The sequence below is a fragment of the Cygnus olor genome, chromosome 22, assembly GCF_009769625.2.
Source record: "Cygnus olor isolate bCygOlo1 chromosome 22, bCygOlo1.pri.v2, whole genome shotgun sequence".
Taxonomy (NCBI): domain Eukaryota; kingdom Metazoa; phylum Chordata; class Aves; order Anseriformes; family Anatidae; genus Cygnus; species Cygnus olor.
The window spans coordinates 3010323-3576909 of record NC_049190.1 but is presented as its reverse complement, the minus strand read 5'-3'; the positions used below and the strand labels follow the sequence as shown (position 1 = coordinate 3576909).

At 50.2% G+C, this 566587-nt stretch overlaps 11 protein-coding genes across 38 annotated transcripts; 2 read left to right on the top strand and 9 right to left on the bottom strand.

Annotated features, from left to right (window-relative positions):
* Positions 1-61115: 61115 nt before the first annotated feature.
* Positions 61116-103657, bottom strand: SORL1 (sortilin related receptor 1). Of its 2 annotated transcripts, none has more exons than XM_040534336.1 (48): positions 103432-103657; positions 95587-95703; positions 95152-95277; positions 94686-94847; positions 93690-93757; positions 92811-92991; positions 90853-90954; positions 90554-90723; positions 90258-90450; positions 90062-90179; positions 89421-89494; positions 87619-87707; positions 87334-87512; positions 86586-86772; positions 85440-85568; positions 85117-85202; positions 83807-83979; positions 83501-83632; positions 82719-82810; positions 81986-82232; positions 81515-81653; positions 81175-81348; positions 80896-81009; positions 80387-80509; positions 79626-79745; positions 77323-77448; positions 77061-77168; positions 76676-76807; positions 76301-76432; positions 75503-75637; positions 75065-75220; positions 74695-74844; positions 74098-74226; positions 73118-73244; positions 72375-72544; positions 72062-72174; positions 71731-71835; positions 70691-70763; positions 69778-69860; positions 69393-69489; positions 68622-68806; positions 68234-68353; positions 67969-68133; positions 67335-67509; positions 67009-67115; positions 66138-66330; positions 65631-65843; positions 61116-65199 (listed from the first exon to the last, which is right to left on the bottom strand). In XM_040534336.1, the coding sequence occupies exons 1-48, from the start codon at positions 103642-103644 to the stop codon at positions 65132-65134; spliced, it is 6570 nt and encodes a 2189-aa protein (XP_040390270.1). In that variant the 5' UTR covers positions 103645-103657; the 3' UTR covers positions 61116-65131. The 2 variants fall into 2 exon arrangements, with proteins under 2 accessions (XP_040390270.1, XP_040390271.1); XM_040534337.1 differs by having other exon boundaries at positions 77323-77445.
* Positions 103658-109532: 5875 nt separating this feature from the next.
* On the bottom strand, positions 109533-114137 carry SC5D (sterol-C5-desaturase). 2 transcript variants are annotated; one of them, XM_040534230.1, is made up of 5 exons: positions 113563-114137; positions 112809-113026; positions 111870-112002; positions 111300-111400; positions 109533-110968 (listed from the first exon to the last, which is right to left on the bottom strand). In XM_040534230.1, exons 2-5 carry the CDS (start codon positions 113016-113018, stop codon positions 110546-110548), a joined length of 867 nt encoding a protein of 288 aa, XP_040390164.1. In that variant the 5' UTR covers positions 113019-113026; positions 113563-114137; the 3' UTR covers positions 109533-110545. The 2 variants fall into 2 exon arrangements, with proteins under 2 accessions (XP_040390164.1, XP_040390165.1); XM_040534231.1 differs by having other exon boundaries at positions 112809-113023; positions 113563-113679.
* A 298-nt stretch (positions 114138-114435) lies between these two features.
* LOC121058546 (tubulin-specific chaperone cofactor E-like protein) lies at positions 114436-166976 on the bottom strand. Of its 6 annotated transcripts, XM_040534228.1 has the most exons (29): positions 166863-166976; positions 162933-163082; positions 160616-160755; positions 156861-157042; positions 155538-155794; positions 153318-153444; positions 152745-152861; positions 140032-140096; positions 137449-137582; positions 136203-136490; positions 133594-133731; positions 133109-133274; positions 130996-131408; positions 130122-130692; positions 128954-129546; positions 127757-128330; positions 125908-126518; positions 125037-125598; positions 122787-122986; positions 120844-121227; positions 119924-120210; positions 119564-119844; positions 119012-119427; positions 118470-118633; positions 118108-118356; positions 117337-117499; positions 116953-117040; positions 116619-116735; positions 114436-116344 (listed from the first exon to the last, which is right to left on the bottom strand). In XM_040534228.1, exons 2-29 carry the CDS (start codon positions 163063-163065, stop codon positions 116244-116246), a joined length of 7521 nt encoding a protein of 2506 aa, XP_040390162.1. In that variant the 5' UTR covers positions 163066-163082; positions 166863-166976; the 3' UTR covers positions 114436-116243. The 6 variants fall into 6 exon arrangements, with proteins under 6 accessions (XP_040390162.1, XP_040390163.1, XP_040390158.1 ...); XM_040534229.1 differs by lacking the exons at positions 140032-140096; positions 152745-152861; positions 153318-153444; ... (3 more) ...; positions 162933-163082; positions 166863-166976 and having other exon boundaries at positions 119564-119871; positions 137449-137721; XM_040534224.1 differs by lacking the exons at positions 114436-116344; positions 116619-116735; positions 116953-117040; ... (17 more) ...; positions 137449-137582; positions 140032-140096 and adding an exon at positions 145338-148001 and having other exon boundaries at positions 166863-166974.
* Positions 166977-177742: 10766 nt separating this feature from the next.
* GRIK4 (glutamate ionotropic receptor kainate type subunit 4) lies at positions 177743-344578 on the bottom strand. 3 transcript variants are annotated; one of them, XM_040534372.1, is made up of 20 exons: positions 344444-344578; positions 285867-285998; positions 237366-237530; positions 231320-231417; positions 228051-228216; positions 224707-224885; positions 221890-221943; positions 212625-212786; positions 208210-208362; positions 207249-207353; positions 201346-201453; positions 200422-200625; positions 192527-192640; positions 187580-187689; positions 185334-185507; positions 184810-184975; positions 182788-183013; positions 181351-181479; positions 178705-178823; positions 177743-178235 (listed from the first exon to the last, which is right to left on the bottom strand). In XM_040534372.1, the coding sequence occupies exons 2-20, from the start codon at positions 285946-285948 to the stop codon at positions 177870-177872; spliced, it is 2880 nt and encodes a 959-aa protein (XP_040390306.1). In that variant the 5' UTR covers positions 285949-285998; positions 344444-344578; the 3' UTR covers positions 177743-177869. The 3 variants fall into 3 exon arrangements, 2 of the variants coding, with proteins under 2 accessions (XP_040390306.1, XP_040390307.1); XM_040534373.1 differs by lacking the exons at positions 285867-285998; positions 344444-344578 and adding an exon at positions 238491-239113; XR_005814260.1 differs by lacking the exon at positions 177743-178235 and having other exon boundaries at positions 178708-178823; positions 182837-183013.
* Positions 344579-355633: 11055 nt separating this feature from the next.
* On the bottom strand, positions 355634-432732 carry ARHGEF12 (Rho guanine nucleotide exchange factor 12). 4 transcript variants are annotated; one of them, XM_040534520.1, is made up of 41 exons: positions 431585-432732; positions 400634-400657; positions 399881-399969; positions 398241-398297; positions 390749-390847; positions 390224-390273; positions 389331-389388; positions 388479-388657; positions 387775-387852; positions 387012-387131; positions 386265-386399; positions 385014-385085; positions 384143-384235; positions 383416-383526; positions 382821-382919; positions 382147-382189; positions 381643-381748; positions 380718-380855; positions 380180-380212; positions 379301-379418; positions 378092-378197; positions 377650-377862; positions 377059-377188; positions 376703-376738; positions 375917-376071; positions 375506-375652; positions 374639-374724; positions 372895-373020; positions 371985-372099; positions 370460-370560; positions 370124-370201; positions 368619-368694; positions 368040-368207; positions 367446-367533; positions 366498-366587; positions 366270-366346; positions 365660-365887; positions 363318-363803; positions 361333-361649; positions 360515-360587; positions 355634-359894 (listed from the first exon to the last, which is right to left on the bottom strand). In XM_040534520.1, the coding sequence occupies exons 1-41, from the start codon at positions 431614-431616 to the stop codon at positions 359884-359886; spliced, it is 4641 nt and encodes a 1546-aa protein (XP_040390454.1). In that variant the 5' UTR covers positions 431617-432732; the 3' UTR covers positions 355634-359883. The 4 variants fall into 4 exon arrangements, with proteins under 4 accessions (XP_040390454.1, XP_040390455.1, XP_040390456.1 ...); XM_040534521.1 differs by having other exon boundaries at positions 379304-379418; XM_040534522.1 differs by lacking the exon at positions 398241-398297.
* A 6102-nt stretch (positions 432733-438834) lies between these two features.
* Positions 438835-446354, bottom strand: LOC121058660 (TLC domain-containing protein 5-like). 4 transcript variants are annotated; one of them, XM_040534514.1, is made up of 4 exons: positions 445846-446354; positions 444999-445077; positions 443115-443314; positions 438835-442693 (listed from the first exon to the last, which is right to left on the bottom strand). In XM_040534514.1, exons 3-4 carry the CDS (start codon positions 443311-443313, stop codon positions 442155-442157), a joined length of 738 nt encoding a protein of 245 aa, XP_040390448.1. In that variant the 5' UTR covers position 443314; positions 444999-445077; positions 445846-446354; the 3' UTR covers positions 438835-442154. The 4 variants fall into 4 exon arrangements, with proteins under 4 accessions (XP_040390448.1, XP_040390447.1, XP_040390450.1 ...); XM_040534513.1 differs by lacking the exon at positions 445846-446354 and adding an exon at positions 445203-445600 and having other exon boundaries at positions 444999-445160; XM_040534516.1 differs by lacking the exon at positions 444999-445077.
* A 1576-nt stretch (positions 446355-447930) lies between these two features.
* On the bottom strand, positions 447931-451380 carry LOC121058661 (TLC domain-containing protein 5-like). Of its 3 annotated transcripts, none has more exons than XM_040534518.1 (3): positions 451262-451380; positions 450672-450871; positions 447931-450027 (listed from the first exon to the last, which is right to left on the bottom strand). In XM_040534518.1, the coding sequence occupies exons 2-3, from the start codon at positions 450865-450867 to the stop codon at positions 449489-449491; spliced, it is 735 nt and encodes a 244-aa protein (XP_040390452.1). In that variant the 5' UTR covers positions 450868-450871; positions 451262-451380; the 3' UTR covers positions 447931-449488. The 3 variants fall into 3 exon arrangements, with proteins under 3 accessions (XP_040390452.1, XP_040390453.1, XP_040390451.1); XM_040534519.1 differs by having other exon boundaries at positions 450672-450868; positions 451262-451344; XM_040534517.1 differs by having other exon boundaries at positions 450672-450930; positions 451262-451293.
* A 3822-nt stretch (positions 451381-455202) lies between these two features.
* Positions 455203-496592, bottom strand: POU2F3 (POU class 2 homeobox 3). Of its 3 annotated transcripts, none has more exons than XM_040534509.1 (14): positions 496333-496592; positions 492458-492511; positions 491669-491737; positions 481188-481222; positions 467875-467979; positions 466252-466354; positions 463221-463303; positions 462919-463101; positions 462426-462567; positions 461448-461584; positions 460093-460254; positions 458596-458662; positions 457980-458112; positions 455203-457051 (listed from the first exon to the last, which is right to left on the bottom strand). In XM_040534509.1, exons 1-14 carry the CDS (start codon positions 496538-496540, stop codon positions 457012-457014), a joined length of 1521 nt encoding a protein of 506 aa, XP_040390443.1. In that variant the 5' UTR covers positions 496541-496592; the 3' UTR covers positions 455203-457011. The 3 variants fall into 3 exon arrangements, with proteins under 3 accessions (XP_040390443.1, XP_040390444.1, XP_040390445.1); XM_040534510.1 differs by having other exon boundaries at positions 457980-458091; positions 496333-496590; XM_040534511.1 differs by lacking the exon at positions 492458-492511 and having other exon boundaries at positions 496333-496589.
* Positions 496593-500460: 3868 nt separating this feature from the next.
* On the bottom strand, positions 500461-511717 carry OAF (out at first homolog). The gene is made up of 4 exons (XM_040534508.1): positions 511294-511717; positions 503214-503348; positions 502505-502685; positions 500461-502029 (listed from the first exon to the last, which is right to left on the bottom strand). Exons 1-4 carry the CDS (start codon positions 511522-511524, stop codon positions 501755-501757), a joined length of 822 nt encoding a protein of 273 aa, XP_040390442.1. The 5' UTR covers positions 511525-511717; the 3' UTR covers positions 500461-501754.
* Positions 508214-511285, top strand: LOC121058657. The gene is made up of 2 exons (XM_040534507.1): positions 508214-509993; positions 510148-511285. Exons 1-2 carry the CDS (start codon positions 509830-509832, stop codon positions 511094-511096), a joined length of 1113 nt encoding a protein of 370 aa, XP_040390441.1. The 5' UTR covers positions 508214-509829; the 3' UTR covers positions 511097-511285.
* A 28994-nt stretch (positions 511718-540711) lies between the features above and the next one.
* TRIM29 (tripartite motif containing 29) lies at positions 540712-566381 on the top strand. Of its 9 annotated transcripts, none has more exons than XM_040534383.1 (10): positions 540712-540844; positions 540922-541951; positions 549387-549482; positions 550751-550984; positions 551382-551580; positions 555238-555321; positions 558466-558525; positions 559744-559845; positions 560956-561032; positions 564035-566381. In XM_040534383.1, the coding sequence occupies exons 2-10, from the start codon at positions 541091-541093 to the stop codon at positions 564095-564097; spliced, it is 1776 nt and encodes a 591-aa protein (XP_040390317.1). In that variant the 5' UTR covers positions 540712-540844; positions 540922-541090; the 3' UTR covers positions 564098-566381. The 9 variants fall into 9 exon arrangements, with proteins under 9 accessions (XP_040390317.1, XP_040390320.1, XP_040390324.1 ...); XM_040534384.1 differs by having other exon boundaries at positions 540779-540849; XM_040534386.1 differs by having other exon boundaries at positions 540773-541951; positions 566262-566381.
* The last annotated feature ends 206 nt before the right edge of the window (positions 566382-566587 follow it).

Genomic DNA, 566587 nt, shown 5'->3' with positions numbered 1-566587 from the left:
TGTTTCTGGCACCCTATCGATCTCACCTCGGTTATTAGACTCAGGATGCTTGTGGGTATGCCAGACTACAAAAACCTTGGTATGGTAAGGTGAAGGAGGATTGTAGACTGTAGGATGACTCCAGAAACTTTTAGATATTGGCATAGAGAATTGGCCTGTGTGAACAGAACTAGGAGCCGCTCTGTTCTCCTCCAAAGGTAAAGATACTGCTTGTGCTCTTTTTACCCTAGCTTTGTCTGAGATCTTTTTTCAAGCACAGCATGAGAGAGTAAAGCAATCCAGGATGGGCAGATGGTATAGAGGAAATAGTTGCCTACAGCTGCTGAGAGCAGCAAATGACAAAGCAATAGCAGCCAAAACATGGGCACATCCAACTATGGGACAGGGAAAGCAGAGCCCTGGTGTTTGGGCAGAGGAGCGAGAGGTGGGAACAAAGTCAGTTTTCAGCATTTGCCCAATGACAGGCCTGTCTGTGAGCTGAAACATGCTCCTGTTGATTTTTATGATCCCTCTGCACTGCATCTCTTAGAAAATCGGTAAAGAATTAGCAACCATGAACAGTTGTGTTCTAAATTTTGACAGAATATGTTGACTTAGGCTGTATTTCAGTAACCAGCTAAACAAGATTGATTCCTCAGAAGTGTTTCTGTGACTCCAGGATTTAGTGAGAGCTCTCGACTCTCATCCAGAGCAGAACAATTCTGTTCTTCACTATCAACAGAGCTGTTGTCAAGAAAGATTTAGGAACAAATGAGCTCGAACCTTAATCTCTCCACAGAGGTATGGTAGAAAGCATATTTGTGCACATTTCTCCAGTGCCCACCTATTGTGGAGTCCTTGAACAAATTAACCTTTTGGAAAACAAAGCCTGCGGTTATGATATAATCAATGTTTTCTGGGTGCAGAGACACATGAAATCAAGACCCATATGGAATAGCTCCATGAAATTTAATGATAATAAAACCAGTAATGGAAGAATATATTGGAGAACCTAGAGTGCTTAATAGACAATAAGGTTCTTTCTTTTCTTGTTTTTTTTTTTTTCCCAGCTTGTAGAAATATATAGCAAGACCTTGATTGTATAAAATTACATAGAATGGGTCAAAACATCCTTAGAAAATTGATTGTTCCCGAAGAAGATTGGAACTTTTCTAAAATTTAAAGCAAATGAGAAGACCTGCAAGACTCCTGTTATATTACAGAAGCCGTTCAATAGGTTTTATTTATGTGCAAATTATTTTCTCATTTGTGTTTAAAGAGATGAAAAGCTGACCATGTGGGAAGGCTCACTTAATTAATGTACAGGTCAGATATGATACATTTTCATTACTGTGCTGCATTGAGCTCTGACTTGGTGGTAGTCTGGAATTCATAATACTTTGGTCTACTGAGCAGACATAGTTAAACTTGCTCATTGGTAATTAAAAACAAACAAAAATGCAGCAACAAACAAAACAAAAAAGCCCACACCACATTTCATGTCTTTCTAATGAGCAATGTCTGTTTTACAAACTGATACTAAATGGTAGGGTTATTTTGGAGGTGTTACGGGGCGAGGGTTGTGCGATGAGCTGCAAGTTTGAGCCAAAGCCTTGTGAAATCTAGCTGAATCTTCCCACTGGTTTTCAGTTAACTTTGGATGGGATTCCTTTCATCTCTCCTATGAAAACATCTTCTTGTCTGTACTTTTTATCAGGGAAAGAAGTTATTTGTTTTTCCTGAAAAGGCTTGAGCAGTTCTCGGAAAGTGGTGGGCTTTTACAAGTATTTCTAGTTCCAGCAATCATGAAACAGCTCCATTCCAAAGGTACAAAGGTCCTGTTTTCTCAGCCTGTACAGTTTTGAAGGTGTGCATTTACTGTCTTATTATATTGGCATACTTGTTTTTTGAGAGTCTAGAACATCCTCTATGATGCCATTGTGAAAGTGTCTTACCTCAGGGCAACCAGAACACAGATGAGTTTGAATCTGTGAAAACTTAGGAACCAAAGTCATGTCTGTAGGTTATTTTTCTCTTTTTACAGTTGTGGAGCTAAGAGTCAGGAATTGATGGAAGTTAAATGCCTATGGCAGTTAGAAAATCTAATAGTATTATTTTACAGGTTCCCATTATACTATGTGGTTTTCTCTGCATCTCTGCACAGTTATTCCAAACAACAGTGTGGTCCCAAGCTATTTCCCTCTGTTGTATAAGAAGTAGAGGGCTCAGCTTGAAGATAAATGTGATGCTCCTAGATCAAAGAGCAGGGTTTTAAAAACAGAATTATCCCTTCTTTCTGAGTCCTTTAAAAATTGTATTTTGTAATCAGTAAGAGAGGTGGATTTATGATGTGAGAGACTAAACAATCTGTAGCTCTCCTTTATCACCAGCATCACACTCTCTCCTGCATTCCTCCTCTGCTCCTCTTGCTGTGATCATCCTGGCTGATCTCAATCATAATGCACGTGCAGTGTTGTGGGGGGAACGTGACCCATTAGGCAGTAGACCTGGCAAACTGGGTACACAACTACTCTGGCTGCACTCCCACTGCAGCTCCACAGCCCATTAAAAGACAAAATAATTAACAAAATAATTTGGTGCTCTGATAGGATTGACTTCACATATGGTGAAATTCAGAATTTTGAAAACCGAGATTTTTTTTTTGTTTTCATAAAAAAAAATAGTTCATTTGAAAATCCCTCTCATGAAGATGACCAGTCTTTAAGATGATGAAATTCCTAGATCTAAAACATGCCTTCTTTGCTTTACAAGTTATGTGGTGGAAGACACTCTGGTTCAGTGAGAAACTAAGTAGAATATGTTTTTTTGACTGAGTCTCTGCATGTATGACTTCTGTGGTTCGTTCTATTAATTTCAAATTCTCCTAATTAATTGAAAGAAATTATAGCTTTTGGTGTTTTATGTAGCTGACAAAGGGTGTAGAAGGAGAGGGTTGTTTGGTACTAGCGAGGCTACCAAAAAAAAAGATCTGCTCTCATAAACAGAAGCAACACTATTAGAGAATGGAATTTGAGGATCAACCCCATAACTGTTATTCCTTTACTCTGCTCTGCAATATCATAAACCACCTTTTGAAAGACTTCTTTCATGAATCATTTTTTGGATGACACAGGAACAGTAAGGTATCAACACCTGCGTTTTTAGTTTCTAGGATATATTGGTGCCAGGTGGGAAAAGAGTGGGAGATCGAGTCCTTGCAACAACCTTTGCAACTGGATCTTTACAGCAAGCAAGAGAGACAGCGAAAAATAGTCAACATTATTTTGGCACAGTGGGGAAGAAGGGATGAAAGCTCTGCAAATGAATTCATTGTGACAACCTTTGTGAAGAATCTGCGTGCTTGATCTTTTAAAAGATTTAATAATTCTTTTGAGAGATTAAAGAATAAACTGGGGGGGTGGGGAGGAGGGAGGGGAAGTTAACTTACTTTTCCTGATTCTGTCAAAATAGTAAATAAAAAGAGCAAATTCCTAAATTTAGTAAGCTTCCCCTACACCATCTCTGTTCCTGGGTGTTGGATGCATGTCACATTATAGTCAAAGCATTTGATAAACAGTTGGAAATATGACCCCTTAGAAGAAAGGTTGTGGACAATGATCTAATGTGCTTATGTCCAAAGGAAATTGATCTAAAAAGCAAAGTAACTGAATGCTTGGAAACCAGTATTTCCAGTGTGTAGCTGTTTATGAGCTCATACGCACCTCCAAAGACCTTCAATCACAGCTGATTTTGTTTTTTCACTTCACCCATTTATTCTATTGCTTGCTAAGGCCTTTAGCTATCTGAGCAATGTGGGACTTTTCCATTTTGGTGCAATTACCTTCAAATGGCCTCAAACTGGTAAAGTCAAGCTCTGGAATTCTTTGCACTGACATTGTTCAAGTACATTTGCAAATATTTTTGTTTCCTTTTAGCTTGAAAAGCTTTGCTTCTTGGACTATATTCTTATATATCAGATTTATGATGCCATGATGGAAAAAGTAAATTTTTGTTACTTTTTTTTTGAGACAATGATTAAAAAAAGAAGGGGAAAGGGATTTTAATTGGTTAGATTTTTCTATCAAAAAACTTTTTTTTAATTAGTCCTTTTAAAATAAAATATGGGAAAAAAACTGGTTTGTAGGGAACCAAATCTCTCTCCTCTGTATAAGTTCTTATCACGAAAAATTAACAGAGGATGTTTGTTTTAGGTGGGCCTGGGTTACCTTTAGCTAACAAACAAACAAAAGACAGTTTTGACTGGTAACAGCTGTCATACGTGTAAGTCGAAAATGGTAGGAAGGAGGTAGGAAGAATGTATAATCATTTCCTCATCAAATGTTGAACAGCCTTTAGTATGGTAAGACCCCAGGGTCCTACAGAATGAGCCAGAAACTCATCTGGACCAGAGCTGAACAGGAAGGGCACTCAATGTAGGCATCTATTTCAAAAGACTCCACATAATGAAGATTAATTAGGCCTTCTTTACCTATCAAAAGTTAAATACACACATCCAAGGCCTCGGGCTTCCTCACACTACTAAAAAGACCTTCCATGGAAAGCCAAGAAGACTAAGAAGTGGTAGACAGAAGAAACAGGATCATTGCCCTGTACAATTACTTTAAAAATATATTGTGATAGGCTTTGCATGTTCACATACAATGTATAAAACCCCATGACACATACCTCCAGCAGAACAGTAACATGGGAATAATTGCTGTTTGTGGTAATGCAGCTGTCTTCTCCAACCACTTATATGTTATCTTCTTTTCAATGGTGGAGGGTATCATATCCCCTTCATTTCATACATGTCATATTCAGATATACTTGATATTCTTTTCTTTCTAAGCAAAAGGACACATTCACAAACCTACCTCTTTGTTTTCCACCTTGAATCCATACAGTGTGCTAGATTTCATTTGGACTTAATTTTGCAACTGTAGCTTTTTTTTCTGATCTGTTTGCCTCTAAGACATTGTTTCGTCTACAGCTCAAAAGCAGTCTACAGTTACTTGCCCATACAGGTTTAGGGCTAGGATTTGAACTGATCTCCTTTCAAATGACACTCATGAGGGAGTAAGACCCCAATGCAGCATGTACTCAGTTTGAGGATGTTGGGAGAGGATGGGAATGGCTTCGTCGTACTTCCTAGCTGAGGGATGTGTTGAGAAGTTGTCAGCTTTAGGGGCTATGTCCAATGCAATCTGAAGTATAGGGCACTGCAAAGGCAGAGTAGGGGTTGACTTTGTAAATTACCGGTTAGGGACAGACTGTCCCCCAGTGCTACTTCAGAAACAACAGGCACTTGCTATCAGCACAAAGAAAACTTAGGCCACGAGTGGAAAAGGAGCTGGGCCCTGGCTCCTCACAGAGTGTCTCCAGCACCTTTGGGCATGCAAAATCCTTGTAGTGTCTTATTGTCAAGGCGGCTGACTGCTCTCATTAACTTCAAGTGGAATCGAGTGCCCAGCACAATGAAAACCAAGCCCTTCACTTCCTTAAAGTGATCTTTTAGCTTTCATATTTATTTGCAAAACAGGGTAACGTATCCTGAAAAAATGTTTTTCTCGTTGCACAGAGTTTTAGGTAGACACATCTAAGAAACGCATGTTCTTCTAGCACAATAGCAACTTATGAATAAGATCATACTTGTATTTGCATTAACACGGCTGGCTTCTCCAACCAGTTTTACATAATCTCCTTTTCAATGGGTAAGGGTGTCATTTCCCCTTCATTTCATACAACTGTGCTTTGAAAATGTAGGGAGGAAGTATTTAAAGAAAGTCCGCATTTTATGAAAGGGAAAATTGCCGGCGTTCCTTTGTGTGTCTCAGTAGGATTTGGATAGATTACTCATACTTAAAAAGGAAGGGAGCTTTTGCTTTCTCTTCTCCTTTTTTAAAAACTTGCATTAACATGATGTATTGACATATCACAAAATCCAAGGAATTCTGGAGAGCAAATCAACCACGACTTTGTCCACAAGTTGCAACAAATTCTTAAAACGTCATCACCTTCTGAAATAAAATTGTCACATTTTGGATACGGGCAACTTTTATAAGGGTTCAAGTGTCACATATTAGATAGGGACAGGAGCATGCTCTCTCTCACTTCTTTCTTTCAGCTTAAAAATTGATTCTCTTTTTTTTTCTTTCTTTTGATGCTATAAGCTTTGTACGAATGCAGCACATTTTAACAATTTTCATAAATCAAGCAACTGGAATAGATTTTAATACAGAATTGTATTACTGCAAGAATGCAAGGCATGCAGGCTCTAAGCACTAACATTTCTATTAGTTGAATGGAAGCCAATGCTTTAGTTGTAAGCATGTTAAAGGAAAATAATTCTCAGCTACGTTTCTTGGGTCTCTGATATACAAAATCCTTCCTGTAAATAGCCTGCAACTTTTTCAAAGTTGTCCCTGTCTCATTATGACTGGTCAGTCACAGTTTGAAGAGCATGTTTTATTCTTCGTGGTCAGATATGAAAGTCTATGAAACTATTGTTCTCCCTCTGACATTCTTTGATTAAAAAGTTACGTACAAGTAGAATGCCAAGCTTCATTGCTGCAAGGAATTATTAGCTTAGTGGTACCTTTCCGTAAAAGTTTTCTATAGTTTATAGAAAGTGTATTTATATTTGCTGATCATTTTTTGTTAGTTTGATACTTGCTAATCAACTGTTGGTGATAATTATCATCATTCTTATGAAGGATGCTTCATCCTGTGAGGTCATAAAGACATTTCACACAATTCACTGAGTGCATGTGTTTATATTTACAAAAGATGTTTATTCTAACAATACTTTGTTGGTATACCTCAATACTAGTCTTTTTTTCTTGTTTCTTCTCATGTATTGCTTTTTTTTTCATTCATCAAATGCAGCTCCTTTAAATCATTAACAAAGTTTTAAAGATAGAGCTGATTTTGCTGCTTTAAAATTGAGAAAGAAAAATGCAAGGAAATTTTGAAGGTGCTTTTGTGAAAAACTGTTGATAAACATTAACCATTCTTGCTCACCATCTTTTTTCCTTAAAAAGATTTTTTTAAAGAAATCAATTGAAATTTTCATCTAAATCCATTTACTATCTCATATTTGAAAAGCACTTAGCTCAACAGGGCTTTGTGCCTTCTCTGAGATTTCTAGGTATCATTATATCATTTTTCCTAACTTAAGCTTAGATAAAAGATGGCACTTTTTGCTGTTCCCTCAAAAAAAGGAAATAAGGCTTCTGACACTGAAAATGTTGGCCATCAAGTCATTTGAAGGCATTTCAGTACATGTCTTGGCACCAATTTTTTTTTGTCTTGACATTCCACAGGTTTTTCCATGTCCTAATGAATTTAAGAGGATGCTAGCCATAGTCCATATCTCTTAAAATTAGACAGATTTTGACTTGTCATTCAAGCAACCATGTTTGCTCACAATAATACTTGAACGTGAATTCCTGAATTTGCAGTTTGGGTCTCAAGCATTAGACGTTCACTTCAGAAAGCAAAGGACTTCAGAGACTGATTTTTCCATTTCCATGTACCATTCTTGCTGCTTTGGAGACCAGAGTCCTGTTCTAAATATAGCAACATGTATCTGTTGTCACAGGGCAAAAAGATAGCTTGGGCACTGCAGATTGCTTTCCTGCTGGAGGGGAATACTGGTACATTCTCAGTTTAATTGCCCTATTTAGACTGGTGTACCAGTATTGGAGCAATAGTCGTCAAATAATATGCAGGATAATCCCTTCTTAGAGGAATCTCAGCCTAACCTCAGTGACTGGTACCCAGAGACTGATTCTGGCTCAAGAACTGACCTCAATCAGAGCAGGGCAAACGCAGAAAGCAAATTATCTCACTGCTTCCACAGTTTTCTCCCGAAGGACTCCAGAATCTTGCATAAACAAAACTAATTATAACACACACACACAAAATTGTAAAACTGAACCTTTGCTTGCAGGCTAACAAAAAAGAACCTGAAAGAGTGTATGTCACAGTGCCATCTACTGACGCCAGCCATAACAATACAGGAAGGATACCCAATTACAGTAATAAAATAAATAAATGAAGCTGGGAGTCTTGGAAGGATTATAGTCTTACGTTTAAAGGAAGGAGATGACTGCTAATTAATCTGAGAAAAGAGAAAGCCTCACCTACTGACAGGTTAGTCATCCCACAAATGTTAGATTTCTCTTCAGTGCATTCTGTTGGTCCTTGTAATTCTTGGAAAGAGAATGTTGCACTGGAGGAACAGCTGACCATAACTCTTAGTGCCAGTTCCCATATTTCTATTTTGTGTCTCGCTGAACAGTTTATACTGTAGCAGAATTACAGCCTACTATGGCTAGCAATTTGAAAACATAAAGGAATGCAATTGCTGAATAAAATCTGTGCAGTCTGCTGCTTGATAACTTTATCTGACATTAAAAGAAGGCAGTAACTTGGAGGCAGGTAGAAGTAACATGTAATCCAGTTGACATAAATGAAAATATGATGCTGGCAGAAAATTGGGCTGCATAAGAATATAAAGGCTGTTGAATAATAGGGAAAGGAAAATGACATGCTTAGCAGTAGTAAGATAAAGATGAAAGAAGTTCAGAAAACATTTGTAAGGGAGAAGCCAAGTACAAGTCAATACAGACTGAAATTCTTTGCTCATAGAAGCAGAATTGAATGCTGAAGCCTGCAGTCCTAGCTGTGTTCAGGGTTGCCAAGTGGTGAAGTGTCAAAACAATTAGAGTTTATTCTCTGGTTGCTAATGCACAAGCTAAAGTGGTGGCTGAGATGATCAGCAAAAACATTGCTAAGCAAGAAGATGTATCATCTTTGTATCACTTTCAGTAATTCCAAGGTAAGAATGAAATGAAGGATGAGACGAGAGTGATTGGGAATTGAGAGGCAGACAAAAGTCAGGAGGTGAGGAGACTGAGGAATGTTTATTGTTAAATATATATGTGTGTGTGTGTGTATATATATATATATTCTTAAGTCTTACGTCAAGTATAAGAATTCAGAAGAAAGGGAAAAGTGAACACCTGAACTGTGCTTGCTAAAATTCGTTCTGATATGTTGTGGCAGATGGAGCTGACATCCTGAGAGAGGCTAAGGGGTGAAAGTAATAACGAACAATCTTCAAGAAGTAAAAGTAGAAGAAATATAAGAGCTGTTACAAGAGAGCAAGCAGGAGATGGTTAGATTTATGAGTTCTTCTGGACAGCAGCCATGGTTTGTCTTTATTTCCTAGTAACTGGTTCTTGGTTTGAGCTTTGTCAGGTCATCAGATTAATGCCATCAGCTAGGGTAGGTTTTTAGTCCTTTCTTTGGATCATCTAACATGCAAAGTGCAAACATGGTATATTTTGGGGGGAAGCTGTCTTGATAAGAAAAAGCAGTGGAAATAAGTAAGAATAGAGTAGAGGATTTTATTATGGCACCATCTGTCTCCTTGCTGTTAATATTTTTCCCAACTTTTTAGCAATGCTTTTGAAAGGGGTTTAGGTTCGGGTGTTGTAGTTCAGAACTTTGCTGCTGCTGTCGAAGGATGGCTTCAGAAGGGAGACTGAAGCCATGGCAGTAGCTGACCACCCTTGGCAGCAGAAAGCAGATGTTTGACTGAAGTCAACTGGATGACATTGATCTTTAAAGTAACATGCACCACTGCGTCTTTTCCTTGTATCAGGGCCAATAAGTAGTAGTTGAATTTATTACTCTTCCTGGGTCTTGGTTTAAGCCTCATGAAAAGCATTTCTCCTGATACTTCTATTTCCTGCTTTCTTCTTCCGTGCAGTACTTTATCAAAGTTAATGATGGTACACACCTGTCTTGTCTGATCTGCATTTCTCTTGGCACCTAGTGCCATGCAGCAGTCAGCTGGGACAAACACACTTACCGAATGGTAGTGAGCCCTGGCAAGAGCTTTGCTATCACATTGCAGGGTATTTTTCAGCTGATCCAGAGATTTGAAATGGCAGTTTCAGTTTTCCTTTTTAATTTAGTTGAAAAAAGTAAAGGGAGCTTCTGATTTTTACTGGTGGGTCCTGTTGAGGACTGAAGCAGTTTAAACTCGTCCAACCTTAATCATGCAGGTCACCCTTCTAGAAGTTTTGTTTACCTCCTGTTGAGCTGCTGAAGAGAGAAGGGGGGGGAAAAAAAGCAGCTTTCAGTTGCTAAAACCCCTTGTGGTATTGAATCCTAACCAAGTACATCCAGCCCTGCCAGCCAGAAATGCCAAAAGGAAGAAAGCTGCTGAATCAAAAGAAATGATAGAGGAGTAGGAGAGTAGCACTAGGTGAGTTTATTTCACAGACTTAGTGTTGTTTCGTGTTTGTAGATCATCTGGGAGTAGACTTTGCTTCTTTTTTTTATTATTATTACTGCTTTCTGTTCCTAAATTATTTAACAAATGGTTTATGAGGGCAGCTTCCAGCATATAGATTAGTTATCACCAGCTTTTTGCTGTTCTGAGTTGAATTTGTGAGGTGCCAAAAGCTTTTGAACGCCCCGAGCTATGGTCTGAGTAAATGGGAGTTGGTGGTGTGCTGCACCTCTCAGGTTCGAATCCTATTTGCATGGAGTGGAGTGGCCACTTAAATCATGTGGGTTTGTTTCTGCTACCTAACAGAGCTGCTTTCAAGGGCCTTTTCAGATCAGTCATGTGAATACTCCTGCCCTCAAGTACTTAGGCAAATAGAGTAGCCTTGTCACTTTCTCCCTGTCTGCAAACCCAGTTGAATGGCTCCTTGGGCAGGTAGTATGTGGAATGGCAGGGGGAGGTGGTGGACAGGGAGGTGCAGCTTGTGGCCAGGATCCAGCAGCCCGAGGGCGCAGCCTCCTTTGGTCCCTCTCCACTGTCTGAACTGCAGCAGGTCCTGCCTGGGGGGCTGCAGTGCATATCCTCTCTATCTCCCTGGTTTAGGCCAGCAGTCCGTCACTGGTGGGGAACAATCTGGGAAGTGGGCACTGCCTTAGATTCTTGTGTCTGGCTTCCCTGCCCAGGTGGGGTGGCCCTGGATAGGCAGGGTGGCCAAATGTCTCCACTTTTGCAGCCATCCTCTGAATGCGGTGGAGCATCTTCCCCCCATAGCAGAGGTTTAGCCTACAGTTGTTTCTCTCCAATTCTCAAGCAGATGCTATGCTTGACTCAAGTGCAGTCATCTCATTATGGGGGGGTGGTTGTGGTGGGAAGCAGCAAGCAGGTGCCCATTTCACTATAAGCTTCATTGTGCTTTTGGGATTCTGGACAAAAACTAATACAGCCACATCTTTTGATTTTCAGACAATGAGAAGCTCCTGTGGCATGTTCTCAGTGTAGTTATTTTTTTGGAAACCAGCAATCTGTCTGCTGAGTGGTGGGGTGGTATTATTGAAAAACCTAGGAGTTACACCATGCTGGCCTTGAGCAGCAGCATGTCTTTGCTGAGCGTGGTTTGCTGCAGCATGCTGCCTAGTCATCAGCTAATTAATGCAATGCCGATGTAGTTGGAAATACAGCCAAGCCATGGCTGTCTGCTTTTCCGAAACACTGTGTATACTTTCTCAACTACACTCAATGGAGTATGTTTGCTGAAGCAGCTATTGAATGCATTTAAGCAATAAAACTTCTACAGCTACTTCAGAAATTGTTGCAGTAGGCAATTTTCCTTATCAATGGGATAATTTTCTTTGTCAATGGGATTTCATGAGGTGTGAAGGCATGCGGAGTCGTACCTTAAAGCTGTTACAACCTGATCTTGGTTGTAGCACCAAACTCTTATTTAAGCAAAAATGTATTTAAATAAGAAAGAGATCCTTTAGGGAAGACAGAGCAAGAAGCTTGACACATGGTGAATGTAGGGACACTAGTGTAGCTCCACATTGAGCCATGTGGTGACTTCTGCTCTTGCTCTGCATTGCTATATGATGTTTTGTATCAATCTACTAGTTACTGATGTGCAATCTGCCAGTCTGCTTGGAGATGTTTTAAGGGGCTTGTTATCATTAAAAGACACTATGCAGCTGAATGAAGGGTCACGACTTAGTAGGTGGTGTTACTGCCATTGACACGACCAGTGGAGGGGCCGTTCTCCCCCTGAAAGGTAAAAACAAGGTTTTATCTTCTAATTCCCCAATAGTCATCAGAGTAAGGAGAATGCAGTGTACTTGACCCTTAACAATTTGGAAGATGACGCTCATTCAGGTTTCACTTTTCCAGTTACATAGATCTGTCTCTCTTGCTCAGCCCTACAAAATTGTTATTTAGATGCGCACCTTTTACAGGGTTGCCAGCTTCCACCTGGGACGAGTAGGATATGCTAGGGCACTGTTTGCTCCCTCCTACCCAAGACTACATAGACTCTAAAATACCTTTGGGACCCTGCAGGAAGGAACGGGCTATAAAAATATAACAATAATGACTTCTTACTAGCATCTTCAGCTAAGGAATCTCTAAGCATGTTTCAAATATCAAAGAGCAAGAAACCCATTGTAGCATTATTCCCTGGGTATAGTTGGGAAATGGCAGCTCCACAAGGTAGAAAGTCTTGTACAGGGTTAGATGCAAAGATGGTAGCAGATCAGGAGATGGAACCCAAATCTTGTGGCACTCAAGTCTGACCTTTGCTATGGGAGTAGTCCCTGTTCTGCTTTCCTCAAGGTCATTGGAAGATTTCCTACATTTAGAATCCAGTCATCAACTCTGAAATAAAATTGTCGATTCCTCTCTACTTCTGTCCCCAGCATAACATGAAGAACAAGATCACTGTATATACTCTGTGAGGTTGTTCCAATGTTCTTGTGTTTCTGATGATTAAAAACTAATAATGAAAGAATTAGTATGGAATTCTCTCAGTTTGAAAGGAACAGACTGATAACAAAGTGCTTAATGAAATCACTTGCAATCATTTTCATTTGTCAGAAACACAAAACAGCGTTTGCAGCAGCTCAATATTGCTGTTGAAGTTCAGCAAGAACTGGGATCATTTTTATTAAGAATGCATACATAAAAACTTACTGGCTGGTAAATATTTTGATATGTGTTTCTTGCAGAAATAAGGGTTCTCTTCCATTTTAAAAAAGCTAAAGTTATGCCTACGTGTCTGCAGACTAGAATGTAACAAATTACCAGTATACAATGCTCTATTCCATCCTATCAGTCACAGGACTGTATATTTACTTGACTGTCCTGTAAATATTAACAGGCATGGTAGATAGTGATAGTTCAAAGCAGAGAAGTACCGGAATTATTATTTTCATATTCCAAAATAATGAGCTTTCATTATTTCTTACGCTTCCATATTTGCCCCAATTTATGGGGTAGATAAGGGTTGAATTTTGAGGAACAACATCGTGAATTGTTTTTCTTATTGATCGAGCTTTTAATGTGCAAACAATGAAAACAAAACTTGCATTTAAAAACAAACATTTCTAACACAGGAGCTGCATTAAAATGACACAAATTGCTTTTGTGGGCTGAATTTAACAGAACACCCATGAGGTTCCACTTAAAAACAACAAGCCAACAAAAATCAAATTGCATTGTTTTACTAGCAAACAAAATGGTGAACATGCCTTGGGCTACGTTTTCAGCATGTTTTCTTGAAAGATCAAAGCTTAAATCCCATTAACCCTTCAAATGTCAGTCTAGTGAATTCATTTCTTTACCTCTGGGCTTCTTATACTCCCTTTAACATGAACCGAACTCTTTGCCTAGATCTGATCCTTTTCTTCCTCCTCTGAGTGCAGCCAGCGCTTCGCTTGTCTCCCCCACTGACATCTCTACGGAAGCACCACCTTGTAAGTGGGTAGAGTTCAAACAGACGGTTATCCATCCCACATTGGTTTCCCATTTTACTAACTTGGAGATATGGATAGAAGCCAGAACTGATTTTTTTTATTTATTTATTTTTACCCACTCACTGACACTGCATACCTGCTGGCCGATGGCTGAATGAAACTCATTTTGTTCACCAGCAGACTCATCTTTAGAGCAAGTTGTGGTCTTGGTTTAATCGTTAGCTTTTAATGATCCCCTTCTGCACATCAGGTACATGGGTATTTCAGTGCATCTGATGGTTGCTTATCATGAAGGAAAGCTGATCTGTGATGGTGTGTCACAGTTTGTCACCTGTTTCAACAACTATTGGCCATTTCATCTGCCTCCTGTTCATGCAAGATGCCTTCTACCTGAGGGTTAGCTGCCTTCTCAGGGATGAGAAACTAACACCTTTGCACCAGCATGCCTTTTCTAACATGGCAGACCAGATCCTAATCTGACTTTACCCTTATTTCCTTGCTCTGCTGGGACCCTGTTCTGTGTAGAAAAACTGAATCCTCCAAATACTTATTAATTCCAAATATCTGTGTGTCTGCATGAGTTGTGTAATGTCGGAAAGATTAAGGAGATAGAACAGATGCACCCTTCTGGAAGTGGTTTGTCCTTACGGGAAAGTGTGGAAAGATTTAGATGCACCGAAGAGCAGCAGCATTCCCCCTGGGCGCTGCAGGCTGATCCCTCCCAGCCCGGGATGACACCGGCATCCAGTCAGATCCTTGGAGATTTGGAAACGTGCCAGAAAGCAGGGGTCAAAAGAGAGGGTTTTCTTCCGAGGCCAGAATTACAGTGCTTAAAAACAAAACAACAACAACAGAGTGAGGGAGCAGAGAGGAAAAAAAGAAATCTGCAGGAATTTCTTTCCAACCAGCCCCACATTCATTAACTTGAGCAGTGCAAGAAGGTGGCTGTGTCCCGGCTCATACAGAAGCAAACTGTACTTCCCGGCCGCGCTACCCTTCCCGGGCCTCCCATCGACATGCCAGAGTTCACTCTTAAAATGATTCAGTTACAGTACCAGCCCCACAGCTGTCTGCAGCTGTATGCCTCCCAGCTCTACACAACTGGCTTTTCACACAGAAATGGCCCCTTTTAAAAGGGTTACTCGAACAGATTGCTGCAGTCTAACAATGTGTAAAACATGGTACTTCAGACAGGCCTTCCTTTTTATTGTGTGGTCTTTTTTTTTTTTTGGAGCCTTTTACACTCCCAGATGAGAAGCACTATTGGCAAATAACTTGGCAGCGTTTTTTTTTCCACCTGAGTACTTGGCAAGGAGGCATCCTGCCTCCCCGCTGCCCCCTTCCCCTTGAGAGTGCCTCGTCCCAGCTCTCTCTCTTTCTAAGAAAAAATGAAAACTCACCCCTTGTCTCTTCTCTCTGAACGATTGTGATTTAAAGCCCTGAAAGACCCAAGTACACAAACGGGACTATAGCCCCAAGGGCTGCTCCTACGCACCTGTACAGAAACCCTCTTGCAGGATTGCTCAGTGCTTGTTTTTCCCTGTATAGCTCCTTGCACGACCATGGACCAGGGCAGTCTGTGGTAGTTCTGTGCTACAAGGTATAAACACGAAACAAATCCTCCTGTTTCTCCCTTGATGTGGATAGCTCTCAACAAATGCCCTCAATTTAAGGAAGGTGTGCAGGAATAATAACGGATGGAAGTTAATATTTTATTTTAGAGAATTTCTGAAGCATGCTCCCTGCTGCACAGACTAGGGTTAAAGGGGAGAGTCTCTTGCTCTGGAGCATTTGCAGTCAGAACAAAAGGTGCAGAAGTTTGCCGTCATCCCTCCCTCTTTTACTTGACTATCGATCTGCAAGGAGGAGAAGGAGAGGGGGGCAAATAAAAGCCTTTTCTGATGTTTGTTTTTATTTCTGTTAGTTTGGGAATATCGAGGGGTGGTGGGGAGCATTATTTCATAGCAGAAAGGCCAGCGTTGCTTCCCCTTCGCTGTGAGATAAGTCTTCTCTCTCCCCATACTTTCCCATTTTCCTACTGGGATGAGGACCTGAAGAGAAAGAAGGGGGCAAAAAACCAAAATGGCAGCACCTCGTTTTCTTTTGGCCATCACTCAAACCTCGTACATGTGCTTTGGGGGAGAGCGGAAATTAAAAATTAGACCATTGATTATCTCCTATCAGATGTCACTGGAGAGGAGCTGTGAAATGAATTGCCTTTGCCATCCTCGGCCGGAACTTTTCCCTCCCTGGTTGAGCAGGTCTTGCTGGGGCTTGTTCTACAACACACACGTACCGCTGCTGTACCTGCCAGCAGGCTGCCTTTTCTGCCATGCGGCAATTTTTCTGGGGATTTTGTGAATATAGGGAGTTAGGGTAATGCTGTGCTTGAAACCCGGATTCCAGGGAGAATTTCCCTGCACAATGGACTGCATTTAAAGAGGCTTGCTCCAAACAGCGCGGTGGCTGAGTCCAATTTCCAATGTGAAGCGAGGTGTGATTTTTAATTTAGTTTTTATGAATTCTTTTTTTTCCTAATCCCATCATCATTATTCTGTTCTAAGGTTTTTGCCAAATGCTGGCATTTGGTATTGATTTGAAATACAGCAAACTCTCTCGGTGCCAACTCACACGAAATAAAAGCTGACCTGGTACTGGGCAACTGTGGTCAGAGCGGGCAGCACGATGACAGGACTTTCACCACCGCTAGATGGTTTAAATCTGCTCTCTCTCCCAAATTAGGCTGCTTTTCAATTAGCTGGAAAGGCACCCATTTTACACTAGCTGTGGAAATGATGGATATAGTTTTCACAATGCTGAATTTAGATGAATTCGGTTCCCATCTGAGGGTGACTGGGTTGACTGTGTAATGCAGTGTAACAGTCCCACCTCCCAGATGGTGCTTTTTTGGCTTTTTCCAGGGCCACCAGAGAGGGATGTGGTGTTCCCACCTTGTCCCTCCAGTGCTCCCATGAGGTCAGGGTAGAGGCACGCTGTGCTGCCTGTCCGGGCTCTCCTAGCTGACATGCAGCAACTGGAGACACTGAGGTTGGTCAAGCTGAGACTTTTCACTGGCCCTACATTCTCACAGGTCCACCCACATGCCTTATTTTATTTAATTAAATTTATTTTTTTTTTGGTAAAGGAAAGTTAATATCTTGGCTCTTTCCTTTGGGAAGTGTTGTGGGATACCCAGGAAGCAAAGGCATCAAATTAGCAGGACCTTCTAGGATCAGGAGGCATCCTGGAGGCATTAGATATGGATGGTATTTGATACAAGAACTGAGGTTTCTCTGTTTTATTGATTTAACCTATTTGTGGTCATACACGCACAATGGGCTACATTATGCGTGCCATGTGGATCCGTGCTCCTGCCAATAAACCCAGAAACCCCACCAGAGTGAGCTGAAGGGCAGATGTTTCCCACCCGACGTCTCATTCCTTTACGGCTGGGAGAGGGAGCGCCCGTTCCCTAGGCCCCCTGCAGCAGACGGGACAGAGGTGCACATTTTTGTGTCGCTGTTCACATAAGCCCCTTGTCCCTTCGGTTGCGGCAGATAACCCCCTTCCTGTGTGGTTTATTCGTGTTCCCAGCAGAAATAATGCATGCGGGCTGAAGGGAAGCCTGAGCAGAGCGGCTGCTCTCAGCTGGACTGCAGGAGCATGGCAAGAGGCATCATCTGGTGTGTGAGCACACCTGTAATTTAGGAATCTTTTTTTTTGCATCACAACAGAATAATTTACTCATCGTTTATGCTTACATTGACACAGCTTTGGTAATATTTTTGGAGGGACTGAGAACTTAGGCTCAGGTTTTTAGAAATGATGCCTAGCTTTAGGCTGCCCGGCTGTTTGGAGAAATCTGAGGTTGGATTTTCGGTGGTGGTACCTGGTTGGGCACACGCTGATGACAGGGAAGTCAGTGGGCAGAGGATGTGAAAACCAACTTCCAAGAGTCTCAGGTTGAAGGTGTGAAGCTCAAGGATCAATAGAGGTTTAACTTAAAACTAGCATCTGCTCTTGTAAGCATGTCTCTCCATGTGTTGCTCTTTTCAACACAAATTTCAACATACCCAGGCCCAGTCCAGTCAAAGGTACATGTTAGGAGAAAAAGAGAACTGTAATAAACTGAAGAGAACTGTAATAAACCCAGGCACTACGCGTGTTGGTCACTTGCTATATAAATGATGGACAGCCAGCCTTGGAGTACCAGCGCGCTAAAGGGCATTTAACACAGGAAAATGTGGTAGTGGCAGCACAAATAGTGGTTTCCCTTGGTGCTGGAGGGAGGCAGCTTGGACAAAAAGCACAGCCCAGGATTTGCTCTGCTCTAGTGGAGGTTTATGCTCTGTGCAGGCAGCAAGGTAGGTGTAAGGCAACGGACCCTCTTCTGCCAAATTGCACTGAGGTCTCCTCCTTTCCCTGCATGTAGGTAGGAGCCAGGACATTTAGTCTCCTAATCCATAAGCAGCTGAAATTTCTCTAATGGGACATTTCTCATTTAAGCTGTTACCTTCCTCAGAAAAAGCCTTTGTTTTGAGAAGAAAAAATAGTTATTTACTCTGTTTCAAATCAAGATGGAGCATTCCAGCGAAGCTGAGACATGCTTTCCATCCTTTTCAAAATTAAATGCTTCAATTTTCCACTTGGAAATGACTTTTCATTGCCATTTTTGTATAATACAAGTACATTTAAAAAAAAAAAAAAGTCGAAATTGAAGGGAAGCACTTTGGTTTTTTTATTAAAGTGAAACCATTTTGAGCTGCTGAAGAACTGTTTTGAGCTGGGAACAGAGAGGATCTTTCAGAATTTCCAACATTTCAGTGCTGTTTCTTCTGGTTTTTAAAAACACTAACAACAACAAAATGTGGAAAACCGCAAATTACCCGCAGAAGAGTTTTCAGTTTACCACTAGCCCCAGTAAGCAGTCCAGTGTAAGGATTAGCTGTATATGGTCTCGCACAGCACGCACCAGCATATTTTACAGTTGGGACTGAAAGTCTATATTTAAATAGCAATAATTTACACAAAGTATTGACAGACTGGAATGCACCTGGTTCAAGCTGTTTGTTGCTAGTATCATTCCAAGTTCTCTCTGGTAAAAGCCAACTTCATGGGTACATACAGTCACACCTAGGGCTGCTGCACTGAAATATGCCCTCAAATTACGTTTCTGTTGCAGGCTTGCAGGGCTAGATCTGGGACGACACAGCTGAATTTTTTATGGGCTCCCACCATGCAGGAAGAGGTGTAATTTGGATGGTTCCAACAACAACCGGGCCCTTTAAGGAGACTTCAAGTGGGACCCAAAAAATCCAAGCCACCCCAAATCACCAGTTGCTTTTGAAATTTGAGGCCAAGCTACTTAGCTGTACTGCCGGCAATATTGTTTAAAAACAATGGGGCTCAATTAGAAATTAGAATTATTTTAACACTTCGGAAGGCTGCCAAGTCATTTCCTTCTCCTTTATTGATTTTTTCCGTTGCCAGTAAATATATATGCAGCAGCAGAATGAAAGAAGTAGCATTAGAGGGGGGGGAAAAGTTAAGTGTTAGAAAGGAGACTGTAACAAGATATGTCCCTTGAACCTCTGGGAGGGAGGAGGACATTTTAAGACAGAAGGAAGCAAGGGATTCATGGAGGCATTCACAGGGTTCGATGTGGTAGCAGACAGCCCAATATTATTTTCCTTCCAGTGCTTGCCTGATCCTTTACTTAGATTGGCTCCTGTTTCTTCCCCTTATTGTGCAGTCCCTGCGTGAGCTGGTCTCTATGTAAAGACATTCCACCTACATTCCTCTGCCACTGGCTGAGACGAGGGGGGAGCGCAATTATGTGGGCTAGCGAGACACAAAGGGCTCTGCTCCACTGCTACAGCTTATAAACTTGAGGTAACTTTTTTCTCCTTTAAAAAAAAAAATAATAACCACAAAAACACCAATCAAATAATAATAATAATTAAAAAAAAAAAAGCCAACAACAGCAAAAACCAATGCAATCCCCCAAAAAATGGAGGTTGCCAAAAAAGTTTGCTCCCTACTTTCCTACCAGCCTACGATGAAAGGTTTTTGAGCTGTAACTATCCCAGTTGCAAATATCCCCTGCCCATCACTGCAGATCACCACAAAATAAATGACTTTTCTCTTTTTGGCAACATGTGTGTTTCTCTCTGGCTTTTGATGGGCCTTTTCTCCGTAGTAATGGATAAGGTGGGAGCAGATCTAAATGGTCCTTTGTTGAAAAAGGGGCTGTAGCTGAAAATTTGGGGATAGTTGTGCCATACATTTGCTGGGGTCTGATGTGGCCATTATAGTATCTGCCCAACTTGTGCCCAAGCTTAGGGGTGACTCTGACTTCCTCTATCTTCACCAGCACACTTAAGTCATGTCTCCATAGTGTTAACAAGTACTAGGCGTATTCTGCTCTACACACTGCTAGAAGGCAACTAGCTCTAAAGGAGACATGGCAGGAGTGGTCTATAAGTGGTCAAATTCTCCAGTCGAGTAAGCTGGAACATGGAATAAATTGGAAGTTCGCGCGCACTGGACCTCTTCCAGGTGAACATCTTCAAGGATGTTATCAGTGCAGGATTTGTTATCAGAGTTATTACACTTCTCAGCAGAGAACTTCATTAGCTATGCTTTTTTCCATGTGCAGTGCTTTCTAAATCTTACCGTCCTGCTTACCATATTGATTTCTGTGCCCCTGCACTCTTTCTTCCCATTTTGTCTAATAAGCAAATTTCATTACCTGACTTCACAATTTTTCCTCTGGGCCATTAGAATTGCTTGACTGTATTCCTGGCAGAGCCCTTAATTAGAGATGGATCAGAACTGATGCCATTAAACTGATCCATTAACCACACTCTTCCTGTGACTCCAAATGTGGGTGCTTCAGATAAAATGCAACCTGGATCCAACTCACCATTGAATTCATTGTCCAAAGCTCCAGACTTCCTTAGATTGCCAACGTTGAAGAATAAAAGTTAAATGAGGCCAGGCACTCCCATGGACCTTTCGCAGATTCTGCCTAAGTGGTCCTGATGTAGGAAACATCTCTGGTTTTATTCTGCAACCAAAGCATTGCTGATTTCTTTTCTTCTAAGGGGAGTTTTTGGGAGGCATTTTTGTTAAAACGAGAATGTTCTCAGTCTCTTCTATTCATATAAGGATCTTTGGGTACATGGACTGTCTTCATGTAGCACAGAGTAAGAGCAGGCATGCATCTCTGCAGCTGACTCCATGGACAGGTTGGTCACTGTGTGGCTCTGGCACACTGCTTAAAAGCTGAAACAGGTGAGCTGGACCCGGGGGACAATGCAGCCCTGCTGCCCCACGCTTCCAGCCCATGTCCCAGCCCTCTGAGTCCAGCGCTCGCCTGGGGCTTCCCCCAGTCCTGGGGGTGCGGCTTTCTGAGGTTGTAGAGCATGAAGCCAGCTTTGGAACATCAAATTTCCTAACTATATTTGCTTTGCTTTTAACAAAATACCCCTGAGAGCTCTCTGAAAGCTAGTCCAGTTTTTAAATCTTCCTATAAAACCCAATTAAGTTGGAATCTGGAGGCTAAGATAGACTCTTTGGCTTTCTGTAGCCTCGTCAGGTGATGCATTGCAGCAGCCTGGCTACTTGCTTAAAGAAATAGTTTTATTTAAAATTCACTTCCCTCTATTTCTCCATGTATTTTAGTTGGGTTTCAAACACCTCCATCGGCCAGCATGCACTGAGACCATCAGTCTCTGCTCCTACTTGTAGGAACCTCTCATGCTGCCTCCTTTCAGAGCTAGACAGAGCCAGAGATGGGTGCAGAGAAGCTGAACATGAGGATCTCGAAAGAGATGCTCAGAATCGAGCAAGGAGGTTGCTATGGCATGGGAGCATCGTGCTCTGAAATGAAAGTCGCACCATGGAGCCATGATGCAGAATGGAGTTTGCCAACCAAGAGAGCCCACAAAGCTGTGCCCCCACCTGCCTACAGTTGTAAAAAAAAAAAAAAAAAACAACTTGAAGTCATGCAGGGCTTCATCCTGTACCTCTTGTAGCACCCATATTTAATTCCTAACAAGCAAAATCAAAGAGCCTCCCTTCCCCTGAAACCTCACATGTGCAACATTGAAAACAGGTCTTGTCCTGGTGCGTACACGGATATTACAGTAAAAATAATACATGTTTCTACCCTTTGTCGCCTGGAATGACTATTTCGGGGTTCCCTAAGGATGGCTCAGCTCAAACAGCACACTTTCCAGAGTGTTATTCCCACGATGAGCCCAGGGAGGGTTAACGTGGCCTCACGCTGAACCTCGCAGGGCAGTGCCTGCTGGAAGGGTGCGGCAGCGCTGCCTCACGCAGCTTGTCGGAGGCAGATTATGGTGATGATTATTTTGTGAAATAACACGTTTCTTTGTCTGCGTCCTACCCCGCAACCTTCGGTAATGTTGCTGGTCTCAGCCCTTGCTGCCAATTTTGCTGCTTTTCCCTGTTTGCAGAAACCTTAATGCTGTTTGAATTGGCCTGCAGAACAACCCTTCGAGGAGGGCGAGGGGCTGGACAAAAATGGGAGGCTTCCCCCGTCCCCCCTCTCATCCCCCCAAAAAGAAGTGTAATTTGCCTTTAAAGGCTCTTAAACAGCAAACACATTCTGTCTGATCCTCCTTAATAAAGTATCCCAGCAGTGCTACAGTGCCTTATTTGAGGTCTGTGCAGTCTCATTAAATTTGATGTGTCACAGAGGGCTTGGACATGTGAAAGGGAGGCTGCAGGAACGAGGATTGAAGTTTGCCAGATTTGCTAAGGAAAAATGATTCATTACGGCTCTGCAAAATGGACGCCCTTCAGGCTTCCCGCTCCATTGATCGTGTGCGCGTGGACGAGGGAGAGCCGGGCGAGGGGGCCATGGCAGCCGGCAGATTTAACCCTTATTAATAGCTGGTTAAATTAAGGATTCGGTTTGATCTCCTAAGATGTACGCTTGTACTTCTGTGCTCCAAGTAGGGAAAAGAAAGGTTATTAAAGATTTAAGGGTTGAGAAGACAGGGTGCGGTTTGTCGTGCTGCGAGGATCGGGGCAGCAGCTCCAGGCTTTGCCTGCTCGTGCTCGGGGCCCACCGAGCCCCCTCCATCCTGCACACAACCAGGGCAGCCCCTGCACCCACCAAATCTGTGTGCTGCCAGCTCCAGCACCTGGGGAAGGAGAGGAGGGTGGTGAGGAGCAGGTTGGCATCATCCTTTTCACGTACCCCAAATATCGTGGTTTGAGACCCCAGTGTGCTGCAGAGCCTGTTGCACAAGCTTTTATTTAATTGCCTCCTGCCTTGCTAGGAGCAGATGATGGCTGCGATGTGTGCTGTGGTCTGGAGCAGGAGACCCTGTTGACGTCTGGGTTTCTGAGTGTTGGAGCCTGATCCCTGCTCAGTCCTTGCAGTGGTGCAGCTGAGCGGCTTTCTCCTGAAAGGCTCGGGTACCTGCCTGGTGCTTGGCTGGGGGGAGAGCCAGGGCAACCCCACAGGGGCTTGGGGGCACCTTGTCATCACCTGTGCTGGGTTTGGGGTGGGTGAGGAGGGAAGTGACGTGGAAAGGTTTGGGAGCCTGCAGCTCCTTGGAAAACACTGCAAGGGTGGGTTAAGCAGGACACCAAGCTGGGAGGGTGCCTGGGGAAGCTGGAGTTGCCTGAAGGCACCCATCATGCGGTGAGGGCAGCAATAGGGCTGGGTCTCTGGGATTGGGAAGGGGCTGATCCTGGACAGGGCTGCTCCGGCGAGCCAATGCGCGACCCGTGTTGCAGTCCTTTCCTCTCCCTTTTCTCTCCCTCTGTCCACGAGCCTGCAGCGTGAAGCTTGCAGCACAGCCAAATTTCAATTCAAGACACCAGGGGGAAAAATGGCAAGAAAACTGATCCCCGGGATCCATGTCTGGCTCTTTGGACTGCAACAAAAGGCGGGCGAAGCCCAGCAAGGGGGATTTCCTGATGCCGCAAAGATTTTTCCTGATTTGTGGCAACTGAGTTGGGGGGCCTAAAAGAAAAACATTTGTGCTTTTAAAAAGGTTGTAAATCACGCTCTGAATGCTCACCATTTACATTTTAAGTGAAATAGGATGTCAAGCCATTTTGCTTTATGTTTATTTTCAAATACTGTATGCTTTACTGTCCACTTTCTCTAGTGCCTGTGCCATTTAAATCTTATTGTATATAGTCAAAGATGCGGGGAATATAAATCTCACACCGTGTATGTATACACTGATTATTCTTGGGAAACGCAGCCTGCCAGCTAGAATTCACGGTACCTGAGAACGTGCGTGAGATGGGATATGCCATTTCTGCAAAACTTTGGGTGTGATTCTTGCCCAGCAAGGATTTAAGAGGAAAGCCACTGAGTTCAGAGGTGTGGCGCAGGTATAACATGGATGTAAATCAGTTCTTTTAATTTTGGAGAGCAAATTTCATCTGTAGATGCACACAGATGCTGTATGATAAATACAGTCTCTCAACTGCATATTTAAACAAAGCATTAAAGCATTCACACTTCCTGTTGGAGTAGTATTTTATTTCTTTTCCTTTATTTATACAGTGTGGCAGAAAGAGCAGAAATAAATTTCATCAGCTTCTTACTGCCTCATCACCAGCAGAGACACACAGGAACAAGATGAAACATTGTTCAAATAAAATGTAAATTTAACTCGCAAGCCTTGTCCAGTAAAACGCTGTGAGACTTGGCAAAGAACATCGCAGGGCAATATGGAGAGCTAGACGGGGCCACAGGAGGGATGGACCTGGTCGTGCTCCAGGACTAAATGAGCTGAAGTGGTGGGGGGTATCGTTGTACAGGCTGTGGGCTCGGGTCCATTCCTAATGTCCACGCTGGAAGCACGAATATCGATTCCCTGAGTCCTGGTGCTAATGAAGTTTGGTTTTCGTTGGACTCGTGCCTTATTTTTGCTTCGCTCGGTCTCCCAGAAGGTGAGGGCTCCCACTGAAGCCTTTGCGGTGGCAGCGCTATTTGTGGAGCTCTGCTGTAGCGCTCTGGTTTTTCCTAGGGCATATCTTTCCAGCTTTTCCCCAAGCTGGAGGGTTTGCTTCTGTTCTAAGCTGGCTGTAGTTCTGAATATCCCAGGGATGTAATTCCTAGTGGGACTGCTGTGCCTCGGGTGAAATGGTCTAGCAGGAGTGAAGAAGGTAGGGATGGGGACAAGGTCAGCATCGCTGCCTGAGCCTTGGTCCTGTGGGCTGTGCCCTGCCAAGCCCAGCAGTGCTGGAGATGGAGCAGGACCCGTGCAGAGTTGGTGCTTTCTGCACAGAGGAGCTCGGTGTGCTCGTAGGAAAAATATTTCCCCACCAGCACTGTAATGAGAGGTTTGGATTGCCTTGCCTTGAAAATAAACAGACCTCCTTCCTTTGCTGTTAAGCAGCGTCACTTCCCTGACCTCCGTCAGTCGGATTTACATCACCTGAGGATCGGGCCCACCAGAGAGCAGGGGGGTGAATCCTCTCCCAGTGCCCCCCAGGAGAGGTGGGCTGGGGTCTCTGCAAAGCCACACCTGTACCGGGGTCCCTGTTCACAGCCCAGTTAAATCAGGGGAGAGGAACCCAGATCGCTGGGAATTTGATTTGCAATTACTGTTCCGCCTTACTTTGTATGTTTTTCTCACATTGAGACTGGAGACGCAGCTAGGAGATGGTGCTAGATCTTCCCCGAGCTGCCCTCCTGGTTAATTAAAAGATATTCTCCCCTATAGCTTCCAGCACAAATCCCATTTACCAGGCTTTCTCATGGGCAAAGAAAAGCTGCAATTCTAGCTATAAGGCTAAATAGATCCACATTGTGCTGCAAGAAAAAAAAAAAAGCACAATTCAGTTAGCTGCTTAAAAAGCTGCCTTGCTTATTGCCATTGTTATAAAACCTAATAAATCATGAGATTACTTTCTCAGGGTCCTAGAAGCTGTCCTGTGGGTGGGGAGATGTAGATAGCAGATGAAATCGGGATGTTGGCTCCCCACACATTCAGCACAGTGGGCACAAGCAGAGCCCCCTCCCCAAGTCCCGAGTGGCGGTGCTTGCACACAGGAGCTGTGTTTCTGGTGGGGAGGAGGCTTACTAAGCCTCTGAGCATGCTTTTAAGGAGCTTGGAGGCTCTGCTGCTGTGTATCGCCTAGCTTACATCTTGTAGTGCTGAAGAGACTTCGCTCTGCGGTCACCCAGATGCTGCAATGATTCTGAAATGTGACCTCGGGCACGTTGCACAGACCTCTCCCCTCTGGGGTACCGAGGGTCTTCCTTTGCTTTTAGGATTGGTGGCTATCGGCATCCCTCAGGAGGGATGCTGGCAAGGACGAGGTGCTTGTCCCCATTTCTGGGCTCATCCAGATCCCCCATGGCAGAGGAGATGCTACGTAACTGCCAGAGGTGCACGTGTCTGGGTTAATTGTGGTGTAAATCTGTCCATGTTCGGACCTGTGCTAGAGATGATCCTTTGGTAAACAGCTGATGGAACAGACCTGAGGAGTTTGTACCTACACTGGGACAACTCAGGAGGTGTCTGCTATAAAACCGTGTCACCCATGAAAGTACATCCACATTAAAAAATGTACATCTGTGTCATCCACGTTATTGCAGTATTCCTAAGGACCGAATGGATTCGGTCTCTGCTCTGTCCTGCAGGCAGTACGTTTGACATAATGTCCATATTTTGGCTCCAGCCACCAGGCTGTATGAAAGCACAGCTCAACAAGCCTCTTCCGAGCAGGAAAACAGAATTCTCAGGGCAGGTTTCTGCTGGGGGACAGGATGGTGCTGTGGGCAGGACACCGAGGAGAGGCAGAAAGTGCAGGAGCTCTTCCCAGCTCTGCTGTTGATCCCTTGGGTGTCTGGGGCCAGGATTTGACTCCTTTTCTGTTTGCTTTCCCCTATTCACATGGCAAGGGCTTTGAGGACAGGACGGGCTGGTGCTGAGCACCACGGGGCCGGGGAGCTGAGCCCTGCTGCAATACAAATGCCCCCAGAAGGAATTCACGCAGCTCCGTTCCTGTCGCTGGAGCCGTACCAGCTGCTACCAGCCCAGCACCTGGCCCTAAATTTAGCTGGAGACCTGACACACTCTGCAAGCCAAACTGGGGCATCTTGTTCCTGGGCGAGCAGATAGGAGAGATTCCGAGAGATAACATATTCCAGGTCTTTCTCATTACAATTCTCCTCATGCAAGATTATCTTTGATTTTTCCATAGCTCCTCCACACTGGCAGCCAGAGGCTTTGTTTAAAACACATCCATCATTATCACTGTAATGTATTATTATTATTATTATTATAACTTATGCATTCATATAGCATTTTCCCACAACAACCTAGGAATCAAAGTGTTTTACACTTTGCAGTCGGAAAGCAATCTGAAAGGAGAAATCTGGGGTGTGTGGAGGGGGAGATTAAAAATACTTAGGCAAATCAGTGCAACTGATTTGTGGTGCCCAGTGAAATTCCTGGGTCTAAGTAGAAAGCTAAATAATGGTGAGAAGCTGTGGGTAGGTGAGAAAGAAACTATTATGATGGGTAACGTTAGATGAAAGAGAATTTAGAAGGGACTTTGCTTTATCTCTGCCCTGAAGGATGTTGTCTAGGTAGCTTTGTGCCTGCATTGTGGCACACAATGCCCCACCTCGAAAATGGGAATCCAGATCTTGCCGTAGCATTTGGACACCCAGGAGCTAAGGTGTAAATTCTGCTGGGTGTCATTAACAAGGGTCAAGGCTGCTGCCTGCCCAGAATGCCAGTGATACGTTTGAAGTTCTCCAGTTCTTTGTTTTCCTCTGCAAATATCTATTAAAAATAAAACAACAGCAGCAACAAAACCGAACAAACAAAACCAGACAAATGAACAGAAAGAAAAGATTTGGGACTGCGTGAGGTCAGGGTAAACTGCTGTTAACGTAAGGAAGGGAGGCAAAATCCAAATGAACTCTAAATATGGTCTCTAAAAGAGACCCCGGTCTCTTCTCAAAGAATTAAAACTGGCTCACATCTACATCACTCCAGTCAAAGACAGCAAGAGACCTCGAAAGAGATCACAGTGACATCTTGATTTTAGATCTATCCAGGCAGACTAGAGAACCCTAAAGTCTTCAATAATTCATTGTTTTCTCCTCTTAATTTCCTTTCCTGCTACGAACATGCACCACGCCATGTGTTTCATGCTCAAGGTTTTGCTGAAGGTGATTCTGTTTGTGCAGCTTTTAGATGCAGCCTCTTCTCCTTTTAATTTTAATGCAGCATTTTGAGGATGTCTCCTGAAAACCTTGATGTCTGCTTTGTGGAGCATCAGGAAGACATGAAAAGATATGACTAAGGAAGATTATGATATCCTTCTGGTTAAGTGCAAATGCATTTTATAAAATGCTTTGGCTTCTTACCAAGAGGAAGTGACAGATCATCTTTGGCAATTTTATTAATGCATCTTTTCTGTATTGTACTACAGATTCCTATTATTTTCTAGAAACGGACACGGATCAGACTTATTTTTCTGAATCTTTCCTGTCTTCTCTCAAGGAATCCTGTATGGATTTGAGAAAATGTATCCCAGATCCAAATGTTTCTTTTCTTTTATATAAATATATATGTACATTAAATCCTTGTTTGAATACCTGCCCACTGGTTATTATATATTATAATTTGAATAGTTTAACTCAGCCCGATCAGATAGGTTAGAGCACAGCAGCCACCCTCTTGACATGTGTTAACAGGATTATTACCTGTCTGGAAGTTCACCTAGATGTCTTTTGAGAGCTGCCATATTTACAACTAGAAAATTAGGAAGAGCATTGTGGTGGCCGAGAATTTCCTGGACGCTTTCCTCACCTATGTTTGTTACAGCTGGCACTCAGTTTCTGTGTCACCCCCATCTCCCTGATGTGTTCCCAGCCCTCAGTGTAACCTCCCAGGTGCAGGGGAATGGTGCTGTGAAGTCTGTCCCTTTGGATGCTTGGGTATAATATGTAACTAATATATAATTATGTATATGTATAATGTAATAAAGGCAGAGTTTTATCCTTTTTCTCTGCCCCAGCTTCTTTACATCATGAGTTCAGTGACTCTTCTGGTGGGATGGGATGCATCTAATCCAGTGGAAGGTCTGTCCATGAAATATGGTGTTGGTCTGTCCATGGAACATGGTGTCCATCTGTCCAGCAAGGCAGAATGAACCAAAGTGTCCTCCTGTTCTGAAGGCCACGTGGTGTTTTTGCCACAGGTATAGACACGAGGCTAATTACAGTATCAGGGATGTGCTGAGAGACTAGTCAAATACAAAATATTCTATTCATTTAATATTCCTGATGAATAGGCAAATTACTCTAATCACATTAGTTATTCTATTCATTTATTAGCTAAGAGTGATTAGTAGTGAATAGCTGTAAGAGGATCTTCCAGGTGCAAAAATTAGGCATCTATAGTTTCATGATGTTTATTTTCAGCTGAAGATAATTGTCTCCTTAGTTCATCTCAGACGTACATACACACTGACACACGCAGATACGCTCTCTTTTGTCCAAGCACGGGGAAAAAAGGTAGAAGAAAACAGGGCTGGCACACAGGTGTGGAGAGATAAGGACAATTCTCTGCGGAATTTAACAGGATTTGTTTATAAAGAGTTGGAGAGAGATTTCTCAAAGATTATGCCAAGTGAATGCAAAGGGATTTGGATCTCTGGTTCCCACAGAGCACACCGATAATGCCATTTTAAGCACCGGGCTCTGCTATGTTCCTGCTTAATTTGATTGTGCTAACGAGTTGCTTCATCCATAGCATGGATGTCACCTGGGTCCTTTGTGTGACAGTGGCATTGCCGTGCTGCTGGGTTTTCACCTATCCTCCCCTGGCCCCCGAGGAACTTTTGGGTTGTTCCTGATGGGCTAAACGCACGTGCTGCCTGGGTGCAGGACGGAATTGGCCAATTTACAAATGACACGTAAGTCTGAAACTTTTCATTTATTAGCAACCATATCAGTTGTGTCAAGGCAACTCCAGCACACGAGGAAAAGCAACCGAAATGGCTGAAAGTCTGCCTGAAACAACTTCAGTTATAGTAGGCGAACAAATAGTCACGAGAAAAAAAAATTTACCCTCGCCGTGTTCACCCAGCTCTTCCTGTGGGTCGCAGTTAGGCACCAGCAGACACATGCAGCAGGACAGGCCCCACACTAGTGGGGAAAAAAAAGTGGGAAAAGGTGGGATTGGCTGTGGGTAGGGTCAGAGGCAGGTAACGGGGAAGTTCTGCATACTTTAACTTCGGCACTCGTGCTCACGCTGTTGCCTTGGGACTCATCTTTCACTTGCTGCCTCGTGGCTTGATGGATTTCGCTAGGGCTCTGCACCAGTTTGTCTCCAGGCGTGAAACTGCAAGATCAGAGTTTGGATTGCAAGCAAGGCATTTCACTTATTTCACCGAGTAGAAAATCAATGGGCAATAGTATTCGGACAGTAAATTGACAGTAGTATTTACTTCTATATTGCACGCAGTGTTACCCAGTGGCGTTAATTTAATGTTCCCATGCACTTTCAGGATGTTATGCTAAACAAAAGCTGAGCTGTCATTACATTTTTATAAAGTCAATGCAGTCTCTAACAGCTTTAAAAAAAGAATTTAAAAGAATTGATCAAATATCTCATTTTTCTAAGAGAATCTGGTCCTCTGGATTTCCCTGAGCTGTCAGCTTTCATTGATGTGATCTGATTGATGCTGTTTGCCACATTAAGAAACGTCGGAAGCTAATCTGTTTTAATCCCATTCTCTGTTTTTAATATAATACTCTTCAAGGGAACTGAAGGTTATTACTTATTTTAAATAGCTTAAATATTTGTGTCAAAACATTGTCCTGAACGGTTCAAATCCAGTCTTTGCCACAAGGCTGGGGAAAAAAAAAAAAAAAGAAAACCCCCAAACCACCAATGTTGAGACTATTTGGAATGATCTAATCCATGCTTCAAATCCCTTTGTTCTCCTGTTCCCTTGCAGTGCTGGAGAGTTTGAGCTGAATGCTATTTATTAGATTGTTTGAGTGTGTGCTGGCTGCTAAGTCTTGTTTCAAAGATTTTTCTCTGAAGGCTGTTTTGGGAGGCTGCATTTTTCAAACTCACAATTTGCTCCCAGTTTGGAAAGGAACTGCTGCATCACAAGGCATTTTATATGGCAAGGACTAAGAATCCATCACCATGCTGCAGGGAAGGCTCTGTTATATTGAACTGGGGGAGCCCTTATTTCGGGGGGAGAAAGCCTTGATTTTCCAGGACTTTAAAACCAGTGTTTGGGGGGGGGTTGAAAAAAGTCTGCGGGTAATGAGAGTTATACGTTATCTTAGAGGAATCATTTATCTCTATGCCATTTGTTTAACCTGGTTTGCCAAGCTTGAAAATTTAGATTTATTGGTGCCAGAAATAGGAACGGAAGCGTTTAATGGGCTTGAGCTCCACAGAGGTGACGAGGAAAAGTGAGGAAAAGTCCAAAGACGCTGCAAGTGTGGGGCAATGAACTTTTTTCACCCCTGTGCCTTTGTCAGGGGTTCGCTCTCTGTATGCCCCTTGGTAAAGCTTCACCTGCAAAATCACTGCAGCCCTGTGCAGGAGGCATTTTCTCCTCCCTGCAGTTGCCAGACAAGGAGCCTCTCCAGTTACGAAGGTGCTGGGCTCAAGATGGCCCCCGCAGCATATGCACGTTTGCTTGTGCTTGTGTTTCACTAGTGATGCTGTTGTTTACACTACATGCTAAAACAGGGCTTGCACTGGCTTCGCAGGAGCAGATGTGAAGCATAATCTTGGACGCTTTCCCAGTTCTGGCTCGGAGCGTCCAAGTGCTCAGTATTTCCTGCACGAAGCAAGTCTAGTCTGACACAATGACAGCTGCACTAAATGTGCTCTCGGAGTGAATGCTCAGTGTCTGGGTGGCTGATAACTCTCGTACAAAAACCAGCGTTTTTAGCCGGTCCCGTTTCTAGCTCATTTCCTTCCCGTGCTGCCGAACCGTCAGCAGCGCCGTGCTGCTTTCGCCGCCTCGGCAAATGTCGGTGTTGCTCCTGCTTGGAGCATCTCCGAGCAGGATTATTTGGGATGAGGCAGTGATGGTGACAATGCATTTCTCATGCCCAGCACCTTCCCCATGCACCTGCTGCCACTGTGCATCCCCATGATGCTGCCACCCGCGGTGCTCCAGCTCTACGCGTTTTGCCTGGCTCTCTGGGGCAAGCCGTCCTCATGGGGACGGAAAGGGAGGTCCCTGAGGGAGCTGGGTATGAGCTGCGATCCAAAGAAATGGGCTTTCTCCTACCCGTCACCTGCTTCTGATTATGTCTTCAGATTTAGAGCTAGCAAATAGGCGGACATTTATGTTTTATGTAGATCAAGCAAAGCGGCGAACATTTAATGCCTTCCTGCCAAGTTTTTCACTCGCTATAGTACGTAGTCCACTTAAGAGCTACAATCTGGTTGCTTCATTTGCTTTCAAATTCGGTTCCCATTTGTTCCTCCAAGACATTTGGGTAAGTGGCAGCATCTGTCTTATGTTTGTGTTATTCACACTGAATTTCCAAATGGACATTTCAAATGGGTGCAAGATGCTACTCTGGCTTGAAAATCAGACTTCTCCAGGCTGTGCTTGACTTATTAGATGTTAAATAGGCTCCGTTTTGATGTGGAGCGAGATGGAAGACCTCCAGAGCAGTGCCGGAGCCTCTGCAAGGAGCAATTTTCCTGCTGCAGCTCTGTCGGCACCGTGGCGTGGCCACGGTGGGGGCACAAAGGTCCCCGACCCGCGGCAGTGACATTGGAAGGGCCGGGGTTGCGCCCCGCATCCATACGATGGCCGAAAGGTCACCTGGCAGCCTCTGCAAAAATACAGTAAAATAAAATAAAACCGAAGGGCGTTTAACCCTCAGGTCCCAGCCATCATGTTTGTCGCATTTGGCTGCCCGAGGAGCCCTCTAGCGGCTCTTGGTGCTGCTGCCGGTAGGGCAGTGGGGTCCCTGGCCCCCTGCTTGCTGGGCTGGGGATCGACAGCCCCCCTGCACCATTGTGCCACCCCCTTTTTCCCAAAGGTTCCCCCTCCCGGTGCCAGAGGTAGCCCAAACGCCGCCCCGCTGCTTTGTGCCGCCTCCTGCAGTGGGATTTCTGATCCGAGCGCTGCCTTCTCCTGCGGGGAGCTGGATGTGGGGGGCTGGATGTGGGCTCATCAGGGTTTTTGCTGGGCACAGAGGGGACATGTCCTCCTCGGCTGGGTGCTGGGACAGGCTCTGCATGCCCGTGACTGTGCTGGCTGTCCCACTGCCTTGACAGGACTGGCAAGGGTATGGGGATGGAGAGATGGCTTTTCTCTCCCTAGCTTCCCCGCCCCCCCCCCGTCACCTCCAGTATGGCTTTTCTTGTCCCACCTTACAGGTGGGATCCCTGTAAGCAAAGGAAACACCTCTGCTCTCTTATAAAACAGTGACACCTGGGCTTTTCTGGGCAAGCTGTGTTCTTCACTTAATTATTTCCACAGTTTGTCTGCTACCCTAATTTTCCTTTCTTCATTCTTAACATGTTCTCCATCAGCACTTTCTCCAGTTTCTAGGCCCCCCTTTTCGGTCTCTTTGCAAATAAATTTGACATCGTCCATTCCCTTTTTCCTCAGACGATCAATTTTTTGAAGTAGTTGGAGAAATTGTTTGGATGTTCCCCTGGGGAAATAGAAGCCCTAAGTTGTTCCCTGACAGTTTTACTTTTTATACCTTTCACTTACAGTGGTGGGGGGAATACAGATAACTGCAGATCCCGTACAGCTCAAACTGTTTGTGGTGGTAGTTACAATTGTCTAAAATAATTGGCAGACAGATCCGTGGACTTAATGTGCCGGGCTAAATTAATACTTCAAATGCTGGCACTTTAACAGCCTGTGTTTGTGACATTGCCTGTGCTGGATCTTCTAAAATGGGGTAAATTGGCCATGCCGGACATAAGAAGGCATAAAAAGGTTTCTCATGTCATTTTAGGTTGAGGTTCATTTGTATAGCTATTAGGAAGGACAGGGAGGAATATCGCGTGCACCCGTAGGAATCTATTTTCTTCTCAACCTAAGTGTGATGCCCTCATCTCTCAAAGACTTGAAATAGGAAATTTTCATCTGCTGAGCTGCATTGCTTCACGGGCAGAAATGGCAGAAAGCTCATTTCCATCAGGAAAATGGGGGGAGAGGGAAACATCTGTAATTACTGGATGCGCATTCCCCTTCCCAGAGGCGCAGAGCTGTCTGCCTGTCCCCAAGAAAACCCGCAGAGTTCCTTGAATGCCACCGACACTGTCTGGGGTGGGACTTCTTAGAAATACTGAATTTGGGGTCAGATTCAGCCAGATTCAGGGCTTGAGGAAGCCTCCTGCTTCCATGGATGGGCTCGGCCAGTATCTGGATGGAGCCAGTCGAAACCTCTAGGAAAGGAGAGCAGGAAATGGGTGCAGACAGAGAAGCTGCTCTGCCTACAGCCCTGCAGGCAGCTCTGGAAGCAGAGCCACGACGGTGACTTTTGCCAAGAGACCTCGCTCCCCCACCAGCCAGACTGTGGGGAGAAAGACATTGGGAGTGAAGGGCTGACAGAGACTGACAGAAGCTTAGCACCCTGCTGGATTCAGCATTTCAAAATCTGCGATGAAAGATGAAATTCTCTGTGCCGTGATGGCAGCGAAGTCCCTGGTGCAGCCCTTTGTCTGGAAGATGCCAGGGAAGACTGTGCCAAGGTGCTTTTCCCTGACCATCTGCCTTATGAGCCCACATGCCAGGGTTGATGCAATCCAAAGCCTGATAGCACACAGGCCTGCTGGTTTATGAGAACCCATTTCGCAATTAAAACAAATATTTAGGATTTCTTCTAAATGAAGTGGCCAAGTCCTCAGAAGGGAAGTCTGGCAGATCTGAGCAGGCTAAAGAGGCTTCCCTTGCTCTCAAGACAGATGCAAATAGCACTGAGATTCAAGCAGTACAGAGGTCATATACGTCATTAAAAGGTCACACCAGACCTACATTAAAATACAAAGGAACTCTAAAAGCAGAGAGGAAGAGCAATGGCTGTGAACCTTGGTGTAAGACACATCCTCTCCCTTCTGCTCAGCCGAGATCTCGGAGCAATAGGCAAGGCGCAAGAGATAGAGGTTATCCAGTTACCAGGGATGCTGGCTTTGTCTTCACCTTCCCTTTCTGGTGTGACACAGGGCTTCCTCTCCACACCTGAGGAAAAACCCTGACCTGGCACGGGCTGTGCCACGTATGTTCTTCTTCCTGAGCTTTCTAGGGCCGTGCCTCTTGCAGCGAGGCTTGATGTTTCCTGAGCTTCCTTCTAGGACTACCACCATGTTAAACAAATGCATATGCTTCCTGCAGTTCCTTGGCAGTCTTTTGAATATCTCCTATGTGGTAATGATGAGGTCTGGCATGCCACTGTGCAATCCAATGGTCTCACACCCCAACAGAGCTCAGCTGCAGGTCATATGTTCCCCTCTGAACCATATTTTCTGATGAAAACCTTTTTGGCTGCAGCCTCGTAACCAGCTTGAGTTAAGTCAACAAGACAGAGGAAATGACTTGGCCGAGATGAAAGGGCAAGTAGGTAGTGAGGCCGGGCCTGGAGCAGGGTCTCTTGACTCACAGGTGGTTCTTTATTGCTGTTGTTGATGAGCACAGAACGAATGCCAGCCCATCTTATTAATGCTATGCACACCTTCATCTGCTCTTTTGTTTCTGCTGAGCAGAGAGAAGGAAGAAAACCAACTCCCCTGTGGATATTGCAGTGTTGTACGGGTCAGAGATGATCCCTAGGCTCCTGCCTGGAAACACCTTTTGGGGTGATGGACATTCCTGGCCTTGCAATCAGGCACCCATCCTGCATCTGTGACGTGTCAGCAGCTGCAAACCGTGTCTTTTTTTTCACCTTGATCCAGGGAGGGAGGACTGGCTTAATGCTCTAGGTGTCAGACCCCAGAACTAAACGCTTTATGGGTCTGGCTGCAGTTACCTGGTGTTATGGACCAGTGCTACCTAATGAACAGGAGACACAGGAATTGCATCCCTGTGCTCCTCTCCCCATTTAAGCTGTGCTGCAAAAAGGAGTGTGGGACCTCCTCTTTTTCTGCTGGCAGGGTTCTGGCTATCTTTCTGTGTGGATGGTTTCTAGACACACATTCCTTTGTTTAGGAAGACCCTGTATTATGTTGACACAGCAGCATGTGGCACTAGGAGAGGAAATAGAAAAGGCTTTTGAACACAAATTGGACAAGTGTTACAAGAATGCAGGGGTTTGCTGACAGCCTTGTTCTCTTTCAGGAAGAAAGATGATTAAATATTTGGGAGCAGCTGAAGTCAGAAATTCAGATCTGCAGCCCCACTTCCTAAAGAGCATGGGGCAGGCTGTCCAGGTGTTTTATTCCTCCTGTAGGGCAGTTAACAAAGCAGGCTCTGTGTTAATGTGGTGGGGTTCCTCGGGCACTGGGCACTATGTGGACTTTGTGAGTATGAGGAACAAGGAGATATTGGAAGCTCTTTGGGTTCTTTGCCTTCTTCTTGCATTGTGTCACTTCGTGGCTCAGTAAGTCCCACTCCCTGAGCCTCATTTTCTCCTCTGGGAATATTAATGGTTATTGGTGAAGTGCTTTCAGGGCTTGTCCATGAATTTTTAAAACAGCACAGAATTGCCAAAAAATCTGTGGTTTTGTTCCAAGTCAATAATTTCCGACCCCCTAAGGACCATGTCCTCAAGCAAAACACATCTGTTGAAGTCAGCATAGCTCCATCAGTTTGTAACACCTATATCAGAAGTTTATCTAAGCTGTTCCACCGATCTTTGTTTCCCAACTTGTTTCCTGATGGATAGTCCATGAAATATGCTTTTTGAATGGCCTACACATTCAGGGCTGTTTCCTGGGCTTCCCAGGCATAGATTTAATTCCTTATCTTTCTGCAAACTCCCCAAAGGTCTGTGCACAAAGCCAGCATTTCTGCTTTTACTCGGGACTCGTATGCACCATTTCCATATTTATGGCTTAACTGTTGCTGCCACTCAGCTGAGCCCCACGAAATGATGGCAGAGCCTCTCAGGCTGGTGTGACAACAGGGGGGCTTGACTTTGTGTGAACCCCAGCAAAAGCAGCATGAAGGGGCGTCTTAGATAGTCCTAAAAGTCCTTTTAGAGGAATGCCATAGGGTAAAAAGCCATGGTGTGTGAGAGTGAGTTTTAATCTCAGCTCTGCGACTGTCAAGTAGGGATAATTAATATTTTTTAATTTGTTTTTGTGGGTGCGGGTTGTGATCAGGTTTGGGGTAGTAACCTGGCACCTCTTGAGAGGTTTCAGGGTGCTTGGCAGGACCAGGCACCAGCTCAGTGGCAATGTGGGGAAGGAGTCCTGAATTCGGCCACCACCACGGGCTGCATCACAGCCTCCTGGCCTCCCTCCCTGCATTTCACCTCCCGCTCCTGATTTGTTCATCTCTTGGGGGCCTTTCTGGTTTTAATTCCATTGTTCCTCACCTGGGAATTCCAGGCTATTATTTAATTTCCTTCCAGATTTCAGCCCTTCCCCTCACTGCCCAAATCTCCCCCTGCATCGCCAGCCCCTTAGAGAGGGCGTCTTGCTTTTCTGCCCCTCTGTGCAAGTCCGTTTTCGTTGGCTCTCGCAGCATCTCCTCTTGTCAAGGCATTATCCGGTGGGGAGCCTGATTATTTAGATTCCTCCAGTTTCCCCTTTTAATATATCTCCTCTGTGTCCTGCAGCCTGACCCCTGCCAAAGGACCTGCCACGAGGGTTGTTTCTCCCAGCCTGAAGCCCTCCCCCAGCTTCCCTTTCATCTGTGTTTTCTAAGAGCTCTGGGCTTCAGGCAGCAAAGTCAGCGCAGGGTTTGGGGCCTCCGGGTCCACGGCCAGATCCCTCCCCCATCACCTGAGAAAAGTCAAAAACCACTTCCAGGGCCCGTTCTGGAGGGGGTGGGGAGTAGCTGAGCTGGGTGAAGGAAAGGAAAGGAAACCATTAAATTCCTTTTTTTTTTTTTTTTTTTTTTTTTTTGAATTTGCAGCATGGTTCCTAGAGGACTGTAGACACTCAGGGCCAGCTATGGTGCTGTGCAGCTTTGCTTTAGGGCAGCAGACCTGGGGAAGTGAAGAGGGGGTCCCTACAAACCCAAAAGCAAATGGGATTAGTGATGTGCTGGTCCAGCCACATCTGGCATCCTTGCTGGGTCCAGTATGGCCAGTGCCCGGAGGGACTGGTCTAAAACTCTGCATGGGGACCTCAGTGGGAGCCCTCCCTGCATTCAGCATGAAGACAGATGCTGGGTGATGGGATTTGCTTCCTTATTCCAACAGAAATATTATTTAGCACCTCTCACCCTCCAATATCCAGGGGTGTTGCATAGCAAGGCCCAACCATTTTGGGTGTAGCGGTGAGGTGGAAACTGAGGCAGGCTTCCCAGCATCGCTGCTGGGTACACGGCCACAGTGCTTACAAGTTCTTGCAGCCGCAGAGACCGCATGCAAGGCGGTGATGTTTGTGTTGAGAGGCGCTCTTGGAGGCTACTGTAATGGAGGGTGCAAATCTGGACACCCTCCCTGTTTGAGGTGGTGCAAGTGTCATCTCGCGGAATTCCTCGCCTTGCCCCCTGTTTCACAAGCTGCTCGGAGTTCCCACAGGGAGGGCTGACACCAGCTGCAATTGTCGAGATACTCTGAGCAAATCCCCCTGTGATCTGTGTGATGGAGAGCATATGCACAGCCCGGGATCTGAAGGAAATCACCTCCCATATGAAGAGCATAAACATGTTTTTCCAGCTCTCTGCCAGGGATTTATTCGTAAAATTCCTCAAGAAGGAGGAGACCCTTGGAGGTCTCCAAACTCTAGACCCAAAATAAATAAAATGTTGCAAGAATATATTTAGCAAAGATAATGTTGGACACTGGAAAACAGAGGGAGAATGGTGGAAAGATATGCCTACCGTGAGCTATTTTGGGGTTTCTGTCCAGAGAGGGGGACACTGCCTGGGTGCTTTGTTCAAGGCTCAGGGGATGTGTAAGCCCCACACCAGCATTGGTGCCAGTGCTGGTACTGAAATCTGGCACTACCAGAGACCAACCTGAAAGGCAGATAGTGTAAAAGAGGGTGTTGTCCCCACAACTTCACTTGTCCTTCTGGAGATGTGTGCATCCTCAAATGCATGTTCTAGAATATGCCTCCAGACGGGCACAAAACAGGCTCAGTAACCAAAGGTGACTTTAGATCCTGTGGCATTTATCTAGCTCCTACCTCTGGCACCCTCTTTGCCGTGCCATACAGGGGATGGGCAGTTTGATCCTAGGAAATTACTGTGCTATAGGAGCCAGAGCAGGTGGGAAAATCTCCTTTTCCCACCCTTTTTCTCCTTTTCCCTTTTATCACCGTACAACATGGAGCCAGCTGCAGCCAGCTCACGTGGGGACGGAGGCACCGCTCGGTGCGCGTGGCCAGCCCAATGTGGGTGCTGAGGACTGCTATTGACAAACTCTGACTTCTGAGTTTTGCTTTTTCCAGCCTTCCAACAACATGTAGAGGAAAGCAACCCTTGTGAAGAGCTTCCTCCTTCAGAATCAGCCAGCGCTGATCCCATAATTGCCAGGACTTGTCATTCCGGGTCCCATCTATCACAGAGCGCAACGTGACTCCTCAACCAGGGAAATTCAAAAAGAAGCAGTTTGCTGTCTGCTTCAATTTGCCAATAAAGAGCGAGAAAGGCTTTGAAAACAGGACTTTAACTGGCTGTATTTCTTGATGAAAACCTCTTTTATAAGATGTAATGGGACATTTCCCTTGGAAGAGTGCTGGGCCAAAACTGCAGTTATAACTGTTTCCCCTCTTTCTCTACCCTCATCCACCCTTCCCCTCCAGGGCCAGCAGTACCACTGGATTTTGGCTTTACAGAGGGCTGAGGACTGAAATATTGCCCCTCACCCAGCTTTCATCTCAGGCCAAGCATCTGAGCTGTCCCGCCGACTCTCCCCCCTGCCCTCGATGACACGTGAAGGAAGAGTTATTGGCACCGAGCAGCAGCTCTTCCTTGATATTGTCAGGAGGGGAGGGGTTAGGAGCAATAAAAGAAAATGTTCATCCATCGCTAGGATTGCTGCAGCTAAAATATCCTAAATAATTCCCAGTCCTGCTTGCCCAGGTATTTCTTTGGCTGGCTGATGTTAGCACCGCTCAGCCTAAGTGAGGGCTTGGACTGATAATGAATATGTTGCAGCTATATAAGTTCCATGCCTCTGTTAAAATGCATCTATATTATCCCTGATATATTACATTTTTAAACATTTGGTTCCAGGAGTAAAACAGCGCTGTCATATGGTTTCAAGTAAACCACATGCTTCTCCGGGCCAAAGACTCTAGGCAACGAATATTACAGGAAACAGAGATTTGACATCTGGATCAAAACTGCAGCGCAGTTCAGTTACCTTCAGGTTTAAAAACCCCCAACATTAACCTCCCCCTCGGCAGTTACTGTCTTGTCCCTCTCCTACCTGTCTGAACATTGCTATAAACATAATATTCTGGCTGATTGTTTAAGGCCCCTTTTAGATTTTTTACCTCCATAGTCAGCTCAGCCTGGCGACGCTTATCCCAAGGCGCTCAGCACCCTTAGCCCATCTCACATCTCTCTCGCATGCTGTGCAGATACGTGCCCTTAGCTCCTGGTTTGCTGGAAATGCCTGTCTCATCTGCAGCCAAAATAACTCCTGCCTCCAAGTGCAGCATTGCTAAAGTGTGAGCAAAGCCCTCTGCAGCAGCAGGTGAGAGGCTGCCAGGGATGCTGCAGGGTGCCAGCACTACCTCATCCTGCACTACCCAGTCTGTGCTGCAGAGTGTGGTGGAAAACAAAGTCCAACCAGTCTATGAGTTAGGAGAAGGGGAAGAGGAACCCGATGAATCCCTTTCTCTCTGGTGTTCCTCTGCAGCGTGCAAGGTGTCTAACTTGAATTTGGATTGTAAAATGGCTGGAGCTGGCTGCATCCTTTTTAATCTGGTGTTTGTTTGGTATCTCATGAAGTGGGTGAGAGACCACAAGCATGGTGATTCAGCAAGAGGAAGGGCAGGAGTGAAGGAGCAGATGAGCTGAACCCACAGCTGGTGTAAAAGGAGCACGGCATCCCTGGTTTGGGGAGGTTTCTGTCGTGTTGGGGATCTGGTGAACAGCAGAGCAGTGATTATTTTCTAATACTCAAAGCACATATTAACTCTGAGTTCAAAATTCTTTATTTTCTTTGGCTTAACAAGAAATGAGACCTAACATGGTAATCATATATAATACATGAAACAAGCAAAAAGACATAAAGCAAACAGAAATGAGATCGAATGTGCGGGGTACGCAGCAGTACAGGGCAACCCACCACTCGTGTACCACTGCTCGCAGTAATAACAACCACGCTCCTCCTGCACCTTCAATGCAGGAGACCAAAGTCTGCTGTATAAAACAAGACTCAACCCATTACCCTCCCAGTGCCCAGCTGAAGGAGGGCAGGGAGAAATATTTGCTCACCTCAGCAAGGAGCAAAGCCCCCATCCCCAGGGAGGAGCACAGCCGCTGTTTCAGCAGGCACAGCGGGGGCTCTGGTGGTCTGCCGAGCCTCTCCAGGGAGAAACAGGGTCTTCATCACTCCAGGTAAAAGGACATGCCAAAGCCTTCGCCTGGCCAAAGATTTTAGAGCTCTATGGACTGAAGTGAACTTGATCCCTACCGAATACGCTTATCGCTCTTGGACCTTGGGTACGCTGCATGGGATGTGTGTGCTGGAAAACAAACTCGGGAAGAAATTCAATGTTGAAAGGACGTTTAGCGAAATGAGGGAAGTCAAAATATTTCATGAGCCTTCTTTGTTTAATCGCCGCGCTGTGAATTCCCCCCAGCAGCATGTAACACCCCCATCCCCCTACACACGCGTGCACACACACACCCCCTCCGCACCAGGGCAACTGCTCGGCATTTTATTGGAAAAATATAAAACGGCTTTGCATTCTTACCTTTATTTCGAGACCTCCTACAAGAAACAGGAAGGGTAAACATGAAAGATCTGTTTCCTTTAAATTGTGAGTGTGGGGGAGTTTTCCTGTAGTGAAAGGGCTGTTTTGAAAAGCACTAAATGCTTTTGAATTGAATACATAGAAGTAATGTACACACGGTTTGAATTTACAGTTCTGGGTCTCCTATCCCCCTCCATATGAATCCTATAAGTCAGACGTGTTGCTACAGTGATTCCCACCGGGAAAGTCTGGACCTAGACTAGGAACAGCTGTAGATCTACAATCCACCAAAGTCGGCTTCTGAAACAGATATGAATTATTGGTTCAGTCAGATAAATATGGCTTTGCCTTTCCCCCACAGGCAATCACATATGGCACTTGGAAAGAATTAAAACCTTTACCCTTGGCCAGGTCTGGTTAAATAATGGCTCTTTCTTATACTTTCCCCCTCTCTCCATTTCCTCTCATTCATTCTTCTTTTAATTTTCCTTTCATGATCTTTCTGGCACCGGGATCCAAAATGTCACCTCCTCAAAGTGACCCAGAATTTTACAGTGTCACCTACAGGGCTGCGGGAGCATGGGCAGGCAGGCGGATGGGAAAAAATGCAGTTCTTATTCGGTGGGGACAGAGCTCTGCGGGGAGAAACAAAACCACCTTTCTGCCTCTCAGCCTGGCCGCAGTGAGCCCAGGAAAGCCTCCGAGGCTGCAGCAAGATGACAAAAAGGGGGCTCATTTCATCTCCCCATCCTGGGCACGTGCACGCTCGCTGCACACCTGGAGACCCTGCAAACCTGCACCTGAGAGCTGCTCCATCCTGCACCTCCAAGGATCCCTGGCATCCCCTCCTCACTCTCTGCCCGTCTTTTTTTCCCCTCATCCATTTGCTCCTTCAGCATCATGAGCTGGAGGTGCTGCCCCACGGCCAAGCCCTCCACTAGGCTTAACCCAGTTCTCTTCTGAGAGCTACTTCGTGGGCTTTAAAAATCTAGAATTAAGAAACCTGTAACTTGCTGCTTTATCTCATTATCTCCTGTTTTGCATTTTAATGTGCCTGCTCTAAAAAAGACCTCATTGATATTCTGGTTCAGCATGTGTTTGTTTGTGTCTCTTGGGAAAATTGGCTACAGATATTACTAAGTCAAAAACACACACAGGAGAGGTTGCTGCATATTTTCCTCTCCTTTTTTCTTTCTTTGAAAGAAGATGTTGTTTTCTTCACTTTCTTGAATTGCAGGCGAATTGAAATGGCAGAATTTTGAGACAGCTTGGGATGTAGGGTGTAATTTACTGATCATGGAGATACCTGTCTGCAGGAGTCCTCCTCCCCCTCTGCCAAAGGACCCCAGGAGGAAATAATGACCTGGGAGGGCACAGCGTGCACCTCATGGATCAGCCCTTCCTTGTGCAGTGTGCTGGGTCGTGCAGTGGTGCTGAGTCCTCGGTTCTGTGCTGGAGCAGGGTTTGTCCCCACCTGGGGTTTGGGGTTTTCCTTGGGCAGCTTGCTCTGCTCCTGCAGCATGGTTCTACACGTCAGGGGATGCCCCTCGGTCCCCCTCTGACAGCTCAGGTCTGTCCTGCTCCCTCCTCGGTGCATCCTTCTGCCTGTGCACAGGGTTTAAAAGCCCTAAAAATCCTGGTGCAAAAAGGAACAATCCAAATGGCTCAAAAGCATCATGGTTGAAATGTTATGGGGGACTTGGTTTGGGTGGCCTCAACCAGTGAGATGTTGCCAAAGCTTTTTTTTTTTTTTTCTCCTCCCGTTCAAGGTGCAGAATTAGCTTTCTGCCCTCATGCAACCATTGAAGATCCCTCTGGTGCTCCTCTCTTGTGCTCATTTAACTGTTACGGTCCTCATGCGTTTCCAGCGTGTGATTATTTGCTGCTCTCCTCCTGTGGTTAGGAGGTCTTAATGGGAGGAACAGCCCTCTGGAGGTCGTGATGCCTCTCCATTGACTAGGGAGGCAGTTTAATAGCTGCTTCAGATGAGACGCTGAATTTTTTAGGTGAATAAATATTAGATGAGGTGAACCCCAGGCTAGCTGCTTGGGAAGTCAGTGTCAAGTGGATCTGTGAACAGATTTTTAAAAATGCAGATGTTTTCAGTGCGTTTTCAGGAATCACAACTGTTAAGATATCCATCCACAGGCTGGGGTGTAGCATACAAGAACTTCTTGTCTCTCTCGGGGTTTCGATGTTGTGTTTTGTACACGTGGCATCCTCAGGGCAGGAGGGTAGGGGGGCTGCACGTTTGTAAGGGATGTTACTCTGAGTATGTGTGGCTCAGCCTCGCAGCCACGGCAGCTACAGAGTTTACCCTGGGCACGGGATAATTTAGTAAGTCCTGCCATCACGCGGCAGCCTTAGGCTGGATAACCCAATCTTCCCACCCAAAAGCTGTTGTCATCTTTAGTCATCTTCCTCGTGCGTTGCACTGCTGCATTCTGGTGTGGGCAATGGATGCTGCCCCTGTTACACCAGAGACCAGCTCCATCCCACTGACTGATGCAAGGCTCCAGGTGCCCTCGCAGCCTCTTGCTGCTCCTCTCGTGGCTTTGAGCGATGCCACAGGCTCACCCAGCAGCCTCCCCACCCCCAGAGACTGCTGTATTTCGGCAGCAAGCAAAGGTACTCCTGAAGAGGTTAGCTCTCCCTTTATGCAGTGCTTTGCCCTGTATAACTGGGAGTGGTGAGCAGCTCGGTATTTGCTAATGGCAAAACCTGCAACCAAAGCATTTTTCATCTCTGTTGCTCTTCAAGGGTCCGATGTAGGGGACTGTGCAGGGACTTTTCATGCAGGGTTTGAACTCGGGCTGAATGATGTGTGCATGCTCTGGGCACGGTGTGCACTGAGCACTGCATGGCACATAAATGCCCAGAAGCACACGTCTGCATTAGGTGCTGTTATAACCGAACATTTTATTGTCAATATTTCTACCTCTTGTGCATGTCATTATTAAAGATTTGTGGGTGGTTTTTTTTGTTTTGTTTTGTTTTTTTTTTTTTAATTTTTTAATGCTCCTTCAATTTTCTGTAAGTTTGCTGATATTTCCAGTAGGACCACAGCAGGCAGTGCCTCTGCTCTTCACCTTAGCAGCCCCCATCTGAGCCAGGGCAGCTTGCTCAGCTCTGCAAGGGCAACAGCAGCTCCATGGCTGTCTGCTCCCACCAGCAAACAGCTCGGGAGCCTTCCTGCACAGAGGGCTCCCGACAGCACTGCAGCCATGCTCTCCACTGACTTTAAAAGGGACCGAGGTGAAGGAACCCTTCTTTCTTTATTATTTTTTTTTTTAATACCCTGTGGTGCCGAAGTGAAATTGCAGCCAGCTTCTATTTTCAGAGGCCTTGCTAAGAGAATGTTTTTATCTGGAGATACAATGACTGTCGCCCTGTAGCCTGCAGTTCCCATGCTGGTGCTGCCAGGACCCATGAATGCTGGCTTTATGAGTTGCTCTCGCAGGTGTTCGGGGGGCATGTAATCACTGATGAATAGTGGGGGGACACAGAAACTCGAGGCAGGCTCTGGCACAGGCAGCTAGGCCAGGCTTTTTTCACTCTGTGAGAAAAGAGAAAAGGAAAAAAAAAAAAAAGAAAGAAAACACAAAATTACAGCGCCTTCCCTCTGCTCCTTTTGCATACTTGACTGCAGAGAGCTCTCCCAGCCTCTGCTGGGCTCACTAGCTGCAGGCTCCCTTTATACCTCCCCAGATGTAAATTTGGCCAGGGGACTCCTTGTGATTCCCCCACCTCCTCGGGTGGTCGCTGTCCATGGGGTCCCTGCACTGCCAGGGCAGGCAGGGCTCCACCAGCGTGGGGTTTGCACCGTTTGGCTCAGGTTTGGCTTTGCATTTCGTGCCCCATTCTCTCTGACACATAAATGAAATAAGTGCATGAAGAGTGAATATAGGATGAGTGCCGTCCTCGGTGCATTTTGGGCAGGGTTATGATGATGATGGTTAGTTCACCATCCAGCCTGCCTGATGCTTCTCTTTCTGCAACCCTGCAAAGACCACGACAGCTCACATGGTGATGCATGGGCACAAAGGGAGGTGAATGGCGTTGCATGGGCAGTGTTAATTTTGGTATGCCCGGCTATGGATTATTTGACTTTGCAGCCAAATAATGCACTCCTGACAAAGTCCTGGGTCACCTGTGCAAAAAGCAGGAGCCCAGGCTGCCAATGGCTTGTGGGTGCAGAAGCTGGTGTGAGCCCAGCTACTGGTGGGCATGGTGGCATCACCTTCAGGAAAATCCCTGTGATTTCTGTTTATTAATATAGTTGTTATTAAAGCATTCTCTGGAAGAGAATAACCCCCAAGTTATGATTGCTTTTATCAGTCAGTGTCAGGTTAACAGTTATCTATAAAGCAATATATCCTTAAGCTTAAAAGGAAGGCAGTATTTTTGAAAAATATTAATATTCAGGGCGTGCAGCCTGAGCCAGTGTTTTTATTTGTGCTCATATTTTTTCATTGCCTTTCCTTTACACCTCAAGGACACATTTATGATCTCCTCACGGTATTTCACTTCTGAGGTGATGGTGATGCCTTGAGAAAAAACAGATCTCACATTAATTTGGCCCCCAAAGCCATTAAAATGCTTGTGGAATAGGGAAATGTGAGTGCAGTTCTCGGATACCCAGCTGCGGCTATTGGGGATTTGCCATTTTGTGTCTTATACCTGCAATACAAGTACATGGAAAGGCCTAATATTGGGGCAGAGCAGGTTTTCTTTAGAAATCAAGTGAGTATTTGGAAATAAAGGCACTCCCTGCCTCCTGGAAGCCGCAGCCCTGAAGGATTTGTCCATTATCTACAAATCCAGGGTAGTGCCTGAACATGTCAGCGGAAATAAAACCTGCGTGGCTTTGTATACCTGTGCAAGTAGGGTTTTACCCTCCTGAGGAGGAAACAGAAATGTGGAGGTGATCTGCCAGTAAGTGAGGATAATTAGGATAATAAGGAAATTGGGGTGTCCGGGGTGCCAGAGCATGTGTTAACCAGCAGGTTGGAAGAAGATTCTTGGAGAGCTTTGCAAGGAGTGATACAGCACCTGTAAGAGAGGAATTACCCCAATTTCTGCACTGCAGTGCTCCAGCAGCTAGCTGGGCATCGGTTTGAGGCAGCAGTCTAGGCTGAGCTCAGGAGCAGGAGATGGACCCGTCTGGGAGGCAAGTTATCCCAGCCTGGTTATTCCAGAAGCTGCAAATTTACTCCTTGTGTTTGTGTCTGCATCCCGTCCCATCCCTCCCACCAACTTTTGATCTTCTCCAGGCTAAACGACTCCAATGACTTCTAGCTTTCCTTGTACATGAGGTTTCCAGGGTGCTGAGCACCTTCTGCACTGGCTCTACCTTTCTGTACTCTCACACCTAAAATTATTCCCAGCCCCAGACTTGAGTGCTGGCCAGGAGGAAGGCAGAAACACCAGCCGTGTACTGGGAGGGCTCTGCCCCACCAGGCTTCTCCATCCCAGCCTGGCAGCACTGACGGGCTCAGCCTCCTGTGTCCTTTCCTGCCTGTGCCCAGCACCTTGTCCTTATAGCCCTACTGGATTTCATCCAGTTATTTCAGATGGTTCCTCTGTTTTTCCAGATCATTTTGAAGGCTAATTCTGCCCTTCCATACACCAGCGGTCTCTGTGTTGTCTGCAAATTTAATGAACATAATTTCCATCAAGGTTATTATGGAAAATGCTGAATAGAATCGGGAGAAAAACTATTTGTGTTTCACACCCACCATGCAAAGATTTCCCCAAATCCTGCTGTTTTTAGCATTGGGGGAAGGAATTCAGCTTCTACCTGGAAAATCAGAAGCCATCAGCTCTCCTGACTCCTTCCAGCTCTGCTCTGTTGTCAGATCCGTGCCTCACCTTAAAGAGGAGACCACCCCTGTACAACTGAAGTATTTTGAGATTTTTAAATAGCACCTTTCCACTCCCAAGTAATGGGACCACATATGTACTCAGGATGACATTTTCATTCATAAAGATCTCAGGATCCACCACAACTCTCGCTAGCATATTTTACTACCTCCAGAGGGGGGATATGGCAGCCATCTTAATGATGCACAATTTAAATTTGCACATGATTCACTCGAGTCGTGGGTTTATAATTCTGTGGAGTTATAAAGTTCTTGTTCTGTAATCAGTTGCTTCCTAACTTGAAGTCATCTCAAATTATAAATTGCTCCTCTAACCAATGCGGAATGCGGCAGCATAATATCATGATTGATGCTATAGAGAAAACTCTGGTACAGTTTGCATGCTATCAAATATAATCCTGGTGCAGGTGGGTGACTGAAGCATGGGGTAAATGCGGTTGATTAGATATTTTGTCTCATTCAGGATCCTTTTCTGCGAGCACTATATGACTAAATGCATATTGCATGAGGGGCCTGTTCCAAACTCCATTGAAATGAAGTGAAAGGCTGCCGTTTCCCTCGGCGTGCTTTGGATCAGGGCACAAACACTGCCGGGCATGCGGCGGAGACGTTGCGTTTCAGCTTACGGAGCCCGTCTTTTCTAATGACAAAAACAAATGTTTGTCCGTGATGTATGGAGCTATTAATGACAGTGATTCCTCTGAGACCCCGATGATTTGCAAATATCGAATGTATTTCCATTTTACAGGGGAGTGGTAGAAACTGAGCTGCGGAAAGCTAAACGAGCTGGCCAGTTCCTTGATGAAGAGCCAGAGCCTTGACCTCTGCCGTAGCCTAACTGGGCAGGGATACTGATCCTGGCAGGGAGAGTACGACTACGAGTGTGTTCCTCACTTGTAGCATTGTTCCTGCTAGGGAAATGGATGCTCTTTTCTTTGTGCAGCCATCTTTTTAAGAATTCAGGACCCCAGCAGAAGTCTGATCCCTGCCTGGGTCCCAGCAGGGCTGCATCCCAGTGTGGTGCTGGGTCCCAGGGCTTCTTCCTGGTGCCAAAACAGGAGGTGTGAGGGCAGGAATTGTAAGGCAAAGGGGTTTGTTCCTCAGCTTCACATCCTTGTAGGAGCATTGTTGTTGTCCTTAGAAAATTTGCTTTACCTGGCGTGCATCTATGAGCCACTGCTGCCGGTTATGGGGAAAGCAGCCTGCTTGGGACCAGGCTGTGCGCTGCCGCCCTTCCTGCTCCCAGGAGGCTACGGCGAGCCAAGCCCATGCCCCACGCTGCCTGTGACAAGCAGCATTTTGAGGAGTTTTTCTCTCCCTCTGCTAAGTGTTTGCATTTATACGTGCAACATTTCTCCTTCTTCCTCCTCCTCGCTCCTTACATAGCCAGGAGAGGGGAGGCTTCAAGGAGCGAGGGCAGCCTGCCAGAGCCTCCAGCCTCCCTTGCCAGTGCTGATTGCTCTCGAGAGCTGAAAATTTAGTCCGGACCGGAGCTCTAATATGACTATTTGCTGCCTCGTGGGACAGTGTTTGTGTAAACGCCCGGGAAAATAAATAAATGAAGTGGTGGACACCTAGAGCATAACGGGAGCCTGTAGCTGGAGGTGCAGCCACCCCGCTGCAGCCCTCACCGGTGAGCAATCAATGAAACTTTGTTCCCCCGAAGGGCGGGTGGGTTTTTTCCCCGTTCTGCTCGTCTCTAGCGGTGCTAGAGACCTCCAAGAGGGCTGGGAGTATATTGCAGTGACTTCCAACCTCCGCGCAGCTCTTTGTGCCAGTGGTGCATTATCTGTGGCTTTTCTTCTTTTTCTTCTCCCGCTTTCTTTAAAAAGCCATAAAACAACAAGTACTGTTCAGTGATTAAGATTATTTGGGTTCACTTCAGTTCTGGCATGGTGCTAATAAAAAATATAAAAAAAAAAACGTTAAAGGGTTTGTTCTCTCATTTGCAGAAGAAGCCGTCTCACTATGGGAATGAACAATTAACAACATTTAAATGAGCTGAACTTAGTCCTTTTCTTCCATTGTCTTTGTGCCTTTGAATCATCTGGAATTGCATTTTCTCTGCCGTATATTTTCCGGTGCGCTAAAATGTTTTACATAAATTGCAGACTGGTCCTGAGCTGTAACCCCCTCATCCCCATGTCCCACGGCTCCTCTAAAAATTAGAAAATGCTGCAGTTAATCACCTGGCGCTGCTGTATGATTGCAATCTTTGCTGATCATGATTTTTTCGCTGCCATTTTTTTTTTCCCCCTAAAGAAAATACAGTGCAGAGACAGGGAGGGCGTTCTCTCCCCGGTTCCGTATCTGCAGGCATTTCTGCCTTCATTAATTAAAAATGATAGCAGGGAAGGCAAGCGAAAGGTTTTGATCTTTGCGTCGAGAAGCAGAGTGCAGCCTCCGCTAAACCCTTTCAGCGACGGATTTCGGCATCCCTTCTGCACGCCGCAGCCTCAGTGGGCTGTCTGTATCCGAAAATATTGCCTCCCTCTCCGGGAAAAGCACAATGCATTGGAGCAGATAGAGAGTAAAGGGGTAGAGAAAATATTTCATGGGGGTTTGTGTCCATCTCACGCGGGCTGTCATAGGTATTCCCACTGTTTTTTTTTATTGAGGTGGCAAAGAGAGAAGCGGAGATGTGATGCTGAGCAGTCTGGGGGACTTTACAGAGGATTTTTGGGATGGGGGTGGATTTCGGGTTTGTCTTTTGGTCGCAGCAGGACCGGTGATGGGCAGCATCGTGATGGGAGAGGTTGGAGGGGCAGAGGGATGAAATGCAATTCCTGCGGGCTATTAACCTACATCCCTGGCTCGGGAAAAAGGGGAGAAGCGCAGGCGGCATTTGGTGTGGTGTAGCTTTAAGAACCGAGACTGAAACACCTCAAATGAACTCTGCAGCAGACAGCTGAAAAAAAAAAAAAAAAAAAAAAAAAAGAGCGGCCTGGCCCCGCTGCCTTCCTATTCTTCATGATGTCATTTTTCAGGTGTCAGTTTGCCGGAGCGAGATTGGAACAGGCCTTGTTGCTAGGACATGAATGGAAAAGGCGCTGCCCATTGGCTGCCGGGGATTTCTCGGGCAGCCAATGGGGAGGGAGCAGTCGGCATAGAAATGAGGAGCAGAGGCGCCGCTGGCCGGGACGATTAATGTGTTTGCGGTGTCGGAGCAAATTGTGGCGCAGAGCACTGCGCGGGGGCAATTAAACCTAAAATCTTCCCCCGTGCAGGCTGGCAATGCTGCCCTAATGGACCAGCCTTGGGTCGGAGGCAATTAGCAGCCGCGCTGCCTTCTGCTTGAGTTGGCAGGTCGGAGTGGGGCCGGTTTTCTCTTGGACATTGTAGATTATATAAGGTTTTTATTACCTTCTGCCTGCAGAAACAGAACAGGTAGAAGTGATTTCCTCCATTTGTGGTGATTATTGCCGTCTAGGTCCATGGTGTGCAGAGATCAAGGTATCACCACGCTGCGATGAGTGCCCGTAGGAGTAAGGAGAGGAGCAGGGCCAGTGGCTGGTGGAAAGGTTCGCCTCGTGCGCTATCCCCCACAAAGGCAAGGAGCTGGCGGGATCCTGCTCCCCGCAAACACCTCCGAGCAGAAAGTATCACTTCAGAAAGCCCAACCGAGTCCGATTCTGGTATTTCAGCCCCCGGCTATAAAGAGCATTCCTATTTCAGTTGTTAGAAGTGCCTGCCTGATGGCGGAGCAGCCAAGTGAGCAGGTTTGCCTGCCCGTCACCCTGACCATCGTCCCAGCCCATCCCCTGCATCGCCTCTGCGTGGAGAGGGCACCGACGCGTGGTTTCATGGAGGTCACCATGGTGGTTCTGCAGAGCCCATGGGGAAGTCAATGTCACCAAAGGCAGCGTGCATTGTGCTTCAGATGGGGCTGGAAGCTGTGGATTTTGCCGTCAGCCCCCTCGCACTGTATGTGGGACAGTGCCCCGTGACACCGCGCCAACTGTGCCCATCCTCAAGCCGGCTACGAGACCAGCCATTTTATTTGTACCAGCCCGGGAGCACTAATTCCAGTTTCAGAGCATTTGCATTTGTGGCGCATGCCCAAAAAGTAGAAAAAAAAGGAGAAAAAAAAAAAAAAAGGACTTTTTCCCTAAAATTTCTATGTAAGCGGAGCTTATCCTAAAAGCAGTCAGTTTAACCATTTCACCTCCTCTCCCCAGAGCAGAAATAAGGTATTTTCAGTGGGTTTCCCCAGCAGATGATGCACGCTCGGGCTGTCCTGTGGCCGTGCACAGGCAGACACACACCAGGCTCCCCCTGCAGTGCCCCTCGTCCCATCCCCATCTGTCCCCCCGAGCAGAGCCCGTGGGGCCGCTTGGCTTAGGAAAAGTTCGTGTGCAGTTTCACCACTATAAAATAAATGAATTTCCATCTAAGAGGTGGGGGCGGGGAGGGGTTAGAAGAGAAAAAAGTAGATGCACAAACTGGAGTCCTGCTGCAGAATTAGGGCAAAAGTCTGGCCTTGTTTATTCTGATGTAAATCAAGAGTAAACCCATGCAATTTTGTCATTCCCTGCTCTGACGCATTACTGTAAATCCTACTTTCGTAACTCTGTCATTATTTATGAGTGTTGCGGCAGTGCTATATGAGATCAGGACACAGTTATGCCTGGCCACGTGCATGTATTAAGGACTAGAGCTTGTAAGTTTAAATAGACAAGACAGACAAAGGCAGTTGATCATCTTCATTTCACAAATAGGGGCATAAGATTACATGATCTGCTTGAAAGCATTCAGGAAGTCAGTGTCTGGTCTGGACAGGAAACAGTTTTCATGTCCTGAAAAACTTCTCATAATAATAATAAAAAAAAATCCTGTTTGGCGTTTGGGTGAAGAATTTCGAGGGCAGGAAAACGTGATCGTTAGCTGCACAGTGCAAGTCCAGGTTTCGACCCCTGAATGTGTTTTGTATTAAAGCATCTCCTGTACGGGTGTGCAGGGGTCCTGTGGGGGTGCTGTAGGGGTCCCTGCTCACAAGCTGAGCCATGGTTGGGCCATCCTTTTCATCCTTTCCATCCTTTCCATCCTTTCCATTTCCAAATTGCCATCCTGGCCACTCGGCTGGCGGCTGTGTGCTGGGATGGCTGTTGCTGCTACTCAGGCATTCCCTTCCATTTTGTTTTTGTCATGTTATTTGCCTCTATTTGGCTGGAGGACTTAAATCCTAGAGGGTGAGTGTAGATACCGTACAGCAGCCTCCCTTACACCAGTGAGACCATGTGTGCGGCCTGCATAGCCACTGTGTCGCAGCTATCTCCTCTTTCTGCATAGCTCCGCACCCCGAGCGACTTCTAAAAGCAGATCAGGTAAACGCAGTGCCTTGGTGTTGAGCTGGGAGGAGAAAAAGGACTTTTTAGTCCATTGAAGATGAAGTTTTTATCTCAGCTCAGCACCGTCCCCTCCTCCTACCAGCATGCAGTGCCAGCACAGGTGAGGTCTCAGCCCAGGTACTGTGGGGAGCGCCTTGGTTTTGTGCCTCCAGGTACTGTTCACTCCTGGAAGAGCCGAGCAGGGACCCCTTGCAGGATGGAAAAGGCAATTAATTAGGCTAAATAAACATCTATCAGAGTTCAAAATATGCACAGCCAAAAAGGAAGCTGTGCACTGGTTCATTGAGCCTGAAAAGACTTCACACATTTTAAGTCTCTAATCGCGTTTGTGGATGCATGTCCCCCTCCCCACCTTTTTCCCCCCAGAAATAATTTCACGCCTCAGGGATGGCTATTGCCACACGAAGCCACTGCTCTGGGCCACGCGCTGCTTCGTGGCATAAGAAAATGGTGGCGTGCGGTGGCGCCGGTGTCGTGCCAGGACCTCGGCTTGCGGCCTCCAGCCTCACCTTGGCTCCCGGCCTCCCGCGCCGAGCCCTCCGCGCCCGGCCTCCCCTCCCCAGCAGGGTGCTGCGTTACCAGGGAGCTAAGCTAAAGAACATATGGAAACGTCACGCGGGTATATATAGGAGGGGAGCGAAAATGGATGCTCTCGGGGACGTTAAACATTAGCGTGTCTGCGGGGGGAAAAACAAGAATTTCAGCTATTTGTGCTGCTTCGGGGGATTTTTGTCGGTGTTTTCTTCACTAGTGTTCATTAAAAAAAGGAAAAAGAAATAGATCATTTATTTGATTTACTGAGTCTGTGAAAGACAGGAGCCATTCTTGATGTTAAACTTTTGTGTTTTTTTTTTTTCCGTGAAGGCACAGTAACAAGGCAAGGTGTTAGGAATGAGTGCCAGCAGATATTTGTGAGGAGACATTTTGAAAAGCTGAAGTGACCAGTTTGGGCACTATCAAGATTTTGGGTCTGGCTCTGGAATACCTTGGTGATTCAATTATTTCTTCTGGTTTTAGATAACATGAGATCCAAACTAAGATGTTTCTATTATGCAAACTCTCACAGGTAGCTTTGACCATTTTTTTTCTTTTAGTGTTTTTTTTTCCCTGATTTTTTTTTGGATGAAGATTTCACTCTGCCCGAGGATGTGTGTATTATTCAGCAAGGAGCCAGGTCCGTGCTCTGTGGATGGCTGTGTTCTCTCTTTCCAAGCAAGTGATCCCGAGGAATTTGATGCGGGTGCGAGGAGAACACGAGGCTGTGTGTAAGGTGTCCTGCACGGAAACCCAGGCATGGCAGTTCCTGCACCTGGGTATCTTGATGGGTGAAACTGATTAGGAAAGCTTCTTGGTTGAGTCCTGGGCAGGCTGCAAAACGATCCTTGCTCTGTATAATGAAGTATGTTATCTACCCTGCCCTATAATAAATCGAGAGAGGGTTTGGAGGTAGATTGTCATCTGGTCTCGATTAGCATTGCTCCGCTGATGTCGATGGCGCCTTGACAGTGCTCGCCAGGTGAGGATATGGCCCATCCAGGGCGGTCCCCTGGGGTTACAAAAGCAGCATTGAGGTACCACCATTTCAGGGGAGGAAAGAAGCCAAGAAAGGACCAGGACAGCTTGCAGGGAATCTTAAATGACATTAATTGAAATCTTATCACTTCCTTCATCTTCAGGTGAACCCGGGGCACAATAAAGAGCAATTATCTCCCATCTTCCTTCATCTGTCCCAAGTGCAGGGAGGGAAGAGTATATCCATCACTCTTTCTGCTCTACTTTTTTTTTTTTTTTTTTTTCTGCAGACAATACAATGTATTTACAGACCTGTCACCCCTTCAAACCACTCCTTTCACAGGAGAGCTGAACAAAAGCATGTGAAAGCAGCAGAGCTGGGGAGAGAGAGGGGATTTGGAAAATGGAACCAGAGCAAAAATGTGGGCTGCTACCCTCCAAGGAAAACACTACTGAGTCTGGAGCTGCCCCACACTGGGGCAGTGGCCATGGGAGGTTAGGGGGGGGCTGGAGGTGTGTGTAGGAGTGATGCAGAGCCCAGCTGGGACCAGCACTGTGGAGTCTGTGATGCTCAGGCTGGGTGCCATGCTGCTGGAGGACCTGGGGAGCTGCTGATTCAGCCCCAACTGCCAGGAGCTTTGTCCTGTCCCTGCTTGTGTTGCGTTAATTCTGCAAACATGCAGAGGATTTGGGGCCAAGGCTGATGTTATGGCACTGTTCCCCGGTGCTAAAATCCACGTGGAAGGTTTCACGAGTGACGCAGGTGTGCAGGGCTGTGCCCAGGTTCCAGTGTGCCAGGGGCTCTGTGTCTGAAAGCAATTGCCAGGGTGTTTGAAGAGATCAGGGACAAATCAGCACTCACTGCAAACTGTAACACACGCTTTGGTTTAGGCAACAGCGAGGAAATTTTATCAAGTTATAACAGGAAAACATGACCGAAGGTCTTGGCTAGAGGAAAGAGGAGCAAAAGGGCATGGTTTGGCCGTAAGAGTGTAGAAAACCAGGTTTCCATGTTGCTGCTTGCTTCCTTGTGCTCAATCTCTCCGTGCCTCAGTTTCCCTGCCTGTAAGCAGCCTCACCTGCTGGGCCACAAGGGTTCGTGGGTCTGGAGCCAGAAGGCTGCCCTGTGGTTGCATAGGTTTATTCCCAATAAAACCCATGTAGTTGGCAGAAGGGCAGGCATGGCTCTACGTGGGGCCACATCCCCTTCCCCAATGTCTGAGAGGAGAAGCAGCATTTTTTTTACTCCAAGGCCGTGCTGCTCTCTGACAGCAAATCGATGCTACTGTAAACACGGGAACAAAGGAGCTCGCACAGGAGAGGGGGACGGAACAAGGAAAAGGGAGAGATGGAAAGCTGATAAGCAGCCGAAGCCGAAACAATGTTGGGAAAAGCTGAATTACTTCAGCACCTATTCATACCTCCCCCGGAGCTGGTTGCCAGCCCGTTCCCAAGGCCGTCAAGAAAGCGGTGGGTTAGGGGCTGGGTGAGCTGGGTGGTTCCTGCCCCGCAAAAACCACTGCCTCACGATGGATGTCATGGGCAGGGTGAATTCCCTCTCATTTGGATCAGGAACGCATGTGGTTTCTGTACAGACCCTACAGGAGAGAAGACCATGAAAAAATGGGGGTTTGGGAGCCAAGAGCTGGGCTCTGCAGTGGAAGAGCAGCTTTGGGGCTGGGCAAGTTGAAGTTTGGGACAGGGTCTGGCCCTCAGTACCTAGGGCATGGCCTTAGGTCTAAACGCGTCACTGATCAGCCAGTGAAACCCGTGAGAGATCATTTAGGATCGTGCTGATCCGCGTGGCAGGGGCACAGATTTCCACCAGTGGTGATGGAGCAGGACCTGCTCAGAGGTCTTGCAGGGACCAACATGCTATTGGAAGGCTCAGCCTTCAAGGGAGGCCGGGTTTTCCTGGTGGTTTGGGGTTTTTAGTGTGCATATTGTCTGTCTGTCCTTGGGAAGGCCACACGGAAGAGCTTTCAGGAGATCTAGAATAAGGAGAGGGGAGTTTGGTCCCCAAGTCCCCCCATCTGTAAAGAATCAGCAGAACAGCACTTAATGTAGTCCCGAACACGGCCATTGTGGGGCTTAATTAAACTGCGCCGAGTGCTCGGAGATCCTCAGGTTAAAGGCTGTGTGTACAGTGAGTTACAAAAGCAAACAAGGTGAAATTTTGCATGTGTTTTGCTGTAGCTGTCTTCATTTATGAGAAACAAATCATTTAATGTACATCTTGTATGCCTGTTTATATAGGATGTGCTTATTATTCCAGTGGGAGGGAAATCTGGTAGTTTTGATTATCATTTCTGAATACGTAATCCACATAAGGAATAAAATTTGAATAAGACGGTAAAATAGCACAAATAGGTTTTATAACTATATATGCGTATAATTTTATTCCTTAGCCATGGGAAGCGTCATCAATTTTAATAGGCCTGAAAGATGGAGGGAGGTAAATTTAATATAGTATAAAAATAAAGGTAATCCCAGCAAAAGACAAGCGCAGAGCAGTTACTAGAGTCACTGCAGGCAGAGACAGTACACGTTTTGTGTCCAACAATAGCAGCGTACGTGACTTGAAACGCTCTTTCCTTATAAAACCAAATACCCACCAGTTTGGCTTATTAGCACTAATCTTCAAAGGCAGGCGTGGGGCTGAGGTTCCTGGTTCGGCTCGGAGGCGAACAAGGTGCCAGTGCTGCCCACGGCCAGGACAGGGGGTGCATGCATGAGCTTTAACCTCCTGCTTTTCCCCTTTTCGGTGGCATGAGGAATGCCCGGAGCCGTGCAGAAATATGTCTCTGATGGATAGTTTACATGTGCAAACGCTGCAGTTGAACTCGTACTGACTCCGCTCAGAGTAGATCGGGTTAAATGGACTATTACAATGGCAGGAGCTCATCTGGAACTAATAATTTTTGAGGCCACCAAAAGTAAAAAGTAAAAAAAAAAAAAAAAAAAATGGGGGCGGGGGGGCAGGAATCCTGGTGAGTTTGGTGGCCGGTGACTAAAGCTTCTGCTGCCATCTACTGCACGTGGGTGGCAGCAGGACCAGCTACGAATTCACTCTCTTTTGGGCTGAATCGGCCACGGAACAGGTTAAATGCTGCGGGATGGGCTGGGGTTTGGAAGGAGATGCCCAAAGCTCTGCACACCCGCTCGGCCCTGGGCTCTGGCTCTTGCTCGTTGCCCGAAGCACCGTGCAGCATCTGGTCGGGCTGCCCCGAAGGCACCCCAACGCGGTGCTTCCATCCCCGCAGAGCTTCATCCTCACCCCGCTCGCCTGGCTTTGTTGCCACTTGCTTAGGATTCACCACCACAGGAGACGTTTTTGGCTCCGGTTTGGGGGGGGAGAGCGCTAACAAAGCTCCCATCAGCCGCATGCGAGCGGCTGCGTCGCAAATCACACGACAAAACCGGCGCTGGGTGACCGACATCTGTTTTGTCTCAGCAAGCGCAGCACGAAGGCGCGGTGCCGGTCCGTGGCCCCACCCGCTGGACCCAGCTCAAGCATTACCGTGCTCGCCGGCCTGGCGAGACAATAAACGGAGTCTATTTATTTATGATGGCTGGACCCGAGCAGGTCATTGGCACGGTCTCCAAGGGCGATGCGTTCGAATCCCTTTCTCAATTTTCTCTCTTCCATCTCTCCAGGCTGCCTGCTATTCTTTGTGCCCGTTCTCCCAGGAGATCTGGTCTCGAAACAAATAGCTCACCATTGCTGCGGCTCTTGGTTGGGAGGTTAAATAAGTTTAGGAGGAAAAGTACATTTCAGATGGTGCTGATCCAAATGGAGGAGCCAAAGGCACTATTGTCTTGACTAGCTCAGAGCCTGCCGTGGTAATTTCCTGGGTACATAGGCATGCTGGCTATGAGCTGCAGAGAGCCACTGCGAAGTGGAACTGGATTAAAAATAAAGCTGCTCTTGTGACAAAACAAACAACTGGGAATTGGCCTCTGGGCTTCTGTTCCTGGCTTTCTGCGGGATCTCAAGAAAGCCACGACAGGGGAAAGGGAAGCCATGGGATTTCACAAAGCTGGGCGAGGACGTGCCACGCTGCCGCAGCGCCGGCGGAGCCCCGGCGGGATGCTCGGGGCAGGACACGCTCTGAACTGCTGGGCCTCTGCCCTGGCCACAGATGGGACCCAGAGGGACCCTCTCAGCCTGGCAGGGATGGATTCTGCCTCGTGTTGTGTAAAGCTGTGGCCACGAGGAGCCCCCAACCTCTTCTTCTCCATCTCCCTGCTGTTAACCTTCGGGATTGCAGAGGGGCTGGGGAAATGCAAAATGCTCGAGCAGCCATTCTTGCAGTGGGAGGGGAATGAAAATGTGCCAAAAAGGTTTGAGCATGGCTTGTTCAGGTTCCGAATTCCTCCTTGGAGAGCATCTGCTTCCCTCCCTGGGGCACAGAAAGTTCCAGGGGAAATTGGCCTTCTCCTTCGACTGAGCCACACTGGAGCTCTGAAGCTGGGTGACGGGAATGCCATATTTTGTCCATCTCTGTCCCCAGTTCTGCGTCTCTATACCATGTTCCCCTCCTGCACAGACTGTGTCAGCAGCTTCAGGATGTATTTCATTAACTGTTGCTCAGCTCACAGCCCTGCTCGCCATTTGATGACCGTCCTCCTGGCCTTCCTCCCCTTGTGGCTGCCTTGTTCTCATCATCCTCCATTGGTCTGTGAAGCGGCACAATGATTTCCAGCCTGGCCACAGGCTCGTGCCGAGCACACGGTCAGCTCTGCTGCAGGGCCTGGGCAGAGCAAAGCTGCCGAGCATTGGGCGAGCTCAGAGAGGAGGATCTGGGGGAATGTGGGCTTCTGGTGCCTGTAATTTACAGGGAAGAAAGAAACTGCATGTCCTGGAAGAGCCCTGGGCTGCCGTTTCTCTTGCGTCCCACTTCTGGCAGGTTGAGAGGCTCATAGCAGGAGCCAGGGCTGTGATGGTTAGCATGGATCTTCCTTCCCACACAGACCCTCTTTTCCCTCCTTAAGCTGGGGGCTGGGCTATCTGGGAGCTCTTGGCTCTCCCGTCCTAAATTCCAGCTCGCGTTTTGCTGCGAAATATCCTCGGTTATTTCATCTTTCCTGCCGAGAAAAGCTAAACACAACCGTTCGGGTGTCTGGCACGAGAAACTCAGATTGCTTACTCCAAAGAGGATCAGCGAGCCAGACCTTCAGCTGCGCTCTCTCAAGATCAGAGCACGTCTATTTTGTGAAATGCTTAACCCACGCTGGGAAGTGCTTTTGCAATCCTGGCCGTGCCACACGCACACCTGGCTGGCTTTGCTCCGTGCACTCCTCCGGTGGCTGGGACCCTCCTCCTCCATGGTTTTTGGGTGTCTCAGGGTCATGTAACGAGCAAAGCTGGGACATCTCTTTGAGAACTGGCAACACACTTAGCAATTATTAAGGTGCCTTTGTTCGTCAGGAGTTTTGCCTAGTTACGTTACCCAAAGTGCTGGAGAGCAAGGCTCTACCTACTTGCAAGGGTACTATAGAGACTCTGCAAGAATCTCTTGGTTGCATTTAGGGGCTAGATAATATGGAAAGGTCATAAAGAAAAAGGAGGGAGATGCAGAGTCAGAGAAAGGGTAGAAAAACCCGCAGTGCAGACGTCCCGGGCAGGTGGGCGCAGTCTGCAGCTGTAGCTGCTGCTCTCCAGGCCATGCTTTGGAGACGTGAGTCAGGTGAGAGCCAGCGGGGCCGTGCCAAAACATCCCCAGGCAGCCTGGGGAGGTTTGGGAGTGGGACTGGGGTGGGAGAGGCTGTCTTGGGCTCTCAGAGCAATATTTCTGCAGTCGGTCACAAGGTAACTTGGTACGCACAGTTCCGATGAAGGCAGTAAATGAATAGGGGTAAAGTCTTTCCTTCAGAAAAAAGTAATTTGCAAATGTTGTTAGGAAGCCTAATCAGATCACTCTTGTGTCGAGCCTTTATTCCATCAGGATTTTCTCAGTGAGGCTGGGCGCTGAGGCTGAAGAGTCACGTAGGCTGCTCCGAAGGAAAGTAGGTGCATGGGAATGAGGTGTTGCTTTTCATACCTCCTGGGAGAGCAATCTATTCCAGCCACAATAGGGAAAAATCAGCTTCATTCATGAAGAAGGGGGCAACCGGGAGGAAGGATGGCTGTTTGTTAGCGTTGCCTTAAGCTAAACATTAATGAAGTGCAACACTTAAGATGCTTGCATGCCTCAATTATGTCCACCAAGCTCACATGTTGCCTTTCCAATTATGTAGGCTAAAAAATGAGGTATGTCTGAAGAGACTGCTGCCTGCTCATTACCTCTCTGGGACTCATAATTCTGCTTGATTTCAGCTGCTGGGGTGTCAGGTGTACTTGCACACACAGCATTTCAACCAGCAATGGGAATGCAGTGTAGGGATGGGATTGTTGAGGGGATGGATGCTAGGACGGGGAGAACCATGTGGTTTGGGCACCAGACAGGGTTAGTGCTGGCGATGGTGCTTGGTGAGCATGGATGTGAAACTCAAAGGCTCTGCAGGTTTTCTGGCCTCCAAGGGTAGTGCTTGCTGCCTGGTTCCTTGGAGGAGAGGCGTGGGAACTGTGGGGACTAGATAATAATTATGGAAACCAGGAATCATTCTGTTTACCCAGTCCATTTTTATTATCATTATTAAGTGGAAAAAAATTGACAGACAAAAATTCCTTCAAAATTGTGCAATAATAACACAACAGAAATCAGTGAATGGAAAAAAAAAAAAAGACACAGAGTAGCAATTCAAATGGTACAGTATTAAACTTCACTTAAGGAACCCGATTAGAAGTTGACACTACGTCTAAAAACTTCATTAGAGACTGGCTGCTCGTAGTCTGCCCCAAGGCTAATTATCAACATCACAGCTAGTACCAGAAATGAAGATGCTCTCTGGAACCGTCAGTAACTACCTCCCTGGCACCATTTCTGTTCTGAAGTCCATTTGAAGGAGACTAGAAATTTGGAAAACGTTCTTTTGGTCTGAAGGTCACTTCTCCCTTTTCTAGATTTCTAGGATTTCTAGAAACTGTCAGAAGCAGTCACATTTAGTGACCACCAGGGTGACCTGCAGGCACAGAGGTCCTTTAGAGCCTCACAAGGCCACGGGATGGCAGCGGCACCCAGAACATCACCGCATGTGCTTCATCCTTCTCGTGTGCTCTCTTCCTCTTTCTGTTTGGGTGCGCGCCCTATATATCTATAAGCAACTCAATCTCAGCCCAAGGAGAACTGTCTTTTCCCAGTGCTAGACCTGCAGATCCCTGCTGCTAACACAGTGGCAAGGCAGGAGCAGATGGAACAAGTTAGGGCAGGCTTACCCGGGGCGTGAACCTGCAGCACGCCAGCTATTCTGCCATTAAATACCTACATGCACAAATTTCCCCTGTGGTCAATAGAAAATGCTTTGCCCCTCTCTGAAATTCCTCTTAGCGTGTCCCTGGGGTGCCAGCCCTGGCAGAGTGGCCGAGGAGCCACAAGCTCGTGCTCGTGGCAGGTGCTGGGCTCAGTGCATGCATGCCTGCCTTGGCTGTTTTATGGCAGCGGCAGCCCATGGACGGAGGAGAATGGGATTTATTCAGGCTGAAAGGATCGTGGTTTTACCCTCAAGCCTGGCAAATGGTGCCTCCTTGTTCTTTCTCACTTTAAAAATCAAAAAACCTAACAAGGCTAAATAAACCCAGTGATCCAAAAGCCCGCCTGATCTTAGAGTTCAGCCTTAGTCTTTTGTTCAAATGGACTTAAGAGTACCAGCTGGCATCTGAGGTGGGCTCAAACATGAGGTATCAGAAGTGCCTCCTTAGCCCGCATACCTTCCCCACTCCTTTTCTTGTTATGGGTCCAAACATCTCACAGGGTTACTGCCAGGTAAACCCAAGTCACCTCCCAAAAATTCGGGTAAGGACTCATGTCACATTGCATCAGGCTACTGAAACAAAACCAGAACAAAATATGCATCCACATCCATGTACCATATGTACACCACAACCCTCCCACCCCATATACATCTCTGTGAACAAGATTCCGTGCTTCAAAAGTTCATAAAAATATACAATTTACCCAGAACTGCATCTATCCTGCTTATTCCCCGCCTGGAGCTTAGACTTCTCTATTTATATATAAAATACAAATACACTAGCCCTGTAAAGTTGCTTTGCTGGGAGCACAGTGGTGATTTTTGCCCTGAAGGGAAAGCCTCTGAGGGCAGGGAGCGTCTGTGCATTGCAAGAAGCGCCCTGGTGCGTGCAGCTTGGCACAAGGACTGCAGGCTGCAGTGCCCCAAAGCCCCGTGCAATGTAGGGACGACTGCAGAGCGAGCGCCAAGGTGTCCCTCACCCCCGTTGCATTGGAGAGGCGCAGCTAGCTGGGAATATTTTTGGAATATAGTATTCCAGCAAAATGCCTCACTGGCGACAGGCTCAGCGCCATGCGAGCGTCGCTTTGCTGAGGCACAAAGGAGCCTTTCAGAGTGACCAGAAGTGACCCGTCCCCAGCTGAAAGCATCCAGCCAAGGGATTTCTGCAGAATATAAAGTGGTTTCGAGGTTCCCCCCTTGGCATCTGCCTTCCACATACGGACACGAGATGGGCTCACTTCTGCTCCCCTTACTCGAGCAGGATTTTCCCTTAGGGGAATAAAGTAGCAGAATTTAACCGCTATTAATTCTCAACAGAGAGGTACCATCTTCTGGGATACTATACTGCAGTTTTCAGTTACCTGTGCCAGAAATATTTGCTTAATAAGGACAGGATGCAATGCTTTTTATCTCTACTTTCAGGCTGTCCCCTGCAGAAATATGTTAAATCTTCTGCTTTACACTTTTAGAATAGTTTTGCCTCTGGGTCAGATTCTGCTCTCTCTGTAGCTGTGACTCCAGACAAATTGAAGTGTGCTCAACGTGCTAGGTTGAATTATACACGTCTTTACCCGTGAACGGCACCTGACCCACTAACAAGGTAAAAATATTGCAACTTGGCAAGCTCGCTGCTACTTATAAAATCTAGTTATGGTTTGGTCCCAACTTTGGGGGAATAAACTGTCACCGGGATTGAGAACAGCAATAATTAAAAATAGAGTCAGTATTTCTATAGCGTATCAAACCATACAGAACCTCAACTTTTTTTATACATTTTCTGCAAGTGAAATTAAATGGATCAGTTGTGTATCAAAACATAGTTGGCCTCTCTCATTTCATCTGTAGGAAGACTGCAATTATAATGTAATTTACACAGCAAAAATACTTCTGGTTTAAACAAAGAAAATAGCATGACAAGACAGTGTGCTGTATTTTTACTGGCGTGGAGATACTGGGCTTTGCATATATAGAGTATGGCCAGGTGTGAGACGCAGACATCCGCTCGTATTGGTGCTCTTGGGCTGGCGAGCAGTGGGATTCGTGGTGAGATTCACATTTTGCTATCGCCAAAAAAATAGCCTCGACAATGGGAAGCAGACATTTCTACTGCTTATCTCTGTTAGCCAGTATTATGTCTACAGTAAATGTGAAATGAGGAGTGATAGGAATATATTATATCTATGTTACTTCTAAAGCTGAAGGTGCAACTACAGCTACTTTTAGGAAATGCTACCGAAGCAGCACCGAATCCCTGCTGTAAACCAGATGAATCGAGCTGCTCAGTAATTACAGCTCTGCACGACTGTGGAGAATCTGTAAGCGAAGCTCTTCTCCAGTTGCACACAGTGGAGGCTCCCCCTTCCGTCCCTCACCATCCTAGCATCTCCGCACAGCTCCGCAGAGGAAAGGTTTCCTGGAAGCTACGTTTTAAGGTGTGCGCTTCAAAGTCAGGGGATGGCCATTTGTTGCAGTGACATTACTGACATAAATTACGGATCGGGGCACGGCCAACAGGTTGGCACCTGCTGGTGATCACTGGAGGGGTTTGGGCAACGCTGGGGGGCTGCAGCACAGCGCAGGCAGCCCTGCCTGTACGTGAGGTCTAAATTGCATAAACTGGGTGCTTGCCCAGGGATGATTGAGGAAAGATTGTATCTTTCAGTGAGGGGGAAAAATATGTAAAAAATAAGGATTCTTATTCCTGTGGTGAGAACAATGATGGGGATGCCAACGTACTACTGCCTTGCAAGATAAAGTGGCACATGTTCTACACAATAATGTGTACAATGTCTGACGACTTCGGAAATCTGTTCTTAAGCAGATTTCCCAATAAATTAACACAACAAAAATACTTTCATATAAAACAAAGTCCAAAGGATTGTTTTTTTAAGTAAAAGCAAAACCTTCAGGGACTATATTACTTATCTCTCTCTACATATATAATCTCCTGAATTTTTTTAAAATAAATTTATTCTTGTCTTAGAAAAATAAAATGAGTAGCCAATTTAGTCAACGGAAAATATCTCACAGACTTAAAAGCATGCCCAGCAAGCATAGCCTTGTAAGACTAAATCAATGTTAAATCAAAGCAATTTGTTACTAAACCAACCTAGTTTGCAATTCACAGTTGATTACTACAAAGTGTTTCTTAAATTTTTTGGCCCATATAAAAATAACATATTGCAACTCAAAGTGCATTTTTAAAATAAACAATCAACTATTTTTATCAAATAAAATATTTACACCATTTGGTTTTTACAGTCAGAAATGCGCTTCATGCGATGACCATGGGGACATCATCTGAAAATCCAGTTATCATGGGAGCTTCGTCATCCTCATCTCCTGGAAAACAAACCCAGAGCTCTGTTACACTGCCCTTGGTTTCATTGGGCACGACTAAACTGGCCCCAAAACTGTCCCCAGAATTACTGCATCAGCATGTGGCCCTTAGCTGGTTGTTGTATTTGTCATATTTGAGTTTTGATTTTACTTTTGATTATCATTAGTAGGAACTGTTTATGTGAGGTTACTAATTACATATATCCCAGGCCAGGCTTACCCTCCTAGAACCAGATCAAACCCACAGAGATTTTCATGCCAAGGATGGCCTAAAGCATGAGAAAGAGGTTAGGTCTTGTGCTGATTTGGAGGCCCTGCAATCCCAAGGCACAACACCAAGACCTACTGTTAGGTTGACAGTTGGATTTGATGATCTTAAGGGTGTTTTCCAGCTCAAATCATTTCCAACCAAATGATGCCAAGATTCCACATACCTAAATCGTCCCCTGAGGAGAAGATGGCCGAGCCCAGGCGGGAGCTATAGTGGCTGTTGGCGAAGGCAGTGAAGCTGCTCTGCAGCCTGCGGTGCCTCGTGTAGAGCACGATGAACCCAACCCCCAGGGTCACCAGCAGCAGGAACAGGATCGGGACCACGATGGCAGCTACATCTGTGGTCTTGCCGATTTTTGATGCAGAGGAGTCTTCACCTACAGAGCAGGAAGGGTGGGAAGCACCATTTGCAACCGATGCCACTTTTCTCCCCATGCTACTTGTGCAGTGCCCTAAGGGGGTGTTAATGGACCAAACCCAACCAAACATGGCCAGATTGCCACAATATTCACATCTGAAAATTGCAGGACGGTTCCTTCCATCCTGCCCTGCTAGGACACAAAGCCACCGAGTGACTGGCTGTGTAATATTGTATTAACTACTCCTTGGGTCAGCTTGTGAGGTTTTAATTAGTGTTAATTGAGGAAGAGGGGATGATGTTAGTGTCTTACCGGTTCCTAGCTCATCATAGAGAAGCGTGGCCGGCTCCCCGCACATCTGCCCACTGTAAAGGCATCTGGCCTGAACTGTGAAGGAATAGTTGTGCCCTATCTTCAGGTTGGAAACTTTGAAGAAGTTTTCTGTGGTGTTCCCGAGATAAGCCGTGCTGTTCATCAGGCTGTCGAACATGTGAATCTCGTAACCCTGAGAAAATAAAAACACAAACCCCAAATCACTCGGCTGCAGAGGTCATCTTTGCTGCTTCTGACAGGCCTTTGAAAGTTGTTTTTCCTGCTGAAGCTTTGTGATGAAGTGCATCAGGCTACCAGCCAGGGGAGAACAACAGTGGAGCCTCCTCCAGGCACCCCTGCCAGCACACACTGACCTTGGCCAGGTCAGAGAGGAGATTTCGGCCTCTGGTTCTCTCTGTTCTTAGCAGCCATCCGAGGCCATCCAAAAAATGGAGCCCAGAGTTGATGATGTTTTTTTTTTCTGATGTACATTTCTACCTGCTCATGCCCCAACAGAGAGTGCGTTGCAGATTTTCTATCAAAGTCTAAATAACAATTCTCAGATGCTACCGATGCGTTTCCCAGCGTGGTAGGGCAGTGGCCTGGTCCCAGTCCTGTGCACGTGTGATAGCTGACCTTTTTCAAGAGGATAATTATGTTCTTAAAAGGTGACCGGCTGGATCTAACAGCACTAGTGCCGTGGTTGTGATGCAAATTGAAGCGAGCTCTATGTGGAGGGCTCATCAGGGACTCCCAGGGGAGCAGAGCCTCCTGATGTACTTAAAGACTCTGTGTAAGGAGCCCTGCAAGCGACTCCGCTCTTGCTTTTACTGAAACACTGCTTGTAGGATGGGGGAAGAGTGCCACTTACCCGGCTTTCATTGAAATTACTTTCCTTTAACGCTAAACTCTTCCAAAAGAGCAGAATGTGGTCGTTTTCTGTGATAATTTTTAAGGCATCTGGTGCAGACAGTGGTACTGCAAATGAGAAAAAACAGCAGGTGGGTTAGGTTTTAACAGTGATGACACTTCTGGTTGAGAAACAGTACGGGGGCCACTTCTGAAATGTAGTGGGTTTTTGGGATCAGCTTAATGCAATGCTTACAAGGGGAGGATGCTGTGGTGTGTGATCTGGTAGGAGTCTGACAGTGGGTTTTGCAGTACGGCAGCATTTCATATGAATACTTGCTCCTTTACCTGTATTAATCTTCATGCTGGATTCTTTGCTCATGTTTCCCAGTTGAACAATCACGTGGTATTTGCCTCCCGGTTCGAGTTTCTTAATGGTGTACTCCACCGTGCTGTTCCGCGTTTTCACTTTGTAGATTTTATCTGTTTTTCTTACCAAATCTTTAACTGCAACAGCATACAACTGAAGGGGGAGGGAAGGCATGCATGGTGAATGACAGGAGACCTTACTTTCCTGCAGACTTGCTAGCAAACTCATATATTAGGACATCAGACTGGAGGGCAGAACTGGCATTAAACCATGCCTGCATCCTACAGAAACCTGGGAAGTAAAGTCAGTTTTCAGGCCTCTTGCTGGATTAGCTGGATCCCTGCCCGAGATCGCTACTTACAGATAGAGAAAATGAAGTTACTGGGGCATACGAGGGCAGGAGGAAGACCTCAGGTTGTATTTCTTAACGAACAAGAGAGGTGCAACCTAAACCTGTGTCATGTTAAAGTTTGCAGAGTTGCTGGGAAGATTTATTCCCTTAAAACTTTGCTGTTAAAGCCTCAGGACCAGATTAGGAGCGGAAAACTTGCTGAGAAAAAGACTTTCCTTCAGTGGACCTGTCTGTGAGCCAGGGTTTTTGTGAGATATTACCATGTCCTGGTCAGGCGAGTCGTAGGGTGATTCCCACTTGATGACGGCAAACGTCTTCCCGGTGAGCACCGAGTGGAGGTGCCGGGGGGGCAGCCGGTTGTCGGGGATCATCTTCACCACGACATAGTCAGACGGTGGCCCTTGGTAGGGAGACATCACACGGACCTCGAAGGGACGGCCCAGCAGTTAATAGGGTGCCTTCGGGCTTTGGTACCGGACTGCGGCCCGTAGTGCGGGTAGGAGAGGGGCCAGAAATGCAGCCTACCAGGAACAGGTACTGCTCGTCCCGCTGCACGATCACGGTGATGTTGTGGGAGGTCGTGGTGGCATTGTGAGGGCTCCTGTACAGCTCAAGGAAGGATGTGGCGTAGAAGATGCCGTAGACCTGCAGAAGAGGAGACAACAGGGACGGTACAAAGCTTGTCGTGGCATGGAGCTCCCACCCAAACTTTTCATGTGCTGTTGCTTTTTAGGGACGTGATGCAAAGACCCCATTTCAAGGGCAGCAAGCACTTTTCCTACTTTTTATGACATGTATTTTTCCAAGGCATTCAGTCCCAACAAACAATCCTGTTTAAACGTTTATTGTGTTTTGAGGGTCCAAGCTAGACCCCATCCTGGGTGGTGAGAAAAGAAAAGACTCGGTGCCTTACCACATTCCTCGGCCCGGTCCAGTTGCACTCCACCGCGGTCTGGTTGATGGCCCTGGCTTTGAGGCTTGGCGACGCCGGTCTTGTCCCACCGGTCACGACGTGTACAAAGGACAGAGGGCTGTCGCCCAGCTCCGTCTTAGCCCAAGCAGAAATTTCGTAGGGCGTCTGAGCTGTCAAGTTGGCCACTGAGCAAGAGGAGAGAGTTGCACTGTTAGGTGAGGCCCAGTACTGCAATGGCAGGGTGAGAGCTTTAAGAAATGTTCAGCATCATTAAAGAATCTTAGCCAGGATCCTCTCTCCCTTGGTTTGTGTTTTCATTCATTCTGTAACTTCTTTTACACAGAAGCACCTGGGTATCTAGCCCAGCCTGTTGCTTGCCTGTATTGGGATGTATTCCTGTATCTTGACTGTGCACACCAGTTACTTCTCCAAAGCCGAAAATAATCTGATTAACAGGGACATGCACTGTATACCAGCCCAAGAAATCATTGACCTTTTGCTGAGTAGATAAGGAATCACAAACAAAATCCCTGTGATGAGAAAAGGCTAGTGCAGCTCTAGGGGATAAATCCCAAATCTCCTTGAAATCTCCAAGTACTAAGAATAGAGGCTGAGGATTTGCTGGTTTGTCCTCGTAGGATTTACTCTTTCCTAAACAGGAAGTACTGAGCTGAGCTGCCATTACAAAAACATAAAATACAATAACTGTGGCTTTCAGTAAAAACACTCTGTTTGGAGGTGATTTAAGCAGAGTTTTATATCTAAATTTACCTTTTTGGATCGACTTTTCTCCTTCTATGGTCAGAGTTCTTTTTTCCTGCCTGTGTGTATCAAATGTCCAGTAGATGTTCACAACGTAACCGCTGACCTGTCAAGCAGCAATCACACGCAATATAAACTTACATGAGTTCAGCTATTCTTGTATTGAGTGAAAGAGCCACCATTTTAAGTCTCTAAGTTGTATTTTCTGTCCTAATTAAGAGAGAGCTGGGACAGCTGATGAGTACCAAGTAATAAATTGGCATGGAATAATTAGTTTCCAAAAGCAACTGTGCTACTAAAATGGGTGTTAGCTTCTCTTATTCATTATTTATCTCATATCCAACCCAGGTCTTTTCTTTTACTGTAGTTGCAGAAGTAAAGGTTAAAATTTTACCTTGATATTAGTATTCATTTTTAGGCTGAAACTTATGGAGTCCTCAGTGTAGCCCTCAACACGTATGACAGGTGGAGGAATGACTGGAAGGAAAGGGAGAAACGGCTGTTACTGCAACCCCAAAAAACAAACATATAGGGAGAGGACAGGCAAAATGCAGACGTTCATTATGACAGTCAGCAACCAGACCCAGAACATCCCCATCCCTCCATACTACAAAGAATCCTGCATTTTTAGTAGCACTGTGTTTTCTTTCCTTTCTTTGTCAACACAGCAAGGGTGCACTTTTATCTCACAAATTAGATAGCAGACAATTTTGACATCAGAATATAGGTTTGGAAAAAAAATCTTGCCAGGAATACAAAAAATTTCAAAAGGCTTATCAAAAAACATTTCAGAGGGAAATGATTTATCGTGTTGGTTGGATTTATCTACTGTCAGGCTGCAACGTTGTGATCGTTTCTGGGAACCTCCGTGGTTTTTTAGCGGTCTAACTGACACAAAATGCAGCAACCATCATAGTGATAAGCTAAGAGGGAGAAGAAGGAGCTAGCATCCTTTCAGCTAACGGTATTGAAGGAATTGCTGGTAATGCATTGTGCCTATCCAAAGGTAGAATCTAGCCTACACAAGTCAGTGGCAATCCATCCGCAGTCCAGGAGAGAGGGACATGCATCCTGCGTGCCACAGAGTTCAGAGGAAGAGTCAACAACCTGTTCAGACTTGCCACTGAACTCCGAGGTGGCTCCAGTTAAGTGAACAGGTACAGCAAAGTTGTCATAAATGTCAGATGCTCAATAGGGAAAAGTAAAGAAAGAGGAGGCGGTTATGTGCGCTGATACTAACGCTTTGGGCTTATATTCAGTATTTTTGCTGTGTTGACCAAGTTGGCTGAAACCAAAACAGCATTTACCTTTGCCTTTGATGGTGGTTATGGATTTGGAATCGCTCCAGTTTCCCACTCCTCGACTAGTCACTGCAGCAACCTTTGCAAATGAGAAGGTTAGTTAATATGAACGAATGTATGCCACCAACGCTGCATAATGCAAACAGAGAGCGAGGTTAGAGCAAGGTTATGGACATGGCGGAGCTCATGGGAAGAGGACGTTGAAGCAAGCAATAATTTAATTACTTGGCAATAAAATGCTTATTACAGAGATAAAGCAGACTACTTTAAGTCAATTAAAAGAATCTAAGAGGAGGGAGGTGCATCCTCTCTGCAGATAACCGCTCTCTGATGAGATCTTTATAAAAAGTCTATAAAGATAAGGACCCTTGGAATCGATCAGCCCTAGTGTAGGTAAGAGTTGTGCCTGTGGAGCCCATGTGAAAGCTGCATCCAGTTCCAAAGATTTATTTGGAAATAAGTTAACATGGGAAGGAAAAATATGGGAGGAAAGACTCACTTCAGCTGACCCAGAGAAAAACATTAATGCATGGGGGTTATCCCAGCTCCCAGTGAGCTCCCACAAGTACCCATGCTCATCCTGCTCGTGGAGGATGGACAGGGGCAGAGTACACATTTCCCAAGGTTGGCTGTGCAGACTTTCATTTCCTCTCCTTATTAGTTCTGCCTATAATTACCCAGCTTCTCCCATGTGCACGCCTTCCCCACATGCGTATCTGCTTCTTTTCCCGGTGACAGTTAGGACCAAATTTATCTCTGCCCCAGATCAGGTGCAGTTGCAGTGAGCTTGGAACGGGCAGCACGGATTTCATAACACAGCCTGGCCTCCTGGGAGGAGGAGCAAATCAAGGGCCATAATTCGGGGCTTAAAACTATACACATTGTTGGCACGTATGCCAGGCCCCTGCTGAGGGCTGACATTAAAGGGCAGAATTTTAACTACGTAGTTTTTTAGCAATTAGTTGACTGTGCAGGACTTGGACTGCCTAGCGAACAGTAACAAGCTCATGCAGAGTGCTCCTACAGACAGCTCCGAAAATACTCACTCGAACCGTGTACAACGCGTTGACCTGCAAGTTCTTGATCTCAGTGTAGTTCTTGGTGGTTCTGAGGGAGGACCATTCCTTGGATCCACTCCTGCTGTATTCCACCTAGGAGGACCAAAACAAGGGGTAAGGGCTCCATGGTCAACAGTCCTACAGGGCCACAGGTCTTTCTATTACTAAAACATCGGAAGTAAGCTAGAAACAAAACCATGGACCTGAGGACTGTGTTGCTACCTACAGCCCTGCACCATTTCTTCTCCCATTTTGCCCAGCACTCTCAGTGGATTTCCACTACAAAATGCAAAATACAAAAACATGGTGCAGGACTCACAATAAACTCCCGTATGAGGCCATGGGCGTTCACAGGGGGGCTCCAGCAGCCTGTCACCACCCCCTCGGCTTCCTTTTTCAGGGACAGCTGAAGGTTAAAGGGGGCATCTGGTACTGGGGAGAGAAACAAAGGTGTTAGTGATGGTCACAGGCGGCATGTCCAGGTCTTCTGGGGAACAGCAGGAGATGACCAGGGTCTCCCAGAGAGGGAGAGGGCAGATGTTATCTTCTGCAGTTGTGTCCCAAGGCCTGATCAACCCCTTCTTAATCTGACCTCCAGCTAGAACTGAGAGGAGCCAGGCAGGTCTGCTTACATCCTTCGGGTGCCCGCAGGGTGATGAAATCGTTGGTGTTGTAGATTCTGCTGAGACACTGCACCTGGACCTTCACCTGATAGGTGCAGTCGGGCTTGAGGACCTTCAAAACGCTGTTGGTTTTGTTGCTGTGGGTTTCCAAAACCTTCCAGATGCTTTCACCGACCGTCCTGCACAAGAGTCAGACCCCTGCAGTCAGGAATATGTTCAGTAACACAGGGGGATGCAGCTTGCCCCAAAGGATGAAATCAGTTTTCTGTCTTTTAAGGGCTTGCTGCTTAGTTTTCTGCTCAGTAAAGCCACGGCACCAGCTTGAAAAGCTGCTGTTTCAAAGCCCAAACCAAACATAGCTCGGCGCCTCCTAAGCACCGTCCTCTGAGGTTTGCTATAACCGCTGTGCTCTAATTTCTTGACTTTGTTCTCATTGTTAGCAGCCCCACAAAGATGAGACCCAAGCAGAAACAGAAAACCCAATATACCCACATTTCTGTCCGAGTAAACAATTTGAAGGAAACAAAGACAGCTTTTCACAAATGTCCCCTAGTTGCTGCTATTTTGGGTCTGCTTTGCAACGAAGCATTAGAAGATTTTCCAAACAGAAATAGACTGCAAAGCTCCATCCTCTGGGGCTCGATTTGGTATGGTGCTTCGCTGTAAATACGTGCGTGCTGCTACCTCTGCTCGTGTTTCTCCTGTCCGTCCCTTGCCACAACCAGCCACGGGTCGTGCAGTAAGTGGTGTACCTGTAATACACGTTGTAGACACAGGAGGTCGAGGACATCCTCTTTGGCCGAGCCCATGTCAGAGTGACGGCGCCGGAGAAGTCGGCTGTCCACTGCAGGTTCTGGACTTTGTACACGATCGTGTCGTCTGGGGGAGCAAAAGGGGGAGTTAGTTTGCTGGAGGAAAACGAGCCCTTTGCCAGGAACAGAAAGGGGAGTTTTGTTCATGGCACCCACAACATCTGGAGGTAGAAACAGTAATGTGACTGAGGGGAGTGTTTGCAACATGCAAATTAGATGTGTAATTTAGGTGGGGAAGGGTGGGCAGTGCAGAGCAGGAACATCCCCCTGGTGCTCCTAGGGCTCCCCAGAACAGATCTTGGGTGTCTTTGTGCTGCATCATGCAAACACCCTCTTTCCCCAAGGAAGGATAAAGCATGGCTGCTGATGAAATACTCTCTAACATCATTCCGGAAGTGTATCAGTGCAAGCTAAGTCACTTCTCTACTTGTGTGCTGGATCTGTGCTGTCACTGTGAGCCATCCAGGGCCCCTCTGTGGGGTTGCCCATGTCACGTCTCGTGTTCAGCAGCAGGACCACAGCTGAGACTAGGAATCTGGGCAGCAGTGTGCTGGGGCAAGGGGAGAGGCATTGGGCGAGCCCAGCCGGATGAGCTTTCCAAGGGAAAACAGATGGTTTTCCCTGGGTGTAGACTCCCCATGAATCTCCGCAGTGCCTCCCCCCTTCACCAACTAGCCTCTCCCAATCAATATTTAATTAAAGAACTAAAACCTGACTGATGCTCAAGGCCCCGAGCAGGTGAGTAGGACCACGGTGCATCTTGTGGCTGGGCAGAGACAGCGATCGATTGCGGTTCTCTGCCCGGGGCTGGCTGCAGCACACATCCCCCTGTCCCCCGGGGCCACCAGAGGTGGTGGTGACAATGGAAAATAGCTGGGAAATGGGGTGTGCAGGAGAAAGGGGAGCAGGTGGCAGCTTACCCGTGCAGTTCCTCTCATCGCTGCCGTCTGAGCAGTCCAGGTACCCATCGCAGCGCTCCGCCACCATCAGGCAGGCCTCGCCGTCCTCGCACTTGTAGCCATGAGGGCACGGCAGGGTGCTGTGCGTTGCTGCAAGGCAGAAAGGGTGCAGGGCTCAGCGCCACAAGGGTCCCGCACCGGCATGGGGCTGTTCGTGGTGCCAGGTGCTGGTGCAAAAGCATTCTGCGTCCTGGCAAAGTGTTTTGGCATGACTAAAGAGCCACCATGAGGAAAACCCGGGGGTTATCCCACCAGGGGGGTGGCGGAGTCACCTCCTTAGATCTTGGGATCTAAGAGGCGGGTGGGTGTGGCACTTAGGGACGTGGTTTGGAAGTACTATGTGATGGATGGACTTATGGTCTTACGGGTATTTCCAACCTAAATGAAATGAAATCCACAGCTGGACTTCTAACGGAACAGGCACTGCTGCTTTGGGCTTTTTTTTTTTTTTCCTTCCTTTTTTACTGCGTGGATTCCACCAGCAATAAATCTTTCCATCCTTGCAAAGAGCATCCCAAGGGAAGGAGCCAGGCGAGATGCTCTTGGCCCCGCGCTTACGGCAGTTCCTCTCGTCCGTGCCGTCCTGGCAGTCCCGCCGGCCGTCGCAGCGCTTCCAGTTGGGGATGCACTTGTGCAGCTGCTGGCACTCGAACTCGAACCTGCTGCAGCGGCCCCGCGTCGTCGGAGAGGTGGTCGTCACGTTGGGGCCTGAGGGCAGGAGAAGCGAGGAGAGCACCCAAGGCTGCCAGCAGGAGGGACCGAAAGCTGTCCCCAGGTCCTGACTCCACTAGGTGGCAATGTCTTCCCATCCAGCAGGTGGATGGCTCCCGCTGGGGTGCCCAAATTTGCGATGCAAATTGCTGGGGTGCAAGGGCAGCGATGCCGGCAGGCATTTGGGAGGAAGGGGGTGAGGAAGAGAACAGCTTACGGGAGGTGGGACAGGCGTCCTCGTCGGAGCCATCAGCGCAGTCCTTGTACCCGTCGCAGACCCAGCTGTTCACGATGCAGGCGCCGCTGTTGCAGCGGTAGTGGTTGGGCAGGCACGTCGGCGGGGCGGCTGCGGTGACAGGAACTACTGGGGAGCCTGAAAGGACACCGAACGGAGCGGCTCTTGGGGGCTGCTCCTGTGCACGGGTGCAGACCGAGCCTGCCCCCAGAAGCCAGCCAGCCCCCGTGGTGGAGGGGAGCATCGCAAGCCCCGTGTTTTATCTGCATTGTGTCCTCGCAGCTTCTGATCAGAAGGGCAGAAAGGTCCTTATCAGAAAGGTTCAGAAAGGCAGAACTCCCATACGAGGGGGATTTTGGGGCCGTGGGGCTGGCGCAGGGTCCTGCACACAGAGCATCGCGGAGCACAGTGGGCCCTCACCCTCGCACTCCTTCTCATCCGACCAGTCCCCGCAGTCGTTCTCCTCGTCGCACTTCCACCGGTTGGGGATGCAGTGCCCGTTCCCGCACTGGAACTGGTAGTACCGGGAGCAGTTCGGGGCCTCTGTTGGGTTTTCTGACGAGGAGAGGAGAGCCCTGTGAGCCCCAGTGTCATCTCAGCAGCCTTCAGCACAGCTGGGGCACAGGAGCACCAGCCCAGAGAGCATCACCCCAGCATCCCCCACCACAACTGTGGGTTCTCTCTTCTTCTCCAGCATCCCCATTCCTCCCAGCCCTCCCTGGCCTGGTGTCACCACCCCAGTGTCTGCGTGCTGGGTGCTCCATGGCCGGACACCACCTACGATCTCAGAACCGGGGCTGACAGCGAAATTCATCCAGAGCATGGCAGGAAGGGAGAAGCAAACCCTGCCGCTCGGAAATGAAGCCGCAGCTGCTTCGTCTGGCTCCGCACAGCTCCTAAAGCTACCGAGGGAACATTGATAAATATTGAGCTTGGCCGTAAGCTGCCTGTCTGCTTCGGGCCGGGAAGCTGTGGAGTAAATATGGTCACACAAGACTTAGTCAAGCACAACATGTGCCTGCCGTATCGGATTTTCAGTGTGCTCCAGTTAATCTACCTGCAAGAAGAAAATGACAGAGATCTATATACAAGATGCTCTGCAATATGCAAGTGGGATGGTGCACACATGCATGTGGGGGTATACAGAACAGAAAGAAGCCTGTTTTCTGGGCCCCAAAATTCAAAGGGGGTGACAAGGGACCTCGAGGTACTGCTCACCACAGTTTGCTTCGTCCGAGTAATCGCCGCAGTCATCCATGCCGTCGCACTTCCACACCAGGCTGATGCACACACCGTTCTGGCACTGGAAGCTGAACTGGTCACAGGTGCGGTGGAACTCGGGGTCCTGGGCTGCAGGGGCGGCAAGGAGGGAAACCAGAGGGTTAGCATGGAGACTGTGGGAATCCCATCATGGAGGAGGAAGGAAGGTGCACCCTCAGAGACCATCCGGACTTTAGAAAGCAAAGTAATAGAGTCCAGGGCCACTGTTAGAAGACCTGGCAGCGTTCTGGTACCCTCCCCACGCCTCTGGTTCCCTTCTCTCTCCATCCCTCCTCGCGCAAAGTGCCCTGAAATGTGCGATATCACGCTTACAGCATCCGGCGTAGTTGGCATCCTCATCTGATCCGTCTCGGCACTGGACGATGCCGTCGCACACCATGGAGTGGAACAAGCACTGCTGCCGGTTCTTGCACACGAAATCCATGTAGCGGGTACACAGGGGCTCTGGGGAAAGGGGAGTTCAGGAGGAGGGGATGGTGTCTCGGCAGGCACTGCCAGCAGGGAGGACACTGATTTGGACAAACCCAAGCGCAGCGTCCAGATTTCACGGAGCTACAGAAAGTTTCCAGGGCCAACAGACTGAGCGCTGTCCCTGCACAGACTGCCCTCACCCAATAATGTCCCGATACCCTTTCCCTCATGCCTTGAGCCCGGCAGCCCTCACTGCCGAGGTCCCACCAGCCCCCCGGGTGCTCACCACAGTGCTGCTCGTCTGAGGCATCGGAGCAGTCGGTGATGCCATCGCAGTGCTTGCTGGTCGGGATGCAAGTCCCATTGGGGCACTGGAAGCCGTTGCACTTTTTTTCTGAAAAGAGTCAGAATTAGGTGGATTTCGTTGTTCTTCTCTTCGATACAAAAAGCCGCAGCGCAGCCCCAATTCCCTTTTTCCCTGTGTCTGCCCTCTTTTGGAGGGACGGGAATCATCTCCCTGGGTTTGCAGAAATGTCCCCACACTGTACCACAGTCGGCAGGGTCCTCGTCGGAGCCGTCCTGGCAGTCGGCGTCGCCGTCGCAAGCCCAGCGCTGCGGGATGCAGTGGCCGTTGAGGCACTGGAAGCTGGAGGCCTCGCAGGTGTGGGACACTGCTGAAAGCAGAGCAGAGAGCGGTGCTGAGCACAGGGCACTCAGCACCACACAGCCCTGCGCCCTCCCTCTGCACCAGCGCATCGTGTTGTGCCGGGTCCCAGCACGGATTCGCATCTCTGTGGCATGAGTTCGCACCCAGGCAAGACAGTGCTGGGAATCTGGGTCCCCCCTGGGCTGTGCTGTGATCTTTTACTCTCTGTTATATTTGCTCACAAGCCCGCTGTGCCCCAGGGATGGTTTTCAGAGGCTCCTCAGTGGTCCTAATGCTCTCCAAAGCCGGGAGCCTCTTTCCCTTTGATCCCAACCCTAGATGAGTGTGGGCACAAGTGACTGTGGCTGCATCTTGCTGCTGATGGCAAGAAATGGCACAGCAAACGAGCAAAATTTTGCCAGGGTGGCAGGGTCCCTGTTCAGGGACACCAGGAGAGGGGCAGTGAGCAGGAACGGGTGGCACCGAGGGGCATTGGGGATGGTCTGGAATTAAGGCAGGCGAGGCTTTTCTGTGCTCCCACAGCAACCTAGAAATACAAGTCTCTTAAAAACAAGGAGGAAAATTAACTCTATCCCAGCTGAAACCAGGACAGGGTTTCAAGGGGATCAGGGCCCCAGCCTTTTTTAGGGTCCTGTTGCAAAAGTATCTGCCTGTGGGGGATGCTGGTTCAAGCCTAACGTAAGTTGTCGCTTTAAAGACAAATGCTGCTCTTCAACCAGGAGAGCACTTGTCATTATTGAGAAGAAAAGCAATGTGCAACTTAATTAAATTGCATGCTGGTGAATTTCAGGTTAGCTAGTGGCGTGTCCTTGCAGATATTTCTGAATGCTACAGTTTTGTGGCAGTAATATTCTATTAGGTATTCAGTGTGAAATGTAATTATTTTAGATAAGAGCAATAAATGCAGCCAGTGGAGTCAGATGAAATGTTTCTCAAATAATTGTGATCCTCTTAGATAATTTCAACTTTAGGCTTTACAAACCCGATATGCGTTTTGAAGTAGGTTCCGTTCCTGTAGTAATTCTCTCTGGAGAAACTCATATGAGAGATAAGTGCTACCAATATAAATTAAACCTCCTCGCGCAGCCACACACACAGAATACCAACCACCCCAGTCCCCGGCGCATCACCGCAAACCCTGCGTGCTCCAGGCAGGTTCAGCGCTGCAGGGGGAGGATGCAGGAGCTCAGCACGGCGGCTCCCATCCCCTGGGGGCTCTCGTGGGCCCCGCGGGGCTCCCCTCGCCCCATCAGCCCATCTGCTCTGATGCTGGCTGATATCTGGTCTCTCCTGTGTATTGCTTTACAATGTGACCTTATGGATTCCACTGGTGGAATGAAGCACTGTCTACTCTCAAAAGTCTTTTCTAAATCATGCAAATATTTGTTTGTGTGTTGTTGTTTTGGTACTATTATTTTTTTTAATGAAAAAGACCAATACGTTGTTATCTGCTGGATTTTCTGATGAGGAATAGGCTCTATCTGGGTGTTGACTTTAGGAGACGGTCAGTTTTACACTGGTGTTGAGGATGGTTGAGTGCTGTGACTGTCAGAGCACGAGGCTCACAGGCGCAGGGCATGATGCATGAGGTAAGGACCAGCGTTTCTTGCAACCGGGTGGCATCCACGTGAGTTATAAGCAAAAAAGAGAGCAGATCTGCCACTTGTGACTCCATAGCCATGCCGCCCACTTCTGAAGCCGTGGAGAACAGCAAGGCTGCTTGCAAGAGGAGCCACCTCCCCAACAAATCTGTCTCTCCTTTGCAGCCTCTCTGCAGTTTCTTGGTCTGCAGAACATGCCTGTTTTCTGCAACGTGCTTAATGGCAAGAAACTGGTCAGAGTTCAAGCTCTGAAAGGAGATCAGTGCACACTGCCCTGTTTGTTGCCTCGCTGCAACAAAGGAGCCCATTTTGCATACAAGTATCCTTTGGCTGCCCGGCGGCCACGGCCCCGCTTCGCTATTCAGTGCGCCTTCAAAGGCACGGCCGCTGTGGCACGACGCCTTGCAGCACCTCGGGCTGCTGAGGACGCAATGGGAGCAGCCCGTGGTGGTGCAAAGCACGGTGTAAAATCGCCCTCGCTGAGAGCCACGCTAGTGAAACCCCTCGAATGCTGTTTGGAGAGGTTGTGAGCCTATAAGGAGCAATGGCAGCAGAAGGTTATCGAAGACATCAAAGTGCTTACTGGTGCAGTTGGCTTCATCAGACCAGTCCCTGCAGTCATTATCGCCATCGCACATCCAGGAAAGACGAATGCACATCCCTGAGCTGCAGCTGAACTCGTCGCTTCTGCACTGGTGAGCCTCTGCAAACAAGCACAGGCACTTTTCAGGTGCTTTGGGGGCTGGGGGAGAGGAGGAGGACAACTTCACACAGCCGATGGACCGAAGAGAGGAGGCTGATGGTTCAGAAGCAACAGCCCATGCAGCCCTGCAAAGCAGAGCCATCATAAAAGCAGCTTTTCCTGCCTTGTCCCTAGCCCTGGACAACCCAGAGGTCCCATCCTGCTCTGTTTACCAGTGTCTTCTCTCCTTCAGTTCAGCACTGACCTCTCTGAATCGCTGAGCTGGAGACGGATGGCCACAAACACGGGAACACCGAGCAACCCACGCCTCCCATGCGTCTGCTGGGCTGCTGCCCAAGGTCAGCCTTTAATCCCTCCCAAATATTTGGCTTCGAGTTACAGGGGAACCCAAGGAGCAGAGCAGGAGCTGGATGACAGCGGCACAGAAGCCTCCCTACCAGACCGCAGCAAGGGGGGAATCACTGCACGGCCTCACTGGCTTCTTGCATCCCTTATCTCCTGCCCAGAACATGATGGGAGGAGGTGGTTTTTGGCCAGGGTGAACACAAGGGGATCTGAAGCAGCACTGCCTTGCCCGACATCAGGCTTTCATCCCTCGTGCAGGGACAGGGAAGGAAATTTCAGGCCGGGAGGCAGCTCACCGCAGTGACTTTCATCGCTGTTATCTCCGCAGTCGTCCTCCAGGTCGCACTTGTAGGACAGCGGGATGCAGGTCCCTGAGCCCCGGCAGCGGAACTGGGTCTCAGCGTCACACACCGTGGTGGCTGATGCGGCGGGGAGAGGAGGAGGAGGAGGAGGTCAGGGTCGTGGGGAGGGGACGGATCCTACCACCACGGGCATGCGTGAAGCAGAGGGAGAGCATCCCGCAGAGCCTCGCTCAATGCAGCCTGAAGCATTGCTTTGATGTCAATGTCAGTTTTGGGGAACAGGGCTGAAACTCATCCCGCCCCACTGCTTGCAAGCCAGGGCAGAAAACTCAACGGGCAAATGATGCAGGGCACCAGTTGCCTGGCCAGCTTGGGATATCGTCCCTGGGAGCACCTCTTGCTCCCCCTGACTATACAGGGAGCATAAGCAGTCGGCTCAGGTGCAGTGCCGCCGCAGCAGACATCTAAATTTGGAGGGGCGAACGCCAGCGCAGGACACTCACGGCAGTTCTTCTCGTCGCTCATGTCCCCGCAGTCATTGTCGTTGTCACACTGCCAAATGCTGTTGATGCAGTTCCCATTGAAGCATCTGTACTGGTTGGGCAGACACGTGTTTTCTGGTGCAGAGGGGAAAACAAAAACAAGCCGGCACGAGGCATGACGCCGCGTTTTGGGACAGCGGGCTGTTCTCCTCGCCCAAAGGGCAGCAGGAGAGGCTTTGAAATAGCAGAAGCTGCCACCTTGCAAAGCAAAGCAGCAGCAGGATCCGAGCCTGGTTTTACCTTCCTTCAGGCAAGTGTTGTTCTTCATGACGTAGCCGTGAGGACAGTCGCACCTCACCTCCCCTGTGGGCAGCACGGAGCTGGAAACCCCCTCGGGGCACTTGCAGCTCCGGCCATTGTTGGATTTGGGCAGGCAGAGCAGGCTGCAGGGGTGGGCGATGCAGGCGTTCTGCCCTGGCACCGGGGAAAGGAGGGGGACACCATCAGGGGGCTGCAGACCCCGCGGGAAGCCCCATCCCACCCAGAACCCAGCTTTCGGTTCACACCCCTGGTTACTTTCAGGCTGGGAAAAGCCCTCTGGAGATCCTACACCCATCTAAAAAAGAAGCCAGTCCATTACCTGTTGTTTTTCCTTTGTAAAATATTTTCATGTCCATGATCCCATTTAACCGGCTGACCAAAGTCTCCATCCTGGAGCCGCTGGTTTTGGATGCTCGGAAGATGCTCAGCTGCGACCAGTCGTTCCAGTAGATCTCATTCTGAAACAGAGGCCAAGCTGTCGGTGCCCCCTCGCAGTACAGCACCCAGGCACCCTGCAGTCATGGGGCAGCAGAGTGCAAACCGTCCCCAGCCCATGGGGAGGAAGATGAGGAAGACCTGAACTGGGATTTGAGCATGAGTGGAAGCAGAAGGGGCTAGCTTCAGGGGGCTGTGGGAACACACCTGGAGCAGAAACAGAGCTAGCATCATGCTAGCTCCTTCCCACCAAGCCCAATGTGCTAAAGGCTCCTCATCCACCTGCCCTATGCAAGCAGCAGCCGCAGAGTGTGTGCAATGGAAATGTGTACAAAATGAGAGGCTGCAGCAATACCTTAAATACAGCGATAGCGTAGGGGTGCGGGAGGCTGTCCAGGATCACGGATCTCTGCAGCCCGTTGAAATCCACCCTCTCGATTCTGTCCATGTAGGCTTCGGTCCAGTAGATCCAGCGGTCGTCCACCGAGATGCCGTTGGGCCACCGCACACCCTCCGAGACGATGCAGCTGGCCGAGGACCCGTCCATGTCGCTTCTGTAAATGCCGGGTCTGGAGTCTCCCCAGTCGGTCCAGAACATCAGCCTGCAACAGGCAGAGAGCGTACCCGAAATAACAACAAACCAGCATGTCGCAAGGGAACAGGTTATCAAGCGGCATTTGAATGCTTTACATTCCCCGTCTCTTGCAAGATGTGCCTTTGGGAAAGGAGCTCTTTGCAAGTCAAATGAGCGTGAGCGGCAGATCTGCGAGCAGAAGGCAAGCTTATTTAGCTGCAGTTTCTGGGGCATGAGTGCAGCTGGAGGTTACCTAGCTGTGAACTGCTGTGTGTAAGAGCTGGGAGCACTGCAAGGTGCCGATGTGGCTGTCGGGGTGGTGCTCGTGCTCTAACCAGCCACAGGAGTGCAGCCAGGGTCTGTCGGTGCCTCCCCACCTCCCCCAAGCCTTGCCTGCAGCACCTCCCTTGGGTTCTGCTCGCATGAATGTGGTGGTGAAGGAGAGGGCTTGGTCTGCGTGGTGCCACCTAGGAATACCAAGGGACCCAGCTGCCACGGGTGGTTTCTTTCTTACCCTTCTCGGGGAACCAGGGCGAGGGCTCTGGGTCGCTCAAGTATGGAGGAATTGAGGACGGTGAGACGCAGGTCTCCGTCCGGATTGGCAACCTGGAGTCGTGATGAAAGAGAAAGGCTGTGCTTAGTGTGGGACTGCTGCATCCCCTAAAGCTTCATGAAACCTGGGGGGTTTAATTAGTGCATCTTAATAGAATAGCTGCCATGGGCACAAGGAGCAGGTACCGTAAGGTGGATGATAACAGATGGTAGGGGTGGTGAATTTATCGGCAGTTTGGTGTCACCGAAGGAGCTCTGTTCGCAACCCACCTGGCTGGGTGTGGGTTTTGCTTTTTTCCCCCTCACTCTGGCCTCACAAACTGACCTCAGGGCTGAATATTGTCATGTTCTCAGGCGACAAGTGTAGGATGCAAGGAAAAGGTTGTGCTGGGGAGCTTTGGGTTGGATATTAGGACAAATTTCTTCACAGAGAGGGTGGACAAGGGGCTGCCCAGGGCAGTGGTGGAGGCCCCATCCCTGGAGCTAGTTAGGAGATGTGTGGACATGGCACTAAGGGACACAGTTTAGTGGTGGGACTTGGTAGGTCAGGTTGATGGTTGGACTTGATAATCTTGAAGGTCTTTTCCAACCTAGATGGTTCTGTAGACCCAAAGCAGCATCACACTGTGCTGCAGGTGAGGGCTGGGGCTCAGTCACGGCTCTCCAGCAGCATCTCAGGGCCCAGCTGCCCCAAAGGTGCCCTTCTGCAGTCCCCTCTTTGCAGCACGGGTGGTGTAGCCATACCTCGATTTTGGGAATCCCAGCATTGACCCAGTACAGCAACCGACTGAGAGGTTCAAAGGCCAAGGCTTCTACTGTTTCCAGCCCGGTGCTTACGATTATTTCCTGCCCAGAGCTGCCATTGAGACAAAGACGCTGGGAAAATAGAAAAAAAAAAATGAACACAGGTAAGAAAGCAGGAACATTCCCAGCCTCGAGATTAGCAGAGGCAGGCGTGCCAGACAAGCCACACAGAGCTGAGTGATGAGAAACGCCTGAAATCTGCCTCTCAGCTCAGTCCTGCCCTGGTGGCAGAAGCCCCCTGCTCACCTGGATGATGTCGAGGGTGACGTCGGCCCAGTACAAGCAGTTGTGTTCATAGTCAAAATCGAGGGCGACCGCCCCGCGCAGCCCAGCCAGCGGCAGCTCCTCGCTGACGCCCGAGGAGAGGTCGTAGCGGTGGATGGAGTAGCGGGTGGCGTACAGGATGAACTCGTTCTCCTCTGCGTGGACAGGGCGCTCATCACCTGGGCACCTCAGGCCCTTTGGGGATGCTCAAGGGGTGCAAGGGCATTTTGTCTCCCCCCTACCGCTCGCATGCTAAGGCACCATGGCATTATGAAGGCAAAGGCCCTGGTCTCGGTGGGATTAGGCTAATTAGGATACACTAATAGCCTTACTCGCTCCCCTTATTCACTTGTGCCCCAGGAAAACCCTCCAGCCATTGTTTATCCAGAGGGCCGAAGGAGGAGGCAAGGATGGCAAAAAGCGCCGTGACCGCTTCCTTCCTCCGCTAGCGTGCTGCCAATTAGGAACAAAATGCTACTCTCTGCTCCTCCAAATTCTCATAAAAAAGTGAGAGCGCTGCCCCGGGGGACACCTTCCCCGCAGAAGCTGTCCCAGCGTGGGTTGTGTTCCTGATGTGCGCAGGATGGTGTGCAACAGGAACCTGGCCCGGGAAAAAGTCTCCCGGGCGTTAGCACGCTACAAGCAAAGCCCAATAATGCTATTAACGAGGGAGGCTGATGGCAGGGAGTAGCTCTGGCTCTGCACCCCTAATGAGATTATATGGAGATAGGAAACGGATACCGTACACCCGAGGGTTACCATGGCGCAAGCCAACACGGATCCGAAGATGATCAACAAACGCTCTGAGAACACGGCATTGCAAAGCCCGGCCAGGAAAGGACCGTGCATTTATTTTCCAATTGCCAGGGCCCGTCACAGCATGCCCAGAGCAGCTCTCCAAATAGCTGCAGAGGGCTAGGAGGGGTGGAAATCACATCGGTGCTGGGCGAGGAGGAAAGCTACACAGGGTGAGGGCCCTGGGTGCGCCCTGCCTGCAGCGCGGTGCCAGCCTCGCGCAAACCCATCCCAGCTCGCTCTCGAGCTGCCGCGTGATGGCAGATTAAATTAAAGCTGTGAGGAGCAGAATGCAAATAGCTGGCAGCACGCAGGCACGACAGCGTGTCAGTGCATCGTATGTGTGAGAGGAGAGAGCGTAGGGATGGAGGTGATGTCTTACTGGGTATGTGAGGCTGAAAGGGCAGCCTCTGCCCCGGTCCCCAGTAGCCATCGCTAATTTACACCTCAGGCACCAGCCAAAGGTGTCTGAATGAGGCCGTCCTGCTCGTACTCACCAGCCAGCGGGCACGGTACAAGCTCCCCTTCGAGCCGGGACTCGATGTCTCCACCTACACACGTGTCCCCGGAGATCTTGCGGTAGCTGCAACACACAGAGCCAGGCAGCTTATCTCAAGAAAATTGGTAACGCCACCACGTGCAGCCAGAATAAACCCGTGCTCCTAAACGCCAAATCAGATGTTGTGATGTATGGCTGAGCATTTGATCCATTTAGTGCTGCTTACGGGGTGTTTGTGTGTGTGCTTTAACAGTTTTAGCACCAGCAGCATAAATGCCAGCGTGGAGAGGATGGGGTTTCCCTCCTGAGCACAACACGTACCCTCGAGTCCTCTTGTAAGTTGAGCCAACGGGGCAAGGTACCGGTGGGTCGTACGGCTTCCCAGCAAATTCAGGGTCGGGGACGCAGACTTCCAATGATAAATCCTCACTCAGCTTAAAGCCAAAATCACTGCAAGGACACAAATGAGGTGAGGAGGGAAGGGAGGGAAGGAAACCAGTGTTGCTGCACTGTGCTATTACTTCCCTCTATTTTCACAAAGAAGTTTTAAGCTCTCACTCGTATTATCAATATTTAGCTGCATACTAATATAGTACAGCCAAGACAGCTTTTTTCAGTGGGACATTTCATGAACACCTCACAAATAAGCCTCCCCAGGGCTGAGCAGCCTGGGCTGGGACAGGCAGTGAGGCAGAGCGGAGCCAGAGCACTCCGGGCTCCAAGCCCCCTCTCTGTGCGCGCTGCCTGATGTCTGCATCTCGGCTTTCCCCATCTGTAAAATGGGAGCTGTGGTGTGTTTGGAAAATGCCGTGGAGGAGGTTATATTGCTCTGATTTTGCCGTGGTTCTGAGGGAGGGAGCAGATCACACCAGCCCTACTTTTTTTGCCCGTGACAAGCCAGCTTCACTTCCGGTCCCATTTCAGCACTGGGCAAGCAGGGCTGCTCAGCGCAAGCTACCAGGCATTTGAGCAGCTTCGAGCTCTGCTAAAAGCCCAGCCTGCAAAAAGCTGTTCACTTCCTAACCCCAAACCTTTGCATCCAATTGCCAGAGCCCGTTTCCTAATCCCAACAGCTGTGCGGTTGCAGTGCCATGCACACTGCAAATAAAATGATACAGCAGGGCCAGCTGCTCCTGCTCGGGGTCACCGGGCTGTTTAGCAGAGCATCTCTGTACGTGATGGCAAATTGTCTGCCATCGTTTGAAAGAAGGTGACGGATTAACAATACTTTCCTCTTCTAAAGAACCTTTCAGAGTCTCCCCAAAGGCTCGAGGGACATTAATTAAGTCTCATGCCCCATTATTAATGAAAGGATGTTTTCAGTCTATTTAGTTTCCTCTTTGCTATAAAATCAAGCAGCGATACAAAGAGCTAAGTAAATTGGATGTTTGTCCACTTTGAGCGATTGGTCACAGATATTTATCTCAGACTTACAACCCAGACTAAAAGAAATTAATTGGTATTTACCATTCAAAGTCTTCCCTCGTACAAGAGCAGTTGGAGACCATGACAGGCCTGTCAAAATCCTCCCCATTGAAGCACGTCGCATGAGGAGTCCTCCTTTTGAAAACAGTTTTATGCCCCAGTAAGCATTCATTGCCTCGCTCGTCGGAGGGCGACCACAGCTTGTAGTCGTTCTCTGTGCAAGGGACCCCTACGAGAAGGGACAAGGTTGGCTTAAAAAATTGTGCAGACAACCCAGAACGAAGGATTGGGAGCCGGAGAGTGCCGGGTCCCCGGGGAGGATGTGCCAACCCCAGCCTCTCGCCCGGCCCCCAGCTCCGTGGCAGTGGCGGTGAGGTTGTGATGCCTCATGGAGCCGTTCTGGTTGCCAGACAGATCTGCTTCTAACAAAACGTCAAGGGAATCCCCTGCAAATTTTAGTCGAGCAAATTCCTCTGCCAAGCTTAAACTGCTCTTTGATTAAAAACGCTGCCTCGCAATCAAAGCTGAAACGGGTTATAAAACATTCATAGGCACAAGCCTTCAGAAGGTTTGTTCTTCTCTGTTCCTGCTGAACAAATCCCTCGGAGACGAGGGAGGGGGTTTGGGTGCGAGCGTCTCCAGCAGCTGTGTCCACATGGACAGGGGCATTTTTGGGGTGGATGCACCGCGTGGGGACCAGCCGGGGTTTGGCAAGAGCTTTATTAAATTGAGCAACCTGGGACAGGATGGCTCTTGTGCGCCTGACATGGCCCCGGTGGTGTCCCCTTACCCAGCACGTCAGTGGTGTTGATCTGCAGGATCAGCCAGCTGTGGCCGTTCTCTTTGTACGAGCCGAAGATGGTGAATATGGTGCTCTTCTCCCCGGGCTCCGTCAGCAGCCCGTACACAAACACCGGCTTCTCCGAGAAGGTGAACGTTTTCCAGGTTTCCCCTTCGTTGGTGCTGTACCTGCAGAAAAAAAGGACCGGGATGTCCGCAGTGGGCAAGCCCTGCCCGCCCCAGGGCAACCTCTGGCCCCATCCGCAGAGGCCAGCCTCTGCTGTGCCTCCCTTACTTGAGCTGGTCGGTCTCCGTGCCTTGCGCAATGGCCACAAGAATGCCCCCATGGTCACCCCAGGTGTAATAATGGGGCCCCGACAGTGCCTGGAAGAGAAACGGGGGTGAAGGAAGAACATTGGGGTATGGGGATAAAGGGTGTCAGGGCATTTTGCACATCCCAGTGCCAAGACCCTGAGTTCATGCACTTTAGGATGCCCCTGGCTTAACGCTGAGATCGCCCGCAGCAGAGCCACATTGGATCAAGAGGAAAGTTTTGCTGGGCAGCACGCGTTGTGCTGTCTGACCCACACAAACCCCTCAGGTCACCAAGCGTCTTTGAGGCACCAGAAATTCAGCTGATTATGGGCCTACCCCTGCTGTCAGGGGCAGCCAGCCTCATTTCCCTAAATACACAGCTGTGTGCTGTGCCATGGGCTCTCCTGCTCCCCACCTCCGGGCCATGCCCGATAGCCCAGCAGGGCCTCGCTGCCCTCCTACAGCAGCCGAGAAGTGCACCTACAGCAGCCAAGAAGTGCCGCTTCTTGGGCTGTGAGCTTTCTTGAGAGCTGAAGGAGAAATAGGGCTGTGGCGAGCAAAAACAAGCCCCGGAGATGGTCTGCGCATCCGCCCCCAGGAAGAAACTTGTTGTGCTTCCTGCTCCCCCCCTGCTCTGCGCAGTGAGCCCCAGCACAAAACCACTGTGCTTTCCTCCCCGGGGAGCTCGGCTTCGAAACAGAAAGCACGGACGTGCCTGACTCTGCTCGCAGTATGCACCAACACGCTCGGGGATGGTCTCGTGAAGGGCACCGAGCACATTGACTCCTTTTTACTGCTTTTTCAGACCAAACCAGCGATCTGCAGAGCCAAAAGCCTTCCAGCAGCTTCCAAAACCAGGAAGCAAAGGCTGTGTTGCTGCTTCCAGCTGGCAAACAATGGCACGGGGTCGTTCCGCACCTCTGCACGGGACACAAAGGGGCTGGGTAGGGCAGCGGCTCAGCGCTGTGCGCCGCGGCTCTGCTTGTCCTCAGCGTGCTTTCATTGCCCTGTGAGCCAGAGGGGAGCACGGCACTCAAAAGTCTCAGCTTTCTGCATACTCTCCCTGTCCAGAACTGCAACGATCTTGCCAGGGGAAACTTTGGGTCCCCGCATGGGTCCCCAGCCGGATTTCGGAGCTGCCAGCCCCAGGGGTGCTGTGGCAGCAGCCAGAGCCGCGGTGTGCCCAGACACTAACCCAGACCGCGCGGCACTTACGGGGAGGAAAAGGAGGCCGTTTAATTCACAGGACTAAATAGCTTGCAGATGTTGAAATACCATATTACACTCGCAGCAGAGCGCGCAGGCAGACCACAAATACTGCCGCAGACCAGAACACCCACTTAGTAAACAGCATCGAGCTCCCTGTAAACTGAGGGCAGCGTCCCGTGTTTCTGGAAGATGCTGGAACCTCTCCAGCCCCTTTACAAAAGCCCTGGCTGTCAGACTCGTCTAAAAGGGGCCAGATGACCCGGACCAAGGACACATCCTGCGAATAAATACAAAGAGAGGGGAGAGCTCTGCTGCACGTGAAGCGCTGCCTTCGCCACAAGGCTCCCCTCCACCGTGCCCGTTCCTACATCTACAACCTACAAAATGTACATCCTATAAAAAAAAAAAAAAACCTTTTTGCTTTGATCTCGAGTAGCATTCAGCATCTTCCAGCTACAGCTCTTTGATGCACGCATGGAAGTCACCTTTAGTGCCTGGGGGCTGCACAGCTCTTATCAACGTCCCGCCTGCTGCACTGCCGCTGCGGCTGAGCTGGCGAGCGAGTGCCCTTACCTCCCTCCACCTCGCCCCGGCACTGCTGGAGATGTAGACGTTGGTTTTCCTTGCCATGTTCCTGCCGACGGAGCCTAGGAGAATGAGAAAAATCATTCCTCTCCAGGTACACAAAGCCACTGCTTAAAATGAAGCCAGCCACCTCAAAACTATTCTTGTCTGTAAGCCAAGTGGCAGTGATGGAGGAGCTGTTTTTTCCCAATACAAGCCAATGCTTTAAAACCAAACATTTTAAGGACTATTACAAGTTTTAAAAGCAGCTGGGGAAAAGCATATGGCTATAAACACGATCAAACAAAATGTGCTTGTAGCTCTGCTAATGTTCTGTAACGTGTTTTCTACGGGAAAAAAGTGAAACAAACAGCGATTTCTGCATGTTCAGGCCCCCCTTCACTTGGACTGCGTCAGGAAGGAGGAACAGAGCGAAGTGGGCAAGGTTTCTAATGTCGCCGCGCTGCAGCGACATGGACGTGCTGTAATTACTGGGAGAACAGGGCAGCAAAATGCACAATGTAATTGCCATTGTGTAAAATCCCTCCTGCTGGTGCATCTGGGAGCGAGACGCCACCGAGTTCTCGGTGTCCTGACAGCAAGGAGCCCCCGAGCCCTCCCCGTGCAGCCCTGGGGAGGAGAAGCTGTACCAGTGGCGATGATCAGTCCCGGCGCCGACTCTTTGGAGAGGATGGGCATCCTGCGCAGCTGGAAATTCAGCAGCTGGCTCAGGCGCTGGGCCAGGTGGAGGGAGCAGCCCTGGGAGAGCTGGAAAAGCAAAGCGCATCGATGGGCATCCATCCCTCAACCCACCGAGTCCTGCGACCCCCCTCCGCCCGGCACTACCTCGCAGTTCGTCTTCTCCCCGTAGCGCATCTGCGCCGGGGGCTGCAGCGGCTCCCAGGTGCCCCCCTTGTCGAAGGTGATGACGGAGCGCATGTTCTCCTCGCTGAAGGAGCCGTTGATCAGTGTGGCGATGTAGACGCCCCGCACGCCCTCGACGCGGTGGAAGTCCGCAAAGGGCTCGTTGGCAAAATACCTGCGAGGAGAGGCAATGGGGAGCTCGGGGACATCGCCTCGCGAGCCTTTTGGGGCCAAAAGCAGCCGACAACTACTGGGATTTCGGATGGAGACCATGCTACCTGACCAAGGTGTCGCTGCCAGCTCCTCCCGGGCTGTAGTACAGCACGTTTTCTAAGGACAGGGAGAACTTCAGGCCCTCTGCCTCCGAGATGTAGAGGTTGGTGCGGTTGTTGTCGTGGCTGACGCACACGAACACCTGGTCCTCCGATGCGTCGGCGATGTAATATTCCTGCGGGATGTGAACGGGAGGCTTACGAGCAGGGCTTACGTGTAGGGCAATTTAGCGTTTCCACTCAGCTAACAGTCACTCTTCCCTCTGCCCTGCAGCTGGGAGGTCATCTCGGACAGCTCCGCTTACCTTAATTGGGTGCTTGGTAACGAACTGGGCCACCCGCATCGGCTTGCGGTTGAAGGAAACCCAGAGCTGGACCGATGGCGGCTGTGAGCTGCCCAGCAAACGCTGCGGCGGAGCAGAAGGAAACATTAGGAGCAGATTTCATCCCTGAAATCACGCTGAAATCGGCTGAATGGGGCAAATCCACAGGTGGTGTGGCTGGGAAGCGAGCTGGCACCCACTGCCCGCCTCCCTGAACCCAAACCCACACCGCAGGGATGGTGACAGCATCCCTACAGCAGTGATGAACACGAGCATCCCTCCTGCTGCCCCTTCTGCCAGGTCAGGTGGAGTGAAGGGGGCTGGATTGAAGCAGAACAGCCTGTCCTCGCCTTCCTATTTTTAATGATTTGCACCAAGTAAAAGGTGCCAGCGCTGAGCCGAAAAAGCAAAAGCTGGGGGCAACACATTTCACGTGGGATGCCAACGGTAAGAACCCAAACCCAGATTTAGGCTCCAAAAATAAGCGGCCTGATTTTTCCCAGGCTCTGCATCGCTAAGCAACCGCGGCTCCCACGGCGAGGAGCACGAGTCAGGAGGTCCCCTCGCCTCCGCGCCCGAGACGCGGCCGCTCTCCTCCCCTGCGCCGCGGCAAGGTTTGGTGCAGGGACCAGATCCCGATCATGGGACCCCCATCGCCAAACCGGGGGGTTCCAGCCAGGCTGATTCCACCAGAGTGGGTCCTACTGGTCCTCGTGTACAGGTAATTTTAATGCGATTTGGTGCAATACCAGCCAACACAGGAGCAGGAGAAAGCATGGCGGTGACCCCTGTGCCCTGGGAGCTCTCCAGGAGCAGAAACAACCCTGAAGAAACCCCAAATTGAGGTCATGCTGTAAAAAATCAAGGCTCAACCCAGCTCCAGCTGTCAGGGAGCTGCCCACAAACCCGAGGGCCGTGCAGGATGGGCTGGCTCCTCCACATCCCCACGCTTCCCCTGACACCAGCAGCGCGCCCAGATAAAATCTGCAGGCTGCAAGGCAGGCACAGCGCCAAGGCGCCGGGCCCTAGGAGGTGCCAGAGAGATTTCTGAGAAACTGAAAGCCCTCCTCTGAGCCGTCGCCTGCGAGGTGATGTGTTTGCTGCTCGCTGCTGAGGAACCACGGTGTGGCTGTGCAAGGAGCCACCCCCAAAGGGCAAACAATGCGCTTGCTGGAACAGCCTCAGTGGCAGCGGCAGGGGGGGAAGCAGTGCTTGCATCTTGTAAAAAGGACGGTGCTCCTTAAATTCTAGAAAGAACAAGTGTTGAATCTCCTTTGTAAAGGATTTGCCAACAATGAAAGCACTGATAAGGTGCTTGATGCTTTCAGTCTTTCCTTTGGGTTTGTTTGAAACTGGCTGACAGCTTCAAAATCAGATGGGGACTGAGCTGCCGGGGGACCAAAGGACCACTGCCATCCACCGCCACCCCCTTCCCTTAGGAAAGCAAAGTGACAGCCCGGCTCTCTTGCCGTGCTGCAGCACGTTAGGCTGCTTGGACCTAGCTCACGCTTGAGCATAATCCTCGCTGACACGTGGCCTCCAGCCACCGAGCCACGTCCCCCCTCCTCCTGCCTCTGCAGGCATCCCGTGCGTACTCTCGGGGCCCGGCACTTGGCAGCCTGACCTACTTCTGCCCAGCTTGATGAAAAAGAGGGTAGGAGACAGCAAAGAGGCTCGGCACTACCTTATCCACGGCAGCATGAGGGCATGCAGTGAAGGCAGTGGCCGACAGCCCATGGGGAGCCTCGGTGGCAAGCTGGTCCGGAGGCTACTGATGGTCCAGAGGCTACAGATGCAGCAGCAAGGAGCAGCATCCCTAGCAAATGCTCTCACCATGCTTTAGACATAACTACGTGCTAGTTGCTTTGTTCAGGTTGCCAGCCCCTGCCTGCTGTGGCCACAGCGGTACGTTACGAGCGCGGTGCTCGCACGGTACGTACCACAGACTTGGTGGCAAACAGGTATTTGTCCCTGAGCTGGAAGTCTTCGGCGTCTTCCAGGATCACCTCTTCGTTTTCTCGGGTTTGGAAGAAATCCGTGCTGCGAATGACAGTCGAAGCCCCGGAAGGCTCGTGCCGCTCGATGTACACCGTGTTTGGCTTATCATAGGGCTCGACGCCCCTGGAATTAAAAACGAAGAGTGAGGTTTTATCATTCCTGAGCTCACAGAGCAATGCAAAGGCGCTGAGGAGCCACAGCCCTTTACAGAGATGTGTTCAGCATGCAAAGTGAGGCAGGAGCTGGAGCACCCCTGGCTACACCCAAGGTGCAGAGCCCAGGGAGCTCTAGGGAGGAGGAGGCTCTGCAGTGCCCACGGGAGCTCTGTGAAAGGAAGAGGGACTGGGCACGGCTCGGGGAATGCAACGGCAATGTTTGCCCAGGTGTGTTTGCCTCCTGAAGTTACCGCGGCGCTCTGTGTTTCCTATTTTCCTTGTTAGCTCTAGGCCAGGAATGATGGGTTCAGAGACCTCGCAAGCCCTGTTTGTCAAGTGCTGTCCTTTCTGATGTGACCCCGAGGAGAGGAGATGGAAATCTAGATTAAAAGGCAAGTTTGCATGCTGCGAGGTGTGTGGTGAAACTACGGAGATGGGGATAAGGACCGGGAGGGTTCAGTGCTGTCCTGGAATGCCAGTGAAGCTGCCCTGCTGGAGGAAGCTCCGGTGGCCAGGGAAGAAGAAAGCTGGTGCCCAGCAGCTCTGCCACCAGCTCGGCCCCTGGGCTGCCACTGGGTGCCTGGATGGGACTGGGAGCACCTTGGCACCCCTAAAAAAGGGGGGAGAGGGCGAGAGCCAGGTGGAACACAAAGCCGCGACACGTACCAAGAAAACGACTTGACGTGTTCCTGAATCATGATCCAGGTCTGGCCAAAATCATCCGATTTCCAGAGCTGCAATGACAAAGGTGAGAGATGCCGGGGGGACCCGGACCCTGCAGCGTTTCCAGAGAGCGCAACCCACGAGAGGGAATCCCTCCCACCAGGAGGATTTCCCACTGCCTGCCGAGCTGCTTGATTTTACAGTAACTCAGAATTAAAAATAACTTTTTCTGATGTGCCCGTGGAGCGCAAGGGTAAATATCCGGGCAGAGCCGCCTCCCTCTCGAGGCCGGTTGCAGCACCGAGCACAGCAGCGCGCTGTCACTGCCCATCTGCGGCTGCAAGGAAGGCAAAGTTCACGAGCAGAGATAGCATCTCGCATTGCGCCAGCAAGAGCAGCAGCAGCGATAAACACGCCCGCCTGCAGGCACATCAGCCCCTCTGCAGCTCCCAGCCTCCACAGGACCCGTGTCCCTGAAAGCTGCCTGATTTTTTTTTACTATTTTCTAAGCACTGTGGTGGCTCCCAAGCTGTGATTTTTGCATCTTTTTTACTTGCACCCACGGTTTGCCAGCCCCAGCAGCCTGCCCGGGACAGGTTCTGCTTGCAGCCAGCTCCGTCCCATCGGGAAGGCATCAGGGTGCTCACAGGACCGTGCACGCATCCTGCTCATCAGTCCCTGTTCATGCTTTAGGGGATGCTTGCTCAGCCTCAAAATTTCGCACATGCCATGCGTGTGTGTATCTGAAGGTGATGTAATTATTTACAAACTGTACCCTGTGCCTCCAGGGAAAAAAAAAAAAAAAAAAAAAAGGAAAAGGGGGTTGTTTTCGAGAAGCAATTTGTTATGCAAGACCCAAAGCCAAACCACATGCCCACATTTAATGCTGCAGAGGCCGTTCCTGGCTGAGCTGCCCGGGCTCTGATGTGAGATAGGACTGCAGCAGTAAGGGGGATGGGGGCCAAGGGGTCAGGGTGAAGCCAGGGTAGAAGCTCTCACCTGCTTGTTGGGATGGGACCTGTCGAAGCCCAAGACGAGGTTAGGGTTCCTGCTGTGCAGGAGGAGGTCTGCTGCCCTGAAGGGGATCGAGAAGCCCTGGATGCTCTTGCAGAAGTCGGTGGTGAGCCAGAGGTACGGGACGAAAGCATCCACAAAGATATACTGGGGACAGAGGGAGCAGGAAGGAAGGAGACAAGCAGGAGGTCAGTCTCCAGGAGATCAGAGCAGGGCACGAGCTACCAGTGAGAGGGAGACAGGTCCTGGGGGAGCATTTGGGTGGGTGAACTCTGGAGGGGAGGACCTTGGCCCAGTTACCCTCTCCTTTGCAGAGGGGAATATCCGTGGGGATGGCGAGTGGCAGCTCAGCTGCTGCAGGGCAAGGACGTCCCACCCCACTTTATGAGAGCTTCAGCTGGGAGAAAGATGCCCTTGTCCCTTCCACCCCAAAGGGCTCGTCCCTCCTCACCCGCTGGTTGTCGGCCGGGCTGTGGTAGAATTGGGCGATGGCCACGGCGCTGCCGTTCCCGTCCCCGAAGCTGAACCGCTCCGAAATCTTTTTAAAGCTCTTCCCGTAGTCGTAGGAGACGTAGACCTGGAGGAACACACCAGGTTACGGCAGGCCCAGGCCACACGGTGCCAAGGCAGAGCTGAAGCAAGAAGAAACCCGCAGCCACCCTGTGCTGGAGCCGGGCAGCATCACCATGGGGCACGGCGCTCTGTGTGCTGCTGGGGGGTCTGCTTTGCCAGAATTGAGCCCAAAATAGTGTGGGGTCATTATCACACTATGCTTATCTCCCAGGGCAAACCTGGGGGCCTCTCCTGCATCTCTGCCTGGAGCAGGAGGCTGTGAACATTTGCCCGGCACCGAGGCGCCATGGGAAGGGCCGACTGCGGTACTTACGTCGCTGTTTTTGGGACCCAGCAAAGACAGGCTGTCTCTAGCCAAGGCCACGATCACGTTGCTCTTCTCTCCTGCCCAGTGAACGACCATCTGGTTGTGGGAGTCGTTGAGGCTGACCTGCAGCATGGAGGAGAAGGGCACCGCCGTCAGCCTGGGCTGCGGGGGCGGCTGCCGGCACTGGCTCGTCCCGGGAAACGCACGGGGTTTGGGGAAACTCCTTCAAACCGGGGCTTGGGGAAACTTGTTCAAACCATGAGCTGAAAACCCCGAAGGCAACAAGCCTGGGGGCTTCATGCCCAGCTCCTCAGACCTCGGTGGGGCTGGGGAATGAGCTCATGGGCATGCCCCAGCCCCGGTAAGGTGCTCAGCACTCGCTGCAAGCGGTAGCTTGCAGGGTTAAAGCACCGAGAAGACTTCCCCGGGGAGGAGGCGGTAAAGGAGCATCTGTTATGAACATGCTGGTGAAACCTACGTGTCTGAAGGGGTTCGTTTTCCTTGTATTTTTCCTTGTTGAAAGAGGATTTGGGGGACGACAAGAACAAAAATGAAAGCCGAGGAATGGTACAAGCCCTGCCCAGCCAGGCAAAGGGCCAGAAGGAACCGGAGCCACCTTCCCGTGGCGATCTCTGCACCGAGCAGGACATGCCGTTTCCCTAAACAAATGCAACCAGACGCAGCCCCTTTACACCCCATGCCCAGGTTGTGCCAGGGCAGGAAAGGGTCCCTCCGGGGATGCCATCGCAGCACCGCTGCAGCAGGAGCTGAAGGTGCAGGAGCTGCTCTGCACAACCCCGGTCTCTGCAGGCAAGCTGCAAAAATACAGGGCTAAGCCCTTCTTAGGGCTGATGCCCTGCATCTCCCAACCCTCCCCCCCCAGCGACCAGAAAATAAATGCTTGGGAAAAACGAGGGTTTTATTCTGCAAGGGGGGGAGGCGAGTGGAACAGAAGTCTCCAAATCCCTTTTATATAATGGGTTCGTGCAAGGGGGGAAAATAGTAATAAAGAAACAAATTAAAATCATGCAGGGGGGCACTGAGCAGCTCCCCAGGGCTGGTGCCCAGCTCAGCTCAGCACAGCCCCAGTCTCCCCTTTTTCCCCGTTAAAAGCAGAACGTCACATTTATTTTTTTTTAGCTATATCCTGGTTACACTAATTATTTTGTTCAGGTTCCCAGTTGTGCCCGGGATGAGGTCGCTGGCTGCAGGTTTATTGTTGTCAGGAGCTTGGGGCTGAGGGGTACGGGGGGGCTGGGGGTGCAGGGTCCCTCCAGGGGTACAGCTGTCTGCTTCCTGAAGGCAAGGCATTGCCAAGAGGTGCCTGGCCTCCCCCAAGCACATTTTCTCCAGGAAGGGTTTGTCACCGCCTCCATGGCGTGTTCGGTAGCACTTTGCATATTTTTCTGCCAGAAATCTGACACCAGGACAGTTATGAAAAAAAAAAATCCAGATCAGGACGCTCCCACCTGTGCCTTGCTTTAAACTCACAAGAAAAACCTAAAGGTTCTTCCCCATGAGCTAAAAGACTGAGCCAAAAAGGGGACCTGTCACTGGAGAAGGGAAACCAGCGACATGTGGTCAAGCCCCAGGGCTGGGACAGGGCTCTGGGCTGCCCGAGGAAGAGCAGCTGAACCTCGTTACTGCTCAGGACCTGGGGCAGCCTAATTAGGGCTGAGCCCTTATATAAAGGCTGAGCTGAGGCTGAGTAAGATTTGGCTGCCTGGGAGGAAGGAGGAAGCGATGCTGAGGTTTGGGCAGCTGCATGCTGCTGACGTGGGCTTTATCACGGGGCTTGAAGACACCAGGAGGCTGCCCTGTGCTGTAAGTCCCCCGGGAATTGAAATTCTGGTGATCCTAAATGCTGTGGGGATGTGACACTCAGGACAGTGACAACCAGGCCCCCTGTCCTTGTTCTCCGGGTAGCAGCAGTGCCTCGTGCCCCAAGCTAACGGCTCCTGGTGCCCAATTGACCAGGATGTGTCCTGTGAAACAGCATAAAATCTCTTATCCCTGCCCTGAGCAACTTGTCCCTGCTTGCAGGGATGACGCTCACTCAGCAGGCCCCAGTGTCACGGTCCCTGGCTCCCCTGCTGGAGGAACCTTCCTCAGGAGCTGTTCGAACCTAAAAGGAGGCAATGGCCAGTACCTAATGGAAGCAGCATTTAGCATAAATTCCTCTTAATGGGGATGTGTTTTGGTCTCTGCTAAGTGATTAAGTGTATGTGAAATATGCATGAAATTCTAATTTGTCCTACTAATACGTGAGGTGCCAGATGAAGTCCGGGAGGGGAGAACTGGAGACAAGGCACAGCGGAGGCTGCTTGGATCTGGAGTTAACACAGTTAATGCTGCTAGCGTTGCTCACGTTTGGTTTTCTTCCTGTTAACAGCATCCCCTGACACGTGAAGCTTGGTGTGGGGTGAGAGGGCATCCCTTGGAGCTGACGTCTGGCCGAGCAGGTAGGAGCTTCCTCGAGGTGTGAAGTGCAGAGCCCGACCCTGAGCTCGGACGTTGTCTGTGCCGGGGAGGTGGCACTGTCGTGGGGTGTGCGACCACGGCACGGGCACCTCGTGTTAGCTGCTAGGCAGGAGCTTCTCAGGCCTGGCTGGCGTCGGAGGACACCAAATCCCTGCTTCTGAGCCCCTGTGAGGCCGGGCTGTGTGGGAGGCTTGGCTTTCCTGGAGAGAAATCGCCCCGCTCGGCCGCGATGAGCTGCGGGCAGAAATACCGCGTGCTCGCTGGCTCCTAGCAGCACCTAACAGCTGAGTGCAGTGACAGGCATTTGGGTGTTCTGGGTAGCAAGCGGGCTTAGGAGCTGAGTGTGTGCCGATGGGTTTATTCTGCCCTGAGTTAGCGCTTTAGCTGCAGGGTTTGGGCTTGACCTCGGCACGTGCTTTTAATGAAGAAGTGATGTGGTGTGAGCCCTCGGTGCTGGAAAAATGGGGCTGCACAAGGAGAGGAAAAAAAAAAGACTCCCAGGGTTATGTTTTTTTTCCCCGTCCTTGTTATGTAATGAAAATGAGATGCTTAAAAACAAATGCAGTTCCTAGAAATTTTCTGAATAATTAATAGGCTATTACTAGGGCTTGATAAGTGAGCCTGCTGGAGAGCCACGGGCCTCTGTGGTTTTGAGCTGCTGCCGAAACTTTCAAGGCTTGAGGCTGGGATCTTGGCAGGAGGGGGGACACGAGCTTTGCACGTCCCTGCTGCTCCAGACATTGTGTGGGTGCTTCAATGGTTTGGTTGAAACCTTCGTGCAGCCCCCAGCACGCTGTGGCCATGGTCCACAAGCCACTGCTCGCTTAGGGTGCTCAGCGAGCAATGCCAGAGGCTCAAAGGAGATGGTTGCAGAAAAGGAACTGGCTAAATGTTTTGCTTCTGTTAGAACAGGGACATGGAAAGCGGTTGGCAAAAGGGGTCAGAAGCGAAGCTGCTGCTCAGGTAGCTCAGGGCGTTTAAAGTGTGGGATCTGTGCCTCCTGTCCCATGGCTAGCTGGATGCTGCAGAGGGCTAGTGCTTGTCTGTCCCTCCCCGTGCCCCCAGCAAGGTTTGTGCCACGGTCTGCTGTCACGGAGAGCCACGAGGCAGCACCCACACCACGTGCCTGCTGCCTCCGCAGCATGCTGCGCTCCTCGTGCGCTCCCCCTGAAGCTCCGTTACTGTTCCTTCTGCTCAGCTCCCGAGCATCTGCTTCTATCCCTGCCACGGTATTTTAAAATACCTTCTGTGCCTGCCGTGGCGCTGCTTGTGGCTTGGACTGAAAATGCCAGGGCCTGAAATCATTGATATGAAACACGGGTGACTCATTTCAGAGAGTGCCAGGCCCATGTTAATTCTGCTAATACCGAAATCATCTGCTTGCAGAGCTGTTTTCTCTCTGCTACCACCAACAGAGCTCTCCTTTTGCTGCTGTGCCTAAAAGGAAGGCAAAGGGGAAATGAAGGGGGGAAAATTGGTGTTGGGAAGGAAGGGGCAGGGGGTCTGGGGACCTGTGCCGGGATGTGCTGCCCCAGGCGCCAGCAGAAAGTCCCCGTCTGATCCGGGAAGGTCTCTGCAGGGCCAGCAATCTAGGTCAAAATTAAGTATGGTTCAAATCCGATGTACTGTAATTGATTTCTCAGCTCACATAGCTGGGTGGCGTTTACCCCGCGAAGCACTTTTCTCTGTCCTTGGGAAGAAGAAAAGCTCTTTGGCACTTCATGAGTTGTTAGGGAAGGGGAGCTAGGTGGGCTTGCTTTCAGAGACGTGCTAATGGCCTCAGAAGAAGAGAAGCTGCCGCTCTCTGTGCTCAGGGGCTACTTCGGCTGTGTGTTATCGGGATGGGGGGGCACCCAGGGGCTCCAGGCACCTTGATGCAGCTCTGCCCACCGGCACCAGAGGTCCCTCCAGCCAGGGAGGAGGCTGCCCTCCAGGGAAAAACGTTACTTTCTTGGTGATCTCTAAAAGCACTGTGTGACAGAGGAAGATGTGTGCTACCAGCTGAGGACGTCCCTGGGGTCCCCAGCCCTGTGAAGGGGCAGGGGGTGGCAGGAGCTCACAGGAGCATGGGGAGAGGCGCAGGGTCTGGCAGTGGCAGCAAGCAGCACGAGTGGCTGCGGTGGAGCAGCTGTGGTTAGGTGAGATGTCTCGTGTCCCAGCGTGGCTAACAGCAAAGGTTTTTTGCTGGTTGCTTGCTTCTGGTGAGGGAGGGCTGGTAAACCCCATTGAGACAGGAAAGGGCGCTCTGCAGCTCAGTGCTAGAGGTGTGTTTTTGTTGGTGCTGCAGGGGAAATGCTGTCCCTAGCCCTGATCCTCTCCTCTGCCTCCCAGGACTAGCAGATGGGGTTAATTAACATCCTGCCCCACCACTTCTCATCATCTGCTGCTGCTGCTGAGGCCCTGGCATGCTTGGAGCCAGCACACAGGTAGGCAGCTGGTGCTGCAACTTCTTTTGCCTCTTGCTCTTGCACTACACAAAGTCCTTTCAGGCTCTGAGGTTCATGGCTGGTTTTCCCTCAGCAGGGGATGGGATTTATGTGGGGTGGTGGGGATGTGTGCTGAAAGCATCCGCTCCTGGAGCCCAGGACCTGCATTTAGGTCTGAGCAGGGATGCGTAGCCAAAAACATAGCTGATGGTCCCTGGAGTCTGGTGCTTGGCCTCGTGGCTTTGGAGTAAGAAAAGCTGGAGAGAAGCCTGGAAGGTCCCAGGGGTTTGGGCGACTGGCCTCGGGATGCCGAAGTTCCAGAACGCTTTTGCTGTAGCCATGCATGCAGCCCGGGTGAGGAGGAGACTGCTCGTGGGGAGCTGAGCGGGAAATCCACACAATGAATTGTGCTTGTGTCTTTGTTCGTGTTTAGGGCAAGAGGTGTCCAAGCCTGTTACTGAAGGTGCTGAGCAAGCTGCGTCTGGCTCCTGAGAAGCAGCGAGGGCTTTGGACTGCCTTCCCCACCTTGCTTCTGGCTGTTGCGGTGTGTCCCTCTCGCCCTGGTCCCCTGGCCACGTCACCTGCAGCGGTGACAGGCAGCACCAGCCTCGTGCCACGCTGCCCTTCACCTCCACAGCAGGCTGTGAGCAGTCCCATGAGGCTGCATCGGGACCGGGGCAGAGCAGGGAGCTTTGGGGCACAAGCCAAGGTGCAGCATATGGCCGAGCGACCTGCCAAGCACACGGGAGCAGGATATATCCCAGATAAGGGTCCCCTGCCGTGCTGTCGGTGGCTTGCTCCAAGCGCTGTCCCCTTGCTGATGTCCCTCTGTTACAGGCTGCTTGTCTGACCGCACGACTTTCCGCTGGCATTAGAGGAGCACCAGAGACACGGGAGGGATGGGGGTCACGTTGTGCTCGTGATGAGACAGGAGCATTGTTGTATGGGTTTGTTTTTTTTTTTTTTCTTCTGTGCTGTGATGGAGGCTGGGATGTGCAGTTACCTTCTTCCTTTCTTTTCTAAAATAGACTGTGATTTAAGGCACTGCAAGGCCTAGGAGGGGCTGCATCCAAAACCACTCAAAAGTGGTTTTTTGGGCTAATAAACTCAGTAATGACCGGTACCTGAGCTTTAACATTTTCACGTCCTGCCTCAAAGCAGCAGAAGGGCAAATTTCGGTATTCAACCTGCAAGTGATGCTGCTAGCAAGAGCAACTCAATTCTCTCATTGCCTTAAGCTTTCAGAAGGCATTTGCCTGGAGAAGACCCAACAGAAGCAAACTTTGATGTGCAACTCCCACTGCTTCCTCTTTGTCCCGTTCTGGGTGTCACTGGGCTTACCGCAGCCTCCCAGATTTGCTGTTACGTGTCCAGGCTGGGGAGGCTGCTCGTGCCTGAGCTGTGCAGGGAGAGGCTGGGGGGAAAATCCCTCTTACTGAAGATGAGAGGCAAATATAACGTTTTTCTTTCTGAAATAGGGCCGCGGAATTTTTCTGAAAGCAGCTAAATGTTGGGGCAAGAGAAGGCAAAGCAGGTTTTCAAGGGGGGGTAGGAATTGGTTTTCCTGGCCTAAAAATCAGGGAGCAGGGATTTAGGAACAGCACAGGCACTGTTCGTGCCCCTCTAGAGCCAGGCCTGCCCCGTGGCTGGCTCTTGCACATCCTAGAAGTAGCAAGAAGGGGAAATTATAGGGTCTGGAGAAGGTTAAGTGCTTGCTAAGGAGGCAAACAGATGTGGCTGAGGGCAGGGAGCCTCACCTGTGCTGTGCCTCGTCTGTGCAGCCCCGGGAAGCCTTTTGGGGCTGCGGTGGGACATGGGCAGTGTAAGCCAGGAGGGTCAAACGAGGCAACACCATGTAGTCTGACATATGGAGATTAAAAACAACGAAGAAGAGGATGGGCTATTTGAGCCCGAAGCCTCCCGCGGCAGGCAGCCTGGGTGTAATTCCTTCACATCCCTCAAGTGATGGAAAAGGGGAGGGGGGGGTGGAATTCTGGTCCCGGCTGCAAAACTTGCCAAGTAGCTGAGCCTGAGCAGGGGCGCTTTCAGAAACAGCAATTCCTGTGCTTTGCTGAGGAGCAGCTCCTCTCCCTGTCTTTTAGAAAAGCTGTGGGGAATGGCTCAGAAACACGAAATCCTTACGGAGAAGGGCACGGCGCATCCCAAGCAGCAAGGTTTTCTACCAAAGGTCACCCCTTCCACCTGGTTTTTGCATGTTAGGATGTTTAACACGGGCACATTCAGGTGATCCCACCCACCCCATGGCCTCGCTGTCCCGTCCGTGCGCTAGCCAAGGGGCTACCTGGCGGCGTCGCCACCGGCAGCTCCTGCTGCTCGTTTCGGTGGGATGGAGCCCGTGAGCATGCACCGCGACCCGAGCAGCACCAGCAGGGCAAGGTGGCTGAGAACAACACGACGAGATGTGGAAATCGGTGGCAACAGCGCCCAGCATCTTGCTGCCGGCTGCTCTCAGCGGGGCAGATCCCATGCACAGAGATGATTTCGTGTGGGGATGCCTTGCCGGTGACCTGGGAGCACAGCCCGGCCCCTTCCCACGGGGGGATTTGGGCTGCGGGGGGGGGGGGGGTGGTCGTGATCCCCATGGGGGGGTCCCCACTGCCCCAGGGGGATCCCCGGGGCTGCAGCACGGGGTGCGGGGAAAAAATCACGTGTGGGGAGGGTGGACGTGGGGGGGGGGGGAGCGCTGTGCCCCCAGGCGATCCCCCTGCAAACGCGCGTTGCGGGGGGGGGGGACACAGAGGGACGGACACACCGGCAGCGGGGGGAGCGCAGGGGATGATGTAACGCGGCGCTCCGCCGCTCGGTTAATCGAATTGATCTCTCTTAATTTTTTTTAATTTTTTTTTTTTTTCTTTTAGAGGGGGGAGGTTCTCCGGGTGGGGTTGGGGGTCTCGGGGAGGGGCCGGGGGTCAGCAGGGCTCACCTGTCCGTACACCTGGATGGGCTCCGGCGGGCGCTGCTGCGCTGCGCGGCGGCTCCGCGGGGCTTCTGCGGCGGGCGGCGGGGCGCGGAGCAGCGCCGAGGGCCCCCCCCGAACCCCCCGGCTCCCCGCCGCCGTTAAGAGCAGCAGCAGCGGCAGGAGGCGGCGGGGGAGCCCCCAGGCCCGGCGAGCCCCGCCGCTGCTCGCCGTCGCCATCTTCGTGCCGCCGGGGCCGTGCGGAGCCGTGCGGAGCCGGGAGGAGCGGAGCGCCGCGCCGCCGCCCGGAGAGAATGTGCAATGGGCAGCGGGGCTCAGCATCCCCGCCCCCGGAGCGCTGCCCCCACGGGGATGCTCGGGGCCCCGGGGGTGAGCCGGGGGGTCTTCTAGCCCGGGGGTGCTGGCGGGAAAAGGAGCAGTAAAAAGGTATATATATATATATATATATATAGGTGGCAAGGTATGTGAGCGGGCGGAGAGAGGTGGGAAGGAAATAGGGGGTCAAAAGCGGCGAGAAAGAATAAGGGGTCAGAAAGCAGAGGGAAAAAATAAGGGGTCAGAAAGCGGAGAGAAAAAATAAGGGGGCAGAAAGCAGTGAGAAAAAATAAGGGGGCAGAAAGCGGAAAGAAAAAATAAGGGGTCAGAAAGCGGAGAGAGAAAATAAGGGGTCAAAAAGCGGAGAGAAAAATAAGGGGTCAGAAAGTGGAGAGAGAAAATAAGGGGTCAGAAAGTGGAGAGAAAAAATAAGGGGTCAGAAAGCGGAGAGAAAAAATAAGGGGGCAGAAAGCGGAGAGAAAAAATAAGGGGTCAGAAAGCAGTGAGAAAAAATAAGGGGTCAAAAAGCGGAGAGAAAAAATAAGGGGTCAGAAAGCGGAGAGAAAAAATAAGGGGTCAGAAAGCGGAGAGAAAAAATAAGGGGGCAGAAAGCAGAGAGAAAAAATAAGGGGTCAGAAAGCGGAGAGAGAAAATAAGGGGGCAGAAAGCGGAGAGAGAAAATAAGGGGTCAGAAAGCAGAGAGAAAAAATAAGGGGGCAGAAAGCGGAGAGAGAAAATAAGGGGGCAGAAAGCGGAGAGAGAAAATAAGGGGGCAGAAAGCAGTGAGAAAAAATAAGGGGTCAAAAAGCAGAGAGAAAAAATAAGGGGTCAGAAAGCGGAGAGAAAGAATAAGGGGGCAGAAAGCAGTGAGAAAAAATAAGGGGTCAGAATGTAGTGAGAAAAAATAAGGGGTCAGAATGTAGTGAGAAAAAATAAGGGGTCTGAGCAAGAATAAGTAAGTGGTCAGAAAGAGGTGATAAAAAATAAGCGGTCAGAAAGCGGTGAGAAAAAAGTGGTCAGAAAGCGGCAAGAGAATATAAGCAGTCAGAAATGAACACTCAAAATTAACAATAAGAAATCAATAAGAATAAGCGATCAAGAACACAACAGTCAAAAACACACAATCGAAAACATAAAATCAAAACCACAACCAAAAACCAGCAATAAATAAATAAATAAATAAATGTATAAAGAAAGGGTTGCAGTGTTTTCTCTCTGGGGGTGCATAAGGTTTCCCCACCACCCCCCAAAAACCGAGGCGCACGTTTCCTCTTCTGCACACCCCTAACTGCATGTCACAGGGCAGGATGTGGCCCCGGAGCACCCCGGTGCCGGTGTGCAGTGCCACTTGCATCTGGGCTGTGGTTTACTGGGAGCCGGGCCCAGGCTGTCACTGGTGCCACCTGTAGTTTGGGGGGGGGGGGGGAGGTTAACAGAAGATTTATGAAGGCCATGCAGCGTGTGTTGTGGAGATTACCTCCTTTGCCAACCTAAGAGCTTTGTGTCTAACCTATCTCCAGCCCCATCCTTGTGCTGGGGGATTTTTGGGGTAAGCAGTTTTGTAGGGAACCCATCGGCCCTGGCACAAGGAGAAGGGGCCAGCAGGGTGCACGGTGGCATAGGTGCAGGTCCTGGCTGCAGGGAGGGTGCGATGAGGAGCCACAGCCCTGGGTCCCCTCCTCATCCTCAACCCCTCAGCACCATTCAGGAGGGTTCCAGCACAATGTGCTGCTGGAGCAGCTCCTTCTGTGCCGGGCCAAGCCAGCTGGCTGTGCTCTCCCTCATAAAACACTTGGCATAGGTGATGTGCCTGCATGGCCCTCGTAGCTCATCCCTGTGGCAGAGATGATGTACGGCTACACGGGGATGGTGCAGAGCTGCTGCCAGTGGCAGCAACCCAGATTTATCGGTGCAGGCAGGAGAATTTGGCTCTCGGTAGTGGGGATTTCACTCGAGGTGTCTGTGATCTGTGAGGGGCCATTCTGGAGCATCCCTTCCAGAGGGCATCCCGCTTATCTTTTCCAAGGGTTCGTGTGGCCATATCGATGGGCAACATTGTGATGGATGGGGTTTTAGGTGCAGGGCAGTGCCTTTTCCTGGGTGTTACGGATGAGGGAGCGGGGACCTGAGGATGAAGGAGAGCAGAGGGTCGGTGCTGGGGCCAGCGGGACCTGGGCTCCCGTGGTCAGCATCCCACAGCCCCGCTCCTGCCTGCTGCCTTGGTGCAGATCCCTTCTGGGCTCCTTCTGGCATTTCTAACGCCATGAGAAAACCCTCGAAGCAAAGGGCTGTGGACTGGCCGTGCGGGGAGGAATGCTCATCAGTCCCTCGGCCAGCCCCCAGGCAATCTCGGTCCCCCACATTTCGCTGGCTTTAATAGCAGCAGTGCTGCCCAGAGCTTTCCCTGAGGAACCTTTCACCTAGAAACCTAGTTAACGCGTATCAGTTATGGAGTCAATGTAATTATAAGCCCTCCTAATAAAGCTTTTAGCTATCTTGACTCCGTGTAATGTGCCTCCGGAGGATCAGGGGTCACCAGGGTAAGGGCAGAGACTGCGGGAGGTTCTGGTTTTGAACAAATGCATGAAGTGGGTTTCTGTCTGGAGAGGACGTGGTGGGCAGGGGAGAGGAATCCCAAAAGGCTGTGGGATCCCATACCAAAAGAGCTGCCCCAAACCACCAGACAAACAAGCAGCTGAATAAGACAAAATAATAAATAATAAATAAAATAATAAATAAATAGGAACGGGTAAGAAATGAGGAACTGGGTTGGTCATAGTTTCCAACGCGAGGCAATGGGTGTGTGCATCGGGTTCCCCTTCATCCTCCCGGCCTCGGTGTCGTGCAGTAGCGAGGACCCCTCGAGGGGGCTCAGGGCTGGTAACTGGGAACAGATGAATGACTCTTTCTTTGCAGCAGGGACTATACATTTCTCCTCTGCCAAGGTAAGGTTTTAAAATAATAACAATAATAATAATCAGTCCCCTGCTGTACAGGGGAGGGGGAACAGAGCAGAGTTTATTTTAAGGTACATCTGGAGTTCATCAGCAGCAGGGGCTGGGGACTCCGAGAGGAGGTAAGGAGCCCCTGCCTCCTGCTTCCTCCCCGTTATTTAAAGGATGCCTTGCGTGCTGCTGCACTTGAGACCGGACCCCTAAGTGAGCTGTCCTGCCTCACAGAGTGATCCCATTCCTACTCAAAGGCCAGAGAACAGAAACCCAAGGAGCCGTGCTGTAAAGCTTGGGCTGAGCCTGGTGCTCAGCCAGGGCGCCGTGGCCATGTGGGGACTGTGCAGAAGTGCCCGTCCTTTGGGAAAGTCTGCAAGGTACGGACCCAAGCAGTCAGTTCTGCAGTATTTCATAGGCCACCTAGCTTTTAGATGAACAATTAGCTGCTGTTGTGCCGGGGAGCCAAACCTCTCAATGGGGCACCGACGGAGCCACGCGGGTCACTAACCCTTTTCCTCTCTGCCCTCTCACGCCAAGAATCCCTGGCTGGAAACCCAGAGGAAAAATCATTTCCTACAGCCCTAGGTCCTGCCTGTGGGGAGAGCTCCAGCTCAGGGCTGTGTTCCCCTGCGGGCTCACGGCTTGTCACAGCTTTACATGCTGCCACACATCCCCAGGGCTCTCCCCAAAGGTGTGCAAAGGGGCTGGGAGCTGGGTCTGAGGACGAGGGGACATGGTGTCTGTTGTGGGGTTGTTTTGCAGGGAATAGCTATGGCAGTACCTCTCATGGTGAGAGGGAACATCATCATGGCAGTGTTTTGAGCTCTCCCCGTTGTTTTGCAGGTGGCACTACCCACAGGCTCAGCTGGAGGAAAACATGGGTGCTCCATCCCATAGTCCACTCTTTTTTTTTTTTTCTTTTTTTTTTCCCCTGCCAATTTCTGGGCTGTCTGCTCAAAACAAAGTGGGTGGCATCGCGGGGCGGGGGGGGGGATGTTCTCCAGGAGCCTTCCCTCAGCAGGACCAGGCACACGAAGGACATACAGTACCTCCCTCTCCCATGTCTGCATCGCCTGTTAAGTAGCAATGAATGTGTTGGAGAATGCATAAAATCCACATAGTACCAGTGCTTTGCATGACGATGGGTGACTGTAATTATTGCTTTTATCACCACATGCTGAAGTGTGTGCATCCCTCTGGGACCAGCTCACAGCATCCTGGTGGAAAAGCCCTTTGAGGCAATGTTTGTGTGCTCAGGGGTGGTTTTGCACAGCGTAGAGGTGGCGTGCCCTTCAGTGCCATCCCCTAACTTCTCACCATCTCACCACCTTTGTGCAAGCAGCCACACCAGCAGAGGCGCTGCTCTTGCAAACACAATTAAGTTGCTCGGCTGTAATTGTTTTTCCCGCATGCTCCCTTTATTTTTTTTCCCCGACAAACACCCAGAGGCTTTACGGGCTAACTGGCTATGCGAGCTCAGCCTGACGAAGCAGCCCGGGAGGCGTTATTCAGCCCTCGCAGCCCATCGAGCGGCAGCAGGTGGGAAAAGCTGAGGTCCTTTAACGAGCTGGGACTTTGTGTCTGCGGTCAGACCGTGGCCAAGGCTGCTGGGTGCGAGCCCCGAGGGATGCACGGGGGTTTGGTATGGGTCAGGCCACCGATTTATCAGCAGCAGCCTGCTTTGCAAAAACACCCACCCACGCCTGGTGGGGCCAGAGGGTGGCAAATCCCCGGGGGTGCCACGTGCTAGGGCAGGGAGAGGCAGGGAGATGGGTGCCAGGCTTTTCCTGAGGGAGGAGGGCCCCCAGCTTTCGTGCCGAGCTCCGTGCTGTTGTCCCTGTGTTCGATCCAGGCTTTGCCTTGACCCTTGGTGTTTGTCTGGACTCCAAGTTATGCAGGGCCAGAGTTCGCGTGCACGTGGGGGGATTGAGAAAGCGCAGGGAGGGGAGTGCAGGGAGATGGGCGCATGCTGTGGGTGCAGGGAAACCCGTCGTGTTGGGAGCAGAGGGTCTGCGGTGCCCATCACCAGGGTATTTGGTCCCAAAAATGGGTGCAGGTGTCTGTCCCTGTCCCTGCACACCAGAGCACCCCGAGAAGCAAAGTGTTGTATGGCCATCCCACATGGCACCAACCCAGGCAGGTGCTCTCTGAAGGCACTGGTCCCTCTGATGGGGGAACAAATGATTAAAAAGGGTGACAGGCACCATGCTTGGGGCCAGCTCTGTTGGTCCTGGGATCAGCCAAAACCAGCTATGGAACAGGGTTGGGTTTATTACTGCCCAGGAGGGGGCTGACAGCAAGAGCCTGGCTGGGATGTAATGGGGAGAAATCCATGCACCCGATGTGCACCTGCATGGGCTGGGAGGTATTGGCCACTGGTGCAGATTTTGGTGCTCATCTGGGTGCATCTGCAGGGGAGAAGGGAGTCTAAAGGTTTTCTGCACCTGCCACGGACTCAGGACAACGGTGTCATGAGCCCACCCATGGGGTGCCATCGAGGGACAGCAGCACCCCACCTGGGGCTGGGAAGGCAGGAGGCCGGCAGCATCACCGTGCAGGGAGATTTGGGGCAGGGGGGGGTGACAGAACACTGCTGACCCCACATGGCCAAGCTGAGCATTGTATTCAGCACGCTCTGGTATTCTTGGTGGCTTCTACAGCACTGTGCCAAGCAGACGGAGGGGGTCCATGGGGTGATGGAGTGGTGCTGGGACCACGTCCCCCTGTGCCTCGTGCAGGGGGCGATCGGTGGGGGGCACAGAGCGAGGCTGCCTCAGGTGCTACCGGGGAGAAACGGGGTGCTCGGCACTCTCCGGACTGAGAACAGAGGTGTGAGACGTCATCAAAGTTGGCAAGTGAGATTTATTGACGGCCACCCTGACCCCAAGGCCGGGCGGCCAGGTTTCCAAGTAAGCCCGTCGGCTGTTAGGGGGGACCTGCCACGAACCAAGGCTCCCTCCCACCGCCTGCGCCCCGGCCCCAGCCCTTCCTCCAGCATTCCCTTGGGGAGCTCGAGGGGCCCACAGGGCTCAAAGTCTGTCCCTGTCCTACAAGCCTGCCCTTTTGTGACATGTCCCCGTGTCACAAAGCCTCGTAGAGGCTGCGCCCCGTGCCGAGACGTCCCCTCACACCCGGAGCCTGTGGTGCTGTTGAGTGGATCCACAGCAGCTGCGAAAGGTAGGGGTAGTCTTTTTTTTTCACGAAATAGAGGTACGTGGGTGAAACATCGGTGTCTGCGATGGGAGAACAAAATGCCTGATGTTACCAGCCTCTCATCTCAGCGCGATTTTACTCAGCAGCCTCTGTGGCAGCTCACGAAGCGGGACGGACGGAGACCCCGCGACGTTACCATCGTGCTCGTGTTGCGGTGCTGTTACAGTGCTTGTTGCACAGACTCACAGGTGGCAAAGGAAATGATTTTAAGCAAGATTTGCAGCACGAAGAAAGGCTGGGGAGCTCCGTCATGGGAGCAGGGCAGGCGCCAGGCTTCCCAAAAACCTCCATTCTCACGCAGCCGATGCCGGGGGTCGCAGGGAGCAGGGAGGGCACATTTTGGTGCAGGGCATGGACGTGGCAGGTGTTATCAGAAGGAGCCTGGATAGCAGCAGCACAATAGCATCAAGGTGTCTGTGTGCCAGGAGGAGGGGATGGGGAGGGCAGGAGCGCGCAAGACCCGTCTGCAGCGTTCGGGGGCGAGCCATCCGCAGGCCTGGTGCCCGTCAGTGCTGAAAATCAACCCACGTCAGTCGCTCTGGTGCAAGGTGAGGGCTCTGTATGGGGAAATTTAGTCCGACGGGGGCCGGGAGCAGCAGGACGAGGCCTGGCCCCTTTCCGCGGCGGCCGGCCTGGGCCAAAATCTAGTCGGTTTTGTCGGTGGCGCCGTTGGGCTGCTCGGGGCCCTTCTCTCGGAGCCTGCGCAGGTAGTCGTGGGGGCCCTTGCCCTCGAACGAGGTGGGGCTTTTGTAGGAGCCGCCGATCTTGTCCCAGAGGGTGAAGTACTGCCCGTAGTTGTAGTCGAAGTAGAGGTGGTGGTCGGTGTGGTGGGCCGAGCCGTTGATGACGTGCCGCAGCAGGCGGGGGACGCGGTAGTCGCCGTCATGGATGGAGATGGTCCAGACGTTGACGAAGATGTAGAGGCCCAGGTAGGTGATCTTGTGCAGGGGGAAGAGGAAGGGGTAGACGTGGTAGGGCAGGCTCTGCATGAAGCCATCCACGGGGTGGAAGGCGTGGCTGGCGAAGGGCGTCGCGATCTTCCAGAGGTGGTGGGGCTTGTGGAAACGCTGCGGGGAGAAAAGGCGTGGTGGGCCCCGTGGGCAGGAAGGGACGGGAGCCCGACCCCTTGCGGGATGCTCCTGTTCCGAGACAGTCATGGGCCAGCATCCTTGGGGATGTTTGTGGTCCGTGGCCAGGAGAGGCTCTAGGGCCAGGAGAGGGACTTGTGTCTTGTATCGATTTTAATGGACTATGGGTTTGCTTGATGATGGGGACCAAGAAGAGGAAAAGTGATGGTGGTTGGGCCACCCATCCCCATTTGCCTGGTGGTGTTTGCTCCCCACAAGGCACAAGTCAGCCCCGGCCTGGATGACAGCCCGTTATAAGGGAGGTCCCTACCTTATAGAACAGCTTGTGGTGGAGGCCTCGGTGTATCCAGTAGATGCCCATGTCGGTGAAGAAGAGGAAGGACAGCATGCTGAGAAAGACGCCTGACCAGCCTGGGGGGAAAGACACGTTAGTGGCAGCCCCCACGTGTGCACGTGGGGATGAGGGCAGCGAGTAGCGAAGTCAGGCCAGGGTCTTCCTCACGGAGCAGATGCAGGGCAAGGATTGCCAGTCTCTCCTTACCAGGAGAAATTGGGTTTATTGGGAGCTGAGAGAGGTGACAGGAGCACTTTCAAATTAGGGCAGGGCACGTGTGAAAGCGGCCATCCCGTCCCCTAGGCAGGGGTTTGGCCATCACCCTGCGTGGGCTGGCAGGGTGCGGGGCCTCAGCTCATAGCTGAGATGCTCTGGAGCAGGGAGGCGGCTGGCTGGGGACCAGGCACACAGTGGTGACCCATCGGGATGTGCTGTGGGCTGCAGAAGGTGTCTACAGGTCCCGGGGAGAGGATGGGGAAGCAGAGACATTTATGGAGGGAGCGATGGAGAGCATGGGGTGGGCAGGCGACCCGGGGAGCAGCTCACCGTAGGGGGAGTCTTCGATGTTGTCGTAGAGCTTGCTGTAGCCCCGCACCTCGGCGAAGAAGAGGGCGACGGTGGGGACGCTGATCCAGGGCAGGGAGCGCAGCGCGTAGGCGATCTCCCGTCGCACCTGGTTCTGCGGGGCGGCAGCGCCAGGGATGGGTCAGGGCACGGGAGGAACCCGGGGAGCTGCGTGCCATCCTCCCTGCCCCATCGAGGCCACGGCCGGGTGGGGAGGGATGGCATTTAGGTTGGCATTTGGCATCTGGGGTGGCTGGGAAGTCCTTGATATTTATCAGTGCTGTGCTAAGGGTATGGTGAGCAGGGTGCGGGGGCTGCCTGGAGCGGTGCTGGTGCCCAGATCGGGGCGAGGAAGGGGCTTGGTCATGGGGGAGCCAGAGAACAGAGGCAGGGACAGCTTCATGGGTCTGGGGGCTGTTGGCCAGGCCAGACTGCCTGCAGAGCCCGGTGTCAAGCCATCACCATGTCCTTTGGGTGACGGGATTCAAGGAGCACATGTTGTATCATCGCACAGCCACTCTGCCCCATTTGGCCACTCGGATACTGGAACGAGCTGCCCAGCGAGGTGCTTGGGGTCCTGTGCCCATCAGTGTCCGAGAGGCATTTGGATAAAGCCCTTAATAAAATGCTATAACTTTTGGTTAGCTCTGAAGTGGCCGGGCAGTTGGGATGGGACCATCATTGTAGGACCCTTCCAGCTGTTCTATTCCTATTCCTATTCCTATTCCTACTCCTATTCCTACTCCTATTCCTACTCCTATTCCTACTCCTGTTCCTGTTCCTGTTCCTATTCCATTTTATTCCGTTCTGTACTATTTTATTGTGTCTGGATGGGCAAAAGGGGCATCATCTGCAGGACAGGGGGGTCTTGCAGGGGACCCTGGAGGGGGACGGCTGGGCTTCGGGAGGCTGGGAACCCACCTCTAGGAACATGGGGTGCTTCTGGAGCTCGTGGTCGAAGATGAAGCAGTAGCTGAGGGTGCCGAAGAGCAGGTAGAGGGTGAGCGCCCCGAGGTTGGTGATGACGAAGAGGCTGAGCAGCTGCCGGCAGGGCTCCTCCTCGGGCCAGCCGGCGGGGTACACATAGGGCGTCAGGAGGTGGCGGTCGGCAGCCTCCAGCACCAGGTCCATGGTCGCTGCTGGGGGACGGGGACGGGGACATGCAGGGAGGCTGCGGCAGGGCAGGCCCCATGCCCTCATGGGTCCCCCCAGGTCCCCATGAATCCCCCATGGGTCCCCCCATGGGTCGTCCCCATGAATCCCCCCCCGGATCCCCATGGGTCCCCCTGGATCAACCTCAGGGTCCCACGGGGACCCCCCTGGATCCCCCCAGATCCCCCTGGGTCCCCACAGCCTCCCCCCCGGATCCCCCCAGTTTCCCTAAGGATCCCCATGGACTCCCCCCCCCCGATCCCCATGGATCCCCCCGGATCCCCCCAAATCCCATGGATCCCCCCGGGTCCCATACAGATCCCCACGGATCATCTCCCCCACCCCCAAATCCCCCCGGATCCTCCCCGAGATCCCCCCGGTTCCCCCCCGGTTCCCCCATGGGCCCCCCCATGTATCCCCACGGATCCCACCGGCTTCCCCCCGGCTCCGATCGCGCTGGCCCCGCGGTGCCGACCCCCCCCCACCCCGTGCCCCCCACCCCCGACCCCCGACCCCCCGGTACCTGCCGGCTGCCCCGAGCGCGACTTGGGGCGGGGCGGGGCAGCGCCGCCCGGTAGCGCCACGTGACGTCACTCGCGCCACCGCCGGCGGTGACGTCACGAGGGGGCGTGGCGCGGGAAAACGGCCCCTCCTGGGGGCGGGGGGAGCGGGGCGCCGGTGGCGGTGTGTGCGAGTGTCGGTGGCTGTGTGTCCCCATGTCCCCGTGTCTCGCGTGGGATTTTCCCCCGACGAGCCCCGATTCGGGCTCGAATCAGCTGGCCCTGCTGATTTTATATAAGCCCTTTTTATGTAAATCCTTGCTGTTTTGGTGCATCCCGCCCAGTTCTCAGTGCGCAGAGATCTGTGTCGCCGTGGGAGCCCGTGCATGCTCAGGGGAAGGGTCTGCACCCGCGCTGGGGCCGTTTACACCCCAGGAGTGCTCGTCTTAGTACTATAATAGACCCCCCCCCCAAGTGGGTTGAGCATTCCAACAAGGCGAGCTGCCCTGCAGGACATCAGCACCTTGCTTTTTCTTGTCCGTTCAGCCCCGTTCCCTACAGCACGTTGATCGCCCACCCGTGTTTCTTACAGCCCGGTTTGCACAGCAGCACTGCTAGTTCTGTGCTCTTATATCCAGGTCACCAAACAGTGGCTGGCCCTAATACCAGCCCCCTGGGCACAGCGTGGGCCGTGTGTGTCTTTGGGAATCGCTGCAGGTTGGGCACTCAGAGCCGCACCCCCCCCTGCACCCGCAGCAGGCAGTGTTTGCGCGTGGGGAGGCAGTGTCAAGGCCGGACCTCGTGTGTTTGTCCCAGACAAAGCCTCCGCCTTCGCTGCGTGTTTTTCTGTCCTGTTGTTGCTGTCCTTATGTGCCTGAGTGTTGTCTCGTTGCCTGTTGTGTCCCTGCTCTTGTAGGTATGAATTCACGCCTGCTGTCTGCCTGCCCTGCAAGCAGCATCGTTGTACCCCCCCCCTTGCCACCCCCGTCCCCGTGTTCCACACAGGTGCCTGGTGTCTGTTTGTCCCATGCCCACGCTGCTGTCCCTGTGCCCTTTCTGTGCCATGGGGCTGGCTGCCTCCACACACGCCCCTGTCTCTGTGTGCACCCCTTTCCCGCCACGTTTCTCTTTCACTTGGTCTTTCTTTTCTGTCTTTCTCTTTCTGGCTCTGTCCTTCTCTCTGCCTCTTCCTTGGTCTTTGCTTCGTCCTCGCCTTCTGGCTCTTTCCTTAGGTCTGCTTCTCTTTGTGTCTGCCCATCTGCCTTGTTATTTCTGGTTCTCCCTCTCCCGCTGTGCCGCTTTCTCCCTCCCTCTCTTTCTTGTGTGCCCTTCTATTGCTCTCTTGTGCTTGTTTGCGTCTGTCTCCTGCTCCCTTGTTGCTTTTCTCCCTAGCTTTCTTCCTCTCCCTGTGTGTGTGACTGTACGGGTGGTGTGTTAGCTGCAGGGGGTGATGCTGGGGAGGCCCACAGCGTGGGATGGGATGTGAGGTGGGTGGGCTGGCAATGGAAGAGCCAGTCCTCTGATGCCTCTGATGTCTTCCTCTCCTGACCCTTCACCACCTTCGTAGCCCTCCTGTGGAGGCTCTCTGATAGTTTTATGTCCCTAGAATGCATTCAAGTCCTGCATCCAGATCTTTTGTAAAAACCGTCAAAACAACTGACCCCAAAGTGAGACCTTGTGGAGCCCTGCTGGTGACTGGCCACCAGCCTGGTGTCACCCCTTCTCCTGGGACCCTCTCCTCGTGCCTGCCCCCTTGGACTCCCCGCCATCTCCCATCTCCTGCCTGTGACCACGCTGCCCACCTCTCCCCAAAAGGCCCAGCCCTGCCTCCTCTGGGGTCGCCGGGACCCTCGTGGCCTCGCCCCCGCTCAGCTCCTCTGCACGGGACCACGCCACTTACGAAGGAGTACAACGCTTTTTATTCCCACGCAGCCGTGTCACAAAACACAAACACAAGACAAGTCCCCCACAGAAACAGCCCCCCCTGCGCCAGCCGGCCCCCAGAGCCCACCGCCCGCCTGGTGCCATCCTGGGTGGGCAGACCCCGACCCTGCTCCCTCCCCTCAAGAGACACTGTGACGGCTCTGACCATGACGAGAAGACTTGGCTCCAGCCCTCTTTTCTCAGGCTCACCCCCGTGGCCTCTCCCCACACATCAGGATGTACACCTGGGTTCCCAAAACCCCAGGAACACGCTTGGCTCTCCACCGTGCACCCCAATGGCTCCCCTCTCTGGAGAGCCACCAGGTGCCGTGCTCCCAAGGTGTGCTGATGTCCTCTGATCCGAATGTGCTCCTCTGGTCCGTGACCTGCACCAAAACACCTACCTCTGGCTGGATCCAAGCGCTTCAACGATGCACACCTCTCCCTCGGGAGCCCCTCTGAGGGCAAGGGCACACACAGGTGCATGAGCCTGAGCCCATCCTGCTCCACTAACAGAGGTGCTGGGGATGGGGTGCTACAAGAGAGAGCCTGGGAAAAGCTGCAAAGAAAAATGCCAAGTCCCACATCCATCCCAACAGACATCCAGCTCTGCCATCATGGTCCCTCCGATGCCCATCCAGGCGCTCATCCGTCCGCTCTTCAGGTCGAGTCCCTCTCCTGCTGGGTCGGCAGCAGGCTTGCCGCTGGGGGTGCTGGCTCCTACCCTACAGAGACTCAGGCTGACACGAGAACAGTACTTGGCTGGGCAGTGGAGCCGCACCTACGAGGTCGGGTCCCGCGGAGCCACACACAGCCACAGCCACAGCTGTGCCACCACCACAAGGCTCGCTCGGGCTCGGGCGTCCCCCGAAGAGCTGGAGGCTGTCAAGGCAAGAAGGAGCATGTGAGCTGGGACCCTTGCACGGACACAGCACACATCCCCTGAGATGATTGTGACCCTCTGTGATGCTCCACCTCTTAGCCAAGAGGCCACCAACAGCGCACATTGCCATTGACCTTGATGCTCCAGCCACAGCCCGAGCCTCATCCCTATCCTGCTATGAAATGCCACCTTCCCCATGCTGCTCTGTCTCAGAGCAGACCCCCCCCCCCCCCAGCCATCTTGCCCCGACCGCCCCAGACCCTCAGGACTTGCCCCTGCAGCTCTTGCCGTCCCCTTGCAGTGTCCCCGTCACGCAGCTGCACAACGGCCCGTCCGCTCGGCTAGTGCAGATCTGCTCGCAGCCGCCGTTGTCCTCGCACCAGTCTGATCCTGGGGGCAAGGTGCATGGAAGGGGGGGGAATGATGCTGCTGGACCCTGAGCAGACCCCGCTTTGGCCGTCCAGGACCCCCATTCCCTCCTGCAGCAAGAAGTCCTACCGGGGTGCTCACTCTCCCCTGGGACCTTGCTGTCACCTCGTGCCACAGAGGTCCCCGTGGGAGGTGGACACCCCCACGCCGTGCCCTTCCCCTGGCCACATGCACTTACGCTTCCTCCGAATGGGTCCCACCGAGAGGATCTGCTCGTGGGCCTCCTGGGCGAAGGCACTGGCTGACCGCCGGTGCTGGGGGCAGTTCTGGGCAGGGACAGGGGGTACATCCATCACGCTCAGCCCCTGTTCGGGCCCCCTCTGACCAACCCAGGTCCCAAAAAGACACCCAATGCGGCCAGGCTTAAAAAGCTAAGGTTATGGGCAACCTGCCCATGGGAGAGCTGTCCTCCCCACACCCAGACACAGTCCTTCCAGCTTCCTCCTCGATCTCTGACCACCTCTTGAACACCACAAAAACCATGCCCATGGTGTCCTTCCAGAGCTGCAGAAAAGCCCCGACCCGCCTCTCCAAGCCAGCCCTCAGTGCCTGCCCCACTTACTATCTTGCAGGAGTATTTCTCTGAGTCACAGAGCGAGACGGCGCAGTGCAGGTGGACTTCATCATAGTCCCCGATGAACTTGAAGACGGTGACATGGAAGCGACAGGTCAGAGAGACCCCGTTCTCCTCTATGCCAATGGTGTTGTCCTTCATGTTTTGGCACCTGCGCAAAGTACAGACGCTTGCCATGGTGCTCCCACTATTGGGACCCTCCCTGGAAGGATGTTACTCTCCCCTCGCCCCCTAAGACCTCTTGCCCAGGTCCTGTAGCAGTGCTCTTTGGTCCCACTATACCCTTGAGAGCATCATGGGACCCACTTGTCAGCATACCTCATCCCTACAATATGTATGGCTTTTGGCTGAGAGAGAGCTAACCATCATCATAGTATCTCCTACGGCACCATGCTTTCCATTTATAACCGAGCCTGGGCTGATATTTTGGCCATATTTTGGCCCTGGCTGGACAGGACAGGGACCCCAACTGGCCAAAGGTGTATCCAGTACCGTGTGGCACTGTGCTGAGCAATAAATGCTGGGGGAAAGCCAGACAAGGAGGGGAGGACGTTCCACTTGCAGCATTTGTTTTCCCAAATAGCCATTGCGCACGATGGAGCCTGGCTTTCCTGGAAATGACTGAACGTCTGCCCACTGAAGGGATGTTGTGAATGAATTGCTGATTTTGTTCTGATTCGGCACAGCTTGGGCTTTACCTATTACGCTGCCTTTATCACAGCCTACACGTTTTCTCTTTTACCCTTCCAATTCCCTTACCCTCCCTCGATGATGAAGTAGCGCAGCTTGTCGTTGCTGTCCCGCGAGGGGGTCGCGTAGCACTTGTTCAGCATCAGGATCAGGTGGTTGGAGTCGGCCCCGACCACGAAGACCCCCACGTAGAGCACGTCCCGTGTGGTCAGCACAACTTCCCCCTGCCGGTACGGGTGCTTGTAGGAGGAGTTCTTGTACAGGGCCATCTTGGTCGTGAAGCTCCCTTCCTGCGTCGGCACTGTCAGGTTAATCACACTAACAACAAGAAACCAAAACAGGCTCAGATTCACCAAAAGGATTACTTCCACCTCATCACCTTGCTGCATGTGCACACGAAGGAGGGGTGGCATTGCTCTCCCTGCTCTGACCTTAGCATCGGCCGCACAACTGAGTCCAAGGAGATCTTGATGTCCAGCTCGTAGGCACAGGAAAACTCCACGTTGATTGTCCGGTCCCGGGTGATGATGTTGCCCGTGTTGTTGGCGCTTTCGATCCACACCGTGTTCTTGTACACTATGTGCGTGCTGTTAGACTGTGGGAGGGAGCAAACAGTACCCCTCGAGACTGATCGTCTCTGATCTCCTGCTCCTGATGGGTGCCTCAGCATAGCGGTGTGACCACAGGGGCCCTCCATCTCTATAAAATACCACCTCTGGCCCCAAAGGTTTGTGTACCGCTGCAGTACCTTCCCCCAGGGAGCATCCACACCCAGCAATTCCAGTGTCACCGATACGGATCACCCCTTCCTCCCTGACCCTGAAGTCCTCAGGGACCTCACAGGTTCCTGAGCCTCCCAAATACTCCCCTTCCTCCTCCTAATCCTCCAGGCTGGGACACAAGTTAGCTGGACCATGAGATCTCAGACCCAAAAGTCTGAGAGAAGTCACCCTGGCCCCTTGCCTGGTCCCACCTGCACCACGTTGCCGCAGTTGCCCTTGGTGTTGTTGATCTGGAAGGAGATGAAGTCCTCGCCCTCGATGCCGGGGCAGTGGCGGTCGTTGACCCGCACGCCCTCGCGCTCGAAGCCCAGCTGGAAGAGCTTGCACTTGGAGATGGACACCTCCATTTGGGCGGCTTTGCAGGTCACCTCCGCGTCGATGATGTCGTGGGTGTCTAGGGCAGAAAAAGGGTTACGGGACCACCAGAAAGGACACCACACACCCAGACCCCCACCCCGACCATCGCTTCTCCCCCTGGTGGTGCAAATGGGCTCACTGTTCCCGTAGGGTGGGGGCTCGACGCAGCCGCACAGCTCCCCGCCGTCATCCAGCTCGCAGCTCCGGTTGGGGCAGTCGGCACCCGCGCAGGGGTCTTCCACCACTCCTGCTAAACAGCACGAGAAGCGCCGCAAGCGGGACCTTTATCCTCAGGCCACAGGATGGATGGACCACAGGATGCACCACTATGGGCCACCCCATGTGGGATGCCCCTGCGGGATCCCAGAGGAACCCAGCTCTCTTACAGCAATTCTCCTTCTCGATCCACTCGGTTCCCAGGATGCCGAAGGTGCGGCACGCCTCGCCGTAGGCGGCCAGCGAGCCGCATAGCTGCACCTTCTTGTGGTTGTAGCAGCCGTCCAGAAAGCAGGACTCGTAGAAGGGCAGTGGGTCCAGGAGGCCGTAGCAGGGCTGGAAGAAGCCTTTCATGTCGGTCAGCTTCAGGCAGTAGCTGTCGCTCTGCAGCTTCTGGATGCGGACGTTGTCACAGGACGCGGCGTACTGGGAGTACTGCAGCTCGTTGCAGCTGCGGGCACCGGACACGTCGCGGGGGCTCGCGATGCGCTTGGCCCCGCTCCCTCCCGTGCCTGGTGGGGATGCCTCACCTCTTCTGCATGCCGTTGGTCTTCCAGCTCTGTGCCAGCAGCACGCTGCTGACCACCGGCTTGCCCCGCAGCGTGGCGTAGTCGTCTGCCGGGTCGCCATTGAAGTTGCCACAGAGGCCGCACACCTTGTTCTGCAGCCGCTCGCCGATGGTGATCTTGATGACGTTGAAGCCGTTGTAGCGGATCTGGATGTCGGGGCCAGAGTCGATGACCAGGAAGCCTTCCTGGCTGTAGATCTTGGTGGAAAGCCCCGTGACGAAGGGGATGCTCACGTGGCTGCCGTTCACCTGGCACAGGAGAGGACATGAGGCTGATGTCCCTCCTGTCCCCTCTGCCACCGGACAGGAGCGTTGGCCACCCACAGACATCTCTGCAAATGCCTCCCGGTACCCCAAATAGGAAAACATGATGCGTCTGCTTGAGCAGGGGTCGTTGAGACCTTGCCTTCCCCTTCACATTCTCCTTCTCCCAACAGATCTCTCTGAAATCTGTTACCCTTAAATGCCAGTATAAGGCCATGATGCAAAGCAAGCCCTACAAGTGTGTAGAGGCTCTAGCTGGGGACTCCTCTCTCACTGAGACAGCCACATACAGTGTTCTTCTACCCTAAAAGACCAGGCCTGCATCCCCCAACAATTAAACGACAGCCGCACCTCCCCACATGCAGGAGGACTCAAAGACAGGGACAACCTTTGCCTCCTGCCATCCCTCTCATCCTGGCCAGCACCCCTCTGCCAAGTCCAATGGAGAGCATCCACATCCATCGCGTGGAGCTGCTGGTACCACTACAACCAGCGACCTGTGTGGCCTTTTGGTCACTCGTGGGGACTGCTGCACTGCCCTTCTTCATCAATGGACATGGGTGCCTGGCCCCTTCGTTCTGGAGCTGGTCCCCCATAGCCCAGACCTCAAGACCTCACCTTGACGGTGTTCCTATCACTGATGAGGATCTGCTCCTCGTTGATGTAGAAGTACACAGGGGAGATGATGGTGAGGTTGGGCGAGGACCACTTGTCGAAGTTGATGATGAGCTGGAAGGAGAAGTCGGGCAGCTTCTGGCAGATGGTGGACAGCACGAAGGCACAGTTGGCGGGGAAGCGGAGGAAGGCGCCATCGAAGGTGCGGAAGACGCCGCCGCCCGCCGCCAGGCAGAAGGAGCTGCGGGTGCTGAAGCAGCCGCGGACGCCATTGCGCGAGGCGCACTCCTCGTCTGACTTGCAGTGTCGCGGGTCGCACTGGATCAGGTTCCGTCGGAAGCAGCGGCACCGCCGCGTGCAGTCCCCGTTCCAGAAGAGCTGCTTGGGCTGGAAGACAAACAGGTCACACACGGGGAGAGACAGGGACCCCTGCCTGACCCTCCATGGATGCTCAGCCTGGTTTTACTTCCCTCTGCCTCATAGAGCAGGAAATCTGGTGATGAGGGCAGAGCAAAAAGCACAATGCACACACTGACTGCTTGCGCACAGCTGCCAAAATCCCTGCTACCTGCAGGCATGAGGACACTGCACATTTCCATTGCCACGGTGACCTCATCTGCCTTGTGCCCTGCACTCTAAATACCTCCTTGTCCCTTTCTTGTGCCCTGCCTACCAAAACATAATCCGCCAAGCACCCCATAGGAAAATAATGGGGTAACAGCACACAGTGATGTGCTTGGCTTGGCAAAGACACTGTGCAGAACAATTTCACCATAAAAAATACGGAAATAAATAATAATAATAAAGTTAGCAATGCCACCAGCAAGATGAGCCTGCCAACCATCTCAGCAGCATTTTGTGTGGCTGTGGTCCTGTACAGCCACCGTGCTCCAGGTGACATGCACTTGTGTCATGCTTGTGTGCCTCTGCACATTGCTGTGTGGCTATGGCCCATCTGTGTTTGCCTCCCCATGTTTCCACGGTACACTCCTGCCAGACTATGTGGGGTTGATGGCACCCACCAGGAGCACAACCACACAACCCAGCCTGCAGCAGAAGACCAGCCTCTGCAAGGGTTGGCTCCTGCAGGAGGGGAACACGATTTCCTCTGTCCCCAGGCTCCCTGCAGCAGGAGAGGGCTCAGAGATTGCAGATGAGGAGAACATGCCCGAACAGCTCAGCAGCAAACAAAGGAAGTGACCACAGCTGCTATTAAGAGAGCTACACTTATCTTCATGCTCAGAGGACAGAGGACCAGAGGGTCCCGGTGTAAAACAGACAAATGGAACAACTGGCAAGGTAAACTCTGAGGATGGCAATGGCCTCATGCTGGCTTCAAGCCCCTTATTCCTCCTCGGAGACAAGGGTCACCCCGCACCATGAGAGTTACTATACCATGGTCTGGTGATTATGGCATCACGCTGATTCCACAAAATCCCAAGTAACATCTAATAGCTACAAACAAGTAGATTTCATAAGAAACAGTAAACCCACTTCACTTGCAACTCATAGAGTATTGGACTCTGACACCAACTAAAGGCAGCATCCCTGGTCACCAGTCTCCTTTCCTACCACCCATTCCATGCAGGACACCTGAATCACCCTCATCTAACAGCCACAGAACCGTTTTGCAGGACAGAAGGACATGTGGCATACCAGGGATGACATCCCTCTTCTCTGTCTCCCTGTGTCCCCTGGTGCCCTGGCACCTCCTGCCCATCTTTTTTTGGCTCATATTGAGTCACACTGAGCTGGGGGGTGTCAACACGTGCTTCTTGTGTGACCCCTGCTTGGCTCCTCTAGATACCTGCACCACACACCACAGTGACCAGGAACAACACGACACCTTACAACGCATCCACCGCATGTCCCACCTGGGGCACCCAGCAAGGGATGTCACAAAGGGGCTCGGAGATGGCACCGTGAGAAGGATGTTCCCGGCGTACCTCGTAGTATTTGCCATCGGAGTAGCAGCCGCAGTTCTGGGGCAGGATGCAGCTCTTGCCATTCAGGACGTAGCCGGTGTCGCACTGGCAGCCCTCCACGCAGTAGTGGCTGCAGTCACTCTTGAGCCGGATGGCGGCGCATCGCGGCTGGCACAGGGACACGCAGCTCTCGTAGTGGCTGTTGGGGGGACAGCTGACGGCTGCGACGTGCGGGGAGAACACGAGGTGTGCAGATTAGCTCCTTGGAGAAAATTGACCTCTCCTACAAGCTCCTTACATCACTGGCTTATCGCTGCCAGCCACCATCTCGTGGGGAGCACGCAAACCACGCGCCTCGGCCATGCGCACAGCGCACAAACCCTCGCAACCCTCTGGCACTGGCTCCTGCTGACCCTAGGGCTGGAGGACAGTGGTGCCCACAGAGGTCTTGCAGGCTTCCAGCCCACATATGGAGCCCCTGTGCCCTCTGCAAGGGTACACACTCCAGGGGATATGCTGCTGCCAGCTGGCCTTCATTCCTTAGCCATCAGACCTCAAAACCTGGGGGTTGCTGCGCACCCAAAGGTGCCACCAACTCACTGGGGGTGATTTTTGGGCTGAGCACATGGGGGTGACAGATCATGGCCTCACCACCCCTGCCCTGTGGGAGCCTCCAGAACCGGGAGGTTGCTCGTTAGGAGGAAGAACAACATAAATTAAATTTTCAGTCTTGTTAGTGGTGACAATTACTTCCCAGCTGATTTGCCAGATAGAGCGGCTGCCAGGGAGACTCACGGAGCCCATCCTCGGGAGCTTAATTGGATGTTGCGGTGTAATCTTATTGACAACAGTGAGCAGCTTCATTAGAACAAACATGTACTCCTGGCTGCGAGTCTCACTAATAAAATTCCTGGGGAACAACGGTAGGATGGATGATGCCTCCTGAACCCGAGGCTTCACCTTCTCTATCCCTGCTCCTGCTGTATCACACGCAGTTCAAAACTACTCCTGGAGGACTGAGCGCACGGGGCCAAATCCAGCCCTGGCAAGGACTGGATGGACACTTGCTGCTTCGGGACTCTGGGGTGGAAACAAGGGAACCCCAGGTGCTGATGCCCCAAGTGCCAGGGGAAAGGGCTCTCAGTTTCCATGGCTCTGCTGCATGGGACAGGCGGGTGTCCATGGGTCGAGGCTGTGCCCATCCTGCCGTGGCCCCAAGGTGCTCCGAGTCAGCTCTGACACGATGACAAATGTGACACCGAGGTGCCTGTGCAGACCTAGGGCTCACAATTTACCTCTTCTCTATGCTAGTGATCACACCAAGGACTCAGAGCTGGCTAACAGGGTGGGGAAGTGTCCTGGTTTCAGTTAGGACAGAGTGAATTTTCCTCCTAGTAGCTGGCAGGGTGCTATGTTTTGGATTAGGATGAGAAGAGCGCTGATAACATGCTGATGTTTTAATTGTTGTAGAGCAGTGCTTACACCAAGCCAAGGACTTTTCAGCCTCTCTCTGTCCTGCTAGCGAGCAGGCTAGGGATGCAGCAGAAGCTGGGAGGGGACAGACCCAGGACAGCTGACCCAAACTGGCCAAAGGGGTATTCCATACCATCTGACGTCATGCTGAACAATATATAGGGGTGGCTAGCCGGGGTGGAGGGGTGGCCGGCTGCTCGGGGATAGGCTGGGCATCGGTCAACGGGTGGTGAGCAATTGCATTGTGCATCACTTATTTCGTACACATTATTACTATTAATACTATTATTATTATTATTATTGTTGTTATTCTTTTCCCTGTCTTAATAAACTGTCTTTATCTCAACTCACAGGCTTCACTTTCCCGTTTCTCTCCCCCATCCCGGAGAGGGAGGGGGGAGGGTGAGCGAACGGCTGTGTGGTGTTTGACTGCCAGCCGGGCTAAACCACAACAGGAAGGCAACCCCCTGCTGTGTCTGCAAGGGTTGCTTTGAGGGAAAACTGCTCAATCGCTGACCTTCAGCCCCACCGACACAAAAAAAAAAAAAAAGCATCAGCACTGCACACGTGGCAGAAAGCTTCCTCCTGAACTCCTCCCTCAATGCTGGTGGGACGATTTTGGGATGGGGATGGATGCTGGGCATCAGCCTGCCCCTCCCTGGTCCCATGGCATGCTCTGCTACCTCCTTTCAGCAAACACCCACCTCCCAAAAATATTATGGTGCCACCACACCTGTGGGTGTCACCCCCAGGCAACACCCCTAGCAAGGTGGAGCCTGGCAGCACGGTGGCACTTACAGCACGAGGTGAAGTTCCTCCAGCCGGTGACGGCGACGCCCTGCGTTTGGCACGTGCTGGCGTAATTCTGCAGCCAGCCGCAGGCCGTTTGCATGGCCCCCCCGTCGACACATGTGTCGAAGAGGCAGTTCTTGTAGAAGAAGCTGGGGCTGATCTTGCTGTGGCACTTGGCAAAGACACCGCTTTGGCTGGGGATCAGGCTGCAGAGCTGCTGGGGCTTCCAGAAGCCCTCCACCTTCCCGCAGGCAGGGCAGCGGTCACCGCAGCCCACCCGACAGAAGGCGTCCCGCTTCGCCCAGCTCTGGACAAAGTCGGTGACACCGAATGCTGGCATGCCGCCCGCGGCCACCAGGTCGTCCTCGGGGTTGCCGTTGTAGCGGCCGCAGAGGCCATAGGTCAGGTTCTGGAAGCTGCGCGGGATGGTGACGGAGAGGAAGGTCTTCCAGTCGTACACCACCTTCAGCCCAAAGTCGGTCTCGACCACAATGTGGAAGCCGAAGGCAAAGATGTTCACTTTGCCCTGGCCCAGCTTCAGGGGCAGGTAGAGCCGCTCGTTGTTGATCTGCGGGGAAGGAAAGGAGGTGGCTGGTGAGCTGGGCTGCTCGAGCCTTCTGCTGCAGGACACCGAGGTGCTGCTGAAGCAACCAGCCTGGCCCCAGCCTCCAAAATATGGCAGCAAAAAAGGAAGCCCCCTCCAAAAGCTGTGCCAAGGGGTGGTCTAGGGACAAATATTCCAAGGTTTGCCCTGGAAAAGCTTCTGAGACACAAGGAATTGTGTACAGGGAACCACCAAGGGGTTTGGGAGGAAGAAATAACCCCTCATAGATGCTGCACCCACCACCACTCCTTGCTCTTCACGGCCCGCGCTCACCATCACGGTGTATTTGTAGGCACGGTGGATGACGATGTTGTAGTTGAAGACCTCCACTTCCACTTGCTTCACCCACAGGGCCAGGGAGGTGTCCCGGTCCTCATTCTTGGCCGTGACGGTGAACGTGGGGAAAGTGTCTGACCGCTCTGCCCGTGGCCGGGAGATGGTGGTGCACAGGACCAGGGCGCAGCTGCTCTGGAAGTCGAAAGAGTAGCCGTCAAACGTCAGGTAGTGCCCGTAGCCGGAGACAATGCAGGAGGCGTCTGTGCGGACGTGGCAGTAGTAGAGGCCGTTCTCCTCCAGGCAGTACTCGTCATCCTTGCAGGAGACGTTCTCGCAGTACACGCTGTTGTCCGAGCCATTGCAGTAGCAGAGGAAGTGGCAGGAGATGTCCATCCAGAAGGTCTGGTTGGTGGCCAGCTGACGGCCCTCGAAGTTGCAGCCGCACTCGCCGCGGGGAATGCAGCGGGAGCCGTGGAGGGCGAAGCCCTCGTCGCACTGGCAGCCCTCTGTGCAGGTGTCCGTGCAGACAGGGCCCGAGGCCAGCGTCTCGCAGGTCTCCACGCAGCTCATGCACTCCTCAAAATGGCTGTTTTCAGGGCACGCCAGGGCTAGGGGCATTGGACACAGTGTGTGAGTGGAGATAAAGGTGGACATGGGGTGAGCTGCGACCCGTTTGCAAAAAAAAATAAAAAAAAAGCAAGAGGGGAAGCGATCCCAGTGCCCTCCCAACCACCTGGTCTTCCCATTCCCTTTGTGACCCCTTTTCCTCACTGCCATCACCCTCCTCACATTAGAGACCTGTGCCAAGTGAAACCTCCTCCTGCTAACCCAGAGGACGTGCCACCTTCCCAAATGGATGCCTCTCTAAAACCTCCACAGTGGAGGCATCCCACTGACTGTGTGCTGCCATGCTGGGGATTTTTCACATTCGCTGCTGAATTATGAATGTTTTCCCATCAATGGCAAGTTTATAGCGACAGCTAAAAACACGCCTTATTCGAATTATCCTTCGGTGATGGCTTACAGTACTGTCAGCCGCCATCTGCGGCTCTGGAACGCTCCTACACCACGTCATAAAGCTCCTCACATCTCCTGAAATGCCACCATGAAATTGCTTAATTGGGAAATCTGTCTCTGCAGGCAAAGGGACTGCTTAGAAACTGCCATCAGTCCACAGGGTGGCAGGTCCTCATCTATGGGCACAAGAGGCGTTGTGGTCCTAACACACACCGGTCACCCGCTGGCTTGACGACCCTGATAAGAGCTCCAGGACCGGGCTTTGCTGCTATGGGAAATGCTGCCTTCCAGATGAAAAATATAGGAGATGCACTATGCTAGCAGTGATGCTCGCCACCTCTTTCCTTTCTGGGCACTACTCAGGAGAGCACTTCGTACACATCAGCCTCCATCAGACAAAGCTCTTTCAACAGCCATGCCAATCTTTGCTTGACTTCTAGGTTAGCGAGTGGGAAAACTGCCCCGAATTGCCAGAGTTTAGGCAACTCTGCCTCATCCATTTGTATTATTTCAGACTTCTCATGCTGCCCTAAGTGCTGGGGTGCCATGGGGCTCCTGAAAACTTGCAAGGTCCAAGCCTCTCTTCCACCAGTCGGTCTGCTGTTGAGAGTTTTCCAGCTCCTCTATGGAGGAACACCATTAAGGACTATGCACGAGGGCACTACAGGGGGAAGAGGGGCTGTAATTTCTGGTGGCCCAATAAAAAAAAAAAAAATGCAGTCTACTTCTTTACACTCACAAACTCCTGACAAATAGACCTTTCCCACGGTGGTGAGGTCTACATCCCCTTCTCCCCACCCCAGATACTTAAAAATTTTCATGGACTCACGGCAAAAGCTGTGGCTCCTCCACTGGCCCACATCCACCTCGGCGTTCTTGCAGGCGCCGGCGTAGCGCGCCACGGCGTCGCACAGCTCCGACTGGTTGCCTCCGCTCTGGCACAGGCGGAAGAGACACGTCCTGTAGTAGGCCGAGACGTTGACCACGCTGTGACACTCCAGGAAGGAGCTGTTGGTGGGGTCGTTGATGATGCCGCAGTTGGACCGGCTCCTGTAGGACTTGAGCAGCTCCGAGTCATTGTTGCACGCCTTGAGGAGGTCCCCGCACTCCCCGTTGCAGATCTCGTTGAATGTGGTCCAGCTCTCCAGGAAGAGCTCCAGGTTGTCCGTGCACTTGCCCTTGGGCAGGCAGAACTCATCACTGCTGTTGCCGTTGAAGAAGCCACACAAGCCCCCGGTACAGTTGAAATAGGCGGTGGAGAGGCGGATCTCCAGGAGGCCCGAGTTGTAGTAGCCAATGCTCAGCAGTCCCTCTGACTCCGTCACGGTGCCGTTGTCGTTACGGTAGATCTCCAGGCGGCCAGAAGGGTGGAAATATGGCAGTTCCACGTCGTAACCATTCACCTGCAAGTAATAAGTGGATCACAATGTGTCAGTAAGGGTGATGTGACTTTGCACGGACATTCCCATCTGCAGGCTGCACCATGCCGAGAACACTAAATGCTTCCAAACCCAGGCTCAGTACTTGAAGGCCAGGACCCTCCCTTCAAAAGGCACAGAGACCTTTGAGTAGGGATACTCCTTCTTTTCCACAGCCATTTCGCTGACCATAACAACATTATAGCCACCAGCTCTGCCAGCAACTGTGCTGTTAATCAAAATCCAAGAGCTTGCAACATATGAGTGCTAATTTTATTTTCTGCTTGGCCCCTAGCCTTGTTAGCTCTTCGATGTGGATGGTTTGCATGGGCTGTGCCATGAGAACAGCATCTCAATGAGTACCTGTCACCTTCTGCCTCTTCCCACCCAGGGACATGGATGGGAAGTCTAAGGGGCAAGGACCATGAGAGGACATGATCCCAGTCCTTCTGCCTCTCACTTTGGAGGGGGTGGATGGACTTTGGCATTTGTGACGGCCCCGACATCAAGGAGCAGTCCAAGGCCATGGACCTATAGCATCTCCAAGGGGACATCGTGGCATGGCACGAGCCACCACCTCCCACCCCAGCCCTTGGTGGCACCTTTACCTTGACCTCCGAGAGGCTGGCTCCTCCGACCTTCACCTCTTGGCCTAACACCTGGATCCGCACGACGCGCAGCCCATTGGGAACGTATCCTGGCTTCTTTTGGCTGATGTCCACCTCAATGAAGTCCAGCCTCTCCGCACAGGTTTTGAGCAGCGTGTAGGAGTGCTCCAGCGGATAGGGAAAGGCGACGCCGTCAAACGTCTGCAGCACCTGGTTCTGCCCCACCAGGCACAGGCTCTCCCGCTTGGGGTAGCAGCCCCGGTAGCCGTTCTCTATAGCGCAGACCTCTCCTTCAGGGCAGGTAATGTTGAAGCACTTGGCCTCCCCACCATCCTCGCACTGGCATTCCACTGTGCAGTCCGCCGTGGCCCAAAAAGACTCCCCGACGGCGTAGTACCGGCCGTCCACGTCGCAGCCACACTTCTGCACGGGGATGCAGCGGTCGGCACTGAGGACGTGGCCCTCGTCACACTCGCAGCCCTCAGCACATGGGGAGGCGCAGGACAGAGGGGCTGTCAGGTCCGAGCAGGAGGCAGGGCAGCCACTGGCACACACCGAGTAGTGGCTGTGCTCCGGGCACCGCACGGCCTCTGCTGTGGGTGCAGAGGGGACACAAACAACAGGACGAGCACGTTACTATGTGGTTTGGGGCCACAGACCTCGTTCCTATTGACCCACAGCAGTGGCAGTGTGAAATGACCCAGGAACCCCACTTTACAGCAGATTTGGCCTTGCCATTTCTCTCATGTGCCTTCTCTATTCCCTCAATGCAAGCAAAAGCTTCTCCAAAATAGTCCCAGCACGGTCGAGCCTCCTGCAGCAATTTAATGCCAAAAGAGGTGGGTGGGCTGAGCAGCGTGCTGCCAGCCAGCCTGCAATCCAGTCCAGCCTCCAACATCACAGCAGCCAGCTTCTGCCTGGCCTTTTCTGCCCTTTCTCTATCACGAGACTCTCACACCACTGAGGGGAGGGATCGATTGGCTTTTGCTAGACCCACTCTGCCTTGAGCAACTCCCTCCCCTTCATTCCTCCCATCTAGATTATCTCCCATTGAGATTATTTCCCATCCAGATTATCTCCCGTTGAGATTTTCTCCCATCAAGATTATCTCCTGGGAATGAAGGCAGGCACCCACAAGCACTCCCAGCACGAGCACCCCAACACTTACCGCATCCCGTCTGGGTGCGCCACTCTCCCACTGGGATGCCCAGGGCTTGGCACACCGTGGCATACGCCTGCACGGCTTGGCACAGCCCGGTGCCATTATCCCGTGCACTGCACAGGTCGTAGACGCAGCTGTGGACGAAGGCAGTGGGGTCCACGACAGCACCGCACTCCCAGAGTGGCCCGCCGCTCTTGTTGATGAAGCCGCAATATTCGGGGGAGAAATACAAAGACTCGGCGGTGGCATCACAGATGCTGCAGTTCTCCACGCAGCCGGGAGAGCACTTTCTCTCGGGGTGAGGCACTCGCCAGCTCTCACCCAGCTCTGGCGCGGACACAGCCAACCTCCCGTCCGAGCGCAGGGTATCGTCCTCGGGGTCTTTGTTGTAATTCCCACAGAGACCGCAAGTGCCATTGATGTACGTGCCCGGAACAGAGACGGACGCATAGTGTTGCCCATCGTAGGTCACTAGCAAGCCAAAATCAGTCTCCAGAGCTGTGGACAAGCCGCTTTGGTAGACTTTTATTGCACCCAGCTCCAGGGAGATAGGTAAGGACACCACCAAGTCATCCACCTGCAGGAACACAACCGCAAGACTGAGCGATCATATGAAATAGCAAGGGGTTTCAGACAGGAGCAGTACAACCCTGTGTTTACAGATGGGTGCAGAAGGTCAGCCAGCCATCAGTAAGCCTTAGGCCTCTGTTGACCCATGGCTTTAACACCAGTGCTTTCCACCCCATACATTTTCCAAGGGGAAAATGGAGCCCAGAATGTCCCAAGGCCAGTCCCATGGTCCTGGGGCTGCCAGCACGGTCCCACCATCACCTTGGAGGACCCAACCCATCAAGTTCACCCTGTTCAGTGGGGCTCTTACCTTTGCTTTCCCAAAGCTGCCCTTGGGGAGGACGATCTTGTGTGAGTAGACCTCCACAAAAATGTCCCTCAGCCAGGAGACGGAGGAGCCGCCTCGGTTCTCGTTCTTGGCCTCCACGTTGAAGTAGGGCAGCTGGGAGCCTGGCCAGCACTGCCTGGCGAGGAGGTAGGAGCAGGAACCCTGGAAGTGAAAGAGGAAGCCGTCGAAGGTGTGGTAGTGCGGATCTCCGAACACCACGCAGGTGCTGCTCTCCACCGGCACGCACTGGAAGAACTTGGTCTTCGGTTCGCACGCTTCAAAGGGGCCACAAGCCACCTCCTGGCAGAAGATCTCGTTGTTGAAGTCCAGGCAGCGGCACTTGGTGGTGCAGTTTGAGTTGTCCCAGAAGATTTCCCCTTGACGGAGAAACTGTCCTAAAAATGCATAAAAGAAAAAAAAAAAAAAAAAGAAAAAAAAAAACACACGCTGCATCACTTTTCTCTTTCCTTAACAGAGGAACCTCACCCGCAGTTAGAGGCACGGTTACATCAAAATGTGAATTCCTCAGGCATGGCTCCATGTCCTACAGAGAGGTCTGCAGGTCGTATGCCCACAAAGGGACCTGCTGCAGGGCTTCTCAGCTGCTTTTTGCACACTTCTGGCAAAGCAATGCTATCACAACTGAGCTTTCAGTGCGTCCCACATCCCGTTTGAAACCTCCCCACACCAAAGTGCAGCAGTCGGTGTGAGCACCGCATGGGCTGGCTGACTGGTGGGTTATTTCTCCTGGGTTTGAGTCCTTCCACTGTTATCAGAAGCAATTCAGTCCCGTTCCAAAAAAGCTCGTAGTGTTAGGAGCCCAAGGAGCTGCTGGTAAGTAACTTCCACCCCACACGTCGGTGGCGATGGGAGCCGATGAGCGATCACCCAGCCAGCAGACGCGAGAGGCAGGGAGAAGACGGCAGAGCAAGGGTGGCAGACACCCATGCGAGCTTCCTCCCCTCCATATGGCTGTCTTTCACACCTCTCCTTTACGCGGATTTCACTGCGCACGCTGCCTGCTTTACCTCTCCTAAACTTTTTGTTCTCTTCCCCGCCTGCTACAAAAAAATGGTGTTTTACAGTTCCCTGCAATGAACATCTCCTTAAGTGAGATCTGCTGCACCAACCATCCTGGTGCATGTGATTGTGGCAAACTGGAATTTCAGGATTTGTGAACCCAAAACCATTCTGGGGCTGCAAGAGCCTTTGGGTCATCCAGGTCATCTTTGGTACAACCTGAAACCAGGCCATAAAGAAGCTGGGCGTCCCGGAGCAGCATCCAGCAGCAAGCAACAACTCTCTTGTTATGCAGACTCCAGGAGTACATCGGGTGCTCCTGACAGCTTTGTTTGTCAAAGGGCAATGCGATGGTCTCTTCATGGCACAGACCCCGTGGTGTCTCATTTAATCCCTTTACATCTCCATGCCACCGGTGACACATGCACAGACACTGTATTGGTGCAAGGGCATGGAATTTATCGTGCCCAAAAAAACTACAGAAACAAGGGAAATGGGACCACACTGTCAGCATCCCCATCCCAGGGATGAGAGGGCACAACCGTCCCCCAGGTCTTTCCCGTGAATAAAATAGCTTCACAGAAGACTCTGTCTAAGACAATTATTGAGGCATTTCTCACATCTCCATCAGCACTGCAGCAATTAATCGAGACAACATCCAGGTGTTGTTTGATTCCTGAGACTCTCTCGAGCCCCATCAGCTCTTGACTGTGTGCGTCCAGGCAGCAGAAATGGGGGCTTTTAGCAACGCCTTGCTGATGAAACCACAGAAGTGAAACCAAGCAAGCACTGGTGACACCTTTGTTCGCTGGTGGTTGAAAGCCGCCCAAAGCTTTATGGGCCTCTCTTGTTTTTCTCAGAGCTTCCAAGTCAGGTCTCAGCCGCACTGAGAATTGGCCAAAAATATGCACTGCAAGCCCATTCTCCAGTCGTCCAAGAGTCAGCACGCAGGGATGCACCAGAGTTGGACAAGACATGCCCACGCGGAGATGAATGACAAACCTCTCTGTCCTCCCCACTCAGGCAGCATGACCTTTTGCCATTCTGCACCCTAAAATCACCATTCCTCTCTTACCTCTCAGGCTGCAGCCGTTGGCTGGATCTATCTCTCTGCCATCTATTTTGAAAGCCCAGCGCCCAGGCACATTAACATTGGTCGTTTCTTCTATATTGACTATGTCTGGGGTTCTGGAGCCTGGGATGCTGAAGAAGTTGGTGACATTTCCACCGTTGAAGCCAGCCTAACACAGAGAGAGAGAAAAACCCATCACACATCCATCCTCGCTGCAGGAAAGCAACACTGCATTTGTGCACCTCCCTGCTCACAATAATTCCTGAGTATGTTGTCTTTCACCTCAAAATGTTTTTTCAGAAATCTCGGTTTTCAGGTAGTTTGGACGTGAGTGAAAAATCTCTGCAGGCACTACAAGCAGTACAGATCTATATTTACATTTCTATCTATGTTTAAATACAAATGTATGTAAAAAATTACATCAGGGAAGCTGTGGGCAACCATCAAAGAGCTTGGGAGAGCTGGCGACACGGGGCCCAGAGCCTCACCTGGGCCATCACCCCGCCGAGCCCGGTCAGGGGGTCCCCTCCGCTGGCCGTCCCCGTGGTCCAGCTGATTTCCTGGTAGTTAAATATGGCAAAGGACGACACGCTGTCGGTGATCAGCACAGCTTGAAAAGTGTTCACCTGAGGAAAATATCAACGGATTCACAAGGTGAGGTTGCTTTTCTCCTGATGCCCTTCTGCCACACTCATCCCTTGCCTGGGCAAGCTGCAGGAGCATGGCAGGGACTGGGATCAGGAGCAGAATGGGACCCGAAGCACGCTGCCTCTCGGCGCTGTGACACCAGCTGCCCCCATCCCCACCAGCCCTCCCATCTGGGAAGGCAGCAGTGCTGTCTTCAATCCAGTTCAATGCCAATAGATGGCAGCAAGAGAATGAGCTTGTGGAAAATAAGCCCTCAGCAGGACTCGGGCTGTTATGACCTGTTATTTTGCATTACCCTGCCTTAGCTTTCTTCCTTGATGTGTTTTCTTATCCAGTTCCCTGCTGCATCCATATTCCACAATGCTACCGGTGCGTTACAGCCAAGGCAGCCATGTGGATTATGTTTTGCCTGGCTGCCACATCCCATTGCTACCTGCTAAATCTGCTGATCGGGTCCTTCCTTTTGCTTGAAATGACTCTGCATTTCCAGCCCCAAACACTCCGATAAATTCAGCAAACTGCGAGCCCAGGCCCTGTACAAGAAGAGCACGGCCAGTAAGATGACATAAAACCGAGCTCTTCATTTTGCAGTTGCACAGCGGGAGAGAAGATGCCCATACCCTGCAGGTATCCCCTCTATCCATGTAAATCCAGAGGCAGAATTCACCCATGGGAACATCACAGAGTCACAGAATCACAGAATTCTAGGGGTGATGGATCATCATTCTAGGGGTGATGGAAACATGATGGATCCATTCCAAATCACGATCTCAGCAGAGGATGAAGCATGCATTGCACCTCTTATAGATGTCTCCCTCTGGGCCTGATGTCCAGAAAATGTTTCTCTTTGCCCTGCTACCAGGGCCACGGGCAGCCCTTGGGACTCTCACTGCAGGCTGCGGACCACAGCACGCCCAAAATGTCCCCAGCACCATGGGACAGAGCAGTTTTCTGTCTCCCATCGCCTCCTCATCCTGCCTGGAGGTCTGTGATTGCTTTACAGCAGAGACAGCACGTTACTCCGAGCTGAAGTGTACTCTGCCTCTGCAACAACTGCTGTGGCACCAAGAGGGACAGATCCTGCCCTGATGGGAGCCTGCATGGCCCCAAGAGGTTGCAGATCTCCAATATTCCTCATTAGGAATATGTTCATGAACCACAGAAACTTCCCAGTCTGACACTTGTGGCCAGAAACGCATCAAGCACCCTAACCCTATTTAAAAAAAAACACACAGCTCTTGTAAACCAAAACCATTTGCTCCGGAGTCACCGAGAGACTGCAACTGCAGCATCCCCAAGGCCACATTCGCAAAATTGTTTTCTGCAGCGATTCTGCACTGCGATGAATTTCCTGCTTAAGTTGCATTGTGCTATTCCACGTGCCAACCTGGAGCCTTGGCTGCTATTGAGTGGGAAGACTGCTCTATAACAAAATAAATTGCATTGTGTTGCAAATGTAATTCCTCGGGCAATACACGAACCTCTATATTGCTTGCTGTCTGCAAATATATATATATGTATTTTTTTTCTGCAAGTGCTGCCAGGACTGGCAACAAATATGCATTAAATTTTGAGCCTCTCTAACAAATGGAAAAGAGCTGAATTGTTTATCAGAGCCAACTCCTCGAGACAGAAGCGGCAAACTTCTGGCACTCACAGAATGCACACAAATACTAAAAATTACTTTCCCAAACAACAGTATGGAGATCTTACTTGCTGCCTGCACCCCAGCCTCCTGGGGCGGTCCTGCCAGCAGCACAGATCCCCCAGTGCCAGCTGCTCGCAGCAGTTTGCAAGCCTTTCATGTCTGCAAAAACATCTCAGCACCATCACTATCCTCAAAGATGGGACTCGCACCCTTATGGAAATAAAGAGAGCTATCACAGCCAAATCCCACATGTGACTCTGATCACCCTGGACGGGTCAGCTGTCGACATGGACATGCTGCCAACAGCCCCTCTGAGTTTCCCCTTTCTGTTTCAAGCACAGGCTTTCAGAGCAGCTGTCCTCCCCCTTACACCAGATGCCCTCGCTGCCCTCCTGAATTAGTGCTGTGCCGCAAAAAGAGACGTCAGGATTTGGAACAGAACTTGGGGTCCTGCATAAAGGCTTTTAGTCTGAGGTGCCCGTCCACAAAAATATCTCTGCGTTACCACTGTGGTCAAGGCACGGAGGGAGGCTGGCATCTGCACAGCCACAATATGATGAGGCCGAATGATCCTAAGCAGCGTCAGAGCCATGTCTTGGCGCGCTGCTTGCGAGGCAATGCTTTCTCTGGAGCTCTGCGAGCACTGAGCAGGGCTCATAGACAGAAGGACAGGACTGTGGTGCCCAGCTACAGGAGGACAAAGCGACCTACCCAGCTTTACACCCCGGTGTATATTTGTACACAGATGGATGCACAACCATCTACCACCACCCATCGAGGCACACGGCCGATTGCTCTTACCGGCGTTGTGCTGCTCCCTCCGTAGAAAGTGACCTCCTCCCAGGTGACGATGAAGACCCAGGTGGCGGAGAAAGAGGACATGTCCTTGAAGTGCTTGCGGATGTCTTTGGAGGCTCTCCTCAGCAGCTCAGGGTCTGTGCTCTCCCTGTAGTAGATCTCCCCCCGAATGCCGTTGTGCACGTCTGCCCAAAAGGGCGCGACGAAGGCCCGTCCGTCCGTCAGGGGGAAGGCCTCTGGGGTGAACTGGCTGACCAGGGCGTTGAAGGAGATCACGCCGTTGTTGTTGACCTGCAAAGAGGATGGGGGGATTGGAGAAAGCCCTAGCAGCAAGCTGCTGGTTCATCAGAAAACGTGGGGTGGGAGTTTTGGAGGGGGATGGTTTATGGGAACGGCAGACAATGAGAAGTCCTGGACAAGAGGGAATGGCCTCAAGTTGCACCAGGAGAGGCTCAGGTTGGAAATTAGGAGATATTTCTTCTCAGAAAGAGCAGTCAGGCGTTGGGATGGGTTGTCCAGGGAGGTGGTGGAGTCACCTTCCCTGGGGGTGTTCAAGGAAAGGTTGGACATGGTGCTTAGGGACATGGCTTAGTGGGTGACATTGGTGGTAGGGGGGTGGTTGGATGAGATGATCTTGGAGGGCTTTTCCAACCTTCATGACTTTATGATTCTGTGATTCTATGATCTAGGTACATACACCCTACTGGTGGAAGCCAGCACAGTGACACCGGCTGCATGCAGGAAGCCCCAGGCAGGACAAAACCCTGAAAAGCCTGCAAAACTGCCCAGCTTCACCATCCCCTAGCACCGCCTGCAGGAAGCCCATTTTCCCTCTGCCAGGTTCCTGCTGCACCATTGCTTGAAAACAGCAGCAGCCTGCCCTTGTTGTGGGCACCTCCACGTGCGGCCAAACCACCACCTCTTTTTTCCTTGTGGGTCTCTGCATGTTCTTGTTTCTTGTCATGTAACAGGAATAATGTTCCTTGTGTCAAGCCCTGAGCTTTTCTGTACCATTTAATCACCTACAAAGACAATTTATTGCCTTTTATACTCCTTCCCCTTGAACATTAGCCCATTAACTATACCTTTGACTTTCTTAATCATAAAACCTATCAGTTCATGAAATCTAAGAACTTGTCAGGTGGGTGCTAATAAATCTTCCCATTCCTGATGACAGCGAGAGCGCGTTTAAAATGCAGCAGCTAATGGCTAGGAAAAGAATAAAAGGAAGGTCTGCTGCTCCGCTTACATAAACGGTTCTGTACGGGGCTCCGAAAAAGATGAACGGGATGGAGAGCTTGATCTCGGGAGAGCTTCCGTCATCGACTTTGGGTGTTTTCGTGTCGTTGTGCCAGAAGGGATATAGACTTGCCATGGCGTGAGCTGCGAGGAGAGAGAGGAGGGAGTCCTTACGGCTAAGTGGGGACCAGTCCTGTTTTTTTGGAGAGGGCACGGTGGGGACCATGGCTTTGCCTGCCCCCAGTGGCAGGAGCATGAGAGAGAGAGCATCGCTCAAGGGTCCACCAGACGGGCTTACAGCTCCCAGCAGCACGTTTTGCTTTCTGCCTGACTGTGCCCAAGCCTGTGCTTCAGCTTCACATCGGTACAGCACCCACAACAGCCCCACTCCCCCCAGGATGTGCCGGAGGTGCTGCTTCACGCCGTGCTCAGAGAGACCGACCGAGATCCAGGGCGACCCCACGGCCGCGCTCCTCCTGCCCATGCCCCGCAGCCCCATTGCAGGGCACAGCCCACATTGCTCCAGCCCTTCCTGGCACGGGCAGGTTTCCTGCTAAAAGGCTCTGCTGGTGAGCGTAACTGCCTCTCCTGGGAACATTTTAGGAGATGCTTTTGATGTGTGGCAGCACAAGCCTGCTGCTTTCTACCAGACTAAAATCCATTTTCCAATCAGCTCTCGTCACAAGCAGACACTTCTGTCCCCAGGGCACGTGTCCTTCCCCGCTGCAGCCCCTGCCAGGTCTCTGCCATCATCTCATCTCCTGTTTTTGTCAGCTGCCTACCAGCGTGGCTCCTCACCCAGCAATCGGGGACTTTGTGCCCTTTCCTCCCTCTCCTCCCCTCTTTGATGTAGAAGAGCAGCGCGCAGCCCTCGTGACATTTGATCACAGCTGTTGGGAGCCACCGGGCTCCGAACAATCACGGCTCTGTTTACCTCGATTCGGGACATGCTTTTATTTCCTAGGTCCCAACCTGTGCCCCTCGGAGGCCTCCAGCTGCAGGCAGCTTGCTGGATGGGGCTGGGATGCTCTCTTCAAGCATCCTGCTCGAGGCTGCCTGGTGAGCATCACCGGCTGACCCTTCTTTGTGGCTCCAACCCAGCCTTAGGGGGGAAGGAGAAAAGGGGAAGCCTTGCCTGACCTGGCTGCATCCTAAAAAACCACACACATGACCCAAGTGCCCCGCCAGACATAAAGGGAGGCAACGTGTGACAGCATCCGCAAGCCTGGTTTCAGAGATATATCCAAAAACTCCTCGCTGGCAGCCTGTAAAGCCAGTCATTTCACAGCTGCTACACAACTGACGGGTTATTACAGCCGAGGCAGAGCTCCCAGACACGGATTTGACTTCTTCTCTAAACAGGGAGCTCAGCACAAACTTCCCAGGGCTGGCTCCCTCAGCAGTGCTGGTACAGCGTCGCGGCGCTTTGCATGCGGCACGGCGCCTTGCCAAGCACCGCCGGGCCCCGCTGATAATGATTTTTGCCTGGGTGGCGTTTCTCATGGCTGAACAGGTCGGCCCCATTTTCCGCCTGAGGACGCAGAGCCCCAGCTCATGCCCGAGCTGGGCTCAGCCCCACGGCTCCTCAGCCACCAGCCTGGGGAATGGCTTCGGGATTTCACGGCTCCCTGTTTCCATCCTGGAGGTCCTGGGGTCAGCCCCACACCCGGAACTGGCCACAGGGTGCAAATCTGCGACAATACCAGCCTAACGTGGATTTTCTAGTCCATAGCAACTCAGCTTGCCCTTCTTTGAATTAACATGTAACCAAAATTAATCACTCCATGAGACCGAGGAGCTGCTCCTGCGCTTTTCACCACCCTAGCGGACCACAGCTCAGGGCTCCCACCCGGCCCTATGCAGGTCACCAGGACTCATCCAGCCCGGTTGTCCAAACCACCTCGCACAAGGACGTGAGAACTGGGCAGGAGCTGCTGCAGATTCCCCTGAGACCCCAACAGGCCACGGCCACGTCTGCTCCTGCTCGTCCCCAGCAGGCACCCGAGGGAAAACCTGACTACAAGCAAACCCTGACATTTCGCTGCTGCTCATTGATTGACTCCTTATGTGGCATTGGCTGGTCATTAGAAATTCTTCATACTTTATTTTCTAGCACTGGCAAGACCATCACAACCTCTCAAACGCACCCTGTGTGCACATACAGACCTCCACACGATATATGCACCCATACATAAAGTGCTCACCGAGGCCGGCATACCCGTCGGCTTTGCTGCTGACTTCGTATTCCGAGCAGCATTGCCAGCTCCTCATTTAGCCTAAACTATCCGTGCTTCACTGCTCTCAATGAGGCAAGGGCCATTTGTGCGGGCGGGAGATCCATCTCCGCCACGCAGTCTGTTCCTGCTGCAGATCCGGCACCTGTGCTCACCCACAGGGGCACACAGACCTCCCCGCGTGGCCTTCACCCTTAAAACCTGCCAGCCCTCTGCCCCGGGGAAATGCTAACTCCACCCTTGTACCTGCTCCAACCAAGGGAAAGGGAATTTTCACCGTAAAAATCACTGTATTTTGTGGTCCCAGGGCACGGCACTGCTCCGAAGCTTTCCCCTCTCAGCCGAGGAGCGGTACTAACCTTGGTGCCGCATGGTCATCACCAGCAGGGCCACCCAGGTCCCGAGAAATGATCGTTTGTTCATCCTAAAGGGCAGAAGAAAGGCGGACATGCATCACTCCCACGGGAAATCCCATCCCCGACCAGTGCTGGGGGATGCTCAGGCAGTGCAGAGCTGCAGGTCCCTTGCCCACCAAGCGGAGCCAAAATGCCTCCTTCGTTAAGGGCCATAACGAGACCTCCCTGGTGCTAAGGGGAGATTGCCCCCCAGGTATATCACAACAAGCCCATAAGCACATGGAAGAGCTGCTAATTTCAGGAGGTGTGGGGAAGTTGCCAAGAGCCCAGTGGCTTGGAAGCAATTCCTGCCCCCTGGGGGGAGCCTTGAGACACAGTCCCACCAGCCCCCCGGGCTGGCTGCTGGCACGGCGATCCCCAACACCTCGGTCTGGAATGAAGGAAGCACAAACATTTACACAGCTGGGCACCTCTTGCTGCACAGGAATCAATGAGAGAGACAGAAGCAGATACGAGGCTGGGAAACGGAAAGCGAAGTCCTGTGCCAGCTTTAATTCCTTCCGTGCCTAATGCAATTTGTTAGTCATTATTAATCCAATAGAAAATATCGCTAAAACACCTGCTTTGATTTCTTCGCCCGTCGTTTTCGCTCGCTGCACGTAGGCACGGCTCGGGCACAGCTCGCAGGAAGGTATCGACTGCTCCCAGCATGTGCGTGCAGGAGTACGCGAGCAGCTTCAAAGTACACCTAAACCTTGTGTGCAGCCTGTCTACACCAGCCTCTGGATCAGCTTCCCTTTGTATGGCACTTGCACTTCAATTACATGGACACGATGGCCGTGAAACACAGCATCTCTGCAGGCTCACCCGCGGGATTTATTTCTATAACCTACAGGGACCAACAGATCTGGCTAGTTCTGATTATTTACACGTAAAGCACAGGGATACGGCAGGGGACATGGCTTTGGGAAGCCCAAAGCCCTGTGCAAGGGGACTTCATCCCTGCCCCGGTGCTCAGGGCACCGCTCGCGGCCACAATCTGCTGCCCACGACCTAGATCCTAGAAAAATTCATTTCCCCAAGGAAAAAATCACCTTATTCCCTACCTCAGGAGGCAGAAAGCAAGCAACAGAATGTTACAGAGGTGGTAAATCCAAGTTGCTGTGGGTTTGTTAGCAGACAGCAGGCAGACAAGGGCTAGCAGGGACTAGAGCAGTCCGAGAACAAGAGCAAGCCCAGCACCGCTTGGGCACCGCGACAGACAATAAAGATGTCACTTAACGTGCCACATACAAAAATACTATTTTTTTTTTTTTTTTTAGGTATGGAAAAAAATTACCAACCTGCTTTGTAGACTAGAGGATCAAGGAGGTCAGAAATATTAGACCAGTCTTGGTAGAACAGGGAGAAGTCTTAGGTCAATGCAGAACGCATGCCGCTGCTCTTTTGCCAATTATTGCCGATGAGTGGAGCGATGTCTCAGTCCCCTTCAACTCGCAATTGAAAAGTCCGTTTTTGTCAATGCTGGTTCGGGGCTGGAGGAGTGTAGAGTTGCAAATCACAAGTGGTGCCTCTATTGATAACCAGCAGGCTAATCTGGAGATCAGATTCTGGCCTGGAGAGGGAGAGGAGCCGCTTTCTTACCCAAACGCTCGCCCCCTCGGGTGGGTTCAGGTGGAAATGTCAGCTAGCCGGAGCTGGGCTTGCGGCCGCTCTGCTCAGCATTGCCTTTTGCTGAAGGGAAAAGAAAAAGAAAAAAAAAAATCAAAGAATTGAGCCCCTTCCTCCTTTGTGTAAGTGAAGGAAAAAAAAAAAAAAAAAGCCCTCTATATAGTGTTACAGGATTAGCATTAACAGTGCTAGGCTTAAAGCACCATTCAAAGGCAGTGCCCCAAAGCTTCAATGCTCTTACTTTTCCACCAAAGTCTTGTTCCAGTTTCTCAAGCACAACGCACTTCTGCTTTTACAGGTGGGAGAGGAAAAGCCTCCCAGTATGTATGTACGTGCTCCCCAAGTGTGTTGGAGAGGCTGTGCCAGCTGCTCCCGCTGCCACCCGCTCGGCAGGGACTGACTTGGATTTTATTCGAGCCAGGGGGGAAATTTCACTGGGGCACTGTTGTGAGCCTTAGCACCGGTTCCCCCATAAAACCTGCGATTTTCACGGGGCTTTTCCCTGCCTCTGGGCTGCACGGCTCATGGGTAAGCGCCCGAAGCAGCCAGGGATGTTCTCACTCCATCTCCCCTTCCCTCCACCTCCAGCGGCTGCACATCTCTGCAGGACCTGGGTTTTGCTTGATCTGCATTTACCTCAAGGGACAAAACCGTGGCACAGCTCAGCTGAGGACCCGTCACACTCCTGCCAGCTCTGCGCGGGCTGCGAGCCTCCAGCTGCACCGCAGGGAGCACAGCAGCCTGAGCCAGAGCCTGCGAGACGATCTCCACCGATTTAATTTGGTTCACCAAAAAAAAAAAAAAAAAAAAAAAGCCCAGGCACATTCCCATGTCCCCATGCTTTGAAACTCAATGGAAAACAGGTAGCTTACCCCTTCCTTGGAAAGGCCAGCTTAGCTCTCAAGCAGCGCCGTCAGAGTGCGGATGCCATCACGGGGCGAGCTCCAGGGGCTCCAGGACGTGCAGTGAACACCTTCACTCCCCACGTGCCAAATCCTCCCTACAGCACCACTGCCACTGCGAATCCCAGACTTTGCTTCCTCTTTATCTCCCAAACACGGCCCTTTATCCTCCAAACATGGCTTTGCCAGCAGGAAGCTTTCATTTTATTTATTATTATTTTTATTTTTCCTTTTCTAGACCAGCAGTGCCTTTAGGAGGGCAGGGGGCCTTCGGAGCTCTGATATTCCAGGGAAGATTACTTCCAGCTTGCCGCTCCGTGCACCCTGACTCTTCCCTTCCATCCCATCTACATTTTAAGTTAGCCAAAGGAAAACCCATTGACTTCTTATCCTGTTTTCTAAGACAGAGAAAAACCAGTGCCAGCAGGTTTCCCTCTGCTCCTTTTGCAGTTTAATATTCTGGTCCTGTTTGTCCTGGGCAAGTCTACACTGATGAAGTTTGATTAGGTTTCGCTGCCTCTTTGGGGAAGACTCTCTCTTCTAGGCTATTTTCTTTTGGCAGGGGATGCTCGCATCCTGCGGTGCTGAGCACATCAGAGCCGAGCAAACCGCCATTGATTTATTTTCCAGAGAAAACGTTCATCCCACGGCCAGCCTTGAGAAAAGCAAGCGTTAAAGGATGAGGTGCGGCAGGCAGTGCTTGGCCTCGTGGCATTCCCATTTCGTGGGACTCAGCCCGAGGAGGACGACCTGGTGAGGGTTTATTCCCGGAGCCCACACCACCCACACCAACACTTAGCAGAGCAAAAAGTCTCGGCAGCTCGCACTCTCCCAGAGGTGCACGGGTGAGACAAAGAGAATCGTTTTGCTTCAGGGAACAAGGAAGTTCAAAGCCAGGACACTTTTCTCTTTTTTTTGTGCAAAAACTGAAGTTTATTGAACTGATCCAAACCAATTACCTAAGTGGCCTGAATTCCACTGCTAAGTCTGCGAGCAAACCGAAGGCAAATTGTGGGCGCGGGAAGCGGAGTCCCCATGAGAGAACCCAGAACAAAAACTGCGATAGACTTACAGTTTTCCCTTTTTCTTTAAAATTACATACAGATGCATAATTAATAGGGTGCGAGAATAGACCTTCATGTTTAAATCATATTTGAAGTTTCCAGTAAGTGCAGAAAAGCAATCACAGCGGCAAAGGCCTGAGATCACAGAATCACAGAATAATATCCCGAGTTGGAAGGGCCCCATAAGGCTCATCGAGTCCAACTCCTCGAGATGGCCGCAGCCGCCTCGAACGCGGCTCTGGGGACGGCGTCTCGCTACTGCCTGCAGAAGCGCCACAATCAAATGAGGGTGGCACAGCTGCCAGGAATACTTATTTTAGCCTCCGGGCTGCTTTCAGCAGATTGTTTGCATTTTCCAATCTGCACATGAACGGGAATCTCATTTACAAGCAGAAACGGCGACGGGTGGAGGCAGCGCGATTGCAGACCCGAGCAGGCGAGGGCAAACCGAGAGCCTATCCCCAGAACAACGAGCGTGATCGGGCGCAGCTTCCCCGAGCTGTCCCGAGCCCCCCCGTGGACCACTCTGTATCATCTGCCACCGGGTGGATGCGGGCATCCCCCAACGAAACTGGTGGCAAACCACACGGAGGGAGCGGAGGACGGCTGCCACGCCGTGCATATTCATAGCATCGCCGGTTTAAGCAATACGCTTGCAACATCTGGTCAAAACATGGATATTCAATAGGAACGTCTCCAAAAACACAACGGCACAGCATCGAATCTCGATCCGCAGAGCTGTGCAAAACTTTGGTATATAGCTGTTACCCAATTCCTGACGAACCAGGTGCTTTTTCCACTGCGCAGACTGCCCGCGGCAGATTTTTATGCATGAACTAGCATGAACAACAAAACAGTTCTTGACAAAAGTAGCACTCGGATAAAAGGACACAAGAGCTAGGGAAGCTTGAAGCCTGTATTTTGCTTTCTGGAAGGAATGTGACAGAACCAGGGACCTTTTGCTAATGCGGGTATGTCAACAAAACCGGGACGCAGCCCCTCGTGACATTGCATTTAGAGCGAGCCTCCTGCCACCTCGGGACCCTCCTTCGTTGTCAGCACCCACCGTTGGCCCCAAAGCCCCTCTCATTCACAGCCCTCCCCTTCATTCCCGAGCCACGGTCCCCTGTTAAGCAGTAAACACTGCTCAAACGCCCATCCCTTCCCTGACAGGTATTACAGAAGGAAAGCAATCCAATTTGGGGCATTTTGGTGTGTTGCTTGCGTGCCATTCTGCCCGACTTTTCAAAGTCAATCACGTGGATTGAATCCAGGTTTCGGATGTGGCTCGTTCTCCTCTGGAAGCCAACCGATGGGTTTGGTTCCCCCAACATGTGCTCTGCCAGCTGCACGAACAGCTTGAGAACACCGTCCAGGAACAACCTTCCCCAACAACACGGAGAGGCAGCCAGTATTCGTACCGCAGCTCTCGCAGCCCCAAACAGACCTGGGGAGCCAATTTGGGCAGCAGTGCCATATCTCCAGCTCGTGTTGACATCGTAGGCCACGAGGTGTCCTCTTTTTCCATCTTCCAGTTCCTGCCAGGCCCGCCGTAAATAAAACCATCATTTCCTGCCAGTTCTGAGCCAGCGTGGCGATGGCACCGCTCACTATGTGGACGAGCATAACCTTTAGTGGGCAAACAAACTTACAAGCACATATCTGGGTCTTCTTTAAAATCCCATTCAATTCTTTAATGGACTTTGTTTATTTCCTTCTCTGCAACCGAGACATTTAATTGTGCTGAGAAAGTTGGTCAATAATTACAGCATCTCATTAATACCAGTTACAATGTCATAAATATACCCACACAGGCAATTACTGCTCTATGGAATTAGATCAGAGATTCCTTTCCATCTGCGTTGGTCGCTTAACTCAGACGATGCAGCGACTGATGGATAACGTACTTAAACGGGAGGTCAACGGGAGAAATAGGCTTCTAATATTAAACATCCATATCTTCATAAAACTTTGTTTTATAACAAAATATCTTATTAAACACAACTTTTCCTATGCGTATCTATGTATATATCATACAGAAGTGTTGGCTTAAGAGTTCGGCTATAAGGCAGCAAATGCCTTTCACTGCCCAAATGGAAAATACATCTTCAGTAAAGCTCTAGCTTATAAAAGCGTCATCTTATGTTACACTGCCGCCATCTCCCCGCTCGTTTATTTTACGGGTACACGGCTCCGCAGCTACGGGCTGTGGCCTCTATGCTACCTACGGCAGCTCTTGCTCCATCTCCTATTGCTCGTCTCAACGGTGCCAGGAAATTGATGGTTTTGGCTGGGGGATGAGGCACAAGTAATTAATTTTCTTAAATCCTTCCCATTTTTAATCATTACTGTGGATGCAGAACTACTCCCCTCTCAACAGTCCCTACATCCTGAACCTGAAGGTTATGTGATAATGATTTATCCCCATTCTACCCCACCCCACAAACTAGGTAAAATATTAAGAGAAATACACAGCTCCGAGACTATAAAGGAGCTCAGTGGCATGGACAAAAGCATCTCGGGAAAGAAAGTGCACGTGGGGACAGGAAGCATTTCAAAATCAAGGTCAGAAGTTCGTGTGTAACAAGAGCCCTCACTGCACAGCTTCAAAAACTTTTATGCAGTTCTTATAACTAGGCAACGTGAAGAGTCTTCAACTTGTCAGGATGACAGAGGAACGAGGGAGGACGCAGTCGAGTGAAACGGCTGTCTGATTTACAAGAGATATCAAGGAGTGAGGGTTTCATCGCACGGGAAAGGGAATTTGCTCTGCAGTAGGAACAGGGGGCTAATTCAAGCAGCAGCACACAACGCCTACGAGGTGCATGTGGGGGAGGCTGACAGAGTGAACACCTGCTTTACAATAAACGTGACTATAGGTGCTTTTGGACTCACCGTCTAAGAAACCGATCCGAGTCAACACATTCTGCTAGTTTGGACCCTAAAGAGGGACCCCCACAGCCAGGAGTCCCCAGGGAAAGTGCCAGGTTTCATTTCTGGTGCAACATCAACAAACAAACTTCAACTCTAGCCTTGCTCTCTCCCAGGAGAGCAATTTTAGCCATTCCACTTTCAGTACAAACTGGTGCAAGGTTAAGTGCTTACTGGAAGATCTTTCAGCATCTTGGGGATGTTTCCTAGCCAACTGGGGAATGTGCCCTTCACCACCTTTCTGACCTGTTACCCTAGAAGCATCTCCAACGAACGCAATGCCAATCCACCACCTTCCAAAATTCACTTTCCAAATGACACGGCCGGGCTGCCTTTGCCCCCAGGCTGCTGGCGCTACAGGTTGCAAACACTATGTGCCATGGTTACAGAAAGCAAACCTTCTTCTCAACACTCAGAATAGGACGGCTGGGATATAAAGCATGCGTTTTCAACATAAATCATTTCTTTCTAACAGGGTCTCCTTCTTTCCCCCACCTTGCACACTCATAGCAAGCAGTGGAGCTAAGTGGACGTGCTGAATACCTGAGCTCTGATTCAAACTGAATACTGTTTTAGATCTTTTCAGGGAACTTGAGCGTGACAAAAGGTTAAGAGACAGCACCCAGAAAGAAAATAAAATTCTTCAACTCGCTCAAGCTGCAGTTGAATAGCTCGGCCCAAAAAAAATTAAGTCTTCTTTTAGAAAAAGAAAAAATAAACAGGTCAAGTTCTGCACCGAGCTACCCTCACCCTTACGGGCCCTAGCATTCTTTAGCTTGAGCAACTGACCATTCATGCCAGATCACGAGTATACCGGAGCATCAAAGAAACCTTCAAGGTATTGCACACACTGAAACACACGCACGGAAGTCAATTGTCACCTCAAGGTCACCTGCAGTGGATGGCGGGCATGGTTCTCAGATCAGGGCGCTCTCTCTGGGCTAAGACATTACCTGCTATAGAAACACAACCAAACCTCAACCAACCGACTGAAATAAAAACCTTGCAAAAAACTCCTTAAATGCATGTGTGTGGGCGTGTGGGGTGCGTGCGTGCACATACACGCACGCACAAGGTCAAAAGAGGCTATTTCATTCTGGGCTCCACATAAATTTTATCCCCATCTCGAATGCCGTAGGAATGCAGCGCTCGTGAGCTGTATTTCATCTCCTCGGGACCAAAGGGAGCTTCCTGGTCCAAGTAGAAGAGCAGCATGTTGCTTGTTGACAACTGCACCACAGTTTTTAAGTGCTTCTTCAATTCTGCCACAGTCTGATCGAGACGGATCGACATCTCTTCTACTTTGTCCTGGAAGTGCACCTCCACCTTCACACTGCTCTGCGGCCGAAGATCCACGACTGCCAAGGGCTCCAGCTTTCCGTACTTTGTGACCAGCTCGTGATACCTGAGAAAAAAAAAACAAAAAAAACAAGTCCAGAACTGTACAGTCCCTCATATACATAGTCCCTCTGATACTTTAGGGAGCAGTATTTTCATCACATGAACCAACGTTCATCCCTGTTCAAGTCAGACAACCTAGACAGACATCCATTAGGAATAAATCTGGCTTGGTAGGAGCCTGTTTTCTCTTCAGCTACCACGACACTTCACAGAGCACACAGTATTTCTCAAGCAAGACGCTGAACAGGAGAAAATACAAAGCAGAAAGCCCATCCAGTCCAGTCACTGTCTCGCAGTCCCCAGGTGCACTGCAGCACCAAGCGAGACACTCAAGCTGACTGGTCTCAAAATAGTTCTATAAGGAAAACTTAACAGCAATGCTCCCTGCTGGGCTCCTACAGTTTCGGACACACCAACCGTGACTACAGTGGGATTGGCAAGGACGAGAGGACGCAACACTCGCAAGACTCTGCATGTCCTGCTGCAGTGAAAACATTTCCCTAAGGGGTGCCATAACCAAGCGAGCGGTACCACAAGTGACACAGCCCTCAGCTGAGATTCCCAGGACCTGTGGCTTCATGGCCCGACCTGATAGTCAGAAATTCCTGCCATTTTCCAAGAGGACAGCTAGGTCCCAAACGTTACACTCCACTGAGTACGGGAACAACAAGATTGCTGGATAAAGGTGAGCCACTGCAACGTTTGGAAGCTGATGGGGAACAAATGGGGGACTTTTTGCCAACTGGTCTTTCAAGTGTGCTCTGAAATGACACGGGAATTTTACTGGCAGAGCTGCAATGGCTCCAAGGTCCAGCCCGGGGAGCCATCCCCCTGAATGGAAAGCCCCTCTCATCTTCCTGCTGCCTTCAGCAGGTAAAGCTCCCTTCGGGGATGCAGCATCTCTCCTGCCTGGCTGGGAAAAGGGCAAAAAGGCAACACAACCCACAATGTAATTGAAATGACAAAGACCGAGAGCTACAGAGAAAGGTAACGTTTCAGAGGCCCTCCACTACATGCCGTACAGAAAGCTTTTTGTTCCCGACCTGAGCCTGAGCCGAATGTGATCGGTGCTGTGTCACTGCCCCTGTCAAGAGATGACGGGACCTGGCAGGACGGGTGACCCCAGGGAGTCCTGCTCAAGGCAGGAATGTTCCTGCAGAACAGCAGCCCCTCTGTCTGCTGGGGAGTGAGGTAAGGGCCTCGAGGCACTAGGATTTCCCTCGTCTCACAGCCACACCGAGCCTCCACCGGGGCTGTGTCCCCGAACGCAGGCTGCTGCCCTGCTCTCACAGTCACCTGGCTGATAGGATCAGGCTGATTTAGAAGAGCCATTAGTGCAGAGAGGAGAACGCACTCCCCGTACTTTACCTGCTGGCTATGCCCACAGTGAGCACAAGCACTGGCTGATGTGTCACCGAGGGGAAGGACTTCATCGCGGTGCTGCTTCTGCCACCTCCAGAAGGACGCAACCAGCAGCAACAGCCGACAGGAGATGGGGAAGGGAGAAAGCCTCCCCTTGCTGCCCTCAGCCTGTTTTGGGATGTCCCTGAAACTCTCACCGACTCCACATGTTGTGAACTGGCAACAATTTCTCACGTGCTGACTGTAGTGCTGCTGCAATTCGTGCGTTATCCGAAACAGCAGCTGCACGGCGAGGCAGGGACAGCGAGTCTGCAGGACTGCAAGGGCTCACTGCTGTAAGGGCTCTAAGTTCCCAGCAATTCCCTGAAACACAGGCTAAAAGCAAACGAGGCTGATGGTGGGGAGAATAGAGAGAGATACAAACCTCCAGCAGGCTGAGAGGGAGAAGAATGGGCTACGATTACACAAACCTGTGCTGTAAATATGCAGAGGACCAGGCAAAGTTGTCTGCTATTTTCTCACATCGAGGAAAAGCAGAGCAAGCTTTGCAGCCTGCTCCTTGTCCACTAACTGCAGTCTGTAAAGAAAGTTGGGAGTCTGAAAGACTGGAACCCCTCAAATCAATAAGGACAAAGGCACGCTGCTCGTTTGGTTCCCTCGTACCCCGGTAATAGGCACCCTGGAGACTTCTGTAATCACCCTCGCAGCCTGACAGACACTGGCTGCCAGAGAAGAGGATGCTGGAGAACTGAGCCTGACTAAAAGTGCCTCTGATATTCTGCAGATAAACAGCGGACCAGACATGCCGAGGGCTCATTAAAAGCCCACAGACACAAAGACGTCACTCAAGAAGCCGGCCAATATCGGATTGTAGGCTCAGCACTCCTCCCTAACCCACGTCACCCAGAGAGAATTATTCCTGCCCATCTCACTCTTTTTCCCTGATCGCTTTGAGCTGTAGCCCATGAAAAGACGCAACCCGACCAGGGAGGTTTGCTGTGACAGAGCACGCTGTTTGTTTGTCGCACGTTATGCCTCGATAGTCTTGAGGGGGGCTGCTTCACTTACACGTTTTCCAAGCATCAGTGTGTCGCCTTCCTCCGCTTGAGGCAGCACTGCAATGCAGATGCCGTGCTCCCAGCAGCAACGTGCGTGTGTCCTGATTCGATTCTAATTACAAACCACCTTGAGAGACCACACTACAGCTGGAGCAAAGCGGAGGAAGCTTTAGCAAAACACATGCACGTGCAAAATCCCGCTGCCAGCCTGCTGGTCCTGTTAGGGCTGCTGTGCACGGGGCCAGGAACTGAACCCGGCCCTCGGCACTGGGGACACTCTCAGCCATCTGCAGCCTCATTAGAAAATACTCCGTAGTGGCACATAATTCCTCCAGAAGCGAATAACCCCCTTCAGTGGCCGCACAAGTCTCTTGGATACGCTGCACAGTTGAAGGGATTCAGACAAAGAGGCCATTGACTGAGAAAAGGACAGTAACAGTGCTTAAAGGTTAAGGAATCAGAAGCAGAAGTAATTCTTCTGTATCTTACTGTAAGAGCATACAGCTTGTTGGTCAAGATCAGCCCAGCTTCATGGGATGGGTGAGATATTACTGATTTCTTACCTGGCCACACGGTGCTAAGCACCCAGCTGTGCGTGGTACTGGGTAACTACACGGGCACACAGCCCATGGGCACACACAGCCCATCCTTCTCCACAATATATTGCTCCTGGACATGCAAGGCACCCGTCACTGCAATGCCTAGAGACAAAAGCCCAGAGCAACAAGCAGGCACACAATCCAAGCCTACCAGCTATGTATTTACCTTCCCCCTCCTGCTCAAACCCTTCCTTGTGAGCTCAGGGCAGCACGCCCGTCCCACCAGGATCAAAGGGCTGCTTGCTCTTTAGTTTCTCTCCTGGTCTGTAACTGAAAACACCAGCACGAGGTGCTGCTTTGCCTTCCCCCACCTGCCTTTCCAAGTCACCCGGAGCCCTGTCTGCCAAAGAGCGGGGCTCAGCTGCAGCCATCGGGCTCGCCTGCCCAGCTTTCTCTCCTCCTGGAGCCATGAACACTGAGACATAAACCATTTTTCTTAGAAATAAGATGTTACTGAAAAGAATCCATTCTAGTAACAGTGCCACGAGCTCACAGTCCTTGCCTCCCCTTCCCCTCCCTTTCCCCAGCATTTTCTGCCTGTGCTGCTATCCCTTCCAACCGTTGTTTCATTTTTTTCCGCTTCAAGAGCTTCTAAAATTACAAGCCAGGACTTGTCCTCAGAACAAGGCCCAGGAGGGATCTCCAGCTGTCTTGTCTCCCTGACTACATTAGTACCCTTCGCCTCAGAACTGACCCCAGTACGCCTTCAGCAAATACTACAGTTGCTGGACCTGTTAGTATTCGTACAGACCGTCGTGCCCTCAATTCCCCATTCCAGCCTTCTGATGCCCTCGCTGTACTGGCAGGTCACATACACAGCTCTTCCGAAAAACAAGAGGCAGTTTTACCTAGGAGTTAAGCTAAGAGAAACACCGACTGACCAGTGTAAACACCAAACACATTCTGGTCACATCTTTGCCATCCCTACCCAGCCACACCTTTAAACTTCTCCTCCTCACTTCGTACCTACCTCTGTCTGTCCCCTGCCAGCTCACGCACACGCACCCACACTCTTGTCCTGCCCTCTTTCTGTAAAGAAAGGGCTCTGAAACTTCACTGTTCGAAAAGCACATGGGGGTCCTAGGGCAAAAGGCACATAAAGGCAGTGGCTTTTCACTCCACGATCCTTCCTCAGCCCATTAAGAAGCAGTAAGTAGATGCTGGTGCAGATACTGCCTGAACAGCAGCTGTCAAAGTTCATTAGTTTACTAAGATTAACAGGTCACTGGGCATACTTTTTGGCAAGGAAAAACCATCAGACTTGTGATTTGCAAGCTTCAAAGTGAGGGGACAGCTTCCCATTGCCAGCCTTATTCCACACACCAGATGGTCAAGAGAATTACATGCCCTGGCCTGGCACCGGAGAGCATGATCTGAACTGGCTTTTGGGGACTCCCAAACACAGGTGGGTTATGAAGCTAGCCACTGGGAGGCCAGGAAGTAATGAAGATCATGAAGTGAACAGTCATGTTGTTTAATGGCACTTGATGTGGACACTTTAAGACTGAATTTCACGCAGAAGTGATTCTACAAGTCATCAGACAACACTCTAATGTCACGGCATTAACTAAAACAGAAGGAGGGCAAGACAGGAAGGGTGTGAGAGATGCTTTTTTCATGGACCAGCTAGCCCAGATTTCCCATATAACATCAACTGCTTGGTCACCTTCCCTTTTGCCTCGCTGCCTTTTCTCCCCCGTTCTCCATTCCAAGACAACGAATTCGTACCTGAATGGGACTTCCTCCTCTGGGAACTCCATGTAATATCGGATAAAGAATCGCTCCGAGTCCTCTCGCTCCCCATCTGCAACAATGCTCCCATTGAGCTTGACGATAGACGGCAACCTGCTTGCAGACACCAACAAATACAGTCAGAAAGACGGGAAACCCAGACAGGGTGACCAACAGGACAGTCTCCCCCAAAAGCTATGTGCTGCAATGTTAACATCAGGAGAATCCTGCCACGTAGCCTTGTCTCCCTCGAGACGGAGAGAGGGTGAATCCCATGCAGCTTCCAAGCACGTCCAGAACCAAGCATTACCGTTTCCATTTCACCACATGAATGTATGATGTGTACATGTATGCATGAGAGTCAAAAACCTTCTCTGGGAAGTTGAGAAGTTACGCTACGTATTTCCATTCCTCTCTTTCTTTCTGAAACAGCACAAAACAGCTCCAGTATTTCTGAGTGGTGATTTCATACAAAAGCCCATCTCCTAACAGCCTCTTCCTCCAATTAGCAGCTCCCAGCCACTCATTGTCATGAAACACGTCTTGGAGCGGAATAAACAAACAACAGACCTGGCTATTAGCAGCTTCCTGCGTTCCTCGGTGGTGTAGGACTGCAGCAAAGGAATTCCTAGTAATTTCACTTCCTCGAGCTTGGGAAAAGAATTTAACTTGTCGATGTCTTCCCAGCAATGCAGACCTGCTTGGAAGAGAAGATTTGCTTAAACACTCAGAGGTAATGAATTATGTATCCAAGACTATCAGACACAAACAAACAACATATGTTACAGGCAATTGTCAACTGAAGTTTCTTTGAGAAGTCAGGTTTTCAGTTTGTCATGAGCAAAAAGACCTCCTTCATTTGCTTGCAAGATGCAGTAGTTTAAATTCTATCATGCTGCTGTATAAGCCTGGATAGATGATCTGTATGTATGACTTGGGAGCTTAGCTTTTACACACCATCCAGCTTCATCCATACAGTAAAGAAAATGCCAAAAAAGAGCCACTCAACCTTTTGGCTAAAAAAAAAAAAAGCAGAGGTCTCATTTAAGAAGCTTGTCAGAAAATGCTAAACTCAAGCCCAAACCGAGCATCACAGAGCAGCTCAGAAGAAGGAGCTCTTTTCAGATCAGAAACAAAATTCTTATCAGCCACAGAGCTCTTGTAGGTGGGACAAAGCTACTGCAGAGAAATGGCCGCATCTGAAGGAGAAACTGATGTCACCAACAGGAAAATCTCCTCATCCCTTTGTGACCCTGTTCTGCTAAAACGTCAGTAAAAAAAAACATTATCGTTAGCTCATTCCTGATCTCCACTAAGCTAAAAGGGTCTGCTAAGAGGTGCCAGTTTCAAGAGGGCATATCCTTTTGTGTTTCAGTTGACAGAATTTTGGAGTGCTGCAGCTTTCTGTAAGAAAATGCACACACAGGCAGAAATAACAAATACTCAATCAGCATCTGTACCAATGTCCTTTATGCTATTTCAAGGAGCGAAGAACAACAAAAGGGAGGTGTCCAAAAGCAAACGCATCGATACTTGGTGCACTAAGTTGTTTTGTAGCACGTTCACATCCACTAACTTGCCATCTGATGTCTTTCTGATCACCGTTAAATGTTTTCATTCAGTTACTTAGGTTGCTTCCTTGGTTGCTGAGACAATTTTAAAACGATTGCTGCTCAGGACCTCTCTGTACTCCAGATTATTCTCTGCTTTGTTGTTTCTGGTCTCTACTCAACTTACAGTTCCCAAACCACCAAAATGCAATGCAGAACCCCGAGTTCTTAAAGACCTGGCATCAAAATTGCAAAACTACTTATCATGGGAGCACTTGCTCCTCAGTGACACGGTGCTTTCAAATCCAGCTTAACAAGCTTTTCTTCCTTTGGTTAGCTTTAAGCCTTTTCTATATGGATTCTTTGATGCTTACATTGCAGAGCACGCTAACAAAGTACTTTCTACCTAGGTGAACACTTAACTGTCAGTTGCACTGCATATAAAGCTGTAGAGAACAAAAGGTGATGATGCATTCAGTACTTCTGCAGCAGAACTTGTGGCGTACGTGCCACCTCACAAGTGTATCACAGCCCTGATGCAGCTTCCCCTGTCCAAGCACAGGGTGCACTGCCCAATACACCAATTCCTTATTCTCCTTCTGGAGTATCAGCTGGAAAATCTGTGGGGCTGAAGTGTCAAGTAACCTCGAGCACAACTTGTGGTGAGCTTCCAATAACTGAGCATGGCTGATGGACAGCTTTGGCTGATGTACGCTTGGTCCTTACGTGTCACATACCTACACTTGTGCTCATTTCACCCAAGATAAAACACGGATTGAACGGCAAATGGGATTCTCTCATCCACTGCGCTGTCGGGCACTTATTTATCATTCCTCCAGCCAGAATCTCCCGGGGCAGGGACAGGAAATGGAAGGAAACTACTAACGAAAAAAGCCTTTTGCCAGCTCAGTTTGAATAACTACCAGCCCACCTTGCTCTGACTCATCATTTAGGTAATGACTAACTACCAAAAGCAGCAGGTAAAGCCACCAGAAATGAGCAAATGGATTTCTTGCCTGTTTTCCTTTCCTAACGCTGCATTCCTCAGGTCAGTGCACTTCAGTGCATCTGCCAGGGTAGACCGGGCCGAAGGTAACCGTGTATTTTCATCTCGGCTACAGCAACAGACCCATGCACTTTAATTAGCACCGACTGTGTTTTTCACCTACTTGGGAGGAAATATCCTGATCCGCCATCACTTCCACCGAGAACAAAAAGCATACTGGCTCAAGGTACTCACCCGATTTGTGCAAATTGATGGATCGCAAGTTGGGGAACAGCCTCGCTAGGGAATCTTCCGTCTCTTCAATGGTCGTGAGGTTGTTGTTAGCCAGAATAAGTGTGTCCAGTGATGGAAACATAATCCCCAATTTTCGAATTTCAGTCCAGTCTTGAAGATTATTGTCAGTTATGTGGAGTAATTTGAGAGACTGACAGCAAACCGGAGAACAAGACACTGTTTCATAGTCATTAAGGCACAGGAAGAGCTCCTCCAAGCTGCAAAGGGGAAGAAGGATCATATCACCATCTCAGCATACCTTCTGAAATGATTATCATCTCAGGTAGAGGGACATGCACGTGTGATTTTAACACAACTTTCTTTAATGGCTCCTATGTGACCTGAAAACTCGGGGCAGAGAGGACCTCTGAGCCCTCCAAATGGAGCATTTCAACTACATCTCTGTTCTGCTCCTATCTGTAAGCTTCCTCCGCAGATGAAAAATAGCTCTACGTGTCCCCCTGGCCCACCAAATACTTTTATTGGTATTATTTGTGTAACAGATTGTTTGGGAGAGTGTTCCACATTCGTGCCCAACAAGCCACCAACCTAGCTCCATTAGTGATTGGTACCTACACTCAGTGCTCACCACTTAATTTTAAAAGGTGCTTTTATACTGTATAGCTGATCCTGTGTCCCCACATCACTGGTTTTGCCAAAGACTCCCATTTAAGAAAGAAAAAATAGGTCCCGCTAACTTTTCAGACAACTAAACTGCCTCCCCTAATCCCAGTTAAGCATATGCTGGTCACGGGGGATGTACTGCTGCCATCATCTCCCCTTACAAAGCTGTAAGAAGAGGAATCTGATATCAAGCTAAAGCCACCGAGGACGTCTGGCGAAGCTGACTGCCATTGCTAAGGTGGACCGTGGCCAAACCACAGAAACGAACACATTTGCACAGCAAAGCACGATGAAATATTACTTGACAAGTGGCCAGACCCTCGGATTTCGATCCCATTCAAAAGCTATTAGTACAGGTACGCGCTGTGCCATTCAGTCGGCAGTGACTCACAAGCAAGCGTGGCGCCTCCCCCATTGTCGGCATCATTAGCGACCTCTCAACACCAGTCTTTAGGTTTGGAGGAGAAGCCTTGGTGGGCTTTGCACCACCGCACAAGTTCAGCTTTTATGACACTGGCCTGTTCCCAAGTTCCCAAAGAAATTCTGTTTTCATTAGCGATCACGCTTGCTTCCCCACGCCCCTCTCCACATGATTTGATAAAACAGCCTCGACCGGCGTGCAGTGAGTGCCCCTTTCCAGGCCCAGCTCCCCGTGCTTACTCTGGTAATTCCTGCAGGATTGTGTGGACTGTTTCCCAGGAAGCTTTGCTGTTGTTGAGCACAAGCTTGCGAACACCAGCGAAAGACCCAGCACACCTTCTCTCTAAAACGGACAAACTGAGAGGGTTGGAACTCAAGTTTAGAAACTCCAAGTGGGGAACGTTGGACACAATTTTACTGACCTAAGTGGGGAGGGAAGAAAAAAAAAAAAGAGAAAGAAAGAAATGCGTATCAGGCAGTAATCGGACCTCGAGCAATAATATCCCATTTCCAAAAGGAGACCCTCCGGAATGACCACGAGTCAAGGAAATTATATGGGGCGGGGGGGGAATAAGGCTTTTGGACAACTACCTGCAATTCATACTCCAGCTATTCACTGATCTAGATTGATTGGTTAATTGCTCATTCACCTCAACAGTTCATTTAATTACACTCTCTGAGCAGCTTGATAAGAGAAAGCAAGTCTCTTGGGAGAGGTCATAAAATCCACCTGAGCACCACGCTCGAGGAGCAGCACACAACAGGAGCCAGCAGCTCAGGAAGCTGCCGCACCCCTCTTTTGGCAGGGTGGCCACGGGCACATCCCTTGAGTTTGTGGCCGTCGCTAATCACTTTTTCACTTTCCACTCACCTTTCCACTGCTCCCCACTAGCCACAGCTCTCCCTGTTTTGCCCACTGCGAGAGATGGAAGCTCATTGTACACACACGATGAATTCCTTATTTGATCCCATTACCCTGAAAACAGCAGCTTTCTTACAATCAATCCAAATGTTAGGTACCAATGCTTGGGGCTACTTTCTGCATGTAACAGCCGTGTACCTGAGGGCACGGTAGCAGAGAGGTAAGGAAGAAAGATGCAGAAAAGGAAAAACCAGAGGCAGCGAGGTACGGAGCTGGAATGCAGGATACATAATGGATCGTGTGATAGGGACAGGTGCTGACCTAGATACTGCCAATACCCAGAAAGATACCAGAAGAGGTTATTTAAATGATCAATTTGTGGCCACCTAAAAATGATTCAGTGACCAGAACGGCCAGGCAGCACCAATTTGTAAAGAACACATCACGTCAATCTAATTTTCCTCCTCGGCTGGGTAACTGATTCAGTGACAAGTCACCTAATGGAACGACAGCGTCTGCTGCCCTCTGCATGCCCGTCACATAGGCAAACTGGGGACTTACAGCCCCTGGAATATCACTCCCAGTTACGAGTTCAATACAGAACTAGCAGACATACCGAGGGCATTCTCTAGCAGAATACTGCTCGTTATGTTGTCAGCTGGCAGAACAATTGAACGCTATGTGTTTTCTTAATCCGTGGATGATGCTAAGGTGGGAGGGCTCCTGTCACGTTGCAGTACAAGACCAGAGGCCGAAGCAAAGCCTCCTGAAAGCCAGAAGATGGAAGTGCAGTTCAAGGACAGTCAGAGTTGGGAAAAGGCATCCACTGAGAAAACACTTAGGGGTCACAAAACACCTGGCTAGAGAGCTCCACTCCACAAAGCGATTGGGATGGGAGGAGATTTGGGAAGACCGTGACACGCAGGCATACAATAGGGCCCAGATGCTAGCAAAGAATAGTTGTCTCTTGCAAAGCTTTAATTCATGCATTACGTACGTGATGCTGGAGGCAATTACCCTGCCTCGCTTTGCACTAATGAAGCCTTAGCTCAGGTGAGGTCATGCTTTGGGCTCTATGCTTTAATAACAAAGTAGACAAACTGGAAGGACATCACAGCAAGAAAAACAATACAGGATTTAGAAAGAAATGGCCTGAAAACAAAGGAAGGACTAACTGGATTTTTTTCAATGTTATCCTAAAATTGGAAAAGGAGACAGGAAAGCGTTTATACCCTTTGTGGGTATAAAGGGCTGTCAAGAAGGCAACAGCGTCAAATGCTCCTCCGTGTCTGCTGAGCACAGGGCAGCGAGCGATTGTCTTAATTTGCAGCATGGGAGACTTAAGTTACGTGGTTTGGACTACGAAGCTATTAGCTAAGCATGGGAACAGGCTACCTGGGGGTCTGGAATCCCTATCACCAGCAGTTTTTAAGAGCCACTTAGATATTTATCTGCTGGAGACAGGTTAAGAAAACCTAATCCCGTCTCAGAGGAAGGGGACAAAGAACATGGAAAACCTTTCATTTCCTGCTTTTCCGCAGTTCGTGCAGAAACCATCAACTTGTGCTGTCCAGGGACAGCCTAAAGAGTGAACAAACAGCAGGGTGCGGGGCATGCAGCTTGTGTGTGACCCCAGCTGCTCACCGGACACAAGGCCAGCCACACCAAGGGTGAGAGGCAGAACAGGGAGCAGGGAAGCAGCACCTCATTGCTGTGGGAGGCTTTTGGGGGTCACAGTAAAACAAGTCAGGAGGCACCAGCCTTATCACACAGCCTAACCTCACTGCCTGTAGTTTTGGCACAAGTTAACAGGGACATAAAACTATTACAGTGTCTGAAGGTCTGAAGGAGGGCAGCAAAGATAGTGAAGGGCCTAGAGGGCAAGGTGAGCAGCTGAGGTCCCTTGGGTTGTTCAGCCCAGAGCCCAGGCCGAGGGGAGGCCTCATGGCGGCCTGCAGCTCCCTCACGAGGGGAGCAGAGGGGCAGGTGCTGAGCTCTGCTCCCTGGGGACAGTGACAGGACCCGAGGGAACGGCATGGAGCTGGGACAGGGGAGGGTCAGGCTGGGTGTTAGGGAAAGGTTCTGCACCCAGAGGTGGTCGGGCACTGGGACAGGCTCCCAGGGCAGTGGGCATGGCCTCAAGCCTGATGGAGCTCAAGAAGCATTTGGACAAGGCTCTCAGACACATGGTCTGATTTTTGGGTGGTCCTGTGTGGAGTCAGGAGTAGGACTTAGTGATCCCCGTGGGTTCCTTCCACCTCAGGATATTCTACGATTCTATCCCAATTCTGGCAACCTCTGTGTCAGAGCAGCAACATTTCCGCAGACTGTGTTTGCTACCCATTTAAAGACACAGGAGCTTAACAGGACAGAAACTTGTGATACTTTACATTGCTCATCCTTTTTTTTCCCCATTTCTCATTTTTTTCTATTGTCCTTTTTTCTATTTTTTCCTTTTTTTTTTTTCTATTCTTTATTTTAAAGGATAAACACTGACACAGAAGCAGAACGTAAGCCAATAAGGAACAACAGACTGCGATTATTTTACTCATGTTACATTGCATTTATCAAGCATATTCCAGCCAAGCACTTCAGAGCATTTTAATACAGCATTTAGCATTAATTAATGAGGCTTCATAAATGTCCTTTGATATAAATGTTATTAAACCTGTTTTGCAGATGCCAAAGCAAAAGAGGAGAGAGAATAAATAAATACCTTGCCCAGCATCACAGAATCAGTGGCAAAGCTAGGAACCAATTCCCATTCCTCAGATCTCCTTGGTTCTTACTCTGTTAAAAACCCACACTGCTCATTAACCTCTTGACTTTTGAAATGCCAGCTCCAGTGCTTTGCACGATAAAAAATATATATTTGTCACCCACAGGCCAAGATCATAAGTCATGAGGCAAATGGAGTCAAGTGCCCAAATGGATTAAATTCATCAAGTTTATGGCTCTGTAAGTTGTCAAAGTAAATAAGCATCATCTTCATAGATGATAGAAAGAACCCACAAAATAAACAGAAATTTAACTCCTTTATATGAATGAAGTACTCCTATAACCTGTGATGCATTTGCTGTCATAACAGTAGTTATCAAAGCTATTCAGAAAGACGCACATGTAACCATTTTACCTCATGCCAGTCTTCCAGTTTATTGTCAGAAAGATCTAGTTCAGACACATGAGCACAGAAGGCGGCGATTTCGTTCTCATCTCCTGCACAGGTGATGCCACAGCTGTTCAGTACTAGCACACTTGGAAGGTTGAGACGATCTGAAAGAGGGTAGAAGAAAAAAGATGCCCTATGGTCAGCATCACATTTCTTAGTTACTGATCACAACACCTTCACCTCAAGTGCAACCGAGATAAGTGTGAAATTCAGCAAACAAAAGGATCCATCAGAAATTCCACAATTTACATACATTTAAGAGAAATTGGGATAAATACGGATGTTATGACAAGTGGCTGACATAAACCAGGAAGCCTTCTTGCATCTAAACACGCCATACCACCAGCAGGACTGATGCTCTTCAGTTACTACATGCATTTCTGTCCACAGCAGAGCAGCAGGGACAGACCAGTCCCTTGTAGTTTACAGTCAGCCTCGTATCAGTTCTCGCCAGAACTTATGCTCTTCCTCAGGCACCTGCTGCTGCAGATAGGATACAGAACTAGCCGGACTGTTAGCTGCACGGGGTCAGACTTCCTTATCCTCCTGTACTTAGCCCACTTTGGGCAAGGATATATTTAAACATTTCTTTTTTAAGCTCTTCCTTTTCAACTATCTAGAAGAGCCTGGAAAAGCTTAGGTCTCTGCTCTGCCTCTTACGTTTCTGCTTCAGTTTCACTTTAGTCTCTCCTCATGCAGGTAAACATTCTTAGAGTTATTTCGCAGACAAGGACTTAGAGCACAGTCACGGCTTGATTTGCTGAGGCCAAACCATGACAAACTAAAAAGGTATGGATTTGTCACAGGAAACCATGTCAACCCAAGAAATCCAAATTCAGGCAATGCAAGTCATCAGGTTTACTCTCTTTCACATACAGTACAGCGCTCTCATCTCTGTTGAGTACCAAAATCTGCTAAAATTTAACAACAAGCTTTCTCCTAAAAAGATGGCCCTTTTCCTCTCCCTTTAATACTTGACAGCTACATGAACAGAAAGGGACTCTAAGAGCAGACAATAATTGGAGTGATCTGAGTTTTCAGTTTTATTTTGCTCACCAGCATTAGGCTTTTTTAAAAGGAGAGTGTTGTACTTCGGGACCTAGCTGTGATGTACTTGCAGGTCAGATCTCAATCACACTTTAAGACTTATAAACATGTGCCTTGTTTTCCCCACCTAAACAACCCAGGTAGGTGTGTGCTGGCACACAGGGGAGAGGGCACTGACTGAATATTCCATCAGGCTGATTTTCTGTTTGTGTTAATTTTGAGTGACATGCTGTACGTTTTATCCTCAGCTGAACTCAGGCCCCTTTTTCTCCTCTGTCAAACTCAGTTACTGTACATTTCACCCAGCTAACTTCCACGGCTAGTTTCCCCTTTGGGGCTGGTTATGATACAAATTGACCTGACGGAAAATTAAACTAGACTTACAACTCAACATGGGCAAGAGGTTAAACAAAGAAGCGGCAGGTTGGTGGCATAAATGGGCATCTCAGAGTCATCTGCACAAACAGAGAACCAAATGCTAACATCAGAGCTGGAGGGAAGACTAAAGGGCGTCAAACTGATCCAGTTCAAAGAACGTGAAATAGCAACATAGATTCTGCAGTCTAGAAGGCTGAAGGACGTACATGAGCAGCACGGCTCCTTTCTCCACTAGGTCAGCAAAAGCAGTCTCAGAGAAGTTGATGCCTTGAGAAGAGAGCCAAAGCAAACCACAAATTCCCTTGAGCCACTTGTCACAAAAACAGTCTTGCTGGATATTCTGCAGCTCATCACTTGGCTTGACATAAAATCCAGTCCTGTGTGCACTGGACTCCCTCTGTACCTGCAGACATCAATGCAAGCTGATGGGACTGCGAGATACTGCTAGAATACGGAGTAACCTCACATTTGGATGAAGTTTTTTGCATTTGTTAAGTCATCTCTGCCAAAATGCGTGTTGCTACAGCCGCTAATAAAGCGGTTAGTATCACTAGGCTGAAAAAAATGCGCAGCAGGGACTGCCTAGCCCTCAAAACTTGGTGCTACACAAGGCCTTATTTCCATTTTTCATCAAAAAGATTCTGATTCTGCTGTGCTGACAAGGAAGGTGGTAGGACTTCAGGCACCAGATCCACTTTGTCTTTGTTAGAATACAGTCTCTCAGCTCTCTAGTAACAAAGACATTATAATACAGCATGATTTTTTTTTTTTCTAGGCAATTCAGGGCAATTCTCCTTTCAATATAAGCAACAGCAACTGTGAAACTGATCCCATCTGACACCCCACAGGCTCCTACCTTTCATAGGTGAACCCTGCGGAGTTGCGGGGACATGCACCCCCATCCCAGGACCACGACGATAAGGGAAGTTCTCAGGGCTGTATTTCTCACAAAGAACTTGCATGAAACTCCTTCCGCTGGGCTGGTCCATGCTCCTTTCTTGGACTTCTAGTTAAGAGAGAAAACAGTGCACACAAACAGTCAGCAACCGATCATCACCTCCAACAGCGGTCTTTGGGAACACAGGACACAAAGTGACCAGCTGGGTCATCTGTCTTAATTCTTCTCACCTGCAGGTTAGTCTAACAGGCCCCAAATTTAGGATTACAGTGATATGTTACTTGTGGGGGGAGACCAAAAAAAAGAAAAAGCAAAGAAAACATTAAAAAAACAAAAACAAAACTAGAGAGATAACAACAGACCCCAAGCCGCAAAAGATTTTACGTCTGAGTCTCACAAGAGGACTTTGAGATTTTCCTATATATATATTCTCAAACACTTGCAGGATGGCAAGGATGGGGGAAGAGCAAAGAGCTGTATTTTCAGAAAAGAAAATACAAAATACAAAAAGAGTATTTTCATCCTGTCACTTCCCTACTCTCTAACTCAGGCGCATTAGTCAAGATCAGTTTTGGGGATCCTAATTGCTGCGTGCTGAAGTTATGGCTTGATCTTTACACCCTGATGTAAAATGACTCTTTTGTTGACTGGGGCACTAATACTTACCCCCAGCCATTTGCTTTGACTGATTATGATGCGCCCTGATTACACCCAAGTGACACAGAGAGGCCTCAGCCCAGAGGCGCCTGCCTTTCAGCTAGGCAGACCAAATGAAGGTGATGGCTTCAGCCGTAGCTTTTTGGATGGGGAAAAAAAGGAAAAAGGATCCACAGCACCTTACTCGTTTATAAAGACACTAGGCAAAGAAGCTTGTGGTTTGTTTTTTTAAAATCAGGCCAATGCAGTAAACAGCCCAGAGCAACAGCCTCTGCTAGCAAGACTTCCATCAGCTGGCCCGCGGGGTGTCATGGAAGTACTCGAGTTTGAGAGTAAAATCACCGAGGATCTCTCTCAGGGGTCTCATCCTTACTGACAGCAATGCCTCATGCAAACCAAGTCCTGGCCTGAAAAGCAGCAGCATCGCTTCTCCTCTGACATTTGCCAAGAACTCCAGTCCTTCCGCCCTGCTTGCAAACCTGGGCTTCTAATTCGACCACAGCAGCTGTGTCACCCGGGGCTCTCGCGCACACAGGAGCACATCACTTGGCCAGTCCAAAGAGTAAGTTCTGCCAACTCGGTTTTGCAGCTGCTGAATGGATCTTGAAGATAAAGCTGCCCTTCATATCTACGCATGCCACGGAACGGAACAGCACAGGGAAAAGGACTCGGGATACCAGGGACTGCTGACCTGCCTAGAAAGATATCGAGCGTCAGCTGGAAGCGTGCTTGGCACAAGGACGCCGCGATGGCTGGCACTCCGTTGTGCCCCAGCAGGAACGAAGCTCATCTGTCCTACTTCCCGGCACGCACTCTGAGCTTGGCATTTTGGATTATTCTGGATAATAAAGGAGGCAAGCTCGTAAAAGAAAGGGAGCCACAGTGTACCCTTATTTCACAGAGGTCTTGCACTCCGAAACTGGGCCTGCTACCTCCCACGGACACGGGGAAGAAACCCACAGCCGCCTGCTCTAACAGCACAGGGCAGAAACTCGCAGGGAACAACTGCGGGTTTCCAACAGCAAACACTTGGAGCAACGTTTTCACTAAGTACGGCACAACTACATTTTGAGAACACCAGCAAAACTCAGCTCATGTAGGTACGTACATAAACCTGCACCTGCAGGACTCCTGCCAGAAACCCTCACCTTTGTGTGCATGGGGGCCACCACAACTACACTGAAAATGATGTTGGCAACCAACGTTGGATTACAATTTCTGTCTTTTACAACTTTCCCTTACACTTATTACTGGCAATGGCAGCTATAAAATCTTAAACGAAGAAGATTTAGCTAGGGTTCAGGCTCCCCTTGCTGAGACTCACCTGCTTAACAAGCTCTACTTCATTTCTTCCTGATCATACTACATAAAATTCCCCCATCACAAAAGACTTCGATATAATAAGAAGCAAGCTGACAGACATCTCTTATAATGTTTATGTAATATACACAGTTCACATGCTACAAACACAAACTGCAAGAATTAGGCTGACTAATCTAAAAGAAGCACACTTTTTTGAGCCCTCAACAACTTGGCCAACCGACAGCTCAGCCTTACCTTGCTGCTTCCTGCCCCTGGTCAATGTGCAGCTACAACTGAAAATGAAATCCTGAAAGCAAAGTTTGCGTCAGGAACAAGGTATTTAACTTCAAAAGCCACACTACTCGGCATGCGGCAGGCACAATTTGCATGGCCAGCCAAGGCTTTAGGCTCACAGGCCCTCAATCCAGAGTGGTTTTGCAGCTCAGTATTGTAGGACAGACAGCCGCTGCTTTCTAAGCACACATGCAGCCCTCCTGGGCCAAAAATCAGAGAACTCCCCCACGCACAAAGCTTTCTGTCCTTCACGCAGCTTTTCTATCTCCTCCATTCCTGCTTATCTGCTGAGCAAACATCCAGCTGGGAATTCCACGCGATAAAGTCACTCTGACATCAAACTAGGGGAAAAAAAATAATCACATTTTCAGCTGCAATACGAAAATATTCCAGAACTGAAACAAACCCCAAATGCCAGCCATGTTTAGCACCTTTGAATTACAAACATTGTCTTTCTCAAGCTTTACTTTTGCAAGTATGCCATTGCCAGGGGACGATAACGTCAGGGGCAGTTATGTTTTCTACTACCCTCCTCGTCAGACTTCGCATTAACCATAATAACCCGTCACACACGTGGCTTCTCTGAATCACTACCATTACTTAAGGGCAACGAACACGCAAGGAAAGCGTGACGCATTCCACACGAACGCTGCCTGCACGAGAGCAGAGCAGTGTAATTTGCAAGGTGCCCATTCCTGAGCGTTGTCCTACTGACGGCGCAAGAACAGCTCCTATCCTAAAATAACCCTGGGTTTTCTAAGTGACAGCAGAGACTGCGAGAGATGTCCTCGGTCTCCAAAAGATGTTGACAAGAAGTCTTTGTTGACTATGTTTAAGCTCAGCTGGAAGGCTGTGGCCCCAGCGACACTGACAGCATCCATGAAGAGGAGCACACAGCTGGCGGAGATCCGAGGGCCACCCACCGGGCTGCCGCAACCGGGGGGTGAAGAGAAAGGAGGACACCGGCGATGACACGAGAAATATTTCTGAGGCAGGGCTGGAAGCCAACCAGGAGCACAAGAGCCCCTGGAAGAGAACGATAACGTTAATGGCATTGTCCAGAGCCACGCGGGAGCGGGTTCGTAGGCTCCAGAGCCGCCTGGGAGCAGGTCTGTAGGCTCCAGAGCCACCTGAACGCCTCGGGAGCGGGTTTGTGGAAGAGAATATAAACATTTGGTGGAAGCAGCATGGGCTGTAGCCATCCAGGCCGTCCCTGCACGCTGACAGGTCCGTACAGGTGGGAAACGAAGCACGGGGAGCGCTCGTCCAGCACCAACACCCCCAGAAGGCAGCCCAAGACTTCATTTTAGCCTAAGCTACCACCCCAAGGCTTTATTTTCGAGGCGCTGTTGGACGGGGACGGCCGCAGGCAAGCAGGGCCGGGGCGGCTCCCGGGCCACCGCAGCGGGACAGCCGGGCCCCAAAACTGCCAGAAACTGCCCCAAAACGAGCCTCGGCCCCTGCAGCCCCGCAGGAAGCCAAGCCTGGGGGCAAGGACCCCACGGTGGGGGGGGGGGGGGGCTCACCCCGGCCTCCTCCTCCTCCTTCCTCCCCCCCCCCCTCCTTTCCTTCTTCCTCCTCCTCCTCCTCCTCCTCTTCCTCCCCCCCCCCCCCCCCCCGCCCGGCCCCGCTCACCCAGGCCCGCCGGCCGCGTCCCGCATCGACCCGGAAGGAGCTCGGCGGCAGCCAAACATCACGTGATATCGCTTTTCCCCCGGCACGTGACACCGGCCGGCCGCGGTTGCCACGGCAACGGGGATGCCCATCCCCGCCGCGCGGCCTGGTTTTTTTGGGTGGGGCGCGGTGGGGGCGGCACGCACCGGGGTGGGGAGGGGAGGGGGCGTCGTGGCGTGCTCGGTGGTGGGGCGGCCCCGGGCAGTGGGGCTGGGCATAACCACATAAACACAACCCATGTTCCAGTGTATAAACATAAATCACATCCCAGTACATAAGCAAGAAGCGCGTCCCAGTGTATAAAACATGAACCACGTCCCAGTGTATAAAACACGAACCGTGTCCCAGTGCACAAACACAAACCACGTTCCAGTGCATAAAACACAAACCACAGGGTGACGTGCATGCTACGCGTGTGACATCACTTTCACAAACAGCCTGGGCCTGTCCTGCATGGACCTGGCTGATAGCCCTTGCCAGAAACGCACAGTCCCGCATGACCAGTTTGCTCGTTTCTCTCCGTTTTTATCCGTTGTGTGGCACCTGGTCAAGGTGTGATGGTAAATCTGGTGAGTGAAGGCCATGGTGGAGGACCCTACCTGGCAGCATGTCTCCCCCGCTTCCCACCTTGTCCTTGCTAGGGTTACGAGGAAGGTCAGAAATGCCTGAAAGTCCTGCTGCAGGCAAGGACGTTCCCAGCTGCCAGCCCTGCCCAGCCTCTCACACCACACACACTGCCTCATCCCGTGCCTTACCACCTGGATTTACCCATGCTCTGCCGCCCGGCTGAGTGCAGCAGCAGGAAAAAGGAAAAAAAGACAAAAAAGAAGAGCATGCTCAGCATGAGCCCCAGGGGGTGACAGCCTGGGTTAACTCCTGCCCTGTCATGGGGCTGCTGCCTCATTCAGGCCGATGCCATAGGCTTATATCCACAGGTTTATGGTCAGGAGGCTAAAGCAGGTGTCCGACAGCTCATGCTAGGCCAAGGAGGCGATTCTTCTGGGGCATCCGGAGCTAACCCAGTTCAGCTGAGGATACCTCAACAGCAAATACCCATCCCAAGAAGCAAAGCAAGCCTCGGGCAGACCACTGGCAGAGTTAGAGCCGCCAGCACATTATCTAAGCACCAACAGCAAAGTTAAAAGCTGCATTAAGCCAAACGAGAAGTGCCCCAGTCTATTACCATTCCTAAAACTCAGCTTTTTTGTCTCTTGTTCCCTGTTTCCCCTTTGTGCTTGGACTTTATTCCCACACAGCAGCTTTTTACATAAAGCATTGGGTATGCATCTTTAAGACTCTGGTGGAGAAAGACTTATTTACTGCCCAGCATTGCCTGATACTGGATTATGAAAGATTCACGTTATTGCTATGCATCCTGGGGCAAATTCTACCATTGTTGCTATGTGAAAGGTGTCAGGGTTTTCAGGTAGCACAGTCCAAATCACATGCAGTATCTCCTTACAATTCCGCTGTATGCCACCCTGTCAACCCCAGGCTCCTTACGACAGTAAGCTGCGTTTCTTCCCAGCCCAAGCTGTCACTGCTGAAATATATGCATGGCTTTCATGGGCCTGATTTCTCTTTAACACAGAGAAAAACACTTTGGTGTTCTTTCTTATTACCCTGTTGACACAACATTGGTTTTATTTTGTTCCTAGACAGGCCAGCAGAGATGAACATTGCCTTGCTAACACTCCATTAAAGAAACATCTACCCGCATGCTCTGAATAGCTTATTTGGTTCTTTTTATACATTCCGGAGAGAGAGCTTTGTCTCTGTTTGGTTTTCCTTTCCCCGCTATTTCTCATATCTGTTTCAGTGAGATAAAGAACTCCATTGCATTCAGAGGCTACACTCTTTTTCTAACAATCCACACTTTTTTTTTCTTCTTTTTTTTTTTTTACAGCTTACCTGCGCTATTTAGTTGCTAGAAGGGAGAAAGAGCATGCTTTAGCTGGTAACTGGCACCAGCAGGCTACATTTGGGTTTGAAATACACTTTAGTTGCTGCTTTCTGTAGTTACAGATCAAGCAGATAATAACAGATCTCTGTGTTAACCTCTGCTGGGTCAGTGCTACAAGTGTGAGAAAGTGACTGGTGCATTCCCTGGCCTAAATTAAAGACAATCTTAATGGGGACTGTACAAGTCGGAGAACTGGTAACACAATACAGTCTTTCACCTCTAGGTGCCAGTTTGAATTCAGTCCAGGCTAGCGCCGATTGAATGCACTTATCTGTTGCCTGCCTCATTGTTCAAGGGAAATAAGTTTGACGGGTCTCAATCCACTCCTCCTTAGAAGACAAATATTCGCTTGCCAAAGCCTTTACAGCCATGGGTGACCCTCGCTGGCAGGTTCCCCTCTTTCCCACAGCCGCCTCCCCTAGGATTAAAATGGCCATGGGAACTGCAGTCACCTCTCAGCTTGCTCCCTCCACATCTGCTTGGGCAGGGGATACCTACAGCGGCTCTCATCCATGCTGGAGCTAGTTTGTGCCCTCAGCCCAGTGAGATTCATGTTGTGACAGAGCAATCCAAGCACTGTTTCATTATTATCATACGTTTAGAGCTGGACGTGATCAACCTCACCAGGAAAATCATCCTCAATATCTGAAAAAGTTCCAGTCACAGTCCTTCCCCCATGACTCTTGCTTCTCATGTGCCACAAATAAACATCGCCCACCAACAAGGGTGGCACTTACCAGGGTCTGAGCTGGTACTCGGGTTTGTAGATACCAAGGCCAGAAGGGAACTGCTGCTAACAGCCAGAATACAAGCCCCAGACTCCCCTAACTTCAATCCCATCGGATCTGGAGCAGATCTTTCAGGAAAAAAAAAAAAAACGCATATACTCTGAAAAAGTTCCTGAGGCAGAGAATCAAACACAGGCTGTAAAAAAAAAAATCAAACAGCTACTTACACAAAATGTTAAATAATTTAAAAAAAAAAGCAGGCCTCATTCTAGTCTGAGGCACCTAAACCCAATTAATTCCCAGCTGACACTGATAATGAACTCACCGTGCCCAGGAAAGCAACATCAGTGTCACGCATGGGGACACACCGAGATCGCAGTACCGCGCAGGGTTGCACACCGAGCTAATGGCATCAGCAGTGGCAGGAGCATCGAGCAGACTGTTCCTTACCAGAATAATTTCCCCCCATTGAAATCACCAGAGGTTTTTAGGGAAGATGGGGGGAGAGTTGAAACATATGCAGTTTTCTACTTTTGCTTTTTGATCCTTTTGCTTATGGGTTTGGCAACCGCAGCTTTCTTCATCCTCGGAGATTATTCGACAGTTCCTCAGAGTCTTCAGTTTTCTCACAAATCTCTCTTCCTTTCACTTAACTTAAACATTTTGGGCCAATTTAATGATTTAATAATGAGAAATAAAATTGGAGCTTTAATAAGTGTTGAGAGAAGAACTTTTCATTTCATCTGGGGATTGAGAAGGGCGCTAAAGGTGTGAATCCTGTTAGCCCTGCTGGCCTAGCCGAGCTCCAGCATGTGAGAGCCCAATCCTGAGAGATGCTGAGCACTCGCTGCTCCCACTGAAGTCGGGGGAGTCCCGTGGACTCGGAGCTCAGTGCGGATTTGGGCTCCATAAGACACAAAGTGAGCACATAAATCCACAACAGCACTGTCTCGCGGATGCCTGGCTAATAACTTTAAAGCCCGGCTTCATTTAGTACTACCGCCAGCTGATCAACTCCAAGCAGCTTCTCGTTACACCATTAATTTAAGGTAACAATTCGCTAAGATCTTTGGTTCCGCACAAGCGCTTCCCAAAATCACTTCTTTGGTCTCTGTCAATTATCTGAGACTAATGCAGCTTGAAGTTACCTTTTAGAGCAAACATTACTCTGCTGTCATAATTCTAAAATACTATCAGTAGCCAAAAGACAGGAAGGATGCTGCTTTCAGCTCCAGAAACTCAGGCTGCAAATTCAAATGGAGAAATAAAAAATAAATCAGTGCTGGTGCAGACTGAAGATCAATTGGATTTTCATAGTTTGGGAATTGCTAGCCGTGTTCACAGGACCAAATGGACCTCGAGCCTTTTACTCATCCGATTTCATTTTCTGGATGACTACTATTAGATAAAGGCAGGTTCTCAGGTGCCTCTGCAATGCTACCGGCCATCAAATTATATCTGGCAAATCAAATCTCACACGCTCGGGGCTGGACTCGCTGGCTGGCTGCTCCCTCACCCTCTCCATCGCAGCACAGCTTCCCTCACCGTGCTGGGGGCAGCCGGGCAGCCTCGCTCTTCTTCTTCTTCACCTGCCGTGCCCAGGAGGCTCCTGCTGACCCAGCCTGAGCCCTGAGAAGGGCAAATCTGGGCACGGGACATGCCTGGCACCTTTCTCCAGATGCTCGGATCTGCCCATGCAGTGCACCTGCGTGTGGCACCCACTTGCCACCCCGTTTGGGATGTATCTCCACGTGGATCACTACTTCCACTCTGCTAAATCAGGCAAAAAGGGAACCGGCAGACAGAAATGAGTGCAGACATGGTGACGGCTAGGTCTTCTCCTGCCAAATGCTCTGGGTTTGTAAGTAGTTGTTACAATGAGACCTAGAAGTGCGGCTGCTCTCTGATTTTGGAATGGGACTTTGGCTGGGAGCACAGGGCAGAAAGAGCGAGCTGTATCTTCCTGTCTTGTGTGCATAACAACTCCATAACAGGTCTGGATATCACTTGGAGAACGATGCTGGCTGAGCTTGTAGGCTGCCAGCATTCATAATAATTAACCATTAATGTTAGCAAACACTTGGCAAATCTCCACCAGCTTTCATCCCAAGCTCTCAGAGTCCTTTGCAAACACGAACAGATTAAACCTTGTCAGACCCCCTCCAGACCTACGCATTAATCCAAAACATTTCGTCCACTTCTGGTCTCCAACAGGGTACTTAGTAACCACCGTGAGGCTCAGGAGGGCTCGGATCAGCCCCGTTTCGTGCAGCAGAGCTGAGACCCAGGGCGGCACAGGGCCGTTTCCAGAGCTGTCTGCCGTGACAGCATCACCCGTCACACCTGCTGGGGTTGGTGGCAGTTTGAACATCTGGTTTGCCATCCTGCTGCTGCTTTTTAACAGCTCCTTGGGGACAAAATAAAAAGACAAAAAGATAAAAAAAAGGGAGGGGGTTCATTCCAGAATAATGATTCTCCCTTGAAATACACTGTCCACTTGAGGGAATTATAATGGAATAGCTTGTTCAGAGTAACTACTGTATCTGCTAAACCAGCAACTTCCCCCATAAAGGCACTCTGTACAAGCTCTTTATGCTTAAAGTTTAACTTCAAAAAGAAATATCCAGCCACCTGGCCTGGTCACACAGCCAGCAGCGTGCCACGGCTGTTTGAAATGGGCAGCAAACAAACTTTTTTCCCAAAAGAGAGCAATTTGATTTGCAGGACCTCGTAGCACAGACATTTGGTGGCCTCCTCCTATGCCTGGCTCCCTACCATGCCGTGACCTCCATTTCGGCTGCCCGAGGGCTAAAGACATCGTGGCTGATCCATGGCCAGGGAATAAAACCAGAGGCTGTGTGCTCGTCTACTTGTCCCAGTTTAGTTCAGCAAGCAACAATCAGAGCATCCTCTACGGCTGCTCTCAGTAACGCGCAGGGGTATTTGCCGTAGACTCTGGAAGAACAATCGGTTTTAGGCAGACAGATCAGTCATCTTAGTGCTCACCTGGGAATAAAAGGTCTTTTTTTCTTTTCCTCCCCCAGTTCTTTCCCCTCATTTGCATTCACTTTTGGCTTAGAAATAAATTGCTTTAAATCTCGGCTCTGCAAGAGCTAAGCCTGAAAAGCCAGAGGACTACATTCATGAACATTTCCTGGGAGTTCAGGCAAAAGCCGATCGGAGACATTTCTTTCTGAGGCTGAGCAACATGAGGAGGAGCTTTTGGAGGATGAATAGGAAAGAGAAAGGTGCTTGGAAGGCAGAGATAGAGGAAGAGAAAAGAAGGAAGATAAGAGGTTTGAAAGAGCATGGCTCTTGCCCATGGTGTGTCTAAATTGCCTTCTCCTCACCAATGCCCAGACATTTTTTCTCCCCGGTACCCTAAGCTCAATACCTGAGAAAGTGAAAATCCAGCTGCCACAACAAGAACAACAAAGAGCCGTGGTCCATACAAAGTGACTGAAGCAGGAAAAATGTAATATTTCAAAGCAGCCTAAGTCAAGAAACAAGAAATGTTCGGTCTTTCAGTTGCAATAAAACATTGTTTATCACGTTGCAAAGGGTACTTTTTTAAACACAAATGGCCACGCAGCGGCTTTAATACATGGAGATATTTCAAGATAGGCATGATATAGAAAACCTAGGCAGGAAATATGTCCTGGCTAATCTGACAGTTATCTCTTTTACAGCCAGCTCCTGTCATTTCAGTGTTTGGGAACTGCCAGCTACATTGATAACTGCAGACCTAAACATAGCAGAGGAGAAAGCCTTTGTTAATTACGCTAGCCTCCTTCATTTTGTTCTGACCTGGCCTTTGCAGGGCTTTTGGAAAGCTGCTGCTCTGCTGCACGTCCCTTTGCGCCTCCAGCCCCGAGGCAGCTGCGGATCGTGGCAGGGCAGGGGATCCTCCTGCGCTGCTTACCGAGAGGAGCTGTGGCAGTCCTGCCACAAACCAGACCATTAACTCAGCTGGAGCATGGCAGATTCCCCTTTGCAGGAAGAAAAAAAAAAAAAAAAAAACCTCCCTGGAAGCTGTATAAACCTGCCCATTGTCTGATCCGGCAGGGACGGGGCTGATTTTCCCAGTGTGCTATCAAGTTCCCGAGGAGCCTATTTATACCGAATTCGTCAGGGCTACTTTGTACCCAGGAGAGTCCAGCCCTGTATTTTCAATCAGTTAGCGGCCATCAGACTCTAATGGGGTTGCTGGAACCGTGGGTGCTTTGTGCTCTGCCCAGCAGGCGTTTCAGCACGCTGTCCCCGCCGCTCTGCTGCCTCCCTTCACGTTGCAGCTCCTCGGTTCCTTCCCGATGGTTGCTTGCAACTCCTTTCGCACATCGCTGGCCCGATTCTGCCTCCAGCTATGCCCGTGGGGCAGCAGGGCATCTCCCTCGCTTTGGAGCGGTGTCTGGCCGACGAGGTTTACAATCTGGCCTCCAAAGGCTGGCTCTCCATCTGATGGGCAGGGCTGCCTTTTCCCTCAAGTCGAAGCCATATTTTATGCACCATGAGAAATTTCATCACTTTCGGTGTGTACACAGGTGAAGGACAGGAGAGAAACAAATACATTGCAGGTGATCAATCTCAGAGCTAAACGGGAGCTGATGGAGGGGACTTTCTTCACTCCTGTCAGCTGGTTCGTGACACCATCACCCCGAGTCTAACACCGCAGCAGCCCATCTTTGCTTCTTTGCTCATTCCTAAGCTTAGAAACCAGCTCAGCAGCTGGCCTCCACCAAGGAGACCTCACCCACAGGTCTCCTCCTTTTCCCAAAGTGTGTTCTTGCCATTCAGACAATCACCCCAGAACCATCAAAAACTGATCACCCCCTGCCCACAGCTGCACTTCCCAGCACTGCATTTATCTCCACCCGCTCACGTATGATGCTGGGTCTTCCAGACCTTTTCTGTAACTCAGGAGCTCAGCAAAAAAAAAGCAAACCCCACCAGCAGCTATTCTCTTTGCCTCTTCCTTTGCCCTTTGGGTCACTTACCTGGTGAAACACTTAAGGCTCAAGGAGAGAAGCAGACTTGGCATGGCAGAAGCAGGGAAGCTTTCTGTGGATCTGAAATAACTAAAAATATTCCTATCTTTCAGGATAGAAAAACCTTTTTCTATTTTGCCTATGCTATTTGGTTCAGTAAGTGCCCCCCAGCCTTGCTAATACCCTTGCCCATGCGACCTCAGGGGATAGAGCAGCTTTTTATCATTAGGTGAAAATGGCCCTGCCTGGACAAGCAACACAAATGTGGGTTTTTAGCGCAGGAGGAGAGATCCCTTTGGTTAGGAACCTGCTTGAGTGCAGCAGGGCCGGCCGGGAACAGGGGCTGGAAGACAGCCAGGGGGCAGCAGGAAGATCAAGCAAAATGGTAAGAAAGGAGAAAGCAAGGTATTACATGTTAATAGATCTAATCTTTGGCTCCCGGTGGAATTTGCAGAGATATCTTACTAGAATTACTCAGGTTTTATCAGGAGACAGCCATTCTGGGAAAGTGCCTTTTGGACAGCAAAGCGCTCTAGATCTTGAACCGCATTAGCATCAAGCAAAAGAGGCCCCCACAATAGTTTCAAAGATGAGGGCAGAAAGTGGGAGAGAAGAGACCATGAGAGATGTAAACCCATCCCGGGCATGCAAATGCACACGAACACAATCCCCAAGCGATGTGCAGCACACCATCTCTGCCAGGGGTCCCTCCAGAGTGTAAAACCTGTAGGTTTTTACCAGTGAGCAGAAAATCCAGGACCCTCCACAGACACTAGAAGAGGTATCCAAAATGACAGCAGCTTTTATCTGTCCACCAATACTCTGAGCCGCATTTCTGCTCTGAGTGCAAACACTCTGAACAGAGGGGGAAAATGAAAAAAAAAAAAAAAAAAAAAAAAAAAGAGAAGATTGTGCAAGGGACATGAAAAAAATCTCCTTAAAATCCAGACCTAGATATAAAATACCATATAGGTGGAACAAGCTAACAGGAGAGATAAAAAGCAAAGATGGAGAGAAACCAGGTGGTTTCTCATCATTTTTTCCTGACATCCCCTGTCTGAGGAGATGACTGCAAGATCTTTGGAGAAGCAGAGGAATAATGTCTGGCTCTGTCAAGTTCCCTCTTTATTCACTGCAGTGATGGGGTGAAAAAACATCAGGTCTGATAAATGATTCATGGAGCCTTTTCTTCTGCTAATCTGTAAATAAATTTTAAAAAGCAGCTTCTTTTTGATGAATATATTCCGCTGCTCGTACGAACACGTCGGCCTTTAGCAGCAACATGGGTGCTCTCAGATGTCTCTGGCGCTGCTCTCGGTACTTGGGAAGCCCAAAGCCAGCTCCTCGCTGAGCTCCATGCGATGGCTTTGCTGCCTGGCCCCGGCTGGGGACCTGTCCCTGCGCCCCCCCGGGCTCTGGTGGAGCCCGGCCTCATCTCCAGCCTCACGCTGACACCGTCACCTCTCCGCTTGGCCAGGGAGAGAGAGGCTAACACCCTCTAACATCCCGTGGATTTATGGACATGGGGGCGTGAAGGGACCTCTGTGAACATCACACACGACGTCCTGCGTAACAAGCTCTAAATCCTCTCCTTCCTGCTGTGCACGTTTTGCTGCTGTTTGTGTGGTGGATGCTGATTTCATGCAGTGCTGGAAACCACCAACAGGCCCAAGGTGCCCACCAGCAGGGCATCGCTCCCTGCCCATCCTCAGAAGCAGCAGCTCCTGCAGGTGCTAACACCACGGGTTTGACCTGCTGCACCTAAACCTCAGCACTGGTTAACTGGTTTAGGAAGGCTGTAGCTACTTTTTTTCTGTTTTCTCCTGTTCCCATTCAGGTACAGATAACGGCAGCACCCTGGGTGCAGATGCAGTCAGGAAGCAGAGCCCTGGGACAGCCACAGCACCTCCTCCCTCCCAGCTGGGTCTCTCCCCAGGCAAGCCGTCTCGTGACTTTTGTGAGTGTGGACGGGGAGGAAAAGAAGAAAATAAGCATAATTATACAAGGACATCTTTTATTTCAGTACATTCAAGACAAAAAGAAAAGAAAACAATTCGAGAACAGGATGTACCTTCACTCAAGCCTTTATCTCCCCTGCCCCTCTCCATTTTCCTCTCTTCCCTTTTACAATCAGAAATTGCATAGAATTTTTTTTTTTCAATCAGAGAATTCAACTCGTCGCCGTGAAACCCACGTCTGCACCGAGCGGAGGGCGAGCTGCTGCTGTTGCTAGGGAGGTGAATATTGTCCTCGCACGAGATCCCACCCCGATGGGTTTTTTCCAACGCCGCGCGCGGCATCGTCGCTGCTGGACGCGGGCAGTGAGCCGCCCGGGCGCTGCGTGGGGCACGGGCAAGGGGAGCTGGTAGGAAGGGTGCTCCCACCCCGTTCCCTGCTCTCTTTTCCCCCTCCTCAAAGGGCTCCCCGACCCACACCCCCAAAAATAGAAGGGAATTAAAAAAAAAAAAAAAAAAGCTAAAGATAACCCCAGAACTAAACGAAAGACACAGAACCCCTGAAATTCCAGGCGTTTCAAGGCCTCTTTGAGTTCACTGTGTTGGTAGGTTGGTTTTTGGCATTTTAATATATATATATCTATGTATATATATATATATATTTGTATATATATATATGTACGTTAACAACTCCTCAGATGGACTTTCAGCACGTGCTGTTCCTCGCAGGGAGCACGTCCCATCCCTTCCTCCCTCTCTCAGGCCGCCTGCCCCATTCTAGAAAGGAAGAAGTTTAGCACCTGGAACCTGGTGCCTTGGAGACTAGGTCCTGGAGTACCCCAAACGAAACGAAACAAAATAACAACTCCTCCCTTACCGTCCCTCGTCCACATCAAATAAAAAGTCCCTCCCCCCGCCCGATGCAAACACCCCCCTGTGAGTCTGTGTGATGGGGAGACAGCGGCCTTCCTGCTGGCCTGGGATGGAGAAGCTCCAAGAAGAACTCTCGCCCCCGGGTGGGCGATGTCCGCTACACGAATTACCCGCCGCGTCCCCTCCTTCCCACCTGGGAGCTGCGTGGAGACGGCTGCTGGAGGCAGCCCAGCCAGAGGAGCTCGCTCCTGGTGCCTCAGGTTTCGGCGAGCCGCGCGTCCTCTCCAAAGCCCACCCTCCGGCCGGGCTTGTGCGTCAGCCCCAAGGCGTTCTGCCGTGCTCTGGAGAAGCTGGGTAACTGCTTTTAATTTAAAAACGAGTTTGACATTGTACAAGTCCGTGTTCTGTAAAATGGAACAGGACCCTCTCGGCCCACCCCGGCTCCCCCCAACCGCCCCCCGGCTTTACTCGGGCTCGCTGCTGTTGGTGGTCTTCTCCCACTCCAAGCTCTCCTCGCTCTGCGCGGGCGAGCCCGGAGGCGGCCGTGCACGGAGCCCCTGAAACCTGCGGCACTCGGGGCAGACGCGGATGTGCGTGCAGCCCCGGGCGACCAGGGCAGCTTCTTGTGCCAGTCTTTGTGCCAGGGGGTCTGGCTCTCCCCCGCTGCACAGCTTCCCGTTGCTGAGCGTGGTCGTGCTGCGGGCTCGGCGCTCCTCCGGGATAACGGGGCGAGTCCGTGTCATCCCCCCTCGCCTCCGACGGGGGTGGAAACTGTCCTTGCAGAGGATGATGTCGCGCAGCTCCGTCACCATTTCTTGGCACACCGACACCTGGAAGGCAGAGCCAGGACACGCTGCTCACCCAACCGTGCTGCGAGCCCAGCCACCCCGCCTCTGCTCTGGATCCCGATGCCAAAATGCTACGGGATCAGGTTCTAGTTTGGCCACTGGATTTTGATACCAGCACTTGGACCCTCACGTTTGTTTTAGCCCAAGAGATTCCACCTCTTGTTGGAGACCCTTCTGGATCTCCAAATCAGCTTGGGATCCAAACCTGTTGGAGGCAGAAATTCTCAGATGTTCCAGCCTCCAGGGAAAGTACCTGGATCTTGTGCACCTCTGATCCCTTCAACAGCCCCTGGAGCATCCCTACAGCCTCAATCTTAGGGTGCAGGTGTGCATGAGATGTCCCTGAACTTCAAACCCTGCCAGATGCACCCAGAGCTCTCCTGTGTTTGAGGTCTCAGCACTAGGAATGCCATAAGCACTTTTACCCCCTCGGGTCACTTTCAGGTCCTACCTCTGACTGCTCAGAGTGCCGAAGGCTCCACAAAAATTCCAGCATTGCCATAAAAATCGCTACGATTAAGCCACAGATGAGAACCACGAAGATTCCACCAATGTTCTCCATCCCCAGGCCTAAAACAAAGCAGAAGAGACAGCGCTGTGGGGAGGCAGGCACGACATAAATTGCAGGCATCATTGTACAGAAATCCCAGCCCTTTGCTGTTAGCATTGCGCACACCCAGCCAGAGACCAAAACCACGGAGCCAGCACTGTCCTATTAATAGCTGGCTGCATGACTCAGATGGCAAACCAAATGACTTGCAATAACTGCACGATCGAAGACGCATTCTCAGAAATGATGATTTTGCAGATAAACAGCAAATACATTGGAGGAAAGTACAAAGCAATTTGTGGACAAACCGAAAACAGGGGGGAAAAAATGGGAGATCAATCGGGTACATTAATCCCTGCAAATTATTCACCCAGCTCTAGTTGCTTTGAACTTTGCGACAGCAGATGAGCAATGCTGTTAAGGAGGTAGAGATGACGAAGACAAGAAAGGGCTTTAAAGGAGGCTGGTACGAAGAAAACCTCCTTTGATCGCATTACAAAGTGCTGGTGAAAAATGATTACAGCTGCTTGTGTTGCAGTAGCAGGGAGAGGTTCCAGACAAGACCACGACCCAGCGCTGTTTGACGTGACTTGGTGGCCATGTGGGGATGTTGCCCAGGGGTACCTGGTTAGGTCCTAAACCTGCCTGTCCCAAACAGCTTGTGCTCCAGAAACCTCACTGCCGGAGGGAAAACCCAGCCCTCAAGAACCCACCCCGAGCTTCCCACGTGCCAGGGATGTCACCTTGCTTCCCACCACGACTCCTGTCCCCCCAAAACTGCCTGAGCCCTGCAGAATGGGACCGAAAGGGTGCTGCAGCAGGAGCTGATCCAGGGAGCAGTGCCTGCCTCTTAGCGCATGCTGCCCAAAAAACAGCTCTGCTCTCCTCGGCTTCTTGGGTTTGGGTCTCAAGTGGCCATGGCTCCTGATTGGGCTGATTACTAAAAAGCATGCGGTGTTTTGCACCGAGGTGATGGTATGAGGCCATTACTCAACAAGAGCATCTATAAAAACCTTCCTCTCCCCTCTGTAACATTAAATCAAAGTGCAAGAATCAATGATTTATTGACTTAATCTCTGCATGGCTTTTAGACATTAAATCTCACCAAAATCCTTGTAAATCGCTGACCTGTTTTGTTCTAAAACGTAAGAGGTCACAATTCTCCCTCCTTCTCCATCATTCTTTTGGCATTGCCTCCAGAGCAATCCAGTGACTCTGTAAATCAGCCCATCGCAGAGACGTTTCCACTAAGACAGCAATTACAGGGCAGAAAACATATCCCATAATCACAGTTTAGACCCAAGATAAAGGCCATCCTCTCCTCCCAGCATCTCTCAAATCCGAATTTAAGGCCAGGATCAGTCTCTCTTCATCCTTCCACGGTTCTGCCCGGGTGTCAGATCAGATACCCGTTTCCAAGCTTACCAGAGAGGGATTTCTTTCCTCTGTGGGCAGTTTTTATCCCCTCTACTACCTCCCTGCCCAAATCCTTGAGAACACCTACGCTTTCTCTCTGATAGGATACAGCTGGAAATTTATTAACGAGGCGAACAAACCACCGGAACCTTCTCCAATCCCTGTTCCACTGTTCACTAGGTGCATGGAAGAAGAGCCTCTATCCTTCCTGCTTGCCTTCAAACAACTATTTTATTAGGTTGTCACCTTGCCTTGAGGCCAGTTGTCTTGCTCTGGCCCAGCACCTCCTGCCTCCAAACCACCAGCCAGGGCTACGTGCGGGGCAGCAGGAGGGATAACCAGCACCCCATCCCTTTGAGGCCTCATCCGGCCAGCTCACAAGCTTCATGCACAGCCGAACGTCTGCTGTATCGTCAGGAAAACACGAGCACAGTCGTGCAGCCGGCTCGGCTCTGTCTCTGCACTCGGAGAGGTCAGAGGACTCGCCTTGTGACTGGGCACTGCTGGCCTCATAGAAAATGCTCGCCGAGGAAAGGGCGACTGCCAAAACGAAAAAATGCAGCAACTGCGGGAAGCTGGCAACTGCTGTCATGCTGGGACATCAGCCTAATGTGGTAGCTTTTATGGCAATTTGCATAGCATTACCCAAAAGAATTTGCTCCTCAGTTTACAGATGTAGTAATAAAGTCCTTGTGTCCCTTCCCCCAGCTGTCTGAAAGGCGCTTTCACTCGGAGCCATTAAGCGGCGGGCCTGCGGTGGAGATCCATCTCCTTTGCAGGAACCCAGGATTTTGGTCTGATCCCTTCAGCCATCCATTTTCCCATGTAATGCTGCAGACATTCATTAGAAGCTAATTTCCCCTCCATATGCCTCCAATATTTGTCATTTGGTTGTTCCGCTATCTTTGCCCCAGGCAAAAACACACAGCATGAGGCACCGCAGAGCTGTTTGGCTTTCTCCTTGAATTGTGAAGGAAGGAACCTCGGGTCAGGAGAAGGGGAAAAAGCGATTCTCTGGCGGAAAACCCAGCAGTGCACACGTGCAGACGGACCTTCATCCTTGCACCACTGCCGGGGATGCTCCTACCTCCTGGTCCCTACGGTGAGCCACGGGCTGGGGGTGCAGCGTACCTTTGGCCCTGTGGTCCTCCTCCTTGGGACATTTGCCTCCTTCCCACCACTTGCGCTTCAGGATTTCCAGGCGGTTGTTCTCCTGCAGCTGGAGAATGGCCAGGTCGAACTCGTCGCGGAACACGGAGCCTGCAAGAGCAAGAGGCAGGCGCTAAGGCACCGCTCCGGCCCGCCTGCCTCCCGCTCGGCCCCGCGCGCTGCCCTGCCGCCAGCCTGCCCCGAACGCTCCTCCCGGCACCTTGGGAGCTCTCTTGCTCCGTGCCAGCCCTCAAAACCCACTGCTCCCCTGCTAGGGCTGTCCATAAATTCACCTCATTTGCAGACAGCAGTTCTGCCTGCACCCCAAGACCCACATACGGCACTTAAAGGAGTCTGTAGCCAGGGAGAGCTTTGCTAGCCTTGCTCTAAGGCTCCTGTTTCAATCTGGTGCACTGCAACGGCGCTGGATCCAACCTACGTTCACGGGAGAGGATGCTCAGCACCCAGCCCCACTGCAGGCCCCGTTATTCCCGGGGCCAGAGCTGCAGAAGAAGGGCCGTGGGAACGGCAGCAGCTCTCCTGGTAACTCTGCACTATTGTCCTGGCGAGCAGCTTTCTGCTCCTCTTATCTGCTACGATTTCACTGCTTAACAAGACAATGTCAGAACAAATTTAGTCATGAAAGTACGGATTTGTACTCACAATCGGGTTACCGTGACTTTACAAGCTTACTCATGTCAGCTAAGCTATAGTAGCTGCCTGTGCGAGGGTTCTTGCGTCATTCAGCTCGACTTTGTGTGGCTACACAAGGTGCTCAGAGGTCAGGGACCAGGCGTCGAGCCTGAGAGACTGGCCCAAAGATCAGCGATCGTTTTGGATAACAACCGCTACATCCTTTTCTTTGCTGCCCTGGGAGATGGGCTTCTCTTGTTGGCTCTCCTATTTGAAAGACAAAAGCCCTGCATTTGGTGGAACCTGATCAGTAGGTGAGATAGGACTGAATCGTCCAATTCTCTCTCCGTCTGGGAGTTTTAAGAACCACCAGCTGTTGAGACACTACAGGAGTTGCACCAGCATTACTTTTACAGCACTTCTGAGGTGAAACGAGAAGCACAAAACGATTCAAAAACCACTGGTTCAAAAGGGAAACAGTCAGCAAAGAGCATGTATGCAGAAAATAAGCAGCAATTTTGAAACATCTTTCACACGAATCATTTAAAGAGCCGCAGTCACGTGTCACCTGGCTCCGGACCAGAGCAGGGTCTCGCTCATCTGGCCCTGAGCGTGTGCACCTAGGGCAGCTGCAGTGCATTTGATTTTCCTCCTGAGTTTAAAACAAAACGACCCTGGGCAGAGCCGTGAAACGTGACCTCGGCCTTAGAGCCGGTTCAGCCTTTTCAAATGCTCCGGTCCTCTGCTGACAGCTGAGAAGGACTAGAATTTGTCTTCACTGCCTACCGACGGGCATGCCAATCCCGTAGCCCTTGGTGTCCAGAAGGCCCCCGACCTGCGTGAGGTTGCAATTGCGCTGACGATAATACTCGTTCATGGTGGACTCCAGCAGGAAGGCGTAATTGGAGTTCAGCACGCGCGCGATCCCTTCCTCCGTGCTCTTCACGAAGACGCTGGGCTGCTTGGAGTACATGTAGTTCCACATCCGCTGGTACGTCTGGTAGCGGGAGTTCTGCCGGAGAGAGAAGGCAAGCATGGATAAGTGGGAGCACCTTGAGGCGATGCACGCCCCGAATTAGACCCTCCTGTAAAAAGGAGGGTCCCCTTTCGTGATGGAAAAAGGGGTCGAAACAGATCTGGTGCCTGATTCGCACACGGCTGCCTAACCTCCAGTTATTCCAACAAGATTCAGAGGCCCAAATGTCTTGGTGGATTTGAGACTTTGTTGGCAAGGCTGGGCATGAAATGCATACCTAATCCCAGTTAGTTCCATCACATCTCTTTGCATAAATTCAGTTTGCAAAAAATGCAGTTTCCGTAACTGTATTGCAAACAACCAAAAAAAGCCGGAAGAAATAGCTGACGGATGGCTTCTTTAAGCCACTGAACGCTTCCCATGCCCTTGTGCTCAGCAGGCCACCAGAGACAGACATCACCAGCCCGAGAAGAGCACCGAGGTCTGGGCACAGAGTCAAAGCTCTCTGGATTTTGCTGCTCCCTGAATCGGGATTTTGGTGCAAAGGGGAACCAAAGTGCCTGCTTATGAGAACTGGGGGCTTTTGGCTGAACGTTGGTTGGACGCAAAGCAAGGTGCTCCAGCAACGGGTGCTGCGGGGCGAGGACAGCCTGCTCAGCCCACTGCTGCACTTCAGTCACCATCCTGACACTCGAGGCAATCAGATCCCAGCAAACGGGGCTGCAAATGGTCCGAGAGCACCTTGCACTCGTTTCTTTTCCACCACCAGCTACTCCAGCACGCACCAGGCAGCGTAGAGCCACAGGCATGGTTTTAGCCTTCAAAGTCTGCCTGGGAAGAACCGAGTGCCTCGTACACAGACACTTTATTCACTTGGGCTCTTCGGCTCATTTTAGGTGTGACGTTCTGCTTAAAAGTAGCTTTTTGCCAAGCCCCTGAAGGGCAGAAAGGCTGAAAAGCTCAGGCTCACTTGAGATGTTTCTCAGGCTTCTTCCCAGTTCAGCTCAGACTCAGTGGAAAAGAGAAGTGAGAAAAGCTTTCTCTCTTTCTCTCCTCTTGGTATTTCAACATGTAATAAACAAATAATCCTCGAGCAGTTTTGTGTACCATCAGAGCACTGCAGAAAAGATTCACTCATTTGTTTCCCTTCTGAATCCAGGAGGGAAGCCAGAAATGAAACTGGGCTAAATAGCATGTATCAAGTTTGCACATGCTTGACTTGTGTGTTTTCAGTGCCCCTGACCCCATGCAAACTCTGCTTTGCACCAGCACATTTCCATAACCTGGCCTACCAGGGGACTGCAAACATTTCTTTGCTTACCCAGCCTGAGGGACTCTGACAGAGAAGCTAAGATCACGTCAAACATGCACAGGGACATGGAAATCCGACTGCAAACGCTCGGCTGCTGAGGACCATGTTGTGCCATTGCTGACGTGGGGATGTGCACCCCTTTCTCACCTACGTGGTGGGGAACTCCAAACGTTAAGTCACTTTTTGAGTCTGAGCTGAAAGGTCTGCTCCCTTGGGGTCCAGCACAGATGTCCTGAGCCCAGTCCTCCAGCATCCCAAAAGCATGCTGGCTGCTGCCTTACAAATCCCTACCTTCCCTAGCCTCTGCTGTGCCACCTCCACCATCTACCCCGTCGCCACACATGGTGGAATTAGCCCTGCGCAACCAAACAGCCAGGGAGCTCCCCAAATGTCTCCTCAATGCCAGAAACCTGGATGCCACACACCAGAAAGAGGCCTGGCAGGCTGGGGCAGCATCCAAAGCTGACCGAAGGGTGCCCTCCGCACCCCCTGCCCCGCTTAGCAGAAGAATGGGGTTTACTTGGAAGAAGGTCATGCTGGAGCCGCCGTGAATGGTGCCGTACTCGATGGCTGTCTGGTCAGCCAGGTCATCCACGGATTCGATGGGGACATCCATCCGCTGCACGGTGAGGAAGGCTGCCAGGTTGGCCGTGTAGGAGGAGATGATGATCAAGGTGAAGGCCCACCTAGGGAAAGAGGAAGCGAGGACAGTGAGAGAGACAGTGAGCTGAGAATAGAATCATTAGGGTTGGAAAAGCCCTCCAAGATCACCTGGTCCAACCATCCCCTACCACCAATGTCACCCACTGAACCATGTCCCTAAGCACCACGTCCAACCTTTCCTTGAACACCCCCAGGGACGGTGACTCCACCACCTCCCTGAGCAACCCGTTTCAATGCCCGACTGTTCTTTCTGAGAAGAAATGTCTCCCCATTTCCAACGTAAACTTCTCCACAGGCTGTGTCTGACCTCCATCACCATCCCCTGCCTCTCCATCTGACCCCGAGGGCTGCCTTCCTTTCGAGGAAGGCTGACCTTCTTACCAGACTCCACTGACGCAGCGCGTGGACAACGCCTGGGGGGCGATGGTGGAGCCTTGCTGCATGAAGCCCCCGACTGGAAACCACAGGCTGTTGCCGAGCGAGTACTGGTTGATGAGGAGGTTGCATCTGCCTTGCGAGCAGGGGTGGGGGCTGTACCACTCATACGGCGTCAGCCTGAAAGGAGAAATAACAGGTAGCTCAGGTAACTTGCTAGGAAACGGGGTGAAACTTGGGTGAAAAACAGCAAAAAAAAGTATATAAAAAAAAAAAGGACAGTTGAAAAGCCCTAACTCTCCTGGAAGCAGATTTTTCTGAGGAGGAAACTCTTTGCTGTCAGTCGATGCCCAGGGCTCAGAGCTGTGTGAAATGCTTGCTCTGAGATTCAGGAGCCAGAGGTTTTGTTGTGAGATTTGCAAAAGTTTTGAGAGGCTGTGCTAAAACCTGGCCAAGGGCTGTGGGGAGGCTGAAGGCCTACGTGTGAATTTGTAACGCAGACAAGAGCGGCAATAATAATTCCAGAAGCGCACGGTCTCGATGCAGAATGGAAATCAGGCATCTCCTGCTGCATTCCCTGCCAGAGAAGGAACATCCATGGGAAGTTCCAAAGCAAAATACGTGAGACCTGGCCGAACATCATCATCAAGTAAGAATTGTCACAAATGGTTGCTCCAAGAAGGTCTGGTTGCCCCAGCAAGGTCTAGATCTAGGTCCCAGGTCTGGTTTGAAGCCAAGTGCTGATGTTTCAAAGCATCACAAGCTTTCAGCACTCACAGGGATGGGACGGGGTGGGAATCTGAAACAAATGACAGCATGTCACTGAAGTGATGGCAGCCTGGCTCTCTTTTTGGGCTGTTTTCAATGCTCGGTTCCCTGGTTGCTAAGAAAGTCGTCTAAATCCTACGCTGCGGTTCATTGTATCGCTAATGGTTAGCAGAGCTGCTTCTTGGGCGGCTTATTTTGGGGATACTGCAATACAGCTGCAGGGCTGTGCCAGACTGTGCAGCGTTTCACCCAAACGAAGTGTCAGCTTTCAGCCCTGCATCTCCCACCTCACTGCAGTGCTGGTTATGGAGGTTATTTCTTGAAGACCTCGTGCTGGGGCCCAGGACTGGCAGTAAGACAAGCACTGAGCTGGGACAGAGCTCTGAAGTTTGCAGGGTCAGGAACTCCTCACAGCCGAGCTCAGCATCCAAACCTCTGCCTCCAGAGGAAGCCAGGCAGAGGCACCTTGCTGGAGGAGGATGTTTAAAACATGGAGAGGGGCTGCAAGGGGACCACATCTCAGTCTGCAGAGTGCGCGGCTGCATTATTCAATGGTTTCTTCAGGACCGTGCTGCTGAGGCTGTAACGGGATTCAAAGAAAGCCTTAAAGCCCTGTCAGCATGATGACTTCGGCCATGCTAAGGGACCAAGTGACAGCACAGCTCCATTTTCGTAACGAGGACTGGGCATTAACCACGTCCCAACGCAGCGCTCGAGCCCTGAGCACACCTCGGTGTGCATCTCCAGCTCAGAGCCTACCTGAGAGCGAAAAGCCCCGTCCGTGGCACCCAACTCCAGCAGTTTGCCACGAGGTGAGGGCAGGCAGCCCCGCAGCACCGCCCCTGGAGCGCTGACCCGGTGCCTCGATGGGAGACACGCCGCAGAGAAGCTCAAAGCGCTCGGTGACATTTTTTAAGGCTGATTTAAATTAGTCATAGGGAATCTGAACTGAGAGCTGTCAGGCGAGGCGCTGCACGTCAGCTGGGAGGCTCTGGAGGGATATTAATGAACTTCCCCGTTCTGTACACACTGCATTTTGAAGGACTGACACACGTCCCGCAGTTCGCATTAAAATCTCTCAACGCATTCGCTGGCATCTGCCCTTCGTGGTTGAGACACGCCGTTGGGTTTCTCTTTTGCCATCTGAGAACCCACAGCCAGCAGCACCATTTGCACAGCCCCTGCCCTAATCCCAATCCTTGTCCCACTCTTCCCAGGCAGTTTTTGGCACCACGGGGGCCACGCACGCTCCTGTCCCCCCCATCCCAGCCATGCCCGTGGCCACCCAGCGCTGCCAGCGGGTGATGCTCTCCCAGCAAAATCCCCGTCCCCAGCTAGGGGCTGGGACCACCCTGCCCCTATTGCCGCGTCCCCTGAGCTGGTGGCCTTGGGGACGTGCCCACGTGCAGCCCCTCACCACGGGGCTGGGAGCGTGACGCTAGATGGCACCGCGAGGAAAGGAAAGGCGGCGGCGGCCACATTACCGAGCAACCAAGAAGAGGACACAGCTGACGGCCAGGTAGGCGAGCAGCATGAAGAGCCAGACGCCGGGGGAAAAGGGGTCCAGGAAGGAGAAGTAGCCAGGTTTGCGGCCCTGGAAGGGAAGCAAAACTGAGTTTGAGCTTTTTTTTTCTATAAATCAAGCAATTTGTTCTTAAAAGGAGACAAAGAGACACACCTGGCCTGATGGTGACAGTGGCTGGGAGCGACAGAAGGGAAATAAAAGAAAGAAAATGGAGATTTGCAAAAGTCTCGCAGGGGTGAGACACGGCCACGAGCGAGCACGCCCTGCAGCAGCTCCCCGCCGGGATCCCTCTCCTAAGTCCATTCCTCCCCCTACAAAAACAAGGGCTTTTGTTCCTCCAGGCAAACAAGCAGGTGAACTGATGGAAAGGCATGACAACCGCAGCCCTCTCTCCTCGCTGGCAGGGCGCGCTGCCCCGCTCGCCTGCGGGATCTGCAAGGGGGGAGCCCTGGGTCACCCACCAGGCTTCACACCGCACGTGGTGGCTGCGAAGGGGCACCCCTGGGTGCCAGCAGTGGGTGGGAGCGACAGAGTGGGGAGAAAACATTTTAATGCAAAAAAGAAAAAAAAAAACCCACCCTTTTGCAATATTTCCGGCTTGCTTTCTTCAGCCTTGAAACGTTCCTGCTGTACAAAACTCAATAAAATTATTACTTTTATCTCTGAGAACACGGTATTTTTATCTTCAGGATGCGTCAGAATTTCCTGCTTCTACCTCAGCAACACCACCTTGGAAAGGAGCACCCTCCTTCTCCCAAAGTACCTTCCAAGTTTCACAAGGACACTGCCACCACCGAAATCTCGTCGAGTTTAGTGACGTTGGAACAAAGGGAGGATCGATTTCTGGAAGTTTCTCGCAGGCTGAACACCTCCCGTTCTGCTGGGAGCATTTCTCCTGCCGCCACCAGCTCCGTGCACGCAGCTCCTCTGCAGCACAGCCTCCTCGAGGGGGGGAAGCAGGCGCTGGTTTATCTCTGAGCAAACTCAGTGCCGCTCGGGGGAGAGGCAAAAAGAGAGCAAAAGCCACAGGAGTAAAGAAAACAAAAGCCCCAAAAGCTCTCTGTGCAGTCTGTAATTCCTCCGTGGAGCAGAACGCGCTTTGTTTAGGCACCGTGCACATCTGATGCTCCTCTCCCACCGTGTTCAGGCAACATTCATCGGGCTCAGCACTCTTCTTTGCTTACTGTCTCCTCCAAAAGGCTCCCAGCAAAAACTCACAACTCCTAATGTGGGGCTAAAAGCATTCGTTAAGGCTGTGCGCAGGTGAGCAAAGTCAGTCCTTGCACCACAAAACCTCAGGCTTTAGGGTCTGGAGCCCTCATTTTTCTGTAATCCACTGCCTCCCTCTGCTCATGGCACACACAAACTAATAAATAGCAGCTGGTAACAAAAACCACCTCACTCCAGTTGCTGTAGCAAGCCCGGTGCCTTGGGTAGACCAAAACATTTCAGAAGTGCACTTAATCCCAAGGCAGTGAACGATTTTCTGTTTTCACAAAAAGTCCCCAGGAAACATAGATGAGTTTTGTTTCCTTACACAGAGACAAGAGGGGCATTTTAAATTCCTTCTTTTCTATAAAAAGACTGTTTTACTACTGAAATATTCCTACACTTATGCAAAAACTGAATTTCACAAGGTCTTGAAATTCTTCTGAAGACTGAGATGTTGCTAGAAAAGGCAATAGTTGTTGCACAGAGACCCTCCTCTGACAAAAATATCTAGGATACTGTGATATTCTCAGCTCCAGTCACCAGCTGGGACCGTAGTATCTCTGAAACCTTCTACAGCAAACTCTGCCCTACAAATTACACCGTAACATCTCGTCCCTGTATCCTTAAGGACAAGAGGAGCTGGAGGCTGGGATCTACAGTAGTATTTTCAGAGGTTCTGGCTTGTTAAGCCTTGTAACAAAAAGATGAGTTAAGAGTCAGTGGTTCACACCTTTCCGTGTCCATTTTTGACTCGTGATGCCAACTGGGAGCCAAGGGTAGGTGTTACCAAAGCTTCTTCAGCAACCACACGGCTCTCCTGAGTGCCCCACGCACCCCTAATTCCCTTTATCACCTACAGCAAGGCTCGTTCCGCTGCCTCTCCCTCCACAGGGGTTTGCAAGCTCAGATACAAGCTTGGGAAAGGGGAATTACGAGGTGGGAAGGCACCTCCTGCCTTCAGCCGAGCAAATGGGAGCTTCTCCAAAAAAAATCGGCTCCGAGCAGCTCATCCTTGCCCAGCATCCCAGAGCCAGCAGGGAATTCCCAGGCATCGTCGGCGTCTCAGCCGAGGCTCCCTCGTGAGATGCTCCTATAGCAAAGTCCCTTTCTGTAATTAGGGCCTCAGCGTCTGCTCCGTGTTTCCGGGGCAGTTTGTCAATAAATTATGCTCATTAGGGAAATTGCGTTGGAAGCTGGAAGTTCCAGGCTTGGCAGTGAGTCTCTCCTGTGACTTGCAGCAGTAGTAGTTCTGCTTCTCTTCAGCTGCAGTCATTTCCAGGCTGCTGTTACATATTCTTTTCATTCACAGTCGTGGATAAGAATAAAGATATTCTGTTCCCACGGAGGGCACAAACTCTCTCTTATCTGTCTGTTTTGAAGGTGGGACTGACAATATCTGGTGTCTGTCAGATATTTTTAGCAGGTCCCAGTACAGTGTTGTTAATTGGAAGAGCTATTTTTCCTGGAATAGAAATGTTCAAAGTGCCCAATAATTGATGAAGGCCTCCTGCAGATCCTCAGACAGAGGCAGGAGGGATTCACTCACCCTCTTCGGGGGTTCCTGGAAGTCCTCGTGCTCGGCCAGGCAGGAGGTGGGTTTCTGGAGGGGGCAGATATTGGGGTCAGAGCCTGACTGTGCAGGGCATGCGGGGAAAAGAGAAGGAACCAAACGTCCTGCTGGGTTCAGCAGGGCTCAGGCTCGTGGCAGACACCTTGAGCTCCTTGTTTGCCCCCCAGCACCATGCGCTCACCAGGACAGCCTGGAGGGACTGGCTGGGGAGGAGCTGTGGCATCGGTCCCCCCCAGTTCTTGCATCTTCTGCAGCAGTCAGAGAGCCCCTTCGAGCCTCAGTTCACCTGTCCTGAGCTCAGTTCTTCCAGCGTGCTCACTAAATCGACGCTTTCCCATCTCAAGGGAGAGCACGGCAAAGGTTTTCAGGGCTGATGACCGAGGATCACGCGCAAGCTGGTCCCTCAATCCCTTCCACAGAGGCAGGTGTGAGCAAAACCAAGCGTGTGCTACAAACAAAGCAGACTCCCAACATACCTCCGCGCAGGAAAAAAAAAGCAGCAGGCACCTGCCAAGGAGCACCTGTCATTACCTCCTGCCCTCCGCGGGGCCCACCAGGATGGGAAGGCAACAAACAAAGCGAGCCTTTTCTCCTCGCAGCCCGCGAGTCAGAAAGCCTATTAGAGCCCCCGCGTCAGAAATCCATACTTGATTATATCACAACGAGTGGAATTGAGAAAAATGACAGCCCCATTTAAAGCTGCCATCTTCGGTTATGTGTGATAAGAGGCGCAGCGTGGTGGCTGGGCCGGGTGGGTGGGGAGGAGAAAAGGGGGAGAAAGCATTTGCAAGCGGAGTTATATGGGAATTAAAATAAAATGTCATCACGCTGGGAGGAGACTAGGGCACAGAGGCTACTCCTCAGCAAGAGATGCATTTGTGGTTATTTATTAGCCTACGTCTGAGCTGCGCCGCGATGAACGTGCGTCAGCTGCAATTCCTGACATTGCAGAGACGTCTGCTGGGGTGGGGAAGGGAAGGGAGGGGCAGGGCAGCCGCCCACAGCTGCTCTGCAAACCCCATCCTTCCAGGACAACGGGAGCGATGAGCCTTTCTGTGTTAAACACATATTTACCAGGTTAATGAGTTAATTCTGCCCAGCTCTCAGACAGCCTCCTCAGCGCAGCAGGAGAAGCTGGGGACCCCCCTGCCATGGGAGTTCCCCATCAGCCTCACGCCGTTCGAGGAGCAGGACCTCGCTCGAGGTTGTGGGGTTGATCGGGGGCAGAACACACACAGGACTCAATCCCCAAACTTTAAAACCCATGTGAGAAAGCAAGGAGCTCGATTATAATCCCAGCCAAGTGACGCTGGCAGGAACACCCCCTGATGCACGGGGGAATTGGTGGTGGGAAGGGAAAGGTCGCGGGGCAGGGACAGTAACTCACAGCTGCCGAAGCCTAAAGGGTCTGTCTCTTTCTGATCGGTTAACTACTGATCCTAAATTCTGCACGTACCAGAAGAAATGGAATTTTAACTAGATTTTAATTACTTGTTTGTTCTTGGCAGGAGCAACTCAGCGCGGAGAGATGCGTGCGCAAGTTTGTTTATGCTCGTGCAGAACACTGCATCTCCAACAGCCTTGCGAAGGGAGAGAGGGGGCAGGGAGAGGCAGCTCTAATTGTTTTATCCCTTTGGCTGCTATTGTTGAGCTGACAGGAGACCAGGACTGTAATTCTCATCCCATTTGGCATTGTACAGAGCACACTGCAAAGCCATGGGTTGGGAACAGACGGACGTCCTGTCGCACTCACCTTCTGCAACACCTGGGAAATGGGAGCTTGGAGCTGCACAGCTCCTTCTGGGGGATCCCCCCCAAAGCTGACGCAGGAGCAAGGGTGTCTGAGAGCCCCCCTGCAAGGCAGCAGCACCCCGGGGACCTCCTGGTTCCCTGGGGAGCAGCGAGCTGTGCCCCAGGAGGGAGCCAGCACGGCTGGAGGTTCAGCAACGGGAACCGAAGGCACCGAGCTGACACTGGGTGAAAATGAAAATAAACGTCCAGCACATTTGTGCTTAAATAGGAAAAGAAAATATTTTTATGAGTTATTCACTGTTCTTCTGTAACTAGGCGCGTTTGCATGCAAATAATGGAGGGACGTAAATGGCTATAAAATAAGTCGCTTACCATATGAACTCGGTAGAGAATGCTAATTCCCAAAGTCATGAATGGCTTAGAGAAATCAATCACCTTCTCCCGCTCCGCGGTAATCGTCAGCCCCGCCACTGCCAAATCGGCTTTCTGGAGAGAGAGGAGAGCAGAGATGAGGACCCTGAGCCTGGGAAGAGGCAGGGAAGGGGGCACAGCACGCCCAGGGCCACGCACCCGATCCTGGAAGGTGGGTGTCCCATCCTGATGGGACGGGGTGCGTTTGCTGCAGGGCAAGACGTGGCTCTGGGGAAAGCAGCAGGAGTTTTCCTGGTGATGTCCATGCTCACCGAGCGTGTTTCACACGGACACCCCAAAGCATAACCCACCTCGTGCTCCGGACCACTCTTTGCATCTCTGTAGCTGTGGGTTGCAGCCTCCCGCTTCCAAAGCCCCCGTTAAACACAGCCGCCCCCTTCCCTTCCAGACAAGGCTGTTGTTACTTGCAAGCACCATAGGTAGGAAATCACAACAAAGCACCATTATTGCTCACAAACCCCGAGTCATGAAGTTTACAAGCCTGCCAAACCCAGGCTCCCAAAATTGCAGCTCAGACTCCAAAAAATTCGGAGGACTGGTGTAAAAATTTCCAGATTGACTTGCAAACCAAATGAGATTGGGGGGGGGGTGTAAAATTTATTCCAACGTTAATACCCTTGTAATATAGATAATATTTAAAATTCAAATTCCTTATATTTATTACTGTAGCTCTTTTAATGTCGGTAATTGCTTTCTATAAAAATGAAACCTCCTCCATTCTCTTATACATTTGTTTGCCTGCTTTGCAGGATGACAATTATGCATGTGGAAAGAAAGAAAAAGGGGAGGAGGGGGGGAAGAAAAGCTATTTGCACATGTTGTCCCCGCGTTTCATAAGGTCTGTGCAGAAGCTGAGGCACCATCAGGCCTGAAGACCCGATAAAATATGCGGCTTATCTCCCTGGATCCATGCCCTACTTGCAAATGCACCACTCAAAGGCAAATTTGCTGGTGCACCGCTCGTGCCACGCTCTCTGCCCCTGCTGCTCTCGCTTCTTTTTCCCGAAGAAAAACAGGGCCAAGTGCCTCCTGGCTGAGGTTTGCCCACGTCTTTCACTCCCGCGGCCCCAGAACCACTTTGAGGCAGATGGGGAGGACGGGCCAATAAAAGGCAGGAGCTGCAGGAGCAAAGGGCAGCCTTACTGCAGCCTGAAGGCAGGAGGAAAAGGGAAAGAAAGGCAAGGGGATCAGCAAGCCTGCCCGCTAGCAGGTAAGGGGCACGGGGCACGGAGAAGGTGATATTTCACAGCCTGTGCAGGACGGCTTTATTGGACAAGCCCACTGCCGGATTTTTGCAATTGTTTCCCAGCAGCTATTGCAGGTTCCTGGGAGGTGCAGGCTGGAGTGAATTATGAGCTGGGGAGGATTTCTGCCTAGCCAGACGTTTACCCACAGGGTTTTTAAAAGGCACCAGCAATCATAGCATCGAGTGTGAGCAGTTCAGCCCTATGTAAACATCAGGAGATTACAAAGATGGGATCAATTCATCTGTGGAACATGGCATGTGAGGAATTTTATCTGCAGGGAAAGCCTCAAGCTTCCTGACCCTCTCCTGCCTACGTTAAAAGGGTTTGCAGGTACCATTGTCCCGGGGAGAGCTCTGCCAGCAAAGCCCCTGGTGAAGATACAGCTCATCCTGACAATGGATTTCCTCTCCCAGTTCTCCAAAAAGTGCCACGGGGCGCTAAAGCATCGGGCTGAAGCACCTGGAGAACATCCCGTGGGCATGGGCTTTCACGGGGTGCACCTGCTGCCTGTGCTGAATGGTGTGAAGGCAACTAGAGCCCATCTCCCTCTGCTCTTTTAAAGCCCTTCTCCCTCTGCTCTCTCCCTGCTGTCTCAACTTTTGTCCTCCCAGGAGGCAGCACCAGAGCCCCAGCCACTTGCAGGCTGCTGTTACCTCCGCACACCCACGCTCGCCTCCTCCTTTGGCAGCTGCTCCCCGCAGCAGAGACCTGGCTGCTGGCGGCTTTGTCTGCGGCTCTGCTCCCTCAGGCTCCCTCTCCCTCCGCTCTCCGGGCTCAGAAGCCGGGCAACTTCAGGGCTGCTTTCTGACAGCAAGAAACTTTGATCTGGGAACGGCACGCAGCGCGCTCCCTGCCTGCCCGTCATCCATTTCGTGCTTTCGCCTTCGCTTCCCGATGTTCACCCAACTCGTGTGATTCACCGGGGTCAGCGTATCTTGGTTACAGGCAGCGCTGCAGACCTCGGCGCTCTCCTCCCCTCCCCACCTGAGCACGGGTAGGAGTTAGCGTTTTACAGCCTGAACAATGCATTTGGGGGAGAAACGGGTTTCGTTTCGTGTTTCTGCGCTCCATCCGCGTCCCAGCTCTGGGGAAAGGGAAACCAGGAGGCGAAGGATGGGGGGAAGAGGGGCAAACGCTGTGGGATTTTCAGCCTTCAGCACAGTTGCAGCTATAAATGTCAGCGTGAAATCGGCTTAGAAAAAGACCCAGAGCGTTTTGGGAGTAGAAACAGGCGCTCCTTTAACAAAGCACCGCTCAGACAAGGCCAAAACTCTCACTGGGTGAGAGAAAGCCCAGGTGGGCTGGCGTCGGGGATAAAAGCACGAGCCGCCATGACCGTACCTGGCACTAACCGTGGAATCTGCCGGCATCAGCAGACAAGCTTGTGCTGCCTCTGGAAAGGATGTTAAACACGGAGGCTGAGCCGGGCTCCTGAGGAGGAACAACAATTAAAGCAGCCTTACGAAGGAAATTGCGGGGACTGTCAGTCCGGAGGAGGCAGCCGCCTCCTCGCTGCGGATGCTGACAAGGCTCATCTGGAGGCTAATGGTGATGAATGGGGCCTGACGTCAGGCGCAGCCCGGCCGGGAACGATCCTGACGAAATTCCCAAAACACCAGGGCCGGGTGGGCGGCCCTGCTGCAGCCCTGCTGCCACCCACGAGCCTCCAGCCGGCGGGGAGAGTCCGAGCGGCGCCAGGCTTTGGGCTGTCCGTGCTTCGGTGCGAAACGCACGCCTGGAGGATGGCTCCGGCAGCACAAACCTGGGATTTCTTGCAGGAGGATGAGTCCCTGACTTCAACAGCAGCTCGGCTCCTAAATCCCCTGTGCCCTCCTTGCCGGTACTGCCAACAGCACACACTGTGGCCAAGGGCAGGGGAAGGTATTTCTTATTCTGCCCCCTTGCTGTGAGGTCTGCAGCCCTGTCCTGTGGCACCGTTTGGTTGCTGGATTGATGCACAGACTGCCCATCTGATCTGCGAGGAGCTATTTCGGGTTGTGCAGGCAGCCAGGGACGCACATTCTTGCATTTAAAACCAGGGCCAGGTGAGGGTCACTCAAAACTGTGGTTTTTTTTTTGAAGGATGTCTGTGAATTCTGCCGTATGCAAAGTGACAGCCTGAAAGCCCCGGAGGCTGCCACCCTCCATCAAAGCCACAAAAGGGGACGGGAGGATCAGTAATGAGCGCAGACACCAGCCTCAGGTCTGCCTTCCCCCTGCACTATCTCTAGGGAGGAGAAACTCTGCCAGGCGCTCCTGTGCCCTTGGCAAGAGCCAGCTGGGATGACGCACCGGGAACGGGGACCCTAAAAGCCACCCAGGACCGGCAGGGACACCCACCCAGCTCACACCACAGCGATGTGAGCCTGCACACCGTGTGCACGACAAGAGCAGCAGCACACCACCGACCTCCACCACTCGCCCACCCACACCTCCCTCCCACCTGCCCAGCTCCCCCCGGCACGTTGGCAGCCCCCCGGCACACACACAGACCCCCCCCCTCCCTCCCTCTCGACACCCACACACAGCTTTTTCTCGCTGAACACCAACACCCACTGCAGGACTCCGCCAATTTTGGAAGAACTTCTCCCTCTTATCCCCTTCCTCCATTCCCTATCCTTGGAGCAGCTGAGGAGAGGGCCTCGGAGCACAAAGCACCTCCCCTGGTCACAGCAGTGGAGCTGGAAAAGCCTCACCCCAAAGCCTTCAAGTCCCTTCAGGACTGCAAGACGCTCAGCTTCACCTCCCCCGCTTTAAATAGAGCTTTAATCGCTGCTGATCTCAGCCAGATTCAAGCCACTGATGCAGAAGCCAAAGGCCCAGCACTGCTCCGCACCCCATCGCTCCCCAGACGATGCTGTGCAGGGGGGGACGGCAGGAGCTCACTCTCCCCAGCCCCTTCTCCCTTGATGCACCCTAAGGCACCACCAGCCTCACGCCACCCATGGGGCTTGTACCCATGGGCACGGCACGGGCCAGCACTGCTGTCCCCGTGGCACCTGGCCCTTGTACCTAAATGCCCCGCAGGGCCAGCTCCCGGTCCACGAGCCCACCAGCACGCCCACCACCTTGCACCACCCTGCTATTTAAACGTCAAAAGACGCCTGGGCAGCTGACAGAGGCTGCAGAAAAAGAAATCCAAGTCTGCACGGAGCGTGCTCCTGCCCGGGCTGTGCTGTCCTTCAGGTGAGCGTGCTGGCGGGGACAGGCACCCGGTGCTGGTGCCCAGCTGAACAGGGCACTGGCCCGGCTGTCAGAGGGAGGCCCTGGGAGGCCTCACAGCAAAACCCCAGCACCACATTCCTGCCGGTAAAGCCTCCTGGCAAGACCACGCCACCTCCTGTCAGCTTAGCCCTGTTCCCCGGGGGCAGCCCCGAGGTGGGTGAAGGCAGGCGCTGCTGCTGCAGGCGCTCCCGGGCACAAACACGGCTCCTCAGGAGGAGCAAAGGGTGCTGAGCACCAGCAGCGTGCTGAGAGCTGATGTACAGGCACTGAGCACAGCCACCAAGGCGCTCCGCTACCCAGACAGCAAGTACAGCAGCGGTGGAACAAAGAGAGAGCTGTCGCATCGCCTGGAAAATACACTCGTTGGCTTGTAGCTGAGTAGCGAATTCATTTTGGCTCAAGGACGTGCTGGGGAAGAGAAAGGGAAGACAAGACAACCATCGGGGAGTCAAAGCCAGGCTTCCGTACCGCGGCAGGAAGAAGTGAGACGTAATTCTTTCCGTGCTGTTGTCCCCGAAGGCTCCAAAGGCAAACAATAGGCGAGAGGAAGATTTGCTGTTCCCCCCGTTTGCTCGTTATAGATAGCAGGCGTGTAAGGTGTCAGCCCAGCTGCTGGAGACTGAAGTCTTCTGTGCCAGACCCAGCGGGGCTATCAGGGAAGCCTGCTCCATCCCGAGAGCAGCTCTGCTGCCCTGCTCACTCGAGGGACAGGAATGGTGCTGAGCCGTCCTGCCCCACGTGCGCACGGTGACCGGTTAGCTTGGCGGCTTCCAAATTTGTGATATCTTCATTAAGGAAGGGGTTCAAGTCCTTCCAGGTGACTTCTCCCAGGCTGCATTTCCTTCACCTGACCACGATGCTTACAGGGTTCCCGATCTGAGCGCGAGTCCGGCTGCTGACCCGGAGCCAGGACCTCTGCAGCTCCTCCAACCCCCCCCCAGCCATCCCATTCCTCGTGCTCCTGAGCTCTTAATCGGTTTTGTGAGCAGGTCAATCAGATTCGTGAATCTTATCGACTTGTGAATTTGGGTCAACAACAAATGGATGTTTGTACAGAAACCGTCTCACTCGTATCACAGCGCACAATTAGCTGTAAGAGAATTTTCAGCACTAAGGAATAAATCAATAGCTGGTCAATCCAGCAGCAGTAAAATGAAATATTTTTCCCAGACAGCCCATAGTTGCTCGGAGCAGCTTCAGTGCCGTGGGGGCGTTACAGAAATGGAAATAAAATAGAGGGAAGGTTTTGCATGGAGCTGGGTAACTTTCCGACCTTCTGGTCCTGCACACTTACATGCACATTGGCCAAAGCTGACTGTATGAGAAGCTGATCGGGGCGAGGAAGGAATCCCTACCTTACATTAATACAGCACTGCATAAGAGTCAGGTGCAAGCTTTCCTTTTGGGTAGGATTTGGGATGCTCTGACCCCTGCGGCAGGTTTGTGTCCTGACTAATGCCCTCAAGGCTGCACAGAGCTGAGCTGGAGGGAGAAAAGTGCCCAAGGAATGAATCCCCTGGCAGAGGAACACGGTAGCCAACACATCCTCTGGTGCTTCAGCCTCCAGGCGGGACGGAGAGCAGCACGCACACGGCCAGCTCTGCCCTGCCAGGCCTGGGACCCATCAAAAACTCGCTGAAATCACCCTTCTAAAGCTTCTGAAGGGCCTAGAGAGAACCAAGCAGAGAACGCCTGTTCTCATCTCCGATTTCTGATTCAGCCTCACACAGATTTGCCAGCTCTGTCCTGCTGAAGCAGAAATAAAAATCCTCCTAAATAAAGCTCGAGCTGAAGGAGAAACAATTCGTTTCTCTGCGAAGATGAAGTTAAAACACTTACCGCTACCAAAAGCAATCTCCAGGAGCTCCCATCTAACGGGGAGGTGCTGCCAGGGCCAGCAGGCCAAAAACCCGATGGCTGTTCCCTTCCTTGCCTGCCCAGATCACACGTCACACCCTGCTCCTTCTCGCCTCCCAGAAGAAGCGCTGCAGAACCGTTTGACACGTAGTTGTGTGTGCGGATACACAGAGCGAGAGGTGCACGAAAACTATGCCAATAGCCCAGAGCATTTGCAAACAGCCGTACAGGAGGCTCCTCACCAGAGGCTGCGGAGGAGGAATCTCAGCTGGCACCGAGCTCGCACTGTGCCGGGAGGGACGACCCAGGTGGTGGCATCGGTTGAACGGGGACCTGAGCACGTACCCTGCCCCTCAGCACCTCGCTCAGACCCGGAGCTGTTCCCACCTGGCTTGGGACACTCAAATGGAGCTGCTAAGGGAGGAGGGAGCATCAGCCAGGCCCCCTTTGCCTGCTGGGGGAGAAGCAGCGGGATGCTGGGGGGCATCATGGAGAGATGCTCACCCCAGAGGGATGGAATCGGGTCCGCGTTCCTCCGCTTTGCAGCAGGACCCACCGCTGCCGTAAGGGTAATGATGGGGTGGCTCGGGTGCTCCTCTGGCACAGCGCTGAGGGTTATCACAAACACACCTCCCCACGGATTTGCCACCAGCTGAGAAACTGTCACCGGGTTCTCGCAGGCACGTCGGTAATGACAAGGCAGCGCGGAACCCAGCGAGGAAGAATCGGTTTAAATGGCATCTATCTTAATGTTGGCTTTGGCTAAGCCTGTTTTACTAAGGATCTCGGAGCATTTCATCAACCGTGTTTAAGCTCCGGGATCCCAGGGGAAGGAGCACCTTTAGCTGCGGAGGAAAACAGAGAGCAGGGAGGGGGGCACAGGAGCGTGCACACGCACAAAGTGTTGTCAGACCCAGCAAAAGCAGGCAGCTCTCAGGCTACATCACTGCCACGGGGAGGAACGTGAACAGAGCTCGATCCATGCACAGTGAGCAAAAACTGTTCCTCTCCAAAAACAATACCGGAAGTCGAGGTGCTGAAATGAACCTGCCCAAACTTTTCTGGGTAGAAATGGGATTCTTACTCCCTTCCCTCCCTGCTCAAACAGTGCCTTTTCGCAAGTTTGCTTTGATTTCTACTGCCCACCCTGCCAGTACCTGCACATTTTCCTATGTCAAGTTTTCATTACTTTTTTCCACTGTGAAAAAAAGAACCAAACACCACTCGGTGTCGAGCAGGGATCTCAGAGTGCAGGCAAAGCAAACAGCCTTGAGAGCACCCAGGGGCACTAGCACCCTCCGCGACTTCGCACACTGTCACGCTGACACAACAACTGCATTTACAACCAGGAGAAAACACTGAAGAGGGATCCTCCGGTCAGAGCCTTGCACGCAGACTAAAACCCCCATCCATCCTTATCATCCTGGAGCACTTAAGAAAGCATCAGGCTTTGCCGTTGCCAAGTCCCACTAGAGCACAGCTAAAAGCAGCGGTTAATTCACTTACCCGAGCAATCAGCTCCCCAACCATCCCTGTCCACGTGCCGTTTGCCTCCGGGACTCCATACACCCCGTCGCCGACCAGGTGGATCTTATAGTTGAAGCGCAGGATCTCGGCCAGCTCCTTCAGCATGTCCACGCAGAAGCCCTCGTAGCGGTCGTTGCCTTCCAGCTCCTGATGGTTCCACTTCAGCATTAAGTACGGGTTTTCCTGCATCGAAACTGGGCAGCTGTCATTCCCATCTTAGCCGGGGCGTCCCAGCAGCACGGCGCAGCGGGGAGGGGGCTCCCTGCAGGGGCTGGGATGCGAAAGCTCTGATACGGGGCACCTGGGCCAACTTTTCCAGCTCGGCCTCTCTTTCAGCAAACTTAGTGGGATGCAAGGGAATAACGCCCAGCGTGCTTCGGGGTTTTGAGGGTCTTCCAGCAGAAGTAGTGGAAAAAATCATGGGTACCAGCCCAGCACCGGACAGGGAACTTCTATAAGGGTAATTGCGTGTATTGCCTGTACCCGTGAGGTCTTGGTTCATAGAAGTTGCACCCATCTCAGCCAATTTTAGTAATTTTTATGGGTAGATGGGACAACTGTCCCTTCCAACTTACCAGCTGTACACAGAACAAGAACATCATTCAGAGATGAATGTAAAATGGCAACTTATCCCCATTCCAGCCCTCTCCCCAGCTGCTTCTGAACTCATCAAATATCATTTCCATATGAAACATCAACTTGAGTTTAATTACACTGTCATGAATTGTCCTCAGTGCTGTAATTAGAGATTTGATCGTCTGTTCTTTATGAAATCAGTGTGCAACACTGCATGCTGGGGGCAGAGGGGGGTAGGAGGAGAGAATAATATTGCAGCTGATTGACACCCCTAAGCACTGGGCTGGCGACGAGCTAATGGGAACTGTAGGTGACCCCCTCACTTACCAGGATGGTGGTGACAATGAGCGTGGTGTTGAACAGACTGTCGGATATGTTGGAGGAGAAGATCCTGTTGTCCATGCTGAGTCCTTCAGAAACGTGCCAGTGGCCGATCTGGAGAGAGAAACAGCACAATAAGGAAATTTACAGGACAAATTACTGTACGCTCCCACCATATGGCTCCGGTGACTGACAACCATCCGGCTGGCCCTGTAAAAGGTATTTATGAACGCTCCGTTACTGAGCTTGCATATCAGGATCCTGCTCCCTTATGCCCCCTAGAAGAGCCTTTTATTGTCTCATATGTAGACCTGCAGCTGAGGGAGGCCAGCTCGCTCTCCCCGAGACCCTTTCCTCTCTCCTTTTTCTTCTGTAGATCCTCTCTGATCCCATCAGGTCCCAGCCCATCACTTGCTGAAGAGCTGCCCCAGCCGAAGTCCTCCAACACCACTGAAGTACAGCCGGGAGAGGTGGTGGCTGACCCCAAAATGCACACACGTCTTCACAGCTCCTCCATAAATGTGGGGCTCAAGCAAATCCTTTCGTGGTCAGGGCTTTGCCTACAGCGTGACGGATGGCTGAGGACCTCGCAGTCACCTCCAAGCCCCTGTGCTGAGCCGAACGCAGCCTGAAAGCACCGCCACCCCAGTGGGGGCTGAATCGTCCCGGCTGCTGGAGCAAGCCCTTGCGGGTAACACAACAGGGATCATTCCTCCGAGCTGCCAGCTCAGCACCTTCTGCAGCATCAGCAACGCCCTGCTAAAGGCACTCACTGTGGCGAGGAGCTCTGAACGGGCTGCGAGCACCTCTGGGGGCTGCACCCAGCATGGGGGCACTGAGCCCCTGATGGGAGATGGAGGCACAGTGATGGCTGTACTGGATCAGGTCTTGGGCATCCTGTTGTTTTGACAGCTGGTTGTGGCCTAACTCCCATCACGCTCCTAGCAGCATGGTCACACTGCAGGGCAGGACACGTCTCTGGGAACAAGAGTCTCAGACCGGGAATTTACCAGCCACTTCTCGGACAGGGAGCTCACCCAGCCTGCATTCCCCAGCTCCGCGCCAAGGTGCTCGCCTCTTGCAGCGGCTGCTGAACAAAAACCCCTCTGCTCTAACTGCCTCTCTGAGCCAGAGAGCAGTCATAAACATCACCTCGTTGTTTTTCCCCCCTCCTAGACTTCACAAGCGGAGATTAGTGACAGATTAACTTTAATTTTAACAGCCTTCGCTGTTCTCAGATTCCTCCCTCCCCTGCTGGCATATTGAGACTAATTGACTGCCTCCTCCTCTGACAGCGCAGTGGATTTGACCTTGCTTTGAACACAGCACCAAAGCCAAGCACTCCCGTGTGCCGGGGTCCTTCCACCCCATCCTGGCTTGTTCCAGCTCACGACTGTCCCCTCGCAGGGTGACAATGCCACTAATTGACTCCTCGTGCTGTTCGCCACATCTGAAGTTTGACGTGTCAGAAGATGGCTGGGATCCTCAGATCTCCCCCCTCTCCTGCAAGACGGATGTCAAGGTGATTTTAATCATCTCTATCTACGTATAAAGAGCCTCTGAAAAACAGAAAACACATTCATCTGCAGAACGCGTTAGGGGATAATCAAACGCTCTGCCCAGACGTGGTTAAGATGGGTGTGTTGTTAAGGCTCCGGACTAGGACTTAAGAGTTTTTAGGGTGCGGGAGTTTTCAGTAGAGGCTGCGATTGGTCTGTAAAAATACAGCAGGTGGAGGAGGCCCATACAAAAAGAGGTAGAACAGATTTTCGAAGCTAAAACGATAGCGTTAGCGCAAAAATAAATAGATAGAAACCAGCCAGAAATAAACAGGCTGAAAAATCCGAAAGAGGGCTTCCAACGATCGGAGGAGCTGAAGGAGCAGACCCCCTCAGCACCTCCTGCGCTCAGCCCCGCTCTGCCCATCCTGCCCTCAACGCCTGCAAAGGGTCCTGGGGCAGGAGACCTTTCTTGATATAAGCCCTTGTGATCAGCAGGGAGCAAACGCCCCGTTTCAGTGCAAACCAGCCCAAAAAGCAGCTGCTGGAGCCTGGGACAAGCAAGGAATTGACATTGCCCCATCCCCACAGGCAGGAGAGGCCCCTCAAATCAGCTGCTGTGCACAAGGCATTACTGGGATCGGTGGCACTTAAAGATTTCTTATCTCTGGAGAAAATTACCAGCAGTTAAAGCAACGCAAGTGTGGCTCGCTCCTTTAATCCTTCATCTGCTCCGCTCAGACACGGCCACGTTAATGATGCCTGGGCTCGCGAGCTCCTCGTGGCACAGGATGACAAAAAGCCCCTCGCACTAATGATCTTAATGAAGTCTGCTGCTCAGTGCCCCGCAGGCCCGAACGGCAGCGAGAGACAACATGGCAAGACCTCTCCATAAACTTCAGGAGGCCCTAATTCTTTTACCTAAAAATTAAGGTAAAGCCAGCCTTGATCGTGGATGTCTTACACCAGGCAGGTCTCCAGTGCAGCGAACCCAGCTCTCCTCTGGGCTACGATTAGCAAGCACCGTCCTGAGGATCGCATCCATCACCCCCCCCTCCTCTGTGGCCCCAGGAAAAGGAAGGAGCACGAACTGCTCCCATTTCTCATCAGGCCTACACCTGGAGATCCTGTTGGCACTGATGGGAAGGCCTGTGCCAGCAGGAGATGTAATTAAGTGGGTACTTGGTACACGGTGCCTCCGTCAGCCCAGAGAGGAAGGAATTAGTGTCTGGAGAGGGGGGTGGAAAGGGGAATAAAGCAAACAAATGAAGGAAAACCCTCAGAGGGCGCTGCGCAAAGCTGCCAGGTGGCTGGCACTCCTGAAGGACGCTGCAAGACGGAGGCAAGCAGGCAGAAGTTGGCAGGGGACACACAGAGAGCCAGCTACAGAAACCCGCCCAACCCTGAGGCGCGCACACAGCCCCCCCCAGAGCTCCCCTGTCCCCCAAAGGAGACGACTGACATCGCCCAGGCAGGATGGACGATGGCAGGGTCCGAGCTCGCTGCCTCCTTGCAGGCTCTGTCTCCGAACCCGTGCTAAAGAGGAGCAAGCCCCGCCGAGACCGATCAGCCGCTTCTCCGTTAGAAAGGCTTGATGCGGCGGGGACTGCGGAGGGTCCCGGAGCTATCGGCTGGTAGCTCGTCTGGAGCTCATCAACACCGCAATTAGGCACCCCCGTCACTTCCACTGCTCCAGAGCTGGACGCCAGCAGTCAGCTAGACGCGAGGACATCGCAGCCAGAGCTGGGGACAACCTGCCCCTCGTGGGGCTCCAGCTCTCCCTGCCTCTCCTCTCGCTTTCCCCGGGGCCAGGCAAGTCCCAGCCCCTCTTCATTCCCTCTTGTTGAGCTGCCAAACCTCAGCTCGGCATTCAGTGCAAATCGCTGCCCAGAAGCCTGAGTGATGCTTTTTGTATGGGCAAAGAAAGGGAGAAAATAAAAAGATGACATTTACCGACTCAGTCCTTGTCAGATCTATGGATCACCGACACATTAATGAGCCTGTGCTTTATTGGGCATTCTTTGAGCAGAGAGCAGCTTTCATATGGCTGGGGAAAAATTTCCACTAGTTAAGCTAAATCAGGAAAAAACACGTTCAGTGCATTACATAAATGTATTAAGAATTGGATGTCAAAAAGCCCTGTCTCTCCTTGCCCAAAAGCAACAGCAAATTTTAAAATCTAAGTGTCTCTAATTTGTTTGCTGGATGAGATCTGGATCAGCTTCAAGATTCGGTGAATTCTCTATCAAAGCTGATGAGCTGGAAGTCCCTGTGGCTTCGGTAGATGGAAGGAGAGAGGGTGGGAGAGAGAAAGAGAGAGAAATGGGCAGAGAGCGTGAGCTTGATTAAAAATAAGAAGGGAATAGGAGCGTTTCAAACGAGAGCCTGGACAAATCAGCTAATATAGCCCTCGGGAACAAGATTGCCCCCAGGATGTGAATGCCTGTTCCTTACCCTGTCCCCTCGCGATGGGTTTAATTAAATGATTTCTAATGATTTATTTAGTTATTTTCATCCCAGGAAGCCTGCTTGGCGAGCAGAAGATAACCACCTATGGCGTGGTGGAGAGGCTGCAGCCTCCAGGGCTTCGGCTTCCCTCTGCAGCCGTGGAGGAGATCGCACCAGTGTCTGGGGCCACCGTCCCAGCTGGGTACGTGGGTGACAGTCCCTAAAACCTGCGAGCAGGTCCCACGTGGCTCTGCTGCTAGGCGAGATCCTCCGCGGGGCTGCCTGAGAAGGGGAGAGCCGGCGGCAGAAAGGCTGCTGTGGGCAGACGGAGCAGGTTTTAGGCAGAAAAACTCCTGATGGAGAGGGCTCGCAGCCACCAAACACTCCCAGCAGGCAGCTGCACACACCAAGGGACTGCCCTGCCGTTCCAGCGCTGTGTCGCTGTGACTCGCAGCAATTTGTCACCATCACTCTCTGACGGGAACTTTGAAAACACTCCGCTCCAGCCCAGGCTTCCTGGGTACCTCCGAAACGTGAAGCTGCTTGTTTACCAACCTCCTGCATGCAACAGATCACAAATGGTTTTGCCCTTTCAGATTGGGTTTGTGGAGAAAGAGCTGAGATATTTGTCTTTTAGGCACCAGGTCCCGTTTCGTTGGGATGCCCGCCAGCACCCCACGGCATCGCTCATCCTGCGCTTCATCGCCACTGAGGGACCACAGGGCAAAGGGGAGAGAAGAGGCACGAGGGGGTCTGCAGCCCTCCCACCGCAGAGGGTTGGGAACCAGCACCACCCTTCAACCCCAAAGCAAGCCTGCAAGCTAGGGAAAAGGTCAGTAGGGACAGCACAGAGCGACCCAGCCCCACCTGAAGTACAGGCAGGGACCTCACACCATCACCTGCCCGGGGAGGGGAGATCCTCTCTCTAAGCAGGGATGCTTACTCAGTGATGGGAAGGAAAAGCCATCGTTTCTGTCACCCAAGTGAGGAGCTGAGCTACATCGGCAGGGCTGCCAGGGGTAATGCGGCTCTCGGAGCTCTCGTGGAGCTCTCGGAGCAGGGCTGCTCCAGGAGGACCTGCACACTTAACACGAACTCCCTGCCACGTTCGAGCACATGGAAAATGCAGCAGTCGTAGCGAGGCTTACAGCATTTGCTTCCCTTGCTTGAGCTGAACGTAGGCTCCTGTTAATGCAGACGGGCTTGGATCTGTCACTTTTACTCAGAGCGTGATGGGCTCGGGTAAGGATTCAAAGGGCACTGGTGCTCCGAGAGATCCTGCTGCGGGGAGGCTGCCATCCTGAGCCCTGCTCACCCGGAGCCAGCTGAAGGCAGCATCAAAGCTGAGCTGTCACTTGACAGGTAAGGGCTGGCAGGCAACGTCCTGCCGAGGCTAAAGCTCACTGCTGCCAGACGGCTCTGCTGGTGTGGGGCAGGACAGTAAGACACTACAGCTTTTGTCCTCTGCCAGCATCTAGGGGAAACGGCAATCTCCAAGAAAAAGGCAGGTGTAGTGCTGTCAGCATGGAAATAAGACAGACAAAAAGTCTCTTTCAAGGGCTTCCATATTTTTTTTTTTCCTTTTTCCTGAAGGAGGTTTGGATTTACCAGTAAAAGCCTCATTCCTTGGCCTTGTGTCACTTAATCTCAACAGTTCGATATCAGTGGCACCAAGCTCCGGCCCCCACAGCATCCTTAACTTTGACTGAAGACATCACTTGAACAGAAAGAGGGTAACGGGTAGGAAAAAGGACCAATGCAGTGAGGAATCTACAAGCACTGAGCCAAAAAGCAAACGAGAGCCTGAGAACAAAAGCGTCATGAGTGTGAGCTTGTCACTTGCTGAACACCTCCTCTTGCCAAGGGCTGGGTCTGTCCCCCCCCTCACCCACGGTATCCTGAGCTGAACCCCTGCAAGGATGCACCCAGCCCGTCCCCAGCAGCCCACACCACCTCCCTCACCTGCCGGAAGCCACCGCGTGTGTGCTGCAGGATTTTCAGGGCGTAGTTGGACCTCTGGCCTTTGCTGTTGAATTCGATGTGGCCAGTGAGACCTTCCAATTCTACCTGTCCAAGAGAGAGTGAGTTACAGCGCCCGTCGAGGTGGGCACGCGCCCAGGCACCCTCCCGGCAGCGACGGCACAACGCTGGTGCAGTTTTCGTGTTGCAAAGGGAGCCAAGGTGGGTGCCTGGCCTCGCCGCGCGGGCTGAACATCGCTCGCCTGCTGCCGGAGAGAGCTTCTCAGCCCCAAGGGCAAGCTCCTGCGCCTCCTGTTAGCAGAGCAGAGGGAAGCTGAAGAGTTTTGCTGTCTCTGACTAAGGCTTCACGTACATGGACTGAAGCAGCACAAGGTTCAGGTTCAGCTGATCCTTCCTCCAGCAAAAAAACCCTCATGAAATAAATTTCCTCGTCTCATGGTATTTCATTTGCACCCCAAACAGACTCAAAACCCACGCTCGTTCTGCGTGGCCCAGCTCAGCTCTGAGGGTGCGATCGATAAACTCAGCTACGTGGGGCCTGATCCTGCGCGGGGCCAGGCTGGGTCGGTCCCAGCGAGCACACTTCTGGCTTCAAAGGGGCTCAAAGCCCTTCGCAGGCAGCTCTTCTCTGGCCACCGAGCTCTAAGCAGCTGTACTGTGCAACCTCGTATCAGCTCGAGTTCACTCAAAACAGAACTCACATCACTTAGAAACATTCACACTTAAAAAAAAAAAAAAATTCATTGAACTTCAATTTTTTTGCAGCAAAACCTGAAAAAGGGAGTTTTCATGTACTTTTAAGGCTAGCGCCAAACCAGTCCTCAGATCTCCTCTCTTTTCCCTCCCAGTGCTGCCTTCAAACAGACCGATGCTCTGTGCTCCAGGCCTGTGCCAGCCTGTGCGTGCCCGCCCTTCGCTGCCGGCGAGCTCCAGCCCCGCTCACCATGCGCAGGTAGTTCATCAGGCTGGTGCCATGCTGCCAGATCTGGGCAGAGCCGCAGGACAGGGGCTTCACGCCGATCTCCTGGCTCCGGTTCAGCTCCTGCACGGCGCTCACCACGGCGTACACGGCGTCGAACAGCAGGGCGGAGGAGAGCTGCGGGGGAAAGGAAGAAAAAGAAACTCACTTTTTCTAAGCAAGCTCTGGTTTTTGGTCCTTTGGTGACGCCCGTTCGATCTGCAGCCCACGGGGAACCCTGCACCCACAGGAGGAAACACACCTGGGCTGCATCAGCCATCATTAGGGCCCAGAGGATCCTCCCTCCAGCACTGCTGTGAGTGGCAGATCTGTGAGGAATGAGGATTTGCTAGAGCTGTTTCTCAAACAACATCGTCTTGGCTTTCTGGTGCAACAGAGACCATCTTGTCCCGTGCCACCGCCTCCAGCGTCCTGCTGGCTGTCACCTGCACTGCAGTGGCATTGCTGAAGCAACATCCAGCATCACAGAGCTCGCTCCCTCGCCTTCCCACCTTCGCTTTGTTTGCCTTTAATCAGATTGCTTTGTCCGTCCAGCCGCACAGAGCGTGTCTTTTGCCCACCCACCACCGTTCTGAGGGTTTTGATCTAGTCAATAATTGGCCGTTTGCTCCCTCGCGTTCACTGGCGTGGCTAAGATCTCACTTCTAATTATTGTCACCTCCTGACTCTGCTGGAATTAAGCTGTTGCAGCTCGTTACTGCCAAGGCTACAATTTCCTCGTGGCTACTTCCCAGAGCATCCTTTATGGTCGCAGCTCCGGCCGTGGGCTGGTCCAGCTCCAGCCGGGGGCTCCTGTCCCCTGCCCTGCCCTGTCGGGGACTTCGGGCAGCTCAGCTGCAGCCTCGCGCCCTGTTCCTCCTCCGAAGCTTGCTCAGCTTTGTTCGCTTCTGCCAGCTGCCCTGCGGGGACAATCTCACCCGGTTCAATCCTCCCCAGGAGCCCTGGGCTTCAACCACACGGCTAATTTGGACAGAGCGAGCCAGAGTTAACGCCGCTTGACCTCACACAGACCAGTGGTGGAACCTCATCGACTGCAATGGCCGGGGCTTAGGCAGGTAACGAGCAGTGCAAAGCCTTAAAACATACAAGCTGGCAGGAGTAAAAAGGCACAATTCCAGCCTAATGCCAGCAAAACCCTGACCTGTAGCTCTAACGGCACCGGCAATCCTTCCTTCTCCCAACTCCTCTCCCCTGGTACTGACTCACATTTGCTCCATCTCTCCTCCTGCACGTACCTGATGCTCCTGCCTTACTCAAAGAGTATCTGGGCACCTTCCCATGAGCCCCGAGCAGTCTTGGGTCTGACTCTCCTGCCTGTCCCATCCTTGGCCCCCGTTCAGTGAAGCTCTTTAGCATACATTTAATTTTGACTGTGGACTGAATCCCGTTCCGGTTACAGGACACCATACACAATTAGCAATTGCTCTCCTGGATCAGGAACCACATTAAACGCAGTTGGCCAGTCAAAAATGTTGGGACAGCAAATGCAACCCCTGTGACACCAAAATTTCACCATCTCATACCAAATCAGGACATTGGCCCTGCCTTTGTAATTGTCTCCTGTTGGGTTTTGATTTCCACTTTTTTTCCGAGCAGTTAATGATCTCTTATTAGCTGGTGAGCAAGAGACTTGTAAATCTTAGCGAAGCATTTGACATTATCGACTGGAATATTTTTTCCTTAGCCTCGAACAATTTGCTGGGATTTCAGGTGGTCCCCATGTACTTTTTCAAGCAGTTCAGGGACTGGGGAGGGGGTTGTGATGCAGAAAATTGAGTCATCTCGCTAGGGAACAAGAGGCCCTCCCATGCCCTCAGCGGACCTCTTTTATTGTTGTTGTTGCTGTTAAATCCCTGTGCCAAATTACCTAGCACTGGACTGCAGCAGCTCTTCTCTGTTCTTTGGTCTCTGGCTTTTTTTGGGTAGGTAAGTGCCTTCTTGTGTGGTTACCTGGGGGGTGACACCAGCTCTCTCCTACACGCCAGGAAATCCCAGCTTTCTTCATGTCACCCATAAAACCTCTCACTTCTTTTATGCTCTCGTTCGAACCCCAGCTTTGTCACTGTCACAAAAAGCCAATTTGCCTGCTAACAAATCGATTCTCCTCCTCGCATCGTCTGATCTGTGCCGATCCCTGTTGGCTTCGTACCGTATCTCTGCAAGGTCACGGCTCTGCGAGGGGCTGCACGTGGAGGGCTTGGTGTGTGCAGTGCCCCCGTGCCTCACCTCCTCCTCCCCAGTGCCCTACAGCTCCTCACACACCTTCCTCCCAACACCAGATCCCCTCCAGGCACTAACCACGGGTTAAACGTGGCTACGTGAAAATTAGCACTTTATTTTCTAGGTACAGAAATCCCCCACGTAAAGGCCATGTTTAAAGGCAAGCTGTTCTCCAGGGAAACGTGAGCAGCTTCGGCTAGTCCAGGTTTTGCCAGGCTTTTTTTCCCCTTTTCCTACTCAAACATTGTCATCTGTATCTTTGCCCCAAACATAACACAGAGAATTAAAGCCATTAAAATCCTGTGAAATAGACTTTACAATCTGGATTTTATTCAATGACATAAACACTTAATTACAAACATCTGTTTTAGCCTAAATTCTAATTACCTAATCTAGCCATCTGTAATTTGAATGATTTTCTCTGATTTCCTTTCTTTGCAATGTGATTAATGAGAATGGCATTAGAGCAAGCAGCTCCCTCCTCCTTCCTCAGATGCTTTCTCAGCTCCCCCAAGAAAGCCCTTGGGTCCTGGAGCTCACAGGAAACCTCCCTCCTGTCACTCCCAGCTGTTGAGCTTCCTTTTTCTCTTTTTAGGAACAGAAACCTGCTTCCTGGGACAAAAAGGGGAGTTCTCACAGAGGTGCTCTCCAGGATGTGAGACCTGCCAGACTTCCACCAGCAGACTAAAGTAGAAGTGGATTTCCCTGGCAGATGCAGGAGAGGAAACGCATCCCACCTGGGAATATTTCACGTGTCCTCTGCTCTGAATATTCACAGCCTGAGATACTTTTCTCATCACCTGGGGCATGGCATGTGCCAAGAGAAGCCACACAACTGAGTTTGGGAAGCCCCAGGGCAGGTTCTGGGATGCTCCCGGGCTGGAGCAGCTGAGGATCGGGGTGGTGCAGCCTGGCTGAGCCCCCTCTCCAGATGCATCATCCTCCCTGGCCCGCGAGGAAGCCCGTTGTACTGCTGAACGTTCTTTAGGAATGAATGAAAGGAGCATCCAGCTGGCTTAGCATTGCGCTGATGGGTGATTGAGGTTCAGGCTCACAAACCAAACAGCTCCATTCAGCTCTGAACTCATTCACTCTTCCAAAAAAAAAAAACAACAACAAAAAAAACAGGGAAAGTGCTGCAATGAGGCATACACTTGCATCCGTCCACCTACAGATTTTGCCGGTCGTTTAGGACAACACAGGGTAAGAAGGAGCAATGAGCTCCGTTATTTCTCCATCACACCTGCAACACTCCTCTGCCTATTGTCTTCCCTTTGTGCTATTGGAAGGAAATCTATTTTTAATGCCTCGGAACAGTCCTGCAAACACCAGCCAAAGGGAAAGCTTCCTGGTAGCCACCCTACAGAGATGTAGCAGGGCAGGCAGCAGCTGCCTCGGTGCAGGAGGGCTGGGATAGGGGAGCGCAGGCTGGTCGCAGGCACGTACTTAGCATGGCCTGAGCACCATGTCAAGCCAATAGGACGTGGGCACAAAGGGCAGAAAGCTCCTTATTTTCCCTGCTTAAGATCACTTTGTAGTGATAATAAGATTTTCAGCAGCACACTGCTGCCGCAGTTTGTCGAGGGGACTCTGAGTTCATTATAAAAGCTGCAAAAGGTTCCACTGATGGCATTTTCTGCCTCCCTTCCCGCAGCTCCAGCCGCAGCCCCCTGCGTCCCGATCTGGCAACGCTGCTGTGCAAACCCTCTCAGCCCCCAGCAGTCCCTGGGGAAGATTTCAGGGCTGGTCTGCATCCAGCAGGGAGATGCCAGAGCACGCAGCACAGCACAGCCTCGTGGCATCTGCCTAAGCCCAAGCCTTTTCCATGCTACGTGCATCCAGACTGCCTCTTCCTCTTGCACAAGCCACTTTCCCAAGGGAAATACACAGGGACTAATTTCCCCTGGGGAACACTGAATCGGAGCTGCATCCCCTGCACTCACACGCAAATACAAATCAAATTCGGATTAGGTTTAATTTAAAGCTGCACAGCCGTTCGAGCGCAGCCAAGCCTTCTAAAGCTCTCCATCCACCTGGTTCCCGACGGTCTCTCACCCCAAAGGGTGAGGTTTTCCTTGGTCTTTCCCTCCTCTGCCCCACGGTCCTGATGGATGAGAGCAGCTTCTGACTCACCGAGGCGATGGAAGGGTTTTACTTACCGCCGGGCCAGTGAAAGGAGCGTGGTCGCAGTTCTCCTGCCAGGACTGGTTGAGGCTCTGCACAAACTCTTGGAAGAAAGCGTGAGACTGGTTGAAAATGGAAAACCCCAGGATGTTGACTCGGTCATCCAGCAGGCTGTCCAGGCGCTGGAGGGAAAACTCCTAAAGCAGCCCAAAACAGAAAGCAGGATCAGGAAAGCAAATGGGCACCCAAAAAAATCAAAACCAGACAATATAATTGAAGGGAAGATTGGCCACGCAGCCAAAAGCACCTGAACCCACCACCTCCAAGCTGGGGCTGAAATCCTCCCACCAGCCTGTAAGGAAATCCGGGGTGCTGACCATGACGGGGCTCAGCAGGCTGTTAATGAAGATGTCAGCCAAGTCCAGCACTTTATTTTTCCAAAAACAGACCCCAAATCCTCCAAAGCAGGTTCTGGAAAGATCATTTCTGAGCCATGGTTTCTGCCAGCCACACCTGAGCTGTGCTAGCAGGCTTGGCAGAAAGGACTTCCCTGCTTCACAGGAGGAAAGCTGTATTTTCAGTATGATGCATCTATGAAGTTCAATGACCCCAGATCCTTAAAACAAACTGTACAGCCACGTCTCACGGGCCTCTTTTAGAAACAGAGTGTGGTGTGGTTTCCAGACCAGCTCTCTGGCAGGAGGCTCCCAGTAACAGAGAGGTTTCAGCGCAGGCAGGGAGGCACCGGGTATTTTTCAGGCGGAGCAGGCAACCTGCTGCAAAGGGTCAGCGATGCCTCGCTTCCCCTGCATGGCTTGTGCTCAGCTAAACAAAGAGCCGGGGCAATTTCTTTCTTGAAAGAGGGTGATGGGGAAGGCAGAGCCAGCTTGCATCCCCGGGGGATCTCAGGGACGCCCCAGCTCTGCTCTCATCTCCGAGACAAGCGCTCCCGTGCAGCCGAGAGCCCCAGATGGCGCGAGCACACGGGCACGGGCTGTCCATCCAAACCCCGGCCAGGAGGAATCCCCAGGCCAGCAAGACCACCAGAGTGTGAAGGGCCACGTCTGGAAAGAAATTAGTGCCATTTGCTCCTCTTAATTTCCTCCGAGAGCGCCTGACCCAGACTCCAGCTTGGGCTGTGGACATCAGGCGCGCAGCGACGGCGCCGCACCGCCGTGGTGCCAAGGCAGCGACACCAAGCTCGAGCCGATAAACCGGGACAGGTCCCACGGAAAGCACAACCCTGCAGTGCCACCAGGTGCTGGGAGGAGATGCCACCCACCGGAAAGCCCTACGTCCCTGGGGAGGGAGCAAAGTGGCCAAGGACGATGTTAAAATAAACCACAAGCAAAAAGGGAGAGCTCGATGCCAATGGAAGCGGTTGTGCAGCCGGACATGCTTCCTGGAGGAGCGTCCAGCCCTCCCCGTCCTATTAGCAGGAAATAATGGTGCCTTCCTCGCTAATTTCTCTTTTGCTAATTGCTAAAATGGAGCGAGAAGGTGGGAGTAATAGTTTCAGAAACTGCTGGGTGCCCAATCTCTTCCATCACTAATATGAATGTCTTTTGGCTCCGTGGACTAGGGGATCTCAGCGAGTCAAGTCATTTTTTATCTTTCCTGCGTATGTGTGCGCGTAGGAACAATGCCTGTAAATCTCCGAAACATGGAGTTACGAGATTGTTCCAGCCCGGCAAACTCCCCCGAGAATGCGATCAGACCCAGGATTAAGTGCATTTTGGACACAACCGCATTAACGTTAGGTAACATGAAATTGCCTGTGAACTATTGATTCATTTGAATGATATTATCCTCCTGCCTTGCTGACAGGTTATCCATTTACCCACGGCATCCTGTCAAGCGGCGCAGCGAGGGCAGATGGCTAATGAGGACCGGGGCCCGAGGAGCTCCTGGATGCAAAGGGAGCAGCAGGAGATGCGCTGAGCCCCTGCAAAACAACGGCTCCCCCAGCAGAGCTGCGAGGCGAACGGTGCACAGGGCGAGTGGCCTCCCGAGCGCCCCGCACGCAGAAGGAAAACGAGATGCTGTGCACCGAAGAGCCCCGGATCTGTTGGGTGTAAATCCTCACATCAGCTTTTTCCCAGCTCGCGCTGGAGGTGGATGCTCGTCGCGAGCTTCTGTCTTTTCCTGCAGCCTCCTCTCTCTGCATCTGTCTACTTCTAGGCAAAACTCCAGCTGCAGAAAACCCCATTTCTGCTGCAGTCCTGCTCAGAAAGCAACCGTCACCAGCACACGGGGACCACGGGAGGCGAGCCCCGTCCCTGCACTGCTCCTGTCTCTCCCCCCTGCTCCAGCTCCAGCCCTCTTCTTTCAAGTGTTTTTCCATGAAACGTGCACAAGTGTTTCTGTGGGTCCAGGTGAGAAACGAGCAAACAAACCACACGCTACCTGTGCAACGAGACAGACAAACCGTCCTTGGGGCACATGCTTCTTTTGCAGTGGGATCAGACAGCTCTGGTAAGGTCAGGCTTGCAACGGAGGGCAAAGGGGCGAGAGCATCCGGCCACCCCCTAGCTGCCAGCACAGCTTCTGTCCCTGTTCCTTTTCTCCCTTTCCCCCAGGGTCATTCAGCACGCCTGGCACCTCCAAGCCCATGTTCTGCAAACACCAACTCATTTGTTGTTCAAGGTCTGCACCTCCCAGCAGATCCCAGGGCTCGGCACCCAACCCGCCGGCCCCGCTGTGCCTCCCAGCAGCAGCACCCGCGTTCCCACAACGGCACGGAGCATCCCCTAATGCTGCCTGGGAAGCAGCGAGCACGGTGAGGATCAGGGATGGAAATCCTGCTGGTGGCACTGCTCCTCTGCCAGGTACTTGCACGCAGGCGGTACCACGTTTACCTTTTCAGACTGAGGTAGAGAAATACGGTTTGTATTTTTGAAACGAGGCTCAGACAGGCAAACGGCTCCATAGAGGGCGCACAGGGATTTGGTGTCAGATCCCAGAATTGCTCATTGAGGTCAGCTCAACAGGACACACTGAAGATGGCTTTTACCTAAGCCAGCAAGAATCTTCAACAGCAGAGCTGACACAGAACAACTCCACTCCTCTCTCCTCTCCTCTATTCTACTCCCAATGATTTTTCCCCTCCTTACCCCATAATAATCACCATACCTGACCAGCACTTTGCCCCCCATCTTGGACCAGCTCCCTTATGCCACCAGCGCAACCCGAGGCACAAAGATCATAAAAAAAACGCCTCCAAGCCTAATTTCAGATGCACGAACCCCGGCTGCCTGAATTCTCCCCCCTCTCCGAGTCTGTTTTTTCAGCGCACCCACCAAAAGTCAATATCCTGTTTCATGAGACGGCAGAAAAAGCAGGCCCTGAAGGTCCGCAGCCAAAATTAATGAACTTTTATAGAAGAAAAGTCCCCAGGCTTTGCTCAGATCACAGCAAAGTCTGCAGCAGCACCAGGCAATTACAGTGCAGATTTTCTGACTTCTGCTACAGGGCTGCAGCCACTAAATACGTGCCGTTAAATAACAACACTTAGTGATTCTATGGCACTCCATATTTTCAAAGCACTAGGCACACATTAGCTAATTGAATACAAAGGGGTTCCCTGGGAGACGACACTGGAGGAGTTATTAGAGGATGAAGTCACTCTTGGGTTGGCGTGCTGCATGCGGCACTCGACCTGCCTTCTCACTTCACAGCAGCAGACAAAACCTCGGGAGCGACCCGGGCGTTTAGATCACTGGGAGAACCTGCCTAATAAAAGCCACCCGGCCAAGCTCGGTAATTCATGATTTTAAAGCCACGAGCTCGGGTTTCGTGGCGTCACCGGTGGTGAGTTACGGCCGGGAGATTTACAGGCGATCGTCTCCGATCCGTCAGGAGCACAAAGCCGCGGGGTGCAGGCACATCGCTCCGTGCCCGCTTCGTGCCGGCCCTGTGATAGCAGCAGCACTCCGGAGGCACCTGCCAGGTGGTTTTGTACCCATTGTACAGAGGAGGAAACTGAGGTGCCGAGAAAAAACAGCAAGCAGTGAAAAACCTGACAGCAAGGCTCAGCCTCCAGGAGACGGGGATTAGCAAATTTGGTGCAAAGCATCAAAGCCATCGCTTAAATTCAAGCAGTTTAATGAAGCATCCTCCCAGATCTGCCCTTAAGTGACCCACTCGTGGACCAAAGCAGACCCCATGAATATTGCCCAGGTCCTCCCTGGCTGCTGCTCTCACCCGTCCGGGCAGACTTCCACCTCACCTCATCCCAAACCCACGCAATAACCAGCATTTGCTCACTGCACTGGTACCGAGATGCCTTCATCCCTCCCTCCGCTCACACCCGCACACGTGGTTATCTTCCTCTCTTAATTACTGGTAGGATTTCGCTGGAGTTTTGGCTCTGCTGGTGAGCAGCCCCAGGGACCCGCCGATGCTGTCACTGCCCGGGGTCGGCAGCAGAGCCTCCCGGTGGTGCTCTCAGCTGCCTGCGCTGAGCTCAGCCCCGTCCCAGCCAAGGATGCGTCCCCCTGACAGAGGCTGATTTACACCAGGAGCTCCAGAACATGCTGTACTGTTCCTCCTCTATTTTTATGTGGGATAGGAAGGAGAACGCTGGGCCAAGGCTTCCATTTCTCTATTATTAAGACCTCACGCTGGCAGAACTTCCATCGCAAGGGTGCTTAAGTAAGCTGTCACCCTCCAAACACCGATTACAGTTCCCAGGCTGGCACTCTGCATCCTGCTGCCCTCGGGGCTGAGCTGCTGAGCGCGCTAATCATTCCTGAGCTCCTCTAAGACACTTATTTATTTACTGAAGTGGGCAATATTATGTTAAGCATTTTATGGTTTTCTTGAAAGGCTCTGCTTATTTATAAACTATCGGCAGAGTCAGTAAGTTTGTAATGGACCATGCGTTAAAATCAATTTATCTGGAAGAAAAAAAAAAACGTCACGGGAATGAATCGTGGCCTTTTGAGGGGATAAGTGGATGTGGACGACCTTCCCAACTCACCGTGTTATTCGGCTGTTCACGTAGTTAAAGGGGAACCGGGATCTCGGTGAACTTGGTGACGCTTTAGGGGAGCCGTCCCTACATAATCTGGTTGCTCTTCCGAAGTTGAAGCATCACAAAAGCATCGGAGCCGTGTGCTGGTAAGGAAGGGCCTTTTAACAGCTCTCCTTGCATGAGGAGATAGATTTTGGAGGCTGCTCTTCAAACAGAGCACTTCAGGAAAACGCGCTGCCCACATCGTTAGTGCAAGCGATTGACTTCAGCTTCCCCGCAGGGAGCCTGGGGCTGAGGAGTGACAAAGGCTCAAAGAGGAAGGGGTCAAGTGGGAGCGTGGGGCCTGAAAAGGACGGCTCGTGGAAACAGGGGGTAGGGAGAGAGACAAATAGGACGAGAAAGCGCGAGGAGGGAGGAAAAAAAAAAAGAGGTTTGCTCTCACAGCGGAGGGCCTGGGCTGTATCTGAGAGAATGATTTACTCACCAACTGGAAATCAAACACGGGCTGGGCTTCCTAAAGGACTCTGAACAATGCAGAAAGAAGACCCAAGACAGGTAAAAGGGAGCGCAGGCAGGCAGCAAGATGCAGAGAGGCACAAATCGGTGCTTTGCCTAACTCCTCCTCTTCTCATGCTAACCAAAATAAGGAGAAATGGCTTTGGCATCCCTGCACCAACCTGATCTGTTTGTCCTCCTACCCCATGCCACCGAAAACACAAGCCATAAACTCGGGGAACGACCGGGGCTCCTCAAAAAGCTTTGCATCGGCTACGGGGAGCCGGGCAGGTAGGCTGGCCGGTGAGGTGAAATTTGTCAAAGCCTAACGAGAAAGTCTGCGCCCTTCACTCGCACCGGAGCCCAGGAGAGAGCGAGGGATGCTTACGGACCTTGTGCAGCGGGGCTGAGCACCACGGCCCGCGGTGGAGCTGAAATCTGTGACATTTCCCGGGCCGTTTGGACGCTGCTTGCCTCGCCGGTCCCAACGGGGCATCCGGAGCGACAATTCAGCTTTGGAAAACTCGCCCTATATGAAGAGCGACCTCTTTATAAATCACTAACAAAGAAGGAACAATAGGAAACAAATAAACAAAGCCAAGCGGATTTATCTGGGCTCTGGAAATCGAATACGGCAGCTGTTTTATCAGCAACAACACCTCCGCACAATATTGTCGGGGAACAAACCTGCAGCCACTCAATAGACCGCCTGACTCAAAGCACGAGTAAAACTCCTTTACACCTCCCTTCTTACAGTAATAATTTTAATTGTTTCAATTATTTCCATCTAATCTCCTCGATAAATGTTTTGAAATTTAAGCCCAGCCTGAGGTCCATATGTTATACTGAAAAAAAAAAAAGGAAAAAAAAAGACAAAAACAACAACAAGCTACAGAGAATTCACAAGCTACAAGAATTAATTGTACCGCAGGATTTTGGAGGCATCCAACACCCCTTCTGCTCTGCACTGCTGATCTCCAGGATTTCTAGCACCAGGAGAAACTTTTTTTTTTTTTTCCTTTTTTCCCAATTCAAAGCAGCCTGCCTGCACTGCTTTACCTATGCACTGGCCTTATTAGCAGCATTATCATAAATCTAATTGTCTACCGGGCTTGGAGTTGTACCCTTCTCCTCTCAAACATTACCTAGTGGTGTTCTTCAGCTTGGGTCAAACCGTGAGATCCTACAAGGTGGACGAGGACAAAAGGGGGCTCGGTCGCCCCCCGGCTCAAGAGCACCCGTTACACAGATGATGGACAAGGGGAAGGAGCACGCAGCAGCCCTGCTCTGATCTGCGGGTTTCATTTGGGCTCCAGGAAAATTTGTGGAGCTTCTGCTGCTGACAGAAAGGGTCCCCAGAGCTGGCTGAAGGCGGCTGATAATGAATTCGCACGCGGTAAATTAGCCCGTGGATATTTTTACATCAGGCTGCTCGCCTCGGCTCCAATGGAAACACACCGGGGGCTGAAGACTTCCTCCTTGTTTGCTCCCGCAGCCTCGTGCCAAAGGCTGGCAGCTGCTCTCGCACACTGCTCTGCCTCCCCTCCGAGCACCGATGGCACCCCTGGGACCCCCGGTCCTGTCCCCACGGGCTGGTGGCAGAGGGACCGTGGCCGCTCGCCTCCATGCAGTGCTCCGCAGAGAACTGGCTGCCGGCCGGGATACGCTCGTTAAATAAAATTAATGCCAGAAGACAGGAACAGAACCCCCCTCTAGTGCCGCGGGGCAGGTGTTTAATTCGGCATTTTCACCCCTTTTCCATCCTTTTTTTGGCCTGTTTTTCCATCTTCAGGTAGCTTAATGCTGCGCAGACCGTCTGCTCCCCTTCTGATGGGCTCTCTCCCCATTTAGAGCCATCTTCTTGCTTGCTCCCCCTCGCAGCAGCTCGCTCTGATTTTATCTTTTCTATTAGGCAGTGACTGTAAAATCTCAGAGGGTTCATTAGGGGCTTGATAATCCCTCCAGATTTATTAGTCTAAATTGCTCGCTCCCGTCTCTCATCCCCATTTAAATATTACTAATTTCCTTAACCACCTCGCCCATCTGCCCAGGTTTTGCCCGATGTCACCTTTCTTCTTCGGTAGTCCCTGCCAAAATTTCCGTTAGCTCTGCTCAGGGCTGGTCTTTTGGATAAAGTGGTGAAATAAAGCAGGGGAAACAGAACAACATCCTGCGGGAGCAAACGGCAACGGAATTCGTTCCTGTCTCACCTGCCTCATATCCTCATTACACTGGATGAATGGGTTTCAAAGACAAACATCACCTCTTAACCCCAAGAAAATGCTTAATCACACCCATGCTCAAAACTAGTGTGGTGATGAGCTTAATTAAGCAGTGGGGAGCTTAATTTCTACAGTTACTTCCATCGTCCAAGCAGCATCCATGAATACAGACTCCATTGTGCTGGTGACGTGCAAGTGGAAATCTCTGACCATGTCTACTATAGTAGCACTGACAAGCCCAAATTATGGATTAAGGCCCCACTGTGACTGCGGCTAACCAAAACTTAGCGTCTTTTCCTGCAATGCCGTATGCCTCCAGCACGCAGTGTGTGATGGGCAGGCGTTACACGGGCTGCAGACCCTGCTCCTTACCAGCTCCACCAGTACAGCTGCACTGGGTGGCACAGGGGTGAGAAACCACAGGGCAGCAGCTGCTGCCTTAAAATAAGTGATCTTCAGGTCCCGGGGCTTAGCTCTCCCCCAGGTCCCTCCCTCCCTGCCCGGTGCTGAGCGTTTACATGAGGATAAGTCAGAGCAGTGCAGCTCTTCCTTGCGGGGCTGGTACTGAGCAAGGTCAGGACCTAGGGGTCGAGTGCTGAGCAGGAACCGGAATGATGTTAGTCCAGGTAGGAAACATGGATTTTCCCTTCTTTTGTATTTTTGCCTTTTCTGACACCTTTCCCCATCCTACCTCAATTGCTACCTTGGCTTTCACCCCCTTCCTTCCCCTCCTTTCCCCTCCCCTCCCCTCGAGCTCCCCTTCCCACACGTTTGGCTCCATCCGCTCCCGTCTGTCTCCCACCCAAACACAAAGCGTGATTCAGCTCTCGGCTTTCCTGGCACAAGCACACCCTGGCATAAATATTAATAGAAATTAGAGACTATGAGTATCACCGGGGGTTGGAAGGCACCGTCGCTTCATCATCCAGCCCGTCCCGCGCGCTCCGGTTGCCATCAGCCCCCACCAGCAGCACCGGGCAGGTCCCGCTCTCCCCGTGGGCAGCGCTCCCCCCACCACTTGGCAGCCCGTCGGAGAGCCTGCTGCAGCACCAGAAGTTTCTCTCATGTTTATTTTGGGTTTCCTCCTGCTGCCTCCTAAGCCCATTACTCCTTGTTCAGCCCGGTGCTCAGGGATTTAGCCACACAATCCCCCATTAGCGTTATTAGCTGCTATAAAGCCGAGTCACCAGGGGCTGTGCTGAAGTCATGCCCGCTCTGCCTCTCCACATTTACAGCACCATCCCTCCTCCATCCTGCATCCTGCTCTTCTCCCAGAGCAGGGAGCGGGGTCCTGTGCTCACACCTCCAGCGTGCCCCTTCCAGAACCACCCAGGAGCCACCCATCCCCTGGTGGACCCCAGATCTCACCGCATCTCTCCCAAACCCTTTTTGCATCCACAAACCCTGCTGCACGGCATGGAGCAGCGCTCTCACCTCCCACCAGCCTTCCCTTAGCCAACGGGGTTTGTGCGGGGACCCGCCCGGCTCCTGCCCCCGCCGCCCCACACGCAGGCAGCTCTTCCCCGTGCTCCCCGGGGTCCGGGAGATCAGCTCCCATTAACATGGCTCGACACGCACGCCCGAGAAAAGCTGCGAAAAACGTCTTACCAGATTAGTGAAGATGTACGTGTAGTAGGCAGACGCCATTCCCAGCTCGGCTGCCTGTGAAGGAGAGGAAAGGAGATTAGACCTGAGCCTGGCAATCTTCCATCTCAGCTCCAGCACAGACGCGGGGCCACATTTCCTTTCCCGTCCTTATCGCTGCTGTCTCCCCACGTGTCGGGATGGCTGGGACACAGCAGCACAGTGTGGAATTAAATCCAGCAGCACCAAGCCTACCTCGAGGTCTCCTCTCCGCACCTGCACAGGGGTGCCTGGCAGCTCCAGACCCCGCGACGAGCCCTCGGGGCACGCCACAAAAACACCCTGCTAGGAGGAAGCCCCTGGGAGCAAAAGCTTCTGTCCCCCTCCCAGCAGCCCGTACCCACCCCCGAGTGGGATCCTGAAGCCTCCAGAGCCCCTGGGCGATGTTCCTTGGTTTTGCCGTGTTTTGAGGAAAGAGAGGTTAGGTGAGGTTTGCTTCCCTGTTAATTGGTACTACTTTTCTCCTCTTCAATTATCAACTTAACGAGGGAAATTTTTTAACTTAATTTTTGAGCATAATGAGGGCACGCAGCAGCTGAAGGGGCTCAGTGCTCATCTCCTTTCGCTACGAGCACCGGGACGCGGCGAGCGAGGCAGGAAAAGCTCCCGTGGAATTGCAGAGAAAGGACAGTCATCCCAGCGGTGCCTTCCCCACGTACGTCTGCCAGATTGGAGCTCCAGTCCCGAAAATTAATTGACAGGAACGAAACCTAGCAACTCCAACCGCTCTCCAGAATTTAACAAGGGTTGTGATGGCCTCGGGAGCAGAAAAGAAGAGGGTGAGAGTGTATGGGGATGCAGGGAGAAGGACGTGGATTTGTCTGTGAGATGATCTCTTCTGGAGACCACGGACCAGATCATAGAAGTTATTCTCCAAAATTCAAAGTTCTCATTAGACCAGGAGTTGGTTGTTGGAACAGATGCTCAGGATTAATCTGCAAATCCTCCCGAAAGCCTGTGTCTCGCTGCCAAGCACAGCTGGTCTCAAATCAGCTGCCGGACCTTGGCGAGGAGGTTTGCCTATCGCCCCAGACCGCCCGGAGGTGCTGGAGGCAGGGAGGGACCGATGCTGGCTTCGGTCTGGCTGTGCCCAGCCCGTCAGTCACACGCTGACACCCTGTGTCCTTCAAACAGGGGCCAAAACGGCCACAGCAAAAAACCATTTGACCAGCAGAGCACCGCGACCCCACAGCAAGCATTCAGCCCGCTTTGCAAAAAACTGCCTCGTTTCCGAACTCCTGCACAATAAAAGGTGGCACCCACGTCCCTCCCTTCTCCCTTGCTGGGGACAGCGATAATGTCAGCGCCGTGTGACCTACTTTGAAGTCAGCCTGTTTGCTTTCAAGGGCAGAAAATCAAAGGCAGCCACAAAGCGGCTCCGCAGCAGCGCTCCCAGCCGCTCGGCGTGCCCGCGGCCAGGTGGGCGGCTGGGCCAGGCTGGTAATCGAGGAAGCAACCATGTGTCCCCAGACCATATGTGGAGGGTGAGATGAGAAATTGCCGTTTCCCTCGTCGTCCAAAGGCAGGCCAGCTCTGCCGAGGCAGCTCCGACACATGGCGCTTTCCTCCTGCTTTCGGTCACCTTTGGGCAGGGCGCAGCTCCTCAGCCCCTGCTCCGGCTGCAGCTCCGTAAAGAAAACACTTCCCAGCCTCCCCAGGTGCTTGTGATGCCGCATCACAAGCCCATTATTTACAACCTCCCAATCCTACAATCCTCTGGCCGGGAAGACTACACCAGGTTTTACTGAACTGCTGGAAAATCGCAGCAGTCTCTGACATCTCCATCAGTGGTGGCAGGAGGATGCTCGAGCAGGGAAGGGAGGCTGGGGGTGCCCGAGCGCTGCCCTGTGCCTGCGGGAAGTCACTACAGCAACAGGAGGGAGGGGGGCAGCAGGCTCCTGCCCTACTGACATGGGGACCAGGGAAAAAACACCCCAAAAATTTAAAAAAAAAAAAGGCATGGAGGTGCCTCCAGAATACCCCAAAGTGCCTATTTAGAAATGCAAAATTGCAAGAAGCAGAATAAAAATCTTCTGTTAGGGGGGGAATAATAAAACAGCGCTAATTTTTTCAGCTGGCTGTCATCAGGGATAAACCTGAGACGGTGCTGAAGCGCCCTGAGAACACAGCCAGGACACCGTGGGTAATGCCTGCAAGAGCAGCCAAGGGGAAGGGGGACACCGTTGCTTGGATTCGGCCTTGATTCAAAGAAGCACTTCTTGTTCCTTCCAGGATGTGGGGAACTACACACAACTTCAGGCTCCATCTGGAGCCACTGCTCAATTTTGAAGTAGGCTATCAAAACAAATGCTAAAAATTGCAGCAAGAGACCATTTAAAAATAAACACGATTAAAATAAAATCTTGGTTAATAAGACAATCAAAGAGGAAGCAAAAAGTTAGAAATGTATTTGGAGAAAAAAAAAAAAAAAAAGGAAAAACGATTGGACTGATTGACTAATTTCACAGCACTCAGCAGCCCCCCGGGGCTGTTTGATGGCACCAGGAGCCACGGGCAGGCGCCGCTTCCAGAAAGCAAACACACCAGCTCCGAGCAATTAAACCTTTGTTTCTGCAGTCCTGAAAAGCACAAGGAAATTATTTCCCCCAGAAACTCCATCAGTGGCAATTCCTCTCTCAGCAGAGAACGTTTCCAGCGTCACTGCAGGAATTTTTACGCGCCCTTTTCAGGTAATGCCTGCACACGCTCGTGCATCGCACGCTGTCTCCGGCTGGCTGGAAGCAGCAGCACTGACAGCCGTGACGCTTGGTCGGCACCTACCTTCTGCAGAATGGTGTGGGACATGGAAGCGTTGGCGTGCACGATGATGGTGGCTGTTTTGTCGTCCCTGATCTCTTTCAGCAGAGGGGTAGGGTCCCGGCTGTCATCCAGCATTCGGACCGAGAGCGTGTCCTTGGAGATGAGGAACTGGCGAAGCAATTTCTCTAGGTTTAAAAGGCCTGCAAGTAAAAGGGAGAGGAGAAAATAAATAAATAGACACCTGGATGTTTTAGGCGTGGTTCCAAAAGCACCTCTACCCTGCCCCGCAGTCACTCCTGGTGGGAAGCAGCCCCGCAGCTCCGTGGCTGCACGTGACAAAGGAGAGGACCGGTGGCTGCAGCCCAGGCTCCTTCGTGGGGCAGCAAGGACTGGGGAAGGATGGATGGAGCCCCTCCACGTGAGTACCTGCAGCAGGGAGGCCTGGCCCCCCCCGGCCCTCTGCCTTCTTGCCTCCGGCACGGCCGGTTGAAGTTTCTCCCTGCAGAGAGGTCACTGCAAGGGCTCCTTCCAGCATGGCTGCTTTGATGTCTAACAAGACGTCAAAGCTCCTGCTGCAGCTTTTCTTAGCGGAGAAAGAATATTTGACAGAATCTGTCTCTTCCAGCCAGCTGCTGGTTTTCCTCGGGAAATAACCTCCTCTGTCAACTTTGATTGACCGGAGGCCACAGGATTTAACCATTAGCAAGGCACAGACAGCTAGCGTGGCCACACGGCCCAAAAGGAAGGAGAAAAGCTGAGCTGAAGGAAATGCAGGAGCAGAACCACGAGCAGGCGCCAGGCCGGGACGATGGAGGGGCCAGGCTCGGGTCAGAGCCCCGCTCTTCACCTGCCCCTTCCTCACCAGGAGCCCAGGGGACACGGAGCCACCCAACCCAGCACGGTAATAGCGGAGAGCACTGCTTTCACGGGCTCCCAGCACCTCCCGAAGGTAACAAAGCAGCGTGCTAACGGGCATCCATCCAAGCCAAGCAGCCTCTCCTTCACAGCGAGAGGTTTCCAGCAAGCTGAGTGTGCCCTGAACTCTTTACAACGCTTTTGCCTCTTGCATTTTCCCCAGCTGCAGGTGGGAACTCAGCAAGGGTCTCAGCAGCAGCCAAGGCTTCTCTGGATCACGTCTCCTCTTGATCCTTCTCAGCAGCCGGCGAACTCCCCCCCGTGCACAGGAGGCACAGCCTGGACCTCACCTGGTTACTTGCTCCATGTGCTGGCTCACGTGAATGGCACATTTGCTTCCTGCAAGGTTTGTTTTCACCTTAGCCCACCTCTGCAAGGGATCACACAGGTTGCTCCCAACAGCAGCCCCATTCTATTCACACAGCCTTATTCTATTCACCACTGCGGTACACTTACGCTGGCCTAACTCCATCGACTTTGAGGGTCATCTTCTGCTCCTGCCAGCAGAAACGACAATCAGTCCTCAGAGGAAGGATGCGACTTCTTCCAGTGACAGTACGAGCACGACGGGATAGGACCCAGAAGTCCCATCACACAGCCTTGTACTTTAACCAAAACAGCTACGACTTTCCCTCCAGGGAGCTAAATAATAACATCCTTCAAAACAAGATTCTCTCGCTGATGAGCAGACAGCTCATATACTCCCTTATTTGCCTCCGGGGAACCTTCCGAAAGCCCAGAGCGCCTCGAGTCAGTTGTCTGAGGACTGTGCCTAGGAGCACTGCTTGTCCTAGGGGAAAACGAGGGCTTGTGCTCCTACACAAAGCTGGATTCTGCCTTTCTTGCGCTCTGTAACAGTCAGAGCAAGTTGTGCTTCAGTCCTAGCTCAGATAAGGTCCTTGCTGAGCACAAGGAGCAGGAGGCACTGGCATGAAAGGCACCCATCCCACTGCTCCCCTGGAGCTGGGCTGCGCAGCACATCCTACATTTACCCAGGAACACCAGAGGAAAATGAACAGGGCTGATCCAATTAAAAGGGTGATAACCTGATGCAAGCAATTGCCAACCGAGGTTCTGATCCAGTTAAATGAAGAGGCACATTAACACCAGGCTGCATTCAAGGGGAGACACCTGTGGGTTTTGGTTTTTTTTTGCAGGTAGCTGGGGAGAAGGGCGATGAGCTGGTGTGTGTGCTCTGTGCCTGGCAGCAGCAAGGGCAGGACTGAGAGCACGCTGCACGGCAGGTCGGGACACCCAATTATCTTTTCTTCCTTTTTTTTTTCCTTCCTTTTTTCTTTTTTTCCTTTTTTCTTGAGGTTAGGGTTCCACAATGAAAAATTCCAGCGCTAAATGTAACGCGGAAGACTATTTGAATTATTTTAATTGCAGGATTTGGGTCAGGTCCTCTGCTTGGGTAAAACCTGAGCATGCCTACCAAAAAGCAATTTAATGATTACACATGCTGAGGATGTCATCTCCTCGGTTCATAAAGCAAAAAGAAAAGGCAAACACTGTCTTACTCCTTCTGTCCCTGTGCAGGAGTCTGCCACAACAGTGTGCCGCTAGCCCAGCTGGCGGTGTGAAGTCTGCCTGTCCCAATTTAGGAAGGATGCTGCCTCTCCTAGATACTCAGCCCCACCATCGGAGACTGCTAAGCTCTTGCCAGCACTCCAGGGCTCTCGTTGGATCCATGCACACCCTCTAAGTCCCTGTCTAGGCTGGTAAGGTAAACTGTAGCGCTAATGAATCTGGCTACCTGAAATTAAAAGCAAAATGGGCTGGGCTACTCCACACCAGCTACCCGCCCGCACGCTGACTTTCCAGAGGCACAGGACACACTTTGCTCGAAGCACTGGGATGCAGAGCCTGCTCCTGCCATGCTAGGAGAGTTATGCAGAGATGAATCCGGGCTCGCTGAGGTGAACACTCCAGCATCCAGATGCACAATTACCAGCAGATGTATGGCTACAGAGCCCAAGAGAGTGTGCGGTGTAGAGGCTATTAATCAAGTCCTGCTTTTAGGCCACAAACTGCACGTGGGTTTGGGAGAGAGATATTTCAAAAAAGTGAAAAATTGCCTAGAATAATCTCCAGAAACAAGCTTAAGACTTTTTTTTTCCCCCCAAACCCACCTGTGCAAGCAAAACACTCTACAGATAGTCAAACAGAAGGCAGGCGAGTCTCTTCCCCATGCCCTTTCCTCCTCCAACAAACACCTCCACAGGGCACCAGGGTGGAAAACGTGCCCGGGGGGGGGGGTCTGCCTTGTTTCAGGCTGCTCTGCCTGAAGAGCCCCTGCTACAAAACCTTGCAAGGCAGCACAGCCCCCCAGCTGTCACACACCAGCCACCCCGGTCTTTCCCCAACGAGCACCGAGCATGCAAAGGGAGACGGAAAAAAAGGGCAACCAGGAGCGGGGGGGCTGCCAGCCCCGCCTGGGAATGACTTACATTCAGCTTTGGCGCAGATGAGGCAGGCGGTGGTGCAGTTAAAGAAATTCAGGATTCCTGCCACGGCCACGCTGATGTCGGTGTTGCTGGGGTGGAGGTTGAGCGTGGTGAAGCGCTGGAGCTGCAGCTTCAGGAACTCCTCCGGTGCCACTCTGAAGTGAGGAACCTAAGTGGGGAGGAGGGGAAAGGGAATATAATTAGAGAGGGAAACAAGAAATCAAAACAAGTAAATCTACCATAAAGGACCTTTGGTGTGAAACGCACAGCATGCGGAGAGTGAAATGTCCCAATAAAACCGCAGAAGCATCACTGGAGTGAGGAGAGGAGGGTGGGATCTGTGCAGGAGCAGAGGAAAATAATTATCACAGCCCTGAGAAGCCACGGGAAGGAGTGGATCAGGAAAAGTCTTGCTGAGCCACTCAGAGAAAGGCAACGGGGTTTGTGATTACAGCACAGGAAACCATTCCGGATGACTTCAGCCTGATTAGACTGGGTACTAATTGTAGCCGGGCCTGCACTTCATTTCGGGCTTGCTGCCTGGGTAAATGCGGAGGCTGCTCCGCAGGCAGATGCCCAGCCCGTGCTGCGCTGTGCTGCCTGGCTGAAGTGCTGCCCGGGCGCCTCTGCCTGCAGTCCCCGCGTGCCACCAGGTAATTAGGAGAGATGAAGGGAGGAACACGATGACCCTGCACCGCTAAGGCTCGCGAGAGAGAGGAACAGATGCAGCAGCCAGAAGCTTTGGGGTTTTTTGATCAGCAGAGAGGTAACAGGTGGCTGTGCAGCGGGCAAGCTCCAGCAGGGCTGTAACCACCAGTCCCAATATCGCTGTGCTTGTCGTTAATAAAGCAGAGCAGGAGGTGGGAGAGGGATGTTTCTTCCCAGGGTGCTGGGGGCAGGGGAATGGTGATGCCACCGTGCTGCAGGAGAGCCCCCGGGCTCCCTGCGAGCAGCTCCGCTGCCACCCTGCACCGTAGGAACCCAGACACCAGGGGGGCAGCCACGTGGGGGCCAGTAACATCATTTCCCTTTTGCCGAGTGAATTATTTGGAAGAAATGGAGGACAGAAAGGGAAACATCTGCTTCTGCTTCATTAGAGGACTGTCAAGTCCTCTTTTCTTCCATTATTAGCCCTTCCAGAAGCTATCATCCCGTGCCTCCGATCTCTCTCCTCTTGGGAAAGGCCATTAGTAGGTTGTGATGGCTGCTTCACTGACAGCGTAAGCTGTTTGGTTAGCAACAGGAAAGTTAAAGAGCAAGAAGCTGCTATCTGCCTCGATTTCACGCTGCAGCCCTCATCCCGAGCGCTGTTAGCAGGGGAGGAGCAGAGCGCAAGCATGAGGCAGGTTCCTGGAAGCAAAGCAGACAGGGCAGCTCCTGTACGAGCCTGTTGGTTGCTTTTGGGAACCAGACGGGGTCTGAGACCTGCAGCAGCAACCGCTAAGAGAGAGATGTGGATGGGGGGGAAGGCAGCCACCACCCCGAGCTGATGGCAGCCCTGGCTGCAGCTCACGCTCCGAGGCCTCCTCTCCTTCCCCAGGGCTCTGCCCCCTGTAGCTCCCCTCCCTGGGCAGGAGGGAAGGGAATCTTTGGCAGGCAAGGCACCGCAGGAGATGTAGGTGCCTCCCCCAGGTTTCCCGCAGGCTCCTGGTGAGCTTCAGGCCCATCACTCCTCCAGCCGGTGCCCGAGCAGCACTACGGGACACTTTCTCTCTCTCCTTCACCTGTGGAGGTCTGTGAGTGTGACGTCTCCGGCTGGGCTGCTACGCTGCATTTAGCACAACGGCACCAAGCGATGCTCCCGTGATATAAATCACGGGGAGCTGCTGCGGGTTTACATCACTGGGAGGGCAGCTGGGATCATGCTCAAGAATCAAGTACCTCGGAAGTGCGCTAGCACTCGCCCTTCATTTCTGAGAAAATAAAGGGACTTAGATCAGACTCTGAATGGGGATTTTAGGGGAAAAACATTTGCAATCTGTTACTGCAGAGTCGCCTTTGCCTGGGATGGAGCACGTGTCTGGGACGTTTAACTGCAGAAAGCACTGCAAAACACACTCAGGAGACCCATCCTGCTGTAGCCCAGAGCACTAGGTCTAACAGACCTCCTCCGTCTCCTCAACACTTGCAGTTCTCACAGAACAAGGGACAGCACTCATTTGTGAATGCGAGTTACTTCCCGTGCTCCGTTCAGGCACTCCCCTCGCTTGGAGGCTCCTGAACGTCCACCAAAGGGCTGAGAGATGTTATCTGGCTTTAAAGGGATGAACCGGGAGAAGAGAATTCAATTTCTTCCCCGTGACCAGAGCTAGATCAGAGTAAGACAGTTCAAGGCTTATAAAGCACTAAATCAGGCACGCAGCCTGGACACAGATTTATAGGGCTTGCACTGGTGGAACAGCAGCAGACGGCAATGGGTGCAGCTTTCCAAGGGGACTGTGCAAAAAGTGCACGGAATAACACACACAAAGTCCCTTGGACTGGGATCTGCATCCTCCAGAGCAAGCTGGGGTCTTGCACCCATCAGCACTGATACTGGCATCGGCATTGCACGTGAGGGGAGCTGAAGTTAAAGGCGACAGAGACGAAAACAAGGACCAGGGAGGCAGAAGTGAGAGAGGAAATGGCAAAAGAAGAACCTGCAAGAACGTGAGCATTAAGAGGAGGGGAGATAAACCAACCTGCCAGCTCTGATCATTAGAAGGCACGGTGGATCAGAGCACAGCAAATAGATGCCTACAGCAAGGCCCCTCTGCCAAGGGTGTCCTGCAGTGCCACGGGCCGGTCGCTGCCCCCAGCAGCATCCCCGCGCTGCCCCGCAGCTGGGACACGAGGACAGAAAGCACTGGGGGTCGTGGGGCACCTGGACACCGGCTGGAGAGGGCCTGGGGAGCAGGGATGGAGAGGAGAGGAGGCAAAAGGAGTGCCAGGGTTGAACAAGAAATGGCAGAGGCAGAGCAAGGCGAGGGAGGAGGCAGAGCTGGAGGTTGGGTCTGCAGTCGGCTGGGTGGCTGTGGCTGGGACTCAGCACAGACACGATGGTCTCAGCTGAAACCCTCTCAGCTGCAGAAAGCCCTTCTGCTGGGGTCTGCACGATGGCATCGCCGCTCAGGGTAGTGGGAACTTCAAAACCCTGATGCAGGCTTCCTAAACCCCCCAGCCAAACGCTGCGCCCCCAGGGAGCCCCAGCAGCACCCGGCAGCCGGTGGGTGCAGGATGGGGTGCGGGGGCAGGATCTCTGTGGGGCCCCAGCACAGGATTTGCCCACTTACCTCTTTCTCCCCGCAGATATTGCTGATAATAGAGCTGGAGGCTGGGCTGGAGGAAGGTCCCAGGACGCCTACCACCCCTTTGGGAAGGATCTGGCACACTGTGGGCAGCAGAGAGATGAAACATGCATTAGACTCCATCCTGCTTCCAGCTGGCAGTACCTGCTTCACCTTGCTCGGGACAGCATCGCCTCCTGCACACACACAATACCCTCCCTGCCATTTGTGTCCCCCCAAAATCCCCCTGTTCCCTCTGAAGCAGTCACCCTGCCTGTGGCATCCACCTCTCCGTCTCTGCCCAGCATTTCCAGATCCCCCCCAAGCTCTCCCCGAAGCCCCCCATCCCCAACCCCGACTCAAAACAAGGGTTTCTCTCTTAAAATTTTGCTTTTTTTTGCCCCCCGCTGTTACGCTCCAGGGACGATGTAAACTGAAGTTTATGGAGGCCACTAAAGGCAGCAGTGACCTCGCTTAAAAGCATCCTCCAGCAGCAAACAAACTTGTCTGAGTTTGGTCCCTCATCCCCTGCAGAGCTCAGCGGCAATACTAAGGATCACATTACCAGGTTTGATTTATTTTTTTATTTTTTTTTCTGGCAGTAGTTAATCTTCTGGCTCCGTGCCACCAAGGTCAGCGAAACAATCAAAAGGCCCTGACAAAATGAAGAAGTTAAATCTCTTCCCTCAAGCTTCCCGGGCTAAACTGCAACCTTTTGTCCTTTTAATTTGCTGCACAAATTTCGGCCGAGTGGCGCTCCAAGGACTACCCCAGCTGGTGGCACCTGCCCGCTGCAATCCCAACCTGCTGTGTCGCTCCGAAACGCTGCTCTGGAGCACTTTGCTTGCAAACAGAAGGCAAAGCCCCTCGTGCCTGGATCCCAGGGCCCAGGAAGGCTTGCTGCCAGCTGTGGCTTCAGCACCACCACGCACGGATCCTTTCTCCCTGGACAGGAGAAGCCGCAGGAACACCGGGCAGACAAAACTGCTCAATGAGCACCGAGCGACTTCTTCCTGAGTAAAGACGATACCACAGGGGAGAAGCGAGGCACCACAGCTACTTATCAGTGCTGTCAGGAACAATCTCACAGCACTGTCATATGTAAAACCAAACCAAGGTATCAAAAAGCTGAGATTTTAAAGATGCTGCCTCTTCAGTACGGCACGGCTGGTCCGCCTCAGCGCGCAGCCCCTTCAGGTCTCTGGTTTACGTATCGGTGGCTGCAAGAAGTCAGCTGTGTTCAACAGCTGGAAAGAAGAGCTAGAGAAACTCAAACCAGAACATATTTTTTTTGTAGTGAAGAGAATTCATCATCGAAACTGTCATACCACGGAGCAGAGCAGGTTTTCTATCAGCTTCAGGTCCTTAAATCAAGGCTGGACATGAGGTGAGGGCATACACTGTGCTGCTTTTGGTTTTGTTTTGTTTTTTAAACCAGCAAGATACAGGGCTGGGTGTAGCGTTCAGTAGTCAAATGCCTACAGCCCACCTTCTGCAGAAGACCAGACCAGACGGTTGAGGTGGTCCTTTCCAGCCTTACGCTCCATAAGCCTCTGTAGCTTCATGGCTGAATTACGAAGCCAAAAGCTGAGTTTGTCCCTTTGGGGATCTTTGTTTTACTTCTCTCCAAGCACTACTTAGAAAAAACCTCCATACATTACATTACATACATGTCCCTACACATGGTAATTGCCCCGACTTCTCGCAGAAAGTGCCCATGATAGGCAAACGCCTTCCCTGGCGTTTTCCTCCCCTCCGCGCGCTCTCGCCCTGCACCATCTCAGTCTGAAGCAGAACACGAGCGATGTTTTCCTGTGGCATCTTCAAAGGAACCCTGCGCTCGCTTTTCCTCTCTGCTTAAAAATTTACAGGCGCTTATACCTCTTCCAGAAGATCCTTTCGAGTAAGAGCCCTGGCGTTTGAAAACCCCGCACGCCGTCTCAGTGGCACTCAGACAGCGGCGGCCCCTCGGGTGCTCTGCTGCTCAGCACCAACATGAAGGGGCTGCCGAGCCCTGCTCAGCCAGGGGTCAGCGGGGCAAAAGTCCTGGGGGGGGACTTGCTTTGAGCACGCAGGAGAAAGTTTGGCGAGCACTTTTCTTCTCATCTCGCCCGCCGAGAACAAAAAGTGGGTTAAGTAGCCATGGCAACGGAGATGCAACAGCTGTCAGAAGAAAAAGAACCCGCTTCGCTCTCCAAGGGTGTAACATCCAGTGAAATTAAGGAAAGTGAATGGAAACAAAGCGGAGGCGCCCGAGGCAAAGGCCTCGACCATGTCGAGGAGAGCTTCTCCTCCTGTAATCCAAACACGTTTCCCATTTCACAACATTACCTGGCGCTGTTGGTCTCTGCAGGAGGAGAAGTCTTAACCCTGCTACCACCGTGGGCAGGGTGGATTCAGACAGACGCTTTCAGGAACGTCGGCTCGGTACCAAAACCCATCCCCGATAACTGCGCAGAGCAAAACCCCAAACACTGGCGTAGCCCCTGCCACTCCAGGCTGCTGTACCCCAGCACACGGGGGCCACGCAGGCTGTATGCCGTGCAGGTGTCGGTCGATGCAAACTCACGTACCTCTGCCCAGGGTAGCATCCAATTTTCATGGGCTCCAGAACTCAAAATCCCACCAAATACTGGACCCTGGGGTGACTTCACACACACGTGAATGTTAAAAACCACCCACGTGGACGCACAGGCATATATAATGCAAGAACTACCCACTTGTCGTTGTGCCTTTTTGGGTTCAAAGACAAACACGTGAGCACACCCACTTGGTCAGGCAGTGCCCTCCCAGGACCTCGGGGTGCTTTGGAAGCATTTACACGAGCCCTGCTTGCACGAAGCAGAGCTGGCAGTGCTCCGGTGTGAGCATCCCCCTGCGGTGCAGAGCACAGCACCTCCTTCGCTGCATACCGACACCTGATGCGAGGGTTGGAGGTGGCAGGCAAAGAAGCTTCTTGCCTCTAATTGAAAATAAATGAGCAGGGAAGGTATGCAATTACCTCAGCGTTTCCATGATTGCAAAATATATCAGGGGATCTTGAACAACGGGGAGCGGTCAGGATGGGCTTCTCGTGCAAAAAACACCAAGTGCATGAAGAGAGAGCGGTACGGAGAGTGCGAGGAGTGCTCCGTGCAGCACCCTTCATGCTTCCTAGCAGCAACACAACCAGCCCATCAGCTGCAGCTGGCTTAAATGCAAACTCCAGCAGGATCACAAAAACGACGGGACAGTTCTTAGCACATTTGAACCAAAGTCACTGAATGGGCTCTGAAATAGCGGTGTGAATAAATAGAAATTAAAAATCATCTAGTTGCTCACTCTGGCCGCTGGCCTGCCCTGAAATGTTGGGATTAACAACAGAGGGATGCTGAAAAGAAGGATGAAACGATAGGGGACAGGGTGACAAGTAGAAAACCCATCCCTCCCTTGGCATCAAAAGGAATAAGGTGTTTTAGATAAAGACACGATTAAACGAGCTGTTTTGGATCTCTGTAAAAGGAGCTGAAACATCAAACACAAAGAGAAAACAAGCTTTACTTAGAAGGGCAAAACAGCTCAATCCCCAACCTTCCACTACAAACCCATCTCAAAGCGCGGGGCTTTACAGGTGTCACTTACAGGAACAGTCAATGTTTGTCTTCATTCATACATAGAACTGAAATGGCAAATCAGGCATGAATATGATTAAGATTGACTCAGATTTTACCTGCTACGGGAACTGTGATTCTGTGGTCCCTAACTGGAAGATGCCTGAGTCAGTCAGGAGAAAAGAGGAAGGAAAATAGCTTGGAAAACCAAGTCTCAAAAAGTCTTTCCCCTCCTAAAGCTCCAGTCATACGCAGAACACCACGACGGGCTGTGGCAGCAGCATTCCTAGGCCAGCCAGGTGAGCGTGCTGTGATATTTAAGGGGGATTTCAAAGGGCATGAGATTTGAGAACAGTATTATTAAACGGCTGTCCAACTGCTTTGCAGCCATAGGTTAAAATACCTAAACTGCTTTTATTAATATTACGTGCGATAACAAATATCAGTGCTGTGTTAAAACTGAAAAGTCAGACAACTGAAAGCTATGAAAGGCTTGATATTTAAGTTACAGGATCTGATTTACCTCTGCTAGCAGAATAAATCAAGAACTTCAGTGACATTAATGGCGGAATCATGCAGAATCCAGATTTTTCCTTCTGTAAGAAATGCTTCCAGACATTTTTCCCTCTGAAGAAAAGGCAAATAACATATTGCAGGATTCTGTGAGTTCTCACTTCACCGAAATCAAGGCATTTTGCTCCAGTTTCTGCTTCTTATATTCTTTAATCAAAGTAAAGAAAACAAAGAAAATCTCCCTGAGGTAGAAATTCAAAATGGAAAATTGCCTCTTCCTCACTTAGCCCATTTCCACGTTCTCCCAAACACCACATTTGCTGAAATCAACAATTTCTTGCATAACGCTTCCTCCTCGGCAAATGAGTACTCTTCTGCTCGAAAAACATCCCAACAGAAAAATCCCAGAGCAACGTCGCAAGCGACAGAGAAACCCAGCTGCCGGCCCTCCCCGCAGCTGTGGGGTCACCTGGCGATCGAGCCCGCAGAAACACCGCCGCACGCCACGGGTTTAGGAGAAAGGAGAAAGAATGGATCTGAAAACTGTTTCCTTCAAAGGCACAGCAGGCTAAGGCACGCTGGCAATTTTGTCATTTCTTACGAGGCTCGCTGGGAGACAGAGAGTATTTTTTTGGGACAAACTGAGCAGAGCCTCGGAAACACACAGGCTGTCCCCGTCCCTTTTGCATCCTACAGGTGACCCAGCCAGTGCGCCTAGATTCGCACAATCCCGGCCAGATGGGAAAACCAAGAAAACCCTGAAAAGAGGGATCCAAAAAGACAGAACCGCTTGTTTTAAACACCCCCTGCAATGCTGCACGTGACGAGCTTCATCTAGGCTGCCTGATGGGCGACAGGCGCTATAAATAGGCGCCCAGGTACTCGCTGACGTGCACTTTATTAACCGAGCGCTTCTATAAATAATGCAGATGTTAATTGAGGAAAGGAAGGTGCTACCTGCTGGTCCCGCCGGGCTGCTGGTCCCATCCTGCCAGCTGCCTGGGGAGCTGCTCCCGCCTGCTGGGCTCCCAGGCACGGGGATGCTCAGGACCGCACAGCACCGAGACCAAAGCTACAGGAAAAGGCAGCCTGCTCCGACCCACAGCACCCTGCTGCGCCTTCCTGGGATGCCCTGCAGGATACGCAGGCTTGGGAGCGAGAACCATGGGGGTATGAGTCTAAAATCCCCGTTTAAATGATTTCTCCAGCTTCTCCAAGACAACTTGTAATAAAAAAAAATTATAGTCCTCCCCTGAACTCAAATGTTGTTGCAGAAAACATCCTAAAAAGAAGCTATCATATTGCAAAACGTTTTTCCCTTTTACAAGAAGAATCTCTTGCAGATCCTTTTGGCCTCTGTCTCTCCGGCTCCCAAGAGGCCTGTGGGACATTGACCATCGGGGATATTTTATTCACCAGCGTGCAGTTACCGCGTTGGGCATCGACGTGACCACCTATCCCAGAGACCTGTTTGCATTAGAGGATTTTAAGTAACATGGAAGGCGTGCTGCTCTTTCAAAAATAGCTCTTTTCAATCCACATGATTTCAAACATCACTTCAAAATTCCACTTTGTGTAAACAAATCCGCTGCCAATCTAAAGCTCTGAGAGAGCCATCATGTTTGCTGACACACAGCCTACCGCGGGGTGTTAAAAATAACTTAATTGCACTGAACTTGCCCAGAGTCTCTTATTTGCACACCATCGAGGGCTTTACAATGGAGCAGCACCTCCTGTATCACTGCTCCTGTTTACTGACACGCAGAGTGAAGAAAATAACTTGTCCTAAACTGCTGAGCTGAGCGATGGCAATGCTCATGGTGGGACCTGGGTCCAAGCCTCAGCTATAACAAATCTGTGCTCTGCAGCGAGCGCAGAGTGCCAGGAGCCTCCAGAAAGGAGGCAAAGAGGAGAGCAGGGGAGGACCAGCCCCACGGAGAGATACTCACTGGTTTCTGCCGTCTCATACTCGCTGTCCCGCAGCAGCTCGAAGATGTCCACCTCCACCTTGGCCTTCCCCGCCCGCTCGGGCGCGCGGTTGATGCGGTTCTTGGCCAGGGTGATGGAGAGCCGCTCCCCTCTGCTGCACTCCATCGGGTCATCCAGGATGGCAGCTGCGGGAGCAAAGGGAACGGCAGAGGTTAGGCTCAGAGGGACTTCACGCACCCCAAACCCCCGGGCTCTCCAGCGCCGTGCCAGCAGCCGCCGCAGCGGCGTCACTCCCTCCCGCGCCCGGCCTTTCGCGCCGCTTCGCCCACCTCCAGGCCTTGCCAGACACGGGGGCGGCCAAATCTCCGCAGCAGCGGCCGCGTTACCTGCCGGCACGCTGTGGCTGCCCACGCTGCTCAGCTCCGGGTGGTACCGGCACCCGTGGCACCCGCGTGCTCCGGATGCTCCCGCAGTGGGACCCCCGGCTGTGCCACCCCCGGCAGCACGGACCAGGGCACTGCCCCACATCCCGACGCACCAATGATGAAATAACGTCCCCAAACAGCCCCCTTTTGTTCGTAAAAATGCGCTGGTGCTGTGCTGAGAGCAGCCCATCAGTGCTGATAGCTGGAATATTTCGGGAAGCACGTGGGCAGCCGTGGGTGGGGAGGGACAAATATTTTTCAAACAGAAAGCACTTGACTCTTGAACTCAGCTCCTGGGCCCACCCACTCAAATCTGTGTTAGGCAGAGGGAGATTGTATGGGGTAGTATTTTTATTTTCTTGACGGAAGGCAAAAAGCAGCCGGAGCCGAGCGTTAATCGCAGCTTTTCATCGAGCTGGCGCAGCTTCTGCAGCCCCCCCCCGGCTCATGGGGGGTCTCCTCCAGGTCGCCTGGGTTTTGTTGGGTACATCAGAAAGGCGCCAACGCCCGTCTTCCCTTTCTGAAGTCGCTCCAGAGGGAGCCACGCCGTTCAGAAGAGCTGCCTGGGCTGGAGCAGGCCCTGCACGTGCAGATGAGCGGGGCTCCGCTGGGCTCTGGGGCAGGGAGCTGTGGCGCTCACTGCAGCAGCTGGCTGCCCTCTTAAAGCTTTGAAACGCGTCGTCGTGCTGGTTTTTCCCCCTTTTCTGCCTTCTTACTTACCCAGTTCCGCATTTTCAAACTTGGGAGCGCACAGAGCCGGTTAGAAAACGCGGGTGGGATCGTAGCACAGCCATACGTAAAAGGAGAGCTGTCTGCTTCACGGGGACGGACGTGTACCTGGACTCTAGAAGGCTGATGTCCAACAGTCCTGTATTCCATGTAACTTAAGGGACAGCCAAAAAATTCACCTTTCTGCACCATTTGCGAATCAGGAAATAAACCTCGTGGAAGGTAACCGGGCACCAACCCCGCCGGCGAGGCAGAGGTGGCCCACATTACCCCGATTTACTTCGCACCCCAGCAATACCCACTCGGGAACTCCTCCTCTTCCTGCTCTTCCCAAGTTTTATAGGAACGTGGCTGAACTCGGGACTGACGAGGAGCGACGCAGCAATACTTCTCGGAAGAGACGCACAGATGTCTTGGCGAACGTTGCCGGTCCTCCAGGCGACACCAGCTTCCCGGCTCCGCGAGCACGCAGGCACCAGCGTTATCTGCAGGCTCAGGCCGTTAATCTCAATCTCATTAGGCAAGGAAAAAGGTTGTGCTTTTCCTCCGAGGCCGGGAGCACGGATCACAAGTTTTGTCAGATGTCGATACGGCTGGTGACCGCTCTTAATTACAAAGAAGCCGGGAGAGGAAGGTGCCCACCAAGCAGCTTGCTCAGGTGCCCCCTTCTCTGGGAAAGCAGCAGCAGGCAGAGAAGGTCCTGAACCGCCCCCATTTCTCAGAAGAAGGTCCTGAACCGCCCCCATTTCTCATCTACAAAGCCATTTGGTGCCTGTACACTTCACCACGGCCCTGCTTCCAGGAAAGGGTAGGGCACTGCACTCAGTCAGATGAGCATCACAAAAGGCCTCCTGCCTCCCAGGTGCTGACGGAGCAGAATTAGAGCCCGGCGGGGGGAGCGTGCGGCAGCATCCCACACTCATTATTCTGCAATTTAGGGCTTCAATAACCACTACGCCGGACAGCGTTTCCAAGTCTGTTATTCGATTGTCATTTTCCAAACAAAGTTCACTTTGCTTTTCCACCGCTATATAGTTAAACACATTTTTAAAATGAAAGACTCGAAGCTGAAGTGGTTCTAATAATTTCCTCGGGTCAGCTAAGCACACGTGTTTGCACAGCGATATTATGTCTCTGTTCTGGATGATGGCTCTTTTTTTTTTTTATTGCTATTTTTGGAAATCTTGAAAACCTCCCTATGGCTGGTAAAAAATACATAAATTCCCTGTTCAGTTCTGACTGAAACTGAGCTTTGCAGCCCACCTGGGGCCCAAACCCTCTTCTCTGCACGCCGCAGGACGCAGCCAGCTGGCCCAAATGCCACGATGGAGGTGGTGGTGCCACGCGGGGACCAGCCACCAAGCGAACTGCAGCACCGTGTCCCACCTTCCTGCAGAAGAAACCCCACAAAACGTGTAGTAATCCCACAAAATTTGTTTGCTTGAATTCTGGGAGACTAGTTAGTTTTAACCACACATTAAACCGGTCCCCAGGACAGACTGGGTAATGAGACTGAGCTAATCTTTATGTATTAGAGCGAGCGGATGGAAAAGGTCATTTAATGTTTAAAAAAGGTTGGTTTTAAAACTTCATGTCTTGGGATGCAGTGCCCAAGCTCATCTAATAGTGGCATCATTAAGTATGAACGAAAATCTTTATATAAATTCCCTTTCATCTATTCCTGTCTATTAAAAATGGGAAGCTGCATCAAGTAAATCTTTAATCCTGAAAACTTACAGCAAAGTCTTTGAACTTTGTTGGCCTCAAAAATCACTTCTCTCTTCCCCATCATAATAAATGTCTCCAATCTCGACTGCCTTCGCCACGAATTATGGGGAAAATATTTCAGAAGGAGCCGAGAGCACCGGGGCTGGCGATGCTCGGTTCGGGCTGCAGAGGATTTCACGGGGGCTGAGACTCAATTGCAAGTGGAGCCAGCGAGGACCAGAGGTGCTGAGCTTTTCTCAGGAGGAGCTGGCTGGCAACATCTTTTCCCAGGGGATATTCCCATCATGATGGATAAAACTCCTTGTTGGAGTAATAATTCTTATTTTAGTCAATACACCCAGGTTTTCCTTACAGCTAAGACAAAGCCCACAAATCCCAGAGGCTAGAGGCCGGGAGAGTTTATTGCTTTGGATGTGCACTGGAAACAGTTGCCTTACAGTCACTCAGGAGTCGAGCAGCAAGGGACTTCTTAATTTGAAGTTTCCAGCGAGCCCAAATTTCAAATTAAACACTCCGAGTTGGTGATTCAATAGCCAGAACCAGAAGAGAGGCACCGCTGGTAGCCAAAGACACGCGAGGTGGCACGATGGGGCCTCTGGGAACCGCAGGATCCATCCCTCGCCTCTCCTACATCCATCACTCTCACCTCCGGGATCTCCCAGCCCTTGGGGGCACAGGGACACGAGAGCTTTGCCCGGACGGGTTTTAGGCAGTCCCCAGATGTGACCTCCTTAAATTCAAGAAGCCCTGACCCGCGGCACGGGCACACGTGGCTGCCCTTACGTGCCCCGGGGAGCTGACATTTGGCTGCGGTGTTTTCACTCCCCTTAAGCAGAGCGCAGCCACAGCAGTACGAGAGGCAGGTGCTCCAACTCTGCTTTTCTCCTCTTGCCCTGAAGAATCTCCTCCAGGAGAAGGACGGGCATTCATTGCCCTGGACAACTCAGTCCCACTCCCTTTGGCCAAAAAGCTGTCGGGGGACAGGCGGCGCTGTCAGCACGCGTGGTTCCAGACAGCTGAGACGCAGCAACTCATCCTATTAAATGCACCAGCCGGTTCACAGACACCCGAATTCAGTCCTTTCCACCCTCAGCTGGGTTTCAAGCAGCACTAAAAAAGCAGAAAGCCTTTATTTTTCTGTTCCCCTCAGCCACGTGGCTCCCCAGGGTGCCAGCCGCCGGGCTCAGGGCACGCGCACGCTGACAAGCCCAGCACGATTCAAGTTTTACTGCGTATCACTGCTTAATTCATGGCCCGAGCAACATCTAATGAAGCAGCATTTTTATAATAATAACAGGGAACAGATGCTACGGGGAGGTTTGTACACTGCTACGACAAGCAGCGTGCAGCTGACCTTCCCCCGTTAACTTTATTAAGCGTTGTTGAATTTCCTCAGAGTCTCTCCATGCTGCCGAGGCGTAACACCAAGCTCAGAAACACAAACGTGCGCAAACACATCTCTGTTCTGGTGGCTTGGAGACGGAGGTTTAGCAATGGCCTGGCTGAGCAGACATGGGATTTCACCGTCCGTAACTGTCCCTCTGAGTTAGGAAGATGTAAAGCCCCCCACACTATTTCTCCGGTCTCTCCTCTGACAGGTTGAGATCCCACCTCTGACCTCTTCCGATTCATACTGTAGGCACAGTCCCGCGATGAATGGGCGAGAATTGTCACCTCCTCTCAACCAGATCTCGACACTTAGAAGAGCCAACGCCTCCCCCAGGAGCCGATCCTGGAACCAACACACAGCAGTAACGCCCTTCAAAGCTCACGTGTCCTGCTGGGACTCACCGGCCCCAGGAGATGCCCTGGGCCACGAGGAATTGCCCCCACAGCTCCAAGCCTTCCCTTCTTCCTTCTCCTCTCCCTCCTCCTGCCCATCCACCTGCTGCTCCCCGACCCCTTTTGCCACCATCACCACCCCAAACCCACCTGCGCCTGCTCCTGACCTCATTAACACCAAATTAACTCAACCAACGAGAGGCTCCGGGCTCATTTGGAGGTGGGGGGGGGGACAACAGGCTAAAGACGGGTGCAGGACCGCCTTGTTTTGCAGGCTTCCCCTCTGCTGCATACAGCATCAGCCCTTCAGGCTGTCAATACAGCAAACGATAGGGAATTTGCAGACTTCCTCATTACGGGGCTGCCAAGTATAGCTCCAGTGGAGAAACAGGTGGGATTGTGTTGCCATTACAATCTCTGAAGTGCTGCTTAAAATTAAAATAAAAAGTTGTCAATATGCTATCACTCGGAGAGGAAAGAAGATCTCATCGAGGAAAAAGAAAATCTAAAAACATAAACTCGCTCCTTCACAGACAAAGAGACTGGATAATGTTTGTCTGATCCGCGCAGCGCAGGGCTATTTATTGCTCTTGGCCAACATTTGAAATCTGCATTTAAATGGAGCTTCCCTCTCCTTTCTGCTATCCAAAGAGAGCGAATTCAGGAGAGACGGGGAAGGGGAGACGTGATAAAAACAGCTCAGGGCTTTAGTTTCTGCTGCTTGAAATGCAGCCTCCCTTTTCTCTTCTTTAATAATTGCTTTGTGCACATAAAAGCGGAACGGCGCTCTCTGGGAGGGGGAGTTTCCAGGGAGCCAGGCAATGCTGCTTCCCTCCCCTGCCCTCCTCGAGCTCTCTCTGCAGAGCTGGGAACCCCACAGCCACGTTGGTTTGGGCAGGTAAAAGCTCTGCCGAGTCCTCTGGCAAGGAAAAAGCATCTGTAAGACAGGTGTCATCTCATCCTCTCCCTCCTTTGCTCATGTGCAAGGAGGAAAACCCACTCAGGAGACAAGGTCCTGCTCTTCCCCCAACGATCGCCTGCTTTTTCCAGAGAAAAAGCTCGCCAGGAGGCAGCCGGCGAAGCACCTGAGCTTGGAGACAGGAGCAGAGGTGCGCAAAGAGATGAGGAAGGGGTCTGACATGGAAATGCCACGTCCAGACCTGGATCTCGCCTCTCGTGCAGAAGCAGGACAGCAAACCCAGCTCCTCCAAAGCCAGCCGGCAAACTGCTGGGGGTTTCCACCGCCACAGACCACAGCTACTGATAAATCCCGAGCTGCAAATTCAAATAACGCCTTTGCAACCAGATAAGTCACGTTTAATCCCTTGAGAAAGCCCTCAAGGGACTTCCCAAAAACAAGGAGAAAAAGCAGTGAGAAGGAGAGATGGCTGCTTGAACCTCCCTGAGGGGCAGGGGCAGGCTGAGGCAGGGAATACCGGTCAGGGCTCTGGAAGAAAGGGGGGCTGGAGGAAGGAACAAGAAGGCCTGTCCGCCTTGTGTGAGTAGAAAAGAGAAGGAGGTGAAGGTCTAATGCTAAAAACAGAGCGACGGGAAGGCGTGATGGGACACCACTCCCTGCAGGCATCCCAAGAGCCCAGACACAGAAATTGCACATGGAAGAAAACAAGGGCCCAAAAATCTCCCAGCAAGAGCCAGGCAATTCCATCCCTGAGACCATCACAGCCTGGGTGCACGTGCTGGCGTGGTGCCTTGCTGCTTCCCCTGCCACCCTGCTCACGGCAGGAGGCGTTCGTAACGGGGCTCTCCATTTCCCAAGTATCTGTCAAACTGGACTACCAATTGCCACAGAACTGCAGCTCCTGGCTGGACACTCACCCGTATCCACACGCAGTCAGAATTAGTGCCTAAGTCTTGTTTTCTTAGGAAAGCGGCCTAAATCCACTGAAGTTGTGAACGTGGTTTTCCTGCCTGTCTCTTGCTTCAGTAACGTCAAGCTGAGTTGAGCTTCACGAGGAAGATTTTCTGCCCATTTTCTTGGTCCCAGGTGACCAGCAGCAGCTGTGGTTTTTAGGAAGAGAGCAGTGGGAAGACCTGGTGGGGCCAGCAAATTTGGCGAGCCCAGTAAAGAAGCAAGATCTTAATTAAGTCAGGAGAGAGCGTAAATACAAGAAAAATAACCGCACAACCCCCAAGTGCCACTGCCAGGCAAACAAAAAAGAATAACGAAGGAAGAAACAATGCAGAAAATTCTAAGCTTAAAAAAAAAAAAAAAATGCCAACAAACAAATGGGGAAAGTCCACCAGGATTTATAGCTATAATCAGAGATCGGAGAGGTGGCAATGCACAACGCAGCCGTGGGGCTCTGGAGGCTGGGAAGTGGCTGCAGAGCCCCAGACGATGCAGCACGCTTTCCCGGTCACATACACACAATAAAGCATGTTCTGTACCTACAAGACAGAGCATCACAACAGCCCGGGGCTCTGTCCCCAGAGGTGGCCGTATTTCAGTGGCAGCCAAGGCTGCTCCAGCGCACGCGGCTCTCTGCAGCGCTCTGGGATTTACGGATTGACAACGATGCAACGAGAGCAATGCTGCCCAAACGGACACTCTGCTCCTCTTGCAGGTGGAGCCATTTCTTGAACCTCCAGCACGCGTCAGGATGAGAGGAATTTAGGACCAGTGGAGTTTCATTTCTGTAAGAGGGGTTTGGAAAAGGCCTTTTGTGACCATTTTTCCCTTAACCCTTCCTGGTGTCTTTGCATTTAAGAGCGAATTTGCTCTTCTTTCTGCATCTCCCTCCTTTCAAGGATGCTAGCTAGGGTTTTGGCACCGCTTGCTGATTTTTCCCGGGTTGGCAAACACGAGCGCACTGCAGAGGAGGCACAGCTCAGACCAAGTGGTGGAGTAGAGAAGTACCAGGCCCCACTTCCAGGCTCCCCCCAGCCAGCTGATTAATCGCATACGCACAGACAGCAAATAGCCTTGGATGTATCCCCAAAGTCAAGGTGAGAAGAGGAAAAAAAAAATGCACTGAGAGATCTGGGGTTCTGCTCTCACCGGTAAGGAGAGCTTACAGATGTTTTGCACCATTTCTGCTCTTGTTACAAATCATTAGCCCTTGCTATTATTACAAATCTCTAACAGATATACCCAAGGACAAGGACCTGCCATGCTGGATGCAGATCCCAAATATGACAGTGCCTTTAGAGGTGGGAGACAAATGATAGGTGGAATGGCTTTCAGTCGCTCTTGATGGATGAAGAACAGAGGCGCGATGGGATGAAGTGTCTCCCCAAGGTTTTGTATGAACACATGGCAAATAATCAAAGGTAAAATGCCAAAAGACTTCAGAAACCCTTCTCTAGCACCTCAGCCTTTTTATGTGGTGCCACCGAAACTTGATGTTTCTGCTTCAACCCGCAGGCATCCGGGTACATCGAAAAAGCCAAGTGAGAGCTGTTAGCTGAGCTTCGGGGAGACTGGAAGCTCCAGGAGAGGCAGTATATCAAAAGAAACAATGCCTGAAGATAAATAAAGACCAGGGTCGGTGTTACTTGGCTGCGCATGGATGGAAGGCTCAAACTACGCGTGGAGCCTTTACCAGCAGCTGAGAGGGTCGGGACCCACAGAGGACAATTCAGGGCCCCTAAACCAGGTCGCAATTTGGCCGTAACAAGCACGAGTTGGCCTTTGGAGTCACTGCTCCGTGCCCCGGCCCCATGGGGAGCTCCACGTCCTACCTGCCGGCACCTCCTTGTCCCCACGCTGCCCAGCTGTCGGTGCACAGAGCTGCAAGAGAAGAGCGTGGCCTGGGAGGAGGAGGTGGCTGCAGAGAAGCTGAGTAGAAGATGGGCGAGGGTGGGAAAAGGTGACCTTGGAAACCTCACCCCGACTGCAGAGAGCCCAGATGTATTAAGCGACATGGAAGAGCTTGATCCAATTACCAAACAATGACACCCGAGCCCTTCAGGATTGTTTTCCTCTCTTTGTTTTACTGTCAGAAAAAACAACTTTTCCTGCTGAGTCACACCGAAATGAGATGCTAAAGAGCTGCCACACCAGATGTGGAAGCCCTTCAGATCCAATTTCCATCAATCTACACAGCCTCTATTTATTTATTTTTTGCCACTCAGCCCTCAGCGATTTAATAGGTTACTTTAATGTCTTCCTGCCTTTCCTCCCTGGCGTGCTCTGCTCACAGCATTTTTTCCCCTGACTTTCAGCTTCTGGGTGGGAGAACAAGACAGGAATTCTCTTTGCCCTGGATTCTGACGTGGTTTTCCCCCGCTTTGCATCCCTTGTACTAGGGAAATGCTTGTTCACCTACACCCAGCTTGTATACCTGATTGATACGAAAATGATGATGTGTTGATGGAAAATGGCTTTTTCTTTCCTTGCTTGTGTACAGTGGCTCCCGTCCAACCCCAAAGCAGTGCCTGTGCCCACTTCCCTAACGCTGAATCCACACTGCAGCTGAATGCACGACTGCAGGGCAGCAGTGCTCAATAGCAAGTGATCTCTTCTCAGACTTAGAGCAGAAAAGGCACAGTGCCACCACCGAGGTTTCCAGAAGCCCGTCTTTCGCCTTTAGCACGGAGCCTTCTGACACCTCCTGCAAACTGTACCGTCTCTAACACAACTTCCTCGAATATTTCTCCTCGGGGTACCTCCACGAAGCAAAGAAACACTACCGTGCCCCTTCGGAAGAGGTCGAGAAACGCGTGGATACGCAGGGAAGCTGAAATGAATTGCGATCTGCAGGTAACGCGCATCAGTTACAGTACATTACATTCTCATGTGGGGGCTCTCATTTGGAAAAAAAAAGCCGCTCCGCTTTGTTGCTAGATTACTTTTTAAGGCAAGGAACCTACAGAGACCTAAGGGTTTCTCGTGCCTGAAGTGATGCGCAATAACAGCCCTGCTGGAGGCAATTTGTCTTCGCATCCTCTGGAGAGCGTGCCTGTGCGGGGTGACAAAGACTGCCTGGAGAATCATTGGCACAACAGAAAATAACCACAATCTCCTCAAACATTGCTCAAACTTTTCCCAAAGTATCTCTAGGTTTCTAGTACCACGTTTCTGTAGGAAAAGAAGCACTTTTAGGCAAATGGATTTTGCTTTCAGCTTGGGAGCTCATTACGGATTCCCCTGCATCTGTGCAACGTGGAAGAGAAAAGTTTGAAATATGTAAAACTGGAAAGGGTGGAAAGAAAGAATATAAAAAGCAAAGATAAATAAAAAGCTCAGCTGCACGGACTAAATCAAACCAGACACAAAAGTTCTGAGTGAACGTGATGGAAGAAACCCACAGGAACAGTCCCGCAAACTCCAGCAGCTCAGGTACGAGGTGGTGGAAGCAGCACCGCGCTCACGCAGGAGCAGAGAGGAATTGGCACCAACACTGGGTCACAAATGAGACGCACCAGCACCAGCCACACTTGTCTTGTAAAGCAGGGGTTGAGCAGAGTGAATTACATCCCCTGCAGTTTACTACGATGCTTCTTCGAGAGGATGCTGGATTAGTTACATTAATGCAGCACGGAACTGGATCGGGTTCGCAGTGATAAGCTTAATTAAACAACAGAGTTATCCATAGGCTGTGGTTTATGGTAGAAATACGCAACGCTTATGTTGATTAATTAAATAAAGTCATGGTTCAGACCATTAAATCCTCCTACGTCCAACCACCTTAATGAGGAGCTGAATCTAGCCAGACATCTCGATACTGTCAAGGCTGGGCACAAACCGGGGTGGGGGGCTCCCACCGCGGGCAGCCGGGGCTTCTCTGCTGGGGGCTGTGCTTGGTGCTGTCACCGGGACAGGTAGGGTTGCTAGCTGCAGGTGGCACCGTGTTCCCCCTGGATCTCAAAATCTGTAAAAGGCACCTTAATGCAACGCTGAGAACATCTCTGAGACAGCGAGCTGCGTGCACTGCCCTCGCTGATCCGATTTGTTCTCATTATCCCAGCCAGCAGAACTCGCCTGCAGAAACAGCGCTGCTTTGTCGTCCTCTGCCCACGCTGGAGGTGTCCAGGGCCTCCTCCAGGACAGCAAACCGCTGCCTCACACCCAACACCCAGGCCTCCCATCCCCATCAATCCCTCCTCGCCATCCCTCTTTCCACCCACATCACAGTGCAGCCCCACGCTCCGGCTGACATGGAGCACACAGAGTTAAAGGGAAAAGCCCTGGTCCTAGAGAAATCCAGGGCAAAACACCTCCCTCCGTGAGACGCGATAGGAAACAGGGCCGACCCTTTCCTTCCCTCTTTTGCAACTTCCTACTGTTTCCTCCCCGAGCCTGGGAGGTTTTCACACCCCGAGTGCTTCGGGGAGCGACCGAGAGCGAAAAGCCAGCTTGGGGGCTGGGGTTTGCTACCGCTCACCTCTCACAGCCCCTCCCAAACCCCATGGCCATTAAAACCCAGAGCTGGTCTAATCACCATCATATTTTGACCGCATGGAGAACATCATTACCATCCCTTCCTGCTTCCCTCGGCCTGTTCTCATGAATCGTTCATGAATCCACCCCGACGCCCGCGAAGGGCCGGGCTCACGCCCTCTCGTGCCACCGACGGACGTGACAACGCACGGGCTGAATCCAGCCCGCGTGCCGGCTGCTGCCAAAGGGCACTGGCAGATGCCGTGCCGGGAGCGCGCGTGGCTTGGTTACGTGACGGGCGCGCAGCTGTCGGCGGGTGACGGACCCCGGCCGGCGCCAGTAACTCACGCCGTGCCCGCGGCCTCGCCGCAGCCACCTACGGCCCAAGTGAATTACAGGCGGAGGGAAGGGGCCGCTCTCGGGGAGTACAAGATCGTGCCATCTGCGTGCCTCCTGCTCCTTACGGGACGTGGATCAAGGGTGCTGTGATGGGACGTCTGGCACTGACTCTGGGGGGGGGCCGAGACGCGGCCCTAAGTCACCACCGAGCCCATCAGGCGGTCCCGGCAAATTCTGCAAGGATGATTATCAGCCCCGTCAGCTCTCCCAGGCTTTTCCCTTTTTCTTAACACAATCTTACCAGATTGGGAACTGGCTAATAGCAATAATAATAAAATAAACCTCGTTTACAATCAGTCACAGGATTGGAGCTGTTCCCTCCATCTATTCACTATCCCAGAAATTGCCTTTTAAATGGATAACAATGATTGTGAGGGTCCAGTTATTACCTTGAAACCTCACATTTTGATCCATCCAATGTTGTTCTCTTATATAAATAACAGTTATTACAGTAAAGTGATTTTTCCCCTCCGTACTTCCAAAGAGTTCCTGCAGGAGATGGCAAAGAAAATGGGTTCCATTAATACCTCACTTAGGCCCTGTTGCTTTCATACTTTAACTCCCGTCATTAATCTTCTAATGTGTCTTTAAACAAATGTCATTTATTCCAAAACTCTCTGGCAGCTATTCTTCCCTCTTTTCTCCCATCCCTTTCCCCCAGTATCCTCCGCCGTGCAGTGGGAGCTCTTCCTCCCCTGACTCATCAGTGGGTGGTGTGCTCCTGCCAGGCAGGGAGAAGCATTTCGGCTCTTTTTCAGGCAGTTTGCTGGTAATTACAAGAAAAAATATGAGAGCCCACGATCAGGAAATACACATCTGAAGGAGCCGTGATGGGAGGATTTCTGTCCTCTCCGGGGCCGTGCGGTAAAGATCGCAGGATGACTTTGCTAAGAGGTTATTCTGCAATAATCCGAGGGTGCCAGTCACCTCCGCGGCGCTGGGTCCTTGTGCAGGCTCTGAGCGCCGGGAAACGCTGCCTCTGGCACGCAGCAGCCTCTTCTGAGCACGCTACAAATGCAATTGCCAGATGCCACTTTTAGCTGATTCGATGCCGATAAACAAGGCTGTTCATTTCATTACACAGTCACAGGTCAACTGGGCGTGCACCTACCAGCCGCTTGCACAGGGCGCTGTGAAACAGCCTCCGCCCTGCCCACAGCACTCGAGGCACGAACCCCTGCACCACTTCTCAGCGGGGAGGGGAGAAGTGCTGTCAGCCCCATTTCGGGGGCAGCAGAGGCAGAGAACGGCCGCAGCCCCATTCGGCAGTGGCATTTACACAGCAATCCTGCCCCAAGGGGGTGAAATCCCTATGTCAAAGACCTAATTTCTGCAGGGGGGTTACTAAAATTGGGCTCATGCAATTTTAAAGCCCCAAGGGTGTAAGGGACCTGCCTGTCATCTGGGAGAGGGAACTGAACGTGCATCTTCCCCATCCCAAGACCTGCTTCCCTGGAGCAGCCCTGCCCTGGGGCACAGCGCTGTGTCCCACGTGCAGCAGCCACTGGCTAATTACGCACTGACCAGGAGGTGCATGGGCACAAATCCAGGAGACCATGCTACGTCCTGCTTACAAGCTCTGTACGTGAAGACACGGCACTCACAAAGCCATCTCTACTTCCCCATCACCATTTGCAAGGAATATTCGGCGACTCAGTGCCCCCTTACACCGTGTGGGCTCCCCAGCTGCAACACAACAGTGCAGGACCCCTCACCAAAAAAATTGTTATCATAATTGGGTTAACAGCAAGACCAAGCCGTGATGCCAACATCAAAAGAAAACAACCTTTATAGGCTACCCACCTTCGAGATGGGAATTTTCCCCTGCAGCCATCAACCCTGGCACCAGAAATAGCAAGGCTTAATGTCTTGAGTTGCCTTCAGTAACTTCTGGACGTTTGGACTTTTCTGTTTTCCCTTCCTCCTAAGAGTTATGACATTCCTTCTACCCTTTCTCAGCTACAGCCTCGTCTTCATTAGCATCTGTCAAGTCCAATTAACACGTGCACCAGCACCAGGGAAGACGATTTCTGAAGCCTCCTGCGCAAGGCAGTTGGCAGGAGCCTCCCCCCTGGAGAAACACGAGCAAGCCCCAGCAGGGGCAGGTTGCCAACCCAGCAGGTTGCCAGCCCTCTCCAAACCACCTTCCCCAGGGAGCCTTGCAGCATCCTTCCATGGTGACGGAGGACATTTTGCATGCTGGGGAACATCTGACTGCTTTCTGACCCTACAAGCCCGTGATGTCTGAGATATATCGATTAGGTACCTACTGGTCTTTCCAGCAGCCTGCAGGGTTATCAGGTGTGGAAGCAGCGGGGCGTCCCGCAGTGCTTGGTAGCTTCATTCTGGATTAACCCCCGCGTGGAGAGGTCAACAAGGCATCTGTGTGCTGCTGTAACCCTTCGGATAGGGCTTAATGGGAGTAAGTTGTGCAGAGGGCTGATGCTCAGCTCCTGTGAAGCGCCGTGGATGGTCATTATTTTCCGTTTAAGCAGTCGTCCTGGTTCTGATCAGCTGCTGCCTACAACCCCCCCCCCCCCGCTGTACCCCCCTCCTCTTCCCAAGGACAGCTGATGCTGCAATGCCTACTTACAACCCTCGTGGACCTGCGCACACCAAACCTCACCAGCAAGATGTGCCCCATCCTCCAGTTCCTACCCGGCACTTTTAAGATTTCAGGCCAAGTTTCGCTGTTTGCAGGTGCCTCCTCTGAGCTGCCTTGCCCCCTCCAAACTCAGCATGCCTCTCCCAAAAAAATGCCTGGCCTGGTTTCTCGTGTTCCTGATTAAGCAGTTAATGAGGAGTCTGGATAGAGCAAAATGGACAGGAAATAGAGGCCATATGCCACTACAGCTCTCCGACTTTAAACAGGAGAAAACACAGGGAAAACAAAAAAACCCAAACATTTCCCTCAAGACGAGTGGCAGAAAGTGACAGGGGAAGAGGTGAAGTGCTAAAGACCCCACTCACCCCGGGGAACACTCATCACATCTTACACCACTGCACATCCTTAACCCCATGAAGCATGTTAACGACCAGCGCGTTAACATCACCGGTGCTAAGCAATAACCCGCGCTCCTCTGGGAACAGTTTCCGATACAACTGGGCCCGACTATGTCACTTACGCATGAGGCCTCTTTTTTTGCTATTTCTTTAGGTGGATAGCTTTGCCACAAGGTTGTTTCCTCTTTGTTTTATTCATCTATTTTTTACTAGAAGAAGGTCACATAAAGAACAAAAACAAAGAGACAGACCCAAGTAATCTTTTGTTGGCATGAAAACCCCCGACAATGTCTTTTAGGCCCAAACTGGTTTGTTTCAGACCATGAAAGACATTGAAATTTCTCATGGAAACAAGCCCAGTAAATGTTTTTTTTCACAGAGAGCTCTCGTTACATCTCCTAAATGCCTGTTTCGTTTTGTGAGTCGGGATTTGTGCAGGAGCTGGTACGTGGCTCCTGATGAGAGCTACGAGATGCTACAGCAGTACAGCAGATGTAAATCACCTGGCCATAACTTTATTTTGTATATAACCAAAATCTAATACATATGTGTGTGTGTAAATATGAATAAAACATGGAACGATAACTTTAGTTTAAAACCAACCAACCGACAGGCTAATGGGTCTCCAGTGCTACCAGGAGCAGCAAAATCCCATCCCTTTGCTTGCAGGAGCTTGGAGGCAGCAGCCCCATCTCCCCTCTCCCCCGGAGCAGGACCTCGCATGTCCCAGACCCAAGGACCTCAAACATCCCTTCCTTCTGCACCCAGCTGGAGATAAAGCGTGGCCACCCCGCCTTTCTCACCCCAGATACTAAAAACCGCCACGTACCTAGCCTAAAAAGGTTGGCAAGACCCACGGCTCGACATTCAGAGCTTCAATTAAATCAATTAGCATCCCCATACACGCCTAATATTGGAGACATAGGAGAGGCTTTTCTGTCCAAGTAGAAAATCAGTCTGTGTGTCCAGATGGTCACTGGAGGCGCTGTAATTGCCATCCCATCACCGTAACTGCGCGCGTTTGGGCCCGTTTCAAAGGCGCCGGCCCCGTTTGTCTGTTTGGAGGAGAGCCTGTGCCATCTGGGCGAGACGAGGTTCGTTGTCTGCCTGGCATCGGCGGGATAAACACAGCTCCCCCGTTCACTGCCACTTCCTAATATTGACTCCGAAAAGGGAGGAGAGGGACGTGCAAGGACTTTTCACGGGAAAGCAGTGGAAGAAGCCTCTCGGCACAGAAGGGTGCCCCAGGGAGGGGCTGGACCAGGCTGCGTGGTGCGAAGGGCTCTGAGCCCTCGCTGCGCTCCAGCTGCAGAGGGTGCCACGGGGCTCTCGGGATGTGATGAGGTATGGAGGGAGACTTGGCCAAAGCCAGAGCCCCAAACCCTCCAATTTTCTGCTCTTCATCATGAGCCTGCAAGCACAGAGGAGCTAGGTGGGTTTCATCCTCATGTCACCACCGCCTCCGATCTGTTCCTCATGTGCGCTCTCCTTTGGGGGGGTGCAGGGAAGGAAACCCGCCTACACAAAACGCTGTCTGGGGCAGTGGTTTTTAAAGGCAAGAGGCAGGAAACAGACACCGAGCTCTGTGCTCCATGTCTGCATTGCTCTTCCCTAGCTATGCAAGGCGATGCAGCACCTGAAAAGGCAGCGAGCAAACCAGCGCCCCTAGGGCAGCCAAATTAGCTAGCTGTGCTTCCCACGCTGCAAAGGTGCTTAAAAAAAATGACTGAGGTCCGGCCCCAGCCATAAAGCGAGCAGAATGTGCACAGGACGGGCTCAGCCATAACTTTTGAAAGCACATCAGCTCCCTACCTCGCATCGTAACGACAGGAAGGGGATGCTCAGAGCCAGCGAAGCCTCTAACTACCTTTAAAAACCTCCTATTAGTTTCCTTATGTCATCTCCCTGTCTGAACGAGCAGGAGGATAATCCTTCTGTTGTCGCACACTCAGTCGAGTCCAACCTGTCAGCAGCAGCACGCATTATGCACGTACGTATTAAACACACACGGTTCCTCGCTTACTGCAACGCAGCTATTAAAACAAAGGAAGCAACAACACCAAACACTTTTGCCCGTGCGAGAATAAAACCTATTATAAAGGAGCTCATTATTGGAAAGAAGATGGGAAAAGTCTGACAAGATGAGAAGCCCGGCGTAATTCTGCTAAGAGCAAAACAGGTTACAGAAGGGAGCCCGGGAAAATGGAAGCATCGTTCTCTCCTGACATGACACTGCTTCAATTAAGTTTTCTGACTGAGGTAACCCGGAGCCAGCACAGCGAGGTAACAGATGGAAGGGCTGCCCGGGAGGGAAGGTGCAGGGCTTTCCTGTCCGGAGTTACATGAAGCAATTTATTGTTCTTTTTTTTTCTTTTTTTTTTTTCTTTGCTTGCATTTAGCGTTTCTGACGAGGTCAGCAGGGAAGGAGTGGAGAAAGCCGGGATTCAGACTCACATTTCAGACATCAGAGGGGAAACGTTCAAATTGAGAAAGCTACGAAAGCAACAACTGGAAATTATATGCGTGCCTCTCCTCACCTCCAGCCCTGTTTCTTTATCTTCTTTAGAACTGTTGCACTAACAGAGTTTTCAAGAAAAAACAACATAAAGCTCCTGTACACTTCCCAGCACCGTCTGCTGGTCCGCACCAACAAAGCAACGCTCCCAGGACTGCCCAGGCTGTACCGAACCCCAGGGGGTCGGGATGTCTGCGGGCACCCAGGGACGATGTTTTGGGAAACGAGCAGAGGCAGGCTCCGAAACAGCCCCCCGGCCGCAGCCAGCAGGTATTTTGGGTCCTTCCTTGCTTTTCCTTCCTCATCCAGCATCCGCAGCCCGAGGTGCTTTCAGCAGCTGGCCAGAAAGCCGCCGGGTTTCTGCTCTTACAGAGACCTCACCGAGCTCGCTCGGCCCCGTGTAGCCCTCGGGCTACAGCACCGGGCTTTGTTTAGAGCCAATCCTGAAACCACGCCACTACTTCTCCCATCCCTGCTCTTCGCATTTCACATTAAATTAACCAACAGCAAGAGAAAGTTGAATCCTGCCTTTAAGTTTCTGAGCTCGTTCGCTCTTTGGTTTTTCCTTTCCAAAAAAGCTTATTTAACCTGATGTTCTTAATTCTGCGTGCCCGGGGAGACGACGCCAGAGACGTGCACGGCTCTGGCACAGATCTCCCAGAGCCACGGCGCTCTGTCTCTTTTCCCAGTACTTTTCCTGGTGACGATCCCCATCCAGGGCTGGGCACGCGTCCAGCTGAGCCGGATGACAGGGAAACCCAGGGGACGGAGCGGAGCCTGGATGCAGCCAATGTACAAGCACCTCCAAAAGCATCCCTGGCCTCGCTCAGCCATCCTTCCTCCTCCTCTCCTGTGCCTGAGGCTGCTGCTACTGCTCCTGCTGCTGCTGCTCTGCTCCCATCTCGGAGCTTCTGGAGCCGAGACCAGCAACCAGCACCCTTCCTCCGTTAGCCAGGACGGAAACGGTTTCCCTGCCAAGCAGAAGCAATGCTAGCAATTTCATTTCCTGCGTATCTTTAATTTTAGTCTCGAATATATATTGCTTGCTTAAAGCACACAAAAAAAAAAAAAAAAAAGAAAAAGAAAAAAAAAAGAATCACACGCCCTGCAAAGCCTCCTTGCAGCTTTAACTCCCCACGGGGACAGGTGAGAGCGTCTGCGAGACAGACCTCTGTCGATGGCAGAAACAAAAGAAATCGCTGTCACAGCCCAGGGAGGGGGAGATGAGGGGCAGCAGGGGCAGCAAAGTGGTCCCTGATACCTCTAAGGTTACAACTACTGTGCCTGTGCTGAGACCGGTGGTGATAGATGGAAAATTTCTCCCCCCAGATCGGCACCAGGCACAGCCGGTGGGGCTCGGCCTCCTGCACGAGCCGCCATCGGACCCGGCGAAGCGGTGCTCGCAGTGCCGAGTTGATAAGGTTAATTAAAAACACGACAACACACGCACACACCCAGGCAGAAGGAAAAAGAGACCTGTTAGGTTTCTTGCTCCCTGTTTTATCTCGCTGAAGACATGCCGATAAGAGAAAACACGGCGAGCAGAAATATGGATTTGTTATTACCTCTGTTTGCTGCAGGGACAAGGGAAGGCTTTGTAGGAATGCAGCTCGTGAGTACAGGCAAACAAAGCCCCTTTGTTTACTGATTCCTGGAGCAAGTCTACAACTGACAAACACAATTAGCCCAACAGTGGCAAAAGGAAAACGCTTTTCCTTACAGGTTACGGACAGCACCGGGCCAGATCCCCACCCGTGCGTCCCTCCCAGCCAGGCACGGTGCTGCCCCTTCCCGCAGGACGTCCCCAGGGAAACGCTCTCAGGCTCACCTACACGCCACGACTCCGGTGGGACAACCAGCCCAGCTGCCCCTATTAATTAATTAACAACGCTGCCCTTACCCTCACGGCTGCTCTCGATGTCACCGAAATCTGTTTCTCGCTGTCAGAAGCCATCCAGGCTTCCACTGAAAACGAATCCTGCAAGCGGAGGCGGTGTGAGCGGGGTGGGGAATTCAAGCCCAGGGTTTTCCCAAGGAGCCCCGTGAGCTGAGCCACCTCGCAGTGGACGAGACGCCGGAGGAAAGCCCAACACGAGGTTGGAAGGATGGGGAAGGAAAGGCTTCGCAAGAGGCCAGCACCACCAGTCCGTGCCTTACCCTCTGCTGTGTCGGACAGAAGACCTAGCGCAGGGAAAAAGAAAACTAAGACTCACAAAACTAAGGTTGAATACACGGCTTATACACGTCAGGCTGAATAAAAAGTAATATATACACGATATACCACACAAAAAGCTGTCTGAGGCTAGCACATGAGCAGCATCACCTAAAATCTCTTATTACTTTTTTTTAAGGACAAAAGAAAAAATACCTGACATCTCCTCTTTCGTCTTTGCTACCAGATAATCTGCCTAGACAGATACTCGAAATAAATACTTTTGATTTAATTTGGGGCTTCCCGTTCCAAAGTACTGCAAAATCTATAGCCTGGTTTCAGCCTGGAATAGATCCAGAGAACAAGCAGTCTTATTAACTATAAATAAATTTGGGGGGATGAGAAGAGACCTCCTGGTTCTCCATGAGACAGATTTCATTTGGGGGCTATTCCTGTGCAGGAACTTTCTGCTCACCACCTCCAAAGAGAACGCTCCCAGCAAGGAAATTATTTCCTCTTTAAAACAGCCCTGTCACCGACGGGTCCGCCCTAAAGCGTGGGAGTCAAGAGTTCAACATTTGCCTTGGAGTTGGGTAAAAATGAATATAACAAATAACATAATAAATAAATAATTACAGAGGCTCACGGGCAGCTCGCGGGGCGCGTGGAAGGCATGGGCCATGTCCGTCGGTCGGTACTAGAGGCAGGGCACGAGGGCTTGTGCTGCTCCAAGCACTCCTTGCCCATCCCCAGCTCTGTTCCACGTCCACTCTCGGCACCGTGCAAGCACTAACTGGTGGCCCAGGGTGACGGTGACTTGCTTTTGGGACGCATCCACGTGGTGCAGGCTGAGCAGGAGGACGCATCCCAGCCGCTGCAAGGGCAGCGCCAGCCCTTTCCCCCACGCTTTGCAAGCAAGATGCTGCTCGTGCATCGTCTGCCTGAGCACTTCTCATCACAAGCGGCTCAAAAATGTGAGCACTGAGCATTTCTGCTCTCAAACGGCTCAAAGCCTGCAGGGATCCGGCTCAGTCTGGGAAGGCAGAGGGCACCGTGCCCTCCTGGGGCCGAGGCAGGTTGTTTCAGCGGCACGGAGAAGGAGCAAATTGGCAGGATTGCCGCAGACCTGACAACTGCAGTGTCCCTCCGGCGTGCCCTCCTCCACAGCCAGGGCTGATTTAGTTATTTTTTTTTTATAAAACTCTTTTCTGTTTTGTTTCCAGCCCTTTCACGCCAACTTTACGATCCCTTCAGCAAAGCTCTGCACCAGGTTATATTTTGCAATAACCGAGACAAATGGTATTACGATAACTCAGACTCCGGGCATGGCTATCGTTAACGTTCTTGTGTTTACTGCGGGTGTACGACATTCACACAACGACTTTTAAAAAGCCTGCTTTATGGGCTGATGGAGTAGTCCTGGGTTTGATCCCTGACGGGAGGAGGAGGAGAAGGGAGGTTTTCTAGCTCAGCTTTCTCCTCGTTCTTCTGCCTCCATTACATGCAGATTGATCACAAAATGCCCAGAGTTTCTGCTCTCTTGGCTCTAATTTTTTTCATCGATGTCCTCAGCTTATGAATTTGCACTCTGGGCTCCTTTCTCTTCCTTTGAGCCCTCCGGGCCCCCCTGGAACAAGAACCCTGAGCTGGAGCAGAGCCTCTGCAGCTCCTCAGGTTGCAGGTCCCCCCGCTCGGGTGGGCATCGCCAGCTGAGCTCCAAAAGGAAAGGTCGGGCAGAATAAGCTCCCAGGTAAACTCAGGCACAAATAACTTCAGCCAGCTAACGCTGGGTACACAGAGAGGTGACACCAGAGAGCCTGGAAATGTCAGTGACTTCTCCAGCTCCGTGGGCTGTGCGCGCACCTCGCCTGGGGTGGCTGGAGTGGAAACGAACACACAAGCCACGAGCTAGAGGGAATGATCTACGCCGCCTGATTTTAAGGGGCTGGTTTATTTTGGTGCTCACAGCTCGGCGTTAAGGTCTTCTGTCTCCCTCCCCACCCGGATGTGCGCAGCCCCTAGCAGTAAGTGGGGCTAGCCGTGTGCGACCGCTGCGGCCGTAAAGAACAGCGATTTACCAACGGATCCAAGCAAGGGTGAAATGGATTTATAAAAATCAACAGTTAAACCAGCACAGCATCTGTTGCCTGTGTAGGATCTTGGCTGAAACACACTTCCAGGAGATTCACAGCCCTCTTCCCCTGCCTGCACGCTGCTCAGCTCCCATCGCAGTGTTTGCAATAGCTCCATCCATCTCCCAGCCAAGCCACCAGAAGCCATCCTGGAAGGAATAATGATAACAGGTCTTGGTGCATTGAAAGCAAGCATTAGCCAAACACTTCGCTCCATATTTTTCTCACCCTTTTAAGCTGTCTCATTTGAGAAGAGACAGTAAGCTTTATATTGTGCAGGAGGAGGTGGTTGTGTGTCTCTCTGGGGCTGAGGCAGGTGTTTCTGCACAAGCGACCTCCAGATGTTTCTGCCGGCTTCGCAGGTAGCAAGGGAGAATGAGTCAGATGTCTAACTGCAGCCTGTGTGTACCCTTTGTTCCCCCTGACCCTCCGAAATATCCTTCAGAGTTTCCTCAAGAAGCTGCTGCAGCAGCAGCCTCAATTACCCTTCGAGCACCGCGGCCATAAATCACGCCGAGACAAACTGCGTTAAAGTGCTCTAACCAGCGAGGATGACGGGGGCCTTGTACAATAGCCAATTATCGCAGGGGAGTGAATTAATAACATAAATATAAGTGACGAGGGCCGATTTCTAAGTACGCCATCCAATTCCCTAAAACACCCTTCTCTCCGTCGGCGGTGAAGCCGGGCTCCGCGAGCTGCAGCGGCGCGCGCAGGGACGTGCGGGGAGCCGCCGGGGTCGAGAGCTCGGGCAGGACAGCTCGGGCAGGACACACGGACGGACGGCAGCGATCCAGACCTGGGTCTTCATCGCACGGCACGTGCAGGAAACGCAACATCTGACAGCACACGGACAGACCTCGCGGCAAGGAGCCGAGTCCTGGGCTGAGAACATCAAAGGACAGAGAGCACCGAGCTCTGACAGCCCGCTCCAACGCCCAAAGCCGTCCTCAGCAAGGACCGAGCGTGCACACTGGCTCTGTTTCATGGCAGCTACCAGCCCCATCAAACAGAAGATGAAGTGTCGCTTTACTGAGCTAATTACTGAAGCTTTTATAAAAATGTTGGACACCTAGGGCAAGATTCATCAATATGGATTATTAAGCATGTGTAAAAAGGGCTAGAATGTATCCTTCATGTTCTCTGTAAACACTAAAGTCAATAAAAGACAGATATATGCTTTGAAGACAGATAATCTATTACAACAGAGTTCTGCAGGTTACTTTTAAGCATGGTTTGATTAGCAACGTGCTTATAGTTACACGCTGTACGGGCTGCCCCGGCAGGTAACTGGTACCATTAAATTATTCTCAAGAACGGTGTAGAAACTTTGCCAAGGCTTTGGCCATGTGCTGACATCCAGTTGAGAGAAATAAGTAGTGTATATTCAAGGACTGGTTAGATCCTGAACCAAAAAAACGTCTTCTTTCCACCATCTATGAATGCTTGAAAAGGTCTGCACAAATACCACCGTAATGTACCGAGTAGGGCCACGCAAAAATTCAAAGATTAAATTAGGCATTTGTCCCACAGGCATTAAAAAAAGAAACTGCATATAATTTTCTCACAGATGGAGCAAATTTTTAAACAAAGTTTTATTTGCCTGATTTTTTTCCTAATATTAAACCTTTGGATTCCCAGTCTGGTTTGCCTTGCTGCTGAATGCATTATTGAGAGGGGATTTTAAACCCCACTGGTCAGCCCGTGGATGGCAGGGCAGAGCTCGCTTTATTGCTCTTTTCCCTCTGCAGCCATTCGTTGGGGTTTTGTTTTCTCTTACATTAATTATGACGACTTTTGCTCTGCGTGCTGGCAGCCGGCCAGTTCCACGGTTCTGCTTCACTGGAGTTCCCCCGGTCACCTAGCGAGATGTTCGCGGCTGTGGCCTGGTGGCTGCCCGCAATTAGAGCTTCATCATCTCACCCTGCAGGAGGAACAGGAACCTCAAGGCTCCTTCCAGCCCGAGTTCTTCAGCACGGAGCGGTTTTTAGGCTGCTTGTTCAAGGAGGCACCTCGAGCACTTTGCAGGCTGGCCCGAAGGCTCATGCCCCTCTCACCTCCCTCTCCAACCCTAACCAACGGGTTGCAGCCAGAAAGTGCAACCAAAAACCAGACAAGACACCGAAATGCAGCTGTTCCTGGTGTGAGACATCACAAGGGGCAGCCTTTCCTACCCCACCCCGTGGGAAGAAGGATCCATCGCTAGTCACAGTGGAAATGCTGACGTGCCGTTATAAATGACTGCAGTTTGAGTTCAGTCAGCAGCACTTTGCATTACTAAATACGGGTTTACATTCATTTCTCGTCTGAGAGCCGGTTAATCTGAACGGTAAACGCATGCTCGTTGCTGGTACAGTTTGCACTGGAAATATTCAGCATTTTTCTTCCACGCCCAGCTCCTGGAGGTACGTCCCACCCCCACGGCTGATGTTATTGCACCAGCCTCAGAAGCTTCCTCCACTCAGCGGTAAGTTTTGGACACGTGAAACCTGCTACCTGACGAGACCCAAGGCCAGAGGCTGACTTGAGAAGGCAAGCCTTCAGCTACCTGCCAAGCCCATCCAGCGACTTGTAGAACGAACTCCCGGGCAGACCGGAGGCGCTGAAGCAGAATGAGAAAACGCGGCACAGATGTCAGCCGCTGGGGAGGCTCAGACCAAGCAAGAGCACTGGTGTCAGGCCGAAGACCTCGTCCCTCTGCACCGGGGACCTGATGGTGGGTGGCAAGGTTTCGCTGCAGGGCACAGCTGGGTAAACACTCAGGAACTCTAAGGAAAGGTGGAAATCCACGGATTTAACAGCAGCACCAGTCTTTGGCCCGTGTTCCCGAGCTGTCTGTAACACGAGTTTGCCAGAGTTAACACCGCTGCCCTCAAAACGAACAGTTTATAACTCGCTCTTGTTTATCTGTGTCTCTATTGCTGCCTTTAATATTTAATGTCTCTGGAGTAAAGGCTCCTCTCCAGCATAACAAGCCCTGCTGCAGCATTAATCAGAGCGGCAGCAGCTCGGCGCGGCGCTCGCGGGCTCCCACGACCGGGGGCTGCCAGAGGCAGAGGGGCACGGGCACCCTGCCAGCACCACCACCGACCAGACTGTGTCTGGGCTGGGAAAGCATCAGCTCTTTCCCCTCTCATCCCACCAGCTGCTGTAAAACTGGGCACCCCCTGAGCTCTCGGTGTCACTCTGGGCTCTGCAGGCAGCCCCATCCTGACCGAAGCCGGAGGCAGCAGGGAGCTGAACCCGAGGCTCCAGGTCCAGAGCACTGTCCTCAGTATTCAGCTGCTCTGACCACAGCAGTCTGGGGAGAAATGAGGAAGAAAAGGCTGACCCTGTCCCTCTGGAAGCCGCAAAAGCTCCACAGACCTTACAAAAGCCCCACAGACCTTACAAAAGCCCCAAACAGCAGCTTATCAGAGCACGGTGTGCCTTTGGTGCGCCCCTGTTAACGAACCCCTTCCCTGCACCCACCCACGGATGTCCTGGGCCACGCTCTGGGTAAAAGCCTCGGGGAACAAGGGTCAAAAGCTGATATTTGACGGCACCCAATTTGTGCCAGTCCTAAGTATCTGGAGGTCATTAACTTGGATAACCGGAGCTTTGCACTTTGATTTAGCCCAGTGGAAAGTAATGGTGAAGAAGAGAGATCACGATGGATGAAGGGAACAAGACGGGATCGTTAGTTTACACAAACACGCTCTTCTAGACAGCCTCAAATCCCAATTACGGACTAAAACAAAGCCAGTCCATCACAAAGGGTTTCCCATTTGCCACAGCTCCCCAGCCCGAGTGAAGGAAACGAACTAATCCCAGCTCTCCGGAAAACATCCACGGCTCAGAAAGGCTGCGCCTGCTCCACCACGCACACAGCGAGCTCCAGAAATCCTTGCACGAGCAGTCTTGCTCCAGCACTTACACCAGAGATTGCCCACGGACCAAATTAATTAATGCTTGTAACAGCTCAAAAAGGGAGAGCGAGGTTGTATTTACCCGGGATCACACCTGCAGGGATGCAGAAGGTCCCCGTTAGCGCTGCAGGGCACGGGTTAATGGCCAGGGCTTTTTGGCACGAGCAGCCTGGGTGAGGTGACGCCTGTGCTCTTTGTTCTATTGAGCAGAGATTTTTGGTCCAGCCCTTCTTGATGGTATTCAATTAAGTAAAACACAGCCTGAAGAATTATTTCCTTTCCTTAAAACGTATAAAGCAAGCTCCCCCTTTTCCAATCTCAGCTGCCAAGTCTCGGCCCTGAACTTCAGTACCAATTTCTCCTTTATTTACTGAAAGCTCACTCTAAATCTTTCCATACTAGAAATGCCAGTCCTCCAAACAATTACTCTGCCTGCAACATTAGTCATTTGCTACATTTTCCATCAGCATTAGTCATTTAATGGCATATCATGTTTTCTATAACAGGATCCAGGCCATCCCTTTTCTGTCCTGCCCTCCTCGGTGCTTTTCTACCCACGGCCTCCCAGATTTCCCCTCCTGCTCAGGGGGCACCAGGCGTTGCATCTCTCTCCCTCCCCAGCCACCAGGAAAGATCGATCTGCGCGTGGCTCCAGCCAGAGCTGGTCTCACAGAGGCAACAGGGGGCATAAACACCAATCTACTTTGTAGCTACTTGCGAAAAAATCAGAGTACAAAGGGGTTTTTAAGGCTAGAGGTCTCCTAATTGCAGTCCCGGGGATGTCCCTTTGAACCAGTTCATAACCAACAGCGAGACTTGAGGCAGGGGGCAAAGAAACCAGCCTGGAGCCGAGCATCACCTCTGAGCCCTCTCCCACCACGAGGCAAGGCACCAACGGGGCAACTTTGGGGTCTTTACCCAGTGCCGAGGGTAAGGAGACTGCTCGCACGACAGGAGTCTTACAGCTCAGACTCCAGGTGGGTCAAGGACTGGAGTTATCCCGAGACGTAGCCCCCACCTCCCCAAAAGAGAAACCTCAAGGAGAGGGAGATGAAATCTAAGAGCATCTTGTCCTACCACCAGCTCAGCAGCTTCCAGCACGCCAGCTCTGGTCTCGTTTCGGTCCAGGGTTCGTGCGCAGGCCCCGCTGAAAACACACTGAGGCATTTTTATCCAAGGTTTTCTCCCCTCCCTCGTGAAATGCTTTGATAGAAAACTTAAGGCTAAAAATGGAACTTTCCATTTTCTGCTGCACCAGAAAAAAAAAAATAAACTAGTGCTCTCTTTCTGCATACATATGCTTGATGTCAAAAAGGCAGAGCAGGTCATTCTTAAAAAAGGCACTTCAAATACCAATACTCCCTGTCATCTCGGCTTTCCATCACAAAATGACAGTCTCCTACTTCAAAACAAGATCTAATGAAACCACATTTATCCCCATCTCGCTGTAATCACATTAGACAGTTCGACCAATTTAACTTTATTGGTTTCTTAGCTGTCTGAAAAAAAAAAAAACCACACGGAGACCAACCCTACGCGTTGCGCTCCACTCAAGCAGCCACCTGCAGCAGCCTTTCAACAACAGCATCCGACGGTCAATAGAGCCTTCTGTTTGGTTTCAGACTTCCTGCTAACATCTCGTTTTCTTTAAGAAGTGCATGCAGCTTCTCAACACATCGCGTTTTGTTTAAGCAAAAGCCTGCAGCATGCGCTCGGCCATTATAGGCACGACCGGTAATGTTCCGGGGCTCACCGGCGTGCGAATGCTCACCCGTGGGAGAGCTTGGGTGCGAACACGGATGAGAATATTGCTGTAAACTGCTACCCAGGCACCTACGTGATGTGCCCGCTTCCCCCTGCAGAGAGAGAGGGGGCGGGAGCGTTGCACACCTGGGGCAGAGGTTACTGCAATACCAGGGATTCAATTTTGCAGTAATTTTTCATCCCTAAATGCTGCTTTGCAGCGGCACCCCGGCCAAACGCAATTAGCCTTTGCAACATGCCACCACTTGCTGCAAGCACAAGCCAGCGTTGCTCCCCAGGTCCCACCAGAGATTTCCATAAAGAAGCAGTAGGTGTCTCCCAGAGAAAGAAGAAGCTGGCCCTGCTCCAGGTACCAACGATTTGGAGAAGAGACCAGCAACAGCCGCCGGTTTATTCGTTGCCCCGGTGAAAACCTCAGCCGGAGGCTGAGCTCCCGTCCCTTTCCCCGGCTCAAAGCTTCCTTTGAGCTCCCGTCCCTTTCCCCCGCTGCTGACATTTGTTCTAAAGGTGCTGACACGACGTGTACTGGGGGCACCTGCAAGTGGCCACGGGAAACAATCTGTTTGGCGGAGGGTTAAACGTTCCTCGGTGCTCTGAGGGCCCCGGGGATGGGATGCCACCCCCTTGCACCCTCTGGGCATCGTCAGGAAGTGGCAGCAACCCCAAGCCGTGTTCGTCCAGGCCAAGCCCTGCGGTACCATCCCTCTTGTATCCTCCTCAGCCACCACGATCTCCAACAACGAACAGAAAGCGACTCCGCAGCCCTAGAAGTACTCTTCCCTTCCCCCCCAAACCCCTCCAAAGTTGCCTGCAAACAGGTTACTAAAATAAACCAAAGCTCGAGGCAAAAGAGACAAGCAAACAGCAACGTTCCCCCCACGCCCCGCTGCCTGGGGCTGGGGAAGCAGCGAGATGCACGCTCCCCCTTACAGCTGGAGATGCCGCATCCTATTTTCTGTAGGGCTGACTATTAGCGACGTCAACTCCTACCTCCACGAACGTATAAGCCAAGACACGCACTTGCAGACACCTCTTGCTCTTGACGGGGTGTTTGAACACACACAACGCTGCACAGCGAGCAAAAGCTAGCAGGGGAGGTGTTTCTAATTAGCCAGAACACGGAACGGGAAGCAGCGAGTGGCTGTGTTTTCGTAGCACCAAATTAGGCTCATCAGGTTACCCTCTATGGGCACGATAATTTTTTAAGCGTTCCTTTGAGGCAGATAAAAGATAAGAGAAATTATTTCAGCAAAGCACTTCAGGCTATTTGGCTAAAAGCAGCTTTTGTCTCTTCTGTGCCTTAGTCGAGTTGGAAAGCAACCCCTGAGTTCCCTCTTTCCCCAGACCCCAAGGCCAAGGGGTGCTTGGACCGCCGTGCCCGACGCATTGTGCTGGCTCTTGGGAGCCCAAACCCCAGCACAGAAGCAAAGAGCAGCTTGGCAGCTCTCAGCGCTTGCAACCATGCCGATGCAAAAGCCTCCCCGAGCATCCCTAACTCCACTGCTGGGGGAAGGAGGCGAGTCTGTGCCCTCAGCTCGGGCTGCTTCACTTCCACATCAGCGCGTGCACAAACCAGAGGTCACCAGCACGAGTCTCTTGTCGCACGGAGACTCCAAGGGATGCCCCACGGCTCACAATAAGCAGAGATTGCCAGGTCCCAATTCCTAGTCAAATGCACCAATTCCTTGCCTGCGCTCTCCAAGCAGAAAAAAGTAGACGACGAAAAAAGGCAGCTTGCTTTGCAACATTAAGCGTCTATTTTCCTTTAATAAGGCACACTGGCAGCAATTAGAAGACAAAGCCATTAGGTGAAATTTGTTTAGCCAAATTAGTGACAAGCCTGTGTCAAAACACGGGCTCCCCAGGGCCCTGACCTCAGCAGAGGTTTTGAGGCCGGATGATTGATGGAGCTCCCGGTCCCCTGTCGCCTTCACCAGGCTCTGGGCTGGCTCGCTCGTGAGATGATCTCAGCTTCCCAAGGCCCGTCGGTTATCAGAGCAGAGCCTCCCTGCTGCTGCGTGGCCGTCCTCTGGCAGAGCTCCCCGGGGCTGGTGCACCATTGGGCACCACGTACCTGGTTTAAGCGAGCGCCCGCCTCGCGCACAGCCTGCAGCATCCTCCCAGCATCAGCACGCACCGCTAACACGTGCCGGCATGCAGGAATAAGCCTTCCCCGTGGATCTGTTGCACCAGGTACAGCTTTCAGTTCCTCAGAGCTAAGCATATCCAAAAAAATAAAAAAAAATTAAAAAAAGCCATCTGAGGTGTTTCATCTTGCGAGGGCACCTTTCATCCCCGTAGGATTTCGGTGAGATCTGCGCTGGGTGTGCCCGCAGACGCAGCCACTCAGCCGGCCTTCAGTCAGCTACAAAAGCAAGCGAGCACTTAACTTGCTGCACGCCTGAGGTATTTCAAAAGGATTTTGGCGAGGACCTCCAGTGCTTTGCTGGGCCCGGTTCTGAGAGGCTCCTGCACACACGGCTGCACAGCGATACAGTGCCACGCTCCCAGCTCCTGGGGTTAATTGGCCCTTTGCATCTCTGGGGCTGCTTCCTCCTTTAATAGGCAATTAGGCTTTATTAGCTACGTTGTCATTTACATCCGAGGCTCTCAGCAGCAGTCCAGGAGCTACAGATTTGCCCCGGTAGCCCTGCTTGCAAGGCTGCACGGCCTTTTACATCGCAAGCTGATCGCTCTGCTTAGCTTGTGGCCTCGCTGCGGCACCGCTCCTGGCCAGCCGCTCAGAGCATGTCCATGGGGGACCTACCTGCAGGGAGCCCGAAGGGAAGACCCAAAAAAGCTTTAACCCATCAAGAAAGAGGCCGATCTGTTCTGTGCATCTCCTAACGGGCCTCAGCAAACCTGCACATGGACATTTATTAAGTGGGCCACTGTCTGCCCGTAGCCACCCGCCAGAACATGTTGACATAGTGCAGCACAGATCAATAGAAAGAGAGCTAGATAATGGCAATTGATTTTGCCCATGTAATAAAGTTGTTGAGTCTCTGATTCACGCATTAGTAAGTGCTCATTTTATTGACCTGAAGGGCAAGGGGACTGAGTTGTTTTGTTGTTTCCTTCCAAGCAGCAAGCATCATTTGCTAATGAGAGATGGCCTGGTTCCCTCCTCATTATCTCTCTGCTTCACCCTTCCCTTCTCTGCCTCATCCAGCTGCTGCTGAAACCCACAGAGAGCTTGGCAATGACTGGCACTTTGACTGACAACGCTGGTCGCTCACCCTCTCACATCCCCACTCGTCTCTTGCCACGGAAAGTTCCCAGCCCACCCAGAGCAGGTCTCCCTCCCTGGACCAGACGGACCCTAACTCCTTGCAGAAGCCTGATGCAAAGCCCTGACACTTATTGCTTCTTCAGAAATTGGACCTACACAGACATCAGCTGCCTCCATTCACCCGCATTTTTTTTTCCTTTAAACACTCTGATCCACACTGCTTCAATGAGGCCAGAGCCAGATGCTATCCAAGATTTTTGCAAGAGCGATGAAAAGAGTCTGCTGCACTCCTGCTCAGCTGTCAGATTGGAAAGCTAGGAAAGGACTCGTGCCAGCTTCTAGCCTCTCTGTGCCTCAAATATTTACAAACTTGCAGAGCTGGCATCCTTTGGGTTAATAATTATTATTCAGATCACTGCTTTGGACTACAAGAGGCAAGACTTCACACTGTCTCTGGCAAGAATCAGGCATCCAGCATCTGGGAGGACACAAGGAGGAAGACATCAAAAAAGAAAAAACCTCCAGAGAAAAGAAAAGTCCTCGTCTCCCAGCACCAGCTAGGAAAGTTCCTGCGTGTGCCTATCACCGAGTCCCATCTCGTGGGCTTTCAGCATCAAGGGTGCATCAGAAGACTTCTGGCTTGAAAAACAAGGCTGAAGAGAAGAGGTAGGGGAGACTGAATTAGAAAAGGACTTGCAATAAGGAAAGATTCAGAGGCATATCACGGATAACATTAGGCCAGGACATAACTCCTCCTAATGGAGTCTCAGCGAGGTTACTCTCATAGCACTACGCGTACATACAGAAAGATAAAGCAAGGCACCCACAACTATAAAAACAGATGTTGAAATTAGCAGGGATCCAAAGGAGGTTAATAAAATGCTGGAAAGAATTGTGTGTCAACATCTACGTGGAGGCTGAAGGAGCGTAACATGCTATTCCTAGAAAAGGAGCAACTAAAACTGACACATGAGAGGGTAGAGAGATTGGGAGAGCGAGACAGCTCCGCCGTAAAGTGCGAGAGAAAATCACTTAGATGAAGATGAAGAAGATATTTAAGGATGGCATTAAACGGAAGAAATGAACATGAAACTATGGAAATGGGAGAAGGGCGTTTTTTCACGCGAGAAAAAAAACAAACGAACGAACTTCGGTTTAAACTAATTCTGCTTCCCCAAAACCTGGGAATGATTGCAAAGCAGAAGTTTCCGGTGCTCGTCTTGTGCAGAGACCTCCTCAAAAAGCTTTGCTGATCGGTTTGCAATAGCCTGCCTGGCCCAGAGGAGTGCCTGTGGCTGCTGATGGAGCTGCAGCACGCGCTGGCCGAGCTTTGGAGGGTTTCACCCCAAGCGTGGGATGCCGAGGGGCACTGCACCCCGAGACGCCCCCCTGCACGCAGTCTGCTGGCAGCTCCTGCTGCCCCCAGAGCAAGCGGACACTTCTGGCTCTCACCACACACATCGGTATCTGCCTACCGAGAGCAGCACAGCTGCCGCTGGTCCCCCTGCTCCTTTGCCACCCCACGGCTGCTCCATCCCCGAGCTTTTCGCACCTGGATGCCCCCCACCCCGCACGCCCCGGCTGCGTGTGCCGCTCTCTGCCAGGCTGGCGCACCGCCAGCTGCCCGCCGGCATCCCTCCCTGCTCCACGCATCCTTGGGACGCCCTCGCTCCTGGTACCTCCTGGCTGGGAAGGCAATTTCATGCTCAGGCAGTGCTGCTTTCTACCCTACGCGTGCGTGCACGCTGCGGGCTCCCAGGCAATCGCTACCAGACGCCCGGGGCAGCAAAAGCTCCGCGCACGGGCAGCAGCGAGCAGCGGACAGCAAACTGCTCCCACCTCCGTGCGCTGCACCCAGCTGCTGGCACCTGCTTGGCCCCTTGCGCCTGCATCTGCTGACACGGCTCTGTGGTGCTGCAAGGTTCCGCTGCCTGCTGCTCGCGGCCCGGCGGATTTCAACCCCGTTCAGTCTTGAAGGACGGCGTACCAGACGGGGAGTTGGGAGTTGCAGGTGTTAATTTGAGAGCTTGCTACAGGCGATTCCTTTCATTTTCTCTGTGCCTCTGCTTCATATCTAGACCGTAAGAACGAATGTTACCGTCAAACCAAAAGTCCATCCAATAATTCGCACTAATAGCTTCCCAGCCTTCAGCTATTCTCAGGTTAGGAAACTTCTGAAACCGATGTTGTTTATATATTTAATAACTCTTAAGTGCTTTTCTCTTCTCTCTGCTTGGCCAGAGCCTTAAAATGTATGGAAACTTTTTGTACTCAGAACATCCTCTGAGCTCAACGTGTCAATCACTGTTGAACAAAACCAACACCAATGTGGAATCGTACAGTCAGTTAGGTCGGAGAAGACCCAGAAGATCATCAAATCCAACCATCACCTAACACTACAAGTCCACCACTAAACCACGTCCTTAAGTGCCACATCCACAGATCTTAAATATCCCTGGGGATGGCAACTCCACTGCTTCCCTGGGCGGCCTGTTCCAATGCATAACCACTCCTTCTGCCAAGAAATTCTTGCTGATACCCAGTTTAAACTCCCCAGGTCTCACAGCAGGAGACACGCAGAGCAAGTGATGCTCTCCACCTTGCCCATTCTGCTCACGATTTCCGTTCCTGTAAGCGCTTTGGTACAGACGTGGCCTCCCGTTACAAATAACACTGCACAGCAGTGGCACCGAGGGGGCTCCACCTCAGCTGGGAACCGTGGCCATCACAATTTGTGGAAATTAGCGGAAAAAGCTTCTCAGTGTGCACTCGTACAGCGTGGACACCCGCTCACCGTACACCTGGGGCTTGCTCAGGGCTTCTCCGGGCACAGGCTCCCTTCTGCACAGCGGCTGAGTCTGGCCCTGCCCGAAACCTGCAGCCCCATTACCAGCTGATGAATTGTTTTCTGCTCTCCTGCTTGGCTCCATATTGGGTTATCTGCGCGGAAACGTAATTTGTTTGCTGATATCAAAATGCTGCCACTCACCTGCGGGATTAACACCGTGACAAAATCGTTAGAAACCTGATGGAGTACCGGAGGCCTTCGGAGTCTGCAGAAAATTCATCCTTCAGCCTAATGAACGCCGGCTTCCCAGCAACCACAGCAGCACCGCCCCTGCTCCTCGGGTCCCCCTGGACCAGCCAGAAATGCATGTGGATGTGTCAGGGCTCAGCTCCTAGACGAGCTCAAGGGCAAACAACACCTGAAGGTGGGGACAAGCGCGGGGGTTCAGCAGCAACACCCCAGCGTTGCAGCCCTCCAAACCCCGGCGCGGCACGGGGAGCAAATCCTACGCCCTGGTTAACCAGGGCAGGGTGCCAGTGCCCTTCCCTGCCGCTCTCCCGGAGCCTGTTTCCCCCCGGGCACACTTCACAGGAGACAAAAACATCCCTCTTATCGCTCTCCCTGCCAGTCACCGCTGCTGCATGACGCCATGCGCTGGCAGCGAGTCACCAGTCACCGCCGCTCCCGGGGAATAACGGGGAGAGAAGCGACCTTCCTTCCACCGACGCGCTGCCAAAACCCCCCCGCAACGCAAGCTGTCTGCTCCGTGGCGCTGCCTTCCCCCCCAGCAGGCTGCAGAGCGCCTCGCCACTGCCCTGCCACCAAGGTGACACCATCAAACATTTATTTTATTTTTTTTTTCCCCCCTCTCCGAACAGCGCTCCAAGCCGCCGCCGAAATTTGCATTTCAATTTGAGTTCGTTCTCGCGGTTGAGATGAACTTCTGAAACACCTCGTGGCGTGTGGTTAAGGAGCGCGCTCCCTCGCCCGGGCTCTACACACGGATGTATTTTTAGCCCTTGATCCCTGCATTACAGAAAAGTCACCCTTTTAACGGAGCGGTTTTATTGCCAGGCGATATTAGCACAATGAAGAAAATCGCTCCTAATTTTTATAAATTATCTCATCATCTGCAACTAATTAGCAGCTGCCGAAAGCTGGGAAATCATTCCTCGCCCCGGAGAGACTCGCTCCGAGCCACGGGGAGTTCAAACAACCCCTGATGGCCAAGGATTTCACGACAGGCCTCCAGCCAGACCCGGCACAGCTCGTGCGGGCTGTCCCAGGGGCTGTGCACCCTCAGCACCTCCGCCCCGAGATCTGGATGTGATGCAGCTTAGCCAGAAACTTTATTAGGATCCAATCTAATCAAGCTGCTGCGCCTCTCCATTCTCCTTCCCCTCGCTCCCAGGCGCTGGTGCCTCTGTCTGTGCTGCTCTAAATGTGTCTATAAAAGTAAAATGAGCAAGCAGCCAGCGGCTAAATGGCACTTAATCAGAAGAAAATGTATACCCTGGTGGATAGTAAACTGCTATTAAGTTGGGGGGGGAGAGAGAAGAAAATAATAAGCTATAAATGGACAACCAAATAAATCTCCTCCCATACCAAGTGAGAGCACATCTGGTTAGGTGCCACCTCCAATGAGTTGTGAGCAAAATATTTATTTGCCGCCAAGCACCTGGCAGCAGGAGAGGGAAGGGATTAGAGCCTGGAGAGCAGCGCTGCTTCCGCTGCCTCCCCGCCCGCCCTTGCAGGCAGCGGCACGCCGGCCACCTGCCCTCCGTGGGTGCCCAAAAATCCCTTCTAAAACAGCCGACCATCCATCGGGCCCCAGGCACCGCTGGCCAGGCTGCAGCGGTGCCCACGGCTGGTGGGGCAGCTCCGTCTCATCCTCTCTGCTGCTAGGACACGGATTTGAGGTTGAAAAGCCGTCTCCAAAAGGAGAGCCCCTGGGGCTCCATCCCTACCCCAGACCCCAAGAAGGTCAGTAAGGCAGCAGGCCATACAGCTAAACTACCAGAGACCCCAATGCCATAAATACCAAAGGACCTGCAGACCTCTGATCCTTTGGAGAGCCTTAATTTAATACAGAGCACTTCAGCATTAAGGGAAAATGGGATTTGGGACTAGGAAGTCCCCAAGGGAAGAACTCCTTGGAGAGGGACACCATTGCAAAGGGGATTATCACCATAATCACAAGATTAGTCGAATAATCCCAGCCTGAAAGAGAGTTTCTGCCTTCTGCAGGATGCTCAGCATCCTCCAGCTTTCATGGAAATGCAGTGCGAAGCAGGATCAGATTGACTTTGAGGAACGATTTGAGGGAAAGAAGGACCTGCTGCAGCAAATTCTGTGCCTCACAGTCCCGTTCAAATTGCTCAGTACATTTCTGCTTTGCTGAGTGGAGGTGGATGCTCACCTGCTCAGCTCCTGCCTCCCTACGGCGGCAATACAGCACAGGCACCAGCTTTTCGATTCCTCACTGCTGCAGACTGAGGGTTTTGCTGCTGGTTCCCCTCGTTGCTGATTTAACACAGTAAAGGGGTTCAGGGCTCCCACAGATGGCAAAACCAAGCGATCCCGTCTCACCAAATTAAAAGGCAACGTGACAGGGAAAACAAACTCATCCTCCTCTACTAATCACCTAGGCTGCCTTTTCTAATGCAGCTCTTGCACTGTTGAATTGCACAAAGTAAAGAAATAATTATGTGCTATTTTCCACCATAGGTCAGGGAGCACATTAGCGAGCTGAGACTGAAATCCAAATCATGGTGTGTCATGCCCAGGCCTATTGAAAAAAAAAAAAAAAAAAGCCAGCAAGGAGCACAGCGCTGTCCCTTAGCGCGGCGGTCAGCCCCTGCTGCTCCCCGAGAGACAAACTCTTCTGCACAACAAGGAATCTGCTCAGTCTCAGCACTCACACCTCAATTTCCCGACTAGAAAAACACCTATAAACAATGCTAGTTTTTCATGTATATTTCCAAATGCTCAGCTTTCAACTTAATACCTTTAGATTTATTAGCTAGGCACAGATTTTCTGTAAAGGGAAAGACCGTGTTTCGCATTTCGTCTGGAAGTGGCCAAATGTTGAAGCCAACCCAAAGGTCTCCGAACCCAGGTGTGCACTTGGCTGAAATCTGCTGGCAGAATCAAAAGGGAAAGAAAAGGGAGGTGCAAGAAAAAGCAATGCCTGAATTTAATTCAACTGCATTTTCCATTTATGCACCCGAAATCAAAATCCATCCCCTCGGCAGCACTGCACCACCAGGAAGGATGCTCGGGGTGGTTAGGAGCTCTGGTCAGGAAGCACTGGAGAGCCTGCTTGACTCCGCTCTGCTAGAGAGATCGATAAAACCAGGAGAGGAGAGATGATATCCTAAGCATCGAGAGCGAACCACCGTGAACTATCACGGTGCACAGCAGAGCCTGTGCTCCTGCACCTCCCGGGACAGCAGCGAGCTTCAGCCCCGGAAAGCTGCACTCACCTGCGCAAGCCAGGAGGCTGCGGATGGGCAGCCCCCACTGCCCGCAGATGACAATAAAATACATAAAATAAAATAAATAAATAAAATAAAATACAAGGCAAGCAGACAGCAACCTGTTGCGCCGCTCCCGGCAGGTGCTGGCCGTAGCTCAGGCAGCTCACAGAGAGCCAGTTCTGCCTTTTCCAGCATGAATAACGCTGGACTGTTTCCAGATGGAGGGGTGGGGGACAGCAAAGAATAGAGCCAGGACATTTAAAATGGAAGCGTGCAGCTACATTCAGGAAATGACTGCTTTTCAAAAGGGCTTTGGGTGTTAGTCACTCTGATGTTCTTTCCGGCATTTCTGCTGGAGGCTTGGTTTGGTTTATTTGACATTTGTTCTCAGTTTTAGTGTTAGAAAGCATCCATGCTCCACGCTAGAGGTGACTCCTAAGCCAAGGCACCAAAGCTTTGGGAGGTTCATTGATTCCCTAGGTGTTGGGGCACGTCCTTCAAAGCACGCCTGGTGGCACGAACTTCTGCTCAGAGACTCTCTGCGTTGCTAGCTACTGCCTGAAGCCGCTTCCCACTTCCTCGCAATAAAATCAGTCCCCCCAGGACACCAAACAGCCCCCCGTCCCTTGCAGTTTGCCGCCAAAACCCGCGGGACCCAGGCCACGAGGAGAAGAGAAGGCAGCAGGGGGGCCGTGACCAGCTCAAAGCCATCCCCAGCGATGCACGCCTGCCCCGGCAGCCCCGTCCCCACCACCTTGCAGAGCTGGGGGACTGAAAGCATCTGCCAAGAGACCTCCGTGCGAGAGGCTGGCTGCCAAAAAGCTCCCGTGGACCGTGAGCGCTAGAGCCGGCTGAGATGACCGAGGAGAGGCTGTGACTTGATAAGCAGCGACTGCTCCTCCAGAGCTATTATAGACTATCAAGTAAATGAGACATGTTATAGGGGGGAAAAAAATAGTAAGGAGGCTGTATTTACACAGGAGCCTGTAATGACTCCATCGCTGTGTCAGCTTCACATGCTTGACAAGACAGACGCAGGCGAACCTTGAGCCTCCTGCCTTCGATTCATTTCCTTTTCATAAAGCCAAGCACAGTGGCCGCAGATGAATTTTTCTCTCTCCTTTTCTTCCCGGACTTCCCTTGAGATGCCCTGATATCGCTCAAGCGCAGGGCGAGGCTGGGCTTGCCTCCACGTCACCCTCCAAACACCCCCTGAAGCTCCGGGCAGCAGCAGAGCCCCGGACGACCAGCGGGGTTAGCAGCAGGGCCGAGGCGTGCGGCACCTTCGCGCTCACGCCCCGTGCTCCTGCTTTGTTTCTCGGAGCTGTTTGCACCTTCTCCCTCCCGCCCTCCAGCAGAACGCACAGCATCTGGCAGGATGCTGCTTCCAATTTATTTTGGTTTCCACTGCCCTTTGTGCCTGCACTTTATGGCTCGTTTTCCATCACCTGCAGAGAATTTGCAAAGTCCAGAGATGGAGGAAACGCGGCCGTGCAGCTTGCTGTACGTACCAGGGGCAGGGAGGACGGCCCCGAGAGGAGCTGCCGCTCTCCTGCCCCAAATATGCACAGTGAGGCATTCAGAGAAAAACTTCCCATAGCGACTCAGGGGTTCTGGGCACCATTTCCCAAGGAAACAGTGGTGGCTGTGTCCCCCCCAGTACAATTTGTGATGCACTCAGGGCACCTCATTTCCCCTTCCCGAAGCCTGGCTGCGTGATCCTGAACCGTGCACACCCCGTCTCCTCCATTCATTTTGTTTCCAGTATCAACAATTCCACCAGCAGCGTTTGCAGGGCTGTTGGGACCGAAAACACACAGAAATAGAAAACAGTAACCTAGAGACGGGGAAAGGAGGGAGTTCAAAGAGCTTTCCTGCTAAATGACAACCCAAAGCTGCCTGCAAATAAAACTCTGGAGCTCATCAAGTAACTCTGACCACTGAGGGTGCTTAATAAAGATTACTTTGCTATAGCTCCGCTTGCCTGAGGCATCATTTGTTTCTAATGAGATGCTCCATGGGATTTAAGCGCGTGAGAGAAGAGGCTTTTCAGCCACAGCGATGAACACAAGCTTTCTGCTCCAAAACCCAAGTGCTCAGCCCCACCTCCTACCGTAGCAATGCTCCTCAGCCATGCCAAGCTGGACACGGCAGTGCTTGGTGCCAGGGGACGCCACTGCAGCCCCACCGGGCCCCTACAGCCCAGCACCAGCTCCTGCAACAAACCTGCACAGCTGGGGAGGCTCTGGCATGGGTTAGCTAAGACTTTGCACAAGTACTGCAATGTTTTGGTACCGACCCAACCATTCTTTTGCTTTGTGCTGTGTTATCACCAAGATCATATTTCTGAACTTCTTCCCACTGTACCAGGGCCCCAGCGAAAGGAGCATGCCAAAAAATTCCACATGCGACCGAAATGGGTAGAACCACAGCAGATAATAAACGCTAAAGGTTCGCAACTTGCCAAGCTATCTTCTGTGCAAGGGACGCGGAACAAAATGTTCTGAAGTGCAGGAGCCAAATGACAGAGCAGACTTTTGCCGCTGGTCAAATGGGAAGATGCACAGGGCAGCTGGGTACGGCCAGAAAACAACTCTGCAGCGGCAGGAGAGGAGCAAGGATGATTAGGGGCACCCTGCCATGGCAAAATTAAATGCTTGTGAATCAGACCTGGTACAAGGTGGATGCTGTCAAATGTGTTGTTGGACCCCATGGAGGGCGCACGCATATTCAAAAGCACAAATCCTGTAGGATGCTGATGACTGGAAAACTCTGGAGCAGCGAGATGGGACAGCCGACCCTACCTCTTGGGCACAGGTTGGTGTATTTGTCTTGCCAGGCAGAACCACCGCAAATCAGGGCCGGGAACGGGCTGGAATCTGTAGCCAATGTAGACATCCTCAGACAAATCTGAGCTGACACCACGTTGTGACTTTTCCGACTTCGTTACCCTTAGGCTTGGCACGAAGATCACAGAAATCTTAAGCTCGTGGGCGATGAGCCTAGGGCTAGATCTGCGGTATTCAGCCTGGCCTGCACCTCTGCGACACGAAACCAGGACTCGTTGCAGAGGACACGGCACATACTGATCAGCCCCGCTGTCTGCACTGTGCCAGAGCACAGGGCTGGAACAGCAAACCCCTCAGCCAGAGACAAAATAAGGGCGCACAGAGCCCCTTCCCTGCTACCCCAGCCCTAAAATTGCTTGAAAATTCTTGTATTTTCCAAGTACGGAACGTGCAATATTGTGAAACCACACAGTTACACGGCTGAGAGTAAAAACCCCTCTGTACCTCTCACTCAGCCCCTCCTGCCTGCTGTAAGACCCAGGGCTCAGGTCCCGGCGGCAGCAGCAAAAATCAGTCCCACGGAGCTGCGAGCTGACTGCTCAGGCTAAGGTCAGGTCCTTCCCTCCATGGATGGTTTTAGAAGCATCTGGAGCAATTATGCTTTCGCAACTATCGCTGAAGAGAGAGATGGGTCAGAAACACGTGCGATGACAGGTGACACCTGCATTAAGTCAGGTGGGCAGCTAAAGTCAGCTAGAAGCACCTGGTTGCTCTCCTGCAACAGATCCGCTCTTGCAGAAGCAGATAATCAGGGCCTATTAATAATTACTAGGCTCTCTCTTCGTAATGAAATTGCAGCCCTCAAGATTTCCTGTGCTCTCCTCCCCTCCTCCTGCATCCAGCGAGGTTTCCTTCGCTTGCAGCGCTCCCTCCCAGAGCCCCAGGGGGGGCTGGCCACGTTTATTCACCCTGGCAGCACGACGTGCTGCGTGGCTCCGTGCTAGGAAAGCCACGCAGGGACGCGCGGTACCCAGAGACGGTATCGCCTAAGCAGCCTCCTATCAAGCCAGCAAAAGAAGCGCCCAAGCTTGAGCAAAGATCAAACCACTTACCGAGCAGCCAACAAGATCTTCATAAAGCACAAAGCACTCACGGGCAAACCATCACCTCCCCTTGACTCTCGTGGCTCTGGAGGATGGAGGCACAGCCCGTCCTTCCCTTCACATGGACATACCCCACAGGCTAAGCTTTTCCTCCAAAAGCCCTACAGCAGATTAAAACTCAGTTTATTAAATAAGGCCGTGCTCTAACAAGGGTAATCCACAGATAATTTCACTCATTTAAACCCTATTTCATCTCTACCAAGTAGACTTATTTCCATTTAACAATCTTAATTCTTTTAGCACTTTCCGGCTCCCAAATTGGCTTCGACAGCAGAATTGACATTCAGCCATCATTTTCACATAAAGTTCCATTTAGCCTCTCCAAATCCCTACAGCGTCTGGAGGTGCAAGAGGAATTCATTAGCGGTGGCTTTGGGAAAACGAGCCACCCCTCCCTGCAGCCTCCTTCCAGCCACCGTCCTCGCTTGGCAGGGCTCGAGGCAGAGCTGGCAATTGTCAGACTGAGCTGCTCCTCCACGGCAGATGCCCCCTGATGCTCCCCTCCAGCTCCCTGCTCAGGTCACCTCCGCGCCGATACACCAGCACCTGCCTTCTTTGCTTCTCCGCCCACGGCGCTTAGCGCCGTGCTTTTATCTATGGGCCACAGAGCAAAAACCTTGCAGTCTTTACCCTGCTTGCTCCCTGCCTCCCTCGAGGCCCAGGTCTGCATTTTGCCCCTGCAGGGAGGTCTCTGCTGGCCCCGAGAGCCCCTTCGCTCCCAGCCTGCTCCCCCTGGCAGGAGCCTGCGCCCCCAGACCTCTTGCGGAGAGGGCGCTGAATGCTCCTGGGCAGCACGCAGGGACGCTGAAGGCATGAGAAAGGCATTTGGCTGCTGGTATCGCAGGTTTCTGCGGTCCTCATCACGGCACGGACTGATTCCCCCCCTGTGCACATCTCGGGAATCAGCTGGCCCCGCAGGCACACCGGGAGCAGCACCGTGCTCCTTCCTGCACCCATCTCCCCCCCGGAGCTGACACCTCAGCAGCGGGCTCTGGGGAACGGCGCTGCCCTTAACGTGATTTCGCCCTCCTGGACCTTCCCAGCAACAAACGAAATCCATGCTGAGGACAGCCATCCCTCCTGGTTTGGGTAGGAATTATGCCCTGGGTGCTCTCCCCTCGTCTCCCACACGCACACTGCTGCTCCAGCCCTCTAGCACAGCCCGCGGCTCTGCGCTTTCCACAGGAGACATCCTACAGCAAAGCAAACCTCGTTCTTTCAAGGTCTTCCATCCTTCCCCTTCTCCTCAGCTCCTTCTAGCCCTCAGCCAGTAGCTTCAATCCCACCACGGTGAGGTCCTGGTGAGGGAGAGAAGGAGCAAGAGGAGCACAAAGGCAGGAGGCAGGCTGCGTGGGGAAGGGCAGGATCAGCCCCTCGCAGAGCCCCCGGGGCGCCTGGCAGCAGCACACAGGGAGCCAGGATCCGTCCCAGCTGCTCCGTCAGCAGGTTGCTCTCTACCTCGGGTCTTGGGGCTTTTTCAAACGGTAGAGGTTCAAAACACCTGGATACCAAGAGCTAGAGCTTCTGAACGTACGCCAGGACAATTTGGGCTTTTAGCCTTACAGGCTGTGCGTATCTTACACGGAGCCACGAGCAATTAGCTGCAGAGGGGGCACTTGAGATAAGCGCCCTTTTGGGTCAAAAGCATCTTTTCTGGGAAGGTTGCCCGACAGCCCTGCAGTGCCTTACACTTGCAGGAGGGCTTTAACACCTCACCGAGCTGCCTGCTGCACGCGTTGTGCCCAGGAGAGCTGCTCCCTGAGCCTGCAGCCCTGAAAGGCAAGGACAAGTGGGCTTGCCAAGAGTTACCCAGCAGGAGAAGGAGGCATAAACCTCGAAGCACAAGGCATAATGCTTCAAACAGAAGGAAACCCTACCTTACGCTCACAGCGTGGGGACCTCGCTCTGCTCCAACAGCCTGTTACGAGCGGGAGTTGCCTCGCTGCCTTTGTCCTCCCATCTGCCACCCTCCAGCTTGCCTTCTCGGGAAGGTTACACCAGCTCACGAGCAATGACTTCAGCTTCATCTCAGCTCACCTTCAGGAACTTGGGCTGCTGCCTCAAGCTGCAAGGCCATATTCTACCTCATGTCCTGAAAACACCTTTAAAATCGTGCCCCAGTCACTGGGGACGTGCACCTGAGGACGAGCAACCACGTCCTTCAGCCACAGGTGCCCCAGCCTCAGCCTTGCACCAGAAGCTGCAGCTTGGAGCGAGGGCTTGCTTACCCTGCGTGATTATTCCGGTTTTGTAACTCAGCACAGCTCCTGTCCACATCCTGCTCAATTCAGGTGGTGCTTTAAATGCAAGGCAATTGGTCCACAGGGAGGAACAAATTTAAAGCTCAAAGTATTGCTGACGCCGGCGCTGAGTTTTCAGGTCCTCTGAGCTGCCAAGACAGCTGCTCTCCATCAAACGAGCACTGCCTTGCAGTGTGACGGTGCTCGCTCCAGTGAGGGGCTGCTAGGGACATTCAATTCTGCTTTATTCTGCCATGAAGTCAGGCTCACCACCGAGCACGTGAAATCCATCCTTCCTCAACTGGCCACAGGCAAAGCCAAGGGCGAGGCGCTGGGCAGCGGCAATCGGTAACGCAGAGCGGTGCACGAGCCTGTCTCAAGCCGCACTGGAGCTTTCTGCAGAAAATCCAGCTTTGCTGAGTTTGGCTCCGAGCTGGAATTAATTTTGGCAGCTGTTTAGGCAGGGAACCAAGCGTCTTTCGTTCATGTAATTGACTTTTTTATTCATATATATATATATATGAAAAAATAATGAAAGGCATGACAGAGTAGCTCTTGCTCTTACTAGCTTTCACTCTATGAAAGAAAAAGATCCCCACTAAAAATGCCTGAGTGGCTACACACACACAGCGCTGCCCAGGGGCTGGGGCGGTATTTAGATGTAAAGCAGGTTGTGTGGCTCTCAGATCCCGATCCTTGGCTCGGGGACACTCCTCGACATCCAGGAGCAAAAACCAGAGCTCTAAAGCTCTGTACGCGCACCTCTCCGTGTCCGTCCTCTGCCACGGAAGCGTGCCTGTAAGAGTGATGCGGGACATTTGCAGCCATCAGCCCCTCTCCCCCTGCAAATTTTCCACTTCCTGCTGAATTAGGAGCTGCAGCGTGGCCAGGCAGCTTCCCCAAGGTCCATACCTGTGTAACGTGCACGTGGATGTAATAATGAATCAAAACAAAGCTCGGGGCCTCTTGGGGTGTGCAGCGTAGCCTGGTCTCCGGCACGAAGGAGCAGATCAGGGAAGATAACTCCTCCACGGGGGTACAAACGCACCAGGAGATGCTCCGTCACACCGAGTCCAGGCCTCCTTTCACGCCGTGCCCTGTAGCATCGATCCGAGATATAAATCTGCTTATAATTTATTATTCATATTATTACAGGGCTGGATTCCTTAGCCGTAGACCAGCGGCTCGTTGTGTTTCGCGTGGCAAAGGCACAGCCTGGAGACGGACAGACAGACAGACAGACACGCCTTACGCCTGCCTCCCAGGCAGGGGACATCTGGGGACAACCACGAGGATTTGTAGCCAACGAATTGCTCCGAGGGCCTGCCATCTCCACGGGTGATTTTTTTTTAAATAAGGATTTATGCACAGAACTCAGAAAACATAAATAAAATATCACTCTCCTGGAAGAATAACGAAAACAAAATTAAAAGGGCAAATAGTTAACAAATTGGTATTGTATTTCTCTCTTCCTCTCCCCACTCGGTAGCAAATGACAAATAACTACCAATCTAATTCACCTAAATGAACTTAACCGGGCCTTTTTAATACTGGGGGAAATGAAACATTTATAATGGCTCAGCCAGACAAATTTAGCAGGTCATGCATCAACGAAGACGTGGATACGTCTCCTCCTGCCCAATTCTCTGTTTCTTCAGGCGCTCAGGTTCTAGGAAAGTCCTGTGAAAGCCTTTTAAAAAAATAAAATCAATAGAGGGCGAACCCTACACGTGAGCGCTCAGATGAGCCCAGCGAAGCAGAAATGGAGCAAGGGAAGGAAATTCAGGGACCCATAGCAGGGGGCTCAGCGGCTGGGGGTGCTGGTGGCCACATCCAGGCGGGTCCCTGGGAGACGGGCAACCTCGGGGCACCCCCAGCAAGCCTCCAGCTGGGGCTCCTGGGGACTGGGACCCCGACACACGTTTGGGCAAGCAGCTACCCCCACCTCAATGTCACCCAGCTGCAGCCCAGACTCGCTCCCGCCACCGCAGCATGGGCACAGCTCTCGCTTCTCCAAATTAAATTATTTTTAAGCCTCTAAAAACAATAGATCCGCACACGGAGAAGCCGGATAATCGCACGTGTCTCGGTGACCTGCTGCCTTCCCAGCCCAGTGCTTCCCCTCCCGTGCCCATGGGACGACTGACCGGAGGAGAGGAGGCACCCAGCCCCTGCCAGCAGCTTTGTTTTATGAAACACTCGTCATAATTACCAGCAGAAAGGTTTTCCAGCAACAGCACCACCACGTGAGCCTCAGGCATCGTCTCTCTGCTTTCAGCTGATGGCAGCAGCCTGGCTGCTGGGTTCAAAGCCAGGGTAAGGCCATTTCTCTGCTGGGGAATAGCACGTTGGTGAGCAGCAGTTTACTGCGCTCGCACTGCTATCATCCACAAAAGGGCCGCGATCTGCCAGAAAGCAGCGCTGCGTACGGAAGGGAGCCGGTGCTTTGTCTGTCGCGGCACCAAACGCTGCTCTGCCTCCCGGCACGGGCAAGGGGAGCCTCAAGCTGTCGCCGGGGTGCTGGGGCTGGCACCAGCCGACCTGCCACAGCGCCTCGGCTCTCCCTGCCTGCCCTAAGAGGCACAGGCACGTCCCCCCCATCCTGCTACACAACCCTGGCAGCCTTTCGGCCTGCCCCCGGGGGCTAACGTTGGCATTTTGCCTCTCGCAGCACCCAGGGGCTGACTGCGCCTTCACCATCAGCATCTCCCTGGGTGAGGTCGGTGTTAAATAACGCGCTGCCGCGTGGCATCTTCTCTGCAGAGCCTTCAGGAGAGCGACGGATGTCCTCTGGGAGCTGGGGGAGCCGGGCTAAACGGTCCCCAGCTCAAGTATTTGAGAAGACGCCCAGTCCTGCCTGCTTCTTCATCCCCGATCTCAATCAGCATTTGAGCATCTATGGAGAGAAAACCTCGCTGACATGGACCAGGAGAGCTGACCGATCAACAAGACTCTTTGAAGAGAAGCTCTCGTGGATGGAGCACGCAGGTCCGTGTTTCTCCCCACAAGGGTCTCCCAAACAACATGATCTAGGAGACCTTCTCCGGGACGGGATCAGAAGGGAACGCAGAGTTTAAGCCTGAAGAAAAATGCTGAAAAAAAGGCTCAAGCCAGTGGTGTCTCTTGTGTATCGAGGGGAGAGAGAGAACCGTAACAGCTCCAAGTGGACAGGAGGCTACAAGTTGTGCCTGTGCACAGCAAGGCTGCGAGGAAGGGCACCCACAGCCTATGTTCTGCTCCCTTTTTGCACAGACGATGCCTCTGAAGCTCCCTGCAACGCAACACGCAGCGGGTCCTGTCCACGCCAGCAAAGCAACGCAGCCCTTCCTCACCGTGTACTCGGAGCAATCCACCACCAGAAACTCCACCGAGAGGTGTCAGGGCCAAGACCCACCTGAAGCCCCGGGAAAGCAGCAGCAGGGGGGCTCAGAGCTTGGTGTGAAAGCCGAGTGCCCCCGGCTCAGCACCATCCTGCCTCCTTCCAGCCAGGCGCAGCAGCAACAACCTCTCCAGCTACTTGGTGAGGAACCAGGGCAGGGCACTGCCTGCGTTCACCTCGCACACCGATCGTAAAACCGCGCCTTTCAGCGGTCCATTACCAGACGGCTCTCAGAACGATTCCGAGTGTTAGCTTGCATTTTCTTTGAATATTCAAAGGCTCGTGCTGGTCTGCTTTCCTTCGCGATGCAGTGCATTGATTTATGTCGCTAGATGCCGTATCCCCCTGCCTTGCCAAAAGCATGCTTTGGGGAATGATTTCAGGGCTGCCAGTAACATTTTTCCTCTCCTTTTATGTTGTACTTCATTTTTTATTAACCTTTTGGCTGGATATATTTTTAAAATAAAGCTGTGTCTCGGAGAGACAAAACCAAAACCCCAAACCCCTCCGCAGCTCTTCGCCCATCTGCTTCAGACTCCGTTTTCGGAGAAGTTGCTTTAGACTTCAGCATGGGGGGGTTCACTGGGTCCCAAATCCCTGGAGTCACTCCTTAAGAAGCTGTTCCTCCTTCATGAGCTCGCCCAAGGTCAGGACTGCTGGTGTCCCACTCCCAGGAGGTGGCGGGTACCTGGAGACCCCCAGGACTTGGCCGCAGGGTCTCTGGCCACTCCGACATTTAACACCGTCTGACACAAAAGCCACAACCTCTGGTGCATCTTAGAAGGATCAGAGTTGTTCCTTCCCATTCCCACAACAACGTTACTCCTTCTGCTGAAGTCCTGAGTTCTACGCCCCCTTTGCAGCACCCAAATGCAAGTGCTTCAGTCCGAGGCAAATTTGCGCTTCTTTGCCCTACGCAGGCTAAGGAAATCCAGCGTCTCTAACCAGGACTGGGCAGCGGCGCTCTAAGTTTTAAGAGCAACGATTTCTGGAGCAGCTCCATTATTTTTGCCACGAAAAGTCAAGAGCACAGAATTCCTGAACGCACAATGATTTTAAAACTGGAGAGAGGGGTCCAAGGGAGCATGACCGCAGCGTGAGGGAGTGCAGAACCACCCTCGGAGCAGCCTCTGGGATGGAGACCAAAGCACCAGAGGAGCTTTGCTGCAGCCCTGGGCCTCTGCAGGCACACGATGCTGGTGGGGAGATGCTCACATTTAACCAGCGTGTTTGTGCTGTTCACCACCCTGCATCCCTGCTGCGTGCAACTTGGACATGCGAGTGATACCCACGAGTCATTTATACTAGGGATGTGACTTAAAACCCCAGCAGAGCATCAAGATCTCCTTTACCAGGAGCAGCTACCAGGTACGGAAGACAAAACCAGTACCTGGAACAGACGGAGGGAGGAGGACTTCCTGCCACCACCGCAGCCGCTCGTGGGTAGTGTCCCAAACACTGAGACCCCAGCTTCCTCTCGCCTGCCCCCAGAGACCAGCAGGGACTTGGCCTCACAGCGGCCACCAAATTCATCAGGGGACCCCTGAGCACGCACAAACTGAGCCACGGCAGGCAGATCCTAACCCGTCCATCCCCATCCGCTGCCTGAAGTGGAGGATCTGCCCATCGACGTGAAACGCAGCCCGCGGAGCAGAGACGGTCCAGCACAAGTGCTCCACGTGAATCAGGGATGCCGGGGCCATAAACCACCCCGGCTCCTGCCAGCACGCACCCTCCCTCGCTGTATTTCTGAGCTGCTCCATGCTCTGCTGGCAAAGGGGGGAAGTAATTTGATTTCGAGTGTCACCCGTGAAAGTTGCAAACGGGGATGGGAATAGATTAGCTTATCTGCAACAAATAGTTACTAAAAACAGCTGGTAGCTCCAGAGAGAACAGGCAGGAGAAGCGGTTTGCTTTCCAAACAGCAGAGCTCGGTGTCAGTGCTGTGAAGCAAGTTTCATTACCAGGTTTCCGGATGCATTTCTTTTCCCTAATCCACACAGGCAGGGAGTGAAGACGACGGTGCCTCTTCCTGAACACTTTTTAATAAAGCCCAAAGGAGAACAAACGCGAGGACTCTCTTACAAACAGAGCATTCTGGAGTTATTAATGTTCTCGTGGCACTTTCAGTTTGGGCTCAAACACTCCTTGCTCATCAACGTGGGGACAAATAAATCTGCAACAGAAAACCATTTCCTTCTGCTTGGAGCTCAGGCGAGCATCAAGGGGGGGATGCAGGGTCAGGGAAAGAGCCTCATCCCTCAGCGTCTCCTCGAGGAGTGACTTTCACTTCACATTTATACAGAGAGAGATTCCCATCAGGGAGCGTTACCACCGTAAAAATCAATGCAGATGCGTACGCTCACCATACACCGCGTTGCGTTTACAAGATGGGGACAACATTTCAGGAAGGCAGGCACGAGGCCGGAGCTCTGCAAGCGACCCAGCCCCATCGGAGCCACGACCACGACCACCAGCAGCCCAAAGACCACGGGCAGAGCTTTCTCCCAGCACACCTACGCGGAGCGGTCCAAGCAGCCAGCGGAAGGTCGCAGCAAGCTCTGTACTCACCGATCCTCAGGGAGTGGGGGCTGGCAGCGATCCTCATCAGCCACAGCAGAAGGAGCACCAGAGGCGCCAAGACACGGGGCATCTTCTATAAATCCTCATGGAGCCCTTCGGTGGTCTGGGCATGACATAACTCTGCGGAGAGAGCACACACGGCACCGTGAGCACCCCGGCTCTCCAAGCGGCGACTCAGCACGATGACACTGCTCGGAGCGTGCCAAGGCAGGGGGACAAAGAGTCTATTTACCAGAGGGAGGAGGAGGAAGCTATTTACAGACTATGAATTATTCAGGAATTCGAGTCGAACTGGGCGAAGAGCTTCTAACAAAATATGGAAAAGAAACCCAAGGAAAAGTCCAAATATTTCATCTTGGCATTTTTAGAGTTTCCACAAAAACAAGCGGAAATCAATATTGAGTCACATCTATTTAATTTCTCATTTTTTTTTCTTTTAAATTTAAAGCAGCCTGCTACTTAAAATATTACACTGACTTCTGCTTTTAGGGTAGGACCAAACATTTTCAGAGCAAAACACGCGGCGAGGGATGGGAGTCAGAGACTGAGTCACTTTGGCAACCAAAGCAGAAACCAGTTCCTGACATTGCTGCAGGCCCAGTGAGCGATGGCAGCCCCCGTGTCTCCTTCCCTCCCCTTCACGCCCAAGAGGATTCGGATTCAGGATGAGCCAAAGACCAGGTCCCTTTCTTTCTCCTCCCACCAGGCAGCCCCGTTCCCAACACCTTCCAAGTCCAAACACCGCCAAAGCAACGAGGGATACATGAAGAACCCACGGAGCCACCGCTAGTGCAGGTATCAGCACACGTCGTCCCGCGGCAGATTCCCCCAGCAGAGCTGAACAGGTTGTTAACAAACACCATTTCCAACAGGGACACGGAGATTTTACTTAATTATTGTCCTTCACGTTGATAAAATTATCTCCATGAGCACTAATGTCCTTAAATGCTGACTCTGAGTATTTCATGTTACCTTATCTCTCCCTTCTCCGGTTTTCTGGCAAAGGCTCTCGCGCTATTCCATTTGTCTAATTCCTGGGCCAAACGCTGAAGTCCTGACACAGGCAAAGTCTTTAATCTGCCTTTGAAGTTACCAGGAGTTTTGTTCGAGAAAGTTGTAGCTTTTTCCTCGCAGTTTTTCAACGCAGCTACTTTTAGGTTGCGTTTAGACCCCTGCCACCTTGCCTCAGCGCTCCCCAGAGGGGCAAATCCCTTTTTACAGGCAGGGAAGGGATGCAGAAGAAACACTGAGAGGTGGCCAAAGGGATGAAGACGACGCAGGGGCTGAACAGGGAACCACTTACGGGTCCTGGGGCTCGGTCTCCTGCGTCACATCGCTACCAGGAAGCTGAGTCCCAAAGCTCTCAGCTTGGAGAAAATCAAAGGACCCCGTGCTCAGGTGCCAGCCGGACATCTCCAGTGTCCTGCTTTCAGGAGGTGCCTGCTCGGCACATTGTGATGCAGCAGAAGCTGCCAGAAACCCCCTAAAAATCATTAGCCACCTCTGCGAAGGGCAACGGCAATTTTCTCTTTTTTTTTTCAGTGGGAGTTATAGTAACGCCTTCGGGGGAAAAGCCCTAAAAGGTTAAGCACATGGTAAATTGGCTCCTCAGAAGCACCGGCAGCGGCAGAGACGGATAGTGGAGCAACACAGCATTTGAGCACTTTGAAGCGGTTATTTCAAAACTTTCTGAGAGACTGAGAAAAACAGCAGGGTCGAGACAAATTTCCCCGCACAGGCGCCGCAGCCCGGGCCGCAGAACGGGCACCGATGCCGCACGCGTCCCCTCCCAGACCTCTCAGCAGAGATGCAAAGCCAGGCAGGCCTGGGAAGATGGCAGTGCTAAAACAAATCTCCCCGTCGCCGTGCTGAGCTCCTTCCTGCGACAGGACAGAGAGATGACAGCCTGGGGCTGCACTCCTCCCGTTCTCCTCCCGTCCTCCTTCGCCAAAGGTGTGCTCCCACGTGGCCGCATGCAAGTCTTGAGACTTAACTTTGCGCAGGTAACTGCGACCATCCCACCGGCAGCAAACATTTTGCACCCAAAAGGCAACCACGGTGGAGGAAAAGGCAGCAGCCTCATTGTACCTCGGGGCTAGAGCAAGGAAAGGCAGAGGAAATAAACCACGGGGTCCAGCCAAAGGCGACCTGCATGAGGATGAGCTCCACCTGCACGAGGATCCGGGCAAAAGACCCAGGACTTGCAGCTCCGAGGGACAGACCTCAAGGCCGCCTCTCCTGTTTGCAGCCGGGTTTGGTGAAGAGGCAAAGCACGCGATCCCCGGGCAAGCAGCTGCCTTCGCATCCCCAGCCCGGAGTTAACAGCAAAGCCAAATAACAAATCCGGGGCGCCCGCTGTGCTCTGCTCCGTGAGCGGCGGGGCTGTAATTACCTAGAACATGGAGCACAGAGGGACGCTGCGCTCACCTAACGCGTTACCCACTGCTAAGAGCAGCTTCCCAGCGCTTTGCTTTTCGAGCACGAACCCAAGCAACAGCTGTCAGCAACAGAAATACACCTTGGGGTTCACCAGACAGCAGAAGCGCACGGGCTCCTACCACCCGTACCCCGAGCCCATCTGGTGGATGGAGGTGCTCGCAAAACCCCGAGTGCGGCACGGGGACGCTTCCCCACAGCACACCTGAGCCGCCGAGCGGTGGGAACAAACGGAGGAACTCAAGACGTAGGATGAGAGGGAGGGGAGAGCGTGGATTTTTCTTCCTAGCCGAGCATCAGGGTTTCTACTCTCAGAGGAACAAAGAGACATTTCAGTTCTCCCGGCTCTCTTCATCTCCCCGGTGCCCCAAGTTCCTCCTGCTCCCTCCTCTCTAAATTCTGCCATGAAAGCACCGTAAACACGGTTCAAACCCCTTTGTCAAGTCACTTCTGCCTCGCTGAGCTAGTCACGCTCCCAACAGCTTTTGCTTCCTTGCGGCTGCGAGGTGCATCTGCCTCCCTCTCGTCGCCCCATCAGAAGCCTTAAAACATTTTCTGCCCAGCTTCGGCGATGCCTCACAGGTACGGCCGGGGGATCTGCCCCACGCAGACCGAAATTCTGCACGGGCAGGGACGGAGACGAGATTCTGCTTTCACACAGCACAAAGCAGGAAGCCTCGGAAGTCGAGGCTGAGCAGAAGAGAGCAGGGATGTTTAGCAATTCGCCGCGCTAATTCTTGTTCCTGTGAAGATGACTTATCCCGACTCACCCTCGCCACAGCTTGCTGGAAATGCTTCAAATGAACTTCCCCTATTCAATTCAGCCTGCGTGGTTACAGCTCCTGCGTTCGTGGCTCCTCTTCGCTGTACTGGCAACCTGCTGAGACAGCAAGCGAGCCTGGCTGAGGGACAGCTGCTTATAAAGCAGTCTGAATCCGCTATATCCCCCCAAAAGCCTCTGAATCCCCCAAAATGGGTGGGACGGCTGGACAAAAAAATTCGTAAGGTCACTCCAGGTGGTGCCTGCATTGCTGGAAAGCTGGTGGTGGATCACCGACTGGCCGTTGGCTTCTCTCTGCACAGTACAAGCACGTAACACTTTCTTTCCCCTGTTAAGTCCCTTTTCGAGTTTAGCTCTGAAAATTCAGGAGGAAAAAAAAAAAATAAATCAAGACTATACCAAACGGTTTGGAGCTCTCTCTGGAGATAAAAGTCTCTAAATACTAGGCAGAATTATGAACGATTTGCTTCTCAGAGGAAGCAACTCGCTTCTGAAACTACTTCTACGTTTTTAACGACCGTGCGAGATGGTGCTCTTCTTCGCTGCCAGTGCCACGTCCTCCCGATACGTTGAGATTTCTGCAGGAAATTTCTTCGTCGGCACAGCAAGAGCCAAAAGGGAGAATAAAATGTTAAATCACAGGATAAATCTCTCCTGCAGCTGCCACTCCAGTAGCGAAGACACCCCTGAAAGGCAGCCACCTCTCGTCTCTCCCTCTCGCTGCCCCTGCCCGACCTGCCAAGGACACTCAGGAAACCCAGGTGCGTTGCTATTTCTGCTCAGCGCCTCCAAGGATGCACCTGCCCCACAAAAGCCTTGCTCCGCGTGCCCAGGCTTTCAAAAACCCCAATGCACGCTTTTTCCTGATTCGGCCTCCTTTTACTTCTACAGCAAAAGCCGTACGCCGTGGTCTGAGGCTCGCTGAGAAACCACAAACACCCTTCAAAAACCGGCAGCGAGGTCGGTCCCAGGCAGGCAGGCAGGGGAGGCAGACTTCCACCCAAACGCTGCTCTGGAGGTGGCTCTGGTGTTGATGGATCTCTCCGTGCAACACCAGAAGCCTGATGAATGGTGAGAAAATGCAGCTCGAGCAAAGCTAGAGTAATCCTCGCAGCTGAGACAACAAATTTAACAGCTGCAGAACAGCGAGGAATTCGGAAAAACTGTCAGGAAATATCAACAAACAACTTAACGGAGCCTCTCCCATTCTTCCACCAGGCAAAGAGCTATTTCCTATTGCAAAGCTTCATCTGCAGAGAGGCTCAAATTTAAATGGAACTGACAGGAGGGAAAGAGCCTGAAAAACATTTCAACAGGTGACTGGTGCTGGGCTTGAGAAAGCGCCTGCGTGGCTCAGGAGGAGGGGAGGAACTGAATTGCGAGCCTGCCCCAGGGATACAGAGATGTAAGTTCAATTAAACTGAAAAATCACTCCATTTAAAGCTGCGAACAATATGTTTTCCTCTGCAAAATGCATAATTAGCATGGGTAAATCATTACCACTAGGTATTGTTGCAGTCAAAACCTCAGCGAGATTGAGAGAAGGATCAGGCATTTATAAAGAGGATGAATAGCTCCTATTACAATAGTAAAGTGAAAAAAAAAACAGGAGCAAGAGAGAAAATAAGCTTTTGGACGGCGTGTAAACCCTTCACGCTGCAAGGCGCAGGCTCACTCCCTGCGTTCGAGGGTTGGAAGGATCACCCCTGGGGCAAGCCTCCTCGCCCCGCTTCTTGAAGCAGCCAGCTCTAAAAAGGGATGCTCAACAGTACGAGGCGCAGCTCGGTTCCAGTCTGGCAATTTCTGTGTTCCGATAAAAGCCCTGTCTCCTTCCAGCTTCCAGCAGCACCGAGGAGGCCGTTTGACTTTCAGCCACCTTGCCTTCCCTCTTCTCGCGTTGTCCTCGCAGTATTCGTGCTGGGTGAGCTCGCCGGGGTGCAGGAGGACCTCTGGCCCCACACCACACCAGTGGTGGCACAGAAGGGGCATTCAGCCAGCACCACAGCAGGTGATATTCAAGGGGAGGGGATACTGGAGATAAACACCTGCTCAGCTGATACCCAAAATGGATTTTTTTTCCCCGTTCTCCATGCTGTGTTCTTTTATTTTTTTCTTCCTCTTTCCCCCCTTCGTGACTTCCAGAAAAAGCAGCAAGGAACTTCGAGGAGCAGAGAGTTCTGGAGGCAGCGAAGCAGAAGGACACGTGTGTTCCTGACGTTTCCCATGCCCGTGGATTATTTTCTTTAGCTTTCTCTCTCCACAATCCTGAATTCTCGCCTCACCTTTCTCAATCCTCCCCAGCATTGGCAAAGCCTGACCAACCTCTGCTACCATTGCTCAGGGATAAAAACAATACGTCCCCGCCCCGATTCCTCATACAAGCCGTGCGGAGGCTCAGCCATCTTCAAGTCAAATTTTCTGCGGCGTTATCAGCCCCAGGCCTGTGAAAACAAGGAGACTTCGGGGGTTCGAGCCCCAGGCTGAGGCACAGGAGGCTTCCCTTCAGTGATCTGCTCCTCCGCAGCCTCCTCGCACGACCTAGCAGGCCCCGCAGGGCCGGGCGCTATCCGAAAGCTTTATTGGCATAGCCAAGCGAATTAGGAGTGTGAACGCCGCCCCCCCCGCCCCCTCAGTCATGCTTACAGAAGTCCCGTTACAGGCAGCGACTTGATAGCATTAAAACTCACTTGTTGGGGCAGCTTATGTTGGTCTAGGGGACTGGCTTAAGCCGATTCTCTCCTAGGAGATGCTGCGAGGACAGGCGGTGGCTGGGGCACACGGGGGATCCTGCCCGCGTGCTGCGCCCCCATCTCACCGCCCTGCTTCACCGTGCAGCGCACAAAGCCTCCAAACACTACAGCATTAAAAAAAAACCAGAGCAGACACGATGGGCTCGTAGAGCACCACGAGCATCCAGCCTGTAAGGGATGATCCGCATCGGAGCAGCTGAGCCAAGGGGACGGGGACAGCGCAAGGGGATGGGGACAGCGCAAGGGGCTGCAGGACCAGGAGCCAAAGCACCCCCAGCACCACCACCAGAGATCAGCTGCCAAAAACCTCCCTGGCTCTGACAATTCACATCTCAAGAGTTTATATTAAATTAAAAAAAAAAAAAAAAGGGGGGGGGGGGGCGGGGAAAGAGAAAGCTCAGATCACGTGGGATTTTCTTCCTCCCTGGTGCCCACAATTTATTTTTATTACCAAACAATAGCAGTTAAAAGCACTGTGGTCTCACACAGCGACGTCTGCTCTACCCACTTCAGCCACTCTTAATTGGCTCGGAGCTGTTATCTTGCAGGAGAAATCACGACAAGGCTGGGGGAAGGGGAGCGGCTGGAGGCGGGAGGAGAGCGGCAGATTTGCTTCCAGCTGAGGACAGCAAGCTGCCATCGGGCACAGGCCGGAGCTGCCCTCACCGTAGCTGCTCTTGGGATTTAAGGAGCTGCATTTCTTGACATCACCTCAATTTTTTAGCCGTTTTAGGCACACTGGTAATGATCATTACAAAGATGAGGGCTGTTAACCTTGGATAAAGTTTCTGGCCGTGTCTGAGACTAAATCACCTAAAAAAGCAGCAGGAAAAGCTCTGCTTACCTCCCACACCTGGCACACACGAAAGCCTCAGCATCCGTCCTCGCACCAGCTGTTCCTCCCGTATAAAGAGGCCGGGGCTCTCCTGTCGACCATTATCCCACACTTATTCAGCAGAAGCATCCTGCCCCCTCTGCAGGTCGTCGCTTCCATTAGAGCACCTCTGGCACGGAGGGAGCAGCTGCTTTGTAGCACATCCAGCCCCAAACCGTCGAGGGTTTTAGGATGGGGCACCTACCACCACCCGTGGTGGCACGGGGAAGCTCCAGGGCCAGCAGCATCTCGGTTGCCCAACAACCCTCTTCTTACAAAGAGACCTGGGGGACCCCGAAGAAATTAAAACAGCCAGAGCCTTGGCTTCATAAAAAGCTTAACCAGACAAAACGAAAAGCCTTAAAACCAACTGCTGTTTCGCTTGAAAAGCGGGCAAATAAGAGCAGAGGTTTGAAATTACAGTTTTGTCCTAGTGCACAACAAACCTGATGCTGACACGAGAATCTCGCTGGGAGAGGACACAATTTTAGTGGCCGTGTATCTAGCCCCAAAGCAGTGTAAGACCCAGGTGCCCGGACAGCATGAAACCTCCAGTTCTTCAGACTTGCTTGGCTATTTCCCACCAAGCTGTGACGTGACCGCACGTGTCGGAAAGGAAAAAAACAGCTTCCAGGAGCCCAGCATCACCCTGTGACAGCATTCAGATCGAACTGCTGGCCGAGACCCCTTCGGCGAGGCCTTCTCACAGCGATGCCCTCTGGCTGCAGAAAACAGCCGCTCAGAAAATCATTCCCCCATCCTCCTCGAAACCGGTGATTTTTCCGGTTCCGCCACATTTTCTTTCCACAGCTCTTTCTCGGTAAATACATACGCTTTGGGGAAGCTGCTTCCAGCCGTTTGGCTCGCAGCAATTGAACCTTCCCGAAGACACCCATTCGTGAAAAATACCGACTTTCCCTTTGAAGTCTTCAGCGTTCCCCCCCCACCACCACCCTCAAAGATGGATATTTACCCCAAAAATTTCCTTTTATCAAAAATGCTTTGATGGAAAATCTTCAGCTCTCTCCGAAGAGAAGAAACCCACCAAGCACTACCCCCCGTTTGCTGGTGGTGAAGAATTATTGCCGCCACCGCGTCTCTTTACACATGAAGGAAGTTCTAAAATATGAATCGGATCCGTGACCATCTCGGGAGTCTGGGGGGGAGAAAAAGCTCTTAAATGCATCAACCTGATCTCTGGGCTACAGAAAGAAGATTAATCTATTTATTTCACTTAACTCCCTGGCAGATTCAAGAGGGGAAAGAAAGGAAAACAAAGGAGCCTCTACCAAATCAACCTGCAAGAAGTAGTTTATGGCCAAAAAGAGAGCTAGTTTTGCTTCTTTTTACAGCTGCCAAAACCGTAAGTGAAATAAATAGATTCATCTGCCATCTATCGCCCAAAGAACATTTTGATACATTCCAGCTCCAAAATCCTGCACTTTGAGGTTGGGAGGGGGCTGCTCAGGACTGGCTGAAGACGCTCGGAAGACTCGGTTGGTTTGCGTACCGCCATGGGGCAGCGATTTTGGGGTACGCACTTGGAAGACAGCAAGCATATGTATTTGAAAGGAGATGGGAAAGAGGATAGATGCCAAGGTAAGAACGTGCACAAGAAAACACAGGGGTGGTGGTACATTTCAGAGCAGACAGAGGAGGGGCATTGGGGAAATCTCTGCAGACCAGAGTAAGGAAACGGGCACAACCAAAGGTACCCATGGAAAACCATCACAGGAGTCAGCAGGTGAACATCCGTGCAACACTAGGGCTGCACACGACAGCCAGATGCAAAAGAGTTGGCGCAGTAATGGTTTGTAGCAAGGAATAAATAGTCTTGCACAAGAAAGCAGGACCGAAGTCCAAGCCGGTAACTGATGTCGCATTTAAAAGGAATTGATTTGCATGAGAAGCTTTTAATCCTGCTCGTAACATAAGCAATACAAAAAAAAAAAAGGCTTAGAACCAGAAACCTATGTGTTTGATTAACAGTTTGACACCAAAGGGCATCCAGTTAGAGGTGCAGCACCACTGGGTTGCCAGGATGAAACATGCAGGTCCCAGAGGGACGGAGGAGAACGGGCAGCTCTGGCGTTTTTCCCCTTCTTGTTGCAAGGACGAGCAGATCCCACGGGGAGCAGCAGCTGGAGAGAGGAGAGAGCAAGGGGATCCCTGGGCACGTGAGGAATGCCGCTCGGACAAAGTGCAAATGTACAGTATTTCTGCCAAAAAAATAAATGCCAACCTTTCTCACCGGGCCATGTACAGGACTGGACCCTGAGGGATGAGGCTCTCCAACGGAGATTTCTAAGAAGAGCTCGCTGGGAAGAGAGCTTCTCCTTCCTGGAGCAGCACCCTGCTGCTGGGAACGGTGAGCACACAGAGGAGAGGCAGTGTTTGCCAACAACGGGACATTTCTGATTAGGCCTGCTGATACATAGCTGAGCAAAAGACCAGAGAGGTTTTTGGTTTTTTTTTTGCCTAGTGACAGCAGAGAAAACGCAGCAAGAGACGTGACTTCTCCCCAGGCTTGGCTCTGGCACCTCTCAGTTTCTCACCATCCTCTTCTCTCTGTCTCGTGGCCTTTAATGTGCTTGTTCTCGTGGAGTCTTTTGCGTTCTGGGGAATTTGGGCGCGGAGCAGCTTGCCTGATGATACGAGAAGTGCTTTTGAACAAACCACTCGAAGCTGACACGCCTGAAGATAACCGCTCCGTCTGGCTTCTCCTTTGTTTCTCTAATCTCCGGCCACTTGAACTCACTTATGGCCATAACACACACAAATTGTGTACAGCTCTGGACTTTACGTATGGTTTTGCGTAAGTTCTTTATCACCTCTCCTGTAAGCCACACGCCATCAGCCCTCCCACTCGCAGAGAATTTGCCCAGACTGAGCCAGCCCTGCAAGAGATCTCAGCTCCTAAACTCTGCTGCACCTGGAGGCCAGCAGGGATCTTTAAATAGCCATGACTTCTGACCTTCAGAAAGCCCGGAGTAAAACTCCAGACCCAGCAAAGAATTTCACCATTGCTTCAAACAGAGCCTGCATTTTACCATCCCTGTGCAGAGTTAGGTATGGGATAAATCTCAGGGACACCTGAAGGCCTCTCCTTAGTTCTTTCCCTCCTCTCCGCAGCGTGGTATAAGCAGAAGAATGACACCACGCTTGTGCATTGTGTCCTGGGGTTCAACGGGGAGCAAGCAAAGATCGCTCGGCTTCACCAACAAAGCACAATGCACAGCTCTGCAGAGGCACGACGCCTCGGCGTGAAAAATAAATACGCCCACAGAATAAATCCCTTCTGAACACCTCTGCTTGCCGCAGCTCCGAGTTAGCTCTAATCAGGCTGCCTGCGCTCCTGGCTTTGCAGCGTTCTCAGAACTGCTCCCAGAGCACTCATCCTCACCAGCGACATCCAATTTCCAAACCAAGCAAGGAGCGACCCTGTCCAGGGCTGGCTTTTCAGCCGTTCTCATCACTGGCTTAACATCAATTCCGGCTAAATGAGGAAAGTACAAAAGGACTAAGTTATGCCCACGCTGAGCACTCCGAAAACCCCGATCACATCATCCTCTTCCAGCCATAAGCATAAGTTGTCCTCATTAGCCAGCCTTAGCCCAACTTTAATGTTTGCATCTTGACCTATAATCCATCCAAACTCCAGCCCCGTATTCCGATGCAGCTGTTATCCCGAAGCCTCAATTCGCAGACTGTCTGGCCAGGCGAGCCAAGGGGGCTCAGACATCCGACAGCCTCGATTTGCTCTTCCTGATCCGTGTTTTGCTGGTCTTGTCCAAGCACCAGAGCACGCGCGCCTTACACAGTTGTGCTTTCAATACCCACTGATGTGCCCACTCCCAATCAACGGGCAGTCTGATGACCAGTTTTCAACCAAATTCCAAGCAGATGCAGGCTCCCCAAACTACCAGCCTCTATCGGACTACGAGCCTCGTGAAATAACACTCCAGCAGAGGAGAAAGAACTGCAAGTTCAGCTCGAGTCCCACTAGGCACCAAGGCACCCACAAGGGAAAGGCATTATGCACGCCCCAAACATAGGAGAAATCATCAGTCAGCGCTCGCTGAGCTCCGCCACGAGGCACACACCATGAACGAGGCTGCCCCAGCTCCCAGGAACTGCTTGGGTTTTCTCCCCACGCCCTCTGGGACCCGCTTCTGCTCGGGTTCGCTCCAAGCACAGGAAATTTTGAGCAGTTGTGACTCAGCCCAGCTCATTTCGAACCAGTCTGGAGCCCAGCAGGCTTCCCCCCACCCCAGCCCAGTTGGTTTGGCTGCCAGACGCCAGCACAGCAGCCTCGTCCTTCTCCCACCCCAAGAAGAAAAGCTGTTAACGCCCCTCTCCACATTGTCCTTTCCCGAAAGTAGCTTGGACACTGCTGGCGGGGAGGGACAAACGCACAGAGGGACATTTTGGTGGTGAGCGAAGGCAGCCACACGTCCAACCCCAGCCCCAGGCCCTCGTCCCCGCTTCCACCGTTCATCCGACTTCGCCAGAAGTTAAAGCACAGACACCGGGGGGCCATTTCGGCTGTGGCACCCCCCCCCCCCCCAAACACCAACGCTTAAACCACAAACCCGCGAAGAGCGCGCCAAGACGGCGACCCCAGCACGCAGCCGCCGGTGTCATCAGCACAAGGGCAGCCTGCGGTGTGCAAATAGACCCTTAAATTAAAGGCAAAACGAGCGGCCATCGCCTCGGTCGCTTCCTCCTGCCACACAAACAGCACGCCTGACCCGGAGGCACGCTGCGTAGGAAGCCAGCCCTGTGCCCAAACAGCCGCTCCACCGAAGCGGCTCCTCTGCTGAGACGAGGAGGGCAATTTCACACCTGGATTTCAGCCACAGATTCGACCTGTGGGCTCGGACAGGACTCATTTCGCTCTCCCCAAGCATCAGCTTGATGCTGTGTGCATCAGCACAGGAGACGCGGTGTGGGAGGAAGGTGGCTCGGGAGGCGTCAGGATGACAGAGCGCTGGGTAAGCGCACGGCCCCCGACCTGCAGGGACACCCCGCAGGAGCCTGGCCGCACGCACAGCACGAATTCCTGCTCCTGCAGGAGCGGTGTTAGTGCAGAGATGCGGCGAAGAAAGATGGGCGCGGAAATCCTTTGACACACCGAAGAAGAAAAAGAGCATAAACAGCATGTAGTTTCTTGTTAATGAAGTGCTGGATTAACTCCGGGCCCTGGACGGCCTCAGCCACATCACCCTGCAGGACACGCTGTGACGGCGCTTCCCAGAAGCTGCTCATTAAAGGGCTGAACAAACGCCCTGCCCCTCCAGGTCCATCTTCTCTGAAGTCGCCGTGCCTTCTGCCTCTCTCCTTGCTGCACGATCCCAGAACCACTCGAGCCTCCCAAAACCCAACTCCGTTTCTCTAGAGGGTTGCTGGGGACGTTTATCCCGCTGGCTGCCTCCCGGCCCCGCGGCTCCCCAGCCCCTCGGACGATGGGCTGCTGAGACGGGGGCAGCTCATCGGCCTCGTCCGCCTCTGCCACTTGGTTGTGTGCCTGGCCGCCTTTCTGCCCATCTTCGGGGGAGGAGAAACCAGCACCTGCCCTCCACCCCTATGTAATGCAGCCCCCAGGAGCAGATCCCTCTGTCCTCCCCATCTCACCTACTTATGGCTCCATTTTCCCCAACTTCTTTGGCTGTTTTTTTCCCCGGAGCACCCCTGCAGAGCAGGGCAGTGCTGCTACCAGCACCTCGGCTGGCACAGGGGGGTCCCAGCCAGTTTCTGGTGGGCACACGCAGCCCCGCGAAGCCCCCGCAGGCACACTGACACCAGGGCCGCTCACCCCATCGGAAGGGACGGCGCGAACCGACACGGCAAGGAAAGGCACCCCGGGGCCTAACGGGAAACACCTGGTGCTTCGCAACCCCGGGGCTGCAGCAAATCGGGCACCGCTCCCAGTTTCGTTGTAACGCTGCCATTTCTGACTGCCGGCCTCCACCGGAGTCCGGGAGCGCGGTACGGATCTGTCAGAGCAAGGGCAGCTCTGGGCGGCATCCTGCAATCTCTGCCCTGCAGGGCGTTTTGGCTGGGGCTGCTCTGCTCAGCCAAAAGCACTCCTTGATCCCATTTGCCCCCCTCCTTCACCTTCCTGCAATGCCATCGGGCCACCCTGCTGGGAGGCGTGGGCGGAGGAAGACGAGGACAGCTCCAAATGGGGATGAGGAGGTGGAAAAGCCCCGCATTCAGAGCTTGAAGAGCCCCGTTTCTGCCTCAAATGCAGCAGGCTGGAGACAGGAGGAGAGCATCCAAGTCCCAGGGTAAGAATGGCCGGTCTCCAGCTACTTGAATTTATGTCAACCTGGAGACTAGACAAAGACCCATTAATCCCTGGGCTGTCCAAGGGAGAATTGGACGGGTGACAACCTGAGCATTACGACTTCAATGGACCATCTCCCCGGGGTGCCAGCGAGGAGGTGCGCTTTCTGGCTCTGCTGCCCGAAACTCCAGGAGAGATCCAAGCCCACCGCAGCCTGCCGTCCTCGCCTTAACAGCCAGGAGCCCTCCTCGTCCTACGTGCCTCGAGGCGGCCGATCGAGAGCTGCTTGGCAGCACTGCAGGCTCTGCTCTTCCTCCGCCCGCCTCCACCCTGGCCTCCTCTTGTGAGAGCGACTGCCGCTCAGGCAGGAATTGGTCTCTGGGGAGAACGGGGGGCACAGGATTTTCCAATCCCTCTTTCCTGAGCTGACAGCAGCCTTTCAGCCCGAGAACAGCTCGAAACGCTTGCGAAGAGAGGTTTTTATGAGCCCCCACCCAATCCTTCCAAGCTCCTTTTCGTAGACGCTTTGAAATAATTAAAGTCTTCCATCAAATTATGCTGAAGATCTCTATGAAACGCCTTTAATTTCCACTCACTTAATGTAACTCCAACCACCAGATGAACTCCGTGGGGGGCTTTTTTGTTTTGGGTATTTCTTTTCCCATCTCTTTTTCCTTTTTTTCTTTTTTTCCCCCCTCCTAAAATATCATGCTGGGAAACTTTAATTTGATTTTAGCCTGACTAGCGTTTGGGGCTGTGCAGCATCTTGTCAGCCTATCGCAGCTGCAGGGGCAATCTCCAGCTCTCTCTGACTTCGATGTGTTGCATTTAATCAGCTCCTGGTCAGCAGAAGCAACATCTGCGCACGGCTGGGACATGGATAAAGCCTCCAAGTTAGCAAGAAACCCGAGCACCGGCATCTCCCCGACCCATTGCTTCCTCCTGCAGGAGGAAATACCCAAAAGCGGTGCAGCAAGGGGTGGCTCGCAGCGGAGAAGGGAAGGTTTCATGGTTTATCTATACATAGGGTATATATAGGGGAGGTTGCCACGCTGACCTTTCGCTCACGAGCCGCGGGGATTTGTGACAGACAGAAATAGGTCCTTCCACCCCAGTGACTTTTTCATCTGATAAACTCCCTAATGAACAATAAGCTTCCCCACAGAGCCACGATCCCCTTTCAAGCGTCCATCAGCAGACGTTGGACAAGCCATGAAACAACACCGGTTAAGAGTAAAACTGCAGGAGCTGCTGCGGTCGCATCGGGACCAGCCCAGGATGCCCCCAAGGAAGAGTAAACGTGCTGGGGATGTCCTCACGTGCACCAAAACCTCTCGCCGCAACCAAAGAAACCAAGCCGAAGAGCTTGGGTACCTGGCTTTCTCAGGGCCCAGCACGCCCACCCTGGCAGTGCCGTAGGAGAAGCAGTGTTGCTGTGCAAAGAAGGGAAGCTGAGGCTCGAATCAAACCAAGATCCCGCAGCCAGCCCCGATATTCTCAACAGGAGAGGACCGAGAGATTCGCACCCAGCCTGGGGGACGAGGAAAATGCCCACAGCTAAGACAGGGGCTTGAGCAAGGGTGGCACGGCGTTAGCTGCAGCCAGGGAGCCAGACACACGCTTGGCAGATATCCGGGATGGTGTGAAATGGCTTTTCGGGGCCTGTGAAGGTTACGCACTGAAGGAAAAGAGCTGAAGAACAAACAAAATAAACAGACTTCGGCTGTTAATAGCTGAGAGCCAGAGGGCAGGGAGCAGAGAACGGCAGAGGGACACGAACTGCTGTGTGCCGTAGCAGGGGGAGACGGGAGAACAGAGCTGTTCCAGGAGCAGCCCGCGTGCCGGGCTGGCTCACCGATACCACTCAGCCCTTAAACCTGGTTTGACCACACTAAGCTGAGGATTACGTCCCAGCTGCCTGATAAGCAAAGGGATGTCTCTGTGCTTGCAGTCCCTTCCCTGCAAAGCTCAGGACCAGACGATGCTGAGGGACGTGATCCTAGGGAGAGCACAGTCCCAAATCAGCCACGAGGCTTGCTTTTCCCCAGGGCTGTTTAGCGAGCTGCAGCAGCTCTCATATCCCAGAGAGAGCCTGGCAAATTTATGACACCTCTGCCCGTGCTTTGCGAGCAATCTATGACAGTAAAAGCACTGGCATGCGGTACTCACAGCAGCTGCTCAGCAGAAGGGTGATACTGTTTATAAACTCGTGTTTGATTTTGTCATTGTAAGCACAGAGCAGATGCTGAGAGACGGGGTTGGGAACACTTTATGGGGTCTCATTGAAGCTAACAGGCCAGCAAGCACTCACGAATGAGAGGTATAAGCTTGCTGACCTCCCACAACAGCAGGGCTTGACTTCGAAATCAAAGTACCAGGAAGGTTCAAGAGCTGGAAAATGCAATGGCTCCTCTGAGGCAAAGCAAGACTCCGGCCTCCAGGAAACCAGGCTTCATCCCCACTTCTGCTGCTTGGAAAAACTGTTCTCTCTTAATGCATTACTTTTACCACCGTACGTAGTGAGAATAACATTGCAGACCTCCTCAGTGAAGGGATTTGAGGTCTCGTGATGAAGAGTGTTCTGCGAGACTCATCATCATCATGTCCAGCCAGGAATAACCCGGGGGCTGGAAAGCTGGAGCAGCATTTTGCCAGCTGTGCTTGGAACACGTTTCCCTCCCTCGAACCCCAGTAAACCCACACCCTGCTCTTCTGCTTCGCTTTGGCAGTTATTTGACCTGTGACTCCAAATGAAATCCTCACCCCCAGACACTGAGCTTCTGTCATCCAAGCCACGACAAGCCCACGGCCACACGGCAACCAAAGTCAGAAGGGAAACCCAGAACGGAGGGCAGCCCCCACCGTGCTCACTGAAAGATGCTGCCATTAACATCGCATACCTCAAGTTTCCAGCCAGAGCCCACAGACGGGACTAACATCTAGGAAAATGAAATGATAACATGTTTTAACAACACTGCCATCTCCACTGAATTTCACAGAGCTTTTCCTCCTGCAGCGCAGGCAGCTTGGCCGTTCCTATTCCCCTCTGCAGTGGGACAGGGCATACGAAAGCCGCTCCAAAACCAGTAACAGCGGAAGGTGACTGCAAACCCAATCCAAATGGATTATGCGAAGCAAATTCCTTCTGTAGAGTCTCTCTCCCTCACACCAAACAAAAGCAGCTGCCAGCAATTTACCAGCTCGAGCGATTCTCATAACTCTCCCGCTGACGGCTCAGGACACGCGACACGGCTCCAGCACCGTCAGGTCACCGCTCTGCCTCAGAGCCTCGTCCAGGACAGCGCTGGGCTGAAGGTAATTAACGATGTGGTAACTAATCTGTTTAGCCATCCGCTGTGTCTACAATTCATTTCTGTCATCTGCAAATAGCGTATCAAAGCTGGGCGGCAGCTCTTGGCGGGCAGATTTGCTGGGGTTTAGAAAGGAGCCTAAGCAGCCCTCTCTGAACAGCCACGTCCAAATAACGCCGGTATCGCCACTAGCAAGAGCCAGAAGGAAGCAAACACCGGGATCCCTCCTCAGCCTGCTTGGCGTACTGCTTCTCCTCCCACCCCTCGGTACCAGCATCCATCCTCGCTTTGCAGAAGACACAAAGAGACAGAACTGTTTGTCCAGAACCACGAAGGGAGCCCGCGGTTGCCAGAACATCGACCTGCGATCACCGAGCACTGAAACATTCCAGTTTTCTTCTTCCCACTGAAAGAAGCCAAAGAAAACACTACGGACAAGATTTCACGAGACGGAGCTGGCAAACTTCTTTCAGGTTTTGATCTCCTAATGTCTGGACTCAGTAGGAGTCCGGCAGGTCTAGGAATAATGACGGCATTTTCGGAGCATTCAGACAAGATTTGTGTTCGGCAGCACCCGATGCACCTGCCAACAAAGCAGGTTCGAGCAAATACAGAGAGGACCTGGTCTCAGCCGCACGCTCTGTTCCACCCACCGGAACAGGGCTCCGATTTTTGCATGCTCAAGGGTGGGGAGAGGCACAAGTTTCATGGTTTCATTCCCATTTTAGGCTCTGTACGAGACTGGAGGGGACAAAATCACAGCTCACTAGTCCGTGGGGGAATCCGCTTCCCAGGAAATGAGCCGCTAGAAATAACAGATGCTTCTCCAAGGGTTCCTAGCTCGGTTTGGTAGACCCAAGGGGCAGACGTTCTTAGACTAACAGCCAGGGAAATTTTGGCAATGCCTCCAAAATTGCCTCACAGTTTTCAGGGTTCACCCATCAGCAATGTCTGACACAGCAACTGAGATTAAGACTGTGTGGGTGGGTACATGATGGTGCCTGCTAGTGAGCCTGTAAAAGATAACACGCGCAGCGTGATGGTTTGGTCTACTGAATTGGGACTCTACAAATCCACTTTTAGCTCTGCAACTGCCCTGTTCCCTATCCTTAAATAACTCGCTGCCTCTTCTTCCCACTGTTTCCCCTATACGAAATGGGAAATATTCCCTACTAGGCCTTCGTGCCCAGGGACTGCATGGATCTAGCCAAATGAGCTTCGGAAACACCTTTTCTGTTGCGCCACACGCTTGCCGGGAAGTCCCGACACTGCTTCAAAGGTGGATTGTGACGACTCCTTACCAGCTACGTACAGAGAAGATGCCTTCAACTCGTTCTCAGAGTGCACAGCAACATATGCTCACGCTGACAAGGTCACACCTCCCTTTCTAAAGAGGTTGGAGAGTCAGAGACGAGAAACACCCCAGAAAAATTAAATATCACTTAAAAAAAAAGTTTTCCATATATATACAGGCACAGCTCGGCTCTGAGGTGGGAAACCTCTCCGTTTGCAGAACATATGCCTGGAGAGGTTGGATTCGACAAGATGCCAGGCACTCTGGCCCCGCTCCAGCAAAACATCCAGGCATGTGCTCGCCACCACGGAGCTCACTTCGATGCCTGGCTTTTGGGCTCAGATGACTCTCATATGGGAAGGTGGGGGGCACCCAAGCATTTAGCTGGGTGGGAATCACAACGTCTGCCACCAAGATACACCAAAACCCCAGCACTAGATTGACTTGAGCCTTTGCAGCACACAGGCAGAAGACAGCAGTCAGAAATGCCCTAGGAAGTTATTGGTCTCCGGAGACTAAATTCAGATGCTCTCTTCTTCTCCGTCCACCTCCATCTCTTACCATTTTATTGTGAACATTTGTGGTTTAATTTTCACCTTCCCCCACCTTTTTTCTTTTCCAGCCCCACTAAAACCTTGAAGGTTTTAAAATCCTTGCATGTCTTGACGAGAGAAGGGCTGAAACAGCTCCTTTGGGGACAATGGATTACGTTCTCCTGCAGTGTGCCTACAAAGTCAAAACCAGATTATTCCTTTTTATGGGAATTCATTCAAAGCCCATTGATTTGAGCCTTCCTCCTGGTCTTAACAGTCTCTTGGACTGAATTTTTTGGTTCAAGGTTTCTAAAATGACATTCAGGTTTGCTCCCGTACCCGCTCTATCAGCCAGCCCAGAGCCCTTTGCCTCCTCTCGCCCCAGAGCTGGTCCCCACCCACCAAACCCGACTCCTCGACAGAAACACCCTGCTCCGTCTCCCAGAACAACCCCCCAAATTTGCACCTGTGCTCCCCACCAACACCACCGTGTTCAGCTTTTCCACGAGGGACACAGGTGTGATTCCTCACAGATGCCACTGCAGAAGGTGGGTATGGCTGGGAGGATTACGGAGCTGGAAATCGCTCCCTTGGAGTCATTACAAGCCATTACCGCGCTGAACCAAGGGACTCCTTACTGCCTGAGTTATTGCTCTGGAAGCAGCTCTTGCAGGCTGCTAAAGAGGTTGAAAATGAGGACTTGTGCTTATGGATTGTGACAGTTCGGAGTCACTCTGCTCAACTGCGTCAAGGTATGGAAACTTCCATGCACAAATAGCCCTACGAGTAGTCGCTTATGGCTCCTGCCTGACCGTTCCTGCACACTTCAATTGCCCATGCAGTCATTGGATCATCCCACCTGATCTCATCAAGATCGTTGAGCAAAGCCATCACTAACTTGTAACCCTCACGGGCTTTTGAGCGCTGGCAGCTGGGCCAACACAACACAGCCACTCGTACAGCATAGAAGGATAGCACCAACTGTGCCAAACCCTACAAGAGAGGGCTGGGAAATTCCTGACCACAAGCAGCCGGGCAGTACAGGACCCTACCTCTCCCTCCTCTAAAAGCGTTTCCCTTGTAGGAAATAATCATTAATTTCAAGGATATAGGTGGTACCCACGCCTTGGCATCTCCCTAGAGCTTCCTGCACCATCCCACTTTTCCAGTCTACTGTAACCCAGCTCCAGCCAGTTATCCCTCCCTGATGTTCTCCGAAGCACCAAGTTTCCCTCAGGCCAACGAAGTTACACACCCAGTGTGTCACCAAAGCTATGAAAGCGTAATTCTCCCTCTCGTGCATGTTTCCAGCTCCCTGATAGCCACAACCCGAACCAGATAAGGGAGGACACAGCCCCATGACCTGAAAAACTTGGTAGTGAGCACGAGAGCAGAGGCGGGCAGACAGATGGATATGCAACAGCGAGCAGAAGGCAGCAGTGAGATCACCGAGATGCCTGGGAGAAGCAGGAGCCCCAGATTTATGTCCAGGTTCGAACGTCTGCTGGAGCAGAAGGTCAGGGGAACAACCCTGCCTGCCAGAGAAGAGCGGCAGTAAATCCTGCCTCCTCCCACAGCTGGTTTGGAAATTACAGAAGAAGGATAAAATTGTTCTCTTACACAATCCTGCACGATGACACGGTTTGCCCAGAACGTTCTTGGTACCGTCGCTCTCAATTTCAGATCTTCCCAAGTGGACTGCTGAAATCCATAGCTCTATCACTTGGGCTCTGTTACTGTAAGAAGATTAATTAGACCCAAACAAGGAAGCTGCTTAAGATAAGGCCAAGCCACAGCAGGTTAAGATCATGGGCACAGCCACAGGACACTGCTCCTAAGGCGGGGAGACAGCGCCAAGAAAATCAAGAAGCTCAAGAGGCTTAATTTGAGCCTATCATCGTTTCAGGCAAAGCACACAGAGACAGCGCTAGTTTCATACAAACGCAACTGAGAGAAAAGTAGGGTTAAATGGATGCCAGAACCTTGGAAAAAAAAAGGTAAGGTCTGAAGAAAAAAGGCATTTTATGTGTTTTAATTAATAAAGCACATTTTCATTCATCAGCATTCAGAAAGTCAATAAATACTGGACTTGCCAAGTCGTAATTATTATGGGTTGCTTCTTCCCCCCCTCCTTCTGAGAAAAACGTCAGAATTGGGGTTCTTTATCACCAGTCCGGTGGGAATAGCAGTGCCAGGTGCTATTAATAAGAGGCTGCCTACAGCCTGGAGGAACTCAGCCCTTCCTACCGGGACTTTCTGCCCATACTCACATTTCAATTTTCATTCATCAAAAAATAATAATAATAAAAAACCCTTTCAAACACGCAGAGTGGATTGATACACGCTTGCTTTTTTTTCCCCTCTCCTTTAATGATTTTGCCAAAGGAGAAGAATAATTCAGATACGGCCAAGAATGGCACTTAAAAGTGTTTGTTGTTTTATAGCCGTTCATTGTACTTAATTATAGACGTGTTATAGCTTGTGTGATCTCCTTCCTTTCCCGAAGTGAGTTACAGAACCAGCCACAACCACACGCTTCCACCTACAACACCACCACCATTGCAGCACGAGGGCCAGATCTCGCTAAGCAGTCATTTCCCAGCGCTTTTTACGGAGCGACACAAACACGCAGATGCTCATCACCTTCAGTGGTCCTCAGGAAGCCCATCAGGCCACGGCAAGAGGCAAACACCAACGTCTTGGTTTATTCTTTTTTCATAAACAAAGAGCTGAACTTACTCTCAATTTAGAAAAGAAACGCAGATGTTGCATGAAAAATGCAGGACTTGCGGAACTGCAGCTTTCCGGTAAAATTACACGCCCGTTCATACAACAAAATCGTGGAAGCTGACAACTTTCAAACTGTTTCAGAAGGCAAGGTGCAGAGTGAGGGCATGCACGAGGAAGCACGCACACAGGTGCTCCAGAAGTCTCGGGCCACAGCAGCCCAGTTAAGCCAGCAGCCTTGGTACTGGTACACCAGCAGGGGCCAGCTGATCGCGGCTTGCCACACAGATGCACTCAGCGCATCCGGCTGCCTTGCAGATTAATCAAAAGCTTCAGCCTCCAGCCACGCCAGAGACTTCAGAGCAACTTATCACAGTAATTAAAAAAAAAAAAAAAAAAAGCGCTACAAGGGTTGTGGAGACAGCCATCGCTCAAGGAGCGGAGGAGGAAAAATGCCTTGCTGGACTCTAACGGGTTACCTTCTATTCGCCTTCTCCCCGATAACAGATCATTTCAAACCAACACGAGGAGACGACAGCTTCAAGTTCACGAACCCATCACTTCACCGCCCTTTCACACCATCCCTTCGCTTTTCTTCCCCCTTCCTGCCTCCCTCACATCTCCATTCACTTTGTTTCAGCTACCTAACCAAAAGGGGAAGGAAAAAAGGATTAAGACATAAAAGTTTATTGATTGATTTAAAATTATGCTTTGAAACAAAACCCTCTGGATCAGAAAGCTTGTATTTCAACGTGAAAAGGGATGGTGGAACACAGGAAACACACCGCGAAATAAACAGCCTCATCTCAGAGCATATATTTCGTCTTCATTATGCCCCTGAGAAGGTGTTAATATACAGTCTACAATATATTAATCACCCCTCTAACTTCCAAATGCGAAATGCATCATTAACATTCATGTTGTTTTCAATTAGTTTGCTGTATGGGAAGGAGGGGAACAAAGACAGGTTCCCTCACTAAATTTTGTTTCATTTGCAAAACACGGGGATCATAAAGAGCAGCCTGAGTTAAACTCCTGCGCTCCTACCGTACACAGGGGTCTGCTGACAGCGAGATGCAGAAAGGCTTTTAATTGACGTGCCTATTAGAAAAAGCCGAAGCCATGGATAATGTTTTCATGCAACCAGGTAATTCAGAGGCGTAAGTTCCATTTCCAGGAGTGATTCAAGTACTTTGGGACAGATTTTCAAAGGATATCATGTACTAAAAGAGGCAGACAAACACCTCGTGGGATATTTAAGAGTCCCTAAACTAATAAGGCCCCTGACTCCTATCGATACTTTCATTTAAAAAGAAAAGCTTTCAAGCTTTTTTGATCCAAAATCTTAGAAGCTCTCCAGTGCAGAGACGAGCTTTCCTACGGAGAAAGCCTATTTGTTTATCATCTGCGAAGCTCTCTTCTTCCACAGAGCCCTTTGCCACGGACCACAGGTTCAAAGTCCCTCCCTTTGGGCTCCATGCCTTGGTGACCACCTGTCCCCAAGGCAGCAAAGAGCCTGCTGTTAGGAGATGTTATCACTGAAACCTGAAAGGATTTAACTTCTGCGTGCTGGCCGCCTCCAAGAAGAGAGAGAAGAGCACCCTTGAGAACCAGGAGGGCAACACCACCGCCGGGTTCACCACGAAATCTTCCATCCAGCCAAACTCTTCAGACTCTCCTGGCCATTCTGTCAAGAACTCCGCTTCAGTGGCAAAGCTGGAGCAGTCTGAAAGAGCTCGTAGAAAAAACACGTTAATGCAGGGCTCTCTTGCTTATCCAGCTCCCACTTACAGATCAGCAAGGATCCCCGCAGCCATCCAGGCCCCCTTCCAAAACAACCAGCCACGGGCCTTCTTGAACTCGATCCAACTTCGACTAGAGCACGTCGTTCAGAAAAAGCATCCGATCGCAGTGTAGAGTTGCCATTCATGGACAATTGGCCACAAGCCTTCGGGGAGGTATTACAGTTCCTAATTACTCTCGCTGTTCAAAAATGTGTTATATCTAGGCAGGGTTTCTTGAGCTCCAGTTATTTGCAAGTGGCTCTAACTGTACTTTCTTAGACAAAGACGTGCGGTCACCTTCCAGCTGGACGAAAAAGTAGGATTTTGTAAAGAGAAATCAGACACTGAGCCCAGGACGATGCTTCGTACCTGAGATACCTCCTCCAGAGGGATCACAGACCAGCTCCTGTATGCTGGCTTAAGAGGGAGACGATGCCTCATCGAAGGTAGGTGGGATGGGTCCAAGATGAGGTATCCCTATGAGAATTGAACTCTAAAATATCTGATTCCTAGCCAACACAGATGTGTCACCGCTCAGCCTGTGCAGGGCCCGGCTGTTCAAGTAGTCCCATAGAAAATCCATGGCTTAACCCACGAATTTAGAATGACGCACCCAAGGCCAGACACCTGACATGGGGTGGTGCTCATGTTCCAGCCACAAAGACGCAGCGCTGGCTCTGTCACATCCCAAGCCGCCATCCCTACCTGCAAGCAGAAGCGCACCGGTGACTTGATGCAGAAGGCGACAGGATTCAGCTGTCGCTCCCCAATGGGAAACGCAATAATCAAAAAACTCCCACACAGATGAAGGCAAAGACAAATACTGAGCCTCTTCTAATTAGCAGGAGTTACGTGCTTCTTCCTTTAACTGCGGCAGCAAATTCCACTTAATCCCCCTCATTACATCACGTGAGCTGTTAAACAAAATAGCCTTTTGTTTAGAAGTGACACTGCCAGTGACAGACAGAGCTGCCTGCCTCGCTCTGACATTCAGCACAAACCCACACCTCGCCCATCCCTACTAACCACAATCCTCTCTAGATGGCTACAGCTCGGCATCCCATGGGGGATAAGCCAATCCAACAAGGTTCCTACGTTCTCCAGACCTGAAACCACCCAGCGGAATAGGTTGCTATGGTTGCCAAGATTTAATCCAAATTGATACAGGTAAAAAAAAAAAAAAAAAGGGGGGGAAAGAAAGAAAAACGTAGTGATTAAAAATAAATAAATAGACAAATCTGGGCCTTGTGCCATGAAAAATGTGAAGTTGTCCTTGACTCCGGTAGCAAATGAGGCATGAAATGTTTCAAAATGTGATATTGAATATAAGGATGTATTTAATATTTTACAAGACTGGAAGTCTTGTTACAAAACAGTTAGATAATAAATCAAGCTGAGAGGGACCAGTTCTTCCCTTCTCTCCCCTCTCTTTACCTCTAATTGTTCTCAGAGCCGAGTTGGAGTGGCTGGATCATTTACTGGAGAAAGGCAAGCTGAACATCACTCACAAGAAAACTGGAGGTGCTTCATTTGTCCATCAAGTGCAATAAATTCTCATTAATCATCTATTCTGCTTGAAAGTCGCTGTTAATTTCTGAAGATGTCTATTGTCCGCAGCTCTTTCCCACAGCCCTTCAGGAAGGACAGAGCTCTACATAAAGGAGAGCTCTGCAATCAATTAATTTCACCAATTGTGTTAATTGCTTATCTGGGTCACCAGTTACCAATTTACCCGTAGTTATTTGCAGAGGGAGATTTGTCAATTTACTCTCCCAACCTGATTTTCCCTGCCCGCCCCGATTTTCCCTCCTCCCTTGTTGGCTGCTGAAGACGAAGAAGCAGGAGAACGCCAGCGGCACCCCAGCAACTCGAGAGCTGGGGGAGCTCACCCAGCCGAGCGCGGGCTCGGCAGAAGGGACGGCGTCTGTGCGGGAGAAGAAGCGTGTGCTTCGCTTCGCATCGCCCAGGCACCCGCGTGCTTCTCGTCGCTGCTTTTGTTTAAGCACGCTCCTGGAAATGACTAACGCTGAAAAGGTGAAGTGATTTATGGAGGCTGCGTCGACAGCGGAGGAATGGATCGTTTTTCAACGCGCTGCCTGCCGTTTAACTAACCCCCGATAGGTGTGGATGCGCTACTCGCCCAAAACAAAACCTGATGCATCTAAACCCTCCTCCGCCGGCTAGCTAGCAGCTCCGATGCTACCTGCCCCAGCCTTATCCCGTCTGTCACCACGTTAAAGGGCATCTTCGTTCCCACAGCCCCTCTCCCCAGTAAAAAACCTGCTCCTTCCTCCCCCTGACAGTCCACAAGCCGCTCTGCTGACGCCCCCAGGGTCGCGCCGAAGGTACGTCTCTCAGATCTCTCGCTACCCACCTCTCTTTCTGACCTGCTTTCCTATGGAAACCAGCTCCGCCGAGCAGCTGTCTGCCAGCCGCCCACAGCCAGAAATGAACCCACTAGCCACCTGCAGCCAAATCCGATGGAGCCAGCTCCCTCACATACCTCCAATTTCACAAAAATAGTTGTCAGACAATAGGCAGTCCCTCAGCATCCTCACAGACAGGCAGGATGCAACGCAAGCTCACTTCTTAATAGCGAATTTACACACAATACAGCTTTTCTGAAGCTTTTTCCATGGCCAAGGCATTCAGTCAAAGCTTGCACTTATTTAGTTATCAAAGAATCCAACCATGAGAAAGAAATCCATAGGAAACCAGGCTTCATTACTTCCACCGCTGATGATACCAGCTCAAAGACTGGGAGGAAAAAGAAAAACATTGGTACTTGAAGTGGGGGAGCTTCCAACACATACCCTGAAATTTATTGCCCAGAGTAATTGAATTGCTGCTTTGCTGAATCGCAAACAAACACCTGCTCGAGGCTTCGGGAAGTTCAGCAGAGACAGAGAGAGGCTTTGCTCATGTCACCACCCCCGCAGACCAACAAAACCCCGTGTGCCTTTCCCCCAGCCAGCGGCACGAGGGACAGACACCCTGCGCCTCGCCGGCTGCTCCTCAGCCAGCTGGGAAAATATTGTTTCAGGCTGAATAAAATGCTTTGTTCCAATTTCAATATTTATAACCTTAATAAAAAGATGAAGCACATTTCAAAACAAAATTATTTCTTAATGGAAAACAATCAAAGCTTGTTATTTATAAGGTGCCAAACTAGCACAATTTACTCTCTTCTGGAGTCTCAGCTTTACCCTTCCATTTTTCTAAACAATTTCTTTTGGTGATGAGTTTCCTAAAAAATTCTGGCAATGAGCTGCTCTATTCACCGGATACCAAACGACCCCCGTCTGTGCTTTAATCACTAAGCCAGGACCCCAAAGCGGTGTCTGAGGTTAACTCCCACCGTAAGCGAGGACAATTAGGGGCAGCAGGGTACCGAGGTACCTGGCTTACTCCCCTCTGTGCCTCCCTCCGAAGCAAACCTTGAGCTAACGGGAGGGTGCCGAGCGCCGCCAGGCAGCCACAGCCCCTGGGAAGGCGCAGGTTCGCGTGCCGATGACTCTCACCTTCCTCCTGCTCTGCAGCACCGCCGCACCTTCGCCGGCTGCCACCCACCACAGCCTGCAACAGGCTCCCTTCGGCTGCTGTTTTAAAGCGGTTGCCTCCCTTCGGTGAAACCTCTGTAAACATGAATCCAGCTTCACGCGTGGGTTGGTCCCGCATCCCTGCTGGCAGCGACGGGCTGCCCTGCCCAGCGTCAGTCCTCCTCCCCCGGCCGGACACAGGCGCTCTGGCAACACGGCTCCGCTTTAGTGAAGCTCCGCGGGGGAGCCGCCGGGCAGGACAGCTGTGGTCAACATGGGGAGAGGGAACTGCTCGCTGTTTGCCTGTCCACAATCACTCGGTGTAATCTCCAGCAAGCAGCAGCCCATCGCTGGCCTGTCCTCCTTAAGGAGCAGCATCCTCTCCCCAGCAGACCCCACGTACCGGCACGAGCAGCGCTTCCGACCCAGTGCTCTGCAGCTCCTGCTGGAGCAACCACAATCCGCCCTTCCCTCTTATTCAAGTGCCAGGAACTGCCTCTGACATCTTTATCTCATTCTCTTTTCTTCTTTCCCATCTCCAGAAGACGTTTCCATCCAACATTCTTTGCCTCAGCAACTCTAAGTAAAACATACGAAACAGCGTCTTTATTCATTTCTCCTAGAAGTAATTAGAAGCAAGAACAGGAGTCAAGAACGTAGACATTATCCTTCCTAAAGGAAAGCAGATTTCTAATTAGTGAAGGGAGCAGTTTCTGTGGGATTCTTTCTCCAAACAGCTGTTGCTGAGGGATCATCTGTCTTCTTTCTTCTCTTACCCTTTTGCAGTAAAAAGTTCATTTATTTTAACATATATTACCGCTGCGGTATCCAATTAAGGCAGACATAGCAAGACGGGTATGAAGGGACGCCGTAGCGGAATAAAGACGACTCGATGAATCCTAAACCATTGCAGGAGGAAGGCAGCCAGCGCCCTGAGCCCTGCAAGCAGCCACGGAAAGCCAGAGAGCACAAAGTGGCCGCTGGGATCCGCGCTCAGCCCTGCACCCGGCCCTCAACCTCACACACACACACACCACTCACAGCCTCCTGTTTTTTGTGTGCCCCACTACATTGATAGAAGAGGTGGGAAAACAGTGCAAGGACCAGCTCAGCTCAGAGGAAACGGGAGGACACAAGGATTCGCGACTGTAAATAGATGGCAATCAGAGCCAGCAGCTCATCGCACCCACCCTAGGTGTTGGTGCAGATCCAGCTGGGTTCACTAGTGACAAAACCCTGGGTGACAAGGGGCTTTTTTCCACCCATCGCTGAGCAAATACTTATACTGCAAAATTAACCATGCACAGTTGAAATAACTATATAAAAATCTGCATACAGCAACGAGATTTAAACAAACAAAACAACAACAAACAATCGACAGCACGCAAAACAAAACCGACAGTCGTGCTGTCTCCAAGCTGAACACAGCACGGCCAAGGCAGGTGGTGAATCTGGCCACCCTTTGCCGTGCTCCAAGGACGAGAACGCACCATTTGCTGAAGGTGCTGTATAAAAAGATTCAGGTGAAAGCTTCTCAAGCACCAAATATAGCAAGTTAACATTTTTCCAGCCATCTGTTTTCAGGCTTCAGTCTAAAAGCTGCAGCCATGTGCAGGAAGTGATGGTCCCTCCTCTGGCCCTCCGGCAGCTTCCACCCAAACAGAAGCAAAGCACACCTTTCTGCTCTGGTACGACTTCCTTTCCTCCCTCCCAGAACATGACAAAGTTGGTGGTTTTTAAGCTATGCAAAAATCAAAGCTGTGATGTTGCTTCGTACACACACAAGAGCTTGTCACATCAAAAAAAGACATTTCCGTCGAAGAACATTTCTCACAAGGTACCTTTTTGTTACCAATTGTTATTTGTTTTTCCTCATTATCATCTTAACTTGGGAAAGCCTGAAGAGTTCTTTTGAAGTGGTGCTCTGTGGAATTGTAAATCATCCCCTGCAGAACAGCATTGGCAAGGGCACCTTTTTCACTTCATTCTGAAAGGGAATCTCAAGCAAAACCCAAACGAAGTAACCAAGACCCCTCTGTATGAGTATTTATGTGCAGGGATAACATTGGCACAAAAATGAATGGGGCTAACCAAGCTCAGAATTAATTAAGGCTGGTGTTGCCATCCATTAGAGCAGCAAGGATCTAGAACAGCCTTCCCCCTAAGTAACAACTTATACTATAATATATAAAATAGTAGTTTTGAGATGGTGCTTGCTAAGTTTTACCAAGACAGACACCTGTGATTACAGGGACTATACATCTCCTAAGGTCCCCTTCTGGGCTTACATCCAATATTCCTTCAACACGTCACACAGAGAGAACAGAGCAACGCATACATATGTGCCACACACGGTGTTTTCAGCCAAGCCCTGCACTTCTTGCAGATGAAGGTAGCCGTGGCATACACAGACATATTGTGCACTCAAGATACCGCATAAACAAACACACCTACAAAGGCGCTTCCTGCTGAACTGGTTCCTCTCCAGCCTGTATGCCACAGCTTCCACTTCTGGGCGAGCAACCCGATACCATCGATTCAGTTCTCCAGCCTCGGCTGATCCTTTACCGAGACCTAAAGAACCAGAACAAACAAGCCAGCATCAAGTGCTGAAAATTGAATGATCTCTTAATAATTCAAACTCAAGCTGCTTCACTTCTGTCTGGACAAACCACCCACGGTCTGGGCACGGGTCCCTTCCTGGGCTGTTTTTGCCTGGCAAGGCAGGTAAAGGAATGTGCAGGTGTGAACCAAAGGGGAGATACAGCCCCCTGAAGGACCCTGGCTATAACCAAAATGCAGGTTTGCCCAAATAAGCCCCTTTTGGCAGCCCACAGCTGAGGATGCAGGCAGACACGATGCTAAAAGAGCTCTAGCGCTTGACAGCTGGAAAAGGTTACACGAAGCATCTTCAGTGACTGACCTCTGAAAGTCCATATGTGCCCCAAGGCACCCAAGCTTCCTCACCACCTTGCTCCTGCTTGCAGAAAACGCTCATGTGCCCACATGGAAGGAGGAAAAAAAATACAAGAAAGCCATAAAAATAAACGCAGTCAGATAATTCCTGAGCACTCAGTTACATAGGAACTAGCACAGACACAAATAAAAAGACTGTATCTGTACCAGCACACTGGACCTGTCACACCATGGGTGCCACCAAGAAACTGATAAAAACCAAGCAAGGGGGAGGGCAGAAAAAGCCCCAGAGCAGGACGACGTATGTACCAAAGGCAAAGCAGCCTAAACTGCGTGTATCAGGGCTGTTCCTCCTCTGCACAGACGCACGTGTACCACAGATATCTCTTGCCTTAGCCTCAGAGAAATGCTGGCACTCTGCAATCATACAGGACCATTGGCAAAAAGGGTCAAGAGACAGATGCAGCTACAAATTTTCCAATAGCTGAAATGGTGTTTGATCAAAGGGATGTTTCAGAAATCACTGGTGCATTGCTGGTGGAAAGAATAGGAGCAGACATTTCAAAAGTAATTCTTCACTTGCATCACTCAGCTCCTGCCAGAAGCCAGCACCTGGTCTCCCTCCCCATCCTCACAGGCTGCTCGACTCCAGCTCTTGTTAGTTGGCATATTTACATCAGGTTTCCTTTGCACTTCAGTTCATGTTGTACCATCTCAACCCAGTGTTATAAACCAGTCCATCATAAACATCAGCTTGATTACAGAGATTGCTGCATATAATAAATGTGTATAATGTATACGTAGGAAGAAAAAGACACCTCTATATTTTTGGTTTTGTAAAGACAAATAGCCTCAATTGTTTAATCAATAAAAATGCCTCTCCAACTCCTACTGTTATTACAAAGCAATTTCAGACAGAGTGAAAAAGAACCATTGCATCTATATTCCTGTCAAAGGAGACAGTGGCTGATCGGCCTGTGAATGAACTACCTGGACACATCCTCTGTGCTACTCCCAAAATCCCAAATCTCACTCCAGACCCTTTTTTTAGCAGTAAGGACGCTGAATCGCCACTGCATCCCCATCTTTTCCTAGTACCTGGCTTCCATTAACCTAAATGGGGATTCTTCCAGGAAAGGACACTGTACCTATGCTGAAAATACAGAATCGGTGAATTATTCAGCAAAAGTCAATTACGGCAAAGAGGGACATGCTGGCTTTGAAGGGTTGTGCTCGACGTGCACAACTGAGAAGCAGCTGACAGTCCCAGGAGCTGGGAGATGGGGAGCTAAGGAGGCAGGAAGCGATTTTATTTGAGCAGGGATGGAGGAGATGTGTGCAGAGGAGGCTCGAGCAGGTGCCACTCCAGCAGGGAGCACCAGTCCTGCAGCACAGACCAGAGACCCAGCTGCCAGGAAGCCTTTGGAGAGGCAGGCAGTGCTGGAGCCGTGGTTCTGAAGTGCCAGCCCTGCCATCCTGGTTGGAACAGCAGGGACCAGCAGCATGCGAGGTGTCACCATATGCCTCAAAACTTGCTCACTCAACAGCTCCAGCTTAGAGCTGTAGGGAACTCTGAACTCAAACGACAAAGAAATTTCTTAGACCTTTCTCTCCTCTTCCCCCCCAGCACGCCTTGTCTTTAAACTCACTGCTTACAATCACAAAAGGGAACAGATTGGAATGACAGAATATCCCGAGTTGGAAGGGACCCACAAGGAGCATCACTTCCACCTCCTGGCTCCACACAGGACCACCCCAAAACCAAACCCTATGTCTGAGAGCGTTGTCCGAATGCTCCTTGAACTCCAGCAGCTCGGTGCCACGACCATGTCCCTGGGCAGCCTGTCCCAGTTCCCGACCACCTCTGGGTGCAGAACCTTTTCCTGATATCCAGCCTGATCCTACCTTGTCACAGCTCCATGCCATTCCTTCGGGTCCTGTCGCTGTCCCCAGAGAGCAGAGCTCAGCGCCTGCCCCTCCGCTCCCCTCGTGGGGGAGCTGCAGGCCGCCATGAGGCCTCCCCTCAGCCTGGGCTCTGGGCTGAACAAACGAAGGGCCCTCAGCTGCTCCTCGTGCTTCTTGTCCTCCAGACCCTTCTCCATATGAATAGCCCTCCTTTAGACACTGATATTTTTACGTCCTTCCAATATTGTGACACCCAAAGCTGCACACCGTGCTCGAGGCAAGGCCCCACCGGCGCAGAGCAGAGCGGGCCCCTTCCCTCAGCCTGCCAGCAGTGCTGGGCCTGATGCACCCCAGGGCACAGCCAGCCTTTTTTTGTGTTTTTTTTTGCACACTGCTGGCTCATATCCAACTTGCCGCTGACCAGAACCCTCAGATCCCTTTCCACAGGGCTGCTCTCCAGCTTCATCCCCCAGTCTATATATTTATCCAGGGTTGTCCCATCCCAGCTACAGAATCCTGCACTTGTGCTTGTTAAACTCCATCCCACTGGTGATTGCCCAGCCCTAGTCTGTCAAGATCCCTCTGCAAGGCCTCTCTGCCCTCCAGGGAGTCAACAGCTCCTCCTAATTTAGTACCAACTGCAAACTTACTTATTACACATTCCAGTCCTGCATCCAGACCATTTATAAAAGCATTGAAGAAAACTGGCCCTAAAACGGAGCCCTGGGGACCCCAGTAGTGACTGGCCGCCAGCCTGATGTAACCCCATTTATATAACCCTTTGAGTCTGACCCATCAGCCAGCTGTTCACCCAGCGTATTATGCACTTGCCTAGCTGCGTGCCAGACATTTTGTCCAGAAGGATACTGTGAGGAACAGTTTCACTGAAATTCACAAGATTACATCTACTGGCTTCCCTTAGTCGATTAGATGGGCAATCTTGTCATAAAAGGAAATTAAATTAGTTAAATTAGACCTTCCCCTTGTGAACTCATGTTGGCTCTGACCAACTCCTATGTTGTCTTTCAAGTGTTTTTCAGTAACTCCCAGAATAATCTTCTCCATAATTTTACCAGGCACTGAAGTGAGACTGACAGGCCTGTAATTACTAGGGTCCTCTTTCTCACTCGTCTTGAAAACTGGGACAGTTTTCCTCCCATCACCAAAGATTTTAAACTCTACTACTTCATGGTCACTGTGGCCAAGACAACCACCAATGACCATTCATGAGACTCTCCAAGCAACAAGTCTAAGAGGGCACCTTTCCTGGTCAACTTCCTTAGTACCAGTACCAAGAAAACAGCCGGGTCTGCTGCCTCAAGCACAAACCTCCTGCCATTCCCCCAGATTTCTTAAGTCATCTCCTTCTGCTGGGTTAACTTTAAAGTCAACCTTTGCGATCTGCAGCAAAAGCAGATAGCCTGAGTTCCTGCTTTGTGCCATAATGGCCTCCTGTTCAGGGCTCAGCTTCAGCCCCTTCCATCTTTGTCTGACCCAGAACCTTCCTTGGTGGCAGGAGAGAGCTCCTGGACATGGGTGTCCCTCAGATCCTCAAGATGCAGTTTGCATTGACTAGGACATCTAGGACTAGTACAGTAGAAAGAGGAGGAAACCCAAGAGGCAAGAAGATTCCACGTATTCCCACATTACCACTCTCTTCCATAGCACTTGCTTCCTTGCAACAAAGACATTTTTTCCCCTTTTCTTTTTCCATTTCTTGTCCTGGAGGCTGTAAATTAACTGTCAGTTCCCTGGTATTTCATACACTGCTCTTTCTGGCCCTTTTCCAGATCTCCAGAGTATCATTCTTTTTTTTCCTCCTCCTTGCTGCTCTTTCTTCATCTCTCCAGTTCATCTCCCTCTCCCCTGAGGTTTCTTCATCTCCACAGCTCCTGGCTGATGGACTCATGGCCACCAACATCCAGCAAAGCTGATCTCAGCTCTGTCCCTGTTGGGTCACTGTCTTCTTGCCCTTGGTTTTTGCCCTCTGGGAATGAATGGAACATGTGCCCTTTCTTCTGCAGGTGACAAATTCCCAAAGGAAGGCAGGGAAATGTATCAGCACAGCCTACAAATCCCAAAGATCCCCAGCCTATCACAGCCTGAGCAGAGCTGCCCTTCAACCCTGTCAGATTTGAGCACTTGCTGGCTAGGGAAAACAACAAGTCATTTTACCTAGCAGTGCAGGAATAAAGATCAGAGATGTTCTAGAGTCTGGAGAGAAAAACCGTGAACAGAGAGAGAAAAGGTACTTCGGGGGAGGAAGAAGAGACATTCACTTGTCAGGTGCAAGTAGAAGCTAAGGCGAGAAAATAGGCTGAGAAGTAAAGAAGAGACGGGAGAAGGGTGAAGCCAGACTACAAAGAGAAGATACTGCAAACTGCTCTGCCCTGTACTTCAAACCAATTTTGAGTAAAGAGAAGAAACCGATGCCACAAGCTTCTTCCTTCTGATGTGAGCAAACAGAGCTCGAAGCACTCTGACATCAAAAACAAAGGAGGAGGCAGGAAAAACGTATTCTCTACAATTTCCACTCCCCATTGCCATGCCCTCACACCACCACAGCCTGCCTCCCACTCCCCCTGCATGCACACACACACTTTTTCCCTGGTTCCTGCACCACAGGCTCAGGACACAGAGATCTGATGCAGCCTCAGGACCACTGCAGCTGTCCCAGATGTTCTGCTAAGGGTCAAACCTGCCTTTCCTGAGCTCCCCTTCTCTAAGATGGCCCTATAAATGCACACAAAGGAGCAGCTAGGAATGCAAGGAGCCTACCCTAAAGTACTTACAATTAACACAGAAAACTCATACAACTCATACTCATTCCCTTCCTGAAAGGGAAGCTCAATGCAAGAGAGCAACACTAGATGCAAACTGCAGTATTTTGGCAAGGGAAAAAAAAAAAAAATCTAACTTCTTCACTTACAAAGGGAGAAAAGGATAAAACTTGGCTTATGAAGACTTCTCTCTCTGCAAAATTAATCCTGACAATACAAGGACATACATGAGAAAGGAACAACTCTCAGCAGAGCATCCATGAAAGGGGAAGCCAAGTTCAGTCAGGAAAGATGATTACTTTAACGTAATAATGCCCCCCATGTATTTTGAGAAAACCTGTTTTGTGTTTTCTTCTATTGGAAGGCTGTAATATGCCCACAAACACTCAGTCAGCTACAATAAAACCTACATCACAATAAACCAGCTGAAAGACCATTATATGAAACATTCTGAGTAAAATAAAATTTAAAAAAAAAAGAGAGGAAAAACAATAAAGCTAACATTTTCAGAGAGAAACCTCAATGCCTCTTGCCCACCACTTTCATGGTCATACTTGCAAATTGCCTCCGTTTTAAAAGATTTCTCTGTTTTTCACTTTGGGAAGGTTTTGTTTTGTTTTTTGCAGTTTTTAGCAGCTCTTATGAAAACACACTTTGCCACAAGTCTGCGTTCCCAGGCAGTCTGCCTGGATGGATGTGGGAGCGGGCAAGACCTTATGCCCTGGACTAATATTCTGACGCATGTGCAAGTCATCCTCATCAGCACAGCAAGGAGGACAGGACACGTTCCTGATTCTTCCCCGGCTGTGCAAAACCACCACGGTGGGATGCCTTGAAAGGCAGCACCTTGTGGGGTGGAGGGCCAGCAGGTCATTAAGCTGAAGATAATGCTTCCCAGCAGGGACCCAGCCTCCCCAGGTCAGACTCGTGGTCCCTTTGGTCTGGCTGTCAGGGACTGACAGCAGCCAGCACTGAGTGCTGAAGAAGAAAGTGCAGAGACAGAGGAGAGACAGCTTGTCCTGAGGTTAGGTTTCTGCTCAGCTCTCATTAAATAGAAGTTAGGTCATATCCTGCAGCACAAGAATTTATAACTTTCTATTCACTTATGCTTTTACACTTACAACTTCGTAAAAAGTCTGATAAGCCATATAAATATCTCCTCTCAGCTTCAATTATACTGTGTGACAATGAATACCAAGGGCTATTTTTCCACAATACTTAGGAATTAACCCACGTCAGCATCTCAAGTTTGACTTTAAATTACCTTGTCCTTCCTGATGGCTTTGCCCAAATGATCCATCCACGCATTTTTGTCTGCTCATCATAGAGGAAGCCTTGTACTTTAAATGCAGCAAAGCAATTTTTTGGTATGAACTTGTCTTGTCAGGTGGGGCTTGGTCTCCAGATCCCATTAGCAGAAGTCCTCTGAGGCTGACACCTCGCAAGGAGCACAATCACAGTGCTGCTGTGTGCTGCTTCACAGCACGTCTCCTGTGAGCCTGGCTGACTGCAGAGGAGCAAGAAAGCCCAGGGGAGCTTGGTGCATGGCAAAGAGGAGCTTCAGCAGCTCCATGGCCCCTGGCACCACGCAAAATCAAAGTCACGCAGCAGCAAGGCCACCTCCTGCATCAGCACTGCCCGTCGGAGCATCACTCTCTGGGTTTCCCTGGGTTTCCCTGCCTGGGTACCCTGCCAACCTTCCCTCGGTCAAATACAGCCACGGCGAAGTGGGAAAATATGATGAAGTGAAGGTGATTATTGCACCCTGGCAAGCGAGAGACGCACGCAGTGCTCCTCCCTCCGTCTTGTAGGACTGCACGCACTCGTGTCATCCCAATGACAGGCTGTGCTCCCGCACCTGATGCTGAGCACGCCATGGCTATTGCTATTCCGCACACAGCCGCTCGTATGGCTGTCAGGTGGCAGAGCTGATCCTTCCCTCCTGCAGAGTTACTCCGGTGCTCTTCCTAGCAAGGCTAGGAACTTCTCTGCAAACACCTCGTCTTCTACAATAGGGAAAAGAAGTGCTGATGGGGGCGCTACAGTTCCCTCCTGTCTCCTGTGTGTCAGGAGAAAAACCCATTACGGCCTTTTATTATTCCTTCAGTTTTAAAGTTATTCTCACAAGTTCTTAAGATGTCAACAATGAAGAATCCCATTGTTCTCCTAATTAATTCGGCAATCGCAGTGAAATAATACAAGATGCAATTGTAATTCCAAGCTCACCCCTCGACCACTGGAATCAACTAATTAAATAACAATCAGCGCTACCGCTTGCATTTAGAAGATGGACTATTCCTTTTTATTGCTGCAATTAGGGAATGCACTCAATAATCAGAGCGAAATACAAATTCACCCGAGAGCCCACTAAATTATGACCATTCATACTTTGCTTTCTTTTCAAACTAGTAAAAAAAATGGCACTTTTCCCCCTTCCCTGCTTCCTCGGTTGGAAAGGGCAGCCTGGAGACACACGGGAGGTTACCAGCTGCAGGCAGCCCTGCTGTGCAGGCAGCATCTTCTCTTCCTCCCAGTTAGGATAACCTCTGCGGTTTTGATCAAGGTCCCTCATAACCATCTTGGACTGCATCCTTAATCGAATAAATCAGCATGGGGCTGCAGACATCTACACGGAGATTTCAGCTACGCAGGGATCCTGGTATTGCTGGTAGGATTCAGGACATGTAGGCCAGCTGCCCTGCTGCAATTACACCAGCTCAGATTTTAGTAGAAACAAAGCAAAGCGGTGACAGAGAGACGGGACGCCTGGATGCTCATCCTGCCTTGCCATCCCTTGAGGTGTCACCACCCCTCTCTGCCCGTGTCCTCGGCAGCAAATTAGAAATTCTTGTTCTCTCCGGAATAATGCCTCCGAGGGATGGCCAGATCACAGCACATTATTTCACGCGAGTGCTAAGTGTTACAGACAGAGCAAAATCAGTATTTAGAAAAATAACTGGGGAATAGCCATCCATTTTAATTGGGGATACGTTGCTGTGACCATCGTGCTTCGAGGCTTTTTCCTTTTTCTGTACTACAAACCTGTACCTCCATCATCATGGTTAAGAGGTTCTGCGTGTCTGCACAGAGCAGTGCCAACATTTCCCTCCCATTTCTTCTAGCCTTGCTCCAGCTGAGTTGGAAAAATCCTCTGAGGAGATAAAGCAGGGTCCAACGTGAGTTACCACATCCTCTCTAGCCTTGTGCTAGACACTAAACTAGAGGGGAATAGGTCCCACATCTAGTGAGGAGCAGCCTGTTGGCTATTAACCTCTGGTAAAGGAGTTCTGTACAGCCACTGCCCCCCTGAGCCTGGCTATTCTGCCTCTGCCTTCCCAGCCTGCTCTAAAAGGTAACAGCAGTCTGAAAAATAGGATGGAGCAGAAAGCATCCCTACTGGCACATTAGTTATTGCGATCAAATGGCTCCGGATTTCTCTGTTAAGAGCACATCATTGTCTCTGTCTCTCCTCTTAACTGCCAATCCTGCAAACTCAGACCGGAGCTGGAGCTTCATGCTGGGCCCTTGCCTTTTTGGCCATCATGATTCATAAAGATCACGCTCGCCAAATGCGGCCAGCAAGGCCCCAGGGCCCTGGAGGTTCTGGCTCTGGTTTTGGGGAAAGAGAAGTGCAATTGCCTGACCCTTCGGCTGAGACTTCGTTAGCACTTCTGCTGGCGCACGAGCTGGAGCAGATGACTTCTCCTCCGGCTGCTGTGCAGGGCTCGCAGGAACAAGGAGGAAAATAAGCCCAGAGGAGGTCTGACTGAAAGCCCACCGGTGTTTTAAGGGTGAAAATACATTAAAGTGACTGTCAGATGGGCACTGCCATCAGGAGGAGATGCACATTTAGGAGAATGGCTATGTACTGTGCTTAAAATGGGAACGGCTATGCCCCACTAAGAAAACCCATGCTAACCACTCTCCCTACGTTCACCATCAAAGCTTAAAAGAGAGCTGTAAAGATGTCCTACGGCAATAAGGTTTCTTCTTCCCAGCCGGGGGAACCAGTCCCTGCCAGTGCCTCTGGGACAGCAGCTGTGCCACCAACTGCACCCAACGTGCTGCTCTCGCCCCGGTGTTGCAATAACACAGACGACCACACAGATGAATGGGCTTGTTCACATCGAAACCAGCACGACTTCAGCCCAAATTTGAAATTAACTTTATGCTTTAGTGCTGTCTTGATGAGGATGTGAAGTCTTTTCCCCCAAGACACGGAGGGAGGCTGTGGTAGGGTCAGCTCCAGGACCGGATCTCCTGGGTTCACGGAAGCCAGCTTGGGATGGGACGGGAATCTCCAAGGCAATTGCTCCAAAAAGAGAGACACCCACTGCAGAACCACGGAGATAACTGGCAAGGACAGCAGCAGCAGGAGGAGGTGTGAAAATTAAATTGGGTAAAAGGCAGGTGTTCGGGGAGGAGTGGAGGCTGAGGGGAGGGGGAAGGCGGGAGAGGTAAAGCAAGCAACTAAATAGAACGATACCGGCATTGTGCTGCTGTCACTGGCACTTCAAAACATTTTCAAAATGCTCCTGTCTGCTTCAGGGAGAAGAAATAGAAGGAGATCTGGAGTTTTAAACTGCATAATCAACCCATGAGGAAGAGTCTAAGAAAAGCCACGTCTCCATCAGGCTCTGGCCCTGCTGCAGAGGCCAGCAGCCCAGGACAGGTGGACGCACCTTCGGTCACATTTGGAGACCAGGGGACAGATGGGAGCACAGCAGGAGCACGAGGCTTTTGGGGATGGAGGCGGTGATGGCAGGAAAAGGGGCAGAGGGGAGGGAGGGAGGAAGGAAGAGTCCTGCTTCAAAGCAATGCGGCAGAACAACACCCCTTAGTTCATTTTATTTTCACTTTGACCACCTCCTAAACTTTCCAAGAGCTTTACATGAAGGGAGGTGGCAGCAAGGTGAGGAAAGACAGCAGCCTCGCTCTGACCAGAGCTCCTTGTTCCTCCAAAACCAAGCTCAATAGCCACGATGCTCTGCTACACTGTGCTGCAGGCATGACCAAGGGGGTTGGATAGCATCCCTGCAAAACCAACACCTTGCAAAGCTCAATCTCCACCAGGCAAAGCATGCAGTGTTTGATGGAGCCCATAAATTAGGTTGTCCCCAGACTGGCTGCAGAGGTGGGATGCTGGGGTTAGAGGGGAGCCATTGCACCTTGCCTGCGGGGTCAGGAGGGGAGAGCAGCTCTGCTGCTGCCCAACCACTCCCCACGTACAAGATTTCAGACGAGGCAGCATCCGTGCTTCAGAAATAATGATCTGTGATTACACAGGATGGTGGCCAAAACACATTACAGCTAGAGCCGGGGAGAATTTCTCAAATAGTTTTTGTCAAGAGAATGGCCTTCTTCCAAAAATTGATAATTTTTGCAATTCAGCCCCCTCACCACGAAGTTTCCAATTTTTCCCACAAGCCCTTCAAGTAACATTCTCAGTTTCCATCTCCTTTACTAGGGGTTACTGGAAGAAAAAAAAAAAAAGCTCTTACCAAAAGGAAAGAACATAAAAAAAAAAAAGAGCAGAAGGGAAGAGAGGCCGTGAGAAGGAGGAACATGACTTTTGCTTGTCACCTCCAAAACAGCAACTATTTTTCCACGTATGTATTTTTCCCCATCCTGGAGCCTCCTCCGGCTCTCCCGGGTTTACTCAAGCCCACGCAGAGCAGGAGGCAGATGGGATAATTTGGGTTCCTCCACGCCACGGGCGATGTCCGGCCAGATCAGCCTGGGATTAGGGCAGAGGAGCTTCCCCTGCAGGGCGATGGGGACGTGCGTCTCAGGAGAGCCCCTGCACGAGGAGCTGAGCGTGGTGGCAGCCAGCAGCCCTCCCTGCCCTGCACACACACAAATGGAGGAGCAGAGGGGGCTGACAAGCAGCAGGGACGTGACCTGCAATTGCCTCCTCTCCCCAGCGCAATTGATCCTGTGACCTGGAAGGCAATTGCCTTAATGCACGGACGCAGCGCTACGCCAGCCTGTTAATGCAAGCTAATACTCTGGTTGATTACGGTATTCATATATTTTACATATAAAAAAATTACTGCTTTCCCTTTCACTTAATGGCCTGAAGAAGTTTCCTCTGATAAGTGCTCAGAACCGCTCCTCTCCGCCTGACCGCTGATGCCCAGCCTGGCCCTTCCTTGCTGCTGGGCCACTCTCCTCCAAGCTCTCCACCAGGCAAGGCATCAAGATGCAGCACAGGGTTATTCCAGATGCTGTCACTGACTCACTGCAAATATTTCCATTCCTTTCTGTCTATCTGCTGCTGGCAGAAGGTGCAGCGATTGGCAGAAGTGCAAGAAAGAGCCCAGTGCTGTGCACAAAGCATCCCACCGAGGGTGCTACGTGTGCAGAAAGGCTCCCGTCCTGCCCCTGCTCCCTGCCTTACAGGAGCTCCAGCAGGTGTGAAAGAGGGCCTACTAATTACCCGACCGTAATGAATGAAAGCAGTTTGCAGCAGAGCTGTTACGCTCAAGTCAGGAGTCTCTTCTCTTATGAATCAGCGACCTGAACATTTTGGCACAGACCACAAAAACCCAATGGATGCACAACTCTCGTTGTGCTCACAGCGGTCCTAGGAAAGAGCCTCCAGATAAATGGGATTTTACCTGTTTGCATCATCTTTTCACAGGAAAGCCGCTCAGAAATGACTAGAGGCTTTTCCCATAAGAAGAGCATGAGCAGTTAGACTAATTGCAGACAATTCATCCACAACTTGCAATTTGTTGTAAAGCTGGCTTTACTACCAAGGCTGGAAAAGATTTCAGTATGTTGGTTCCTTAGTCCGTAGCTCACAGAAAGCCTAGTGGCCCCTCTGAAAGGGGTTTGCTGGAGTTAAGTTTCTAGAAACCGAGATCACCATCAAAATTTATGGATTGTTTCAGAAGATGAGAGCATTGCCATGCCCACTCCTAGACCTGGTCTCCGGCCGAAGCAGAAGATTCGGAAGAAGTTGCAAGGAAAACCAGATTAACTTGTCCTGAGGGAGAACTATGCCTAGCCTTTGCCACGTCCAGCACCAGAAAGACTTCAAACCTTTCTAAAATAAATAAATTCCAACTCCATAATCCTTGGTCTTTGCAGCTTTGGGCACTCGCTAATTCAAGCTTTCACATCCAAAAACCAGGAAGTCATTATTCTTTTTCTTTTTTTTTTCCCCTCTACAGAGGTGATAGGACTTTCTTAGCAAAAAAAAAAAAAGGAAAAAAAACTTTTGCCAATGCAACTTTTAAAAATCATTCTCAGATCAATTAATCAAAACAATCCACTTTCAGCAGTGAATTACAAACTTCTTTTCGGGGGGGGAAACAGCAGGGTACCTCTGCAAGAAGGAGAAAAAGGAAACCAGAAGCACAAACCCCAGGAAAGGTGCTTCTGTCATCAGCGTATCGAAAGCTGTAATCACAATCCCATAAATCAGTTACCTTGATTAGCAGAGCCTCTTTTGGGCGAGCTTCCCCCACTGCTCTGCCTTGTTTCCCTGGCAGTGTTTGATCTCTTAAATGCTTTACATCCCCCTTCCCAGCACCGGGGTGCTGCAGCCGGTCATTACAGATTCAGCAGGCACCGCACACCGCCTGCCGCTGGTGCTGCTCTCGCCCTCTCTCTAATAAAGCCTGCCACGCTAATAGAAAGCCAGATTTTAGTGGTTTCCTTCCCCGTATCCCCCCACTTCCCCAGTTGGAACAACTTGTCCCAGTCCCTGCCTGCTAATTAAAGCAAAGGAAGATCCTGTGCTAAGCTGGGAGATGTTTTCCAGCATCAAAATCTTCACAGCAATTGGGCTCACCACGGCATTACTGTAACCCACACTACTCCAGCCATACAGGACACACATTTGTGCTGCTAAAACACAAACCCGGTGCCCCGTTACGTTGCTCAGGGCATGGGGAACACATCCCAGGGCTCTGGGATGTCCTTTCTGCAGCTGTCCCCCAGCATCATCTCCCAGAGATGGAAGGGGAGCACCAGGGCCAAAGCAGCAAGTGCTAAAATATAAAATCAGGGCCGGAGCTGCCAATAAACCTGAGAGCCTGTTTGCCGTCTGTGTTCCCAGGGACACATTTCCAACAGGTTTCTTCCCCCGTGTCTACAATATTTCATCTGGAGGATGGATGTTCTTACGATACACAGTGAGCTGTCAGGGAAAATGGGTTTCTCACCTAACTTTTAACACATCTCCTGGGATGCTGATGCTGGAGGATGGCATCCTTCGAGACTCGCTGGACTGATTGACATCGGTACAGGGCCAATAATCTGCTACAGCCAACACCAGCACAGACTAATTGCCTGGTCCAGCAATGCCCAAGCAAGCTCTGCATGAGCTGCTTGCCAGCAGCCCTGCCCTCCGCTTACTCTTTTATATGCCTTTGGTAACACGTTGACGGCCCGTCAAGCGGGAGGCCACTGCGGTAGGCAATGACCAGCAGTTCTGAAACACAAAGGGAAAATAAAACACCCCACGCTTAACTAAACCCATGGAGTTCACTGCCACAGGAAGCCAGAAAATGGCAAGGATTAAAGAGATGGACCTTTTGCAGGGGAAAAGCCCCACGCCTGCATGTAAAAGGGCACATGTGGGAGAAGCACAGCCCAGGCAGGGGCACAAGGAGCATTTTGATCACCACTCCCAGAAAGAGACCTGTCACCTGTGCTCTGGCACTGTCAATCTGAAACACATCCGTTAGGTTTGGTACTGCAGCGACTATATTTTTTCAGTCCTCTCACACATTTGATGGGGAACGACCCCTTTCCGTGCCCTATGAAGGGATGTCTCCATAGGCAAAACAAAACACACACATGAGCAAGAAGGTATACCGAAACCCTGGCCTGTTTGCTCTCCCCTCCATCTTCTGGCTACCCCTGCAGCCATCACCAGACACCTGCATCCTATGCAGCTATTAAGATTATTAATTTTTAAAAGTCTCATTTATTTCAGCTGGTTCCCTGAAAGCCAGCCCGAACTCGGAGCCCTTTTGCTGACACAAGGCCTTTATAAAAAATGCGCCTTATTGTCGCTGTCGACGTTTACAAATTCTGCTGTATCCATCTGTCCAGTTAATTACTTTGTGCAGTAGCCTGTTAGCTTCTTAAAAAAATGAAAAAAAGACCCAATTATCATTCTGGGCAGCTCCTTCAATCCCAGAGAAGCAGCACATCCCCAGTGCCACCAGTGCCTTTGTTACCGTTTCAAGCTGACAAACGGGCAGGCAGAGAGAGGAGCGAGCGCTTTGCAAGCTCCTTTATTCCCGCGGGACGGGGGCACGATTTCCAGCTCTCGCGTACGTCGTGCCCTCTGCCTCGGTGACAGCTCTCCCTGATCTTCCCTCCCCTGTCCATGCCTGGGCTCTCTCGCATCCTTCTCCTCCTTTTCTCATTCCCTGGGACTCGGCCACCTCCAAATACCAGGGACGTGGCACGGGGCAAGCGGCTCCCCGGCGCGCACAGGGATGTCGGTGCCATTCGGCAGAAGAAAGGCAGGAGGGTTTTGCTGGGGCTCGGCTTCAATGAGAGCATTTTTTGCTGGAACAAGGGGCTGAATTCAGCTGCCTGGTGCTGCCTGATCGCAGTTAGTTGCCAGAGTAACGGAGGCGCTGGAGCTGCCAGGGCCACGCTTCAGGGGAGGGATGGGGCTGCAGCCTGGCACCCTGCTCCATCCCCACCAGGGCTGGGGACATGGGCAAGGGGTCCCCAGACCCTCTGCAGGATAAGCTAAGACCCCAAAGCTGAGCAGGAAAGGGGTGAGACCCCTGGGAATGTAGAACTGGCTCCTGGCACCTGCTGGGGATGTCCTGGGGTGCCTCTGGACTGCTCCATCCCCGGTGAAACGGGGACACCACGCTGCCCGCACCCCGTCCCCAGGAGCTCTGCCTCTTGCTGCAGCCCCAGAGCTGTTACCCCATTGTTCCAAAGGTTTTTTCCCCATCTGAAGGCCCAGACATGCAACTGAACACAATGGCAGTAAGGATGCTTGACAGGTTAACACGTCAGCTCTCTCTCCAAGAACGTACTTCAGTCTGAAATAAAACACAACGCTGTCTTCTGCTTTATATAGCAAAACCTGGCCTTAGGGACCCAGCAGACCAGCAAAGGCTGAACAAGAGTGGTTTTCTTACACGGGGAGGACATAATTTGTGCTTTGTACAGTGAGAGTGCCAACACAGCCCCCTAAGACAGAGACTGCAGTCTCTCCAGACCAAATAAAACACCCTGTGATTTTCCCTGCTAAGGGAGGACGAGTTACAAGTTATCCCATCGCACGCCCGATCCGTAAGCTTCACAGCACATTACGGCGCCCAGCGGATCACCAGGAGACCCACGCGTTTCTCCTCTTTTCCCCTCCCCCTGCTCATATATTTGTAAATTGGATTTTCATCTGTAACCCACTGCTCACCTCACTCCCCAACTTCTCTTTGCGGAGATTTTGCAGATTAAAACAGACAGCCAAAGCCCACACGTACATGCCCCCCAGTCTTCTCAGCACTCCTGTATCATAGCGCTGCAAACATCAGGGAAAACACTTGTAAGGCACTCAAATAGCTGTAGACACAAGCAGGCTCAGCGCTGCACGGTGAGAGCTCGCTGCTATCCCCCACGTGCCCACGAGGACCTCCGAGCACGGCGCAGCTCTGTCTCCCCACTGATTCCCTCGCACAGCCTCGCTGAAGCCAGGAGCCCCAGCCAGCCCCGCTGCGCGCGTTGGCTTGCTCCCTGTTTTGCAATTTTAATTTCTCACCTTCCTAAACATTAAAAGATTTATCATGCTTTTGACAGAAATATTTAATTTTCCAAACGTGTTTTGTTTTTTTTTTTCCCTTCCAGAGGTGCTGAAAGTCTCGAGGTATAACATTTCCGTACAACACCTGGCCCGATTTCCATAAAGCCTGCCTGAAAATAAAGGGCTTCACGCCACGGGGAGCAGAACCCCAGCAGCATGCACAAGGCAGGCTGCAGAGGTGCTGATAATGGTTTCTTATGCAAAGTTTGGTCCCGTTTGCATTTGTAGGAATCACAGGAGGCAAGTCCAGACCCAGGGAGGGAAGGAAGAGCTCCGCCAGCCCACCTGCCCGTCCTGTGGGCTCAGCCATGCCAAGCCATTTGTCTAATCTGCTCCTTAAAATCTCCAGTGGCAGAAACTCCGCAAACTCCCTTAGCAATTTATTTTAGTGCTTCACCCTTTCTACTGCTCGGCGGCATTACCCGACGTCCAGCCTCAGTTTTTCTTGCTGCAATTTATGCCGTCGAGAAGAGTTCATTCCCTTGCTTTGAGATTGTTTCTCCTGGAGTCCTGTGGGCATGTGTTCAGTGCCGAGATGGCCGCAGGTTTCCGTGCTTTAATAAATCAAACATTACAGAGCAGCACTGATGGGCCATCTGATTTCGGCTGCCCTCCGCGAACCCAGCTCGGAAATTTGCTCTCGCTGCGCTGCCATCCCAGCCCATGCATACGGCAGGGCTCAAGCAAGAGCACAAATGGGAGCTCTGGGCATTAAGGTCTCGAACTGGCGAGCAAGATGGAAGCAGTTACAAACAGCCTCTCTCCAAAGGCATTGGCCTCGTTTTTCCTCACACGCTGGCCACGCAGACGCTGGAGCCTGGTGCTGAGGTTCAGGAGCCCAGGGGGGGCAGTTTCTGTCCAGCCAAGCTAATTGCCTCCAGAGATGCTGCTGCCAAAGGGTTATTTTCATACTTTGACTGTGGACAGCAGAGTTCAGCCTCAATCTCCCAACTTTGAAATGCTGCCTGGTGGCCTCGGGAAGGCAGGAGGAGAGCAAAGCAGCCCCGTGCCAGACAGCTGGGACCCAGCGACCGCCAGGCAGGGCCAGGGCAACACAGGCTGGGATTTTACCAGAGAAAGAGATGGGGAAAGACGGGAGCACGCCGGGAAGGGAATGCAAGAGAAACAAAGCTCTCCGAGTAGCCACAATGCACAGCAGACAGTAAATCTCACTCCTGTTGCTAAAGCAGAACCGCTGAGCAGCCCTTCTGCTCCCAGCCCCTCCCTTACACCCGGAGGTTTTCCCTGTCCACCCAGCTCTGCCCCCCTGCCTCCTGTGCACGCTCAGCTCTGAGAACGATGTTACTGTGCCAACACGGTCTGTAGTTCAGGCCCAGAGCCCATTGCATGGGTTGGGCTGGTGCCGCTTGGGGCTTCAGCAGGGCTCCGCAACTGCACCCGTATCCCCTACGGGCCTCAGCAGGAGCAAGGACAAGCCCCCAGCACACCTCTGCAGCGCTCCTCCTCTTTTTCATTCTTCCAGGCTACTCTCTAACGCCCCTACCCTCGTCGTGTCGTTTCTTTATCTTCCTTTAGTTCTCACAACCTTCCTTCCCCTTCTCGCACACACTTTGCCCAAGAAGGATGGGGCAGCCGGCCCTAACCCATCATCCGCGACGTTAACAACTGCATATGCAATTATTTGCCAGCCCTGTTCCCCTGATGAATTCCATCCTGTGCCTCTGCAGGCTGTATCCATTTTTTCCCTGCCTTTTGCTCCCAGATCCCATAAAGAACTTTCCCCTGTCATCATTAGGGCCGGTGCCTTTCCATATTCACTGACTAACTGCTCCCGGAGGCTCCACCTTACCCTGTGCCTTTTAAAAATATTCCATTGTTACTTCAGTTCTGATGCAAAATAACAATGCCCCAAACACAAAACAATTCTGAGCTCTCTTGGACTGGAATAACGCATGACAGGAGCTCACACACCCCTCGCTCTGCTAGACCAGGCTGGCAATGCAGACACCGATCACACCAAACTTGCATGCTCCCTGTTGTTTAAATTAAGTAGGCACATCCACACCTAGGAGAAAAAAAAGCCAACTTACACACAGCAGCTGGCTTGATAATTCCCATCCACCGAAAGCCATTTCTCCAATAATTAGAGGTTTTAGATGCTTTAACGAGGCTAACACCGGCTCCACCCACAGGGCAAAGTTCAGTACAAAAACCGGCAAGAAAGTGAACAAAAATGTGCACTGAATTAAAACTCAAAAGCTAGGCATCTCAGTGGGAGCATCCAAGTATACAAGTCAACAGCTTCCTTTAGCTAAAAAAAGTCATCTCAATCTGTTTTCCACTTTTTTTTTTAAAAAAAAAGCCTAGGAAATATTTCAAATATTTGAAACTTTCATTAAATATTAAGTGCCACGTGCCTGTCCAAAGCTACCTGTTTCTACATCCCACATTATTCACAGCTGAAGAGGGTGACATTGGGTCATAGAGATGCAAATTCTCACAAAGACAACTCCCTTTTTAAATACATAAACACAGTATTTTTGGAAAATGGAGTGAAATGCCAAACTGAAATGGATCTACCCGCAGCACTTGCTGTTCCTAACACTGCCTCATGCTAACTCAAGACCCTAAAAATGCCATGACTCCAAATCATACCACAAGTGGTAACAAAGCCAGCTTGTCCATCACTATAAGGCTGAACTCCATAGATGTTTTCTAGTACCAAATTCATTTTTTTCCAGCCGTTTACCCCTTTGTGCTGGGATCCCACACGACCAGACCCCATGCCGGTGCTCGGAGCGCTCTGTAGGCACACCGCAGCCATGGGACAGCTTTGCCCACACAGCTCAGGGATTCGCGTCCCAGGTCAGAAGAGCTTCCCCGCTCAGAAAAGACAAAAAGCTTTGCGCTTCCCTGAGCCACGACCCGAGGGGCTGCTTGCACAAGCAGGAGCGAGCAGGATTGCACGGTGACGCCAGCCCTTGTGCACCACCGAGCCCTCCCTGCGGACATCCCTTCTTTTCCCTCCCTCCCAAACCTCTCAGCCTTCAAAACAGGCACTTGGCCCCGTATTTTTCAGCGTGCCTGGGCCTTGAAAAAGCAGCAGATCGGCTGCTCTCCGGGCTGCTCGCGACAACCACAGCCCTCCTAATTAAAAGAGAGCTGAGAGAGCCAGAGCAGGGAATGGATGCGCGGGGCCCCCGGGGCGAGCACGGTGCGGATGCAGAGCAGTAATCACAGCCCTCCCAGGCACAGTTTATCACCTGCTCTCATGGGGCCCTCCTACACTCACCTGCTCTGCAGGAGACTCTCGGAGATTAGAGCTGAGCCTGGTATCTCCCCTGTCCCTGCTCGAGCTCCTCTGCTCTGTCTCACCATGCCTTCTCTGCGCTTTTAAGTTTGCATCATTAAGTGGCCTTTAAAAGTCTATTATGCAGCTCTGGTTAGACAGGCTGTATGTGAGAAAGGGAGAAGGAAGTACAGGGGGGGAAGTGAAATAAAATTAGCCGAGGGCTGGCAGAGGAAACATGCCCAGCAATGTCATTGCAGAGCGGTGACTTCGTGCGCGCAGCAGGCGGTGGCACGGCAGGTCTGGGGGATGAGCAGGGTCAGGGGGTGCACATTTACCTCTCGAATTGCCCCAGTGTTTTCACTTCATCCTGGAGGATAACTGCAGGACTTGGTGAAGAAAAGGGGTACAGCAATGCCCTCACCTAAAGGTGGGAAGTTGTCTGCAGCAATGCACAGCAGGCAGCGCCATGGCACAGCCGCGTTCCACATCTGCTTGCTAACCCTCTGCAGGCAGCGACACCGAGCAAAAACCCCACTGCTGGCAGCACTCCGAGAGAGAACTCTTTTGTCCTCTTCCCTGCTCTCTCCATCGTAACTTCTCAGTGTCCTGGGACTGAGAGAAAATGCCCAACTGCTCGAGGTGCCCCTACTACAAAGCGGTCACCATAGTCCTCTGGGGGCACATCAGCTCCTCTTTTTTTCTTGCCCACCTCCTGTCCCCTCCCCATGAGCATTCCCAGTGCTGACTGACCCTGGAAATGCAAAGAAATTACCAGTTCGACCTGCAAGAGGTGGGGGCGTGGGGACTTAACCCAGGCAGAAGGCACAGCAGCCTCCAGGTCACTTGCTGGGCTTCTCAGTGCGGAAGACAAAGCCTTGCATAAAAAAGGCAGAGGAAAGATAAAAACAATGGCACCAACCCTGCAGTCAAGCAGAAATAACTCAGCTGTCCCCAACACAGGTGTAAGTTGCCGCGTTTGACCTTGCTGAGATGTTTCAGGCCAGTGCTCATGACTGTGGCCATCGACAAACAGAAAACACCAGTAGCATTTGCATCAAATGATCCCAAACAGGTCGCTGGCTATGTCGGAGCTGGGAAAACACGCAGGGACACTCACACCACAAAGCCAGGCCAGTTCCTTACACACTCAATGCTTCAGATTTTCACGTGAAAAAAAAAAAAAATTCATCAGTAAAAAGAATCATTCATTTACCAGATTGGTAAGCACATGCACCCCAGTAATAAAACAAACTCTATTGCAACTGCCCCAGGAAAAGGCAGCACGTTTCCTTGTGCCCCTACCAGCTCTTCGGTGCCAAATTCGGGTGGTGGAAAGCAGGAGGCTCCCCTTCACCCAGCTGGAGTCTCCACTCCAGAAAAGGGCTGCAGCAAAACTCTTCATTAGTCACGGCTGGCAAACTTGAAAGGAATAAAAGGAACCAGTGAGTAATGCAAAGCTATAAAAACATAACAACCTCAATAATGGGAAAATCAAAAGCCAGCACAAAGCCTCCACGTAAACAGACCTACAGAAACAGGAGCACTTGAGCCAAGGCATATAGCTCAAAACGTCCATCTGTATAACTGCGCCTTGAACATTTCACCTGGAGTGCTGTTACACACACCAGCTTGGAAACGGTGGCTTTCCAGTCCTCACATCTGCACGGACATGCAGATACAACCCAACCATCGCCTCCACTGCCCTGGGAAACCCTTCTGGATGTTGCCATCCCAAGGGGACGGTGAGGGGCAGCGGCTCTACCGGCCACACGTGACGGCTTTAAGAGCTGCATTTATGCAAGCAAACGGCGCGCATCGGCTGCATTAACACCAGCGCCTGCAAAACGGACTCGGAGATTTTGGCCAGAGATTTGCTCAACATACCGCCAAGGAGAGAGCAGCGCTGGGTTGTGCTTTCACAACAGGATTTCTGCCTCCCGTGGCATTGCCTCGCCTTTATCTGCCGCACACCGGGAGCGCAATCTCGTCCACGCTTTGCACGCAGGGCGAGGCGAGGACGGGCTTTCCTCTGCGGAGCTCCCCACTGGACATCCAGCACATGGAGAAGAACACAAACTGTTGCAATTTGCAGCAGGATGAACCCTGCGGACCACTACTGGCAACGTGCAAATTCCATCAATTACCTCAGATAAGGGCTACAAAGAGCTTTAAGCCGAAGCTGATTTGATCATTCGTCTCATGATTTCTAAAAGCCCCAGATCCCCAGCTCAAGAGTTTGTAAGAGAATCCCAAGCTTTGTTTTAACAAGCTGGTGGAGGATAACTTTCTGGTCCCTGTAGCCCTAGAGGGAAGTTTAAAGCTGCACCGCGCTGCCATGGCACCGTCCAAAAGGGAGCTGGAGTCGGGGCACAACCCCACAGCGGGCAGGAGGCGGGCATCACAGCTCACCCTGGGCATGGAAGATGAACAAGGCAGAATACATCACTCCTTTCTAACCCCTTCTGCTTTCTCAGAGGCTTTTTGGGAGGCGGCAGCACTCGTGCTTGGCAGTCCAAGCCCAAGGAGCTGCTCTCCGAGGACACCGATCAATACCTGGGCTGAACTAGCTCATCTTTTTGCAACAGCATGAGACAGTGATGGGAATGCCCCACACGAACAGCCACTTCCCAGCGTTTTCCAGCATCTCTACCCACCCTGCAGCCTCCGGAGGAGGCCCAAAAGCAGGAGGCCAAAAGCTCAGTGCAATACAAAGAGATGCTGATGAGATATCTCTGCGCTGAGGGATTTAGGAGCCTACGGGCCTGTGAGGAGTTCCCTGTCCTTGCTTGGGTCTGCAGGGCGGTTGAAAGCAGCATCTCGAACACATCAGCAGAGCTCTGACACCCCAACACCACCCTGCATGGCTGCGGGGGGGGGGGGGGCGGGAAATCACTTGTACCCCAAAGTCGGGGCTGGAGAGGGAGGGAAAGCACGCAGGGAGCGCACAGGGACTTTCGGGACCACCTGGCAGCAACGGGACCTTTGCTCAGAGCTTATGACAAGGTCCCCAGCAGCCCAGGGTGGCCAGAGCCCCCCCTGCTTTCAGGGCCTGCCGCTCGCAGTGCGATAATAAATCCACACAGACACTGGTCAGGTAATTCCCAGCCCCTCTCAGACGTTGTCTGCGTGGCTCTAGTCACGAAATTAAAGCAGTCTGAACCAAAAGACTATTTGAGGACAAATTTGCTTCCTCATGACAGCTTTTCCACAGAACTTAATGGACTCTAACTCATATCTGTCAGCACCCCGCTTTCATAAAGTCGTTTTCCTATTCCTGGGTGTCACCTGTAGGGATCGCTTAACTCATGCCGTCCTTCCCATTTTGCAACAGCTAGAATAAAAGCCTGCGGGATTTTCCTCCTGACACAGTGATATTCCCAGAGACCTACGAGCTATAGAGAGAATTCTTTTACAATACGATAATTGACTCAGTCTCCAAGGGATAAACATGTCAAGATACGAATATCATTTTTTTTCCCCTTACCAATGCAATGAAGATGTGATTGAAAATGTCGTGTTCTGGGTGTATGAGCAATATTCTCATAACTCATCATCCAAAATAAATTGTTCTATCATTTGTACTAGTTAGAAGCTATTCCAAGTCAGACAAGCTGAAAGCAGAAGTTTAAACATACTCAGCATGGCAGCAGGAATATTAATTTCGCTTCCCCCCTATATAAATGTTAAATCACAGTTTCTCACCTAGGGTTAATTAATCTTTCAAAAGTGCTCGAGTCCACCAAGCACGCGGCAGAAAGATCTTAAAGACCAGCCAATAGCTTCAGAAAAGCTCCCTGCAAATCTTGAAGATTTCCTGCAAATTCCGGCCAAAGAAATTGGATATGCAAACCCACGCCGCCATCCCCGCGTCACGCCACGAGTCTCATTCTTTGCAAAAAAAAATAAAATAAAATAAAAAATGCAATTACTTCGGACGCGTCGGATCACGCAGTGGATACAGAAGAGGAGCATCGCTGAGTGCAGGGGATTACTGGGATGTGCTGCCAGCTCCTCGCCTCGCGTTAACAAAGCACTCAAGGACTCGCGGGTCCGGGAGCTACATCAAACCCCGCGGCTCTCCTGCCTGGTCCTGCCACTTCCTCCCCGTGTGTCAGCGGAGTGATGGATTTGGTTTTTCTCTTTCCCCCATAAAGCACTATCTACTCCCATAATTGAACCTTCAGCAACAAAGAACCTCTAACGGATGAAGCAATTTCTGGGGAAACCGGGACCCTAATCCTCCCAGACAACAGCTCCTGGACCGCGTTCAAACGCATCCCCTGGTTAAATCCGTGTTTCAGGCTACTTAAAAGCCTTGAAGTATTAGGTGCATTAAAGGTACTTGCGAGAGAACAAGGCTGGCACGCAGGCTGAGGTGCCTTCAAGGAGGAGGAGATGATACTAATTATACTGCTGGTAAAATGGAATCACTGGGGGAGAAAATACAAACAGTCAAGACAGCCACGCGGTACGAGAGCAGCAGTACTATTTTATCAGTGGTGGGCCATCCCTCGGAAAGGGGAATAACAGATTACATCAAGGCACTGACAGACAATCAGTGAACACTCAATTAACAGCTACAATATTACGAACTTAAGCAAAACGTGGCTTTGCAAATGGCAAGCTCTCCCTCGTACAGATAAACCCTAATTTCATTTTCTTCAACGCACCGATATGAAACATCAATAGGGAAAAATTCGGATGCCGCCACCCGAAAGGAAGTACCCCCAAGTCCTGCAGAGCCAAAGGAGCTGGCCCAGGGCTTTGCAGCCCAGGCAGAAGGGTCCTGGCTTGGGGGCACGGCCAAATCCCCCCCTGCCCCCTTGGTTTCAAGGTGCCATCTGTCCCTGGATTTTCTTGCTTCTGCTCCTTCTCCACTTTTGCCTGGCTTTGCAGCTGTAAGGGTGGAGAGGAGCTGGGTATTAGCAGAACGTCACCCTCCTGAGCACACCCTGCACGCTAATTAACACCCAGCCACTGGCTGAATGGTAAGGACGCCTCTTCATCTCCCTCCCCGAGTTTGCTGAGCATGTCTAGGTGGTGGCACAGGGGATCTGTGGCTGCAGCAACCTTTGGTTTTGTGCAGCAGATGCCAGGGGCTGTGTCTAACGAAGGGGCAGGAGGGGAGCGGGGCTGAGAAAATCACAACCCCATCAGCCACCCTGCAGACATCCAAACACCGGCTGCTGGGATGGAAAACCAGGGGCCAGCAGGGAAAGAGTGTTGCTCCTGAGGACAAGAAACCAGGGGTGCCTGCTGCACGTCGCTGTCCATATGACAGAAGGTCAGCACGTGCCCGGACCCAGCACCACCCTGTTAATGCCAGAGCTTCTGGCCAAGTCCTAGAAACAGGCTCTGCTGACACCAACCCCATCTCCTCCAAGCTACAGCCCCATTCTCTGGTGAGTGTTGCTTTCTGCCTTAAAAGTAAGAAAAATGACTTAATTAAAAGTTTTGAAGGCCAATAACGACCACTTTGAAAAGCTTGTTTTATTTGTTATTTACTCCTGCTGAGTTTTCCCAAACCAAGCCACCACAGCCTGCAGCTGACCTAAAGCAGCTCCTGCAGAGGTATCATTTCAATTTAAAAACACCAAATATACCAAGTCCCGGGTACTTCGCTCCTGTGCCTAACTATAGAGCAGTACGAAAATAAAGCAGGCCTTTGTTTTTCTTCATCTGAATTGATTTATCTTGAGCATCCAGCCACAGAACCACGTCCTGCCTTTGAACCTTCGGCTCGCAGAGTCTTCTGCCCTGATTAAGTATTTACAGACAGCAATCAAATCCCCCCTTAACCTTCTCTTCATTAAAAGACACAGATTGAGCTGCAGCCTCTCTCTCCAGCATCCTTTACAGACCTCAAATCATCCTTGTAGTTCTTCTCTTATCTCTCACCAGTTTGCCAACATCATTTTTAAAGTATAGATACCAGAACTGCACACAATGCTCTCCCGACTTGGATTCATTATTTCTTTGCTTAGATTGCCAAAGATAGCACCAACACTCCCCGAGAATTCACACCACTGTAGGACCAGCAGGTTAGTGATAAGATAATGAAATTAAGCTCCAGCTTCTCACCTTGACGCGGCAGCTCCCAGGGGTTCCTCTCTCCAAGTGTGAGTTTTACTCCCTGCTCCCGTTAATGGGGATTAGTAAGTTATCACATGCCAGGCACAGCCTGCCAGAGTTGTCTGCACATTTACCCTTTTTCCCCCCCCATTATAAACAACTGATAACTCGACTAAACTTCACGCCCTTGCTCAAAAACCCTCACGCTCATCACCTGAGTGCAGGCTCATGGGTTGTGCCACATGAACCCCAAAACCAGAGCCTGCTCCAACATCCATGAGCGAATTTCATAGCTGTCGGGGGCCAAAGCGGAAGGAGGGAGCTCATTTGGCAGGCAGGGTCCCAAGCCACGCTTCGTGGTCCCAAAGCAAAGCCAGCTCCCAGGAGCCACGAGAGCTCCCTCCACCAAACCCCAGCAGCACCAGTTTGCCCATGCCAGAGCACAGCAAACGCTAAATCCCATGGCATTCATACCCCTTCCAGAGCTGCACCTGCAGCCCCTGCTGCTCTGACACCCGTGGGACAAGGAGCTTGCAAAATCCCCCACCCACACCCCAAACCCACGGGGACATTTGGGGCAGCGCTGCCAGGGCTCCGGCACCCGACACCAGATGGAAATCCCAAACTCACTCCGTGTTCGAGGGGACGCAGAGCCGGGGTTTGCTTTAAGAAGCCTCCTCTCTCCCTCTTGTTAGCCCTACCAGTTGGAAGCTGATACGCCTGGATTTTTCCACCAATCGTCGGAAAAAAAATTTGTCATAGGAAATGTGCAAGCGCTGACATCTTAAGACAAAAAAGATGCAGATTTCTCAACTGTTTGCAGCACATTATGGAAATACATTCTTAGGGACTATTAAATATGGGGATTATTGACTAGATAACAGCAGCTCAATGGACTAGCTTGCAAATATGTCTTTAGACCATTCTTAAAATGCAGATTAATTATCTAACAGACCAGAACATTTTTTTTTCCTACAGACGTTCTAATGATCTGTTGCATAAACAAACAACCAGACAGTTTTGTTTGCATTTGTGTTGGCTGCGATGTTCTTCAATAACTAAATAGGGACTGAGGAGACCTAAATCTTGTTTAACACCCAGCAGGAACAGAACAAAAGGCGTGTCAGTCCAAATCACTGAAAGACATGTTACTTTAAAGACTCCTGGGAAGCCCAACCATCATAACACCAAAAGGCACCGGTTCTCAAGCACACAACTTCAGACACGCCAAGTAGCATTAAGTTTGTTTTTTTTTATTTGCCATTAGGTTTCATTAAAGAGATTACAACGTTGACTAGAAACCACAACATTTAATGGCTAGTATCCCTATCAGTGCCTTTTTAAATGAGCAGGGCGTGTTATGCTATGGAGATATCATTCAGGGCTCTCTGCTGACTCAGGAGAACATCGCCGCTCCCCAGGATGCTCGAGGTGGGTTTTTTAAGATTTATGGCATGCACAGGTGGAAGTGAGGAGAACCATTACAGAGCCCTGCTGCTCCGCACAGACCCTCACCCACCAATTCCTGCACAACAACTTGAACCCTTAAATTCAAATATAAGAATCCCATCTTGACTTTAAATTTGCCATTAGTATAGAGTTGACCATGGCACTATTTTTTTCAGCATAGGTAATTAACTCGTTATTTGTAGACTACTTCTCCTCAATTTCTAGTTTCACCTTCTCCTCAATTTCTTTATGCTTGGGTATCAAAACCACTGCAAAGCAAGTGTGAAACATTATTATTCCAGCTTCACACCCACTTTCCCTCGGTGTGAACAATAATGCAAACCGCAAGACAGTGATGAATTGGACCTGGAGAGGACCAGATGCTCTGTGAACATCAGCACAGTCTCTGCCCCAAACACTTTTCAGTCTAAAAAGAGATGTGATAGCCTGCTCTCAGAGCTGTCCGTGCACACATACAATCCTTTAACGCCAGATGTTAGCAGATCACACCCGAGGTGGAGCAAAATGGGGAACAAGAGGAGAGCAAAGAAGAAAAGAGCAGGGGCAAGTAACGAGTACAAGTGGAGTGAAGTACAGTTTGCTCAACCTGGTTTGGGATGAAAAATGAAGCTCTGGCACGCGTTAACAGCCCGTGGGTGAGCACTGGGTTCAGAGAAACACATCCTAGCGGCCCCATGCTGCAGCCCAGCTCTGCCAGGGGCTCCGTTATTCCCCAGCCTCGCCGCTCCGCCCTGGATGAGCCACATGAAGAGCAATGCCTTCACACACAGCAATTTGCTTCTCCATCGCCGCCTACAAGAGGAAAGCACGAGGTCGATGCCCAACACAAGCCCCACCACGGATCTAAACGTCGGTGCCAACTCGCCTTGCCATCCCTCGGTCCCTGAGCAGGGCCAGAGAGCTCGACGAAAAAATAAATCCGCTGCACCAAAAGACAGCGCATTCTTCAGAAAAACGTCAACCTCTGCCACTGAACCAAAACCACGCTCGTTTTCAGCAAAAAGTTAAAATATAAAATCTAAAGGCTGAGCACGGAATGTTGCAGGATTTTTTTTTTTTTTTTTTTTTAAAAATCAGTCCATCCCTCCTGCTCAGGCCCAGGCTATCGTTGCTCTCAGGGTCAGATGCCCGTGGAGGAAGGGATGGGTGCAGCTTCATGATGAGGCAGAGGTGTGACCCCACAGCCCCCAGCCGGCAGTGCCCCGACGCTGGAGGCTCCAGCCCCACCAGGGGACGGCTCCGTGGGGCTCTCCAAGGGGGGGACGCAGCCACTCACCCCCGCTCCCACCCGCTGTGACAGCCCCAGCAAGGGAAAACCTGCTTTGTAAAACCAGCCAAGTCTTCCAGGAGCCGAGCACATGCCTGAGTGGGTGGGAAATTAGTGTTATTATTACTTTGTGCTCACGGGGTCTAAGACCTCAGATGACTTGTTTGTGCCCAGAATGAATTTCTGCAGACTCATTACAAACCCTTGCAAAGCAGGGTTTATAAGGTCACAGGAGAATTTCCCTTAATGGTAGCCTAGCTAGGGATTGCCAGGATGATCTATTTCTCTCATTTATGCATATGCAATAAGGCCACGACGAAGCTCCTTTGCTTTATTTCCACATCATTGTGCTGATGCTGAGCTAACCAAATAAACTGGAAAGCGGGTGAGGAGGGGAGGAACAGAGAGGCTGAAGGAAAAAAAAAAAAAAACAAAAAACACACGTACGCCTGGCTCTCTTCCTCATGAAGGATGCAAATGAATTCTGCAGACTTTGAAGCTGGGAGATCTCAGCAGAGATGAAAATCCCCTCGCGCTGGAGGGCTCACCGGGTGCTCGGCTGAGACGCCGCGCGGGTGTTGCATTATGCGGCCGCTGCCATGCGAAGGACGGCCGGAATAAATATCGGAGCCCCGACACCTGATGGAGCCCTGGCTCTGGATTTGCAGCCGGGCAGGAACACGAATCCTCCAGGCTCGCTTTTCTCCAGCACCGCTGTGAGACCACAGCCTCTCCGCAACCCACGCCTGAGCCACTTCACAATAACTCGCTCCCTTCCAGCGCCGCACGCGCTTCCCAAGTCTCCAGTGAGAAGCAAAGCAGGTCCGGAGGGGAAATCACCCAGGCAGACGGACAGCTGGCACCCTCAGCTCCTCCTTCCCCAGAGCGATTAGCACAGGATCCCCTTGGAAAGGCACGGGAAGGAGCTGGGGGAGCTCAGCGGGGCTCCCTATGTCCTTTGGGAAGCCAGCCAGCCCGCCGGGGTGCCCGTGACCACGGCCCCATCCGGGGCAGCTGCCTGGCTCCAGCAGAAGGAGTCCCTGGTCTGATGCCAGAAGTTTTGGGTACAGACCCACGGCCACCACGGTGCCACTGGAGCACGCGGTGCCCGGGACAGGCAGCAGTTTGCTGGGTCAGAGCATCTCCTGCCCCCGCTCCTTCTCCTGGCAGAGCCCCACAGAAGCATCACTGACCACACCAGCAGGAAAAAAGCCCCATTTGCTCCAGTTTTTCCTTTTTCACACGCTTGGGGTGCTCCAGGCTGAGTTACGCCCCGAGCGCTGCCCGAACCGCTGGCGTGCTCAAACGCAGCAGCCTCGCCTGTTCATTCCTCCAAATGCTCAGCAGCAAAAGCCCTTTCCATTGGCATGCTCTGTGTCTCTCACCCAGCTCTGATCCATTTCCACCTCCAAATCATTAAAGATCACAAATAAACCCAGCCTCAGCATGAGGAACCTTCCCATAATCACCTATCTGCGCTCCTCCATTCCACTTCTGTTTTCTAGAGGTGAACAAGGAAAGCTGGCGCCGGACTCTTCCCCTTACGCCGCTATTTATTGCCCACATTCTGCTATTTATTTCCTAAAATAGTCTCTTTGGGTTGGATCTAATGAAAACATCCAAATAAATGAGGTCCGTCGGTACGTCCTCGGTTCCCATTTCATTAACCTCCCAACCCGCCAGCAGCATCAGGCAGGCAGGTTTCCCTGCCGTGCGCCCATCCTCTCATAAGCGATGGTGATTTGACCCCCAAGGTTAGACCCACCAGAATATTTGAGCGATAATTTGCCCATACCTGCCTCATATCCTTGCTCTTCCTCAGGTTTGTTTGATTTCTGCAAAGGCATTGCGTGGCAAAACCACTCCTGGGGGTGCCTGGCAGCTCCCTTTGACCGCTTGGGTCTGTACCTTGGTAGTGCCCCAGCACAGGGAAGAGCCGTCCCTTTTGCCAACAGCTGCTGCGATTTCACACCATTTATTCTGGGCCCCTGGATGAACCACCCCGGACCTACAGATTTACAGCACCTGTGGTCCATTACAAGCAAAAAGCACTGGTGTTAACCCCACGGGCTGCCCTTCCAGCCCCTGTCCCACAGGGCAGGTGGAAACTCACTGCAGGGAGCCTTAACAGCGCTCCATCACTTCCTCATGGGTCCTGGAACTTCTTTTTTTTACCTCCCCAGGTGCCCCATTTCTCCTGTCTGAGGACCCAGGACCATGTCGGTGTCTCTGCTGGGAGCAGACGGGCAGCCAAAGCGGAGTTTGGGCTCCCCTGTGCACAGAAGCAGCTCTGCAGCGGTGCCAGCAGCCTCCTTCTCGGCACAGCCGAAAGCCAGGAGTTGCACTCCTACGTAAAGCTTTCACCGTGAAGCCGCTGAAACCCCACAGGTTTCCCTGCATCGCTCCCCCAGGTCTAAGAGAAGACTTACAGAAACTTCTGTCTCACGTTCTGCGTATTGCAAAATAAATAAAATCTGACCCTACCGATAGCTGTGCATAAAGATCTCCCCCCCAGAGTCAGTGAGAACCGATACCCACAGCCCAGCCACGTCAGCAAGCCTTTAGAAAGGGCAAGGCACTGACCACCTGCACGTCCTCGGTACCGACTGAATGCAAAATGAAGCTCAAAGCGGCTTCAAGGAAACAGAAGTTTGTCGCACTGGTGAGCTCTCTGCCCGCGTGGCCCAGCGATACCTGCTCCTGAGCACGCACCCGCTCCTCCCCGGTCCTTTATGGCTTGTGTCACCCCGGGCTCGTCCCCTTTCCCCCCTTCCCACCCTCGGCTCACCCCCACGGACCCTCATTCCCAGCCAGCCCCCCCACACGTGTGCCCGTGCCTACCTGCCTCGCTGGTCCCCCCGCGGGGCTCCCCAAGGAGCAGCTCCCCTGCCTCGCTCGCCGCCCCCCCAGCCTGCCGCGTGCTCCCGGGCGCTCAGGCCTCTGCCAGCCCGCATCGCTCCTTGGCTTCTTTTCCCTGCGCAGCTTGCAAAAAGAAGTCTCCAGCACGAAGCCGGCGGGCGGCAGCAGCGCAGCCTCTGCCCGAGCTGCAGGCGGCTCTGCTTGGGGACCCTTGGCTGCCTTCACCCCGCAGCCGTGCTCTCTGCCCTTCCCAGCCACCCCAGGACCTTGTTTCGGGGCTGCCCGGTGCCACCACGGTCACCAGCCCCACAGGGGCTGCCTGAAATGGCTGTTTTAAGGAAGAAGGAGCGCTCGTTGTGCCACATCTACAGCTGCGCTCGTGCTCATGCTGGCTGTCGGCTCCCTCTGCCCCACGTCCCGGGCACAGCTCCCTGCCCACGGCACTGACTAACGCCGGACGGGAGCAAAGAAACCCCTGCGAACCAGAGCGAGCCGCACAGCAACTTTCCCAACTTCTGGCTCTGCTGATCAGCCCCGACTCCCAAACGGACACCGACAGGGAAAAGCTCCAGCCTCTTGGCATCCATTCCTCTGCCCAGACGGCTCCCTGCAAACACCCAAATGCCCAAACACCAAAGCGGGCTTGCAGCAAGACGCTTTAGTAACGCCTTGGCGTGGTGGGAACCTCACTGCAGATTTCTTCCGGAGAGCAAGCTCCCGTTAAGTGGTGAAACGAAGAACGAAACGAGCCACAGCAGAAAAGCACCGAGCCCAGCAAACATCCCCCTGCTACCTGCGAGCACGCACGTCCTGGCCCCGGGAAGCGCTGCCGGCGGCGGGAGCACCAGCGGCGGCTCCGCGGGGATGCTCGTTCCCCAATGCCGTGGCCCCCGGGACGGCTCCGCTCCCGCTGCCCCCAGCCTGGGAGGAGAAGCTCAGCGAGACAAAGGGATCGCAGCTGGCAGGGGCTGGTGGAGCTCGGGGCGGCCGCAGCATCGCTCGCCACCGGCAGCGGGGCCCCGGGGATGCTCCGGGAGCGCCTCGCCGCCACGGGGGCACGTGGGGGAGGCGAAGCAAAGCCGGGCTGAGCAGCTCCTGTGAACTTTCCCCAGGGTCTCAGCCTTCGGGGTTTGGTCCTGCAGGGCTGGGGATGGGAAATACCGGAGAGCCGGGGGGTGTTGGACGGTGCTTGGGGCATCTCAGCCAGGCGGAGCTGCGGGCCGTGCCCAAATCCCGGGATGAAGCTGGGCCTAGGGAGAGGTCCCTACGCGGAGTTTGCCCCCAGCTGCCCACAGTGGGTTCATTTAAGAGAGCCTGTGCCAGCACCAAGCCCGCACGTCTGCGCACGCCGCGAGCGCCTGGCAGATTCTGAATTATTCACGAGCCCAACTCCGCCGGAACGCGAGCCCCCAGACCCCAGACCCCGGCGTGCCGGGGCAGGATGCCCGCGGAAGAGCGTCCTCCCCGCGCCCAGGGCCACGGCAGCCGGGCTGGGCGGCAGCACCGGGGGGCTCGGGGGGCAGCCCCCGGCCGGCTCCGGGCTGCTGCTGCTGGGGGTCCCCGGGGGGGTCTCCGGGTAAGCCCCGGGAACTGCGCCCCCCCCAGCCCGCACTCCTTCAACTTCAGCTCTCCCCAAAGCCGGCGCAAACTCTCCCCGCGTTAAAACGCTGCGGAAAACAAACCGGGGGCGGGGGGGGGGGGGGGGGGTCGGGGGATGCGAGCCAAGCCCCCCAAGGTGGGCACCCCCCGGCAGCAGCCGCCGCCCCCCCCCCCGGGCACGTCTCAGCCCCGGGCCGAGCCGAGCGGCTCCCCCCCGGCTGGGGGGGGGGGGGGGTGGTCTCGGGCGGGCACCCCCCGGCCGGAGCTGCGACCCCCGAGGGGGTGTGTGGGTGTATAGAGGGGGGTGCTGCCCCCCCCCCAGCCCCCTCCCCGTGGGATGCGGGGGGACCCCCGGGCGGCCCCTACCTGGCGGCGCTGCTCTGCCCACGGCGCGGCTCTGCCCGCGGCTGCCGCTGCTGCTCCCGCCCCGCTCCCGAGGCTCCGGGCCCCCGGCGGCCAGCGGGGGAAGTGCAGGGGGCGGGGGGCGCCGGGGGGGGGGCAGGGGGTGGGGAGGGGGTACCGGGGGGGGGGAGGGCGTGCAGGGGATAAGGGAGGGGGTTAAAAGGGTGGGGAGGGGGTGCAGGAGATAAGGGGGTGGGTACAGGGGATGGGGAGGGGCAAGGAGCAGGGGAAGGATGCGGGGAGGGAGGGGGGGGGCAGAGGAATGGGATGGGGAAGGTGGGAGGGCAGGGAAATGGGAGGGGGATAGGGGCAGGAGGGGGGATGCGGGGAGGGAGGGAGGCAGGTAGGGAGGGAGGCAGGTAAGGAGGGAGGGAGGGAGGGAGGGAGATGGGGATGCGGGGAGGTGGGATGGAGGGAGGGAGGGAGGTGGGATGCAGGGAGGTGGGATGGATGCAGGGAGGAATGGAAGGAGGTGGGATGGAGGGGGCACCCGGAGCAGCTGCTCCCCGAAAGCAGCACTTTTCCCAGACTCAGCACTTCTGGAAGGACCGCTTGATCTCTGGAAGGGCTGCGCCTTCTCCCCACGCATCCCAGCTCTCAGTGCCTGGGGCCAGGGCCCTCCCTCTCCCTCTCCCCGTGAGCTTTCTCCTCCTGCCCTGCCTGAGAAGGACAGGACAAGACACTCTTGCACCCACCTCCTAAAATTCTTCATGTTAAGTATTAATCTCTTCTTTGCCCCCCGCACAGTAACACGTGTGGGCAAGAGGCATCCCCTGGTGCTGGGAGCCAGCAGTGGGGCCGAGGGAGCTGTCCTATAGCGCAGAGACAAGAAATGCAGCGCCAGCCAGGGCCAGCTTCCCGAGCAGCATCCCCGTGGGCTGCAATGCTCCAGCTCTCCCTGCCATGCTGCAGCTCTGCTTTCCAGTTTGTTTGTTTGTTAATAGCGAGGAAAAACAAAGCTTCTAAACCATCAATTAACTGGACTCTTGCGTTAGGAGCAATGAACTGCTGCTTGATGGAAATTCATCTTCCCCTCCCGCTGCGAGGAAACCGAAATAAGCTGGAGGAAGAGAAACAACTTCACAGGAGGGAAAAAAAAAAAAAAAGCGACGCCTCTGCTTCAGAGACAAATTACTCATAAGACGCACAGGTAACAGGCATGGGGTGCTTTGAGCTCATCCCTTTTGCACATCATTTCCCTCAGGACAGCAGCCACAAGGCGATCGCTTTTTGAGCGATCCCTGCGCCTTCGCACCAGGACCCTGCCCACCAGGCCAGGAATTTGTTATTCTCAGCACAGAGGAGCATTTCCTGACATGTGGGCTGCATCCACAGGCTCGCACATTGGGATATTTTGACCATGATTTTCACCTACCCAGGCATGGAACAGCATGGCACGGTCGCACGCCCTCCTTTACACCAGCACCAGGAGCGGTCCCATCCAAGGAACATCACGCAGGACATCACGGCTGATGCGCTGAGCCCTGCTCTTCTCCTCCCCTCCTCTTAACCAACTCCGGCTCTCCTGCCACAAGTCTCGCCGCTAAGTTTGAGCCAAGATAGCTGGGTTCCAATTATTTCCAATTTCATTTGCTCTCTCCGGTTCCTGAGACAGTTGTATTTTATTTAAAAGCTTCTGGTATCTTTGCGCTCGAGATAATTCAGCGAGGGAACAAACGGGGTTTAAACTGTCCGCAAATAAATCTGGTTGGGGAATAAAGACTGTAACCTTGAGGGAGATTTTGAAGCTGCCTCCTGATAAAAATAAAAAAGGGTGTGTGGGGAGAGCAGGGGGAGGGAAGGCATCCGACTGGCTTTAAAATAGAGTTCGGTCATTTTATGAATGAGGCTATCTGCGAGCTGCTTGCGATGACCCAGAAAATGCCGTTTGTGGAAGGCACTGGTGTGGCTGGAAGGCAAAGCCCCCGAGAGGTGCCGGGGGCAGAGCCCTGCTCCCTGCATCCATGCCGGGTGTAAAAAGGGCTGTGCCATGCAGGTGGGTGGCTCTGCCCCCGTTTTCACAGAGGGTTTGTCCCCTGTGATAATCCAATATGGATAAACCCAAAGAGCTGGGGAAAACAGCCACCACCCCGCGCCTCGCTGCCTGTTACGCACCCAAGCAATTAAATTATCTTCTCCCTCTCAGCTGCACCAAGAGGGGCTCTGATTTCAAACTGACACCAAGTTGAGCCGTGAATCATTTAAACAACTGCCACATTTATCTTCATAGGTGTCTGGATTTCAGCAGAAGGGTAAATAACAGCACCACTGTATAAAGAGGCAGTCAAACGCGTGAAGTACTGAGAGATTGCGGGGATAAAAGGCACTGCAAAAGGCAAGATTTCTCTTTCGATTGAAATATAAAAAAATAAATCTATTATATACGTGCCAGGTTTTTTCCTTCAAGATTCATAACAACTTTCCAGTGGTAATAGAATATGTCCAAATTAGATCATTTTACAGATAAGGGCAGCTTTGAAAGAACTGGTAAGTGGAATAAGTATCTTGTGGTAGTTACATAAAAAACCTATCTAATTATATATATATATTTAGATGGCTCGAAGAAAGTTAGTAGGACGAGTTAGATAAATAAGGAACATTTTGTGGAACAGTTTGTTTTCTTTCTTTTTTATGCAAAACGGAAATGTGTGTGAATTGAAGGGAGCTCAAGTCAGGAACGGCATCTGCGATCCTGGAGCTGGATTTGGGGCAGGCACCCGCAGCCCCTGTATTGTGTGGCTACCATTTAATCTCATATTATCTAAATATATATACATATAAATGTATATATTCATAGCTAGTGCCCAATGCATCAGACAGGCTTGCAGGGCAAATCCCCGAGCACCTTTGGTTGCAGCCCCGTGCCGTCGTGGTGTGATTCAGCCTCTTCAGACAATAATAAATATTGGGCTGATTACTTGCAAAGCGTTTATCTTCATTTGGATCTTCGTGTTCCTTGCTGTTTGGTGTTCTCTCCTTTGTAATTACTGCCATCAAAAGATGTTTTCTCCATTCACACACCAAAGAAAAATAAAAGCAGTCATTTATAAAGCAAGGGAAAAAAAATACCACCTCTTTTTTGAAACGCGGTGAAAGCAGAAGATTCAATAGACTTTCAGGTGAGAAATAATTAAGCAAAGAGCGTGATGAAGAAGGAAACCAGCTTGAGAGATGTGATGGGCCCACCAGCGAGGGAAGGCAGCGAGGGATGCTCTGGGCTCTGCCATGCCCGATATCCCCTCTGCCCCAGGAGGAAAATTGAGGCTCCAGGGCTGCAAAATTCTCTCCAGGGCTGCAAAATTCACCCTAGGAGTCCCTGCTCTGGCTGTGGCTCACCCTGGGACACGTTAGCTTGCCCTTAAATCCCCACCTCACCAGGCATGGAGCCTTGGGAGGCACCCGGTCGCTCTCCCGTATGCTGATGGGGACGTGTGGGGCTCATGCAAGACATGAGCAATGGCTCGGCAGCGACAGGGGCGGTTTTGTTACAGCCAAATAAAGAAATTGCAGAGGGATAAAAAGGAAAAAAAAGTTCAGTGTAAGATACAATTGAGGTTATTTGACTTGTGCTGCGCACAGCCGCTGAAATGATGATGATGAATGGGGCAGGGAGGCTTTTGAAACGTTGCGAGCCTCTTTCTCCCAGGGTGGAAGTTATGGTAAATAAATAAACAAACAGAAATTCAATATTTGGAGGTGAAATACTAGGAAAAGGGCAAGCGCGGCAGAACATGGAACAGGCAGTTCTTTAATCAGCTTCTCGTGTTGAATAGTAAGCAAGGACCAGAACTGCTGGAGAACAGGGAGGGCGCCTCTGCTGCCCTGGGTGCTCTCATCAGGCCTCCGAGTTTTGGGAGGAGAGGGCAGAAGGGAGGAGGAGGGGAAACCATTTCAGAAACGAAGACCCACAGAGAAGGGCTTAATCTCCTTCTCATCACGAAGGTCAAAGGGAGGACAGGTGGAATTCCATCAAATACACCTTTATAAAACCAGAACCAAAGCATTTCCAACTGGAGCTGACGAGGCCAGCGCGAAGCTTTCTCCTTTCCATGGTAATTCAGAACTGAGATGTTGTTTTAGCACCAGCACTGGCATCTGAATTGAAGCTTCAAGAGACAGGAGGAAGGAAAAATGTGCTCGTTAATATCCTAGTATAACAATAAACTCAGATAATATGAATTATTGCAAAACCTCCAGAGAGCTGATAGAAATGTAGATTTACTCTCCCATCCATGGAGCTCCACTTAATGCAGTTTATTCAGCAGCACTGAGTAAATATCAACAAGAAGGTTAAAATATTGATCAGGGAAAATACTTCACGCTGAATAAGCTGCAGACATCTGGAAACAAACAAACTACTGCAAGAAAGCGGCAGAGATATTTTGGGCCTTTCATCCTGCCAAAAGCCCAGCTGATGATTTGCAGCTGTGAACTCCCATCTGGTGAGGAAGATGGGGAGGAAGAGATGCTCGGTGAGTGAAGCAGGAGAAGGAAGCCCTGATGGTTCATTGGTTTGCGATAGAGAAATGCAGGAGGGGTCTGCAGAGCCACCTCGAGCAAGGAATGCTCGTCTCCCAGAATTGCTTTCCAAGAGGTGCCCAAGTCTGTCAGTGGGGCTGGAAACCAATCTGCAACACTTCCAGCTTGCAGAATGGCTCTGACACTTGCAGATGTATTTTCCTACTCCCTTACTTCTCTCACTTTCTGCCCAGCACAGCTCTGACTCCTCCAGTGCGGAGCCGAACATCACATCAGAACTTTTGTCTGTCCAAGCCCCTCATTCAGAAGCAATCCTGACCCTACTCTTTATATCACAGGTGTCTAAAAAGTTTGGAGTGGTCATTGAGCCGACAGCTCAACGCAGACACACACTAGCTATCAATCCCACACTGTGCCATTGCTCTCAGGCACTTGACACGAAAACATTGGATCACACAAAGCAAACTCATCCAAGCTTCCAATTTTTTGAGAGCCGTGCCCTGCCTGGCTTCATCTATCTGGTGATGCACTTGCCTTCACAATAACCAGACCAACTGGCAGGGAACATGTGCCAGGGACTAGGCAACTTCCATTCTCTTCCAACCTTCATAAATATTTTCAGGGAAGAAAAACGGCAACAACCTGAAACGCATTGACTAGTCGATAAACAGAAAAGGTCATTATAGACAATCCACAGGAAAAACAAATTCACCCGCGCCAAAAATGTTCCTGGAATAAAATGGAATAAAGTCTTTTGCCATTTGGGATGGTGCTGGTAGGAGAGGAGAGAACCGCCACCCTAATTGGACAAAGAAAAAACAACCCTACAAACCAATAATCCAGGAATGAGTGGCTGTGTGAGCAAGAGCAGCAAATACCTCTAGGTAGGTAAATATCCCTAAGACCTACGTGAATACCCCTGGGTAAATGCGAGGAGAGACTTCACAAAGACGACTGGGAGGTGGGTGGCTCAGGAGCTGCCTTACGAAGTCAGCACTGCTTGCGAATCAGGATCCCAACGCAGGCTGCAGCTTCGCTTAGACTCCAGCCTCTCTGGCCCAGAGATCAGTCTTGTGAAGCCTGCATCAGCTCCAGCTACGAGTGCCAGGCATTGCCACGGAAGATATATTCACAGCCACTACCAAGCACGCCGGCGTTTCTGGGAGCACGCTGCATGACCGCAATACCTCAGACATAACCCAGAAACGACACGAACCCATCGGAAGGAAGACTCTTTGAATCCTCGCTGGTGTTTTCTTCCCCTATCTGTGGCAGGCAGCAAGGAGAGATTAATTCCATGACCAGGGATGTAAAAGCTCTAAAAGATGCGGTACGGCTCTTCCCCATCCCTAGCTGGGATTCAAGGGCACAGGCTGCAGGAGAAGACACAAAGCAGAATCTCAGCTGTTTATTTTGAATCATTTATTTACAGCAGCGCAGTAAAGGGAATATATAAAATAACATTTAAATAGGCAAAACACGAACAGCATCATTAGGAAAGCATAATAGAGCTCAGATTACCAATTATAATAAAGTAATCTCTCAAGAAGCTTCACATGCATACTGCAGAAGGGAAAAAAAAATGAGAACTCAATATTCAGAAGTATATCTGATTTAGCTTGTTTTCTGTTTGGATGGTTTTTTTTCTTTTTTTCTAAATTCCATTATTTTTATTGGCTTGATCACCAGAAATGTGGGGACATCATTTACCAGGGAAGTCAAAGGGTGAGAATGGGAACACTGCTAAATGATAGGGATTCATGGAAAGCATCCTCTGCAGATAACACAGCAAAACAGCGGCCCTGGCACAAAACTCACAGCACAGATGTTCCCTATTAAAAAATTTGCAAGTTCCCTCAACGGCAAGTTTCAGCTTTGCTTCTCTTTCAAATTCCTGTTTGATCCTAGTGGAGGGAAGAAAAAAAAAAAAAAAAAGCAGCAAATAATGCCTGGGAATGAGAAGCCTCCAGTGCTCCCGCAACACAAAGCTCCCGACACGCGATGTCCCCGCAGGCGCCCGAGCCCACATCTTGTAAGGAGGCAAGGGCTGCCAAGCACAAGGGGGAAGTTTCTTCTTCTAGAAACTCTAACTTGGTAAAACAGAGCAGAGTCTAGCCAGGCAAAACACGAGCCTTCTGCCGCACACATCACTTCACACATACGCGCTGTCTTTGTGAACGCTTTTGAGACTGTCTGCTCAAAGGCAGCCTCAAAAAGAACTTCCAGGAAGAAACCAAACTTCTTCAAAGGTAAAGAGTTTAAAACCAAATGCATGCAGAAGGAAAAAAATTCACACAGCGCACGAGCAAACTACTATTTAAGCCCGACGAACCCTGGCTGACATTTGATACAAAGGTGCAGCTTTCTTTTTTTTTTTTTTTTCCAGTTGAACAGCAAACGCTTGCAGTTATGCTTCAGGGGAAAAATTAGTGCAGCACGACTCAATAATGAAAACTGGCAAGGTACTGAGCTCTAACGTCACGTTGAAAGGCTACGCACTGACAGCCCCTAGTGCCCCAACAGTTAGATTCCGTTTTAAAAACAAGAATAAGCTTGTAAGTTAATAAAATCAACTCGCTTAACTTCCCTGGATAATTGTTCTGGCTGGATTTAAAACCACACTGCTAGAAACTTACAAACAACCACAGCAGCAGGTGAGGTGCTGAACTACGGGAACACAAAACCATTGTAGCCAGGTAGGAATTCACTGTAAATGGCAATATCCCACTTCCAAATCACATCCAACAATTGCAGAAACAAGTGCAACGGCCACGGGGGCACTGCAAGCTGTGCAAAGCAACCGGGACGTCACTTACCGTGGGGAACCTCCTGAAGCATCCTTCTCAGCTCAGATCAAGTGGCAGATCTGTGGTTCCTGGTAGTTCGTGCTCTGTGCTAACTCCTCCTTACTGGGCCATACTGAAGGGAAGACACAGGGACATTCCTCCCCATACAACAAAGACTGCGTTTGGCAAGGAACCCACCACCGCCACTCTAAAAGGCAGCTCCCAAGCAGGCGCTGCTCTGCTCTGATTTCATGAACTTTCTTTCGCCCAGGCTTAGCATGACTCTCATTATACACCATGTCCACACCCCCGTCAGATTACTGCCTTCCTACGAGACTGCTGGTAAAACCACACCCACACTTCTTTATTCTTTTATTTTCTTTCCCTTTTTTCTTTTTTTTTTTTCTTCATTTTTCTCCTGTGGGTATTCATTTTAAAGGACCATCTCGGGCACCCGCCTTAGGAGGAGCCACACAAAATGGGTTACATCGATAGAAGATGCTCTCTAAGCAGAACCTGCTGAATCCAGGCACATCCCTGTCTTGTGCTGTGAGGTTAGGATGGGGATGAGGTTTGGGTGCTTACAGTGAACTCACTGCCTAGAGCCAGCTGTCCACCTGGCCCAAACACTTCCTGGGCACAGGAGGGCATCGCTCTGGCTCCCTCTTCCAGGAAGAGCCCCAGTGCACAGGAATGGTGCTAACTGGGAGAACTGGGCATTCCACGTTTACCAGAGCGGCTACAGATCCTGCGAAGTCACCAGATGAAAGCTTCCCTGGCCCGTCAGGACAGCTTGTCCTGCCAAATGCTCCAAGTAATTAAAATAAAACCACCCCAAAAAATCCAGCAGTCAAAGCATGTTTCCTTTAAGCTTATTTAATGATATTTGAAACGCTTAAATTTTCTATTTCCCAGATCCTGAAAACAGATATTTTTTTTTAAGTGACCAATATTTAATTCCAGAAACATACAACCTTATCAGCTAAGTCATAAAAGAGCTATTTTACAAACATACATCTGGATAATTAGAACAATAAAGTCTTTTTAGACATTCAAACATGATCAGTAAAAATACAGGATTATTAATAAAGATTTTTGTGTATTTTTTAAAGAATACTTCCAGATTTTTTTCTTCTCTTTAAAGTAAATCTCTGTTAAGAGTACATGATTGTATGTTGTACAAAGAAAATAAAAATATTCTAGTATGAAGAGAGCTCCAAAAGACTTAATTCAAAACAAAACAGCAGTGTTTTGGCTGCAGTATCCCTTTTGCAGTACATCTGCTTGTCAGTTGGCACCTTTGGGGACGGGGAGGGAAGTCAGGGATTTCTTTGGGGAACAGAGAGAGAAAACAATACCAGATACCATCGGGCACTGAGACCACAGCCAAGGGCCACCCACAGAAGCATCAGACCCCTCTTCTAACAACAGGGACAGTATCTGCAATTCAGAACATCTGTTTTATGGAAATCGGAATAGCGCTGTCTGAAAGCTGACCAAACCCACCTAGACTTCTGAGCTCTTCAGGTTCACGTTCCATACCCTTCCTTCTGATCCCAACTATAGGATGTTAAAGAAATCTCCCTCCCTGAAGACATGGCACGTTCAGGGAACCAGAGTGGCCAAAGAGAATCTTGCCATTTCATCCTCTACCCCTCTAGGAGAGGAGGAAACTTCCCTTTCCAGACAGCACCCAGCCCACCTTTTTTTTTTTTCTTTTTTTTTTCTGGTCCATGAGGAAGAACCCTTAATAGCAGAGAAGAGAAAGCACATCTCAGAAGGACATGAAAGATGGTTGCTGTACTACATCCTTGTTCCCATGCTAAGAAACCCTTGCTCATCTTATACTGGGAGAGGGGAAAAAAAAAAAAAAAACACACAAAAACCACTGGAGTAGAGGGGTCGGGGCAAACAAACCAGAGATCACTGTCCTGCTCTGCTGTCCAGTCTGAAAAAGGGAATGTACAATCACCAGCCAGGAACAAATTAAAATGCTTTCTTACACTGGGAACTGGAATTTAAAAAGGGTAATCTTATGGCTTAAAGAGGGGGAAAAATGAAAATCCTGAAAAGTGCATTTGAGTTCCAGCTCCCTCCACACAGCAAGCCATGGCCTGAGGTCTGCCGTACAGTAGACGTGCTAGAGAGTAACGAGGAATCCCTCGTAATTGCAGGTAACCGCACACAGGAGATAAAGGATCCCTGACCCCACCGTCATCTTTTTAGAGTAATGCCCTATTTGTGAGGATGATCGATGTAGCGTAAGAAGGCCAGGTGAAAACAAAACCCAAACAGGACGGAGCACAGCGTGACAGTTATAACTTCCATACAACTGGGTTCAAATGGGTCGCTCCCCTCTAACAGTCCTTAAAGCACCGTGCATGCAGTCTGCTGCACTGCACATTGCCCGTGTCATCCGCCCCAAAGGCTCCTCTGCCATCACCGTCAGCCTAGCAGAAAGTGAGGCTGTTTCCCCTTAGACATCCTGAGAGGAGACAGGGACAGAATCGCACCTCACCTCCTCCTGGCCCACATCCATTAGGGGACGGTGGAGAACTTCGCTCCAGCAGCTCCAGAGGCAGAAACGCTAGGATGAGATGGCAACACGAATGCTCTGCATTCCCAGCTTGCTTTTTCACTGGCGTTACACTCTTAGAGAAGAGACAACACAGCGGTGGATGACGCTACAGAATGCTTAAGCAGTAGTGGAAAAGTCAGAGGCCACGTGGGCGATCGCCCCTCCACGGCCCATCTGAGCAACCTTAAAATTCATGCAACCTGGAGAAACCAGAGAGCCAAGGATTTTGTCTTCAGTTACAAGGGAAGAGAACTGAGCAACCAGGCCTTCACAATTCCTGTCCTGGCTGGTTTTCAGTGGAGTCTTGAAAAGCCAGAGCAAGCTATTTAATACGGTTTGATGGCGATTTTCAATCAAGCATGGGAACCTGCTGGAAAGCTTTTAGACAGCTAAGGTCATAGTAACTGCTCCTGTTTCTGGAGTGTGTAAACCCAGACCAGCATCGTGCCAACTGACCAAGGGGATTTGAGGGTGGGGAGAACACGAGTCCTTGTCTATAGGGAAAAAAGGGCTTTGAACACCAAGTCTGGCTACGGCCCAGCTCTTTTTCTGGCAGGATCAGGTAAAAAGATGCCACATCAGCATAAGGCAGCATTCTACTTCGGGGGCTTATCAGAGGAAGTCTAGATGCTTATAACCAAAGGAACTGTATGGCTGAAGGTGAGGGGGGAGGTCCCACCAGGTAAGAAAGGAAGCGCTCGGCTAATACTGACAGTATATTCATGCAGGTGCAGCAGGACAGGCCTTAGTGGGTCCCAAGGAAGAAGCAGCTCCTGCCAGCATGGAAGAGAACACTTTGGCTTGTGTTGGCAGTGTAATGCTCCTGCTGGTGACAAATGACACTTTGTGCAATTGGTTCTTAAAAAAAAAAAAAAAAAGAGAAAACTCCTCCCTGCTCTGAAAGGGCTTACGGCTCCATCGTACGATCAGGTCCCAAATCCTCTCTGCTCAACCTCCGTCCATCTTTTCATGAATTTATCCCTTGCGTTATTTCTAACTGGAAGAACAAGAACTGTGTTTTTTTTCCAGTGTGAGTAAAAAAAGGAGAGCTCTGATTCTTTGCCAATAGCTGAAGAGAAACCATTTGTTTTAACGGAGCAGGGAGTGTGATCTTTATGCTGACCAAAGGCAGATTCTCAGCACCTCACGATCCACGCAATCGCAGTCACTGTTGCAGTTCTGATGTGTTAATGGGATTTACAGGGGACAGCTTGAACCACCCTGTGCCAAGCAGGTGCCTGCCCTAGGGCCAACTCCAGAGCAGAGGCACAGCAAGCTTAGGCTGTCCAGCATTAGCTCTGCTGGTAGGCTGGTATTTACCATCTTGTTCCCAGACTGGAAGAAATTACAACAGCAAAACCCATTAGAACAGGCCTAAGGAAGTACTAGAGAGCTGTTCCAGCCTTCTTTGCTTTGCGCATCTCTGTTTCAGTTAGAACACATTGGCACAAATCAGTGTTTTTTAAAAAATAAAAATAAAAAAAAATAACACCCCAAGCCCTCAGCAAGACATACTTTCAGGTACTAAAATTTACTGGCCCTATAATCAGCAGTACCTGTGGCTAACTCAAATGGCAGCCCTTATTCATTCAGTAGTGAATCAGGGGCAGATACCCATCTGCCCCACATCTTTGAAACACTTCTGGGTTTGCATTTTTTCTTTTTGATCCAGAGAAGAGTTACAAAAGTGCTGCAGGTCCAAGTATTTTTATCACTTTACAAAGGAGACAATGATCAAAGCCAACGAAGTCAAGAAAAAAAATTAAACCTATCTTTCTCCTCTCCCAGCCTAATCTTGCATGTCAACAAAGGAGACCTCTAATGGGAGAGGGGGGGAAAAATAGTTTGCCCAAGTGCCTGGCTATTTAGTGCATGGAAAATTCTCGTTACACGCGTGGTGACATGAGTATTTCCCATGCAGTTTTTTAATATAGATAGTTCCAGCCACAAGTCATCCTAACACCTTCATAAGTAGCTCTTCGCATGGCAGTTTGATTGCCAGCAGGGAGTGCAGAGTCCAGTCCAGTGAAGTAAAGATACACCTGCACACAGGCACACCCTCTCCCCTCAGACCTGACCTTTGGTTCAGGAGCAGTGGGAGGCAGCGTGTACTGTATGCAAAGGGCTAGAACTGTCACTACCCAATTAAAATAGAACAAAAAAAAAGGCAGATTAAAAAATTAAAATGTGCTTTTGATACACGGAATGAAGTCAAATAAATACATTGATTTTTTTTTAAATGTCTAAATACATTTTTATATCCTACACCCAAAGCTCTGTACATTTGGTTTGGTTTTTCTTTCTGAAAAATGAATTTCTGGTATCAAGGAGAGGAGGAGTAGAATAGAACAGACTCCCTCACTGACAAGATAGTGCAGATGCTCCACAGGAAAAGCACCCATGCCCACTTCGCTAGAGTATGGTTCACGTTTGGATGGTCCGAACCCTCTTGTCTCAGAGTCCACACGGAAGACACTAGGTGCTGGGTCCTGATACTCTTCATCCAATCTTCAGCCACTCCTGAAAACATGACTAGCTTTTCTCTGATGGAGGGGAAAAAAAAAAGGGGTGGTGGTGAGAGAGGGAGAGGGTGCAATGAGAGGTGAATGCCTAACATTTCTGAACACTAGTATTACCAGAGAAAGTGTGCTAATGTGAGAGAGAGCACATTTAACCTGAAGACCCTGAAGACCTTTGTTAGTAATCCCAGCAATTGCATCTCGAGGATGCCTAAGGCAAATTTAAAAAGCCCCATGACAGCCACTTTACACAGTATCAGAGACACCCCAGAGAAAGAAAGGACAGATTGGAATCATTTTGCATGTTCAAAAATCTTCATTTGGGACTTTACATCAATCCAGCCTTCTTTGAAAGAGAAGTTGTACGTCCTTAGATGTCGGTCTTTGGCAGGTAGGGGTGAGAGAGCTCGCAAACAACCTTTTCAGAGGAAGGAACAAACTCCTCTGCACATGTGAATCTCAATGGATTCAACTGACCTTTCTTGGAATCAGCACAGTCTCAGCCCTGGGAGAGATGCTGAAGTAGATGAAACTCTTTGTGTGTGTGTGTGTGTGAAACATTAAAAATTGACTTCGTGCTCTGTGGTTAATGTCTGATGCCAACACGGTGCATGTTACCTATTGTAGAAGGTGTGGCTGCATACCTGAGTGCTCTCCTGTGGAGGCTGATCCAGCCAGCCCTTGGCGACGGAGGATGATGTAGTCTTCCTCAACCTCCTAAAAAACAAATGAACAAACAAAAAAAAGAACACCGAAAGTCAAGTGGCTTTTTCTCCTTTATCATGTGAACAAAGAGGGCTTCAAATGGGAAAAGACAAGTTGCACTGCGGGTGACTGCAATCGACCATGATGCTACTGTGACCCACAACGGATCTCAGCTCCTTTAGCAGCACCTTTATTAGGCCTTCCATTCCCATTCAATATTCCACCTCTTCCTCAAATTTCAGTTAGATTAAAGTCTGGCTATCGACTTAATGTGTCAGTACAGCAATTGCTGTGATGGATGGACAAACCCCAATACATACAAAAAATTATTTTGGATATAGTAAGTTTGAAAACTTCGTTATTACCCTACTGCAACTTACCACCTTCTTTTAACATTAGCAGCAGCATGCAACAGATTCAACAAGCCTTTGTGTGTCGGTAAGTCATATTCATTGCATTAGTGGTCCCTTCAAAACTCCACTGCTGCAGACACGCAGTTTTGTCCTATCCCTGAGGAATCTCTCCAAATGGAAAGTAATATACATACATCCTGCCTCTACAACTACTAGCTTGTTGTAGCCCCTCAACATAATGCAAGCAAAATGGCACCAAGTTTCTCCTTTGAAAGCTTCCGGAGCCGAACACATAAAAAGGCACAACTGCCTGCCTTCCTCTGCAAAATTATTTTCAAACTCTTCTAAAACAAGATCTAGAGAATACGATAACCCTTGATACTGCAAATGGAAACGTACTATACCTTTAACTTTTCAAGGTCGTTCTCTATCTTCTGAATATACTGCATCATCTGCAAACGCAACTCTAAAGACAAGAAGTGAGGGCTTGCTACAACTGAGCAGGACTCTTCCACTCCCCCCCAGCGCGAGACCAGCATCTCCTCGGCAAACGGGGAGCTTCCTCCATCCGACTGCGTGTCTCGTGGGGAAAGAGGCTGCTGCTGGGCAGAGTCCAAAGAGGTGTGGCCACCTGCAGTGCACTGGAGAACTAGAGATGATACCTCCTCATCTGTGGAGCTCTCCTGCACTGTTCCATATCCATCAAGGATCAAATAATTTCCTGTTAAGAGAACAGATTTTTACGAACACCTCAGTTCCATAATCACCGAGAACCACTGACCTGTAGACAGTTTAAGCAGACTTTAAGAAGGATAAGTGGTGAAAGGCCCATCTCTTGAGACATTTTAAAATGGATAAGAAAAAGCATTTGTGAACACTACACAGAATAGTGATTATATTAGACCAGACTAGCTTGGTCCTGAATGGGACTTTACAGATCAAGGCTGGTTTTTGCACTGCAGTTTGAGAGTTCCGTGGTTAGACGAGCTAATCACATTCCCTCTTGTTTTTCCAAACTCTCTGTATCCAATATAACATCTGAAAAACCTGCACTTAATATTAATGGTACCCACAAACCAGACTGCTAGATTTGGAACCTACACTTACTGGTTACAGTACTGAGCACCCCTTTAGATGTGTTAGCTTCAAAATTTAGCCTGCTGAAGATAATTAAAAAAACAAAGCAATTACAGATAGAAACGCATTCACAACTGCACCTACTAATAGCCTTATATTGAATAATTTCTCTACAATATTACAGCAAAGCTAGCATGTGGAAGCAGAACTGACTGAAAACAGGTCAATCTAATTTTGATGTCCCTGCACAGTTAAGAAAGTAAACAGCATAAGTGGTGACAAGTAAATTAGATGCTTCAAGTTGTTGGCTCAGTTTTAACAATTTAAAATGTTTCCGTAATTCAGGGAAAGACAAATATATACTTGGAAGGCAGCATTTGGACAGTCACAAATTGGCTTATTTATTGGCTCGTGATAGAATCCATAAATTCATATTCACAGATAAGAAATTTCAAGACTAACAGTCATATAGAATCTACCAGCTAGTACCTACTTCTATTATAATACGCACAAGATAAACCTCAACTTGTGTGCTAAATTTAGTGCAGGGTCACCGCTCAAGCTGATCAAAATCACAGGACTTTCCAAACACAAAGTGCACAAAGTCCCATGCAGGTGCTTAAAGCTGCTGTCTTGGAGCTAGTTTTCTGCTGAGTTAACAGCTCTACAACCTTCTTGAAGGGTAGAAGAGAGATGCTTTGAGATGCTGCTCAGGTAAGTGCCCAAATATAGCAAATGTAATAATAATAGAAATAATGATAAGCTTTTAAGAGCTTCAGACTGAGGGTGAGGTCACTGGAGACAATTACAATGCAAAGCTAAACTCTAAGTTTCTTTTCTGAAGCTCTGTCAGGAGAAGCCAACACAATAGCTACAAAAAATAGCACGAGTCATGGGGGCTCTGTGTGTATGGACTAAGGCAGGGCTTTGCCTTCAGGGACAGTATTTTCCCTATAGGGCCGAACAGCCAGCAGAGATACAATATGGTCCAGTGCCAACAGCAATCGAGAGCTTGCACTGTGCCCATACCTCTGTAAATACAGTTTGTCACAGTGTGTTAAACCCCATAGGATTTTAGTGTCTTCTTTCAAGAAATAGAAAAAATCATTAAGTACAGCCCTTTTCAGGGCTAGAATAACTGCCAAGGACTAGAGAACTTTAAATAAATGTCCTATACTGTATAAGCATGAGAAGCTTCACCAGCAAAACATACTGTGGTTTTCTTTAGTATTTCCTACTTAAAATTGAACTCAGGTCTCTAATGTCAAATCTGGACAGCCTATCATTCAACGAGGTAATGAAATATGCTCACCTGAGATCCGTATTTGCACATCCTCCTCTTCCTTCCTTTCCATTAGTTCACTTTCAGATGGATTTTCATCACTGTGAGCTTCTCGAGCATCAAAAAAATGCTCCCCGCTCTCATCAGCACCCACCCCTTCCAGCTCGGCGGTTGAGATTTCCAGATTCATACTCATGCGGTCTATTGCTGAGTTACTGCTCGATCTGGGGTCTCTCCCTATCAGCTGCATGGCATCCCCTGAAGCTGGTGATTCAGCTGAAGTCCGGAGGCCATAACTAGCTGTGGATTCATTAGTTTCGGTTCTTGGAAGCATGCGGTCTGTTCCAGGCTGGTGAAATTTGTTATCGTCAGAGTGCTGTAGTCCAAGCTCACTTCCACTCTCCGTTTGGGCTTCTTGGGAGACGGTCCTAAACCTGGGAAAGCGCTGCCGGTCTTCAAGGGTCCCCTTCTCAGAAAAGCCAAGCTGCTGTACCAACAGTTTTTTCAGCAAGTCCACTGCAAGTAGAGATAATGTTGGCAAAGCTTCACAGACCATATTCTCCCTAACAGCGATTAAACTAGACAAAAAGGCCAAACAGAGAGATCTCAGAGCAGCCAGCCCTCTTATTGTTCTTGTTAGAAAACACAGCGGTAAAAATAAATTAAAGGTCTGAAGCATTGTACCAACACCTTACTCCACGTTTCATCTTACAAGTAAAGGCAAAAACAGCGGGACAAGTTCCATCTTGCTTAGGAGAAACAGAGAAATCATCTACTGAATTTACCCAGCAAGTGAATCGTAGCGCAGGTGAGTGCCCGCGTGTTACCTGCCCCCAAATGAACTAAAAAGCAATGGCACTAACAGGGGATTCCCACCTTAGAAATAAGTATATTGAGAACACGCCACCCAACGTCAAATAACAGATCAAAACATAGAAGACATTTTCCCTAAAATTTCCTGTAAATTTATGCTTATTTGAACTTCAACCCACATTCCTTTAGCTCTCAAATTAACCCAACCAAACACTTCATAATAAGGACACGTCGTTCAAAACAAAAATACGATGCTGCCAAGAGCATAAGTACACTGCTTGTTCTCACAGAGCTCACGTAGCACCCAATAAAAGCTGCGAGTTCACACAATGCGACAGTCTAAGAGGAAGGCTCTTGTCAAAACATGAGTGACCCACAGCTGCTGCTACAGGGCTGCTCTATGAAGCCTGAGCAGTTATGAGATGCAAGGTCACTAATACCATCTTTACACACTTCTCATACTAAGGTTCTCTATCACCTGTCTCTGAGAACGACTACTAAGAACATTTGTACAGCATTCAGAATTAGAAGAGGGCTTTGAATCCCATAAAAAGGAGAAGCACAAATGGATCAAAAAGATCCAAGGTAAACTATTAGATTGCAGAAGACTGTCATTACTTGTAAAAAGAGAGAGAGAAGAGGGAATTGGGGCCAAGGATATGAATGCTCTGCATTTGAGTAACAGCAAATGATCCACAGAGAAGCAATACAGACTATTTCCTTCACGTACAAATCAGGGACTTTACGTCCATTTCAAAGTTGCCAGGGAGAGAGATATGGATTAATGAATTCATTCAAATTTTAGGAAGTTATATTTAGAAACACAAGGAACTGGAATGCTGGATCTGATCAGGTAGGTTGCAGAGCCCCACATCGTTCCTCTGAAAGAGGGTATACCACCAAACAGAGGAAGCGCTTAAAACTCTAAAACCAATCTTGCAGAATTATCTGTCCATTGGGAAAAATTCCTTTCAATACACACAAGTGTCAACCTAATCATACCCAAACAGCTTCCAGACTCTCAGAAGATCTGAACCTAGACTTTGTCAAGCTTGTGTAAAATATCCAACTTCGTTTGCATGATTTTGCAAAAAAAAACAAAGAAAAGCCGAATCATATTCTGCAACTCATGCGACTTCTCCTACTCTACTTCTCTGGTGCTATGAATGTTAAGTCCACAGGCTAACTGCATCGTCTCTTAAAAAAACTGCTGACTAGCCGTGGCACTTTACAGCACTGCACAAAGCTCTGCAATGTGATTTTGTCATCAAAGCACTTCCTGGGCAGTAAGTAACAATTCATTACTACCCTCATTTTATACATGGGAAAACCACAGCAAAACAATGAGATACCTGCATCCAAAGGGCTCGGTATATGAATTTTGAACTTACAATTCCTTCGTGTCAGATCCACTTTGTTTTGCTATGCTGTACTACAGCACAGAGAAAATTTTTATTTCATAGAAGTGGGCATTATTTTAGCTCACTGCTTCATAAGGTTGATCTAACAATTCCCACCTCCAAACCATATGCTTCCAGATGCTGCTCCACGATACTTACAGTTCCTTAAGGCATCCAATGCCCACTGCCCTCCTGATACCGACGGTAAATCGGTGGCTGTGTGTTCATAACATGTAGAAGTATCTTTAAGCGTCAGGTCTGCCTGCTGCACTTTATCAAACTGTCTTTCTGTCACAAGAAGACTTTCTACCTCCGACTTTTCAGACATGGTGGGCGAAGAAGTCTGAGCGTTCAGTATCAAGGAAGAGTCTAGGCCCAAATCTTTGTCTAGTAAATAGAAAACATACATTCGCGTTAAGCAACTGTGGCAAATATGATGTTAAACTGCAGAAAATTCTGCTTCACGTTAACTTTTTCACAGTGCTGCTGAAAACACTGTAAAATACAGTTCTTGAGCATGGGCTTGGTAAAATGCTGATTTGTTCCTGGGGAAAAAAGATTCTTACTCAGCAAGTTACAAAGGAGATGGAAATAATAAGAGGTATGTTTCCAAGACGTTCAGTACCTCTTCTCCACATGACTCATAAAGAAATCACTCCTTTCCAGAAAAATGTCAATGCTACCAAAAGAGCCCCAAGACACAAGGAATATGGCTTTGTTCTCTACGTAGCAAATTTATGGACACCTTTTATTTGGCCCACTGTTTTACCTGGACTTTGTAGACTACTGGCAGGAATGTCATGCTGCTCTTTGAGTTTCTGCTGCTCCTCTTCTTCACGCTCTTCTCTGCAGGGAGGAAGGAATGAATACAAGCTTTTAGTCACCTGTATCTGAATTACTGCATGACAAGCAGAGCTCTGGCTGACAATCTTCGAGTAGAAGAGGGATTACCAGAAAAAGAATACCAGCCCTTCCTCCCCCAGCTGCTTTTACTTACTCGCCAGGTCCTGACTGTGGTAATGGAATCACTCTTCTGGTACTCTCCATTTTTACAGTCCCTGCCATCTGAGCTATAAGGTCCTGCCACCTGCATAAAGATATCAAATAAAAATATGCAAGATGTGAAGCACAACGACTACTGCTCCATTCAACAGTTTTTAAATCCAGCTAATATCATCACTGCTTTTCCTATCAACAGAAACGACTAATCCTGTTGCATAGTTGCCTTAGTTTTTTTAATCCTGTTACAGTCAGTGCCTCAGTAATACCTTGCAGCCACAAGTGAAACACCACAGCTTAATGCTCACCTCACCAGGATACTACTCAGCGGAAGGAAATGAATGACAGGACCTTAGCAGGAGCCATCAAGTGAAGCAGTTGTATTTATATATAAATACATATGAAAGCATTAAGTAACCTTTCACGTAGAATTGAATAGTTTAATATGTGACACACTACAACAGTTGCTACGTATCATACAAGTCTATGCCCTGCTTATGCGCTGGAAGAAAAGCACTTGTACCAAAGAGGAAAAAGTGTAGGTAGGGCCTCACATTCAGGCACTGTGGATGCTGATGATGCCAGTATCAAACTCTGCAAAACTAAGCGGTTCTGCAGGAAGATGCAGGATGATTTCAGTGACTTATCTGGCAGTCAGTCACATAAGACCAGAATTGCAAGGGTATGATTTTTTGTTTTATACGTATCTGTATATATAAATACACTCATTTTTGTGTATACACCCTCTCCCTGCTTTTTAGAAGCTGGGAGATACTATGCTTGGATACTCCCCATGGAGGCAAACATAGTTATGTTTTCAGCTAAGCTTAGGTAAGGAACTCAGGTAATTCCTGGACACCTGCAGAGTTACTACACACAAGCAGATGTAAAAGTTCTCTCAAGTACAACAAATCACACAGCAGATGGAACCGAACCAATTACTTACACATTCTTCTCTGAAACCGTCTGTGCCACCAGTTCATAAATATGAGCGCCATTTTCTGACATGGAGATGACGAAGAAAGCTTTGTTATCTGGAGCAACACAGGGAGGGAGGAATTTAATTAGATGCCTTGTTCTGTACAGCTTTCTGAAAATTCCTAGAACTGGACATAACCCCAACCAGAAGCAGTGAAAGAAGAGTTCATGAAATAAACCTATAATGCTATCATATACAAAGACAGATCTTTCTCTGTCCAGGAGATTTGTCTGTTAGTTCAAACTGCTTTGAGACATATTCTTCCCCTCTTTTCCCTCATAATGATTTGCATTTCTAGAGTACCTTTCATCTAATAAAATCAGACTACTTTAACTTAGAGGTCTATTTATAACTCAAGCTGTGCCTAAAAAGGTTATTAACGATGCAGAGAAGTTAAGCAGCTCATACAGCGTTACAGAGCAAGACATTGGACAACCAAGAATTAAGCCTACGCATTTCTGCATGTTCTACTGTGGAACTCTAGACAAAACCAACTGTCCTCAACTGATCTAATCTTCATTTCTGGCTTCCTCCTTTGCTTTCCCCATTGGTTACACTGACCTGTTGCCACCTGACGAACCAGAACAGTGTTCAGCTTGATGATAGGACTGAAGGTGTGTTTGCTATCAGCTGTTGATGCCAAGATTTTACTGTGACACTTCAAGACCAGTTTATCATCCTGTTTCTGCAACAGCACCAGAATGTCCTCCAGGAGCAGAGTGTAGAGATCTGTACAGAGCGCAAAAGAACCCAGAATGAGTTAAAGATTCGTGGTTTTCTATCACACCCCTGCAGAAAGAAAAAAGCTGCATTTTTGATTACTCATGCAGAGGCACTAATCAGTGCTATGCCATTCTAGGCAAAGCTTGCAAATCTTCCTCATCAAAACTAGAGCAGAGAGCTACAGATGGGATTGGATCATCTCACAACTGACTGCTGTGTCCCTGCATGGCCTTAATGATACTCCAGCACATTTCAGAATTGACAAGAATAATTTAATCAGCTCTGAGAAACACATACACATTATTATAGGCGGCAGTACAGATCATAATTGGAAACTGCATAAATGCTTTCTCTCTCCCCCCCTCTCAGCAAACACATACAAACCCAACTCTACATCAGCTGATGAACAGGACTCACCAATAGTTTTGTCACGATTAACCTTCCAAGTTAGAGGTCCTTCATGAAGCATTTTTCTCTTTGTTAGATCCAAGTTCTGCCAGCAAGGGAAAGAAAAAAAAAGTAGCAATATGAAATTTTTATAGAAGCATGGAACGGTAAAGCATGGGAATTTCAGAGGGAAAGCTACAGATAGGCACTCCAGTGTGGAAGTGAGCAGCTAAACCCAGTATGGAAAAAGAAACGTGGATCAGGAATTAGGTATGCTTGTAAACCAAAATCTTGTGAGAGGTGTTTGCTGTCATTCTTCCTCATTCACTGCTCTTTTGCAGATACTGGGAGTGCCAGGGTGGAGAACTGCCCTTCCAAGTCAAGCTCCTAATGCATTAGGTTGTCTTCTGATTTCTAGGAGGAGTTTTTCCAATATCCCATACAAAGTTTGCAGTTCTAGTATTATAACAGGTTAATGCTTCAGCACTCTATTTGCAAGTCAAGTATGCCTACAAATGACACACTGATATAAAAATCATTCCAATGATCTGATGGACTTTATAATGTCAATGGATTCTTCAGACATTTCAGTGCTTGTGACATTTAGATCTGCAGGCAAGTAGAAGTGACAATTTTCACAAGTCATTCCTTCCAAGTCTCAGAGTCTACAATCAATAACAGCAAGATTTCATAACTGCCAGTAAGTTCTTCATTTCCTAACTAAATGCTTGCAAGTTTATTTGTGGAAGACTACATAATACAGTTTTACAGAGAAGTCTTCATATAAAAATGTCTTTGGATACGTGCTGACTTTGGGTAAGGTAGGGGAGTGATAAATAAACAACACAATCTATGCATGAGACAGACACAGATAGCGGTCAGAATGAAATGGGGTTAAAGTATCAACACATCATCATCCATCTGAGACATGAAAATTTCCTAGAGTTAATTTTGCTCTGAGCATGTTTTTGCTCATTCCATTTATCAGCAGTTGACACCAAGTAACCAGCTTTATTAATGTAATTGCAAGAATTTATAGGAGCCACAGTACTTGTAGCAATGGACTTAGAATTTTACTTGGCTATACCTGTGGATCCCCTACACTAATTAGCACCTCTATCAGCTCTTCTTTTAAAGCCTAAACTAATGACTCCCTGAGGCCACCCCATTTTCAACAGCACAACTAAGACACGATTATGTGACAGGCATACCCACTGTAAGATTTACCATCCTCTAAGTACCTCCTACGTGATACAGATCTGCATTAGCTTGCAGGCCCTTAACATTTATCTCACACGACTTACAAGCTCTATCAGCTCTTCTATGTGCAGAACCACGTTGTTACATCCAGAGATCTTCAGGAATACAGCAAAATTCAAGCTTCTGAACCTAATGATTTTATTTTTTGTACAGAAATGTATATGCCAAAGGCCATTTGATTGTACATCAGAAGACTGCAGTAGAAAGAGCCACAAATTGAACAATAGCGTTGCAGTAATGGTGCACCGAGCAATTACTTCAGTGTCGTGACTTACCCTGAACTCATCCATCATGGGATCCTCAGATTGCTTCAAGTAGGAGAGGTCAAGACGACGCTGATAATCTTCCAAATGCTGAAAAAAATGCATTGGAGACGGTCACTTTGATAAGCAAAACTAACTACTAGAGTCAGAGAGCAAGCAAACATGAATACTTCCATGTTCCCAAAGGCCTGGGATTCCTGCTCTCATAGGAACACTTGGGCCACAAAGCACCTTTAAGCACAATATACAGTCACTAGCACAGAGATTCTAGCCATCTTAAGCAGCCTTTTTCCCTTCATCTCTCTCTCTTCTCCCCAACCCTTAATGCTCACTCCTTTCACCTCCTACCTGCTTGTTCTCAGACTCCTTGACAGCCTGGTTCACGTGGTTAAGAACCTGACGACAATGATCTGCTGCTTTCTTCACTTTCTCTTTCTCTTCAGGCAGTTCTGTAAGAGGACAAGGAAATACAGTAACGTTCTCTGATAAAGGATGAAAAGGCTACAAATCTAGCACAGTTTGCTGTCCAAAAATTCGAGATATGGAACTCAAATCTGCAGAACACCCAATCAATAAAAGCACTCCATTTCAAAGGTGAAATGATGGGAACACATCTGTGATGGGGGAGAATTCCGTCTGCCCTACTCTGATGATGACCACAGACAGCCCAGACTGCACTTTTTTATATTTATTTTTTAAAGGGCTTACGACAACTGTTCACTGCACAAACATGAATCGGTGAAGTATTCTGAGTAACACAAAAAGTTTACTAAGACTCCACTGTGGTACAAAGAGAGCACTGGGACAGATGCTTGAAGTCACACACAGCCAGCTAGCCAAAGACCCAGCTTTACTGAGTGGCTGCTTCAGCAAGTGACCACTGGCTTCTGCATTCAATTCTTTATTTATTTACACTGGAAGAGAGAAACAAAGAACATAAAATAGAGAATATCAAAAAGTTGCTACCTAATAGCCTTTTCCACCCAGATACCCTGTATTTACTTTAACAGCTTAAAAAATATATATCTCTGGCTACATACATGCAGCCTTACTATAAAAACCAGTCTTGCACTACAGGAAGAACAAACAAAAGACACTTTTCCAGCCAATGTCTCTTGATCATACACAAATAGACATAGGTGAACCCCATCAATTCTCACTACCACGAGCCACGTTATGCATTTAGTTAACTGGCAAATAAACAAGGACATCAAGGATAATGGAGTATCACATGCTGTCTTAATTATGTTTAGAGTGAACTTGTAAGCGCAGTATATTTTTTACGAGTAATGAAATTAGACTGCAGCAGGTATCTGTTAGTAAACATGTAAAGGCATTTTGCAGTATTATTAATCCTCTTTTTGCCACCACCCTGCTGCAGCCTCCTTTGAGGAAGCCGTAGAGAACAAGGAGGTCTCCCCTAGGTCTCCTCCTCTTCTCTAAGCTTTTTCTCCTGGTTCCCTCAGATGGTCCTCATAAGACTAGATCTCTAGACCCTTCACTAGCTTTGTTGCCCTTCTTTGGGCACGCTCCAGCACCTCGATGTCCTTCTTGTAGTGAGGGGCCCAAAACTGAACACGGTGTTAGAGGTGTTCAAACCCAACATGGACTGCCACTCACCTATTTCAAAATGCAATTCTCACCCTCCCCCTTTTTTTCCCCTAAGAAAAAAAAAATTAATTGAGAAACAAAGACTGGATTTTTTAAATAGTTTTTTTGTTTTTAACTTGCTTTCCAGTGAGGTCACAATGAAAACAGACAGTGACCCATAAAATTGAACTGAACTTCAATACATGCTTTGAAATCACATTTGCTTAGAAAACCTGCTGTGCTGCAACCACCAACCATGGGCTACCTAGTGGAAATGCTTTACCTGTGTACTTAGCAATGTTATCCAGCAGAAGGGGGTACTTAGTCAACCTCTGCATCTCTGTGGGAATGATATCCTTCAGCTGCAACCGGCGACACAGTGGATTACTCTCAGCATCCTAAAATTAAACAGCACAATAACTACATTTGTCATTTTTATTAAGACTATAATTACCTGAACGTGTAACATCTATTCATCACATAAATGTCTATTACTTCACTTTCTGGTAATTAAATACAAGACAAGAAATGCCAAGATCTATCATTCAGACAACACATCCCCTCTCCATTTGCAATTACATATAGGAAAGGCTGATCACAAAAGCAGCAGCTTCCTTCCCTCATTACTTCACAGAGGCCTGGTGCTATCACCAATCAATCTCAGTCACTGCCATACAGGGAAGACATCAGTTTAGCCTTTCAAGCTATAGCAAAACTACAGTACATTTTTCAAAATAACGTCAACCCTCATATTACAGCAGTTCTTCCCAGCCTGTGGTAATGAAGATAATGTTCTCCTCTCCAAATGCCACAAGTATTCAAGTCCCTTTCCTGGTGGGCAGAATAGGTGTACAACATCTGTCTTCTGACTGTGGCATGCTTCAAAATTGCACTGCTATAAGCAGTTTTCCCCGCAGAAGTACTCATCTTTAGGAAACAGCCACCTCAAGTGACATGCGATTTTCCTGCCTAGGGACAGCTTTTCCTTCCTGCATTGCAACGGGACGTTATGCAGTCCCCTCCCTCCAGAAACGATTAGAAGAGATAAATACAGTGCTGGAAATGATCCCAATCTGAAGGCAATGTTAAGCATAATCTCATTAATGATAACAACTTTACCTACAGCCCTTCATTATCCCATACTGGCCATCAGCCGCACTCTCAGGCAGATCAAACCCTTGCATAAAATTCACCTGCACGAAAGTCTGGAAACGAGAGTCCTTCTTCTGACGCGATTTTATGACCTCTAGAGCAAAGGGCTGGTTACTGCAGAACGTGGCAGTTGCGTGTTTTATCTTCTCCTCTGCTGCTCCACTAAACTGTGCCAGAAAACCATGAAAAGTCAAAATTAGACCCAACTTCAGCATGTGCCATTGATAAAATAGAATAGAATAGAACAGAACAGAACAGAACAGGTTCAGTTGGAAGGGACCTACAAAGACCAGTGTTTGACCACCCCCTCAGTAAATATTTTTTTCCTAATACACAGTCTGAATCTCCCCGGCACAGCTTTGTGCTGTTCCCTTGAGTTCTATCTATATATGAGAAGTCATTTCTATGGAAGACAGCATTTTAAACATCCTGGTTTTAAGGGTTTGTCTTCCCCGTCTACTGAGGAACCCCTTACATGTCAAACTCTACAGTTCTCCTGTCTCCAGCTTCTACCACATCCAATCATTTCTATAAATGCACTGCTGATTCAGGGAGAGAATACAGTGCCATGTCTCCACTGTTAGCTGTAAGAGAAGTGGAAAAAACTGCACCCAAATGAATGACAAGGGATTATTTACCACACTGTTGGCCAGCAAAGCCAAGACCAAAGGTCTTGCTTCTCAGGGACAGCCATTCTTAAAGACCAAAATATAACATAATATCTTGTTTCCTAAATGAAAATATTACAGAAACATGGCTGGGGAAAATGATAGCCATGAACAGGGCTGAGAAATGTGCCGCAGATGACAGATGGCTAATCTGTCACTCCAACTTTTCCCATTCCTGCTACCCAATCTGTGATGCAGCATAGTAACTCCTGAAAATACTCACTCTGGAGAACAAGATCCTGTTTTGTTTTTTTTTTTTTGTTTGAGCCACTTAGCCAGACACTAGTCAAAAAAACATAACTATCAATCTGTAACGCTTAGCTTGCTCTAGCTTGCTCAAAAATGAATGCAGAAGGTATTTTTTGCCTTTTCACAGCACACAGGGGAGAACTGAAGGGGTTGGAGGTGTTCCTCTACTAGCCATGTCTGATTTTCATTTTCTTTTCTTTTTTCTGAAATACTAGACAAGTAGTGGGATTAAAAAAATAATAATTCACAAGAGACTTCTGCATGAACAGCTGAAAAGAATAAGCAGATCAATCTTCAATCCTAAATTATGTAGGCTTGAAAACAAACAACAAAACAGAAGACTCCCAAGAGAGATGGTTTTGGTTTTTGTTTTTTAAAGAATTTATATCACTCCTGCTCTTGTCATTTGGATCTCAGAAATCTGAAACGATGCCTGCAACAGTGCTACAAAATTGAAGAGGTTCAGCTATGTAAATTCTAGGATTGGAAAACAGTATTTTAAAATACCTTTAACTGCACCACAGGCAACACAAGGCATATTTCAATATTATTGCAATAAACTGTGCTATTACATTTTTCAAAATCCTACTCTCGGTTTACGTCTCCAGAACTAAGCTTCTCTTCTACCAACACATCAAGAGGCAATGTTTTTTTTCTCCTTTAAATGACTTCTGTCTCTAGACAAATGAAAATCCTATGAGTTGTTTCTGCTTTCTTTCAACCCTCTTTCTCTAGCTCTGTGTTGGCTCCATAGAAATGACAACTCTCAGATCTTCAGTTCCTATTAGCTGGGAATGACCTTCATTAACCTCTGACTCCAGTTGCAATTTTATGAAACATATTTTCAAGTACAAAAAATGGAGTTTACCCAAGAAAGCAAGTCCTCCCCAATTTGATCAATAACAGAAGTCTCGTTCCTTTTTCGGACTGCTTTCATCTGATCGTTCAACGCAACTTAGGGGAAAAAAAAAAAAGGAGATTTTATTAGTATCGATTAAATTGTGTTTGATTTTCAGCATTTATTTTAAAATAACACCAATTTGAATAAAAGACTAGACTTAGAATTATTTCAATTACTTAAAGTGTCCTGCAACATAATAAATTTAGCAGAATATCTACGAAAATGTTATGTTCCTCCTCTGCACTTCTATCTCACCTGTATTCAAATGACCCCTAAGAACCTCTCCAGTCTTATCTTTCCTGAGGCTCAATATCATTGACCTTTTAAAAACACAAGAAAAATGTAGAATACACTTCAAGCCACCTGCCTAACATTTTACAACTTACTATTCAGTGGCAGAGCTGAAATTCTGACTCTGAACAGCCCTTTCTCTAAACAATTAGAAAGGGTGACCCTTCAAAACCACCTGCAAGACATCAATCCTTTCACTTGTTTTCATAATTTCTTCAACAACAGTTACAACTTTTTGAACATTGGCCTACAAGACCATTCATCAAAGCATTGCTCTTTTCATCAAAACATGAACGAGCACAAGAGAGTCTGCGTAAACAGATACAGAAAAGCAAGCATCTGAAACACCGGACGCATGCATTCTTTATAAAAATATCTTTGTAAATTAGAAATGGGAGAATTGTGTGTGACAGGAAAAAGTGTTATAGGAAGCTGCCCCTTGTTTCCTGTTCACCTGCATAAATTTTTCAGATATTTGTATCCTGAATTTCAGCTGAAACTGTGAAGCTACTCTTACTACTCTTACTACTCAGCTACTCTTACCATGAAGCCCGAGGATATCCTCCAGATTTGAAAAGATTTTCCGTTTGTCACTGGAGTTCAGGATCCCCTCCCGGGTGACACGCTGGTAGAAAACATTATGCAGAACCTTCAGAGTGCGGACATGAGCTCTCTCGGTGTAAAACAGCTCTGAAGAGAGAGGGGAGGGCAGGATTGTTAACTACTGACTTAAAGAGGTGTAGCAATGTGGGATCGGTCTCATCTCAGGATACTTTTCAGTAGCAAATACAAGTTTCACACACATGAACTGTGGAAACCAAAAGTAATATATGGCTACTACTTTGGATAGATTGGTGAAAAGAGACCTTGTTTTAGATGTTAAGAACTCCAAAGCTCTGCAAGACAAGATTTTAACTTTGCACTTGGTGAGCTAGGAAAAAATATTCATCTCACCGTTAATCACTTCTTGGCGCTTGATTTCATAGGGTTTCAGCCCCATCAACACTTCCCGGCTCACAAGTTGCTGCCAGTTGGGAGGGTCCATGTCCGTGTCAAAATCATACAGCTCATCTTCACTTTGTACATCTGCGAAACCGACACTGTCCATCCTAAGAAGAAAAAGTAGGTCAGACAACTCCCATTTTAGGCATGGATGTAAGGAAGAAAGAAGAGAAAAATCCAAGTATACATAGCAGTTGTAAAGCATTATGAATATGCCCTCCAGTAAGCTGTTGTATGTCAGAAGCTACAAACACATTTTGTAATTTTGCCCTTCACAGGACAACTAAGAGTGAATATCTGTTCTTACAGTATTTTCACAAACCTCCTTTTAATGATACAGATAAAATAATTTGCTTAAGATCGAATAGCAAGCCAGTGAACGGGCAGGTTACAATTTCTTTCCTCTGCTTATCTGCAGATACAGAGCTAACAGAAACATACACACTTAAAAAGAAAACCTGGAAATCACAATTCCATAGCCCATCAATTCAAATCAGTAGATAAAACACTTAAAATATTTCACCCATAGATCAAAGGGTTTATCTGCATATGATCTGCTCCACCTGTCCTATACACAGATGCCAATGCCTCTTTTCATATATGAGTTATTTAAGAACAGGAAAGATCAGGCAGGCAATCATACTGCCTCAGAACAATGAATGCTGCAGCATTCAGCTTTATAACCTATTAAAATCTCAATAAATTCAGTGAAGCTCAAACAGTTTTAAGCACACTCACTTGCGAAAAGGCTTTGGTGTTCCCATTTCGACAACTCTGCAAAAAAAAGAAAGAAAGGGATTATGAGGGAACCACGCAAGAACTTCACCCCACTCAGACATTCAGCATAAATTCAGAGTAAAGGCCTAACCTCCTAACCCCAATGTTTTGTCCATTTCTCAGCCTCACCCTCCTGAGAGCAGACACAGACCAGCATTTCCTTCTTCTACTAATAATGTTTAATGCAAACGGTGTGACTAGTGTTTTATAGACCCAGCTTCACCACCCCTTGTCAAAACCACCACTGCCACCAGCCTGTCCAGCAACAGCTATCCAACAGCCACTGCCCCATCCAAGCAAGCAGGGCACTCAGTTACCTCTCAGATTCTCCCTCCTCCTCTGGCAAGTTTTCCAAGGGAGATGGGAATTCAAAAGTATTATTAGGTGTGCGGGGTGTGCCATCCACACAGTCATTAGCAGGTGGTGCTTCTCCAGTCTGCTTCAAGCCTACGAAAAAATGCGTAAGAAATGTCAAGAACTGTATCAAATTAGAGTACCTAAGAGAACTTCACAATCTCTTCATAGCCTCTTGATTCATAGCCTCATTTCAACTTAGAGCTGGAGGAAGTGAATTTGTAGCTTGGTAAGAAAAATCCCCATGATATGTGTTTCCAGGTAATACTGACTTGTGATTACAAAGGCAGACACCTGGGGATGCTTTTTTCCTGTTGGATGATCCAATGGCACCATGACAGAAGCCACCAGACAACAACTTCTGGCCATGACAAGACTTCCTAACTTAAACCAGAGACTAAGTCAGAAAACATGACGAAGCACCCAGGAAAATCATGTCTAGTGACACAGAAACATGTCCCAATTTGTCAGGCTCCTTGCATTAGAAGTGTGCCTTCCATATCCTATTCACAACACAATTTTCAATAGTCCCTCTTCAGTAGTATCATCCTAACCTGCTTCACTGTCCTTGCTTCCCTCTGGAGATGAAAAGGGACCCGTTGCCAAAGGAGACATTGGGTTGGCAGGTGCGTAGGGTGCATCTGTTCCATCACTGGAGGACCCACTCTGGCGCATCTTGCCAGAATCTGGTGGTTCTGGGCTAACAGAAGACGCTGTAGGTAAGTGCTTTGGATGGCGCTGCTTCTGTATTTCCATGGCTCTGCCAACTAAACAAACACAGAGTCATTACATTGCTGAAAGAGCTTTTACCTGTTCCCAGTAACCAAAAGAAGTATTTCAGCACAACTACTTTAATTAAGATTTGCCTATCGTTAAAAACATGGTTTAAAATCAAAAATTTTACTAAGTCTTTTGTTGTTGTTGTTGTTAAACAGCAGAGACTAACTGGCTTTCATACAAGTAGCGGGGGTACATACATTTCCCTGTCTGACATACTTGCACTGCTGTCATGTCGGCTTGGTCTCCTCGGTGGGCCCAGAATATTAGGAAAGCCTCTTCTCTTCCCTTTTTCATCTCCTTCTTTCTCTTTCTTGATACTTTGCTGCATTAATATACAACAAAGAAAAGCAGAGTCAACAGGAAACTCATTTCTTCAGGCTCAATTATTTACTGGGATATTGACTAATTCTTTAGAACAGCAGCAGCAGTTTGGTACAAGAAAAGCTTATTTGTCATAAAGCGGGTTTTAAAGTTACCCAGGGGTCAGCATCCTGCAGCATACCAGGCAAAGACAGTACGGACAGCGTATGAGTGGTGTGTACCAGGATTTGCAGCAGGGAGCCACAGCATCTTAAGAGATGCGTCTGTTAAAAGCAAGAACTCACACAGCCTGGTTTTAACTTAACGGGAGCCAGAAACCACTCTCTTCCCTAGGGCAAGACACCCATTTACAGTGACCACTAGCTCTTTGTTTCTCCGAAGAACAACATCTTGTGACTCCAAACCACCACAAACATACAGACTCTAATCTGGGGAAGAAAAATACAACTTAGCAAACCACGTCAGAAAGGCTGCTAATGCTTAATCTAAACTTTTCACACTGTCAGTGCAGAACTGCTCACGACAGCCTTAACATTCAAAGGAGGCTGAACACCGATGAAGATACACAGCTGCTGTGACCAGACATGGCCACACCGTGGGAGATCACTGAACACACCCATGGAGATGGAGTTTTGGTGAAAAAACTCATTATATAAACGGGGGAGTGTGGGTGGCAGGAAGAGTAGCTTTCCTGCACCACAAAGCCTTTGTTTTTGGGCAAGTTTCTCAAGAAAAAACCTTAAGTATACCGGCCAACAGACTGATGGGTTTAATGAGGTCCTGAGTTCTGACAGCTTTAATGAGGTCCTCAAATTATTTAATATTGTAGTACGTGAAACGTTTATCACCCAAAGTTTTAATAAGTCTAGAACCGTGAAAAGGAAGGTAATTAATTTATAATCGAGGTGTCTGAAAACATATGTACAACTCAATCTCAACTGTTAGGTTTTCTGTGCAGATTGATAATGCTATATCCTGTTGGTGCAATGAAGACTGTAAAAATCATACCAACTTCTAGTGTGTCACGCAAAAGTCTATTCTGAATTCTAGTGAAGCACCCATGTCAGACAGTTTTAAACGAATGTGCTCTGGTCACAACACTACTACCTTGATCTTTGGCAAGAAACCAATACGGCCACGCTTCTGCTCCAGGTTCCGAGGCTCTTTAACTTTGACTCCCAGATGCTTCATGTAAGTAAGGATCACGTATTGCATTGTGGAACTGCCAAATAAACACCAGGAAAGAAGATGGATGTTAAGGAGAAATGTACTCAGGAAAATCCATCTTGTCAAGAAAATGAAACAGGTCAAATGCAAAGGTTCCGTGGAGAAATGAACCATTTCTGGATTAAAAGAAGTTGAGTGATTTTGTTTGTTTGTTTCAATATGAAACTATGTGTTACATACAATGGAAAATACTCAGCCAATATTATAACCTATCTTTTTGTAAATAACAGATGCAGTTTATGAAAGGCGTACCAGCCTAAGAGGTAAAAATATATATATTTTTTAAGAATTACACAGAAACTTCTAAGCTCATACACTAAGTACATATCTGAAGTCATATTACGGGAGTTACAGTAAAAATCAGTAACAGTAAAAGGTGTAGTAGCTGTAGTGAGTATAGTAAAAGCTACCCAGCTAGTTGTAGGGTGCCAAACAAACTGAACAGGGCAAGGCATCACATAAATATTAGACTGGACTGAAGCAGCTACAGAACCAAACCAAAGAAACAGATGAGCTCTCAGAAACAGTAACTTTTTCTGGCCTGAAACAAAAGAAACAAACTTCACAACAAGGAGAGGCTGGAAACAAGATTGATACTTCAAATTCAAGTTAATTATGCCAGCAGATTTAGAAAATGAGAGTTTGGAGCTACGGCCAGCAGAGGGCTGCCTTGTTCTGTTCAGCAAAGAGAGCCAGCAGAGCAAGCATCAGCAACGGGGTTCTTACTTCAGACTAAGCCCACACAACTTCCATTACCTCTTTTCTTCCTCCAAAGGCTGAGATGTCATCCTAAAAACAAGAGAGAATGTAAAAAGGAAACAATAATTAACTAACAATTAACAGCCAGTCATATCCAGCGAGAGTGTCAGCAGTAGTATTCAAAGTGTCCTTTGGCATATAAGAAAGCCCCAGGAAAAGGAAACAAAAATGAAAGTTGAGTTAGGAAAATTGGGCTCAGCTCACATTAAAAAAAAAAAAAAAAAGGTTATGAAACTATAGGTTTCTACAACCCAGAAGAACCCTGACCCCTGACCTAACAATGCACAAGACAACAACAGAAGCATGCCTCTGCTATCTGAACAGTAGCCTCCCTTAAAAAGATATATGGACTTCAACTAAATATTAACATATTTTTTGCTGTCATTACTGAAATATATGTTGGTAGCAAAATGGGGAAGCAATATAAATGTAGTGGTGTAAAATTACTTCTAGTTATTAATTCCTTTGCTCTGCTGCTGTAAGGTTCAGGGTGAAACCGTTTTTAACTCCCACAATTATACTTGCTGATACTCACAAGACTTCCTCAATTTTGGCAATAATCTGTTCTGCACATGCTCTTTCCTTCTCCACCGCGTTCCGATCACGAACCCTTTCTGCATCCAGCTTGGTCAGCTCTCCTTCTGCCAGGGTCAATCCCATACTACGTTTCTGCCTGAAATACAGAGAGAGGGAAGCATCACTTGAAACTGAGTACTGACTTGTAACAAGAAAAGGCAACCTCTTGACACTCAGAATGTCAAGCAAGTTGCATTATTGGTTTCTGAACAAGAATGCAGAGGTCATCAGTTCTCTGTAACATTTGCATTCACTGTAAAACAAAGCTAATAAAGTTGTACGATATTTATCAAGAGAGCTAGCCATGGCAATGGCCAAGCAAAAGTGGTCGTTCTTTTTGCAGTATCCCAGGTTGTACATTTGAAGCATCTACTTGAACTCAGACACTTTTAGCTGTGAAAAAGTCCATTATATCTTTTGCTACAGCATCTCATGTTGGCACAGAATGCTTGCAACTGTACAAGAAAGGGCATATTAATTATTAAATTCTACCATATGCTCATGACAGCTCTCTAAAGTGGATTATTTCTTGTCCAAAAGAGAGCAAAAATAAAAAAGGATATAAACTGATTACAAACGTGCTTAGTAAGAAAGATTCATGTAACATCACCTAAGTGATAATATTCTAAAATTGCCTAAAATAACCTCTAGGAATAAATAAACAAATCTCTAACAAAGATCTTGCAAAGAACTACTTGCAGCACAGTGTCAAAAAACATTCAAGTGTTGGTCAGGGTGACCCCGTAGGCCCTCTTCAGTGCCATCTTCCTGTTCAGTCCGAGATGAATTACTATGTCCCTTGAGTTTGGACTTCTACCATAACGGACATGTTGACTGAGGGCAGGTATGAATTAAACTAAAGCTGCACGGGCAACTGTTGTTACCTGAAGTCTTCCAGATTCCTCTGAACTTCTGGACAGACTTTATCTTGCATAGTTTGTATATAGTGGCGATGAAGCTCTTCAGGAATGAGCTCTGGCCTTCTTTTGTCTGCAAGCCAGAAGAGAAAGTTAAGAGATTATTCTTTTGAGAACAGTGATAGCCCATGCTACATTAGAATAAAGTCACTCATTCACATCTTTGACCCATCCAAGAGTACCCTTTTGCTTTTCACTTCCTGATAATATGAATTTTACAGCATTAACTGTAAAAAGATTTAGTCACATCCAGTATTAGACTAAAAAATACACATGCCAATGTGGCCAGTGCTTCTCACTACTAATGCATGTATCAGAGCATGCATAATGCCCTCCATAAGAAACAAATATTTATTTGTCTCTTCCTGTAAACACATGATACTGTATATCTGAAGTAACCCTAAGTGCATTTCAGAAATTTCCTTGGACTGCCTTGAACAGCAGAAGCTGCAGAAGTAGATAGTGCCTTACCTAGATCTACGGAGATTTCATCTGGAACTGGAACTTTAAGATTCTGTTAAAAAGAAAAAAAAAATGGAAAGAAAAAAAAAAGACTGGGGGAACATACACAACAAACAGCACCCCAATTAAACATACAATGCATACAATACAACCCCCTCAAAAAACAAAACCTACAACCTTAACACCTAAAGTTATCATGAGGGAGGCTCCCATCTTGAATATGTATTATATTACACAAGGATTATTTCATCTAAGCATGCGATACTAGCCTCTGCTACACTACGTGGTAGTCTAATTTATGATGGTAAAGAAGCTTCGCAGGCTTTCCAACAGACATACAAAATTGCCCAATCCTTGCAACAGCCACGTCAATATATGCAGTTGTTATTAACTAAAAGGGAATCTATAGCAACTAAAGCTAGCTTACACATCACAGAAACACTACTCCTATCAGACAATGCATTCTCTGTGACATACAGACTTACCCAGGCATCTGAGCCTATTTACCATTCATTTTGCCTTATTTAGTGGTATCATTTTAACCAAAAGAAAAAACAAAAAAACGCTATTGATTCTGGAGGACTTATATAACTCCTGAGTTTCTTCCAGTTCAGGAGAGCGAAGAATGGTAAAAGTCAACTTCCTGGATACACCTGAAAACGAGAGAAAGGTCTGGAACTTACTGCAGTTCGGTCCAAGAAGAACTGGTAAAACTCAAGAAAGACACGCCGAGTCTCTTTGGAGTTGGTCTGCTTGTACAGGTCTGTGTAAAGGTAGCACAACTGTGGGAAAGAGGAGGAGAAGAAATTAGGAGACACAATGAGAACTCTTCCAACACACCAAACTCAAATCTTTCTTTCCTCTATTTCAAAGAATTCAGCATTGCTGGATTGTGAGTCTTCCTAGCTACCTTCAGCCACCTAGACTGCACAGGTAACCTCATCTAGTCAGCTAGGCTGCCCCTGTAATCAGTGGAGGAGGGAAGGGAAAAGAGAAACGGAGATCAGACTTTCCTTGTAGATAACTAATCCCACTACCTTAGGCTGGAATTAAATGCTTTCAAGAGCTAAATATTTATTTGTAATCCACTGAATGTAAAGGAGACAGTTCTCTTCGTCCATCTCTTCCTTTATCTGAAATACCCTCGTGCCTGCACAGAATCTCTATTTGCTGATCCAGTGGTGTCACTGGTAATGCTACACAAGAACAAGGAGATCCTGAAATACTCTGGTTAAGACTACAAATTTTGGCCACGGAAACAATTCCAGAACATCTTACCAATGCTGCAGGGTCAAACTGGGACACCACATGATGCAGAAGAACAGCAAGGTGAGCTGGGCGAGATTTCAGGAGCTCAATGTTTTGGAAACAGCTGCACTGTCCATTAATCTGCAGAGATACAAGGAAACTATTTGAATTATTCAAGAAAGCTACCGTGCAAAAAAATAACAAGCTTCTTCCTACAGCTTAGCTCCTCATTTGTTTAATTAAAATAAAAACTGAACAATTCCAGAGCCTTTGCAATGCCATTCTAACATCCCAGGAAGAGTTTACAGTGGGAACATTTCTTTTAAATACACCCCTGAACACTGACTACAATATAATGACACATAGCTCAGAGCAAAGGAGAGCTAAAATAACTCAGAATCAGTATGTCAAAAGCCATAGCAGCTGTACTGCTGTGACTATAATGCAGAACTGTTAATAGAAACTTAATAAACAGAAGGAAATCAAATAAGGCAAATGAATTTCTAGAAAGCTTGAATTTGTAAGAAGAAAGAGTAACAGAAAGAATCAAAGACAGAATATTGTCATAAAATCCCCAAGTGTTACTATTTGGTATGATCAGCAGTAACAAGAATCACATGCCTTAATTCTTAATTCACCACATGAAAACTGTTAAATAAAAAGAAGCAATGGAGTCCTTGCAGTTTAGGCACAGAAAAAACAGAATTCTGGTTGAGGTAGGGAGAAGGGGTGGCTGAGGGCTAAAAGTCATTCCCACCTGCTCCTGCTCAGTGTCAAAGTCATCATCCTCTGCTCCAATGATCTGAGGCCCTATGCGGCATGAAGGACTTCCAACACTCGACTGAGAATCCTGGGGCGAGTCAGAAGTGCGAGAAGGGAGGGATGAAAAGTACAGCTCTGTTAGTGTCTTGGAACAGTAAACTTTCTTTACCTAGTCAAAAATATCACCATCACTTTAATTCTTCTTTTCAAATTGCAAAAGAAACCCATGTGCCTTTATTCAACCTTGTCCGAGTTTATAGTTGCGAGATCCCCTTTAGAATGTTTCTCCCGAGTTGGAAGCATTCAGAAATGTCAAATCAGATGACTCAAAACCAATTGCATCATCTGCAGACTTCTGAGTACATTAAACATGGAGCATATGACAAATGACAGCTTTGTACAAATGGAGAAATATGACTTCAGAAAGTCATGCAAATGAGGGAAAAATACTTCAGAAGTCATCCTGTGGAAGACGGCAGTACTTTCAGATAGCTCAGAACTTCCTGCTATGTTCCACTTTTATCCATTTTCGAGGCCACCCCTGATAATACCAGCCTTATAATTACTTGAATATCCTAAAGACTGGTTTTCATTTAGGGTTGGACTCAAGGAATAAAATATGTACAACAGCTATTTTAGGTCCAGCTGTTTTACTGCTGATTATCTATTTCTCGTCTCTAAATGGGCCTGCTCTTAAGCTCCATAAACATTTATTCAGCTAATTAACATTCCCTGCACAATTTTAATTGCATTTCATTTTCTAAAGCAAAGTTTATGTGTGCTTCATCTAGAAAGCGGGGGAAAACAAGACGTTAATGGGCCCATTACAGGAGATGCTGTCGTTATTTTTTATGGTTTGGACTCACAGTATCTTGAACCTCAGTCTTCTCTGGGCTCTCATCCAGATAAACCCGCTCCTTCGGGCCACTGCGAGGACTCTGGGGAACAAGAAAGTAACTACTAGTGGGCTAGTAACCTCCCTCCACCTCCTGGCAATCCTCTTTCTCATGTAGCCCTGCAGACATTTGGCTTTATTTGCAAAAAGCATGAGCAGTTGGCTCATCTTCAGTGTGCCCACATTAACAGCCAAGGCTTTTCAGCCGGGCTACCACTCAGCCTGTTGGTTCCCAGCCTATGTTGATGCACGCAGTTATTTCACCCTAACTGTAGAACTCTGGACTCCATAAACTTTGAGAGCTTTCCATCGCTCCCAGTCCTTAAGTTTCTCGGTGTCACTTTGGATTGAAATGCTTGAAAGTTTGGTGTGTTTTGTGTGATCACTTATCATCAACAACTCTGACAGAATTAAGGAAGACAGCTATGAATTCTATTCTGCATTTATTCTATACAAACACGAGTGACATTTAGTCAGATTTGGAGTTAGCGAGGGAGTGTTTCAAAATAGAGTCATCTGTGTTCATGTTTTGGAGGCACATCTGACCCATCTTCCTTTCCCTTCCAACTGCTAGTACAGATTTAGCTCCCACCTCCATAAGTTAAACAACAAACTTAGGCCAAAGTGCAATTACAGAGTCTCAATTTCTTTGCACTAATCAGATAGCAGCCTAATTAAGGATTAGGTGCTAAGGCACTGCAATAAGGAGACCATACGAGCACACAGATTGATAACTGATGAGTGAACAGACTAGGAGTATTTACTGTTGGCAATAATTGAAGCTTATTTGGTAAAAGTAAGGCTCTTCCTCACTTTCATGGCAACTTGCCCAGTGACTGGATCTGAATCACAGCTACCACAATTGGAACATTAACATGCTCTTAAAAGATACTCTAATTGGCATCTCTCAGTTTTGAGAAAGATGCTGGCATCGCATCTTTCTTTGTCTGGTTACAGGGAGTGTGCCAGGAAAATCTAATCCTGGATGAAAACCCAAAACCCACACTATTTATTTCTCAGTCCCTATTGGAAAACCAATATAGTACGCTTCCTCAGGGAAATATTTTTGGTGTGTATTTAGAAGCCTATTCTAGTAATACACACCTTTACTGAGACACTACATATCTATAATACACAGAACAACACAAACTTAAAAAATCTGCACAAGAAAACCAAATCCAAGAGGTTTAGAAACAAAATCACGGAGTCATTCAGTACTCACATCAGCAATGTCACTGTTTGGTCGGGAGGGGCTGTCACTGCTGTAATCTAGTTTGCTCAGACCATCCCCACTCTCTGCCTCCACTTCACTGATCTGCAGCGATTCTGTCACGGACCTGGAGGACAGAACTCCATCCTAAAAAGATAAAAGTGAGTTGGGAGCAGCACAGAGCAAGTAAAATATTTCAAGAGACTATTATATTATACTCAAACGCTAGCTCTTTTAAAACCTGGACAGCCCACATTATTTATTAAACTTCCTTCATGTATTTTTAAAAAGTTGCAATGTTCTTCTAAGAGAAGACAATAGAATATCACATCAAGTTTTCAGGACTTATAAGCTTAAAGGCAGAGAAAAAAAGGAAAAATAATACAACTCAAAAAAGAAAAAAAAAGCTGGTTTAAGCCTCCAGTTATTTATTCTTCATGGCAAGAATGACTACACAGGTTTCTTCTAGGTTGTATTGACAAAGTAATATACTTCACAATTTGCACTTACTGCTTTAAAAGCAGCTCTTCATAGATTGTTTGGAAGTTCATTGTAAAGTCCACTTCATATACTGACATTCCACTGTATTACTTGACAGCTTCTGCCAGCCTAATTACCAGTCTCAACTCTAGAGGGTGCAATCTGTCTGTACAAGCACTGAAGAGCGTGGCAGGGAACTCCTGCTTGCCCAGAACACCATCATCCCCCAAGAATTTTCAGCCAGAACATACCACAGAGAAGCCTGACACATTCTGTTACCTGAGTACAGCCTGTGGCTTTCGACAGCTGCTCCTGCAGCTGAGTAATGTGCTTCTTTGTTTCCTGTATCTCTTTGAGCAGTCGTGAGCTGGATGATCGGCTATACTCTTCTTGCAGAGACTGAAAAGTAATTTTATGAGCTTTCATCACTCAGTATCTGCTCAATATCAAAGCTTACAACTAATCTTAGCCTACTACTAATCTTCATTCCATTAACACATCTAAAATAATAAACAGCACGTTTGCACACCTACTGTCATATCAAGTAACTGCTATGGAATGTCTATTTTATCCAGCTCTCCTCTGCCTTGTGCCATATGAAAATAACTCCATTCTAGAGATTTATTGAATTAATCACAACCGCATCGAGCATACAGCTGAAGACACAATAACTCAGCACCACCAAGGAGCACAGTGCCAATTGTTGCTCCTAGTGAGAAATGACTCACTTTCAGTGAGTCAAAGATGCTTACATGTCCTAGGATTAGACCAGATTGACCGGGTATGTACGTTTCCACTTAAACTACCACAGTTTTTTTTCCAATCCTGTCAAAGATTAAAAATGCAAGAGTTGACCAGTCCAAGCAATTAGACAGATCTCTGATATTAGGCCAGTATATAGAAAAGCTAAACTAAAACACAAGCCACGCAAAGGAATGCTGAATAAGCTACTTAATAGTGATTCAACAACCCGTCTTTTTAATTCACATCATCCCCTTCCCTTCCCTCCACCCCTCCTGTACACATGCAACAACTCCAGTACCTGCAGCCGCTCCTGCTCTTTCTGTAGCATCTTCCTCAGAATCTCCACCTTCTGGTTGTGGACAATATTATTCTCCTCCTAGAAAATAAGGAGCGAAGGAAGATAAGGAAAATGGATATGCCTGCTTTCCACCTACTTCCTAAACATGGGCCCAGAAAAAGACCAACAAAAAGCAATTCAAGTTTCTGCAAATCCTATCCTATGTAGAATGTAATCACTCACTCCTACTTTTGAACGTAGTTATCTACATTAAACAAAAAAAAAAGAAAGAAGGAAAGAAGGAACAAAGGAAAGAAGAAAAGAAAGAAAAAAAGAAACATTTGTGTATTTGCTTTCCTTACTCTTCTTTGTCACATGTCTGCATGTCTTACAGCACAATTCTTAATAGAAATTACAGAATACCTGGCTTTGAGCAGACAGTGTCAACTCACACCATACAAACTGCAGTGTATCTCAAAGACAACCTGTGAATAACCTCTCAACTCTCTTTGCATTATCTCAGATGGGACAGGATATTTCCTTGCAACATGTTGTTTCCCATGTGATTAAATGCCCACTGGGTGGCCAGACAAATACTGCAATTCCAATTTGTTATTTGTGCAAGAAGTTCAAAACAATTCCTTTGAGAAAAAAAAATGACTACATTTTTTCCACTGCTGAACTGGTTCTTTGGAAAGAAAATCTTAAAAAATCTTAAATCTTACCCCCATAAGCACTGGGCTAGTAATCCTTTCTGCATTTCCTGATGTGCCAGGCGAATGGGGCGATGTCATGACGGGACACATATGCCCAAACGCTGCCAGATCCACTTCAGAATCAGCCAATGGAATCTGGGGAGACCCTGGTGGGCGCCCCTGAACAGTGAGAGCTACATAGGAACCCGCTGCAGGGAGAACAAGAACAAGACACATTTCAGACACACTTGCAGATTTCTAAGGTTCTCACCCCTAGAGACACAACTCAGACCATTCTTCATTTGTTCATGTCAGATCAGTTTTCGAGAGCTCCATTTAAATATCAGGTAATCCAAAACCTTTCATGATAGCCAACCTTAATGAAAACGCAGGGCAATTTCTAATCTACCAGGTTACATTTACAGTATACACAGGCTCACACCACAAAATAAACTGTGCCGGGGTGGAAGGAACCGCTAACGCTTTCTTCATAGTACAAGAAAATCAACCAAGAATTCACTTCCGTTGGCAATATCAGTACTTTGTAAGCAACTTAAAGTAATCTGCAGGAACAGTGCCTGAATAGCTGTGGCATTTAAGGTGAAATCAAAACCGGACGATGCGTGGGCAAGGTTTGATGGTAATTTCAAACACCAAGCAAAGGAGAAACTGCAGAAGCATGGATCAGCTCAAGTCCAAGTAGTCAAAATTAGCCTATGTTTCACTTTACTGCCTGTTTTATACACACCCTTTATCTCTCAGCATGGAATGTGATTGTCCTTGTCCCTTGATAGCTGAATCAATCATCGATCCTTTAAAATTATGCCTTTCATGCATTTTAAAGGAGCACAGTGACAAAAATAGCAACATGCCTTTACTTACACTTGATCAGCTTTACCACCTCCAAATGGTTTGAGTGTGTTACAAGAGTGCCATTCACCTGGGGATATGAGAGAGAAAGAAAGTAAACAGTGGTTAGCTCCTGATTTCTAACCCAGGAAAAAATCCCACTGGGTCCCCACACACTACACAATAAGCAATGTAATAGAACAAGCAACAGTATTTTTTTCCTCTCATCTCTATTACTATGTCTTTCAAGACGCTAACAGAGAAACAATTTCTCCCTCTAAGTTTATCTCAGCGAGCAGAGCTCTACAAAAAGAAAACCATACACACGTACCAAAGAAAAACAAGCAACCGAACATGAGAAAGCAACCCGCCTCTCACTGGGCAGAAGGAAATTTAGGGTAGTTAACTTTATTCATTAATTTATATGCTTGGTTGAAATCCCAGCTCTATCTGTGTCAAAGCGGCTCTAGCACAGCCATCATTTTGCAGCACTGAGTTAGATAATCATTTTAGCCAATGACTTGATTTCTTGGTTGTTTGGGACTAAAAGAGAACACTGATTGGGGTGCAGTTACGTGAGTAACCATAAAATCCAAGACGACCATTTATTTGCAGGTAATCATCAGTAACACACTGCTCTCCTCCCCTGATACTTCTTTTTTTCTGTACATGTGATAACTGACCCTTGTAGGATGCTGAACTTGCCAATGAAGTTCTGAAATAAGAGTGATCTCCAAAACAAAACTAACATTCAGCAGTGGGCTTTCAGTGGTTACGGTACATGCCCAGAACAGGGAAACGTAGACCATTCCTCTATCCCACAGGCAAAAGCAAACATCAGTGCAGAGCCATCAATGACCTGCTTTCAGGGAAAGAGCTCATTTAATACAAAGGATCTATTTCTCGGATGATGTGAATGCCCTTACCTTGATAATTCTATCACCTGTTTGCACTCCAGCCCGCATGGCTGCTCCATCTACAGAGGCAAGAAACCATTAGTTCCAATTTCAATAAAAATCATACAAACCAAAAATAGTTTAAGTGCTTCTGTAGTTCCATGCAAAGCTACTTCCCATAGTCACCCAAGCTTCTTCTTTCTTTGTTAGATTAACATCTCTGAGTATCTACACTAAAGTAGTTCTGTTCCCATTTTGTAGTGGATACGCCAAACCACAATCCACCACTTTACCAGGCATAAACTTACTTCCTTTCAACTGCAAGAGGTCAGTTTCCATATCCATCAGACATAGGAGGGGTGGTTCACTGCATCCCAACAGTGTGACACTCTTTGTCCTTGCACATCTATTCCAAAGTTTGTGATAGCTACAGCCATCCCACCCATAAGGAAAGAATTTGGAGTTTTCTACTCCAACTCATGCACATATTTCTTTGATTCACACGAAAACCCTCTAGGCTGCTCTCTGGCTAGCATATTTAGCATGTCTGCTTACCTTCTTTGACGGACTGCACGAAGACTGGATTGTCTCCGCTGACTGTCAGCCCAAATCCATTTTCATCCCGTTGGATAATAACACACCGTTGAACAAGACCTGCATAAGAAAGGTGGGGAAAGGGCAGAAGAAAGAGAAGGAGAGAAATACAAAGAGACACAAGCTAGGCATCAGTCCAAAACCTTATCCTCCTAGATAATCACAGAGCACAGAAAGAAACTGGTACAAGACAACAGAGGGAAGAATATATGAGAGACAGAAACAGGGCAGCAGTCCAGAAACAGATAGGAATGTCAAGACAGGTCAAGCTTATTGCTTCAGTTACACAAAACAGAGATACACAACAGCAGAGATGCAGACAGCTCTGGCACATCAGACACAACTTGAGGTAAAAGCAGCTTGTAAAGAGGAGCAGCTATGTACACGAACCAATGAGCACAATTTCCCTTTGTCCATATCAATAGGTCTTCAAAGTGCAGCATAGGGCTGTCACGTTCCCGTACACCATCAACAGCACCAAACAATTTTTACAAGCTACTTTTAATAAATAAATAAACAAACAGGTTACAAATCTCTCAAACTAACATAAATGGCTTGTGCTAATACCGAAAAATTAGCTCGTGCTAATACTAGAAAAATCTCATCTCAGGGCACCTTCTGTTCCAGGTGAGAATATTCAAGGGAAGCAGATCAGTAGCAGTAAAGAAGTACGAGCCACATGTGCTACACTTAACTAGTCTTCCGAAATCAAGACCGTGCTTCCCACTGAGCTATTACTGGGCTAAGTACTGGGCCAAAATCCCAGGAGATGTGAGTTCGAATCTGCTCCTCCTCTAACTTGCTGTGTGACATCAAAGGCAAATTGTCTTTTTTGCCAGGAATCCTCAGTATGCTGTGAACATAAATAGACAGCAGAGATAAATGCACTCAGGAGGTGCAGCACTTTGAGAAGGTAAAGTGCTAGACAGAATCACAGAATCGTTCAGGTTGGAAAAGACCTCTACGATCATCTAGTCCAATAGCTATGTCTATTGTTCACCTGAAAATGAAACAAGGAAAAAAAAAAGGGGAAAAAAAAAGTAGCAGCCCCAGCATATTCCTTGCAGAGCACTTCCCTAAGAGCAGCTGCAAAAGCCTACCACAATGGAGCCTTTATCTTGAAAAGCAACTTTAGGAACTCTGCAAAATGCTTCCAGGATGTTTTTTTATTTACATAGCAGAAACCACTAGCTACTAAACATCAGCCTTCTTTCTAACAGCTTGCTTTGCTTCTTCATTTCTAAAGCCACATCAGGCAAAATTCTGACACCAGCATCTCGAGAAAGAGTTCTCCTCCACATCAGATACCAAAATTGTAGCAGTGTTGTTTAGCATGGAGGGGGCAGAGGAAATTGAGAAAATGCTGCCCCAGCAAAGCTGCCTTCGCTGGAATCATTTTTAAGGAATGAATTGTAAGAGACCGTGGAGTCACATCCACGCTTTAAATCGCTCTCGTACCAGCACAGCTCCTTTTATGTCTCTGGAGCAACTCCTAATGGAAATGAAGAGCCTCAAGTGAAAACACTGTCCACCCAGTCAGCCCTGTTCTCCCTGAGTGCGGCATACATGAAGACAGGTGTGGGAGCGGTGGAAAAGGTTGCTTTCCAGCACTTGTGCAGCCATCTGGTCACAGAATCCCATCCCAGTAACTCCCCTTCTGCTGATAAAGGAGAAACAAATTACACTACCCACAGCGATCCGCAGTAAGTTGATGGAATGGATGCAAGGGGAAAGCAGACAAGAGGAAAAAAAACACCACCTTTCACACCCTCTTTATATGCTTAAGTGAAAGAACATGCCTCTCCCTTTTGTACCTCCCATTTCTCTATATGACCAAGCTTCTTCAAGTCTCACTTCACAAGAATGATGCCCCAGGGTGGGGTGTGGGAAAGAGAACATATGCTATTTCATAAAAACAGCTCGTTTTAAACCTTGCTGCCAGACGTGCAGGTTTTATGAGTAAGACACTAACTAATCTTTTGACTCATAAGAACTTTCCTTGCTTAAAGGCACAGCATAGCCCTGTGTACTCGCTGCTCTTCCACGGAATTTCTCTCTTTACCAGAACCAATAACCTTTGGATTCAGGGTACTGATAAGCTTCCTCCTGGAATTAACGTGATGCCAACGCAGAGGCAGTGCATTAGGAGATGCAACAAAAGCTGGCCTTGCAGAGGATGACTTAAGTTCTAGGAATGATCAAATTAAACAGTTTCAAACCACAAGTCTCAATTCCACCCAATACCACCTTTTAATTTAACAATGGGAAGGCAAAAGAAATTAGGCTGACTTGAACCCAAATTATTCCAGAATTGCCTTTTCCCTGTATTTGTCCACCTCAGATCAGAAACAGGCATTTAGCCCTTTCCCTAACACGATATAAAAGGATCTAACACAACATAATGAGGTCTACATAGGCCAGCTGAGACACCATGCTTGACGGAGATACACAGCAGCTTTACGGTGATTTTAATGAATGTGAAGTTTTCTGAAGGTACCGCTGCCTGCAGAACTACAGCAGCTTCAATAACAGTGCCGGGCTGAGGCGGGTAACCCAAAAAGCAGCTTCCAGTGCTCTCTCCTGAGCTGCTGTGAGGACAAAGTAGCACAGGACCTCCCCACCAAACCTGTCATTTGCTCACTTTTGTTCTTTCGGTATAAAATACATTCCATGTGAAATCTGCTTCGTGGGGGAACGTTAAGAACAGAGCTGTGATGTTTTCATAACCCAGATCTGGTACCTTGACCACCTCATTAGACACTCTGGAACAGTCTCAAAGGCAAGGCACAAACCACCGAGAGCCCAGTGACACACACCGTGAAGTTTTCAGCAGCTGTTACTGCCATGCCTTGATATCACAAGTACCTACAGGAACTCGTACTTTAAAACACTGAGCAGCAACTTCACCCACTTCAAGTAAAGTCTACGAGGTCGGTGCAACGCTGAAGAGCCCACGTTAGCAAGTGGCAATCAGCTTTTGATGCACGATTCATTCTTTCTTTGCCTGGGTGTTCCAATTCTCACTGTTTCCTGGATGGAAATCATGAGTCATTCTTTTTGAAGAACCTTACCAAGGTATTTGATGTTTTCCAGCTGAAGCTTAAGAAAAATTACAAGGACAAAGGAACTCATCATTGACAACATTCAGAATCAAATCAATGATTATCTTATTCCCATATTCACTTGCACATGACAGTATCTTGAAATAAGGAAACATCACTGTGACTATGTTTTAAGTACATAAAAAAAAAAAAAAAACAGACATTTGTATTTTGGGTGGATTCATAAAATTTTGTAGAAGAAAAAAAAATCTTTAAAATCCTTTTTCATCTTCATGCATATTGCAATTCCCCAAACTTGTCGATTACTCAAGCCACGAGTGCAGCAAAGCAGCTAACTGCATTAGCTGCTACTAGCTCTACTTAGAGGTTTAAGATTAGAAGTGAAAGCTGTTAGAAATTACCAGTCTCAGAAAAAAGGAATTAGAGAAAAAGCTAAAATGATCAACTCCTCAATAGGTGGCACTATTCCCTCCGAGACGTTGTGTCCCGTCCTCCAGCCCCCTTACAAGTGAGCCTTTTGGGTAGCAGCAAAGGGTAACGTCACAGGTTCTCAAGGTCACTTACACATCATGGTAAAAATGACTGTCTCAACAGTCCTGACATACATTTTGATTCTCCATTAACTTCTTCAGTTAAAAGATCATTCACCTTCTTCTCTATGGATCCTAAACATTTTGAAGCTATTCAATTACATATGAAATTTTATTTCCCCAGCAGGGCATAACAAATACAGCAGGAGCTTGTTCTGAAAACCTAACTCACAAGAGAGAATGGAGCCATGAATTACATCTCCCATAACATAATGGGGCTTTTCCTCTGATCAGACTGTGTGGGACACTGCATGGGAGGAGCCTCGTGAACTATAACCTCCCTGGAGGCATGAGGCCACAATGGGAAAATGCAATTTAATATAGTGATTTGAAATGAATCATTCAATAAACAAAAACAAACTCCTTGGGGTTTTGAGAACGTCCAACTGTTTCACTTCAGTTGGGAGGCTTTATTTCCATCAAATATTTCCAGAAACCCTGCTCCACAAAATAAATAAAACTATCGGCTTTTAAAAGACAATTTCTCACCGGATGAAATTCTGAATTTCACTTCATTCGAGTTATCACCATGTTCTTCATACCAAATGACATATTTGCAGCATTCTTCAGATTCTTCCACTAACTTGGTAACAGAAGTCATGTAAAGCCAGAGCAAAAACTATACTGTTGGAAATTACTGCAGTATATAATGGCCTGATAAGGCTGCTAATAACAATGGCACCGAAAACCATTCATAAAACAAAGCTTGGTAACCTTTCTAGAAGAAAAGAACAATGTATTTTAACCATTAAAAATAGGACTATCTGCTCCCATGGCAACGACACATTCAATCCCTGTGGTCGAGTGCCCCTTGCACTCCGAGCCGTTTCTGGCTATTATAAGGGGAGCGATGAGGGGCTCCCAAGAGTCCTTTTAAGAGGCTGGAAAAATGGTCACAAAATAAAGTACACAAGGCTGACAAGAACTGCAAGGAACAAAACAGGAAGAGTAAGGATGGATTCTCTAGGGTTCGATTTAAAAACATGTCAACAGGGGCAAAATCTGGATTTGCAAAACAAAAAAAGATCTAAAAACCTCCCCCAAAGTTGGAGGCAATATGCGGAAGAGTATGCAGAAGGTCTCGTCTAGCATCTGGGCTGGAAACTTATAATTAGTAAATATAAAGGAAGGTATCTTTAGGGAGCAAGCAACCAATATCTAACCTCTCACCCTCAAAGCTATAATCAATTTTCAAGTTTGTTTAAGAGACGGGAATTCTATTTCAAGAAAGAGGTGTCAAGCGTTGTGGATGGTTATAGCACTAATTAGTTAATTACAGCTTACCTGAAATTACACTCAATCTCTTTTCTCATCAGCTAGACCTTGTTGAGTACACAGATATGAGATGGTTGGATTTATGGGAGAAAATACCTCACTCTAAGTTTGATATGGCTATAAATCAACTTCTGTCTATCAGAACAATTTCCCTACCTAACCACTCTCCCCAGCCAAGCCACTTATATTCTTCAAATTCTGGCCTATTGCTCCTTAGTTAAGAATTTTGAGAGGTAAGAACAAACACACAGAGTCACACCTCCTTTTTCTGCTGTCATTCAAGACTTTTCTATTAGTTGCTTTCCAAGGGCTAGCCAAAAAAGAGCCAGTTACCATCCAGTCACCAGCAAGAAAAATATCAGTACAGTATTTCCACTTGCAGGTCTTTAAATATTTTGGTCCCTTCCAAAGCAAACAGCAAACCTCTCTACACATACCACGGAACCTGGGAAAAGAAGAGGGTAGAGACAAAAGGCAGGGCAAGGTCCACAACAGAAAAGGCCATCGGAAAGGAAGGATGAGTGGAAACTGCTCCCATAGATACTGGACATGGATAGAGCATCTGCAGGAAACTTTGGGGGAAGTGGAGGCTTAAGTTAGGAAGTCATGTTTCTTTCTGCCATACATGAAAAACCAGGACACTGTACAGACTGAGGGAGAAGTATAAACACAGATACATTCCATTAAGCATACCAAATGTTTCCTGTAATTAAACTAGAATAGTCTGACAGCACCTCCAGTATATTATGGGTAAGCAGCATTAGGCAAAACTTAATGAAGGTTCACGCCATAGGGATCTAGTCAACCTGCGCTGTCCTTAGCCAGCATCAACCTGGCAAAGGGAAGAACTAGTCAGGGCTTCAACATAAGCTCATCAGAAACGTCATCCTAAAATACATGCTTTCTGATCGGGTTGTTTCTTTGTTCGTTGTTTCTGAGGAGGAAGACATAAGCTGCAGCAGGCCAGGTCTCTGGGATGAGTTTCCAGGTCTACCGAAGCTCTCTCCAAACCTCTTTACAGTCTCTGTGGAAGTCTCACACCCTGAGGAACATAACTGTCATATTACTACTGTTTGTTTGGTTGGTTTTGGTCGGTCGGTTTGTTTTTAATAAGAAATGTGTGCGATTCAAAATTCCAGGGGAAGTTAAGAGATCTCATTTTGACGGAAGGCACAGACCACACCTCCCTAAGCTGTGCCAACTGAAGGGCTAACGGGCCTATGGTGGCTGAGAAGGAACTCTACAGATTTGTTGCTTGTTTTGCTTTTATTTTTCAAAGTTCCTTACAAACAGAACTATGACAGCATCACTTTGTGTTACACAGCTGGTTTAAGAAGTCGGTTCGCAGTAACACCTGGCAGTTTTATTCTAGTGAAATAATAAAACTGATACTCGAAGAGTCAGTGCATCTGTCCAAAAGCCCACAGAAGGTTCTGCAGCAAGCAAAATTATCAACAAGAGAAAAATCAGAAGGTATCACAGACTATTTTAAATACCAGAACAAAATAGGAAAGGACATGAAAGCCAGCAATGGACAAACAAGCTTAGAATCGTGAAACGTGGCAGTACTGGCCAGATTCGGTCTATGTCCAAGGGTCTTAGAAGCTGGTAGGATTCGAAAGACCACCCACCAACTTGTGAAAACTTGCAACGTTGAGTTTTCTAAGACAGGAGTGCAAATCTCTTTAGGGATCACAAATTCAACAAGTCATTAACATAAAGGTAGAATGGAGAGAGTGTCACAGTCTAAAGACTGACATATCTGATGTAAGGCGAAGAAGGGCGGAGGAGCAAACAGGCTCCATTTGGTACACATTCTTTCCAGCAGCACTGGCCAAAGTGTGCTGGCAACATAATGACGTGGAGCTACTCCTGTCCCTGATTGTTACACGCCAATTTGTTCCAGCCTACAAACTCACTAGGCAGTAATACACAGTAATACAGGAGTACCAGGGAAGTCACCCCTTCTTTGGAATGGAGAATGGTTAAATTCATACGAGGAATGATTAAGCTCATATTCTTACATTTTTAAAAATTATTTTCAAGTATTTATTTTTCACAGAAGTGGAAAAAACAAAGAAACTGACAAAAGATCCTCTACAGATAATGCAAAATACGAATTACCAGCTCACCCAGATTAACCTCTACAGTTAGAGCAAGACACAGACTTTTCTCCAACTACAAAATCTCTGCTGGAGTCCAGCACAAGCTGTGTCTTCGCGCAATGCCAAAAATACTCGGTGGCACAAGATCTCCAAGAACAGCAGCCCCACCAGGTTTCCCCAGTTAGGAACGGAGAACAGGAGAACACAGGTGCCAGCCTGTGCTTGCCATGTACGTGTTAGTTTCCAGCCACTACAAGAACTACAAGCTGATACACTGAAGCAACATTTAAACCCAGTTTCCCACTCCTTGCTGCAGAGCCAACCATGCGGATCACGTAAAGGATAAAAGCCTCGGGTGCACAGACAGAAAGCATGGAGCAGACTGCAAAGGTGCAAGGCTGCAGCGGCTGCTTTAGCTTACCATACGTCTCGGATCTACTCTCCTCCGAACTAGACTTTGTCTTCTTGGAGGAGCTATCTGCACGAGAGCAGGAGAAAAGGAGAAAGAGATATAGAAAATATGGAGACCAAACATGAGAAAAAAAAAACTTAATGAAAAACACAGACTGATTTATTAGGTTAAATCGTGCAAAACACAAATAGGATGTGAACAAAACGTAGGCGAAACACTTGGAATAAGGGGTGAATAATACAAGCACGAAGACACAGGTAACACCACAAAGAATCTATTACAGAATTTGAGACACAATAAAAGAAGTTCTTGGCTACGAACTACAGAAAATATTCTGGATAAAAAACAGTCCAAGCACAGAAACTCTGGTAACATTCATCTCCAGAGTAAGTAATAAACATATGCACAGTGGTTCAGCATTCTGAATTTACCCCTTAAAAAGAAAGGAATTTTATGAAGGCTACAGTACAGAGTTCATCTGTTAGACCAGATCATAACCATTGTATTAGTGGTGCCAGGTAGCAGCTCTCGAATCAGAATTACTTTTATCAATTGAAGATTAGAAGATTCCTGAAGTTTGCTTCTGAAGAATTCTTTCTGCAAACCAACTTCAGGGCCCGACACCTCCCCCAACCAAAATAATTTTACATTGTGTATTCCCAAGGACTAAGGAAAAGAAGACAACCACTAATTTAGGTTCTCTCCCTTAAAGAACTTTTTTTTTTTTAACATAATGTTAAAAGCCCATTTTAATTTATTTTGTGCACACTAGGAAGGAGTCATGCAGCTAGTGGCAGGAAACACTAACGAACAGGATGGTTTATAAACATCAGCTTCAAATGCCTTGTGCAAAAACACATTCTACAAGTTCTACAACCTTTAGATTCAACTCTTGTCTCTTCCACAAGCCCCAGGGAAATCACTGGGCTAAACAGCAGAATGCACAGACATGAAAAAAGCACATTGCATGGGGCCAGGAGGCTCAGGCAAGAGCCTGTCATGCATTTCACGAACACACACAGTAGTCACTGGGTTAGTGTTTCGCAGAGGGAAGGAAGAATCCCTGCATGCATCCTAATTTCCATGACAGCACTGGACAGGTTGACCAAGCTGACCCAGATACAACCTTTCAGAAGGTTAAAAAATAGGATAGCATATCCTTTAAAAAACAGAAGTTCATCTTAAAATACATCATGCTGGAAAGCACAAATTCACTCTACAGAGATGGTTCAAAATCCACTAAATTTCAGAAAAAATTTACAAGGAATACCAGAGCTAGTCGAGTCTATAAGGTCTCAGATTTCACACTTTTTTCTACTAAAACAGCCAGAGAACTACTCACAACTAATTACAGTATTTGCCTCCTGAAATTTCAGACTAACTTTTCTGAAAGAGGAAGTAGTTAATAATTACTCACTGATACCACTAATCTAGGTTTATTCTTGCATAATTAACAGCTACTTTGTCAATGAGCACGTTTAAAAGCAAGACCGTGTTCATTTCAATGCCTGCATGCTTCCGAAGGGCTTTGCAAGCACAGAAGAGCACAACTCTCAAAAACCACATTTGTTGACCCATTAAAACCGGTTTCATCCAGCACTTTCCAAATCAAAGCCTAGATCTTCAGCTGAGAAGTTGTAAGACTTTACCTGTTGGATCAAAGTCGTGTGTGCTACTGCAGCGTTCAACCTTCTGCTTCTTGTCAGCTGGAGACTCTCTGCTCAGAATGCTGCCGTGTCTGTGTCAAAGCAAAGCAGATGATCCTGACTACCGTGCCACAAAACCACTGCTCAACCTTAACTAGTTCTGGAAATAACCTTAACTAGTTCTGTTTGCTAACATGAAATTTGGATCACAGAATCACAGAATCATTTAGGTTGGAAATGACCTCTAAGATCATCTAGATAAGAAGGTACACAGTAGGTTCACCTCTGAATTTCTTCCCAGAGTATGGTCAAGGGGAAAAATGGTCTCCCTCAGAATAGTTACAGACTGAAAGACCTCCTCAAATCTTAACTCCACCTCCTCTCCCACCAAACAGTAAATGTTTATAGATGTAAAAATCAAAGACTTAGAATACCCACCCCACACCCCCCGAAGCAAGTGTCTGCACATCATGCACCCGCACAGCATCGTTTCTCCGCCCATCTCAAGCCCCAGGTAAGATGACCCACCAGGGTACGTAACAAAAGCAAACAGTAACACTATGCCATGCACTCTGAGCACAGCACCAACTGTATTTTTGGCACCTCGTTCTGATCTGGATATTAATTTCCTTGCATCTATACTGGGTACTTCTACCTATGCTTGCACACACTGCTCTCCTTTAAAAGAATTCCTCCTTCAAAAATCATGTACCATAATTTGTAATACAGATAAACAGTTAAACTTCAGCTACTCACCTTGTAGGTTTTTTGAGAGGAAACCTGAAAAGAAGAAACAACAAGTTTAATGAACTGTTTTTTTGGTTCTCAATATTATGCTTGATAACAACACTTATTCTTAAATACAAAGTTATTTTACTCCTCTGTAACGTCTTCGAAAGAGAACAACCAAGGCTTTTCTATTCTTCTGCCGCAGCAAATTATTAGTTCATTGATTCAACTAGGGAAAAAATTATCAACATGCTTCAGGTTTCAAAAAGAATAAAGAACAAAAGCAGAATTCGTGCCGCCAAATCCAGTGTCCAGTAGGCCTTTCTCATTAGAGTGTAGTGGCTCATGAATCACCTTCCTCTCCTAACAACTAGTTCCATACAATAAAAATTAACATAGCTTGATTTTTTTTTGTCCCAGTATCTATGAAAGCCCAAACTCCCACTGAAAATTCTCCTATAGCTGCGACATTCCCATTACATCCCTCCCACGTGGGTTCCGTGGTGTCCAGGAATATCGGAGCTCACACTGACGTCTCCTAGAAAGACCTCTAACTATTTTCATGAAACTAAGAACTCGGCCAAATTTGAGATAAGTACAGCAGCATAAAGTTAAGCTGAAATTCTATTAACTATTCCAAATATTATTTCTGGGACGCACAAAGAACATAAGCAACAGGAACTCTGAGTTAAAGGGAGGCAGAAGTGTATATGAATTTTTAAACTAACAAATAAGACACACAAAAACAAGTAAGACAAATAAAACCTGGATATTTTCCCCTTGAATTATCACAAAAAAATGACAAAGCAAGGTGTACACCACCTAAATTAAGGTACCAACCTCTACTTTTATAAAACAACTCTTTATTCTTAAAACTTTTCAGAAATTTAGCTGCACCATTGCTACTTGTTAAATGTTTTTCAGGTCCTTTGGCTGGAAAGCAATACAGACATTTAGACCTGTACGTGTACTGACGAAAAAAGAATAAATCACCTTTTGTTCTAAATGAGTACATCTACAATTGTTGTAGCTGGTAATTCCCCACGCACACACCAGTTATCCTTACTGCACTTGGGTTTTCCTGTTTACATAGGCTTTCCAAAAAGTAACGAGGTGAGGGTCAGGAAGAGATTCAAGTAAAAACAAATCTAATACCACAGAAGTTAACAGGGCATTAAATGACTTTTTTTTTTTTTAGCAGACCTATTTAGTAAAGAACAATATTCCCCAGTAGAAAACAAAACTGCCATCGGAGCAGGACGCTCCCAAAGGCACCACCCTCCAACCACATCCAGCTGAGCAGAGCGATGGCCTTGCCCATCCAAACTGCTCCAATGGGCAGAAGCAAACCGCTCCCCAAGAGCGCTCTGGAGCATTACAGATGCCTCGAGCACTGCCCACAAGCCTGCCCCAACCGCACACCTCGGGTTTTAGGCTCCTTTCTCCAAGGAGGAGCACCTCACATCCTCTTGTCCTCGGTGCCACACTGAGCAGCCCAGCCGGGAACAGCACAGGCTCAGAGCTGCTAACTCCTTCCCAATTACCTGGAAAACATAACTGGATACACAGAAGAAGCACCCAGCATAATCCCTCGCTTCAAATAACAACTTAACTGCGGACGGACGAAGCACTGGCCAGCTCACACACGCCAAGCCCCTACGCAAGGCTGAATGCTAGGCACTCCGAGATGAGCACCTGATGACACACTAGGCAAAAGAAACTCAAATGACAGTGGCAGTGGTGGCTGCCTGTTCCTGACGATAACTATACACAGCAAGACACCTGCCGTCTCTTAGAGAGCAGAAGCAAATGTAGCTGAAATGCACCGACGGCTTCAAAACCGAGGGGAAAGACAGGTTTGATCATATAAGCCTTAGGAACTGATGGGTAAAGCAGCACAGAAGTTTATCAGTTAAAGAAAAGGCGCACCCAGACTCCACAGAAGTGCTGGAGCTCTTCCCCCACAAAAAGCCAGGAATCACTATTTTCACCTCAGAAGCTGGGAAATCCACAGATTCAAATAAGCAAGGTGCAGCTAACGCAGCCCCTCCTCGCACTGCTCCACCTGCGAAGCCACATCGCCCTAGCACTCAGCCCTGCCGTTTGCGGATCTCAGTCAGCAAAGAACTGCTTTGTGCAGGACAGACAGCCTGAATCCCAAAGCAAAGAAAACAAAAGTTATCCCAGGCCAACCCGGCCTGGCCTGAATGCCGCACGGTAAGCAGATGCAGCAATAACCAAGCGTCGCTTTCAAAGAGCAGAAAGGGAAACAAAGAAATCCAGGGGCAGACAAACCACCATCCCTTCAAAGGCAGGGAAATACAGTTAAGATTATACTTTTTTTTTTTTTTTTTTTTTAAATCTAACGCACTTGCTTGTGAGTTCCATAAAAATTTCCTAATACCACTAACAAATACTTTGATGGGGGAAAACTTATTCCGTAGGCTTCCTTATCAAGCACCCAGAACTCCAGGCTTAAGCTCCTACAGCAAAAGAAACCATTTACAAACAAAGTAAAATTAGCTCCCTGTTGCACTGTTTTGGTTGGTTCAGAGCTATTTATTATGTGTTCAAGCACCAAGTGCAGATGATGTATTTTCAAGGTCTAGAAGTTACGAACAACGTTTCAACTTATTGTACACAAGCTGTTGACGTTATTTATAAAGGAAACACTGAAGTTTTTTCAAACTGTATTTTTTCCCCCGGCTGAAACCCTCAGGATTTCTTCCTGCGCTTCGACATTAACGGGGAGCAGAGAAGTCCTGAGCAAGAGCCAAAACCTCGCAGCTTCCTCCTCTAAGGCTGCAGCTGCCCTCACGATTTTGGGTACGGAACAACCCGTCAGCGATAGCGCTGGAGAGCCAAGCAACGTTTGGGCCTAAGCCCATGAGGGAGGCAGCAGCGTCCAGGCCTAGGCCCATGAGGGAGGCCCCTAGGAGCCAGTGCTGGCTGCCTCCCGGCTCAGCCTTCCCCCAGGGCCTGCTGCAGGCCGGAGGAGGCCGGTAGAGGTTTGAGAAACACTGGAGGCCCTGGGCCACCTGCCAGCTTCCCCAGTTTCACCCCGCTCCCTGGCTGGTGGAGGGAGGCCGGCGGTGGGGAGGCCAGCGGCAGCGGGTCAGGGTCCCAGCGCCTGCAAGGCCAAGGCAGGTCCCGGTCCCCTGACAGCCGATAATTCTGCGCCCAGCGTGGCCATGGAGGGGCTGGGTGCAGCCGACAGCTGAGGAAGGGGCTGGTTGAGCTGGAGGTGAAGACCCCCCAGAAAAGTCCCCTCCAAGGCCTGCAATAGCCCCAGCCCATCGAGGCGTGAAGTCACAGAAATGAGAGATGGAAGACACAGCTGAGACTATAAATACACCTGTAAAAACCGCGCTAGCCAGGAGAAGTTCCCCTTCTCTTCCCCAAGCCCTAGCAGAACGCTACCTGACATTTCTTAGCTGAAGATGTTCCTCAGTTCCCAGATAGCACATCACTTGCACGCTATGGCACAGTGCCACTGGATAAACGGAGCACAAAGTACACAACAGAGTCCCCCATGAGTTTATTCCACAGCTATTTGTGTCCCAGTGCCACTGACCTTCACTTGGACATAGCATTAAGTTTGGAAGTAGTACTGAACCTCCCCTCGCTGCTTTATTTCATTCAGCACCATATATAACGTATAAAATGGATTTCACCTACTTCTGTAAACACCACGCAGGCTGTAGGCACGGCAGGGCGCGGTTAACAGCTGGAGGTTTAATTCCAGATCAAGCTGGCAAGTTTAGGCTCCATGATAAAACCCTGTAGACATTTTGTCTGATAACTGATGAACATCAGCACATTTTCAAACAAGTTGTTCCACTCTCTCAACTCCCAAATACCAGGAACAATTAAAAGCCAAGTCACATTCTGTTTTTAAAATACTGGGTCAAATAACTTAAGCAATTTAAATGCATCAAATTACTAAAAGTATGTCTTGTTAGTCATGCTGCATTAGTAAAATCTATTTACCGGAAAGCCAAGTGAGAAAAATATACCTACAACTAGTACCACTGTGGATTAAAAATTACAACTCTCCAAGTTAGCTCACACATGCATGCACCATTCAGTACTGGACCGGTGCCTAAAAGCTACCTTCAAGCCAAGACAGAAAAAGATAGTTTTAAGATCTAGTGTGTCAAAACACACCAGAGCGAGGAAGGATTCCCAGCTCCCTGCAGTACAAAGCATTCCATTCCAGCCCTGGAGGTTGAAAATATATCTGACCATAAATAGCACAGCACTCAGATAACCATGTTGGGTTTCTTGGTGTGTTTTTTGTTGTTGTTTTGCCTTTTTTTCCCCTCCCATGCTAAAATATTACTAGATTTCAAGTATTTGCTATCTCAAAACCTGATCAAAGAAAAAAATATTTAGATTCAGACAAGAGCCTCAACCTTGGAAATATTTACTCATGTGCCTAAGTTTAGTTCCCTTTACTTCAGCAGGACTACTCACATGCCTGAAATTAAGCTTGTGTGTATTTCAGTGGAAGTATAAATTACTACAAGTTGTGCTGAGATGAGTAAGAAATATTGTGAAACCCACACAAAAGAGAACAGCCCAAAACTGCTTGCTTGACGGAACTAATCTTTAATTAGGAGACGAACAGTTGCAATAGAAGCTTCTTCATTGCTTTATTAGTTTCATTTAAATAGGGCGTTGCTTCGTTACAGACCAACCCTCTTGGAGAATTCTGGATTTGGAGAAAAGGCAGCAAACCAACTACCCCAAACCCAACAGAGATGAGAAATAATTACAGGCTCATTCGTCTTGTCCACACACCTAGAGAAGAGGAAAACTAAAGGTTAACTCTAAGTCTTATCCTCCCCTGAATAAAAGCCCCAAACCATAGCTATTTAAAATTACATCACCCTACTTCAGAAGGTTTTCACCAAGCAACGAGTCAATGGGAGGCCTTCTGCTAGCACCACCTCCATGGATGCTGGTGACAGAATTGGTCAGCTGCCCCCTCTATTTCTAGGAGGAAGAGCCGGATTCTACTCTCCTCTTCCTCATCCGTACCCAAACAGATCCTGCAATGGAAGGACTGAAGTCTGCTCACTTAAACATCACCAGTCTCACAACTTGATTTCGAATGCATCTAGTGCATGCAGCTCCCCTCAGTACCTACAAGGCTTTATTTCTGATGCCCTGGTTGGACCTGCACTGGTAACAGACAGAAAAAGGCTGCATTTCCTGTGTAAATCTAGCAGGTTTAAGGACGTGCCTTGAAAGTGCAGTGAATATGGATGTCTGAAACGCCATTTCACAGGTAGTTCTCAGAACTGCATCTTGAAAGAAACAAAAACCGTCTGTATATTTATATTCCCCCAGTCTGCAGACTCACATAGCCACCAGCCACTTGTTTGCTGGGCTTAAAAGCCCTGAGAAAGGTATTGTGGCAGAGTGCTGACATGACCCGAACAAAAGCAGTACCAATGTGACCTTAATATAGAGCTGAAGGCAGTCTTCTGCCACAACAAAAAGAGGTAGACGTGCTCTGTACAGGGCAGCGGGCGAGTAAAAGGAACTGATGAGATAGCAAATGACAGGCGGATTCGAGAGAAACACAGATGCAGCAAGTGGGCAACTATTAGCAACCAAGAAAAAAACGCAGACACAAGTCTGCCATTTCCCTGCACTGCCCACAAAGCGCAGCTGCAACCACAGCAGCTATTCTGTGGACACCACCGATTCAACACATCGGGTCTGTTTACCCTGGCATTAACCCACTTACGGAGCAGCTTTGTGCACCATCATCTCTTCCCCATATCAAAGGACATAAGCTCAGGAAAGCAGTTTTCTTCCTCAAAAAAAAAAAAAAAAAGACAACTGCAGACTGATGGCAACAGAGCACAACACAAGGTGCAGCAAAAAAAGCCAAGTGAAGGAGGGAACCAAACGGATTCCCAGGACCACCCAGAGCCAACGTATGGATCCTAAAACCATAGCAAGTGCACAAGGAGGCGAAACCGAGCTGAGCAATAAAAGTTTCCATGTTATTTTTGTAGGAGTCCAAGGCAACAACCACAGCTGACGCAATGACTCATGGAAGAATCGTTCGTGGCATTATTAGCTTTAGATTACTGACAGCTTTGCCAGCAGGCTTAGTTCTGCCTTCGCAGAAGGAACCCAGGAAACATAAAGCAGTGGCCTGAGAACCCCTAAAGCTCTTATCTTCTCGGCCTGACCCCACAGCTCTCCATCTTCTCAACGTTCCCAGCAGCTTGGATTGGCCCTAAGAAAGCATCAGCAAATGCCTCCATCCTGCTCAATGCTGTATTTTGTTCTTCTGGCCCACCAGTGTTTCTACACACAACTAGAACATGCTATTTAGTTTTCCTTTTAGGCTGGAAAATACGGAGTAGCCCACATGGCCCATTGATCCATGGCGTGCTTCTTGGTGGATCAATACAAGAGACCACTGCTGTGGCAACCAGAAGTGCTGAGTTAAGCACTTAAATAAGATTAATTCTGATAAAATTGAGGGGAAAAATGATGCTTTTTTTTTCAAGTCTGGAAAGCCAGCAGGTTTCGGATGGCCTAGGAAGAGAGGGTCAGGGCTCTAAAGGAAGGTATTTCTATAGGGAAAGAGCAGTCCAGCAGTGCTAGTGCCAGCACCTTTCCATCACAGGGACAGGTCCTCTGTGAGCTTTAAAATCCACGTACGTATACACACACATGCAGCAGCGTTGGACAGAGGAGTGCTGCTGCGCTGTAGCACCACGTGTATTTTGGGAAGCCTTCATTCTCACAGTTATCCAACCAGATCTTTATTTCGGGTGATGGTTTCTTCAAGAGGGGTGGAGAGAAGCAGCGAGCAGGAGAAGGAAGCAAGAGGAAAACTCAAAAAAAAAAAGAAGTTTTTTAAAAGGTGAAAGAAAAACAGAATGCAAAGATAAGTCTTCTTGATAAAATGTATTGCAAGAACATGGAGATGCTGCCTCCATACAAGGAGGTACATGGAATTTCCTGATGATGCAGGTGGTACTGCCCACCTAAATCAGCATTGTTCCCTCGTGGAAGTATGACTTTGCAGTTAGACCTATCCAGCTCTGAAAGGAGCTTCCAGTAGTGTATGTTAAGTAGATAAATAAAAAAGGCAAGCGGTGCACTCCAAGCCTCCTGTAGCCCGTGGTAGTTCTTTCCTACGCACCCTTTTGCTGTCCCACTTCCAGAAGGGAAGGGTTTCTATTTCTCTATGAACAGGAGCGTTTGGAAGGGGCGGAAGAAAAGCATCTCCAGAGGAGTTTCATCCACAGTCCACTCATTCAGTCCCAGCCCAAGCAAGTGCCTCAGCTATTTTCCATGACACAAGCACTTGGATTTTTCCAAGAGCTGATGTCAGGGCTTTTCATGGAGAAAGAACTGCATTTACAGGGCCGGCAAGGAAGGAGGGCTTCCCCAGCAGCTATTCTCAATGTGGCCTTTGTGCTGCTCTGCTGCTCAAGCCAGGACCCTGCGAGAACTCTCAGTCCCCTCAGAAACTCTACAAAGGGGAGGGGACAGAGACATTTTCAGCAGCCGGCACTGTTCTGCTGCTCCTGACCGACTTCCAAGGCTCAGAAGCATCAGCTTTCCATCTCAGGGCCTGAAGCTCCAGCCTTCCAACAAGGCCACCTATTGTTTCCTGCCTCTACGACTGGGTAGGAGCAGACAAACAAACGGGAGCTGGGGAGGGGGGCAGTGGAAGAGAGCATAAATAAACCAAGTGGCTCGTGTGTCCCCCGTGCTGCCTTCGGGTGCAGCTTAGAAGCAAGATTCAAGCAGTGGGGATGAGGTTTGCCCTCAAAACACGATTCAGAAACTGATGAAGAACAGAGGTTGCCAAATCATGGGTGATTTTCTGCTGGTTTCCCAATCTGGCTGGCTACGAGTTCCTAATTCAGTCAGTTTCCACCGCTGGGAAAGCAAGATTCACATCTTTGAAATGGAAATAAATAAATGAATGAATTAAACATTAAGAAAACCTTTTTTAAAAAAACCCAATATCTTCTAAAAGATCTTCAGAAAATGTCATAAAAAATGAAACAAAAATCCAGTGCTCTGCAAAGAAGAAATGCCCCCGATTTCTTCATTCATTTGCTGCAAGTTTTTCTTGCATTACGCATGTAGCAGCATTGACCACGTACAGTAGAAAGGTCAAGCCTTGTGATTTCAGAAGTTATGACCCACTTTTCTTGCTTATTTATTTTTAAGTAGGCTATAGACAAATATTCCCAGGCACAGAGAGCTCAAGCTTCCCTGAAGGAAGGAAAAGCAGCTGAAATAAGGAAAAGAAGCTGAGATAAACACAGCGTGACAATAGAACAGGAGCTCCAAAATTGCCCTTTTCTCCCCATTTTCATATAATCTTGGCAACCTAAGCTTCAGCTCTTTGAGGAGGGAAAAATAGCGCAGAACATGGGTGCTCTGATTTTTTCCCCGATTTTTTTTTTTGAAAAATCACTTAAAAACCCCTTTTGCCCACAGCCTGCTCCCCACTCTGGAAGAATCACATAAAGCAAGAGGGATTGTTGCGCAGACAGGGCGTGGCGGTCCAAATTAACCTGCCTCCGTAAACTGTAGCTAATTACGGGGAAGCGAAATGTTTGCTTTGCCTGCCAATAATTGCAATACAGAGCTGGCTCAATGGCAGCGGCCCCGCTCCCCGCCTCCCTGCAACCACTCCTCCTACACGGAGTCTGGAGAAGCTTTCTAGTTAGATGCACACGAAAATCAAAGCAAGGCACAAAGGAACCGGGGTGCTGCGGCAGACCTTTTTATTTCCCTAAACCGACCGTAGGAACCCGAAGCCAGTGAGTGCCATGGGATTTGCTGTCACCCAACACATGCAGAAGGGCTCGGAGATGGCTCCTCACGCTGCCCCAGCGCGTCGAGGGCTTTTTGCATGTCATTAGGCACCCAGCCGAGCTCCTTATTAATGCCGTGCCTCGCCTGCGGTCGTTGGGAAGCAGCAACAAGGCTGGTGTGTGGAAGCAGGTCTTAAAACCAGCAAAAGACAGCAATTAGAAAGGGAGGAGAAAAAACAGCGCACGCAATACAACTGGAAACGTAGCTTTCAAAAGACCGTAACACTAATTCCAATTACCCAGCTTTAAGTTTTGCAAATATATGTACAAGGTTCAGAGCCACATTTGAATATTTGGCCCAGAGTTCACATTTCTGGTAAGTGAGCACAGTGCCTGGCACGGGAACGCCGCACCTCCACAGCCTGTTAGACCCACGCGTATCCCGGGTTCTAGATACCGGTAAGAAATGGGGTCTGTTCTCCAGTAACTGCAAAAGTTCGGAATTAGAAGCCTTGCTCCTGCTGAAAGAGACCTGACATAAATACCAGGGGATGCAGGACAGGTTAAGCCCTTCCAACCCAGCTTTTAGCCTAGACTCAAAGAGGTGATCGGACTTTTCTCCCTCCGTAGCTTTCAGAGACGAACCATCTGTCTCCGGTTTTTTAAAATTTATGGGTATTTAACATCACACTAAGACATATTTACTCTCCTCCAACATGCCTTTCATGAGCTGTTTTAAAAAAGAACCAACAAGGTTAAGTCCTCCTGCTCCTTGGCACTGCGAGCTCCTATCTGACTCAACACCAGCTCGTTGCAGATTGATCTCGACACAGATTTCACTGCAATTTGGAAACAGCAGCAGCAGTACATACATCAGCAACATCCTCACTGATGGATTTATGTACTTAAAAAGAATCAGGATAGTTTGTCCGACCCACTGCACAAAATGTCATTACGTTACCCCCATAACAAATGTGGTCAGCACGGCTAACACCAGCTCCAAGAAGAGCACCTTGCCTTAATTTAGATTTACCTCGGATTCTCTTGGCAGCTTGTTTTAAAGGTTAATGTGCATCAACCGCTCCAGAAACCTAACGCCAACACTCCAGACCCAAGACCTGCCGGCTCATCAGAAGGAGGAATTTATCAGCTCAGAGCTGAGCAGACACTCAACCAAGAAGCAGTTTCAGCCCTGCCTTTGCTTCTCCCACCCAGTCGTGAACCTTTGGTCAAACTACGCCCATCCTGCATAGGATGTGCAGACAGGGCTCACCCTTACGACCTTTGCAAAGCTTCTAAATATTTGCCAGCTGCAATAAACTAATTTACAGCTAATACATCTTAAACTACCCAAAGGCAAAGCGCTCCCAGTGGCCTAATTTACACCGAGGAAAAATTGGATACACACACTATATTACAAACAAAAGCTGTAGCAGAGAGAGGAGCAAGAAATCATTACCACTTGGTTGCTTAACCTGTACAGTGTATTATTAGCTCTTAGCCTTTCAGCTTCTAACGTAGCTAATTCCCCTGGTGAAGTTTTACTAAGGCAGATGCAAACACCAAGGGCAACAACATCAGCGTGACATCACGAGTCTAAACTACCTGAGACTAAATTAAGAATTTGCAGCTAATTGAATATTTCACTTTATCTGCTTCAACGCTTCCAAAGAGGGTTTCTCTCTTAGTATGAGCTCTGATTTTAGAAGCATCCATGGAAGATTTCTCAACGGCATATGTCAGTTCGTCAGAATTTACAAAAAAGAAGGTGCGTGATGTCAACTGAGCCGCAAAGACGTTAGCTAAGCTATACACTGAAGTTACAGCTATCTTATTTGCATTGCCTAAGAAAAACAAAGCAATGTCTGTGATACGCAGACCCATTACTTCCTCTTCCCCTGAAACGCAGGTCTCGCCCATAAAGCACAAGGCAATAAGACTGATTTGGGATACACTGCGTGAAAAGTGAAAAAATTCACACCGACATTCACAGCCAGCTTTCCTCCCCAGCATTTCATCCTCCCCTTCATCTAAGTTCCAGGATAAATCCAAAATGACCAACCGTAAAGGGCTGGAGCAGCAGACAGGATTAGGATTTCACAGTAATATCAAGCCCTGTTTCTTCTACTATAAAATGGAAGGAACAACAGAAAAAAACAGTAGTGCAGCCACGCCACTTGTAAAATGGCTCAAGACCCTGAGAACAACATGAGTCAAACACACGGCTATTAATAGGTCTCCGAATGTGTTTGTGTGAGCGTTTGTCTCTTGGTTCTCTTAAAATAAAGCTTTAAGAAAGGAAAAAAAAAGTCATTTACGTAGGAAACCTACCGGCTGTCAGGAGGTGATGGCAGCGAAATCCCTCGAGACGTGGCAGCGGTGCAGAGATCATCGGGCTGTGGGACGTCTCGGGATCACTTGGAAGCTCTTTCCCCACCCCCTGCCCTGCCACCAGGTCTTGCTGCCTCCTCCCCGTGGGCACCGCCGGCTCCAGCGCCACGGGGACAGCCCCAATCGCAATACCTACGGGTTGTCCCTCGGGATTTGTCCCTCGGGGTTTCCGAGTCTCCTCTTGGTGGCCGAGCCACCCGCGCTACTGCCTTCCTGGGGAACGAGCATCTATCCACCTTACAGCACACCCACTCAAAAAAATAATAAATATATAATAAATATATATATAGATGTACACACACGACATGTAACAGAAGCCCTAGCGGCGATCAGCATACGCCAAGCCCTTTTACATCAGATCTCCGTGCCCTGCATCAGCAGGAGCTACGGCTAGCGGCGAGAAGGCTCCGGCGGCTGTCGCTGTGTGAGCCCTGTCTCAATCCTGCACCAGCAGCACCGCCCCGAGCAGCGCTTTGGAGATCCTCCACTGATGCAGGTTGCTTCATTTTTTTTTAAACGCTATACAATGAAATCCAAAAAAAAAAAGAAAAAAGGAAAATTTCAGAGAAAGCCGTTTTCAGGGAAAAAAAAACCACACCTCAAAGATGGTTTCTTGAGTTTCTTGGTATTTAATACCAACATGCATCAGCTATCAGCTTATCGCATCACGGTCACTGAGCCTGCAGAAGCTGGTGAGAAGGCTCTGCTAGCGTGCACGAGGGCTGGCACGTAATCCAGCACGGGGAACTGGAAGGAAGGTACCGCTGCCCGCATCTACACCCAAGGCTTCTTTCCTAGCTGTCAAAACCTTTGTTCTTCAGCTGAGACGCCGGGGCAGATTTTCCCAACGATCATATTTAATTGGCCATTTTTACAATGGAAACACAAAAGAGTAACTAAGGTTCACGCAGCAGCCATTAAAAGAATGGAAAGAGGAAAAAAAGAAAAGCCCTGCAAGAGAAAAACCTAAACCTTCCCACCCTCCTTTTTCCGACAGATACTGAAAGAAAAATTCTTCCCCTCTCCTCTGCATTCAAGGCAGCTGTTTTCTCATCTTTCAGCATATTCACGGAGCGCAGAAAAGGAACAAAGACTCTCAGCTATTACCTGGTTCACCAGACACAGCTGAGCAGGGAGATCCCCCAGGCCCATTCCCAGGGGGAGCACGCTGAGACCGAGCCCCTCAAGGAGCTCACGCCACCCCTGCGAAGCCGATTTTTTTTTCCTCCAGCCTCCCCGGGAGGCATCTGCCCGGCTGTCCACTCGAGGGATGGGACCAAACTCCACCTCTCCTCTCCCACCTCCTCCGCGGAGCAGCGTCCAGGCGGCGCAGCCAGCAGGGAGCTGGGATTTGAACATTTTGCATTCCCGGAGCTCCCAAAGGGCAGAGCAACACCTACCTGCAAGGCACGTACGTGTGTGCAGTACCCCTAGATGTGTTCTACGTGTGTACCTATGCATTCATGTGCATAAATATTACGGGTTTTTCTTTTTTAATCGGATCCCTGATCAAAGCAACCGCATCACATGAGGCACGTGAGCAAAAGGCTTGGATTCTTGCAGCCAGATTTTTCCTTGGATCCTCGCAGCCTCCCGCGGGGTCGCGCCGTGCCACGTAACGCCGTCTGTTTGCGGGCGTCTTCCAAACGCCCGTCTCCAGCGTGGCACCTGAAGAGCACACAGCCGCAGGAAAACAGAGCCCCGGTATTGTTTTCAGGAGAGAGGAGGGCAGGAAAGAGGGGGAGAATGAAAGCACGCCTCTTTCTGTCATCCCAGGAAGGGAACCGGGAGGTCAGAGCAGGGGGGGCAGCGAGCTCGTACGGCTCCGAGGCTGCTCCAGCCCTGGGGAAGAAGGACCGGAGGGTGAAGGGGCTGTTTTCTTTTTCTGCCCCAATAACCTAATTAAGTTTGTGAGCGCTGCTAGCGGGAAAGAAATTTCTTCACGCTACACTGTCTGTTTGTGTTTGATTAACGTAAATCTTCCCAGGGCTCCAGCCATGCCCCAGGCGCTGCGATGCCTGGCACTCCATTAGCGAGCAGCCAAGCCGCCGCATGCAGCAGGACGAGAGGGGAAAAAGCACCATTTCTATTTCAGCCTTTGCCGTAAAACCACCTCATTCGACTGCAATATCTGGGGGAGGGGGATTTGAATTGCCATCCCCAATTCAGCTCCACGTCTTCCTCAAATCACGGGGGCTATTAAAAAGATGAATCTGCATAAATCACTTAATATATTAATAAAGAGTTCCTTTCTCCTGCACTCAGGATTTATTTTTTATATTACAGAGTACACTCACCGTAACTTGTGTGCTGCCTGGTCCAATGTGTGCCGGTACCAAATATAACCTCAAAGCCACAACTGCACCAAGGCTACAATTACACAGCAGACAGGAAGCCAAAGAAATCAGCTCCTACCCCTATCTGCTCCACGGTTCTAAACATGCCGTAATTTCCCAGCCCGAGCTTGTATTTTCCATGCTTCCATCTTCCCTGTGGCGTGCATTGTCATTTTCTAAAGAGTCATAAGCTGTATTTAGTTGGTTCTTAGTCTGAAAGATTTGCTCAGCTCTTCATTTTCCAGGAATTTCACGAATCAGACGAGAAAATGCCAGCTCTCAAAAAGAAAATGGTAACTGGAGGAAAGAAAAAAGCAAAACCGCAGTGAGTAGCCAGCTGCTCAGCTACTCGCTGGCTAGCACCTCTTCCTTTAACACTCCTGGTATCTGACCTAAAGCACGGAAAAAAACAGCCAGTGCCTTTTTTAAGCAAACAGGGAATCACAAAGCCTTAAGGAAGTGAGGGAAAAATCGTTGCAAATCCCAGGGCAGAGCTTCATAGCCACTTTACTCATGCCTGAGCGAGAATCACGTGCACAAAAAGCCACTGCTAAGACATTAAGAGAGTATCAAAGCAGAGATTTTGAAAGCTGGTTTACATTTTAAAATGAGTGATACCCTATTTTCCGCCCCTAAAGCTCATCGGTAAACGAAGCACTGATGAAACACCGTGAGCAGGCGGATTCGCCTGACTTCAGTAAACTGCATTTTGCTTAAAACGCAGATTTTCCCCTTCCTTCACCGCTCAGAGCAGCTCATTCATTTGCTGTCCCCTCCAACAAGCAGAGCCTGGGATGGATGGGCAGAACCAGGTTCATGTTCCCAGCTCTACTCCCCTCCACAAACCCACACTTCACGGCTGCGTGCCTCAGTTTCCCTGCCATACAAGAGCAAAACACCACTGGGCTAAGATTCTTAAGCTGCTTTACAATCTTAAGAACAAACAGCTGTAACACCGTGCAGTATTATTTATTACATCCCTGCAAACTCAAAGGGGGCTTGCTTTTTCAGATTTGCAGGCAAAGGCTTTGGTTTGCAACCCCTCAGGTCAGTGAGCAAAGGGAGGCATACGAGACGAGCACACCGCAGAGCGCTGCTATGCCTTTACCTCGGAGGGGACATGTTCAGACCCCTTGAACAGAAAAAGTCTCTTACTGCCATAAACACTTGGGGAAAAACTGCATTTGTACCAGGAGACAGTGTTAAAAGCTTCAGGAATGGATCCTGCAGCCTTCTCTGAATCGCAAGGAAGTCATAAATACTGTGAAGATACTAAACGAAATCTCAACGTATCACAAGTATCGAGTAGAAGAGGGATTTAAGCCCAGGACACAGCAGCAACATTTCTGGAAAACTATTACAAGAATGAACTTCTAACTCCTGAGCCTCCCAGCACATTTGTTCGCTTCTTGCTCTGAGGTTTCCTTCTCACTGCAAAACCAGCGCAGAGGAGGCCGGTGCAAGCGAACAGAGCCAGCCCAGAGCCTGCTCCTTTCCTGGAATACCCAATTTCTGGAAGAACATCGCTTTCTGAAGCACCAACCGTCATCTTTTGTAGCATATTATGTCCGGGATCAAAATCCCACAAACGTGGCACACATCACCACTTGAGACAAAGTTCTCTACTCGCTCACAACAGGGATGGGCACAGGAACAACTGATTTTTACCCGGGATTATCATCCAGCACCATCACTGCGGAACCACACAGCCCCGTGACGCAAGGCACAACTGCTGGCTGCAGGTTTTGGCTTCGGTACATAACAAGCTTATAATTTCGCAGTATTAATTTTGATTTATATTTTATCTACAGATTTTGAGAAAAAGCAACACAATGCATTCCTTTCAAGTCCAAACCGATGCAGCTGCCAGGAAACAATGTAAAAACAAGAAAGGTTCAGGAATGGAAGCTTCTATCTTGCTTCCTACTCTGATTTCCCAGATTTCCTTCCCGCCGTACTCTCTCAGCCACAGGACATAAGAAGAAAACAATTTGGAAAAAAATAAATAAATCTTTGACCAAAAAAGCTAGGAAGACCGTCTGGCACAACCAGGTTTTTAGAAGAAATTAGAGACAGCTAAGACATGACTTGGACTGCAAACGGAATATCACCACTTTAAACAAACACCTCCTATGAACGTAGGCAAGACAGTGAAAGAATTAGCAGATGCGCCTCATTTAGCCAACGCAATAAAACATTAAGATAGAAAAAATTATTTTTAAGTGCTTGTAAAACATCGCACTGCAAGTTACAAGCCTTCGTATTTCAGGGTTAGCTTCCCCGCGATCTCCTCCCTCTGTTGTGCCATTCTTTGTCGAGTAACTACAGTTTCGCCCCCCGCTCCCTCCCTCGCACTCTATTGATTAGGGAACCCATCGCTTCTTGCCCAGGCACAAACCCCACGCCCCGCAAGCCAAATAAGCAAAGCTCTTCTTGTCGCTAAATAACACCATTGGCAGCTCTCAGCTGGTTAGGATGGGATACGGTAAATATTTATGCGGAATTCACAGACCTTTACCCCAATGAGGAGCCAGGCATGGGAAAAGAGCGGCTTCCCAGAGCTCCCTACAGCGGAAGCGAAGTGGTCCCCGAGGGACGGGCTCCACACCCCTGCAAACAGCATCCGCGCAGCAGCAACAAGAGCTCCGCATCTCGTCGCTGCCACCACGGGAGGAGTGCGCACCACGAAACGCAACGCCTCGACACCCGAGGGCCGAGCATCGGGGGGCCAAACCTCTCGCTGTTTATGAGAAGCTCAGAGAGGATGAAGAGACCTGGTCCTGAAAAAGGATTTAGCCCAAACGCCATCGGCATACAGGGCAGACAGACGTGCGTTTTGCACCAACGAGCCCCTAGGATTATAGGGCATCACATCAACGTGCAGAAAGCTCGATATTACACTTCCTTAGCCCCCAGGATGATAAATGACGGGCAGCAGGGTTGTCCAGCTGCCCCACCAGAGCGTCTGAACACGGCACAGAGCCATGCGCTACGAGCGCTGACCCTCCTCTTCTCCCTTTCAGCTGATGGGCTCAGGATGTTGATTTTTCCTATCTTTTATATAAAGCAACAGAAGATATCCCCTCATCTTAAATAAACAGGAACTTGCAAAAGCCTAGTTAGCACAGGGCTGGGGTTTTTTTAGAGAATAAATCTAAGAGCACAGGCAAAGAAGATCTGCAAGAAAGCTCACCTATTTCAGCAAGACACCGCAAGAGCACGGAGCCCACTAGATCGCCCGCACCTTCTGGATGTAACTGAGAAACATCTGTGTGTTTCCAAGCACAAAAATAGCAGGCCGCTCTTCAGCATGCAAATACCTACCAAAAAGCTGCGGAGAGATCAGAGCCAGTGAACTTCACTTTAGCAGTGGAAAGCAAGGCCAATGTTTATTCGGTGCAAATCCATTTTATTTAGTAGCTGCACACTGGACTTCTTATTTTTGTTATAAAAGGGTCAGAACTGTTATCCCTCACACACCACGACGCTTCTTCCTCATCACTCCGGGCACTGAACCCACACCTTTTTCACGCCTGCTGCCTCATTTTCAAGTCGTGCACTCTTGAGCTTTGCTCCAGACCCATCTCGGCCTTCCACCACCTGTCCCCGTGGGCTGGATGCTGACCCCTCAGCCCTCTTTCCGAGCAGACAATTTTAAGGAGAGCTTACATCAGTAAAAATAACAATTTTACAAACAAAGACGCTGCTTCACGTAGACATACCTTCCATTATTTCAGCTCCTTAGCATGCCCTAAATTACTTCAACTTCGTTTGAAAAATAGGAAACGGAGGTAGGGAAACAGGAAATTATTTCTGCAGTAGAAGAGCAGATCGACAATCGCTGACGGATAAATACTACCCAGACTCTGACCAACCATTCCGTCTTAAATCTGTACATTTATTTTATTTTTTTTATAGATCAGTAAGAGATGCTTGTGTGGCACCCCAAGGAGCAGAGAACAAGCCACAGACACTTTGTGCATACGATGTATTGGGACAGAAAGCCGGACTGAGCGCTAGCAATGGACAAATAAACCAAAAGACCTGCAGATTTCCAGGTTTTAGAGTAGTTTGACACAAGTTTCCCGAAAGCTTTTAGGATCCTGGACACCAGGTGAGAACCCCCTAACAAGTGCCCTCTGCTTTCTAAGCACAGCAGTGGCCACAGGTTCACCACCTACTACGTGAAGCTGTAACATCCACCAGGAAAAATTCAAGCTGAAAGCTGTCTGAAAGGAAGTGAGGGGATGGAATCAAACGTAAGACAAGCTCCAGAGGAGAACTATCCACAAAGATACGAGCAAGGATGATTTAGCTACTGGAAAACCAGATAAACTCAGTGGGGTGGAAAAGCACAGAAGTAGGGGCGGAGGATAAAATACAACAGCTCCCGATTTATTACTCGAGATGTGACCCCACGAATGTATCGGTGCACAAATCCTCTGGCTCTGCTCGGAACAAAGCCCACGTCCCGGGCTGCAGCTGATGACCAGCAGCAGCTATCGGCACACGGCGGGATTAGACGGGCAACCTACTTCACGGAGTCAATCGCTGCAAGACTGAACCACATCTGTCCCTTTTTAACATGCAGCTGCATTAACCCTCGGCAAAAAGCAGTGCTAAAAAATATTTAAGAAAACACTGAAATCATTACAACTCTAAGCACAATTGTCACGCGTAAGCATTTAATAAGAGGTATTACTCTTAGGACCCACAATTTTCTGCCGTGACACACAACTGCTACTCCATTTCCAACAGACAGTAATTAAAGGAAGAAAGTTTTGGCTCAAACATGGCAACTGATTAAAAGGCGGCTGTAAAGTCTGTTCAATCTGTGATGCAAATAAAAAAAATACCTATCTGCAAAAGCAAAAAGCAAGAGACCCTTTACGAACACGAACCCTAATTCTTTCAATCTCTCATTGTCCGGGCTGACTTCTGGCATAGGAAAATGGGATATATGGAGCTTCATTTAAAAGGTCACACTGTTTCCTTCCTTATTTTTTTACCATGAGCAATTTTAGAAGCCATTAAACATTTTGAAACAGCCCATACAAAAACAAATTTTCGCTTATCCTGCCTTTGAAGTAAGTTCAACTGATTTCAGTCAGCTTGCAATAGCGGGGGGGGAAAACAGCTCCAAAATACAAAATTTAAGCCAGTCGCTAAATTCAAATGTGAATCAATGCCAAAGCAGCATACTAAATCAAAGAGGGAGACAAGCAGTTATTGTATAGCTCACATTTTCAAAAGAGAGAAAAATGAGAACAGGGACGTTCCATTTTCTGAGACAAAGTCTACTTCATTCACAGCAAGCTGCTGAACATAGTTGCTAAAATTGTGTTATAATCTAAAGAGATAAAAAACAAGACCAATAACACGGTTTTAGCATTGATAATACCTTGTTATGGAATGCTCTAGAGCAGGAAGTCTTCAGTAATAAATACTTTGAGGCCTAATAAATTCTACCAACTGCTCACTACAAACCGAGAACCGGGAAAAGATAAAAGAGCTTGACTCATTCTTTCCCAGGATCTTCGCAGATCCTTCTCAAATCACTGCAGATTTCATCTCTCCCCAGCTTTATATGACACTACGAACAAAATTTCAGGATAGGAACCACAATTTCAATCCCATAAGTGACAGTCAGCACTGGTTTCTCACTCCTGTATTCCCCATTTGTAGCCTCATGTTTCCAAATTCCGGAAGGAGGGAAAAAACAAAACGCGAGGCAGCAATACCTGTATTCACAGCCCCAGACTCTGAAAACGCAGAGATCCATTTCCTCAACGCACTACAACCTACGTTCATTCTCCCACTGCTTCAGCACGACAAGGGAAGCACAAGCACTGATGTTTCGAGTCTGCGGTATTTCCAGACACTGTCTATGAGCCAAATCCCAGTTTGCTCTAGCTCCCCCAGAACTAATTTTATTTCAGAGCCCGTCCTATTGACGATTTCTCCTTTGCCCTGAAGCCAGCGCACAATGAGCAGTCTTTTCCAGGGCCCTCCATCTCCCCGGCAGAGCAGAGCATCGTGCCTACAGCGCACCACCGGAGCCACGCAAGGGGTCAGGAAGAAAATGAAGGTTTGGGATCTCAACAAAAGTTTTACCATTGTAATTGCAAGAGTTTTCTTTTCCAAGCCCAAAGCCAGAGCGCTCACGGAGCTCGTTACACCGGTGTAATTACGACGGTGCATTTCCTCGCCGAGGCAGGACTACACCTTAATGGGGCCTGGGAGGTGATTCATCCGAATTCCTTCATCCTTGCTCACCAGCTGGGCACTGCTGCCGCCGTGCAGACTTCCTGCTTCGACCTCTGGAGGGAGAACAGCTCTACAGCAGAGCAAATCGTAACACAACAACTGCAGTTATTTCTCAGAGAGCATTTGATCAAACATACGGAAATATCACTTCCATTTCAGCAGAGAACGCGGGCACCTTACCTACAGAAACCTGAAAACGCTCGTCCGTCCTACCAGCTACGGCTGAAAGTCATCCGTGCTTGCAAGAAACCGCAGCTCCCTCAGCGTTGGATCAAAGCATGCTCTAAATGCCAATACACAGACCTCCCTCTCCGATTCCCACTATTAGCTGAACACGTTCGCTACCCATCAGCAGTCGCCCACGCTCAAACGCCCTCGTTGGATTAAACGAAATGTCGTGCAGCACCGTAACACGCAGCTGCCATGATTCGGGATCCCACACGTGCAAGAAACCAGCGAACGTAAAAACGAAGCGCGGGTCACGCGCAGAACATCAGCGCTCAGCGCACTGCATCGGGAAGGAAAATAACACTTTATATAAATTTTCGAACCGCCTGCAGTAAGGCGATTTCTCCAAGGCGTTTTCTGCCCGGGGTTCCAAAATGGAATATCTGCAACCAGAGCCAGTGCGGCACGGAAAGCACTAGGACGTCAACAGAAGTGCCTTATCTAAGGCAAACATCTCCACGTGATGGAAAAGAGAGAGAGGAGGGGGAGAGCAGAGGAGGGGGAGAGCAGAGGAGGGGGAGAGCAGAGGAGGGGGAGAGCAGAGGAGGGGCGCAGCCTTACAAGATGAAATTCATTTGCTACTGGGCATTTCTTCCTGCGCGTTATCATGCGACCGAATCGGGTTGGCTGCCACTGAGACACAGATCCTGGGGCCGCAGCGACAGCCCAAGTGCTCCTCGGTGCCAAAGGGCTGCCCCCCAGCTGGGTTATTCCTGCCAGACTCATGCGGACTGACAGCTATACCCAGCGTGGCCCCAGCTGGAGAGGTGACGGAGACAAAGGGAGGATGCAGTGCTCACGGATCCTCCGAGCGAGCAGCCGATTCAAGAACATTCCCAGCTTTAGCACCACCGAGAAAGCACTTCTTAAAATCCCACAGGAAACAAGCTTTCCATTTTGGGTTCCTGATATTTCAGCAGACTTCTCATCGCCATACAGCTAATCGGTGCGTTTTGAATTTACTGCCACGGCAAACTGATCCGAATACAGCTTTGAGGTGAAGAGATTTCACAGACGGATTTAAATAAACAAGGTCCCTGAGCAGGACTGTCCTTGTGTGAAGTGTCCAGAGCCCCTTTGTGCCTGGCCTCACAACTGATTACAAATCCTTTCCCCCTCCTTTTTTTTAAAGCATCATTTGTATGCTCTTTCTTATTTTTTCCCCTTTAGCTAGCTTTTGAATGTGATTTTTGGGGCCAATCTCGGTTTTGATTTAAGAGATATTTCATTGAGAGGGAGAAGGAAAGGCAGAGGGAGAACCCCAAAATCCCTACACACACTCTAGCATAACACCCATTTTGGGGACAATATATTCCTACTTCCCAACAGAGCTACAGGAAGCAGCACATTTTGGTGCATTAAACTCGCACAAATTTCTGAAGTCACTTGCTGGTCCACCTGATCGAAACCCGTTAGCATTCCGGGAGCACCTTACGGATCCGGAGGAGCCATTTTCCCGTCCGCCAGCAGCAGCAGATGGAGCAGGAATTCCAGCACGCCGAGCCAGCGCGACGTTCCTGTCCTTGCAGGAAGCAGGCAGCCTCGCTGAAGCAGCCACGATGATCAAAAAAAAAAAAAAAAAAAAAAACAAAACAGGAGGGGGGAAAGGGGCAGGTCCTTTCCATCTGGCTGAACTCCAGCCAAAAGCGTTCAGGCTTGCAGACAGCCCAAAACTCAAACCTGTTGCAAGGCTGCTTCCTCTCCCCCTCGGCTCCCTCCGAGCTTAATTATCCGCTTCTGCCTGCAAGTGACCCAGGGGCAGGGCTGCGAGCGCCAGCCTCCTCCAGCAAGGCTGCTCCTGACCGTCAAAACAAGGCTGGATCGGCACCCAGCGACTCTCCCCTCCGCCTGGCGCCCGCCAGGCAGCGTTGGTTTATCTGGCGAGCAGGCAGGAGCGCTGCACGCCGCCAGGAAAGAAGTGTTTTCCTGGCCCGAGCCTGCCGTGCTGATACCCCAGCCACAGAGGGGGAGGCAGAAGCGCAGGTGAACAGGTGCAGACACCAGAAAAACACCGTTAATGTCTCCCTGACGAGTGCGAACCCTGATAATAAGCCTGCTAAAAGGAAAAGGGAGAGGAGGTCAAGGTTTGCTATGCAATACGTACAGCTGAAGTTGCACTGGGTAACATCCAAAGCAAACAACACTCCGGAGTTTAAAGCTATCACCAACATTCCTCCATCTTTCCACGCTGGAAGAACAGAAGAGCATGCCTGCTCTGTTTTTTTTTTCCTTTTTTCTTTTTTTAAAGTATTCCAGGCTTTTCTTCTCACAGTAACGTCCGTAATGCAAGTGGGCTGAGCATTGCACAGAACTTTGCAGAGCGTAAAACTTGGGATTTCTCAGGGCTATCTGCAAGCTGCTTTGTACTTACCAGCTGCTGGGAGAGGATCCTCACACCGCTACACCACGGCACCTGCCACTGCAGCGACCAGCCCAGATGCAGAACAAACCTCTTCCCAAGCCCGGGTCCGTCCCCAAAGTATCGCGAGGCATTTCCCTTCCCAGTGAAGGTTCCGTATCTCAAGGGCAGAGAAGAAGCCCGTGACAAAGGTGTCCGTGTTACCAGCACCCTGCAGACTTCGGCACATCCTTGACAGGACCGAGGGAAACCCCACGTGCGCGAATGGCTCTCTCTGCAGCATCCCCGTTCCACCTCCACCAGCCAAAACGATCGAGCTCGTCGGTTTGCTAAGATCCGATCTGCACCCACACGAACCACTTCCGCTGCCGAAACCACAGGGACTACACAGGGCAAACCACAACCTATCATTTTGTGTCTCTCAACATACAGCGAGAACAAATTGCCAACTTGCAAGCTGCAGTTCATCATTGCGAGATCTCCAAGCTGTCTAAGAACTCTTGTCCTTGACACAGAGGTATCACTCTCAAGCCATCGTTCCCCTTCACCTTCACGTTTAGGGAGTTCACATCGTACAAATCCATCCTCTCCTCTCTTTTACAGCTCCTGACTACCTTTCACAAAGTTGTTAGGACGCTGCCTAAGGCAGGTCAGACGGCTACATGCTCTGGATCAGCACGGAAAAACACACTTTTAAGATCTGAGAACAGCAACTTACTCTTGGCTGAAGTCATCACCTCATTTCGGATAGCGCATAATTATTTTTCAGAGGGTAGAAAGAGCTATCTTATCTGCGCTGCTCAGAAAACCACATTATTTTCCTCTTTGAGAGCCACGTACCAAAAGAACGAGACTAACCACCACCAGCACGGCTCAAATACTGTCGCAGGGGACCGCTGTCACTGCGAGCAGAGCAGTTTCTGAAGGCACGGCAGTACCCTCCTGGAGGAACAGGGGGGTACCCAGGCACCAAACACACCTCCCGGCCTCCCCAGCAGTCAGCAGGGCCGCGCTCCTGGCACCGTTTGTCATTTTTTTTTTGCCTTACGCAGCAGGTCCTGGCCCTCTGCTGCTGGCGTGTGCCTTCAGGAGGCAGCGGCAGGCAGGAAACCTCCCTCGTATCTGGCCGCTGCCACCACCTCTCCCGTTTCTCTCCCTCTCACTCATTTCCTCTTGACTTTCTCATGTCTTACACTGCAGCTTTTTCCTATTTCCTTTTTCTCCGCGCTCATTATAGCCGCTCTCTTTCGATTCTCTCCTTCTCCCCCTTTTCCCGACACTCTCCTGGTGGCTTTAATCTCCCTCCCTGCTCATCAGAATGCCCTCCTGCAGCTGGGCGCATCAGAGGCGGGCGATGGTGCCTCTGTGCCACAGCAGCACCGAGAGGAGCCGCCTCGTCTGATGTGCTGCCAACAAGCTACACCAACAGCCACTATCATAACACGGTAAAAAGACTTGCAAGCAGCCATCAGATCCTTCAGGGAGGCTTGCAGGTTGGAGCTTGTATGTTTATGGGAGGGGTGGACTCCGAATCCTGTACCTCTCCTGGATCAGCCTGGTGCTTTATTCAGATGGGTCTTTTCCTCCAGACCGGGAAATGCTTGCGCAGGTCAATTCAGGTCCCACCGAAGCCTCCCAACGCTCTTCCAGCACTGCAGCTCACTCAGGACTCCACAAAGAGCACCTGGCTCTTGGCAGGTTGCTGGTTCATGGTGGGAAGGCAGCCGAGCTCTTGGTAACACGATTGCCTGCGATACCACAAAACCAAGGCTCACAGTTTACAAATAAAAGCCAAAGCAGCCTCTCACGTAAACGGGATTATTTGTGCTGCCGCTCAGAGTTTCCAGGAGGAACAGTACGTGGACAAAAAGACAGGTTTCCACCACCACTTCTGAAGACTTCTAATATATATCTCAAGAGCTCAGGAGCAGACAAACCGATCCTAAGTTCCTAACATCAACACTGCAACTTCATTGTAGCCAACAAAAGAGGCCCTTCTGGTCAATTCACACAGCTCAGCCCATCTTTTGGGCAGCTCTCATCCTAAAAATGTCCGTTTTTCTGAACCGCTGAAAAACCGAGACCTCAGCGCACTCCTAGGACAGCGCCTACAGTCAGCAGGACGTTTGACGGCACCCGGGGAACCAACGTGACAACGATTCAGGTGGATTACAACCGAATTACTTCAAGTACAGGAACTCACATGCTATGCCTTCGGGTCTTTTCCAGTTCACGTATTCGGCCCCGGGAACGACACCATTCATCTGCTTTTCCAGCGCCCGGGCGATTTCACGACGTACCTTCCCAACTGGCATCGCAGAGCCCCACAAGTTTCAGCGTTGTCAAAACAAAGCTTAAAATAGCCCCGCAGATAATTTTTAAGCATTTGCCAACAAATGTAAACAGCATCATTTCTTACTTACCAGACCTCGTTAAACGGTGCAGCTATGCAAGGAAGGGTTCCTGCCCATTGGTCTTAAAAGTCAAACAGACAAAATACTGAAAATACTCAAGAAAAGGATGCAGAAGAATAACAAAGCGTAAGCGACGGTTAGGAGACTATTTGTGAATGTCACAGCCTGAACATTGTTTGTTTTGTTTATACTATTTATAATTATGCTTACATTTCAACATAAAATAAGGACACTGCTTTTTCCTGTCATTTTAATGTATTTATTTTAATTAAAAAAAAAAAAAAAAGTAAACCTTGTTTCTTCCTGCCTTTTTCTAAAAGCGTTGTTCCTATTTTGTACGTCTTGGTATCCTGCCTTTATCCTTTGTACATTCTTGCAGGTTTTTTATCCCTTTTCATTCAACCAGTAACTCTGCTACTCCTTCCCTTGTCCTTACGTCGAGACGTTATCCACATACAGGCTCCTGACCCTTAGTTTAATCAAGCTGAGACATGAACTAACATTTCTATTCTTTACACCTAGTAATTATCCAGAACAGGGCCACAGAGTAGAACAGAACACAGGATCACCTAGCTGAAAGCATGCACTCAGGTTTATTTTCTCTTAGTGCTATTGGTATCTCTTACCGGAGCGAGATCTAGTTTTCTCCAAGCAGGTAAAACGTTAGGACTAGAGCGAGTGCAGGAAGAGTGCTTAGAGGAATATTTGTGCAGCCTTCCAAATGCTACCAGGAGCATTTTTACCTGCATCTTGGATCACCCAGTCCGCAAACTCCGGGATAATACAAACGGGATGCGTCACTGAGCCTCCCACCAACAATTTCCAGGGGGCAGAAGGAGGTATTAAGTGAGAAATCTGGAGGCTAAAGCCCTGAAAGCAAAAACCTAAGCTTATCTTTCAAGCAGCAGAGCCAACATACTTCCCCGGTGACCCAGAAGGACCACCTAGAGGTTTAAGTGGAGAATTCAGTCTCCAGACCAAGGCAAACACTACTTCTTTGAGACACTTTGCATAACCACGCTGCTGGCCAGGGTGGGGGATGGAGGCTGTAACCCCTGAGAGGAAAGCGATGCCGCCCAGAACTAGGGGGGAAGAAAGAGCTGGTGGCAGAAATCCCAGCGGTTACACACCAAAGCTTCTGGGGAAAGCATCGGAGCCGCGGCAGGCACTGAAAATACTCAGCAAATGGCATTCCCACGAAGTGCTTAGAGCACAAATTCACTGAGACCTGCTTCTTGAAATAACCCCAAAAGATCTTGGGATACAGTTATATGTAGAGTAACTGGTGCTGGTGTGATCCGTGCTCTACGCCACCTTCAGATGAGCTGCCGAATAAGATTCGATGCCTAAATTCAATGCCTAAATCACTGTTTTTACTACGTGATGTATAATAGCTCTGAGAGTAAACACGGAGCAGCAGCATTGAGCAGAGTCTTCCAAGCACCAACAAACTTTTATCCTGCATGGGCCGCGCTCATCATCAGCACAGAGGTCAGGTTTACAAAGCTTGGTGTAAGAACACAGACCAACGCCCACCGAGCTCACCAGCCCTAGGTGACTTCTGCTCCAAGGTGCGCGTTTCCTACCAGGCATCCCTACAGGCCAGCAGCAGACATCACCAAAGCAAACCGTGATCCTGAAGCACTCCGACCTGCAAATGTTTTTTCCCAGGAAGAAATGGGGAGGCAGAGGCAGCCCAGAGAAGGACGACAGCCACAACATCTATCTGAAGAGCTCAGATTGTCACCAAACCCTTTCTCCAGGCTTTTCCTGCAATCCCCCGTACCCTCTAGGCTTTCCATAATTAGCTCTGCTAAGTACTGCTGCAGCTAAATGAATCGCGCCCTGACTCCTGCGGATCTGGACAAGATTTTTACAAAGCCTAGAATTGAAATAGCCTCCATCTCGGTCCGGTTCCCCATCTACCCATTTGAAACACTAATAAATGCCATAATAGGAGTTGTGTGCAGGGAGAATTGTACAATTGGGCTAACAGATGAAATATCATTCCTGCCTCCACCCAAATAATCACGACGCCCACAGCTCTATTCAAAACTAGAAAATCAAGCTCACCTCAACTTCTGTCTCTAGTAAAAACCCTAATAAATTATGCAGCACCAACTGGTAGCGTTCGCTTCTCTCCGAGCCAGTAGTAAACATCACAGACAGCAGCCCCTTCTGACAGCTTCAGTGAAAAAATAAATAAAAAATGAGGTTACGCACAGATGATGTCAACTACCGATTTACAAACATAGTGAAACAGAGAGAAAACAAGAAAATTTACCGTGATGCCTGTTATCAGGGAATCACAGAATGGTTTGGGTTGGGAGGGACCTTAAAGATTATTTAAATGCAACCTGCATGGGCAGGGACACTCACCCCTAAAATCATGCTTTTTAGTCAACAGAAATGGATGTTTCACCGCAGCCCACTTTCCCTAAATAATCTTACGAACTCTCCTAATTAAGAAAGCACAGAGTAATACCACCTAGCTGCTCAGTGACAGTAAGGTGCGACTTTCTCTGAAGTCCTTACTCTTACCCTGGTGAAGAAAATCAGCTTTCTTCCCCCGCCACGGGGTTAAAGGAGTCCCAATTACCAGGGGACTTACAAACAGCCAAAGACAGCGAAAGCGCATCTCAGCAGATAAGAAACAATTAGGGCTTATTTTAGTACCAAGTGAGGAGCGAATCAGCAATTAAAAGCCTCTCAAGGATAATTACGTGTAAATTCTACCTCTCCTATTTTCCAATCGTAGCAACAGAAACTACAGCAGGGTTATAAATAAAGCTCATCTGATGGGAACCGCACAGGAAGGGTAAGCGGTCTCCCAAAAAGACTCCCCACGAGCAGCGAGAGCATCCCTTCTTTCGGAGGGCTCCAGCAAGCAGAGAGAAACCTCGGCCGAGTCCTGGAGCCGTGCAGTTGCTTCACCCTGCAGCGCGCTTGGAACGGCTACAGGAAGAAAAATACAGTTAGCTACGAGGCAAAAAATATTAATCGCACACAAATGTTTGTTTAGTGTCATAACAGGATACAGCCCAGTTGTGATCATCCTTCAGCGGCCAAGCAGGGCCTGCGAAGGGCTGAGTTTCATCCCGGCCCCGGTACGTCCTTGCAAAGAATAAAAGCCTTATCTCGGCCGGCCATGTGTCGCCTGCCACGCAGAGAGCGACGCCCAGGGCGGCCGCACAGCTCTGCCGCGAGGCAGCGGGGGCACTTTTGGAAGCGTCCCCCTCCCCAAATGGCGACGCTGGGAGCCTGTAACAGCATCCAGCAACAAGGACCCAGCCTGGTGAGAGCAACTAGGAAGGAGCTTGAGGACAAAAATATGTGAATTTGCAGGCTAACGGGCGCAGCTCCCTCCTAAATCCAGAGCTGAAGTGGAGGCGCACGGTCTCACCTGCCTGCTCCAGGTCCCCTCACCGTGCCCATTTTCCTTCAACTCTGAAGGCAATCTAGACCAACAGCTCAAGTACAGATGCCCTCCCAAAATCTTACAACGTTAAGCGAGATAAATGCCACCCCAGGAGGCCTCCAAGGAAATACAGGGGAGCTAGGAGAAGAGTAAATTGAGAGGGCGTGAATGTTTACAGACGAAGTGGCAGAGCAATAGGACTGAAGATGAACTGCGTGATATGGTCCACTGGGCACCAGCGTTCTGAAAAGCAGCAGCTGACAAAGTACAAGAACATCCTGAAAGAAAGAAGGGGAAGTAGATGTCACTGCCTGGGGGTCTGCATCTCTCACAGCAGCATCAGAAGCCACGCAGGACACCACGGCTATCCTGGGCCACCCTCTGCTTGTGTATGTATTCCTAAATCTTAAGTACTGCTCCATAAGACAATCCTTTTTTCTGCCAGCACGCTTTGCGTATTTCTCCAAAAGCGGAGAAGCTGACCAGGAAGGGCCCGTGCCAGACGGGCAGACACTAAAATCTGCTGGGAAAAGGAAGAAAACACCATGAGACAAAAAAAAAAGTTCCCAATTAATGAAAATCTCATTTATCATCCTGGCTATAGAGCAGCACCAGAAACGGCCATTCCTACAAATTCTTCTCATTTACGCAGACTTCAGTGCCCTGCATGACCTCGTCACCAAAGGACACGTGAGGGATAGGACGAGTGCAACCTGGACATCGGGAACGCCAAAGAGCTATCAAAGCATGCGGGATTTCATTTCGTTTTCACCTGACGGGCCACAAAAGGAAGTATTTGCTGTCTTAAGCAGCTATACATATGCAAAAGGCAACTACGTAAAGCTAGCATGGAGAAAAATGCAGGCCCCTGCTGCCCCATTTTATTCCGAATGCCATTTGGCAGAGGTGCAAGCTGAGTTTTTGGTTTTGTTTTTAAGGCAGTTCCCAACTCGATCGCGCCAAGGAAGGTCACCGGTAAATAAGGAGCGAATTAAACACGTCAGATGACTTGTGCCGTGCGGGTCTAGTGACACCAGGAGCTTGGAGTTTATTTATATTGCACCTGCTTTGCATTCCAAGCCTGAGAGCGGGACCTAAAGAGGCAACACGGAGGTTTCCTGGGCACAATGGGAACCCACGCCTGCCCCCACCATCCTGCGAGCATTAAAAATTCCTCGGCATTAAAAGTTACCTGAACCAAAACCCTAACGGGACACCGAACAGAAACAGGCACTCCACACAACCGAAAGCAACAGAAAAGAGACTTTTCTCTTTTTTTGGTCTCTGCTACAGTTTTAATTTGGCTGTTCCAATTCAATAATGGAGAATATTTTGTTTTTCCTAACAAACAAATGTAACTCCACGTCCTCGTGCTTCCCCCCCATGCAACACAACTGCTTGTTCGTATGAAAATCCTGCTGTTCCTTCTGATATCTTGCAACCTGCCCTAAGATATACGCTCTTAAGTACAAAGCAAACCCACTGAAACATCACCTTTTCACTGTCACTGTCTCGCCTGATGCAGAAAAGTGTCCTGCGACTCAAGAGTATCTGTAGTGTTCATACAAATACACCGCAAACAGAAAAAAAAAAAAAGAAATAGTGAACTGAAACAGCAAGGAGCCCTGCAGCCCCAGGCAGCAACAACTTCACCTCCTCTGCTGGTACAAAAATATTACGCAGTTCAGCTCAAAGTCTCGCTGCTCTGAGAACAGCACAGAAATAAACACCGGCTCGATGCGGCTCCTCGCTGTCCTGGAGCGCTGCTCAACCACTGCAAAAAGGCCCAGGTGTAAACGTGAATTACGCCTGCTCTTTTCTGCCCACACCTGGGGATCTCCGAGGGATCTCAGGCACCCAGGGGCATCATCCCTGTCCCTGCCCTGCTTTACCTCCTGTGTCAGAGCTGCTTGCGTTGGTCGTGCAAGGCCTGAGAGGCGAGGCCTTCATCTCACACACACTTGCACCTTAACCAGCAAACAGACACAGTAACGAAAAACGCAATAAAATCCACAATAAAAGAGAAGCTGGGTTTGCTTGCAAGCATCAAAACAAGCTATTTTTCCTGCTCACCAAAAAAAAAAATAAATCTAAAACTCCATCTCAAAAGCACGTAAGGGGTTTCCTACTGGATTTTTTTTTCCCCTCAACATATAAAATATATTTTTTCACCTGCCTCGGCAGCATCCAAGCAGAAGAATCCCAACCTGCTAACGAAATGCACGTGGCAGCACCTGCAGAGGAGCCCAGAGGCCCGAGCAGGTATCTCAGGCAGGAAAAATCTGGCTGCTATGGTCGTGCAGCCACCAGCACCATTCCTGCTCGGCGACTGCTCCTCCTGCCCTCACCTGATGTGACCTCCGTGCAAGGCTACGGCGCTTGACCTGCCGAGAAGCAAGCGTGTCCTCGACTCAGCTTTTGAGCTCGAGGCTTCAGCCGTACCCTAAACTCGTGCTGCTTTTCCTGCTTTACTTGGCGCAGGAGCGGTTCCCCTGGGTTTTCCTACCAGCACCGCGCTGGCCTGGGAGCGGAACGAGAAGCCCTGGCAGGCGTGAAAGCAGTTGGACTTGAAATTCTCCAAAGTTAACCCCAGCGCCTTGACAGTCAGCCACCCCAGGTACGTGCTGATTCTGATTCCCAGAAATACGATTTAATCCCGATTTTCTCATCCCGTCACCGAAGTCAAAACGCGGAGGACGCGAGTCCCAAGGCAGAGCCTAAACTTCATAAAAAGAACTTATTTCATACTGACCTGTCCGTGATTGTGGACTGTGTGCCACTCATTGGAGCCTTTGGCAAGAAGTCGTATTATCCACTTTACATTTTACTCTTATTGCAGGAATATTATCGAGGCTTGGCCCCCCACACGCACCGAGGTTCAGGCTCCAGCCTCGCTCCAGAAGAGGCATGCACGGAGAAATTCAGTTCAAGGGCAGGGAAAAAGAAAAAAGAAAAAAGAAAAAAATCCCAAACTCTTCTTGCAGTCACTCAGAATATCCAGACCACGGAAGTGGAGGGGGGGGGGGAGGTTGTTTAAGGAAAAATTCCAAAAAATAATAATAATAAAGCTGTTCCCCTAGGTGCCCCCAGAGATGGGAAGGGGGGGGGGGGGGGGGGGAAGGGTCTGCAGAGCGAGGAAACCTTCAGGGGAGCAGATCCTCGGTGGTCCTAGGGCAGGGTGCAAGGGGCTGAGCCCAGGGGAGGCCGAGGGGGGGGGGGGGGAGGCCGCCGGCCCTGCCGCCTCCCCGCGGGGTGCCCCCTCCCCGCCGCTGGTTTGGGGGATTTTTTTTTTTTTTTTTTAAGGGTTTTTCTTCTCCCCCCCCCTTCTTATCTCCCGACGGCTGCCGGTGTCCTTGGGGTCGCCGAGACGAAACCGGGTGCCATGTCCCCGTTCCCCGCCCCGTCCCGTCCCCCCCGCCCGCCGGCTCGCCCGTTTAGGGGAGGGGGGCGGGCGGGTGGGAGCTGCTGTCCGGCTGTCTGTCCGGCCGGCCGGCCGGCTGCCTGTCCTCAGGCCCGGGGCTCCATGCCCGGCCTCGCCGCTTGTCCCAAGCCGGAGCGATGAGGGGAGAAAGAAGCGGAGGGGAGGAAGGGGGGGGGGGGGGGGGGGGTTGAGGCCCGGCCTCCCCCAGCCCAAGGCGGGGAGCTCGGCTCCCTTCGTGGCCTCTACCCGCGGGGAGGCCCCGGCCCTGCCTCGGGCACGGCGCGGCGGGGCAAAGTCCTGCTGCGAGAGGAGCTGCTGCCGCTGCCGCTGCTGCTGCTGCCGCTGCCTCCTCCTCTTCCTCCTCCTCCTCCTCTTCCTCCTCCTCCCGGTTCCGGCCCGGCCCCGCTGCTGCCGGGCGGGAGCGGAGCCTCCCGGTGGAGGCCGAAACGAGCCGGGCCTCCCCTGGCCTCCGGGGGGGGGGGGGGGCTCAGCCTCCGGCCGCAGCGCTCCTCCCCGCCCCTCCGGCCGGATCCTTCCGCCGGCGCTCCGCTCCGCCCCGCCCGGGCCCTCTCCTCCTCTTCCTCCTCCTCCTCTTCCTCCACCTCCTCCTTCCCCCTGGAGCCGGGGATGCGCGGTGTGGAAAATGTGGCACGGAGAGGCAGCGGGCGGGAGAGGGCGAGGGGAAAGAGCGAGGGCAGGAGCTCACCCCCACAGCCTCCGCAGCCCCTGTCTGCATCTCCCGTGTACCCTTCATCCCCCGGTATCTCCCTGTCACAGCCTCCACTGCCCCTCTCTGCGTCCCCCCTGTCCCCTCCATCCCCTCATACCCCTCCATCGCAGCCTCCACAGCCCCTATCTGCATCCCCCTGTACCCTCCTTCCCCCCGTACCCCTCCATCCCCGCACACCCACAACAAGTCTCCTCAGGATCTCTTCTCACAGCTGAGGAGATCAAAACCCAAGACCAGCGTGATGGCCACCCCCTGGCACACCCTGGGCCTGCTCCCGCTCCCCCAGCGCTTTGGGCGTGCAGCCCACGTGCTACCACACCGAATAAATGCAGAATATTCGGACAGCAGCACCTCAAAACGCACGGGTGGGGCACAGCTCCCAGCAGAAATGTGTCCGTGTCAATATAGGGCTGTAGTTCCTTGGTGCTTACACCACATACAACAAATCCCCCACCAGAAATGTGTCCGTGTCAATATATGGATGTAGTTCCTTGGTGCTTACACCACATACAACAAATCCATCGGGAGCAGCGTCTGTCTCGATGCCACGAGCGTTTAAACAGCACGGCTTGTTTGGGACACTGGATGTAAGGCAAACTGTGATAACAGACCAGACGCCAAGCTCGAGGTTCATTACCTAATCCCCAAATCTGTTGCCAACACGAGGGGATAGATGAGCTTTCAGGCAGGCACTCATGCTCTCAAACACCTAGGGTAAGTGCGTCCATACACCAGAAGCTCGTGAACCTCCCAAGCCACCAAGCCTCGCGTGGCCAGGAACTGAAGGCAGTGACCACCAGATGTGAAATGGAGGGGACGGCTCCACGTGGCACCCCTGCCTGGCCTCCCAGAGCCGAGAACTTGGGCAAGGCCCTGGGGCTGAGGCTCACGTCAGCCTCTCCTACTAGATGCCAACAACAGGCCAAAATGGGAATGTTATTAGCTAATCCCAGTCATGTAGGCCACCTTCCTTCTCTTTAATTAACCTTACCTCCACACACTTCTTCAAAGCCAGGCACTGGACTTGGAAAAAGCCTGGAAAAGAGGTTTTTGGGGAGGGAGGAGCAGACGTGGCAGTAAGCACCATACCTTGCCCCAAGGCGCTCGCGGGACCCCGACGTGGAGCTGCTTCCTCGTGCGGAGAAGTGAGCGGGAATCAGGAAGCCCGGGCGCTCTTTGATAGTCTGATGAATTTGTTGTTTTGAAGAAGTTCGGCGCAAAGAGGGGAAGCGTGGGATGAAATCATTTTCTAGATGGTACTTGACATAGACACGCAGAACTTTTACGCTTCCTCTTTTGGTTTCCTTTTGGGGAAGATAGAGGCTTGAAAAAAGAAAAAGAGGGGGGTGCGAGTCGTGCACCCACAGCCGCCTCCAACACTGCAGCAGCATGCAACACACTGCTCGGTGTTAATGGAGTGCCTAAATATCTCTGTTTATCCATCTGTATTTATCATATATCTCCTTATTGCATTCTTTATTGCACCTTCTCTGCAGTAAGTCCCTCCCTGCCTTTATCACAGGGAACATGTAGTACTGTGCCTTGAGAGAGAGAAAGGCTCTTGGGAGACCTCTTATTTCATGACAGGCCCAGCGTTTGCGTATTAGGCCTTGATGATTTTTTATTACTTTAATTATATTTTATTGTGCATGACAAAATAATGACAATAACAATTAGCTGGAGGAAATCCTAAGGAAAAAAAAAAAAAAAGGAAAGAGTAGGAAGCATCTTCAGCTGCAGTAAAAGGACATAAAACTCAGTGGAGTGACACTGATTAACATTTGCCAAAGAATCTGCTCAGTACTATCAAAAGAAGCATCACATAAAACTATACCAAAGACAAGAAGGAAGCATAAAACCCTTATAGCATATTGTTCAGTAGATTAACTCTTGCTCGTAATGGGCTGCATTCACATTGCTACGTTTAATGCCACAATTAAAAAGAAAAAGCAATAATAAAACAATTCCAAAGTAGACTCTGATACCATAATTGCTTCTCCTTCCTGCACATGATGATTTTCATGGGGAAGCTGATTGTGTACTGATGTTAATATACATGTCTATTTATGACACTTCTGCTGCCTGGGCAGTTTTACAATGTGAAATCCAGGGGAAAAAAAAATAAATCGATAAGCAATTACATTGTGCAGTACCAATTAAAATAGATTTTGTTTGGTAGCTATGAAGTCCTCACTTAGCCTGAATTTACAGCTAGGACTGTCTTACGAATGTAGATGTTGGAAGTGGGAGCTGCACGTTTAGCTCATCAGTCCATGTCTCTGGGGCCAAGCACCAATGTCCCCCGTCCCCCCCACTTGTATTTTTTATAGGGTCCGGAGCAGAGCTAAACTGATGAAATAACGAGGACCCTGATGTGAAGAATGTCGAGTGCTACGATACGAATTCCCATTTTGCCTTAAGTAAAGGATGGCACAAAAATCCTTAGAGGTACCTTATACAGAGCTCCTGGAAAGGCACGTCTACAGAGAGAGGCTTCACTGAGGCTCTTTCCCAGACCTCATTTCCCAGCCTGGCACCAGAGGCTCACCCGGGGACCTGATGCCATCTGCTGGAGGATCCTCGCATGGCTGCTCTCATCTGAAATCTTCCACCGGCATTTTAACAGCAAGGGCCCGCTCACCGCCAAGCTGCTTTTGAAACGAGTCCTGAAACCGGAGTCAGCTTCTGGAGTTTCTGGTGCTCCAGGTGCTGTGCTCTGATCCGGAGTTGCACCACTATGGCCTCAGTATAAACACAGGTCAGAAAACAGCAAAAGGCAATAGATTTTTAACTCCCTGAGCCAGATGTATCAGGCTCTGCCTTGTCTTCAAATTTAGAGCATCAGTGAATGTAATCATTCTTTTGGGAAAACTTTGTCCCACGTTTCAGATAGGATAATCAAGCATTAGAGCACCTTACCTGCGAGTGCAATGGATCCCCTGCAGACCTTAAGAATAGATAGCTTTGTGAAATTGCATGCTGCAACTCAGACATGATGGGATATTAGCTGAGTTTTGCTGACCTTCATTATAAAAATGAAATGGACAAGGACTCTTCTAACTTTAAGTTATATATGATTTGAAAGGGCACAGATCATGGAATTAAGCCTCTTGTGCTTTGCTGCTTACAGGTAATCAATTTAAAACCAGTGTCAGAATGCACCAGGGTTTTGTACTGGTATTTAGACTTCAGTAGGTAATGCCACAAAATTACCAAGGCACTGGGGGAAAAAAAAAAAAAAAAAGATTTCAGGGAACTCCTCTGGTATGAGATCCTGCTGAGTCAGCTGAGAAGTTGTGGGGGATTTCCTTATTTGCTGAGATTCTGCTTTTGAGAGAGTGGAATATATTATGATGAGCTGTCTGAAATCCAGACTTGGATTGGCCATCCACTGAATTTTCCAGCCAGGTGCTGGGCTGTTGCTAACCAGCTACACCACGACATGGATGCCACCTGCTTCAGAAGCTGATGCAACAACTGATCCAACAGCCACTAATGGCCATATTGATGCACTTCTAATCTGAAAAAAAATATTAATAATAATGAATTTGTGCTGCACTCCACATTGCTATGAGATTTCAAGGCCTTTTAGCATCACATGCCTTAAAATAGGCACATGATTCGCTACCTACAGAGGCAGGCTGCTTGTTTTGTGTCCAGTTTGCTGGAAATGCTGGAAATGCATACAGGGCTGGCCCGTGCTTTTAAGTCACTTGGACGCACGCAATACTTTGCTGACTTTGTTGAGATACAGATAGATTAATCTATCAGGGTTTCCACTGTGACAGCTTATTAAGTGCCTAAACCTGCATAAGCCACATCACAGTAAGCATTTTTATAGCACTGAGCTTTCTTTCCACATCAGCATAATTAAAGCAGCAGCGTGTGTAAGGGCAAAGCTGCTGTATGTTCTGCCACGGACTCTTTCTTCCTACTGCCTGCTAGAATCAACACCCCTTGAAAAAAAGAGGTATTTTTTATTAGGGTAAAATCTAAAGAAACAAAGAATTAAATTTTTTATCCCACTTGAGGACTATCAGTTACACTGAACAGATGTTCACCTTCTGACGTGATATGGGATTTAAACAACATAACACAAACATTCCTGAAAACCATGTAACACATGAAAAGCAACAGCAATGGACACTTTCTCTTTTCCATGTGAAATTAGCTACCAGTAAGCTGTTCTAACTTTGTGAAAGTTTCTGCACGCACCTTCCAGATCTGTTCAGTTGCTTCTGGAAGTCATTCTCTAAAGATGCCTTAGGTTGCCAACTTATCAGCTGCCAAACTGCCCCTGGGGCTTGAGGGAAACAGGACAAAGCCAGCAAAAGCTAACACCTTCTTCTCTTGCACAGATTTGCGAGAGCACATATTGAAGCTGACTTGGAAAGAGAAAAGCACTCGTTAGTTTTGGTATAACCAAAAAGAAGTTGTTCCTTGTCTAGAAATTGCATATGCAACATGAGGCTAATGCTGACTAATTCTGTCTTGGTCTCTGAAATTTGATTTCTTTAGAAATGGCAGCAGACTTGTTATTTTACTTCCAGCTAAGCTATACAAAGTCTGCAACTATCGGGAACATACACAAAACTACCATGAAGCTTAAAACATTCTCTTATCTTTTATACCCAAGGAACAGGCCAGCTGACAGCACTGGTATTAGTCTAAAACCAGACTCTAGAGACCTGAACCACTATGCTTTTATAGCAGTGTTTGGACTACTGTTGCAAGGGAATAAAGCCTTCAAGATCACAAAATAGCAATTTCTTCAAATACAAGTAAAGAGTTTAATTATAAAGAGAGGGCAGAGGACCAAAAGGAAGTTAGCTTTATAAAGCTGCACTGCAGGGCCTGCAGTAGAAGCAGAAGGCAGGCAGTGGGGAAGGAATGGGTTTAAAAGAAATAACGGGATGACATAAAATGAAATAAATTGGGTGGGAGTCAGATGTCACTCTTCACAGTGAAGCACCTTTGCTCATGAACTTAAGACTAGATTCTAGCGTGTAACTTGGAAGTTGTGAAACTGGGAAGATGCTCGCAGCTCCAAAGCAAAGCTGCAGAATGTTACTGTACTTTCTTCTCCGATTGCAGACTACCTCAGAGGTTAAACAAACTCCCAGGATAAATTATTGCAGTCCCTGACACCACTTCACTATGCAGTCAGGCTGCTTGTAGAGTGTTAAACAGGCCAGGAACTCTAGAGGACTCAACACTACACAGCTGCTCCCCAGTGCTGGAGGATTTTGAGGTAGATTTAGGGTTACGCTCAAACAAAATTCACTTAACTGTTCATAGAAAACAGACTCTGGTATGATTGATCTCTGGCAAAATGCTGTGCCCGTAAGCAAGGCAGAGTTGGTTCTGGGTCTGCACAGTGCCTGGGTCTCTCACCGAAATCACCACTGACAGAAACATTTTCCTCTCCTCCTGTTTCAGGAGCACCATTTGAAGAGAGCTTTTCAAAGGAACGCACAACTTTCTAAATGACTTTTGATGAAGATGTTCCCCGTGTTGCTGGCTTTCCAAGTGCCAAGCTATTGCATTAAGGGCAGAAGCAACCCCCGTGTGAACAGATCTGAGCCCTGCGCAGCATCTTCGTGGCAGCTCGCACCTCCCACAGCAGATTAAGTGACAAAGTGCCTGGGGAGCTTTGTGGCACGAACAGAACAGGATGTACACAGCTCCCTGCAGCTGCACAGACCTGCAGTTTCTCTCTGGCTCCGAGTGAAAGCAGCCCCCCAGCATGTAAGCAATACCCTGGCAAGCACACGGAGCGACAGACCAGCACCTCTCAGCCCCCAGCTTTGTTCAATGCCAACTCATGCAGCAATCCACAGAAGAACTCCATTAAAGACGGAAACCAAATTCCTCATATAATTAAATAATCTTTATTTTATAAAACATAATACAAAGCATCTACACCATTCACTGGTGGAACATTAGTTGCTATTACACAGTAATGCAAACACAAGTTATTATATCACACTAGTTCTGCAGTTTCCTTTTACACTTGCTGCAGGCACCATGGACTAGCCTGAGGACAGGTCCCTCCATGTGCTTCACAGCTTACAGGTTCTTCTTCTTCTTGGGTCTGTGATTCTATGCTGGAGCCCACCAGACAGACTACAAAGCCTTGCTCTGCGACATCACTGCTAGCTCTACCTCACAGAGCCATTCCTAACTGCTTTTTTGTTTTTTGGTGCCTTTGCTTAACTTCTAAAGCCTCAACATTGATCACTGAGCCCTGCTTCTTCCAACCCAGTTCCCCCCAGTTCATAGAAGGGGGCTCCCTCGGCCATTAAGTGCATTGCCTTTCTTAATATTTTCACGCAAGGTGCTTCACAGATACCTGCAATCACTAACTGGCATCTTTATTCTCCATTCCTACCCCGGCAGGCTGTGCACAGAAGGGCTACAGCCACACATTAAGCTGCACACCAAATCTCACCAGAGTTTGGGATCCGAATCATCAAGTCTGCTCAGGAAACTGCTCCTGCTGGGCAAGACAATTGCACTGAGAAATGAACGGCCTCCGTTTTCAGCTGTGCTTCCTCAGGACCTGCTGCTGAAAGCCCTCCCTGCGATCTTAGCCCTTATTCCCTGGTCAGGCTGGCTGCCGAAACTCTTCTGACTCCAGATTTGTTGCAGTCCTCAGTAGGGAACGCCCACCAGACATCCTTTCTTTAACCTGGGAGTCTAGCTGAACAAGAAGGACCTGGGCTCATTTTTACATGGATGTCTAGCTCACTTGTTTCGACTCCTATCCATAAGCACCGCTGCAAAGCACCTTGGACTCGTGCTTTTAAACAAGCCTGATGCTGGGAAGTGTCATGTTCAGATTAGAAATAACTAAATATGGGCCACAGAGAGAAGTGCTTCACTCCGAGCAACAGCAATTCGCCTTTATACAGCACAGCTTGACAGAGACCACCAAGCTTTCATCAAAGGTGGCTTAGTGTTAACAGATGGAAACGCCCCACGAGGTAGCTGAACATTGTACCCACTTCACAAGGGGGGTAAGCTGAGGCAAAAAGGCTCCTTGACACATCCCACGCCCGCAACAGAGCTGGGAAAGAACCAGCGAGCCCTGACTAGCCCTTCTTGCCTCCCTCCAAGGCAGTCACATCGCCGCGCTGTGCCGAATGAGTCAAGTTTGGGTTGAAGGACCAGCTCACCACCAGCCGGCTCTGCTGATCGGAAGCCCTTTGGCTGCAACAGGCAAGGCTGGCAGCAACATGACAGCCCTGGTGCTGAGTACAGAGCTTAAAGAACACACAGGAAAACAAACGCCAGCAGCTGCCAGCTGGGCAGCAGGTTTTCTTCCTGCAAATGGGACCAGATAATTAACATCTTTTCTCCCAGACAAGTACGCTTTTCTGCTTAAAAAATGCCAGATTCTGTGCCTCTCATTTCTTTAATTATTGGGCTATAAAGTAAGTCTCCCTTACCCTGTAAATGTTCACTTTCATAAAGTGAACCAGATCTAATCAGGAAGAGAGAAGTGAATTTAAAGCCCAGAGGTCAAAGCATCAATGCAGATGAAGAAGAGTCAAGATTAGGTCTCTGGCTTGAAGAGGGCATAGGACAGATCTGGAGCTGGGTGTCTCTCCCACCCTAACTAGCAGGTTTTGAAGCTGTATCCTGGCTACTCTTTAACCAAAAATTCCAGTTTGGATCTGAGGAAACACTCTTGTCAAAACTTATCTATGGACCTTGGGAAAAATATCAATGCTCATTTCAAGTGAGCTGTATTTATACCTCCACCTACAGTCCTCCACTGTCTTTAAATGCTGGGACAGACTCTGGGTTCAGACACAGTGACAGGAGTCTGGAAGGACACCTTCAAGAACAACAAAAATACACAGCCTTTACTACAGATCGGGTTCTGCACCCTGTTCCCTTTAGGCTGCCAGTAATGGCAAGTACAGATTGTTCTGTAGTGATCTGCAAACACTCCATACATTTACTGCTCTCGTTTTTAGAAGTTACAGCTTGGGGAAGGTATTTGACAGTCTCAGGACAAGCCATTGGGTCTCAGGCTTGCTCCACACCATGCCTGCATTTAGGCCAAAAAATAAAGCAGAGGGAAATTTGCCGTTCTGCAGACACAGCAGCGCTGGGCCCGTGTTGGAGGTCAGAAAACCACTTACTGACAAGTCCTGATGGGGCTCCTCATAAAGGAGAGTGTTGGTCACTCATGGAGCTAGGAGCAGTATTTAGAGGGCGTGGGCAGAGCTTTAACAGTCAGGAGTGAAGAGGAGGAAAAACGTCACAAAAGCGCTTCCCATCAGGGGCTGCATCTTTGGGTGCGTTCATGGAGCACCGAGTCCTGCAAGGTGCCAGTGCTGACCAGAGCTTCTGGACACTACTGAAAAATAAGTTACCAATACGTTATTAAATAAGTTATTGAAAGGAATTAGAAAGGGTAGGAAAGAGTGACCTACTTAAAATACTGTTCTTTCTAGAGTCACGCTCTAGCTCAACCACCAGAACCACGTCTCCCAAAGGAACCGTGGGGATAATGAACAAAGTGCAGGTAACAACCACCATTTTGCGTTTATATAGCACCTCTCAAGTAAAGATCTGAAAGTGCATAACACAGATGGATCGGCTCCATCACCCCCAATTCACAAATGGGGAAATTAGGCACAGAGTTAGAGAGTTAAGTGACTTGCCCAAGGTCACATAACAAGTTGGTGGAAGAGCCAGGAATCCCAGCTCCCACGAAACACTAAAACATACTCCTTTCTAGCAGTAGGTAGTCACTCCAGCTGTCTAGACTGTACAGGACACTGAACATCAACATCTAGCGTTATTTTCTCCTCTCTTCCAAGACCATAGCAATGCTGAAGGAGTTAGCTGCTAACACTGCTATTTACACCTGCACTGCTGGACCAGTTACGGTTAGTCAGTAAAATTAGCCCTTCTTTCACTCCTATCATTTAGCGTATGTTTACGTACACACCGAGCTAGCCTCTGCCAGGCCAAACACTGCAGATCCGATGAATCCATGGCACAGCTCCATGGATTTCGATGGAGTTATGCCAGGGATAAATTTGGCTCCAGAATTGCTAACGTGTGTTGGCTCCTCTCCCGACAGTGGCATCTCAGGCATGATCCCCTTCCTGCCAGACCGTGAACTCGAGGAAGTTTTTACTCAGCATCCAGTCAGTGGTTTTTCAGATGTCCGTTCGTTTTCAAGTACGGCTCCTCACTCCTCCGACTCCTCCAAGCGTGGTACTTCTTCATGCTCTTCCTCCTAGCGAAGCGACAGATGCTGACCATGAAGACCCAGGAGACAGCGTACATGATGACGCCACCCAGCTTGATGTACCACCTGGGCTTGGGAGAGGCGAGCTCACAGTACATCAGCCAGGCCCCCACTCCGATCCGCACCCCGGTGAAGAGGACCACGAAGAAGAAGTCCACCACGTCGCCTGTGAGGCTGTGGTAACACCCCGTCTCCTTCAGGAACCAGCGGGCTTGCAACAGCGGGTTCGTGATCTCGCTGCCGAAGATGACAGCGTTGACCTCTGCGGCCGACTCCCCGAGTGCCAGGGATGCTGTGATGCCCAGGATGCTCACCAGGTGGTGGGCCAGCATCAGGGCACCCTCTGTCTGGAAGTACACACACCAACAGAGGTCGAAGAGGAAGTAGCCCAAGCTAAGGCACAGCCCGTGTACCTGAAGAGTTGTGTTTGGTGATCCTGAAACACAGAGACACCGGGGAGAGCTTTAGAGCAAGGAGGCAACAAGCAGGCAGGTTCTGAGACGGGGAAAGGGGATTCACCTTCAGCACAGGCAGGCTGATATTGTCCTGTACTGGTCACAGCTCCATCAGAGAAGTCAGACGAGCCACAATACTACAGTTGTTAGTCCAACAGCTGCACCCATGTAACGGCCACACGACGTGATCGCACGCTCTGCCAGATTGCAGCTGGGGGGAGGCATTATGCTAGCAAAATACAGCCCCAGTTCCCCCTTTTCTCTAGTGCCTTCAACCACAAAGCACCTCAGATATCACTGCAACCAACATTCCTCACGTGGGCTAGGTATCAAGGCAACAGGAGAATCCCACCTTGTGCTGTCACCCACTGGGGGGCTCAGGACCACAAACTCACCACTTACCTGGGTGACTCAAAGGCCAGGGGCCGTCGATGAAGCCAATGTAAGCAGACAGACAGGTAGCGAGGATGCCGTGGGTCAGCGTGACCAGCCTGCAGCTCCATTCGTAACTCCGGTGCTTGTAGCGATGGCAGAACCAAGCGTAGAGGGAGAGCCAGGCAAGCAGGCTGCAGGCTACTCGCAGGGGCAGGGCGAACAGCATCCTGACACGGGAACAGAAGGACAAAACGCATTAGAAGGTCTCGGCTTCAACAACGTTAGCACAACCCTGTAGAGCATTTCACCAGCAGCCACCCCAGCACTGCGCATACAGGTTTTTTTCTGATGGTGGTGTTTGTTCCTGACAATTTTTTTTTTCCTGCAGAGGTACTGCAGTTTCTCTGGAGAAAGGCCCACACAAATGAGCACTATTCTTGACAATTTGGGCAGACTCATCATGGGTACAGCAGCACACAGACCCCACCAGCACCACCTCAACTATGAGGCTGCACTGAAAGCAATACCTTGTAAGACAGTGAGTTCCTAGCTCATTGTACAGAAAACACGTCAGAATTTGGTAACGCACCTCAGATGACTTCCCCAACCAGTCTACAGTGCAGGATCTGCTGGGATATTTTAGTGCTCCTCTGCACTGCCTGAGGGGCAGGCTGAGGAGCTCCACATCTAGCGACAAGGCTTTGATCCAGAGCTACTCCAGCCCCTTCATTTTTCTTCCCTGCCCACGTAGTCTGCACTTCAATGTTCTGCTTGCGCTGCCCCACCAGACCTACTTATTTCATCTGCTGTTTGCTAGCCTGGCTCCTCCTCTCCTGAAACAAAAACCAGGAAACCCCCAAAAACACACAAGTCTCTTGCTAGATCCACTGCTAATCAACCTTCCCAGTACTGCAACACCATCTGCAAGTGGGTCAACAGAAACACAACGGCATCGCCTACCAGAATTTAACCTTCCAGCACTAACACGTTTCAGGACAGTTTGGAAACAAACTGCTGTGAGGTCCCCTTGTCCTCCCAGGGAAACCTCCTGTGGAGCAACCTATGTTCATGCTTCTTCAAGCACTCACACTGCCACTCTCCCACCCATCGCTGCTCTCCACAGGTGCCCCCTGTCCCACCTCGCACTTCCCTGTGCAAGGCGTTGCACGCTGCCTCCTCCAAAGTCTGCGCTCAGGAGGTTCAGAAAAGCAATGTGCAGAGGAGTGGGACAAGGCAAAACACACTGAACTCTCCTACCTGCAGACTTCATGTCATTTTTTCTGGCACCAAGATTTCCAAATCTTTTTGACGTGAAAGAATTAGCAGCTACACCCATAAAGATTTTTTCAACAGTACTTTTATATGTCTTCCCTCACTGTGCGATACAGAATCTCTCTAACAAACAGAAAAAACACCGCCATAAGAAAATTACAACACATAACTCATCTGTGGAGGACACTGCACCTATTGCTAAAAGCTCCCCGAAGTTGTAATACTCTAATATCTACTTCTCATTCATGTTTATAAAAGCTCTCCAAGAAATACAAGATACATATCATTATTTCTGAGCATTCAGGGAAGTGCAACAAAAGAAGCTGAGTCACGCTCAGGGCCACGCAGGTTTCCAGTTGTGCTGCAGCCAAAGCACCGCTGGTCCTGGGGCTTGCTGAGCACCATGGCTGGGGAACACCGAGAGGACACGCGCGGTGCGGAGTCAGAGGTGCAGCTCCCGACCTTCCTGCCTGGCCTGTTTTAAGTGTTACCAGGCATGATTTAGGAGGCTGGATAAACAAAACCATTATGCTTTAATGGGCCTCGGGAACACGGGGAGATGAAAAAAGGATGTGATTAACTGCTCTGACTGGGCGTTTCCATTGGTATCCCTGGTACTCGAGGCCCCTGTGCACTCACAGTCGGGGTAAGGCAGGAGGAATCCTGATGTGACAGAAGGGACTGACGGGCTGAGGAGCCTGCTGGAAGGACACCTGACCTGCAAAATAGGGCAAAAAGCCTGCTGGAAGGATACCTGATCTGCAAAATAGGGCAATAAGCCTGCTGGAAGGGCACCTGTACCTGCAGAAGGGGGCAATAAGCCTGCTGGAAGGGCACCTGTACCTGCAGAAGGGGGCAAGCATCTCGAGGTGTTTTCCACACCTACACTTGAAAAAATTATTTCTGTCTTTCCCCAGGAAAAAAAAGGAGGGAGCTTTCTTCCAATTACACATCAAGCTCAACGCCTGTCATTAACATGTATAACATATTTTATCTGCCGGTTATGCCTCTCACTGCACGCTGAAAAGGGCAAAACCCTTTAAAACAGGCGGTAATTATATTGTTATCCATACCACCCCTTTGGAAGAAGCAGCACCGTTTGCATTATCAGCAGCGCCGGGGCCACGAATAAAAGCAGAACAATCAACCGCACCTCAAATCCCAGCCCTATTCACCCCAGAAGAGCTTAAACCCCTGACAGACATCTCTAGAAAAGTATCACCTCCTCCTTTTTCTAAAAAAAAAAATAAATAAATAAATAAATAAAAAAAAGAGAAAACACCCCATCACCACCCCGCAACCGCGCACGGGCCCTGTCCCCACCAGCCCCCGGAGGCCCCGTCGCGGGCCTTGCCTCAGCGCTCCCCGGCCTGGCGGCGCCCGGAGCCGGCTGCTGGAGCCAAGCGAGGCCGGGGCTGCAGGGCCGGGGTGGTGGAGGGCCTTTGGGGGTCCCCCCAGCCCTAGTGGGGCCTCTCTATGAACCCACCTGCGGGAAGCGGCTCAGCCGCCGCCGCGGCTGCTAGGCCACGCTCCGTGCCTGGGAAGAGAAAGCGGCGGCCGAGGGGCGCCCGCTGGCGGGGCGGAGGGACGGCGGCTGGCCCCGGGGAAGGGGCCCTGTGCTCGCCCCCAGACCCTCAGCCCCAGTGAGGGCTGGCTAGGGTCAGGGCTGTGGCTCCCCCAGGTCCGCTCAGGCCTTGGTTTCGGTGGTCAGTGAGGTGTTGCTCGCAGAGCGAGGCAGCCACAAGGCACGCACGGAGCATCCCTTCGGCCTGCGGGCACGGGAGATGAGCCCCACGCACCCACAGCATCACTCATCTCGCATCCCAAAGATAACAGGTACGGCCACAGCCGCGTCTTGCTCGCATCCAGGCGGGAGGGGGATGTGAGCCGGCTCTCCTGCAGGAGTTGCCAAACTGCAGCAGCGTGAAGGTAGCATATCCCGCAGGGTTTGTCGCCAGCACAGCGCGGAGCATGCAGCTTCAGCAGGCTGGGAAAGCACACGCCCCTGCCCTAAGCCTACCCTCCCAGCCTCTGCTTATGCAGCAGTTACAAAGCCTGGTAATTTCTTCTCGCTGCAAGCATTCGGCACAAACACACCTCTTTTCCACCTGCCTCCCCCCCCCCCCAAACAAGAGCAGCAGAACAGGGCACTTCAAGTAGCTCACAAAAAATCTTCCTCTGACCAGCAGACTTATTTCTTTCTTAACTTGCAATCAAAGCAATCTCTCACACCCTGGATTAGTATGTATTTTCATCCTGTAGGGTTTTACCTTTTGAAATACAAATGGTGGGAGTGTCTTGTCAGCCTCTCATGACACTTGTAACCATCCTGTTTTCAGCTGGGTATCTCTCTATCTCACCTTTCCAGTTCAAGCCAGGCACAGGTTCCTATTGCTACGAGACGCTCATCCTTCTGCTATTTCAACACGACATCCTTACTAGCATTAATAGCACATTTGTTTCTCTGACAAATCTTAGGTCTCATCTTGCTTTCCTCCGCCTTTGCTGGACCAGGCACCAGGCCAGCCCTAATAGCCTCAATGACAAATGAGACAAAGCTGTTCTGACATTCAGTTTAGGATAAAGAACAGCACGGATACACAGAAAGCTACAGGACTAACATTGACTCACGATGCAGAAACTGAGCAGGCAGGAAGAACAGCAGAGATGGTCACAAAAGAACAGTCAAAGTCTCAAGAAGGCAAGGACTGTTTACTGCCAGAGGTGGTATAAGAGGAGGGTTTTTTTGTGTGTGTTTGTTTTTTTTAAGATCATATGATGTGAAACATTTGCGTACAGTGAGATACGAGGTGGCAAGCTAAATCACCTCCCAATGGACTGTACCAGAAATTAGGTGTAGTTTCTACACTAATTTTCTTGTTTGCTTTATGCAGAGTCAGCTGTTTAAATAGGCAGGCTGAGTTGCACTGGCTTATTTTGCCTGCAGATGAATAGCATTCAGCAAAACAGCTCAGGACAGGAACCTCTGCTAACAGTTATTTGCACACTACTACCCATTATAGTATAGCTATACCCTTGCTCATCAGTAAGTTCTTCCTTTTCTTCTTTCCCTACCTATTCTAACAAGAGCTTATAGCACCAAGAGGGTCACAGGATTTATTAGCTTACCTTCACTTGGAAACTATTTGTCCAAAAATGAGCTGAGAATATACAGCAGCAAAGGCACTGGTGCTGCAGAGAAGCTGCCTAGGAAGTAGGCCACATCCAGAATTTAACAGGAGCTCCATGACCCATTGCCCATCAAGAGCAAGCACTGCCTGACTCATTGGCAAGGCAGGTTATGGGTTCATTAGTCACAACTGTGAGCTTCAGCTGACCCTCATCCATCCTCCAGACCTCAAGCCAGAGCCCATGGCTCTGCCTAGGCTTGTTTGCCCACCAGTTCTCTCCTTCCCAAGCTGCACAAAAGGGCACGAGCCAGAGCTTTGCCAGTGACTACTGGCCTTGGCATGCTTAGCCTTCCCTCAAGCCTGCTTTGCTTAGGGAAAGCTTCAGTTGCCCTCCTTAAGACACAGAACAAAAAAAAATTACAGCAATTGTTTCTTTTTAAGAAGAGAACATAACTTTATTGGAATTCTCATCACTCAGGGGAGTTTTCACAAGACCACAGTGACTCCAAGAGCTGCCACCTCGCCAGGCCCCCACAGCTACACTGGAGACCCATCAGGAGTGCAAGCCTCCTGCCTTTCTGACCATATTAACCTGCTTCCTTGCCTGGATTCACAACTGCAATGCATTCAGGGGGCACCTCTAAAGTTACTTCATGCCATTTAATCTCTCCAGACACCTTCCTGCAGCCCCCAGCTGAGGCAGGTATCAGCACCACACAGGACAGGAGGTATGGAGCTGGTGGGACCACCCCACCACAGCAGCACTGCCACCGCTCCCCTCCTGTGGCTTTGCAGCAGGAAGAGAAAGTGCCACACAAGCAGCCTCAGGGCTCCCTAGCTCCATGAAGATGCTCTTCTCAGTAAAGTCTTCAAAAGCAGGAGGGAAGGAAAGGCAACCAGCCTCGCTAAGCCTGAGGGGAACTCAAGGCCATTTGTTTTCCAGCTGTAAACAAGGCTTTTATGGGAGGGTGGAGATCTGAATTGCAGCCTCAGAATGAGGGAAATTCACATTAAAACCCCAGGAGAAAGTCAGAACACAATTCTGAGAGGTAAAGACAACAATAGAACTGGTCCATACTCTGAGACCTGCTGGTATGGAGCAGATGTTACACTGAGATCTGCCTAAATGTCACTGTCACCACTGAAAACATAGGCACTTGCTGGACTCTTGTTGGCCTCGCATTCAGCTTAAGTGGTCTGTAATAAGTCAGTCCCAGAACAGAGAGCAGCCAGAGAGGACTCTGATCTATCATCTCTCACACAAGAAGTGCCTACTTAAAGAAAAATAATAATCCAAGACTAGGTAAACACCTGCTTATGGAGTTTATCAGCACAAGTCTAATTCTGGATTCCTGTTTGCAAGGAACAGGGCCTTGTAAGTGCCAGAGTCAAACTCAGGGAAGTCACAGTGCTCTAAGATCAATATCTGCTTGAATGCAAGTATTTAAATAATAATAAAAAAAGAAATGTATCATTAAAAACAATGAGGTAAAACATTGCCTCACCCTCAAGTGCCATCGCTTCACACAGAGGACAATTCCACTGTACCCCTACAAGCACTTCTCTCTGGTTCGCAAGCTTTCTTCCAAGCACTTGGTCCAATTTCTGGATTAGGGAAGAGTGAGGCTGAGTAAATCCTGGTTAGGTCACCCCCCTACCCGGTTCCACCAACAAGGGGATGGAATTTTCCTGATTAGACTTGCTGGCCCTACACCCTAGTTGCAGACCAGTTAGGCCCAGCATTAGTGTGCTGCTAAAGGCTGCACCACTGCTGGAGAAGGCAGGGAACCACAGGTCAGCAGACATGCTAAACTCCTCACATTTCCACTTAAATCCCCTTTCTATCAGCTTTTCTGCACACCTGATTCATCTTCTCTGTGGGTGGCAGAAAGCTGCAAGTGCTCAAAAGCCAATTCTGTGCCACTTTCAGGAGTTCTTGTCACCGAAATGGGCCTCAGGAGCCAGAAGCTACCCCAAGGGCCCCTTCCACAACCACCATTAGTGAGCTGTCAGGTGCCCATTCGTTTTCACAGGGGCATTCACACTCCTCAGGCTTGTCCAGGAAGGGAATTTCTTCAACATTTTCCTCCTCACAAAGTGGCAGATCTCAACCATGAACCCCAGAGATACAAGGTACATGGCCAGGCCCCCAGCCTTGAGGAGCCAGCTGGGCTGAGGGGACGCCAGCATCGCGTACATGATCAGAGCTCCCCCCGCGATGCGCAGCACCAGGAAGAGGAGCACGAAGAAGAAATCCACCACCTCTCCCAGCAAGGTGTGGTAGCGGCCCATTTCCCGCAGAAACCAGCGGGCCTGCAGCAGGGGGTTGGTGATCTCGCTAACAAAAACAACTGCATTGACTTCCGTAGCAGACTTGCCGAGCCCCAGCACCATGATCATGCCACAGATGCTCAGCGTGTGGTGGAGCAGCATGAGGTCCCCCTCTGTCTGGAAATACAGGCACCAGCCCAGGTCAAAGATGAAGTAACCCAAGGTCAGGGCCAGCACGTGGATCTGAAGAGGTGTGTTTGGTGAACCTGGAATGGAAGATACACATAGGATTGGGGTATTAAATAAGACATACTTCTACAATACATAGCAAACAGGTGATCAGCATGCCTCTTTCCTCCTTGCTTTCTGTGGTTATCCTACAGGCCATGAACCAGGACACCTGGCTCTGCTCTCCCTTCAGACTTCAGCCCGCCCACAAAACCCAGGCAGGTCATCCCATCCTGCCACACATGGCTTCTCCTTTTCTCTCCACCCTTTTAGGAAGCAGGATATGAGAGCCTGACCCCATCAGCAGAGCAATGTGAGATTTAATGATAGAAAAGAACAAACCCACAGTCAAGTGCCAGGAGTTATTATACCCTTCAAGACATGAACAGCATTTAGTTTATTCTCCGCTTTGCCACACCTAGCAGTAATAGCACCATAAATTCAGCCTGAAAGTCTTCAGTAAGTATATGGACAGACCAGCAGCAAGATTAAAAATAAAAAGTGTTAAGAGCTGGAGAACAAGCAGGGGAGTTGAACAAAGTCTTGCCATGCCCCACAAACATACAAATAAAAGAACAGACAGCAGAGTCAGCCGGATTCCCACTCCATTTGGGCAGAACCAGAGGAGTCACGTCCCCAGCGGATGACAAAGATGTGTGTCAGGGTAAGACTCCAAACATACCTGCATGGGTCAGAGGCCAGGGCCCATCCAGAAGAGCAACGTAGCCCGAGAGGCAGGTGACAGCCACCCCGTGCAGCAGGGTGACCAAGCGGCAGCTCCACTCCCAGGAGCGGTGCTTGTGCCAGCGGCAGCAGGCAGCATACAGGGACAGCCAGGCCACCAGGCTGCACGCCACCTCGAGAATGACGGACACCATCCTGCTGAAGGCAGAGAAAGAGAGTTGTGAGCTCCGGCACCGAGGGGTGATCATCTGGCCCTGCTTACTCATGTGGAAAAAACCCAGGGAGAAAGAAAAAAAAAAAAAAAACGAGAAAAAAAAAACTCAACAAGCCACATGCAAGCAACCAAAAAAGTCCCAAACATGCTTCACACCCTTGCCATGAGCACAGCACCCTGCTGCACAGAGCTGGACCCCCTTTAGCACCATTTCCCTGCGCACCCTTCCTCGTTCCCACAGCCCTAACACCAGTGGGAACAAACACGGTCCCACAGCCCCCAAAGCATCCCCAAGCCCCCTGCCCTGCTCGGGCACCGCTGGAACCCCCAGGGAAGGGACCCCCGGTGGGGGGCAGCCCCCTCCGGCTCCTTACCGAGCTCGGGGCCCGGAGCTGCCTCTGCGGGACCGGCTGCGGGCTCCGGGAGCGCCCGGGGAGGCGGTGCTGGGGCTCCCCGAGAGGTTTTTATCCTCCCCCCGTCCCTCCCTGCTCCCCGCCCCCGGCCGGCACCTCCTGCCCCTCCGCTGCCCTGCCCCGGGGGGAAAGGGGTCGCGGGGGTAAATCGGGAGAGGTTTTTGGGGAGCCTCCTTCCAGCCTCCTCACCGCAAGAGTCCCGGGCTCTGGTTTGGCAGCTTTGCGTCCTAATGGAGGGGAAGAAAGCACAGAACGAAGGTGGCTCAGGCAAGTAGGGGAGGTGCTTTTGTCTTTTTTCTTTTTTTTTTTCTTTTTTAAGCGTTCTGGAGTCCCTGTTTAAGTTTCGTGCGTGGTTTGGTGGAGGTGACTGCATGGAGGGAGGAGGAAGAGGAGGAGGAGGAGGAGAGGGGAGAGGAAGAGGCAGGATGCGGGGAATGGGGCGAGCAATGGGGCAAATGATGGGGCAAATGATGGGGGAGCCGAACACCAGGGCAGGGGGTTGTACCATGAAGGGCTGCACTGCCTCCAGGTCCTTGTGGTGAGCTTGGAGTCAGTGCCGCGCTGTTTCTGTTTATTCAATTCGCTTAAAAATCTGCCTGAAGGAAACTCAGTGCCCCCAGCAACCCTAAATCTTCCTACAGCCACTGAGCTCCGTGCAGGGAGTGGAAGCAACCACTGAGAGCTTTAGGTCCTCACCTAAGGGTGCTTTTTTGGGGGGGAGATCCCACTGCAGCTCTAGCCCTGCAGGCTCAAGGTACACAAATCTATAAAAGTGAGCCTGAATTTAAGCTCAGCTTCTGAAGGCATTGTGTAGGAGTGTTAGGGTTAGGCTCTACACTAATGCTACCAGGAAGGTAAGCCCCAAGGCTGTGAGCATCAGGGATGATGAGGGCACCTGAAGGGAGCATTTAGACACTTAGAAGATGCTCAAAGACACCCTTCGGGTCACGGGGAAAACTGGGAAGGGCAAGGACTGTGCCCTGCTCTCCCTGCTTGCTCTCACTCTTCTCCCAGGTGGAAAGCAGAGGAGGAAAATCAGAGGAATGAACAGAAATACCAACAGCAAATTGTTCCGTTTCCAACCCTTCCCAGTCTTGCTTGAACTCAGGCACAGCTAAGCAACATGGGTGTGCCAGGAAGGACACAACCTCTGGTTCCTGATATCCCACCCCCTGCCCCTTGCACACCCTCTCAGAGCTCTGGGGTCGCTGCAGCAGTCGCATGGAAGAGTTGCCCTCGACGTCAGCCGTTAGTACTGGCTTTAGCATCTCCTATGTGCACCCTGACATCTGTCAGCAGAGGGGAAAATGGGGAGGATTTGTTCATATTGCATTCTGAGGATGTCCCTTTAGCTGTCTCTGGCTGAGAAGAGCAGGAGCCCAACTTCCAAAAGCATGCCATGTCCTTGCCCCGATTTTGGTGCTAAGGGGACCCTGGCTCATTTCTCCAGCAAGCTTATGAGTGACCAGACCACGGATAAAAATAAAAGATGAAGGGGGTTGCACCCCTTATGCTTAGAAGCAATAGAGAATGGCCCCGCAGAGATGTTTTTAGATGGGGGACAGCTGACAGCTGGCTCTTCACTCACTCCAGGGGTCCCATCACTGATGTCAGGACTGTCAGCTTGAGTCCTAACATGGAGGAGCTCTCCTCAAAGAGACGGGCAGGGACGGGGTGCAGAGGCTGCTGTCAGGCACCAGGGCTGCTTCGGCAGCAGGTCAGGTCCAGGAGATGGTGTCAGTTCTTACAGCCACCATGAGGCACCTCTGCTTGCGAGCAATTGTTCCCCACGTTGTTTATTTATGGCTGCGGGAGGTGACTCTAGGTCTTGGAAAGCTGGAATTTCCTGCCCTGTGTATTTTTCAATCCCTTAGCTGCTCCTGTGAGATTGGAGCTATTCCTAGAAGACAGGGGAATGAAAACCTTTCCCTTCCAACCGTAGCTATTTCTGAAACAGATAAGCTGCTAGGTTTGTTTTCCTGTTCAGGACTAGTTTATCAATAAACCTGAGAGCCATTTTATTGTGTCGGCGAACCTTCCAGTGGATATCAGCTCTCCTGTTGTGTTTGCACAACACCTGGCACAGCAGGGCTTTGATCTCAGCTGCAATACTGGTGTGCAGGTGCCGCTACCCAGCGTCGAAGAACTTTGTAATTGCTCTCCCCAGCTTCCAGAATTCCTATTCGAAAATTTACTTAATGCTGCTTTTGTGGGAGCAAATTAAATAGAGGGATTTCTGAAAATGAAATGTTAGTTAACAGCTGGGTTTTGATCTTGATGCATCTTCTGTATATTATAAAAATATATACATGTACAGTAACTTATAAATATACGATTGCAAATAGTAAATTGCCTTTTACTTCCCTGTGTTTTTTTTTGCTTGTTTGTTTTTGGCAAAGAGGCTCACAAACCTCTGAGACCCTTCACCAAGGGTTTAAGCAGACTATCAGCTGCCTCTAAAATCAGTAGCCGAGCTACCAGCTACACTGTTTAAAATTTGCAGGCTAGGGTTATGAAGGCAATCGAAACGGTCACTTCTGAGCTTTTAATTAATTGCTTATAATCTACAAAATAACTGGAGATTTTTCACAATACAAATGAGCTTGAAACCCGAGTTTTTCCCAGCATTAGTATAATAAATGTCTTCTCTGACGGCAGCAGAATCCGCTGTGATGTTCGCCAGTTGTGACCTATGCTGTTTTGCACAAATTGAGGACTGGGAGGAGGAGAGGATTGTCATCGCCTAATGGGGATTAAGTGGTGTGTCCAAGGTCATGCAGGAAGTGAGTGAATAGGCTGTAAGCTAAGAAAGGCGTCATGAAAGTACAGATTCAGGTTTAAATTCATTCTTCGCTTACACGAGCCTTTACATATTTGTAATAGCCAGAATTTTTAAAAATATTAGAGTCATTGTCTTAGCAGCGTGATGCACGTTTCCAGTACGCAGCAGAGCTTTAGCTTCAAGAATTCTGCATCTTAGCAGGGAGAGGCCACGGCAAGGTCCCTTCGTGCTACCTGAGCACCTTTGTCGTATGGAGCTGGCTTTGAACAAGGATCGGAAAACTATTGCTGACTCCAGGATCTGATTAGGGGTCTTCCTAGCATTCTTAGGGGTCTTTTTAGCGCCACAGCAGGCGACAGCCGCAGCTCTTCTTCAGCCCTGCTCAGAATCCAACCCCTACTGATTTTATTCATAGCCTTGTGGCATGCTCGGTGCAGCCACATGCAAATCGCTTTTCAGGCTGGCATGAAACCCCCAGCCCGGCTGTTTCACGCTCCTGTGCGGGATCCTCAGTGCAGAGGGAGGTGTTTCTACGGAAGGCCTCAGAGGAGAGGCAGCTCCTCCAGGGGGATCACCAGTTTCCCACTTACCACCCACACCTTGTGCTCGGGATGTGCAGCATTGCTCCTCCAAGCCCCCCAGCCACGTGGAGATACTGCTGGAGGATCGTTTCATGGCTGGAGGAGAATTCTCTCCTTAACTCTCAACCAAAAATCCCATGGTTAAGGCACACGGTACAAAAAGCTGTCGTTTTTAATTCCTATCAAGAATAATTCCTGTTCCAGTTGCACAGTACTAGTCTGGTAAGGGAGTCCCTGCTACAGGGGGCAATGGGAACCTTAAGCAACGTGCCACAAAAACCCACCCTCGCAGCTGTACCAAACCTGTCAAATCCTTTAGAATAATTATACCCAAATAATTTGTTTCACATCTCTAAATACAGTTGGAAAGCAATAGAGAACAAGGCTTGAAATCAACCCTCCAAGCATGTAAGAGTATTTAATTAATGGCAGAGAGAAGGGCCATAGCAATTAGTTAGATGAGTACTTCCCATCTACATTTCTTGCTTTCCCAACAGAAAATGCTTTTTAAACCACAACAGATTTTGTTGCAAAAAATAGAAAGTTTCATTTAATTTTAGTGTTTCCACTGAATAAAAATGCTATGACGAAAATGTTTTAGTTAGAGGTAAATGGGTGATGTGGGGATCCAGGAAACAGGAATACAGTTTCTCCGTTCTTTGTTGCTGTTGCTTTTGATGATGTCAGAACATTTTTTAAAAGTGATTTAATATTTAAAAAGGAAATATTTCTCAAATTCTATTTTTCAAGAAACGTTACCTTAATCTGTTTCAGTCCTTTCTCGTTATTATCAGTGTCTGCTTCTATACCATACCACACTTGAAGCGACAAATGCAGTTCCACGTACAATGTGCTTGTAGAGCTCAACACTTTGTGTAAAGGTAACTGAGAAACTCTTAAGGTCCACAGACCCATTACTGCAGTAGTGTCATCGCACAGCACTGAAGGAACAGGATAAGAAACAACCAAATCAAATACATTTTTCCCCAAGTGACAAAGGATAAATTTTACTTAAAAAAAAAAGCTCACATTTGCCTAAAAAAAAGTAATCGAAAAAAAAAAGACTACTTCTCAAAAATGTCTATTTACAACCTGTGAACCAAATGCTCATTTACTCTAATTTCACTGAATTAATTACCTGTACCCATTGACAACCTGACCAGGAATTTGTATTACTCAAGTCTACTCTTACAAAATTAAATATCTGCCTCTTTTTAAGAGGAGAGTTCCAAGTAACCACGATTTCCCTGGCGATATGCTGTGACAGCTGAAGCTTCCTACGCTTTGGCGTCTCATGATATTAAGGAACCTTGCACACAAAATCCTCGAGATTCACACCTCAGCAGTACAACCTGTCCCCCAGGAGCGAAGGGCACGCTGCAGGGATCAGGCCAGCTACATCACTTACAATTCAGGACAAACCACAACACAGGCACCCCCCTGCTCCGGAGGGGTTGCTTTCATTTGGTACCAGATAAAGCCCAAAGGATGAATCAAAGAAAGAAGAAGGGGCGGTAAAGATTAATCCTCATCCCATCAAACCAACACAAACTGCTTTTGTGTTCAGTTGAATCAGAAGTGCACGCAGTGTTTTACTACAGTGACATCCTCCAGCGAGGCCAGCTGTGAGCAATAACAAGACCTGGACACAGATTTTGCAAAAGGAGGCAATTTTTTTTTAAAGGAAAAAAAATAAGAAGGCTCTAAAATACTTTAAAAAAAAAAGAAAAAAAAAGGAAAAGGAAACAAACTTCAGAAACAGGGCAGAAGGGCTCAAAGCAAAGCAGGTTTGGTGGTGGATAAAGCACAGTGCCATTGACCTTGGAAGTCTATTGAAAACCAAGGCTCACGTCTAGACACGGGTCTCTGGTGAAATGAACTGGGTAACCTCGGCTCAGTTTGGGGTTTATGGTACGTGTGCGTGATAGTAACAGCATGACAGACCCTTCTTGTGGGAAGCTCTGAAATGAGTGAGGGGAAAAGAGGGTCCTGACACAGAAATCCTTCCAGATCAGGGATTGCCAGGCAATCCGGTGTGAATGCAGAGATTTGCAAGCAGAGGGCAGTGTTTCATGCTAATTATAGTGCTAAGCAAGGGCTCGTTCTCGAAGTGAATGCATGGAAGAGTACTAAAATGTCACTGGTGGTGGTGAGAATCCTTGGGGAAGGTCAGCTGCAGTTTGAGTCCCTGGAGAGTTCTGCTGCTCTGGGCTCCCCTAAACAAGACCTTCATTTGGCAGCAGTTTGAAGGCACTGGAACGCCAGATGTTGCCCCAAGCATTGTTCCTAGAGAAGTTGGTCCATAGCTAGAAGTCGGAGCTCCTGTTACACACGATGGAGGAGTCATCTCAGTGGAGGTAGGTAGGTTGATTCCATCGGTACCAAGATCTGTTTGCAACACAGGGAATAAGAGCTACAATTGCTACGTTGTTAACTTTTTCCCTTGAAATATCAATCATTCCTATTCTGTTTGTAACCCGTCTTAGACTTGGCAGCCAGCAAGCGATCCTTTTTCCTGTAGGAAGCTCGGAGCAAACCCCTGTCTTTCTAAGCAGCAGCTTGCACTGAGCTCAGGATTTCTCACACGACCTGGCTGCTGGACTTCCTCTGGGTGAGAGCAGGTCTGATTCATGGCACGGGATGCTCCGTGACTCAGAAAGCCCAGAAGCTACACGTAATGCCCTCTGCTCTCGGTTGCCTTCCTGCTAACGTAGCATCCTTGATGCCACGTGCAACGAGCCGCAGAAACTACAAGCGCAGAGAGGCCTCAGCAGCGCAGGCTGCAGCAGGGGAACAGTCAGTGAAATAACTAGAAGGGCTCTGAGCCCTTGCGTGCCTCTTAATCCTTTTGTAGCATCTAAAGGCAGGCAGAGGAAAATTGCTGTTCTTGTTTTATCTGCCAGCGTGGAATCATTAGGCTGCAGCAGAGCTCTCTGGCTGGCACTACAGGCGAGAAACCTGGCTGTGGAGAGGTTTGTTAAAGCAGAAGCAGCAAAATAAGCCTTCCTCTGCTTCCTCCGCACACAGAATTAATTCTAGACAGTCCTTATGGACAGTGCTTCCATCCAGATTTTTTTTTCTTTTTTAATCAGCATAGTATTTCAGGCAAACCGGATTTACTGTTTATTTTTGACCCAAACCTAGCCACGTCCCAAGAAGCTTCAGGTAAGGCGTTAAGCTTCATGTAATCACCTGCCACCACATAGCTCTGCATTGCTGGGTCCTCTAAAGGGCTGCACGCTCTTCTCTAAAGCCCCCCTGCTTTTCTCCCAAGCCCCTCAACACCCAAGGAGCGAGCCGTGCCCCCCCTCCTTACCCTGAAGAGTTGAAACCGGATGAGTTCATTGCAGCTTTGGAGTTGCTCTGGGCTGTGCTGGGGCTGCTGGCATGGAGTGCACTGCCAGGGGACGAGGGCCGGCTGGAGTTCCCTGGGGAACACGATGATGTTACTGCATGGCAGAGAGAGCAGAGTGAGGCTGGGATCCCCTTCTCCTGCCAAGGAAAGCCCAAGCCCAAACCCTTCCACTGTCCTGTTCATCCTGCACCCTGCTCTGTCTGGTTTCTGTCGGAGCAAACCACACCTCTGCCACTGCTCCTCTGAAGAAGTGCAGTTACCTGCCCCCCGAGCACCCTCTTGGTTGGCTTCTAGGTTTGTGCCTGGCTCCCAAACCTCAACACCCCAGTCACATTTGGCTAGGATTATCCTGGGAGTGTTACCATGCCCGGGACGCTTTCCTTATCTTTGTTCCAGCCAAGAGAAAGACTCAGCTCTTCTTATCCCCTGTCCACCCATTATGTAGGGCTAATTTCCCTGCCCAAAACCAAAGGTCTGTTCAAGAGGGGCCTGTGGAGGTGGCCTGGAAGCCAAGCAGCCAGAGAGCAAGAGGAAGAGGTAAGAAAGAATGAGGGTAAGACAGTTTGGCACGGCTTACCTGTCCCAGGCATGGTGCTGTGCACCGGGTTGACAGAGAGGGGCCCCAAGGACCCTGAGGTAGAGACCTGAGGAGGAACAGAAGCAGACAGTCAGCTGCTGGCACTCCGAGGGCGCAGACCACAACATGCCACTCCTTCGTGTTCCCTTTGGAGTGTGCTGGCTCCCAGGGAGACTTATCTACATCTGAGCCTCCCACCAGTGCTTCTATCCATGCTCTATTCTACCAGCACAATTCCCATACCTAGGGTTGGGCAAGGAAACCAGAATGAGTATTACGTATGCCTGATACTCCCCACACAGGTCTACATTTATGGATCAGCTGCGGAAAAGCCTGAAATTGCTACGCTTTCTGCAAGTGCTGAGCTCCAGCCAGGAGGAGCCCCTGCCCTTTGGATGTTTCAGACTGGATGTTCTCATGCAGAAACATCCCGGCTCGTTCTGGTCTCGGGCACAAATCATCCCTTTTCCTTTGAGGAGTTCTTGATGGGTGAGAATCCTCATGTGACAATTACTAATTTGGTGGCTGTAATCAAAGCGAGCCTGGGGCATCTGGTGTTCAGCCGTGATACTTTAACTACAGGCAACGTGCTGTTCAGAATGCCTGATGAGCAAAGGCATACTTTGTGCGACGCGCTCACGGGAAAACCAGTCACCAAAGCTGCTGCTTTAAAAATTCACGGCTTGCAAGCAACGTTCTGTGTTCGCGACTGCAGCCCAAACGTGTTGTGCAACAAGTGACCAAACTTCTTGTGATGTTTTTCTGCCTTCTAATGGATAATTCTAAAACCCAGAAGATTTCGAGATAAAATGTTGCTTGTGCATACGTACTCTTCCTCCCACTCACATGTGCTGCAGTACCAACAACACCGTAGGGAGGTTCCTGCCACTTTTATACGTGGAATCAACTAAACAACTATTAAGTAGCAGAAATGCAATAGCAGCTTGTTATCCAGAACAGCCACTCTGATTACAGGGACATGCTTTCACTAACTCTCACAGCAGCTTCTTTCTCTCATCCTTCCTGGCAATGAAAATACGCTTGTCAACATGTGAATGTGCAATAAGTGAGAAGGACAAATAACGCTGCTGAAGTGCTTTCTGCATTTCTAAACAGATGGAAAACACCACACTGTTAAGTAAGTGGTTACTATCAGGTTTCAGACTTAACCAAATTCAACATGACTGGATGTAATTCTCTTTCCGTGGAATGCTGAATTCCTCCTCCATTAACTTTGGAAAGGTTTTATTTTACCAACCTTAGAGTGAAAATTTTGGGGATAGCACCCCTATTTGGATAAATTACCCTGCAGTTAGACTAACTTATACTTTCTGGGAAATGTGCATTTTTTCTTGTGATTTCTTACCAGTGTTTTCATTAAAAGAATACAAAATGTTGTTCTATAAATGAGGGCAAACGCTGTTCTGTATCTGCACCCCCCCCCCCCTTTCCCTTCCATGAGCAGCACATACAGCTCCTTAATCCAAAGTCTCTCACCAGTCTGGAGTTGTAGATGGGTGATTTGATGGGGGACGGCATCGGGCAGCTGATCCGTTTTTCCTTCTGGCGCCGGTTGCAGAACCAGACCCGAACCACCTCCTTTTCCATGGAGAGCTGCTCTGCTATTAAGGAGATCTCCTCTGAACTGGGCTTGGGGTTCTGCTAAGAAAGGGCAGGAGGTTAAAGAAAGCCTCGAAAGTCTGTAACTCACAGCATCGGCGCCTGCTTCTGCTGCTGGAGGGGCAGAGGACGAGGGTGGGGTTGGAAGTAAACTGGAGAGGGGAGAATATTTGCTTCTAAGGCAAAGGGTAAACATTTGGGTGAGAGATTATGTTCTGTGAACCAGAAAGGGCCTCTGATTCAACATCAAATCTCATGGAATCAGCGGGCATGAGTCAGTACCTGGCCCTGCTATTGCATAAAGCACCGAGCTCTTTGATCTTAACAGCACCCTAAATCATTGCTTGAGGGGAAGCTAATGACTGGTGGTCTTCTTATCACCGCACAGGACACACGAGCTCCGAGTGCTGGTTGTACACCTACCTGCACCACCTCACAACCATTTCATCTCTCTCTTTCTCCATCCCTCATTTATAAACGGAAATAGTAGTACCCATCCTTTTTTTTCTGACTCACTTATTTTCTGGTGCATTTGACAGCATTTAGCTCTGTGGTTTTTGATCTGAGTTGGAGACTTCAAGGGAAAAATAATACCTAGCATGGAGATGCCAAGACCGTTTTCCCATTACAAAGAGCGCCTCGTACTAGCTAAAAAATGAGCTGCCCATAACAATCTGAAAACGACTGTCTTTTGTTCTTATCAACAGTCTTAGGAGGAAAATTTGATATGATCAGCTATGAGGGAGAAAACAAGAATAAACGAGGGCTGGTCGAAAACGGTTCTCATGAAATATTCTCAATGGATGGTGTGGTCCTGCTGATAGGCTCCGCTTCTGAAAGGATTCAGCAGCACCCTCGGGAGCGATGCTCTGCTCCTTCCTGCACTCACAGGAGCTGCTCAGCCAGGCACCCACCTCTCTGCTGTGCTGGGCCAGCAGCTGCCCCTGTTCACAGAGGGAAGAGGTGGGTGCAGGAGGTCAGCTTTGGCTGGGGCACTGATTAGTGCAAGAGAACAGGTGATGAAATCATAATTGCATTAAAAACATCCACCAAGGAAATAATTGGGCCTAATTTCTTTGCTTTGACTTTTCCCTTGAACTCCTTCAAGCATTTTCTAACCTGCTGTCAAAACAAATGTTTTTGTTTTTTTTTGACTGTTCAGTGCTACTACTATGACCTAGCAAATGGCAAACTCAGACAGTTCACAACACGTTGGAACATTTTCCCCTCACATCTTGAAATCTTTTCTCCAGCGTGGAGCGAATGTTGGTCTCAATGCTGGTCCGCTTCTTCCTTTTCCGTCCAAACATCTCGTTCACTGAGGGGTAGGAATTGGGAGTGCTCATGGAAGAATCCAAAGGAGCAGATTCTGAGGAAAGAGAAAAGGGAAAAGAGATACTGAAGAAGATCATGGGTTATCTGCATTCCCAGATCCTTTCTGGGAAGTACAGCACCTCCCAAAATAAGTGAAGTGCTCCTACATTATGCATAATTCCTCTTAAAATTGCTTCAGCACTTCCAGATCCATTAATGGTGGAATCAAGAAAGAAATATAAGTGATACAAATTTTAATCAAAACACTGTTTTTTCTTCTTCCATCTTAATTTCCAGCGTGCTCTGATGGAGACCACAGATTTTCTGACATTTTAATTTCACACAGTTAAGGATGTTGATTTACCTCACCAGGGTCAGGCCTCGTGTAGCTGAGACACCTCCTGACGTGGTAAATTGGTCAAACACGCAGCTCCTGATGGGCACACGAGACCAGTGCCACTCCTGCGCTGGTCTGCAGCCAGCAGAGGACACCGGGCCCCATAGTGCTGCTGCCGGGGATTCCCCTTGCAGTGATATCCTCCTTTTCTAGGCACTGCTCGCGGGCTGATCTCTTGCACAGCACTCCCTGCCTACTCTTGCCAGTTTGCGCAGGGAGGGACAGGGTGGACTAGCCCAGAGATTTCCCCCAGGCCACGCAACAGAGGCTGCAGGAGCGGATTGTCCCAGACACCAAGTGGCAACGGGAAGTCTACGCTGCTAAAGCAAAAAAGCAGATGTGCTTTGCTGTTTAGGCCGCAATCAACACGAACAAGAAGTCTGTTGTCAGAGGTCTTTGCTCCGGCTATGATTTTTCTGGCTTTTATGGGAGGCTCCTGGGTGGATCCTCTCCTGTGCTGGTCAAAATCAGTGGTGTTTCTGCACCTAACGTCACCCACCTGCGTCACTTAGCCACTTCTCCAGCAGGGGTTTGAGCTTGCACATATTCTTAAAGCTTAGGTTGAGAGCCTCGAAGCGGGAAATGGTGGTCTGGCTGAAATCATTGCCATAGAGCTTCCCCATGGCAAGTCCAACATCTCCCTGCCAGAGAAGACCCAAATCACAACAAGAAGTCAGAAAAAAAACCCTCACAGCTCCCTGCTGTCACCACCTCTTGTCCAGAACAGATGTCACTGGGTGCCCATGCCCACCCTCCAGAGAGAAGGACCTCTCCTCCCACCAGAGTCTTCCCCATGCCCCTGAGCCTTTGCATATTGAAGAAGGTGTGGGATGAAGTCGTGGTAATGAAATACTAGGAAGGGTTTGTCTCTCCGTGTGTTTGGAAGGGGATATCTATATCTAATCCAGCCCACCCTCCATCCACTCCTCTGCCGCAGAATCCCCCATCCCACCACGTGTGACACCAATGTTCCTATGGACGAGGCCGCTCACCTGCGTGAACCCTAACTTGATTCGCCTCTGTTTGAAAGTCTTGGCAAACTTCTCCAGCTCCTCCAGGTCACTGGGCTCCTCAGATGCTCCCGACGGAGTTAGGTGCTTCGCCACTTGCAAATGCTGGGGTACATCCAGGTGAGGTTCAACTGATGAGCCAGGGAGCCCAGAACGGCCCACAGCCTGTTAAAACAACAGCAACAAATGCAGGGAGTCACAACGACAGAAAAAAGCACATGATTTTCACTGCCGTTCACCCTCGGTGAAGCAGTGCTTTAAATTTCTCCGGGTGGGTGAGTTACCTGTGATGCCAGGCTGGGTCCTGGCTGGGAGAGAAGAAGGCTGCCCTGCTGCTGAGGGAAGGAGAGGAGGTTTGGCTGCAAAGCTGGGGAGGGAAAGAGAGATCAAATCAGCTCCTTCATCAGCACCTAGGCTGCTGAGCGTCGCTCTGCACAGGCTCGAGAAGCTCTGAATGGAAACTGTCAGCTCGCTCTTGTTCAAAATATGAGACTTTTGGGCCATTGCAAGTGTGGACAGATCTGAGTTGGGTTATGAGAATGGGAAGGGTTTATTTTTCTTTCTTTCTGGCTTTGTTTCTTTCTTTCTTTCCATGGCCTTTTAGCCTGAAAAGGAGTTCTAGAGTGATGATGGAGGTAAAATATTTCAGCCATTGATCCCTGCGTGAGGTTGAACTAGGACACAGACATTTTATATAGACATCTAACTTTGATTTCAGTTGTCAAGTAGCTGAGAATTTATCACATCCTTAGCGGTGATTTCTCCCAGTACTTAATCACTGTAACTACTGAAAATGTGCATCTTATTTCCAATATAAGCTTTGCTGACTCCAACTTTCAGGCACTTTATCATGTTAAAAATATCCCGATCCTACAGTTAATCTCATGAGCCTACCCAATCTGCTCTCTACTATGCATTTCATTTTGAAGTGTCATTTCAAAGCCATCTGACCCTTTCTTTTCTACCCTACTGTATTTCAAACAAATTGAATTTCTTTTGGAATTTATACACTGACACAAAATGATGAAAGAAAAAAAAAGAAGGGAAATCTATAAAACCAACAAAACGTAGTATTTATGGACACTGTGTAATTGTTCGTTTGACAGGCTGCTGAGCGCAAGCCCATGTGTCTTACAGGGAATGTCCTAAAGGATTTAGTAGCGACCGAAGCAGTGTAGTTCCATATAAATTTAGGTAGGTTCTTCAAGTCTGTTGTGGGTGAAGCTTATAGAATTTAGAGAGGATTTATAACCTTTCCTGAAGCAAGCAATATATTCCATTGATTGGAACTGACAATTATAGGGAAATCTATAGACGTTTATGGACTTCTGCTGAAAAAGGAAAAAAGATCATCTCTGAAATGTCTTTCTCTCCCTCTGTCTTTTCTTTTTTAATTTAGATCTGAATGTGCAGGATCCCATTTTTATTTATTTAGATTGGTGTTTCAATAAGCCTTCTCTAATGCTGGAACAACTTTGAATTTCAAATGCAGGCTGGTAATGAGGTGCACATTTTTAACAGTGAAGGTAATTAATCACTGGAATGGCTTGCCTAGGGACATGGCGGATGCTCTGTCATTTGGAGTCTTTAAAAACACGATTGAACACCTTTGCAAAAGCTAAGCTGTAGCTCAAATGAAAATTATGGACTGGATTCAGGAATCACCGGTTTGACAGCTGATGAGATGGAGGCTGTGTTTTCGTGAGATGAAGTCTTCAGCAGCAATATTTTGTCTGAGAGTATTCCCAGCATCTCCCTGGCTGCTTGTTTCCACCTTTGCAGCACTGAGCTCTCACCCTCTCATCCAAGCGTGCCAGCATGAGCTGTCTGAAGGGCTGCACAGTGAATCAGATCAGCGCATAATGAATCAGGCCTGGGAACTTATCTGGCTTAAAAAGAACTTTTAAAACACTAAAATCAAACCCAGACTTGTGGCCTCTTGGAAAGGTTAAACCTACAACCAAGTCCCTTTGGCTGTGAAATCCATGAACTGATGTATCCATCAGCCAGAGCTCAGGAAAGGTTGAAGATGTTCCTATATTCCTGAGGGGTGGCCCCAGGGATGACTTCAGGAATACTCCACACACCTCATCAGCACGAAGAGCGCTTCACCTGCATCTCTACCAAGCCACTCGTGCCACAAAACCCATCTGCGCCTTCACTTTCAGTCCCCAGTGGCTGTGCACGCACACAGCAGAAGATCATTAGGACTTGACAATCGTCTATTCAAATGGAAGAGACCTTGCACAAAAAGCTGGCTTCTGGCCAGAATATCCAGTCTGCAGCAAGTCTGGAACCAAAAAGGGGTCATGGCCAAACAAGTGGCCATCTGTTGGAAGGGCTGCAGCTGCCAAAGGAAGTCACTTAACAGAAGAAATTGTAGTTCTATAAAAGGAAGCAAAATGCTATTTTCCAGCATAGTGCGTTTCTTATACAGGAATAAAATCAGGCAGCGAGCAATAGATTATCCCGACCCTGACAGCTCAAACTAAATTCTAGACTACTGTTAAATATACATCAAGTGGTTTCTTGATGCATCGCTCAGCATCGTTTGGCAGAGAGAAGAGTGCACGTACTGTCAATGAGAAATAGGTTTCCCAATTGCCTACAGTGTGATACTTTTCTTTCAGAGCATGTGTACAGTTGCATTCGAGCTGCAGAGACGTTATGGTTCTAATTCTGAATGTTGGCTCCTACAGAGGGACTTCTGTGCTGGGATAAATGAAAATGTGAGTGAAGGACCCAAGTCCCTTTGCATCTGTCAGGTTACGGATCGACGTCTGTGTTTGTCCACAGGCAGCATGAAGCTTCATCAATGGCATGTCTGTGTCCCAGAGGCTGGAGAAATGCCATGAAAATATCAGTGATAAAAATAGAAACACGAGGTCTTTCTCAAGCACTGCGTTAAGTCCTCTGTCCTTTCACGATGCTGATTACACTATTTCAGAAGTAGTTAGCTCTCCTGTCCTCTCCTGCCCCATGCCTTGGAGCGAGGTTGGGGAACAAGCAGTGGCAGCCCCGCTTTGGAGCTCGCTCCCAGCCCCGCGACGCTCCTGGCTAGGTTGGACCTCTTTGCTCTGGTGCCAGCACCATCCTTCCACCAGAGCAAGGGGGCACTCGTGGGATGCAGGAGCCGTGGGTGTTGGCAGATCCCTGCTGCCCGCCCCTGCCCCGCTGGCAGCAGAAGGGGCCGGGCACCGTCAAGCTGGGGAAATCAAACAGGGCAGCTTGAAAGCAAGAGTCAGGAGAAGGGAGGCTCTCCCTGGATATGTGCCCACGTATTACAAGGCCCCTTTCGACTTTGGTTGCTCTTACCTTGTTGGCCTGCCTGGGACTGAGAGAGAAGGAACTGGGGAACTGACTGCATGTGACCAGGGAGCAATACCAGCTGCTGCAGGGTGTGAAGAGAGCTCATATCCTGCGGGAAAAAGCAAAGGGAACAGCAACGCTCAGAGACGTCTGCTCTTCACACAGCATCATCTTCCCCCGTCCCTGGTCTTTTGCACTGTCCCTGACCCCATTCGCGTTTTTCATTTAGCTGCCAACACATCACATGTGTGCACAGGAGAGCTACAGATCCAGAGCTACGCCGGGATCTGAAGTTTTCAGCTTTATAAGAAAAATGCTGTGCACACAGACATCCACAGGGAGAACGTCTACTTTTAACTGAAAAGGTTAATGCCTGAAAAATAACATTTTTGAGGGACTGGAAATCAAAATCTGCTTATTAAGAAGCAACAACAAAAGCCCTTGGATCTCAGTTTCTTACAGATATTGTCTTTTCAGAGAATGAACTCCCTAAAATAATACAGAAAAGGTGCAGCGGGCTGTCCCATCTCCCAGCACTGAGCCTGCTTGGCACAGAAGGCTGACTTCCCCACCAGCCGTGTGCTGGGGTGGGAAAGAAGCAAAGCCCAGCAAGTGCCCAATTCTCTGCACCACCAGCAAATGCACTGCAATGGACAACCACCAGATCCAAAATATTTTCTGTTCTTTGCCACGGTGACTCCCCACCCTGCACCGAGCACAGCAGGCAATAGGTACTGAGGGGCAGGGAGTGCATCCCCGTACTCTTTCACATCCCTGGGGTCCCACGTCTTTTGTAGGGATTAGGGATAAGAGTTTGCATTTGTTTGGGGTAGAGAGAAAAATGCTCCAATAAGACCAACTCTCTTGAGAGGTATGTTCTTGAAGGAGTTCATTGTTTAACAAGATGAGCTTTTTAAGCTTCTCAAGAACTGTTATGAAGTCTTGGGGAACTTCAACAAGGAGCTGAGTCGTGTAAGAGGTCTGATTACCCCATGAAAGAATGGGGGAAGAGATTACTGAGCAGCCTTGTGGCCTTCCAGCATCTGCCTCCCTATTAGAATTTAACAAGTGTTAAGTGCTAAACTCCAATTTTTTACCTTAAAGAAAAAAATAAAAATCAAGTAATCAGTTTCTTCTCTGATGTAAATCAGTTGGAGCCAACATATGCAAGGATGGCTCAGATTAGGAGTTAATCAAACCTAGGGTTCTATCTCCAGCAATGACATTAACCAGGCATTCAGGAAAGAGGAAGACCAGGACAAGCATATCCAACACTTCCCCTTGGTATTGTTTCAGTCTCCAATTATTTTCAGCTCAAAGGGATTTCCTGAGCATGGTGTGGTTTTGCCTGCTTAGAAAACCCTCAAAGGAAATCTCTTCCAAGTACGTGTCCAGTCTGCCTTTGAACCCATGTAAACTTTCTGCATCCTTTGGCAAGGCATTACACAGGTCTCCTGGCTGCTGCAAAAAAGAGGCTGGGGAGGAGACTGCCAATTTACTGTCCATCATGTTCTCAAGTCTCCTTTTGTCACTGCCAAAAGGTGCATCTAATTTGGCAAGTGTCTCCCAAAACCAGCCTTTCCCCTGGAGATTCATTAACTCAGTCCCTGATGTCCCAAAGGCACTTACCCCTGCGATTTGACTTCCAGGCATCATTGATGATCCCTGCACAAGGTGTCCTGACCTGGGGGGAATTGTAGATTGCAAGGAATCACTGAGGTCTTCGGTTTTAATCTGAAAAAGAGCAAAGCAGTTGTAGCCTTAGGGAACAGACATGGGCGGCGAGATGCCTGGGATGGTAAGAAGTCAGAAAGGTTGGAAGAGATGGGGAAGGGATTGCTTTCAGATTAAAGGGATTGCTTTCAGATTAGGGGGAGAAATCAGGACCTATTGCTTCTATCCCTGGCTTTGCAGAAAGGTAGGGGTTGTTCCTCACTCCTGCTCTCCAGTCTATATATTTTTATATCAGTACTAGGTTAAAGGTTGGACTAGATGGTCTTAGAGGTTTTCTCCAACCCGAATGATTCTACGATTATAACAGGGGAATAATTTTCCTGCTCTGCTAAAGCAAGGGGAAGCTTGCAGTTCGCTCAGTTAAATCACATTAATTAAAACACTTCAGGAAGTTTCCCGTCACTTCGCAGGCTTTAAAGCATGCTAGTGCTTTCCTAAGACAGAACACTAAGACATTTTGTGGTGTTATTAGGAAGACACGATGCAATTCCCCTTTACAGATCACCACTCACAACCTGATAGAGGGTGGCTGTAGATGGCCTCACACATTGTTCTGCAGGTTCGGAGAGTGGTACGAGGGAACAGAAGAGGAAAGATCATGAAGTAAAAGACCTTAAAGAGCAGTATACCCTTCCAGACTTGAAAATGCACCACCCTAGGCACCACATGTACCAAACTATGAGAAAGCAACAAGAAATGGGGAAGTCCTGTTCTACTGGCAAGGAAAAAAATCTGGCAAGGAAAAAAATTGCTTCTTTAGCTAAAAGAAGCTGTGAGGGAAAAAATGGCAAACTTCACAGGTGTCAGCCCTTTGTCCAGTGGTCATTTTAACCTCTTTTAATGTTCGAGAAAGATTCCAGTCTACAGAAGTCATTATTTCTGAATCCACATTCTTACATGGGTTCTTAAGAATTTACTCAGGGACCAGAACTGAATCCTCACGTTTGGTTTACCCCATAGTCTCCATAATTAATTTTTAACATTGCTACTACATTAAAAAAAATAATAAAATACATCATTTTGTACTAGCTGATTTTTTAATTTTATTATTTTTTGACAAGACCAAGCGGGAGAGGAGAAAGGACAGCCTGGCTGGGGAGATTTTAGAAGTTTTTAGAATAATTCCTGAAAGCTGAGGAGCGTCTATGCGCAGATGCTGTGCAGAGGCATGAGAAAAGTCATACAGATCTCTTATAACACGTTTTCTCTAATAAAAGATATATTCAAACAATTCCCAGACAGCCTCAAGTTTTCCCCAAGCATGAACGTGCCTACAAGAAGGCTCACATCAGCAGTCCCCTTTCTAATTTAAGCCTTTCCAGTGCAAGAAGAGGCTCCAGTTCCCACAGACTGGAAAGAACAGGAGGAAAACAGAAAGAATAAGTCTTGAAAACCTTATCTACAGACTCGGCATCTCAGGTTCGCTCTTACTGCCAGGGCTGAACCTCGCTATCTCCCATCAAATAACCCCCCAGCCCAACATCGCCCAGAATTCGAGCAGGGTTACGTTTGCCGGAGTTTTGCACCGCTGGCACGGACTTTAGGTCATGCAGCCTTCTACCAGCAGAGGGGGACAAGAAATGCCCCTTTAAAAACAATGGCCCATGTGGGTATTTTTGGCTGAAGGATCTTTTATTTCAGTTTGAGCAAAGCAAACAAATACACAACACCTCCATGCCCCAAAGAGAAAGAGAAAGTGCGATCACAGGGAGCCGACCCGGTAAACATTAACCTCTGTTTTTTGGAAGGTGCTGTGCAGAGGGAAGAGAGTTACAACATCTCCTTCAATTAAACTATAGCTCTGGATACTGCCGAAACTAGTTTTGCAATAATAGTAGCTCCTTGCAACAAGGCTTATACATGCTGTGAATTCCAGTTCTTTCCTACCTTTCAGGTTGGCATGATCATCCCGCTTAGCCTTGCGAAAAAATCAGATGGAAAGAGCTTCTTGATCACTATCAACGCGGATAGTGTTTAAGTTACTAAATGTTAGGCAAAGGGCTCAGGAGAATGCACCGTTACCCTTGAGCCATCCAGTCACCGCAGGGAAATGGTTTTATGCACCTATTTTTTCCTGAAGGTGCATTAAAAAAAAAAAACAGGTATATATCATCCGAGCCAAAAAATAAAAATAAATAAATAAATGTTACTCCTGCTTGCAATTCATGCGTCTCTGCCTCATTCAACTCAGTCATCCAAGGCTGAACAGTCCCAAAAAGAAAAGATATCCGCGTGTTAGAGAACGAGGCACTTGATCCCGCCTGGGTTACGATCCCGATAGGAGCGGAGCGTTGAAGAAGCACAAGCCATTTCCAAACTGAAATCAATTTTTACAGCTGCCAAGCGGAATGATCTGGAAGCGTTCCAGGCCGAAAGGGGTGTGTAGCTGCATCCCGGCATCGCACAATATGAGAACGGGAGGTGGGTTTGGCAAAGGACCGGTTCCCCATTTAAAAACAACAACATCTCCCAGTGCTCCTTCCCCCGGCCCTGGAATTCTCTGGCGCTCTCCTGCGCAGTGGGCGGGAACCTGGGTGTTCTTGACAAATCCTTCTCCCCTGCACCTTTTTTCATTGGTTTTAGGCTCAATTTCACTTCTCCCTCCTCTTCCTCTCCCCAACAGGCCTGCAGCTGGCTAATTGTTCATTAGCAAGAGTTCGGGGCATATCCAAAACTTTTGGGATGGTTTATGCAAATCCTGCACCTTCATTTTTTCCCCAGCTAAACCGGCACTGTTACCAACCGTACGTTAGAAAGAAACCAAACCAAAACCCCAAAAAAACCACACACATTGTGGGCGAGGCCACTCAATATCATGAGACTCCCTTAAAATAATGTAAATTTCAAGCTAATAAAACAAGGGGAGGAGTTGCCTTTCTCCTTTCCCAGTGCATCTGACACACGTTTGCTGTTATTTTCTGCAAATATGAGAGTTTTCCTTATGGAACCAAAGAAGGTTGAAACAAAATCAGCTCATGTAGGTGTTTGCTGATATCCATGCTAGACCACCATGCATAAAAGAGAGTGATTGGGTTAAAATCAGGACCAGGTCCTGCTGTGGTTCCCCAGTCTCTTGCTTTTACATCATGGTCAGGGCAGGAACGAGAAGGCATTGAGAACAAATCTTAGTTTCTTCCCATCCTATTGGGTTTGGGAAAATAAGGCTACAAAAGAAAAAAAAAATGAGAGGAGGGGGAAATAAGGCAGTGCTCGCAGGCACCTGGGCAGTCTCCGGGCTGGGGCCCCTGGGCAGCAGGTAACGGCAGGTGGCGGCACCCGCACACCGAGCTGCCGAGGGCTGGGGAGAGGAATCACACTTGCAAATCTCAAGTGGATGTTTTCACAGCCTTAAAATAGGGTCAGCTGCCCCCAAGCAATCCCTGTGAAAAACACAGGAAGGGTGACTGGATGGAAGGAGTCCCTTCCTTAGTTGGCTAGCGCGTCTGCTGGGCACGGTCAATGATGGATTGGTTCTTACCTATCTCTAGCCTGAAAACAAAAACAAAAAGCAAAACAAACTAAGAAACATATTGAGGGCAATGGAAAATGATCAAAGCTCTTCAGCTTGCTTGCGCAACTGATTTGTGGAAGGTGTTTCATAAACATTTCATAAGAAGGAGAATTATGAAGAAAACATCTCCCAACCTGCCTGCAATTACTGCACAAACTCTTCCTTACCAGTAGGAAGAAGGGGAGGAAAAAAAAAAAGTACATCTGTTTTGTAACTGATCTGTGAACTTTTGGCAAACATTCGGCTCATGAAAACATCCTGCAGACATATTGCAAAGCTGTAAAAAGCCAGCCTTATACGAGGAAGTTGGAAAGATTCACGTTAGCAGCTCCGATCTCACCATGTGGAAGGCCGTACCCCTCCGACAGACGGACGGACCGACCCATGTCTGAGCTGATGAAGCGGCAGCGGGATGCCATCAGTTGCACAGGGCTCCAGCTGCAGCCTCCTGGTGTAACCCAGCGCCGCCGCTGCCAAGGTGGCTTGCGATGCTTCACGACATTCCTGTGCTTACAGGATCAATTAGCAATTCAGCTAACGAGCACCAAGCAACCGGCCGCGGTCCCCAGGCCAGCAAGCGTCTGCTGCTGGCTGGGAGCACTTCCCAAGTAACATTAGCACTACTCCGCCTTCCCCTTCGCTAAGGTGGGACGGGCTGATTCTGCACCCGCCTGGGATGCTCTCCCCAAACCTAGATAAGGGGTGCCCGTACCCTGCCCGAGCAAGGCCGTGAAAGCCACGCCAGCCTCCTCCAGCAGCAGCTGCGGTCATCACTGTAAGACCGAAGACAATCGGATTTGTTGTGCAGTTTCTATTTAGACGGCAACCTCTTTGAAACAGGTATTTATCTGCCCTCGTATCTGGCTTATCTGAGAGTCAGCAATTCACTACTGTTTAAGACTTGGACTTGCTCACATCCCTCCCCCTGCAGCTGCAAAGGGCTCTGGTTGTTGGGAAGAGGATTGGGTGCACAGAGGATTCGGAGCCGATTGCCCCTCAGTGAAAGGCAGCAGCACGTTTCTTCCTGGGCTGAATCATTCCCAAAGCATTATTTCACACAACTGGGTTGCCTGAAGTCAAGGGAGGAAGTCTTATGATGGAAACAGGTATCAAAACTGGATCCAAGGCTATTGCAGCTAAGCCTTCCCACCTTCCAATGGCGTAAGTGTACTTCTGTGAATTACCTGCACACGTGGGCACCATAAAATAAAACACACACTAATAATGAATTATAGCAATAATAATAATAATGGGCTTGCAATTACTATTTCCACATGTACTATCCTGCACATGCAGCGAGGCTTAACAGACACTCAGGAAGAAAGCAAAAAACCCTTCTGTTAATAGGACAATATTCGCCCTATAAAATTCAGTATCCTTACACATTGAAGACTGGGATTTTCAGAAGCTGTCAGCATGACAAAAGCAGAATTAATCCCATGCTGAATGCTTAGCAGACAATATCCTAAAACTCAGTAATGGCAACACACTGAAAAATTAGAATGTAATCCCTAACCTCAACACACCTGCATCAGAGCTTTGAGGCGTTTGAGTCTGTTAATTGAGGTCTGATCTGATACGCTTCACCCTCTGAGCTGCAGCTCAGGACGTGAATGGCTGCGCTGGAGCCGTAGTAAAAGTGGGGGTGGGAAATCAAAACTAAGTGTAACCGAGCTACATGCTTCACAAAAGGAAACAAACAGAACCACGCTCGGCTTTGCGTTCGCAAGCCTTCTGATGCAGCATTTCCCAAGTGTTTCTGCTTTGAAGCAGAGAAGAGGAAAAAGAAAGAAGCCATCCCTCTGCTCCGCGCCGAGCAATAAGCCTCCAAACGATCACGTGCAGCACAGCAGGCTTCCAAAGCAGGCACCGGGCATGGGAGAGGAGAACTGAAGGCAGAGGTGGGGTGAGCACCTGCCCCGAGAGGCCGTGCTCACGTCTGTGCTGCCTCTGCACGAGCCCCAGGAGCACAACGAGGGCTTGGAGTGGTGACCTGTGGTCAGAGAGCACCGAGCTGGCAAAAGGATGCTGGAAAGCAACAGCTTGGAGCACCTTCGCTCTTGCTATTGGTACTCAGGCATGCGGTGCCTTCCCTGCCTTGGCCAGTGGACGTGCCAAATTGGAAGTATTTAAAAAAAGGGTAGGGGAAGATGCCATTTTCTTGGTCAGAACGGTGAGAACCTCCAAACAGAACATGGAAAACTGTTTTACCACCGTAAAGGCTGCGATTTCTCCCACGGCTCCGTTCCAGGACTCTCCTCCCCAGCCCTGAGCCCGGAGGTGCTGCCATCGCTGCTGCCCCAGCCTCACCGAGCGTTGCAGCACTGCTCCTGCATCTCCCAGTTCCACTTGCCCAACTTCCAAAGCTCTCCAGAACTCCACCTCTGCCTACACCTTTGCGCTTATCTTCCCCGCTCCCACCCTGGGCTGCATCCCTGCCCCTTTCCTTATCAATCCGATTTCACACATGCCAGGCTTCGTTGCTTCTCCCATGCCCTCCTGCATGCTTGCACAGGTTCCCTGGAGCCTCGTCATGTTCCTGTTGAAGTCAGCAGCAAAATTGCCTTATTGGTCTTTTACGGGGGCCAGAACCAGACCTTTAACCAATTCCCTACACGAAAAATTTCCCCTTCCCATGGATCCCTTGCCTAGGGGTAGCAGACCGTGTTGATCCTGTATTCTCTGTGCCCTCTGGCTGCCAACCAGTCAGAAACCACCTAAATACCTGGCACTGCCTCCCTGCTGCACAGCACCGACGTCCCCGGCTCAGTCATCCGCGCGCAGGGCAGGGCGAGACGCGGGAGTCGTGGCGCAGGGAGCCCTCGCTTTCCGCCCCATCCCACATTGGAAAAGGAATGAACTTGGAACCAGCCGGCTCCCGTGACTGGGGCTGGCTCCGTCCCAGCTCCGCAGGTTTCTCTGATTGGTTCGGGGGAGTTTTGGCACCCGCTGCCGCGCCCCGGGGAACTGGGACACAAGGAGAGCAGCTAGAGGAATTGCATTAAGTGCACACAAGTCATATAATTAAAAAAGAAAGGGAGAGTGAGAAAGATCAACTTCGCTGGAGAATATCGCATAATTTTTCGGTTTGGGTGGAAGGAATGAGGCTGGAGGTTGAGGGAAGAGGGAACCAGTTCTCTGCTCCCAGCTCGGGGGCTCTGGCATCTTCCACGTGCCGGGGAAGCAGGCGAGAGGGTGTCCTGCGAGAGAAAACCCGGCGTCTGCCTCCCAAGGGGCCGAGCAGCTCCTGCTCACCCACTGATTTCACATGGAGCGCTGGCACATCAGCACCTCTGGGACGGGAGAAAGTGCACTCTGATGTCAGGCTTCCAAAATTAGAGGCCTTGCTTGAAACCCCATCACCTTCACCTTTTTATGCTATGACTTGCCCTTCTGCAAAATGGGTGCAGGGCCCCACCCTTGCTGGGTGGTGCAGGCTTTTGATTGAATTCTTGGAGCTCACCAGATGAAAGGCCTTCAAGAATTTGGAGTCTTCTCCTTATTACCGATGAGCCATTCTCCAGCAGGCAGAAGAGTCATAACCATGCATGGTAGTTCATGCAGCTCACCACTTAAAAAGGTGCCAAGCAACCTAAAAAGCGCCTTGACAGTGACATCCATGCCCCGAGCTCAGTTTCTATTGCAGAAACAATTGATAGGTCCCTTTAGTCCATGAAACCAGGGCTTGTCGCCTGCAAGCTTAGAAAATATTCACTAAAAGATGATAGGAGCCCAGCTGAGCAGGGAATTTGCACAAAGGGAAGACCAGTCTGTCTCTCCATCTTTAAGAGAGCTTTGAAACAATAGCAGAAGATATATTGCCAGTGGACCAAGGCAACAAGTGTGGACAATACCTTCTAAATACAGGTTGCTCTTTGGAAGCCTGGAGCAGCAAAGCAGGAGTCTGTGAACGGGCTGCAGCTGGATCTGAGAACCAGGCACAATCCTGCCAACTCAGGAGTGATGCTGGGCTATTGTCAGCAGTTATTGGCTAAGCAAACAAATCTGGTGACTTCAGTCCATCCCTTGGGAGCGGAGGGTGTGGGGTTTAGAATATTGCCTCCTACTTCCATCCCTCTTCTCTCCTACAAACTTTGCAAGAGAGTCACCGGCACGTTTTGGAGTTTGTTCCCAGCAATCTCATCTGCAAGGCTCCAAAACAAAACTAGCCTGCAGAAGAGGTTCCTCTACATATCTGTCCTAAGCAAAACAGTGCCATATATAGAAACAGAGGACTTTCCCTCCAGCCAGGGCTTTCTCTGATGCTTTCCCAAAGGGCTGCATTTCAATGAAGAACCAGCACACATACAAATTTATGCAATCAGTCTATCCCTAGGATGGAGCAAGGGAACTTCAAAAGGGAAAGGCCAAGGCAGCGCTCAGCTTAGATCCAGTGTCAGTCAAGGCAGATATGGACAGCTGGGCCCATTTCCAACTAGAGAAGGCTCAAGAGATGAAAAGCAGATGCAAGACTTAGGCTGACACCCTGAGGCAACGCGGAGAAGAAGAGAGAGTGAAATCTGAATTGATCCCCAGAGGGGAGAAGGAAGCAGGATGTGAACCTCCCCTTGAGAGGAGGGCAAAACAGGACTGGGATGGAAATCTGGAGGGCAGACTGAAACCTGAACTACCCACAGGGAAGAGCCAAGCAGGAACAGAAATGACATATAGGGAACACACGAGATTAGGGGGAGGTGGGAACTCAAAGTGGAATGAAAAACTGAGAGAGATCGCCGGGGGGAGGGAAGCCCTGATTGAGCAAAATTAAATCTGCAGGGAGTTTTGCATCCCAGATATTAATAACAAACTACCTAGCAAGTTGGGCCCTTCTTTCCACCTTCAAAAGGATGGAGGGGAGGAAGAACTTGTCTGTGGTTGAGCACAAGACTATGAATCAGAGAATCGGAGTCCGTATCCCAGCTCCGCCAGGGAGCAAGGCCCTGGATTACAATAAGCCTCAATGTCCACAGGCAACTCTCCCGTAAAGCATCCACTGATTTCAGCTGCAATCACAGTGCTCAGCATCTTTGGGAAAAGCCAGGGAGTCAGCCTCTGTCTGCCTCATCTGCAGGACAGGGTTAAACACCTCCCTACCTTCTGGAGGATGCTAAATTCATTAGCAAAGAACCTTGAGACGTGTGGGCGGAAAATACCCAGCAAGGTCAGGGCATTAATGGCTCTGAAGAAGGGCCACCTGTGATTTCACATCTCAGTTCGCCTGCTTTCCTTTCTCACATCATGTGTCTACAGGACATCAGCTGCGAAGACCTGAGACAACTCAGTCTCTTACCTCCAAACAACTGCTGGAAACCCCCCCAAACCTCAGAAATTCAAGTTCCATCAGAAAATGACCCTACCAGATATGAACAGGGCAGGGAGGTGAGGTTAGAGAAGCACATCCTGGGGTGGGAAGAAGATCCTTTTGGAAGGAAAGATTTTTTTCCACGACCCAGTTCCTCACTGCTCTTTTGGGGTATACCAGCAGACACACTCAGTTGGCCCCCCCCAAAATCTACTCGAGTCCTTCTGACTGGGAACCTTAAGCAGCTCAATTGTTTGATGCTGACTGGTCACTGGAAGAGATGGGGTGTGAAACCTGTCCCTTACCGTCATAAGGAACAGTCAAAATGGCACAGAGTATGACCAGATGTGGGAATTCAAACATAGAGCTAATGTGCACGTGAAATACCAGCCCACTTCAATCGTGTATCTTGTTTCCTGATTTTACTCTGGCTGCTTCCCCTTGTGCTCTGAAGATCTTTCCTGCACCACCACCACATCTCCCAGTTACCTCCTTTTCTCAGGTAAATCCTTCCCAAAATCCTATTTCTAGGAGGCCCATAGGAAAGGGCTGTATCCACATTACATCCCCTAATGGGTGTAAAACAAAGAAAATAAAGTAATAAAGAACCAACAGGAAAATTCAAGCTATGCTGAACTCTGGGCTACTCAGGCACATGAGTGCCTGCCTGCAATATTGGCAAGTCTCACGGCAGGATCACCTCTGTATTGGTGCAAATATCAAACCTGTCATTATCATTAAACAAATGACAGCCTGTCTACAAGGGTTAGCCTTCTGCTGGAACGAAACTGCATGACATATTTGGCTACAGAGCACACGCAGATCCTTTGCTGCCCTGGTAACGTACAACCTTTCAGCTTTATTTCAGAAGGGACACATTCTGTCCCAGCACGGGAGCACAGTTTTGTGCTTGAGAGCACGAGGGGCTTGGAGAGGACGTCTCATTCCCTCCTCTGGAAGAAGATGTGAGCCTTCAGTCCTCATGTTGCTGCAAGGGCCAGCAAGTGCCACAAACCTACACATCACTTCCCTGGTGGAAAAGAAACGAGAGATCCAGAATCTGTTCTTCTCTCCCCTAGCTGTGGGTTGATGCATGGCACTGGGAGCTGGACTACACATACACCATCGACACAAGACCTGTTGTCTCCCAAAACCACGAGCCCTAGCTCTGTGTGCAGATTGCAGAAGGCAATGGAGTTATAACTCCAGAAAAGGGCAAGTTACACGGCTCTCCAGAACAGCTCTCTTCAGAGCAACCGAGAAAACAAACAGTGCAGCATTTCCCCAAAATGCAACCATTGCATTTACCAATGGGGGAAATAAAACAAACCAGACCATCACCGCCTGGTGAAGATCACCACATGACAGCGAGGAAAAGCTCTGACTCCAACACTTTCAGCCGGACCTTTCCCGGTCTGAAGACTCTGAAGCCACCACTGCCGAGTTCCTCGCTCCTCTCCTTGACACGCTCTGGACACGATCCCAAACCATTAAGAAGCAGATGTCCCTATCCAGGTTGCCAGCACTGAAGGTGAAAGTTTATTACGCTCTCTTTGCATTTCCCTTGATATAAACAGGAAACAACAAGCATTAGACTCTCTAAATAAAAAGCCAAACCAGATAGGCAAGGCAGAAGATGCTGCTTTTTTCCATACACACCCTTTCCCCTCTCATTCACATACAAATTACTGTTGCATCCAGGTGGGAGGAGAGTTTAAGCGGGGAGGGGGGGAGTGAACATTTGCCAAATAGGTTGAGGGATCAGAAGGCAGCTTTCTCATAAAGCACAGGGCTGACCCACAAACTGCGAGAAAACCTCAAACTCCACAAGAGTTTCCCTCCTCCCCGTTCGCTGGGTGAGAGCAGCCGCAGCAGGGAACTGGTAGGCAAGTAAGGGGTCTAACCAGGTCACTCCACCCTTCCCTTCCCGCCTGGAGCATAACAGGGGAGGGAAACAGACCTGAAATGTAGGCCATCTACAAAGACTGGGGGAGAGGCTTAAACGATGTGAGATTTATGATCTTCAAAGTGATTAGCGCCCAGCACTCCAAATAAAGTCAAAGAGAGCTCGGCAGCTCTCGCATTCAGCTTGGAGTTGGGTTTCAAACCATGCTTCTCTGGCTTCGGTTTGAAAACCTGAATTGCAAGGTAACAAAAAAAAAATACACCCAAACCCCAAACCAAAATTAAAAACCCACCAACCTCCACCCGTAATGAAAGAGCTCGGCATCTGGTTTTACATGAAAACACTTTGATATTCCCGTATCTCCCCTCTTCCTTTTTCTCATTGCTCGAAATCTATTTGCTGAATTGAAGGTAAATTCACCAATAGCTGAGGTCAACACGAAACGTGAGTGTACAACCGGTGTGCGTTTGGGCTCAGTCTCATTTAAAATAATACCAAGAATGGCCCAACTCGCCCTGGAGAGGGCCAAGAGAGGGAGACAGAGAGCCACGCTGCCTGCAGGTCCTGCACCCGCTGCGTCCACTCACCCGCACTGCTACAACCCAGATAAAAAAAAATGCAGCTAAAAAACACCAAAATGAGCTTATTCACAGGTTTTTGCTTTTTAAGCCTTGATCAGTCCCCGGTAAAGTTTGCTGCTTGGTTACACAGGTGTACGAATGAAAGGGACTTTGTGGTGCCCTGGTGGAAGGAGAGAAACAAAGTGGGAAGTGATTGCTACCAAAGACTGCTGTGCAACCACAACCTCATTTTGGGAGGAGGATGTTTGCATCGAGCAGACTCTGGCCCAAATCCTAGTGACTATGAGGCTGCCTACCTCATGAGTTTACCAGCAGTTCTCATTCAGTGGCATGTGAGGGACAGGGACCTTGAAGATAATGAGTCCAATCAGTGGCGGGTGTGAACCAGCGCTGCTTCACCACCGTCACTAACGTCTCCTCGATTAACCTCAGCCCAGGATCCAGTTCTAACATCTTTGTGATGTTGCCATAGGAAAAGTTTGCAACATGTAATGATCGTGTACTTTCATAGCTTATTTCTATCTTGAGGGAATTTTCTTTTATCACTCATTATAAGCAGATTGGATTCTTCTCTTGGCTTGTAGAAAGCCTGTGCTTTGGGCTCTGCAATCCACAGAGCTGGAGACACAAGACTTTTTGTTTTCAGCTGGGTTTTCCAAAAACCTGGAAGATGGCTGAACGTGTTAAGACACCTTTGATAGGAAGTTACAACCCACCCAGAACCGGAGCAGCCAAACCAAACAAACAAACAGCAGCTTGCTGACATCTGTCAGACCAGAGCCACCAAAACAAGCTTGGAGGACAGAAAAGTCACGGAAGAGGCATCAGCTGCCCACCTGCTGCTAGCAGGAAGCCCTTGCAAAGAATCGCAACCCTTGAACTCGGGGAAGGTAAAGCTGGAAGCAGGCGGGCTGCTGGATTGCTAGGAGTGCCAACATCTGCTTCAAACGCTAGTAACTGTCCATGGAGCTGCAGCCCTGCTGGCTTTTCTCGCTCCAGCTCCCCAGAGTGCTGCAGCAGGTGGGTGCCTTTGCTCTCCAGACCTCCTCTTTGTGTTTACAAGCTGTGAGCCCAGCCCCACTGATGGCCACAGCAGTCCTTGGCTCAGGACTCAGCACGTTTTCTCACGTCTCTGCACAGCTTTGAAATCTGGACAGGGCTGTCACCTGCCTCCCCTTGCAATTCTGCTTTGAGGTTCAGGGGTTTCTGAGAGCCAGGTGTCAAAGTCTCAGGCACTCCATGAGACAGGTTGCTTTTGGCTGCATGAAGCCGGAGGATAACATCTAACAGCAAAGACAACAGCTCGCCAGAGCCTCACGTGCTGCAGCCAGGGCTGCTGCTATCAGACACGCTTGCATTTATCTGCTGTCCCTTTCCCCACCATCTTGCCTTCCTCTTTAGGAATCTGCCATTGTAGGCAGGCCTGGTCTTGACCCAGGCACTCCAAGACCTCAAACCACCTCATCTTCAGTCCTTGCTGATACTCCTGTGAGTCAGCCCATGCTCCTAGACCTGCATACCGCAGTGCTTTCAGCACCAGTGTCACGCATGGTGCAAATCCATGGAGCTTTGGGGCGGGATTTGCACATTTGCCAGTGTAACTCAGGTCCCTTTTGTTTCTAAATGGCAATAGAAAAAATTAAAAAGCCAGCAAAAGCCTCAAGCAAAGGGTGACTTTAAGAAACTCTATAATTAACTGAACTTCTATAAAATGGGAAGGCCTGGAAACCAGAAGTTTTATCTGCCATGCTGTCCCACAAGGGGAATTGGGAAGGACTTTTGTGGCCCGTTTAATAGCAGCTTGTGACCTAACAGTTTGCATCTCCTAGCAGTAGCTGCCTGGGACTCAGCAAGATGAGCAGTTAAACTGTAATTCAAGAAAGCAGGAGAATCCGGGGAGCATCTTACCTGCCTGTTAAAGTCCAGCCCATTCTGCTCACTTCCTACAATGAAACAAACAGAAAAAGGTCTCAGTATTAACGGCAGAGAGCATCCATTTAAACCTCCCAGAACTCAGGACCACGTAACCAAAGATGTGCTGCTCGCCCAGTGCGTGAGAGCAAGGAGAGGAGCAGGGAGGTGGAGTTGATGCGAAAGCAGCCACGGAAGCACGAGGGCAGCTTTTGCAGCATTTGGTGGTACCAGCCTTTGCTGAAGTTTTTCTGCCTGGGAGACACCTGGCCAGGCAGCACCGGTGGGGGAGAGCTCACCGACAAAGGGAGATTCCAGCGGGGGTGAACTGGAGGATATTGCAAATCTCCAGGGAAATCCGGGAGCCAGGACTGTGCATAAAGCCAGAGCTAACTGTGGGAGAGGCTAGCAAACAGGTGGCCGAGGCTGTTAACCAGGGATCTTTAGGAACCTGTGTGGTACCAAGTAATTACGGGATATCTAAAGGAACAGAGGGTGCCGTGGGGTTGTGCGCAAGAGGCGTCTCCTTGATTCCAAAAGAGATTGGCAGGCACAGGGGGAAAATCAGACAGGTTTCAGCCTGAAGGTACCGCACAGGCCCTCACTCATTCCCCTTTGATGATAAACATTCCCCCCCCCTCTATCACACCTGCCAAATTCATCAAGAACATCACAGAGGAAAGGCTGTGTGCTCCACAGATATGAATGCTTTAAGGGATTCCACGAAGCCTCTTCAGTTGCAAAGGCAACCCCAAGAAACCCCTTCCCTTCCCCTTTGCAATCCACCCCCTAGGTCATTCTCTTCCAGCCCAACTGAGTTTGTGATAAATAGCCTGAAATTGTTCACATCCCACCACCACAAACCCCTGGGGGCCTTTTGCTCCAGATTTTTTTTTTTTTCCAGTATAACGTTCCCCATGAAGCGTAGCCCATGCGCTGTGATCTGATCAAGCTTCAACACATCGTGTTTTTCGGGAGTTCATGGCTCTTGCAAGAAGTTGGAAAGCAGTTCGGGGAGGCTGTGCAGGCGGGAGTGCAAACCCAGGAGTGCAAACCCAGCTCTCCCGTTGACTTGCTTGCTTGCAACTGAGCAAGCCTCTACCTCGAGCTAGCAGGCAGTTCTTCAGCTCGCACCATGCTCGTACTATTCCCAGGTGAATCACCAGGGCTCCGAGATCCTCAGGGGGAGTGTTCTTGGTACAATTACTCACGGATGGCAGAATGCTTTTAGAGCCGACTCTAACCATTTCATGACACCCTGTTCTCTGCTATCTAGAAACTACTCTGAAGATTTTATCTGCAGCACGTTAACAGCACCAGCGATGGAAACCGAGCTGCCTTTGTTGCTCTCTTTGTTGCTGAGCTGCAGGTCTTCGTTATCAGACACAACCAGAGCACTATTTCACAGCAGAGCATGCCGTTGCCCCCCCGCTCCAAAATCTCTATCCTCTCACCACCTGCAACTCAACCCCAATCCAGGTCTGTACCTTTTTCTGCCAGCCTGTCTGCATTTCTGCTGTGCTGCAACCTGCCCTCCCTTCCTGGCTCCCTCCGACGTGCTTTTCAAAGCTTTCTTTCTCTTCCCAATCTCAGGTCTTTATCTTCTTCCCTGCAGTTCCCTGCTCCTGCTGCCACCTCCGACCCACCAGGCGCTCGCGAGCCCCCGCAGCTGTGGCCAGTTGCCCCCTGACCACCTCTCCCCAGCTGCTCCCGCCCCAGGAATTTGTTCATTCATTGCGCTCCAGCTCCAAGCCCTGAGAGCCAACGACTGCTCATCTAAGCGATGGGAATGCTGATAGCGCTAATAGATGATCGCAATCAGCATCCACACACCTGAGCGGGGCTGCGTGATGATCTTCAAGGCCTGCAGTTTCTACCTTTGCAACCCACGGGGGGTTGATGCAATCTGAGGGCAGTAGCTAAAGGGGAGAAAGGCAAGAAGGAGAGAAGAAGGAAACGCAGTTCCCAGTTGCTAAAATAGAACAGGAAGGAAAAGGTAATCTTCTGCTTTCTTGGACGCAAGGCTTTCGCTCACGTTCAAATGCAGCATGTTGATGAGGCAAGATTCAAAGACCTGGAGGGAAATCCCTGGGTCCCAGTGCTGAGGGCTCTGAGTCACCACTGTACACCCAGCTCCTGGAACCCGGGATGCGCAGCTGGAGCACAGCTTCGTGCTCCATCCCTACCACAACGAGCCAAACTCTCCAAACGAGGCTGCCAAAACACACAGCAGGTTCAAAGCGCCCAAGCTCAAGCTCTCCAGCACATCCCCTCCTCCTCTTCCAAGCTTCCCACCTTTCTCTTTTCCCTCCCTGCACCAGCAAGCGCAGCCTTCAGGCTTCTTTTTCTCTTCCTCTCCTACAAGGCCAGACTCAGCACCCTCCGCATCCCGCCTCAGATGAGCGCAGGTGCTCGGGAGTACCTCATTTTCTGTGACAGTGGAACATGCTGGAAATATGCATGGAGATCAACAGGAACCCATTTGTTGCTTGGGTGTCTAAGTCTGAGATAAGTGCCCCAGGCTGTCTTGGTAGACAACGAGGAGAAATAGGCACCTCCAGAGGCCATTCATCTGACCTATCTTAGACGCCTATCTAAGTCGAGATGAATGGCCCTCTGGAGATGACAATTTCTTTTTATTGACTACAAAGGGACCCAGGGGCAACTAGTTCAGGCTTAGATGTCCAATAGTGTGATATTTAAAACTGGGCGAGGTGATTTCTGCTCCCAGTGGTTATGTAAATGGGGGCTGGATACACAAATCTCTGCAGCTTTTCAGCAGGATCAGTGAGTGTTTGTGCGCAGATTTATTTGCAAACAAATCTCATCTTTTTCTGTTTCAGCAAAAGCTTGTGTGTCGAGTGAAATTAAAATGACTTCATCTGCAAGCCAAGGTTTGGGTGTGATAGGGATAACAACTCTCTTGTTCCAGCTAAATCTCTGACTTTCCTACAAATATTTTAAAAACAGACTGCTTTCCTCCTTGTTTCTATCAACATCAGGACCCACGCTGAAGGAGTCATTTCTCTCCTTAAAGGAACGGGCTGTTCAAACAGCACGGATCTGCACTTAAGATTTAATCTCTCCTAGCTCCAGGAGATAAAAAGAAAGAAGTGTAAGTGGCGGCAGATTCTCAGCTGCTGCAAACTGCCAGAACGCCGCTCGTTTTGGTGGAGCTCCGCACCAGCCAACAACGCGCTCCTGCTACGCCAGCCAGGCACCACGGCCCTCCCTTCCTTCAGTTGCATCAAATTTGGGAAACCCAGGGACTTAAAGGGAGGATTGCTTTGAGCTCCTTACACTACTTTTCCCAGGAGCTTCCCCATCCATTGCCCTCTCTGTGGGTGTCCTGGACAGAGGGGGAGAGGCAGCGATAAGCTCCGCTGGCTCCCCGCAGCACGGCAGCCGAGGGCCGCGCTGCTCTCCTTGGTTCACCTGGCAGCTGTTTTGCATAGCACTGGCATCAGATCTGGTGCGAGTTCGCCTGGGGAGGTTTCTCTGGGGATGGGAGCAGCAGCGCAGTTCCGGACGGCTTTCCCCCCACCCCTGCTGTTCCCCCCCGTCTGGAAGGCTTCGCGCGCTGTGAAAACCGAGCCCCCGCGCCCCGTCGCAACCGCCCCGATTCCCACTGAAAGCCGCCCAGCCAGTCCGGCTCTTGAGGATAAAAGCCCCGCGATGGCAGAAAGGAAAATCAAGATCGCAGCTCGGCTTCGCCTCGGCGAGGCAAACACATGCAGGAACATGCAGATGTCACCCGCGGGGAGTGACAGCCGCCCGTGGCTTTTCGCCCGGCGACAAAGCAGGGCTGCAACCAGAAGGCTAACTTAATTCCCCTTCCCACCCAGCGACACGCTTAATGCGCCCCGCAGTTTGATCTCGCAGAAGGGACAGGGAATTAGGAGGCGATTTCAATCTTTAGCAGGTGTTGGGGAATTCCCACAGGGAATCAGTTTTCTGCCCATGCATTTGGGAGGGAAATTCAGAACAGCTGAACGGTGATGGGGAAACAGTGCCAGGCAGACACCGGGCAGGGGATTCAGGCTCAGATGTCTAACTTTTAGGTGTCTAATTCCCAGCCAATTGCTCTAGGCTGCCTTTACAGCCACAGAGAGGAAGCCGGCGCTTCCAGAGGGCAACTCACCTCGCCCCCAAGACAGAGGGCAGAGAGATGAATCACCTTCTGCTGATGCCTATTTTCATCGCTGACTCTACAAGGCGCCCGGGGTGAGTAGGTCAGGCTTCAGCCTCAGAGTGCTGAATATCTCAAATTAAGATTAATCTCACCTATCCTGAAGTATTCTAGCACCCCAGCTGATAAAGCACAATGCCGTTAGAGATTGACAAAGCAGGCCAGATGCAGAACACCTTTCAATACGCATTTTCTAGAGGCTTAGGAATTAACTTGTTCACATTGACCGATGCAAGAATCCAGTCCCTCACCAAAACCACAAAGTAAAGTTAAAACAACACCCAAGAGCAGTTAAAGAAAAGAGTAGCGACACTCATTATAGCTATGAACAATACTTGAGCCACACATTGTAAATAAAGCAAAACATTCACCTGCACTGAGATGGATGGGGTTCTATTAAGCCAAAAAGAGATTTGACTCCTCAGTAATTTAGCTCACTTTGGATACCCGAACAAACACCATCACAAACCTCTCTGCCATTCCCAGCAGCCAGACCAGCCACTTCTGCAGAACTAGCAGCACAAGCCCTGGCTGGGACAAGCTCACTTAAATCACCTTGTCATCACTTGAGTGGCTGGCCCTGATTCCCCCACCTGTGCCCAGTGGTAATGGGGAGCAGAAAGTGTAGCTGAGCAGACACCAGTTGGTTCCCCAGACCCTTACCTGCCCTGCTGGGATGCTCCCTGTTCCCAAGGTTAGCTCCAGGAGCGTTACTTAAAAGGAGCAAGGGAAAGTCTGAACAGGATGGGAAGTTCTCAAGGCAGCCAAATCGGGCAGCAGTTTTCCTGTTCTTTGCATTAACAACACAAACAGAGCAAACCAGGGCATCGGGGCATCTCCATGGGAAAGTCAGGGCTGGTTAGCAGGAAAAGTGAATGTGTGCTGGCTGACTCAGTGAGAGGGCTGCACGGCTGCAGGGGAAGCTTTCACTGAAGGCTCGAGCGTTTCATTTGGGTGGAAACCCCCTGGGACATAGAAATGCCTTTCCTTTGTGAGCCTCGCAGAACTCCCACCTCCTGGTGCCACCGCAGCTCCGGGCGCGATGTACCTTTCGTGTGGGGCAGGGCGCGGGGGGAACGCAGGACAGCGAGTGTGGGAGACTCGGGCAGCTTCCAGAAGGAAACCCGAGGGCAGCAGTTGTTCCCACGGAAAACATTTCACCTGCAGGTGTTGGGAGAGGGCAAGTCTCTTCTCTTAGACCAGAGGCAAGAGGCAGATCAGACCAGCTCTTCCTTTGCCCCTCTAATTCAAGTCAAACCAGCCTTTTGTTCCCCTTTCCCCTCCCCATCCTTTTTTATCCTCTTCCATAATGGGATGTTTAAGAAAAAAAAATAAAATAACCCAACCTCAAACCCTAATCACCTTCATTTGAATTTCAAATATCCCCCTCCTGGCCTCCCCCACGCCCCAACTGACTCGGAGCTGGGAATATGGAAATTTCTCCTGCTTGCCTTAAATGTGGCTGTGCTATGAAAATCATCAGCCGTATGCAAATCCCGAGCAGGCCCAATTGCCATAGCAACCAGCTGTTTCCAGCCCGGCTGCTGCTGCTGCTTTTATTTATTCGGGACTTGTCCTGGGGCTGTTCGTGGCTGCAGGGGAAAGAGGGGAGAGAAATCCTGGAGGCTCGGAGGGAAGTTTCAACGGGGAGAGCTGGCCTTGGCGAGCAGAGGCACAGCCAAGGACGGGGCTCGGCGTGGGGCTGGGGAAGGCCAAGTTTCCTCAAAAGACTTTGGCCTGACGGCCTGTTTCCAGCCCTGTCTGCGGAGGTAACGGTAGAAGAAAGAGGAAGGCTCAGCCCAGGCATCCCTGGGCTCGCCTGCTGGGGGGTGTCTGAGAGCAGCCTGAGCACCCCCCCCAACCCATTTCATGCTGCTCAACCTGACAGGGCTTGGGCATGTTTCCTTCTACCTGAGTTAGAAGCAGATGCAGAGGTGAAAACCTCCGTATCCTATTTGAGCATAAGCCATGAAGTTTAAAAGAAAGCCTACCCAGCAAGCCCAGAGCCCTACCACAGCAATACGACAAACACCGGTGACCCCAGCCCCCGGGAGAGCTGCACCCACCCCGGGGAGCAGCTCCTGCAGCAAGGAGCTTACACCTGGCCAAAAGGTGGGGGATGAGCTGGGGACCCCCACTTCAGGGCTGAAAATCCCCTTTGCACAGGGCAGACACTGAAACGAGGGCTCTGGTTTTCCACCGTGTGGCTTTGATGCAGAAGGCACGGACAGACATCAGGAGGTGGGAAACCAGGAGGGGCTTGGGGCCTGGTGGCAGCAGCGGAGGCAGGCTTTTACCTCTTGCTGCCACCTTGCCACTGGCTCAAGCTGGCTGAAGTCGAGGAGCTGGGGGAGAGGAATGACAGTCAAAGGTGCATCGCCCCTGCAAGACCGTAGGAGCAGAGGCATCATAGCTCCTTACCACCTGCACTGCCTTGGGGTTCAAAGGAAAGGCTCTTCCTGACCTTCAGAAGGAAGGATATCTGCTCTACTGCTTCCTAACCCTCCAAAAGAGGCTGAGACAACCACGGTGCTGTTGCCACCAGAGCTGCCGAGAGCCCCCTTTCCACCTCCACAAGCCCTCCCCGCACAACCCCACTCCTCGACCCGTCTGCTTCCAGCTCCCAGCCCTGCCCCAGCCGTGCACGCCATGGGGCCAGCCCTTTGCCACCACCCCAGGCAGCAATACCAGCTGCTTTAGGGCAGCGGGACCGCTGTAGGGCCGTCCTGTGCTGCGTGCAGCCCCGCAGCCCCGCTCCCTTCCCCGCGCACTGGGATGCCCATCGCGCACCCCGCCCTGGGCTCCTGGCAGCCTGTCCAGCTCCCCGTGTTGCAGGGTGGGGAGGGAAGATGTTCGGAGCGCCCGCAGCTATTCAGTTACCGATGGTTGTGTTTGAAGAGCTTCCCTATCGCCCTTTTGTTAAGGCTTTGGCTTCCCCCCCATAGCCTCAACAGATGAAATCAAAGGGAAGTAGCTTTGCTTGGTGTAACCTGTTTTGATCAAGCAGATAAACGGGGAACAAGTGTCTGACACAAACAAACAGACAGACAGAGGCAAGTCCCACCTCAGCATTTTGTTGCATCAGATACAGAGGGCTTAGATAAACCACAAGAAGGGGGAGATCTCTGCCTCTCGGCTGGAAGACCAGGGGCGACACTCGGCAGTGCCAAGCCCCCACAGTTCCCATAAAAAAAACTCAACCCAGAACTTGCTGGCATGGCTTTCATCAGTTTAAAAAGATGAAAAGAGCTCGCAGCCAAGCGCAAAACTCGCGCTTGTCATTACCCCCCATGGAGTCCGCGGGACTGCCGGCAAGCCCAGCGCGCAGCAAAGGGCAGGGAGGATGGCATGGCACGGCACGGCACGGCACGGCACGGCACAGCTCCACGGGCATAACCTGAGCATCTCACACACATCCCGTAATAGGAAAGGCAGGGGTAAAGCAAGGGAGGGCTTAGGATTTGCAGGACGGGGCAGGGGATACCCTATTTTTATTATTATTATTATTATTATTATTATTATTGAGGTCATGTTTTTTTTTCTACCATGGCAGAATTTTGCTGCGACCAGCAGACACGGGGAAAAAAGGAATACAAAGAAATGTAGAATTTTGGAGGACATCTTACTAAAAGCTTTGAAGTGTTTTTTATGAAATTGGTGTGGATAAGAAAAAAAAAGAAAAAAAAAAAAAAAAGCTTAGTTGTCCTAACCTCTTATGAAAAAGGAACAATTTGAAAATTTTCTCAAAAAGAAAGAAGTCCCACAATTATTTCAAACACTTCCAAAGTAAAACAATGCCCCAAATCACCCTTTTTTTCCCCTCTGAGCCCAGAACTGGCGGAGATATGAAAGGATGAGATTATGCTTCTGCTACTGCCACTTCCCATCAGATCTTTAGGCATCAGTTTTAGATCAAGGGCTCGGTTTACAAAAGCATTTTGGCACCCAACTCTCTCCTTTTTTTTTTTTTTTTAACATTATTATTATTTTAAATTCTTCTTGGAGCCAGTCTACATCTTTCGGTGATGAAAGGCCTTTGTAGATCTGCACCTAGAAAGATTTCCAGCCTTTATAAGCCATAATATTGGTAGTTTGGTAACTGCCCTCTCCTTCCAGGGGGAACAAATTTCCTGGGGAGCAGTGCATTGGTGCAATTCATTAGGAAATGGGTCTTCAGTTAATACGTAATTGGAAAATAGATTTTCCCACATGAAGCTGGTAAACAAAACACTGTTGCAGTAAAGATCCCTCTAACAACGTGTATCGGGGAAAATAAAAACGTTCAGGGAAGTTCAGTACAAAGCGCTCTGTTGTTTGTAAACGGGATGCTCGGGAAGAGGGGAAAAACCAAACAAAGAGGCGGAAAAGCTTCGGTGCAGCACCAAGGCCACCCCTCGGTGGGCTTGGCTGGCTGTGAGCGCTGGTGGAGCTGGATGAGGCCATGAGGGACACCGGTGCCGGCAGGGCATGGGACTGCTCTGGCCCCAAATCTCCCGTAGGGTCCCAACACCTGCATCCTCTCATCCCACAGCCCCAGCGCCGTGCTCTTGTAAGGTCTCCACCAGCCCCGGTGGAGGAAAGCCTTGGAGGAGAGCCCGATTTAAAGAAGTTGCTTGCATCAGTCCGCAGGGAAGTGTCACTCTTTTGTAAATGAGAGAGATTTACTTGTTCTGATTTCCCTGCCTGATTTGAAGGCTCCCGGAGCAGCGCTGAACATTTTTGTTATTTTAAAACAAATTGCCTCCACTTCTCCGCATTCTCCTCTCAATTACCACTAGAAAGAGGTGCTACAGCTCACACTAATGGCTGTCTGGGAAGCTTACACCAAAAACCACACTGCACCCGGCCAGCCGCCCCTGCTGGGGCACAGGGTGCTTGGGGAGCCGCTGCCTCCCCCTTGAAAGCTCCCCCAAAATGCGAGCGGGTAATTTTGGAAGGGCTCAGGACACGCTTGCTGCCAGGCGGCGTTGAATTGATTTATCTCAGAAAACCAGCTTGGGGGCAGCTGAAAGCCATGAGCAGAGGCTGACCTGACCAAAGTCAAGTGGAGTTCATGGACGTGAATAGAACCAGATTTTATCTCTGCCTTAGATTATGTCAAATAACCCAACTTATGAGCTCGGAGGATTTCTAGACCTCAGTGTACGGTGTAAATAAAGGGGCAGTTTTAGTCCCATTAAAACATGCCTAGGCTTCTCTGCCTTTACCAAGATCTCTCTCCCTCTTTTTTTTTTCCTTTTTCCTAAATCCTCTTAATCGATAAAAGGAGAAGTAAAATCATTCCATGTGAAGTTTTAATCTATGGTTACACATTCCCCCACCCCAAGCTTAGTGCTCGTCATGACTCAGAGAACAATTCTTCTGCATTGTCTCTGTGAGTTTTGGTTTTAAAGAGCGCTTATTTCCAAGTCTATAGATGAGTCTCACTGTTTCTAATAACCTTTCTTATATTACAACTATAACTAGTGGGTTCTTAATGCCTTTCTTATTGCTATTTATTTGCCTACGAAGGAGTCTGACCATAAGCCACATCCTCAAGATCCTGCACTCAGCCCACTGTGGGCAGTGGCAGTCAGAAACGATGCTGGAAAATATGACATGGATTTTTTGGGGTATCTCACACCCTGTGGCAGTGCAGGAATTGGTAGGCAAACTGGCAGAAGTCAGCAGTAATGCCAGTGCTGTTATCTTCACGGGATCGCCCAGTTCTTCAGCTTTCCATCTGCAAGGAAAGCTGAGGCTTCTAGCCACAGAGCAGGGAGAGGCTGAGCATCAGGTGGGAGTAGTGGGGATGAGAAACCCAATCACGCCTCAAGAAGAAGAGCGATACATTTTGGCTGGAGCTACCAAGCTGGATTTGACTGTTCCAGAAGTCCCTCCCATTTTTCTACATATATGTGGCCAAAAAAGGCTTCGTCCCTTGGAGTTTTGTCTGGGGAGACGTTCCTGACATGAACCCCGTGCACAACGTAGAGCTGTTTGTGCTGAGCTGAGCGGACCAGGACCATTTCAGTGGCATTATTCATCTGGTGAGAGAAGGGAGAGTATTTCCATGCTCAAACCTCAGGGCCACGCACTGATTCAGTGCTCTCACAGAAGGATCTTGCATGCTGATCAAGATACCGATGCAATCCTAGCCCAGAGCGCATTCTTGATCAACTCCCCGGCTGGCTGGAAGGACGCAACGCAGCAGCAACAGGAGCAAAGCACCGGCAGAAAGTTCCAGCACCCGAGCCCCGTGATCCCTTCCCCTCCCTCGGTGGCCCCCCGTGTCCCAGACCCTCCTTACCTGGCTCCACCTGGTCGGGCTCGTGCCGAGTGTCTGTGGAATCCGCCGCATCGCCGCTCATCTTGATCTCTGGAAAAGATGGCACAACTGATTTTAATAACAGGTCACAGTCCCAGGCAACAGGCACATGTGGCTTCCACTAAACAGCACAAATGAATGTGTAATTATAATAAACCATCAGACTTTCAAATTTCTGATTCCTCAACATACAGGCACTAGAATATTCATCAGCTCTGAGGCTGCACTTTCCCTCCTGTTGCTCTTTGCATCCCCCCCGCTCCTTTCCCCCCTCCTCATTTCGCTGCTGTGCCTCTCACCTCCTGCACTGCAAGGGGCTCGGGAAGCACCGGGAACCCTCCCTGCCCCGCCGGCCTCTCCCCAGACTTTATGCAGGCTTCCCAGAGCAGCCGGTGACACTGCCCTCCACCGCCACACCTGCAGGGGATCCCTCCCAGCTTTCCCCCCTCTCCCACATCCCTTCCTTTTTATTTGGGGATGGTGCAGCCGGGCCAGAGCTTGGTGCTGTGCAGGGCGCAATCAGCCAGGGCCGGCCTTGGCGAGGCAGAAGCAGAGCAGGATGCTCAGAGAGGGAAACAAGCTCTCTTCTCTTCCTCTCAAAGTCGGCTTGTTCTCCCCAGAACACCTCTTGGCAAAGTGCTGCCCCGCACGCACGTGCTCACACCCCTCTCAGACCACAAAGCCAAAGCAATGTCCCCAAGGAGAACACTGCCACCACGGTCCGGCACGCTTCCCTCCATCCTTTCCAAGGCCAATAAATTTGTCATTTACCCTTGAAGTGATGGCTGCCACCACACCCGGGGCCACGTTCTCCTTCGGGGACAGCTGAAAGAAAAGGGTGGGAATAGTCAACTTTGCACTGGGTTGCTCCTGCCTCCTTAAAAGAGGCAAAGTACACACTGGGTGAGAGAAGGAAGAATATCTATTCAAATTCAGTCGGACACCCCCTCACCCTCTTCTCCCCTTTGCATGGGAATTTTAACTCTTTCCAGGCTGGTTGGGGGGGGGAAGATAAGAATACATTTTTCTAAAGAGCCGACCGAGTGATTTGCATGTGCTTCCTGCAGCCAATCCCGGCCACAGGAGGCATCCGATTTGCATCGGGGAATAACAACAGCGTGGAAGCAGGGCGAGTGTTTGCTGTGGTTTTGCTGGGGTAGAAAAGGCAGGTGGAAGCCTTCTTAAAGGCATCATGCAAACCTTTTCCTCTTTCCTATGTGTGCCTTGTGTTATTTCCAAGTGGCCGAAAGGGTGAAGAGAAACCTATATGTTTTTATTCCAATTTCCCTCTATTACTCACAATAAAGCGGGCAGAGCTTTCATTTGTTTATTTCCCCTCTATTGAAACTTCCCGTGTGCAAATGGCAAACTCTGCTTTTTCGTCAAAACGGAATAACTTTATTTAGGCTAAAGCTTGGAACTTTTTCCCACAGCAAATGACTAAAAGAGGAAAAAAAAAAAAGGTAAGATTTTTTTTACACCACAGGAGTGCAGCAACATCCCTGCACTTCAGAAACTTCCTTTCCTTAAATTTTCTAAGCAGCGAGGGAGGAAAAGGAGAGAGAAGAGCGTTGCTTTTCAAACAATCCCTCTGCAATTAAGACGTGAACATTTAGTGGGGCTTCTAAGCATTGCTACTGCGGGAAGAGTAATTATCTTCAGTTATAAACATCTTCTTGTCTTGTAACACTGCCAAGGGACCCTAACTTAGGTAGTCTACAAAGCACAAAGTTTTGCTTGTTGCCAAGAAGAAGCTTTAAGAAAAGCCAAGCTCTCGGAAAATAAGGAAAACCTTTACCCGTACAGAAGTTTGGCGAGAACGTCTGCACGTTTGAAAAAACAGAATAACAACAAAAAACCCTACTGCAAGTTTCCTTGTGGGCACACAATTTACGAATGTGCGTTAGTAGGAGAAAATTATCTCATCTCCAGGGCCACGGGGGCAGAGGCGGGGACGAGGAAGGCAGGACAGGCTCACGAGCAGCCCGTGCCCCTTGCACAGAAGCAGGCTGCCAGCAGCAGCCGTGCCTGGCCCCTCTACACAGACCCAAGCGCCCTCCTGGTGCTCTGCAGGAGCCTCGGTGACCCGAAGGAGCCAATTCCCACAGCCCCTGCACTTTGTACTGTGCACGGGCAGTAAAATAACCTGGCTGGTGCTCGGAGCCCTGTCTCTTTTCACACCAGGCCCTGAGCTGCCAGCAGCCACCCTCAGCCCCCACCAGCAATAATCCTGCAGCTGCCAGTGCTTACACACCAGCTGTGGGCCATCAGTGAAATCCCCTCCTCCTGCAGGCAGGAGATAACAAGATACCCCGTGATGCTCTCATACAGAGCAGAAGAGTTTTAGTGTCACAAAGAGTCAATTTCCACTCATAAACGTACACAAGTTATTACAGTTTAAATACATTGTGGGGGGAAAAAAATAAAACAACAACAAAACAGGAAGAAAAAGTAAGTCCTTTTGACCAAAGCCACCTTGATATGAGTCTTTTGGGGCTGCCCACCTTTCAAACACCTATGATAACCATGCTGCAGCAGCCATCCTCCAAGGGCTCCTTGAGAGGAGGGAGCAGATGCAGAGGGGTGACCAACACAAGTGCAGCCAGGATGATGGAAACTCCTCCTCTTTGTCCTCCGCTTTAAACCAGGGAGAGCATGACACAGCTCAGCTGGATTTGAACCCCCACGTATGGCAAAATTTCTAAAGACTAAACGGGCTGCGAGACTTTGAGGCTAAAAAAAATGTAGGCTCCTACCACACCGCTTTGCAATACACCTAGGCTAGTAAAAAAATATAGGCAGGCTAGTAAAAAATCTCTGGGAAAAATAATGCAACTTGGGACTGCCTAACTCCTAACCACAGACCTATTAGGAGCCGCCACTGTGGCCTGGGCCATATTAAAAATGTGCTGCTATACCTCAGTTAGCAAACATCCCTGGAGTAGAGGCAGTCTGGTCTGTTTACCCAGACCAAAGAAACTCTACCAGTGCAGACAGTTCTCTGGGGATATATCTGCATCTGTATTTTGGCTGAAACAAATGGTGTCAGCAAATACAGCTTTCCCAAGCCCTTATTCCTTGTAGTTGTCCTGACATGGGCACCAGAATAAACCAGCCTGGTGGCTTTAAGAGGAAAAAACGAAAGCCAGTGGTGGTAGTGGGGAGAAATTGGGTTGGCTGGGGCCAGCACCTGGAGCCTGTTGAATTTTGCTGCATTTTCTGTGCCCGAGCCCCCGCGGAAGCTGCAGGAAGCTGAAAACACCCAAACGCCTGGGGAGGAGGAGGAGGAGAAGAGGAGGTTCTGCTGGGGGGAGCCTCTGGTCGGGAAGGGGGTGTGTAGAGCCCCCAGTCCCTTTGTGCAGTGGTGATGAAAGTGCCCCAGCCTGAGCACGCCAGCACCTTTGCAGCAGTGGGAATAAGCTCCCTAGGCTCTGGCACGTGAAAGCAGCTGGGCCCAGGATCGTCTCCCTCCCTGCAAAACCACGATGTGAAGCTCAGGCCCCTCAGACGGGCAGCGGGGTGGGATGCTGTGGGGGCAGGAGGGCTCGGCGCGCACCCAGCGTGCGCAGCTCCCGGCCAAATCCACCCTGGGAGTGGTGCCGCCAGCTCTGACAGAGGGCAGAGTATCGATTTGGGGAATCTTCTCATGAAGAAAGAGTCACCCACAAGCAAAGTAGATGGGCGGAGGGCAGCCTGCGGGGGACGCGTCCCCAAGAGGCACCACTCACGCATGCACGCCCATCGCAGGTGCTCGGACGAGTCAGGCTCGCACGCCGCGCCAGCACCGCCAGCATTCTGCCGCCCTGCTCGGCCTGCACGTGGCCCCCTGCCCTCAGCACCCCCAATGCCACAGAAGGGGCTGTCAGGATCCAGCCCGTGCCATAGCCCTGCTCAGCTCTCATGCCAGCACTGCCCTCGGCCCCCATGTGCCAGGGACGTTCCCTCTCCTCCAGCATGGGGGCTCAAGAAGAGGGCAGGAGCTGAAGTGGCACGGGGCAAGCCCCAGCTCCACGCAGCGCCGAGGCATTTGGCAGCCGTGGCTCTGCTTCCCCTGCTGCTTGCGGAGACGTGAGGCTGCGCCTCCATGTCAAAGCCCTGCAAGGCGCGGATACTCCTCCTGAGTGTCCCCATTCATTCATTCCTCGCTCACCTCACCCTCCCACAGCTCTCCCCTGGCTCATTTTTCCCTCTTTGTCCTTAATCTTCCTCCTTCCAGCCCAGTCCCATCCCTCACTCACACCCACCCACCCCCTTCCACCCTTTCTGCATCCCTCGGTGACTTTACCCCCCTCTCTCCTCCTGGCTTTATCCCAGTCACTCAGGACACCGGGTCAGGCACTACCTGCCCATTTTCCAGGTGCCCAAGAGACTCTGTCCCACAGCCCACGTTCGGGCTGGCAGCCTGAGCAGCACTCCCATGCTGTGGGCATGGCTCGGCAGCCCCCTAAATAGGGCCAGGGCAGCATCCATCCCCCAGGTGACTCTTAACCAGGCACTGGCTGCCGTCACCGACTCCAGCAGGAGAGAAGAGGAGGGAAAGGAGAGAGGAAAGGTCGCGGGAACCAGAGCAACCCCATTTCCTGCCCGAGCCCACGTCTCGTCTGCGTGGTGAGCCCCAGCCCGATCCTTCCTCAAGCGCCCTTTACCTGCGTGCACAGACTCCAGGTTCACCATCCTGCTGGTGGAGGGAAATCCACGGTGCGCCCAGCCTCCTGCCGTCAGCCCCAGGTTGCCAGGGGCTGCCAGTTTGCCCTCCCTCCTCTGCCACCCGCTGCCTCTCAAACCGGGCGTGGGTCCGCTCCCCAAGGGACCTAGAGCTCCATTGCCTGTTGCCATGCAGGGCCAGGTGAGCATGCGGCGCCGCGCCACGCCTCGCCCCACCTCCGGCTCCCTCGGGTGCCCTGACACCCAGCAGCCTGGCGCCCGGCCCATGCAAAAGCACCCATTTGCATATTAGTAACTCGGGAATGGATGAGTCCCTGCAGCGCTACCAGGGCGTGGGGTGGGGTGGGAAGGAGGGAGGAAGGAGGCGCTTCGCCTGCCCGCACCGCCTCGGATGCGCCCCGCAGCACCTGCCTGCTGGGCTGGCGGAGGGGGCTTCGTGGGGGCTTCGTGGGGGCTCCGACACCAGCCCCAGGGCCGCCTGGTGAGGGAAAGGAGGCTGCTGGCTCCGTCCCCTGCAAAGCACGGGTGGGAGAGGCATGAAGGCAGGCTGGGCAGCACCCAGAGGGGAAGACGGCCGAGTGCCCCCCCCCGCCCCCCCTCCCCGTTGGGCAGCCCCTTCACATTTTTTCTGATAAATTTTGGGCTCTGCTCGGGTTGAGCTCATGAGTGTGGCCTGCACGGCGTAGTCTTTGGCTGCTGTGGGGCTGGGCTGAACCTGAGGGATGCCGCGCGAAGTGCTCAGCACGGGGCAGAAAGGTGCCCTGGTGCTGCTGAAGGCACAGGGTCAGCACCCAGCGACTCCCCTCACCTGAGCCCTGCTCCCTGTGCCAAGACAGCACCCAAGAAAACTAATGATGGGGCAAACAGCCTCCTCCTCCTCCGCCATCTTGGTTCAAGCTGCAGGATCCAGCCGACTTCCAGGGAAAGCAGGGAGAAAAATCCCCTAAAGCTGCCTTGTGCTGCGGGCAGGCCAGGCCCTCGGCCTGCTCCCCGTGCTGTGACAGGGACCAGCGGTCACCCTGATGGGTCCGGGTGCCACGTTTGCTGTCTGGGTGCCCCCTACCATGCCCCGGGTGGTGGGGAGCCTGCGTGAAACTCCTGCAGCCCTGCTCAACCCCCTCCTGAAAGCGTTAACACGCTCAATCGGTAGCTGCCAGGTACAAGCTATCGCACATTCATCTCTCCCTGGCTAATTCACGTTCCAGGGCTCTCGGCTTTCCCACATGCTGCTCTCCCTCCCTGGAAAGACAGGTTTCTCTGAGGAGATGGGTGGGCGGGCGGGCAGGCTCTCCGGGCCTCACCTCCAACCCAGTCTGGTGCTGCGGGGCCGGAGAGCCTGCATGGTCAGAGGGGAGCCCTCGGGAGAGGGGAGCAGGCTGCAAGGATGGGGTGGATGTGTTAAAAAGAAAAAAAAAAATGAGGAAATCTGGGGAAAGACGGAAAGGGGGAAGCAAAGAGGAGGATCCTGGGTCTGACTAGCGTTTGCAGGATGGAGGAACTAGAGGGGGAGCGCTACAGGCTGAGCTCAGAGCGGCTCCAGGAAGCAGGGAGGTGACATGGGGTGGCTAGCGCAGACACCTCGTCCTGTCCTGAGCTGCTGGAGGGGCTGGACTCCTGCCACCACCCCGTGGCAGGGCCCCAGCCATTCAGGCCTGCTCCCCGGGGCGTTCCTGGGCCGCCGCTGCTCCGTTTTCCCCTGCTGCCGGCCTGGCCCCCACGGCTGGGTTTTCCCCGTGTCGCGGGCTGACGCGATCGGGTGGCCGCACTGCGTCAGACCTGGATTTACTGGCGGCACCTCGCCAGCTTGAAGGGCCTCCAAGGGGCAGGAGAAAGGCTCTGTGAGGGCTGGGGGGGCCATGAGCGTGCTCCTTCTACCCCAAAAAAAACACATCTCACACACCAGCTGGCGGCTTCCTTGCTGCAGCTCTTTTCCCTCTGCTCCCTGTTGCTTTGTGGTTTTGTTTGTTTGTTTGTTTGTTTTTTGCCCCAGACCCCAGCAGCACGTCCTCAAGCCCCAGGGTGTTCCCTTTGGGGTGCTGGCAGGTGTCACCGTGCATCCTAAAATGCTGGCCCGGCCATAGGCAGGCCCGCAGTGCCCTCTCCTGGCCCTACAGACACCACCGGGTGCAGCCAGGAACCCTCCAGCCCTCCAGCTGCTTCTGTCTTTTATTCTGTGGTCAGGGAGAAAAAGAAAAACAAGAGAAAAACAAAAGAAAAAAAAATATGCTCTTCTCATTAAACTACCTGAGACAGCTCTGCAGTGAGCAGAGGGGCAAAAGAGAGGAGGACCACAGCACCATCAGTCCTGTCTGCTGTGGGAATAAGACCACCTTCCCCAGGCAAAGGTAGATTAACTTTGTCCTGAGATGATCATTCCTGGATGCCAGTAGATATGCTGCTGCTAGAAATCAACTACTCTTTATATATATATATATATATATATATTTTTTTTTTTTTTTTCCATGGACATCAGTGACTGACCCATCTGCTCTCACCCTAAGCACATGCACGCGCTCCTCCGCTCGTGCTGCCAGTGTTCATTCCTCTCTTGGAGGAAGGCAAGCTCTGCAGATAGCAATTGATTTCTGCAGCGTGGATGGGTCTGAAAGCACAGACTGCAGAAAGATGTTACAAAATCCTCTCCTGCTTTTCCTAATAGCAAGGATTTATAGCAGTGCTCCCGGCCAAATGCGACTTCTCTGTGCCAGGCAGTTCTCCTGTCTCCACCTGCAGCAGCTGCTCTTCAGGGGTGTTATTTATAACAAGAAGAAGAATTTTTCTTTGGAAAGGCAATTGCACTGCACTGCAGTTCTCTTCTTGCAGGGCAGGGAGATAGCGAGCTCTCACAGGGAGCAAGACTGCAACTTGGGGTGTGAAACCCCTAGGCTTTAGGGATGTGCCCTGGTTTCTCAGCTCCCCTCAAACTCAGAGCACAAACCCAGCAGCAGCTATCGAGTTTTGCTCAGCACATACTGTCTGTTGTTGTAGAGTTCATGTCCTTCACTTACTTGGCTGGGGTAAGAGCTCCCATGACACAGCACTGGCCCCAGAAATGCCCACCAACCTGCACTGCTGAGCACAGGTCTGGCTCATATCAGGCTCCTCCATTACCCCACAGAGCCAGGGGCTGGTCTGGCAGTGCCTTCCCAAGGTGCCTGGGGAATACCCTTGCCAAAAAAAAGCTAGGGAGGAGCTTAAATGTCTCTTAAGAGCTGCGTGCCGCCAAGCTGCCTTTCCTCCTCCATTCAGAGTATCCAGCAGCCACCCTGTGCATGACCCAGCAGCCCAGAGCCTCACCATTACAAAATAATCAGTCAGCTCTCTGGGATGTGATGCAGGGGCTCCCAGACATAGGTCGTGCCCACTCCCAGCAGCTTTGTGCAGAAGGTAGAAAGGTGTGAATGGGGCTCGAGCAGGTTGCAGCCTCCCTGCTGTCCTCTCCCTCTATTCCCACCTTGCCCCACAGCTGGATTTCACTCCAGCAAGCAGGGACAGCCTGCCAGCACCCTGCTGCAGCAGGGGAGAACAAATCCCTGCAAATGCTGACCACGTAATCAAAACAGCAGCTATCACTCCAGTGCAGAAAGACCGAGGTTGCAGACGCCCTCATCCTGTCTCCACATTCACCACACTAGGGGGAATCAGCACTCCACGCTTCTCCTGTGATCAGCCACTGAGCTGGGAGCTCTGATCCAGCCCCAGGCTCTGCCGCCCTCACCTTCCCTCAGCTGCAGCTGCAGAGGAAGAGACAGAGACTAGTTGATGCTACTGGTCCCAGCCAAGTCCCCAGCCACACCACACACACCCCTGGGACCCCACTGTCCCCAGCCTACCTGACCCCCAGACCAGTTTCTGCCTCCGTCACTGCTCTTTTACTTCCCCAGAGCTCAGGCCCAAAGCTCCCAGTTGCTCGAGGGGCTGGGTGGCTGGTACCCTTGCAATACAGGACCGCACTGAGCACTGTGCTCATGCTGCAGGATGTGGCCCCTCCAGCCCCAAGGTCTTCAACACCCAAGGCAGAGGCTCAGAACCCAGCAGAGAGCAATTACCAATCCCAATTGCAAACAAAGGGATCACACAGATTATGAGAGGGGCTTTTAGACCAGGCATGCTTTTAAAAAAAAGTTTATTTTACCTTACAAATGATAAATAATTTTTTTTAAAAAAAATCATTCAAGTGTGTTTTACTTCATGTCGTAATATTAAAATACCTTTCCCTTCCCCCGCCCCTTAACTGATCAATACAAAAATAATTGTGACCAAATTCATTTTTGTCAAAAATTCCTGGATTTTAGGCAAAAAGGCACATTGTGAAGGCTTTTCATCAGGAGCAACGGGGGCTCACAATGACCCCAACAGCCTCTTTCCCCTCTCTGCTTGTTCTAAACTTGAGTGGAAGACGGCTCGGGAAGCAGGCAGCGCTCCTACAGCACTTTTTGTCTGATGTCCTCCAGGTACACACCAGGGCCGTGGTCAGCTTCAAGGTCATCCCTACTTTACATATAGGGGAAACCAAGGCACAGCAAAGCAGTACAGTTAACTAAGAGCTTCTTGTGAATAGCTGGCAGAGTAGGACGTAAAACTGGATGTAGATGTAGGACGTTATCTTCTTCCAAACAACAGTTGCAATGCCCATCTGGGATCATCCCCCCTTGCAACCACAAGGTTACGATGGCAGTCACAAATCTCCAGACGTCTCTTTCCTAGCAGGAGAGTCCCAGAACCAACACAAAATGTTGGCCTTCACTAGTCTAAATAGGGAGAAGTTCGAGCCCTAATCAGCAGCCCTTTGGGGCAGAATTACTGGGCCATATCCCCCCAGAGCATCTTGTTTGGAGCCACGGGAAGGATATACCAGCCAGGCAGACACTAAAAAAAAGCTACAGGCAGGCTCTGGCTTTGGGTAGGATTCGTACCTTCGGTATGTGGTCCCATAACTCAGCCATGTTCCCAGTGGAAAATGCTGTCGTGTCACCAGGAGGTGGCGAAGTCAGTGGCGGAGATGTCTGACACCCCAGGGACTCCTCCTCTCCCTGCCCTGGCCACCCTTCAGGATGCTGGAGGCTGAAAACTGGCCAGAAGTGCCCCTCTTCACACCCCCCACCCCCAGAGCAGGGAAAAACAGAGCCCTTCTGGCGCTTCAGCCCCAAAACCCACGGCTCCTGCTTCACCACGCAGCGAGCCGAGCCCGCTTATCCCAGTACGAGCTGTGGGGTCGGGATGGAGCCATGGGGGGGGGGGGGGGCGGGTGCAGAAGGAAAGGCACACACACAGAGCTCCCCTGGTACAAGGCACCGCTGTGAACCACCTTCCTTCTTCGCAGCGGGGGGCTGCGGGAGGCCCTCAGCATCGCGAGCGGTGGCAGGAGGCAGCTGAGCTGCCACTCGGAAAAGCCTGGCTCTGCTAGGTCTCCTCGTCCCAGAGACAGAGCTGCTTCTGCGGCACGTAGTAATCGAAGGTGTAGCCCTTCTGGCAGCTGCGGATGCCGCATTTGTAGGAAGAAACCTTGCCCGCGGCATCGCGGCTCTTGCAGTACTTGAGCATGCAGGGGTACCACTCGATGCTCAGCGAGTAGCTGCAGATGCAGGGCTTCCAGCGGTCCGCGCACAGCCTGCAGCGCTGCAGGTCCGGCAGGTCGGACGTCTGCGGCAGGACCTCGAACATGGAGCCGTCCACCCCTGCGGGAGGAAGCAAATCCTGCTCAGGGCGCTGCTGGAAGGCGAGGGGAGGTGCAGAGGCAGCGCTGTGCGTGCTGCAGCCAGCTGAAAAACATTTTCAGGGGCTGGTGGGACACGCGACTGGGTAGGAACCCTGGGAGAGGAAAAGGGCACTAGGGGAAACAGGCCAGGAGGTATCAAGAATGCAAAGAATGCGTTTCTTTTGGGTGAGGGACCAGGTGAAAGGTTGCATTGGAAATACTGCCTAATTACATTCAGGAGGAGGGTGACACCGAAGAGGTCAGATATATGCTGAGGAACAGATGAGAGCAGTGTGATGTGCCAGCAAGCAGCGCACACGCCTTGCCCACGGCACAGACAGCAAACAAAAAGCTGAAATGTTCTCTGCAGGACACCAGGGGCCAGCAGAGAGAGCACAGCAGCGCCTCGGCTTGCTGACCCGAGCAGCTCTACCCAAACCAAAGGAAACTTCTACCTTTCTCCAGCCAAAATTTGACATCGTCCTCTCGCGTGTAAATCGCTTCTTTGGCCTCTGCACAGACGTTGTGGATGTGGGAGCTCAGCTGCGCCCCTTTGCTGAAGTTGACAGCTACATCCATGCTGAGGTGCTCCAGGCCCCGCACCTCCTCAGCCTGCCGCACTGTCCTGGGGTTTTTCTGCGGAGAACAAAAAAAATCACAAAAACTTGAATCCTGGCTGCAACAGGTCACCCCTTGTAGCACGTCAGGATTTCACACCGACATAGGAAGATGTGCAAATGGATGCTCCTCTCTGAGCGCACCCACATCCCATCTGGATGGAAGGCGCTTACAAAACCTCTGGGTGGTGTTGGAACTGATGATGGTTTATTACTGCTCTGATTTGCCTGGGATCATTTATCAATGCTCTGTCGTGATGGATGGTGCCAGTAATTAATTCACTGGACAATGTCGGGCAGGAGCTTTCCTGATGATTACTCTAAGCATCCGCTTGCCCTTTGATTCAGGCTGAACTCAATCATGCTCCCTTCATGTTTGTTAGGGGATCAGGATCAATACTATTACTGAAATTAGTTTAATGCCGAGCTCCTTAAGCAGGAAGGGAGGTGAAAGGCAGGTCTAATAGCCAGCAGAGCCACGAGGAGGCTGCATGGGAAGGTTATCCAAGAAACCCCGGTGGGTTTGGGGCACAGGGCAGCCCCCTACCTGCCGCAGCTTCGCCATGGACTCGCTGGGGATGATCTCGTTGCGGTGAAGCCGGGTGACGAAGCAGAGTGCTTGGAACTGGCTCTGGCCCCTCTCCAGCTCCCCTAGGATTAAGGCACGGAAGATCTTCACCTCCTGGCAGAGAGAGAATTAAAAAAAAAAAAATCGCAGTTAGTCACAGACCTTTGGCATTGTTTGGTGAATTGAGAAGTCAGGGTCTTGCAGAAAGGCTCCAGCCCAAAGAACAAAGTCAAAGGTCTCATACTTCTGCTCCCCGAGCACAGGTGTCCTCCCCCAGGTCCAATCCCACCCCAGCCTGCAGTGTAACAACCAGTGTAAGGGTTTTCGCAATCCCACCGGGGCAGGGACAGGTCGCTGCCAGCTCCCATCCCACATCCCTGCCTCCCTCAGCCAGCGGCTGGGCTTTTGTCCTTCAGCACAAGGAGAGGTGAGCCTCCCAGGAGTCTTGTCCTCTCTCAGGAGGAGATGCTCACCTTCAGATTGACCACTTGGGGTTCTCCCACTATCAAGAGAGGATCTCTCTCTGCTCAAGGCTATTTCTTTTGCCCTTCAGTCTGGAAAAGCCCTGAAGGCTCTCCCCACCCCCCAGAGGCAGGGTTACAACTGGTGTTAAACAAGCTGATTGCTGCTTCCAGTTTCTGCAACATGGCCTCTCCTGCTAGGGGCCACTGGTGTGCGAGCAGAAGGCAAAGGGGAAAGGGCGAGAGGAAGCACAAGCGTGGGCAGGAAGGCACGAGGGTGAGTACGAAACGGGTGAAAGGACAAGGCACAGTCCAAAAATCCCCCTGTGCAACAGTGCCAGGACTACTGGGATTGGGTGACTGGGTGAGTTTTTCCAAGCAGCAGCGTGACAGGGACCCGAACCTCTGTAACCATATCCCGACCACGCCACGCACCGAGGGAGGCCCGTTTTTTCCCTCCAGGTCACAATCTTTTTGAGCTGTAACTGAAGCCCTCTGGGGGCAGCTGGTCACAGCTTCCATCTGCCACCAACTAAAAATATCCCGAGTCTTCATTACAGCAAAGGTCCTCCTTTCACCAACGAGCTAATAACAAGCTGAGATTGAGCACAGGCAAAACCTACACCTATTTTGGTTAAACGAATATCACATAGCTCTTATCTCCATGCATTACTTGGGACAAGCAGCCCCGACCTTCCTCTGCTGCCTTGTGTCCTGGAGAAGAAATTACTCCCTGTCCAGACAAGAAAAGGATACACAACTCGGTGCACATCTGGACGGCTGTAATCTGGGATGTTCCCAGGAGAGGAGAAAGGATTTTGCTGGGTGCCTTTGTTGTATGCACTGAAAACTCAGCACAAAAACAGGACATGAAGGGGATTTGGAAAAAGAGATACCAATTGCTTTTGCCCACAGACACAAGGGTTTCTTAATCACTGCCTTTAGTGCTCTGGTTTGACTGACACCTCTCTGTAGAGATGGGAAACATCTGAAAAAGCGCAGCGTAGCCTGGGAGGCATCACCAGCAGCTCAAAGCTGCTGCGTTCTCCAGGGTCTTAAAAGAGCATCTGAAGGCATTTAAAAAAAAACAAAAGACACAAAGGAAAACAAATAATATGAGAAAAGAGAAGCTAAGCTTTTTTAAATGGCTAGGGTTATGGCTGGAGCAGTACAACAGCAGGGGGACAGAGAAGAAAGCAATATTTCCCAAACTTCCCACTGACCAAGAAAAATCCAGGATGAAGTTTCCACAGAAGCGCATGTGATGTTACGACCGAATCATGATTTTTGCCTGCTTTAATGGGGACAATTCCCACTGAGCCCCTGGCACCACTGAAGGAGCCACGTTCCCATCTATGCGCAGTCCAGCTGCCTCCCAGCTGAGCTCTGCTGCGAGCTCCTGCCTGGTCCAAGGACAAGAAGACTGAAACCAGCAGCTCACCCTGGCACATTCCCCAAGTGTGGATTTCATTTTAATTCACTTTGAACACCCAGCAGCCTGTCTGGAAAAAAGCAAACGGGGACAGCCACGCTCTGCGCTAGGAGTGGAAACCTCAAGTAGATGCAGGAGATTAACAGCAGCGCAGGGCTTCCCAGCTTGGAAGCGATTTTTGCAACACGAGAACATGCAGAGCAGCCCTTGAATCCTTCCGATGTGTGTGTCCAAGAGCTAGACGTCAGTCGCCCAGCTCCCTCTCCTTGTCACGATATGTACGAGAGATCTGCATCACTCTCCCCGTGAGCGGTCCCAGAGCTCCCGAGCGACGCGTATGACTGCAAGTCCTCCGGCTCCAAAGCACTGCACCCAGCTGCTGCGAGGTCCAGGCACAGAAAAACTCCTTCCCAAGCAGCCTCCAAACGTCCAAAGGTGCCTCTTCCACAGCATACCCAGCTCCTAATTCAGCAGCTCTATTCAGCGCTGAATTTGGAGAGCGGTGCTTCATTTTCAGGGTTCCAAGCACACAAGGGAGGCAGGACCAAGCTCAGGACAACAACAGCCCACCAGTGGGGCAAACGAGGAGCTCTCAGGCATCAATACAAGCGCCTGCTCCCTCTCCAGCCCCAGGCAGGCAGCAGGAGCAAGGTGGAAGCACCACAAGCACCCGCACAGCACCGCAGTGCCTCCAGCCCCAGCCAGCGAGCGGCCCAGGGCAGCCGCTCAGCTATTCTAAATATTTATCTGCCTGTCTGTGTGCTTAGTGATTTATGGGCCAGCGGGTCCACGTAACCTCGAGTAAAGATCCCTGCAAAAACTGCCCTGGAAAGAGCCCATTGGTATGGGAGGGGAGGAGGGAGAGAAAGAGAAAGGTGATCCTGCAGTGGGGTACAGCTGGAGGAGAAGGGAGCAGGGGGTAAAATGGTAGAGATCAACAGGAACCGCAGGGGGAGCAGTGCCCCTGACCCATCCTTTCCTCCCCCCTCAGCTTCTCCTTCCCCCGGGCAGCAGGCTCGCCCCTTGGTGCCGAACCAGGGCGGCTCCACGCCTGGCTGCCCCTACATCAAACAGCAAGGCCAGATCCTTATCTACATGAACCCCGCTGCCCTGAGCCGCCACCACCAAAGCTGCAACCCCATGCATGCTAGGCTTGGGACCTCAGGGAGGGGGCATTTCTTCTCCTCCCCGTGTCCCCAGGGCTTTTGGCCACCTCCGTCCTCCAGCAGCTCTGTTCAAAGGGCTCTCTGGGAGCACAACAACCCAGCGAGTGCTCCTGGGGTTGAGCTGAGCCTGCTGGACACCTTCAGTCCCTTTACTGTTGTCATTTTTTGGGTCTCCATAAAGCCAGGAAGGGATGCAACACTGGGCAAGGGAGATGGTGCCCATGCAACGTACCTTGAAAGCACAACACCGCATCTGAACAGCGGATCTGAGCTCCCCTGCACAGGGGCTGGAGCCATGTGGAGATGTGGGTCTCACCCCACAGCATCCAAAGGAGGCAGCTCTGGCATGCAGAGGGCTGTGGTGCTGCCTGAACTTGGGGCCTTGGGAGCTGTAGGGTCAGGGACTGCAGGCATCTTCACTGATGCCACTTAGGTGCACTTTTCCAGCAGTCAGCAAGCCACTGAACAGCTTTAATCAAGCTGGTTTATTCAAGGAACTGGCTCCTAAGGCATGCGTTGTTCTGATGAGTGAAATCCCACCTTTACCTGGCTCCAAGCAAACCCAAAGCGATCCTCCCGGTGGATCTCTGAGCAAAGCTAACCATATTTTGGGAGACTCGTGCCCTGCAGGGACCACTCTCTCCTCACCAAGAGGTCAGCCCCCCTTCTCCCCAGGTCCTGCCTCACCTCCCTCTCTCAAAGCCATGCCCAGCTTCCCTGCTCTCCCTGCCCTGGCTACACAACACCAGGTGGAGCAAGAACCGAAGCTCATCACATCAAAAACATGCCATGCTTCTCACCTGGAAAGAGCCACCGAAGGTTTTTGCGCTTGGAGAGCGCCCTCCCCTCCCCAGGCACCCCAGCGATTCCCACCAGGAAGAGCAGGATCAGCCGGTGCCAAGGTGGGTACCCAGCCAAGGCAGCGAAACGCACCTTTAATTCTGGGTTTCTGCAAAATTTCCCAGCAGGGAACAAGCCCCGACAGAGCATTGCCTTGCAACGCGGGGACTCTCCGGATGAACTCATCCCGGGGGCGGTGAGAATCCTTGGCCCTGACCCGCGCTGGTGTGCCGGGTACGGTTACACCTATTGTCTGGGGCTGGCCACGGCGGTGGCGTGGCAGGGAACAGGCAGTTCCGCGGCCGTGTGCTCGCCGTGCCATCGGAGGGAACCGCAGCCTTGGCTCCCGGGGCGCAGGCAGAGCAGCTCTCGGTTCCTAAGGGGAGAAAGGAAATCCGTGCAGCCAGCTCCCACCAGCCCGGGTTGCCTGTATGTGCCGAAGCAACTCCAGCAGAGAACCAGGCTGCGTGGAGGCGCAGGGAAATCAGTTTTCTCTCTTCCCTCCCCGTCCTCAGCCAGCTCCCCGGGGACTGCCATCTGGGGTGCGGGAACAACCCGGCCTCCATTTCGAGGCTGGATCCCGTGCAGCCGTACAAGCCTGTGTGGTCCAGATCCGAGCCCAGCGCCTCGGCTTCACGCGGCGTGGAGCGAACCGGTTCCCAGGGAAATAAATTATTTCGGTGCCTCCCTCCCTCCGACCCAGGCAGCATTCCTGCCAAGCTTCTCTCCCCCAAGGAGATCAGCTCTGCCGTGGGACCTGCTTTTGTCTTTGCTGTCACACGTCCGGGCAGGCCAGGGTGGTACAAGGATAGGGAAGCTGCTGCTGGGGACACTGGGGACCCCCAGACCCAGGTCCCAGCCCTGCCAGAAGCCTCTGCTGTGGTCATGACCCTGCCTGCACTCCCCCGGGGAGCAGCTGGAGCTGGCCGGAAAGTTGTTTTGCTTGTACAGCGCAGAGCATGTGTTACTGCGTCCGTCCTCGCTGGGGGGCCAGCCGGCTGAGTTACCCTGACTCAGAGGGGATTACGCTTTTTAACCCCTCTCCTACCAGAAACCCTCGTTCCTACAGGCGCTGAGCATCCCCTAGTTACGCATCCTCACGCTCAGCACCTATAAATTGAAGGATGCCAATGAGTAAATCCCAGAGCTGTTTCCCAAACTGGATCCTGCCCGGTGAGCGACCTGCCCAAGGCCATGCACGGCATGAGCACGGGGCAGCCCTGGCAGCAGGCAGAGCGCAGCCACCTGTATTTTACAGCTACCATCTCTTCCACACGCTTCCCTACGTCCCCTGGTCATTTAGCACCTAACACAATGAACCCCTGGCACAAGGAAAGCCTCCACCCCCCCCCCCCCCAAACTATCACATAACTCCAACTTTATTAACAAAGGACCCCAAAAGGGCTGGCAATGCAAGCATTACAATACCAGTAGCCATTTCCAACACATTTTTTCCAGCAATCAGAAGGAAAAAGAAACTTTTCTCTATCTGTGTGCTGACCTTGGACTAGAACCGCCCACTTTGTTCTCAGGCCGCTGTTTAACAACTGGCAAGATCACGTTATTGGAATTAGACAACGTTTAGGGTCGATCCACCCCCTCGATGCTTTTTGCAGTAAGTTTTGTGCCTGACAGTGCCACGTAGACAAAGAAGTGTTCTCATCGCGCCCTTTCGAATTGCCAGGGAAGAAAGAGTTCTCACCATTGCACACCCCAGAAAACAGCAAGGCCCACAGTTTGGAGTCCCACCGACCAGTTTGTGGTGCTTTAGAGAATGAAATAAAGGCTGGTGTGCTCCGAGCACACCGCTCCTCCAGGTTCAGCTCTGGATGGGAAGCAGGGATGGAAGAGAACGGAGAACTGCACCCCTGGAAGGCCTGGAGCACTGCTCGAGCCCCGCTCAGCTTCCACCAGTGTCAGAAGGGAGAACTGAGCCATGATCTCATTGTAACTCCTCTCCTCTCCAGCCCACGGTCTAACAGCAACTCTTTGTCAGCAAAGAATTAAAAAAAAAAAATTCTGCCTTTAGACTAACCCCCTGCAGTTTAAGCCAGAGGAGTGGAAAAATCATTTGTGCAGAAAGCCAGCATCCTGGCCACAGCATGACCACACAATCTTGCTTGGGAAACCCAGATCAACAACCCCAGCTGCTTTCACAAAGGCTAAGAGCCTCAAGACCTTCTCTCTGGAGGGGAGAAGTTGTGTAACGTTCGAGAGCTGAGCAGCAGAGCAGAGCAGGGAAATGCCTGCGTGCAGCCAGGAGAACAGGTCAGAGGGGGAAGCCTGGCCAGGCAGCTGCTTGCTCACATCATTACTCACTGCACCGCAAATCCATCTCCTCGGTCCCTTCTGTCTCTGGCTTTCTTCAGCTCTGCTCCAGCAAAGCCATGAACACAGACAGGCAGCACCCAACTGCTGTAAAACCGAGGGTTAGGAACAGACTTGGGGAGGCTGATGCTTGCAAGCCTTCCAGGGACCGTCTCCTGTGTGCTCCCAGGAGCTGAGGGCTTGCACAGAGCTAAGCATTTGACATATATAAGACAGAGAAACCTTCAGAGAGCCCGGCTCAGAAGCAGCTCAGCTAAAAGCAGGATGAGAGCAGGAGAAGAGCTACCACACGCTGTTGGGTTTGTAGGTGAGATTTTAGAGCAAGCCCGTGTAAGAGCTGAAATAAGTGGGGAAATAAAGTTAGAAGGATGAACAGGACACCTAAATTCCCCACATCGCATCCCAAAGGGCCTACCCAGAAGGTCTGTACAGAGCTGGGATTTCCCTTGGCAGGGAACATGCCGTGCAGCTTCGCGCTCTTGAGGTTTAAAAGCCCTCCTGGCACACGGTGTCTGCTGGGAGCCTGGTGCTCCCCCAGGAGCCATGGCACTGGTTCCTGTGTGCGTGCTGGCACACGGAGCATGCCTTCACACCCCGAACTGCCACGGCTTCTGCTAGCACCTCAAAGCATCTCAGACCTGCACCCTCCAGATGGCCAAGGGCGATCCGAGAGCCTTGCAAGGAAACCGGGACCAAAAATCGCAGTGGAAAGGGGAAGAGCCAGCAGAAGACGCCTGGGAGAGGGCTCCAAGGTTCACAGCAGGACGGGACACACCACCGTCCTACCTCGCGGGGCTGAGCTTCCTCCTGCCACAAACCAAAGTCCACCCGAGCAAACAGTCTGAGCAGAGGGAACAAGATAACGCTGCCGTGCCACACGGACGGCTATGCCACCCACGCAGCAGCAAAAGGCTCATCCCCAAGCCAGAGAAAATTCACGGCGTCCAGCCAGGCTTGGGGTGCTCTGAAGGACGCCACGCTGGCCCCAAAGCTCCCATCTCCTGCCTAGAAGTGTGGGGTCTCAACATCACCTCCCTGCAGAGGGGCCTGGGAGGGGGGCCAGGAGGATCCCTGGGTTTCTGCCAGTCCCAGAGTGAGCTGCCATGTGAACAGTGCCCACACCCCAAATGCACGTGCTCCCCAAAGCCATCACTTGGAGCGAGATGTCCTGGAGACACAGCAGAGCCCCATGAATCTGAGCCCCAGCTTGTGGGGGGACTCTCCTGCCCTGACCCTGCTGCTGTCTGCCACCCAAAGCCACGGCTCCTCTCAGCTCAGCAAGGAGAAACAAGACCTGCTGCGCTCAGCCGGGCATGGAGAAGGCTTTGCCACCCATCCTGCCAAAATCCTTCCCCACCATGCTCACCACCGGGCTGCCCAGGTTACAGCTGTGCCGCAGGGGGCCAGGAATCTGCCCAAATGGCCCGGAGCTGTCTGCGGGGTGCACCACGAACAAAGACCCCAACATTGCTCATCGGTGGAGGGACTTCTGAAGGACCCCATCCTCAGACAGGGCTCAGGCTCCCGAACCCCCCGGCAGGGTTTCTCCAGGCGGATCCCAGCTCCCCAAAGCCCTCCCGCACAGCATCCCCACAAGCAGCGGGCACCGGGGTCGTGCCCCAAGCCTCTTCCTGACGACCCCCGGGCTCGAAGGGCCCATCCCCTCGCACCCCTCGCCCAGCTGGGACCCACCGGAGACCCCCCCCCCCCCAGCACCAAACCCCACGGGGGGCTCCCCCAGGACCCCGGGGATGCTCGGGGGCTCTCCGCTCCCCCGTGGGGCGAGCGCAGCATCCCGGGGCCGTCCTCCGGCGTCCTCCCCCGAGCCTCACCTGTCTGAAATCGGCCGTGAGGGTGATGAGGGCGCCGTCGGCCTTGCGGAGCTCCAGGCTGATGCAGTCGGAGCCGCTGTCGGCTTGCAGGCTCTCCTCCGCCACCTGCCCGCCGGGCAGCCGCACCCGCACCCGCAGCTCAGCCTTGGCCGCGGGGCCGGGAGCGCCGGGCAGCGGGGCTAACGCTAGCCACAGCAGGGCTGGCAGCGCCGGTAGCCGGGGGGCGAGCATCCCCCCCCTCCCCGGAGCCCCGCACCGTTACCCCCGGCGGGGCGCGCACGGCTCGGGGCAGCCCCCGGCCCGCATGGGGCGGGGGGCGCGGAGCGCAGCGTGGGAAAAGCGCCCCGCCGCGCCCCCCCCGGCCATGCAGAGCCCCCGGCCGCCGCTTTTCGGCCACCCCCACCGCCCCCCCCGGCCCGCACTTCCTTCCCCCAAAGGCAGGGACCGGCCCTAAAGAGGCAGCGGCGCGCCGCCCCGCCTTTAAAGGGCCAGGCCGGGCCCGCAGCTGCTCCCCAGCTGCGGAGGGGAGGAGGGGAGCGAGGAATAATAATGGCAAAAAAAAAAAAAGAGGCAGAGCTCGCCCGAGGGCGAGAAAAAAAAATAATCTGGCCCAAGCAGCCGCCCTGCAGGCGAGCCCCGGTGCTCTGGGTGGCAGGAGGATGGGGGGCGGGGGGGGGGGGGGGGGGTCTGCTCCAGCAGCAGCCAGGCAGCTTCTGGGCTCTCCTGCAGGTTTTTTTTTGTATTTATTTATTGTTTTCTACTCCGTGGGATAAATAATTATCCCCAAACTGGAGTTGGAAAGGAGAGGTCAGCGTTAATAACAAAGCCCAGCACTCGTGTTTGCACAAACACACACAAATCAGAGTCCTCTAAACATGCGGTTGTTGGGAATCAAACAACATTTACATGATTGCTCAGGCTCACGCTGCACACAGGAAGCTCACAGGGCTGCTCTCAGGCACACCGGGGGTATTTTTGCCCCCGAGGATGTCGTGCAAGCTACTTCGGGCTTTCCCTGGCCCCTCCCCCCCAAGGGACACGGACCTGGGGCACTTCAGACTCCGCAGCCCAGCCACAAGGCTCCAGATTTGCCCTTCAGCCGCCCACTCCTGCAATCGCTTCCAGATGGGCAGATGCTCATGAAGGGCCCCTTTGATTTCAAAAGGTCTCTCTGCAAACACAAAGGTCACTGTGGCAGCAGGATCAGGGCCTCAGAGAAAGAGCTTTGCAAGGAGAAGCACAGAAATGTATAGAAGCAACCATTTAAATCCACACTTCCAGGAGGAGAGATCACTTTTGTCCAACTAGTATGTTTTGTGGGACCTCACGCAAGTTAAGTTTTAGACTGAAAATGTAAGAAAACGTAAGGGCTTTCTCACAAACGGTATCCTCCAAATACTTTTCACGACAATAGCAGGGCAAAGAAATCAGAGCAGGCAAGGAGAGAAAGTTAAGAGGTGCAAACGGGAGAAAAGAAGCGGTTCGGCTCTGACACAAAAAGAGAGGGAGGGCCCACAAGGTAGAAACCTACACCGACCAGCTCCTCCTGACAAAAGCCGCCGAGAAGGCCCCACTCACGGTCTATTTATTCAGAGGAGATTATGCAAAAAGACAGGAGGACCCCAGCAGGGGCTGGAAGGAAGAGTGCCACGAGGTTAGCGCGCACAAATAACCCTTGGAAAGCTTCCAGCCAAAGGGCCGCACTCTTTGCCCAGCTCAAATCTGGGATCAGCTTCCCCATCGCAATGAGGTTACCCCAGGTCCACCACCTTCCAACCAAGCCCCCAGAACTCGAGCACAGCGTGGTCCTGCGTCTATTTTGGAGGACAAAGGGAGGTGAGCGAGGCTACAGTCCCTGCAGAGCCACAGGAACATGCTCCTGGCCACAGGCATCAGAAGTGCCTACTGCATACCTGGACCTTAGGGTGCAAGAGGTAATTTAGGTCCATCCTTCCCTGGCTTGGAGTAAGGGGTATCATTTTTATCTCCTGGTACCTCCCAGAGGGAAGGAAATCAGAAAGCAGACTGCCTCAGAGGGCTCTTCCCAAGGCTCAGCACTTCACCAGGAACTCTGTAGTCCTGCAGATCGCAATTTGACCAAGGCACAACTGAACCTTGACTCTTGGAATGAAGATCCGATCCCAGCCCCAAAATGAATGGGCACAGACAAGACATACCAGGGGGTGGGGAGGGGAACCAAAACACTGGCATGCAACAGTCAGAGAAAGTGAGAGCAGAGAACAGAAAAAAGTTACCAAGGAACGGAGGAGAGGAGAAACACTGCTTTGCTGGGATTTAAAACAACTGAACACTGGTGTCTGAAGGGACAGACACCATCACTCACATCCCAGGAAGGGATGTTTGGGCAGGTTAGCAGCGGCTGGAGAATTACTGGCCATGAAGGACAGCTGGAGAAGAGAAAGCACAGCTTTGGGACAAGTCTGAGTGACCAAACCGATTCTCCAGTGGTGTCGGCTTCTTCTACCTTTGCTAATATGGAACAGCTCTTCGGACATATAAACAGCAATCTTTTCCCAGCTATAGGGAAGGAAACTGCCTGCCGGTTCAGTGCCCCCACGGCAGGAACAGTTGCTGAGCTGCATATAGTTTTACTGAATGTTAATGATCTCGTTTCTGGTATGCGTGTGCTGCCGCCCTTTTTACTGGGAGGAAATTTCCATTAAAATACCTCAGCCATGCTTGAGAACGAGGTTAAGGAAAAATATGCTGTTAAAAGAAAGTGTTCTCCACTGCACTTTGTTGTGAAGCTCCAGCAGGGCAGTGCGTGGGAGCAGGGGATTAGTTCGACACGGGGCTCGCCTTGGTGCCTTGGATGTATCCTTTGTCATCCCTGTGGAAAACCACTAATATCTGGCCAGGCTGCAAATCTTCATTCCCTCTTCCTCACCTCAAAACTTCGTTTACAGCCCAGCGTCACGCCAGCACCTTGGAAAACCAGGGAGGGAGTCATGCCCACTAAGATCTGGACTCTTGCTGCAGAAGCTGAGAGCCTCAGCAGGCAGGGGGAAAACAGAAGCAGGGAGCGTGAGAAGTCCTCCAACATCCCACATCGGGCTCTGTGGGCAAACTGCTTGCGAGAGCCCTGCCTGCACCCCATGCAAATTTACCAGGCGAACAAAAATGTTTGCTGCCACCCTGTCTTCACCACTTACCACCCACTTGGTGCTGAGCTGGATGAGGTATAAACACCCGCAGCATCTCCTGTTCCAGGAATGCACCTGCCCTGTCCCTTGCCCCACACACAACACAACTTTCCTTCCCTTAGCCCAAAATCAGACTGCTGCCACCACCTCCTGTGCAGTTCAGGGTTTTTCTTACCCTATTCCCCAGAACAAGGGCATTTAAGACCAAAGAGAATGAACGTCCTTGCTGTTTCACCCCAATGTGAGTAAGCAGCCAATACTCCAGAGCCCATTAGCATCTGAAGTTCACCCTCCCATGGAGGAGAGAGCAATAATTATTGCTACTTTCTCATCAGCTTACAGTAAAGCTCTGTGGCCAGTTTTCTTATTACAAGCATGAAACCAAGATACTTAACGCACCACAACAACAGCACCAGCAATACATCAAAGAGCGAGGATGTTTGTTGTGAATGAGCCACTTATTCTGAGAAACAACCTCGGTAAGTCAGCGGGGAGCTGGGCACTGGGAAGAGCAGCTCGCCAGGGACTGCAGCCCTCATTTCAGAGGGGCAAGAGGCAGAGCTGTGGCCTCCTGTCCTCATCTACAGACTGGCAGGGGTACACGGGTCCTGCCTGTGCCAGGAGGGCTGCAGGGGGCTCGTGCAGATGCAGCACCAAGCCTCCTTCAGGCCCCCCAGCACCCCACTGCTGGGAAACAAGCCTGGTCACTGCCGGCGGGGTTCCCCTCAGCCGGCTGAATCAGCAGCCACAACAGTTCCCAGGAAGCACTCCCTCCTCCATATAACCTCCCTGCCTCTTCAGAAGGTTTCTTCTTCATCCTTCAAGGTTCTCTGCCTCTAGTACCATGCACTGTGTTGAGCAGAAATTCACAAGCAAGGGAGCAGCTGGGGAAGGCACACCTCCAGCTGCAGCACCCACAGGAGGTCTGGGCCATACCTAGCTGTTGGACCCTAAGGGCAGCACCAAGCCTTAGCAGCCCAGCCTTATCCCTGCACCCGCAGCCCTCCGCCCTGGCTCCAGAGCCCTGTTAGAGCTCAAACCCCACTCCTCAGCCTTGTACCTGAACTCCACAGCAGGCCCAACCACGCCTGTCCCTCTTGGATCTGAGGCATTGACCGGTGTCCTCGGCATCCCCTGGCCCTGGCCTGTCTTCCTGCCCTCACCTGGTGAGGTTGGGCCGAGCCAGTTGTCCCCAGGGATCCTGCTGTGCTCACATCACCACGTGGGGGAAGATGCTGCCTTATCCCCTCCAGCAGGGCAGCCCCACTCCAGTTGCTCAGAAGAGGGCAGGGGGCCTGGGCCTGGGCTTAAATGGAGCTGCGGGGCCAGTGGGAAGCATGGGGCAAGGCCTGGGGGGAGCTCGTTAGGGCAATTAGTATCTGCTGGAGTGCTCAGGACCCATGCTGCTCTAAGTCCTTTCCAATCCAGAGCTCAAACGAAGCACTGATGTGATTTATTCAGCTGTGTGTAAGGAACTGTACGTTGCTCTGGTGGAGGAGATGGATGGAGCTGGCATCAAAGCTGCTGCGTACAGCTGTGGACAGCCTTTGCCACGGTCCTGGGGCCACACACTTCTCTGGGAGCTTCTCCCAGCCCTGCAGTCCTCCCTGCAGCGCTTTCAGCAGGGAAAACGCTGCAGAGTTAGCTCATCTGTGCGCCTGCAAAGCTCGGCAGAAGCCAGTGAAATGTCCTGGTGCTGCAGCCCCAGTGCCCTGAGCAGGCTGCTAACCCTGCGAGCACATCCCGACAGCCATCCAGCCTCTCCCAGCCTCCGCCGGGCAGCCTGCCTGTGGCTTACCAGGCTTTCCATCCCCTGCCCTGGCCTCATCAGGTTTATTTCCCTTGCTGGACTGAGCTCTGCGCACACACTGAGAGCCAGGCAGAGTTTTTCTTGCAGCGCTCTGGCTGGCTGCTTGCGCAGACAGGGATCAGGAGAGCAAAAAGGCAAGGGAAAGGAAGAACAGGCTCTTGGTTGTGCTCCGAAAACCCACCCAGCCGTGCTCCAGAAGAGCCTGGGAGATCTCAGTTTTCAAAACGAAAACCAACCAAGCACAAGCTTTTGCTGCCTCTTCAGTCCCTGAGTTTCTCATCCCTGTGCGCTGGTGTTAATTTCAACTAAAAGCGGTGTAACTGAGGTCAGGGATCCGACCCAAACGCTCTGCCTTGATCTATTTAATCTTCCATCCTTCGTTTTCATTTCCATGCCAAACTCCACTTTTAAAGATACATGAAAGAATCATCAGTGCTTTTTGAAGTGTTCAATCAGGGCAACTCTTTTTGGGGATGTGAACACATAAAAGTCAGCTTTTTTCTGTTGTTCCCAGCACCACTGCACTAACAGACCTCAGGGAGAGTTAGCTGAATTTTTTTTTTACCCTCCCAATCCCCCAATTCAGCCAAATTTTTGACTAAATCCCAGCTACAGCTGGGACTATTACTGCAGACCTATGGCTTGGTCTGAAGCTCTGGGAAAGGATTTGTAGCTCTAGTGTTCAGTGGAGATCTTGCTGTTACAGAGGTGAATCAGGCTCCGAGTCATTTTTCGTTAATTAAGAGCTCCTCAGCCTCCCTTTGGGGTGTTCCCCGCTGCCCCCCCCGAATGCCCTCCTTTTCTCGGCAATTACATAAAGCTAGCTTCTCCACGGTGTTTATAAACAGCTTTACTGTCTTAAAACAATACCCAGCATCTTCTATCTCCAACCTGTTTTCCATCCCATTCTCTGCCCAGGGCAATTAAAAGGCTGAGGCGTACGGCAGCCGGGGCGTAATTAAATGAAAGGGGCCCAGTGGCAGAGCACGGGGAAGGCAGCGGTGTGCTCAGACCTCTGCAGCCAAGGCCTCGGATGCAGTCTCCCTTCCAGAGATGCCGATGGTCTGATTAGGTGCATGTTAATTGGGATACCGCGCTCGTTTATGCAGAGGCTGGGTGCAGCTGCAGGGAGGATGAGAGGCAGAGGGTGGGGGAGAGCAGTCGGGGGGGGGCAGGGGGCTTCTGCCCCATTCCTGCTGGTGGATTCATGGAGAGTTACTGGGAAATGCTTGGAAAATCTCCCCGGTGGCCAAGACTGCCCCACAGCAGCAAAACTGCTTTGGAGAAGTGGGTTTGTGACTACACGTTGGCTCTGCAGAAAGCTCCTCTTGGTGTGGGCCAAGCTACATCACCCTGGGGTAAAAGAGCAGGATTTCGTACTTCTTGTGGGTCAGCCCTTCTCTTGCGCTGGAGATTTGGGCAGGCTGCCCTTTTGGTCCCAGATTTGCTCCTAAAGAGTCGAATTCAGCTCCCTTCAGTGTTTCATGGGGTAACCGGGAGGGCGGGCTGCGTGCGCCTTGCTCCCGCTCCAGCCGTTTTCTGTCCCGCTCGTGCAAACTCCGCCGCTTCCCCTAACATCTGGATTCAACTACCAAACAAGAGGCTTTCTGTAACACATTCCTCGCCTCCCTCGCTGCTTTATGCCTCACGGGGTTTGTCCTGTTCACAGGGGGAGTGAAAACAAAGAGAATGGGCTGGGATGAAGTGGTAGGTGACCAGGCAGATTGCTCTGCTGCTGGCAGGTATCTCCCATGGCCAAGCCCCCAAAGCTGCAGTTGTATGAGTGCTGCATCTCCTTTAATACCATTTTTAATCCTCTTTTAATACTTTTTTTGGACACACAGTAAGCACTGGGTTCTTGCTGTATTTTGGGCAAGAAGAGATTCAGGAGGTTGGTTTTGTCCATGAGACCCCTGGGCGCAGCCACCCTGCCGGGTGATGATGGCTGGGAAACTTCACAAAAATTAACTCCCATCAGCTCAGGCCCTCAGCGGGTTTAGAGATGGAGCTGGGTAAGGTCTGGGAGCAGAGGTCCACCATCCTGCCCTGCGACAGAGCCCCACATTGCTGGAAAGCAGCTGAAAATCCTACTGCGAGCATCTGAACCAGCAGCCCCCAGGGATGCCCACTGACCCTTCTCAGCCAGAGGTCAGCTTTCGCCCCGAAGCATGTGGATTTAGAGCCCTTCCAGCTGATTTCTTCCACTGATGTGATCAGAGCTGGGCGGAAACACAAAGCCAGGTCCTCGGGGGCTGTTCGGGGGAAGAGCATCTTAAGGGAAAGCTGCTGCTGCCCTCCTGCTGCGGTGCTGGCCGGGGTGCCGAGGGGCTGGCACGGGAATTGCATGTTCAGTGCAGAAAGTGCAGAAGGAAATGGTATTGTGCTTTCAGCACCCAGTTTCTTCTTGATTAGGGCACTTTGGGAGAGGGAAAACCCAGCTTGGAGCCCGCATCCCCCAAATGGAGGCTGCTCCTGCAGCTGGGAGAGTCCTGGTCCACTGCCATGCTGGGAGAGGGCGCTCAGCTTCGTGTGATGGGGGTGTTCAGTGTTCAGTGCAGGAAAGGAAGGGACAGAAACAGCATGTCACCGGCTGGACTCTCACTGGTTTCTCTAAGAAATCCAGTTAGTGAAATCTCCACTACAGTCATGTTGGTGCCAACTTGTAAGAGGCTAATTTAGATCATTTACATCAGCACAATTTACGCTGGAATAATCCCAGTGGAAACTGGGAGGGATGGGGGATGGAAGCATGACTGGTGGTGAGCTCTTGCTTAATATATCTAACTGGGACACTGACCAAAGTCCCGGTAAAACAACGCCGGTGTTGAGTTAAACAATACCCTTTGAAACAAAAAAGGATGCAAATCTCCTATGCAAGACAAGCCTAGTAAAAGAGATATTATAAATCTAAGAGAAGCCCTCAAAGTCTAAAGGGATATAAATCTAATTAAAGTGATATAAATCTAACTGAAGAAATACACTGTAAATCCAGCCAGAATGATATCCATCTCAGGAAAGTAATGCAAATGCACTAGAAACACCATAAATAAAATCAAAGCAACATACAGGATGTAATGGAAGCAGCGTGAAAACTAAATCAAGTGATATAAATATAACCGAGTGATATAAAACTAATTAAAGTGATTTATAAAATGGACATTTGGAAAAGAATCACGGCGCACAAAAGATGTGAATAGCTGGAGAAAGGACTGGGACGGGTTTATGAGCAAGGAAAACACCTGCAGCTACAAGGAACAAACCAAGGTTCATTAGGCGCGGTGCTCCGGGGCAACCTGCAGTTGCAGATGGGGTCAGGGAAGCTGCTCCTCGAGTACAGCCCCGAGCCACAGCCGCTCCTGGCTCACGGCGTGCAGCTGGCAGGAGGGCAAAATTGGGGGAGCTCATATAGGGCAAGCGTAAGGCGGTGAGGATAAAGCCAGAGCTGCTCGGGGGAGCCCCAGGGGCCCCCAGCCCCAGGTTCTGGGGATGGTTGGTGTCCCGGTGCAGGAGGGGTTGAGGGATTTGGGGGGATGCTCGGCTGAGCAGGAGCTCGTGGGAATGTGCCTAATCCCTGCACGGCTGAGCGCGCTCGCCCGACGCTACGGGGCCTGACGCAGCAATGCTGGCCGGGGGCTCAGAGCCACGTTTCGGGGCGGCTCAAAGAGATCTGAATCAATCAGAGGTTTTATTTATTTTTTTCTTCCATCAGTTTTTCCATTTAAACCTTTTTTTCTATACGGCGAAGACAGAAAATGAAGTATCTGGGGGATTTTTTCCCCTCCAGTTATGAGCAGCGAACACCTCCCCCCTCTTTCGCCTCCCAGATTGAAAGGCAAAACTGTCCCAAATCTGCGCTTGCAGAGGGAGGCAGTGGTTAATATTTCTCTCTTAAACTGGAAAAATCTGGTTGGTAGTTTCCATTTTCATCCACACTTTCACATAAAATAAATTCCTGAGGAGCTTTTGGTTTTCATTTAAGCGATTTAATAATTGACCTAATATGACCACAATGCAAATAAATAATAAGGCTGCTGCTGGTCTTTGGAAAAAAATCAATTTCAGAAAACAGACCTGCTCAAAATTCTGTCTTCCTCTGGCTAAAAGAAAACACTTTTTCATATCATTCTGAATAATAAAATGTCCTCGGTTGAGCTTTACAGTTGAGCTTTTCCCTTTCAATCTTATTCCAAAGCAAAGCGCCATATGTTTTACGCTTAGGATCTCAGAATTTTCTCATGCTTGAAAGTCATTTGGCATTGGAGCATCTGCAGTGGTCTGAATTTCATTTTTTCCAGAGTAAAGCGAAATATCTATTTTGTGGAAACTTGCTAAAAAGCAGCCCCCGCCCGCTCCCCCCCCCCCCAAACCTCAGCAATCTAGGTTAGAAATCAGCCTGGAGGGAAATGCAAATATTTTTCTTGCAGATTTAGCTGGAAACGTTTCCTGTGCTTTCCTGGAACGTTAATGCAAAATTAGGCAGTTTGTTGGATTGGAGGGCCCACTGAAGCAAATAACTTAAAAAAAAAAAAAAAAAAGAAAAAGAAAAAAAGGAAAAAAAAGAAAAAGAAAAAAAGGAAAAAAAAAAAGAAAGCAACAGGCTGACTGAAAGGTCTATTCACTTCCTCTGTGGACAGATGCCCTGCATTTTGTGTCACCTAATCTTATGTGGCCTTAAAGCTCATTGGAAATAGACTTTATGTAAACGTCTCAGCAAAGCCATGCAGGGGTTTAGCCGTGGGATCAGCCTGAAACTGGGCTCACCAGCTGGGGCTGGGCAGGGCAGTGACCCAACAGGCTCACCGCCGTCGTGGGGTGCCTCCACCGAAACCTCACCTCCTGGGTTTTGGGGCGGAGGAGGTGGGCGGGTGTTCGGCACCCCCAAAACTCAAGGCTGATGCAGCCCAAGGGGAATGGAATGAAATGAGATGAAAAAAAAAAAAAGGAGAAGAAGAAAAAGAAAGGGCACAAAACCCCCACCCTGTGCTGTCACTAAAACTTTTTTGGTGGCTTCTCCAGGCCACGCTGCTCCCCTCGAAGCTGCCCAAAGCAGAGCTGGGAGCATCCCCTGCTCGATCTCCCGAGCTGGCCTCACCACCTGATCACAGCCCTCGACTAACGCCTGTTGTAAATCTCTGCCGGGCGCTGCCATCAGGCTGGAAATGATGGAAAAAAATCCCCCCCCGAGCCAGCTCCTGCCCCAAAGGCTGCTGCTGCTTCGGCTCCGGGTGCCCGCATCCCCAGCGGGGGGCTCGTGGCGCAGCCCACCCGGCCCCGGCCCCGGCCCCCCGCCTCAAGGTCCCGGTGTCCCCGCGGCCAGGGAGGTGGCGTCAGGCCAAGGGACGATCTGTTCCTCATCGAGGTCATCCTGCAGCTCGCTGCTGATGTGGCGCTCGGGGGCTGGAGCAGGGAAGAAAAAAATCTTCTCCTCCTTGCCTGGCCTCGGTTCCAGGGCTCCCGGGGAGGCTGATAACAAAGCGTGAGAAGCGCGAGGCCAGCAGAGGAAACCCAGCTCTTCCAGGTAACCCTCTGCCTGTCCCCTGTCCTGCCCCCAGCTCCCGGACCCATGGCCAAGCGCCGCGGCATCTCACCGGCTGGGCAAGCAGCCAGGGAGCTGAGGAATATTTTCCTTCTCCCTCCTCAGGCTTTCCAAGGGCCCTTTTCTTTTCTGGTCTGTCCCCAGTCACTTCAGACAAGAGGCTTTCCCCCCCGTACCGCTGGCTCCCCTTCCCCGCAGAGCTGCTGTGTCATTTTAATGACCCAGCTTTATTAAGTGCAGCTGTCGCTTCCAGGCGGTTTCTCGGATTCTGGTGAAAAATCACAGCTGGCTGAGAGTTTCCTGTTGCTCTGCCTCCCCCCCTGCCAGCCCCCCTAAGGAGGTGGGGGGAGCAGCAGTGCAAGAGCTGGGAAGCCTTCGGAGCTGGGGAGTTTTTGTCTTCCCTCCGGTGCGTCAAAGCGAGATGCTTCTGCCTGCCCTGCGCCACGTGGGAGAAATCAGCAGCACCTTTGGGGATGCTGCCTGTTCCCAAACCCCTCCCTCACCAAAGAGCTGGCATCTGAATCTCTGATACCCCAAAATCTGAAAAGATTTGGCTCCAGCAGTTACTCTATGATGTCCCTTTCGGTCCTGCTGTGGTGTAAATCCCAAGTTCATCCTATTCAACAATCCTTCATGGTAGCAGGGTGGCATGAAGGAAAACAGAAAGGCAGGGCTGGGAAGCCCAGAAATCCCCCTTTTTTTGCCCAGGGCACTGTGGCACAAAGCTCAGAGCTTGTCGAAGGACAAAACCCGATACTGGGCAGCCTGTGAACCACTGAGAGTGCCAGGCCTGCGAGGATCCATCACGCTGCTCGTGGGACATTGCTGAAGGGGGGTCTGCAGCCCCGAATCAATGGGGCTGCCCCAGCTCCGCAGGAGGGATCTCATTCTGTTCCCTTCCCAGCTCTTGGGGCAGGATTGCAAGAGAAAGAAGATCCTCGCCTGGCACGGAGCCACAGCGGGGTCGGGGCAGTCTCGTCTGTATCAGGGAGAGACGAGATGCCTTTTGCTCGAGATAAGAGGCGCTAGGGCCAGCGGGAGGACGGCGGGGCCGGCGCTGTGCGGGGCTCATGGAGCACATCCTGTACCCGGAGGGATGCTCACAGGGGCCCCGTGCAGCAGGGGGCTGGATTGGCAGGGAAAGCTGCCCCCCCAGGGATGCTGAGCAGGTTTGTGGCACCACTGGCAGCAAAGTTAGGGGTGTGGAAAAATAAATCTTGCTTTGTCCCTGCAGCTGCCCGCGGACCAGCTGGGGTCTGCCCCAGGAAGCTGAGGCTGGGGATTTCCCTTATCCTGACCCAAAGCTCTTCCCAAACACAGGCCCAGCTGTACCAGGAGGTGAGGGACGACCCCTGCTCCCCCCTCCACAACCCACCCCCCCCCCCAGTTTATGATTTACAGCCCCTGGAGCGCGGAGGCTGGTACGCGCACGTCGGCTGCTGCGTGCTAATCGCAGCTGAGGACGAGGCCGGGGGAGGCGGCAGGCGTGGGGGGATAAATTCCCCTTCCCTGGTACGAAGGGAAGAGACGCAGACAGCCGCTGACTGAGTCAGCGCAGGGTCAGCAGGGTGAGGCCGGGCAGGCTCCCATTCCCCCAGCAACTGGCTTCCAGCTGGAGCCTCTCCCCTCCCGGCACAGCCCCTGGCACAGGACCGCGTGTGCAAGGGGAGCCAGTTTAGCCCTTCGCCTTCCTCTCTTCCTCCGCAGCCTTAGCCGAAGCCCTTCCCCGCAATCACGTGGCGAACGTGGCTCCGTTTCAAGGGACAAAGTGCAGGAGTTTCTCATTAACAGAGAAGGAAAGCTGCCTGCTGCGACCCAGCTGCAGGAGCTGCTGGAGGAGGGAGAAGGAGCACTGCGGGGGGAGAAGGGGGCACGAGAGGAACCCAGGCAGGCACAGCCACCTCGAGACCCTGAACCGAGAGCCCTGAGCCTTGGGGTGATACCCCTGCACTCCACCAAGCCCCAGACATGGCACGGGGCAGAGAGAGGAGCTGCTTCTGCTCCTCCGCTCCCCAAACCCCTGGGGGACCCCAGCTGCAAGGACCCTGACTGCAGCTAATGCCCAGCAAAACCCCTCCGGTCTCACAACATCTGTCTGGGGCTTCCTTCCCCTGCCCGGACACCTGCAGCACATCCCCGTGTGGGAGCAGGAAGGGCTTTGCCTTCCCCGGGGTGCTTTGGAGCAGGGAACCCGACCCGGAGGAAGAGCGGGAGAGAAAAGGAAGTTGCTGCTGCCGTGTTTACAGCTCCCCCTGTTAGCTCCCCCCCCCAGAAAAAAATGAGAAGAAACTGAGATTTGATTTCCCTGAGGCAGCTCTCAGAGAAATTACCCGGCATTCAAAGGAAAAGGCCTTTTTTTTTTTTTCCCCCCCACCTACGGACTTGGCTGCAAAACCAGCCTCTCACTCTACGAGAGGAAAAAACCCCATATTGTTAGCGAGAGCCCACTAATGCCGAACAGACGGCCCCGCATGGGCCACGGCAGGGAGCAGGAGCGGTACGGGGAGGGAATAAAGCGGTCCTTTATCTGGGGCTGGGTGCCTGGGCTGGGGGCGAGGCAAGGCTGGGAAGGTCAAGGTGCTGGAAAAGGGGGGGGCCTGGGGGGGGGAGGAGAGGCTGATGAGATGGATGGGTGGCACTGGGTGGCACTTGCAGGGCAGAGGGGTTTTTTGTTCAGCTTCTCACCGGTGGGGTCATCGCCTTGCACCTGGCTTTTCCCCACCGCAGGGAAAAGGAGGAGCTGGTGGGAGCGACCCTGCTCCTTCAGCAGCAGATTTCTGGGCACTGGAAATGAAAATGGGGCAGAGATGGGGATGGACACGGTGCTGGGAAACTGGGTGTGAGGGAGAGGGGAGGCAGCACGGGGCGGAGGGGAAGCACTGACTTCGGGTACAGCAGGAGCATGGTTCTCCTTCCACCGTGCTGGCTCAGCACCAGGGAGGTTTCTCCGGGGAACTGCGTGTGTTTGTGACTGTTTAGGGCGAAGTGAAACGGGCTGCTTTCCTCTCGCCCCCAGCACACGTTCACTCGCTGCCTCTTTTATGCTGCAAACTAATCTAAGCCGAGCGCCGACCTGCCAGCGGCTGCTGCAGCCTCCCCTCCCCAGGGAACATTGCAGGAAGCAGGGAACCAGCCCTGGGCTGTCCTCCCTCTGCTTTCCCCCAGGAAAAGGTGGTGGTTTGAGCCAGCGTGGCACCCTGGTCCCTTCCCACCTCCTGGTGGGACCTCTTGTTGCGGGTGAAGGGCAGGTTGCAAGAGACAAAGCCCCGATCCTATTGCCATGGCGATGTTAATTCAAGCTGAGTTCAAAGGAAATTGTTCCAGCTCAAGCTAACCAGGCTGGCAGGAAAGCCCGCTGTCAGCTGAAAGAGGCCAGCATCTCGTAAAAGGGGAAGGGAGGTGGGGTCAGCAAGAGGGGGCTCTGTTCAAAACACAGCTCCAAACACACCCAGACCCATTCCCTGCCTTCGTGCACAGCCTCCCCCCGGACCAAATCCCAGCAAAGCAAAACAGCAGAAGGTCCCGAGCGAGGAACCAGCAAACGCAGCAAGGAGGGGAGCCCTGACACTGGTGGCAGAGCCCCTGCCACCTGTCCTGGTGCCACGAGCATTAAACACACGCGTGCCAAACCGGCACCTTGCTCCCGTGGCCACAAGGCACGGGGAGGGCAGGGCAGCGAAGGGCGATCCGGCTCGAGCTTGTCGCTGAAGTCGTTCGGGTTTTTATATGCAGCACTTTCAGGCTTTTGTGGAAGCATTGCTTTTGGCGTAATGATTAATCCTGATGGTGAGACTCGTTGGCTGCTGTAAAACTGCGTGTTTGTGCCCCATGCTTAGGGAGTGCTTTGGCTCTGAGAGCTGGGGGTGAATACTCACAGCCTCTGAGGGCGGCAGGGACTGACCTGGTCATCGTTTGGTATTGTCGGAGGGCATAAGAGTCAGGAGAGAGCATCTGGAGAGGAGGCAGGTGTGCTCTTCCCTGCAAAACCATCCTTAAACTGACACCGTCGTGGGGCTGGGGGGAGGCAGAGGCTGTGGTCTGGGGCGGACAGGGGAGAGCGCAGGGCTGCAGTGCCCTGCAGGGGCACTTTGAACCTGATTTCCCCCAAATCGGGAGACATTTCCCCCAAATCAGGAAAATAAAAGCTTTCTCTCCCTTTCTCTTAACTTTTTCTCTCCTCTTTTCATGCCTTCTCCTCTCCTGCCACCTCTCCCTGCCCTCCTCCCGTGGCTGCCGGAGCGCGGGGCTCCCGGCCTGCTCTGCAACGTGCTCGGGCACGAGGAAAGTAAGGAAAAGGGGAAGGACAGACTCGGGTTACTGCGAGCTGTTAGGGCAGCGAGAGAGCGAGCAAGGAAGTGGAGGAGGCAGCCACGAGTGTGCTGCAGTCAGAAAGCATCGGTGCTTCTCGGAAGCCTCCTCCTCCAGGAGCAGGAGGGGATCTGACACAGTCGCCCTAGGAGAAGCCGTGAAACCATGTGCTCCCTTCCTGGAAAGAGCTCGAGCTTCACCCTGGAGCAAGCTAGAGGGTGTTTTTTTTTTTTTTTCTCAGCATCCATCTAGAAGTTAAGTCATCTTAGGAAAGAAAAACAACTAGTTCATCCGAGGTGGCCACGGAGCAGTTCGTTTCCCATCTACAGGCACCCTTCACACATCTTGCTCTCAAAGTTTCCTCTGACACCCCGCTGAAGATGCGTTAGCATTTCTGTACTCAGCTAGGCTAACCTCTCCCCACCCACTTTCAAAACGTAGGCATGAAATTGGGTCTCTGGTCCCATGGCAGTGCTGAGATGATGCAGACTTGTCAGAAATCCCGGTGAAAGATCTGTGATTTCCTCCACTCTGCCTCAACCAGGGGGCAGAAGGTATTTCCCTACACCCCCGACAAAACAGCGAGCTCTTAATTTCATTTCTACCAGGAACTTGGCAATTTTCTCCTCGATACCCTTGCCTTCACTTGCCCTAAATTTAGCCCCATTTTCCCATTAATAAGTCCTTCCAAGGCAATATTTAAACTTGCCTCAATCTCTACCCCGCGCTGATTGCAGAGCATCGCCATTTCTTCCTCCCTTGCTCACTCCTTTTGTTCTGCACCTGAAGAACTTCGGGCCGGTCATTTTAATGCCCACGGTGGGATTATTCACCTGGCTTTTGACAGCCTCGTTTATTCCTCCACACGCCGACCTCTGAGCTGCTGCCTTCTCTGCTGACCTGGCCTGTTTCTACATCCCTCGCAGGCATCCTGGTTGCTGCCAGCATCCCTTTGAGGTGGTTACGCAGCTAGCTGGAACTGGAAACCTCCCAGGGAAGGTTCTCCCTGCCCCCACACCTCTCACCCATTTTCGGCTTTGCTTTTTTTTGACTTTGAAAAATCGCAAGCCTCTCTGAGCTCCCAAGTCCAGTTTTCATTCCTGTGGATTTCCCTCGGTCAACAAAGATTTGCCTATCTGAAACCAAGAGCCTTATTTGCAGGCTTTGTTTGTCTTTCCATTTCATGTTAATTGAATTAGCAGCTAATCTCTGAATCCAAGGTTGCTTTCTCAGAACTGTGCCCTCACCATTTATCTAAATCCAGTCCTGGGGAACCTTTCCTCACAAGTTCGGGGAACGCTGGTGAAGAAATCCACCCACTGCCGCATGCCAGAATATTCCCTACAGTTATTAGTGACCTTGGTTTGGCATGCTGAATAAGAGTCTTTCACTTCCTAAGTCCTAACGCACTTTCTCAATCTGTGTCAGGTAATAATTGTTGCAGGACTCCGTCCATGTCCCAGCCTGACCCCAAAAACCCACAGCACAGCCCCCTCGAGATGCCAGGATCAGCTCATGTTCCTTCCCCTACTGACCTTAACCCTAATAGATTCATCTTATGATGTGTCAAGACTTGGAGGACTCTCCCTGTAAAGCTCTGCGTTGTCTCTACCTGCAGGGAGTTGTGCTTTCAGAACTCATCTCCGAGCGAAGTTTCCAGCTAGCCTGCTGTTTCTGCACATCTCATCCCAGGCAGACGTTGCACGGCGTGGTGCAACACATCCTCTGCCTGGAAAGCAAGGCACGCTGCGAAAGGTGATGAAATGCAGTTCCCTGAACTAGGGCTCCACTGAAATCAGGGTTCAGCACAGAGTGGACAAGGCTTTACCTTCTCTTTCCTTCCTCCAGCCCCAAAAACGGAGTAAAAAGCAAGGGGCTATGCTTAGATGGTAGTTCCTATTAAATCTTGGTGTTAGTCGTAGTGAGGACAACTGCCAGATATCTCAGTGCAAAGGGCTAGTGTGGACACAGGGCAATAGTACAAGGCAGGCCATGCACTGGTGCCATGCTCTGATGCATCACAGGGGTCACACAAACTAGCTTCAATTTTATTACATCATCTCTGCAAAAAGAAACTAAGCAAAGCAATCAATGCAGGGCATCAAGGGGATTTTCTTTTCTCCCTTTAATCTGCATTCGAGTTCCTCTCTACAAACCCTCCCCTTCGTCTCCTGATGCTCCTGCCCTCCTCCACGATCCTTAAAGCATTACTTCAGCCTGCTAAGGTGGGCGTCAGGCCAGGCTGCTGAACGAGGCTGCTGGCTGAGCTTAGCGCTGGCTGCGTCAGGAGGAGCCCTGCTGGCTGAGCACACCGTCTGTGGCCATATCTGGGGTTATTTACACGCGGAAGGGAAGGGGAAATAAATCTTTGTGAAATACGAGCTGGGAGAAAAGAGGGAGACCCAGACAGAGCCGGGTGGGAAGGAGCCCGTCCGAGAAAGGCAGCCCAGCACAGGCTGCAGCAGGAATTAGCAGAGCTGGGAGAGCTGAAAGCAAGCTGCAAGGGTCTGCAGCAAAGCCTGTAACGGGAGAAGGAATTGGACAGCCTTCTGCAATCGGCGCACGGAAGCTCTGCTACCAGCTGGGAGACTAATTTAGTTTCTGTTTTCTTCCCTTCTCCCCATTCAGCCTCCCTCTCCCTCTGAATGGAAGGACAGCAGTGCGGCCAAGCTGCGTGGCGCTCAGCTCCTGGCAGACTGTGCCGGCTCCGACGGGGCAGGCTGGGTCGCAGTAAGCATCAGGGGATGCTGCGGGGGCTTTCTTCGTCTGTGCCGGGGCTGAAATGCTGAAAAGCAGCACAGGAAGCACTCGAGATCCCCGGCAGGTCCCGGCCTGCCTGCATCCAGCTGCATTACCTGTTGCGAACCAGAGCAGCCTGAGGACTGCTCTAAGCCCCGCAGCAGCCGTGGCAGGTAATGAAAGTGGAGACGGGCAGGGGCTGAAGCTGGCAAGAGCTCTCGCTCTGCTATTTTCCTCTGCTCTGACCGGAACCCAGCAGCAGCACTGCGATTCTCTCAGCCACGGCAGTACCCATCTCCTCCCAGCACAGCCCGTGTCAGCATCCTGATGCACTCGTGGAGGTGCCCCCTTTGGAATAAGCTGTAAAACCGACTGCCTGACAGCCTGGACTGGGAAAGTTCCCCCGGCAGCTCCTGCCGGAGCGTTATCTTCCTCCCTCAGCCAAATTCCAGGTTAGAAACTGAACAAAGCAGCGGCGATGAGCTGCCAGTATTTTAATGAGCAGCTCTCAGACGCCTTCCTACCTCTGCCTGTGATGAAATTCCGCAGAGCAGGTGCACGCGTGTGCTCCCAGAAAGGGAGCTGTATTTACCTCGCACTTGTTCAAACAGCAGCAGTCACAGAAATCCTCTCTCATAACCATCACTCAAGCAGGGAAGTGGCTTATTTGGCAAGGAAATTGTCATCGAGTGCAGTTTGCTGGCGATGTTTACACTGTGTTTCTGAGGGTATAATGAGTGTGCTGATAAGATAGTGCGGGGGGGACTCGCTGACTCCAACGAGGGGGAATATGCTGACGGGGAAGCCGCTAGCTGGGTTCTGCAAGGTGTTTGGGAAATACCCTGCTGACACCCTACAGAGGCAATAGCATTTACTCTTGAGTATTATTTTTGGGACACTTAAGGAAAAGGTCTTTTAAGGAGAACAAAACAAGGCTGGGAGAGCTGGGATTTTCAGGAATAAACCTAACTTCCCCATCCCATCATCTGGGGCTTCCCAGCAGGAAGGAGGACCCTGTCAGCCCCTGGCTACCTGCTGGAAATAATCACGCAGGGAGTCACCTGGCCAGCCCTGCTTGGGACCCCGGGGGGGCAGACAGGGGCTCGGGGTGCAGGATGGAAAGGTATTTTTGCTCCTTCTGTGCTGGGCGAGCTCAGCATCTCCCTGTGCTGGCTGCACGTCACTGGCAGGGGATGCATTTAACTCCCTAGCAGAGCTCACAGAGGCTGGGAAGATGAATCCTGCAAAGCTCCAGCCTCATCCTCTGCTTTCCATAGGGGCACAGGAAAAACCCTTTCTCCTCTTCCCACCAGCACCCCCAGGGATGGACGCAGCCAGGCGTCCACCCCACAGCCAAAGCTGGGGGGCCCCCGCCCCGTGCAGCCCCCGGGGGAGCAGAGCTCTGCCTCAGGGCAGGGTGGTGAGGGAGGGGACGCCCGTCCTGTCCCGGGGGTTTTGCCCAAACCCCCACGTTTCTGGAGCCCCTGGATTCCCCGCGGGGCCCCCGAGACCCGTGTGCGGCCCACGGAGGACACCTAGCGGCTGGAGAGCCCTGCCACGGGGATGCTGCCCTGCCTGCAGAGATGCTCGCCCTGCTGTGGAGATGCTCGCCTTGCCTTGGAGATGCTCGCCCTGCCATGGAGATGCTCTCCCCAGAGGAGCTCACCCGTCCCCAGCTCCCTCGCCTTGCCTCCCGTGCTCGCACACAAACCCCAGTCCTGGGGGATCCCACAGGATGGAGGGGGGACAAGGGGGCTCTCATCCCACATCTGGGAGGTTATTGTATTGGCCAGCCGGGGGTTCCCTTACACTGAGCACTTCCCACTGTCAGGATGCTCAGAGAGCCCTGCTCTATTTAAAAAAAAAAAAAAAAAAAAAAGTCACCAAATTGCACTGGGAGGGACCTCCCCGGTCGCAGTTTTCATTTCCCCTTGCATGAGCAAGGTGGGAGCACCGCACGCCCGGGAAGAGCTGGGTGCCCAAATCCCTTGGGGTAAGAGAGGTGGGATCCCCCCGGCGATGCCCCTCAGACCGGGTCACGGCCACCCTGTCACAGGCCATCAGCTCTTCCCACGGTGCAGGGCAACACACGCTCTCCTTGGACGCACAAAGGATGCCCGGTGTGTGTGTGCCCACACTGCACAACCGCCCCTCACACCCCCCCCCCCCGCAACTCCTCTCCCCCCCCTGCTGCCCTGCAACCCCAGGAGAGGCACAAGCACACGGGCAGGGCAGCTCCTTCCCTCTCCTGCAGTGACAGAGGTGGCCCTGGGTGGCAACCTGTTCCCCTGACGTGGGGATCTCGCCCCAAATCGCTGCCCCTGCCAGCCCAGAGGGCAGGATCGTCACGGGGAGAAGGGCAGGGAGCACGAGGCACGGGCAGGCGTCCCCTTCCCTGCGCCAGGAGAGCTGCAGCTCCCCTGGGCCCGCCGCTTTCTCACCCAACCTTCCTCCACCCCCTCGGCTTTCCTTCCTGGGTGCCAGCCAGCCCCGTGACGCTCCGCTGGGCTGCGTTTGGACTTGACGGAGCCTTAAAGTGAAATGCAATTAATGTAATGAAGACCAGCAGCCAGTGCACGCACGGAGCCAGGCGGAGCAGCAGGGACAGCTCCCGGCGTTGCCCAAGCTCCAGGTGCTCCCTGCCCGTGCACGACCAGCAGCAGCTCTGCTCCCTTCTCCCCTCCCTGGCACTCCTGCGGCCCGCGGAGCTGCAGTGCCAGCCGTCTGGGAATCTCCCCCATCATTTTCTCCTCTTTCACAACCGTACCACCAAGGAGGAGACCAGGCTCCTCCTGGGTACTGGAGAGGCAGGCTCGGGCTCTGCCAGGAGGCAGCGAGGTGGGGAGGCAGGAATGCAAGAGCTTTTGGGCCCTCTGGCTGCTGGGCACCTTCCAAAGCTCACATGCAGCTGCAGGAGAGTTTCCCAAGCCGGCTGGCCCCCCTGCTCTGCACGGCAAGCAGTCACAGCCACCCAGCTGGGTGGCACACGGGAAGCTTGGCAGGTGCCTGGCCGGAGGCTGTGCCCCTTGCTGCCACTGCCAATGTCCCATGTGCCACCCTGTGCCTCGTCACGGGCGTTTAGCTGACCATGGAGAGCTGCTGACACGGTGACACAGCTGCCACCAAGTCCGGAGGAGAGCTCCTTGTGCTAGCCACACAGAAAGCCCTGCCCTGGGGTGAGAGGATGGGATGGGCAGGCAGGTATCCATGAGCAAGGGTGCAGGGGGTGGCCATGGCCCATGTGTGGCACCAATTCTGTCCTCTGGCTCTGAGTTAGGTCCTTCTGGGGGGTTTCTTGAGCTGGAGAAGCCTTCAGAGGTTTGCTTCTTCTGCCACTGCGCCATGCAGGAGTGAAGCAAAGAGGCCTCAGTGGGGTTGGGAGGAAGGTGGGAGCTGGTTGCAGGCAGGGCTGTTATGGGATTGAGGGTGCAAGGGACCCTTTGGGCTGCCCACAGCACCAAGGATGGAGCCAGAGAGAGACAGGAGCTAGGACACAGAGCTGGGATAGCAGGGGGACGTGGGGAGGATGAGCAGAGGTGGGGGCTGAGCTCCTGCCATTTAGCAGTGGGGCTTGGAAGGAGACGTAAACAGGTGCTGAAGGACCATGAGCTCAGTGCCGGTGATGTAAGAGCTACCACGATCAGCCTGCCCCCAGATCCTTTCCAAGGCAAACATCAGACATTTTCCAACAGGCACTGCTCGCCCTGGATGCCAAATTTCACTCCCTTTTCTGCAAGCCAGGGCTGGCGTTTGGATTGCAGATCCCTTCCCAAGCCCCAAACACCAGGCAGCCCCTGCCACGAGTAGCCAAGGGACCGAGCTGCGTCAAGGGCTGCCTGCCCCCTGCTCCCATCCCCACCCAATGCAGCCAAACCACCAAAACACAGCCTCTGTGCTGCTGCCGGGGGAAGAGCAGCCTCGCTGGCCTCCCCAACAGCTTGCTGACCCTGCTGTTTTCCCCTGGAGAAGGGGACGGCGTGACGCAGCCCTTTCCCAGGCGGCTGCCACCACCCTAAAACCAGAGGGTGGGATTCGGCTGCCGAGGGATACTGCTGACCAAGGACAAGCAAGTCCGGGCACGGCACGCAGCAGTGTGCTGCCGATGAGTAAGAGTGGCGATGCTCAGCCTCCTCGAGGTCTGGGTCTGACCCTCGCCCTGCCTTGGCTCCTGCCGGGTTTTGGCATTGAGCAAGTCACGCTCAGGCCCCAGGCTCACCCTAACATCTAGATTTTATACTTCTCTCTCAGCATTGTTCAGCCCTTTCTCCTTCTTCCTGCTTTCCTCAGCGTTGTCCCTCTTCTTTGTCTCTCCCCCTCCAGCTCTCATTTCTCTTTTTCTGCCCTGCCATTTCCCTGTTTTTAAAGACGAAGGGAAGGGGGGAGTAACCCAAGACATGCACGCACACACGCTGGATGTTTGCCGTGCTCAGTCACTCGGTGAATAAGCGTCCTTGTTCCAGCATGTTTTCCCATCTAACTTCCCAGGGGCTTTTCAGCACGAGAGCTCCTCTGAATGCCCAGACACGAGAGCCAAGCTCGCCGCCTCTTCTTGCGTGTGGTGGCCTCGTTACTCACGCTTCCCTCCGTCCTGCGCTCAGATTTCCAGGAACCCCAGCGATGACACAGACCGGGGCCACCCCCGGCCTCCCCCAAAACCTCCCTGGAGGCTGGGGAGGCCGGCTGGGGCAGCCTCCTGCCCCTTTAGCCCTGTTGGGTCTCACAAACCTCCGTGGATAATTGCCCGAGGTCCCTCTGCCCTCTAGGCACCAAGGGGAGGCAGGTCTCGGTAGGCTGAGCCTTCAGTGGAGACGTGAGACTCAAGACACTGAGGCTCTTGCAGGATGTGAGGAGAGATTTGGGGGAGAAAACGCTTGTTTTTAGCCCGGAAATCGCTGATCCCACAAGGCCCTGAGCTCGCTGCCACCCCCAGCCCCTCACACAGACCATCAACAAGCACAGTGTGAGCAGAGGAAGCAGCTCCAGGGCAGGAATTGCCCCGTCCTGCTCTCCATCCCGTGCTAGGCTGCCTGGGGACCACGCACACCAGGTCACCTCGGGAGGGACGGAGCCGTGGTTTCTGTCTCCAGGGCAGGCCAGGGCAAGGAGAGCTCCTTCTTGCAGGGCTCCCTGTGTTGCCCATGCTAGGACCAGCCATGGCCTGGAGGGAAGCTTGCTCAATGTTGCCAAATACAGAAGATTTCAGAGTATTTAGCGTGTTTGGGAAACTATTAATAACTCTCTGCCCTTTTTCTTCCTTGTCTGGCTGTCCTTGCTCTGCCCTTCTTCACCCAGCCACGTTTCTCCTCTTTCTCTCCACCTGCCTCCTCCAGGCACGGTGTCAGGAGTCCCATCAGTCCCACCAGTCCCTTCACTTGTCAAGTCTCTCCCATCACAATAAAGTTCTTACAGCAGTGCCCACAACCCCTTCCCAGCCTGGGATCCTGTATTCTGACTGTACCAGGAATCCCTTCATTGGCTCACTTACTGCGGTCGTATCTCATGGACCACTAAAATAGGCTCTGGAGGGGAAACGTGATTTTAAGGAGTGGGACAGGGACAAAGATACTTCTGTTTGGGGATTTCCATTACCTGCTTTTGGACGGCTAGAAAGCTGAAGTTTTTCAGCCTTGGCAGGCTTTCATTTCCTGAAGCATACAATGGAGATGGCACTCCCCTGCCTTGCAGAGTCTGATGCAGGGCATTTTTTGCTGGGATCCAAATCCACAGAGAATTAGAGCTGACAAAATAATTCCCAGTGCTGGGGACAATTGGCAAATTCTGCTAAAGGTTATCACTGCTAAGCATCAGAGAAACATGAGCATCAGAGAAAGAACAACATCTGCACAGAAGAGCACAGAAAGAGCTCCTGGGGGCTATTGACCCGTGCTAGCACCTACACCCCATGACCAAATCTTTTTTCTTGGAAGGACTGGTACAATCTATTGTACATATCCAGATATGAAGAAATGCCATTCTGCCTGCAAATCAAGGAATGTTTTATTATTATTATCGAATTATATGAATTGTCACCTTTACGTGTATAGTATCTACGTCTTCTAGCACGCTTTGTTCCTTAAGATCCCATAGCCCTCTAGAAGAGCATCCAAAGGTTGAAGCAAGAATGAGAACAGAATCCCAACCTCCCAAGTCCATGAAATCACATCTGCATGGTTACTGAACCTGCCTTAAAAACTGCCAGCGACCCCACTCTGAAGAGGACAAAAGAGAATACACCAGCCTCCAGGAGAAGGCAAGGAGCACCAGTGGTCCTTGCCAATCGACCTGTGAAACAGTCCTTCCCAATCCCAAATCTGGAGATTGTGTTTTAGTGCTGAGCAGGCACCTGAGAGGTGTGACCAGCTCCACCCAACTTCCCCATCTCAGCTTGTGCCAATCTCCAGCGCATGAAAAGGAGGTGGAAAAGAAAACAAAAACTGAAAACCAATGACACAGAAACCAAGTTAATCATCAAAGAGGGAAAAAAAAAATCCTTCCTGGCCTCTACAGGCAACCAGCAAGCAGAAGCCTTGAAACACAGGCTTAATTAATTAATTAAAAACAATATGAACATGGTGCAACAAGTCCTGTAAGCACATTGAAGGCATATAGTATCATCCATCCACTGTTATGCAACGTGTTGATGACTGCAGCAAGCTCATCTCGAAGCCACTTTGGATCCTGGTGCCCAAGACTTTATTTCAAAGGCCATCCCTGCACTCTACTCCTGTGATCTCTAGAAATCTCATTCCTAACCTGCAGTTTTTTAATGAAAAAATTTACCCTGTTAGCTCTCACACTGGCACTGCTCTTCAAGCCAGATTTCCTTCCTGAGCTGGAATTCCCTTTCCTGTCCTCCACGTGAGTTTAATGCTGAGTAGTCGTTTTCCCTTCAGCCTTTTCAAAGATGAGACTCAGCACAACCACTAGAAAGGGGTCGTCCCTGCCAGCACCACGTATCCTCCACGTAATGCCCTCGTCCTGCCGCACACCCTGGCTCCTTGGTGAATCACCCCCCTGCTGCAGCTCGCCGAGTATCGCTGTTGCACAATGGCCATTCTGTCCCGCCTGTAACTCGTTCCAATAATTAAGATTCCCCATGGTCCAGCTCATAGCCTGCAGGCCTGATTTAAGCCCTGGGAAGGTTGTGTCTGGCCTGCCACGGAGGAGCTATTGAGGTGATCACACTGCCTCAAAAATCCGGGTCTTTGTATTTGAAGCCAGGTCCCGACCAGCTTCCCTGAGCTCTCATTTCAGCATGCCCCATAAGGTGATAACGCATCCCTCAAACGACTGGATCCTCCTAATTCACTTCTCCTTCCCTTCATCTCCTCATCAGACACGCACAGCTGACTATCACATGTACTCTCACAAGTACCTGAGCTCACGCCGTATAAATGGAGTTTATCTCGTGTCAATCACAGCTCTGAGAATCTCTGCGGATCTGCTTTAAGCACACCTGCAGCGTCGTTATTTTCTCTTCATGCCAGGGTAGCTCTCTTGATCTATCTGGCTGCGTCGCTGACAATCAGATACCCGTGAAAGCAGCACGAAGCCCTGAACTCGTTCTGCCTGCTCTGCTGTTGCACCAGGAGCTGTTAATGCCTGGCCGGAGCTCGGAGGTGCCTGCACGCCTGATGGGTCGCTTCCCTGGGCTTTCCTGTAGCAGGGACAGCCGGCATGCATTTCAGCACAGCGTTTGCCAAGCTGTGGGTTTATTTTATGAGAAGCAGGGAAAAAGGACCGAAGACGTGTAGGGGAGCAGGGAGCAGTGGGCAGAGCACAGAGCAGGCAGGTTCCCTGCTCCTAGCTTGGCCGGAGAACTGGGACCAGTGAATCACGGGCTGGTTGATCTAATTCGCACCGACTCCCCATGACTTCATCTGACACTGGTGTTTGCAGCTCTGCTCTGGAGCCTGTCTAAAGGAGCGCCCCGGGGTTGGCTTAACTGTTTCTCTTCTATTTTGTTTGAAAGGGACCCAATTTTTTCACTTTCTCACTCCTGGGGAGATTTTTTTTTTAGGTACCTGCTCGTGGCGATTGTTGTGCTGCACACTGCACAGCAGAAACACTTCAGTACAAGCAATAAAATACACAAATTTACCCATGTATATACAGTGAAAAAATGAAGCTGAAAACAAGAACAAAAGCATCAGGGAATACAAAAAAAATAATCAAGGATTTAGGGATCACAGTTATGAAAAATAACAAGAGGAGAATAAGCAAGCAAAAGGCTGCAGAGCAATCTCAGAACAAATATTTCATTTTCCCCGAAAAATGTTGGCCAGTTTGACAGTACATGCCTCAGTTTCCCTAATTGCTACATGGGGTTAGCAACCCAGACCTATTTTGCAAAGGTGTTGTCAAGTTTAATTTGTGAACCTTTGAAAAACGCTCCGAGTTTTTCAGATGAAAGGCACTGCAGATGCCAAACGTGGGTGGATGCTCTGAGTCAGAGGCACAGACATGGGCATATTGTGTGATCGGCCTGACGCAGTGTACCAGATAGGAGACAGTTGTCCTCTGCAGGAAATGGAGGGATGGTCGGTGCAAAAATCATAGCTGGTGCTTACACAAGTGTGAACTCATGCTAGAGAAATCAGGAGCCACCCTCCAGGGAGGTGCAAAGATACAGCCTGCAATAAAGAGAAGTCCGGTCTGTACTTTGACTTCCAAATTGCCTGAAATAAATGTGTGTGTGCAAGCCTCCTAAACACGGCTGAGAACTGAAGCACAGATTGTCTGACAAACTGCCCTCTAACTAGCAGCCTGCCCTGTAACCCCAACAGCCCTCCCGAGCTCCCCTGGCAGAACTGGCCAGCATGATGATGCTTTTGAACACCAATAAATCTGTGCACCTCAAGTTCCAGGCAGGGGTGAACAGCTGAATTCCCAGCACAAACCAGAAATAACAAGTGGGAGGTGAGCCCCCATCTGCAAGCGATTTTTTGCCATGAAAATAAATAACCAGCAGACACAAGGAGGTGTGATGACTTGCAAAGATGATGGGGAAAGAGTGGGCTTGGCCTCTGGCGCCTGAGCCAAGCTGCAGTCCCCGGACGCGTGGCAGCCGTGGTGATGCATTAAAGCTCTCCTTGGTCACACATGGGCCTGCCATGGTTTCGCAGGTATTTACGAGCAGGACGTGCCCAAGGCACTAATGCCAGGCCTGTGGGATGGTGTGAGCGTAAGCTGAGGTTGAGCAGGGACCAGTGAAAGTGGCGTTGTGCAGACGTGCCTGGCAGCAGCGGGGAATGCTCCCTGTGTACACGGAGGGACAGCCTCGTTTGTTTTCTGCAGATTTGAGGGAAATTCAGGCCAGAAAACCAGCAAACAGGTTGCTCTTAAAGAAACCCACTTTGCACTTGGCTCCATTAGCCTGCACAAGTGCATCTGCACATGACTTCCCTCTGGCACGGTGAATTTAGGCTGAGAATCCTCAAAACTGAGAAGCAAGGAGAGATTCCATCCAAGCTACCTAAAAGCTCGCCCAGAACCAGAGGCCATATGGAAGCACGGACTGCCACGAGTGCCTACAACAGTTCCAACTCTGATGGGAGCAGCAATAGAGGACAGACATCCCAACGTCGGACAGCTCAGGCATGGCCACGCTTTGCTCTCCTGCAACAAACAGAGGAGCTAAAGCCATGGCTGGCATCAGGGCAGAGCCCTAACCCGAGGGACTGGTGGGTGCCAGGCTTCTGTGAGCCTCTGCATGGACGTGGCAATCAATAACCCACCTCGTCCTGAGCCCAGTTACTCCTGAGTCTGCCTGGGAGAGCTGCATTAAACTCATTTACTTTGCATGTGCATTGGTAAAACTGCGATGAAAAAAAATCAGTCCTTAAGCTTTTGTCTGCCTTATGAAGTCCAAAATCTTAACAAAGAGTCAGAAAAGCTAGAGAGACCAAGGCACTCCTTTTCCAAGTCAGATCTCTTCATATAGATATATTTTTTTTTTGTTTCCTAAGTATTGATGGTGGCTTGGAAAAGTTCTGCTGAGCCTTTTCTGTACACGTGAGAACAAGCGCCTCCACCCTCCAGTATTTTTAATTACTTGGAGATCTCCAGGACCGTTGATGTTATAAAGATCAGCTCAGCCTGGGAAGCCAAGAGGAAAGAAATACGTATGTATGCATGTGCCAGCCAATCTCTTCCTTTTATGAGCCTTGTTTTGAAAAAGTAGCTTTGCCCTTTCCTATACCAGCGAATGGCTTCTGAGTCAAGAAAGACTATGTTCTCATTGAAAAAAAACCTGTCCATTTGACATGACTGCAAAAGGGAGGCCTTTCCCATCAACTATTACCCCAAAACAATAGTGTACACTAAATTATTCCCCATGCAGAGTGAGCCATAACTACTACTGCCATAGCAGGCAGCAAGAGGGGCTGACTCCATGGGCCAGCATTTGAAATGCAACTCAGTTGAAGGCCTTCTTTTTTCTCTCTCTCTTTTTCTCTCATTTTTGCATAGACAAAGCCCTTATAAACTATATCTATAAGACTGGTGCTTCCTGGATATCTCATTCTCATATCAGATCCAAAATGTATGCTGTTCCTGTTTTGGGCTGCACTTCTATTTCCTCCACACCTAAAAAAGGGCTGCAAAGCACAGGCTGCAAAGCACAGACCTAGATCCTTCCTCTACTGCTTAGAGCACTTCCAGCAGGGGGGCTGCTACAGATTTCTAATGAGAAATTATTGCAGGGTAAAAATCACATTCTCCAGCAGTAACACCATTCCATTCTGGAAAAAAAAAAATGGAATTAAGCACAAATCTTAAGCACGGTTAATTTACAGCCTGGGTGTTAATCTCAGAGCAATCTCACTGAAGTTCAGAGCATAATCTATGTTACATTGATATGAAATGAGTGTAGGGTCCACCTCCTTCTTTTGAAGTTAATGGAATTCAGCAGTGCTGATAAAGAGCCTTTTTCTTCTGAAATCTGTGATTCCGGTTGGCTGAATACGAACCATTATGGGGTGTGGACTTTTTTTTTTTTTAATGAAAGGAACATTTCATGAGCTTTGAAATAATTTTGCTGTATCTCCCATCCAATGTACCCTCTTTTTGCCAGTCAAAGAGGTGAAAAATGAAGGGAAAGGCAAAAGAAGAAAAAAAGTAAAACCACCTAAGTAGCCTTATCTGAATATATTTGTTTTGGGCAAGAAGTTTAGCATTTTCCAGGAATACAGCTAATGGAGAGAGAAAGACTTACTTTAAAAACTCTTTTGTATTTCTTTTTTTCTTGCATGAAATATTTTGGCCATCTAGCTGTAGAACATTTCATTTTCCAGGTATGTGTCTCTCAGTTCAGTGGACATTTATGGGAAGAGCTGCAGAAGACACACTTGAACCCGTATTTTACTGAGAGCAGGCAATGAAATAGGCAGTGGGGGTTATTCTATTAGTCACCTAAGTGGGGATCACATGGCCTGTGGGAAAACAGGACTCTGGTTGAGTTTTATTTTGGGTCTGCTATGTTCCTCTAATACACAGGTTGGCTCTTTCCAGGTCCAGATGGATGGACCTTGCACAAACCCAACATCAATATCAAAATAAAGGTAAGAGGGGTCTTTTAAACCCAGTATTATCCATGTCTCCCCTCCCTCTCCCAGTGAATACAGTAAGCCCTGGGGGGAACCCAGTTTAAGAATGCTTTATTCTAGGCGTTCATTTTAATTACAACCATAATTATTTTTGTGCATGTGTATGACCCAGTTAACAAACCCATCCTCGGCATCTCATGGTCTCTCCGACCCTGCCCATCTCTGCAAGGAGGTAACCTCAGCTCCTGGCAACAACGAGCAAAATTATTTTTGAAACAAGCTGTAGAACTGGTTGCTACATCTTAATGAAAATGACTTTTTTTTTTTTTTTTCCAAGCATTTCTATGTATATAAACAGCCCTTCCTCCCAAACCTGGTTAGACAAGAATGTTCCTGGGTGTGGACCGCCTTGTATAATTAACTGCACAGCTGTAGCTTCTGATCCCTGGTAACGTCTGTTTCTTCCTTTCTTTCTCCCTGCCTCTACCTAGCATAATCCGGGCGTCCTTCTCCTCCTCCTTGCAGGAGCTCCAGGTGCGTCACTCGGGCAGAAACTTCCCTGCATTCCACCGTCATTCCTTGCTGAGACGACCGCGGGCAGGCACGCGGACGGAGCCGCTTCCTAAAGGGCTGGGAGACGGGAACTGGAGAAGGGGACGAGCAGCAAAGCCAACCAATTCGCCCTGTTTAGACGATGGAAACGGGGAGCGCAGCAAGGACAAATGGTACCACCGGCAAGCCAGAGGATGTGAAGAGCCCGTCCGCCCCCAAAAAAGATGAAGAAGTGAAGAAGACCACGAACCCTGGCGGAGGGGAGAAGGAGCCAATGAAGGGCACTGGCAGTACTTCTCTGGAGACGGGGCAAATCAAGAGCTCCCTCTTCTCTGGGAGTGACTGGAAGAGGCCCATCATTCAGTTTGTGGAGTCGTCCGATGAGAAGAGATCAACCTACTTCAGCATGGACTCGGCAGACTCAAAGAAGATGCAGTACGGCAGCGGACAGATAGGAGACATGAGGAGACCCCCCCTCTCCTTTGCAGATAAAGGCGACCTCAGGAAGTCCCTCTTCTCCTTGGATTCCAAAAAGAGCTTCCTGCCTAACGAAGGGGAAGGGAGGAAGCCGCTGTTCTCCGGCGGGCAGATGGGGGACATGAAGAAGTCTTCCCTGCCTCTGGTGGAGACTGGGGACCTGAGAAGATCCACCTTCAACAAGGTGCCCGACAGAGCAGCCGGGTCGCGGCCCAGGGTGAAGCTGGAGGATGTGCTGTGTGATTCCTGCATCGACAACAAGCAAAAGGCCGTGAAGTCCTGCTTGGTGTGCCAGGCTTCCTTCTGCGAGCTGCACCTCAAGCCCCACCTGGAGGGAGCAGCTTTCCGGGACCACCAGCTCCTGGACCCCATCAGGGACTTTGAAGCAAGAAAATGCCCTGTGCATGGGAAGACCATGGAGCTGTTCTGTCAGACAGACCAGATGTGCATCTGCTACCTCTGCATGTTCCAGGAGCACAAGAACCACAGCACGGTGACGGTGGAGATTGAGAAAGCGGGTAAAGAGGTAATGCTCTTTTTATTGCATGTTCCCATCGGCCTTTCCAACGGGTCTCAGTGTTACACCACGGCTTTTGTTCTCGAGCCTACAGTCTCCCAAAATCATGGTTCAATGTAATTCTGGGATGGAAGGGTGGTGGATGGGAAGAGTTTGGTGGAGAACTGATGTTGCATAGGTTCTGCTGCAATGGGACTGTCATTCCCCTAAGACTGGATCCAGCAGCATAGCCGTGGGGCTGTGCAGCAGGTCGTTAGGTGGATTAGAGAACCTGGTTTCCACCCAGTTTCCAAAACTCTGCCTGAGGTTTTGACAGTGTTTGTGTAGCGTGGCTCCCAGCCAGCAAGGTGGGCATCGCTCAGGTTCAGGACCCCCAGAGCTCGGCAGTGTGATCAGTGGCAGCTCCGGTTTGTGGTTACTGCAGAAAATTGCGATCTCAGCTTCTTGGAGCGAGCTCCTGCTTTCTTGTTTGTCTTTTCTGTTATGGAGATAATGATGTTGAGCCCCACCTATGGGAAGAGCCTTTTGAAGCTTAGATGAAGAAAAAATCCTGGTGCAAACACAGAGCATTTTAATTTTCCCTGAAGTGTTACTACAATAGGTTCAGAAGATGGACATCTAAAGGGATGGGACTGGTATGGGAACCAGTGCTAGCTAATGAGAAGTCTCCCACCTTTGTTTGCCTAAAGTCCCATGCTGTTTGTTTTCTGGGTGGATGTAAGATTATTCCACTAGCTTCAGTAAAGATCAGGGTCTCACCACAATTCGGTGCTGCACGCATCTGTAGTAAAAGCATGTCCTGGCCTGGAGACCTTCTGATGTCTCCAGACAGGACAGAAGAGATTACAGAAAGGAGCCCAATGAAACGGTAACATAAAACAATTTGCCTAGAGTCACACAGCCAGCCCATGGCAGGAACTGGAAGGGCACTGAGACCTGCTAAATCCCAGTCTTAATCACAGCCCAGGCAAGAGCTCTGATGTGGTGAACAGGCACATACAAGTACCTGCTCTTGGAGATTCTGGAGCTACCCTGAACTCAGAGGAAAAATTTAACTCTACAGTGCTAGGAAGATTTAACTCATGAGGCTGGGCTGGAGGAGCATCTTTTTTAGAGCTCTTCTCTGTCTTCCTGTGCGCAACTTTTGGTCTGTTCTTGCACTGCCATCTCCACCTTGTAGCCTTATCGAAACCACACAAGGCTTCTTCCATGTCTCAGACAGCCTCTCTTCAAGACATTCCTGCAGGGGTTGCTAGCCTGCTGTTTGTTTCGTGATTGCTTGTTCTTTTGTTTTGATGTCAGCTCTGAAATACTCCACAGTGTATGCCTTACTTTCATAAAGCTGTGCCTAGTGTTTGCAAGGTTGTCCAATTCCTCTTGGCCCTTTCCTTTGAGAAGAGGTTAACAGCTGCTCCCTTGAGGAACCAAAGCTGGCCAGAGCCTTCTCCCTGTGTTTGGGTGGACCTACAACACCTTGCTTGTGAACAGGGAAACAGATCTGGGCAGAGGAACCTTCACTGAGATTTAAATGGTGTTTGATTTCTCTCTCGGAGTATTTGTGCTACTCTCGCTAGGTCCACGCCTGTCCTGTGCTGATTCTGCTGCTGCTAAGCCTAGGGGATTTAGGGCTTTATCTATGAATCATAGACATGTGCAAGGAGTTGTGATCGTGTTGTAACCTGAGCGAGCATTCACTCAGACAAAAGCAATTCACAGGATAGCTGTTGCTTACAAATGTTTATTCCCAGCCCTGATGTATTCACCCTTGGTGAAGAATACAGCTCAGCAAGAACCACAAAGAGGAATGGGCATTTCCAAGTCCCTTGTGTGCACCACCTATTCCTTTTCAAGTCTTGCAAATCAGCTGAGCCAGAACGTGACCACAAATTGGAAGAGTGGCAAAGTGTGCCTGGTGCTGCTGCCTTTGTGGAAAGAAAAAGCACAAACCCCACACCAGGTGAACCCCATCCCTGCTCCCTTTGCACAGCTTGGCACTCAAGCAGCTCCAAGGGAGCTTTGCTGTCTCTATACTTGCTAGATGTGCCACTTGATCGGTGACCAGAATACAGCTGTATCCTTCTTCTGCTCAGTGTTGGCTGTCAAGGAGCACCCGGTTTATCTGCAAGGATCTCCCAGTCCCTGGCCATACTGTGATGCCACACCAGGAGGAGATTCCTGCAGAACTGGGGGATTTCCATGCTGTGATGCTTTTAAACCTGACAGTTAGCCTGGGTGCTCGGCAATTTGGTTGCAGAAGTGTCATGTAATATGTTATATTGTGCTCCTATTCCTTCCATATTGCTGAATTAATGCATATTACAGTGTCTTTCATGAATTTATCCCTGCTACAAGCCTGTAGGAAAGATATATAAATACTACTGCATTGCACTGTTGGGTTTGCCCCACAATGCAGACAGACAGCACAGCTTAAGAGGAGAGGAATGCAAACAAGCCAGCATGCAGTCACCCACTGGTTAGGGCATTTAGGCAGGCAGTGCAAAGCGTGGGATCTCTGTCTGCAGAGGGGGAGCACAGCAGCACCCCCCACCAGAGGGTGAGAGCCTCTCGTGCCATTCCTGGCGTGGTGCTGAGCGGATAAGAGAGAAAGGCACAAAGGGTCAGACAGAGACAACTGGGCACAGAGGATGGAGATGTATTTTCTGCTTTTCTATCCAGTGGTATTTGTTATTTTACCCAGAAAGACTTCAGTGCCTTCCCCAGATCCACTTTGCATTTATTTCCTGCTACAGATTTAAACGAAGAGTAATGACCCCCAGAATCAGCACAAGAAACGACCACGAAAAAAAAAAAAATCCTTGAGGCTGGGTAATAACCACACTCTACTGAGAAGTGAGAATTGTCAATAGCAGCTTGTACACTCAGATAAACCCCTCTGGCCAGCTTGATTTACCAGCAGAACTGGAGCCCCCCCTTTCAGACAGCATCCTTCATTTTGGAAGGGGATCCTTCATTCAAAACCTGTTTTACAGGCCTGTTCTCGGAAGGAGACAACTCCACGTATGCCTGCCAGCCACAGAGCTGCAAATAACCTGGCGTTACTATCCATCGCCAGCCTCGCTACGCAGCGTGTCGGGTCAGATCTAGCGAAAAGCACTTTGATTATTTTTTTTCCTTTAATTCTTTACCTTTAAAGAAAAGTTCACACTGCGCAGCAGGTTTGAAGAGGCAGCAGAGAACCGCTGGGCAGGAACGGGAGCTGGGTGTTCCTGGGTGCAACGGAGCCACTTGTAAAAGGGGAGCCAACTTGTTAAAGGGGAGCTTTCACCGGCTGAGGGAGGCTTTGAAGGCAACCATCCACAGAGATGATGCAGAGGGGTTTCCATCTGGGCCTTCTCGGCATTGTTCTGGCTGAATACAGAGCAAACAGGAGTGTGCTGATGTGTGGAAGGATTTTTGACCTTTCCCACCGATGGGAACAATTTCCCACTAGGGCATGGTGTGGCCACGAGACCTTATCTACACCAGCTGTGGCTGCTCTGCGGACACAGCTGAAAATAAATGCTCTTCCCACAGCAGTGCAGCTACCTGCACACCGTTCTGCCAGGCCTGGGCGAGTAGACCTGCTGAAAAATGTGATTTACAGTAGCTTTGCCCATTTGTCTGCATTCTGTATTAGTGCCTCTACAGTGAGGGCAGAACACAGGGAAAATCCACCAGCTTGAGGCTAAGGAATCCTCCACCTCCTTCAAACTGTGCCTTTTACAGTCTCAAATAAGGTGCTTACCAGTGGCATTTTTGTAGGGTGCTGCAGAGTCTGCAGAAGTTGTAGCCCTCCGTCACCTGCCTCTGCTTAACACAAGCTTAGACTGAGAAACCTATGGCAAAACCAGCAGAAATCATCTCAAACAAGCAATTTACTAATTTCTCAGCCATGTCATTTCCAATATAAGCCCTGTACTGGGATAACTAGTTTAAACACTTCTTCCCTAGCTTCATTATTGCATTTGGCTGTTGCTGTCGGGTAATTACCATAGCTCTCCCAGGCTGGTGACACAGGGGTGTTTCCTGATTCAGGGACTGGGTTCCCAGAGCATTAAGACATGATGATGCTTGTATTGCTGCCTTGCAAAAATGAGTTGCATCATGATGCAAGAGTCATAATCTCACATCTCCAGGTCCTTTAGTGCAAGGGCTGGGTTCAGCTGTGGATGTTTAGGTGTACATTCTGAACTTTCACTTAGGCCTCATGACTGTCCTAATTAATTTAGGCTGTAGCAGAGGATCCTCTCTTAGCTCAAAGACTCTCAGTGCCAGCATTTCTCAGCTTGCTATAGTCAGAACTAATGGTCTTAACATGTATTTTCTAGATCTTTTTCTCTGCTATTTTTATTTCTGCACTGTAGTGACCCCTCCAAAGATGGGTGCAACTCCTATATAATATTTCACTAGGAACTTCTAAACCTGAGTCTTACACAATGGATTTGGCGGTGGGGTGGGGAGGTGTAGGGGGGGATTGGGGACTATTGACCCTAGAAAATCTGAGAGATATGAAGGAAGCCAGAAGAGAAGTTTCTTTATGGGGGATGAAGCTGAGAAGACCCTACTGTAAATGTACCACAGGATACGTGTGGATAGTTAAATCAATCTGTCATCCAGCCTTAGATCAAACAGGGCCTAAAATCATTATGAAATCAACATTGCTGAATGCCTTAGGTTGTCTCTCCTTACCAAATCTGCCTCCTTGTGCTCATGCCACCAGTTCCTGTACTAGTCCATAGTCTCCCTGGACCTCTTCTGGTTTTGTAATTTTGGTAAGAGTAGTTCTTGTGTTTGGACCATCATTCAATGGAGAGCCTCCCTTCATCTCCCCTGCCTTGCCTGGTGTCTGTACTAGTATTTCCTTTTGCCCTCATTATGGGTGTTTTAACCCAAGCTGAACTTGGATGACTGTGAGATTTGCATTCTGGCTATTGGAACTATCTCTGTAATTTCCATTTGCAAATCATAATTCTTACTTTAAATTGTAGTGTGGGGCTGATCTTAAATAGTTGTTACATCCCATCCCAGAGGCACCCAAACTACCTTTCTGGGTGAAGGGATATTATAACTCCAACAAGCTGTTAAGAGTTAGCTACCACTTTTGAGCAAGTAATAGTTTGCAAAATTCCTTTGAGACCCGTCTTAATTAAAAAGTACCATAAAAGTATAATATTGCTATCACCACCTTACAGCTAGCATCTGGAAAATTTTCCAGTGACCTTTCCTTTCAGATTCGTTGTGATTAGGAATGCCGATGTGGCTGTGAAATGTCTGCCCTTCTCAAAACAAAACTTCAGTCCCTCTCTGTTTGATTTCACTCATTTTTTGTTATGAGAACATCCTGAGAGTTAGGGATGAGGAGGGGAACAAGTCCTCCCACTGCTCAGGAGACTTCTTTTTACTTTGCAAACAATTAATGTAATCTGGATGTAGCTCTGTGGCTCAAGGGAAGAAGTCGCATTGTAAGATCTCAGGTTGGTTACTGGAGTGGGATGGATATCTGGATCTGAAGTGCTTTTATCTCATTGCATTTCCCTGCCATGCAGAGATGGTTGCACATCTTTTTGTCTTGCTGCAGTGACATGAGAATGAACACAAGCTTGCATTCCTTCAAGTCACTGTCTTGAAAATGTGAAGAGTACAGGGTCACGCTCAATGCCATTACTTTCTTGATAAGTAGTAGAGCAAATTTTCTTATCTCAATACCCATATGGCTCTTTTATGAACCTGTACGATGAAACCCTTCCATGTCTGCCCCAAATCCCTGTAGAATATGAGCTCATGGCTGCATGCAGTTGGCTATTGTAGGCTGTCAAGTTGTGTGGTCTCCTAACTCTCCACAAAGAAGGACAACTACAAAGACAGTGTAAGGATGTGGCTCTCCTGGCACTGAGATACCTTTGAGTACATTTACCCTTTTTGTTTGCCCTTTCTGCTCTTTTATAGGGCAATAAAACCATCATCAAATTGTTTTCCCTCTATAAATAGAGATTTTCTAAATTGGAACAGCTAGAGAGAATGGCTCTCAGCTGCAGCTGTGCTTGATTCAAGCTCAAGAGGATGTTCAGACACCAGGGTGATTGGCACCAAGACAAGAGCCTTGATGGGCTGATTTCCCTGGCCTGAGCTGGCTGACACTGCGTTGCCTGTTCCTCGCGGCATGATGCTCCTTTCTACTCCTTGAATGAAGGACTGAAAACTTTTTAACTCCCACCCCTGAGGGCAAACATGATCAGGAGAGGAGACCCGGGTTTTCATGTCGTATTATGTTCCTGGATCGGTGGCAAAGCAGTGAGAACTACGCCTTGTGCTTTAACAGCAGAGAGACGTCACCGTGTTAGCTGCTGGGTTTATCCACCCCTCATCTCCCCTGCCTTAACTTTTGGCCTAATATAAGTGCTTTTGGGTAACGCAGACGTTTACCAGAGGATCTCAGATGTACCGTGGGTTTTCAGAGACTTTCTGATACACCACAGCTCCATTGTGGAATACACAGTTCCTCAAGAGCTCTGGGGATAAATGCACCACAGGCAGATTGCCCGTAGTTACACTCGTGCTGCGACCAACCAACCACACATGAAACACAGAAAGATCTCGAGACATGTAAACAAAGGCTCTGTCATGATCTGCCAGGCAGGGAGGTGGTGAAAAGCAGCGATGGAGGGAAGGGCTGCCGGAGGTAACAGCACGAGGCTGAGCTCGGCAGCTGGGGGCTGATCCAGAGGTGCACGGCAGCATCCTGCGCCAGGGCACGGCCACCCTCGGCTCCAGCTCCACGAACGCTCTCCCATGTCTGGGCCATGCTTCCCTGGGAAGGCAGTGCAAAACAAAATGCAAATGAACCCCAGTGAAGTTGCTGATCTAAGTCAAGCATGGTTGACTACGCCTCTTCCCCCCTTCCTTTTGTGTCTTTTTTTTTATATATATATTTTTTTCCAAGCATTCCCCAGCTTCATCATAACATGAAAGCTCTCAATTCAGAGCAAATTAATCCACAATCCTGTCTAAACAGAATTCCTGCCGGAGGCATCGTCCTCTTGTTGCAACACTCGTCAAACGTCATTCCGTAATTACATGAAAACTGTTATTGCTGCAGAGGCACACCCTGGGATGGGCCCTTCGCTGCACACACAGCTGAATTTTGAAACAGGCCTCTTCCCCCTCCAGCTAATGACTCTAATGTGATTAAAAGCAGCACCATGACAGTAGCCGGGTAGGTGGGTGCTTCTGCTGCTGACTTTGCTAAGGGAGCTGAATCTCTTGACCCAAGTAGAAGCTCTGGGATGGTGTCCACAGTCAGCTCCTGGTCTCCGTTTCAAGCAGTGACAGGAACCCGCACCTCCCAGCTGCTGCTGCTCAGGGCCGGGAGCTCAGTGGAAGCACAGCACCCCTTAGAAGCAGGCCACCCTCTGCCCCTTCTCATGAGACTCCTTTCTTCTTGCAGGCTGAGCTTTCACTGCAGAAAGAGCAACTGCAGCTGAAGATCATCGAGGTAGAAGATGAAATGGACAAGTGGCAGAAGGAGAGGGACCGCATTAAGGTGCGTATGGGATATTAGGTTCATGTTTCCATTTCTCCCATCTCTTTGCTTTCTTTTCCCGTCTCTCTGCTCTTCCTTTCCCCAATTTCTCTGACATACCCAGCTCTTACTCCTTTCCTCACCTAGTCCCTACCTCGTCACTCTCCCAAACTCACTCATGCCAAATCTTGGAAACAACAGCTCCTGCTGAGCTCATCCTGCAACACACCCTGCAGGAGACCAAGAGGCGGCAGCACAACCTCCTTACAAAGTGACCCGGGACACATCCCTGCTTGGGTTCCCACACCTCTCCCATCACCAGGAGCCAGGTTGATGCAGAACCAAAGGTGTGCTGCTTCTTTCCTGCTAGTTCACCTACAAAAATAAACTCCAGAAGGGCTCCGGACTGCCCAGGCAGAGATAAGGCAACAGAAATAGATGCAGTTACACCAGCATTTGTCTTGTTTATAATGGAATAGCTCATTTCCGTACTGATGGAGGGCTTCTTTATAATCCTTCCAACCACACGAAGGGTTAGAATATAGTAATGGTGTTTTTCTTTTTCATTTACACCCTAACTGAACAGAGCAGTGAAAACACTATTTGGAGACACCCCAGAGAATTTGCATAATATTAATAGGCAAAGCCGTTCTTCTCCCTTTTATGTGGTGCACACACACTGGCTTGCCAGTTCTGCTTTTCGTCTGCTTTATTATTATTATTATTACTACTACTATTATTATTATGGGAAATATGACCTAGAAATTTTAGCTCTGAATATAGTTACATCCACAGTCACTCTGAGGAATATTTCAGAGGGACGTAGAGATCAGGTTTGTATAAAGTGCTTTGGCACTTTTCATCCATTGGAATGGAAGGAAATTTCATCCTTAAATCCTTGAGGAGCCAGAGCCATGATTTAGAAGGTTGAACAGTTGTTTTTTACATGTAAACATACATATATACGCATACTTTTTTACACCTAAGAGTGCAGTTCATGAATTGAAGAGATACACTCTTATAATGACGAGGACAGCATGCGCTGTAGATTATATATGTACACAATTATTGCAAGAATTAATATGGCTTATTTCAGCACTGTTTTCTGGCGTAAGTCTTGCATACCTAGAGTCTACATATTCACTGTCTCAGTGCTGAGAATGCCAGGACACATCCCCCTTTGCATCCCGCTGTTAGCAAGTGACTCCCTGGGAAGTTTCACATCTCATTTCTCTTGCCCTCTCCCACGTCTCTTCTGCTGCCTCCTTCTCCACCCCTTTCCCCTGCAGAACTACACCACCAACGAGAAAGCCACAGTAGACCAGCATTTCAAAGAGCTGATCCGTGACCTGGAGAGGCAGAGGGATGAAGTGAAGGCTGCCCTGGACCAGAGGGAAAAGATTGCATCAGAGAACGTGAAGGAGATTGTGGATGAGCTGGAAGAGAGGGCGAAGCTGCTGCGGGAGGACAAGGAGAACAGGGAGCAGATCCACCAGATCAGTGACTCCGTGCTCTTCCTCCAGGTCAGAAAGATCTCATTTGCCTTTCCTTTTCCCATGAGGGTGGGATTTGTCCCAAAGACAAAGCCCCATTTGGTGTAAGAAGCATTAGTCTTCTCCAGTTCAATGCACATGGATGTCAGGAACTGGCCCTGACATTTCAAGCATGTCTGCTCTGGTAGGTGAGGAATGAACTTAGAGGCATGCCAACGCCTCATATTTCTTCTCATATTTCTTTGTCTTTTTTCTTTTATTTATTTATATTTTTTGTGGCTAAAGCTCAGAGTCAAAGCATTTAACTGCTCCACCCTCAGTCTTCACTATTCTCCTTTGCATTTCATATTATTTGGAGCCAGTCTCAGGATCTAGCCTCTCCATATCTTGTATTCCTCAGTAACACCTCTTCCCTTACTTTTGGCAGGAGTTTGGGGCTTTGATGCGGAATTACGTCCCCCCTCCATCCCTCCCGACATACAGCGTGCTGCTTGAAGGGGAGAGCATGAGCCCATCGATGGGGCTGCTCAGAGATGACCTCCTCAATGTCTGCATGAGGCACGTGGAGAAGATCTGCAAGGCAGACCTGGGCCGCAACTTCATCGAGAGGAACCACATGGAGAACGGTAAAGTATCCAAAGTATCTGAGACTGCCCCTTCCCTCCCCGGGCAGAGCCATAGGTAGAGATGGAGCCAGCTGTCCTGCCAAGGAGTTAAAGCATCTTATGTGTAGGAGACCAAAGGATCCCAACCAATATCAAGACAATGCAGTAGCTACTACATAAATAGAGAAGGCAGGATGGATTATATATATATATATATATATATATATATATATATATATATATATATAAAGTGCTTTGAGTTTTGCTGGCAGAAATATGAATGTATCCACCATGGCATGAATTTATCCAGCATGGCAATTCCAAAATCCTATAATTAAGGCTATTTATCTGCCTTGGTTAGCATGTTTGCTGTGCTGCTATCACCTACCATCTTACAACAGAAAGTTTCAGCCTGAAACATGAAATGTCCCACAAGCACCTGTCACTGAAAGTCTCGTAACAGTTTTTCCAGGTAAAAAGGTCTCCAATTTGGTTAAGCCAGGCGTTGAAGAGGCAGAGCTCTCTGATCACAGCTCTGCAGGTCCCACTGGGCAGAGCTTTGCTTCCTACAAACACAGGGTGCCCAACGGTTCCTGCATTTCATCAGTGTTTAGGGCTGAGTAATCTTTCTTATGTAAATAGAGAGGGCAGGGTCAATACCACAGCACTGCAAGGAATCTTCTGAGTCTTTGAACCCACTTTCTTTCTGTCTCTTCAAGTTAGTTCTGCCTCTTCCAGTTAGCTCTGCAGAGAGGACTTGTGTGGCACAAAGCTCCCACGTAGGATAGAAGGACAGAGCACCAGACCAGGACCCCACAACCACAGTTCACTTCCCAGCTGTCCCACAAACGGCCTTTGTAACCTTGGGCAAGTTACTTAATCCCATTAAATGACCTCTTGCACTAAGAATAATAGGGATGGAAATAAAGCCTTATCTCACCGGGCTGCTATGAGGATATAGTCTATTAATAATTGTGGAACCTCAGATAGCAGAGCAATAAAGGTCAAGAAGCTGGTTAGGTAACCTGAGGGTAAAATGCACCCTGCTGTCCAGATGTGACTCAAAAAGATGCAAGAATAGCCTTCAAGTCCATTTTATACTGCACAAGCAGCCGAGGAACTCTGCTGCAAACCTGTGAGATCACTGTTATTTCATTCAGATTCACAGCACTCATTAAACATTCCTCTCCTATTAATACAGCAATTAATACAGCACATTTTTCCTGGGCAACGGCCATGCAAATCTCTCCAACTTCCAGAAAAGACAGATGCACATTACGAGATAGTACAATAAATGAGGAGGGGAAGAAATAACCGAGGAAAAGGAAAAGAAAAAAAAAAGAAAAAAAAAAAGAAAAAAAAAGAAAAAAAAACAACTGATGAAATAGATGCACACACAGATCAGAACAACATAGGACCCATTACTGGAGAACAAACAACATTTTTCAGAGCCTGAGTTCTGTGAACCAGCCTGTCTGACATTCACAATTTATAGCAGTAGGAATGAAGGTGACACGGCCCAGAGTACATGTGAACGTGTAATGAAAATCACAGGTATTCATCAGGCAACAGCGTGCTGCCTTCCTACGGTATGGAGAGAAAGAGCGAGTCCCTGGCCCCAAGGAGCCTGCACTGGAAACAGCTCATTAACATTTATCTAACACCAACGTTTTCCATTAGACATGAATTAGATTGACAAGATATTTTTGGTCCAGAGGACCAATGTTTGAGAAAAGTCAGGAATCCCATTCAAAGTGCTGAGGCTGCTTAGCTAGAGCCAGCTTTTTAAAGGCCCATACCCTTAAGCAGGAGCAGAAACTGAACATCACTTCTCTTCCAACATTTACCACTGCAGCATGCGTGGTCAGATTCTTAACACTTTGTTAAGAACCTTTGCTAAGGTTTGCTGAGAAATTTGGCGCTAACTTAGCACACATAGATGGAAGAAAATGATCCAAAAATCATTTTTGTACATTTTTCTTTCGTCTCCTTTGTTCACTGGAACTTTTGCAGAATTTCCAAACCCCCTAACTACACACAGCACTTCTGAAGTTTAGATGAGTAGGGCAACAGCACGTTGCAGTCAAAGACTTTTGCTAATCCTGAAGCAAATACACTTTACTTGGCCATTTGTACAACCTAAGAGTATGCATATGTTCAGTTCCAGCAGCTCTAGATAAAGGCCGGCTACCTCCTGATCAGTTGATCACTTTTAATTAGGTTCCCCTCCATGTTACTGATGCTGAAATCCTCAACGGCACTTGAAATCCGTGGGAATCAAGTGCCAAAGCACTTCTGAGCAGGGCAACACTTAACCACTGCCAGAAACCTGGGCGCTTTCAGAAACTTTATGGGGGATTTAATGGACACAGCTTGGAGTCTGCCTAATGAGAAGAACAGTGGCATCCACTCAGCTGGGAAATGTTATTTAAGGTGTAGCTCCAAAACTTCGCAGCTCTCCGTTTTTCAAACCACAGTTACACTTGAAAGAGGACAGCACTCTGCATCTAGTGACTGCAAGGAAATAACTCCACAATTACTTAATGGATTTAATTAACTCAGACTCCCCCTGAGTCACTGCAACAAATTCATTTGCAACCAGCTTGATCTTCTAGTGTAAAAAATTTCCCAGGAAGAAATATTATATTAATGGAATGAAACCTGCTTAATAGCAGACTCCAAAGGGAATCCACTTTCTTTTAGTTGTCATAACAGGTACCTACTTAGTAGTGTGGCAAGGAGGCAAATAATCAGAGAGCATCCAGGGAGTTTAAATAGCACAGAAATAAATTGCAGAAATAACATAAAAGTTTGTGCAGTGACTTAAGATTCAAACAATGGAACTATCTAAATGTGGGAATCAAATTTACAGAGAACTTCCAGAGAACAATAGGTTTACAGAGGACTTAAGGCTTTAATACATATATATGTGTGTGTGTATATATATATATATATTTTTTTTTTTTTCTGAGCAAGTGAACTGATAGAGCATGATTTCTTGTGGATCATTCTCAGAAAACCAAAACCAGGCTGTGTAAATGCAAAAGGGTAGGATTCGTTCACTTTGAATGAAGCTCGAACCAAACATCCTTGTCCGAAAGCCCAGGAAGCTGGAGCTGTTTGCAGCTCAGGTTTAGCATCTTTAAAAATCGGACAACCCAACCCACTGAGCCCTCCCAGCACTCCGATTTTCTTGAGCCTTGCACTACTTGCAGTTCCAGACGGGCTGGTTGAGAGCCAGCTCCGTGCACAGGTTGAGCACAGAAAAGCAGCCAAACCCAAACCAGCGCCTTTGAAGTGGGATCCAATTTTAGCCATGGAGCAGTCCTTTGGTCGGAAAACGCCTCAACCCTGGAGTGTCCCTGTGGATGCTCAGCAGATAGCGTATCTCTGCGGAAGGGCTGTTCCTCAGCTCCTCATGCTTCAGCTGTGCTAAACATCTTTTATCCCAGAATTTTGGGCTCATTTTATCCCAGCTCATTCTGGGGCTGCTCGACTTTGCAGCCAGAAAGTCCTAGGGCAGAGTTACAAGGATAGAATTACAAGGGTAGAGCAATTTGTTTTCAAAGGGCACCACCACCTCTCCCTCCGTGCCCAAGGAGGCAGTTCCAGCCTGTTGTCCCCTTCCCCTCCTCCTGTCCCTCACAAGGCCACTCAGCTCCTGCTCTGCTCCTGCAGGCGACCACCGGTTCATGATGAACAACTACGAGTGGAACCAGCCCGACAACTTGAAGAGATTTTCCATGTTCCTGTCTCCCAAAGGTAAGGCAGCCCAATGGTGGCCAGCTTTCTTCCATGCTCAGCATAGGAAAGGAATTTCATTAGTGATTTTTCCCCAGATTTGCTTTCCTTCACTTATTTCAATGCAGTTCCTCTGGACTGGACTGAGATTGGTCCCCCTGCGTTTGTTTATGCCAGGTCTTCCCTCCAGCTTACAAAGCTTTGAGCAGTTTTTGCCTTTCCATCTCAAACAAGGCAGCAAAGGCTCTTAGCTCCATGGAGGAGAGCTGGAGCAACTGAACTCCTTCAAGAGGGAAGTTTGTGAAGATAGGAGAGTTTTAACACGCGTTATCAGGACAAAGTAAGCGTTAACCTCCACCAGAAGCTTACCCCTGTGTGCTATCAAATGGGAAAGCTACACCAGGCTTGATCTGAGTTCGGGTTTTACTTTCACCAGAAAATGTTTTTATTTTTTTTCATGGCACGGAAAGGATGCAAGAAGTGAGTAATGTGCCCTAAAAAAGCAGGAGGTTGGGGTTCTTTTCTGAGTTCTTACACTGACAACAAGAGCCCTTGAGATTTGCTTATGACCCCACTGTTTTTTGAATGCTCCTGGATGAGCAAATGCCTGTTTTCAACACGTTCAGTTGTAAAATGGCAGCTGTCTACTTCCAAATTAGCATCAGGACCTCCAGAGTGAGAAGCACAGAGTGATACAGCCCTAGGCAAAGCAGCGCCTGTATTAATAGAATCACAGAATCACAGAATTGAAGGGGCTGGAAGGGACCTTGAAAGATCATTGGGTCCAACCCCCCTGCCAAAGCAGGTTCCTTAGAGCAGGCTGCCCAGGTTAACAACAGAGCAGAAAGCACAGCACGAAATCAGTGACCAAATTTCCTCTGGTTCCTGGCGAGCGAGGCCCTACCTGGGTTTGCCAGGTGTCTGCAGCTGCTGCTCTGAACAACCAGATCGTGGCAGGGCGAACCAAAATGCCTGCAATTAGTGGTGGCACCCCCCTGAAAGCACACGTGGCACGTGATATAGCCTGTGGCAGCCACAGGGTTCCGTGGGGACAGCCCCAATCCCAACACTGAGCCCTTTGTCTGCATTTCCCCTCTGCCCTTCTCCTCTGTTAGCAGCCCACGGCTGGCAGCTTGCGGGCAGCCCTGCCTGGCGCCGTGGGGTGAGGGAGTAGATCCCGGTTCAGTTAGCAAGGACTGCGCCCTGCTGGCCCACAGCGTCTTCCTCAGAGGCTGCCAAGGCCATTTCGCATGTGGAGGGCTTTGTTACGGGGGAACCCATCTCCAAACTCTGCCTGGATGGTTACGGCTGCTGCCTGCCCCAGCTTCTGCTGAGCAGAGCTGCCGATGCTGGGGGAGACCAGTCCGAGCCCTGCATCCTACAGCATCTTCAGCCTTAAGGGATGATTGAATCAACAAGGACTGCTGGATATGGGGTTTATTATTTTGTGTTGTTATCAGAGCCAGTGAAGCCACTTGCTGGATGCAGTCAGCTGCAGAGGTGTGCGAGCACTGCACACTGGCTAGGAGCTCTGTGACCCATCACTTCCTGCAATGGGCTTTTGAATATACAAATGCTGGGGGAGCACTTGTTCCACCCACACACCTACATCATCCTGAGAGCAGACACGTTTTGCTTCCCAAAGCCGCTTGTTCTCTATTTGTTACCAACCAAGTTACTTCACCCAAAAAACGAAGCATGTGATTGCACACAAAGTCCCTCCCTGCTGAAATGGGGACTGAGCAGGGCTGGGTTCTCCTACCAGGGTGAGCGTGCAAAAATGATCCCTTATGGGAAAACTGTGATAGAAAGGAACCAGCTGCTGCAACCACACTGATGGGGACTTTGGCAACAGAATGAGTCAGTAGGCAAAACAGGAGACATGACCCACTTAAGCTTGTATGCTGGCTAGCAAAGGATTATCTGATGAATAATGCACTACAGCCATAATCATTTAACCCTCTAGGGCTTTCTGTCCTCTAGCAGTGTGTCGTGTGGAAGTCCAGAAATGCTTTTGATGGCATCTTTTCTAAGGAATTCCATAAAATTGAAGGGGAAAAAAAAAAAGAAAAGAGGGCCCCCTCCACCCTTTGTATTGCCTAATGTGCACAGAATCCTTGAATATCTCGTGATGGTTTTCTAACACACCCTTTTGCTTGCTGGGTTGGATTAGTACAAGTCCTGCCGTAGGCCACGGCAGCACGTCTGCTTGCTGCACTGAGGAATGCTACCCAAGCAGAGCTCGGTGCTAATTGCAGTGGCCCACACTAAGAAACTGCTTGGACTTGAGCTGACCCTGTAGGTCTTTATGCCCTGCTTAAATTTAAGGAGCCTTCCGCTGCTCTTGTCGTTAAAGACAGTATCACAGAGCACCCATCTGCAGGGGTGACACAATGAGGCAGAGGAGAGACATAAAGGGCTTCAAATACTGCCTAAAATTTGGGGAACAAACTGCTCGACACTCCTTTCTGTCCTCTTCTGGTGAGCTTTCTTCTCCTGACATTGCAAACATTTTGGCCAAAGCCAGAGGAAGGTTGGAAAGATCATCTTGTGCCTTTGCAGGTCTTTGAATAGGCAGAAGGGACTCGGTGCATAGAAAGGGAGAAGTAACTGCTTAAACAGAAACACTGCTGAACTAGAAACGCAGACCACAGGATGGCAGCAAAACAGCTCACAGCATTCATCACGTTTTTTGCTCCTCTGGGAGTCTGATGTCTCACAAGAGGGGTACGGCAGCACTAGGCTGCATCACTGCGCGCAGCCCTCGTGAACCCCTGCAGCACATGCCTGTCTCGCTGCCTGAGACGCCGTGCACGTGAGCAAGAAACGTTCCTCCGCTGGTGCCTCTCGTGCTCTATATCCAAGCCTCTGCCTGCAGGTCTCTTTGCGAAATAGTCACGTCGAGTAGGCAAACTGAAGTTGGCAATTTAATGTGGCTAAAGACAGCTCTGCAGCACTGAGAATTTCGTTCTGTGAGTGGTGCAAAGTCTGTTCAGCAGTGCTAGAATGCAGAGAAAAGCTCAGGCTTTCCTCCCTGAACCTGGACTTCTGCTTTGGGGCTGCTTCCAAAATGGTGGGGACTGTTTCATAGAGCAACGCCAGGCACAGGCCTTGGAGCCAGCTCATCAGGAGCCAACTGCTGAACTGGATGCTCTTGTTTTACAGCCAGTTTCAACCCACGGTCATGGGAATTTTCCTCCTTCCAAGCGACTGAGGAAACACTTGGTACGGGTAATTCCGCCTTCAGTTTGAAAGGATCTAACCCCCCGTGCCACAGCTTTCCAGCTGTCTAACCGACCTCTGCTTCCCCTCTCAGCTGTCCTGTCACTGTCCCACAAAGCCATCTGGGGTCAGTAGCGCTGCCTGCGCACACCCAAAGCCCAGGTCTCGCTGCCCTAGGCACTGCCTGTGTAGGAGGGGCGGGTAGCTCTGGTCCTCATTGTTTGAGCAGTGGAAAGAAGATGGAAAACGGGTGCCAGTTTGTAAAGACCCTGAGATACCTAACCAGCTGCGACAGGAATGCCGACACCAACTTGTCTAAGACAAGCTGCGGAGCTGGGGGCAGGAGCAGGAGCTGACTTCGGTTCCCCCCAGGCAGTTTAAGAAGCACAAGGCTGCTCTTCTCCCTCTCACATACACCTTTCACGTAGCTCATAAGCTCTCAGAGATGTGGCCTGCCCCCTGTTCACAGCCTGCACAGCATCAGCACGATGGGGAGGGGATGTTCAGTGGTAGCATGGTGCGGACCAGCAGCAGCAAGTCGTGCCTTCTCTGCCCAGCTCCCCACCTTCCTTTTTCTCTCCTGTCTTTTCTTACTCTGCTCGTTCACGCTCAGGGTCCTGCCTGCCTTCATTCACTGGCAGCCCACGAGCATCTGTGGCCACTCGGCCCGAGCCGGGGCAGCTCTCGTGACTCACAGCCACAGCTGAGCCCTCCCTGCTCTCCGTGCCACAGGCAGGGCTCTCTCCCTCTCATCGCCTCTGCTCTCAGATTCATTTTGGCAGCCAGGGCCTGACCCCAAGTTGGCCAGGAGAGGAAGCCTTGCTTTAATTTCACTGGGCTTTGAATAAGGCTCAAGTGCTCGGAGGCAAGGGAGCTTTGGCAGCCATGTAGTTTGGCCTCGCTATCCCAGTTTCTGGAGATGCAATTTCCCTGCAAGGAAGCTCTTCGGTCACACCTGCACTCTGGGTCTCACGAGAGAAAGGCTCTTCCCTCCCTGCCCAGAGCACTGGGACCTCTTCACACTCACACACACCATGTACACCGGGACCCCACCACTCTCATCTGCTTTTTCTTAAGGAAAAGAACAGGGACAAAGCTACCAGTTCCCATTTCCCCCCAGGCTGGCTGGAGGTAGTTCTACAGGGTGTGTTTTGAAGTGCTTAGGCTTCCCGAGTGCAGCACGCAGCGCCGTGGAATAACGCAACCTCTTCTATCTTCCAGTAGGCAATGGCACTAAGCTGCCTTTTCAGTTCTCCTCGGTGGGACAGAATCCGCCCGGTGACTTCAGCAAACAGTCTGATGGGAGCCTCTTCACTAAGACCGGTACTAGGCATTTGGTTTTTCCTCTCCTTCCTCCTGCTCCTTGTTTAGGTGATAAGGCATTTAACCCTGTCCTTGCTCCCGCGAGGGGGCCTGGAGCAGTCCTGCAGCTGGCCCACCTCTCCTGCCCGGGCTGTCAGTCTCAGATACGTGCCCATGTTCAGATGAGCACCTCACAGCCCCGAACCAGGGCAAAAGGACTTTACTAAAGTGTGGTTATATCTAGGGAATAGTTGGAGGGGGTTTTAATTTTGTTTGTAAGGCATAGAGATGAGAATTTAGATGATTTTAGACTCATAGAAACCAGGGAGAGAGGGATACTAGGAGATGAGATTAATTTCCTCTACCCCCTAGCTTCATCAGTGTTAGAAAACAGCTATTATCCTAAAATAATAACAGCCATGGAGCACAACCTTTAAAAAACCTATGCGCTAGCTGCCAATTCTCCTTCATCTGAACCAGGAGCCCCCATCCAATGCCTCCTAATCCTCTTTTCACACTGCCAACTAGTTCAAGGGCACCAAAGGTTGAATCCAAGAGCATCAGCACCTGCCAAGCAGTCAGGCCCGATTAATTTGCGGCTGGGAGGTGGTGGGGAAAGCCCAAAGCCCATCACCCAGCAGTGCTGCAGTGGGTTGTGATGCAGCAGGGCTGCTATTAGTCCTGAATCAGAGCTGAGCTGGTGCAGGAGGAGTGGGTTAGGGCTTATCACACTGCCAGAGGTACTGTCATTAATTTCTGACATGAAACCCGGGCTGCGGCTCTTTGCACTAATTAAATAGCCTATAGTGTTCTTCGCAGCAGCCAGAATGCTTAGTTCAGGACTTGGCCTAAATTTAATTGGACTGATTGCATTCCACCTCCCTGCATTCCTCAGACATTTTAATTAGACAGACCTTCTTCACTCCCTTCTCCCAACTGGCTGGGCGGTGGAACAGGCACCTGTCCGATGGCTGTTGTGTCCTACCCCAGAAACGGCTGCATTTCCATGTTAAGCAGTGCAATACTAATTACGTGGCACGTCCAGTCCTGCTGCTTGCCTTGATGCTTGCGAGGGGAGATGGGGATGGTGTCAGGGACTGACCTGTAACAGGCTCTTTTCTGTTGTCACAGCTTATCCCTCAATAGTGAGACATCAGTCCGCAAAGGTGACGCCACAGACGTGGAAATCCTCCAAGCAGTCTGTATTGGTAAGAAACATACGCTTGGTGTGAAAGCATGTGCACAGCTTCAGCAAGAGAAATATCTGTCCTCAGGACACCTGAGGCTCCAGGGACCAGGGCTGGGGTCCTTTGGAAATGGGAAAGTTGAGGCTTCAGGTCAGCAGCTTCTGCTATTTTTCCTGCGGTTAACTGCATCCAGAGAGGGATACAGATTAATCCCCTTGCCACCACAGCTCTGGGTTGTAGGAATAATCAATATTTCAAAATGACATTTTGAAAGGATTTTGCCCTGGTCTAGAATTTGATCCCGGCTTCCAAAAGCTCTACAAATATTACAGCAAACATGTAGGGATCTGTAGAACTTCTCCTCCCTGCATGGATATTGTGTACTCTTAGTGGTCTGTGACATCTCGAAAACACAAATTGTGTAACGCCGCAGATAACCATATAAAAGGATCATACTAATTACATCCCACAGCGAGCTGACAATATCAACGATGAGAGGTCAGACAGTGAAGATAAATCACCAGAACATTTATAAATCACTCATTTTCCACTACTACCACAAAACAGGTAACAGTACACTGCTAGGGCCAGAAGACGGTAGTATTTTAGGTCCTACATTCTTACATGTACACAGTTAACAAATAATCAATGCATAACCACATAAATTCATCCACTTGTTCTTAACATCCCTTTGCACCGTGATGCATTAAGATCTTGCATGATCTGATTTAAGATGACCAAGATTTTGCCCCCATCTCCACAGCTGAGATCTATTTTTTGAATTCTCGTTATACATTTGTGAAAGATTATTTACTGCTCCCTGGAAATAGGACTCGTAAGGAGAGGGTCAAGAATCGATGGCATTCTCATGCTGAAGGAAGAAAACAGAGGAAATACACAGCAGTTAGCAAGTGGCTGCTCAAGGACTGCAGCTATATGTCTGCTAAATTTAAAAAGCCCCTCCAGCAGATGAATGCCAGTGACAGGGATGTTCCTGGACAGACTGGAGCACGTTCAGAAAATCCAGCCTTGAGTCTTTGAGTGTGTGACAGCAAAGCATGTCTCCTAGGAACAGCAGTTTGTTGCAGCATCTTCTCTGTCTTGCGTTTGCTCGCCACCTTTGTAGATGATCCACTGCTTCGTGATGTGTGTGCCCAGATGGAGAACCCACCCTGTGATTTTAGACATAAGCCTGTCCTCCCTAAGGGAAATCTGGTCAGGAAAGTCAAGTTTCTATTACCATTGGGCTCTGGTGGCTGTGAGTATGGTCTCCCTAGCAAAAATCTCCACGCTGCCTGGCAGTGAGCGTGCTGTGCTCTGTGAACACGACCCAAACTTGCCTTAACGCCCCCAGAGAAAGCCTGGCTAACTTCTCCACAACGTCACCAGCCTTGTCTCTCTCATGTATACACTTGTAGTGGCTATTTTATTTTTATAGCCTCTATTCACCAGATATCCCTGAACCTAACAACTGAGTTGATAAATACAAGCATTAAAAAGTCCCAAAATAGAAATATACACTCCAGGCTGCAGGAGCTCTGCAGGAGCTTTTATGGTCTATTGGGCCAATAATCTAGCTTTAAAAATAGTCTTAAACATGTATTTAAGTAATACACACTCTAAAAGGTCTGTAAATATGATTTTTTACAAAGGACTGTGCTGTATAAGGAGGAATGTCTTTTTAGCCCAGAGGGAGTTCTTTAAAATGAAGCCCCCACCCTCCCTTCCATCTCTTAATTAGATTGGAAATTGAAGCCATAAAATGAAAAGAATTTCACCAAAATGGAGCGTTGAGCAGGAGGTATGGGGAGTGAGCACTGAGCAGCAGGGTGGGTTGGATTTGCTCTGCCTGTGCCTCCAAGCTCCTGCCATGCCCGACATTAACTGGTGCGCTGCACCCAGACATACAGACACCTTCTGCACGTGAGATCCAGGGAGGAGATCAAACCTAAGACAGATCAGATGTTGCAAAACTGAGGTGCTTCCTGACTGCCTTGTCTACCACTGGTGGAAGCATATCCTCATTTTCACAGATGTTTCAGGACATTTTGGTGCTCCTCAAGGGCAGTGTCCAAGGCAGCACGTTTCTGAGTTGCTTCTAGGGGGAGCAACAAGGGTTAATCCTCGAGTTTAAAGCACTGCAATGCAGGGGACAACAAAGATGACAGGAGGAATCAGTTGATTGCCCCAGAATTGGTGGATCCAGGCTAGAGATTTCACCTCAAACAGTGCAAACAACAAGCACTATTAGCCAATAAATGGGCTTTTATGCTCTGCAATCATCCGCAGCCAACAGTAGGCTGTACAACGCACCTCTGCCACGTGTTGCTTATTTGTAATGGTGCAGATAAGCATGAAATTCCTGGGGTAGGTCCTGATGAGAAGAGAGACAACTAGGGACTGTGGTAAATAGAGCTGGAGAGACAGGAAAATGGCAATTCCTCTAGGCTCTGCCCTTTGTCTCCTCCGCTTATGCTTCTGTTTACACAAACATTTATACAGGGCCCTGCAACATGTGGAGGTGCAAATAAACAATACACCATTGTGTGAGAATTTCCATGCACAAGAATTCTGGCTCTCCAACCAAGGAGCACAAATAAACACCGTGCAAGCCAGTCCATCCCTCACATAACTGTGCAAGGGGTTAAGTGTGAAAACTCCCCTGAGCTCTCAGGTTAGCGAGCAATTAAAAGACACTGTCAGAAGCATAAAATTAGAGGTGACATTCCTCTTCTCCCAGAAACCTCTCATCAAACCGTGAGTCACAGTCTGAGATTTTATATCATGCACAGACTCATTTGGCTTAGGAATGAAGTCTATGCAAAGCATATGTGCAAATCAAAAAGCAACACCATTTGCATTTGATCGCTCCAGCAGCGAGGTGAGGTGGTGCTCTCTGCAAGACGGAAGGCTGAAGGTGTTAAGATAGGAGTGTGTTAAGATGCATATGGTCGGGTGAAGTGTAGGCGGTCAGAAAAAAAGAAGGTAGGTCAAACTCACATGCCCCAAATTCTCCATTGCAGTCACATTACCGCCCCTTTTACGTCAACAAAGGCAATGGAGCCACCTCCAACGAGGCACCTTGATTCCTGAAGATTTAGGGAAGAGCTGGCAGCACTTGGAGTGAAGACTCAGCTGCGGATATTCATGGATGTACCTGCTACTATATTAACCTTGCTGCTCTAATCTCTGCCAGGGAGAGGGAAGGTGCAGAAGGGAATAGCCTTTTACTAGAGGAAACACGGACTTTTTTTCCAAATCACCTAATCGCCTTGAAAGCTCTGCAGGCCTTAACAACGTAACCCCATCCTCTGCTGCCACCTCCTCGTTCCCTCTCTGCCACCACCCTTCCCTTTGCCTCTGCAGAGCTGGCTGCTCTGCTTCTCCTGGGAAGCATGCATGCTTGGGTAGCACCCACCCCTTCCCCTCTCTCTGTTTTACCAGCTGCCCCGCTCTCCTGAGTGCTTGTACAGCTCTTAAATCCTGGTGGAAGGTCCCAAGCTGGGGGTCTCAGGGGTCTTCCTGGACCAGAGAGCCCCCAGCCACCAGGAGCAGTGACAAGCTAAGCTCTTCCCCAGCCTCTCTGCCCCATCTTCAGCCCTGCCTCGGGTGGGATGCACAGCTCTCGCTCGGAGCAGCGCCAGTGCCACCACCTGCCCGAGACCCCCACAGACCCCCCTGTTCCCTTGTGGTGGCACTTTTCCCCCCCCCAGGCCCTTTATCAGCTCAGCCCTGCTCCGGCTGGTTAGCAAAATCCAGCAACAGGACCTATTTCGAGTTGCTGTAGCCCTGGGCCAGCTACAGGTGGAGGGGCAGAGAGGCTTTTTATTCCATTAAAGTACCCCTCCAGCCACCTTTCAAATTAAAAAATAAAAAGAAAACCCATCCTACTAATAGAAGATTGATTAGGTGCCACAGGTGTTGGGCGGTTCTGTTTGTTTGTTTGTTTTAAATTCCCCTAAAACAAAATTGGTGGTTTAAGTGCTTTTTTTTTTTTCAGCAATGGGAATTAGTTTGCTGAGGATAGTCCTTTTTATTTGTCCCCCGGATAGATGAATCACGTCAGCACCTGGGCTGCAGAACAGCCAGAGCTGGTTAACCTTGCCGTGATCTCACTGAGATTATTTTCCTTGCCCTTGGACAAAGTCGAGAGGTTAGGTGCTGCGCAGCCCACCGAGGGGAGCAGATGGCCCCTTGCAGGACCAGAGCCTTCCAGCGGTGCCACGCAGCCGCAGAGCAGAGAAACGAGACCTGACAGCTCCTCTGCATGGTTTGCTCTGTTCAAGTGGTTTTGGAACGGCTTCTCCCCGCCTTTCCTACCCCAAATGCTTGCAACGCCTGGCTGAGAAAGGTCACACCCATTGCTCCCTGAAAATTACTTTCCTGCTAATCCCTGTGCAATGATGCTCACTGCTTTTTAATCCTTACACCTCAGACAAAACTTCTGAGGCTGGAAGCTGGTTGCTCCAGAATACTTGAAATGGCATTTATTTTATATTCTGTTTGTTTTTTTTTTTGTTTTAAATGACCAGAGGGTAAGTGGGTAGCGTGGTGAGGAAGGACAGGAAGGAGAAACCGGGACAGGATAGGAGTTAGAGGAGAGGAAAGGAAAGGATAGAAGAGTTGCTAGGAAATGCACTGTGGGGCTTGAGTGAGTGTGAGAGAAAGGATAGAAGAAGCCCCCAACACACACCCCGAAATCTCACTGACTTTATTCTTTTTTTTTATTTCCCCCCTGAGCAGGCATCTTGCATTCACTTGGGTCACTTCCATTCCAGTGAAAGCTTCCACCTCTTCCTTTCTATTTCCCAAAATGTGGGCACGATCCCTCCTCCTCCCGAACCTGGATATTAACATACCCACCCTTCTTGCCTGCCCTAAACAAACTCTGCTGCAGCACCGGCTCACGTCCGAGGTGCCCGGGGGTCCCTGAGACCACGACAGGGTGGAGGAACCGAGGGTCCCTTCCTCCCGCTGCCCCCTCCCCAGCCCCGATTCCTTCACCCTGTTCTCTCCCCTTCTCCTCCTCACTTCGAGGGCCTCATTCAGATCTCGCACACACGGTAAAACCCGACACGAGCGGAGCTACTCCCCGTTCCCTCCGGGCTGGGTGTCCCCATCCTTCTCCCCACAGCCCTGCTGGTGTCCCCACCAGGGGTGCTGGGGAGGGGGCACAGCTCCTGCCCCTGCTGTCCCTCGCTTCGAGGTGTGTTCTGCATGAACTCTTTTTATCGTGTTTGTCTCGATCAGCAAAGCAAGAGGAATTCCATCTCCTCAGACAGGACACGACTGCGCTGATGTAAACCAGGCCCTTCACGTGTGCAACACATACTGCAGAAATAAAGGAGAAAGCTCCATGTCTGACAAAAACCCCTGGGGACAACGTCTCTCTCTGTCTGTGGTGTTGGCATGCTTGTAACAGCCTCAATGAGTTTAAGTCGCTTCCAAATATTCTTTATAGGAGCAAGGGGGCTGGAAAAAAAAAAAAGAAAAAAAAAAGAAAGAAGGAAAACAAACATTCTCCCAGTTTTCAGAGGCTTGGTTTTCACTGCTTTCTGGGTGTTTTGAGTCAGGGT

Excerpts from the sequence above, each read along its gene's own strand:
- SORL1 (XM_040534336.1), bottom strand. The coding sequence starts at position 103,644 with ATGGCGACGGCGAGCAGCGGCGGGGCTCGCCGGGCCTGGGGGCTCCCC. Across the intron at positions 94,848-95,151 it reads GCCCGGCCGACAACCAGCGG|TATATCTTTGTGGATGCTTT; the intron begins GTGAGGAGGGAC and ends CTCTGTCCCCAG. Across the intron at positions 76,433-76,675 it reads TGCCAACTACGCCGGATGCT|CCCAGGACCCCGAGTTCCAC; the intron begins GTAAGCGTGATA and ends CCGCCCCTGCAG.
- SC5D (XM_040534230.1), bottom strand. The coding sequence starts at position 113,018 with ATGGACCTGGTGCTGGAGGCTGCCGACCGCCACCTCCTGACGCCCTAT. Across the intron at positions 112,003-112,808 it reads AGCACCCCATGTTCCTAGAG|AACCAGGTGCGACGGGAGAT; the intron begins GTGGGTTCCCAG and ends GCCGCCCCGCAG. Across the intron at positions 111,401-111,869 it reads CATCGAAGACTCCCCCTACG|GCTGGTCAGGCGTCTTTCTC; the intron begins GTGAGCTGCTCC and ends CTTTCCCCCCAG.
- LOC121058546 (XM_040534228.1), bottom strand. The coding sequence starts at position 163,065 with ATGGACCAGCCCAGCGGAAGGAGTTTCATGCAAGTTCTTTGTGAGAAA. Across the intron at positions 133,732-136,202 it reads GAGGGAGCAGCACAACGCCG|GTGAACACTTTTCAAGCTGT; the intron begins GTAAGAGCAATC and ends TATTTTCCTCAG. Across the intron at positions 116,345-116,618 it reads GGACGGCAAGAGCTGCAGGG|CCTCCAGCTCTTCGGGGGAC; the intron begins GCAAGTCCTGAG and ends TTGCCTTGACAG.
- GRIK4 (XM_040534372.1), bottom strand. The coding sequence starts at position 285,948 with ATGCCCCGTGTCTTGGCGCCTCTGGTGCTCCTTCTGCTGTGGCTGATG. Across the intron at positions 237,531-285,866 it reads CCCCCACTCCCTGAGGATCG|CTGCCATCCTGGATGACCCG; the intron begins GTGAGTACAGAG and ends TTGCTCCCGCAG. Across the intron at positions 207,354-208,209 it reads TGATGAACTACCTGCGCATG|GTAGAATTGGAAGGTCTCAC; the intron begins GTGAGCGGGGCT and ends TCTCTTGGACAG.
- ARHGEF12 (XM_040534520.1), bottom strand. The coding sequence starts at position 431,616 with ATGAGTGGCACACAGTCCACAATCACGGACAG. Across the intron at positions 377,189-377,649 it reads AAGCAAGGACAGTGAAGCAG|GCTTGAAGCAGACTGGAGAA; the intron begins GTTAGGATGATA and ends ATTTTTTCGTAG. Across the intron at positions 366,588-367,445 it reads ACGGTTTCAGAGAAGAATGT|GTGGCAGGACCTTATAGCTC; the intron begins GTAAGTAATTGG and ends ATCTTTATGCAG.
- LOC121058660 (XM_040534512.1), bottom strand. The coding sequence starts at position 445,312 with ATGTGTAATTGGAAGAAAGCTCCCTCCTTTTTTTTCCTGGGGAAAGAC. Across the intron at positions 443,315-444,998 it reads CCTCCTGCCTTACCCCGACT|GATGCTGTTCGCCCTGCCCC; the intron begins GTGAGTGCACAG and ends TTCCCGTGTCAG. Across the intron at positions 442,694-443,114 it reads CTGGCCTTTGAGTCACCCAG|GATCACCAAACACAACTCTT; the intron begins GTAAGTGGTGAG and ends TCTGTGTTTCAG.
- LOC121058661 (XM_040534517.1), bottom strand. The coding sequence starts at position 450,921 with ATGATCACCCCTCGGTGCCGGAGCTCACAACTCTCTTTCTCTGCCTTC. Across the intron at positions 450,028-450,671 it reads CTGGCCTCTGACCCATGCAG|GTTCACCAAACACACCTCTT; the intron begins GTATGTTTGGAG and ends CTTCCATTCCAG.
- POU2F3 (XM_040534509.1), bottom strand. The coding sequence starts at position 496,540 with ATGCTCACCTGGCCCTGCATGGCAACAGGCAATGGAGCTCTAGGTCCC. Across the intron at positions 467,980-481,187 it reads GGCTGGACTTTAACAGGCAG|ATTAAAACCGAAGACCTCAG; the intron begins GTAAGATGCTCC and ends GCTCTTTTTCAG. Across the intron at positions 463,102-463,220 it reads GACCCAGCCTGGCATCACAG|GCTGTGGGCCGTTCTGGGCT; the intron begins GTAACTCACCCA and ends TTGTTTTAACAG.
- LOC121058657 (XM_040534507.1), top strand. The coding sequence starts at position 509,830 with ATGAACAGGACACCTAAATTCCCCACATCGCATCCCAAAGGGCCTACC. Across the intron at positions 509,994-510,147 it reads CTGCTGGGAGCCTGGTGCTC|CCGGGACCAAAAATCGCAGT; the intron begins CCCCAGGAGCCA and ends CTTGCAAGGAAA.
- OAF (XM_040534508.1), bottom strand. The coding sequence starts at position 511,524 with ATGCTCGCCCCCCGGCTACCGGCGCTGCCAGCCCTGCTGTGGCTAGCG. Across the intron at positions 503,349-511,293 it reads TCACGGCCGATTTCAGACAG|GAGGTGAAGATCTTCCGTGC; the intron begins GTGAGGCTCGGG and ends TCTCTCTGCCAG. Across the intron at positions 502,686-503,213 it reads CCATGGCGAAGCTGCGGCAG|AAAAACCCCAGGACAGTGCG; the intron begins GTAGGGGGCTGC and ends TGTTCTCCGCAG.
- TRIM29 (XM_040534383.1), top strand. The coding sequence starts at position 541,091 with ATGGAAACGGGGAGCGCAGCAAGGACAAATGGTACCACCGGCAAGCCA. Across the intron at positions 558,526-559,743 it reads AGCGACTGAGGAAACACTTG|TAGGCAATGGCACTAAGCTG; the intron begins GTACGGGTAATT and ends TCTATCTTCCAG. Across the intron at positions 559,846-560,955 it reads GAGCCTCTTCACTAAGACCG|CTTATCCCTCAATAGTGAGA; the intron begins GTACTAGGCATT and ends CTGTTGTCACAG.